General features: G+C 33.9%; 6 protein-coding genes and 6 non-coding genes across 19 annotated transcripts; 7 read left to right on the plus strand and 5 right to left on the minus strand.

The window, feature by feature from the left end:
• The first annotated feature begins 4,044 nt into the window (after nt 1-4,044).
• On the plus strand, nt 4,045-27,926 carry LOC149411225 (ras-like GTP-binding protein RhoL). The gene is made up of 5 exons (XM_089647383.1): nt 4,045-4,360; nt 11,343-11,457; nt 23,194-23,311; nt 23,972-24,074; nt 27,286-27,926. Exons 1-5 carry the CDS (start codon nt 4,224-4,226, stop codon nt 27,419-27,421), a joined length of 609 nt encoding a protein of 202 aa, XP_089503509.1. The 5' UTR covers nt 4,045-4,223; the 3' UTR covers nt 27,422-27,926.
• Nucleotides 27,927-29,725: 1,799 nt separating this feature from the next.
• Nucleotides 29,726-35,803, minus strand: Cbp20 (cap binding protein 20). Its single transcript, XM_089647126.1, has 4 exons — nt 35,575-35,803; nt 33,053-33,270; nt 30,532-30,634; nt 29,726-30,014 (listed from the first exon to the last, which is right to left on the minus strand). The coding sequence occupies exons 1-4, from the start codon at nt 35,623-35,625 to the stop codon at nt 29,916-29,918; spliced, it is 471 nt and encodes a 156-aa protein (XP_089503252.1). The 5' UTR covers nt 35,626-35,803; the 3' UTR covers nt 29,726-29,915.
• A 1,204-nt stretch (nt 35,804-37,007) lies between these two features.
• LOC149411227 (uncharacterized) lies at nt 37,008-39,018 on the plus strand. Its single transcript, XM_089647117.1, has 6 exons — nt 37,008-37,111; nt 37,181-37,301; nt 37,512-37,647; nt 37,744-37,807; nt 38,366-38,529; nt 38,834-39,018. The coding sequence occupies exons 1-6, from the start codon at nt 37,013-37,015 to the stop codon at nt 38,961-38,963; spliced, it is 714 nt and encodes a 237-aa protein (XP_089503243.1). The 5' UTR covers nt 37,008-37,012; the 3' UTR covers nt 38,964-39,018.
• A 2,020-nt stretch (nt 39,019-41,038) lies between these two features.
• Nucleotides 41,039-119,457, minus strand: Esyt2 (extended synaptotagmin-like protein 2). Its single transcript, XM_089647202.1, has 24 exons — nt 119,254-119,457; nt 118,953-119,063; nt 105,728-105,925; nt 100,905-100,946; nt 96,180-96,320; nt 94,228-94,304; nt 92,669-92,735; nt 89,609-89,754; nt 88,314-88,434; nt 87,040-87,103; nt 84,440-84,546; nt 73,397-73,494; nt 65,311-65,359; nt 63,965-64,054; nt 62,979-63,065; nt 62,055-62,213; nt 61,079-61,231; nt 60,492-60,672; nt 55,494-55,583; nt 52,635-52,701; nt 46,080-46,172; nt 45,843-45,939; nt 44,415-44,558; nt 41,039-43,353 (listed from the first exon to the last, which is right to left on the minus strand). Exons 1-24 carry the CDS (start codon nt 119,353-119,355, stop codon nt 43,273-43,275), a joined length of 2,565 nt encoding a protein of 854 aa, XP_089503328.1. The 5' UTR covers nt 119,356-119,457; the 3' UTR covers nt 41,039-43,272.
• A 1,544-nt stretch (nt 119,458-121,001) lies between these two features.
• Nucleotides 121,002-121,083, plus strand: TRNAL-AAG (transfer RNA leucine (anticodon AAG)). The gene has a single exon. It is a non-coding gene; the product is annotated as a tRNA-Leu (tRNA).
• Nucleotides 121,084-124,227: 3,144 nt separating this feature from the next.
• Nucleotides 124,228-124,309, plus strand: TRNAS-UGA (transfer RNA serine (anticodon UGA)). The gene has a single exon. It is a non-coding gene; the product is annotated as a tRNA-Ser (tRNA).
• A 4,333-nt stretch (nt 124,310-128,642) lies between these two features.
• On the plus strand, nt 128,643-205,862 carry LOC149411231 (O-acyltransferase like protein-like). The gene is made up of 13 exons (XM_089647105.1): nt 128,643-129,377; nt 187,806-187,967; nt 191,407-191,654; nt 192,509-192,717; nt 193,592-193,662; nt 194,961-195,145; nt 196,263-196,423; nt 196,764-196,932; nt 197,398-197,600; nt 198,634-198,760; nt 200,519-200,708; nt 201,139-201,284; nt 203,386-205,862. The coding sequence occupies exons 1-13, from the start codon at nt 129,014-129,016 to the stop codon at nt 203,623-203,625; spliced, it is 2,475 nt and encodes an 824-aa protein (XP_089503231.1). The 5' UTR covers nt 128,643-129,013; the 3' UTR covers nt 203,626-205,862.
• Nucleotides 187,629-187,710, plus strand: TRNAS-AGA (transfer RNA serine (anticodon AGA)). The gene has a single exon. It is a non-coding gene; the product is annotated as a tRNA-Ser (tRNA).
• TRNAS-GCU (transfer RNA serine (anticodon GCU)) lies at nt 188,049-188,130 on the minus strand. Its single transcript has one exon. It is a non-coding gene; the product is annotated as a tRNA-Ser (tRNA).
• TRNAS-UGA (transfer RNA serine (anticodon UGA)) lies at nt 189,768-189,849 on the minus strand. Its single transcript has one exon. It is a non-coding gene; the product is annotated as a tRNA-Ser (tRNA).
• Nucleotides 205,863-205,917: 55 nt separating the features above from the next.
• mtd (TLD domain-containing protein mustard) lies at nt 205,918-468,815 on the minus strand. 8 transcript variants are annotated; one of them, XM_089647435.1, is made up of 25 exons: nt 468,406-468,813; nt 418,765-419,547; nt 334,181-334,246; nt 319,573-319,670; nt 314,881-314,939; nt 299,175-299,310; nt 296,442-296,522; nt 293,076-293,179; nt 292,061-292,254; nt 290,892-290,958; nt 284,266-284,454; nt 281,867-281,956; nt 278,686-278,952; nt 275,633-275,818; nt 274,519-274,673; nt 271,649-271,741; nt 268,371-268,498; nt 267,666-267,828; nt 266,758-266,899; nt 265,001-265,054; nt 261,638-261,724; nt 218,536-218,654; nt 217,128-217,287; nt 215,041-215,381; nt 205,918-213,617 (listed from the first exon to the last, which is right to left on the minus strand). In XM_089647435.1, exons 2-25 carry the CDS (start codon nt 419,322-419,324, stop codon nt 213,482-213,484), a joined length of 3,675 nt encoding a protein of 1,224 aa, XP_089503561.1. In that variant the 5' UTR covers nt 419,325-419,547; nt 468,406-468,813; the 3' UTR covers nt 205,918-213,481. The 8 variants fall into 8 exon arrangements, with proteins under 8 accessions (XP_089503561.1, XP_089503562.1, XP_089503563.1 ...); XM_089647436.1 differs by lacking the exon at nt 334,181-334,246; XM_089647437.1 differs by lacking the exon at nt 261,638-261,724 and having other exon boundaries at nt 468,406-468,812.
• Nucleotides 468,816-564,860: 96,045 nt separating this feature from the next.
• Nucleotides 564,861-564,933, plus strand: TRNAR-UCG (transfer RNA arginine (anticodon UCG)). The gene has a single exon. It is a non-coding gene; the product is annotated as a tRNA-Arg (tRNA).
• Nucleotides 564,934-576,716: the final 11,783 nt, after the last annotated feature.

Genomic DNA, 576,716 nt, shown 5'->3' on the forward strand with positions numbered 1-576,716 from the left:
ACTAGATTAGTGCGGGACATTAAACATCATATTCTGCTCTTATACTGGACTACTTTAGCGGTATCCATCCATAGCAGGTTCGGTCATTTCTCGCACAGTCTTTGGACGCCTTTCCTCTGGAATTGCCGTCAGCATTTCATTTGGGAGTAATGTATTCTGACCTTAATACAGGTTTGTATATTAGTGACGACCCAGACAGCATAGATAAAATGTACATCTGTAAAGATCTGCGTACACAGCGTCAATGTGAACCTGGAACCCGGTTTGATGCTGTTTTCAGTCTGACGTTATATTTACTCAGTTATAGTTACTAAGTCAGTATTTAATTTACGTTACGAAAAAAACAAGACTAAAAATATCAGTACAGATTTTTGGTTTTAAATAATAATAATACCTGACAACATGGACTGTTCAAATTTGTGACCCCAGGAACTTGAGAGTGACTTATTGTTAATTTTAAGCCTTTCCCTGGATTATCTCCTGGCCATAAGCGGGACATATCGTCGCATTAATTCGTAGAATGCGTAATGCGTAACCACCAAATTTCAAATTCTACAGAATGCACAAAAAACATCGTAGTGAAGAAAATGAAAGACTGGTCATTGTTTTAATTTGTGTTTCGAACATATAAACTATTTCGAAATTTATTTTTAATCATTAAATATTTGTAAGTAAGGCTTTCAAATCCGAATTAGGTAGTTTTATTTTAAATCCGAGTTAGGTAGTTTACATAAAAACCGAGAATGTAGATACGTATTTTACAAAAGATACCTACTTTTCTGCGAACAGGAATTTTACATTTACAAAATAAAACACAAAAGTACAGAACTGCGATATTTATTTTATGAATTACTCAGTAACATCCTAATTGACTTTTATATTTAGCCTCAGTATGTAAGAATAACAGGATACATATAATAGTACTTAGTACACAAAGCATAAAAGCACAATACCAATAGTATGAATAATTTTGAAGTTAAATAAAAGTTTGAAGTTTGATCCTTCTATGAAATTTAATCATAGGATTACATTACAAACTAGGATCAGAAAAAATTTAAAATGCAATCTATCTGGTAAAAATTTAGTAAAAGCATTAAATATTTGGGCAATACGTCTATTAATGTACTCATTTGGCATAATTAAATGGTCCAATACATATTTAGATAATTTAGAACGATTAATTAGAACTACGTTAACAAAGTTTAATTGCCATCATCCAAATTCAGCTAAAGAACGAATTAATTTACCTAGAAATTTAGGAGGTAGAAGTTAGTAAAAATAACTTCTTTAAATCACTATCAGGTAGAAATGCTAAGAACTTTTTTTCCATACGAAAGCTAATAGTTCAAAAATGCACAAAATAATATGCAAGGCAGATAGAAACATTGCACCTTTAAATTTATACGACGAGAATGCCAACATTTTTTTAAAATCCCAACCAGGAATAATTAGAATCCTGGTCAAATAAAATTATTCACGCAAAACACTTCAATTATCTTAACCAAACGTACGTTGACAAATTTTCGTCAAACAAATGGTCGAGTATTGTAGAGTTGAGCACAGAAATAGAAGGATTTATGCTTGCCATTCAAGATCGAGTAATTAATACTCAAAATTTTAAGAAGGGTATAATCAAAGATACAAATCAAATTAATGATTTATGTCGAAAATGTTTGGCTTTTCCGGAAACTATAGAATATATTATATCGGGATGTTCTGTATTAGCGTCTTCCGATTATACATTTAGGCATAGTTTTAAAAATAATTTCCCAAAGTTTGGTAATTAACTGCCGTTATATAGTACCATATTATGAATACGAACCAAATTTATTTAAAAAAAATTAATTTTATAAAATATATTATGATAAAACTATACTAACAGACCGAACGATTAGTCACAACATAATATATATATATATATATATATATATATATATATATATATATATATTATGTTGTGACTAATCGTTCGGTCTGTTAGTATATATATATATATATATATATATATATATATATATATATATATATATATATATATATATATATATAGTATATATATAGTATATATCAAAATTTTCAAAATTCTAAAAAAAATTCAAATTCCATAAATTTTTAAAATTCAAAAACATTAATTAAAAAGTAGCGTCAAAAAATGCGTTGGGTCTTATGAAGGAAGGTGTTGGTTTCTCGTAGGAAGACATGGCACGACTAAGTTAATCGCATGACGACTGACATATATTTTTGAGTCTTGAAATATATTTTTTACAATTTGTGGGTCTGAACTTTAAGATTGTGTGGAAGCATCTGTCTAAATAAAATTTGTTTTATCTTATCTTTCTTTATTAATCTAACAAACATTCGCCAAATCTCTTTATACGATATATAGTAATATGTGGTATAAATTTTTACTATATGTATATATGAATTATGTATATATATATTGTCTCATTTTATGCCTTCTGTAAGAAAAGTACAATTAATTCCGGTGGTTTAAACTTTTAAAAAACATGGTTCATATATGTGCACAAAATTACAAAATTTCATCAAAATTAACAAACTTTAGGGCTTGTGCGGGAGACCTAAAATCCATTTTTTTATATAAAAAAATCGTTTACTTATTTCTATGCCCTAATATTACTGTTTTTCAACTTGGAATAAACACAAAAGTTACGATTTTATTTTTTTAAATTTAAAAAAAAAAATTATATTTTTTGAAAAAAATTAAAACTTTAGGCCTTGTGCGGGAGACCTAAACATTTTTTTAAAAATCCAATACTTTTTGTGGTAAGTTGTGGTACCTAGTAGCAACTTTTTTTCAACTTGGAATTTGGAAACAAAAAAAAGTTAAAAATCGATACACCCTAATGGACAAGGACAAGGACAAGGACACCCCAATGGAAACCTAATGTAAAAAACGTAAGTTGAAAAATATGGGGGCACTAGATTTTTTAACTTTCAAAGTGGGCGGTGGTCGAAATAAGTTTTGAAAACTTGTGGTTTAGAGTATTGTTTTGACCAAACAGAAGTATTTTACCTTACGTAAGTATTTGTTTTGCTTGATCGTTCCATGGCTTCCTTGGTCGTCACTGACTTCTTCTACAATTTTAATTTTAATTTTTAATTTTAATTTTTATTGAAATATTTAAAGAAAGATTATGTTTGCCAAACAATGTACATGTTTATATGTTTATAAAACTATTAGCACACACGAAGATGTGAGCTAACTTAAGATTAATAAATAAATAAATTCTCTTCCACATCATACATTTTCTTACATCACGTATGTCTCATTTTGGTAAAGAATTTCTGAAGGTACGATTTCTCTAGAATATTTTCACATCCTGGTGAAACACTTTTTCAAATAAATTTTAACTGAATTCGGTAGAACTACTTACTGAAATTTCGGTAGGAATGACATCACTTGAAGTGACAACTTGGGCATAGATAGCGTCAAATACCTTATAACAGTGTTTCTCAATTTTTTTTCCGTTATCCGAGTTTTTTTATACTTATCCTTCATCACCCACCAATGATAGGGGGGTATACAAACATTTTTCTAACAAGTTATTAAAATTTGCTTTTTTAAATTCCTGTAGCTTTTATTGTTTTCTATATATTTTAGGTACATATTGTAACAAACTACCACTAGACTAGTCACATACGTGCGTTGGAGTTTTTTCTCATTATTGACAAAATAAAAAACATTTTTATGGAGAAATTCAATAACAGTTGTCTTTGATTTTAACAAAGACTTTCCTTAAACAGCGGGAATCCGTTGAGTGACACAATAATATGACCACCGGAATAGGACTGTTATCTCGTCAGGTCAGTCGGTACATCACTGAATTAATTATGAAAACCATGTTTGAATATCTTATTTTTGTTATCTTTCATGTGCTACGGTCAACAATACACATTATCTTCCCGCCGCGCAAATCTTTGATTTGAACGATAGATAATCAGTTAAGACAACAAAAACGTCAATGGCAAACAACACATTTTAATGATTACTATTTCGCAGTAGGACCTAATCAGTAAAATGTGTTTAGTACGACGCAATGTCACTGAAAATAAGACGCATAATTTCGGGACCATTTAAGACGATTCATTTCAATTATCGTACATTATCACATTGAATAACTAACGGCAGTGATCTACGACTTTTTAGTAACGTTTATAGTGATGGTGTAATACAGTTTTTTTTAAGTTTAAAATAAACTAAGATGGCGGGCACTCGCATGTCAAACATTAATGCGGGGCAAATTAAATTAACACTGGTTGGAGACAGTCTTACTGGGAAAACTTGTATGGTGGATGTTTACATCACGAGGAAATATAACCCCAGCCTTTTGTCAACTCCGTAAGTATTTATATTTGTGTTTTGTGTAAAGTGATTACCCCAAAAGAGGCAGATTTGACTGGAGTCAGTAGGTTTATAGAATGGCCAAATTGGAGAATGTAGGAGAATTAACGGAAGTTGGGAAGAAAGATGTTTAGATTTCTGAATCTGTGTTGTAAACATCGAATGTACGCAAAACAATACTTTGTTTTACGAATTTAGTTTAGACCGGACCGTTTTACTCTATAACGGATATCTTCAGTTGGGTAAATAAAAAGATAACACTCCTTGTGAAATACGAAAATATAAATGGTTAATATTTAAATTAAAGTAACTTGCTTAGTATGGTTCATACACTTAATGCCCCTAGTACACATTGGCCCAACGCATCGGGCCAACGTTGGCCCCAACCCGCCAACGTGTGAACGCTGTTTGCGGGTTGGTGCCAATATCCTTTGATGTATGCTCGAAAACCGACAATAATCGAGTTGACCGGCCAACGTTGGCGGCTAACGCGTGCAACGTTCAAAATACGCCAAGTGCTCCTGGTACACGTTGGTCCAACGTCCAACTTGTACATACGTGTATACTAGGAGCCTTGGTAAAACCAGAATGGCGCTGTATTGCTGTACAAACCAAACTGTTTAGTGCTATAAGAAATACTGTAAACAATGGAAGAATGAATTAGGTATACTATGTTTATTATAAGGTATTTAGCGAATATAAATTAGAATTTTATAATATGAAAATCGATATTAATTCATTTATGTTAGATGTTACATTCCATTTATAGCCATTTACAACTTAAACCTTGGATTTGGTAATGTTTTACGTGAATTTGGTGGCTAATATGTAAGGCCGGGAACTGTTTTTCATTTGAAGGTAATAATTATCTACATAATAAGCACATCAAATCGTAACCTCGATAATTCACATACGCTAAGTACTCGTGTCAACTTATTCGTACGTAGGTAATAGCGTAATAAATTAATCTAAAATCAATCAACGTACGTATTCTCTGAATTTTCCTGATAGTAAAAAGTATGCATTAATACCTTGCATAGTACTTACATACATACTAGGCCCTCCAGCGTTTGAGGGTCTTATACAGGGTGTATCGGCACGTACCCGACAAACTTTAACCAGCTATTCCTTAGCATATTTGGACTAAAAAATCTTACATGCACTTTGCTGTCCGGTAACGTTTCTTGTTTAATAAAAAATTATTATTCATATTTTCACCACATGTCACCACTGTTTTATCCTTTGTCAAAGTTTTAAAACCCATCTGGCAATATTTTATTCGAATTCCGTTGAATAATGTACGTGTGTACCTATATTGGCGCGCTTTTACAATCACAACGAAATGGCACGGCACCATTCGTCTCATTTTTAACTATTATTATTTAGTGTGTGCGAAAGAGCGAAGACGCTTTTCGACATACTTGCTTATAACAGCTGTTGAACACGAAAAGCAATGCCAATGACAGTGATGTAGTGTGGAAATTTAATTTTTTTTTGTTTTTAATTGAAAAAATGCTACCGGACAGCAAAGTGCATATAACATTTTTTAGTCCAAATGTGCTAAGGAATAGCTGGTTAAAGTTTGTCGGGTACGTGCCGATACACCCTGTATGACCGGGCGTTCCTATTATATAAATGTTTTTTTTTCTCATGCAAATCATGCTATCGTGCAAAAATACATTTTCTTTGGCGTTAAAAAGAGAATTAATAATTCTTTCCAATTTGACTTAATTTTATTCATGGATTCCAGTATAAATCCATTATTTTATTAATGGATTTATGCTGGAATCCATTAATAAAATCCTAAAAATAGCCAAATTTTATTTATACTGGAATCCATTAATAAAATCCTTAAAATAGCCAAATTTTATTTTTACTGGAATCCATTAATAAAATCCTAAAAATAGCCAAATTTTATTTATACTGGAATCCATTAATAAAATCCTCAAAATAGCCAAAATTAATAATTAATATTTCGCGCCGCTATCGTAACGATTAGTAACTGTAAATATTATTTATTTATTATATGAACGAGATAAAAGTGAAGTTACAGTTGTTTTCTTCCCCAAACAAAACGAATGTATTTTCGAAATATTGAGTTCTCTCAATTTGTCTATATCAGAATAATGAAGCTTTGACTGTCCAACTGGGAAGGTTTCTCGTTTCAGGACAGTCAAATTGATAGGTTTAGTTCACATGTAGGTAATGTAACACCAATAAATAAAAATAATCTATTTTTTAATTTTTAGAAGAAAATTTCTTCTGAAAGCTTATCACTTTGTGATGTCATTATTTATTACATTAAAACACAAATAACTTTGTTTAGATCTCTTTAATATATTACATCTCTTTATATATATATATATATATATAAACATAACAAAAAAATATATAACCTCTACATATATATATATATATATATATATATATATATATATATATATATATATATATGTAGAGGTTATATATATATATATATATATATATATATATATATATATATATATATATATATATATATATAACCTCTACATATATATATATATATATATATATATATATATATATATATATATATATATATATATATATATATATGTAGAGGTTATATATTTTTTTGTTATGTTTATATATATATATATATATATAAAGAGATGTAATATATTAAAGAGATCTAAACAAAGTTATTTGTGTTTTAATGTAATAAATAATGACATCACAAAGTGATAAGCTTTCAGAAGAAATTTTCTTCTAAAAATTAAAAAATAGATTATTTTTATTTATTGGTGTTACATTACCTACATGTGAACTAAACCTATCAATTTGACTGTCCTGAAACGAGAAACCTTCCCAGTTGGACAGTCAAAGCTTCATTATTCTGTTGTTGTATTTTTTAGTGAATAGTAAATAAATAACCATTCCAATAACCCAGCGTTCTGTCTCACTTACACTCGCCTGACATCGTAAATCTCCATCATATTTGAATTTCGTAAACATAGTTGTGTATTGGAAATTTAAGCCCCGATTAGGCAGCTATTTGGATCACCGTTGCCCTATAAACCATTTCTTGGATAACCTACACCTCTGCCATAGAAGGCCAGTCCTAAGAAATAGTCCGCTCCAGCGTCGAATTGTCAAGGCGCTCATAATACCTAACAGTCTTACCACATCGCATTTGAGATTATTTTTCAAAAAAATGGCACTGCACAAATACACAAATCATTCGAATATAATTGATTATTAACATCCTCTCCTTCATTTCCTGAAAAAGACCCTCCACACAGCATTCCCAAAGATGACACAGGCCCTGAGAGAAGTTATTAACATCCACCAAGCATTTCGTTTTTTCTTCTTTATGTCGCAATAATTTAAGATTTCGATGCCATATTTTTGCAATTTTTGTAAAGATAATACGAAAACCTCAAATATGTATGATTATAATTATTTAATCAATTTAATATTGGTCGTATAATAATTTTTAAAAAATATATTAATGGAAAAAATAGCGTTCACGGGACGCCTGGCAATTGTGAAACAACGAAATTGTTTTTTTTATATTTAAAATGAAAGTAAACAAGTCTTTGTATTTTTGATAGTAAGAAATATTTTTTATTATTTAAATATACACAAAGAAATATATAACCAATTAAAAATTCATTATTGTCATTTAGAATATATCTATTGCCAATTTTAGTGAGAATAAATGCAAATATACCAATATAAAAGATGCAACAAAACAGACGGTGAAGTTTTGATGGGCCGCTACAACCCGTATGATGGGAGTAGGAACCTGGGAGGGGTCTCATTGTATCGGGAGGGTCAAACAGAAAAAAAATCATTCGTATCTAAACAAAAATAGATATATTTTTCCAAGACATTATCTAGTTCGCATTTAGTTCGGGTAGAATCTTGCAAACATACACAAAGATAGCAGCCAATAAAATATGTGTTAACTAAATGAAGATAATTTTGGTACAATTTGCGAGGCGGGTATGGGTACCGCTGCCCCGATAACCATTTATTGGCTAACCAACACCTCTGCCATAGGTCACCCCGAGTGGTCCGCCACGTTTGGTGACTTATCAGGGGTGCCCTGGTTCATCGGGTGTGGATTGTTCGGTTATAGAGGCGGATGCTTCTGACCGCCAGCTGCATGGCGTGCCAGATTAGAAGAGGCCGGTTTGGGGAAACCCTTCGACCTCTCCAGCGTCCGTCACTTCTGGACACACTAACCCATTGATTCCTACCCACCCCTCATACATTTTTCCTTCCCAGAACGTCCTATCCTTCCTTTCTTTAAAAAGATCATCCACACAGCATCCCCAGAGATGACATAGGCCCTGAGGAAAATAATGCATGTCCCCCGGGGCCTCCTATGTGGGGTTAATGTAAAAAAACTGCTCTCAGTCGAAGTATTAAACAGTCAAAAATAGGACACTTCCCCAGTTAGGAAGTGGTTCAGGGTATTGATTCTCCAATCCAGGCCGCTCGCAATCACCGTCGAAAGTAAATACATTGGTCGAAGTTCTTATTCTTGAGTCTAGTCGAATGTTCACACTTACATACGCCAAACTTCAAAAGTCAATCCACACGAAAAACGAGTGGGTCTAACCAGTGGCGGCCGGTGGTCAAAATATGTGGGGGTTCACCGGATTACAACATTAAGTCATAAAATAAATTAAATAAAGGTACATACCTATTTATAAAGAAGTTCTATTCTCTGTTCATTTTGTTTAGCAAAGACCTCTATCAATGCTTAACACTGATAGTGCGTTCAGTCTGTCCTGCCTCAACGTGTTAAAAGATTTTATTCTTTTTAACGTTGAGAAACATCTTTAGCTTTCAACTGAGGTCATTCCAAAGGTCACGAATGGTGCACAAAAGTTTTAGTAATTTCACAGTCTCGGGAAAGTCTTCTAATAAACAAGTACTATAAAAAAGTTGTAAAATTGATAAAGCGCCGTTAGCTTTTGAAAAATCGTCGCGGGCGTAAATTGCACAGAGTTTACCTTTTAGGTACTGAACTTTATTAAGGAAGTCATACGTTTTAAGCGTCACATTGAAATCATGTTCTGGGAAATTTGAACTGTATCGATTTTTATTAAATAGCTCATTATGGTGTTTACCTTAGGCACGGTAGCCTGAATCCAATTGCATTCTGATGTCAACTTTTCCTAAAACCTTTAAGCTCAAAACTTTTTGTAAATGTAAATGATAAGAATTATGTTTTTTGATTTTTTCAGAAAGGTGAGTTACATCAGTAACACCGCTGATTGTCCAAACTGAATCAACATCGTAAATTAAACACATAAAACAAAATAAACTATTCAATTGATCACATGCACAGAGCTACAAGCTTTGTTATACATTGTTTTGTTGAATGATCGAGTAAACTTCTTCGATCCAGATTTGCACTCTTATTTTATTATCAGTTCAGGTTTTAGGTGGACCGGCATTTTTTATTATCACTTTGTTTTCAAAACTCGACCTATTATTCTTAATGTATTCCACATTCAAACTCACTCTTAATTTATACGTTGAACAAACACAAAAGTAATCATAAATTAGTATAACATGCAATTGATATGCCTTATTAATAATTGATATACAAGATCGATATAACCTGCAATTAAACTTCAAAACTTTCTCAGAGTAAGAAAAGTTTTAAATTCAAGAGACAATGCCTGGCAACGGCGAGTACTGACTGAACTGATAATAAGTAATCTGACCATCACTCATCTCTTAATGACAAGTTTTATCCTGTATGCTTGTATCGAAGAAGCGTAACATTCGCTGAAAAATAGCAGATGGTAAATTGAAACAACGATATCGACAATAATATCAAACATACGCGTTTTAGTTTAACTTTCTACTGAATAAACCGTTCCTTCTGATGTGGTGGTAAAACTCCGAACGCCGTTCTTGATATGGTATTATTTGCAAAGAATAGTATGTAATGGTATGGACCCACGCTTTCGACTGTTCCACAGAATATGCGACAAAGCAGTTAAATTTTGGATCGCAACCGAAAACGAACTGCTACGAACATAGGCACAAGTCAAAGTCGGTCTGCAAGTTAAGCGCGCTTAATAAGTAGGTACCTTTTGAATGAGATATTATAACCGAACCGAGTTTCGTATTGTGATTAGCCATGTCGGAAATCTTGTTGGTTGTTCGGCGCTCGGGAGCACATATTAGCTGGCCGCCACTGGGTCTAACCACTCGTTGTTCGAGTGGAATGACTTCGTCGACAATCGAGGCCCAGTGTAATCGCAATCACCGTTCAATGTACATACATTGGTCGACGTTCTTATTCTTAAGGCGAAGTTTAATGCTAAATCACTATTTTGATTAATCTTTATAACGAATTTGTGTACATTATGAATACCAAAAAATACTTTAGACAAATTGAAGGTTTTACTCTCGGTTCACTTTAGTAGAATACAAATAAAGAAATAAATTACTCAATAAAAAATATAAATGCAAACTACTAAAATAAATATTTTTTCAATAGAAATCTATGAACGCATAAAGGAAACAAGTTTTTAAAAAATACTGTATTATAGCTAAGATTATCTGTGACAGTTTCACTTGATTAACTTTTTTGCTTTCTTATAAAATTATTTACAAAATAAATAAAAACCAGTTTTGTGCTTGAAATCGAACGTTTCTAGACTCCGTTTGTCAAGCGATTTTAATGCCTATTACCTACAATATAAGGTATACCAAGAATTTACACATTTTTGGCTTGTAGCTTCCTCTTAAGTTTCGTCTAAGGTACATACCCACATACGCCAAACGTCAATACTCGTTTCACTCGAACAACGAATGAGTCGAACCAATCGTTGTTCGAGTGTCGAAATTCGAGGCCCTGAGTTCATTGCTTAGATGCGACTGAATCTTTTTCTGCTTTTTTCTATTTCAAGAAACTATAATATTGTCTTCAATGATTAAATATATGTTTCAATGATTTTTGCAGCTGCGAATACTACTCCGACCTTATTACAGTGGACGGCAAGGAACACAGCGCTGTGTTAATGGACACCTCAGGCTTGGCGGAGTACGATAATTTGAGATCGCATTTTCACAGAAACGTATGTACATATTATTTATATAATCGTTGCCTCATTGACTAGTGGTGGTTTGGTTCTTCACAGGGGGATAATGGGGACGATGCCACCTGATATTCCCTAAACCGAATCGAAGATTCTAGATTCAAATTCAGAGGGGTATAACTCCGGTCGAAAATTGGCACCGAAATATTGTGACGTCATATGATTGCCTAACTATATCCACCAATGAAAAACTCTGAAAGTTTATGGAATAAACTATATACAGGGTTTTCCAATAAGAGGTGTTATTTTGAATAGTCCGCTATTTCGGTAGATGTTACTGTTGAAGCTGTAATTTTTTGACATTTGACAAGTAGAAACTACGCCATTAATAAAAATGGAACGATATACGCTTCAACAACGCATTGAAATTATTAAAATTCACTTGAGTTAATCAAATGCAAATCATCTCGAGTGATGAGGCCCATTTCCACCTCGGTGGCTTCGTCAACAAGCAAAATTGTCGCATCTGGGGCTCGGAAAACCCAAGAGTTATTGTTGAAAAGCCTCTCTATCCTCAACGTGTGACTGTTTGGTGCGGTTTATGGTCCGGCGGAGTCATTTGACCTTACTTTTTCGAAAATAAGGCTGGAGCAACAGTTCCGGTGAATGGATTGCGCTATCGAGAGATGATTAATGATTTTTTATGGCCGGAATTGGATGGTATTGATCTGGACAACGTTTACTTTCAACAAGACGGCGCTAAGTGCCACATAAGCAACGAAACCATTGATCTTTTACGATTGAATATCAAAATAACACCTCTTATTGGAAAACCCTGTATATTGGTGGTATAATAAGTAGTCTCCGAATGAGAATTTTACTGTCTATATATTGGCATATCTATGTTTTTATAGGTCCAATCTGTTTCATACAAAAAGCCCGAAGATATCGATCTAGTGAGAGGTTTATTTATGATTATTTGTCTTCACCAAAATGAATGAATTGTTTAAACCCCCGCATACCCAATTTCTACCGATTTATAACAAGTTTCTAGTTAACTCTTTAAGTTTTTAATTTTCAAAAAAATATTATTTTTTAAGATAATATCTAAACATTTGTTATGCCGTAACGTTAACTATATGAAATTCCCTCCTAAAAAAAATTGCTAAGTAACCTCTGAAAATTATTAAAAACACGTTCTCTTCTGTTATTCAATATGTTATAGGCATGAATAAAATCACAGTGTATCTTTAAACGGAACTAAAGCATTTGTCGAAAGATTTTTTCTCTATTTCAAACGAGTTGTGTTTTATTAAATATTATCGTTTTTTATATTAGCGCCCTCCCTCTAACATTCGTATTTACATATCTCCCTTTGAAACCATCTATGAACGCTTACTACGGGGCCTTAAGGCCAGCTTCGGTAATCGTTGTATCGGCACAAAATCGACAATGGATAAATGAATAATTCCTTATTTGAAGCTTAAACAAAGTTACATAAAATATATGGTTTATTATATTAGTAGCTAGGTATTTAAGTACCTACTTACAAACATTGATTTTGATTTATTAAATTTATATTAAATTAAATTTATATGGTCTATTGTTGTTGACATATAAGTTGGCCATAACTAATAATAGTTTTATCGTATTTTTCCTATGGCGCTATGAAAAATTAACAAGTATACAAGGTGTCCTGGGGTAAAGTGCATTAACTACATGATATTTGTTTGAGACTTTTTTTTGGTCCAAAAGTACTAAAACGGATTAATAACTTTTTTTGGAGAATCCAACTTTTTAAGGTAGCTTCAGCTTTCAAAATTGATTGTTATATTTCTAACATATATCATGTAGAATCACATTCCGAAGTTAGTGCACTTTTCCTCCAGACATCTTGTATACACCGCAACTTTCCATGTGGACCCATGAGGAATAACTTTTACCAGTGATGACGTTGTTCTAACTGGATGATAATACATTTATTATCATCCAGTTAGCTTATATAGCATATAAATAGTTATTTATATGAAATAACTATTTGAGGTATTTCATAAAATTCATATGAAATACCAAACTTCTTGTACACTACCTTTATTTAATCTTATGTAGGTAGTATTATACAAAATGTCATCACTGTTAACCACTCGTTTTTTGTAGGTTCCCTTCGGAAAATAAATAAATGGATACTAAATATTTATAAATTTATATCTTTAAATTGTTAATGTTTGTTCTGTTCAGAGAAGTTTATATCTTTAAAGTGTTAATGTTTGTTCTGTTCAGAGAAGTTTATATCTTTAAAGTGTTAATGTTTTTTCTGTTTAGAGAAGTTTATATCTTTAAAGTGTTAATGTTTGTTCTGTTTAGAGAAGTTTATATCTTTAAAGTGTTAATGTTTATTCTTTTCAGAGAATTTTATATCTTTAAAGTGTTAATGTTTGTTCTGTTCAGAGAAGTTTATATCTTTAAAGTGTTAATGTTTGTTCTGTTTAGAGAAGTTTATATCTTTAAAGTGTTAATGTTTATTCTTTTCAGAGAAGTTTATATCTTTAAAGTGTTAATGTTTATTCTTTTCAGAGAAGTTTATATCTTTAAAGTGTTAGTGTTTGTTCTTTTCAGAGAAGTTTATATCTTTAAATTTGTAATGATTGTTCAAATCAAAGAAGTGTATATCGTTAAAGTGTTAATGTTTGTCTGTTCAGAGAAGTTTATATCTTTAAAGTGTTAATGTTTGTCTGTTCAGAGAAGTTTATATCTTTAAAGTGTTAATGTTTGTCTGTTCAGAGAAGTTTATATCTTTAAAGTGTTAATGTTTGTTCTGGTAAGAGAAGTTTAATAATAATGACTTTGATGAGTTCATTGTATTCTCATCCTTACCGCAATAATTGTTTATTTTTCATTGCAATTATTTTCCATTACTTATTATTGGAATTTCCCACCTTATTTGCCAGGTTATGATTTATTTGAAAATAATTTATATAATTTCAAAGGCGGGTTCTAAAAACTGCGGGGGCATAAAAAATATTTATTTGCATCGTTTGGTACTAATCCCTACTACAAACTTATTACTACATATACTAACTAACCCAGTTCAATAGTCCGAAAACAGTTCTCTTTAACTGTCAGTTCATTCTTTACAACACGACCTGTATTAATAAAAGATGGCGGTGCTCCAACGCATCGACGATCTTCCATTGCTTCTCTTGCAAAAACACTTGAAAACAGTGACCAAGACTTTCTCTGGGTCTTGGAGTTACAGTTCTCAGTTTGGCAAACAATTTGTCCAAAGTATCTCAGGATACATTGCAGACAGTTGATAGCCTATTTTACCCCTATGAGACTGGTTTAATTTTGTAAATATCTCAGAGCCAAATTTAATATTGAAAATTAGATTTTTAATACATTATAGAAAATCAATACTTTAAAATTTTCATGAACGGTAACGAAATGCATTAAAAACTTCTAAAACCTAGCTCAACACCCTGCACACAGCAGTGCAACTCAAAGTAGTGCTAAGTTTACTGGACTGCAAATGTAGCCAGCCGCACAACAGGAGTTAACATCCGTATAAATCAGACTCGGGATTATCAGTTCACTTTGTGAAAATTTACTAAGTATCGGAATTTGTACACCAAGGAAAATTAGATAGCAAATCGACTATAAGGCAGATATCTGATTGCAGGAATTATCAAAAATTATCTTAAACGATAAGCTCGTGAAATAATGCAGGCTTTTTGTCTGTTTTAACCCTCGAGTGACGTGGTGAAAAAAACTTATGTCGCATCGAGGGTCCCGGTGACTACTTAAAGTTTTTTTTTTCATATTTTAAATTGTCAATAATAAATCATTAAGACAAATCAGAGATATAATGCAAAAATTAAATTTAAAAGACTGTAATATTTAATTTTATTTTATTTATTTATTTTTTATTTAAGTACATAAAACAGGCATGGTGCCCAAAAATTTACATACATGGATCTTTAAATACATAATAATAACAAAAATAGTAACAAAATGAATAAGCTAAATATGCAGAAGTAAATGACAAATACGAATAGGTAAAAGGTAAATACAAATATGTTCATAAACGATTTGTTATTCTCACACCTGTACTGGTGAGACACTGATTAGGTAGGTACAATGTTACTTATCTTTAAATAAAGGGCTTCATCACAATATCAGCTTATTATGATTAAAGGTAATACGTTTTTTTAAGTGTTTAAATTGGTCATTAAAAATGTCTATTTCATTATTAGAGCCATGTATAATGTTATAATTCCTTAATGTTCGCGGTACAGGGGAAAAATATCCTGCATTTTTGTGGAAGGCTTTTATATAGAAAATGTCTTTCATCCTCAATGTTGATTTTCTTGATGGTATATTGATGTTAATTTGGGATAAAATGTTTGGTGTATGAACTGATGCATGTATAATTTTGTGTAGAAGCAGTACGTCAGAAAGTTTACGCCTGACCGTCAGTGAGTGTAGTTTATAGTGCAATATTCGGTCATTATATGTTCCAAATTGACCAGATAAACCTTCACGGGTTAGTTTCCTTTTTATGGATTCAATCAATTTTAAATTCAACAATTCAATCAATGAATTGTTGAACTTAGACGGCAAAATTCCTTCCATAAAAACATATCCATTCCACATAAACAATAATTAAAATCTACGAAAATATGACATCTTCTTTACTAAAAATGATATTTCCGTATAAAAAATGACAAACTTAAAAATATGTATCTATACAAAACACCAATAACTTCGAACATAAAAATAATGACGATAGGTTAAGTTACAATTATTTTTTCATTAAAAACACATCTCGCACGATCTATAGGTTACAATTCCTCTAATAATAGCCAAAGCTCTATATTGTCTATCTTCGAGGTAAATGTGATATTTAAAGTACTTGATCGGGGGGTTTTGACTCGGCATCTTGACAAGTAAACTGGATTTTTTTTCGAGAGCCCAGGAGACCCATTCGATTCTGGTAAATAGGTGTCATCGAGAGCCCAGGAGACCCATTCGATTCTGGTAAATAGATTTTGCACTAATGTGAAAGCGCTGTGTATCCTGTATCCTCCTGCGCGATATCAGTTAGAATGTAGAAAGGTACTGAGACGTGGGGGGTGGAGTTGTCAAAAGGATGAGATAGACAGAAGGTGGAGTATCCATTGACTAAATAGATCAATGGGAGTATCTATGTAGGTCCCACAGGGTCCCATGGACCCACGACGTCACTTAAGAGTTAAAAGTATTTTCCAATCAGAGTTTCGTAACTTCAACACACAGATTTGCGGCCTTAAAGACGAGATAAAGTAGTCTCGTCGGATTTAAAACATGAAAGTATTAACTCTATCGTAATTCACTGCTATATGCCATATTTGGGTAATCGATCACATTGCCCAAAATCTGTAATCGATTAATCAATTCACGAATTTGCTAGAATTGTTTTGTTTGCCAATATTTATCAATTGTGACATTAAGTTTATCTAAAATGAGTTCGGATTTATCTGAATTGCGTATCCGACAGGAAAATGCACTTTCCGGATTCGTCGTAGGTGCTATTTATCTCGAAAATTGTGTTATTCTCTGATATTATCGCAGATTAAAATCATTTATTTTTATCTCGATTTAAAATAATAACAAAAACAGGCTTTATTTACCCAGTGAGCGATGTAATCAATTTTACGCAACAACGAGATTCAAATATTTGCAAAAACATTTGTAAACAAGAATAAAAGAAATTAGGTAAAAAGTTAGAACGTAGGAAAAGTTTTCATTTTAAACAAGGGGTTTCCGCATTTGGTCATCGCTGGGCTTACCAGTACCGACCCGGTAAATCAAATAAAAATCTTTTTTTAACGATTTGGATTATATTTCATTACTTACCTCAAAAGATGTATCAGCATCTACACCAGCGGTTCCCAAAGTGGTCTATATGGACCCCCAGGGGTCGATATCGGCTTGCTGGGGGTATATGTCAGCGAGAAAAAAATTTGGGGGTCCACGAGATTCAAATGGGGGTACATACGAGCGGACCCCCATTTTCCTCAACTCAATATTTAGGAGTTCCGTAAATGACACAATACACCTAACACAAATAACACAGTTTACGTAATACAAATATAATAGACTGAGAAATTACTTATTTGATATTTGTATGTTTACATTTCGTAAAGTTGTTTATTGAGGTATATAAATAGAGTCTACGTTACTTTTCTCGTCAGAATTAATATATTGAATCAAAACATTGCACATGGAAGCCGCGAATTTTCCTAGTTCCCCAACTTGTTTTTGAAAAACGTCCAGGGTAATAATGACGTTCAACATTTAAATGTACTTCACACAGACTTCAAAACTAAGTTTGAGGACATTTTGACTGTGGAAATGGAATGTTGAGGAATCGGATATCATATGACAAGAAGAACTGATCGGAATAAGAGCTAATAAATAACTTAAGGGGCAGTTCTGTAGGGCTAGCTACAGAAAGAAATTCCCATTGCTTATCCTGCTTCATTTTCATTTGATGTAATACCTCACAAGGGCGCCCTTGTCTGCACAATGCAAAAACAGAGGAACTATACCGCCACCCGGTTGTTGGGCAGGCAAAGGAAGGGAACCTTTTTATGAAAAAAATAAATTATTATCACATGGGACGTTAATAGTTTTATTAAAATTCAATATTCGGCAGGCTACGGAAAAAAATATTTGGCAAGTGGTCTACGGGGCAAAAAAGTTTGGGAACCTCTGATCTACACCATAGACAGCCAGGATATAAATGATAAATGATAAATGACGAAGTTCGTGTATTCTTGAATCTGGTCATACGTTCATCTTGGAAGTATAAATGAAGATCTGCATAGTCCACCCAAAAGAAAGTTGTGGAACACCCCTCTAGGGGGAGAGGGAGGGTGTATTTTTTTGAAAAATACATGTTTACAAAGTAGGTCGAAGGAGCCAAGGCGCTGATAATATACCTAGCACATAAACAGCGCCTGGCGCAAATAAAGTCCTCACTTTATTAGCGCCAGGCGCTGATTGGCTCAGGGCAGGCCCTGCATTTTGGTACTACAGGGTTTTCCAATAAGAGGTGTTATTTTGATATTTAATCGTAAAAGATCAAAGGTTTCGTTGCTTGTGTAGCACATAGCGCCGTCTTGTTGAAATTAAACGTTGTCCAGATCAATACCATCCAATTCCGGCCATAAAAAATCATTAATCATCTCTCGATAGCGCAACCCATTCACCGTAGCTGTTGCTTCAGCCTCATTTTCGAAAAAGTAAGGTCCAATGACTCCGCCCGACCATAATAATAATAATAATAATCCTTTTATTCTGAACTTCTGTTAGGTATATTAATATTAGAAATGTTTTGTTTGTTATAATATATCCCGAAGCTCAGTTTGCCTCTTGGCATAGGCCTCCTCTAACAATTTCCATTGGGACCTGTCACGCGCTACTCTTCTCCATCGATGTCCAGCCGTGAGTTTTAGGTCGTCTTCCCATCTCATGTGTTGACGTCCTCTAGAGAGGCTTTTCAACAATAACTCTTGGGTTTTCCGAGCCCCAGATGCGACAATTTTGCTTGTTGACGAAGCCACCGAGGTGGAAATGGGCCTCATCACTCAAGATGATTTGCATTTGATTCACTCAAGTGAATCTTAATAATTTCAATGCGTTGTTGAAGCGTGTATCGTTCCATTTTTATTAATGGCGTAGTTTATACTTGTCAAATGTCAAAAAATGACAGCTTCAAAAGTAACATCTGCCGAAATAGCGGGCTATTCAAAATAACACCTCTTATTGGAAAACCCTGTATTTTACCTGTGCTAACAGTGGTGTAAGGGAGGTTTTCATTTAACGAATTTAGGTTAGAATTCAATTCACGGAACTAGGACTAAATGGATTCGCCGGCCTGATGACACCGGGTCACCGGAGCCAGGATGCGGCTAATGCAGGTATAGATATTTATAAATCTCACCACACGTCATTAGTTATCCCGTTTGGCGACCTTACGATTAATTATGGACTTGCCTACTTAAATAATGATCAGTTTATCAGTGGATTATCAACAATCAAGGTTTAAATTAGTAATTATGTCAATGCCGATATATTTGGCCTCGAAGGTACAATGATCATAAAAAACAAAGATAATAACAGTACTAAAACTTAGCAGCAAAGTAGAGATGAGTCATACTAGCTCGTCTTGGTACTTGGAACAACTAGTACAAGTAAGAATAAATACTTATTCCAAATACTCGTTCCCTAGTATTTGTATCTACTTACATACCCAGCGCGCATTGCGCACGTCGCACAGTGGGCTGAAAATCGCCTTTCATAGACATAGAGACTTGAATTTTCAAGGGTATTTTTTTTTTGGTTAGAAATGAATTCTGCTGATCATTACTATGCTATAAAATTTCGTACGAACCAATTGCGTGTACAAATGAAGGAGTTATCGTTTCTTTAAGAAAAAATTGTATGGCACTGACATTAAAAATGAGGCTATCTCTGGATTCATAAGGTTGGCCATTCTATTCTTACACACAGATATACTGCTATTTATTTTTATTTTTTTGACATACTTCGTAATGTGGCGCAACTTTTTTTTTTTAAATCCTCAAGTTGAAAAAAAAACTTTTATTATGTTGATGATTCATTTTACATATGAGTATGTTTTGTCTAGTTTACAATATTTTATTTACACTGCAAGCCAAAACAGTTTTATTTATTATTTTTGTGTTTAATTCGTAGAACTCCATTTATTTTTGAAAAATTTTATTAAAATTAAATTTAATAATAATAAGTTATTTTCAAGTTCTGAAATTATTTTATTTTGTGTTTTAGTTAGTTTAGTTTCTCAAATTTTTCATCTTCTCATAAAACTTCTCCATCCTCTTCTTGCAACCCAAACTAGCTATAAATCATTTTTCTTATTTTTCTTTTGTATATTATAGTAATGTACAGATTCTATGTTCGCAAACTGTAAAATTCACCCACCATAACACAGGGTCGTCCCTAGCATGGAGGGTGAAATATCACAAAAAACCACATGTACTCTCTAAATCATGTATCAATAAAATAAAATAAATAAATAAATATTAAGCTACAAATATATACCCTTGTGGTTGATAATAAATTAAACGTTACATATTACGCTATAAAAAACATTATATGCATACATATATTTTTGCAAAACGCATAAAATTTTTAACTGAAGCCTCCTAAGAAACTCTCATTTTACGTAAATATATTCAGTACAATTTGCCCAGAAAATGATCCCTCGCCATGCAACACTACGAAATATAATATTAAATGAAAACTTAACAAACTATATTATTAACTCTTTGCACACGGCCGTATCAACTGTTGTTACGGCAAAAAGTCTATACTCACACGCGGCTGTATCAACAGTTGATACGGAAACTTTGACGGCCGATATTCCAGCGCTCTTTCGTCATAAATGTATTTCTTGCTCACTTGGACATTCGTAGAACTATCACGATGCTGACATCTACAAGAATTTCTCAAAAATAAAATTGTATTTCATAAAAAAAGATTGATAATCAAGTGCGCCTCTTCGCACCTTTTAGTCCTTTAGTTTACATTTTCGTCAACGGATGGCGTTAGTACTAGTATGTCATTCATAACTAAAAATGATAAGTGATCATGGTGTCCCACTTGTGTCTATCAACGCAGTGGCCTAAGTACACACACGCCGAGTGAATGGCGGGACCACATTCAAAAGATACGGTACGTCTTTGTATGAAATTTTATGTTTTTGTTTTTATAAACATCTAAGAGTGTTGACACACGAGGATTTGTTTTCATATTGTGGAGAATAATCTATTCTGTCTATATAGTCCAATAAATCATGCCAGAATGCTATAATTTGACATTTAATTGCGTGCATAGGTATTTGAAAATATGTACCGCGTACGGGTATAGATAAAACGGAGCAAATTAACGCGTTCAAAAGGTTAAGCACTCCAAAACGCAAATTGACGATAACCCTAGTGTTTTGAGAATCTCCCAATTGAAGATGCATGTTATGTAGGTACCTCGTACCTTGTGTCGAGTATTTATTTATTCGAAAATTTCTTATTCTTCTTTACAAGTTAGTATTAAAATACTTGTACTTCGAACGTCGAAAACTTTACGGGTGTCTGAAGTATTTTGATCAGGGTAACACTCTTCTTATGTGGGCGAGTAAGTGAGATAGAGTACTTTTGGTTTTAAATTCAGTATCATATCCTTTCTAGCTTACTCACCTAAATAAGAAGAGTGTCTTAATAATACTCAAATACTAGGAAACGTCAAATAAACAGATTATTTTTCATAAAACAGCGCCACACAAAAACACAAAGCATCGTCATATTATTCATTAAAGTGATCACCTATCAATTTTGACAAGGGGTGCCAAAATTTGTCTCGCGGCAGGCGCTGTTTGTCTCAAGGCAGGCCCTGATTAGACAGCACCTTTCCCTTGTCATGCTCTCACGCCCCCTCACCACATGATAACCACAGATTCATCCAATGTCCCGTTTCAGGGCCAAAAAATCTGGTCACATTAAAATTAGATACCATGTGATATTCTGAATAGTCACGGCAAGGATCACAGCTGTGGTTATCGAGAATGAATAAGAATGGACTATGAGATTAATAATTTATAATAATAGGACTTTATGTCCCGGATAATTTCACGAGAGGCCGCCAACACAGGCTTTTAATTCTTCCCAGGTCCAGAACTAACTTACCAATGGTGATGCCCCTGGGAAGACTCACTAGGTTAATTAACTCCCTTCCAGCTAACTTGGATATTTTCCATATGTCCTACAACGACTTTAAGCGCGAAATATTGTATTTGTTTTAACTGTATACTTATGTATAATTTTTTTTCCATATTTTGTTTACCGCTTTTGCATATGTTTTAACTGTATACTTATGTATAAAATTTTCTTCAATAATTTGTTTACCGCTTTTGCAATGTATTGGTTTTTGTACTGTTTTTGCAAATAAATAAAATAAATTTATGGATCCATTTGTATATCTCAATTAGATTAGAATCTGTATCTGCAGGGCCGGCCCTATGCGTGCACAATTGGAGCAGTCTGCTCCGGTCGCCGAATTGTTAAGGCGCCAAGTTACTGATAATACCTAACACCTAACAGTTCTAACTCATCACCCTTGAGATTATTTTTCACAAAAATGGCTATACACAAAAATACAAATCGTCCGAATATTATTGATTAGAGTGATCACATACCTAGGCGTCTACTGGTTTTGACAAGGGACTTCAAAACTTCCGTTTGGCACAAGGCCGGCCCTATGTTTCTATATCCATTTGTATATCTCAAATAGATGATTATCTGTATCTGATTATGTGTCCGTATCTGATTATCTGTACCCCCTGTCCCCCCGGACAAACGCACAAACTTCGCAAACTTCGGGAGGTGATTCTACATGATATTACTAATAATAATACTCTTTAATATTTTAGTATGGGAAAAAATATTTACTTTTTTCACCATCTACCATCATGTTGAATTAACTGCCGAAGTTTATGCACTTTATCACTGGACTCCCTGGACACCCTGTATATTGATACACGATTTGAACTAAATGTGTGTAGACCTCTCGCACATGTGTATCTCTATTTTGTAGTTGTTGTTGTTGTTGTTTTCTTTGTTGTTTTTGTGGTTGTTTTTGCTATAATTTATCTTGATTCTTACGTATATTAAAATTTAACTGATTAAACATTATTTTCAGACGAGCTGCTTTATAATGGTCTACTCCATAGCAAATAGGAAATCCTTTGAGAACATCACTAACCGATGGTTCCCAATCATCAACAAATCTGCAGAGACAGTGCCCTTTTTACTAGTCGGTGAGTTGGCAAACTTTATAATAATCCACTTTGTATCTGAAAACAAAACTGGTGTTACAGCAGAAAAAACTTTAAGTCATTTTTCGGCAACTTTAAGGTTTTAAGAAACTGTAGAGCCTAGTCTATCCTTCAATTAACATCTGAGAGTAACTCCGAAGCGATTATATTTTCCCGCTTGTATCACGAGTATCCGAACACTAAGAATGTAACCTGATTTGATAAGCTGAAAACTGAAAATTTTGTTTCTACAGAATCATAATATATTATCATTTCAAATAATCTTTTTCACTTGTCTGGATTTGAAAGGGTTTTTTTTTAATTTGATAATTTTCAAATACATAACACATAGATCAGTTCCAATTTTGAAAATATTGCAAGAAAATTAACATGGAGGAATAAAGGAAATTTCAATATTAAATAATATTTTTAACAACTAATATTTAGGTAAAGACAAATCATTTTAAGGAGGACACATTTGAATGTATTTGTTCACACTAATAGTATCGAAAGTTTTAAAAAAGTTTTCAAGCTAGTTTGGAATACTCGTCTGCAGTCCCCTCTTTTCCCACAAAGGCCGAAAGATATGAGTTGTGTATCGTAGACCCACAGACAGACTAATATTTGAAATTTATGTATGTATTATATTATTTTTAATTGCAGGAACAAAATCTGACTACAGAGCTGAAAACAACAATAATCAAAACGAAACAAGAAAAGACCTAGTAAAAACCAAGGAAGGAATGAAGCTGGCTAAAAAATTGCAGTAAGAACTAATTCAATTATCAATTTTGCAGTTTTTATGTTAAGTCACTCTAATGTTCTTTGTCCCACTGTTCTTTGTCAACAATGATCATCATCATGGCGCCACATCCTACGGTGGGATCAGAGATGTGCTTTATTTCAAATAAATCCATTTCAAATGGAAATGCAAAATGCAAAATGGGTATTTTCCATTTTGCATTTTAAATGCTTTTCTAAAAACCATTTTGCATTTTGCATTTTAAATGCTTTTCTCAATGCATTTTCCATTTTAAATGCTTTTTTGCAACATTCTTCCTACTATCTCCACTCATTTTTTTTCATAAGCCCCAAATATCAGTCGATCCTCAACCTCGCTATGAGAGATAATTTACATTTGTCAAGTTGCTCCTTGGTAGGAGCCCTGGCAATTGAGTGTTACCATTACAAAAAATACTGATTCAAATAGGTACTGAACATGGGGCCTTGACGCTATAATATTAAATGTTAGATAGCAGTTTCTATGTTTTTACGTTGGCAACATTAGTCCCGCGCAAATTTTTCGTGGTTTCATAATCTGTAGTCGTGGTGTTTATGGATTTACCATAATCTAATATGTTTGTTTTACATTGATGTCCATTATTAAATGACAAAATTGTTTAAAAATTCTATAATTATTTTAATTGTTTGACCTGAGAAACCATTTTGCATTTTCAATGCATTTTGAAAATAGGTATTTTGCATTTGAAATGCTTTTCTAAAACCCATTTTGCATTTTGCATTTTCAAATGGAAAAGTTTTGACCCATTTCCATTTTGCATTTCAAATGGTTTTGGGTACCTATTTTGCACATCTCTGGGTGGGATATAGCCTTGTGCACCGGCTTTAGTCCCTCGCTATTGCCATCCAGTCCTCTTCCACGCAGTCTATCCAACTCTTTCTTAGTCTGCATCAATCACTTCCACTGGGGCACCCACAAAGTCATAATGCCTACCGGCTGCCCCAGTTTGTTGTAACTCCAGGTTTGTCTCACTAACTCTTTAAATAAAACTCCGGGTCAACAAGACACAAATAACCATAAGCTCTGTGATGGCTTATTTAACAGGCGGTAGGAATTATTCTGGGCCCTGACCTTGAGGATGCAACAGTATTTATCATAGTCCCAATCCCTAAATTATCGACAGTTATGTGTCATTTATGAGTAACCACGTAAACTACTGTCTAGCGCCATCTATGAGTAACCCCTCAAACTACTCTCTAGGATATCAGTCACAGCGTTTGGCGTCCTGTTATCTGGCATTTATTCAACACATTCTTTGGGACACACGGAATCTTACAATGGTCTCATTCTCAATCAGATTTTCGAGTTCATGTCAAAAATTAAATTAATATATAATATTATGTATATTCAGCGTCCGATTTCATGCCTAGACACCAAGTATAATTCTGAAAGAGGTTGATTTATACACTTAGATTACAAAACTTACAGACATGTTGTAGAGATCTCAAAGTGGCAAGCAAAAGTTTCGGTTTAGTACTAAACGTCACGCATAGCGTAGGGTTGTGTGCTATCTATAACTAAATTCCATAAATCAGTGCCAAAATGCCCTCGTCTAACTAACATTTCATTCGTAAATACAAGCAAATTACTTATTATTATAAATTTCCAGAAGATTTTAAGTACCATTAGCGAAAATAAGATAGCGAGCGTAGCAACTTATAATTATAAGGAAAACCCACAGGCAGTGGGTCGTCTCATACAAAAACAGCATTCCATATTTTATATAGCCCATCGTCCCATGGATCCATAAGGGAAAGGGATCGACATAAACCATAAAAACCTGCACAGAAAAGTCCCACAATGGCTGCACTGAAAACTGTAGCAAACTCTCGTTTTCTGAGCAGGGTCTTACAGCATTCGGTTTACGTCGATTCCTTACCAGACCGTGGGACAACGGGCTTACTTTAAGCGCATTGACATCTCAATGACACCCGTGAAGTAGATTGTAGTATTCAATGCAACTTTTAAGTACTGCCTGGTCCTACAACTATTTCGTTCATTCTAGAAGTGTGTCGTAACGAATTCAATGAACCTGATTCCAAAGGCGTTTCAATCGGTCTGAATTCGCAAAATATAATGGAACGAATCCAGATTCACTCTAACTCATTCCAAACTGTTGGTGGATCTGAAATTGACGCCGGAACCAAACATGTTGGTTGACGAAAATATTTTTCAAAAAGAAAGTGCATTATCTCATAGTCAAAAGATAGCAAGAAGCATTCCTTTTTACCTTTTGTTGGTCTGCATGGAGCAAATTTTCCATCCAGTAAGCTCACGCCAACGGCATTCCGTGCCAGTTGTGGATACCATAGTGGCACTGGCTGCAGACAGTTGGGAGCAGTTCCCTCTCTCTTAAATATTCCTCAACCTTGACCTGTATTGGTTCAGATTCCATTCAGAGTAAGTCATTCCATGTCTAAGGTAAGCAAATCTGATAAGTTCATTCACTCTTTAACTCCTATCGTTCCTCAACTCCTTGGTTTTCCACCGGGTCCGGCGAATCCATTGGAACGAAATCAATGAGTTTCATTCCAGCTGATTATCCAGGGTGTCCGCGGGTAAAGTGCGCTAACTTCGGGGGGTGATTATACACGATTTTAGAAGTAAAAAATTTAAACGTTAAGTTTTTGTGTTAAAAAGATGAATTGTTTGTAAGGGAAAATAAATTTTCTTCTATGGAAAAATATTTTTGTATGAGAAAATGAACATTAGAATTTCGAAAAAGTTAATTATATTTTTATTTCCATTTGATCCACTGGATTCGGTGAGTCCGGCAGAACGATAGTAAGTTTTATTCCACCGGATTCGAAACGAAAGTAATCGAAGGAACGAGTCCAATGAATCAAGTTCATTCGGCTTAACTCGTAATCAGATTTGAGTCAGTAAAATGAGTGGAAAAACACACCTTTGGTTCATACATACACATTCTTAAAATGTCTATCTTTTTGTCATACATGAATGAACGTTTGTAAGTGTGTTTGTTACTTGCCTCATTCTGTGCGGCAATAATATGTCTATATGTTCGTAATATCACTGCAGATGATGCAACAGCATGGTTTTCATTGGTTTCACGTCTACCAAGCTCGGGCCATATAATGTTTAATTGTCAATAAGCAGGCAGCCAACGTGAGAAACACAAAAATAATCACACTCCAATTTTTATTATTTATTTCAGTGCCAGAGCATTTTTGGAATGTTCGTCGAAGGAGCAAATCAATCTAGACCAGGTCTTCATAGAAGCAATTCGCACATTAGAGAAGAAAAAACCGGACACCACTTGGGAAGTTTGTAGAGGTTGTGTTATTTCTTAACAAAATTAATGGCTGCTTTCACCAATATAAACTGAGCAAAAGCTTAGTAAAGTAAAAAAAATTATGCTAAGAAAATTTTAATCACATTTTTGAATGAGTTTTGTTATTTCTTAAGAAAATTAAAAAAAAAAGCGAAAGCTTCGGTAAGTAAAAATTACGCTAAAAAAGGGTTAGTCATATTTCACTATCATTTTTGTCTGAGCTCTCGTGCAATTCATCAATAATATGAATCGTGGAATGCATACATAATTTGTAATCTTTTTTACACTGTGCAAAAAATTTGTAAAAGAAATTACAAATAATGTTGACCCGTAGCAAAACTATGCATTGTACCACTGAGAGAAAATTACGCTCAGCCGCTTGTCGGTTGCTCAGTTTGATTGGTGAAAGTGGCCCTAAATGTTAATAAAATAAGTGAATAATATTAATAATACACATTGCAGTGTGTTCAAAATGATTATTATGGGTTTATTAGTATACCTTCTCAACTTATGTAACTTATAAATCTTTAGAAAATTAAATAAATATATTCTAAATTCAAAAGCGATTTTATATGGTGTTTGTCAAAGTCCAATTTCAATGAGAATAAAGCCCCAATGGAGGAAATGGATGAATTTGTACAAAGTTTTTTGAAATGCGTAATATTCACTTGTAACCAATGTTCAAATTTTTGCGTGTTAAACTACAGAAGTAATATCTACATAGTGGATACAGAAGGGATTAGATGTTCAAAAAAGGAGATGGAAACAAATACAGCTTTTGTGCATTTAGGTTGTTTTTGCATCTCGCTCCTCAATTACTATACAGCTTAACACGATTAACTTTACAGGCAATCAAATGATTTTTTGCATCCAGAAATTTTATACTAGAAATACCGCCAACCGCAAAGTTAATGTGTTAAGCTGTAACGATCAACATGTATTATTTAACAATAAACATAATTCATTAAGTATTTGATTTACGTGATCATACCATGCCTTCCTCGGGCGTCATCGACATCTAAATAAATATATTTTTTAAATGTTATTGGGAAAACCAACAGTTAGACTATTATTTAACCACTCAGAACATTAGAACGTCAAAAGACGTAAATATGATAATAGCGGTCAAGACATTAGAACGTCTTTTCACGTAAACGCGCGAGATTTTACAAAAATCGATTTATTTCCATCACTAGTATACGGATTGCCATGATTTAAAAAACAGAGTATCGATAATGAATAACGCTACGCGTCTGTATTCAAGAATATCTATGGAACGTAGAGGTGCATTATCTAAGCCGATTGGATCTGTCATCTTGTTCGTTCATAATTTATTGCGATTCTAAATAATTTATTAAAAATATTTTAGTTTGGACGGTTAATATTTTGAGGTGACTAATAGTTTTTTATTATATTTCTTCAATATATAAAGTGTTATTTCTTTATGATACTCGGAAAAAAGTACATTTTTCACGGCTTTGAAATAATGGTCAGCGATTTTTACATATTTTTGACGTTTTCATAAAATGTATATTTAGAAACGCAAATATTTACGTATAACAACACAATACGATAGTGGATTTCATAATCTTTCCAAAACATTTTTTAGAATGAGGCTACGTTTCCCAAAACGTGAGTTATGAAGCTTTTAGCAAAACTCGTAAATAACACAAAAATTTTCACTTTTTGACAGTTCTCAAAGGAACACACAGTAAATAAAAGTCTTTGTCCGAGAGGTTAACTAGCTGACGTGTTCCCGGTGTTTCTAGGGTTTATCCTTAGGAGATAGATATATACATACCATCAGACTTTTCAGTAGGCCATTTTAAGATATACAATTCCGTAGTACATTATTTTGATGTATCTCATAAGTTTTAGCCAGCGTTAGCAATGTAAGCACTTGAAATTTTTTTTTACGACTTGATTATAAAACATTGACTTTTCTCTCCTTTATATAAATATAATATGCATGTATTATACATATAAACTTTCGGAAAGAAATTATCTAAATGATAGTGAAAACTCTATCAAATCCGTAGTGTAGTTTAGTAGAACTATGCGCACAAACATAAACTTTGTTTTATACTATTTAGAGATGTGTGCACGATAATTGAATCAATACATAACAGGTTTTCACCGATGTTTCAATTATTAATGAATATAAAAGAAAAAAGAGTTACATTAGCCTATGGGGTGGGATGATGGGAGGGAGGGGAAGGAGATGAACCTGTGTAGAGTAATATATATTGTGTGAATGTTATTTACTGATTTTAGGTTTGAAGATGTGAGGGGCCCAGTTAAATATGTACGTATGTGCAAAACACAAATTCTTAAATAAGCCTTTTTAATTTATACTTGTACAAATAATTACTATTACATCATATAATATTACATGGTTGGGAGAAATTTTCACATTCATAATTTGTCTGAAAACTTATCAGCTTTGCCTTGCCATACAAAACTGCAGAGTAATTCGAGTTGCGCACACTTTATCACTAGTCGGAGGTTGTCTATCATCGGTGTTCGATGGTGTTGGGCACCACTTTCTGGGCGATGATCTTGCCGTAGCCCCCCCGGCCCCCGTCGTAGTCCATGCGATATTCGTCCCTCACCTGAAAGCAACAAATTAATTTTTAAAAAAACTCATTTAGTTAACTCAGCCCTTATAAACTATCGAAATAACATACTAAAACTAAGTTCTTTAGATAATGATTTTTGGCACAGTTAACTGAGCCCTTATACACTATCGAAATAATAATTAATCCTTTTTCTCTATTTTTAGGATATTATTAATGGCATCCAGTATAAATATTTGAGGCAAACTGGAAAGAATTAGTATTTCTCTTTCCTACAAATTAAAAAAAACTACAAATTTACACATCCAACATTGTTCTTGGGGACCGTCGATATGTTTCTATATGAATGATTTAATTAATAATACGGTAAATATATATAAAATATACACAACCATCGCTTGAGCGGATAAACATGTGTGAAATGGCTTTGGCTATGTTCATTGACTGGGTGCCTTCCTTCCCCCAATTGATAATGTGAAACAATATTTCCAAAAACATGTATTGGCACTGGACAGTTTGGACTGTGGTGCATGATAATAAATAAAATGTATACCTGTCCACCGGTTTTTCCCCTCCCATATTGTCTTCCCTCGATGAAGCCCGCGTCCCAGTCGGAACGCACTATTCTATCATCCAATCTGGTGCCATTAACATATCTGAAACGTAAAATCCAATATTATAAAATATGCATCACAAAACAAAGTCATTTGAGCCGAAGTCTTTGAACCCAAATATAAACATTACGCATCCTACCATACTCAAATAATATTCTAAATTACAACAAAACACCGGCAGTACTATATAAGGTATCAAAGACAGGAGCTAAATATGTGTGGCGGTGGGTGGAATCATCCAGATTGTCTCGCTAATTGTAAACAACACGACCTACCTATCTACTTGCGAGTGAACTACCTACTCGCGACGTCTAGAGTTACCTGCGACAATACGTTGCGAGTTGGTCTGGCACATTACGCCAACTCACTAGAAGGTTCTAGCCGATCGCCTATGCGTAATAGCAGCGCCAACCAAAGTTCCAGTAGGACCCAGACTGAGTGAGTGTCTCCGTTTTACTTGCGATCTCGCTTACCTACTAATGCCGTCGGCCGGACTGTATAAATAGGCCCGACGCAGCGAGCAGTCAGTCAGTCATCAATCAGCCGTCATTTAACAAGGCACAACGAGTGATAGGACAACATTCACATAGGTGTACATGACAAAATGTCATTGATGTGCAAAAAAAACAAAGTTGGAGAACCGATCCCTTTGGGAATCCAGCATTTATCGAATGTGAGGAAGTGGTGAAACCGTCAGCAACCATCTGAATCCACCTCTCGGTAAACAAGGTTGCGGGGAGTCCATACAATATTATATTTTCAGGGCTGATAAGACCACACAGTGTATCTGTAAGATAATTGTAGTGTATCCGTAAGATAATTGTAGTGTATCCATAAGATACTGTAGTGTGTCTGTAAGATATTATAGTGTGTAAGAAAATATATTGTATCCAAAAGATATTATTTATTTATTTATTAATTAATTAACGGACTTACGTCCAATATATTACAAAGCGACACAAGATTTGGGACAATGTACAATGCAAGAGTAAAGGATGGTATATAAAAGCAGAGACAAACAGGGAAAACTTAAGTAAATAGAAGTGTCAAGTCAAGACCTTGCTAAAACTAAAGTGATACAAAATATCCTCAATTGCATAGTGAGCGACAAAAAACATTCTGACTTATACCAAAAAAATCAAGGTCTTGACGTGAGTTGACCATTCTACATATTCTGGACAGTGGTGAATTATAAGCATAATTAGTCGAGTGTTGATTGAGGAAGAGCAGTTCTTTATTTCTGAGTTTACGAGAAGATATATTGAATGAGATGAGTTCTAGTAATTAAGGTGAGTCAATAAAATTGTTGATAATTTTAAAGAAACAAATGAGATCAGATTTTTTCCAACGGTCTTCTAAAGGAGAAAGGTTTAGAATTTGTTCAATTTCATAATACGAGTAATTGCCTCTTTCTAATCCTAGCCTCCTAGCAATCCCTTTTAGGAACCGATGTTGAACAGACTCAATATGGATAGCATAAAAAGGAGACCATACAACACAAGCATATTCAAAGATGGGGGCGAACCAAGGAGCAGTAAAGAATTCTAAGGGTTTTTATATTTTTGAAGTCGGAAGTGATTCTAGTGATGAAGCCAAGTAGTTTGAGAGATTTATTAACAATCACATTTATATGTTCCCGAAAAGAAAGCTTGCTGTCAAGAGAGACACCAAAGTCTTTAATAGATTGAACAGTTGTTAACTCTTTGCACGCGGCCGTATCAACTGTTGTTACGGCAAAAAGTTCATACTCACACGCGGCTGTATCAACAGTTGATACAGAAACTTTGACGGCCGAAATTCCAGCGCTCTTTCGTCATAAATTTATTTCTTGCTCACTTGGACATTCGTAGAACTATCACGATGCTGACATCTACAAGAATTTCTCAAAAATAAAATTGTATTTCATAAAAAAAGATCCATAATCAAGTGCGCACCTTTTAGTCCTTTAGTTTACATTTTTGTCAACGGATGGCGTTAGTACTAGTATGTCATTCATAACTAAAAATGATAAGTGATCATGGTGTCCCACTTGTGTCTATCAACGCAGTGGCCTAAGTACACACACGCCGAGTGAATGGCGGGACCACATTCAAAAGATACGTACGTCTTTGTATGAAATTTTATGTTTTTGTTTTTATAAACATCTAAGAGTGTTGACACACGAGGATTTGTTTTCATATTGTGGAGAATAATCTATTCTGTCTATATAGTCCAATAAATCATGCCAGAATGCTATAATTTGACATTTAATTGCGTGCATAGGTATTTGAAAATATGTACCGCGTACGGGTATAGATAAAACGGAGAAAATTAACGCGTTCAAAAGGTTAAGCATTTATTATTTAGTCTGTAGTGTGTCTGTAAGATGTGTATGTATACATATATAATAATAATAACATGGAATTTATATAGCGCAGTTTAGTGTCATTTCACTTCAAGTGCGCATATGTTGTATATTACCGCATACAGGCCTCGGCGTCAGCCCTCGTGTAGTACTCGAGGAAGCAGAAGCCACAGGGTGTCTTCTTGTACTTGTCCAAACCCATAATGACCTTGCGGATGTCCCCGCAACGGCCAAACAGCTCGTAGATCTGCTCCTCGGTGGTGTAGAAGGAAAGGTTGCCCACGTACAGCGTGCACGAAGCTCGCAATAGGCGCTCCTGCTCACCCCGAGACCCCTAGGGAACCAAACAAGAGGAATAATTAAAGTAGACTGAATGCTTTAGAAATGGGATCTCTGAAGAATCTATGCCCTAATTTGTGTTCAAAACGTAGAGATCTAGAAAAAACCTAAGACTAAGGCGTAAGCGTAATGGTTAGAATTAAGAAATGGATGCTTAGATTGTTTTATTAAAATGCTAATTTTCCTGGAGCAGTGTTAGAGTGAGACAGAAAGAGTTTACTTTATATAAGTAGTCATACTCCTTGTGGCCAGAAGGGAGAGTCCAAGAACGGATCGGTCACAATCATATTATTCACAGGAGGCCTTGAGGAAAATAATTTCCCTCAGAGCATATGTCATCTTTGGGGATGCTGTGTGGAGGGTCTTTTTTGTGGAAAGGAAGGAGTGAACCTGGGTCTTGAAGAAACCCATATTATAGGAGATAGGAAACACAGAGGCCGGCAAATCGTTTCACAGCCGAGCTGTTGAACTCAAGAACCGAGTCGTAGAAACGACCTGTTCTCATGTGACAAATGTCAACTGAGTATAAATGTTGGGCGCGCGTTTGGCGTGATTCCTGACTGTGCATCGGTGCTGAAGGAATCAATGACGCTAGTTCCTCGGAGCATCTTCCATCGAAATACCAATAGAAAAAGGACAACACCTGTGCTCTAAAGCGTGCAATCCATTTGTTACGATAGGAGAATCTATCAAACGGACCGCCCGTTTCCGCAGAGAGTTGAGGATTAGATGAACGTAGAAACGAGTGTAAGGAGAATATTTATTAAATGACGTGGAAGTTTATGGTGAAAGAAGTCGGGGACGCCCGAGGAAGACACGCCACGATCAAGTGAATGAAATACTTGAGCCAGGTCATGTCAGGAGTCAAAGCAATAGAAGAGTATGCATGAGACGATATTATAATACGAATGTGAATATTTTTCACAAACTAGGAATATCGTTACACATGTGTAGTAAATTTCATTCATAATTTTATTTATTTAAAAATGACCAACAATCGTTCGTTCCTAAACCGTGTCAATTAGGCAACGTAGATCACGTTACCGGCTGCTAGGACAATTGTCACTGGGAATCTACCAACGTTGGCCGATGTAATGTCTTTGACACCATTATCAATATTATCGTTTTTATAGCAAATAAAAATTGACATGGGTAGGTGTAATAAATAGAAAAAATGTCATAGTGATGTTTTTGATAATAAAACAAAACAGTGAAAATACCCTGATGGAGTATGTTGTGTAAAGTAGAGATGAGTTGGTTCTGCGTTTTAAGAGTGTTTCCTTTTAAAAGAACTAGAGTTCTAAGAGTGGGTTCCGAGTTCTTGGGTACGAACTGGGTACTGGGTGCCAGGAAGCGTTATTCCAGCCCCGAACCCGCACCAGCTGAAAATTAACTTATTGGTACCGAAAAAGAAACCCAACATTGCATAAAACTCCAATACTATTGGACAATAAACATAACTTTCACTCACCGCAAAGCCCGTAAACAGAATCGACTTCTATATAAGCAAGGGTGACGTGTCACCACTCACCAAGAACCCGCGCAGGTTCTGAGAAGGCGGGAAACGACACTGCCGAGCGCTGGGTACATATGAAGAAGCATTTGGGTCCGAGTCGGAGTTCTCTGGGAGTAGTTGATGTGAAAAAGGAGTAGGAGTGAGATCCGCTTTCCACCAAGGACTCATTCGGGCTGAACCTACACATCACCAGTGTGAGGGGAGTGGGAAAGGGAGGAAGATGGGGAAGTGGAAGATTGAAATGTACCTGGCCATTCAGATGAGTTGGGTAAGTATACAGAAAATATGGACATGCTTTATGCACATTTTATTTTAAAAACGCTTTGTAGTAATTAGATAATAATGAGAAGTAAGTATTTTAGTTTCCAGAAATGGAAAATAATGCATTTATTATAGCAATAATTAAAATCGATTGTTCAATTGGCGGCCATTGTTATTGATGTAAACATTTTTAGGTTTGTTTTTTCTTCTTTTAGACCCAAAGTATGAACCTAAAATATGTTCTTAATTTTTTTAAATTAAAAAAAAACTATGGTAAATATTCGGGATCGCTGGCTACGCTTAATACGATATTTTTGAAATAAAACCTTTTGATTCACCTGCAAATGCCTGTTTGTGCAGAAAGTATGATAATGTGACACTTACAAAATTAATTATTACGTATATGTTTTCAGTAATAGTTATCTGAAAAGGCTATTAGGCTAGGTAAAGAAATTGGAATAAAATGGGAAAATATACTATAGGAAAGATATGTAATAAAAAGTAAACAAGTATAATTCTAACCTTAAAATGTTGATCTCTGTACGAACTTAATTCTGCCGTTACTGCGGCCATTCTGCATAAAAATGTTTAATTTACAGCAGATACTCTTGTAAACGATAAAACTATTTATTTGTGAAAATTACACAGTTAAAACAATGAAAAATCATACGAACAAAACGCAAACACAAAACAATACGCGTACACTTTTGACCATCTTTTGACTTTTTACTGCTTTTGAGAATTATTTTATTTATCTATGGTCATTGGTCATTTGTCAATGACTAGTGTTGGTACTTGTAATATTTAAATATCGATATTTGAGGAAAATTGAGTTAGGCACAAAATCACTAAAATTTGATTGCTTGATATGAGGCTAAAAAAAATAGTTGTCTTGTAAAGTGGTGAGATTAATAAAATTGATTTTTTTAAACAGCTGTTGAAGACTATAATTTACATGTTAAATAACAATGATAAAACTCTTCAAAAATATGTAGGTATTTACAAAAACTCTCCGGAAACAAGTATGGCTTCCACATTGCAGAATCAATGGGATGAATCTAAAAAAATACAACCAACGATTCCTTCAAAACCATGGTTTTCTAGAATTCTAGACTCTCCTTGAATTCTCAACATATCCATTTGCGTGAAGAAATTTTCCCTCAAAACTAAAAAAATAACATCTTGTATTTGTGTGTTTAGCGTATTTTGCACCACTTCAAATACAAATCATTAAGTACTCATACAAGATGGCCGCCAGGCAATTTCTCCTAACCCTAGATTTGGCTTCAATGCCATTCATACAAAATCACACTAATGCTCTGTCCAGGGCTTTTTAGGTCCATTGCTGGAACAATCATAAAAATGTAGGTACCTACCTATTACAATTTACAATAAAAAAGTTGGGAAAACCATCAACTATTTAGTTAAAGACATCTAATAATCTTAAAACAAAATACTTGATTAAAACAGCTGGAATTTTTTATGCTGTTATGTTTTCTTGCTGTGAATGGATTAATAATATGTTGTACAATAATAATACATTTTTTTAAAAGTAATGGCGGAAATAGAGATGTTTGTATTTAAATTTAGGTCCTACAACGAAAGTTTTATGGTAACAGTATTTTTTTCGAAAAAGTGAAATGATCTTGCTGTATCTTTTATGGCTGCCAAATAATTTGGCTAGTACATTGATAAATTGGGTCATCCGGGAATGTTACCAAATTACTTATAGAAGGGACAAAATTAGTGCAGCAATCATCAATTCATGCATTGCATAAATATATTAATAAAAATTGGTGTTCTCGGTGATTATGCATAGTAGTTTTTTTGTTTTTATAACATTAGTACTTACCTAAGTACGTGCACAGTGCGAACATTTTTATTTTGAATCTTGGCGGCTTTTTTCCATTTTCAAAAGATCTTAAAGTTGCGATTGTTATTCGAGATAAAATACGAAAAAATGGCAGACGAGGCAATTGACCATTTAATAACCAAAAGTTATGATACAGAGAATTTGAAAACAACATTCAATGAAATTCAACTAGCTGCTTCCAAACAGGTGAGAAATTATATACATACCTAGTTTCTTACATTTGTTTTCTATTCCATTGATTGATTTTTATTTTAGGACCAAGATTTTATCCCAAAATTAAACTCTCTGATTGGGAATGCGGAAACTACATTTTCGGATGTGCTGAAGACTTTATATGAGAAAGAGAAAACAGGAGAGAGACTGAAGGGCATCTCTGGTAATATTATTGAATGTTTTTTAACCGCTGGAAAGCCAAGTTATCTGGATATCTAACGTTTTTGTGCTCATTGAATGCCAGCTTATCCCTAGCGAATGAGCTAGAAGTTCAACCACACTACCGCTGTATTTGTATATTGTTTGGCATTCCAGCAGTTAGTGAATATATGAAACACTTTCAGTTCGAATTAAATATTGTGTTGTAAATTAGATTACGAGGATTCAAAAATTCACAATCTTGAGAATCAAATAAAAGAAGAAATGGAGCTCTATGAGAAAACGAAACAGAAACAAAAATTTGCACATCATCTCGAGGAGTGTGAAGAAGAAAATAATGAAAAGAATGTGTAAGTTTTAACATAAATTAAAGATGTCAACGCATATTCTACTTATCTACTAGTGTTTGAAGTTTTCTCTTGTTTTAACTTCTAAATAATTTTCAGCAATAATTTTAAAAACTTTATGGCAGAATTGACCCGTTTGTTTGAAGAAGCTCCAAAACTTAATGTGAGTACCTAAATAGTTTATCACCATTGCTACAAATAATATTTTCTTTAAATAAATCAAGAATGATTTGGAATATGGCTGAATTCATAATCAACAGATTTTTTTTCAAATGCTTTAGCACAACAAAATGTCTATAATATACATATGTTTTAAAATGTATCCTGACCTTCTTCCATATCAATCAAGGCTATTGCAATGCATCTGTTTATTACCACATGAATACCGCGCAAGAGACCCCACTGTCTGTAGCCAGTTGGCATCCTCAATTGGGTTAAATTGTCAATAGACAGATATTGCCATTTCAAGCAAATAATTAGACTGTTAGTTGTTGTATTATAGTTCGACGACAACAAAATACTTTTCCCTAGCATCCTCTGGAATGTAGCACCTTGCGCGGGAGGTGAGGACGGCTTGGCAAGCCACTATCAAGCATTAGTGAACTACTAATAAATCACGCCCTTTCTGCACCTGGTAAGAGACGGGCATCTGCGCACTTTCTTTTGCTTGTAAGAACTGTAATTATTAAAAGACTTTTGTAGAACTTACTGATGATTCCAGCAAGATGAGGTGCTGAGGGGTGAGATCGCCCAGCTGCGGGAGAGAGCCGACAAGGTTCAGGAGAACCTGGTTGACTTGCAGATGAAGATATCCTCGGTGAAACACATGTTCTGCAACTCCAACACGGATGACAGCAACAATGTCTTGCTGTCATTGAAGAATATGTGAGTAGCATGCATGCGGTTGGAATCACCCGCACATCCTGAAACAAACTTTAAAAGTTTTAAAATTATCAACTACAGAAAAGCTATGCAAATTACGCTTCCAATTCTACCATTTATGAAGAGGACTGTATTATCCTTCTGTATTTTGCATTTGCACTAGGAGGACTATAATATCCTTCTGTATTTTGAATTGTAAAGAGAACTGTACCTATCATCCTTCTGAAAATTGCATGAACAGAAAGAGTTCTCTATTATCCTTACATACTTTGCATCCGTATTATACTTGTGTATTTTCCAATTTCAGGAAGAGTTCTGGCGACGCAGAATTTATGAAATCCTGGCTGATGCAGAAAAATAATGGCTGGATAAAGAACGTTGAGAAGGTGGAGAAACTGATGGACAGTAACACCATTATATCTAGCGATAGATCTTAAACGAATTTTTCATTTCAATTACATTATCCAGTCAATTGTTGTTATTATTTTGAAATACAAGTCATACAAATGCTGTTTGTTTCATGTGCATATTTAAAATCAATAAAATGTAAAAATATGGAAAACTGAATTTATGTGGGTTGCATCACCGAAGCAGAAAACAGCATTTAACTGATAATAGTTCAATAAAGATGATAGTAGACCGAATACTATATAAAAAAGATCTCTGAGGCATACGTGTGGTAAAACTTTATATGAGTACGTTGGAAAGAATGCTAGGCTAATGTAAGCGTAGTAGTTAAGTTAATCGGTATTACAATGGAAGATGCTCTGAGGAACTACCGTCATTGATCCCTTCGGCACCGGTGCGTAGTCGGGATAAACGCCAAACGCGTGCCCAACATTTGTACACAGTTGACATTTGTCACATGAGAACGGGTCGCTTCTATGATTCGTTCTTAAGTTCAACAGCTTGGCTGTGGAACGAACTGCCGGCCTCTGTGTTTCCTCCCTCCTACAACATGGGACTCTTCAAGACCCATGTTCACTCCTTCCACTCCACAAAAAGACCCTCCACACAGCATCCCCAAAGATGACATAGGCCCTGAGGGAAATTATTTTCTTCAGGGCCTCCTGTGTGGAGAATATAAAAAAAAAAAAATAAAAAAAAAAGAAAGAGACGCTTCGACGGTTTGGACATGTCGGACAAATAAACAAAGAAAGGAATGTAAGGGGAATATTTGACGTGGAAGTTAATAGTAGGAGTCGGGGACGCCTAAAGAAGAAATGGCAATGATCAAGTAAATCAAATATTTCAAGGACGGGCTGTTTCAGAGAATTTGAATAATTCATCAAATTTCAAAGTTAAAATTCAAGTTCTATTCAAATACTGTTTTAATTCATATTTTGGGCCAGATAATAAGAGAACTTGAATATGGTTGAGACCCTTAACCTCCCAAACTGGGCTCTAGACCCATCGTTTTGTACCGCAGCGGGATGGATATATTTATATGTCAATATCTGTACACACTGATCCCTATATTCCTACCCACCCCTCATACCTTTTTCCTTACCAGAACTTCCTCTCCTTAAAAGGATCCTCCATGCAGCATTCCCAAAGATGACATAGGGCCCTGAGGGAAATTATTTTCTTTTCACTCCCGTGTGGGGTTAATGTAAAAAAAAAAATTACTTTCAATAGTAAAACTAAGATAATATTATTTAAAAAAATATATAATTGCTTTGTTTAACCTTTCCCTTACTGTGCTAAAAAAATCCACGCGTTCCGGTGCTGTGTAGTCAATACACATCTCAAAATAAGCGATTTAATATCGAAAAACTATGAATATTCATAGCTAATCGATTATGTTTATTATATTTTATATCAAAAGTGATAATAATTGTAATTTAATTGCTGAAAACATGAAAAAATCATCGGCAGATGCTAAAGAAACGTGCGAGGGGTCCACATCTAACGACGGTTCGCGGCCAACTGGCTAGCGGTGCGGCTGGCGGCTGGCACAAACACAGCTGTGCGGTCGGTAGGTATCGATGTTTTTAATCAAAATACAACTGCAGACGTGGGAATGTCTCATGTTCCCGCATAGTGAATTAAAGCGAGACATCAATAGCGTGTCATTTCCTTGCACACTCTTCGCGTATTAGTATCACACAGTTGATTGTATTGGTGTATTTGTTCTCGATTTTTAACAAAAATCTATGATTTTTAATTGAATTTGAAAACTACGTAAAATATTATTTTTTTAATTCAATGCATAAATGTATAACGGAAGAACACCTAAAATCTGAACCCAGAATTTATTATATTTATAGAGTTATTAAAGTTATTAGAAGCAATGTGTAGTAAATACACACCACAGATAAGGAAAGGTTAAAATACTTGATTAGGATTCCTTTCTTAGATTATCATGGATAACCCCCCTTAAGTATCGCGGTCGAGGGTTGAACACGGTGTATAAGTCGTACATAAATAAAAATGCAATAATCATTTCAATTTGAAGCATTACAAAAGTTTATTAATTTCACATTCACTTGTAGTTATATAATTCTTGTGCGTAATAAGGCAAATACAAAGTTGTGAACATAGAGGTATAAACAGTATAAGAAAAAACATGTAGACAAATCGTATTTTATGAAACACAAAATTAAAATAACTAAAGAAATAATAATGTGATTACGTAACACATATATATTTTTTAACGGAAAAGACTAAAACTTATGAAAGTCATGATTAATGGTAGTAAATTTCCCTTAGCGTAAACATATTGAAAATATCATTTTATGCAACAATAAAAATGTTTGAGGGGAAAAGGTAGTACATCATTTGGATTTATTTTAATGTGGTTCTGATAAAAAACCAAAATGTAGGTAAATATTATTATCATTTGACATAAAATGCTTTGGTAATAATTCAAACTATACAATTTTTTATATGCATAACACTGAATACATTGACTTTAGCAGTATGGCAACACTTTTTAAAAGTTATAATCACAACATGATATTTATATTTTTTTAGGAAAATTGTCAATGATAATATATTATTTTCAACATGAAAACTTAATGCATAATAATTGTAAATATATTATTTCTTTTAAATAACTGTATATTTTATACACCTAAATGCCTATATGAATACATTTCACAATCGAAGGCAACATTTCAGAATAAAATTTAGTACATTTTTGTCGTATTTATGGCATAGAGATATTTTTTTTAAATATTATGTAATATATTTCTTGATATCAACCTGAAAGCTTGCCAGCATTGCAAATATGAACTGCAGGTATCAATATCATATTTTTAAATGTTTTTTTAGCACTATTTAAACCTGATTTCATTGTTAGCAAACTAAACCAGAAAATAAATCAATATTTATTTGAATATTACATATGTATTTTACGTTCGTCATAACTTAACCTAACGAACCTGATTTGAGCCAAAAAGCAACTACTAAAGAAAAAAATAAACAATTAAAACTACAGTAAAAAAAAAATATGTGATAAATTTTTCGACATAAAAATGACCAAAATTAGTATTAATTTTTTAAGTTTTAATTTCTTAACATAATTAAGTAGTATAATATAAACTATTAATGTTTAAAAAGTTAAATTTCATGATGTAGAACTTTTAATTAAATGTTCTCTAAAGTTTTTAATCTTGATAAATAAGCGTAACAAAAAATATATTGTAAAATAATAAAAAATATACAAAAATGTCAAATGAGATTTAGAGACGGAACAAATTTAAATGCAACCAAAATGGTTTTTATAATTATAAAGCTTAAATTATTTTGCTTGAGTAAATATTCAAAAAGCGACACAAGCAAACGCTCTTAAAATTAAAGTACAAAAAAACTTCTACGCAATTTGTTGAAAAATGGGGAAAAAATAAACATTTTCAAAATAAAGACGTAGCGAGAGCAAAAATGTTTTGTTGTATAAAACAATAATAAATTATACTTATTTATAAAAAAAAACCCTGAAAAAAAATGCAAAAATTCTGCATACAAAAGAACATAATTTTTTCTTTGATTATAACAAAATACAGATCAAATCTCACCACGATTAAATCTGTCGAACCTTCAAATATTTTACTATCCACATGAGGATTTAACAAACATGATCCCCGAAGTTACACTAAAACACATTCATTCTCATTGTCAAAATGTGCCGCGTGATTGGATAGACCGCGTTAAAACGGCCGGCGTTTAAAGTAATAAAGTACCACAAAAAGTGATTAACTCATTTGCGTGTCCAGACTAAAACAAATATACTGCAAAACATCCCTTGTACAATTTCATTTTAGTATTTATACTGTGTATCATTCATTTAGCTGTAGAACAGTAACCAATAGCCCGATTCGGCCATTTATTTTTTATTTGAAAGATCGTTTAACAGCAAGCCATCTGTTATCTTTTATATCCATTTATTATGAAGAAAAGTTGTACCATAGAGTAGGGCAATTACAATAATTTGACGCTCACCAGTTGAAAACTACATTAGTTATATTACTGGCCTTGAACAATGTAAGTATCAGTTCTGCCGGCCATTTTATTGCGTTATTCGTGCAAGTGGATATTTATAAACGCATCATTCTGGAAAAGTTGAAATAATGAGATTTGACTTGGTAAATACAACCTTAAATAGACAAAAGCAATTTGCTCACTAAAGAGAGAAAATAAATAAAGAAAAATAATATCATATTCTGTCCGTAATAATTTGCAGGTCCAGGACATAGAGACGGCAGCGATCCTTGTAAATGGTGTATATTTATTATATGGTCATGTTTAGTCTTTAGCTTCCGGTAGTAAGTCCATCCACCAGGTCTGGGCCTGATTTAGATCACACTCTCCCAGGTTGATGATAACCTGGAAAATAATAAACAAAAAAGATTAATACCATATTTCAAAGAAAAATAAAGATATTTATTCAGGTTGCAAATAACCTGACAATATTATTTTAATTCCTTCTATTACCATCACTTTAACTCTTTGAACGCGGCCGTATCAACTGTTGTTACGGCAAAAAGTCTATACTCACACGCGGCTGTATCGACAGTTGATACGGAAACTTTGAATGCCGACATTCCAGCGGTCTTTTGACATAAATTTATTACCAGCCCGCTTGAACATTCGTAGAACTATCACGATGCTGACATCTACAAGAATTACTCGAAAATAAAATTGTATTTCATTAAAAAACATCTATAATCAAGTGAGCCTCTTTGCGCCTTCGAGTGCCATAGTTTAAAATTTTGTCAACGGATGGCGTTAGTTCAATTTTGTTATTATATTAAGTGACATAAAATTTAAGTGTCCAGTTTGAGAAAAAGTTTTCATAACAAAAAATGATAAGTGCTCATGGTGTCCCACTTGTGTCTATCAACACAGTGGCCTAAGTACACACACGCCGAGTGAATGGCGGGACCACATTCAAAAGATACGGTACGTCTTTGTATGAAATTTTATGTTTTTGTTTTTATAAACATCTAAGAGTGTTGACACACGAGGATTTGTTTTCATATTGTGGAGAATAATCTGTTCTGTCTATATAGTCCAATAAATAATGACAGAATGCTATAATTTGACATTTAATTGCGTGCATAGGTATTTGAAAATATGTACTGCGTACGGGTATAGATAAAACGGAGCAAATCAACGCGTTCAAAAGGTTAAAGTGGATTATAATTAGCAAATAATTTTGCAAAAATATTAGATGTGTAAACGGCATGGAATACAGTTACAAGAAGGCTATAATAAAATTGCTAAATAATAATTAATTTTAGCATAATACTATTGGTTTTATATCATTTAAAAAGCAAATTTTACTTTGTGATTACTGGTTTCATTAAATTATCATGTTCATAAAATCATCAATATAAATAAATTATGTTGTTGTAGAATGATGCTTGCTTAGAAACAGTCCCTACCTGTCCAATGACGGGGCTGCCACCACCAAAGAAACCCTTCTGAGAAGCCACGGACACCTCCAACTGCTGAGAATTGACCTCCCCCTGCGACATTAGGTACTCAAAGGTCTCATCGTACACGGGGTTGCAGTTGTCTTTCATCACCTAGATTTAAAAATAACACATAAATCAGGTTCTCATTTAAAAGAAGCAAATAAAAGATTTGAAAAAAAACTTATTCATTATTCTTTAGATATAATTGGATAGATACCCTCATATTATAATGGTGACCTACTCAGTTAAGTTTTTTTGTGTTATTGTATTGTTCAAAATTCAAATGGAAAATTCTCAGACAAGCGGAAAGAAATACAATGTTAAAGTTTTGTGGTTAAGTTGTCCTGACAGTTTTGATGCTCAAGTTTTTGGTAAAATTGTTTTATATTTATATAAGTATTTATCGATGATATTAAATGCGAGATTAGAATATTCAAGATAATCCCGTACCAATATTATTTGGTCTTAGCAGGATTACGAATGTCGGGATATTGCGAAGTGTTGGAAGTAACAGTCAATGACGTTAAAATAATTGGTTGTCGTTACAATATGTTGTTTTATATAGTTATACTATGTACCCTGTTACGCTTACATACATAAATTGTCAATTTTCCTTGTAAAACTCCGATAGGGTGTTAATGAATAATAAATAAATACATAGACGCGCTGTAGAAATTTCAAAGTGGCAAGCAAAATTTTTGTCAATTGCAGTACTTTCGATTTCGTAGTTTAAGTATTAAACTGTCAGCTACGTCTAAGTAAATTCCCTTAAAAAAGTGCCAAAATGCCCTCGTGCATGATGAGAAAGTGTTGTAATTACTCGGCAAACACAAGTAAAAGCCAAGGAATAACATTTCATTTGTAAATGCAAGCAGTTTACTTTTTTTTTTCAATTATTATAATTAATCTAGTTGTTTCCCATATGAAAATTTTGTGCATCATAGAGAAAATGCAAGGTCGACTAGAGTAGAAGTCTGGCGCGCAACTTAAATTCACTGTTTAAAATGGTAAAACAACATACAAATCAGTAGTAACAACGAGTATCAACAAGAATCGCTGGAATTTGCAAACTGTCGTTGCTCTATTTTGGCACAGCACTGACATAATCACTTGCCAGCTCAAAATACATCAGGCGCCCAGGCCCCCTACTCTAGTCGGCCTTGAGGTGGTATTCGATGCATCTTTTGAATTGGAAAACACCGTCCGGTCCTATTGTTTGTTCCGTTGATACCCATACATATTTGAATGTTTATCTTTGTCATACATGAGCAATGTTTGGATTAAGAATCTAATGGAAACATAAGAGTGTTTCATAGTTGCTACATTTTATGTAAACTTTTTTGAGTCTAGATATATATTGAAACGCTGTGGTAATAGTTATGAATTTTCACTTACAGCGGTTTTGCGTTTGGAATCCTTAGATCTTCCAGGAAGTAGGTACAGTTTGACGTAAGGGTCTGGGATGTTGGTAGGATCTTTAAGAGGTATGTGTCTGAAAAAAAAAATATCATTTTTATTTCAATGTCAAAAGTTTCCAACTATTTATTAGTAAACTTTACCATTATAGTAAAGTTGCGTTGATAATGCAAAATGTTTTTATTTTTTGGTTAATATTGTGAAATGGCAACTTACGAAATCTTATGAACAACAACGACTAGACGTTGCCTTTGAACGCTGTAACGCAGGGTCATTTGAATCCTTCCCAAGCCAGCCTCACCGGCCGATCTGCAAATAAGATAACGCTTGATTAAACACAAAAAAGAGTTACGAGTACAGTTTTAGTAAATTCACAAAAGTTGTGGATAAAATCTTGAAGATGTCGCTAGCGTGATGAAATGGAGACGATTTTAATTATGGCACTAATATTGACTGAGGAATTCCGCTTTTACCAACATTGAAACATATTATGCCATCAGCTGTGGTGATAATGAAAATTACGACAGTTTCAGAAAATTATTTTCATTTTATTGCGAATTAGATGAATTTAATAAAATCTCCTTTTTGAATGTTAGCACCGCAGAAGAGTCCCAAATGCAGTAAGACTATGACATCCCCAATTTCAGTATGTCGTGAGACTGAATGAGGTGGAGAGGGGAAGGAGATGGGGAAGTATCTGGCTATTCAGATCTGGTCACCAAACACAACCAAATCCATTTCAAGCAATATTTCAATTTTGAATGGTGGTCTATATATTATTTTAAATGAGTAAATTGTGAAATGACACAAATTAATCAAATAAAATTTACTTGCGCGCACGGGGATTCGAACCCGCAACCTTCGGATTCATAGCCAAGAGGCCGTCATCTCTTTTTTCATCCTAGTCGTTTCCACTGACCGAGGATCATCATTCGCTTGACTACAGCAAGGAAAGAGAGTTCTCTATTCAAAGAACAAAGACAAATAAAGAAAACAATATGATAATGAAAACCAGTTTTAATCCAGAAAGACACATTATAATAATATATTATGTAAGTACAGTCTGGCAAATAAATGTAGAAAATAAGGATGTCTCAATCGTTTTCGGTTTAAATGGCAACTAACTTCTATAATCCTTCTATGATCTGAAGTTTTTCACTTTTTTATTTATAAATAAGATCATAGGCGGCTCATCTTACTAGGGCATTCCTGTGTCCAATTTGCAGCAACACAATTATAAAATTTAAAAAATACATATAAACTTAATACAATATTAAAAATATAAGCCTAAAAAAATTTAAAACAGTTATTCTAACTAAAATTACAGCTGGGCAGTATATTTATGGTTGACAACAATAACATTCTACTGTGAACTTAATAAGTATTACAAAGTACCTGTATAAGTACAAGTATACGGTGACCACACTGACAATGAAAAGAGGTATAGTATGACATTATGTATACACGGTGTTTAGAAATTATTAGTGGATCTTTCCGAAAATGCCACAGTAATGAAATTTTTAGTTCCACTTTAATAAATTTGTACATTTGATTGCCAAACTTGTATAATATTATAATAGTAAGTAGTGAAAAATTTAATAAACAAATAAATTAATAATTAACAAGTAAATAAACAGAATAATTAATAAAAACATATAATGTAAGAAAAAAGAACAGGGTCATTAACCCACTAAGTCCCAACATCGCATTGCTGTGAGGAGGTCAACTGTGGTCATTCTTTACCAACCCTGTTTCTCTGCGGTGTCCGGTTAGCATCGGAGTAACAGACAAATTTATACTTCGATAGCTCCATCATAAATTCATCCTCCGTTCTGTCAAGTCGCGAAACAATATTTCTATAGATTACTTTACAAACTGTAATGGTACGTATACATTTGCGCACCGAAAGGAACAGGAAAGGAACGAAGCAACTGCAAGCGGCCTTTCGCGACATTTGCGGTTGCTTCGTTCCTTTTTCGTAAGTTGAGGTTCAGTTCGGCATTTCGGCTCGCGTATGTATACGCAGCATTACTGTTCCACACATACAAGGGATCCAAATGGTGTACCTATAAGGTGTCCAATGGCACACATACAGAGCATCCAAATAGCATGAATAAAAGGAATCCAAATGGTAAACTAACAAGTGGTTCAAATGGAACACATACAAGGCGTCCAAATGGCGTACCTATAAGATGTCCAATGGCACACATACAGAGCATCCAAATAGCACGAATAAAAGGAATCCAAATGGTAAACTAACAAGTGGTTCAAATGGAACACATACAAGGCGTCCAAATGGCGTACCTATAAGATGTCCAATGGCACACATACAGAGCATCCAAATAGCATGAATAAAAGGAATCCAAATGGTAAACTAACAAGTGGTTCAAATGGAATACATACAAGGCGTCCAAATGGCACTTAGACAAGTGGTCAAAATACAACACATACCGAGCGTCAAAAAGGCACAAAGACAAGTCATCCAAATGGAACACAAATAAGAGAGGTCCAAACAGCGTGAATGCTGAGCATGGAGCCAAAGTATTATTTTTTTAACAATGGTGATAATTCATCCACTTGTTACTTGTTCACGGACAGAAAAGAGTTACCCATACAAAAGTCAGTTGGTTCACAGAATTTGAGCAATTCATAAAAATTCAAAGTTACATATTAATATTCAAATTCTGTGAAACAACTGGTCCTTAGTGCTTAGGAGATATTGTGCTGTTAAATACACACTAAATATACAAAGTGTGGGCACAATGATACAAACAAATTAATCTGTTAAAAACAAAGTTATAATTTTGGTTTGACTGAGGATTGTACCTTCCTCTCCAGGAACTGGAGTCGACGACTCTACCAACCGAGCCAAATCCCGATTGGATAAGACTGACATTTATTGCTTATATTAACTGCTGTAATGTCATTGAATTTCATAAAAATGCGTATATATGTGTGATTGCCACCAAATTTAAAAAATGCATTATCATCGACAACAAGTCTATTTGTCGAGTTTCAGCTCGATCGGATGTCAGGAAGTGGGTTAATTTACAAGTGAAATTCAAATAGAAGCCCTGTGTATTTAAAAATACAGGGCCTGAAAACACTGCAAAAAGTACCAAACTGTTCTAGCAGCAAATACAAATGATTATTATTAAATTAGCAATCATATTTTCGTAATAACATTTTTAAATATTTCATTACATAAATTGAGTCGTAATAAACTCACTAATCTTGGAAGATTTTTAGATATTTCATTACACAAATTGAGTTGTAATAAACTCACTAATCTTAAGAGCTTGTCATAGTAAACATCTCCGAAGCAATGTGATACACTCATACTCTTTGCGGCCCGTGAATAATTGGAAATTTGATAAAATTATATTTCTCTGATGTAGGGCACTGAGTACAAAATCACTCAATCCCAATTTACATAATAATATCTTATTTTGGGATGTTTTGAAGAAATTCTAATGTAACATTGTCATCGAAATGGCGCCACCTTATATTACTGAGCTATGCATTCCGGAAAATACTGGTCTAAGGCAGTCAACCCTTAGATCAGCGAAATCCAAACACTAAGTTTGGTGATCGTGCATTCGGAGTATCCGGCCCTAAGGCTTGGAATAAACTTCCTATGGAATTCAGATGTATAACCAGCCCAACAGAATTTAGATCCAAACTAAAAACTCACTTTTTCAGACACTCATTTCCATAAATCTGTCATTCTATCCAAATATATATTTTTTTTCATTTTTTTATACCGTAATTGTTACATTATTTAGCGATTCCGTTCATTCAATGTTGCTATTGACTTGCCTAAGAATGGACAATGGACAATATCAGCGGGAATATAACAAGTCAATCGGTTTAATTGTTGGCAGATGAATTATCTAAATGCGTTTAAGATTGACGATTGATTTTATTCATTAATTTCATTCATTTAGCATATATATCCAGCTAACAATAAAAACACCCTAATATAATAAAACTTCCTTCTTCTTCTGGCGTTAGTAAGATTAGATTGTTAATATTAATTTTAGTTGTAAGTTGCTAAATATGAAAATACTCCTATATGTATATGACGTTAAGATAGTAGTTATAGGTCTTAGTCGTAAGTCACTAGATATAAGTCTTAGAGATAAGTCAGTAGTTCTAGTATTAACTATTTAAGAAATAAATTTGTACAGCGCCCTTGAGGTGATTTCTCACGAAAACGGCGCTATATAAATTAGCCAAATATTATTATTAACCCTTAAATGCATGATTTATTAAATTTTCTGGAAAAAAATATATTTTGTAGATATTTACATGCATATGCAAGGAAATATAAAGAATTTATTTTATTTGTAATTTTTTAATGATATTTGATTAAAAAAAAATTGTTGCAAATTTACAACACCATGTATTTAACAAAAAATAATATGAACAATTTACGTGTGAAAAAAAAAATAAAAAACCTAAAAAAAATTCTCAAAACTAATAAGTGTACCGGAAAAATACGAGTTATTACATATAAGTATTGTATTATTGTATCTACTTACCTAAGAAAATCAAAATAATAACAGCAAAACCAAACTGTAATTCTAACCTCCAACCAATTTTCGAGAATCTTCACTTTGATGAAGAAAAAGTGACATTTGACATTCGCGAAAGAAAAAAAAGGTGATGCCACTCGATAAAATATATTACCGTGAACTTGATAATTCTAAAACGGCATGCATTAAGTATACACCAAAGAGTTAAAGGTGGTTTGAATGGTATGTTGCAGTTTTACAACAGTATGCATTTAAGGGTTAAATGGCCAATCAGCACCATTTTGTTTATTGAAATTTGAAAGGTTCCCGTTAAATGCCGATTCTAGGTTTATTTCAGCTTTCTGTCAAATGATGATCAGCTGAAAAGCATAACAACATGATAGTTATGCTTTTCTGCTGATCAAATACTGTTCAAAAGTTAAAACATATGTAGAATCGGAGTTTGACGTGACCTGTCAAAAAGGCAAAATGGCGCTGATTGGCCATTTGATGATATCTTTACATTTGATTGAATTTCTGTGAAACACCCTAACCTTGGTTGTCTTAAAATCGGTAGATACATTGGAACTCTCTTAACAGCTTCTGTGCCAAGAGCGAGTTTACTCGCATTCTTGGCCGTGCCCAGCAGGCCAGCCATAGTAAAATAGCGAGTTTACTCGCTCTTCTTTGAACCTCTGTATCATACATATGTCCCGTTTTTTTAAAAATATATTTGTCTAAGTGAAGGGAAGCAAAAACGTCAAATATTGAATAAATTTGGTAATTCATTTAAATATCCTTTCAAGGTGTAATGTTTTTAATTTATAAAAATAAGATTTAAAAATGATTTATTTTGATTAAAAATTCACGGCCTGCTGTGCACATCTACACTTCTACCTACTGGCATTAAAAAGGTTAAGAAGTTTTCCAAGGGACCGGACAAAAAAACTTATATGTGGGATCCAAATTTGCCAATTTTTAAAATGGAGATTTTTAATTTGTATTGTGAATTTTTAAATTTCATAGATAAAATGAATTAAAAATAATTTATCTCTTCCGGTTACAAAAACATACTTTGTAATACTTTCGTATTTTTTCACTCATAGCAAACACAAAAATCTCGAGGTGCCACTGTGTACCTCGTGTAATCCGCTTGAACAAAGTTGTACATTTTATGACTGTTGAAAAATTTCAACTACCTATGTTGTGATACTAGCTTCGGTTTATGATGGTTTTACTGCAAAAACCTCTTAAATCTGATGCAGGCAATAAAACAAAGTGATAATTTTTATGACTTCCGGAAACATGAAATTTTCAGGTATATGTCGCCACTAGTCTTCGGTTGTGATGGATTCACTGCCAAAATTTTCAAACATCTTAGGCGGAAGCAGTTTTAGCTAAAATTTCTTATGTGAAATAAAATCGGGTTTTCTGCAGTTTTTTGTATGGAATTTCAAGGGACCGAAAAACAAAACTTCTTAAGTTTGAAAACTTCTTAGGTTGGAACTTCTTAACCTCTCAGACAAAGACATTTATATACTATGTGTTCCTTTGAGAACTGTCAAAACGTGATAATTTTTGTGTTATTTACGAGTTTTGCTAAAAGCATCATAACTCACGTCTTGGGAAACGTAGCCTCATTCTAAAAAATGTTTTGGAAATATTATGAAATCCACTATCGAATTGTGTTGTTATAAGTAAATATTTGCGTTTCTAAATATATATTTTATGAAAACGTCAAAAATATGTAAGAATCGATAACCATTATTTCAAAGCCGTGAAAAATGTACTTTTTTCTGAGTATCATAAAGAAATAACACTTTATATATTGAAGAAATATAATTAAAAACTATTAGTCACCTCAAAATATTAACCGTCCAAAACTAAAATATTTTTAATAAATTATTTAGAAACGCAATAAATTATGAACGAACAAGATGACAGATTCAATCGGCTTAGATAATGCAGTTCTACGTTCCATAGATATTGTTGAATACAGACGCGTAGCGTTATTCATTATCGATACTCTGTTTTTTAAATCATGGCAATCCGTATACTAGTGATGGAAATAAATCGATTTTTGTAAAATCTCGCGCGTTTACGTGAAAAGACGTTCTAATGTCTTGACCGCTATTATCATATTTACGTCTTTTGACGTTCTAATGTTCTGAGTGGTTAAGCGAGTTTCAATGTAGTAGATCACACTTCTAGGGATTATCTGTCGCGTGGTTGTAGCGTACAATATTATACTTACGAAGTTGTGCTCAGTGTACGATGAACGGCCTTGGGACTCTCAGGATCGGAATTCGCAGACGGCATCACTGGAAATATCAACATTTTTTTAGAACAGACAATTAGTGAATAAAATCAACAAAATATATTTTTCAATTAGTTATTCTACCTTCACAAATGAATATAATGAAAGAATATATAATAATATAAAGACCGACCTATTATACAAGGAATCTAAATTATTTAACATTCGTAAATTATTTATATTAAAAACAAAAATAATTTCAAAATAAATGAAAACAGAATGAGCAAAAGAACAAATAATATATTTTACACCCCCCAAACAAATACTAAATTAATGCAGACACATAGCAGTTTCATCGGTCCTCGCACATTTAACCTTCTACCACTACAAACTCAAATGATAAATAAAAAGATAGAATATATTAAAGAGGTAAAATTATGGCTAAATGAGGCAGATATTGAAACGCTTTTACTATAAATTTATTGATCCTTTCTACAACTCACTTGCTGAAACTTTATAAACTATTGTACATAATGTTTTCTCTTTACTTTTTATAATAACTATAAACAAAAAAATCTTTTTCTACTAATGTATATTATACTTTAGGTACTTGAAATATAGTAATCGTTTTATATTATCCACACTCAGGCAGTGCCTTAGTGGGTTTTCATTTCTTGTGTATACTATTTGGTATTATATATTGTGTTATTATATACTATCTATTAATATGTATAATATGTGTAAAGAAATGAAAATAAATTAAGTAATAAAAAAATATAAAAAAATATGAATCGAATATTAACCAAATATATTGACAAAAGCAAATGTACATAGTAGAAAGTTGATTTTCTGGAAGTTATCGTACAAAGTAAAAGTTAGTGCAAACCTTATAGATATAATATGCGCTTTGCAAATTGAAGATATCATCCAAAAAATGCTGTATGGCATATTTTTCTGACACGGACTCATAAAAGTCATGATATCTCATTTTGCATTAATTTTTTTTAATGTGAAACCGCACAAGAGTCCCTACTGCTCCCTGCCATCTAGAGCCAGTGAGACTATGGCATACCATACCAATTGGGGTGTGTTGTGAGGCTGAAGGTAGTGGGGGGCAAAAATCTCTATTTTGAATGGTGGTCTCACACCAGGGCGATACTGAGAGTATCTTCTGCTCTGGAACGTGATGCAAATATACTACATGTTATTTTAAATGAGTTAATTGTGAAATAATAAATATTGATTTATGTAACTTTAATCTTGAATAATTCCAGATAATAAAATTTCCACTGCACCCAAATTTTAAATTTTGACAACCATCATCCAATATGTCACTGATACGTTAAGGCGATGCCATACGTAGTAATGCAAAATCATGTGTTTTTGGTTTGAAAATTTGGTCGCCTAGAAATGTTTCAGATGCTTTAATTAAATACTGCGAGTATAATACATCTTGGCCTTTGAAATAATTGAGTATTTTTTACATTTACATTTTTTACAAGCCCAGAAAAAAATAATGTATAGGCCTATAAAAACTGCTTTAAAGTTCAAAATCTCCTACTTACGAACCCATTTTCGGTTATGATTTTATTGTATAATGTGGCAAATTAAATATTTATGCCTGAACATCCACAAAATAAAATAAAAGGCACTCTTTGGCCATGTTTTTTTCTTGCATAAATCAAAACAGGCGGATGGTGTTAAGCGAGAATTTAAATCTTATCGCCATGTACGTAAGGGTTGTTATTGATAGCGGCTCAATTTAAAATATTACATGACGTAGTGCATCGCCTTAAAATACAATGATAATTTATTATAGTAGTACATATAGAAGTAATCTTGTCCTATAATAATATGATGAACATTCAACATGCTGAAGAATTGAACTGTAACCCTATATGGTTTAAAGCAGTGATTCCCAAACTTTTTCCATTGTCCATGCTCCCTCCAATCACATCCATGTCCAATTTAAATGGTGTGGCAGTACTGGCATACAATGCTATACAAAATTTACGCATGTACATACTAAAAAATCATAAATGGGGCCAAATAAATTTTTTGTACGTATTGATATTTATCGGGGCATATTAGTTTATTTAGAGAAAAAAATTAAGATGTCTTTTAGACTATAACGTCTAATCTATGTCGCCAGTGATAGGAACTTTAGGCCAGCCCGCTTGTATCACATGGTTAGTACTGTCTCATTCCCGCAGCATTAGACAGTGCGGGATTGTAAAAATTATGACATCATTCTAACATCCGGATCAAGAAAAATATCATAGATAATAGAAGTAAGATAATGGAAACGTGCTGACTAGCGCCGAGCTATGACCAAAATACACTATAAAAGCGAGTCAATGAAAGTGTCTAGGTAGGTAGAAACAATGGCGAGGCGGCGCTGTACAAAGATGCAATTTGCAGTAGTATAGGTGAACGATTTTGGCGCCACATTATTGGGTGCGTAGTTACAAACTAATAATGGTTAAATAATTTGGTTTTAACACTTGGAAGAGCTAATTAATATAAAGTTGTCAGAGTTAAGAATGTTTCGTTAAGTCTTGCAATTCATGTGAGATAGTGGAGAAGTCTTCTGCTGAAAGACTAACTAACGCCGACATTGGTTAACAACTATAGTACGTAATATCACGGCGTTTCTCCTCAGGGGTAGGCAAAGAGGATAGACCGCTACACAACTGTCTTGGCACACATTCACATGCATACATCGTCACATACATATACTTGGTCTGACTCAAGTATTTGATTCACACGATCGTGCCATGTTGTCCTCTGCCGTTCCCGAGTTCTTCTACCATCATCTGAAACACAAACTACAAAAGGATAAGATTAGATACATACTTATATCCTGGACGCTTTCTTCCATCAGGGATTTGGAGTCTACGCTCACATTCCCCTCGGCGGTGCCTTTCCTCAATAGGCTGGGAGTGCCTAAATAAAAATGCTCCACATTGTAATGTTAACACTTCAAACTACTCACCAAAGCAAAGCTGTCTCCCGAATGTGTTAGACGACAATGACAAAATACTGTGAAATTTTAATCTATGCTCTCTTCAAAAAGTTGAAGAACTGCTGTTTCCATGTGAAGGTTCAAATTAAACTGAAGTCAGATATGATTTGAGATTTGCCAAAAGTATTAAAGTGGTTTAATTTTGGGATATTATGCCTTGTTGCGCTACCTCCTTCATTAGCCAAAGATTCGGACAGCATTACAGTGTCCATCATTGGGGCAGATGTGTAAGCGAAGATTGTGGTGAAGTGTGTGCTTATGTATGTATTACAGTATAATTTAAAATGCTTTTCTGCATTTAGTTTTGGTGTAGCCGTCAATTACCGAATACCAAAAGCTACTGAGCATAGCCCCGTCATCTTTATTACTATTAATGGGATTTTTATGAAGTACATTTGCCTCCGTAATTAGGCATGCTACGCGTTTTGGGTCACCCCAGGACTTCAGGAACAAATTCAAAGAAATGGCCGGTTTCAATTAAATGCTCGGCAATTGTCGATTTGTCAGGGTGATGATGGACACCGTAATGCTGTTCGAAACGTTGGCTAAGGAAGGAGGTAAGGTAACACGACATAATACCCCAAAAGTAAACCACTATAATTAGGTTGAAGTGTTTCAAAATTTGATTGTCGATTAGTGCCATTTTAAGTTGTTGACATTGAAACACTTTTTATTTTATCTATTTAATTCATGTATGTATATATAAACGTTTGTTATCGGTGCTGACATATTGCCCATCTCACTAGGTGTGAAACGTCTGTTAATGAGATGACAAGATTACAAGAGTGATTGTTCGACAAATTACAATTAAAAAAATTTTGTACCAGTTCAATTTACATTACAGTAAATAGCGATTCTCGGCCCTTTTTGCCTTTTGATCTGAAGTCAGATCGAAATTTTTTTATGTTTTTGCCGACGCCTCACGGAATACGATACTGCTCCGAAAAAAACGACTTTGGGGTTTAAAATTTCGGAAAATATTGTAGACAAAAGGTTTGGTAACGTTAAGAATCGGTCGCAATTAATACTATCCATTGAAACTGCACCTCAATAACCTATTAAAGTTAGGCATTTCACAAAAAACCCGATAGAAATGCGTTTTTTGAAGCTATTGAAAAAAAATGTTTAGAAAAAATAATTATAATTTCATAGAACCGACTAGTGGCGGGATTTAAAATTTCGTTAAATTTATTCGGAATAATTTAAATGTCCATGGAATGTCGTTGCGTTTCAAATTTCTGGCGGTAGGGTGGAAAAGATGTAACTAACGTGGATTATTCAAGTTGTTTCAAATCACCGATGTTCTTTGTAGATCAAAAGCTGAAACATGACCACTATGCTGAACAGCTGATCACAATTTTATCAACTACTGATATGGGATGAGAATTGGCGTTTAACGTGGACCGTTTAAATGTCCATAAATCAAAATGGCACTGATCTTCGACTTGATTGTCACCGTGTGATAGAGTTAGAAATAACATAAAAAATGCGTATATTACACACATGTTATAATTATTCTTCTCACACTGAGCAGATTACTTCATACTTTATTGAAATATTGTTACATATTTAAATTAAAATTTCACGGTTGTTTTTTGATTTTAATGTTGCCAGTTCACATAATCTGGAACTTAGAAGCTAATGAAGTAGAAACTTGTAATAATATATTTACACCGCCATCAAATTATCTCTGTCTGAGGAAATATCAGGAACCATAGATAAATACAATATAATTTTTTTTTTTCAATAAAATTGAAAACCAATGTTTCTCCACTATTAGCATAATTAAGCTGATGTGACATAAATATAATATTTTTTGGCATGCTTGACAATAATTTAGCTATATGTCTTTAAAAATAAATTTAAATATTTAAACACTTTCCAGGCCGCGAATTTGCACGCGTGCAAAGCGTATCCGGCCGCGTCCGAATGCGGTTCGTGACACAGTTATCGCCCGACTGGTCGGATTCTTTTAAGTAAACATTCCCCATCTGACCGGGGTTTTGGCACATATTCAATAATTCACATTTACATAACCATTTTTTAATTTTTTAATTGAGGTTATTCTTTTGGAATGTGTTGGAATGATTCTTTATTATTATTATATTTTAAATAAAGCAACGCATTTTGTAATTAAAAATAGTTTTTATTTACGGAAAAATGCAATCTAAAAATGAAAAAAAATATTATACTATAATATGTACTGACATGATTTATACAGTAAAATATTGTTGTGTGGAATTTTTTGATTCATTCTGGCAGGCAAAGGGGAACATCGCAGTCAGGACAGTAAAAAAACTGTGTCTTTTTGTCCTCTCTGCCAGTTTCCTTCTTGATGCGCTCTGCGCACACCCTACATATTCTTGAACAAACTGCTCTACCCAGAAACTACCCAAATCAATAATTGCATCGTCACAAACATCAAAGTCGATATTGGAATCATCATCATAGACCAGAGCTTCAATTTCAGTTAAATTCAATCAATGGTTTCTTTGTTTAGCCATTATCGCGTTAAAAGTTGCACACACCTAGCTTGCGCAACAACTGAAGCACTTGAACTCTCGCCGTATAAAAACTGTTTGTTATACAGCAACGATTTTAGGAGTGTGTGTGATTTATGAATCCCACTTGACTCTTGCAAACCAAACACGAACACAGTTCAGACTCGGCCGATTAGCCGAAAATATCTACAGTTTGTACTCGGCCGGATGAGGATAGAAGGTGAGTAAAGTGCCGGCCAACTGAAAAAAAGCGCATACTGAACAGGGTCCGGGCATGGCCTGGAAAGTGTTAAGTTTTGTCAATACTGACAAGAAATTTTATGGAAATATAATTCTAATAATCGTGCAGTAATAATAAATTGACCTGAGAGAGTAACTAAGTACCAAGATATATTCATGACCTGTTAAACGCCAATCCTATGTCTGTTTAAACTTTCTATCAAATTGTAATAAGCTGACAAGCATGACAGCATGACAGCCATGCTTTTCTGATGATCACTATTTGTTCAAAAGCTAAAATGAACCTAGAATCGACGGTTAACGAGGATTTTCAAATATAAATAAAAACAAAATGGCGTTAATTGGCCATTTGATGACAATGTTACATTTGAATTTTTCTGTAACACCCCAACCAACCTATGAACCACTTTCAACTCAATGATAAATATAATGACAGCGATGTGTTTGACTTTACACCATAATATAACATTAGGACAGATGTAATGGTGTATTCCATACCCCTAAGTAAAATGATAGTCCATCACCTGAAAAATAATTATGTTGAATTTGATAGGCGGCACATATGGAAAATCTTCAACCAAAATCACCACAATATAATAGCAACACATCAACATAAACCACAAAGTATGGATGATAACTTCAGGATTCTTTCAAATAAAACTTTAATTTTAGAATCATTCAAAAGTTCACAAATCTCAGATAAAACAACAATTGGAAGGCGCTATGCAATGACGTTACAATACATTTAGATGCGTTGAAGAGATCTCAAAGTGGCAAGCAAAGAAACGCTAATCGTCATGTGCTTTTGATTTGGTAGTTTTAGTACCAAACTATCATGCATCGCGTAAGTTCGTGTGCTACCTCTAACTAAATTGCATAAAAAGTGCCAAAATGCACTTCGTGACATGAGAAAATGTTAAACTTAATTCGTAAAAACATGCAATCTTTTCCTGAAAGTTTTCAGCACCATTAGAGAAAGTGAGATAACGAACCTAGTACCACATAGGAAAACCTATACAGCATTCCGTATTCATCTTAGTGTAAGCGAGTAAGCGTATATTGTCATCTGAGTCACACCAGTGGTGTAGAATTTAGTATTTGACGCAACTTTTAAACAGAAACACACAGCCTGATTCAGATATTCTTTGAATGTCTATCTTTGTTGTAAATGAACAACCTTTGAAATAAGAATTTACTGGAAACATAAGAGTGTTTCTTATTTGACGTCATTGGTGCTATGTGATAAAATGTCATATTAACCCTCTCGCACAGGAGGGAGATAACATACTTCCCCTAAACGAGAGTTCAGTGCGATATTGTTTATTGTTTTTACATCACTCTCTTACAGAAAAGTCTAATTTACCCGGCCATCTAACTATATAATAAAATCCAGAAAGGAATTACAGCGATTGAAAGTAAGCATAATTTTAAAAGGAAAATAAGGAAGTAACTATGTTTGAAACATGCTGTATGCAAGAAATGCATGTATGTGAACACTGTATTCATGTGAACTCTGGCTGTAATAACTAGAATATTTGCCACTACTTGTAAACCTATATACTAAACAACCGATCTACAAACACCGGTGGCTGGATAACTCATCAATACACACACACCTTTAAAAAGTGATATAAAAGTCATAAAATATGATGAAACTAGGTTAAATAGGTTACGTAGGTAGTTTTATTTTATCGCTTTTCATTACTTTATATCACCTTTTAAAGGTATGTTGAATTGTCATTGTGTTGAGTTATCACGTAACCATAAATACCATTGTCATTATTAACCTTTTCAACGCTGTCTATCCCGTCACGCGGCACGTTTTGACACAGTGTACATGTTTTAGTGATATTTCATGGATCACATATGCGACACCCGCATCAATAAGTTGCTTTATAACACCGCTATATCCAATTGTTATTTTATCAGCATCGCAAGTAATATGAAAACCACAGGATGGATATCCAACTCTCAACCTTTCAAAACATAAATCCAGCATTATGAACTTTTCTCTGGTTGCGTGCAAAGCGTGCTAAAATGAATTGAAAAAAAAAATCCTCTGCTAATAGCGGCAATGTTAATACTGACTTGTCGCGCTGGATGCGGCGCTGTTGGTGGACGGGGGTTTTACGACGCTGGTCGTGCTTTTGACGCTAGCACCGCGGCCGAGAAGGGGCGCACTTTCCTGCGGGGAGGCGTTGGTTGCTTCGATGGATTCGTCATCGATACTGCTGGCGGTGGTGAGTTCTGCCTCGGCACGTTTCAAGATCTAGAGAAAGAGTAAGAATAATAATAATTTATTTTTTTAAAATTCTAATACAATTTTTTTTTATATGAAAAAAATATTGGGACAGTAAAATAATTTCTGTTTTAAGACCCAGAACAATTTTGGCAGATATTTCTCATGCTATCTCATTATTCATTAAAATTCATGCATTTTGTATCAGGGTGAGATGTATGATTTAACTTCACCATGAAAGAGTAAGGGTATACACGTATATTTTTAAATACTAAGACAAACTTTTATTTGAGATGATTTGATTTTGAGGTGACTGATTATATTATGCGTTGGTACATTGTCCTTTGCTACTGTAGCAGGTGGCGATCATTGCCTTCAATAACATTGCGCGATTGAATATTGCTGACGAGGGCAGTATATCACGTGAAATCCTTACCCTCAGACTCATGGAGAGTATGATCTTGGTATCGGGGCCGGCCCGGTGCAGCGCCATGGGTTGTCTATCCACCATCAGCTCCGGCTTGTCCAGCAGGGCTGTCAGATTATAATCCAGCATGCCAATCTGGTTTCCCGTCTTCTGGTCCATAACCTAAAAATAAATACATAGACTAATTAATATTATATATTTGACGGTAATGGACAGAAACAGTCTGTCGAGACAGTCGAGAAAAAAGGGAGCTGCGATCATTTAAAACTGGATTAAACGGCAACAAGTTGATTTGAAGAAGACAAGTTAGCCTCTCAGAAATTGGGTGTACTGTACAGGGCATGCAGATACTTTAATAGTACACAACTAGAACATTATAACATTTTAATATGAAGATGTTAACAAAAAACTTAAAACATTTCGACTTGAAATGTTCATAATTTTAAGAAATTCGATATTTAGAAAACACATTTCTTTTGTTAGGAAATTAGTAAAAAAAACTGTCACTTTACTTTTAATGCTGTTTATACAATGAAAAAATTCATATAATTTTTCAACTTTCAACGGAAAAATCCCGCTAATTTGTAATGATTTGGCTATTTTTAGGATTTTAACAATTGGAATCAAGTTTACATAAACTGAGAAGAATAATTATTTCTCTTCCTACGGTGAACAAGAAATCACATGTCTCTGCATTATAAAAAAATACTTTTAAAATGTATCAAAGTGACTCTAATGGAATATGATTGTGGCAAGTAATGTCCTTCTGAAGGATGAAGGGTTAAAATATTGTCAGGTTATTCGAAACCCAGGAATATTTGTTTTATTTTTTAAAAGAGCATTGTTTGTACCATAGTTTTCGAAACGTGTTATTTAACAAAATGTCTTGATAGTCGAATGAATAAGTTTTTTGTTGGCATAAGATAAAAATACAGGTTGGTACAAAATAACACGTGGAAATAGTAATAAATGAAGTGTTTGTTGCCTTGATGTGTAGAGTGTCATTCTCGGGGTTGCCGACGAGGAAGGTGTACCCGATTTCCAGCACAGGGTCGCCGGTTCTCATCTGCACGGCCGTGTTCTCTGTCTTCTTGCCCATGTTGATCACCAGATAGGGGTCTGGCTTCGATTGCGGCCGAGCATTCTAAAAAAAAAAAAAAACAATTTTCCTCAATTAACGACCGCTAAGAACTTCTGACCCAAATAACAGTACCCAGTAAAACCAGAGGATTTGGGTTTGAGTTCCAGTTGCAACGATTATCTTTTCGGTGTCTTATTATAATTTTTTTAATTTCTTACATTTTCAATGATTAAATAGTACAATGCGGTTTAAAATTCAGTAGGATGTTAATAATTTCGTTTGTGCATCACACAAATTCTGGAACTGAAATTTGATTTTTTTTTAACACTAGCTCCACACAGGAGGCTCTGAGAAAAATAATTTCCCTCATGTCTTTTTAGGGAAATAAAGGAAAAAAAGTTCTGGGAAGGAAACTGGGGTCAGTGTGTCCAGGAGTGACGGATGTATGAATCCATTTCTCCGACTGCGATGGGTCGATAGAGTCCTTCTGAAGAAGGTAAAGGATCTCCATCAACCAGTGTTTCCCGATGCGTCCCGCCATGCAGTAGGTGGGCAGATGCATCCACCGCCAAGATCTGGACAAACCTCACCCCATGTACCCGGGCACTCTTGCTAATTCACCAAATGTAGCGAACCACCAGCAGAGGTGTTGGTTATCCAATAAATGGCTCCGGGGACGGCGGTACCCATACCCATCTCCCAAATTGTGAAATTTGAATTTAAGTGTCATTTCATGGGTCTTTGCTAGTAATTTAATAATAATTATAAATACAATAAGAAAGTAGCTCTAATATTATGTTTTAAACACTGTTGTAAAAATGAACTTACGGGTAGGTTTTTACAGGAATCAATAAATATTGTCAATAGGGCGGTGCTCATTCCAGAAACTCGGAGAAGTTGGGTCTCTTCAATAGCCTAAAAATAAGTAAAATTATTGAGAAATATATATTCACATAAAACTATTTTACTATTTAAGGGTGCTTATAAACAGGACAAAATTACTGCGAGCCGAGCCACGAATTACGGGAAAGGAACAACGCAACCGCAAGCGGCGCTTTGCGCCCGTGCCTTTCCCATCATTCGCGGCTCGGCTCGCGGAAATTTTATCCTGTTTATACGTAGCATAATATTTCACAAGATATCCAATGCTAAATTGTTGGCTGTTGAAGTGGCAGGAGAACCCAATTGGATTATGTTTGAAGGCGAGATATTTTATGAAAAGGGTTATGGTTCAGAGATAAATCAATCGCTAGAATAAAGTAATACATAGAGGAATACTTTTTAAATAAAAATGAAAAATAAGATTCTTCAAATATTTTAACCACTAGGCAGTACTGTAAACGTCCATAAAAAAAATATGATCCTGAAAATAGGGTCCCGGTAAGAGAAAATGGATATATATTACAAAAAATTTGGTTTTCACCTAAATTAAAAACTATCTTAAAATTTTGGAATTTCGTTATTTATCTCTTTTACTATCATGTAGAATCGCCCCCCGAAGTTAGCGCGCTTTACCCCTTGACACCCTGTATATGTATTTTTTAACAAAGTTTATTTTTTATAATACTTATGAATGCAATTAAAAAAAAAAAATAATAATAAAAAAGTAAAATAAAACACTTCTCTCAAAAACTAACTTTCTTATTGGTTAATTTATATTTATCAAAAAGTGGCGCTATATAAATTATCCATTTATTATTATTATTATTCAATAAGAAAAAACATTGTTCAAACACAGGGATAGTAAATACTTGTGATTGAATAAAATTGGGAGGGCAGATAGTAGAATAATGGATATGTTACTGAGAACTTACACTTTTTAGGTCTCCCATGAGGCAGCTCAGTTTGTACCAGGTGAGGCGAACATGGACCATTCCATGCTTAGCTTGTTCCAAAGTCAGCCACTGGAAAAATATGGTTGGTAAATGTGAAATATTTGTAATATTTTATATTCTAAACTTCCATAATGGCACTGAAGTATATTCTAGACATCCTTAACCTGTTAACCGGGCGGGACGTATAAATACATGTTGCGCCCTGGAACGAGCGGGACGTATATTTCCGAACATATCACACGGAAATTGAGTTTGTAATTTTTACATATTTAAATTTTTGAAACTCAATATTTCTCTTTTATCTGTGTGCTTTTATTTATTGTTCTGTAATTATAACCTTTTTTATATTTTTTGTAATTTTTATAATTGTTTGTAAATATTCTATTTTTTTAATTCGGTGTTTTCACTTTTTTTGATGCATAAATAAAAAAAATATAAATATAAAATTAACGTCCACCGGGCGTGACGTATTGATACGTCCTAGTGAAGGAGTTCGCGCCCGTCATATGCTGCGTTATTCAAAACTGAACTCCCCGGTTAACAGGTTAATGGCACTGCAATGTATTCTAGACATCCATAATTCCATTGCAGTATATTCTAGTCATCCATAATGGCACTTCAGCATATTTTAGACATCCATGATGGCACTGCAGTATATTCTAGACATCTATGATGGCATTGCAGTATACTCTAGACATCCATAATGCCACTTCAGTATATTCAAGACATCCATAATGGCACTGCAGTATATTCTAGACATCCATAATGGCACTGCAGTATATGTGTTCTTAGTTTCCACCATAGCACTGGAGTGTTCTAAACTTCAACAATGGCATCGCATTTCTTAATTTTCTAACTTACATGATATCACTGCAGTATATCCTAGACATCCATAATGGCAATGCAATATATTCTAGTCATCCATAATGGCACTTCAGTATATTTTAGACATCCATAATGGCACTGCAGTATATTCTAGACATCCATGATGGTACTGCAGTATATTCTAGACATCTATGATGGCATTGCAGTATACTCTAGACATCCATAATGCCAGTTCAGTATATTCTAGACATCCATAATGGCACAAAAAACAGATTTTTTTTTTAAACATTGCCATCTGTTGGACGTAAAAGCAACATGCTCTATTGTTTCTCTATCTGCACAGACAGATTGAGCTGCAGCAAAGCGTGGCGGGGTACTGCTTGTAATATAATATTTTAATTTTCCTTTTCACAATCGGAATTACTCCTTGCTTCATCCAAATTCATATATCGTTTCATACATACTCTTCTGTTGTTATTATTATTAAGTAAGATACTTACAGAATCAATCTGTCCCTTCTTTGCCACGCTGCTAATTTCAACCGTACACCTAAAAGAACATTACACAAGATGTAATATTTAGTCATATAAATTGTAAAGCAATCAATAGAATGACGAGATCAATTACTAAACTACACATCAATAAATTAACAAAGATTATCGGATAGAAAAAGACTGAAGACAAATACTAAGAAGTAAAAGAAAATAAAAGTATAAAAAAGATTGGTAGATTTTTGGGTTGCAAGTTGCAAGTAGGCACTTATTATTTTTTTAAGAATTTACAGCAAGAACAGAACGAAAAATTTTTTTTTTTAGCTAAATACTTTTAGAGAAAAATCGATTGTAAAAAAATACCCAATCATGCAAGTGATTTGTGAAATACCTGCGGAAAAATGTGCTTGATTAAAAGAGGTGAAAGTTGGTGTGTATTAAAATTATTGCTAAAGATGTTTTGAAAGCTTGGTGAAGTGTTATATAATATATTGTATCGGTATTCATTTTAGAATGGCTTATAGGTTAGAATTCAGCCCTAATATCGGAGTTGAGTAAGTTGTATTTTGAACTGAATTCCAAAACCATTTTTCTGGACCAAATCGCTGGGAAATATCAGTCATGTGATAGAAGCAACCAAAAACGTGATTTGACTTAACCCTTCAAGCTAATTTCTTCACTTTTGGGAACGACTCATTTGGTCTCGTTGTGTCTACCTTCATAACTATCATGGTGAGAAATATGATTTAGACAGTGTTAGAAAGAGAAATCACCACACTTTATATTCAAATCTAGAAGTTAACCACAGAATAATTAAATGTGCACCTTTATGAAACTGAAGGCTCTGACAGCAATTTGAAAATACTTTGTGTATTTTTTATTACGTTATTACGTTTGTAATACATTTTTCTAATAAAATGCAGTAATTTTAGTTACAAAACACGTTTTGGATACATTCAGATATATTCCATTTATTTGGATTTTATTGCAAAGCAGAAATACTCCGAACTTCTGGCAGAATATGCCTGAGGCCTCAGGAGTTAAAGAATTTATATCTACTGTCGGGAAATTCTAAATGATTGACAGTCGCTCAATGTGACAGAAATTGCCTATTTAATGCTTCAATGTCGCAAGCAGAAAATCCAGTTTATGTTATAGCAAACGAAAATAATTCAGAGAAAAATATTGTCAATGGTCCAAAATTGGATACATTATAACAAGGGGGAAGCCGCGCAGATTATACTTGTAACCAATTGGCACCATTGTTGTCATTTATTTTAGAGAATGATTTTGAACAACCAAAGAAAATCCATTTCCGTTGTATGAAATATTTGTAGCCTAATGTATGATTTGAGTTTTTCATTGGCCAAAAATACAATTGTGATTTAGTTTTGGGGTATTATGCCGTGTCGCGCTCTCTACTTTAGCCAATGTATCGAAGAGCGTTGCGTTTGGAAACTATAACGCCATCCGAAATGTTGGCTAAAGAAGTAAGTAGCGCAACACGGCATAATATCCCAAAAATAAATCACGATAATATTTGTAGCCTAGTCTAAGTTTTGATTGAAAGTGTCACATAACCGATGTTATTTGCGCAACGAAAAAGTATTTTGATCTGTGTAAAATTATGAAGAAAACATTGTGCCTGTTGAGTGAGAGATTGGTATTGATATATTGGTGAAATTGTTATCAATTTACACTTTTTTAAAACAGATTTGTAGTTAAGTATTTAGTATTAGTCTTCCAATCTCTAGAGAGTTTTTCTCAGAACAAAAAGATTTAATTCGTAAAAATAGTACACACATGCACTCTGTTTTCTCCATTTGGTGCTGTGGCGAAACAGTATGATTGTTAGTCATCACCAATCATCAACCATTGTCTGTTCAATGCTGGGTGGAGGTGTCATATAGATGAATGGTTAATAAATATAATTTGTGCATTGATATTGTGAGAAAAATAAACCAGCCATAAGCCTTGCAAAGCGGTAATTTCTTTTTTTACAAAGCTTTGGTGTCTAAATATTTGGCAGTGTCTTCTGATAAATGTCGCCAGATGTCGTTTCATTGATTGTTTGAAGCGTGTAGTGGTGGTGGGTTCCTGGAAAAGGCGTCAGACTTTCAGGAAGAAAGGTAGTCTATACAAATTACAGAAGAATTTCAAGAAAGACTTGAAATATTTCAGAGAAGTTTGGTAAATTCGTAGAGATAGGAATACAAACTTGAAGAAAACGTGAAAATTAGTAAGTTAACCCAAAGACGTGATAAATTCATGAAGTAAACGCAAAGATGTGATACTTTCATGAAGATAAACTCAAAGATGTGATGCATCCATGAATAAATGTAAACCCAAGATGTGATACATTCATGAAGGTAAACACAAATATGTGATGCATCCATTAATGTATGTAAACCCAAGATGTGATACATTCATGAAGGTAAACACAAATATGTGATGCATCCATTAATGTATGTAAACCCAAGATGTGATACATTCATGAAGGTAAACACAAATATGTGATGCATCCATTAATGTATGTAAACCCAAGATGTGATACATTCATGAAGGTAAACACAAATATGTGATGCATCCATTAATGTATGTAAACCCAAGATGTGATACATTCATGAAGGTAAACACAAATATGTGATGCATCCATTAATGTATGTAAACCCAAGATGTGATACATTCATGAAGGTAAACACAAATATGTGATGCATCCATTAATGTATGTAAACCCAAGATGTGATACATTCATGAAGGTAAACACAAATATGTGATGCATCCATTAATGTATGTAAACCCAAGATGTGATACATTCATGAAGGTAAACACAAATATGTGATGCATCCATTAATGTATGTAAACCCAAGATGTGATACATTCATGAAGGTAAACACAAATATGTGATGCATCCATTAATGTATGTAAACCCAAGATGTGATACATTCATGAAGGTAAACACAAAAATGTGATGCATCCATCAATGTATGTAAACCCAAGATGTGATACATTCATGAAGGTAAACACAAAGATGTGATGCATTCGTGAATGTATGTAAACCCCAGATGTGATACATTCATGAAGGTAAACACAAATATGTGATGCATTCGTGAATGTATGTAAACCCAAGATGTGATACATTCATGAAGGTAAACACAAAGATGTGATGCATTAATGAAGGTAAACACAAATATGTGATGCATCCATTAATGTATGTAAACCCCAGATGTGATACATTCGTGGAGGTAAACACAAAGATGTGATGCATCCATCAATGTATGCAAACCCAAGATGTGATACATTCATGAAGGTAAACACAAAGATGTGATGCATCTATTAATGTATGTAAACCCAAGATGTGATACATTCATGAAGGTAAACACAAAGATGTGATGCATCAATTAATGCATGTAAACCCAAGATGTGATACATTCATGAAGGTAAAAACACAAAGATGTGATGCATCCATGAATGTATGTAAACCCAAGATGTGATACATTCATGAAGGTAAACACAAAGATGTGATGCATCCATGAATGTATGTAAAACCAAGATGTGATATATTCATGAAGGTAAACACAAAGATATTATGATACATTCACAAAGGTAAATACATAGATGAATGTATGTAAACTCAAAATGTGATACATTCATGAAGGTAAACACAAATTTGTGATACATTCATGATGACATACACAAATCTTGGTGAAAATATGAAAGATTCCCAAGGGTAGTGGAGTCAGGGGACTTTTTTGTGAAAGAGAGATTTAAAAGATATATTATTTATATTTTTGGAGCCGTAATGTACATTCTTGTATGACTCCACATACTGTAAAATCGGCTACAACAATATAAAAAAAATATTATTATTTCAATCTTATAAAAAAATGTCACCAAACATCATTACATACGAATAATCCACAAAGGTATACACAAAACTGACGGGAAATTGACAAACATAAAGCAAAAATGACATCACCAAACAAAAAGTGAAGAATTGTTATAGGTTATGATAGAATTATAATAATCCGACTCTCCGCACCTTCCTAGTGGGTCATCTTCACCGGTCCTGTCCCAGTCGAAGAGGCGAATGGACACGTGTGATGAAGCCATTACCTCCACCGCCGACTGTCGTGTCAGGTTAGGTCAGGTAAAGTTAGGTTATGTTCGCATACAAGACACAATGCACAACAGGTTAAAAGCCAAAATGATAACTGGACAAAGCAAATGTTTTAAACTGCTCAAAATAATTAAGTTACAAACAAATCATTAAAACATTACATTTTGTAAAAAATTTGTAATATGTCTGAAAAAGAAATTTGATATAGGATTAATTATTTGCAGTTAAAGAAAGAAAGAATATTACTCTTATTATTAGAGGCGTATTTTATTTCCTTGCATCAAATCTGTGTGCTGAAGCACTAAAAACTCTCTAACAGTGAGTTCTGGCATCATGAAAGTTGCAAACCTTAAAGAAACATAATTCTTCAAGTTGGTGAAATAAATTATAATGTGTTATATTTTGGCTTTTAATTCATGTAAATAAATATACAAAAAAGCACAAGACAGTTTTGTTAGTATTGGAAATAAAGCATGTGAAAAATATGTTCTAATAGAAATTTCACTTACTTAAATTATGCTATGTTATTAGTATAAAAAAATACAAAATTCTTCTCAGAACAGAAAAAATATGGTTTTTAAATAAATAATTCAAATTTACACATACAAGAACTCTTTTTTTTACTCATCATATGAAAAAAAAAAAAACATTCATCACAAAGTTACTACTGTTTATTTTTTCATACTTAAGCAAACACAATAATTAGTAATATTATTATTATTTATTATCAACAGGTTTTTTTCTATATTTCTCACGGTAGTTTTGGTTTCAATTCCTAACACTACAGAGAAAGAAGTTTTGATAGTAGCATTAAATAAATAATTCAGGCAATGCATACATAAAACCATAGATAATAGAAAAAGAGGGAAATATGGCATGGAACCGTTCTGACTGTCACTGAACTGCGAACAAACGGCATGGACTATCAAAATGGCTATGCAACGAAAGTTATGCGCTTGGGTGAACGATGTTTGTGCATGCGATTTCATACTAATAATGGTTCAAAGCCCATCTCCATTGTTTCTATTATCGATGCATAAAACTGTGAAATTATAATATGAATATGTAAAAATAATAATAAAATAAAGCTAAATAATAACAATAACAAACAAACTTTTATAGTAGAACCCGAAAGAGAACCATCGTAAGTCTTCAATTATGTTGTATCGACACGCTACATCGGAAATTTCTGGACCGCTCCTCTATGACGCACGCCTATAAAAACGGCACTCTGCCGTCGGCCAGGTAGTCTAAGTCTCAAACACAGTTCAGTCTAGTACTCAAATACAGCCAGTCAACACCTCACCGCGATCTTTATCTCTACCACGCGTGGTGTCGAACATCTCACTGGAGGACCAGGAAGATCCGTGTAAGAGATCTTCACCACCAATTGACCACAACATCGCTGAGCATGGATCCACATACCGATGTGATGTGGCCTAGCCGATATACATCCCAACGTGATGCATACTGTCTACATAATTAAAGACCGTTGTGATACCTACTACATAACATCTTTCATTGTCTACCGACCGTTACCGACAGTGTATTGTAAGTCACAGCTTAACTGCTTTCACAATAAATTAAGCCCAATAGTGACCAATCCTAGAGAAAACTATTTTATCTGATACAATAAAAGAGTACGACCCAGAAAGATCGTACATTTTCAATTTCTATTGAGGACTTTCTGTTGAGGACTTACGACAGCTCTCTGCTGGGTTTTACTATATATGTCTTAGGGTGGAGTGTTTCACAGATATTCAAATGTAACATTATCATTAAATAGGCAATCAATGTTATTTTATTTTTTTAGCATTTGAAAGTTGCTCGCTAAACACCGTTTCTAGGCCTGTTACAGCTTTTGAACTAATAATTGTGAACAGCAGAGAAGCACAACTGTCATGTTGTTAAGCTTGTCAGCTGATCACAATTAGTTCAAGAGCTGAAATGGACCTAGAATTGGCATTTAACGAGGAGTTTTCAAATGTCAAAAAAAAACAAAATGGTGCTTATCGGCCATTTGATGACAATGTTACATTTGAATTTCTGTTCCAACCTTAAATAGAATAAGCAATATGTAGCAAAGGTATTTTTCAGGCAATTTTAAGGTTATTAGTACGAAAAGGCAGAAGGATTTATATGAAAACTAACACTGCAAAATAATTATTAACCTATCAAATCGCAGAGCAGTGTGATTGTTATAGATATGGATGAATCGATAATGAATGATTGCCCTAGATTTTTTCAATAATAGGGTGGTTTAAGTTATGTTTGCAAGGGGTGTTTGAGAGCCAGTTGTCTGAACCATTGTCACATTTATCTACATAGTTGTCAATCGGCTATCAACGCCTTTTAGCTTGGCTCAATGTCCGCCATGTTTGATTAACAAACAAATTGTCGATCAGCAACATTTTAAATATAAACGGTTCTCGAAACATTGATTGCCAATTATCGGCACATTTCCTTTGACCAAAGGTTGAAACGGGCGGAGAATCGACGTTCAACGGGAGCACTAATCGTCCATTAAATTGTCATCAAATGTCACAGAGGATGAAACACCCCATAGAATTATTGACATTTGTCAATTTAACCACTCAGAACATTAGAACGTCAAAAGACGTAAATATGATAATAGCGGTCAAGACATTAAAACGTCTTTTCACGTAAACGCTCGAGATTTTACAAAAATTGATTTATTTCCATCACTAGTATACGGATTGCCATGATTTAAAAAACAGAGTATCGATAATGAATAACGCTACGCGTCTGTATTCAAGAATATCTATGGAACGTAGAGGTGCATTATCTAAGCCGATTGAATCTGTCATCTTGTTCGTTCATAATTTATTGCGTTTCTAAATAATTTATTAAAAATATTTTAGTTTGGACGGTTAATATTTTGAGGTGACTAATAGTTTTTAATTATATTTCTTCAATATATAAAGTGTTATTTCTTTATGATACTCAGAAAAAAGTACATTTTTCACGGCTTTGAAATAAAGGTAAGCGATTTTTACATATTTTTGACGTTTTCATAAAATGTATATTTAGAAAGGCAAATATTTACGTATAACAACACAATGCGATAGTGGATTTCATAATCTTTCCAAAACATTTTTTAGAATGAGGCTACGTTTCCCAAAACGTGAGTTATGAAGCTTTTAGCAAAACTCGTAAATAACACAAAAATTATCACGTTTTGACAGTTCTCAAAGGAACACATAGTAAATAAAAGTCTTTGTCTGAGAGGTTAAATACAATAATGGACCGCAAAACACCGATTCTCACTCTGTCAGGGTTTGGTTACAATATTTGAAGTGACAAATTGACACCTTGGAATAATAAGGTTCCATCTGATAAGTTATGCGATAATAAACCTTAGAGAAGCTCTCTTTAGGGCCCATTATCGCATGACATTGCTATGTCAGATAGAACCTTGTTATTCCAATCTGTTTGAAATATAAAAAAAAAAATAAAAAAATAAAATAAAAAAATAAAAAAACAGTAAAGTTGCAAAATTCCTCTTCACGCTTATATGCAACGAGCGTCCATGACTTCTTCTACTATTCAAATTCGGTCACATAATTCTCTTTACACTCCTTTCTTCGTTTATTCGCTCTACACAACCATCTAAGCATCACTTTCTTAAACTTGCTCATTATGCTTACATCAGCCTAATCAATCAACCTAAATTAAGAACCTATTTTGTGTGTGTTTTTCCATCTCCTCCGAAGTAAATAGTTGTTTCTTGTAATATGTACTATTTTAAGTAAAATAAATTTAAAAAATAATTAAGTTGAAACAAAGCGTAATTTCAATAATTTGTTTATTTAAAGCATGAAGCGGAATTCTGCAACTTTACCAAAAAACCTAAATGTCGTTGATGGTCGATCTGATGACAATGCCAATGTGATATTGATTTAAACGACCGGGTCCGAATGGGGCGCAAGCGTTTGGACCGCAGTCCTGACCGACCTTCCGAGGAAGTCGTCGTTCTGGGCCCCCGGGAAGCCGGGATCCCAGTCCCAGAGCTCCAGCCCCACGCACTGCCGCTTGCGGGAGCTAATCTGGGCCTAGAGGCAACACGGACAACTTTGAGACACGCATTTTCCATCAGCCGGACGTATCACAACGAAAGCCGTCACACAAAACCGACTATATTGTATTATTTATGGAATAAATGAGACCTTCTATAGATGAGTATAACATATTTTTTCATATTTGTATTGATATTTCGAGTCACATAATATTTAAGCCATTGAGTTGTAAAATCAGCTCTGGAAATTTCTGCTACATTCACAAAAAAAGTTTTCAAAATTCAAATAAATATAAAATGCATATTTTTCAAAAGAATAATGTAAATTAAATTGTTGCATAAAATGTATACCGTAATTTCACACAACTATGGTTCTGCGTCACAACTATGATCTAAACACCTTCGCACACGAAAACACCGATATTTGAAACATGAGTGACATCTTGTGAATAGTTTACACACTATATGACAGAGCATCAGAGATGTGCTTTATTTCAAATAAATCCATTTCAAATGGAAATGCAAAATGCGAAATGGGTATTTTCCATTTTGCATTTTAAATGCTTTTCTAAAAACCATTTTGCATTTTAAATGCTTTTCTCAATGCATTTTCCATTTTAAATGCTTTTTTGCAACATTCTTCCTATTATCTCCACTCATCTTTTTTTCATAAGCCCCAAATATCAGTCGGTCCTCAACATCGCTACGAGAGATAATTTACATTTGTCAAGTTGCTCCCTGGTAGGAGCCTTGGCAATTGAGTGATACCATTACAAAAAATACTAAACATGGGCCATGACGCTGTAATATTAAATGTTAGATAGCAGTTTCTATGTTTTTACGTTGGCAACATTAGTCCCATTTTTTGTGGTTTCATAATCTGTAGTCGTGGTTTTTTTGGATTTACCATCATGTAATATGTTTGTTCTACATTGATGTCCATTATTAAATGACAAAATTGTTTAAAAAGTCTTTAATTATTGTGATTGTTTGACCTGAGAAACCATTTTGCATTTTCAATGCATTTTGAAAATAGGTATTTTGCATTTTGCATTTTCAAATGGAAAAGTTTTGACCCATTTCCATTTTGCATTTCAAATGGTTTTGGGTACCCATTTTGCACATCTCTGCAGAGCATAGATTTGATGTTATTGTTAGGGTATGGGAACGCCCTTTGTCTGTCGTATCTGTTCACTTATCGACGTTCAGTGGGTGTGACGTATTGCAATATTCTCATCAGTTGCTAACTTCGACATTCTCCCACTTATGATCCTTCGATCATTTTATTAAAGGAAATATTTGATTTACGATACTGCCTACATAGGAAGACACTGTGTTTTTATTTATCACAGCAGTATAGATGTGTACTACATAGCACAACTATAGTCCAAAGTTTAAAAAATATATTTCATAGATTTCAACTACGCAGGTTTTCCGGAGGAAAAGTGCGCTAACTTCAGGGGGTGATTCTACATGATTTTAGAAGTAAAAAAGATAAAAAAACTTTTTTCGAAATTCCATTGTTTTAAGGTTAAAAAGATGAATTGTTTATATGGGAAAATAAATATTCTTCTATGGAAAAATAAACATTGGAATTTCGAAAAAAGTAATTCTTCTTGTTTACTTCTACCATCATGTGGAATCCCCTCCCGAAGTTAGCACACTTTAGTAAATTGAAAATAAATAATTATTGAAGACAATATTAGCGATTCATAAATGAAAATTTGAAACAAAAAAAGATACGGTCACATCTACGGACGCTCAGTTGGTAGAACGGCGTCCCGGCAAGACGAGGGTCCTTGATTCAAGTCCTAGATGTGACCGTATCTTTTTCTGATTTTTCTGTTTCAAATTTTCATTTAAGAATCGCTAATATTGTCTTCAATAATTAAATATTACAATTTGAAATTATACTTTTAATATTTAGCATAAAGGATTTATTCTCTTTATATTCAAAGTGTTCCAAATAGTTTTTCTTGACATCTACAGATTTTCGTATAATTCCAGAGCGGGTTTTGCAAGTCAACGATTTTGTATTCTCTAATAATTATACATCAGAGCACAGAACACTATTAAAAAAAAAAACAGTTTTCAAGTTTAATTCAGTTCTATTTAAGTTATACTATGTTTGTGTGATAAACAAAAGTAGTAGGTACCTATTATTGTTAATTGTTTTTTCGAAATTGGTAACGATCCAACTAGATTGTTTGTATAAATAAATAACAGTTTTTATTTAAAAACATTAAACACAAAGTTGAATTATAAATGGAATGAACACTAAAACTAATGACTGGTTGTTTCAGAGTATTAGAACAATTTTTCAAATTTCAAAGTTAATTTTCAAGTTCTGTGAAAGATTTTTCAAGTTCTATTATTATTATTATCTAAAACAGAACTTGAATAGGACTTTACAGAACCTGAAAATTAACATTGAAATTTGATGAATTGTTAAAATTCTGTGTAACAACCCATCCTAAATATATTCACAATGGAAAATTACACAATTGTGATGATTTTCTCATAATTATTGAACGCATGTTCGAAAATGTAGAGTGAAAAGTTAATACGAGATAATCTAAAGCGATAAGTAGCCTGACACCATATTTGTTTATATAGCTTTATAAAATATAATAGGTTTAATAAAAATAATTAATTGAAAGAAATGTTTAAAATAAAAATTATAATGTTTTCTGGAAAGAACAATAAAAATAAATTACTTCTACAATAACAAAAATAGGATAACATTTCAAATAAGCAACGTAAAATATAATATTGAATAAAGCAGATTTAAAATATATAAATATCTTACAAAATATAAAAACACAATAATATATACTTACTTCATTCACTAAGGTTGGGTTGTTTCAACCTGTCACGGTATATCCCTGGGCGCAGATCAAATTTTTTTTTAAATGGCGCTAAAATGACTGGGGTTCAAACAACCCAACCTAATATTTTGTTTCAATTCATCTTCAAAAAACATGGATATTTTTACAAAATGTGTTAAATTAAATTCAAAAGATTTCACTACATTCACACGGCAAGATTAATCTATCTATATAAATAAAAATGCATATCATCAGAATCAGGATTCCCCTTTACTTTTCAAAATCGATGACTTTTTAAAACTCTAGAAAACATAAAAATAATACAATAATACAATATACACTACATAGAAGCTATATTACAATAATAGTTCTTCAGTACCTTCACCTCTGAGAAATAATTTAACATTACACAACGTACATTTTGCGAGCTCCATTAGTTTACAACACATGCACAGGTTAAAATTATAATATTACACATAACATTCCCAAAAACCATTTTTACTATAAAAAGTTTGTATGTACATAATTTAGTATGGTCATCGATAATTCATCCGTGCGTAAGTCATATGTTTCGATTCTCCACGAGAGGCATAAAATTTGATTGTAATTTTACGCATTTTCGACAGTTCAAAATAATAGAAACAAATGGAGATATGGCATGTTAACGTGTCGACTGTCGTCAAGCTACAACCAAACTGAAGGAACTACCAAAGCGGCTACGCTATGGTGTGCAGGTAAAAACAGTGCGCCACTGAACGTCACTGCGATTTGCAATAGTATGGGATGAACGATGTTTGTGACACTTTATACTGTTCATGGCCCATCTCCCTTGTTTCTATTATCTATAGTTCCGACGAACAATGATGGTTATGCAAAAAAGTAACTTTTCAGAAGGGCTGTTTAAAGTTTAGTTTTTATCCGTTTTATTAATTAGATTCTAACAACCCGGTTCAACGTTGATTTGGTAAAGCCGACCTTGAGCCTGGTTTAAGACTGTTTTAACCAAACAAACGCCAAGGTACTAAGTCATGTTGTTCACTGTTTTGAACTTACGAGCCTCGCAATATTTACATATCATCCATCGGCGGCTATCCCCATATGTGGATGTCACATATGTGATCCATGAGTTTCACTATAACACATACATTGTGTCAAAACGTGCCGACTGATAGAGGCAGATTGCGTTGAAAAGTCTAGCGTTGTAAGGTTAAACAACTCTAATGCAAAGTTACCAATTAGCACAAACAATATTGTTTATTGGGATGTCGATATGTGCGTTATACACAGATATTATTATCGCTGTAGGATTGTCTATGACTTATGCGGTGATGTAACATACACGATGAGGTGACGTTGTGTTAGTTTGCAGGGTTAAAAATGTAGATTGTCGCTTAAAATGTGAACAGGCGTACATTTTCTAACTACAACACGTGCACACATGCAAAGCTACTAACGATGCAGAGACATCATTATATAGTGTGAAATCCTTGGCACCTTGTCTTATAAAAGCAGAATAACGTATTGCTGTAGAGATTCAGAAGCCAAAGTTGCTGGAAAAGTCTTTAATTACATTTAGTAACTAGATATGAATATCCAGGTACTCCCCAATATTGATCTTCTACATTTTCTTTCTCCTCCTCCATTTTCATTTGCTTTACAAGTGACCCGATAATGGGGTTGTAGATCTACTGGCTCCAAGTAGCGAGACTATTGTGAGTTATTCACAATAAAAAATAAAAAACAATGCTTTTAATCCTTTTAGTTCCAGAGCGCCGATCAGTCGGCGAAAACTTTGAAGCATCATTAAAAAGAATGACATAAGAAATATTGTGTCCAATAAAGGAACCTTTTGTCGTTATTCACTTGAGCGATGGAGATTTCCGGGTGTTCGATTTTCGATTTGGTTATTCCATTCAATTTATATCATACCTCCAAATATTTACACGGCAAATATGAACTGATTACTGCAGTTTAAAGCCAATGAATCCAACTAGATGTCACTGTTTGTCACATTTTATAGGTTTTCTAAAAAAATGGTTAAATTTATAATTAAATATATAAATAAAAATTTAAATGTTTGTTTTTTCAAAATCTTGAATCTCCGAAAGTTCATCACTGATCGCTTCACAAATCACAAATTTTCGCATTCGAATACGCGTGTGTTTTTATATACCTATATTATATAGATGTCGCCTGTGACAGGTAAAAACATTTTTTTTTTTAACAGCGCCATCTGTTGGACGTAAAAGCAACACGCGCTATTGTTTGTCTATCTGCACGGACAGACTAAGCCAACGCGTGGTGGAGTAGAGCTAGTAATTCATAAAAATCACCTACCCAAATTTGGGTAGCCATCGCTCGAGTGGTTAAAATAAATCCAAGATTTTGCTGAAAAATGGCTGAGGTGAATTTTCTAATATTCATAAAATAGTAGGAAATTCGCTCCTCAAAGAAAATGTTTCCTTAATATTTTTACAATTTTATAGAGAACTGGAAGAAAAAGAATAATTTCATAGACGAGAGAGATGGAAAGAATAGACGGGAAATCGATGAAGCAAAGACAGAAGCCAAAGATTTTACCAAAATCAATTTTGAATTCAGAAAACTTTCCGTCAGTGTTACCAACCTGCCCAAGCTCTCGTCCGTGGTGCTCATGTCATCGGCATCGTACAAGTGAATCTCCAATGTTTGCCCACTCGAATACAACACGGTGGACTGTTGTGATTGGTCGGCGATTTGCAAATGGCGGGGAGCACGATTTAAAGGTTAAACCAAAAAACAAAACAAAAGAAAAACACACAAATGGAATGGTTTGCTTCCACGAAAATCTGATCTTTATCTTATGTTGATTCTCTGTAATTCATTTAAATAATACCTACTTAAATAGGAAAAATTTTATTTGTAATCAAGTGCCTATATTATTACGTTTATTTTGAGACATTATTAAATTGAATCAATTATGTGTTCGGATATTTAGCCACAGTAATATGCTTCCTATTTGTTCTTGAGCAGAAGTTTTGGCCACCCTTGCAGTGTACACCATTAGATAGATAAGGATATATACCCAAAAAGCAAATATACAATACATAAAAACCTTAAAACGAGTCTATTAACACACTCCAAGCAGGTGAAAATAGGGTCCCATTCGAGAAAATAGGGTCCATTCGAGAAAATGGATTACATATCATTGCATCTATTGGGAGTTTTAGTTTTTAACCAATAGTTTTAGGAAAGGTTAACATGAAGAAATACAAATCTATCGTTGGTCCCAATATTTCACCTTGATGGGAAAATGCCTCGAACACCTGGCAGCCACATTGTGGATCCAGGAAAGATAGCCAAATGACAACTTGGTGAGCTTTATTAATGTGACTGGGCTACTGTCAAAGGGATTAGGTGAATCTTATATCGTTTTCATGATAACATTTTTCAAATCGTTTACAGAAAATCAACAGCAGAACACAGATTAAACAACGATTAATAATGTTAGTAACTAACTATTTTAGTACTGCAAAAACTGTTAACTCAAAAAACTTATATAGAGAAAATCATTATTAAATCAAAAAAAACTAACTCCAACCATTAAAAGTTCTGTTATTTTTTTTAAACGATTAAATATTTTTTTAACTAAACCTTATAAAAATCAATAAATAAATAAAAATAAGGAACTCTCCCATTCCATTGCAATACTTTTGTAAAATTTTCCTTAACGGTAGCTTGAACAATTTTGAAAGAACCAATTTGTATGTTTTCCTTTTAATTTTTACACAAAGCGTAATAAATATTATCACAAAATCTCCAAGATAAATTAAAATACGACCCAAATAATATGAATATCTTAGTCAAAGTAAGATTTTTAAGACCAAATGAATATTTTGTATGTTATATTATGTTCCCATGTTTATTTCAATATTTTATGATTTTTTTACCAGCTATCAAACCGCAAATGCAATTAATTACACTTGGCAAATCAAATGTTAATTAATTAATCATTAGATACCTCGATACATGAACCGATAAAACCTTACACACATTCAAATTGTTACCTTTCTTCTGTAGAGTATGGTGAATGTAGTTTTATGTAATGTTGATAGTTGATACCAAATGTCATGCTTGGTTTATGAATGAGCTTGTGTAATATAAAAAATGCAATACGTAAGAACTGAAACTACATATTTCCTGATATCAAAATGCAATAACAACTATCAACCAATAATACCTAATATTGGAAATTGAGAATCTATTATCTACCTGAAATGCATGCACATTTCGAATTATAAATAACCATATTATAAAAAATATTTCTAAATCGACTCATTGTTTTAAATCAGTGATGCAACGAAAGAATACTGTACATTTATGTATCAAGTATCCAGTATATTCAATAATAAATTTCCACATATCTTCAGCACGGTAAATCTGTTTTCTATCCCTGATTGCCGATATGATCACCATCAATGACGATCAGTGCCATTTTTAAATAATAACATTCAAACGATTCTCGTTAAGTGCTGACTCTCGGCACATTTCAGCGAGTGATCAAATAGTGATCAGCTGTCAAACATGATGGGCTTGTTTGTCATCTGAGAATAATTTGATCAATTTCATAGTCTTAGATAGCTTGGTCAAATTAGTCAAGTGAAAACATTTTCTAGCGTTTTCATTAGTTGGACAAATAATATTGTCAAAGTGATTCTCGAAACTTGTAATCATCACTGATAATAACGCTAATAAAATTATGTTAACCACTTGCATGATAAGTGCTGTAAACTAGCTGAAAGACCCGATACTTACCTTGTCCATGGTCATCAAAGTGATCGGTTGATTTTTCGAGCAGTGCGCGTCTATTATTGTAATTGACGTACTCTACGATACAACTTATGTCTCGCTACATTAAAATTACATATGATCGGTCTGCCTATGGAATTGATTAGTACTGAACCAGTTAGCCGAGAACTTGCTGTAGAAACAATCTTTAAAATATAAATAAATGGCGGCTATCCGACCATTCGTTACTGTTCTACAGCTAAACGAATTTGTTTTATTAAACGAAATTTAATGGAGAAGTTTCTCAGAATATTTAAATTTAGACTCAAAATGCGAATGGTTATGATTTTAACCACATTATGTGATACCTTTATTAGTTTAATAAAGCAAGTTACTTTTATTTGTTGTCCAAAATGTTAATAATCCTAAACCATTAGATTAATTATTGAATATGTAATCATAATCTGAATCGTCAAAGAAACAATTGTTGCATCACTAATTTAAATCAATAAAAATTTATATAGTTGTTGCAGCTACGCAACGTTGCGCCCCCCCCTTCTTCATGTTAAATGCGACGTTCGTGAAAATCTGCGTATTCATAGATAATTTTAATTTTATTATTTTGTGCTTCACAATATTAAGACTAATCATTTTTTGTTTGCGTCGATACACACGCAATATGAATATTAATAAATAGTTTTCTCTGCATAAAAATTCAAATCTTCAAGATAGGCATACAAATACAATATTGGATTAAATCATCGATACAATGTTGTATTTGTATGCCTGTCTTGAATGACAGTTTTTATACAAACAAAACTATTCATTCATATTCATATTTTGTATGTATGGGCACAAACAAATAATTTGTCTTAACATTGTAAAGCATAACTTGCAAATAGCGTATTTTAATAAAATAATCCAATTAACGCCATCTATGAACACGAAGATTATAAAGAATGTTGCATTTAACCTCTGTTGCATTTAAATATAAATGTAAATGTAACCAAAACGGTTATTTAAATACAACTTTTCACCAAATTGATGTGTTGTCATTTTGTAATCCTCGCGATACGGAGTCAGCAACTGGCCTGGCCGCTCAACAATTTCCACACATCAATAATGTATTCCTGAAGTGGTAATCCCGACGTGATCCAAAATGTATAGTCAAGGAGTGCAAAAATGACAACACGTCAGTTTGGCGAAAAGTCTTTTTGTTAACTGTTTTGGGTAGTGGTTAGTTAGAAAATGTTTGATTGAGGAAATGTGACGTAAATCGCACATATTTAGATATATAATATATATAACAAAAAGTAATTGAGACACTGATAATATAACATTAATAAGTCCAAATTTCTCTCTAGATTGCTTGAACTTTAAAAGAGATTCCTGGGCACGGGCTTGGTAGGTTTTTGTGCAAAAACTAACACTTTCAACATTTAAATACAAAGTGAAGCACATATTTTTGTGAATGTGAATACACTCAGACATTTAAAGCGCAAGATTTTATCAATCAATAATTGTATATTTGGCAGACAATAAATAAATGATAGAACATTTAATAAAATATTATTGTGTGGCAAAGTATTGCGTGAAAAATAAAGCATCAATATAAATTTTAGATTTTTTCATTTTGAATTGTAAATATTCTGACCTTTAGAATATGTTTCCTACATAAAAATATAATATGCGTACACATTTAAAAAAAAAATACATGATTAATAAATGCAGTCAATAATCATACAAAAATGCTATTGTCAAACTAAGATAAAAACCAAATCATTTAATTTTAACTTAATAATAAGTTTTTTTTAACATCTACAAAATATAGCAACAAATATGCTTTAGAATATTCAAATACATAATGCTGTTGTTATAATAATTTGGTTTGAAATACACTCTGTATGTAAAATTATCTGTTTCTTCGACGAGTTTTTCTGTCAAAATCAAAGCAACTATATTCTACTTGCAATATCATTTTCATCACGAGCTATAAAAAATAGGGACACGGTTAATAATATAAAAAACACTGTATTAGTTGGATAACAATGAGAAGTAAGTATTTCAGTTTCCAGAAATGGAAAAATTTGCATTTTGGTAGCCATTTTGTAAAAAAAAAAAAAAAAGAATGATAATTTGACGTTTTTCTTCACACCATGTTTTGACATCTATCTATATAAATAAAAATGTAAAAGTCCGTTTGTTAAAAATCTTAAATCTCCAAAAGTTCTTCACCAATTGTTTTGAAATTTTAAAATAAAAATAGTTTTTTTAGGCTAGTATTTTATTTTAACTAAACCCAAACAAACAAACTAAGAACCTATTTTAGTGTCATAGGTTCATATTTTAGTTTAAATTTACCGGTCGGTGACTGAGTTGACATCGCGTTTGGGTCCCACCCAGGCGTAAGCGTGTTTAATTCCTCGGCTGGCTAAGTCCTCCATCACAATACAAGCAACATTTTCCGATTACTGTGATGATAGTAGATTTTAAAATATATTCAGATTATTTGTAACCCGGGAATACGTATCTTTCTTTAAAAAAAATAAATAAATAAAAATGAAAAAAAAAACTAACCTCAAAACTTTGTTATCTACAACAATGGCCGCCAAGTGAACAATCTACTAACTATTAAAATGCATTATTTTCCATTTCTGGAAACTGACATACTTACTTCTTATCATCATCTAACTACTAAAATGTGTTTTAACATAAAATGTGTGTATTAATCTTGTCCCCATTTTCTGTATATTTACCGATTTAAAAAACCAGTCAAAAAATAAAATAAGATGCCGTATTATTTGATCTATATTTTTCACGAAGAAATAAAGGGTGTTTAAACTAGGATAAAGACCGGTAGTCATTATCAGTTTTTTTTTAAATTGTAAAACTACTTAAAAATTCGCTCCTGTGAAGTAAGATTTGATTATTGATATAATTGCTTCGTTTAAGTCAAAATGGTGAACTCGTAGACAATGCATAGAGCAATTTATTGTTTATAAGGTCATCATTGATCTATGAAACTAGGCAATTGAATCACAACCTATGATTCTCGCCATATTTATCTAAATCTATCAACAATTAAACTATTTTGTAGAAAAAATAATGCAACTATTCATTCATTGAATTCTAATGCATGCTACATTCATAAAATGGTTTGCATTCACTTTTTGAGAAAATGCAACTCTCAGAAGATCATCAATATAATGCTTTAAAAAGAATGAATAGTTAAGATGTCAGATTAAAAAAAAAAATCTAAAATATTATCACAATGCGCTAAAAACTCTCTAAAATAGATTTGCGAAATTTTCTGTCTAATTTATAACAGACTATTTTGAAAATATTTAGAGATAAACACAGATAAATAATTTGAAGGTTTTGACATACCTCGCACCAGTAGTCCCACTTTGGGTTTACATTGTTATCTATGGTCTGTGTGCGGAATTCCTGGGCACCCACAGATATCAAGGCGTAAGGGTCGGATTTGCCCTTACCTAGAAAATCAAAGAGATGTATGATTAGATATAAAATATTTTTAAAATACATAGTAAATATTTAAGTTCAACTCAATCGCAAAAAAATTAATCATAATACCAGTTATACCCAGGTCAATCGTGAACTACCCGGTCATTTTAACCTGATCACAAGCCACCAATCTAAGATTCGGTTACTTTTTCAAAAAAGATTTGATCATTTGATCGATGAGCTGTCAGCTCAGTCAGTATCCGTGATGGGTGTGGCGAGCGAAAATAGATGAATAAATTTCGTAGACCGGTTGTCGAATCTCGCGAGAATGTCGCTCGATCTACACAATTTATACATCTATGGTCTAGCTACTGCCAATATTCCCTCAAAGGTGTGCAGGTATGCGTTCACACATCTGTTAAAAATTGTCCGCACATATCTCGAAGAAAGAAACTTATCACCAGATTTTTGTTTTGAAGATACGAGGGTGGGTCAATAAGTCCTTAGAAAAAAGCATTAAAACAGTTTGTATTTTTGTATTTTTTTTTATTTCTCAACATAATCTCCTTGGAGCTCAATACACTTGGTTAGACGTTTCTCAATTTTTTTTAAACCGTCAGAAAAATAAGTTTTCGGAAGGTCCTCAAAATAAGCATTTGTCCGATCGATGACTTCTTCATTTGAAAAAAAACGTTGTCCACTTAGCCATTTTTTTAAGTTTGGGAAAAGGAAAAAGTCACTGGGGGCTAAATCTGGCGAATACGGTGGGTGGTCGACCAATTCGAACTTCAATTCTTCAATTTTAGCCATTGATCGTAAACATGTGTGAACACGGGCAGTGTCCTGATGAAAGACGATTTTTTTCCTGTTTAAATGAGGCCGTTTTTCTTCAATTTTGTTTTTTAGCTGGTCCAATAAAGATGCATAATAATCCCCTGTTATTGTTTTTCCTTTTTCCAAATAGTCAACGAAAATAATTCCACGTGCACCCCAAAATACAGTAGCCATAACCTTACCAGCTGATTTTACGGTTTTCGCCTTCTTTGGACATGGTTCGCCTTTCGCAATCCACTGCTTTGACTGTTCTTTCGTCTCGGGAGTATAGTGGTGTATCCATGTTTCATCTACAGTCACAAAGCGACGAAAAAATTCATCCGGATTGCGTTGCATGAGGGACAACAGGGCTTTAGAGGCCACCACCCTATTGCGTTTATTGTCGACTGTGAGCAAACGCGGCACCCATCTTGCAGAAATTTTTTTCATGCCCAATTTGTCATGTAAAATAGAAATGACGCTACCTTTTGAGATCCCTGTAACCTCAATTATCTCACTCAACTTTAATCTTCGGTCACTTAACACCATATCGTGGATTTTATTGATCATTTCTGGTGTAGTCACCTCTACAGGACGTCCTGAGCGTGGTTCATCCTTTGTTGATGTACGACCACGTTTAAATTCATTTAACCACTTATAAATAGTTGCAAGTGAAGGAGCAGATGTGCCGTGAACTAAATCCAACTCATTTTTTATTTCCTTTGCTGTTAACCCTTTTATATTAAAATGTTTAATAACAGCTCTAAACTCAATTTTCTCCATTTTTGTAAACAAGCAAATTTTTTTTTTTTAAATGTACGAGAAACACACAACAACCCGACCAATCTGCTTGAAACTTCGCAGCATACTGAATCGGTAGTGCCGCTGCATGAAAACAAACCGCTTACAGTACTAGTCGCGCCACCTGTCGGCTTTTCTAAGGACTTATTGACCAACCCTCGTATAAACAAAATTAACCAATATTTTATGATAAGTTCTCAGGGTTTGCAATATAATATGGCACATATTTCGAACAAGCACTTTATGAATTACTTATTCTTTGTTTAAAGTTCTTTATTTGTTTTTTTAATTTATTTTTTTTGATTTTATAGTATAAAAAGAGGTACTTTCTCTTTTTATTGTGACTAATTCATTGATGTGTACCTGAGAATCAATGCATATCTGTCCGAGGCGAAACATAATTTCAAAAAAAAATCATCCGTCTAAGTTTGTTAGTCGTACTCCATTCTTGGGCCAGTTATAATATTTGTCGTTAACTAGTACCAATACCTACTGGACTCCAATATGAAGAAGCATAATCAGATAAGAAAATAGTTTTTTTTATAACCTACGTTAGTTACTGTTAATTTACTATTTCGTGTATAATTTTACTTGATTACGTAATTTTATCTACACATTAATGTGCGTATTTGTGCATTCGTCATTGCGTGTGTGGCCATATCTTGCACAGATATGGCCACACACGCAATGAACAAAATTAGAGGGAACGGTGCCCACTATCTATGTCAAACGTCAATACGGCGCAGGTGGCCGGCAGTCTATCTATGCCATTTTTCCTATGTGTAAAAGAACTCGATCGCTTCGCCAGTGGATCATAATCGCCCCGGTCAATTTAAAATGATCGATTGAACCAGAACTAATATGAGTCGTTTGTTTGTAAAACATGTAAATCTATGTTTTATCCTTACCTAACATTCCAATGTCTTTCTTCATAAGATTTTTAGCCTCCACTACGTGAATTCTCAGCACACCCTAGAAAAGACAATAATAAAATAAAATTTAAAAATTATTATTTTTTTGATAAATTAATGTTTTAAAGACAAGATTTTATTTATGCATAGCACAAAGGATAACAATTATTTTTATAAGCAATAATTGTTCGCCTGAAACACTCATCCACATTGAAAAAATCTCCTGATAAAAAATAATGAGTGATTTAGTGAGAGATTTAGCACTTACAATGCCTTTCTCATATAAAAATAAAGTTGGTTGTTCTCAGGTGAAAAAAATGTAAAAAGCAGTAATTGTTGAATGAAACACTAGCATATATTGAATATTTTCTCGGGTAAGAAATAAGCCCCCATAGCTCAGTGGTCAGAGCTTTCGACCGGAAATCGAATGGACACGGGTTCGAGTCCCGTTGGCGTCATGTATTTTTTATCAGGAGATTTTTTCAATGTGGATGAGTGTTTCAGGCGAACAATTATTGCTTATAAAAAAAAAAAAAAAAAAAAAAAAAAAAAAAAATAAAGTTAGGAGTAGGTTTATAAAGATGGGTACTTATTAGGGGGCTGTAACTGTAACCATTGCAGATACAGTAATCAGGCTCAAGTGTGTAAGTGATATCCACATTACTGTAACTATAACGCCAAGCTGGCGTATCCTCTGTGATCATTTAGAGCTTCAGCAAGTCAGACGAGGTGTCTCTCGCATGGGCAGTGTAATTTTTCATGGACACTTCGTTGGAAAATGATAAACAGCGGCAAAGCTGGTGGAGTCCCAGAATGCATCGGGAAAGACTTCAACAAATCAGTAGTCAATATAAGTTTCATGAGAATGACATACACATGTTGACATGACTTATATTGGTTTCGCTGCATGCCAGGACACTCCCGATTGACGTCCACGAGCGCGCTGCGAGTGCCGTTCCATTTGCGGCAAGAACCGACACCCGTCCTCTCGCAGCTCACGTGTCACGTCCACGCTATGATTTTAAAGTGTTACGGTTACAGTACAGCTCACTAATGAGTACGCGGCTTAACTCACAATCGGATGAAAGAAGTTGGGGGACATCCCAAGAAGAATGGTATGAGTTATTCCAATAAGTTGTGTCATGTTCAGAAGTCGGAAGAATAACAGAAGAGCATGTGTTAAACAATGTCTGATAGTTGAAGAAGCAAGGAGTGAGTGCCAATACAGAGTTGTGTGGAAGTGTACATTATTAAGTGACTAGTTCACTCACCTCTGGTTCTGGCATCTTCAGATCGTACGAAGGTACATCATCGCTCAGCTTGATGGGAAGTTTGTTGGGGAGAACCATCATCGCAGCTACCTGCTCTACGATAACTCGCCTCAGCAGATCACTGAAATAATGTCATCATTGGAATATTATATGAAATAAGGTAATATGTATGAAGTGGAAGAGATCCAGAAGCAGACCGAGGAAGAGTTGGATAGACTGCGCAAAAGTGGATTGGGGCAGGACGGGAATGAATTCTCATGGCATACAGGTTTAAATCGAATGTCAAAAAATTCTAGCTAGGGCAAAATTCACTTAGTGCTTCTAAACTACGTAACCAATTTTGATTATCATTTAAAGATTTTCTTCCAGAAGGTTTTACATATATAAGAGGTGTTATTTTGATATTCAAAGAGCTATCGAGAGATGATTAATCATGTTTTATGGCCGGAATTGGATGGTATTGATCTGGACAATGTTTAATTTCAACAAGACAGCGCTACGTGCCACACAAGCAACGAAACCATTGATCTTTTACGGGAAAAGTTTCCGGATCGTGTTATCTCTCGAAGAGGTGATTACAATTGGCCACCGAGATCTTGTGATTTAACACCTTGCGACTTCTTCCTTTGGGGCCACGTGAAAGAGAAGGTCTACGCCAATAGCCCAGCGTCGATTCAAGACCTCAAAGATGAAATTCGTGAGGCTATCGAGGACATAAGGCAGCCACTTTGCGATTTGGTTATGGAAAATTTCATGAAAAGGATATGGTCCTGTAGGCGTGGTCGTGGTGGTCATTTGACTGATGTTATTTTTCACTATTAACGGCATACCTTCCTCTTTATAATGAAATAAACATTCGATCATTTATATTAAAAAATGGCATTTTTCTTTGAATATCAAAATAACACCTCTTATTGGAAAACCCCAAAGATATTAGAAGAACGAGATGTGCTATGTGCAGTTCATACTGTGTGGAATTGTTTTGCCGAGTGTCGCCGGTTTTGTTCACCAATACTACTGCACACCTTCGCTTACGCTAAGGTATCCGCACTAATACATAGAACAGATTTCTGTGCGTACACGTCCCGATAGTATTCAAAGTACCCTAATTGGGTAGTACTCCGCCTACGGTCCTGCGGCCAACATAGCATATCTCGTTCTTCTAATATCTTTGGAAAACCCTGTAGAAAGTAGAAAAAAAGTCGATGTTTTGTAATCAACTGGTAAAAAATATTTTCAGGCGCTTACAATGCTAACGCTGGCTAAACCTTAGGGGTTAATTAGACAGTTCATACCTGAATCCAGGCATGTCCAAAATATCAGCCACTCCAACCAAATTGAAGTCAATGGTGGGATTGTTGAGGAAGAACACTTGGAGACCTCCCACCAGTGGCATGGTCTTGATTAGGGGCTTCATCACAACACGGAGCATACCGTGAATCTGAAAAACATTTTCATCAAACTTTACAACGCTGGCTGTTTCAATGCAATTTATCCCATCAAGCGAAAGATTTAAACACAATATGTGTTTTATTTAGTCATCATGGATCACATATGCGACAGTTGCATAGTACAGGATCCTATGGTAGATACTCTCAGCATGACTCTCAGTGACATTAAAAACTTAATTGACAGTCCTGCCATCGTTGCCACTATTAAATTTCGTGTGCTGACTAGGAATATAAGACAAAATATAACATTCTTCTGCAATACATACACAACCAAATCAGACACACTCACTGTCAATAGGATGCATGATCTGGGCAACAAGTTTGGGGGCACTATTGATATATTTATTGACTCCATTTAAAGTACTAAGTGTAATATATATCAGCACTTTGTTGAATCCTACAAATTAGAGTAGAGTTGGAAATGTAGTTTTAGTGATTTGTCTTCTATGTAGTACATATTGTTCTAGTTTCTATATTATTTTATGTTACTGTTATATGTTTTACTAATATTGTTTTATATTCAGTTCATCAGTTTACTGTAATATCATGCTTTAAATTTTTTTTGTATAATTTTCGATAGCTCACGAGACATATTTAAAATATTATTTGTTTTTAAAATCCATGTAAATGCCCGGCTGGGCATAAAACCAAACCAAAATAAATTAATAAAGTGTTGAAACTTTTGCGCGTAACACCGTCTGCGTAAAATCTGCAGATAAAGAAGGAATAGGAGATTTATTTATTTTTTTAACGCCCAGAGGGCTTTTACATGGTTGGTAGTATAATTTTAATTTGACAGATACTTTGAAACATAAAAAATAAGAATAAAATTACATTTGATAAAAGCTATGCAACAAGTCATACAAACACAAGAAACAAAAACAGAAAATTACAGCTATTTGTAGGTTTACATGATGTGTTTAGGAGTATTGTTGAAATAAATGTTTTAAATGATCCACAAAACTTGCCAAGTTGGTATTGAATATGTCAACATCACCCAAGTAATGATTTCCCATGGTGTGAAGTATCGGAGAGTGGGCAATGTAGTTACGCTTATGTGTGCTGCTGTAGAATATTGTATTTTGTCGTGTTGTTACTGTGGGTGTATGTATGTTTATAAGTTGCAGGAGTTCACAACAGTCGAATTTAGAGTTAAGTATTTTGAATAAGAACGTTAAATTGTTTATTTTACGTCAATCCATGTACCTTTGAACACCTTAATGTAAATTCCCAAACTCTTTGTTTTTAGTGAGGTGCATTAGATATATTATGTATTTACAATTACTCGTTAGAAATATATTTTGCGAATATCTGCAATAAAATAAAATCTGTGAAATGTACCTACTTAGAAATATGACTTACTCATGTACACATAATCATACAATGTTATAGACATAGACTTAAGATATTTTGATTCGGTGGATCCTGCAGACAAGCTGGCATGTGACAGCTTTGTTGGTCTACCTATTTTGTTAAATAAAAAAAAAATAAAAAAAAAATAAAAAAAAATAAAATAAAAAAATCTTCTAATGTATATATTTTTAGAGTATTTAATAAGAAATTGTATTTTAAGTCTTCGATTTAAATTCAATTAAATTAAATTCTTTATTTTAAGATACGATAAAGGTGAAGGGAGCAAAAACAGCTTAGTACTTTTCAACCTTCCTCATCTTCTTACCATTCCCACTTCCTTCGTCCTCACAACACACAAAAAATTGAGGATGTCAGGCGCGGTAACAACATAAAAAAATAGATTCAGTCCAATATTTTATGACTTCGCATTAAATTATATTGATTCAGTGATTCAATTTTGTGAGACATTCGCCTCAAAAAGGCCCAATAACCTATATCTCCTATTTTTAATACTAAAGAGAAAATAACAAAGCCGTTTCCAAGAAAACACCTTCTTTTAAAGCCCTCTTTTAACACATTGGCCATAATTTTTTTATTTTAAGCTGTTTATCTTTCTGTGGCGGATTACCGTATTTTTTATGATAAGTCCTACAAGCAGAAAAGTATATCATAAATTAAAAAAATGTTACAAGATAAGTTACCGGAAAAAACGGAATTAAAAAACGTTTGACATGATGTTAACCTTAAGAGATTTGTATTTTATGTTTACATGGTGTCTGGTAAATCATAGTACATATGGGAAACTCTTGAAATCTACATCACATTTGAAATCGATTTGGAACTTTTTTGTAATTGGAATTTTGTAGGTCAAATTTGAAAAAAGGTGTTGACAGGGGTTCATCAACTGTTTAATGTCTTTTAAAGGCGTCGAAGCGTGGACCCGGAAAAAGTTTTTTAACCTCTTAAGGACCACGCCCGAGTATACTCGGGCGGCTATTATGTGCCAGAATTCGGAATTCATACTAAAGAAAATTTTTAATTATTTTTTCACACTATGCACCACAACATCAATATTCAGTCCCATTTTGGGCCCGAAATGGCTTTTATATGAGGATATATATTTTGAATTCATTGATAAAAAAAGGTTTTTTTTTCCATTTTTAATTTTTAAATGATTACTGAAGGGGTTAACCCTTTAAATTGCGAAAAATTAGATTAAAATGTGGATTCATCAATTTCCCTCTTGTGGCACTAGTTTCTGGACACCATGTATACATATATTTCTTTAAAGAAATATTTTGCAATATTTTTTACATAAAAACAAAATTCATAAAACATGGTTGACTACATTTACATGATGGATACGGGAAGGAAACATTTCCAGATTACAAATAACCTGATAATATTTGAATTCCTCGTACTAACATCATTATAAGTGGAAATTGTAGCTTGTCCAATGTTGGAGGACTTGAGGAGGCTGCGTAGAGGATTGAAGCATTAGGTTGGAACCCAATGCCTCGGACTACTTGGTCACTAACTGGTTCTACTCACTTGAAAATCCTTGATCCCGCCTTTTATTCCTCCCAGGGTGAAGGAAATATCACAGTCACCTGCGTAGCTGAAAAGATTTCAATTAAAATAATGTATTTATGCGTTTAAACACAATGTTGACAAACTCAAAGTACAAGCAAGAAACCGGAGAATCTATATATCACATACAATATATCACAAAGCATTTTAAACAACAATAAACAGCTGATATTAACCCCCTAGCGACTGACTTTTTTCAAATTATACATAAAAAATTCCAACCTCAATCTCGATTTACTCGGAAACAAAAACTCAAATCAAAAAATTTGTACCACAAAATCTATGAACTCTAAATGTGTTGTAGATTCACAGTTCCATTTAGATTTCCAGTTTTCCGCTTGTACATGGTTTTCCAATAAGAGGTGTTATTTTGAATAGCCCGCTATTTCGGTAGATGTTAATTTTGAAGCTGTTATTTTTTGACATTTGACAAGTAGAAACTACGCCATTAATAAAAATGTAACGATACACCCTTCAACAACGCATTGAAATTATTAAAATTCACTTGAGTGAGTCAAATGCAAATCATCTTGAGTGATGAGGCAAAATTGTTGCATCTGGGGCTCGGAAAACCCAAGAGTTATTGTTGAAAAGCCTTTCTATCCTCAACGTGTGACTGTTTGGTGCGGTTTATGGTCCGGTGGAGTCATTGGACCTTACTTTTTCGAAAATGAGGCTGGAGCAACAGTTACGGTGAATGGATTGAGCTATGGAGAGATGATTAATGATTTTTTATGGCCGGAATTGGATGGTATTGATCTGGACAACGTTTACTTTCAACAAGACGGCGCTACGTGCCACACAAGCAACGAAACCATTGATCTTTTACGATTGAATATCAAAATAACACCTCTTATTGGAAAACCCTGTACTATAAGTTTCCCCAACAGGGGGCTAATATTGACTGTTTAATGTCTATTAAAATTGCAGAAAAAAAAGTAAAAAGTATTTTTTTTAAAAGTCTAAATCTATAGATCGAAAAAAGCCACTTTTTAGGGTTCTATGTGACGCAAATTCACCAGTTTCCGGCTTGTACCACTAGTTTTCAGACGCTGTGTACAAGAGTTTGCAAGGTTGTCCGGTGTCTCTTCGTCATCAAAGATAGTAATGCTTTGTGTTAATTACAGTATATTGACTATTATTACGCTATCACAACATCACAGTAAACAGTAAAAAGCCATCATAAAAAGGCAAAGACATTAAATTTATTATTTGATGGTGTGTACAATACACCTTTTCCTGTCGACAATCTGATTCTATTTTCATAATAACTTTTTTGCAAATTGATAAAAATAGTATATAATCTACCATAAGTAGTTTCCCTACAATAGCTCAGACGCTCGGAGAAACGATTTTTAATGTGCCGCTGTATCCATATGGATACGGCGGCATTCTGTGCTAAAATCTATACTCCACAAATAAAGAGCTACTTTTTGTTTGGATTTTTTCAACAGTTGAAAGGATTAAACTATGAATAAGTCGATAATAACTCAGTAGAATTTATAGCATGTAATACTTACAACAAATCAATGTCCATGATGATTTCATTCCTAGAGAGATTCTTGTCATATACTTTGACCCCTCCAATCCTGGGTGGCTGTAAAAAGAAAAATATACGTTATGAGAAGATGTTTAAGTATACAGAAATAATATAAATAAAGATTCTATTGTATGAAAAATCACAACAGGATGTCAAAAAACTAAACACACTATTGTTTATTAATACAGTCTAGGGCCCTTCTACCACAGGGGTAAGCAAGTATCCAATAATCACATTGTGTACTCTTGTAGCAAAAAAATTGGCGTGCACAGTCCGTACACATCGCTACTGAAATCACAAGACCAGCGCCTCCACCAGTCAATTGTTAAATTCTCGAAACGTCAAAACTAGAATGTTTTCACAACCTCACTAACGACAAAACAGTTGTTGTAGCATTTTGATATCCTATCACTCTTTATTTTGTTTCTAGCATTGATCCAAAGCACACACGACACAAGTGATGCCATGTTTGAAGTCTCAACGAAATGTGTCGGAACAGCCTCGCTCGGCTAATCGCTGGTGGCTTCGCTGACGAGTTTACAAAATGTCGGCTAAACCTCCGCACAGATGTACGAGTGTGGCGGTAGTCACCAAGATACTCGAATCATCGAGTATCAGATTTTAACTTTTTTTTGTATATAGATACAAAATATGGTAAAATAAGTGTAAATATGTTTTTTCTTAATCCTCATAAGTCCTGTACTATGGCGGGCTAAAGTTATTTAATTTCATTTAATTAGGTGCATCTTTTCTGAGTTTTTTCGTTGACCTCTTTCAGCCAATTTTAATTCTTGATTTGTACTCATCAAACATTTCTATTTGTTTTATACCTGGGGGTAGCATGTTGTGGAGTTTTGTTGCTAAATATATGTAGTTTCTTTGTCCGAATATGATTTTATAACTTGGAATGTTGTTTACGTCATTTTGATTCTAGTGAGATGAATAAGCGGTCTTGTAGAGGGTATTTTTGAATAACTTCAATAGTATATTTTTGCCGTAGAATAAAGAGGAAAACCGGAGCTGTAAAGTCGATACAAATTTGAAATTTGGAAACAAATGTCGCCATTGACTTAGTACCTTTTGGTTCTAGACCATTTAGCACACGCTCTGTCCCTTTTACAGTGGCCTGACATTGTTTATCGCCTGACATTAGATCGACAGCTCATCTGAGTTCGGAACAAAACTAAATACTCAGCTTTTCAAATTATCGTATCCAGAATAATAACCATATTTCTTCAGTTGCATTTTCATTGCTCAGTCCAAGAGATGTATTTACTTTATCCTTGACTACCCACTTTAATATTATAACAATTTACTATTCGTAAACATTTTTTTTATCTTACCCACTAAAATAAGTATTTTAGTCATTAATCTCTAGTTTTAAGCCATGGGTTAGTCATATCATAGCAGTATTGTGTAAATACCAACTCGGTCATAAAAATATATATCGTTTTAAGTTTAAGTTATTGATCTTAGTTATAAGCCGCTAGTAATATAAATAAATCGAAGTTAAAACTTTAAGGATGGGTTTTTCCACAGAATTTGAACAATACATCAAATTTCAATGTTGATTTTTAAGTTTTTTTTTTTTTTTTTTTTTCAGGCGAAATGTATAAATTAAGTTGTAAAGCGCTATTGAGGTGATTTTCTCTCGATAACGGCACTATAGAAATGATTATTATTATCCCATTTGAATTTCATAATCATGGTGAAATACAGTGTTGCATTGGAAATTTTATCCATATACATATTTGGTTCACGAAACATCCATGTGGCATTTCTTGTGTTCTTCTCTATTCTATGTTTTCAGCATATATTTTTTGTACCTTTGGTACATCAAAACTCTTGATAATTTCTATTAAATATTGTATTTCCCTGTTGTAGAAGAGCCTTAATCAGTGATAGAGGGCCACTGTATTGATGATAACTTACAATAGTTCCCAGGATCATCCTCTCGAACTTGAATCCGTTAAGCTTGTAGGCCGCCAGACTCTTGCACACGTTGGGCTCGATGCTCTCTTTTATAATCTCCCGGGCGAAGTGGTTCACGTTGGGCCACACCTGCACGAGGATCTGAAGAAAATTACAACAAAAATTTATTATTATACTTACCCTAAAGAAGAAAATCCGTTTGCTCGAGTCAGAACAAAATTTTTGGACAGTAAAATCGTTGAACTATGATGTTACAGAGCGTAGGCTCTTTGGCTTCTGGCACAGAAGTTATGGATTAGAAACATGTATAAATATATTTTACATACAAGTATAATATAGCTCCATTATTTGGGCCCCTTCTGAGCAAAACCATATTCTCGAAATAGAAAAAGTACAAAAGAGATTCATGCGTTACCTTTATATGAGGGAATATATGTACTACCCTTTCCTGTATCCATCCTTATTCTTAGCAGGAATGCTCGATCTTAATACATTAGAAGCCCGCCGAAAAATATTTTTAGGAAAACATTTTTTTAAGATAATCTCTGGAACTATACATAATCCACCTATTTTGAAAGAGATTAACTTATATGTCCCAGACAAGTATACTCGTGGAAGGTCCCATACCCTTTTTATGCTCCAAAAGTGAGGACTTCTGCCTATCAGAACGCCCCAGTCAACAGAGCGACTGAACTGCTCAACGAGTCTGCATTGACCATCGACATTTTTAACGTAACCTACAGGCAGTTTAACAATTATCTTTTGACGTATGTCACAAAGTAGTGAAACTGACCTTTTTATGTGTTTTGCTATACTTTTTGTCTAATTTGTAATCTTCTCCATAATGTATTGGTGAATAACCGTTTTACGGAGAACATGAAAAATAAATAAATAAATAAATAAATAATATATTATAATACAATACACTCTCGGTAATACGTCGATTATCCGACAACTAGTACAATCCGCTGTTATTTTTACTAGTTGAAAGCACAAAATCAAGTTCTATAATTCGCCGGTATTCGTAAGTTATTTCTGTTTGTTTCATTCACGTTTTTGCAAAGTGCTTGTAAAAGTTTATTACACTGTCTTACTATTTTTGAACAGTAAATACATACCATACTTGAAAATTGATGGTATCCAAAATTAAGACTAATTGTGTTTGCCGTTAAAATTGTGCATTTATTTAATAATCCCGTTAAATACAACACCTCTTTAAAGCAAAAAATAAAATTTTACGAAAGATCGATAGTAGTGTTTGTTTGTTTTTACGAAATTTTTAACATACCCATTTTGTATAGATGTACTATAATCCACAGCTTTCACTAATCAGACCTGGTTTTCGAGACGACAGATTAGTGAGAGAGTAGTGATAAATACCCTAAGTATAGCCCAGAACAACATTGCATAACCAGGTACTTCCCAACCTTTCTCATCTCCATCTCCTCCCCTTCCCACTTCCTTTAGTCTCATCACATCCCCCGAATTGATGATGCGATAGTCCCACTGGCTTTAAGCAGTTGTTTGTTTGCTTAAACATATATACAGATTCAAATACTCTGAAGTCACAACAGTTACATGTTGGCAAAAATGATTTTTCAGGCATATTTTCCAATTTTTTAAAGAATATTTCATGTTTTTTGTTGCATAAATCTGTTCCCAAGTAATAACGATACATTACGTCTTAATATTAGCGATCATAAGTCAAATTAGTTATTCTTAAATCTCTTTTAAACTAAGCAAACATTTGAAATTGTTTACATCTGCCAAACTCTTAACTAAACTAAATTAAATTAATGGGCGCTGTAAATACATTAAAATTCCTAACACACTTTTATATATTACTTTTTTATTATCATATACAGATATACAGGGTTGTCCAATAAGAGGTGTTATTTTGATATTCAATCGTAAAAGATCAATGGTTTCGTTGCTTGTGTGGCACGTAGCGCTGTCTTGTTGAAAGTAAACGTTGTCCAGATCAATACCATCCAATTCCGGCCATAAAAAATCATTAATCATCTCTCGATAGCGCAATCCATTCACCGTAACTGTTGCTCCAGCCTCATTTTCGAAAAAGGTCCAATGACTCCGCCGGACCATAAACCGCACCAAACAGTCACACGTTGAGGATAGAGAAGGTTTTCAAAAATAACTCTTGGGTTTTCCGAGCCACAGATGCGACAATTTTGCTTGTTGACGAAGCCACCGAGGTGGAAATGGGCCTCATCACTCAAGATGATTTGCATTTGATTCACTCAAGTGAATTTTAATAATTTCAATGCGTTGTTGAAGCGTGTAACGTTCCATTTTTATTAATGGCGTAGTTTCTACTTGTCAAATGTCAAAAAATGATAGCTTCAAAAGTAACATCTACCGAAATTGCGGGCTATTCAAAATAACACCTCTTATTGGAAAACTCTGTATATACATACTCTTAATATAGCCCGACTCAAGTAAATATCAATCTTTAATTAAAAAGAACAGTCAATTTTTTTTTTTAAATACATGTAGGTATCTAAATTTCTATTTTGTTTTGTGAATGAATGCAAATCTCGGAAGCAGAAATTAACCCACTTCCCGAGATCCAAGGTTGACTCCAGTCCCCGGGGAGAAAGGTTCAATCCTCAGTCAAACCAAAAAAAGTAACTATTTTTTTTTTAAATTGGCTACTAACCGTCCCAAGAGATGGCGCAACTAGGTCGAAAATTGAAAATAGATGTATTACAGTAGAGAAACTTTGTTTTTTTTGGGGCTGATTTTTTTCTTTCTGAGAATATTGTAATTCCTCCTACTACCATCATTATAAGCGTAAAGTGTTGCTTGTGCAATGATGAAGAACTTAGCTAGCAGAGGATTGAACCTGCGACGCCTGGATAGCAACCTGACACAAGCTCACGCCGTGTTTGGTGACCACATAACTCTTCCCGCCATCTTTCTCTTCCCATTTTCTTCTCCACACTTCCTTAAGCCACGCATTTAATCAATTAATTGAAAATTTTGTACAGTGAAACTTTTGTTAAATTCAAATTATTGATTCAGAAGCAGCTAATGACATTGTCAAATTAATCAAATTATAGGACAATCATTTTGACAGCAAAGGTTACACAAATCAACTATTCAAACAATCAAGCAAATTATCTAGCATTAAAAATAGATTGGGAGTCCGAACACGTTAAATATTAAAACACCTGCGTAAATTTTATTTGTTTTTCATAAATGGTTCGATGGGATAATATTTACTAAACAATCTATCAAATAAAACAGAAAGAAATAAATTTTGGACATTATCCAACAGAATATGATATACATCAATTATTTTGATAACTGTTTTACATTTTAGATAGACAGTTTCTGATTCAATGATTTGGCTTCACATCAAAAAGCAACAGCTGTTTGTCAATATTTTCAATATTTAATTTGAATCAGGGATTTTACGTGTGCTGCTAGTTCCCGGATTATAAATAACCTGGCAATATTTGAAAAACTCCTTCTACCATCATTATAAGCGGAAAATGTTGCTTTTGCAATGATGGAGGACTTAGATAGTAGAGGAATCGAACCCACGATTTGTGGGTGGGGAACCCGATGCATTTGTTAACTCGGAAACTAACTGCTGAAAATGCGAGAAGACCTCGAAAGAAAGAGAAAACCTAGATCTTTACCAAGTGTCTTTTATCCCTGTTAACCTTACCTAAATATTGTATTATGCTTTGTTAACCTCTTGAATGTCCGAGTAGGAAAATTAGTAGTAAAAAAAAAAACCACAACTGACAGGCGAAAATTAGGAGAACTGCGCGAAAATTACCTTGACGAGTTTTGTTCAAATATCGGGATAAAAGCAACAATTTATTTTCACTGCGATTGTTTTCTGTTTACCAGATAAATATATATCTTACTATCGATAATATATTTCTTTTTTATATCATGAGACGTTTTCCCAAAATAGATAATTTTATCTATAAAAAAATATATTTCTTTTTTATTTATAATAACCGGTTATAATATACCGTTATTTATAACGACCGGTCGGTGGCCGAGTTGACATCGCGTTTGGGTCCCACCCAAGCGTAGTGTGTTCAATTCCTCGGCTGGCTAAGTCCTCCATCACAACACAAGCAATATTTTCCGCTTTCTGTGGTGGTAGTAGGAGATTTTCAAATATTGTCAGGTTATTTGTAACCCGGGAATGTTTGTCTTTCTTTAAAAAAAAAAAAAAAAAATTATAAATATATAAGCTGGTTTTATTATTTCTACATAAACATGAATACATACCCCACATGATAAACAAAAATCAAAAGGTGTTTTCAAAGAAATAAAACCTTTATACTCCTTTGAAAACTTTACTATTTTCATTTTTGGGATGCCATAGAACGTAAATGAATTGTGACATGCACAGATAAAATGTTTTCTAGACAGAAAGTAACAAATACAGTGTTATTAATTCTTTCATTTTGATTTTGAACTCTATATAGTTTTCAAAGCGTAAAGGATAAAATCGCAGTGCTAAAAATTTCATCCCGTATTATTAAAAAATTAGTCAACTGGTTAGATCTAATAGGAAACATCCATAAATCTTTTACTTTAAATTTGGTACAAATTTAATACACATTGGTTTAAAATTTAAATGCCAATATTACTAATAATCTTATTTTATTCCAGAAATTTGGCTATCCTAACAGTTTCAGCAAGAAGTAGAATGATAAATAAAAAAAATATGCTTACTCTGTTCAACCATTCTGCGCGTTCAATGTCTGGGAAAAACACCTGAAAAAAAATTTAAATATTACAATAATGACAAAGAAAAAGGGATATTATCACATCCCTGCCTGCAAAAATCAAGAAAAATACCTAAACTAAACACACCCTCAATTACTGCGTTCCTACACCAGCTCTGGCATCTTCTGTGGCATTTTATAAACGACAGTTTTGGACGTTTAATTTAACCATCCACGACAAGGCGACTCGTAAATCCACATGTTACATGTGGCATGGGACAATCGAATTGCTTCATGTTTATACAAACATCTGTTTTACTTGCCTGCAACTGTCCGCAGAGCAATATTATAATCTGACACATGTGGGGGTCAGAATGAGAACTCACACGTAGCGGAAATGTTAACTGCAATACTACAGAGACATCCGATTAAGGCAATCGAAGACGGCAGGTTCGATTCCCGTCGGCGGCATCAATTTTTCTTGGAAGATTTTATCAATTTATATAGGTATTTCAGGCTAATAAAGTGGTATTAAAAACAAAGTTATTTTATTTTAATTATTATAATTATGTATATCCACAAAGTGTTTGCTACATGTGAAAATTTATTAATTATTGTATATAATAATTTGTTATCCTTTGTGCTTTGAATAAAAACCTTGTATTGTAAACATAAGTTTAACTAACTAACCATCACACCGTTTCAGGGGTAGGCAGAGAGGACGGACCGCCAAACAACTCAGTCTTGGCACACACTCCTTGCCTCATTCACATTCATACATCGAATAAGTTTATCTTATTCGTTTCTCATAAGTTCTCGTATTCTCATAAGTTTATCTTTTCAAAATAATAATTATATGTATTTGTATAATTTGTATAGCACTTTTTTTTGCTTCTAATGTATACTTTATCTACGAATCAAGTGGCTATGAGGTTATTAACAAAAAAACGCTATATAAATGACTGATTTACTATTGATAATTACATAAGATAAGAGGTTTGTCAACAGCGGCAAGTTACATACATATATATAACATTGTGAGTTTGTTAACATGTAAATTATATCTGCAGGAAGTAACATAATATTATGTAGTTTTAGATTAGATTAGAAATGTTATCATTTCGGATATAATAAACTGCACTCATAAATTAAGGAAAACCATTGTTACAATACTACAATAAATAGCTACATTACTTGAGAGTGTGATAAAATGAAACATAATACAGGGTTTTCCAATAAGAGGTGTTATTTTGATATTCAATCGTAAAAGATCAATGGTTTCGTTGCTTGTGTGGCACGTCGCGCCGTCTTGTTGGAAGTAAACGTTGTCCAGATCAATACCATCCAATTCCGGCCATAAAAAATCATTAATCATCTCTCGATAGCGCAATCCATTCACCGTATCTGTTAACTGTTGCTCCAGCCTCATTTTCGAAAAAGTAAGATCCAATGACTCCGCCGGACCATAAACCGCACCAAACAGTCACACGTTGAGGATAGAGAGGCTTTTCAACAATAACTCTTGGGTTTTCCGAGCCCCAGATGCGACAATTTTGCTTGTTGACGAAGCCACCGGGGTGGAAATGGGCCTCATCACTCAAGATGATTTGCATTTGATTCACTCAAGTGAATTTTAATAATTTCAATGCGTTGTTGAAGCGTGTATCGTTCCATTTTTATTAATGGCGTAGTTTCTACTTGTCAAGTGTCAAAAAATGACAGCTTCCAAAGTAACATCTACCGAAATCGCGGGCTATTCAAAATAACACCTCTTATTGGAAAACCCTGTATACATTTACCTACATAGGTATATCGCGTTATTGCGCTTGCAAGACTGGGCTATGTGAATTTTACCAAATTTTACAGAGGAAGCAAAAAACGTTTTGTTTACAAACGAGTTAACTTTTAATGAGTAATGTGCGATAATTGTTAAATTTATACACTAGCCGAGTTTGAGCATGAATCCTTGATTTGAAAAAAAAATTGGTGTAAAAAAAATTTTTGCTGAAATCTTCCACATTGTAAATCTTGCTGTTTTTGTAAGCGCAACGACGATATGCATGATAATTAACACATACTATATTTGTGACCCATTCCAGAGTGGTAGATACTCTCAGTATCGCCCTGGTGAAAGACCAATATTAATAATTGAAAGGTTGCTTGAAGTGGCTTTAGCTATGTTTGGTGACCAGATCTGAACATTCAGATACTAATAATCTTTCTTTCCCCATCTCCTTCCCCTCTCCACATCCTTTGACCTCACAACATATCCCAACCGTAGATGCCATAAACCTGGTGATTTTGAGCAGTTGAAACTCTTGTGGGATATTAATTTTTACACATAATTTCAACAAATATATTCACACCGATATCTACAATCAATTTATTTTAATTTTCATTTGTAAGGAAACTGGTTTTGCTGCCAATACGAATTTTAATGTTCTTTTCGTATCGAGGGGGAACTTCAATATTCTCTTGATAACTTTCCACTATAATAAATATTAGAGATGTGCCGATTATGACTTTCGCCGACTAGCCGACTAGCCGATTAGTCGTTTGTAATAAGACCGACTAATCGGCCGACTAGTCGGCTAAGCCGATTACGGTTTCGGGGATAGTTCTAGGTACCCTGAAATGTCGCGCATGGCCAAAGTGTACCTCTGCTGTCCCGCAAGTTCTGTTTACAGTGAGAAGCTTTTCTCAGAGGCCGGAAACATATATGAAACAAAAAGAAATCGATTGCTACCAGAAAGGGCAGAAGCTTTAGTCTTCGTACATCATAATTTACCCTTAATTAAAAAATATAAGTAAGTTATAAAAAATATAAGGAGATTATGATATTTTTGGTTGTCACAATTGTGACTTTGATTTGATTAGATTATGTAGGTATGGTTATAAGAAATATGTTTTTTTCATTTTTTTTTGTTTTTATCAAACCATTCATGTTTAGAATTTTTGGATATATATATATAATATATACATATATTACTGTGCATCTTGTACATACAATCTTGATTTAATACATATAACTGAGTTTGTTAATTTAAAAAATCTACTTTTTATTTTAATAATAAGAAATACTTATAAATGTTCATTGAAGATAAGAAGATATTATGTTGTTTTTTATGTTAATTAGGATAGATACTAATTTTGTTCAATAAATGTCATAATTATGTTTTCTTTACAAGCAAGTAATTTTAAAAAGTGATTACCAAAGGAAAGATTGCTTTACATTTTTTAATGTATAAGACTGATTATAAAAAGAAAATATATATAATCAAGGTTTTTATTTCATGTAGTTCCCCCGCATTCATATTATTGAGAAATACATACAACGTAAGAAGCCGGATAGTCGGCGCTCTTTACCGACTAGTCGGAACATCTCTAATAAATATACATAATAGGCAGAAAACACGGCTAACTTTTCCGATATATAGCCACTTTTCATCGGTTCGACTACTGAATGTTAAACTCAGACTTTATAAATAAATAAATCATTAAATCATAAATCAGAAATAATACGTTATCCTATGGATAGTGCTTAGCAAGAGTAAAATATCTCCCTGAGTATTATTAAACCAATTTAAAACTTTATACCAATTGTTCCAATTTTAAATGGATTTAAAAATACTCATTACAATGGAATACCACTAAACATTAACAGATTCAAAAATGGAAATTATTTTTATCTATGTTTTGTCTATTGCACATATATTTTATAATTTTAGTTTTTCAATTTTTACACTGAAAGTATAATTACAATAATATCACACACATGGGTTATAACTCCGATAGAAAATTGGAACCGAAATATTGTGACGTCATATGATTGCCTAACTATATCCACCAATGAAAAACTCTGAAGTCTATGGAATAAGCTTTCAGAGTATAAGATAATAAGTAGGTTCCCAATGAGAATTTTACTGTCTATATATTGGGACATCTATGGATTTTTAGGACCAATTTGTTTCATACAAAAAGCCCGAAGATATGAATCTAAAAGTGGTTTAATCGAAGAGTGGTTTATTTATTATCACATATATGTTATTGTTCACCCTATAACGGGTATACAATCTCTCTGGCATTGTTAGGTCGATCTCGGAGTTCAAAACACATAAAAAAACAAACAAATGTAAATTTATAAATGAGTAACTTTATAATTTGAAATATCTACCATCTGATTTTTCTTCACATCATACAAAGTCAAGCTTCAGTTGATGTAAATAAAGAATTTGATTATAAGGTTATATTGGGAATGGGCCAGGACATAAAAACTTTTTGCTTTGAAGAATTTTATACAATCTCAATCTTGGATATTTAAGTCTTTGATTCAGTGACTTAACAAATTTATTTTGAAAAATATAAGACATGAATCATGCTTTCTGGTAAATGGATTAACGATTTTCTGCATTATATTAACTAAACGCTATTTGTTTATCACACCCAAATGATGGCCTCCATGGTCGAAGGGTAACGCTCTCGACTGGAGGTCGCGGGTTCAAATCCCGGCGTGGGCAAGTAAATTTTAATTGATTAATTTGTATTATTTCACAAATTATTCATTTAAAATAATATATAGTATATTTGCGGCATGTCCCAGAGTGGAAGATACTCTCAGTATCACCCTGGTGTAAGACAACAATTCAGAATTGAACGTTGCTTGAAATGGCTTTGGTAGTGTTTGGTGACCAGTTCTGAATAACCAGGTACTTCCCTACATTCCTCTTTCCAATCTCCTTCCCCTCCCCACTACCTTCAGCCTGGCGCCACTTGCCACGTTATTTACATTGACAGCATTAACAAGCACATATATACATAAAGACAACTCACCCAAGCAGGGAGTTCGTCCACTCTGGCCAGCACGACATCCTTCTCGGAGGCCATGGCAGACGCCTTGGCAATGGTCCGACGCAGGTCGCTCTCCTTGCGCCACTTGTCCCGCAGCACCGATAGCACCAGCGGGCCCAGGAACCACGCCACCGACCAGTGCATGTAGCCCACCAGATAGATGGTTCCCACAATGCATACCTGAAATACAAATAATGTTAGATATTTCACATTAAGCTATTAAAATAAATCTACCATTGTAGGGGTGTGCCATCTCGGGAGACTTTGCAGCTGTTAGGAGTTAACCTTTAGGAGAGTTTGGCCGTACTGTGTACATATGTAAAAAAAAATATGGGCAAAGGAATATGGACATACACCGTACGGTGGTATTTGTAGGAATCCTCCTAATAATAATATTGATATATATTTTATTTTTAGTATATTTTTATTTTTAAATATTTATGCTGAGGGATCAGTAGGATTTATAGGCCCTGTTAGGAGCTCTACCGAGCCGAACCCTCTGATATGAAAATATCTGGAGTCGGTGAATTATTTTCCCATTTGATCTCTGGTGAGTTGACGGGTTGTTCTTGTATTGTTTTATATTTATTTTGCTTATATAATGCACTTGCATAATGTTGATTGACTAGATGATCATTTGTGGAAAATTGTGTGGAAGGGTTTAGTTAACTATGAATACAAATTACTCTTTTGAGCACTCACTCTCTTAAAGGTTTAACTTCCTTATCATGAAATCCCGACAGAGTATAGACTTGAGCATCGCAGCGCACTGGAGAATATTGTTGGCCCCGTCAATCTAATGCTTAACGTCTTCTCTTGATGTTGTTCTTTTTATTGTATATTATTGTAATATTATTGTATATATTTTATGGAATTTGTGGGATTGCACAAACCTCCCCACATTCCGGAATAAACTCATTATTATTATTATTAAGATTGAAAACCATCACATTTGATGACCACCAAATTGACAATCGGCACCATTTAGAATTTTTGACATTATTGACCGTCCCCGTTAATCCGTAGGGGCTGAGAAGAAATTTCAATAAATGAAAATATCTTTTTGTTAAAGCCAATATATAGTCGCTATCCGCGTCTGTCTGTTTGTGCGCTTAGTTCTTCTAAGCAACGCAACGGGTTTTGATAAGGTTTTCACTTAGAGAATTTCTTCCGGAAGGTTTATACATATAAAACATGTTTATCATATTTATAGAAAATAGAGAAAAGTCGATGTTTTGTAATAAGTTGAAAAATAATATTTTCGGGCGCTTACATTGCGAACGCTGACTTAACCTCATGAGATACATCAAAATAATGTACTATGGAATTGCATATCTTAAAAAGGCCTGCAAAAAGTCGGGTACACATCAGATAACACAAAATAAAGTAAAAAATTATTTTTTTCTTTAACTAATCTAGTATGTAGGTAGTATCTTAACCTCTCAGACAAAGACATTTATATACTATGTGTTCCTTTGAAAACTGTCAAAACGTGATAATTTTTGTGTTATTTACGAGTTTTGCTAAAAGCATCATAACTCACGTTTTGGGAAACGTAGCCTCATTCTAAAAAATGTTTTGGAAAGATTATGAAATCCACTATTGCATTGTGTTGTTATAAGTAAATATTTGCGTTTCTAAATATATATTTTATGAAAACGTCAAAAATATGTAAGAATCGATAACCATTATTTCAAAGCCGTGAAAAATGTACTTTTTTCTGAGTATCATAAAGAAATAACACTTTATATATTGAAGAAATATAATTAAAAACTATTAGTCACCTCAAAATATTAACCGTCCGAACTAAAATATTTTTAATAAATTATTTAGAAATGCAATAAATTATGAACGAACTAGATGACAGATTCAATCGGCTTAGATAATGCAGTTCTACGTTCCATAGATATTGTTGAATACAGACGTGTAGCGTTATTCATTATCGATACTCTGTTTTTTAAATCATGGCAATCCGTATACTAGTGATGGAAATAAATCGATTTTTGTAAAATCTCGCGCGTTTACGTGAAAAGACGTTCTAATGTCTTGACCGCTATTATCATATTTAAGTCTTTTGACGTTCTAATGTTCTGAGTGGTTAAGGAAAAATTAATGTATAAGTTCGACACTGCAATTGTAGTGCGTCGTGACGTGCGTGGGCACGATTCTTCAACACTGCAAATGCAAGGGTCCTTTCCCAAGGGGTTAAAACCAATTCTCTCCCGTTTTAGCTATTGATCAACAGTCAAGCTAAACGGCTGTAAGCCTAAAGCACCATTGATGGAGCAAAGTGATCATTTCACTGTGCGATTGACAATATAGTTCGTTCAATTGCTCTATCTATCGAGCCCTTGAACGAACGGAACAAGATTTTGTTTCAGTTTTAAGTTATGGAAAGTAAAATCAAAAGTTGATCGCTGTATTCTCGCATGTACTGTTTCTGCAGATGTCTACAAAGCAACTGGAGTGAAAATATCAATGGGTCAATTGAAGTTCAGTCAATCGCACTTCAATTTCACAAACACATTGACAATTATTGACATCGCTCATCTCTGGGGCGCTTACCTAACTTACCTTTTTAAGCTGTCGTACCCTTAAATTAAATATACCAATCCTAAGAGAAAGTCCAGTTATATTCAATTTTTCAATTAAGTCCTAAATCCTGTATCTAAATTTCGCCAATAAACAATTAGATAATGTTAATTAAGTGTTAATCTCAAGTGACCTACTAGGTAAGTATTGTACTGTATATTTTCTCCATAAATAGTTAAGTAATAACATAGATCACTGTAGAAATGTATTATAAGTTTGTACAGCGCCCTTGAGGTGTTTTTGCACAAAAACGGCGCTATACAAGTCATCCAAGTATTATTATTATTATTATTAAGACCAAACATTTTAGAATGTAAAGTAAAAAAAAATATGGACTAAATTAGTAACTAAACCACTGTCGGAAGAATGAGCAATTATATTTTGTTGACATGTGAGGGTTTATTGCTGACAATTTCAAAAATGCAAAAATGTTAACTTTACATATTTTATAGTTGATGTTATTTATTTATTTTATACATTATACGCCATGTAAAAATTTAATTACATTATCAAGTAATGACTTAAACCATAATAAGGTAAAGAAAACATTAACACGGTGTCCGGAAACACGTAGTACAAATGGGAAACTGATTAATCTACATTACAAAGAGAACCAGTCGAGTATTTTGATTTTTTAAACTTTTTTCGGTTTTTTTTTACTACGACGCACATTACAAAAACATTAAACAGCTGATTGTGACCACATAGCAACCGATTTTTAAAAAATTTGACCTAAAAATTGAAACTATAGACTCAATTTACTCGAAGTTAAATTCAAAAAAGTTATATTATAAAATCAACTGCAAATACTAGTACCATGAATTTCCGGACATTGTGTATATTATTAAACAAAATGTGTCACTTTGCATTAATATATAAGCTTCATGGGCAAAGTATAATACATATTATCAACTTAACCTGACTTATCAAACCGATGGATGATAAATATTTAAATAAATCAGTGATTCATAACAATTTTTTGATTTTATTTCATATCTATAACATTGCGTAATTGCTTTCTACGAAAAAATACCGAAATGTGTTATTAGAGATTATATTGTAATCTAACAATTATTACAACAAGACTAACAGACCCTCCACACCAGTGGCCAAATTCTTTTAAAAGTATTACAAAATCTGAGATTCAATTAAATATCGAAAATGCAGAACTGCTACACTAACATAAAATATAGGTACATTTTTCTATCAATGTATATGGTTTAATATCTAATGCAAATTCGAAAATGCAGAACTGCTACATTAACATATAATATAGGTACATTTTTATATCAATGTATATGGTTTAATATCTAATGCATATTCAAAAATGCAGAACTGCTACACTAACATATAATATAGGTACATTTTTATATCAATGTATATGGTTTAATATCTAATGCAAATTCGAAAATGCAGAACTGCTACACTAACATATAATATAGGTACATTTTTCTATCAATGTATATGGTTTAATATCTAATGCAAATTCGAAAATGCAGAACTGCTACACTAACATAAAATATAGGTACATTTTTATATCAATGTATATGGTTTAATATATAATGCAAATTCGAAAATGCAGAACTGCTACACTAACATATAATATAGGTACATTTTTCTATCAATGTATATGGTTTAATATCTAATGCATATTCAAAAATGCAAAACTGCTACACTAACATATAATATAGGTACATTTTTATATCAATGTATATGGTTTAATATCTAATGCAAATTCGAAAATCCAGAACTGCTACACTAACATATAATATAGGTACATTTTTCTATCAATGTATATGGTTTAATATCTAATGCATATTCAAAAATGCAGAACTGCTACACTAACATATAATATAGGTACATTTTTCTATCAATGTATATGGTTTAATATCTAATGCATATTCAAAAATGCAGAACTGCTACACTAACGTATAATATAGGTACATTTTTATATCAATTTATATGGTTTAATATCTAATGCATATTCGTAAAATCGTATATTTTGTTTGCTATGCATTGTACTGTAGCTAAAAGAATGTTGATTTTATGAAATTAGATAAATAAAGCATAAACATATTCATCCGAAGTTTCTAAAACACTTAAACAGTGAGCTCTAGCATTATAAAATTAGCACAAATTTTTTGTCTGGTATTTCTATGCCAACACAACTATTTTCAGCTTGCAAACGTCATTTCCTGCTTGCACTATTGAGTTTTGAATTATTTGTTTAGCCATAGACAAAAGAAGAACATTGGAGGGGTCCCACCACTTTCCCAAAGATGGTATAAGGAAACTGATTGTTTATCAGTTTCCTTATACCATATTATGTTTCGTTTATATTATAGATCAACGTACCTAATACCCAAGTGTGCACGCCAAAAATCGCTCCGCAAATAATATTCAAAATTAATAGTTTATACATCGAATTTAATAAAAAAGACATTGATAATCGCATAACTGTGTAACAGTAGTGAACTTCTTTACTTTATTTAAATAATAACGGCATCGTTATATACATTTTTAAGTGATTTTAAAATCTGTGAAGTGAGCTTGTACAGTGCAGTGTTGTTGCCTGTAATAACCACTCAAAATCAGAATACCTAACATTTCTAAGACTCACAGCACTAATATAACAGTATAATCGCAGCTCCCGCTATATCGGTGGTGGCTAAGCGGTTTAGAGCGGCAAACGTCACTTGCTTCAAGCGCAGTCCCAAGGGAACAGAGTTCGCTCCCTCCCGTAACCTAACGGCTTTTTTATTTTAAAATAAGTCGATTTTAGGACACCAACCTTCTACATAAATTACAACGCCATCTAGGTGCAATACGCCAAAAACACATTAAGATGAACAGGCAAAAGAAAACCACAAAAAAGGCGCCATCTAGCGATTCGGAAGAAGACTATCACACTAACAAAATGATGAAATTTATGGAAAAAAAATTTGAGGACTTATCAGAACAGTTAATGAAATCTTTTAACGAACAACTGAAAAATGAACTCAGAGAACTTAAAAAGTCTGTGGAATTCTGTTGTAATAAAATTGACGAATACGAAGAAAAAAATAAAATCAAAGATAATTTAATTAAACAATTACAATCAGATAATAAGGAAATCAAAATGCAATTGAACAAAATGGAACAATTTCAAAAACAAAAAAATATTGAAATACAAGGTGTTCCTTTCAAAGAGAATGAAAACTTACCTAAAATAGTTCACAATATATTGGAAACAATAAAATGCGAAACTGAATTACCTAAAATAACAAACACATATAGAATTAAAAACAGAAACCCATTAAGTAAAAATCCAGGGATAGTAGTTTCCTTTCAAAACAAAGAAAGTAAGGACAATATTATAACCCAGAAAAGAAAATATGGTACTTTGTACCCAAAAAATATAAATTTTTCTGAAGATTATAAAAACATTGTTTACATTAATGAACAATTGTCACAAAATAATAAACACCTCCTATTTCTGGCGAAATCATCAAGACTAGGCTACAAGTTTATCTGGGCAAAAAATGGTAACATAATGATGAGAAAAGATGAATTAGCCCCAATCATCCACATAAGGCAGCCGGAAGATATTCCCTCCGAATAAACAAACAAGTGACCATAATACATGTATAAATACTTCATCATTGTTCAAAATGTCTGATGAAAATTTTTTGCATGAAAACTTTATATGTAAAAACACAAGTGAACTTAATAATCATTTTAAAAATGTTAATTTTTCAGTTCTAAATATGAACATACGGAGTTTAAGAAAGCACTTTGATGAACTCTGTGTCCTAATCGAAAGTCTAGATTTTTCTCCTAGTATTATTATATTAACAGAGACACAGATGAAAGAGGTAATACCCTATAACCTGCCAGGATATATAACCATTTCATCTAAATGCAAACATACTGGACACGATGGAGTCACGGTATTTATGAATAATTGTCTCATGAAAACTGCTTTCGAGATTTTAGATTTTAAAACAGCAAATGCTATTAAATTAACATTTAACCATAACAATTATAATTATTTGCTAATAGCTATCTATAGATCACCTTCACTAAATGAAACTCTCTTCAATAACGAACTTAATTCGCTTTTAAAAATGACTCACAGAAATAACTTCAACTTCGCAATATTAACCGGTGATATCAATATAAATATAAATGAAAATAACAAAAGAACAAACTGTATAAATGAGTACTTAGATTGTTTGTCGTGTGCTGGATATCAGTCTTACATAAACTCACCAACTAGAGAAAATTTGAATAACTCCACGACTCTAGATCACATATTTGTTAAATCACACAAACACTTTAAAACAACATCTTCAACTCTAATAACAAACATTACTGATCATTACCCAACATTTTACGGACACAACATCTTAACTGCAAATTCAAAAAAAAATTCTGAAACAGTTGAAAAAAATTTTATTAATTACCTCACATTAAATAATCTACTTCTTTTGGAAAATTGGGATCAAATTCTATCAATTTCAAACCCATATTCAGCATTAGAATCGTTTTATAAAACTCTCCAAGAATATATTTCAAAAAGTACTAATAAAATTGTTATATCTAAGAGAAAATATAAAAAAATTAAACCTTGGATAACTGTAGGAATAATAGTCTCCATTAAACAAAGAGATAAACTATATAGAGAGATGCTAAATTATCAAAGAGCCTGTCAAAAAAACAATGTCAGAACAATGTCCTTCATGAAAACAAAATATTTACTGTATAGAAATTTACTAAATAGGTTAATAAGAAGTTGTAAAAAAAAATACTATGGTGAACAAATTGATAATGCAAATAATGATACCAAAAAAACGTGGAATATTATTAACGAAATAACGAATAAAAAAAGAATAGCATCAACTGAGGTTAAGGAGATTAAAATAAATAACAATATTATAACTGACAAATCTGACATTGCAAATAACTTTAACAACTTCTTCACAAATGTCGTAGACCAAGTACTTGAATCATCCAGTAATATTGCTAATACAGCGCCCGTTGACTCATCTCTGCTTTTGGTACCAACAAACAATTCAATTAACTCATTAGATTATTTTACACCTATCACAACTAATGAAATTGAAAAACACATTGAAAGCCTAAAACCAACAAATTCTTCAGGAATTGATAATTTATCAGGTAATACACTAAAAAAAATAAAACAATATATTTTAACTCCTTTGCAACATATTTATAATATATCCCTAAAAGAAGGGTATTTCCCAGAACAATTTAAAATCTCCACTATAATACCAGTTCACAAATCGGGTGACACGCACATATTAGACAATTACAGACCTATCTCCTTAGTTTCAAACCTTTCAAAAATATTTGAAAAATGTATCAAAAATAGAGTTATGAAATACCTAGAACAAAACAATATTCTGTCCGAAAATCAATATGGCTTCAGAAGTAAATTAAGCACTGAAGATGCAATATTCGATCTGACAAAAAATTTATACACATCTGTTGATCAAAATAAAAAAAGTCTAGCTATATTTTTAGACTTAAGAAAAGCGTTTGATACTGTAAATCACAATCTACTCATAAAGAAAATTAATCAAATAGGTTTCAAAAAAGATGCACTAAAAATTCTCACTCACTATCTCAAAGACAGATTACAAAAAACAAAAATAGGGAACTTTTATAGCACAGAAACAGTGATAAAAAATGGAGTACCACAGGGGACTGTGCTTGGCCCAATTCTGTTTCTAATATATATTAATGATTTATGTAATGTTGTAATCCCTGGTAAAATTGTATCTTACGCTGATGATACAGCAATAATAGTAAATGGAAAATCCTGGCCTGAAACTTTTTTAAATGCAACAAAATGTATTTCATATGTCTTATCATGGCTAACTTGTAATAGACTTTTCTTAAACTATAGTAAAACATTTTACCTAACTTTTTATAAAAACAGTAAAAACAAACCTCCCAATAACCTTAAAATTAGACTACATAATGCTAACTGTAATAAAGTAACATGCACCTCTTGCTTTGAAATTGGAAAAATTGAAAAGATCAAATATTTGGGTATATATATTGACACAAATTTAAACTGGCAACCACAAATTAATAACACCGTTTCTAAATTAAGATATCTGACGTACATATTTTATAGACTTAAGGAAGTACTCAATGTTGACAAATTGAAAATGATTTATTTTTCTCTAGTGCAATCCTCAATTATGTACGGTATATTAGGATGGGGTGGCGCACTAGATACATTTATAAAACCACTACAAATAGTACAAAATCATATTATCAAGGTTATATATAATAAAAAGAGGACATTTTCGACTGATCAATTGTACAAGGAATCTCAACTATTCAATCTCCGTAAACTATTTTTACTTCAAAGCCTGAAATACGTCATGAAAAACCAAAATAAATTTCAAAAATATGAAAACAAAATCAACTTTAGAAGAAATCATGTATTTTATACCCCACAAACCAATACCAAACTAATGCAAACTCACAGTAGCTTTATTGGACCTCGCACTTTTAATCTACTACCAAAAAAAATTCAAATAACAACTAAACTAGCGCAATACCAAAAAGAATTAAAGTTGTGGCTGTACAATGCAAATGTTGAAGCATTATTCATTTAATTTTTTCTATTTTGTTTCTGTATAGTTATTATTATTTTATTTTGTGTTCTTTTAATTCATATATATTATCTTACAATCTTTATTTTTACTTTGATTTATTTTTAATATGCTCCTCTTGCACAATCTTTTAGAATAACTTTAATTATAATCCTACCGTTTTTCTTTATTATGCTTACTGTTTTTTATTTTATTTTTACTGTTATATATTTTTAGGTACAAAAATCTAATGTATTAAATTATATTACCCACGCACAGGCTGCGCCTTAGTGGGTTCCCTTTCATATTATTAAAAAACTTGTATTGTGAAATATGTAAATTGGGAAAAAATAAAGGAAATAAAAAAAAAAAAAAAAAAAAATCTCTTTCATCGTACACATCAAAACATTAATTTTTTTAATAAAACGTAGCTACACTTATTTATTATGAACGACTCTAGACACTTCAGTGTCCCTGCGTTTGTTAGTACATATATATATATTTAACCGTTTGAGTGCCAATCGTCGACTTTCGTCGATTCGTGTTTTAACGAAGATTGCCGATCGTCGATTTCCGTCGATTGAGTCAGTCGTGTTCTGATTCGCGCGTACGTCGGTACGTAAAATTCTCATTTTTTCGAAACGCCTGGACTTCGGGATCCTCCTCCGCGTGATTCTAAACCAATATTCTTATAAAACACCGAAAAAATCATCGAAATCCTTGAAAATTCAAAAAATTTATGGGGTTTTAAAAAAATATATTATAGTTTCATAAAAAATAATGTTTTTTTGGTGGCATTTTACAAGCAACTGTATGAATTTTTTTGGCACTCAAACGGTTAAACTCATTAACAGTCATACAGTAAATAAAAAACAATTTGAAATGATATCTCCTCAATTTTAATAAAGAATAACACTAGAAATACCTTCCATATAGATTTGAATGGAAATCAATGTTGCCACTGACTTAGTACATTTTAGTTCCAGCCTGTTTAGCATGCGCTCTGTCTCTCTTACAATCGTCTGACATTGTAAATCACCATCCTCTTTGAATTTCGTAATAATGGAGTTCTGCACATGAAATCTAAGCGGAGAATGGACAGACTTTTGGATCACAAAACACACCATTTCTTGTATTTTTCTTGATTCTATATTTTTAACTGTCTAAAAATAAAACATGATGGCGTAGTGCTTAATAGTGTGCAAATGCTCACAATAAGGATAAAGATGCAAGAAAAATAATGTTGAAATTTGAAGCATAGCTGGAAAAACGAGTTATAAATAAAATAATTAACATTGTGGAACGTTAATAATAATAATAATAACTGGATGACTTGTATAGTGCCGTTTTTGTGCAAAATCACCTCAAGGGCGCTGTACAAACTTATAATACATTTCTACAGTGATCTATGTTATTACTTAACTATTTATGGAGATAATATACAATACAATACTTACCTGGTAGGTCACTTGAGATTAACACTTAATTAACATTATCTAATTGTTTATTAGCGAAATTTAGATACAGGATTTAGGACTTAATTGGAAAATTGAATATAACTGGACTTTCTCTTAGGAATGGTATATTTAATTTAAGGGTACGACAGCTTAAAAAGGTAAGTTTTTAGTTTAGACCTGAATTCTGTTGGACTTGTTATGGATCTTAGTTCCGGAGGGAGTTTATTCCAAGCCTTCGGCCCAGATACTCCGAAAGCAAATCAAAAAACTTAGTATTTGGCTTGCGCTTAGGTTCTATCAGTCTGCCTACAGCCTAACGTTGGTAAGGATATACCTGGGTATTTTTCAAATTCTGAAGTGTTTTCATTTTATCCTAACACTTGGAGAAATTTACCCATTTTCTATAGATTAATACAACTTTTTGCTTATTTGACCTAAATCAGGCTAATGTTGCGAAAACGCAATGGTCAGTTTTACGAGTCATATTCTGAGAATTAGATAAGATATTGTTGTTATTTCCTCAAGCACTGATTAAAAAGGTAACGGCTTTACCATTGTGCTAAATAGGCAAAAATGAAATTCTATTAGTTCTAACGCCTTCAAAGTTAGGCAAAATATGGTACTCAGGCAGGCTGTATTTGAATAATTATACGCAATAATCCCTTAGTCAAATTCGGGAGAGATTCTTCAGACAACAAATAGCCGTAGTCTCTTTGGAAGATATATATCCCAGCCGGACACGGTCTCATAAAAGTAATGCTATCTCATTTTGTATTACAGCGAGAAATATGATTTAAACAGTGTCGGGAAGAGAGAATACTACAATTTTAGTTTGCATTCACAATTTTACCGTTCCAAAAAATTTTTGGAACGGTAAAATATTTGTATTGGTAAAAAAAATATTTGTCAAGGTTTACAAATTTTTTATACTAAACGAAAAAAAGTAAAGTGATTATTGTAATACCTTTATATGTATAATTAAATTTGATTTTTTTTATTTTCGTGTAAATTAGTAATTACAGTTTACATGATAAAAACCATCAGTAAGCGACTTTATAAACTTTATCTTTGTTTGCTGTAAAAATGTCGGTATTTTTAATTGAATAAGTCGATTTGTAATACGAAAATCTAAAATATTCTTTCTTCTGCTTTCAACATCAGTTTTTTTACTATGAAATATGTTCAAAGACAGCGAATTTATCTGAAATCGAATGTAATGTGAAAATATTTTTGGCGCATTCTGACAGTTCTAATATAAGACGTACATTGCAAAGCGTTAAAGGCTTTAGGGGTTAAAATAAATAAAAAGTAAGTACACATTAAACATTATTTCCTTGAGTTAATAATTTCATTAGGTTAACGCAAAACACAAAAAATGAGTTTTTAATTACTTATAATAATTTTTTTAATTCTGTTCTTTATATCCAAATTTCATTAAAAATCTATAAACTTAAAGTTTGGTAGATACTCTCAGTATCGCCCTGGTGAAAGACCATTCGGTGGGCAGAGAGGATGGACCGCCAAACAACTCGGTCTTAGCATACACTCCTTGCCTCATTCACATTCATACATCGTCTCATAACATACTCTCATACTGACTCTTGACATAACCCGACTAAAGTATCTGATACACTTGACTGTGTAATGTCTTCCTCTGACATCCCTGACTTATTCTACATAAGTGTACCTATACCTATGCACCAATACACACAGTGCTAAGTCAGCTCTAATCAAGAAAACCTGTTATGCTATCTTTAAAAAAATTATAAGTGTACCTATACCTATGCACCAATACACACAGTGCTAAGTCAGCTCTAATCAAGAAAACCTGTTATGCTATCTTTAACAAAATTTATGCCATCAACATTAGGTAGTACAGGTCGTGTGACTCACAAAATGTTTACCATAAATGTTAGGTATAATACATAAAAAATATATTTGCATTGTTCAATCGTCACAACACAATGGAAAGAATTCAAAAACGTGAGATTAAAAAGTTTATAAAAGTTAACATTGTTTTTCTAAAGATTAACAACATACAGACGATGGCAGCATTCTTAAGGTATTGAATCATAAAACATGATCAGTGTGGCATTGAATCATTATAATGTTGTTTTCGTAGGGACTGTATGTACCTAGTCTAGGATTCAATGCCAAAAGATGTAATAAAAAAAGTTACAACATACTGTGATAACATAACATACCTTAATTGGTTTATTGAGGCCAGAATAAATTAAAACAGAGGCTGGCATTGTAAAAATATGGATTAATAAAATATGGTTAAAGAAAATCATTTAAAAATCAAATAAAATGCTTAGACAGTTTTTATAAAAGTATTTAAATGATATTGTTATTGTAAAATAGTACCTACCTACCTAATTAATAATAATATTACGAAAAAAGTACGAACATAGATTTAGAACATATTCAAATTTTTCATATGGGTGGTGGTGGTATTAACAGATGATGTCATAGCGACACAGCGACACATAACATGTACCTATTTTTTTTTTTTGTTATTGTTTCAATATGTTGTATTTTATTTACCTTTTTGGCGACGGCATAAAGCACCGACATTAATTCTGAATCACCTCTGCTGGAAGGAGTTACCTCCCCAGCCAGAGGCTTGCTGGCACCAGCCATTTCTTGAGATTCGGTCTGAAACAATACAAAAATCGTGACAGAAACGCAAAAATTCACAACATCAAAGACGTAAAATTCATTTCGGATGCACTACACAAATAATAAAACATACCATAGTCTATTTCTAACCGTTCTCAAAATAACAAACTATAAAATATAAACTACACACTTCACTCTAAGCGCCACGACGGGCCGGTAAAAATACCTGAATATAAATAACTTTTTTGTTTAACAATGCGACGACAGTTTGATTATGGTTTGCGCAATTTATAAATATTTGATTAACGCGTCGCGCCCGATAACGCATACGCAGATTGAATCCGAAAATGTTATGTTATTTGTCGGCCCGCTAGCGAGCGGAGAACGTCTACGCTTCCACAAGATATTAGATCATGCATTTATTTTTAATCAAGATTGTACGAACCGTGATGTCAGGTGTCAAGTCACCACAGCATTTATTTGACGTTTCTTACGTTTGGAATAATAAGTTTCCAACTGAGGCGGCAGTGCTGTGCGATAATAAACTTTAAAGTGTCATTTATATAGTCTATTGTCGCCTGTCATGTTTCATGTCAGATGAAATCTTGTTATTCTGAACGGTCCATTTGGAAGGCGCAGTACCGTGCCACTAGCGACATCTATTGGTGCGGGTGCGTAATATATCAAATTGATCAATAAAAATATTTTAATTTTTACAGAGGAATATTACGTTTTGCAAAAAGAATCATTGCTTAAATTTAAAATAGGCAGGTACCTTTATTACAATTTTCTTTTGAAATCCTTATTTATTGTTCTCTTTATCTTTATTTCAAAATACCACGATTTTAAATAGTAAGTCGCTTGAAATGGCTTTAGATGGCCATATAAATAAATCACTCACGTTACTTTTGGCCATAAATAAACCACTCTACACAATATTATATTATTTTTAATAAAATTGTCTCACAATTTGACAACTTGACGAACGTAAATCTCCTCTAAATCTCAGTAGCTAACTGAATTTGGGTTTTAGGCATTTCACCCTGAAAAGAGTGCTTTGAATAGCCATATTCGTTCGTATTATTTACTAATCACCACTTTTACACACTTTTTTAATTATAATGATAATATCTTGACTAATATGTCACGACGAAAAGCTATGTAAGAGTTCATTGCCCGCTTATTTTAACCAAATGAAGAAAACTAATACAATTACAAAAATCAATAGGTCATTTACATCAAAACACCATAAAAATATACCTACCTACTTTTTCAAAAACTTTTTCTTGTTACTTAGGTAAGTGAAAACTGACTAAAATAAAACAAATAATAACTAAGCACTAACCTACATCATAAACAGTTCAATTTCGTTAGTGTGAATTTTTAATTAGCAATACACTTATGTACCTGCATTATTATTTATAGATAATAATAAGTAAGTAATTGCTTTCAACTAATTACTAATCGTCGACATGACAAATGACAAACATCTCGTTTAAACAAGCATTGATGTAGGTATATTTTATAATTATTCTCATCAAACATACTAATTTCGGGCTGTAAGTCTGGTTCAATGCACTTGAATTTGTTTTGAATGTGTCATTTTTTTAAATTGTAATTGATACAATTCAGACAAGTGATACAAGTAGTACCTACCCATAACATAATATTTTTTTACCGCAAAATTATTTTGAATCCATATTTGAAAATAATGTTGAGTACCTACTTTTTGTTTAATTTTGGTAAACTCAGAATTCTGTTTTTCAAGGGTTTGCGCTTTTTAGCTAACATGGAATTATCAATCCTACAATTATAATATCTCTTGATATTTCACGGGTCTTCGCTAGTAACTACAAAAATGAAATGAAAGTAAACTAAAAATGAACCGTAATATTATTGTACGATACCAATGCTATATTTATATTATTTTTTTGTTGATTTCTTTTGTACAGTATTTTTGGCAGATATTCCATCGGTAGCGTGGCCGAGCGGTCTAAGGCGCTGGTTTAAGGCACCAGTCTCTTCGGAGGCGTGGGTTCGAATCCCACCGCTGCCAAAAGTATATTTTTTGCTTTTTTTATCAAATGACAAAAATAATACTTTAGTTTCCCTACCAAAATTTATTTTTATTCTGAGCACGCAATACACAATCATTCTAATCCATCTAATATTACTAATGCTATGGTGTTTTGTTTGTTTTTCTTTCACATCCCAACGGAGCGACCAATCGACATGATTTTTTTTTGCGTAGAGATAGTTGGAGGAGTGGGAAGGTGAGTGGTTTATTTATGGTGGGAAGTGACTTAAGCTACTTTTCACCCCGGAAAAATTTATTCCCATGGGAAAATTCTTTAGCCGGTAATGTCTGTCTAATACCACGAGCGAAGCCGCAGGAAAAAGCTAGTATTTTACAAGTATCAAAATATTCATACTATCGATCGACATCAGCCTATGTATTTAGGTATATACTACTACACTATTTGAACAATACGACATTAGTAATACGTTTTATAGCACTGTTTTTGTTTCATGACGATGTCAATGTGTCCTTACAATACCGTACGTTTGTCATAATAATATGTGGATACTTTGGGTTATTATCTGGACTTCAAACTAGTGATGTACATAATAATGTTGGTCCGTCCGTACATCTCGATTATAAAATGTAATGTAGTATTTTTCTTTGAATTTCATAAATTATTATTATTTTTTATTGTTCCCGCTCGTTGACGATTTCATAGGAATCGAATTTGGATATATTTTGAGCCTCTCAAAATAAGTTGCTCAACTAATAATGACATATCTCGATAGAAGCAATACGAATGTAACGTTTCGATTATTCCAAATATCAGTAAAAATTCACAGAACAAAAATGATTTTTGATAGGTGTCTTAAAAATAAGACAAGATTTTGATTTTTATAATATGGTAATATAACATTTAATACAATTTTTAAACATAAGAAAACTGGTTCCATGATAACTCAACACAATGACAATTCAACACACCTTTAAAAAGTTATATTATTAATGAGTTATATCATTTGAAAGCGATGATAAAGTTAACCTATAAACCGAACCTACGTAACGTATTTAACCTAGTTTTTGTTTCATAACTTTTCATGACTATATCACTTTTAAATTGTTGTGTTGAAATATCATTGTGTATAGTATATTCGGTTACCAAGAAAAATACCCAGCAACAATATTTTGTATGAATTTAGTTGTGAATATTGATATTTTTGTGACTTTTCAATATCGTAAATGTTTACGTTTAAATGCTTTTAAATTTGAGGTCATTGTCATTGAGGTCCAATAGTTTTAAAGGACAATTCCTTAACCTTAGGCAGAACCAGAATCGCCCCTATACGTATTTTTAGATACATTTTATTTTCCCAATAGATTAGATTTCTACAATAATATTTTTTCTACGTTTTTTGTTATCGGTTTCAATTTATTCTGTATCACGCCTTAAGTAGCAAAGTACGGTCTGCCGCCGAGAATAATAATAATAATATTTGGATGATTTGTATCGCGCCGTTTTTTGTGCAAAATCACCTCAAGGGCGCTTTAAACTATTTTTATTCCATACAGAAAATACAATGGAGTTATTAGCGTAATTTTAGTCTTTTATATCGATTTTGGTTTTCTAAAACGCCCTTGAAGTTTTTTTTAATATTATCAATTCATTGAATTAAAAATTCGAAATATTTTTTCGATTATTTATCTACTTAATTCTATTATATGACCGAAGAAATAAATGTGTTATTAGCTCAGATATCCTCAATTTTGCTAAAATTGATCAAATATTAATCGAAATTTATTGAACAGCAATATTATGTCATTGGCCTTTCTGGGTCCTAGGAGTCGAAAGGTCTTGTGTAAACTGGCGACATTAGCTTTCTTTCTAAGCGGTAATGATTACACTTCTAGGGATCATCTGTTCAGTGGTACATTAAGGCGATGCACTACGCCGTGTAATATTTTAAATTGAGCCGCTATCAATAACAACCCTTACGTAGATGGTGATAAGGTTTAAATTCCCGCTTAACACCATCCGCCCGTTTTGATTTATGCAAGAAAAAAACATGGCCAAAAAGTGCCTTTTATTTTATTTTGTGGATGTTCAGGCATAAATATTTAATTTTTTTCTCCATCATTTTATAAATAACTTAATTTGCCACATTATACAATGAAAATGGATTCGTAAGTAGGAGATTTTGAACTTTAAAGCAGTTTTCATAGGCCTTTACACTATTTTTTTCTGGGCTTATAAAAAGACTTATGTAAAAAATACTCGATTATTTCAAAGGCCAAGATGTATTCTACTCGCAGTATTTAATTAAAGCATCTGAAACATTTCTAGGCGACCAAATTTTCAAACCAAAAACACATGATTTTGCATTACTACGTATGGCATCGCCTTAAAAGCACTAATTTCGACTGTGACTCTTTCTGTAACTACATAATTTTATTAGAAAACTCCGTTTAATGAATTTAAGTTTAATTTTTAAAATTGATAGTGTTTGTTTGGAGAATTAAGACAAGCAATAAAGCACTTTTGTATGTGAATACTGCAAAAGAGTTCCAACTGCTCCCATCTGCATCCAGTGAGACTATGGCGTCTCCAATTTGGGGTATGTTGTGAGGCTGGAGGTAGTGAAGAGGTGAATGAGATGGGGAGGAGGAAGGTGGGGAAGTACCTGGATATTCAGATCTGGTTACTAAACACGGCTGGAGCCATTTCAAGCAACGTTTCAATTCTGTATGGTTGTCTTGAATAAGCGCGATACTACCTATCTATAATATGAAATATGTAACAGAAAATTATTTTATTCTATAAAATTATAATATAAAACGATCCCCATTGATTTCAAAAAGCGAAGAATTGGTTTCACTTTTTTACTTCCAATTAGTTCAATTTGACCTCCAACACTTCTAACGCTCTAACGCCGAACGACCGAAATTTCCGAATCCGATGCTCGCGCACTTCTACTCGCGTGATGCTGGTGGAAACGTTTCGATCAGATTTAGTACGCAAATGCGCCTCCATGACTATCCCGTGATTTGGCACGGGTCTGCGCTAGTTGATTTTAAACAGTAAAATAAATTATTACGCAAATTTTTAAGGAATTCTAAGATAAATGCAGGTTTTGAAGCCAGTATAGATAGTGATGACTTATATTCGCATCCTCTTTGTCAGCTGAGGTGTCCGAGTGGTTAAGGAGTTGGACTTGAAATCCAATGGGTTCTACCCGCGCAGGTTCGAATCCTGTCCTCAGCGAATTTTTTGTTGCGGGTTTAATTTTATTTTCATATAAATACCATATAACTTTACCAAAGTATTATTTTTATTAATTTTTCTTTACGTTTTATCAAAACTAACCGTAATTTTTAATGTTTCATTTTTTCTTGATCGCCTTTATCTAAGAAGTGGCGGGTATGGTGTACAAGGTTAATAACGTATATAATTTGTTATTTTTTTACAGAAATAATGTTTTAATCGAAACATGTTATAACTGTATGCAAAAACATTTATAACTTCGTAATAATAAAACAAATTCATTAATTTTATTATCAGTCACATCTATGAACCGCTGAAAACAAATTAGGTTTGAAACTTCGCTAAATAGTGTTTGATATTATTCTGACATGAAAATCTTATTGAGCATTTTTAAATAATAGAAAAAATAATCGTCTCTTTTCACACCAAGGTGATGTCCTAGCCAGTGTCAAGTTGAGGTGATTTATGGAATGTTTGAAAGAATAGGTTAAAATTTAGTAGTAATTACAAGAACCTGTCTACATTACCAGGGCTGACCCTACGCGGGCGCAATTGGAGCAGTCCTCTCAGGGCGCCGAACTGCCAAGGCGCTGATAATACTCGACACCTAACAGTCCTGACAATTCGCCCTTGATACTATTTTTCATAAAAAAACGTCGCTAACCATCCAAATATTATTGTTTACAGTGATCACCTACCTAGGTGTTTGCTAGTTTTGACAAGCGGAGTCAAACTTTTTACTCACGCCAGGCGCTGTTTGTTTCAGGGCCGCCCCCATGACATGTTATCCAAACGCGTTACACAAAATACAAGATGTCATTTGTTTTAGTTCAGAGGTAAAATTACCTTTATTTTGGAAACCTCACGATTGGGATTAATGATTATTTATTATTTGAAGCATTAATTAATAAATAAGTTGATATAATTCATTGTACTTGTAAAATACACAAACAGATAAAGTAAATGCTTGAAATCAAATGCTAGAAGAAAAGCGAATACCTATGTACAATTACCATTACAAATTGATTACAAATTTTAAACTAGATATACTTTATATACACGTTTGTCGACAGAGGATAACAGAGATGCAATGTTGTAGGGGGCAAAATACCCGTACTGATCAGGTCAGGGACAAAATTTGTATATTAATTGTTTATAGGGCAACAGAAAAAATGTAATTGAAGCCCTCTTCATCAAGACGACATTCGTACATGTTAGAATTTTTTGTCATTACATAAGATGGCAGCAATAAAAAAAATAATTGTCTTGTAAAAGTTTAGTATATTGTATTATGGATAGGTAAGGTAAGATAATTTTTTAAAAGTTTAGTATATATATTATGGAAAGGTAAGGTAAGATAATTTTGTAAAAGTTTAGTATATACAGGGTGTATCGGCACGTACCCGACAAACTTTAACCAACTGTTCCTTAGCATATTTGGAGTAAAAAATCTTATTTGCACTTTTTTATTTGTACGTTTTTTTTAATAAAAAAAATATTATTAATATTTTCACCACATGTCACCACTGTTTTATCCTTTGTCAAAGTTTGAAAACCCATCTGGCAATATCTTATTCGAGTTCCGTTGAATAATGTACGTGTGTACGTATATTGGCGCGCTTTTACAATCACAACGAAATGGCACGGCACCACAGACATAGGAATTAATAGACGAGAAGATAATGGCGAGGGGTAAAATCAACTGTTGAAGAACGAAGGGAGTAAGGCTAACTGTGATTCGTCAATAAATCAATCTGACAGTAAATAGGCATCTCGCATTATAATATCACCATTTACTTCTTAAAAGTAAAACCTGCTTTTGAATGAATAGACATTTTTACATGGGAGCGCAAATTACTCGCCACGTTATGAACAAATTTGCGAAGTCCAAATTCGGCAAAAAAATTCGGTTGTATTTTCAGAGTCGAATATTTCGTGTAAGTATTTAGTTAGGACACTTTTATAAATGTTCATAATTTACTTCCCAGCAACCAACCAGCTTTGTGTTTCGCGTCCAGACGTTTCTCGATGTGATAGTATATGTTTCTAAAACTGATCTATATTATACGATGTGAATATGCTTAAAATAAAGTAAAATAATGCTTATATATGGAATGTAATACGACAATTGGGTTTATTCTCTTTTTCACATCTATTTTTACAAGTTTTCATAGTACAAGTCAACATTTTGCCGTGTTATTTCGTAAAATGAACCGATGATGCCTCGACCATAGTTCGCACAAGAATGATGACGTCACGTTTTCAAATTTCACTTGAGGCCATACGCGAGCACAGCCGGCTCCAATGGAACCGGTATGGGGAGTGGGGATAATACGCTTTTAATCACTTAGGGCAGGTCTACTAATATTCATATGTCTATGCACGGCACCATTCGTCTCATTTTTAACTATTATTATTTAGTGTATGCGAAAGAGCGAAGACGCTTTTCGACATACTTGCTAATAACAGCTGTTGAACACGTTTGTTTTTAATTGAAAAAAAATTGCTACCGGACAGCAAAGTGCCCATAACATTTTTTACTCCAAATGTGCTAAGGAATAGCTGGTTAAAGTTTGTTGGGTTAGTGCCGATACACCCTGTATATTATGGATAGGTGAGGTAAGATAATTTTGTAAAAGTTTAGAATGTATATTATGGATAGGTAAGGTAAAATAATTTTGAAGATACTAGTATAAACGTATAGAACAGAAATACACACTGTACGGAAATATCGAAAACGTACTTTTTTGGGGTTTGATTTTAAAAATTGTGATAAGTGATTAGGATTAGTCTTGTGAATCAGAGGCTATTAAAAATCTACCTATATTTTTTACCAATTTCTTAAAGTTTTATAAATTACTTAAAAAAAAACACTCATAATAAACTTAGTTATTAACCTTCGCAGAAGACCTTTGTCTACTTTATTTTCCGTGAAGGTTTTAACCAGATTTTTAATGTCATCGGAGATGAGTACTGTTTTTTTTCCACGGAATTTTATGGATAGTAATAGTGGTAGTTATGAAGGCGAAAAAGTTAATATCAAAGAAATTATTACAAGGCGTAAATTCAAAATATAAGAATCCATGGCATCCCCAATTGTGGTATGTTGTGAAGCTAAAGGGAGTAGGGAGGGCAGTGAGACGGAGGAGAGGAAGGTTGGGTTATTTCCGGCTATTCGAATCTTGTCACTAAAAACATTTAAAGCAACGTTTTTAATGTGAATCGTTGTGTTTATATACCCCATACGATTCAACATGCCGTAATTGCAGCAAATAAGAAAATGTGTTAGATTGATTTGTATGTAAAATAACACAAAAAATAGTGCCGGGCTGCGCATTTACAAAGCTTGACCATTTCAGTCCAGATGACGACTGTTATATGCTTACAGAGGAAATATATTCTTCCTTCAAGGTAATACAGTAGCTTCAGTTTGAGCAAAATCAATAAATTTACAAAGCCTACGCAGTTTCAGTCACAGTAAAAATTGCAGACGAAAACTAATCTAGTAGGTAGGTACCTATTGCAGGTCCGTCACCAAGACTGAAATAGTAAAGACTTTGTAACTGATTTTGCTCATACGAAAGAAGCTACTCTATTACGGTCATCGTTATGACCGAAATTGCATACGCTTTGTAAATTCGCCACCAGGCTTCGAGTCCACGACCTCTAAATTCATAGGGGAGGATCTTAACTCTTAACCAGTTGATATATGTCTTAACCGTTCGACCACGGAGGCCGTCAGTTAGATTTAGAAGTACTTTATCGAATGGCCTAACGCGGGAAAGTGTACAAGATATATTATAATATAAGAAAAATCCAATATTTTCGAAACCATGTAGATAAGGAGAAGATTGAGTGACGTAGTAAAAAAAAGACGTCTCACCCTATGTCTTCGAAATATACATGTGCGTGACTGTGCAGTTTCGAAGAGAAAAAGAAACAAAGACAAAAAGATACGACCTCGAGAATATTATATATTTTTAATATTCTATGATTTCCTACCATAAATTATTGAAGTAAAAGTTGGTCTGGAAAAATAAATAATACTAAGTAAAAACCTACTTACACATTATTTTGGTACTTACTACTTATGAACCCTAATAAATTAATAATGTTTGTAAAAAATAACCAGGAAGCAGCCAGATTAGGCTTAGCTAAAAATGTCAACAGTATTAAAATAAACTCATTCAAGGATGAACGATTTTTTTGTCGCCAATGATTGGTTGGGATGGAAGCCATTACAGTATTAATAATATGCTGTGGTAATGCACGACGTCGATTATTACCACATCGCCGGACTCCTTGCACCGCCATTGTCAGGAGAAACTCTGTCGTGAGAAGGTGACAACCGTGATTTGAATTTCGAACTTATTTGGCGCGACTGACAGATCGATAGGCGGCGCTCAATTGTTTTCGAGAAAAATACAAATATCGGCGGGAAATTATCGGAAAGTTGAAAGATTAAAATTTGAATTTTGGAATACAAATAATATGGACGGGAAAAATAAATTGAAGTTTTAAAAATTGGAACACTTGATAATCGGCGCTCATTTGTTATACAATACAAATAATAGCGGTGGGAAATAATTGGAACATTGAAATTTTCAAATTGGATCACAAAATTAACAATTATGCTGTGTTTGAATTAGTGATTGTTAAAGTGTTGGAAGGATTTTCCCTGTACAATAATTAATATTTGTCAAAATGCATTTGAAATTTGTATTCAATTTAGTTATTTTCCTTGTAATTAAACGTGTTATTGGTATTGATAAGAAAAATGTGGAAATTAACTGCCAAAGTTCGATCAAAAGCATTTTTGATGTCCTCGTACGGGACGAATCAGATACAGAAGTGATTTTCAAATTGTTTTCACCCAATTCCAATTCTACACGAAATAAAACTGACATTTTGAATTTTAAATCGGATGAAAATTCGCGTTTGAAAAATAATGGCTGTTCTATTGTGAGTGATGAACTTTACGAGCATGTTTGTGATACCGATAATATTGGGCTATACAACGAAGGTGGTGATATTTTGGAGACGGGTTTAGGAGTTGGACAAATAAATAGTGAGTAACTATTTAAATATTATGTAATAATGTAATTATACTCTTCTTTTCGAATTGTGGATAGAATAAGTTATACAGTAAAGAGTTTTGATTCAGAAGGTTGAATTTGGCCACACACACACATAACAACATTATAAATATCCTCTTACCTCGTTCGGTTGTATTCTTTCCTAAAAACGTTTGTATATTCGCAGGTTTTCCAAATAGATTCAAATTAAATAAATAATAACTGAAGTCCCGGGCGTTGCCCTAGTTTTACACATAGTTTTCGAAATCAGATGTAGACAGTAATTTTGCTATTGATGTCAAGTGCGCAAAATTTCATTAAATGTACCGAAATTCTGCCAAGGGGTGGGGTCAAGGGGTGTGGGTGGTTTTATGACCTTCTCTTTGTTTTGCAGGTCGAGTGTGCAAATTTCATCAATCTCCAAATATTTGTTTTTTAATTTGAGCAAAAAAAAGCCAAACTGGAATACTCTTCTTTGAGAATTGAATAAGTAAATTTAAGAAAAAACGTAAAGAGGTTGTTAAACGTAAATCAGATTTTATGTACTATTCTACCGTGGTAAATAAAAACACAGTGTCTTCCTAAAGAGTCTTAAGGAAGAGACTGTAGTTACTGCGGCAGTATTGTTATATTGTGTAAAATTATGATTGCTAAGTGTGATAATATTATATAGCTTTTACAGGGTGTCCGGGGTAAAGTGTGCTTATTTCGGGGGATGAATTGATTCTACATGATTTTAGAAGTAAAAAATAAAAATAACTTTTTTGAAATTCTAATGGTTTAAGGTACTTTTAAGGTAAAAAATAATTGTTTGAATGGGAAAATAAACATTGGAATTTCGACAAAAGTTATTCATTGTTTTACTTCTACCGTCCATCATGTAGAATCACCTCCCGAAGTGTGCGCACAAATATTTAAATTTTCTTTAACTATAATAAAGAATAGAAATAAAAATAAAGTGGATGGGGCCGTCGAGCGGGCAAAATTTCATCAATCTCGGACTAAAACAATTACTGTAGATTTGTATAAAAAACAAATCCACACCGGACACTCTTCATATACTTACATACAAAAGACTGTAACAAATTTTAACGTTATTATATACTTACATTTAAAAAAATATATTTTTTAAATGGTTCCATCCATCCAATTGATAGACTTGCCCTAACGTGAAATCTGGGTATCATTTCGATGAGCTGGAGGCAAACCACGTGACCATATTTTTGGCACCAGGAGGGTTCGGGAATGCTTTGAATTAACCACGACTTCTGTTGTACCTACATTGCCTACCGAAGAGTGTACTTTGAAATAACTGGACCCTGCTCAGAAAAGTACGCTAAAGTAAGACAAAGGCTTGCAGCGCAGTCCATTGTGGTACTTCTATGCGCAGGATCTGAATGTTCGTTTTTAAACGAACCGCCTGGCGTAGCGACGTTAAAAATGAGTGATGTAGGTAAATTATAGCACATCTGTAAAAGAGTCTAACTAAGTAGAGTAACAAAATAATACATTTTAAAAACAAGCCTGAACTTTTGTTTATTATAAAAAGGACTAGTTCCTATTCCTAAACAGATTTTATTTACATAAAATAGTGGTGTAAACAAAGTTGCTCATTTTCATTTAATTTAATTAATAATAATAATAAATTTATTTCACATAAAAATCATACAATAAAACATGCGGAAACTTTGACTAGCCAACTAGGAACGGATCCTGTTTTAGCCCAGTCAAATTGACAAGTTTAGTTCATATTATAATTTAGCACTTAATATAAAACACAACCGGTAAAGTAAATAACAGCCAGATAGTAGTAATAAAAAGACAGATCACCACAGGAGTTGTAAGGTAGAAAAAATGGGAAGGGTAGTTTATAAGTTTATAATTTAGTTGGATGATTAGAAAATAATCGATAGAATTGATAAATAAAGTACAGATTAATACAGAATTGACAATTGTGTTCAGAGGTGATAAATAGGTGTTTTTGTATTGTATCGACTTTAATGTATGGAATTATATTAACTTTGTTCTGACGAAAGTAGTGTAGGTAATTTGTAGATCAAAAACTGGACTCTGTTCTTCTGGAAGACCGGATAACTAATGAAAATGACAACTCAACCCACCTTTAAAAGGTGATGAAAGAAAAATTAGGTTAACTAGGTTACGTAGGTTAGGTTAATAAGTTAGTTTTCTTCGATCGCATTTATTTATTTTATATCACTTGTGTTGAATTGTCCGACATCCTGAAAATTTATTTTATATCACTTGTGTTGCTTTTCCGACATCCTGAAAACCATAAAAACAGAGTAACTAGTTGTCAGACCAGAGTTTTCAGAATTGTTTATTTATAGAGGGAAGGAACTATCGGTGTCTCACGCAATTAAAATAAGTTAATTTGCTTCTTTTTTTACTTAACCAGACATATAAATTTAGTATTTTGATCTGCATTTCCATTAATTCAATAAATAAAGTTATTTATTTATTTTGATGTAGAGAAATGAACAATTTACAATGAGGTTAGTTTATACACGTGCAGTTTGCTTGATTGAGAGATCAATTATTATAGTTTTCTTCATTATACTAATAGATTGTATTGTAAACAAGTAATTTTTAACAATTTACGGGTATTACATATACATAATTACATACAAAAATTTCTAGTACCATAATATTGGCATGTGCTTAGTGTGTTAGTCGAAAAGAGTGTTAGAAACAGAACGTCGCACAGTGGGCGGAAAATCGCCTTTCATAGACATAGAGACTTGAATTTTCAAGGGTATTTTTTTTTTGGCTAGAAATGGATTCTGCTGATCATTACTATGCTATAACATTTCGTATGAAGCAATTACGTGTACAAATGAAGGAGTTATCATTTTTTTAAGAAAAAAATTGTATGACACTGACATTAAAAATGAGGTTATCTCTGGAATCATAAGGTTGACCATTATATCCTTACACACAGATATACTACTATTTATTTGTATTTTTTTGACATACTTCGTATTGTGGCGCAACTTGTGATTTTTTTTTAAATCCTCAAAGTTGAAAAAAACACTTTTTAATGTTGATGATTCATTTTAATGCTTAAATGCTTTACATATGAGTAGGCTTGCAGTGTAAATAAAATATTGTAAACTAGACAAAGCAAAAGTTTATTTATTTTAAACTAGCTGTACCCCGCCACGCGTTGCTATGGCAGAGTCAGTCTGTGCAGATAGAGAAACAATAGCGCTGGTTACTTTTACGTCCAAAAGATGGCGCTGTTTAAAAAAACTTGTTTTCACCTATCACAGGTGACGTCTATATAATATAGGTATTTAAAAACACACAAACGTATTCAAATGCTACGTTGTTAGGCCAGTGCAATTAGCGCCAAAAAGGGGGTCGCGATCGAAGTAATTCCGGTAATCCCAATTTTTTTATATGTTATATAAACTGATCCCCTGATGTAAAATCTGAGTTTCCGACCTTGGCGCACCTGTGCTCGCGCCGCCATTTTGAAAAAACTGGCCAAGCCAAGCTGCGAGCACAAATGTAGTGGCTTGGCCTATTTTAGTGGTGTTCCCATTGGGAATGTATGGCGACCGATATGCTGAAATAGTCTATCTACTATATTTATAGCTAGGTCTGACACAGGCATGACGAGTGTTGTCAACGTATATGTTTTATAGAACAATAATTGTTAAAGAATAATAAAATCAAGGAATGCCAAGTTTAAAACACCTAACCTCTGTTTCAATTTTTGGCCTGGTTTTGGTGGATTAGAGTTTCGATACGTAATAGTTAAAAAATATAAATTATATACCTATTTCTTTAACGAAATTTTATTTTCTACAAAATTATTATCAATAAATTTTTCACAAAATTCCACTGGAAACGAGGTATTTATAAAAAACCAAACCTAGTCGCGCAAAAAACTTGTTTTTTCAAAAATATACGCACCTTTACGACTTTCTACCTCGGTACCTATTAGAGATAGAAGAAATTTGTTTTTACAAAAGTTGTAGGTTATTTTATGTTCTATTATACTTGTTAAAATATTTTAGCCGAAATTTGCATTGGAAATGAGATATTTGGGAAAAACTAGATTTTGGACCGATTTCGGCCAGTTTTTTCAAAATGGCGGCGCGAGCACAGGTGCGCCAAGGTCGGAAACTCAGATTTTACATCAGGGGATCAGTTTATATAACATATAAAAAAATTGGGACTACCGGAATTACTTCGATCGCGAATGGCTAATTGCACTGGCCTATGTGTCTAGATTTCGAAGCATTTGGCGAAGAACTTTCGGAATTTTAAGATTTTGAACAAACGAACATTAACATTTTTAATTATATGTATATAAGATAAAATCACGCACCAGACTAATTTTGTAATTTTCAATTAATTTGTTAGGTTGACAAAAATCAGTGCCACAATGTGACTGTCTTATTTTATAAATAACTAACTGACGTGTACCCGGCCTTGCTGGGGGTTATCCTTAGACGATCGACATATACCGTTGAGGACTTTTCTGTAGGCCTTTTAAAGATATACAATTCCGTAATACATTCTTTTGATGTATCTCATAAGGTTTAGCCAACGTTAGGAATGTAAGCGCCGGAAAAAATATTTTACGACTTGATTACAAAACATCGACTTTTCTCTACTTTCTATAAATTAATATAATATGCATGTACAGGGTTTTAAATAAGAGGGGTTATTTTGATATTCAATCGTAAAAGATCAATGGTTTCGTTGCTTGTGTGGCACGTAGCGCCGTCTTGTTGAAAGTAAACGTTGTCCAGATCCAAAGATATTAGAAGAACGAGATGTGCTATGCGCAGTTCGTACTGAGTGGAATTGTTTTGCTGAGTGTCGCCGGTTTTGTTCACCAATACTACTGCACACCTTCGCTTGCGCTAAGGTATCCGCACTAATACATAGAACAGATTTCTGTGCGTACACGTCCCGATACCGTTCAAAGTACCCTAATTAGGTAGTACTCCGGCTACGGTCCGGCGGCCAACATAGCATATCTCGTTCTTCTAATATCTTTGTCCAGATCAATACCATCCAATTCCGGCCATAAAAAAACATTAATCATCTCTCGATAGCGCAATCCATTCACCGTAACTGTTGCATCAGCCTCATTTTCGAAAAAGTAAGGTCCAATGACTCCGCCTGACCATAAACCGCACCAAACAGTCACACGTTGAGGATAGAGAAGCTTTTCAACAATAACTCTTGGGTTTTCCGAGCCCCAGATGCGACAATTTTGCTTGTTGACGAAGCCACCGAGGTGGAAATGGGCCTCATCACTCAAGATGATTTGCATTTGATTCACTCAAGTGAATTTTAATAATTTTAATGCGTTGTTGAAGCGTGTATCGTTCCATTTTTATTAATGGCGTAGTTTTTACTTGTCAAATATCAAAAAATGACAGTTTCAAAAGTAACATCTACCGAAATAGCGGGCTATTCAAAATGATACCTCTTATTGGAAAACCCTGTATTTTATAGATAAACCTTCCGGATAAATTTTATAAATGATAGTCCCTATCAAAATCCACTGCGTAGTTTAGAAGAAGTAAGTGCACAAACAGACAGACACGAACAGCGATTTTATTTTATACTATTTAGAGAATAGAGATTATATTTAAATTTTTGTCAGATAATACTAGTGTGTATGCTGTCGCAACGAATACAATTCCCTTTGTGTTTTATAGAATCTTCAGGATTGCCGTAATCGCCGACTATTTAGATTCTAGATAAAAAAAAATCTTTTCCGATGTCCAAAGTCTTTGATTTCATCAATTGTCATCATTGTCTTTATGTTAATATCCGCAACATTCACATTAATAATATCGATGGCCTACCCCACACATTTGTTAAAGCGATGCACTACGTAGTAATGCAAAATCATGTGTTTTTGGTTTTAAAATTTGGTCGCCTAGAAATTTTTCAGATGCTTTAATTAAATACTGCGAGTAGAATACATCTTGGCCTTTGAAAAAATTGCGTATTTTTGAGATAAGTCTTTTTATAAGCCCAGAAAAAAAATAATGTATAAGGCCTATGAAAACTGCTATAAAAGTTCAAAATCTCCTACATAAGAACCCATTTTCGGTTATAATTTTATTGTATAATGTGGCAAATTAAGTCATCAATAAAATGATCGAAAAAAAATTAAACATTTATCCCTGAACATTGACAAAATAAAATAAAAGGCACCCTTTGGCCATGTTTTTTTCTTGCACAAATCAAAACAGGCGGATGGTATTAAGCGGGAATTTTAACCTTATCGCCATCTACGTAAGGGTTGTTATTGATAGCGACTCAATTTAAAATATTACACGACGTAGTGCATCGCTTAAGTGCAGTCATCGCGTTTGGGTCCCACCCAGGCGTAGTGTGTTCAATTCCTCAGCTGGCTAAGTCCTCCATCACAACACAAGCAACATTTTCAACTTACTTTACTTTTACTTACGTGGTAGTAGGAGATTTTCAAATATTGTCAGGTTATTCGTAACCCGAGAATGTTTGTCTTTCTTTAAAAAAAAATGTTTTGAAAAGCGTTTATCAGTATTACTTACTTTGTAATAATAATAATAATAATTGGATAATTTGTAGAGCGCCGTTTTTGTGAAAAATCACCTCAAGGGCGCTGTAAAATTTATTTCCTAGGATCTACATTTGTTATTTAGACCAACTGTGCCAGCACGAGGTTCGTCATCCGTTCAGGCATGTGTCTGCCGCCAATATAGCGCTGACATGTGTCTGCTGCCAATAAAGAGCGCCGACACAACATCCTCACATAGATAACAGACCTTGGCAGCACCGCTGTACAAAATCACCTCATCCTAGTCTACCTTAGTCTCTCCAGTCACCTCCCAGCCTTTCATGCCACCTAGTGCATCCTCTCGACCCTTTCAGACTCCTTCCTGGCTCCAATACCTAAATAAAATCCAGCAAAAAAAAATTAAAATTCTTTCTATTGTCGTGATCCGACGATTTCACACCTCTGTCTCAGACCCTTAGGGCTCGCTTATCGCAGGCTATCCAAAATCTTGAACCAAAGTCAAAGTGAAGTTTATGTGTGTCATCTGTAACAAAATACATAAACAAAAACAGAAAATAAAAACAAAAACAAAAACTTTAAACAAAATATGGCTTATCTGTCCTCCAGGCAGACATCCTCGGTTGAAAAGGTCCCGTAAATCCCGACACCACTTGACACTTGAGTCAGGTATAAAATCTTCGACTGCATTGAGAATCTTTGCTCTAGGTTCACTTTCAAAATTGAATCGGTTTAAAATGCTATAATAATTGCAAATTCCGGCTAAACGGTAGAAGTTACGCGCATTTCGTGAAATAAGAAGGTAAGCACTATATAAAACACGGATGCTGAACATATAGATGTTTCATTGGAAATTAACATCACTTATTTCATCTAAAATGGATAAAAAGCGGACATTCACATTAATTTTGTTCCTTTTGATCTTATACGTAACCTGAAGTATTCTTATAAAGTGCATCAGGCCATCGATTGTACTTTTACACCATGTTTGTTTGCTATACGTGCTGGATCACATGAATATATTTGGTAGAAGTTATATTTTAAAAACGTAAAAACATGTTGAAGAACAGTAGACTGAATGCTGTAGAAATGAGATCCGTGAGGCGTATTTGTGGTAAAACCTTGTGTGACTTTGTTAAATATGTGGAGTTTCGGAAAAAATGCAAGGCTTGACTTGAGGGTAACGGTTCAGATTAAGAAAAGGACGGTTGAATAATCTCGAACAAATAATTATTGTAAGAGAAAAAACGGTTGCTTCTAGTAAAAGTAATAATTTTTTTTTTAAATAAGTTTATTTGAATTTTAATATTGTTTTCTCGGTTTAATGAATGAAAAGGAATCTTGGAAGTAGAGATTAACCCATTTCCCGACATCCGAACGAGCTGAAACTCGGCAAATAGACTCTCTGTTGATGACAATGCATTTTGTCAACTTTTTGTTTCACTCATGCACACACACGTGCAAAAATTCGACATTATTAATGTTGTTTAGTCCAAAAATTTTATTTTTTTTTATGAAGATTTTCAGGAAATTTCAGTTTGGCCGTACGGATTTCCTGAAAATCTTCATATAAAAAGTCGTTTTTGGGTATAAAAATATCAATAATGCAGTTTTTTGTAATATTATCATTCTAGTACACCCAAAAATCACGAGTTTTTTTTTCGAGACACGTTTTTTCTCTTATTTAATGTGTTATATGCATGAAAAAATTCACAATTTATCTTTAAATGCAACTAAAGCATTTGTCGAGGAATTTTTGCTCTATTTCGTGTTATTAAAAATTTTCACCATTTTCGCTTGTTATAGTTTTTTTAATACTAGCGCGCTCCCCTCAAACCATATTTGAATTATTACTATAAATTATTATTAAATATATTACTACGAGGCCTTATCTACATTTCCATCGAAATATTTTGTTTTAAAAAATGCAACACTGCGACAAAAAATACTGTATCTTCTTAACACTAAATATCTTGTCTCGTTGTTTTATAATTAAAATTCTGTAGGTATCGTAGTATTTTCTTCCTGTGCTTTCGAAATCATTTTGAAATATATGTTTCGATTACATATTTTGTCCATCGCTAATATATTTTTATTAGCGTCCTCTGTAAACAAATTTCGTAATCTGCATAAATTCCAATAGCTTCTGCGTTTTACCAAATACCCTACAATTAATATTATAGGGTATTTGGTTTTACTAAGGAATGTTCATTGTAATGTTCAGTGTTGGTAATTTTATGTAATAACCGCACAATGGTCCCAAACCGGCCAAGTTCTTGGTAAAGTGAAAAAGGTCAATCGTTACCGCAAATAGCTTTGCTTGACAGATTTAACTTTTTTATGTAATTACCGTACAAGAGTCCCAACTGCTCCCAGCTATCTGGAACCAGTGAGTATAATAGGCAGCAGGTAGTGGGGAGGGGGAGGAAATGGGGAAGTACCTGGCTATTCAGATCTGGTCCCACAACACGTCTAAAGCAATTTTTTAATACGAAATGAAGGCTTTCACCATGATGATGCTTATAGTATAATTCTAGTGTGAAACGTGCCACAAACATACCTATTACATTCTTTTTTCCGACTTTATGTCCGGGTTAAATCTTCCCCATAGGAAAAACTAAAACCTTCCACACACTTTTCCACAAATGATCATCTAGTCAATTCACATTATGCAAGTGCATTATATAAGCATAATAAATACAAAATAATACAAGAACAACACGTCAACTCACCAGAGATCAAATGGGAAAATAATTCACCGACTCCAGACATTTTCATATCAGAGGGTTCGGCTCGATAGAACTCCCAACAGGGCCTATAAATCCTACTGATCCCGTGGCGTACTAAGGGAAGGGCGGGGGGGGGGGGGGGCGGTCCGCCCCGGGCCCCCGGTCCTGGGGGGCCCCCAAATGCCTCCATGTTCCCTTGATCAAATCCTAAGCAAGGCACCAGGACACTGTAAAAAATGTTGTCTTTTTTATTTAATTTTTTGAAAGATGCACTTGTTAAGAATGCTCTCACAAAATGTTTTAAAGAAATTTAAAAAAATGACGGAGATAGATCATTTATGTGAAACCGTTTGAAACAGTTTGTATGTTGAATAACATAATAAATGATAAATGAATATTGAATAAACATGAATAACAGCAAAACTTTGAATGCGTTTTTCTCGAAACTTTTTTAACACGTTTTTCAATCTGGTTGACAACATGTTAAACAAACTATACCTACATCCGATTTGCACGCACCATTTAACTTTAGCTACCATCGGATGCGTGGCCCCAAGGCAGTGGATTACACTGCCTAATGGACAATACGGCCCTGCCAGGGCCGGATTAAACATGTCGGGGTTCCTTTACCCGAGGGCCCCTACCCGATGTTGGGCCCCGAGGCAGTTGCCTATACTTCCTTACGCATAATACGGCCCTGGCCATAGTGACTGAATTTTCAAACATTTCTTAAACCATTTGAAAATCCAGTGTCTATGACACCATGTAGGGGGAATTTTGATATCTAAAAAAAAGAAAAAATGGCGGACCAGCGAATTTTATTTTCGTTTATTTATGGAAAATTTTCATAATAATAATAATATAAAATAGAAGGGGCCCTTTATAAAAAAATCCTTAAGTGGTGTCATAGTCGGGGCCCGGGGCTCCTTTACCCTAGGAGCCCCTAGCCGATGCGTGGCCCATAGGTTGTGGCTGATTTTTTTTTTTTGATTTTATGGATTCTGTCGTAATCCTCTAACTAGCTAGGGCTTATAGCAATACCCTTTCATGTTTCTAGCTGACTAGTACTGCGGCTCATTTGGTCTTATTACTATCACCATCTGATGGTTGTATTTACTTGACTGATTTTATGTTACATTAATGAGTTTTATGAGGAAAAATTCTTAACTGGATAAAAAACCTCATACAAATGACAAGAAAAAGAAAACAATAAGTTCTGAGGTAGTGGCTTACACTGCCTAGTCATTATTGAACAATACCGTATCGGATTAAACATTTCGGGGCCCCTAGGCAACGCTCGTCTCGGGGCACCTTTACCCTAGGGGCACCCTACCCGATGCGGGGCCCCTAGGCAGTTGCCCATACTGCCTTACGCATAATACGGCCCTGGCCATAGAGACTGGATTTTAAGACTTGGTGCATGCAAATCGGGTGTTTTTTTTGCGGATCGATTCATATTTTATTTTCCTCGTTCATATCAATATTTAAATTTCGCTTGCAAGATTTAAACTAAATAAACAAACATTTATACATACAAATGTGAACTGAATAAAAAGCTTGTTAAATTACATCAACTTATTAAACTAGGGGGGGGGGGCTCATTCATCTTTGCCGCCTCGGGCCTCTGACTGGCTTAGTCCGCCACTGTACTGATCCCGCAATATAAATATTTAAAAAAAAATTTCGTAACTCTACATGTATTTAAAATGACTGATTTTGGTATTTTTTGTATAAATTCTTTGACAATTAAAATTTTTAATGAATTAATTTACTGATTAAATAATATTTACTTGCGCATGCCGAAATTTGAACCTGCAGCCTCCGGATAGTAGGCGAGAACCTTACCCCTCGACCACTATTTGTTTTCACATACTCGAAGTTACATATGTGGATTTTGCGTAGGGTGTATCTACGATATGTGGGTTTGTTGAACTAGAAAATAAATGTGACAATTTATTATTGGTAACTTCATCTGCAAAATAATCAATTCTGTGCTCTATCATCTCAAACACATAGCATTGTTCCATTGTTCAGGATTGGTGTCAACCTGTGGCTATATTGTTCATTATTTGTTGACATTTATTGACAGCATTACCTATTTTAATTTGAGATGTTAATAGACTATTGAAATGAATTTATTTCATGAAGCCGAACAAGTAAAAAGTAGGTACTGACATCTTCACCACCTCTGAGTTAATTGAGGATTAATTTAATTAATAACATGCTTGTAAAAGCAGACATTAAATTGACGGATAGCGTTACTCACTGGGTAAGTGGTGAAACAGATAATGGGCGCTACTCGACAGGTATCGCTAATCGCCAATTACGCAGAGGTGGTGAAATATCACCTAAAAGTAGAAATATATAAAATTATTATATTTTATTATTTCTTGCTAGAGCAATCCCGATGAGTTAAAAAACGAGTTTTATGACGGGATGAACTTACAATACATAGGTGGGAATTAATAGGTACAGTTTTACATTGATATCTTGATATCTAAATTATAATTAATAAGTCTGATGCTATCTTCACCTCTGCCTGAAATATTTGATCATGCATGTTGATCTGTTTTTTCCAAATATTCTTTTAATTTCTTATATATGTATTACGTATTCAATTTTAAAAGATTTGTAATGTAGATTGTAGGTACAAGAAATTTGACAAATACAAATTGATTTATTATTATTAAATACATGTAGCTATAATTAGTTACTATATATCTATAGTATATATATAGGGTTTTCCAATAAGAGGTGTTATTATTATTCAATCGTAAAAGATCAATGGTTTCGTTGCTTGTATGGCACGTAGCGCCGTCTTGTTGAAAATAAACGTTGTCCAAATCAATACATTCCAATTCCGGCCATAAAAAATCATTAATCATCTCTCGATAGCGCAATCCATTTACCGTAACTGTTGCTCCAGCCTCATTTTCGAAAAAGTAAGGTCCAATGACTCCGCCGGACCATAAACCGCACACAAACAGTCACACGTTGAGGATAGAGAGGCTTTTCAACAATAACTTTTGGGTTTTCCGAGCCCCAGATGCGACAATTTTGGTTGTTGACGAAGCCACCGAGGTGGGAATGGGCCTCATCACTCAATGTTTTTATTTTGGTGTGAGAATTGGATTTTGATTTCTAATCTTTATTTTTGGTGTAAATTTATCTTTATTTTAACGTTGTTTTTTGTTTAAATGTATAAATTCGTATATTTTAAAATGGGGGCCTCAGCACGGGTGAACAACCCAGTGAGGCCAACGTTGCTAAATTGAAATGTGAAGTTCTGTAGAGTAATGTATCAATAAATAAATAAAATAAATAAATAAATATCACCATTCAGTCCTTGAAAATAAAATTACGAATCAATTAAATAACTAGTGCTTTTACAATAACGCGCACAAAAATTTAACTATTTAACCTAAATCGATTAAAAAAAAGTTTACTTAAAAGGGCATGTTTATAAATTACCTACCTCAAGCATTTTTAGCCACGCAACACGTTTTGTAGATGGTTCGTTTAAAAACGGACATTTAGATCCTGCGTAAAAAAATTACCCCAATGTACTGCGTTTCAAATCTTTGCTTTACTTTTCTGCGCAGGGTATGGCTATTACAATGTGCTCTCTTCGGCGGTCAACGTACTGAAATCGAAGTGTATTCAACGCATTCTTGAACCCTCCTGGTGCAAAAAATGTGTTGGCACGTCAAAATGATATCCTTATTTCAGGTTAGGACAAATTAATCAATTTGGATGTCTATATTGTCTATACTCTCAATGTAATGTCCATCGTTAACTTATAGAGCGTTGAAATCACGGAGGAATGATATAAATAATTATATTGTTTGCTACATATTTTTCAAACGCTTCATGGGAAGAAAACTCGGGCGAAGCCCGGTACACAATTTAAACTACAGTTATTTGACTCATTCGTTTCTTTCACATATACGAAAGATGTTTTTTTAGATAGCTTTTGATGACTTCTCACTAACTTCTCACTGAAACCTCTCACTAAAACACAATTTAAGGTTCCTACATATTTAACCCACTTTCAAAATGTAAAAAAATTAAAACTACGCGACATAATCTATATTATGCACGGAACATTTCATAGTTCATAGCAAACTGTTTCATGGTTAGCTATACACTAATAAATAAAAATCGTGCATTTAAGTTTCATGCTGTCATAAAAAACGATTCTTTCAGATTTTAACCCTAAAATGATAACCGTACGCTTCAGAGGTGCACGCTTTTTAACCCTAAAAAGATAACCATACGCTTCAGGGGCGCATGTTTTTTAAATTGTTTTTATTTTTCAGATTCAGTTAATTTTATTAATTTTTATGTTGTCACTAATGATTTTTAGTTTTAGTTATGTAAATTAAATGTAATTTGTTGAGCTTTTTCTCTATTTTTATTTCTCTTGGATTTTACAAAAACATATAAGTAGATCTCTCAATGTAAACAATATCAACTGTCAAATATGATTTAAGATTTTCACGGCCAAAAGTATTTTTGTTATTTGTTTTTGGGGTGTTATGCCGTGTTGCTGTTGCAATAACACATCTGCCCTGATGATGGACACTGCAATGCTGTCCGAAACGTTGGCTAAAGTTGGAGTTAGCGTAACACGGCATAACACCCCAAAAACAAATAACAAAAATATCAACTGTCTTCTTCTTTAGGAACTTTATGCTTAAGAAACAATAAAAACTCTTTTTTTTCTATCATATTTATAATAAATTTTCTATATCATCTTATCACAATGTAATCAGTCTAAAAATAATAACAACAATAATAAAAATAATAACAAAAGATTTTTTAAATATTTATGTTGAGGGATCAGTAGGATTTATAGGCTCTGTTAGGAGTTCTACCGAGCCGAACCCTCTGATATGAAAATATCTGGAATCGGTGAGTTATTTTCCCATTTGATCTCTGGTGAGTTGACGTGTTGTTCTTGTATTGTTTTGTATTTATTTTGCTTATTTAATGCACTTGCATAGTATTGATTGACTAGATGATCATTTGTGGAAAAGTGTGTGGAAGGGTTTAGTTTTTCCTATGGGGAAGATTTAACCCGGACATAAAATCGGAAAATAAAATAATAAAAACAAATAGAAGGTAATTACTCCTATCGATCCGATGTTGTAAAGTTATCGATATCACTGTGCTGTATATCACTACCCCAAAATTCTGTACAGGAGCGTCGTATCTAACTAACTAACTAACTAACTAACCATCACGCCGTTTCCCCGCAGGGGTAGGCAGAGAGGACGGACCGCCAAACAACTCGGTCTTGGCACACACTCCTTGCCTAATTCACATTCATACATAGTCTCATACATACTCTTCTATTGTTCTGACTCTTGACATGGCCCGACTCAAGTATCTGATTCACTTGATCGTGCCATGTCTTCCTCGGGCGTCCCCGACTTCGTTTGCATCGTATATTCTCCTTACACTCCTTTCTTCGCTCATTCGCTCTACATGCCCAAACCATCTAAGCGTCCCTTTCTTGATCTTACTCATTACGCTTACATCAGCCTTGCACTCTTTGCGGATATCCACCTTCCTCACACGATCATACATGGTTTTACCACACATACGCCTCAGGGATCTCATTTCAACAGCATTCAATCTACTTTCATCCTTTCTTTGCCAGTTCCATGCCTCACTTCCATACATCAGGGTAGGTACCAGCACTCCATTGTGGACTGCTAACTTCGATTCTTTGGACAATTTTTTGTTAGCGCCAACTGCGTTCAGTCCTCCATTAATGGAGTTACCTGCATTTACTCTTCTTTCAATATATATGTTAGCCTTCCCATCTCTCGTAAACATGCTTCCTAAATACACAAATTCATCCACCTGTTCCAAGTATTCCTCATTCACAGCTATATTGCACACTGTTTTCGTACTTTCTCTTTCAAACACCATTACTTTAGACTTACTTACATTCATCATTAACTCATTCTTCACGCATACTTCGTTCATCCTAGAGACGAGAGATTGCAGATCATCCATACTATTAGCAATCAGCACCGCATCATCAGCATACAACAGGCAACATACTTTCAGATTACTCAAATTTGCGCTCAATCCCACGTCTTTCAATTATTGCATACAATTATCCATGTATACATTGAATAACTTTTGTGATATCAAACCACCCCGTAAAACCACCGTTCACCCTAACACATGCAACGCTTCCCTCATATAGAGACGAAATTGCCTGAGTCAGCTTTGCATTCACTCCATACTTGGACAACACCTTCCATAGCTTTTTCTTGTCGGCTAGGTCGTATGCTTTTTGTAGATCTACAAAGGCACAGAAAAGTTTCTGGTTTTTTGCCAGAAACTTCTCAGTGAGCATACGCAATGAGAAGATCTGGTCCATGCACCCCCTTCCACTCATAAAAGCACCTTGCACATCCCATATTTTATCCTTATCCATGTCGTATCTACCAACTCTATAATAAAAAAATCTGTTTTTCTTTCTTATAATCATAAAAGCCAAAATAATACACATTGATCATTAAACGATTGCACAATGTGTAAGTAATAAGTGCACAAATAGTTTATAAACCTACCAACTAACTGTCAATCCATCAACCTCTCCGATGCCCGCGTCGATTTATTGACTTCCATTGTAAACTTGACGGGCTGGCGTGTGACTTCTGCGGTTAACTGGAGGTTACGGAGCAGTTAAATGTTCGGTACAATAATAATGATAAAAATATAAACGTCAGTTAACGATGGATTCACGCTTTGTCAGTCACGATTTTTCCGGCGCAGATTTTCCACGCATAAATCATGCACATTTATTCGTTACGAATAACACGAGATTACGCCATACCTTTTTTAAATGATTACCGCCCAAGATTCTCAACTGCCGGCGTCACCATTAGGGGTATGTTATGAGGCTGAAAGGTGAGGGAAGGGAATGAGCTGGGTAAGAGTAAGGTTGGGATGCCTGGCTCTTCAGATATGGTCACCAAACACGGCGGAAGCCATTTGAAGCAACGTTTCGATTCAGAATGGTGGTTTTTCGCATTTGGCGAAAAACGGGATTAAAAACGGGCAACGGGATTACAGGCCTTAACGAATGAATTTACATATCATGACGAAATGCGAAAATATTCGGATTTTTCATGAACACGTGTTCCGACATCGTGATAATATATTCGCATTTTACAAACATTTGGGGGGGGGGGTAGCGGGTGTTAGTTCTAGGATCGGCCGTTCGATTTCAAATTATCCAAAAGCAATAATAATGCAGTACGCACACGCCGGTGCAATTTTTCGTTTGTAGCTGAAAAGTACATCTAAAAGTTGAAATTAAAAAAAAGCCATAAATCATTTTTATTTCTACCATCATGTAGAATCACCTCCCGAAGTTACTACACTTTCACTCCGGACACCCTGTGAATTTTTGATTATTTAAATTTTTTTTTGCATTTTTGACAGAAGTAAGGAAAATTGAGATGGCTTCAAGATCTAGAGTCTAGATAAATAAAATATATATTTGGCAATCTACGAAGGCACGTTCCAGAGTGGATATATACGCACTATCAGCATCGCCCGGTGAAAGACAACCATTCAGAATCGAAACGTTGCTTACATTTTTATTATAACGTTTGAATTTTTATCTTCAAAGTTTTCAAAAATCTACTGCCAACCTACTTTAGAGACAAACTACATTACACTAAAGACTTCCACACACACCGTACAAGACAGAAAGAAAAAATATATTAGACTAAAAGGAATAAACAAATCAAAAACACAAACTTCTTAACAGTTAAGTATGTAGGTAATCAAATGTATGGCTTAGTTCCCAGTGTAATTAAAAATGTACCCATATTAAGCATATTTGAAAAAAGAATTTTTTTCAAAATTATCTATGTAATAAATATTTGAAATAAGAATTATGAATAAAATATTTTTTTAAATACGCTGTAAAAAACAAAGTCTTTTTTTGTTATGATATATCTATTTTTATTAATAAATGTATTAAAAAATAAGATTTATTCATGTATTTTGATTAGACTGAGGATTGATCCTTCCTCCCCAGGGACTGACTAAAATAAGTTAACCGCAAAATACTAATTGGATGGAACCGATATTTTTTTCGTATATTAACTGCTGTATATTTGTCTAATGTCATCCAATTGCAGAGAAATGCGTGTGTGTGCGAGAGTGCCACCAAAAGTTAATAGAATACATCGTCATCGTTATGATGGTGGTGTTTATACTATAACTGTACTATAACCATACTATAACAATAATATAATATTTATTATAATATAATATTTCCGACTAGGAATACAAGACAAAATATAACATTCTTGTGCAATACATACACGGCCAACTATCAGACACACTCTCTGACCAATAGGATGCATGATCTGGGCAACAAGTATGGGGGTGCTATTGATTTATTTATTGACTCCATTTATAGAATTAAGGCGATGCACTACGTCGTGTAATATTTTAAATTTAGCCGCTATTTATAACAACCCTTACGTAGATGTCGATAAGGTTTAAATTCCCGCAACCTTTTCACCGCGATCAAATGTACCGAAAATTACACTCGTACGCGGTACTCACTTTGAAAATCAAAACCCACCACTTGAAACAGCTATAAATCTCTTATTTCTAGACAGATTTATGATTTGCTTATCTTAAAAGCTTTATTAATGCTCTTGAAGTTTGTTGAAACACATAAATAAACAATAAACCGCAGGATACAGATATAATATTATAAACAGTGACCCATCACAAGAAATCAACAAGAACTGTCGCCATCGCATGCACACTGCTATATTGTTTATAGTATTTACTTACCCGGTCTGATGGGATTTGGACCACTGCGCCGATATCATCAAAACACAATTATTTTTATTATTATATCTACTAACAAATAAAGTTTTAATAAAAAGTTAACACGAGGAGAAATATTTATAAGTTTTGTTTTTCATGGTAGTTTCTAAAACATGGCCACACACACAATGTCACATCGCACTCTAGGCATTTATACTGGGACATTTTCCTTTTTTTAGAAATGGCGCACACTCGGCAGGCTCGGTGAAGTTTTTGAGAATTATTTCCCTTTATTGGGTGGGGCATATGTTTTGCTAATGCCTTAGCAGTTAGTCTCAGAGGTAAATCGTGTGAAGAGCGAGAATGAGGCTCAGATCGGGAAGTTTCATGATATTTTTGCAATAATTGTCGTATTACGGCTAATTGGAAATCTGCTAAACTAACATTTTTATTTGTAATTGATTTAAAAGCTACATGAGAGTTCAATAAATACAGATCAATAATATGGAAGGCCACTTTTTTATACCACTTAATTGTTTTTCGCAGGCAATTAATACTACTTAACATCAAGTCCACTTTGTCAACAGAACCCATACACTTATTATAGTCTAGAACGCACTTGGGTTTCATAATTGGTTGACGAGTTTTCCAATCAACTTTTCCCGTCATGTCCATGGAGTCGTCATGTAAGGTTGTTAGCATGTGAACTTCTCTTTTATCGCACCACTTTAAAGCCAACAGAGGTCCACGATGTTGTGCTTTCATTTCACCCTTTTTAAGTTTATTAAATTTTGCCATGCCTTTTCGTGTCTTCCGCACCGTACCACATGCATTGGTTTTGTTAGTATGGAGAAAATCATATAGTTGAGGGCTACTGTACCAATTATCAATAAAAAGATTATGTCCTTTATTTAAATAATCTTGAAGTAGTGTCGTTACTACAGCCCCCGAAACTCCGAGACATTCAGAGTCAGTTATGTCAGTCCCTTCGCCACAATAAATAATGAAGTCTAATATAAAACCCGTCTTCACGTCACACAATACAAACATTTTAATTCCAAACCGGTGACGTTTGGATGGTATATATTGTTTGAAAATTAAACGCCCTTTGAAAACAATTATGCTCTCATCGATGCATAAATTTTCATAAGGTATCAAAGTTTTTTTGAACATTTTTCGGGTATGGTCAATTAGGATTTTAATTTTGTAAAGTCGGTCACCAGGAATTTGTGTGTCGGGGTTTGAGAAGTGTAACATTCGCAATATAATTTCGTAACGATCCCTAGACATGGTTTTTCCGAAAATTGTACTAGCGAGCAATGGGTCAGTGGACCAGTGTTCTTCGATAGTAAGATGTCGGTTTCTCGTCATTAACATTAACAGTGCAAAAAAAATGTACATTTCTTCGACAGATGTGTCAACCCATTTACGAAGTCTGGATTTTTGGGAAGGTTCTTGTTTTGATATGGTGGCTATGTAATATCGATTAGTTTCGATCACCATTTTTGTCACTATTTCTTTGTTCAAGAAGTATTCAAAAAAGTCAATTTCCGATGAATTACCAGAAAATAAAGTGGATGGATCAAAACCTGACACAAAATCATCAAATTCATGAACTATTGGAATAAATGGACCAGAGGTCCAAGAAGAAAAGCAGTCTACATTTACGGTATAGTCTAAGTTAGGTGTACGAGAGTCATGATCTTGGCTTGTCCCGGGGGCGTTTATTTCACTGTCACTAACTTCTTCAGTAATTGGTATATCTTGATCATCTTCACTTATTTCTAAATCAGAGTCCATGTCTAAAAATGTTTCATAAATTTCGTCTTCCGTAAGACTGGGGTTTGCCATTTTTAAGGGAGTTCAATTTTGATATATAAACGGTAAGCCTATAAATATAGACAGATAAATTACTATTTAGGTTGTCCACAAAATTTAGAAATAAAATCACAAAATAAAGTCAATCAAAAAGTCTTGAGTAAAATAACTATTTTTAAAACACGTCACGTAAAAGTTCACAAACAAACGAAAGTCAATCAAAAAGTCTTGAGTAAAATAACTATTTTTAAAACACGTCACGTCACTTAAGTTCACAAACAAACTAATGTATCACAGAAAAATAAATTACTTAAAAAGATTCGCAAAATAGAAATCGGTCAATATTTTACATCGACGCATAAGTCCATCAAAGCAGATTAGATCACCTAAGAAATACTATGGATGACACAACGATTCAGCGGCGCGACATTCAAATGACTGAATGAAGATTTAACGAATCATCGCTTTCACAATGTTTTATGTAAACAATTTATTATATTTTAACCAGCAAACGCCAGATGTCAGTAAGAAAAAGGATTGAACTATTTTTTGGTTCAGTTATCTGCTAAATTCGTCGCGTATTTACGTAGTATCAAGCCGCTAAAGTGAAACGCATGATATGATGCGCGTAGCGTGGGGGGCACGAATTATTTTCGCATGAATTGATGCGCGTAGCGGCGAAAAAGTTAACACCATCCGCCTGTTTTGATTTATGCAAGAAAAAAACATGGCCAAAAAGTGCCTTTTATTTTATTTTGTGGATGTTCAGGCATTAATATTTTTTTTTTTTGATCATTTTAACTTGCCACATTACACAATAAAATCATAACCGAAAATGGGTTCGTAAGTAGGAGATTTTGAACTTTAAAGCAGTTTTCATAGGCCTCATACATTATTTTTTTCTGGGCTTATAAAAAGACTTATCTAAAAAATACTAGATTTTTTCAAAGGCCAAGATGTATTCTACTCTCAGTATTTAATTAAAGCATCTGAAACATTTCTAGGCGACCAAATTTTAAAACCAAAAACACATGATTTTGCATTACTACGTATGGCATCGCCTTAAGCATAATCTATATACCAACACTTTGTCGAATCCTACAAATTAGAGTAGCGTTGGTAAATTAGTTTTAATGATTTGTCTTATATGTAGTGTTGTTGTAATTTCTTTTTTACTTTATGTTATTCTTACGTTGTACTAATATTGCTTCATATTTTTTTTTTCTTTATTTGGTTTTTCTTTTAATTATTTCTTAATATTTTCTCATTATACTTGTAATCACAATTTTTACAATTTTGTATTGTGTACCTTCTTTACAATGGATTACATCTATATATTAATGGATATTCTACTATGTACACTGCATCATGTACCACTTCTATGTAAAAGCCTTTTCAGGCGTATATATAAATAAATAAATATAACTATTCTTTAACTGAACTATAACTATCTACATTTATAGTAAAATCAGTATTTATGATAGACAATCAGTCTATTTGCTGAGTTTCAGCTCTATCTATGTCAGGATGTGGATTAATTTCCACTTCTAAGATTCGATTTCATTCCTTAATTCATAATTTATTTATTCATTCATTTTAAGATAAATAAATAAAATTTAAAAAATGGCTTCATATTTATTTGGTGACCAGATCTGAATCGCCAGGTAGTTTCACAACATACCCCGATTGGAGATACCGTAGTCCTTCTGATTCCGCTTAGAAGGGAGCAACTCTTGAGTGGTATTCTCATAAAAAAAACTACAGTAGCGATGCTCCGACTGCATAGATGTATGTCGATTTGTAACTTGACTGACTATTGGCAAGCAACGCTAAACTGTCGATTTCGTTAGTCCGCATTCGATTCTACATGCTTTGCATACTACAAACTAATTGAGTAATAAAATTACCTGACCGTTGCTAATAAAATAACTCTGTTAACTTCGTAGACCAGGTATATCAGTCGGTTCGTATCCTCGCTGCGCAACATTCCTCGCTCAAATTTAAGCGGGCTAAATCAGCATTCAAACAAAGAATAGTTCCCATTTTAGACGCCGAGGCGCCAGCAGTAACATATATCAAATATATGACGTTTACGCGAGTAACAGTGAGTAATTATGTACTTCCATCTCACCGAAATTGATGTAAATTGCCTAATTTTTTCGGTACGTACAGACAGAGGTATTTTTCAACGTCAGGACAGTATTTTCAGCGGTTTAATTTCATGAATAGTGCATTGACTCCAACAAAACAAATAGTATTTAATATTAGTATCAGAGGCGGCTCTAGGGGTCCAGAAGTGGAAGGTCAATCGAAAAAAATGAATATGAAATGTTAATACATATTGCTAATGCGTAATGAATATTATAAAAACGCCAATGTATGTAATTCATTTGCCAGTACCCACCTATTTTGAAGCCGATAGTAAATATTGTTTAATTTAAGATTTATTTATTTACAATGTAACTTATTAATGTTTTTTTTCTTTTAAAGATCTTTCATATTAAAAGTTTTATTTTTAATTTGTATTAACTCCAAACTCAGCCAATTGTTTATCAGTAGACTTAAAAAGTAAACAATGAAAGCAAAAATACATACGTTCATTTTATTTTAATACTATTGCAGCATATTTTGGGAGGTTTTTGACCAAAACACCTTCGTAGACAAGCCGCCATCGATTAATATCATAGCACCGTGCTGATTAAAGTAGGGAACTTTATCAAAAATCAACTCGTAAATTAAACCCGCCTAAAACATTTGACGATTTGAAAGCTCTCGATCTCCCGATAATAGTAAAGAGCATCGATATACCACTCACGTAGACAGTAATTTAGTTTTGCATAGAAAAAACAGGCACATTCCTCAGATAAAATCGTAGACAAAACGTGTAATATTGCTAATATCTATTTTTTTTATTTAATTTCTTTTTTAAATAATTAGGTACATTTTTGTATGGCACATGCAAAAAAAAAAATTAAAACAGATCATTGAAGTCCTCCTCACTAGGAGATCCTATGCTGAGGGGAACTATATATGTTAGTATACGTTTTCAGCGACTAAGATGATGTTTTTAATATATTAGCTAGTTCTTCTTCCGATATTTCCTTAAGCCAAGATTTGATGTCCTTAATGTATTTATTTTTCGTTTTCCTTTGTTTGATATTGAGAGGGAGTTTATTATATAATTTGATTGCTAAAAATTCAGAACTTCTTTGTCCAAAGGTAGAATTACATTTAGGTATATTTAGTATGTCTGTTTGCTTGGCTCTGGTTTTATGATCGTGAGAGGGGTTTGCCTCTGGTTTATTTTTTAGGTAGAATATTTTTAGCGTTGATTTTTTGTAAACTTGGAACATCAAACATATTAAACATATCAGTAGTTGGCGTCCTTACGGGGAGCTTTAATATGGTCTTTATGATCCTTTTGAGTTTTTTTTAGTTGTTTAAGATGGTTTGATGATGCTGAGCCCCATCCTATTATTCCATATTCCAATAGAAAGTGGCATAGAGCATAATATATTCTCTTTAGATCTGTAGTTGACAAGATATTTCGTAATTTTTTGAAGAAATAGATCAGTTTTGTTGGCTTTTTTGAGGTTCCTTCGATGTGTGCATCCCAATGAAGTTTGTCTATTATTATGATTATGTTCCAGGCCACGCTAAGCTCAACATTCTAACCAAGCCGAGCTTAAAATCAAGCGAAATATCGGGCCATAAAAAGATGGGACTGTTAATTTATTAAAGTAATGTTGGATCATAAGTCATCAGCATAAAGTTGTAGTCCTTCGTCATAATAATGCAAGTAAATTAAATATTCCTAATAAATGAATTCCCTAACCATAGTAATAATATGTAAGTATGCTAATAATATTATAGATGGCAGCACTTCTGTGTGTAGCTGTACGCGGAGCGAATGCGTACGGCAGATGTTAGCGTAATAATAGTATAGATAGATGTAATTGAAATAATGAGCCTCTTCTGTGTTTTCAATTGGATTAGAAAAATTCAAGTGATTCGAATTATGTTATCTAATGCAAACAAGGATATTTTGGAAAATAAATTTCAGATTTAAAAATTTTTTAACATACTAATAATGATTTTGGTTCTCTATGCGTCCCCGTGAAATTTGATTCAATGAACTCAAATTCGCTTTGAATTGAAGTGTAATTTTCAAAATTGAAACTGATTGTGTGAAGGATTTATACAAGCGAAAATGATCAATGGCGGTACCAATTATAGGTGAAAAAATTTTTTAAATAATTTTTTTTTTTTATGAAAATATTTAGAATTCTTTCAGTTTGGTGAAACGTAACATCCCCAAAGTGAAAAATATATAATAGAAAATTTTAAAACAAAAATGTCAGCTACAAAAACATGATTAATATCGATAGACATATGAATATTAGTAGACCTGCCCTAAGTGATTAAAAGCGTATTATCCCCACTCCCCATACCGGTTCCATTGGAGCCGGCTGTGCTCGCGTATGGCCTCAAGTGAAATTTGAAAACGTGACGTCATCATTCTTGTGCGAACTATGGTCGAGGCATCATCGGTTCATTTTACGAAATAACACGGCAAAATGTTGACTTGTACTATGAAAACTTGTAAAAATAGATGTGAAAAAGAGAATTAACCCAACTGTCGTATTACATTCCATATATAAGCATTATTTTACTTTATTTTAAGCATATTCACATCGTATAATATGAATCAGTTGTTACTATCACATCGAGAAACGTCTGGACGCGAAACACAAAGCTGGTTGGTTGCTGGGAAGTAAATTATGAACATTTATAAAAGTGTCTTAACTAAATACTTAAACGAAATATTCGACTCTGAAAATGGAACCGAATTTTTTTGCCGAATTTGGACTTCGCAAATTAGTTCATAACGTGGCGAGTAATTTGCGCTCCCATGTAAAAATGTCTATTCATTCAAAAGCAGATTTTACTTTTAAGAAGTAAATGGTGATATTATAATGCGAGATGCCTATTTACTGTCAGATTGATTTATTGACGAATCACAGTCAGCTTCACTCCCTTCGTTCTTCAACAGTTGATTTTACCCCTCGCCATTATCTTCTCGTCTATTAATTCCTATGTCTGTGTTAATATCGTATTTTTCAATCTTACCACTCTAGCTCACTGTCTAACTCTGCCAACAATAAATAAATACATATTTTCTATTGATTTTTATGTTTCTATATTCACTTTGACCTATGTTACATATATATACTTTTTCTTAAAACTTTGTTTAAATCGGTAGAAATTGGGAATGCGTTGGCTTAAATCACAAGTAAATTTATTATTGAATAATTTCAGAAAATATGTTTAATTTAATCTAGTGATATGAGTGATTGTTGTTGCAATCATTGCTACTTGATTGAACTCGCATTCTGTTATCTGTTTACTAAGTATCTACCCCTATCTTCAAGAACTGCAACCTGCGTAGATCGTTATTACTTCAAGGACACAAGCGAATTATATAAGCCTAGTCAGGGATAGCGAACCGTTTTCTTCAGTGTTTTTTTGTTATTAAGTTTTGCTAAATACAAACATGCTTTACATAACAAACTCTTCATGTTTATTTTCACTATTTTTTTTTTTTAAAGAAAGACAAACATTCCCGGGTTACGAATAACCCAACAATGTTTGAAAATCTCCTACTACCACCACAGAAAGCCGAAAATGTTGGATATAATATTTAAAAAGTTACTATATATTACTCTGTAACTACTTTCATAGTACTTATTTTGTACTCTTGTTATAATATACCAATTTTTCATTTTTCTAAAAATACATACATTTGAAAATAGATGTAAAATAAAAGATTTAACCTTTTTATTAAAATTACTAAACTTTAATTTCAACTGTTGCGAATACCTATAAATCTACACATACCCACAATAACAACACGACACAGTTCACTAATCTACTGCAGCATACCCAAACACAGCTATATTGGTCATTCCCCTATACAGTATACAGCGGCTTCACACTATGGAAAACCAATACTTGGTGATATAGACATATTTAATGTTAACTTGGAGAATTCTGTTTTTCACGTAAAATATGTAATCCAACAGTACTTCTAAACCTTCTGTTGTTTTTTGTAAATCTATTTGATCATCGTATTGTATTCACAGGTTATAATTTTATCATTTCTTATTGTGTTTTAAAATTATCTGTCATCTTAAAATTGTAATATCTACTCGTACATGTAAAAGCCCCCTGGGCGTTATAAATAATTTTAAAATCCTCAGTTGATTTCCAAGTATTTAAACCATTCCTACTGAATAATTATAGTCACAGTTATTATATAGTGGAAGTAAAATTATGTCAGTAAGGCAGTTGTACATAATACAGGCTCTCTGTAAAATTTTCAACAACATTGATACTGCCGAAAGATCATAGTGCGCAACACTAGATTGGATTCTTCTTTAATGTATGTTCTAGACATTTCTAGAGGGCGAAACTGCCAGCCCTTATATCTTCAAAACTACGCCCTTCAGGTAAAAACGGGAACCTTCTTCATGGATGCAAGATAAAAGGCTACCACACCATATATCTCCCTTGATCGTACCGGGACTCGTTTCTTAGTTTTATTCTACACTTATTTTTATAATATTAGCAGAAACAGGAAAGAGGAATCATTCATTCATATACAAAATAGTATCGCATTCGTTAACAACGTCCATCTGATTAAAACCACAAAATGTGGCCTATAAATCGGTCGATGGTTCAAATCCGGCTCGATGCACCAAATAGTATGGTAAATTGTGGCTCCTGAGTTTACAAATATTGTACATATTTATTTATTTATTGGCCAATTTGTATAGCGCCGCTTTTGTGAGATATCACCTCAGGGGCGCTTTACAGTTAATATATTACAAAAATAAAGTGAAGTTAAGTTAAGTAAAATGAAGTACAGGAACAGGTGACACGAAGATAGAAGATGGAGACTCTGCAGCAAGAATCCTAGGTGGTGAGGAAACTGGTCTGGATCAGCAGCTGGCTGCTGCAGCGAAAGAGTAAACCGCGTCCACCAACAGTGCCAGCACGAGGTTCGTCATCCGTCCAGGTATGTGTCTGCTGCTAACAAAGCGCTGACACAATATCCTCTCACAGATACCAGGCCTTGGCAGCACCGCTGTGACGTTCGACGAAGTTAGAAAATGGAGACTCTGCAGCAAGAATCTTTGGTGGTGAAGAAACTGGACCAGCTGCTGCAGCGAGAGAGTCCACCGCATCCACCACGTTAGGAAGTTCATCAATAAGATAAATCCTACTTCTCATCAGTTTATATAAACAACAATTGATTTTAGGCGTTAAGTTTGGATCCTGCTCCGTACGAATTACTTCAGGCACATCAGTAATTAGGCAATACCTTAGCTTGGTACGAGTTCTAGGTACAAGTGCACGAATATTTGCGCAATTCTAGGCTCAACGATTTACGTTTAATAATAATATTGCGTTCGTCTTTCTCAACGGTACTGTGAGGAAAACGTATGTGATTTGCTTAGATATCGATCACTTACAAACCATCTACATCTGATGGACTGCTGCAGAACTCTGTCTGAGTAGATACATCTGGCTTCTTTCATTAATTCATTCTAAAGGAGGGTCACCAATTATTGATGCAGATGGTTTAACCCATGGAATGCCACGGTTAAAATGCCAACCGCCCGCCATACGCCGGCTAATCTATTTTCGTAATAACTTACTTGTTTTTTGTAAAATGAGTTTTTTATAAATTATACCGTCTTAACCAGATAATGTATTTATATATTTACAAAAAAATTACATCTTTCTTATTTAGTTTTGAGAAAGAAGAAAGAAGAAACTGGTTCTTGTGCTTGGTGAGCGAGTTACACTAATTATAAGGAAAATAGAATAACACTATGCAATAGGTAAGTATATATGTATATAATATGTATAATAGGAACAATTGAAACTTCTGGATTATCTGTATGTGTCACTTCCGATTTTATGTCCGGGTTAAATCTTCCCCATAGGAAAAACTAAACCCTTCCACACACTTTTCCACAAATGATCATCTAGTCAATCAACATTATGCAAGTGCATTATATAAGCAAAATAAATACAAAACAATACAAGAACAACACGTCAACTCACTAGAGATCAAATAGGAAAATAATTCACCGACTCCAGATATTTTCATATCAGAGGGTTCGGCTCGGTAGAACTCCTAACAGGGCCTATAAATCCTACTGATCCATCAACATAAATATTTAAAAAAATTTCGTTATCCTACATGTATTCAAAATGACCAACTTTTGCATCTTTATATATAATTTTTTTGATTTTTAATGAGAGAGCTAGGTATAATGCCAGTAGCCGAAATAACGAATGGTGATATTTTGTTGTATTATTATTATTATTACCATAGCTACTTATATTCAGAGGGTGTTTTTCCTCTCTAATGTTATAAAAATATAATGAAGAATGCGAAAATATTCTTGATTTTCATTACATTTCCCAGCTAAAAAAGTGTCCTTCACAATAAAAATGGGTCATATGAGGCTTTCCCGTAAATAAATACAGTACCTAATTTTGAAACTTTTTAAAATGAAAAATAATTTCATTTGACATGGATTTTTTTTCGCAGATAAAAAATCAATGTTTGCAAGTGACGAAACGACAAGCTAGTATAAATCTTCATACAAAAAAACAAATTTTCGAAAAAAAAACGTTTTGGACTGAACAACATCTTTTGTCGAATTTTTCAAACATAGCGCTCTATATATCACCCAAAAGTCACGATCCATCAAATTGTAATACGCTTACAAGATTAACATCATGATAGTTGTTCTCTTCTGCTAATCAGAATATGTTCAAAAGCTGAAAAGAATTTAGAATCGGCATTTGACGGGATCTTTTAAACTGTAAAAAAACAAAATGGCGCTCATGGCCATTTGATGACAATGTTACATTTGAATTTCTATGAAAAAAACCATCCTTAGAAAATTATAATCACCCACGGTCAATAAATACCCTGGTTACTCCGCCCTTGCACGGCCCTGGTGTGCCCTGAATACTGATATTAAAACTTAAGGCGATGCACTACGTCTTGTAATATTTTAAATTGAGCCGCTATCCATAACAACCCTTACGTAGATGGCGATAAGGTTTAAATTCCCGCTTAACACCATCCGTCTGTTTTGACTTATGCAAGAAAAAAACATGGCCAAAAAGTGCCTTTTATTTTATTTTTTGGATGTTCAGTCATAAATATTTAAATGTTTTCCGATCATTTTATAAATAACTTAATTTGCCACATTATACAATGAAAATGGGTTCGTAAGTAGGAGATTTAGACCTTTAAAGCAGTTTTCAAAGGCCTTATACATTATTTTTTTCTGGGCTTATAAAAAGAATTATCTAAAAAATACTCAATTATTTCATAGGCCAAGATGTATTCTACTCGCAGTATTTAATTAAAGCATCTGAAACATTTCTAGGCGACCAAATTTTCAAATCAAAAACACATGAATTTGCATTAGTACGTAATGCATCGCGTTAAGATGCACCAGAAACAATAAAACAGATCTTATTATTGTTTCAAGAGATGAAGGTGTTAAATTTTCGAAGGTTACCTTTACAAGGCGCATTCTTGCAAATATACCTTGTAGTAAGTGCAAACTACAAATATATTCATTGCACACAAGACAACGCATCAGGGTGCTTGAAAGCGTGATAAACAAATTAAATCCAGACAAACGTGAAGAGATTTCAGTAAAACATATTTGTTTGTATATTGTTATTGTAATTATGTTTTATCCTTTTCGTTCGCTTGGTATGTAAGTCGACTCGTTTGCGTTTAAAAACGCGTCAACGCAAATTTCATGCGACTTGTAATTGTACCTTATTTTTACCATCTTCACACAATATACTAAAACAGTTAAATCTTCACTGATGAATGTAAATCGGGGTTAGGCAAAGAGGACGGACCCCCAGACAATTCGGTCTTGGTACACACTCCTTGCCTCATTCACATTCATACAATTTTGGGTAACGCCGCCGAAGGAACAATTTTAACACCTCTGCCATAAGTCACCCCATATGGTTCGCTACGTCTCATACAAACTCTTCTATTATTCTGACTCTAAACATGGCCCGAATCAAGTATTTGATTCACTTGATCGTGCCATGTCTTCCTTGTGCGTCCCTGACTTCTTCTACCATTCACATTTGCATATATATTGTCCTTATACTCCTTTAATCTCCACATTTCTCACACGATCATGCATGGTTTTATCACACATACGCCTCAGGAATCTCATTTCTACTGCATTCAATCTACTTTCATCCTTCCTCTGCCAGGTCCATGCCTTCGTATATCAGGGTAGGTAACAGCACTCCATTATGGACTCCTAGCTTTGCTTCTTTGGACAAATTTTTGTTAGCTCCAACCGCGTTCAGCCCTACATTAATGGAGTTACCAGCAATTAGGCTGATTTTAGTGTCACGCTCACCGTCAGCGCTCATAGATCAGCGCGTAGTTCGTCAGCGCTGAGGCTCAGCGTGGCTCGTTTCAGTATCGTACTGACCGCCTTACTGTACACTCGAAGACCAAAATGCTATTATAATTAAATAATAATTGTGGGTGATGGTGCATTTGGAATATCAAATAAAAGTCTAAAACCATATGCACGATCCAATATAACCCACAAGAAAAAAGTATTTAACTATAGGTATACTGAGCCGCAGTAGACGATACATAGAACCGACATTTGGTATAATGTCAAACAAGTTCAGAGTATTTCATACGCCTAAATGTGAGTTTTGATGTTTGTAGAGTGGATCGGATGCATCCCACAATTTCTTCCTCAGGCGAACCTCATCGATAACTCGACCTGTATCCACTTCGCGATTCTCCATGACTGTACACGCGATGACGTCTGCTCCGCTCGACACTAGAACGCTCGCTGAAAGCAGAGGCGCTCGTGCGATCGTCAGCGCCGACAGCTACGCGGCGCCGACGCGCGACGCGTACGGCCGCGTAGCCACCAGCGCTGACCACCTTGCGCGCTGATAGCTACGCGTCATTCAAAAACGCTTCCTAGAAGTTCATATATCTCGACCATCAGCGCCGACGGTGCGCGTGCGGTCGGCGTGACACTAAAATCAGCCTTACCCTTCTTTCAAAATCTCTGTCAGCCCTCCAATCTCTCGTAAACATTATAATGATTTGTATAGCGCCGTCTTTGTGCAAAATCGCCTGAAGGGCGCTGTACAAATATATAATACATTTCTAGAATGATCCATGTTATTACTAACTATATAAGGAGATAATATACAGTAGGTACAATACTTACCTGGTAGGTCACTTGTGATTAACACTTAATTAACATTAACTAATTGTTTCATTGGAAAATTGGATATAATTGGACTTTCTCTCGGGAATGGAATATTTAATTCAAGGGTATGACAGCTTAAAAAGGTAAGTTTTTAGTTTAGACCTGAATTCTGTTGGACTTGTTATGGATCCTTAGTTCCTGAGGAAGTTTATTCCAAGCCTTCGGCCCAGATGCTCCGAAAGTATTCTTCCCAAATACCCAAACTCATCCACCTGCTCCAAGTATTCCTCATTCACAACTATAGGGGAAGGGAGGGTAAGATGGAAGGAGCGGGCAAGATGGAAACTATCTACCTATCGCAAACCGCGCGACAAAGTGCCCGTGTCTCTATGCACACAGATATAAGCGCCCATGTTGTATTTATGTCCGGTGACTCGGTTCGGCTCGCGCCACCAAGCGACTTACACGCGTGTTTTGTATTTTCGCGACGAATTATTACAAAATCAATGGACTTTAAAAGTGTGATTACTCATACAAAGTGAGTAATCCTTAGTGTTGCCATGATAATGACGTTAAAATTTTAAATAAACAATGTCATTTAATTATTTGCTTTAGTTTTCTCACGGTTTTCAAGGGCATCTTTTTATTGCAATGTTAATCATTTCTGGATCATTTTTCCAAGGAAACAATAATTATGCATATTAGTATTAGTCCAATTCAGGATATATTGCGTTTAGTATGCCATTAGCACGTGTTATATCGCTCTATGGCCATTAGATGATTTTGTGTATCAAAACTAGTAGTGAATCTCACAATCAACATACTTACTATAAATTATCATATTAAAAAATACATATTTATTATATGTCTTGTCAATCAAAACCTAATTCAATAAGTCAGTTATACATTAAATAATTAATATATTATTATCACATCTAATAAATGTAATAATATCTAAATAGTATAAAACAATGTCGCTATCCGCATCTGTTTATTTGTGCGCTTAGTTCTTCTAAACTGCGCAACGGATTTTGAAAAGGTTTTTACTATCATTTAGAAAATTTCTTCCGGAAGATTTATTTATTTATTTATCAAACGACCTAGTGGGCTTTTCTTAAAAAAAAATACAAGCATTTTGTATCAGAGTAAACACTTACAAATTAATACAATAAAGAAGAATGTAAACATAATGGCAAAAATGAATCCTCACCCATATAATTGAGTTTAAAAGATTCAACAAAACAAAATAGTAGAAGCGGAGAAGTTATATGGGTACATAGGTCTATTTGTGTCTAGAAAAATAAAAGTGATAGAATATACAACATTTATACTGATTAGTTTTCAAATGAAATATATCACCCAGATCAGAATATTTGTTTCCGAGATTGTGAAGTCTCGGAATCGAAGAATTTTGGTAAGCTAGTGTCCTGGTGTTATTAAAGTAAAAAGGTAAGAAATGTCGGCATGATTTTTTGGGAACATGGATATTGATACATTGAAGTAATTCGGGACAGTCAATTTTAAAATGTAGTATTCTTTGTAACAGTATTAAATCTGTGCTTATTCTTCTTTCTGAAAGTTTCAATAGAGACATGTTATCCAAGTGGTAATTGTAATTTATGTTTTGTATAGGAATATGCAATTTATAATTTATAAACCTTAGAAACTTCCGTTGAATCTTTTCAATGTTATCTGAATGAATATTGAAAAATGGACACCATAACGTAGAGTTATACTCAAGTTGGCATCTGACAAGGGTTTTATATAACATGATAAATGTTCCTAAATTATTGAAATCTTTTGCAGCTCTTAAAACAAAGCCAATATGTATAAAATATAGGTATATTATGATTATAGGAAGTAGAGAAAATTCGAAGTTTTGTAATGAAGTCGTAAAAAATTATTTTCGGTGATGGTATCTATACATATGCAGGACAACCCCTAGCAACGCCGTCTACATGTCAGCTAATGAATTATAGTTTAATTGAATGAATGATAATAATAATAATCATTTTATGTGCTATGGTATGTATACATTTGCGAACCGAAACGCGAGCCGAGCTAGGAATTACGGGGGAGGAACGAAGCAATTGAAAAGCTGCGTTTCGCGCCCTTTGCGTTTGCTTCGTTACTTTCTCATGAGTTGAGGTTCAGCTCGGCAGTTCGGTTCGCATATATGTATCCTAGCCCTTGGTTAGTTCCTAATTATAATGTACATAATACATTTGTCTTAGATGGTCATCAAAAGGTTAATCCTTAAAATATACGAATTTATAGTTCAATACAATTTTATTGTTAAACTCACGAGAGAAGTTAATCATCTTTTTTTGTAAAATTATGCTGATGACAAAAATTTAATCCGAGTACATAAATATATTATCCCCATAGACATATGAATATTAGTAGACCTGCCCTAAGTGATTAAAAGCGTATTATCCCCACTCCCCATACCGGTTCCATTGGAGCCGGCTGGGCTCGCGTATGGCCTCAAGTGAAATTTGAAAACGTGACGTCATCATTCTTGTGCGAACTATGGTCGAGGCATCATCGGTTCATTTTACGAAATAACACGGCAAAATGTTGACTTGTGATATGAAAACTTGTAAAAATAGATGTGAAAAAGAGAATAAACCCAATTGTCGTATTACATTCCATAAGTAAGCATTATTTTACTTTATTTTAAGCTTATTCACACCGTATTATATGGATCAGTTTTAGAAACATATACTATCACATCACAATGTAGCGATTCTCAAGTGTGCTCATCGTTGTTTACTGGGGTAGGTAAATTATGAAACATTTGTAAAAGTGTCTTAACTAAATACTCTGAAACTAACTACGACTCTGCAAACAGAAGAAATTTACTTTGCCGAATTTGGACTTCGCAAATTAGTTCATAACGTGGCGAGTAATTTGCGCTCCCATGTAAAAATGTCTATTCATTCAAAAGCAGATTTTACTTTTAAGAAGTAAATGGTGATATTATAATGCGAGATGCCTATTTACTGTCAGATTGATTTATTGACGAATCACAGTCAGCTTCACTCCCTTCGTTCTTCAACAGTTGATTTTACCCCTCGCCATTATCTTCTCGTCTATTAATTCCTATGTCTGTGATTATCCCAAATAAATCCTCATATAATATCCCAGAAGTATGTTATATGTTATTATAAAATCTAATACTCTTTATATATAAAAATGAATGTATATTTATTTGATTGTTTGTTTGTCCACTACAGACTCAAAACTACTAGACCGTTTTCGCTGAAAAATTAAAAATTGTTCTTATATGTGTCAGGGGTGTTTATAAAGTGATTTGAATGGTAGAAAAAGACGGGGACGTCCGAGGAAGACTGAACGCATTATCTCTGCAATTGAATGAGATATGGAGTCGAATAAAAGTAGATATAATGTATTTATTGTTATCAAGTTTAATTTGTAGAACTCCATTTTAATTTATTTTTTAAATATTCAATAATATTATTATTGGATTTATTAAACAGTTTATTTTTAAACAAGTTCTGCTGTGTACCTAATTATTATTACGCGTGACAGCTGTTTCGCCCTCTGAAGGCATTATCAAACTGTGGGTAGCCCACTTACAGACGATGCATTTATATTATGTCTAGATAATCCATGTTCCCAATCGCAACAGCAGACAGTCGCTTACTTTTAATCTCCCTCATTGTAAGACAAATTCCAAACAAAACTCATTTATCTACAGATCCACACACTTTTTTAACTTAAATTATAACCATATTGTCATATTTAACTCGACTTTACGCGACATAAAACAAAAACTCAATAATCAACAAAACTCAAACTAGAAGTTCAATTCCTATATATTCCCGTCCTTTGCCTCTTAATCCTTATCCTATATTTCCCCCTCCTCCCCCCCACCCTCCTTTATTTTAATATTTTTATTATTTCCTAACTAAACAAGAAATTAATTTAAGAGAACATCTCTATGCCATTGTACACCATTGTAACACCATTAACTATTCATCAGTGGAAAGTTCATAATTGGCATAATTAATAATATTATTATTGTATCATTATATTATTAAAGATTTGCTGTCAACTTTTCCAAATAAATAAATAAATAGTTATTTTAATTTCAATTACTGATTTCCTAATTGATTTCTGAGTAAAATGTTAGAAATTATTAATGGTTACTACCCCAGTGGAGTTTCCCCAGTTACTGTAATGTTTAAATTTGACTTAAGGTCTATATGTTAGTTATTCCCAAACGATGACTCATATGGTTATTTTAATAGCATAATTAAGTACTTCATAATGCACTCATATTTGCACCGCAACTAGATATCTTCAAATCTAGTTTTTTGTAGTAACAACGTTTTGTAGTAACAGTAGTGAATGGTGAAGTCGTGGCACGATCAAGTGAAACTAAAACTTATCAATAGTAAAACTCTCAATTTTTTAGAATAATATTATCTCCACATTAAAAATAGATCCAGTTTTAAGGTACACTAGAATTAACAACCTCAAAACTTTACTCCAAATCATTCATAACCATGAGCAACACCGGGTACGCGTCAACTATTATGTCATAAAATTGAATTGAATGCATGATGATAAAAACAATAATTTGATGTGTTCGGTAATTCCTAATTATAATAAATGTACATAATAAAATGACTTGGGCATTACAAGGTTAAATATACTTACTAAACTGATGTTAATTCATGCCAATGATCATAACACACGAAGTATCGTTTATTGTTACAAGCTCAAGAGAGTAATAAATGTTTTTTAAAATTTTGCTAATGCCGAATTTTTAATCCAAGCATATAAATACAGGGTGTCCGGGGAGTTAAGTGCACAAACTTCGGAAGATGATTCTATGTGATCCTACAAGTAAAAAGTACAGGGTTTTCCAATAAGAGGTGTTATTTTGATATTCAATCGTAAAATATCAATTGTTTCGTTGCTTGTGTGGCGCGTAGCGCCATCTTCTTGAAATTAAACATTGTCCAGATTAATACCATCCAATTCCGGCCATAAAAAATCATTAATCATCTCTCGATAGCGCAATCCATTCATCGTAACTGTTGCTCCAGCCTCATTTTCGAAAAAGTAAGGTCCAATGACTCCGCCGGACCATAAACCGCACCAAACAGTCACACTTTGAGGATAGAGAGGCTTTTAAACAATAACTCTTGGGTTTTCCGAGCCCCAGATGCGACAATTTTGCTTGTTGGCGAAGCCACCGAAGTGGAAATGGGCCTCATCAGTCAAAATGATTTGCATTTGATTCACTCAAGTGAATTTTAATAATTTCAATGAGTTGTTGAAGCGTGTATCGTTCCATTTTTATTAATGGCGTAGTTTCTACTTGTCAAATGTCAAAATATGACAGCTTTAAAAGTAATATCTACCGAAATAGCGGGCTATTTAAAATAACACCTCTTATTGGAAAACCCTGTATCTATGTTTTTTTCCCAATTTCAACGTGGTAAGGTACATTTCAGATACAAAAGTTGAATTGTTTGTATGAAGAAAATAATATTCTTCTATGGAAAATATATTTTTAGATGAGACAAAAAGCAACGGAATTTCGTTTTTTTTTTTACTTCTACCATCATTTAGAATTACTTCTCGAAGTTTATGCACTTTGCCTTTGGACACTCTGTGTATTTTCCCAAATACAAGCGTACAAAAGTCATTATTGTATGTAGGTATTTAATTGAAATGCGTAAACCATGACATTAGCGTAATTATTACAATTTTTCACGGATGTTCTTTTCATTTCCTTTATAATTTTTTGCTCGTATTATTATTGTTTTTTGTGTAAATTATTAGTCCCGTATAAAAGCAATTCTATTGTTTGTTGTTGATACCCCCAATGATATTACAAAACAAATAGACACATTATAAAATAAAATAAATATTCAAAATGTGGCAAGTAACCAACACTCTTATGTTTCCAGTAAATTCTCAATTTAAATGCATTTCATGTACGACAAAGACAGACATTCAAAGAATATGCGTGTGTGAACGAAATAGATATAGGACCAAGCAGTGTTTACGTACTTAAAGCAATGTTTAGTACGTACGTACTAGTTGCTGCGAATTACTACATTCTACATAACAGGTGTGACTGAGATGACAAGATACGCATACTCGTTTACACTAAGGACGACTTAAGAGGAAGCTACAAGCCAAAAATGTGTATATTCTTGGTATACCTTATATCGTAGGTAATAGGCATTAAAATCGCTTGACTTACGGAGTCTAGAAACGTAAGCAAAAAAACTGTTTTTTATTTATTTTGTAAATAGTTTTATAAGAAAGCAAAAAATTTGATCAAGTGAAACTGTCACAGATAAACTTGGCTATAATACTGTATTTTTTAAAAGTTGTTTCCTTTTCGCGTTCATACATTTCTATTGAAAAAAAATATTTTTTAGTAGTTTGCATTTATATTTTTTATTGAGTAATTTATTTTTTATTTGTATTCTACTCAAGCGAAGCGATAAGAAAACCTTCAATTTATGTAAAGAATATTTTTTGGTATTATAATGTACACCGATTCGTTATAAAGATAAATCAAAATAGTGATTTAGCATTAAGGTTCGCCTTAAAGGCAGTAGGTTGTCCTTATTTATTTCGCCATTTGCCGTTTTCTGGTAGCCGTGTGAATAATGGTATTTATTTATACAATTATTAAGAGAGCACGTGTTTGTGGCGGTTCCATGATAACTCAACACAGTGAAAATTCAACACACTTTTAAAAAGTGATATAAAGTCATTAGAAACGATGAAATTTTTTTTTAACCTAACCTAATCTACATAACCAAGTTAACAAAGTTTTTGTTTCATCACTTTCCATGACTTTATATAACTTTTTAAAGATGTGATGAATTATCATTGTGATGATTTATCCGGTTACCGTTTGTGGCAGCTGGTGACAGCTTTTCTGATGAACGAACTTATAAGCCATACTAAACGCAGTAAATCTCAAGTGCGTCCACTGAACCTAGTTCAGTGAAACCACGCGCGTTGTCTAAGTAACATATCTTCTAGTTTAATTCATCTAAGGATATTCTATTGATAACATTTTCAAAATTCCATTGTTTTTTTAAAGAAAAAGGCGTATTTTCTATAAGTATTAGGTAGGTATCGATGTTCTGTTTCTGTTTTAATATTGCCTATTTGTCGGCAGTTCATTCGACATATTGTTGTTAAATATTTGATGTAGGCTCTGAATCTGATTATCCGGGTATCTCAGCAGATGTATAGCTTTAGACGTGATCAGTTTGACTAAAGATCGGGGAAAACCCCTGAAAATACAGGCAGCTAGAACAACAGTGATGGCAAACAGTGGTCGTCATGTCCGGCAGTTTATAGACTCTCAAATCAGGCATGCGTCAGACATCAGTATAATGATACAAACACCTCCATAGATTTATGGCGACCTTTTAAATGGTTCCATGATAACTCAACATAATGATAATTTATCATTATATTATTAGCGTTAAAAAAACTAACCTATTTAACCTAGTTTTGTTTAATCACTTTTCATGATTTAAATCACTTTTTTAAGGTGTGTTGAATTTTCATTTTGATTAATTTATCTGTCACCTTACAGATTTATATGTACCTACCTATAGTGGAACCCCGCAATGCTTCGCTAGTGCTAATGTCTTTCTCGAGCATCTCCGAGTTCTTCCACCATTCACTACTGTATACCACAATGTTACTGTTAAAAAACTACATTACGTCGACCTTAATTCGACTCCGTATTTCATTAGTGATCAGTGATCATAGTACATAGTGAGACAGGCACAATATATCCCCCATGTGATGGAATTAATAAAGATGAAACTAATAAAAAAATAAAAACTTTCGTTAAAAATAAAGTATTGTATTAACTATATGTAAGACATCAATTTACTATACATCCCAATATAAAACATATATGCGGTTACATCCTGCTAAAAACATATTGGCTAACAACTAACAACAAACAACAAACTAAAGGTTGATGGCCAGTATTACACTGACCTTCTGAAGACAAATTAAATTAGTAAATTAGCAAGTATTCGCTCTTGTATGTTTAGCCTTTCCAGGAGATGTTTCCCATTACATCACTCAAACACCTCATCAGGGGGCGACTTGATAATAAATGTGTTTTCACTTTTCATTCTCACTTTTAAAACATAAAATTAACCAAACTTGTCCAAATTTAAAACATAGCATTCTCTCTCACGCTTTTCAAAAACAGAAATATATTTATTTTACTGAATCAAGTGGGTGATATGGGAGGTTATTTGCAATCAAAATGACCGAATAGCAGCCCGTAAAAATATGCGTTAAGAAAATGAAGATGATGTTGTTAGTTCTTAGTCGAAGTATGATACAGTGAAATATGATCGAAGGTAATAGGATGGAATTAGCTCTGTGGCAGATCAAAGCCCCGGCAAGGCTGAGGTCCTAGGCCTCGATTCTCGACGATGTCATTCCACTAGATCAGATGTTGACAGATCTGCCGAATATTGAAAATTTTCCTAAAACTATTAACGTCCCATGTGATAATCATTTATTTTTTTCGTAAAAAGATTTCCTTCCCTTGCCTGCCCTACAACCGGGTGGTGATATAGTTCCTCTGTTTTTGCATTGTGCAGACAGGGGCGCCCTTGTGAGGTATTACACCAAATGAAGCAGGATAAGCAACGGGAATTTCTTTCTGTAGCTGGCCCTACAGAACTGCCCCTTAAGTTCTTTGTTAGCGCTTATTCCGATCAGTTCTTCTTGTCATATGATATCCGATTCTTCAACATTCCATTTCCACATTCAAAATGTCCCCAAACTTAGTTTTGAAGTCTGTGTGAAGTACATCTAAATGTTGAACGTCATTTTCCAATGTGCAATGTTTTGGTTCAATATATCAATTCTGTCGAGAAAAGGAACGTAGACTCTATTTATATACCTCAATAAACAACTTTACGATATATAAACATACAAATAAGTAATTTCTCAGTCTATTATTAGTATTACGTAAACTGTGTTATTTGTGTTAGGTGTATTGTGTCATTTACGGAACTCCTAAATATTGAGTTGAGGTAAATGGGGGTCCGTTCGTATGTAGACCCATTTGAATCTCGTGGACCCCCAAAATTTCTCGGTGACATAAACCCCCAGCAAGTTGATATCGACCCCTGGGGGTCCATATAGACCACTTTGGGAACCTCTGCACTAGAACAACGAGTGGTTCGAACCATTCGTCGTTCGAGTGGAATGAATTTTGACGTTTGGCGTATGTAAGTATGTTCCTTGGACGAGACTCAAGAATAAGAGTGTCCACCAATGTATGTATTTTCGACGGCGATTGCGAGCGGCCTGGATTGGAGAATCCATACCCTGGGATCATGCGACCAAATCTTTTTCTGTTTAAATTTGCATGTGAGAGTCACTAAAATTATCTTCAGAGACGAAAGTTTATTTTTATTTTGTAATGTTCTTAAAATTAATTGGATTGAATTTGAATTAAGCAACGAGTGTGTGCTGAAACAGATTGTTTTGTGTGTCGGTCTATCATCTCTGCTCACCCATACGGGGAAGGACGTGATGGTTAGTTAGTTATATATCATGATATTAGGTATGCTGCATTATATTATGATGGTACTCAATAGCCATGGACAATATTGGTTATTGAGGCTAGAGGTATGCCGCTGTAAAAATCGTACAATAAATTTAATAATATTAATTATAATGTATGGACAAGATCACTCCAATGGACGTTCGAAGGCAAGGATGTGTGAAGGAGGAAGGATGTCTGCAATCTCGAAGTTAGTGACTTTTTTGAGATACCATTGGCAAGAAAAAAAATTACGCAAGAGTAAACATCTAAAAAAGAGCCCGAGTGAAATTTGAGAATTGTTCGGTGTAGTATATGTGGGTACTGAATTTGGAAGAGTGAGATAGGTCGGGTGTGTGTCGTTTATTAAATTAATAACGCCATGGTAAAGTTGTTAGTAAGCAAAACCGATTTTAACCAGAGGCGAGACATTAGTATCATGTATAAATCAATAAATGTATTACCGATTCGTGCCCTTATGTGGCAACAAATTGTATTACAGCGTATATCCGACAGTCCGTATAAAACAATGGTGGATCATGTACACAATACACGTTTTATACAAAATAAAGGAATGAAAGTACCTGTGTTCCAAAACAAATATGGTCAAAGAACTCTTGAATACATAATACCTTTAATTTTTAACAAATTGCCATATGAAAAGAAAATTGCTCCATTATTTAATTCTTTTTAACATTAAAATCATGGCTACAAGGAGTAACCTCATGTATTAAGACTGTGATACACTGTTTCTGTATTTTCAACTTTAAAGTATAACACAATTTTACTTTTTTGTTTGGTTTTTGTAGATATGTATGTATTACTACGCTAAAGCGTTGATGATGTTTTTTTTTTTTTTTTTTTTTTTCTTTATTCATAAAAATATATTTGGATACAGGTTTTTTACATGCTTTTCGACTACCACACTAGACACATATCCGTATTATGGTAGTCGAAATTTGTGTATAATTATATAAATGTAATACATGATTCATTCAGTTGTAAAATAGGTATAGGTTAAATAGGTTTAACTGAAAATAAGAAAGCGATGAAAATAAAGATAAATTAAATAATTATTTTAAAAATAAATTTTAAACAGAATTGAAATGAAAAAAAGAATAATAAAGCAAATGAACTTATTTAATGATGTCAGGTATTCTTTAAAATAGTTCTTTCCCTTCATAAATAACCAATACTGAATATATAATATTATGTACATGATCACATACAGGAAAGGAATTGGAGTAGGTGAATCTTGTAAACATAAAGATAAAAATAAAAATAAGGTAGGATAAGTTTTTAAGGAAGTTTTTGTTGAAAGTTAATTTAGAGATAAAATTTTTACTCGAAAAATAAGAACACTATTAAGTTGTAAGGCATTCTTTATAATATTTCCTTCCTTGAGCAAATAACCAGTTCTGTACACAAATGGCATAATGATCATCAGTTTTCGATGTCTTAATATCAATACTCAGTAAGTTGAACATTTTAGGCGCTATATAAGATTATTTCATTTATGTATTGTACTACTATTATATGTGCAACTAATCTCCTGCTGACAAGCTACTTGCAGTAGCTTAGCGGGTATAAATAACATTGTATGTAATTTTTATATAAATAAAAAAAATAAAAAAATGTGTAAAATGTTCACTAACAAATTACATGATACTTCCTCTGATGTATCGAGGATATCACAATGGCGCAGCCGATAGGATATAAAAGGAAATAGATTTTTTAAGGTGAATACCGCACAATAGTCCCAACTGCCTGAAGGGAGTAGGGAGGAGAAGAAGATAGGAAAAAGGAAGCTGGGGAAGTACCTGGCTATTCATTTAACATTTTGATTCGGAATGCTGGTCTTCCACAAGAGCGATACTGATAGTATATTCTACTATGAATTTTTCAGGAAAAGAGATAGTTTAAAACATTTAATTTCCCTCTATTCATTCAATAAGGTTATCTCCTAATTTTTATGTTGTTGAAAAATATATTCACCGATCGGTGGCTGAGTTGAAATCGCGTTTGGGTCTCACCCAGGCGTAGTGTGTTCAATTCCTCGGCTGGCTAATTCTTCCATCACAACACAAGCAACATTTTCCGCCTGTGGTGGTAGTAGAAGATTTTCAAATATTGTCAAGTTATTCGTAACCCGGGAATGTTTGATTTCTTAAAAAAAATATATACAGGGTTTTCCAATAAGAGGTGTTATTTTGAATAGCTCGCTATTTCGGTAGATGTTATTTTTGAAGCTGTCATTTTGTGACATTTGACAAGTAGAAACTACGCCATTCATAAAAATGGAACGATACACGCTTCAACAACGCATTGAAATTATTAAAAGTCACTTGAGTGAATCAAATTCAAATCATCTTGAGTGATGAGGCCCATTTCTACCTCGGTGGCTTCGTCAACAATCAAAATTGTCGCATCTGGGGCTCGGAAAAACCAAGAGTTATTGTTGAAAAGCCTCTCTATCCTCAACGTGTGACTGTTTGGTGCGGTTGATGGTCCGGCGGAGTCATTGGACCTTACTTTTTCGAAAATGAGGCTGGAGCAACAGTTACGGTAAATTGATTGCGCTATCGAGAGATGATTAATGATTTTTTATGGCCGGAATTGGATGATATTGATCTGGACAGCGTTTACTTTCAACAAGACGGCGCTACGTGCCACATAAGCAACGAACCATTGTTCTTTTACAATTGAATATCAAAATAACACCTCTTATTGGAAAACCCTGTACTTTGTGGTATGCATAAAAAACCTTGTTTGTAAACTTTAGTTTGTCATTAAAATAAAAACAATTTAAGTTTTGGAGTCCAGTACTAGCAACCACCAACGTGTGATTGCTCACGTGGAGGCCGTGCGTCCATTGTCTCGAATCAAAAGAGATGATGGCTAATGCTAATTATAATGTGACATTACAATTGATGAAACAATTACAGAGGATACGTTACACAAAAGTAAAAAATAATAAATTCGAATTATCTTTGGCTTATTTTCTTTTTACACTTTGTGTAATTTGCAGGTATTCCCAGTTTTCTGCCATTTTTTCCTTCTGTTCCTTCAGTTGTCTTATTTTTTCCTTTCATTATTGGAACAATACTGGTTATAATCGGGTTTAAATTTTCAATACAAAAAAAACTGAGTTTACGAAATTCAAGTGGGATAGAGATCTACGATGTCAGGCGAGTGTAAGTGAGACAGAGGGTTGGGCTGTTGGGCATAATAGAACACTTGTTTCCATTCAAATTTGTATGGAAGGCACTTCTAAATTTCCCCATCATTCTATGTTCTCGACAGTGACAGTTGTTTTTTTTCTAATATCCTAGTCATTCCGTGAAAAGTCCAAAATTTCCATAAAAGTAGATTTCTAATTTTCTCTTACGTAATAAATCAAAACCAAAATTTCCTCTCAAATCATGAGATTTGGAAGAAGGTACTCAAATATATTTTATGTGATATTTTTATAATTTCCAATAAAGAATTATACAATTTGCCCAAAGAAACATCACTATCTCAATGACAAATCGTTTTTCAGTTAGATAATATTGAAAAATGCGAATAAGAAAGTCCAAATAAACTGGGCGATTTCACATTTGAAAAACGTATCTTTGCTGAACTATCAAAACGGCCACCATCTTGAAACAGAAACGTAACGTGCAAATAAAATGCAAAACTACGTTAAAACAGGATTTCGCTACTTATTTGTGAACATTTAGAGTGTTACTTGAAACGTTGCTTGAAATTTGTTTAGCGATGCTTGGTGACTAGACCCGAATAGCCAGATACGTTCAAACTTTCCTCTTTCTCAGTCTCTTATCTTCCCCACTCTTTTCCGCCTCATAACATCTACCAATTAGGGATGACATAGTACCACTAGCTCCGGACAATTGGAAGCTGTATTCGCATAAAAAAATACCTATTTTACAGACGTTCCGCCCCTTGATTTGAATGAAGCTGAATACACCTACATATCAAGTCTGCAACAGAAATGGCATCTAGTGCAATACCATAACGTTAAAAATATATCATTTCATCATTGTGTCGCATCCAACAGTTCTATAATCCGAGGACATTACACGGTTAAACTATTAATTGACTAAATTGTTTCTATTGTCCGATTGAGATATTATTTTTTTCAGGTTTTTAGCAGTGGCGTACCGTGACTTGTTATTAAATATATATAGTTTTCTCTACTCAGTAGAGATTATTTTCTTACACCATGTATGGAACTAGCGCAGACCCGTGAAAAATCATGGTACGCCATTAGTGGCGGTAAATTTTTTTGATGTATACAATTTAATTTTGACACGTAGGTTTCAGCTTAACATATTTGCTCTGATTTTCAGATCATGAAGTTTTCGGATCAGAACTTTGTGTGACACTTTATCAAAAGCCTTTGAGAAATCAGTATACAGTTAACTGGTTTATTTTTAGAAAAATACTTCAATTATAGTTTCGAAAGGGTAATAAATTTGTTGTAGTTGATCTACCTCTTATGAAGCCACGTTGTTCGTGATTTATTACCTGTTTAGTGTAGGACATATTTCATCCAGACTAGAGATTCAAAGATTTTAATTGAAAATGATCTTGTTAAAAAGTGATAGCATGCCAATTTCCTGATAAAATGTTATTAATTTAGAAAATATCGAGAAAACGTGTTCTTTTCCTAATAAATATTATAAAGGAATACGAAAAATATCAGTATGTCAGTATAAATATCAATATTTGTATGAACACGTGTTCCACCTCATAAAACATTCGGAACTCTGTCAATTCATTCGTTAAACGACTGCAGTCCTGTTTTAACAAAAACACGACCATTTTTGATAAATTAACAGTATTTAGTATCAGTAAGTTTTCTTCGTGTACCTACAGATTGTATGCATATTGGTCGAAAGTCTGAAATGTAAGTCTCGTCACCTTTTTTTAAATATTGTTACAATTTTGCTAGATTTTCAGACTGTAGATGGGAAAATATATAGGAAGATGGTTAAAGATAATGGTTAGTGGATTAGAGAATACAGAGTGGCATTGTTTTAGTAGAATTGACGGGATGGTGTACTGAGATATAGTTTAAAGAATTACACCTCGAAAGCTAGAATGACTAGTCAAATGTGGCAGATCCGGCGCTGATCACAAAGCCCATGCATAATCCAAACAATCACAGACTTGAGTGGATCTCAGATAAACATCTTCCCTTCCGCATTCCGCATCCATTAATGCACAACGCGATTATTTGTGACGCACGATGACACGCACATTGCATAATGGCGGCAATCAATCACCTACCCACCGGTTCGCAGTGTTCGCACCGGTTCACGTGAATCGGTTGTTAAAATCATTGTTGTCGTTTTTTTAAAGAAAGTAAACGTTCCCGGGTTACAAATAACCTGACAATATTTGAAAATCTTCTATTACCACCACAGTAAAGAAAATGTTGCTTGCGTTGTGATGGAGGACTTGACCACACGACGCCAGGGTGGGACCTAAACGCGATGTCAACTCAGCCACCGACCGGTTGTTATCGTGGAATAAACACGCACGATTTTCTAGAAAATTTACTAGCCATCAATAGATGGATTATTGAAAAGGGAGGTAACATTCTGTTACTGCATAGTGAAAATACAATGTTTGCAAAACATTCACTTTCATACATCGTTTCATACATACTCTTCTATTATTCTGACTCTTGACATGGCTCGACTCAAGTATCTGGTTTACTTGATCGTGCCATGTCTTTCTCGGGCGTCCCCAACTTCTACCATTCACATTTCACGTCATACAGGGTGTTAAGGGACGTACTTGGCTTATTTTAACCAGTGATTCCATACGTTATTTGTAGTAAACATGTAAATGAAATTTTAGTCTCCGGTGACATTTAGGATGTTTTTGTTTTCAACAAAAAAGTTCGTTTGTTCAAAATCTTAAATCTCCGAAAGATAATGAATGATAAACTCAAAAACAATGATTTGCTTTTTCTCAATCAACACTCCACAAATTATGGATACCATTCACCAATGTCCTGAATGGCCAGACTTGTCAACTCAAGTCAAGACCTTGAATATTTTGGTGTAAGTCTAAATGATTTTGTCAGTCATTAAGCAAGTAATATTTTATATTGATGTGGCAAAAGTAAACTCCATCAAAACCCTGTTCCTGTCTTGACCTAACATTATCTTTACTGTAAATTTTTTTTCGTAGCAGTTTTTTTTAACTATCCTGTAGTTTAACATTTCTCCTCAATCGTATTAACTTCGTGTAATATGTAATGTGTTCCGTGCGGCCATACTGAAAATTCCTGAAAAGCTTCATACAAAAAATCGAATGTTGTCATTTTTATTAATACAACAACATCAATAATGCCAGTTTTTGTAATATTAGCCCTCTAATACACCAAATATTCACGAGCCGCCACTGGTTTAAATTGGACAAGGTTCGTTAGTAAATAAATAAATAAATGTCACCTTTGAGAGGTAAAAGCTATTTCCTTAGCAGTTTCATTAATGCTCTTAATACAGCTCTTAAAAGCTATTTCCTTAGCAGTTTCATTAATGCTCTTAATACAGCTCTTAAAAGCTATTTCCTTAGCAGTTTCATTAATGCTCTTAATACAGCTCTTAAAAGCTATTTCCTTAGCAGTTTCATTAATGCTCTTAATACAGCTCTTAAAAGATATTTCCTTAGCAGTTTCATTAATGACTAACACAATCTTTCTCTGGAACTCCATAATAACATCTGCGTTTATTTATTTTAATGAATTTATTTTAATGTATTTATTTTAATGTATTTATTTAAATGTATTTATTTTAATGTATTTTATTTATTTGTCTTGTCCTTTCTAATGTTGTCTTTCCCGAAATGAGTTTTATAAACTCACTGGGAATAATACATTATTACATTGTTATCATTTTGTAATGTATTATCTTGTAATAAAAAAAACATGGCTTTTTTAAGAAAAACGCCATCTGTGGGATGTAGATAGATAGCAAAACTCGCTATTGTTTCTCTATCTGCACAGGCAGACTGAGTAACAGCAACGCGTGGCGGGTTACAGCTAGTGATTAATATATTTATAACTTGGCCTTGAAATTGAAAAAAAAAATCAGCCAGCATTCATTGAGCCTATCAAAGTAACAATTATCACCAACTATTAATCCGAATTAGGCTTGATAAATAATGCTTAGGAATCATTAAATTGGCTTTGATCGTTCTGCGATATAAAAATGTTAAATGTTTAAAACGCATAGGTGGTCAACCGTTTTCTTCTATTCATTTCGGATTACAAAAAATCTCCACGTCAAGGACTATCCATTGTTTTTATTATGTAAATACACAAACGAATGTGTTGCACGGCACACAGCTGATCATTTGCCGGGATGAATGTGCTAATGTGCTATGTGCAGAGGTAACTAAACATTGCAGCACTAAGACCAATGTTTTCCACCGACAGCTGTTTTTTTTTTTCGTAGTTGCTCCCAACCGTCTAGAGCAGTGGTTCTTGACCTTTTTGAAGGTACCGAACCCCACCAGTTACATATGCGCATTTACCGAACCCCTCATAATTTGAAAAATAAAACTAGATTTTTACAAATTCAAAACATGGTATATATTTATATATAGGTGGACAAAATGAAAAAAAAAACAAAGATCAAAACATTAAATTTTAATGGTTAAATCAAAACATGAAACATATTAATTATTATTTATTTTAAATCATTGTGACTTCTGCTGTTGCCTTTCAGAAACCAATTCAGAAATTCGCGGCTTTACCTCGGCAAGTGCCACTCTCATCTCTCATGTCATTTTCACAACAAAGTCTATTGTTCGTTTTTATATCCAGCATCTTCGAAAAGGATTGCTCGTAAAGATATGTTGTAAAAAACGGTATAAAAATCTTTCTTAGCAATAACACGGTATGTTTCCATTTGTTGACACCAAAACGTTGAGAGCGATGTTGTTCTGAAGAGTTGCTGTTGAACCTGGCTCTGCTGTAATCGCAAGCTCTACCGCTGCATGATCACCTACAGCCAATGATGGACCAGCGGGGCGTGTCACCACGAATCATATAAGTCTGGGGTCTTGACCTCCACCGAACCCCCGAGACTGACTCACCGAACCCCTGGGGTTCAATCTAACCCAGGTTAAGAACCACTGGTCTAGAGATTCTAGAGCCAGTGTTCTGAGGCTGATGGTAGTGGGAAGGAAAGGAGACGGGAATAGGAAGATGAGCAAATGCCTAAGTATTCATTTCTAGTCACCAAACACGGGTCATTTCAATCAACATTTAGACAATCATAATGAATGGTATTCTTTTACCAGTACATTCTGAAACGTGCCGCAAATATAAAACATATGAATACGCAAAAATAGTGGGGATGGAAGATAGATAGGATTGGGAAGGTAGAGAAAACCTGGCTATTCCGATCTAGTCGCTAAACACGGCTATGTCAGTATCTACCACTCTGCAAAGTGCCGCAAATATACTATGATGTTATATTATTTTTAATGAGTATATTGTCAAATAACCTAACCTAACCTAACCAAATAAAAATTACTTGTTAGAGCCCGCGATAACACTAGAAAAAAAACACCGGAGGCGGTAAAATTATACTAAGAAGAAATGTTTTTTTGAAGCAAAAATTGCTTGAGATGGATTTGGGACAGAAGCACACATATATTTTTGTAGCATTGTTTTCTGAATCCTTAAAATTTGCTAAAATCAATAATCGGCTAGCGGCCCACCTTTTGGGAACCCCTGCTAAAGTTGATTGGTATTCGTGTTGCAATGTACCCATGGCAGAATCCTTGTTAAACCACAGACAAGGATCAAGGAAAAATCAATGCTCTTAAATTATCATAAATTAAGTATTGTCGTGTTATCAGCAATTTGGTGTAGGTAGGAATTATTGTTGATAATGCAGTTAATTTTGTTTCTTAAATTTAATGGGGTTCGAATTCCGGTGTGCCCAAATAAATAATAATTTAATTTACCCTTCAGTGCATTTGTTCAGTTTGCAATGTTTTCTGTGTATTTCAAATGCGCTATATACACCTTTTTTAATTTTCCGTAAAAAAATACTCCTTTAGAAACTAGATAAAATTATTGTTTTGATTTAAGCAAGAAAAAAACATGGCCAAAAAGTGCCTTTTATTTTATTTTGTGGATGTTCAGGCATAAACATTTATTTTTTTTTCGATCATTTTATAAATAACTTAATTTGCCACATTACACAATAAAATCATAACCGAAAATGGGTTCGTAAGTAGGAGATTTTGAACTTTAAAGCAGTTTTCATAGGCCTATACATTATTTTTTTCTGGGCTTATAAAAAGACTTATCTAAAAAATACTCGATTATTTTATGTATTCTACTCGCAGTATTTAATTAAAGTGTCTGAAACATTTCTAGGCGACCAAATTTTCAAACCAAAAACACGTGATTTTGCATTACTACGTATGGCATCGCCTTACCATTTCACCATAATAAAATTTTAGTATCAAACGTGAAAAATTTTGTCAAAAACGCCAAACACATTTTTACTTAATTTTTTACCCCAATCATAGAAAAAATGTAAGGATTCGATATTTCAAAAATACATTAGTTTAGTTTGAGAAATTTGTAATAAAACTGTACCTTCACTTTTATTTCGTTAATTTAATAAAAAAATAAGAAATATTTTTTAAAAAGGCGCGAAATATAAATGATTAATTTTGGTTATTTTTAGTATTTTAGTATAAAGAGGCAAACTAGAAAGAATTATTATTTCTCTTTTTGATGTTAAAAAAGTTATGTAATTCCGAATGATAGAAAAAAAAACTTTTATAAAATATTGACGCCCGGTCATATATGTCCCTCAAACGCTGGACGGGTTAACATAAGAAGATACTATTAATAATTAATAATCAGTTTACAATAATATATCTTTAAAATTTTAGAAATTAGATAAGTTTTTTTCAAACGTGTTGGCTTTCACTCTCCAAGGGCCATCATTTCAAATTATGGAGAGAGGGGAGGTGAATGTATATATTAATTTTGTTTAAATTGACAAATTTCAAAAGTATATGGAGCATTGCAGTCAAATTCAGACTTTAAAATGATGAGATATTGAATGGAGGTGGGGCAATTTTAGGTAAGGAAGAGAGGATATTTGTTTAGAGAGGGACAATAAAAAAATATGTGATCCAAAGTTCATACTTCAAGACCATAGAAGGTACAATCTGGGGAGTCAATCATGTGAATTTTGAAGGTAATAAGGAACGGAACAATGACCAATCATCAATTATTTTTTGAAGAAATTGGAAAATTGTTGTAACCACGGTTTTGGTGTGCTTTGGCCAAAGATATTAGAAGAACGAGATATGCTATGTTGGCCGCCGGACCGTAGGCGGAGTACTACCTAATTAGGGTACTTTGAATACTATCGGGACGTGTACGCACAGAAATCTGTTCTATGTATTAGTGCGAATACCTTAGCGTAAGCGAAGGTGTGCAGTAGTATTGGTGAACAAAACCGGCGACACTGGGCAAAACAATTCCACACAGTATGAACTGCTCATAGCACATCTCGTTCTTCTAATATCTTTGGTATAGTCCTTTGTATTGAAGCATAACAGGCTCCCTTGGATTGACTAGCAATGTGCCAATATTCTTGACCAAAAATTGCGGGGTCTGTCTTTGATGATGGAAAAAATGTCAGGGTATCTGGCACGGATATTGTCGGTAACTTGTCATAGTTCCGAAGCATGACTGCAGATCGCCAACGAACAAACAACAGTTCACAACGATTAACTGTTCTTAATTAATTCGATGAGGAATGTATTTTGTACGTTAGCGATCTGCAATCGGGCTCGGGAACTATGATAATATAATATCGATAAATCCTATATCGATCGACAGATGAATGTGGTTTACAAGGGTAAAAATAGGGTTGATTACTTTTATTTTACCCATTACCCACGATACCAACATAATAAAAAAAATATTAATTACTATTTTAATAGCAATCTCTTTAATTTATTTTCATATTGATACCCATATTTATAATAATTACTTTTTTTGCTATTTTAGATATTTTATTTACTACTTGATTTTGTTGTGTTAATTTATAAATGTTATTGATTTAATTAAAAATGTTTTAGAATATAAAAAAAAGTTGTTGTGTACGTAAATGTATCAAAATTTTTTGTATCAAAAAATATGTAAACATTAATTCATGTATCAAATACGTCTGTCTCGACACAGGTTTATCCTAGTGAGACAGACATCGAAAAAAACCTGTAAAAAACTTTATATTGATAATAAAAAAATAAATAAAAAAAATACAAAAATTAACTTAATTTCTCAAACTATAATAAAACATTTTACCTAACTTTTTATAAAAACAGTAAAAACAAACCTCCCAATAACCTTAAAATTAGATTACATAATGCTAAACTGTAATAAAGTAACATGCACCTCTTGCTTTGAAATTGCAAAAATTGTAAAGATCAAATATTTGGGTATATATATTGACACAAATTTAAAAAGGCAACCACAAATTAATAACACCGTTTCTAAATTAAGATATCTGACGTACATATTTTAAAGACTTAAGGAAGTACTCAATGTTGACAAATTGAAAATGATTTATTTTTCTCTAGTGCAATCCTCAATTATGTACGGATGGGGTGGCGCACTAGATACATTTATAAAACCACTAAAAATAGTACAAAATCATATTATCAAGGTTATATATAATAAAAAAGAGGACATTTTCGACTGATCAATTGTACAAGGAATCTCAACTATTCAATCTCCGTAAACTATTTTTACTTCAAAGCCTGAAATATGTCATGAAAAACCAAAACAAATTTCAAAAATATGAACCCAAAATCAACTTTAGAAGAAATTATGTATTTTATACCCCACAAACCAATACCAAACTAATGCAAACTCACAGTAGCTTTATTGGACCTCGCACTTTTAATCTATTACCAAAAAAAATTTAAGTAACAACTAAACTAGCGCAATACCAAAAAGAATTAAAGTTGTGGCTGTACAATGCAAATGTTGAAGCATTATTCATTTAATTTTTACTTTGTGTTACTTTTATTTTGTGTTCTTTTACTTCATATATCTGATAATATTATTACTCCAGCGTCTGGACGGTGTAGGCCCTGTGATTGGTCAAATTCAAATTGTGTTTAAATAAGACTTTAAAGATTAAGACACCATTTCATACTGAAATAGAATCGCCACGTGTAATACGATATTTCTTAAAAAATATCGTTTCTGCTCATACAATTTTTGGATATTATCGAAGAAAATATGTCTTAGAAAGTTCATAATCCATTGGATTAATTACATTACAGTGAAAATTATCCACAATTCCGTGATTACGTTTGACGTTTGACGAAAAAAGCATGCGTTAATTCAATATGGCCGATACCCAATACGCATCGCGGCTAAAGGTGGCCGACAGAGCGCCCCTCTGGCGGTGAAGAAACGAATCAAATGACTGGCGCGTATATTTAAATATGCAAAATTACTTGAACATCAAGCGTTTAATAATAAGATTTCTTCTGGAAGTTTAGTTCAACTTTGCAATGGCATTTTTCATTATTATTTATAATTTTTTTTTGCTTATTAATTACATCTGATTTTATATTGACATGTTTTCTAATTTCTAAAATTTCTAAATTATTTATTTGCGATGCTTTAATCCTGAGTGAAGTATTTTAAGACCTGAATTTTTATCGAAAGTGAGATTCAAAAGATGATTTGCAAACTCATATTCACTATTTGCATTTAGAACCCTGAGATGTTTTTTAGTTCTGACTTCAAAGTTTCTATTGGTTCTACCTTTGTAAAATAAATTACAATCCAGCCCAATTGAGTTTATAAACTCCTGATTTTTTTGTTTGATTTTCGCAATCTTTATTATTAAGAATATATTTATTCATTCTGTTATTAGTGTAAAACGCCGGTTGAATAGTACCAGGAATGTTTATATTTATAATTTTAGAAGTGTCGTTATCCACAAACAGAATTCTACGCCATTGTTTATTTATATCTTAAGAACTAGGGTAAAAATACCGTTTGAAGATAATATGTTTAATTATTTTATTTAGTATTTCAACTCTCAATTTATTAGAATAACCGTTATTAAATGTTATTTGTCTTATGAATATATTGTTTTATGGTTATATGCAAAAAAAAATTTCAGGTCTTAAAATACTTCACACAGGATATAAAGCATCACAAATAAATAATTTCGAAATTTTAGAAATAAGAGAACATGTTTATAAAAGTAGATGTAATTAACAAGAATTTTTTTTTATAAACTCTCTTTTAAATATTTTCCCACTTAACTGGTCTTTCATATTGTAATTCATAATTCTTATAAACCCAGCCTACTCCTACCCCTCCCCCCTCCTTCCACTTATTTTTTCCAATTGTAATCTATATTTAATTTTTGACTTCGGTGTATACTTCGTTCATGAAACATGTATTGGTTGTATTTTTTTTTTTTTTTTATATATTTACTCCACACAGGAGGCCCTGAAGAAAATAATTTCCCTCAGGGCCTATGTCATCTTTGGGGATGCTGTGTGGAGGGTCTTTTTGTGGAGAGGAAGGAGTGAACATGGGTCTTGAAGAGTCCCATGTTGTAGGAGGGAGGAAACACAGAGGCCGGCCAGTTCGTTCCACAGCCGAGCTGTTGAACTTAAGAACGAATCGTAGAAGCGACCCGTTCTCATGTGACAAGTGTCAACTGTGTACAAATGTTGGGCGCGCGTTTGGCGTGTATCCCGACTACGCACCGGTGCCGAAGGGATCAATGACGTTAGTTCCTCAGAGCATCTTCCATTGTAATACCGATAGAACAAGGACAGCATACCTACCTGACGCCTGTGCTCTAAAGATTGCAGTCCGTTTGTTAAGATTGGGGAATCTATCAAACGGACAGCCCGTTTCTGCACAGAGTCAAGGGTTTTTTTCAGGTATTTTGGGGCTCCAGACCAGAGATGGCTGCCAAATTCGACAGTAGGGCGCACTTGCGATTTGTACAGGGTGAGCAGTTGTGTACTATTAAAGTATCTGCGGGCCCTGTACAGTACGCCCAGCTTCTGAGAGGCCAACTTTACTCTGGCTTCGATGGAGCCCCCGTACCTGAGCTGGTCACCTATAGTTACACCAAGCATATCAATGGAAGGCCTGTTCGGAAGATTGCTTCCGTTGAAGGAGACTAGATTATCATTTGGATCCCTTTTAGACGTAATCAGACAGGATTGGGTCTTTGAAACATTAAATTCGACGAGATTATTTTTACCCCAGGAGGAAATACTCTCAAGATAACCGTCCATTCTCTGCTTCAAAGCCCTCCGAGCCGTTGGAGTTTGTTGTTTGTTTGTTGTATATAATAAAGTGAAGTTAAATAAGTTATTTGTTTTTTAATAAAATAAAGTTTAATCGGATAACATTATTTTATCTATTTCCATTGTATATCAATGCATACGTACATAATAAAATGTAAACGTTATATTTATTTATTAATTGGACAATTTGCATGGCGCCGCTTTTGTGAGATATCACCTCAGGGGCGCTATATTGTAATAATCTACCTTTATATATAGATTTTTACTCTCCTGATGAAGGTGTATATATAATCTAACTTTAAACTTTATTAGATACAGTAACAGTTTTAGGTAAAGAATTACCACCAGTTGGAGTAAAATTCACACCTTTTAATTAAACCGACTGCTAATCACATTGCACAATTACCCTCCTTTTATCCATAAACACGGGTACAATTAATCAATATGTAATAATGTATTATTTCAGTCAACTTTGTTGTAACTATCTTTAATTGTTGTGACAAACTATACGATATTGATTCAACTTATAGACATTGACGGTTGTAACACATATTTAAGCACTGCAAGTCTCCTATGAGCAAATTATATTAGGTACCATAACAGTTAATATCAGTTGTAGACATGTAGTCAATAATAGTGTTTCATTTGAAATAATCCACCACAAATACGTAAAATTTAATTTATTCAAACAACTGTCATTCTTATTATGCCTAAATTGAGCATGTTATTATTCATTAACTCCTTCCTGTTCCGTGTTTTAACAATATATACTCACCCTCTCTCTGTGAATGACCTAATATCTATCTATTAAATGTAACTGTTGTTAGTATCACTTAAACTGGGCGCAGCCCAAGCAAGTGCCGCCCGCAGGGCCTAGCAGCAAAAACCCGCGGAGCGGGTTTTTAACTGCTAGTATATATATATTATCTTACAACCTTTATTTTTACTTTGATTTATTTTTAATATGCACCTCTTGCACAATCTTTTAGACTAACTTTAATTATAATCCTACCATTTTTCTTTATATGCTTACTGTTATTTTCAGCTACAAAAATAAAATGTATACACTTATATTACCCACGCACAGGCTGCGCCTTAGTTGGTTCCCTTTCTTATTATTATAAAACTGTAATGTCAAATGTATAAATTGGGAAAAAATAAAGGAAATAAAAAAATTTAAAAAAAAACTATTTTATATATTGTAATATTTTTGTTGATGTATACTTATTTGTCTATTCCTTTGTATATATGTTGATTTTCATTATAATACGTTTATCTTGACGAGAAAACCATTGGTTTTGAAACACACGTCAATCCTTTTTGATTTAATAGTGGTGTTCACAAAGTTGTTTATTTTATTTAAATTAAAATGACACCACAAAGTAAGGTTGCAATTATTGAGGAAGTAATACTAACAATGGAAGTCACAATGGCCGGTTGGTTAGAGGCGTTGTCCCTACTTATGACGTCATATACGATCTCTCGCTTAGACTAGTATACATATCAGTCGGAGTAATTAAAAACCACTGCAAGCAATCATAAAATGATACACTTCCTCTTTGTGGAAAACCTTCTACGCGTATACATATATTTAATTGTTTTAATTGGGTGCGCCACTGATACAATATTTTGTATATATTTAACAGTATTTTGTCAAATGAAATTGCCCTAGATCTAGAGTTCCAATATATTGATTGATAGATTGAACAAATGAAACTTGTAAAACAATGACTTTTTAGGTACGTACCTACTGCAATTTCATTCCAATATCATTTTTTTGAATAGCCGACTAGCGATAAAATGTATTTATACTGGGTTTTACAGACGATCTCACTTACGTGAGAAAAATCCAGTTATAAAAACTCAGTTAAAAGACAAATACACATACAAAGACACATTAATTTTCATATACCTAAATAACGATTAAAATATAAAACAAATAAAAATAAAAATTCAAAATTAAAAATATATATGAAATACAAATATTACAGAAAAGTAAGAGACGCAAGTAATACATAATAATCAGTGCAACATATTATTTAATAATAACAATTTTTTTTTGAATCTATATAAATTATCTGAAAAAATTAACTGAAAAAAAAGGCCTAAAAATTCCACTAATATCAAATAAGTATGGTAGCAGAATACTTGACTATTTGATACCTGTGATTTATAACAAATTTAACGAAAACTTTAACTTGAAAAATAATGAGGAACCTTGCCCTAAACTGACAAAAAAGTGGTTAATAAATGAACAAAACGTTTATCTATCCTAAACATTATATTTGGTATTAATATTTAAACTTAAGCTAATGTGTATTATGTTATAAACCTACAGACAAGCTGATTGTCACAGCTTTGTGGGACTACCCATATCTTATATTGTATTAAATGTAATTATATTAAATTTAATAAATAAAAAAAAAAATAAAAAAAATCAACAAAAATATCTACTTCAGCACACTCTAATCTTATTATACAGTCGACACATTTGGGTCAGAGGGCTAAAATAGGCGATATAATTTTTGAAAATATTCAGGTGAAAAATGCTATGGTGTCTTAAACAATGGGAATTGGGGACATTTATTTAAATATTGCTAAGACATAATGAGGTATCAAGATGGCCGTGGATAATTTTATGTAAAAATATTAGGTCAGTCAATTGCCTTCTTATTTTAATTGTATTAATCTATACATGTATGATCTAACATGGTCATGTGGTCCAGATTTGAAAGATAATAATCTCAACCTTTTTTTTAACCGATTCTATAATGTTTTCATACTTGCAATAATGTGGATTCCAAATAGAAAAAATTGTAACCAAAATAAATAAAAGTATCATTATACATTTGTTTTCCATTCCAAAGGGTTCACAAATGGTTTACGTTTTATTATAACATAAGTTCCCGGTGATTTATCACTAAAAAGTTATTAGTAAATTTAAATGTGTCGAACTACAACCGATTGTATTATAAACTCTGAGAAAACCTTTTATATACGTAATAGAGTTTACGTTGTACGCAGTCTACTCAACAGCAGCCGTGGCCGAGCGGTTAAGGCGTCTGACTAGAAATCAGATTCCCTCTGGGAGCGTAGGTTCGAATCCTACCGGCTGCGACATTTTTTTGCTTTTTTTAAATAAAAAAAATGTATGATTAATATAAACGTATTATTATTCATTTTTATGCAGTAATCAATAATTTTTTTTTCAGATAATGAAACGCACACCCTTGAGATTTTGACACCAGCAACTCTATTGACAGCTGTGCCACCATTTGATCCAAGAAATTCCGAGGGCATCAGCGAAGATTGCAAGAAACAAACCGACATTTATTTCGAAGAATTGAAGAAATTGAAACTATGGGCACTAAAAAGTAAAGTTTAAAATATATATTTTTTTCTTATTAAATTTAATATTTTATAAATAAACATGAAATAAAAAGGCAAAATGAATCCGACGAGGATGGGATTCGAACCCACGCGTGCAGAGCACATTGGATTAGCAGTCCAACGCCTTAACCACTCGGCCACCTCGTCTGTGCGTTGCGGCGCCGTATAAAGCTTTAAGACAGAAACAAGTATTGCGCAACTTTCTCCGGGTTTTGAAACTATCACAATTTACACTAAAATATTTTTCTAACCAATTTCATTGCGTATATTGTGAAGCTACGCAAAAATAATTCATTATTATAGATTTTTTACACAAGGTATCTGGAATCTCGTAGTGCAAGTGGGAAACCGATTAATCTACATCACTTAATAAGTAGGTATCAGACGATCTCTCGGGTAAATGTTCACTCGAGTGAACGTTCATTTTTGTTTCATTTCGCGTTCACACGGGTCATACAAAATGATTTAGAAATGAACATTCATCCGTCATTTACCAGTTTACCACTATGATGCCGTCGAAAGAAGTCGTGTGCCTTGGAATTCTTTTGATTTGTGACCATTTGATCAAATAATTTTACTAAAAAGAAGCAAAGAAAACGTCCACGGCGCGGTGGTGGATTCGACCATGGAATTTAAAAACTGTACAGAGGTCTTCAAATGCATTATCGAAATAATTAGCGGAAATTAATACTGAATCACACATCAATCATCTTCGAATGGATAAAAGTAAATTTGAAGAATTGCTACTACTTGTTGCTCCGTCAATAAATAAAGAAGATACGGTAAAGTTGTCGAATTAATGCAAAAAAAAACCTTGATTTCAACATTAATATCTAATGGAGATAACTATTTAAGTCGGGGGTTTAAGTAAATATTCACAAAATATTAATTATTAGTTGAATAATTTCCTAACCTTAAAGGTGACCGGGTATCTCATCAAAATGACAATTAAACACACCTTTAAAAAGTGATATAGAGTCATTTAAAGTGATGAAACAAAACTAGGTTAAATAGTTACCTATTTAACATAATTTAACTTAGGTTTTGTTTCATCACTTTCATGACTTTATATCACTTTTTGTAAATGTGTTGAACTGTCATTTTGATGAGATACCCAATCACCAATGTTTTTGCGTAACAAGCATGAAGCAGAATTCAACAAGTTTATCGAAGATACTTTGATGAAAGAGAGCATACATGCCGAATGCCGAAATCCTACATCGACGGGTCACTAATGAATTTATTTGGCACTTTTCTTTCATCTTGTGTTCAGACATTTCAGTTCGAGTGAAAGAGACAAAATGAAAGACGGAAATGAACGAAAAGTGAACCGTCTGACTCCTGCTTTAGAGAATCAAAAAAACCTTTTTACCTAGCGACCGTTTTTTTCAAATTTGCAACAAAAAAAGTTCAAATTAATAAAATTTTTATCACAAAATCAATAATGTGATGTAGATTCATCACTATTTCCTGCATAAACTAGGTACGGACACCAATATATATGATCCTACGTATACATCCGCGAGCCGAACTGAACCTCAACCTTATGCCGCTTGCAGTTGCTTGCTTGCTTCGCGTTCCTTTCCCGTAATTCGTGGCTTGGTTTGCATTTCGCAAGAGTATACGTACCATTTAATATATATTAATGTAAAATCTTTTCGATGAGAATATTTGAAAATATTTTCTATTTACGGTTAAATAAAACACAGATAAATAAAAATAAAGATTTTATATAAATATAAACATTAAATTATTTTTATAATAATAAAAAGAAATTTACATTTCGCTGAGGACAGGATTCGAACCTGCGCGGGTAGAACCCATTGGATTTCAAGTCCAACTCCTTAACCACTCGGACACCTCAGCACGCTCTTTCGTGATGAAAAGTGTATTTTTAAACTAAATGCGCAAATAGTCTGAAAATAAAACTAGTTTATTTATATTCGCATTGAGAAATTATTACTATATTAATAATTAACAGCTACTACCCAATAAATCTGTTTTTGAATATATTATAATGTAAAAATACTAAGCGCCTTTTTACGACAAAATGACGAACTACAGATTATTTCATACAAAATAATATTTGAATATTGGTTTAGATAAGATTCCCACCAAAATCATATTATCACGCTTCTGGCAGGAACGGTAGTTCTTCCCTCCGTCCTATTTGAATGGCGGGAAAGGCATTACTGTCCGACTATTCTACAGGGTTTTCCAATAAGAGGTGTTATTTTGAATAGCCCGCTATTTCGGTAGATGTTACTTTTGAAGCTGTCATTTTTTGACATTTGACAAGTAAAAACTACGCCATTAATAAAAATGGAACGATACACGCTTCAACAATGCATTGAAATTATTTAAATTCACTTGAGTGAAAGAAATGCAAATTAACTTTAGTGAAATTGGATGGTATTGATCTGGACAACGTTTACTTTCAACAAGAGCGCGCTACGTGCCACACAAGCAACGAAACCATTGATCTTTTACGATTGAATATCAAAATAACACCTCTTATTGCAAAACCCTGTATATGAATATTGTGGATCAATCTTTTTGTGAGGATCCCAACTTTAAATATGTATACGTATAAACAATGTGATACAAGTTTCCTATTTCCTAATCTTCTTGTTTCTTGTGTGGAAGAATATTTAATCAAAATTAAACTATACTAAACCTTTAGAATGGGTGATATATACTTGCACTTATGGCACTGGAGATGCGGAAATCGTTTTTTTGTAATAATTAGATAAGTGAAAACAAAATTATTTTCGCCCGCTTATTATATAATATTGAAGTTATTTTTAGGTTAAATTGTAACATTACATAAAAAATGACCCGACCTAACCTTACATAATGCAAATAATCGCGTTCTGATATAAAAATCAGGTGTTTTGGTTCCAAAATAAAATACTTAAATTATTATTGGATCTCAAAGATTACTTTTGGTGTCCAAATATTATAGTTGACCAATTATAGCAAATAAAGAGTGCAAGGCTGCTGTAAGCGTAATGAGAAAGATTAAGAAAGGGACGCTTAGATGGTTTGGGCATGTAGAGCGAATGAGAGAAGAAAGGAGTGTAAGGAGAATATATGATGCGAATGCGAATGGTAGCAGAAGTCGGGGACGACCGAGGAAGACATGGCACGATCATATGAATCAGATACTCAACTCGGGCCATGTCAAGAGTTAGAATAATAGAAGAGTATGTATGAGACGATGTATGAATATGAATGAGGCAAGAAGTGTGTGTCAAGACCGAGTTGTTTGGCGTTCCGTCCTCTCTGCCTACCCCCGTGGGAAACGGCGTGATGGTTAGTTAGTCAGTTATAGGAAATAATTTATTGACTTCACTTCACTTCCACTCCCACATCGCCAAGACTGTTGTACACTAAAAAACATTATACTTTTAATTATTCCAGTGTACGATTCCTCTGCCAAGATACCCTCCGGCTTTCTGAATGGAAACATCAACCAATATGGAGACATGGACCAGTGTCTCTCTGTTAGAAGTGAGGGATCCCTGGTCCAGGGTAGGGGATCCATCATCAGGGGGAAGTACTGCCTCTCTTCGCTGCAGCTGACCATATCCAGTAACGCTTCCAGCATCGTCAAGGAGATGTTCCAACTTGTTCACTCGCATCATTCTTTTAGGAGTGAGTTGAGAGATGTAAGTACCTACTTAACAATATCACGCATAACTTTTTGACAAAGTTACACTCAAACATATTATGTACCTTGAGTAGAAAAGTGCCGCACGGTGGGTGGTGGAATAGATTGCGTTGAAAAGGTTAAAGGACTAGTTAAATTAAGTTACTATTCTTCTACACATCATTTTTCTAGAAGCGAGTTGAGAGATTAAGGCATTACTCTTTTAGTAGAGAGATATAAGTAACTATTAAGCATCACTCTTTTAGTGGAAAGTTGAGAGATGTAAGTAACATTTACACACTACGCTTTAGGGAACTAGTTGAGAAATGTAAGTGACGATTTGTTGACTAACATGTTCAACATGTAATATGCAATAAGTGCCTCAACGCAGTGCTCACTTTTATGTAATTACACTTAACCCTTCTTCGTAATGCTGCCAACTGGTTTGAAATGTCTAGAATTATATCAATATCTCTGTAAATATACTAAACACATAATTCATTTTGGTTTTCATGAGCAATATATTTTTGTACGTATTAGATAAAATATTTAAAATCGAAGGGAGCAGAACATTTTTTTCTGAAAAATCGGGACATATATAACTCTGGATGCGTTGATAATTTGCCGAGTGGTGCAATAAGTAAGAGACAAGGTTGTGGGGTTTCGCTCACTGTGCCAGGATGTACAGTTGTAATAGCCGGTGGTGTGCCTATTATGGACGTAACATCTAATATGCCACATATTCATTTGCAAGCCACGAAGCGCGAGCCGAACCACGAATTTAGTTTGCTCATTTATGCATACATATTTGAAATATTGTTCAATCACAAAATCAGTGTTGCCATAAAATAAAAAAAATGTGTTTTATTCCAGCCAGGTCACAGGGTGCCCAGGTTCTCGTCTATTAACTGGGCCCTATGCGTGCCCAGCGGATGCTCGTACCAAGATGTCCAGAAGGGCATCGAGCAAGTTCTCTCGGGGCGAGTAGATGGAGCCGCTGTCACTGCAGAAGTGCTGGTGGAACCACAAATGTGCCAAGTTGAAAGGGAAGAGAATTTGCCAACGGGTACAGTATTTGTGGGGTAAGATTTAAACTTTTAACATATGATTTTTTTTGCTATTCAACACTTACAGATCTGCATAAAGATTTTGACCAACGAATCCTGACCTTATTTGGAACGCAAAACAAAGAAAACATTTTGGTCAGCAGTGACTTTTTTGTTTTTTTTTCTAAATTCTCATCAAAACCTTTTTTTAAATCAGTGGGTATTAGACAGTTATGGCCGAATTACACCTGCCAATTGCTTGGCCGAGTCACTCGCTTTGTTACTCTGCCGAACAATTTATTAGTGACTGTGAGTAAAGATGATCGCATGTAGAATAGACAGTGAGCGAGTCAGTTAATTGAGATTAGTTTAAAGTGCAGTTAACATGGTTAAGAGTTTTACAACAAAAAATGTCACACACTTTTAAAAAATTCAAAATTTTATAAATTTTGAATTTTTCACTGACTGACTCGGCTGATCGCACTGACTGAGTGGAGAGCGAGTGAAGCGCCAAGTTGAGTATGCAGGTGGAGGGGGTACATACTCTACCAAGTCACTGAGCCTTGCCTCTATCCACTGTCTCGCCTTAATTATTCGCCCACTACTCAATAAGTACTAACTGTTATGATCAAATCAGCTGTCTGTGGAACAACAGAATGTCTCAGCCGAGCACAAATATATATTTGAAAAAAAAAAATACTTAGAAATCAAAAACAATAACCACCAGAACCAATGTCACCAATAATCAAAATTTAATTTACATTTTTTACTCCAAATAAGCTCAGAAATCTCTGTTTAAAGTTTGTCAGATTGACAACAACACTCTGTATGTATAACAATCCCGAAATTTCATCACATAGTTATATATTATATGATATTGCCCATTATAGAATTATGTTGTATGTTTTAGGTCATTATTTCTGGGCTTCATAATGCTTGCATTCGGTGCAACAGTGATGGAAATTAATGGAAAACAATCTCGTAAGTCGTATTTTTCTACTTTTAAATATACATTAAAATTAAAGTTTTCACTGTACTCACGGCAAGGGTACCAATTCTAACCTTGACAAAGTAATCCGAGATATAATAGAAACTACCGGAAACCGTAAAAACTATACCAATTAATAAATTTATAATAGATTGTGAGAACCACATTAAGTGAGATAAAATGTACAAATAGCTAAAGTGAGAAGATTCGCCCACTACTGTCTCACTAAACTCTTTGATTAAAGAATATTAATTACCACGCTGACAAAGTAATGAATTAAAGTTACTTAACGTCTATTACAAATAATCGCCAACACTAAATGTTTGTCGTGCGCCAGCTGAATCTATTTTCGCAATAACTATGTTCGCTTATCTCATGGGTTCTAAATGCGATGAGCATAGCTCTAAAAGGTCTCAAGCATTTGATGTACTATAAATTATGCTAGTAGCTACCGTTCCCTTCCCCCTCGACAAAACAAAAAAAAATCCGCTTTTAGGTCGCGGCTTGTTTGAAAAATAGGCAAATTTGCCCCTCTGCTGAAAAAGTTGTGCATCACTATCAAAAATTTACCCCGTGCACTCGTAACTAGGTACCATCACAAAAATATTTTTTGGTTTTTTAGAACAAAATTAGTTGTAATACAAAAGAAGACGTAAAAAGAGAACAAATTTGTGAAGCTCTAATTTCCCATGACTTTCGCAGATTTTATGACAATTTTACACATAGTTCACATAGCTGACAATCTTACACAGGTAGTGCCATAAAAATATGTATCCGCCCCTAAAGGGATGGAAAATTCCCACTACTTTGTTTGTTACTACTTACTTCGAGAAATTCCATAGAAAAAATATTCAAGAATTATCCGAGAACCCAAACCACCCATTCATGTATTCAGAAATTGTGTTGACAAAATTATTTGCTCGGTATTTCAGTGAATCGACCTCGTTATAACAGCCAACAATTGTATGAACATAAGGCAGAACTAAAATATCATTTTGTAATTGACATGAACTCACTATTGCCGTGATCATTGTAATCAAGTTTGACTGTAGTTTATCTGGAACAAAATAAAACTAATAAATTTAAACAAAAAATTAAATACTACAAGACACAGAGAAATAAAAAGATAATGGTCACAATTTTAGTGACCGATATGTTTTGATTTTTCTGTGTCTTGTATTGTTTAATTTTTCATTTAGACTTATTAATATTATCTTTTTTGTCAATAAAATAGTTTATCCTTCGTTTAAACGACCATAATATATTATTTAGAGTTGACTTCTCTTTTCAGATGAACTGATATCAAGTTTCTCGCTCCAAAGAAATCTCAAGACGCTGTTCTCAACCCGGCGCTCCGAGGATGATGTTCAGGCTGTCCACGGTATCCGCTGCCTCAACGCTCTCATGCTGCTTCTATCGCACAAGTCTATGGCCATATTCTTCGTGCCATTCATAAACCGGACGCACATGGCTGAGGTTCCATACAAATTTTCCTCTGGAATTGCCACCAATTGAAATTTAAGGGCCAGAATACCAGTATACTTAGAATTGTTATGTGTGGGATTGGGTTGTCAGGAAATCTAACTTAAGGAATGTAAATATCTTTGTCCAGCATATAAAGCAACTGAAATACCAGCCCTAAGCCACGTTATCTATGACTTTTCTATAAAGAGTAAGAGGGGTTTGATGCCAACCTTTTTTTACGAAATGTGAAGTTACATTAGTGACTTCGGTCGTCCCTTTTAAAAATCTCATTTTTTCAGCTTGTACCTGAGAGCATATTCTTTTGTCCATCATCCAGTTTTGGTGACCACACTGGCATACCACTTTGGGATTCACTTCCAAGTTTGTTGGGAAATATAGCTTTGCTTGTCTTATCACTGCGCGGTAAAGAGGACAGTTCTACGACAAAACAGAACATAAAAGAATTAAACTAACCTAACCTAACTTAACCTTTTCATCTCATTCTTGATGTACACTTGTACGCTGCACTCTTTCTGACAATCATAATGCATTTTTTAAAACTGTTATAACTCTCACATTTGTCAACAGATATATAAATTGCTTATTTTAAAGCGTTCATTAATTCTTCTGAATTATGTTGAAACACATACATAAATAATATGACGCAGGGTACGGCTATAATATTATAAAGAGTGAGGCAAAACAAAAATCATGCGTCACCAGAGCGCCAGTTACACACACTACCACATAACTACACCATCATCATCTTCAAACTGTTTTATGTAAACGTGTAAGAATATTTTATTTTAATGGTGGATGCCACATATTAGTTAGATAAAGATTTAAAAAAATTTTGGCTCACTGTTTTACAAAATTAATCACATATTTACGTAGTATACAGCTGATAAAAAGTCACGCAAATGCAAAAATGTGTACGCATAGCGCAAACGGAACATTTATTTGCGTACACTTATGCGAGCGTAGAGGCGTATAGGTTAAATAAACCTAACCTAACTTATCATTTTATCATGTTCTGTTTTATCCAGTTACCAAAGAGGATGTAGCACGCCACTTGCGGCTCTTATTTTCACCGTATTACAAATAACATATTAAATTATTTTCCTTTTAGAGTCTCGGTCATTCCTGGAGTGTTGTGGGGCGTGCAGCCAGCCTCTACACGGATCCCTTCATCATGTTCAGCGGTCTCTTGACCTGCTACTCCTTCATCGGCAGAGCTAACAAGAGGCAGGAACTCAGCATCATGCAGGAGTACCTTGGGAGACTATTCAGGTAGACCAACAGCATTGAAATGGAGTAATGGAATAGCTCTACCTAATAGAGATACATTAATAAAGAAGCGAAGCCATCAGTCCACAGTGGAGTGCTGATACCAACTCTGATGTATGGTAGTGAACAAGCAGAGAGAGTTATGAGTGTTACAATGTATAAATGTAAATTAAGTAAGGAGTCTCGAGACAGAGTTGTGGTTACAGAGTGGCGGTCTATTTTCTCTGCTTACCCCAGTTAATTTTTGTGTTGTTTGTGCAGTTTGATCTAAGATTCTTTATTATTTATCTAACTTTTTATATTTTGATTAACCCTTCTTGCATATGTTTTGTTTGGGTCATAGGTTGGTTCCGACTCTTGGGGCGCTCATCCTGTTCTGTACTTGGGTGCTCCCCGAGATGGGGTCGGGGCCCCAGTGGCCCCTGGTCATCTCCCACCACGCATACATCTGCAAGCAGCACTGGTGGAAGAACCTTCTCTTTGTGCACAACTACTTTGGCTTCGAGAATATGGTCAGTTAAAATAGAGTTATTAATCATGTGATTTACTAATAAACATGTTTTCAATTTAATACAACTGATGAACAACCATTAATGTATGGTAAATGGTTGTTTATCAGTTGTGTCAAATTTAAAATACGTTTATTAGTAAGGGGGTTTATATACACCGTTGCATAAGTTCGGAACACTGAAAAACTTGACTTTTTTCGACAACGTTTTCATGGTTAGTTAAAACGGCCTTAAACCAGGCTTAAGGCTGGCCGTTGAACTGGCATATAATAATCAATTAGTAAGACGATTATGTAATATAAAATTTGAATATCTTACCTTTCTTAAGAGTCCCAACTGTTAAGAGTTCCAACCACCTCTTATTCGATCTGCCTCTAGGTGGCTTCAGTGCCTAAATATCTGTTGTATTAAAATATGAATTTGTATGTAAGTATACGTAATTTTGAGTCTCTTATTGTTTTATTGCAGTGTTTGACTCATACGCACCATATTGGAATAGACACCCAGCTGTTTGCCTTTGGGGTGCCCATAGCGCTATGGCTTGCCACGCGGCCCAACCAACTTAAGAAGAGCGTTGTTATCCTTGTCGCCCTCGCGCTTCTCTCTACAGCGGCACGATTCTATGTCTCCTACACTATGGAGCTGGCTAACTTTGTGTACTTTGGGACATCGTAAGTTTTCATCTCATCATCTTATCTAACTAATTCATCATCATCTCATCATCTCGTCTTCTCGTCAACTCGTCACCTCATCATCTTATGATCTGATTATCTCATCATCTCACGATCTCATCATCTCATCATCTCATTATCTCATCACCTCATCTTGTCATCACCTCATATTGTCATCATCTCATCTTCTCATGATCTCATTATCTCATCACCTCATCTTGTCATCATCTCCTCTTCTCATCATCTTAACATCTTGTCTGCGTTAAGGTTTTTTTTCATCTTTTTTCATGTTCAAAATTAAAATATTGCAATTTTTAAACAATAAAGTATATTTCAAATACAAAAAACTAAAAGGTAAGTTTATCTAGTTTCTAAATTGGTATTTAATTTTAAGACATCTTCAAAATGAAGAAAAATACAGTGACAAAATTTTTGAAATTCAATGAGAAATTATTATTATTTGAAGTTATTCAACAGATTAACTACCCCTTTTGACAGGATGAGCAATGCATACATCTTATGTAGGTATCTTTCCATGAACTATTTTATGTCAGTTTCTATTTAAAGTTTCAATTAGTAAGGTTTTCGCATACACGGTCGTTTATCGATTGAATAAAATTTTCAACTCGTTTTTTAGTAAGACAGAAAATGTATAATGTATATAATAGTTTTATTGTTTAAAACCTTGGATAACCCAATCAATTCAATCAATTAACCCTATCAATTTATCGGTGACCTGATAAATCATCACCTCTTTAAAGTTATTTAAAGACATGGAAAGTGATGAAACAAAAACTTTATTAACTGGGTTAAGTAGGTTAGGTTAGGTTAGGTTAGGTTTAAACTTTATTATTTTTCATCGTTTTTAATGACTTTATATCACTTTTTAAAGGTGTGTTGAATAGTCACTGTGTTGAGTTATCATGGAACCAATTTATGAATCTCTGACTTAATTAAAAACTTGTTATAACACACATTGCCATGACTTGATAAAGAACAAACTAATGTAAATGTATTTTGTGTTTATTAATAGAGTCAGCCAGCTCTTCAGAACAGCAAACTACATGTACATATTACCGGCACACCGGGCCACAGTCTACATCATGGGACTCTTACTGGGAGTACTGCTGAGACATAAACCTGCCAACAGGCTAACCCCGGTAAGTTCAATATTATTACATTACTAGCACAGACTCACACAGGATAGTCTTAGGATAAATTGTTTCGGAGAATTTGAACAATTAATCAAATTTCAATGTTCATTTTCAAGTTCTGTGAAAGATTTTTCAAGTTCTGTTTTTATTTCAGTTCTGGCCTATGATGATATAATGACAGAACTTGAATAAGACTTTCACAGAACCCGAAAATGAATGTTGAAATTTGATGAATTGTTCAAATTCCCCGAAACAACTCGTCCTTAGTGCGGGAACCATAAGAGCATTCTAGAAATGAACATAATCATTTTAGTAAAAGCTGTCACCTTTTAGAGGCACATACCCCGTGAAATGGAGAGAATGCGTCCATAGATTATATCATTTGTCCACGCAATGCTGTGGGTCAGTCTGTCTGTGCAGATGATACAATAGTGCGTGTTGCTTTTACGTCCAACAGATGACACTGTTTTTTATAAAAAAACATGTTTTTACCTCTCACAGGTGATATCTATATAATATAGGTGTTTCTGCTATTGTGGTACGAGAACACGCCGTCAGATGGAATGCAGGAAAACACTTCTTCTTCTTGACATATAAATTTATTAATTCACAATATAATTGCAGAGGATCTTATTTTCCTCTGCTCAAACTTAAACTGAAAGAAATAAAGGTCTAGTTTCCTTTATTCTTCAGTTTTCTCTAGGTTTACATAAACCTAGTAATTATCTCACGACTGACTGCGTAGGTACGCATGTACCTACCAGTTATTTCAATACTGCCTTTTTTCTGGGAGGTATATGTATTTAAACTAAATTCTGAAGGACATATTACAAAAATAAAGTTGTTTCACCCGCTCGTCGGCAAACAACATTCTTGAAAAGATAATGCACTTAACTATCCTAAATAATACAGAGGTGACTTAAACAATACAAATATTTTAAAGGGATTATTTTAAGGGAGATGAAACTTTATTTGGGGTTTTTATTACTATGGGACAGGGGTGGGAAAGGTATTGGCAAATATTTTTAGGCATAATGGTTTAACTAGGGTGATCATAAAATGGAGAGCGAACAGCTCTATTTGAAAGCCGCTACCGCTTGAAATAAAATGTCACGAATTCTTAAATCATAAATGATACACAAACAAGACAATATTTTTATAAAAATACGAGGCCAATGAATTGTTTTATTGTAGGGTCGAATGTGCAAATGTGGGAAACTACGCTAACTTTGAAAATACGAACTGTGGGAACGGGCCTGAAGGCTAAATTTTATTGAGCAATATGTAAAAGTTGCATTCTGGAAGATCCAATAGGTATATAAAAACACACGCGTATTCAAATGCAACGTTGTGTCAACATTTCAAAGCAATCGGTGAAGAACTTTTGGAGACTTAAAGATTTTGAACAAACGAACATTTACATTTTTATTTATATAGATTATGAAAACTTTAAAGGGAAATGGACTTTATGTGCCAGCTCTTGCAGTTTATATGCAGCATATTTATTTTAGAACATGCAAATACTGTTTCGTTACTAAAATTAACCATGAAAATAAAATGGCTGTAAGAATAAAATTGATATATAAGATCCATCTGGCACTAGTAAATTGTGACAGGTTTGGTATACTATTACAGTATATTCCTAGATGTCCACACACAGTCACAAATTGCTTAGTTTTCTCATAAACCTGATAGAAACACTTCCCCGACTAACCTCAATCAAATGAGAAAAAATATGAAGCTTTTATATATATTCTTTTACAGTTCCAGCTAAAGTTAGGCTGGTCCTCCTGCCTGTCGCTCTTCCTACTGGCTTTCCTCTCCCCGGCGGGGATGGGACGCATGGGTTACCAGTACAGCGCACTTCCGGCCGCGTGTTACGCAGCCTTCACGCCCATCGCATGGTGCATGTTCTTCGGATGGATCGTGTACACACAGCACCACGGATATAACAGTAAGGCTTATTTTAGAAAATAGAAACAAAGGGAATAGGCCAGGCGGGACACCCTTGTGCGTAGATGTGATTTGCAGTAGTATCTGAGAGCAATGTTGGTAACACTTTGGCATGCAGTTTCATCCCCTTAGTCCATCTCTCTTATTTCTATTATTAAAAAAATATAAACGAGAGGAGATATGACATGGCAGCTTGCCATATAACCTGGAACAGAGCTCACGGTAAAAGGAAATCGGTTTCACAAGGAACCTCATGAAATTTGAACAGCTCATATTTTGATAAATGAAATGGTTAAAATATGTATGTATTTGTTGTATTACGAAAAAAGGCTAAATTATACAAGTAATAACTCAAATATTATGCATTTTGAATACATATACAAAATAATGATAATCTGAGGTCTAGTGATAACATTAAATAAACTTTGCAGATTTTGTTGGACGGATATTCTGTTGGAAAGGCTTCCTGATCTGGACGCGGTTGAGCTACGCCGTTTATCTCACCCAGTTCCCCGTCTTCTTTTATTACGTCGGCATCACCAGGAGCCCGGGAACCTACAGCTTCGTTGGTCACATGGTAAACTGAAAATATTTTTTTTACAAATAATTTATTTGTTAAAAAACAAAAAATTTACCTCCAAATCCTACGATTTATATTATACAAATTATTTCACTGATTTGATTCTGTACTTGTCACTCGCAATTGTACCCACTTGTAAACATCTAGTATAGCTAGTTATACTCAGAGAGAGGATGACATTGCGACCATAATAAGGTGTTGGCATGCAAACACAACCAGAGGCCTCATACAATCAACACTGGCAACAGTGGAAGAATGGTGTGAAGAAAAAGGGCTGTCGGTCAATCCAGACAAGACAGAACTAGTAATCTTCACACGCAAAAGAAAACTAGAGGGATGGAACAATCCAACCTTCTATGGAAAGGAGTTAGAACCCTCAAACACGGTTAAGTACCTCGGAGTCATTATAGATTCCAAACTGAGCTGGAAAAACCAGGTGGAATCTGTGGGCAGAAGGACATGTTCGCTAATTTGGGCAACTAGGCGGATCTGCGGTAGAACGTGGGGACTCAATCCTAAAATGATGCGATGGCTGTACACAGCCGTTGTAAAACCAAGGATCATGCATGCAGCCTTAGTCTGTTGGAGGAGAACAACACTGAACACAGTGATGGTCATACTCAATCACATTCAGGGACTCGCATGCAGAAGAATCACGGGAGCTATGCGAACAACTCCAATACTAGCCATGGGAGTGCTCCTGAACCTACCCCCACTAAACCTAGAAATAGAGGGGGCGGCGATGGCGGCAGCCTACAGGCTACAATGCAAAGGTCAATGGAGAGGTTAGCTGCCCAAAAACAGTCATACAGAGATTGGAACAAGACTGAGGGCAATTAGCCCGATAGCTGGAATGAAGCAGGATGGCAAACAAGCCGAATACCTATTCAGACGGCAATTTGAGGTGACCTACCCCACAAGGGAGGAATAGTATACGGTTCCAGGTCCTACCTCCAAACAGGAACTAATCTGGTTCACAGATGGGTCCAAGATGGAGGAGGGAACAGGGGCAGGAGTCTGTCTGCAGGGATCCAAGAGGGAACTCAGTATACCTCTAGGAACACACTGTACTGTGTTTCAAGCTGAGATGGAAGCCATCTTGGCCTGCGCACAGGAGAATTTACGTATAGGGTAAAGGAATAAGAACATAAGCATATGTTCTGATAGCCAGGCAGCCCTAATGGCACTGGGAAGTAACCGACGCGACTCCAGACTGGTGATGGAATGCAGGACTGTTCTTACAGAACTCGCTACCATCAATAAAATAACCCTAATCTGGGTACCAGGACATAAAGGTATTGAGGGCAACGAGCGGGCTGACGAACTAGCAAGGAAAGTAGCAGTAGCAGCTTGCCACACAAAATTACATTTTGATAGGTGGGTCAAATTCCAGCACCGCAAAGTATGGGAGAGGGCACCTGGAATGAGACAATCCAAAGTACTCATAAAAGGACCAGACCCTAGATGTACCAAGAAACTACTCGATATGGACAGAAACTCGCTGAGGGAACCGGTAGGACTACTAACGGGACACTGCCATCTCAGGAGACACATGCAGATATTGGGAGTGGAAAACACCAATAGATGCAGGAAATGTGAAGAGGACGAAGAGACTCCAATTCACCTATGGTGCCAATGTCCTGCCCTGGTGGGAACTACGCTCAGATACCTGGGGAGACATACAGTAGAACCAGAAGACATAGCCACATACCCAATGACAACCCTGGTGAACTTTATTAAAGGGACCGGGTTGTTGTTAAAGGATTGAGGTAAAATGGGAGATAGCACAATGGGCCTATGGCCTAAGTGCTCACGGGAACTATGTGTAAACCGTCTCCGCTTTTAAAAAAAATATATATATACTCAAAGAAATAATGTTCCTCTTCTGCTGGCGCTTCTGTCTAGATTTGAAATGATTTTTAATAGTATCCAGGGATACGCTGGCTAATTAGAAATTAATGTAAGGGGTTGATTTACAAAAGGAACATACATTACAGTTAATTGCCAGTACTTTTGCATATTGGAATGAAAGATTTATTCAAGTCCGTCAATTATTCAATCCACAACTACTGATTTATTGAAAATATTATTTTTCCAGGTTGACATGAAGGAACTTATAGTCGTAATGTTTTACTCAATAGTTTTGACACTTCTGTTCGACTTACCATTCCAAAACATCAAGAAACTGGTCTGCAAGCCAAAGCAGAAAGTCACCGAAGGTAGCAACAAACAACAAGAATTACCCGTTGCAAGTAGCGAAACCAAATTCAACAATTTTGGCGAATCCATAGCCATTGTCGAAAGAAATTCTAATAAAAAACTGTGGAAAGCAGACTGAAGATATGAATATTCAATAAATTTTAAAGTAAATTATTTGCCATTAAGAAATGTATTCATTTTATAAGTGATGATTAGTAATTATTGTTTAAATACATTGGTTGTGCTAGGGTTCATATTTAAGTTAGACTTGGTTCAAGGTTGGATGGTTTAAAATTCCTTAATTAATGTTTCTTTTGACGGTGGGATTTGAATAATGAAATCGATATTATTTCTTAATGAATCTTTTCTTCAAATCGAGTGCTTGGAGATGTTTATGAAACGTACATATTATAAAATATAGTATGTTGTAAACAATTTTTTTAAGATTCTAAGGTTTATAGATTTTAAACAATTTATGTAGAATTATAGAACGTCTTAGTATTTAAATAGATATAATCTTTATTTGCCTTGAAAGATGACATTTATGTCGTAAAATGTGTAGAATTTGTATCTACATATATAAAAATGAATTTAGATGTATTGTATGTATAATGCAATGTATTTAACTCCTCAGGCCTCTGGCATATTCAGTCAGACGGTTGGAGTATTTCCGTTTTGCAATTAAATCCAAATAAATGGAATATTTGAAAGGTGACGAAATACGCTCTCATATTTTATTGTTAGAAATAAACTTTTTTTTTTAAATATTAATATTTTGAATGCAAAAATAAAAAATAAATTAAAATGGTTCACTTTACGTTTTTTGTAACTAAAATTACTGATAACCAAAAAAATATATAAAAACACACGTATTTCATTATACAAATGTATCACAAATGTTATCGTCACTTCACTTTTTCATCGTTTCATATAAAAATAATGAATAAAAAATTCACAAAATAACTCATTTTAAATAACAATTTTTTTTCAAATTGCAGTTGTCACCTTTGATTTTATAAAGGTGTACATTTTGATTTTTCCGTGGTTAACTAGATTTGAATATAAAGCGTGGTATTTTCTCTTTCTAACACTGTTTAGATCCTATTTCTCACCACAGCAGTAAGGATTTCTGTGAGACCAAATGAGTTGTTTCCAAAAGTGAACAAATTAGCCTGAAGGAATAATACTATTATTATTGTGTTTCGGGGCAGAGCTGCTGTTTTTCTAATACATATTTGCTATCCTTTCGGTACGACACAAAAACTGTTAAAACCATAGACATATGAATATTAGTAGACCTGCCCTAAGTGATTAAAAGTGTATTATTCCCCACTCCCCATACCGGTTCCATTGGAGCCGGCTGGGCTCACGTATGGCTTCCCGTGAATCTTTAGAATGTGACGTCATCATTCTTGTTCGAACTAGCGTCGAGCTATGGTCGAGGCATTTTATGAAATAACACCGCAAAATAGTGGCTTGTGATATGAAAACTTGTAAAAATAGATGTGAAAAAGAGAATAAACCCAATTGTCGTATTAAATTCCATATGTAAGCATCATTTTAAGCTTATTCACATCGTATAATATGAATCAGTTGTAGAAACATATACTAACACATCGAGCCAACATTGGTCGAATGTAGCGATTCTCAAGTGTGCGCATCGTTGTTACTGGGAAGTAAATTATGAACACTTATAAAAGTGTCTTAACTAAATACGTAAACAAAATATTCGACTCTGAAAATAGAAGAAATTTTTTTTTGCCGAATTTGGACTTCCCAAATTTGTTCATAACATGGCGAGTAATTTGCGCTCCCATGTAAAAATGTCTATTCATTCAAAAGCAGATTTTACTTTTAAGAACTAAATGGTGATATTATAATGCGAGATTCCTATATACTGTCAGATTGATTTATTGACGAATCACAGTCAGCTTTACCCCCTTCGTTCTTCAACAGTTGATTTTACCCCTCACCTTTAATTTCTAGTCTATATATTCATATGTCTGTGGTTAAAACCTTCTTTTCATCCAAAAAGTAAAGTAAAATGAGTTTTTGAAAATTGGAAGCTAGGTCATATACCAGTCCCAGAGAGAGTTTGTATGTGACGTCATTCTTTTAGTATCTTGTCTTTTTGTTTTCACATAAGACCTGTGTGCAAGCTCTCTCTGGCACCATTACTTTGCTATATATTGTATACAAAATTTGAATAAATTAGTTGAAAGTAGATATTAATTTTAACTACATATAACAAATGTATTATACAAGCTAATGTATTTAATGTTCTGTTTCATATTATTTTATTTTATTTAGAATTTTATAGGACGTTTGGCAAAAAATAAATTGCAGCAATTTATATAAAATGTGATTTTGATAAGTAGGTACCTATAAAAAATATTAACAAAAATAAAACACGAGAATTAATATGATTTTTTATTTTATTTGCAATATATAATATATATTTATAATTATATATTTTCATCAAATAACTTACATGTACTTCTAATGCAGGAGAGGAACCAGATCATATTTTATATATGCAGAAGATTGAGAAATGAATGAGCATTGTGTGATGGCCGAGAGAAAATAATAAAAAGAGAAATCTTTAATTATTTAAGATCATACTTTAAGCAAACACTGCCAAAGACATACATTGGAGAAGTTGATAAACATGATCGACAATAATTGCAACTCAATTAACTTGTCAGATAACGCACATATTATGTCAGCAGTCAGCAAGCAAATAGTGGAGCAAGTGAAAAGAGGCAAAAGAAAGAATGCCATTCAATAATATTATAAAGATAGTCCCATCTTATTTGCCAAGGAGTTTTATAGGACTCTAATTTCATGTAATTAGAAGATAAATACAAATATTATGATCAATCACCTCTTGGAATATGCCATTGGCGGTGTCAACAGCCCATATGAGGGATATCCAAGTATGAAATGGAAAAAGTAAAATACAAACCAATGTTCATACATTCCATTAATATTACTAATAACATAGGACTAGACAGTACACTGGTTGTTTATTCTTATACATTCAAGAATGCTTCGTCCGTCCTAGAAGGAACGTGAAATGCCGTGTATTAGCTGTTTTCCGTGCAATCTCTCTTTGCAACATCATGAAGCAGTTTGCAGCACACCAAAATATCAAGCAAAACATTTACCCGGTGGATATACACTTAAAACGCTTTCAGCCTTACAAAAAAATGTGATGTAAATATAACCCGGCGCGTAAGGTCAGAACAGTGAAAAATTGACGTTGTTTGGTAAAAACAGTCTTAAACCAGGCTAGAGGTCGACTTTACCGCACCAATGTTGAACGGGCGTGTAAGAATCTAATTAGTAAGACGGTTAGAATTTAGCATTTTGTGGAAAAAAAAGCATTATAGAGATTTCCATTTGGCCAATGTTTTATCTTGATTAGAAATATGATAGTTAAATAATATTTATGTTTAAAGAGAGAAAACAGGTAGCATGAATCAAAAACCATTTGTGATTCCACACGATCTAATTGTGACAATTGAAGACATCGTACAAGCGATGAGGCACATAAATTATATATACTGCTCTGCTATCTTGGTGATGTTCATTACTTGTCGATAAAACAGTTTTCTGTTGCCTTAACTGCCACCTTAACTGTGGTGCTTGCTCTAACTAAAACTTCTCATGTGACAAGCATCGATATTCGTGCAACGTCTTCAATTATTATTTCTCACGTAACATCATTAAACTGAAACTGCTGTATGCTTTAAAAGTATTTTCATATTTAAATTCATGCATTGAAAAGGCAAAATTTCATATAAAGACAATTAAATAAATCAATCACAAATGGTTTTTGATTTCAACAAAATAAAAAAAAAAAAACCACTTTTCAATGAATTCTGGGCGCGAAAGAATGAAGAAAAAAAGACTTAATTACTATAGTAAAATGAGAATTCTCCAACTATTTCTTCTTGTTATATTTTTCAAACACTGAAACGTATAATATTTTATATCATTTGCTTCAATGAAGTTCTACATTACTTCAGTGGTGTTTGGGAATAATAACCCGGTAAGTGCAAAACTGTACGTTAATATGTTAACATACTTCAAGCGGGCGAAAATAGGGTATTTTCCTTTAAATCATCTTTGAAAATAATATATACACTTTTTTTTTACTTAGTACCACCACACCCCAACTATAAAAGTACTGTCTGAAATTAAAGCCTTATTTGTAATACAACTCCATAGACTGAAGTTAAAGTCAGTTTTGGGCCATTTAGTCATGTTTTATGTGGAAAAATGTACGCATTTTATTAAATTACAAAAAGATTTTTTTTCACTTACAAAAAAATAATGATTTCCACGTCACCCGTGCCATAAATGCAAGGATTTATTACCCATTCGACAGGTTTAGTATATGTAGTTTCCTTTTGATCAAATATTCTTCCACACAAGAAACAAGAAGAAAATGGGAGACTTGTATCACATTGTTTATTCATATACATATTTATAGTTGGGACCGGCACGAAAAGATTGGTATACTATATTCATATAGAATTATCGGACAGCCATTCAAGTAGGACCGGGGTAAAAGGTAGTCCTTTCCCGCCCAAAGTGTGTTAAGATATATTGTCATGTTTTTAAACCAAACTGTTCACACATAATCATCATATGGTCAAGGTGTTTAGCACTAGCACTGGGTTATCGGGTTATTCCCAAACACCACTGATTTAACCTTCCCTTGCAAGATGCGTAACTCAGGGATGAAGTAAGAGATGCGTAACTTCTTCCTTTCGCAGACAGAATAATTCCTCGACAGAAGATGATAAAATGAGAATTTATAGTTATTTATGGTCAGATTTCAGTTCCTCCGTGCGACAGGAAAAGCAAGCGTCTTTGGTTCAGTAGCACGTAGCATATAGTATAGCACATAGCGACAATATGAATCTGGTCCTTCCCTGCACTTAGTGTCTGGCTTTAAGTCTAAAACAACAAGATGACGCTTTGTGTTTGTATTATTTTTGTCCTCTTTCTACCAGTCTGACTACTAATTGACATGAGTGCGAGCATCAATGAACCCAAACATTACATAATTATTAAATTACTGCTTCTCGCTCAAGATATGGCTGATAAACAACAAACAAAGAAACTAATTAAACAAATAAACAAACAAACTTCATAATAATCATTAAAGTACGATAATATGTTATATAGATTTCTTTTTTTAATCATTACATTATAATTGTATTATTTGACAAACAAACATTTCTGAGTATAGACAATATTATAATACTTTTATATTACGATGACGACGTTATTAAAAATATGTAATCAAATCTGTTTTATTGGTCAGTTGCCATTTTATAAGTTTAACAGTTCCAAGGAAAATGTACTGCGGTCCAAAGAGATGACATCTAAAAGAAGAATTCTGTTGGCAGTTCTTTTATAATCTTTTAAAAGTTATAAAAAAAATATTTTTAAATTACAGCGGAAAACAAAAATTAAAACAGTGTTTTTTACCGCTTCAAAGTAAAATATTTGAAAAACAAAAAATGATTTTTCTACGCTTTTGTTTATAATACATTAAAAAGAAAAAAAACTTGTTTAAAATTACAATAATATAGTTTGTTTGGACTGCCAGCAGAGTGAATGGTCGGTTCTGAGAGTGTTTAGTTCCTATGAAGCGGTTAATTGCAATTGGCAAGTGGACAACACCTAACACCGAGAGCGGCTACACAGCTACAGTTAGGACAGTTAGGTCCACACACGTTATCAACAAGCACAATATTTTAACATTAAATTATCAATTAAGCATAAATCGTTGTTCTCTGTGTGAGTGTATTCCCGGTAAAGGCGCTTTGATTACAATAAGACGAGACGAGACGAGACGGGAAGGGGATTGTGGATAGCGGACCGGGCGGCACAACAAGACAGACAAGATAGTAGGGGGTATTAGTGGTAGGGGGGTACACATAGACGGGGCCAGGTGACGACGAGATGGCACGGCTTACATTTGGCACATCTCAAACTTTAGTATTATTAGTTATAACAAATATATACTTCAATTAAATACATAATAGATTATATTGGTAAATTCTTAATCATAAAACAGTTATACACTTCAACAACTAATTAATAATTTGTTTAACAATATGAGTCTCTCTAAAAGAAGCGTACTGTGGTTGGCTAATGTTATTTCAATACATATTTTCACATAAAACTTTGCAAACAAACGCCTCTGGGAATATTACTAACCTCTAATTGTCCTTAATCATTGAGTTTACATTTTAAAACCCGTTCATTTGATAACATGCGATATGCAATAATTAATATGATCCAAGGAGATTACAAATGTGTTGCAAATGACAAAAGCTGTAAATATACACAAGGAAGCTATGCATTACAACAGACTGTATACGGTAAAAGGAATATATACAAAACTTCATAAACTATGCTCGAGGGAATTGAAACATCTGGCCCGTACAATGCCAAGTAAAATAGATTGAATGGACTCGAGTTATGTATGTAACAGTATGTTTGTTTGTTTGTTTGTAACACATATGATATTCCCAGAAATGTTTGGAGCAGCACCGCAACTATCTCACTGGATATCTACAAAAACACTTATAATCAATGTATGTATGTATATCACCCAGCTGAACTTAGTTCAATATATAAAATATGTCCAACCAAATAACTGTTTACATCTCGTTCCTACGATTCTACTAAATACACAATACATAGTCATTACATTAATAGATACCATTACTCTTTACATGACAATGTGCTAATGTTTTAACTGTACTCCCATCAGTGATCTATATACTCCATGGCTTTAACTATATATGTACAAGCATACTCCAACCAAACGTAATGCAATCATGGTATATTGTGATATTAGAACATTGATTATAATACTGTGCCGATGCCACGTGTCACATGCGTGTGTTGCTTGTACATCATGTGACACCACCGAATCATTGATGGAAATACACTTTCTAAACAGATCTTAAACTATAAGCAAAAAAACAAGGGTAAAACTAGGCAATAAGTTAATATAATATCTTTAAAATCTTTTTGATAATCACACAACTTTATTATTTACAAATATATTTTCTTTTTGCAAAGGCTTCTCGAGGCTTTATCTAATACAGATGCACCGGCACTCAACTCCGGTTCTTTCGGACAAATAACTAATTCAAGAATAACAAACGCAACGCTCCGTGATGGTTCATTAGTTGACCATTATTGTTGATGTAATTAAAATTTAGTTTACAATAAATTTCTAAAATTAAATAAAAACAGCCAAATTCATTCATTCATGGAAAGATACAAGTAGAAAATTATGACCAATTCAAAAACAGCTATTTTGACTTTAATTAGGTTAAGATTCAAATGTTTTAGTTGAAAAACTTGAAAATATTTAACATTTTGAAAAATTTAAGGTTGGTAAACGAATGACTGCTAAATGAACACACTTGGTAAGGACAGAATGGCACAAATATTAATTCAATCATTAAAAATAGTTAATAATTCAATAACAGGAAAATATAATTCTCCAGAGAAAATCCAAAACCAAATATGTAATAATGCAGCTTTAGGACAAGGCTATACTTAAAAACAATCCATTTATTAGATCTGCATCGGCAAAGAACAAAACATAAGAATATTATTTACTTAATTACTGGCCAGAATGTAATAGCACTTAAGTAAAGTTAATAATGTTTTGTTGACGTATAAATTTTGCTCGGTGGGTATTGTCGATAGTTTTCTTGTGCAATTAATCCTCGTTTGACGAGGATCATAGACCACGATAAGTCGAAACAAATCGAGATGAACACGTCATTTTAATTAAAGAACTGCAGTTTAACGCAGTAACAATCTAAAAATGGTACAAATCCTTTGAGAGAACAGAATCCTAAAAGCCATTGAACGACTAAACATTGCTTAGACGCGATCGTCAATATCATCCGTGCATTTTAAAATAGGCCAAAGTTGTGCAAACACGTTTAACTGAAAGTAAGTTTTCATAATGCCCGTACGAATGTAACGAATTTTAACAGTGAACTTACAAATACGGCATATTAATCATTAACACCTAAAAAATTGACAATTTTTTTTTACAAGGCATTATTTGTAGACACCCAATTAATGTATTTATTTATCAACGTGGAATTTCTACTCTTGCAAGACTGATTAATCTTTTTTTTAATTATTCAATCAAAAGCGACTCTAAGCTAATCGAATATGAGTTTATTAGTATGAACTAGAACTCAACCTCTTTTTATATTGAAACTAAAGATGTCAGCGTTTCAAGAAGCTGCTTCAATAGACCTAACAAAATATTGTCTGATAGGAATTGTATATAATTTATTCTCCGGGGAACTTGCGTCATCAAGCGTTTGATCGATTTTACGATATTTTGAATGGCGCACAGTTAACATTAATACGTATTATTTATTTCATTACCGATAACAAATACTATATTATGTATTACTTAAACCTTTTCCGGCTAGAAGCGTTAAAACTGAGAATTTAATTAATCTACATGTTTTACGTTAAAACAATTTGGAACAATCAATGCTAGACTAATAAAACGATTTGAATAAGCGTCAAGTTCAATAATTCAATATGCATTCAAGATATGAAACGTGATATCCTTTTTTAATGACTTACGGCAAAGAAAGAAAGGCTTTCGGTAATTAACATCCTCCTAAACAAATGTACTCTTTCAAATTAAATGCGCAAATGAAGGGAACGTACCAGTAATGCTACATCTGCAACAATTGATTACATTAATTTTGAAACCCTAGCAATTTCTGATATATTTATTTACCTAAGTAATCCTAATCAACGCACACGTTTGATAATTAAATGTGATTAAACAATGGTTACAAAAGGTATTAATGCCGTTATATTGAATTTGGTCAAAAGTATGGAAATGTTTAAATGTGTAGGAGAGAGAATACATTGACATCCCGACAATATAAAACCTACCAATTAGATTACGTGACCTCTTTTCAAATGTTTCATTTATCAAAGTTCACGTTGTGATTCCCAAATAACCTATCGGCGAACGTTTCACTTGCGGTTCATCAGACGAACAACCGAGCAAGCACACGTAGCGACCAATAGGTGAATTTAAAAAGTAAGGGTGATCAGAAGCATTCTAAACAAATGTACCATTTTCCTTATCAATAATCAGACACAAGAAAAATTAGTCCCACGAAGGGTGTGCAATAATTCGGAATGTTTCAAATTCTAAATGACAATAGCCGCCTTTATATGCGACGGCCGGTTCACTACTTTATATGAAAACGAACATCCCAATACGTAAATGAAAAGAAGTTAACGAGTTACGCGACAACACTAGTTTCCATCCAATCGTCAATCGGACGGATACATTCGCAGAAGTCGGCGCGACCGTTAAATGGAAATATTAAAATGACCTCATTCGAGGGCCGAGCACCTTTCAACAAGCGTAAACAATCTTTTCTCGATTTCATTTCTTCCAATATCCACATTTTCATTACTCGAAATGCTTACGACCGGCCCGTTCCGGTCACATCAAATCTACCGGCAATACTTGACACGCTATCTCTCCAATTATAAGCGATAGCCACACACTGTCCTCCCAGCCTACTTACATTTGCGGGACCATATCTAAAAACGTCTACAGTAGATACATCAGAATTAACACCAAAATATTAATCATCGACTACATGACGTGCGTTACTATAATAAAGGAGCGTTTCTTGTATATTATATTCCGTTGCAATTTAAATCTTTGACTACGTATAATGTATATGTAATTCCTCCCGCTAATAAATGGATAGATCCTCGTCGGTCTTGTTAAATGACCGTGCCATAGAGCGGCCTCACGATGGTGAAAATCTAAGGACAATTCTAAGCCTCCTTTGCATGTTGAAAATATTATTTTCTTTGATTCCCAAATTCACGGGATAGTAGGAATATTTGAACGTGGGTCGGCACCAGTAGCGGCCCCCCGTCTAGATGAAGGCCCAGCACTCGAGGATCTTGACGATGAAGTCCTCGCGGGTGGACAGAGGCTCGTTGCCGTATGTGGTGCAGGACTGCGTACGTCCCTGGTACAGGTCCCCGTCCAGCCAGATGCCAAACTTGCCACTAAAATAAATAACAATATGTTTATTACTAAGATCTTTTCATTAAACATGCTAATTTCAGTTGTTTGTGCATAAGTTGGTAAGTAATGTGAAATATTCCTAAGTCATTACGTAACATTGTTCAAGTTTAATGAACTTTTAATTTTCAAAATTGGAACTACTTGTAATATCAGACAAACACGGCTAAAGCAATAATTCAATTCTAAATGGTGGTCGGGGCAATACTGAACGTATTAACCACTGCATGCATTAGAAAATGTACTTATGTATTAAGAAGTGTAATGTACTGTATGAAATCCACTAAATGTATAAGAAATATATTATATCATTGGCGAAGATAATAATATCAATAACGTTCAATGAAAATTCAGTGCAAAGTCGGGAAACAAAACAATAATAATAATAAAACAATTTTATTAAAAAATATTATTCCTTATCCAAAAGTATCGTAAAATCGTTGACAGCCCTGTTTTACTAAAGCCAAATTGCGATACTTGCCCAGCTATTCCAATTAATTTTGAAGGCAACAATAAACTCACTACTAATTACTCTATTATAATATTTTGCTAGATTATACACCTCAAAAAGTCACTTTTTTTAAACATATTAATATTCTGTTCAAATAAAATATTCTCTGTTATTATAACATTCTAGGCCTTAATAGAATTTACTTTATATTAATTACTATTCATTATCATAAACACCTCATACCTCGATTTATGTCAGGTCTTATACAAACCTAGTATTCATTCAACTATTACTACACTAGTAGATATTTCTTTTAATTATGTATTGTTTAACTGCACTTCTATTAACAACTGTATCACTTGCAATAATATTTTTGTTTACACATTACTTGTTCTGTAATCACTCTATTGTAAAAGTCATTTTATGGCATTTAAATAAATAAATAAAATGTGAAACACATAGACACAGAAAATAAAAAGGTAACGGTTGCAACTGGGACGTGAACCCAGATCCTCTAGTCTACCGGGACCACCTAATTACATTCCGTCACAATTATTAAATATAACAACGAGGTTTATAATAAGCTTCAACAAGTTATCCCTAATAAAATTGAATATTATTATATAATATATTAACTTCTTGATTGCAAGCGCGAAATTTTCGCAAGCCGCCAGCTAATTCTATTTTCATAATAATTTACTTTTTTTTGCAAAATGATGTTTTTGTAAATTGTACGGTCGTACCAGATAATCTTTTTATACTTTTATAGAAACAGTATGTAAACACATGCAGTTTCCCCAGAATAACTAGTTATATTCAGATAAATGATTTTTTAATAGTATCTTTAGTAGTAGCCTTAAAAAGCTGGCATTCAATAGTTTACCATATATATTAAGAAATATACTAATGAATTAAAAAATGTCTCCTGTAATAATAAGTCAACTGTATATACTAACTCTCCGGCTCCAATGGAGATATTATCATTACTGCCCCGGATAAAGTACAGGTTGTCCCCGGTCCACTGCCACACGCGGAAGCCGCGCTCCTCTTTATCTTCCTCTCCCTCCCCTTTGGTGTCTCCATCTCCCTTGACCTCCCCATCTGACTTGGCATCACTGCCCTCCGTGGTACCAAAGTGTGTGGGGATGGGCAGGGGCAGCGTGGGCAGGGGGGTGTGGGAGGGGCGGTGCGCAGGGGAGGGTGGGCGGCGCGCGCAGAACGAGAACAGGAAGGACTCGCCGGTGCCGTAGAAGTGCTCCGACGGGTGCAGTGCACACGAAGTGAGGGCGCCAAAAACCTGCAAATAATAACAATAAATTACATTAGTAAATTTTAAAAAATAATAAGTTATTTGAGTGACTAGGTTAAGTAAGTAACCAAGAAGTGAGTAACTACTAGTTTAGTCAGTAAATAAGTTAAGCTAGTTAGAAAATAAATATGTAAATTATGTATTAAATAACAAATTTGCAGTTTTGTAAATGTTGCAATAAACTTGGAACAAAAAAAATCAAAACCAAGCTAAAAAGCTTCAAAGAATTTGATATATGTTCTGCAAGTACAGCTAGACAACTTGACGGAAGATCTTGATCGGAAGAAGGAATTCCAACTTCAGAAGACTTCACAGAAGCAGCGGCGGCTCGTGACTTTTAAGTGTACTAGAGTGTTAATATTACAAAAAATGGCATTATTTTTGTTGTTGTGTCCGAAAATTATTATTTTTTTTTTTTTTGAAAATTCGGTTTTTTTTATGAAAATTTTCAGGAAATTTCAGTTTGGCCATGCGCCACAAGGAATTCCTGAAAAAATTTATAGAAAAATCCGAATTTTCAAAAAAAAATTTAATTTTTTTTGGATACAACACCAATAATGTCGAATATGTCAAAATTAGCACCCTATCACACTCAAAAATCATGAGCCGCCACTGCACAGAAGTACAGCTTTAAGGCGTCGCTCCATTTTCGAGTAAAACCACTGGTATGCCAGCGAGCCGGTAAGCCATAGGTACAAACCTCCAACATAGGACCTGTATATGCGGTTTTAAAAACCAGCAGTCTGGCTCGCAGTACATGTATGAAATCCTTAGCTCGCAGTATAATGAACCACCGATGGATTAGTCGAGCCATCAGGACCAGACAGCCTTTACATTCTTTGACTGCTCCTGCGACTGGGAACACGCCATGTCACTACGCCGGCATTCCAAAGTTGGCTTTTTGGCCCAATGAGAGCCAACGAGTAATACCGTTAGCTCACGAGCTTGCAAATGGATCAGTGCCTTTAAAGGATCTGACAAGATACGTTGCAATAGCTGTAGAGTTTGAATTATTATTAATATTATTATTTAATGAGCAGGCAGCATTCTGCTAATGCGCTCATATCTGATTTCACAATAAGTGTAACAGTAATTGAGTTGTTTTAAATTTAAAAAAAGTTAATCCTTTCGTCTCTCCAAATAAGAATCCAATCGAGCATTAAATTGGTTTATCCACTACTATATTTGCAAGGATTGGATGCAAAAGATGTTTTATTCATTTTTTTTAGGTTATACTTATAGGTCTGTAATTTGCTGGTTCGAGTTTATTGCCTTTTTTATAGATGGGTGTAATTATAGCTCTTCTCCAAACTGTAGGAAGTTTCCCACTTAAAAAATAATGTTGCATAACCATAACAATAGGATGAAAGAGTAGCTGCACATTTTTTGAGAACAATAACAGGAATATTATGGTGGCCAACTGCACTATCTTCTTGCAACCCCTTCAAAATATTCTCAACTGCTGATGGAGTGGATGATTTGTATATTGTTATTTTTGTGAAAAATCGCTCCGTAAGTACAGCTATAGAGGACTTGGCAGAGGGTCCGTAAGTTCAGCTTTAGAGGACTTGACAGAAGTTTCATAAGTTCAGTTTTGGGGGACTAGACAGAAGTTCCATAAATTCAGCTTTGCGGGACTTCAGAAGTTCCATAAGTTCAGCTTTGGGGGACTTGACAGAAGTTCCATAAATTCGGCTTTAGGAAACTTTGAACAGAAGGTGGGAGAGTACTCACATTATTCTCCGTATCCTGGATGATGAGCAGCAGCGGGCTGTCGACACGCTGCATCTTGCGGTAGAGGGAGTTGAGGGAGAAGCCATTGAGACTGCTGGAGAACACCTGCGACCACATGTAGCCCTGAGCTCGCGCCGGCAGGTGATTGCACAACTTTTCCCTGGAAGACAATACACAAAATGTTACGAAAGACGTCCAAATAAAGTTAATGGCACCAAAATAAAAAAATCCACATCTTTCCGTTTCGTTAAGGTGGTATTTCACGACCTTTGAGTAAACTGTTGAGTAACTCATCAAGTAATTTTAATCATAGATTAACATTGCTGTAAAAACAGAAAAATTTAATAGAAGATGGTGTAATACACCTATAATGTAGATGTAAGAAAAATATTTTAATAATCAGTAGATCATAAGATGCACATTATTACATGTATGGGTATAGCCTAACGGGTCATATGATACGCAGAAACACCTTACAGACGAGACAGAGCTCGTATCACATGATCCGTAATAGTTCGAAACAGAAAGTGTAAGGTCTTTGTACAATGTGTGACAAAAACACCGATTATCGGTTGTGATGTGATTTTATATTAGTAAGACTGATAGAGTTTAAGAATTGGACTACACACTAATACGTTAACCTAGAAAACTTGTTTGTCCTTTGTGACTTTGATTCATCTTTCTCAATTGAGTGGTTCCAATTAAAACGTAATATAAATTAGAAACAGAGTGCCTTGCATCATTAAGGCATACATATATAATACATGTATTTATACGCACACCTTATGCATGTATGGTACAATTGAAACAATTCAATATTAGCCTGGATTCATGTTTGGTTACTGACATCCTACTAGAATTAATTGAATGTATCATAAGGCGCATCTTCGGACCGGTTCTAGAAAATGGATTTTGGCGCAGACGTTATAACAATGAGCTCAATACTCTGTTTAAGGAGCTAAACGTCACAAAGTTCATAAAACTGGGAAGACTTCGGTGGCTAGGTCATGTGGAGAGAATGACCGAGCATCAAGAACCAAAGTCCCTGCTGAGCTCAAGACCGATAGGGAGAAGGAGCCTGGGAAGGCCAAGGTTAAGATGGAGCGACAACGTCCTCAAAGATTTGTCTGCCTTGGAGCTTCGAAACTGGAGAGAGCTGGCGCGGGACCGAGATGAGTGGAGGAAGACTCTTGAGGAGGCCAAGACCCACCAGGGGTTGTAGAGCCAAAAGTGATGATGATGATGATGATCATAAGATTAATAACACAGTATTTGATGTTTAAATAAAATAATTGCAAGCGTCAATGAAGGACGGATGGTAACATTAATTTTACAAGTATATGGCACCTGAAAATAAAAACTGACTAATTAACCATCACGCCATTATTATAATATAAAGGAAGCTGACCTGTGCTCCATGGTGAGTATTTCCGTGGCACCGATGAGGTCTGGTGGGGAGAACTCCAGGTCCACTGAGGCCCCTGAGGAATATAGTGCGCGGCGGAGCTCATCGCTCATGGACAGCACCTGGACATGGCAACACTGTTGTTAATAAGGGAGCTACATTGTGGCAAGCAATATTGTCATTGATAGCAAATAATGTGATAACATTGCTGATTGGAGTGTCTTATTGTGGCAATATTGTTATAGATAGCACCTAATATGGCCACATTGTTGATTGGAGTGATTGTAGCAAAATTATCATTGATAGCAACTAATGTGACATCAATATAGATAATACTGGACATGGCACCTAATGTGATAGCACAGAATTTTGACACTAAGGTGCAATTGAAAATGGATAAAAATGTTCAGAAATAAAATGGTGTGGACTATCTCTGTTACTGTTTCTTTTCATCCAACTGGCAATGAGAATAAATTTTCACAAAAAATAAAAATACCCCCTAAATCCCCTTATTCTTAAAATAGTAACAATGTGTCAATACCAATATGTCAATATCTCAATACAATATGTTTTACAATGTAAAAAAAAATAATAAATAACAATTGATTACATCTGACAAAACAGTGTCAGCCATCGATAACAGAAACAAAGGGATACACCGTGTTCGGAAACTCGTAGTACAGGCGGTAAACTGATGACTCTACATCACATTTAGAATCACTTTGGAAACATTAAAGTTGGAATTTTTAAAGTCAAATTTAAAAACAAAAATCGATTGCTAGGGGATTAATATCAGCTGTTTTGTCATTTAAAATGCGCCCAAGCATAGTGGCTGCAAAAGTCTTTTAACCCTTTAGATGCAGAAAAAAAAGATTCTCTATATGACATATTTTCACTAATTTCCTACTCGCACTATGAGTTTCCCGATACCGTATTAATGGCATGGAAGCATGCCTACTGTCGCCGAGTTACGATCAAACTGCACAGTTATCAAAGCGGCGGAGCCAATGAAAGTTATGCGTTTGGTGTGTAGGAAGAAATAAAGGCGGAGTGCTGCTGTGCGTAGATGCGATGTGCAGTAGTATGGGTGATGTTGGCTACACTTTTCTCAAGTTATCGTTATCTCTCTTGTTTCTATAATCTATGATATCATGTCACCTAATATTACAGATTAATATTCGAAGTTAACACAAGCCACATTGGCAGCCACCGCCAAAATGGAAAACCTTATGATGAAAAATTCTGCGTCGTGATAGCCTTTACCATTTGTGGCTAATATCAAAAACCAATTAAAAACATTGCATAATCCATTTTCAATTAACATAACATTTGTTCGGGACAAAAATCACTAATAGAAAATAAATAATGCAGATTACCTACGTTCTATGTTCTATTTCTCGATTACTTTAAGCAGATTAATTTATTAATTTGACAAGAACTGGAGATTATTTCACAATTATTCGGAGTTTGAATCAAATGACGTAAGACTTTTAACAGTATGTATATTAAATGGGTAATATAAAAGAGTGGTTTTAAAATAACTTTGAATCAAAGAAGTACTCACGATTTAATATGATTTCTTTTTAAAAAATTTCAAAGATTTTTTTGTCATCAAATTGCTTTTGACAATTTCAAGTAATTGGTTAAGGCGATGCCATACATAGTAATGCGAAATCATGTGTTTTTGGTTTGAAAATTTGGTCGCCTAGAAATGTTTCAGATGCTTTAATTAAATACTGCGAGTATAATACATCTTGGCCTTTGAAATAATCGAGTATTTTTACATAAGTCTTTTTATAAGCCCAGAAAAAAATAATTTATAAGGCCCATGAAAACTGCTTTAAAGTTCAAAATTTCCTACTTGCGAACCCATTTTCGGTTATGGTTTTATTGTATAATGTGGCAAATTAAGTTATTTATAAAATGATAAAAAAAAATTAATATTTATGCCTGAACATCTACAAAATAAAATAATAAGCACTTTTTGTCCATTTTTTTTCTTGCAAAAATCAAAACAGGCGGATGGTGTTAAGCGGGAATTTAAACCTTTTTATAAGCCCAGAAAAAAATAATTTATAAGGTCCATGAAAACTGCTTTAAAGTTCAAAATTTCCTACTTACGAATCCATTTTCGGTTATGGTTTTATTGTATAATGTGGCAAATTAAGTTATTTATAAAATGATCGGAAAACATTTAAATATTTATGCCTGAACATACACAAAATAAAATAAAAGGCACTTTTTGGCTATGTTTTTTTCTTGCCTAAATCAAAACATCTGGATGGTTTGAAGCGGGAATTTAAGCCTTATAGCCATCTACATGAGGAGTGTTATTGATGGCGGCTCGATTCAAAATATTACACGACGTATGGCATCGCCTTAATGTAAATCATATTTGGATATCGAAAGTAACATAAAAATATCTATAATGCAGAAAGGTACTCTCACTATCGTTTAAGTTAAAACCAACATTCAGAACTTAAACGTTGCTTGAATTGGCTTTAACCGTGTTTATTGACCAGATTTGAATAGTCAGGTATTTTTAACCGTCATCTTTTCTTCTCGTTACCCTCCCCGCTCCCTTCAACCACACATCGTACCCTAAATGGGGATGCTATAATCCCACCAGGCTCCGGACAACAGGAAGCAGTTGCAACTCTTGTGCAGTATTCAAACAAAAAAAACAGAACCGGAACATTGCTCGAAATGGCTTTTAACGTGTTCAGTGGCAAAATATAATGAACATAGGGAGGTCACTTGAGATTAACATGTTCATTGTTTATTAGAAATATTTAGATACTACAGGGTTTTCCAATAAGAGGTGTTATTTTGAATAGCCCGCTATTTAGGTAGATGTTACTTTTGAAGCTGTCATTTTTTGACATTTGAGAAGTAAAAACTACTCCATTAATAAAAATGGAATGATATACGCTTCAACAACGCATTGAAATTATTAAAATTCACTTGAGTGAATCAAATGCAAATCATCTTGAGTGATGAGGCCCATTTCCACCTCGATGGCTTCGTCAACAATCAAAATTGTCGCATCTGGGGTTCGGAAAATCCAAGAGTTATTGTTGAAAAGCCTCTCTATCCTCAACGTGTGACTGTTTGGTGCGGTTTATGGTGCGGTTTATGGTCCGGCGGAGTCATAGGACCTTACTTTTTCGAAAATGAGGCTGGAGCAACAGTTACGGTGAATGGATCGCTATCGAGAGATGATTAATGATTTTTTATGGCCGGAATTGGATGGTATTGATCTGGACAACGTTTACTTTCAACAAGACGGCGCTACGTGCCACACAAGCAACGAAACCATTGATCTTTTACGATTGAATATCAAAATAACACCTCTCATTGGAAAAACCTGTATTATACCAAACTTCGGACTCGATTTATTCGTAAACGAAAGCTAAAATAAAAGAGGGATCCTTTTTTTGGCCCTGAGCCAAGCGGCACCTACGTAGGTAATCAATGATAATTTGTATTTTTGTGTAGCGCCATTTGATGAAAAATAATCGCATGGGCGATGTGTTATGCTACGTATACATACGCAAGCCGAACTGCCGAACTGAACCTCAACTTATGGGAAAGGAACGAAGCAACCGCAAATGGCGCGAAACGCCCCTCGCAGTTGCTTCGCCCCTTTCCCGCAATTCGTGGCTCGGTTCGCGTTTAAGTTCGCAAATGTATACGTACCATTAGGTGTTAGATATTATCAGCGCTTTGGCGCAAACTGCTTTGGCCAACCCCGTGTAGATTCATCAGTTTCCCGCTTGTACTACGAATTTCCGGACACCGTGTTTAAATATAATACGTTCTATTTTTACAAAAATAATAAAAACATTAAACTAGGTTTTATCACAGTTTTAACGACAGCACGTCAAAAGAAAAAAATGAAGGATTTAGTATAATCTAGTTAATTATTATTTTGCATTCCGAACAGCCAGTAGCGAGGTTAGCATTAATGGCCTAGAAACGAAAACGTAATTAATAAGAGCCGGATTATCGTCGCTAAAGCTAAGCCACATTTTGACTCCTAGGCCCCAGACAGGCATTGTTCAACAAATAATTTCGATATTCGAAATTTTTTAACTTTCACTGGAAAATTGAGCTTACGTATGTCATACGGACACGCCCATAAAACACTTCTACCGATTTATTTATTCAGTAGCTGAATATTTCGTCAGTTATATTTTTTATTTAAAACCGCGCAAGAGTCCCAACTGCTCCCAACCGTCTGGAGCCAGTGAGACTATGGCATTCCCAATTGGAATATGTTGTGAGGCTGAAGTTAGTGGGGAGGGGAAGAAGATGGGAAAGAGGAAGGTGGGAAAGTACCTGGCTATTCAGATCTGGTCACCAAGCACGGCAAAAGCCCTCTCAAGCAACGTTTCAATTCTGAATGGTGGTCTTACACCAGGGCGATACTGAGAGTATCTTCCACTCTGGAACGTGCCGCAAATACACTATATATTATATATAATAAATTATAAATTATATAATATATTGTATAGGTGCAAATATTGAATCAACGACTAAAATTAATGGAACATTATTGGTCTAATTTTGTAAGTTTTTTTTGTTTCCTCCCTCCTACAACATGGGACTCGTCAAGACCCATGTTCACTCCTTCCTCTCCACAAAAAGACCCTCCACACAGCATCCCCAAAGATGACATAGGCCCTGAGGGAAATTATTTTCTTCAGGGCCTCCTGTGTGGAGTAAATATATTTAAAAAAAGTAATTGCTGTTTATGCTAAATATACAAATGACTGTTTGTTTCCTAAATAAAAAAAATAAATATTATTTTAAATGAGTAATTAGTAAAATAAGACAAATTAATCAAATAAACAATACTTGTGCAAGCCGGGATTTGAACCCGCGACCTCCAGCTTGCTAGTCGAGAACCTTATCCCTCAACCACGGAGGCCGTCAAAGATACGTCGAATTTTAAAAAATGCGTCAATAACCTTGTAGGTACGAGTTCCTCCGAAGCTATAATAAATCGGATTACATTATTTAGGCATACTTAGTTGATGTTTGTACCCACAATTTTTGAAGTCGTCATCAAATAGGCAATTGGTGCCATTTCCATTTTTTTTCATTTGAAGGGTCCCCCGTTACCCGCCGATTCTCAGCCCGTCAACGTTTGGTTAAATAAAAAAATTATATTGATGACCGTTATGTTCGATAGTTTAGTTAGTCAATCTGACGAAAAGCTGACGGACCGAAATACGGCTGTTGAGAGGAGACCGTTATTGTATAGCTCTGTGCGTTCAAATGTTTAAAAAAAATAAAATGGCGTTGAATACCGATTTGTAAAGACGTCGAATGTGACAGAAGTTGAAACACATAGGCTTTAGGACCAGTTGTTTCTTGAATAATAACAGAACTTGAATATTAACTTGGAAATTTGATGAACTGTTCAAGTTCTGTGACGCACTGACCCAAAGTTTTAATTCCTAGCGTATATTTTTGGTTCAGATTAATTTGCAGGCGGTAGAAGAATTTCAGCGATGTTCTTGGCAAAGTTTCATTAAAATTGAAATATAAATATTACATATAAACTATAAACAAGTTAAAAATAGAAAAATAATCATAACACAAGATGAAAGCACTCGTTTTTTTAAAGTAAATATAGGCGTATTGCAGCGAATGTTGATATGAACACACTTCTCACACAGCTGCACCTATTGCTTACATACAGAATATTTCAAACTCGGTGTTCGACTAGAGAAAAGAAAATTCCAGTGAAATTGAAAAAAATATAAAAAGAATGCTTTTCAAAACTTTTGAAACAACTGTAAAAAAATGTCTAATATTCTAATTATGTACCTATCTGTATCAAAATCATGCATTAGGCATGGTGCTTTGAAATATCCATTTGACAGTAAAAAAATAATAAGAAACGCCTTATTTTCTACGGAGTGTATTTACAGTGATAGCAGACACCTAAATAAAATAATTTATTCCATATTCAATGGCAAATCGAATAGTTTATTCTATATTCAAAGGCAAATCAAATAGTTTATTCTCTATTTAATGGCAAATAGAATAGTTTATTCTCTATTCAATGGCAAATCGAATAGGTTATTCTCTATTCAATGGCAAATCGGATAGTTTATTCTATTTTCAATGGCAAATCAAATAGTTTATTCTCTATTCTATGGCAAACCGAATAGTTTATTCTATATTCAATGGCAAATCAAATAGTATTATCTATTCAATCGCAAATAAAATAGCTTATTCTCTATTCAATGGCAAATCAAAGAATTTATTCTCTATTAAATGGCAAATCAAATAGCTTATTCTCTGTTCAAATGGCAAATCAAATAGTTTATTATCTATTCAATATATCAAATAGAATATGTGTTCATATGATGCTGGTTTTAATAAAGTAAAACAGTACTATACATATAATATAACTAGGTAGTTTATTGGTACTTATCACACCAGAAGTGACTTCACAAAAAACTGGTTCCCGTTTTCAAATAGAATACGTAAACTAACTAACTAACCAACCAACCATCAAGCCATTTCCCCGCAGGGGTAGGCAGAGAGGACGGACCGCCGAACATCTCGGTATTAGTACACACTCCTTGCCTCATTCACATTCATACATACTCTTCTATAATTCTGACCTTTGACATGGCCCGACTCAAGTATCTGATTCACTCGATCGTGCCATGTCTTCTCCGACTTCTTCTGCTCGACTATACATTTGCGTCATACATTCTCCTTATACTCCTTAATTTATTTGGACGATCATTCGCTCTACATGCCCAAACCAACCGAGCAGCGTCCCTTTCTTAATCTTATTCACTACGCTTACAACATTCTCTACATTCTTTGCGGATCTCCACAATTCTCAAAAGATCACACGTGGTTTTACCACACATGGGTGGTAAAAACAAGGAAACGTTGTTCACATCAATACCATCCAATTCCGGCCATAAAAAATCATTAATCATCTCTCGATAACGCAATCCATTCACCGTAACTGTTGCTCCAGCCTCATTTTCGAAAAAGTAAGGTCCAATGACTCCGCCGGACCATAAACCGCACCAAACAGTCACACGTTGAGGATAGAGAGGCTTTTCAACAATAACTCTTGGGTTTTCCGAGCCCCAGATGCGATAATTTTGCTTGTTGACGAAGCCACCGAGGTGGAAATGGGCCTCATCACTCAAGATGATTTGCATTTGATTCACTCAAGTAAATTTTAATAATTTCAATGCGTTGTTGAAGCGTGTATCGTTCCATTTTTATTAATGGCGTAGTTTCTACTTGTCAAATGTCAAAAAATGACAGCTTCAAAAGTAACATCTACCGAAATAGCGGGCTATTCAAAATAACACCTCTTATTGGAAAACCCTGTATATATGCACGAATACATACTCGATGATCGTACGTGATGTTTAAAAAAAAACTGTTAAACATAATTTATTTAGCCAACGTATATCTCCCGATGCGTTTTCTGGTGGGATTCTGGCAAAAATCCAGCTAGTCCAGCATTAAATTTGACGCACACGAAATGATTAAGAAAACAGTGCGAAGAAAATTTGGAAATCTGCCGTTCTCGAAAGCTTAGCTCGGGTGTCATGAAATTTGCGCAGCCTTCCCTTAGTGCAATATCTAGGCAAACGCAACTAGTTTTAGTTCGCAAAGCTATTTCCATGGTGAACGAAGAAGCTTTGAAATATCAAAAGTAAATGTTCAATAATAACACAAGACACCGTCGACTAAATAGGGTTAAACGAAAAAACTTAAGGCGAAGCTTAATGCCAAATCACTATTTTGATTAATCTTTATTTACACAATAAAATAAAACCATAACCGAAAATTGGTTTCGTAAGTAGGATATTTTGAACTTAAAAGCAGTTTTTATAGGCCTGATACATTTTTGTTCAGGGCTTATAAAAAAAAAAAAAACACTCTTATTTTTTTTTAGAAATGTGTTCTACTCGCAGTATTTAATAAAATCATCTAAAACATTTTAAGCGATCATATTTTAAAACCAAAAATACATGATGTTGCATTACTACGTATTTACAACAAGTTGATTAGGAAACCTGTTCTTAACTCATTCGTAATTCCTGCATTCCCGTTTTTAACCGTAAAAACAATAATTTGAAGAGATTCTTAATAAATTAGCAATACTAATTTTTCTCCGTGTAAGATGAGAGGCTATTGACTTCCATTATGAGCTGAGGAGCATAAATCAAATGTAACTGTTAAGGCAACGCGCCGTTTTGTTCAATATTAGTTTAAGAGGAAGCTGCAAGCCAAAAATGTGTATATTCTTGGTATACCTTATATTGTAGGTAATAGGCATTAAAATCATTTGACAAACGGAGTCTAGAAACGTTCGATTTCAAGCACAAAACTGTTTTTTTATTTATGTTGTAAATAATTTTATGAGAAAGCAAAAAAGTTGATCAAGTGAAACTGTCACAGATAATCTTTGCTATAATAAAGCATTTTTTAAAAGTTGTTTCCTTTACGCGTTCATACATTTCCATTGAAAAAAAATTTTTTTTAGTAGTTTACATTTATATTTTTTATTGAGTAATTTAATTTTTTATTTGTATTCTACTCAAGCGAAACGGTAGGAAAACCTTCAATTTATCTAAAGAATATTTTTTTGGTATTCATAATGTACACCAATTCGTTAAAAAATTAATATTAATAGTTAAATTAATCAAAATAGTGATTTGGCATTAAGCTTCGCCTTAAATGTTAAATAAGGACAATAAGAAATTAAGAGAATAAATAAACTGTTTGACTTATTATAACGTTATCCAAATCCCGGGCGGAGCCGATCATTAAAACCAGTATTTTCCACGTTATTTAAATATATCAAAAATATATTACTTTGTAATCTTTCGATAAGATTTTTGTAACACGTGTGGTTATTGTGGTCATAATGTCTCAAAGAGGGATTGTAAAGGATGAGCGATCGGCGAGGCGTGTGTACAATCAAAGATTTTAGCTGTTAATCGACTAAAAAACGCAAAAGCTGGGCTACACATAGCTTTTTTAAATTTTTTATGCGACACTTCACAAGAGCATGTCTGTACAATCTAAAGGCGGAGGAGCTCAGTCACCACCCGGTGAGCATCGTGTTAAGGTAAGGGCTTTAGGAAGGGATTTAATTCGGGGCTAGCTCCATAGAGCAGGTTCCATTAAAACACCTGCATAAAAGACTCAGCATGTCCACATTGCGTCTAACAATGGATTGTCCATTAGACGGACCGTCCTCCTTTGCACAGAATCAATTAGGTTTATCAAGTATTATGGGGCTACAGCCCAGACACGTAGGTGGATCCCAAATTCAATTGTTGGGTCTACTTGAGATTTGTATAGGGTTATCAGCAGGCAACTATTGAAGAATCTGTTAGCCCTATACAGACGAGATTTACTCAGGCTTGCCCCAATATCTACTTGAGCCGGTCTGATATACTAACCCCGAGCAAAAAATATACACAAATTCATTATTTTTTTCTGTTTTAATAATGTAAGAATGTAAAAAATATACAAATTCATTATCGATTTATGATTTAATAATTTAAGAATGCAAAAATTGTTAAATTCATTATCGATTTCTGTTTCAATAATATAAGAATGTAAAAAATATACAAAGTCATTATCGGTTTCTGTTTTAATAATATAAGAACGTAAAAAAATGTACAAATTCATTACCGATTTCTGTTTTAATAATATAAGAATGTAAAATATGCACAAATTCACTATCGATTTCTGTTTTCATAATTTAAGAATGTAGGTATATAATGATGTTCATTACTATCAGTATTGTGAAACGATTTCTGTTTTAATAATATATAATGATGTTAATTACTATTAGTATTGTGATACGGCAGACCTCGCTTCCATAAAGTACGTTTCTAATTTTCTCTTACATAAATCAAAACCAAAATTTCCGCCGAAATCCTAAGATTTGTAAGTAGGTAGGTACCTAATTATAAACCATAAATATTTTACGTAAGTAATATATTTATTTAAATTCCAAATAGGGAATTATACAATTTTCCCAAAGAAATGTCACCATCTCAATGACAATTCTTTTTAAATACATCTATTTCAATTTCGATTTTGTTTTCTTGAATGAATGAATAAAGTGGAATCCTAGAAGTGGAAACCAACCTACCAAGTACCTATGTAATTTATTTCTAGTGTACACAAACGGTTACTACACACACTAGCAAGTGTGGAAGACTGTAAAACAACAATCATGCTTACTATAAATTTATTATAAGGAAAAATAAAACCAGTTAAACGTTTAATCACACTTAAAATGCATTCATCTGGATAAATCAAATAAATAAACAAACAAACCGAGATAAACTCTAACTTGAATCATATTCCTTATTATGGTTCCATGTTCTACGCTCTGCGGTAGCGGTTTTTAGCAAGTGGTGAGTGAGGATATAATAAATTTTATATTTATTTTGCGAAGTTTTGGCGGCAATTTCACAGAATGAGTCACTTGCATACAAGTATTATTAGACTTGTACGTTTTTCCCACGAATAGGTTTTTCTACTGAGAATATTAAAAAAATTGAACTTTTTTATAATTTTTTTAAAATAATGAGTGAAGCAAATTCGTGTTTTATTTCGTAACGTCACTGTACGAAAATTAACTGACTTGATAAAGTACACAAACTTCGAGAGATGATTCTACATGATGGTAGAAGTTAAAAATATAAATAACTTTTTCCGAAATTCCGTTGATTTTTTTTCCAAAAAAATATTTTTCCATAGAATTTTTTTTATTTTCCATAAAAGCGATTGAACTTATTTACCTGAAAACTTATAATTAAAATATTATAATTTAGAAAGAAGTTTTTTTTAAACTTGTATAATCACGTAGAATCACCTAGAATAGCTAGTGAGTGCGGACACCTTTAATACAGGAGGTAATATATTATTTCTACGATCTCGAGACCCTATTGGTTATATTTGGAGAAATTTTAAAACTGACGATTTTTGCTTGGACAGAAATTATAAACTAATCTTTAACAAAACAGGTAATATATTATTTGTAAGATCTTGAAACACTATTCGTTGTATCTGGAGAAAATTAAAAACTGACGATGAAATTGACGATTTTAGCTTGTGCAGAAATTATAAGGTAATCTAATAAAACATATATTGGTTATCTGGTTGGTTAAATTCATGTACAGCTATTAAAACCCATATATTTTGAATGCAACGTTTTTGAAAATGCTGTGAAAAGCTGTAGAAATACTTCCGCAGCTGAAATAAAATGAATGAAGAAAACATAACGTTAGTGGCTCATTGCTTAGAGCGCATAAAACCATTCCCGATTGCATTTAAGGCGATGCACTACGTCGTGTAATACTTTGAATCTAGCCGCCATCAATAACACTCCTTACGTAGATGGCGATAAGGCTTAAATTCCCGCTTAACACCATCCAGCTGTTTTGATTTAGGCGAGAAAAAAACATGACCAAAAAGTGCCTTTTATTTTATTTTGTGGATGTTCAGGCATAAATTTTATAAATAACTTGATTTGCCACATTATACAATAAAACCATAACCGAAAATGGGTTCGTAAGTAGGAAATTTTGAACTTTAAAGCAGTTTTCATAGGCATTATAAATTATTTTTTTCTGGGCTTATAAAAAGACTTATGTAAAAAATTACTCGATTATTTCAAAGGCCAAGATGTTATTATACGCGCGGTATTTATTTAAAGCATCTGAAACATTTCTAGGCGACCAAATTTTCAAACCAAAAACACATGATTTTGCATTGCTACGTAGTGCATCGCCTTAACGTGAACGTATAAATTTCCCGCAAAAAGTGAAAACGTGGCGTTAATACTGCGCGTATGCTTACTAGTATCATATTGTGGAGAATATATATATTTAACATTGTTGTTTGTAAATAACGTTAATCACGATAGTGCATAGGACAGACACGACACAGCCAACGGCATACAAATGTAATTACACTTACAAATAAATTGGGTGAATCACGAAAAAAATCAAGCGACTAAAAACAGTTCTATTAAACATTCTGTTTACTTCGCTACTAATGGAGAATTGTCAAGTAAATTAAATGAAGGATGAATTTCTGAGCACAAAATCATGTACGAATAAAGTTTTTATTACCATTTTTTATACCTACATAACAACAAAATTGTAAATAAAATACGACGAGTCATGTCATTGCAATTTTATAATTATAACATTGTAATAATTACGTATTGAATGCAGTTTATAAAAACATTGTTATTAAAATACAAACCTCAGGCCGCGAGCGTGAATAAATTAACGACATCTAGGCGACCTCACAACACTATCATTATCAAAACAAATCACAATCAAAAAGTTAGGTTATGCCTTCAGAAACAAAATGTTGATAACCTCATAGGAAATTAAAATTGAATATCAAAGCTGCAAACGATAGCCGATAGCGATTGTAAAATAAACAGGCAGCTATAAATCCACACAACTTTAATAAAATGAATTGGAAGAGTTTATTAGTGTATTTTTGAATGGTAGCGGAATATTTGGAGCACACACTATCGCGGTCGAAAGGTATAAATAACACTGAACTGAGTGCAACAGAAAACAGAAGCCGCCAGGAAATTTTCAATGGTATTCTTGGACCGACGCGATCGAATGCCAAATGAAAATCGAATGAACACACGGGACGAGTGCGATATGTTATTATGAACAGAACGTACTACGATACTCTGCTACTTGCAGTCAAGTCACCGTAGAACTAAAAGCCACCAACTAACAATTGAGTCGTAGACTTGCAAAAGCCGCTCTGGAATTTTTAGAAAATCTGTAGATGTCACCAAAATGATGTATATAAAAAGATAAACATTATAGAACAAAATTATACATTCTTTTAATATCTTGTGAATTTTTTATTTTTATTTAATTTCAATACTTTTAGGCGTAGTAATACAAAATTAAATGTTTTTGGTTCGAAAATTTGGTCGCTCAGAAATATTAGTTTAAATGCTTTAATTAAATATTAGAGAGTAGAACACATCTTGGCCTTTGAAGTAATCGAGCAAGTATTTTTATAAGCCAAGAAAAAAATAAAATATCAAGCCTAAAAAACTGGTTTAAAGTTCTAAATTTCCTACATAGTACATTGGGAAAGATTATTTTTTTGATAATTACTATTAACTAACAAAAAGTTGTGAAAGTTGCCTCTAAAATTGTGAAAAATTTAATTCTTTAATGGCCTATATTTAACAATTTAAAACACATAAATAAAGCAGCACATATCCGTACTAGATATTTATTATACCTTTTGATTAAAAAACAATTATTCAGTTTGGTGAAGTTTTTTGAACTCAAATTCAAATTTTTGTATGAAAAAGGCCGGCCAGCCGTTCCTCTTAAGCATTTTTGTATGAAAAAGGCAGGGCAGCCGTTCCTCTTAAGCACTTTTTGTATGAAAAAGGCCGGGCAGCCGTTCCCCTTAAGCACATTTTGTATGAAAAAAGCCGGGCAGCCGTTCCTCTTAAGCACTTTTTGTATGAAAAAGGCCGGGCAGCCGTTCCCCTTAACCACCTTTTGTATGAAAAAGGCCGGGCAGCCGTTCCTCTTAAGCACTTTTTGTATGAAAAAGGCCGGGCAGCCGTTCCTCTTAAGCACTTTTTGTATGAAAAAGGCCGGGCAGCCGTTCCCCTTAACCACCTTTGGAATGAAAAAGGCCGGGCAGCCGTTCCTCTTAAGCACTTTTGTATGAAAAAGGCCGGGCAGCCGATCCCCTTAAGCACCTTTTGTATGAAAAAGGTCGGGCAGCCGTTCTTCTTTAGCACTTTTTGTGAATGTATCAGAACCAGCGGAAGTTTTCAGAACGGATTTTGCAAGCCGACGATTCAATTATTAGTTCAGGCAAATAATTTTCAAGAACGCACATTTGAATGTATGCACACCAACAGTGGTCCAAACTTGTTCGAAATAGTTTGGAACACCCGCCAGCAATCCTCTATTATCCCGCAGAGGTCCTTTGATACAGTATACCACTATTATACAACCTACAAGCAAGAATCTCTAGCAATGATTCTACTATAATTGATTCGTTAGTTGGTGACTTTTAGTTGAAATGTTAGCCAATGATGGTTGCTAGTTGGTGACTTTTTTGCCAGTATACTAGTTTTACAAAATATCTTCAACTGTTGTCAAACAAACTACTGACTTAGTACTTAGTATTTGATCAAGACTAGTTGGTGACTCTTAGGCCTGCTGCGACGAATTAGTGTTGCCAGTATAACTAGTAGCTACTCTACTAGTTAGTCCACTGTGTCTGCTCCGAATGCGCTCGAGCAAGGTCGTCAACTTAAACATTTCTGTCGTCTGCGTCTCACAGTCGATAGTTAGTCGCTTAACCCCTAGAGCTGCAGATATTTTGCAACTCCGAATTTCTACTGATTTATAACAAATTTCTTCTGAACATATTAAGTTGAAGATAATCTACACATTTGTAAAGCCGAAACGGTAATTATATAAAATTCTATCCATAGAAAAAAATCGAGAAGATGCTCCAAAAATAATTAAAACACATTTCGTTCTGTTATTTAACATGTTATAGATATGAAAAATTTACAGTGTATCTTTGATAGCACCATACCATAAGCATTTGTCAAGAGATTTTAGTTCAATTTAAACGAGTTGTGGTTTTTAAATATTAAATGTTTTCAAAATTTTCGCTCAATTATTATCGTTTTTAAATATTAGCGCGCTCCCTCCAACATTCGTATTTACATATCTTTCTTTTAAATCATCGTATTCTTATTTTTGAACGCTTACTACGGAGTCTTATGAAACTAAAAAATATATTTAATTAGACAAAAATGCGTATTGCATTAAAAGTTTTTGTCGCTTTTATCTTCAAAAAAATTCAGGCAAAAATGTATCAAGTGTTAAATGTTGTTTCATAGAATTATTTGAATTTTTTAGGAAGCGTCTATCGTAAAATTTTAAATGAAAATACAAAGCGTGGTGTTCTCTTTTTCTAACATGGTATAAATCATATATCTCACCGTAATACAAAATAATGAATTTTATGATTTTGTATCAGACTGGAAGAAATATTTCCCAAAAAGACAACGACTATTTGACGTCTGTGAGAAATATCTCCCAAAATTGCTCTAGGGGTTAAACGAGCATTTTCTCGGCGATTTCACATTGAAATGGTCAGGAATGAAGTGGTAATAAGTCAGTAACGCAGAGCTGCATACGGTGCATACGCTGTGTGTCAAGTTCAATTCGTAAATAGAAAGGGAGGTCCCACAGCCGATGCGTTTTGTATTCGTGCGTAGGTATCTATACTTTAGTTTGTAAACGCGACAACTTTGCTGTTGCCACAATGCGTTGGAAAGGTAGCTACTTTTTAGGTACTGTATACTGAATGAAAGTCAGTAATTAGGTACTAATTATAGAGGTAAATAATCATAGAAATAATATCAAGCCAGCTGCTTTCCAAAGTAATGATAATTCGTCGAATTTAGAATAAATGAATACACACATATAATAGAAACAAAGGAGATTGCCATTAATAAGTTCTGCGAACAGTAGTATAATATGTTCCTAATTTAATCTTATTTTTTAATAATTTAAAAATGAAATATCCTCTAAAATATGTAAGTTCTTGAATACCTCCTACTTCATTATAAACACTTTTATTTTACGTAATTTTTTTTTAAATGGGGTCACTATCTCAATGACAATTCTTTATTCAAAGTTTCTTCAATCAGGTAGGCAGCATAATATTGAAAAAATTGTAAAAATAGTCCAAATAACACAACGATTTCACGTTTCAAAAAATAATATTTATTGAATCACAAAAACGGCCACCATTTTGAAATTTAAACGGAACGTACAAAAAGATTTTTTTTTGTATTTTGTATCCGGAGCCAGTGGATATTTAGGATATTGCAATAAAAGTGGAGAAGGAAGGCGATGAGGTGGAGGGAAGTTGAAAATATCCTATAACATCATTCCCGAATGGTGTTATTTCACCAGGGCGATACTGAGAGTATCTAGCACTCTGTTGGCAAGACGTTGGAATATTGAATATCTGGGACACTTAAAAATAATATATTTTAATGTTTAAATTGTCGAAACGGTTGATTAATTCTGTTGGGAGCCCTCTGCCTAGCGTCTAGTTTAATGATAATGGTTAGCTTCCTAGTTACAGATGCCAAATGGCCTCAAGTGATTACGACCAATGAATATGTAATATAAAGTTGGTCCCTAAACACCTAAAACTTTTTTAAAGTTTCCCACCTGTAAATAAATGCTCTAGCTCGTCGATAACATAGACATTCAAATTAATAGATTTGATTTCGACAAGCTAGATGCAAACATCGAGGATTCTAGAATGCTTCGAATAAACTATGACATAAGTAGTACATTGACCACCGAAGAGCGCACATTGAAATAACCATACCATGCGCAGAAAAGTATAGTTCACAAAAAGTAAGGCATGCTTGCAGCGCTGTTCATTGTGGGACTTTTCGGCGCATGTTCTTTCTTAAACGAATCGCCTGGCGTAGAGACGCTAAAATTGAGTGAGGTGGGTAAATTATACTTTTACATTTGTAAAATAAATAGTGTAATAAACGGTAAATGTGTAAAATTATTTAATAAATTACCCCTTGATATACGATCGGAAGAAAACTACGAAAAATATAAAAAAAATTAAATTAAAATACTCTTGTCACCTCATAACTTTACTTATTGTTTAGAAATATGTTTTTGCCTTTTCAATTCTTTGAATCATTTATTAACTAACCTATATTTTTCTTACTTTTATTGTTATTTTTTGTTAAATTACTAATATTTTTTGTTTAATTTAAACAAATGTAAAAATATTTTGTTGTCCTCTCCTAAACACAAGCAGCTGCTTTATTAGGAGAGTGATTGAAATATTGGTGTTTATATTGTTATAAAATTGTAACCTTGTTTATATGTTTCAATAAAAATTAAAAAAAAAAATACTACATATTGGAAACAAGCCAGAACTTTTGTTTACCCGATTTGCGATGTGTACTTCAATTCGAGTTGCCTGTATACTGTCAGATTCATTTATTGATAAATCACCAAAAGTGATCCCCTTTCCCTAATTGGCTCGTCTATTAATTTGGACGTCCATGCATATTGTAGACAATCCCGAACCTAGCTTCATTCACATGCATACATAGGAACTCTTCTGTTATACTCTTTTTTTTAACATTATCATACAAATTTTTTATTGTAATCCTATTGAAAAAATAATTATAAGGTGATATTACACAAAATCCGAAAATATCGATTGATAATTAATGAGATTTTTAAATCACCACCAAAACTATCTCAACCTAAACTCGTTTAATATGGTTACATGGAGAAATTACACATGCAAAATTACACGTGCCAAAATTACACTTGCCAAAATTACACGTACTAAAATTACACGTACCAAAATTACATGTACCAAAATTACACGTACCAAAATTACACGTACCAAAATTACACGTGTCAAAATTTCACACGTTAGGAAAAAATACGTCGGAAGCTTTTGACTTCCCAATGCGAATATGTTATTATTTGGAATGTTTGAATTATGATATTTATCAGCAAACAAAATTAATGTCCAGTGTTTGTAATTGAAATGTTTTATATCGACGTCAGTAGGTACAAGAATTGATTGATTTGAAACACAAATAAAAATCATATCAACAATTCCATTCAGCGGAATAATAAAACTAATGAGCCATTGTAAAGCCGGCGTTATAGCGAACAATGATTATAATATTATTAATTATAAGTCGCCGCAGATTAAATAACTGCACAGAATTAAGCTCAATAATGAAAACAATGTAATTACAAAAATGATTGGCAACTTTCAATTACTTTTATTTTCTGGGATTTCTTTAATGGCTGTCCGAGGTTATAATAATTGCTATCGGGTATAATATAATATATTTCGGGGATGCACCTTGCATTCACCCGGCCTATATTTAAATAGTTGTCCAACTTATAATACAGGGTGTATCGGCACGTACCCGACAAACTTTAACCAGCTATTCCTTAGCATATTTGGAGTAAAAAATCTTATGTGCACTTTGCTGTCCGGTAACTTTTTTTTTAATAAAAAATTTACTATTCATATTTTCACCACATGACACCACTGTTTTATCCTTTGTCAAAGTTTGAAAACCCATCTGGCAATATTTTATTCGAATTCCGTTGAATAATGCACGTGTGTACCTATATTGGCGCACTTTTACAATCACAACGAAATGGCTCGGCACCATTCGTCTCATTTTTAACTATTATTACTTAGTGTGTGCGAAAGAGCGAAGATGCTTTTCGACATACTTGCTTATAACAGCTGTTGAACACGAAAAGCAATGCCAATGACAGTGATGTAGTGTGGAAATTTTTTTTTTTTTTGTTTTCAATTGAAAAAAAAATGCTACCTAAGTGCCCATAACATTTTTTACTCCAAATGTGCTAAGGAATAGCTGGTTAAAGTTTGTCGGGTTAGTGCCGATACACCCTGTAGATGTCTGCAGTTTCAATATTAGTCCGTTGATACAAGAAATAACCGGAGTTTCAACAGTAGATTTCGCGTTTTTTTTAAACTTATTATTATTATGAATTGGTTTTATGAGGTTTTAATAGTTGTTGTCCGGGGTTATAATATTGGTCATCGGGTTTTCAAAAGTTGTCCGTGGTTACAATTTATAATGACAGTTGACAGTTAACGGGGTTTCGAGAGTTTTTGTACGAGGTTTCAATATTCATAATCGTCACAGCCGTCTGGGGTTTAAATAGTAAACACTTGATTGATATTATAATATGTAGTAGTTATCGGGGTTACAATAGTTATCTGGGGCTTAAATAGTTGTCCGGTGCTATGAGGTGTCCGCACTTTGAATCCAGTATCCCAATAGATTGCTATCCGCGTTTTCAATAGTTGTCGGGGATTTCAATAGTTTTTTGAGGTTTACATATTCATCCAAGGTTTTCTATTTTCAACAATAATACACAAAAAAACATTATAAAGAACATAATAAGTTAGTTATTTAGCAACAATTATTAACTGATCAGTCAAGGATTATTGCATGTTACTAAAATTAAATATACCAACAATGCAAATTTCATCCCACGATGAAATCTCTGTGAACAAATCTAATCTAATGAATGAGATGTATCTAACTTACAAAATATGGTTTGAAAGGGATAGAGATCAAATTTCAAATACCAAACTCAAATTTCCTCCATAACACGCTAGGAGTTGTGGAGGATATAGTCATACTCCTAGCGCGGAGGACTATGTCCGGTATATGAGTTGCTTTTAAGCTCGGGTTGGTTGGAATTTCGAGCTTGGTGTGGCTTAGCACATAATACGTATATAGGTAGTAAGCCTACATATCACCAGTATTACAGTTTTGTCTATGAATTTAATAGAGGAATATGTTTCTTTTTTCTTTGCGAAACCAAATTGCGATGCTTCTGCATTTGCCAACGACCGCAGAATACTCGTATTTTGATAAAGTTCCCCATTTCAATCATATATGTGAGAATACTAATTTTAAATTGAATTTGTTTTGCTGGACTCAATTCATGAAATTCTGACGAACTAATCGTTGAGAACAAATTGTTCTCAAATTGGAAATTTTGAAATTACTCTTATGTATTTTAGAAGGAGTATCATCCTTCCTCATCGCTCGATGAATCATCGAATTCCATACTGATAAAAGTAGACAATTTCAGCGACATGAAAGTATGCAATTGTTTACGTAAACTTCAATGTCACTGCTAACGCCTCGGCGCCTAAAAAATGACTACTTTGAGGCTTATCGAGGATTGAGCTGTCGCGAGGATACGGAGTAACTGATATACCGGACCTATGGCTCTTTCAGCACCAGAATATATTAACCAGCTGCTCAATCAAAAACGCAACAATAATAATTGAGCAACCCATTTGCAGGCGACGCGACGCGACGTATGGATTGTATGAGTGTAGTTACGTTACCTATACTTAGATAAAATGGCCAATACATACTAAACACAGTACCGCTGATAGCTCTATAATAACCTCTCCCCCTTTATCGTAAACAACGCACGTATGTAATAGAAGAACATATTACAGCGGAACTCTCAGCGACAGGTACTTTACAGGTGACAGATATGGTCAACATACAATTTTACGATTGTGAATATCTCGGCTATAAAGCATAAAAACTGTTTTCTGAAGCGGCAAAAGCTCACGAAATGTGAGTTCTGGCGTCATAAAACTTGCAAAGCCTTTCTGTCTAGCGTAATTAATGACAACCTCTGAGGTCGAGCAGTAAGATCCTTATCTTGTCCCCGGCGCACAGTGGGCTGAAAATCGCCTTTCATAGACAAAGAGACTTGAATTTTCAAGGGTATTTTTTTTGGCTAGAAATGGATTCTGCTGATCTATGCTATAAAATTTCGTACGATGCAATTGCGTGTACAAATGATAGAGTTATCATTTTTTTAAGAAAAAATTGTATGGCACTGACATTAAAAATGAGGCTATCTCCGGAATCATAAGGTTGGCCATTCTATCCTTACACACAGATATACTACTATTTATTTGTAATTTTTTGACATACTTCGTATTGTGGCGCAACTTGCGATTTTTTTTTTAAATCCTCAAGTTGAAAAAAAAACTTTTTAATGTTGATGATTCATTTTAATGCTTAAATGCTTAAATGCTCTATGAAAGGCGATTTCCAGCGCACTGTGCGGCGTTGCACGGGCTTTTCTAAATTAGATGTAGACAGTAATTGGGGTGGGGGTGGTTTTTAGAAATCTCATGTAGACCTCCTGTCTCGAAGGTCGTGTGCAAAATTTCATCAATCTTATTCAGAATTCAAACGTTGATTGAAATGGCGCCAGCCGTGTTTGGAGACCAGATCTGAATATCCAGATACTTGATCTTCATAACCTTCCTCCTCTTCATCTCCTTCCTTTTCCCATTTCTTTCAGCCTCACAACACACTCCAATTGGGGGTGGATGCCATATAATCACTCGCTCCGGACAATAAGGAGAAGTTAGAACTCTGGTACGGTATTCACAAGCCGGCACTTATAACAGTAAATTTATTAACAGACGATACAATATTTTGTATTATACGTGTACATGCTATGCTCGGCTTTCAATAAATATAATGTCCGTGTATTATATATAGAAACCTTCCGGAAGAAATTCTCTAAATGATAGTGAAAACCCTATCAATATCCGTTGCGTAGTTTAGAAGAAAAAAGCGCACAAACAGACTACGCGGGTAGTGATTTTGATTAATACTTTCCGGAAGAAATTCTCTAAATGATAGTGAAAACCCTATGAAACCCCGTTTCATAGTTTAGAAGAACTAAGCGCACAAACAGACAGACGCGGATAGTAACTTTGTTTTATACTATTTAAAGATACCAATGTATTTTCACGATTACGAATTTACTAAAAGTTTATCAGGAAACGGCCTGTGATCTGGGATGTTCCCGAACGTTCCAGACTATTCCCGAACATTCTGGAATATTGTGGAATGTTCGGGAATAGACTGGAACGTTCGGGAACATCCCGGAACATCCCAGATCATAATGAACTAAAAACGGGATTACAGCCTGTTCCAGAATGTTCCGGGATGTTGTGGAATGCTTTCGAATACTCTCGAATCTTCTGGACTGTTTTTTTTGTATGAAATTTCTAGAGGGCGAATCTTCCAGCCCTTATATCTTCAAAAGCACGCCCTTCGGGTAAAAACGGGAACCTTCTTCATGGATGGGGGATAGAGGGCTACCACACCATATAACTCCCTTGATCGTACCGGAACTCTTTTCTGACTTTTAGCGGCACGCACATTGTACACTTTCTCTCATAATACACATTGATTTATAAGCGGAAACTGTTAGGCAATCAATCTAACAAAATCATTTTGATTCCTGAAAATTTCAACAGAATTGAAAACAAAACTTGAATGACTATTTAAAATCAAAGAAGAATAAGCTTCCTTATTAAATCCACGGTAGATAATTGGTATTATTTTTGCCATTGTTTGTTTACCGGGTTCATTACCTGTGCAAGAATTACCGCCATTGTCATTGTCGTCACATTGATGACGTGAAATCATTATTTATCCGAAACTCGACAGAAAAACCACAAAATTAATTATAAGTTAAAAAAACAACTATATTTAGAGACATACGGGTGGAGGATATTGTCGATTATTTGTTGCAACCGAAGAGCCACTAAGGATATGCACCGATTGAAGCAAGTTGTGGACATTTATAGAATCGGTTATTAAAAAAATCACAACGCTTAAAATATCTCGGAATAGTAATAATTGATGAAAATCTTAGATGGGAAAGTCTTACACATCAAAGGTATTACGGAAAAGCTCACAAGTCTTGCATATTTACCTATTCAACACATAAACTATACATTCTTACTAAATACATTCCCTAGAAAACAGAAGAAAAATAATTGACCTAACTTTTTTATTTAAGATTATCCAAACTAGACTGTTGTGAACTCCTGCAATTCATAGATTTCAGAGTACCTACTCGAGCAACTAGGCAAAATATATTATTCTGCAACAATAACTTTAGTACCAACTATCACATACATACACCTATTTCTCTCTTTCACACACTTGGAAACAAATTCACCTCAAATATCGACATATTTAATATAAGTTTGCCTGTGTTCTAAAGATACCTTAATGACATTTTTATGTAGCATATATAAAGAGCGATTGCGTATATTTGTTGTTTTCTTGTAGATATGTTGTGAACTTAAAACAAAATTGTTATTTTTGTGTTGATGTTTTAAAAATAAAAACCTTCTGTTGTCACTGTATTATGCAGTAAATTATGTATAATGTAAAAACCCATCAGGGCGTTTAAATTAATAAATAAATATTTCTTTAAAAATCAATAACACATCTATTTTCAAATGCCTTGAAGATTGAACCTTCCTACCCAGGAATTGTAGTAGACAACTCTACTAACCAAGCCAAATACCGATTGGATAAGACTGACATTTATTGCATATATTGACTGCTGTAATGCCATCCGATTTCAGAAACACGCGTATTTGTCTGTATTGCCCAGTTGATAGAATGCATTGTCATCAACAACGAGTCATTCTGTCGAGTTTCAGCGTCGGGAATTGGGTCATTTTTGGCCTATGTCATTAATGAGGACGCTGTGTAGAGGGTTAATTTTCACTTCCAAGATTTGCATTCATTCACGAAAATAAAAGTGAAATTAACATCTCTAAATAGTATAAAATAAAGTCGTTATCCGTATCTGTCTGTTTGTGTGCTTAGTTCTTCTAAACTACGCAACGGATTATGATAGGGTTTTCACTATCATTCAGAGAATTTCTTCCGGAAGGTTCATATACAGGGTTTTCCAATAAGAGGTGTTATTTTGATATTCAATCGTAAAATATCAATGGTTTCGTTGCTTGTGTGGCACGTAGCGCCGTCTTGTTGAAAGTAAACGTTGTCCAGATCAATACCATCCAATTCCGGCCATAAAAAATCATTAATCATCTCTCGATAGCGCAATCCATTCACCGTAACTGTTGCTCCAGCCTCATTTTCGAAAAAGTAAGGTCCAATGACTCCGCCGGACCATAAACCGCACCAAACAGTCACACGTTGAGGATAGAGAGGCTTTTCAACACAACTCTTGGGTTTTCCGAGCCCCATATGCGACAATGTTGCTTGTTGATGAAGCCACCGAGGTGGAAATGGGCCTCATCACTCAAGATGATTTGCATTTGATTCACTCAAGTGAATTTTAATAGTTTCAATGCGTCGTTGAAGCGTGTATGGTTCCATTTTTATTAATAGCGTAATTTCTACTTGTCAAATGTCAAAAAATGACAGCTTCAAAAGTAACACCTACCGAAATAGCGGGCTATTCAAAATTACACCTCTTATTGGAAAACCCTGTATATATAATACATTTATATCTTATACTTTTAGAAAGTAGAGAAAGGTCGATGTTTTGTAATCAAATCATAAAAAAATATTGTCGGGCGCTCACATTGATAACGCTGGCTAAACCTTATGAGATACATCAAAATAATGTACTACGGAATTGTATATCTTGAACAGGCCTACAGAAAAGTCCGCGATGGTATTTGTCTATCTCCTAGGGATAACCCCCCTGCAAAGCGGGGTACACGTTTGCTAGTGTATATATATGACACCAATCACTTCAGTGGTAAAAAGGATAGATCCATTTCTACAGCCTGACTGGAAGAAGGAACCTCACTATTCAGAATTAGTCACAAAAATTTCTAAAGCCGGTTCAAACGAAATGTATTAGACACAATATACAGCGTTTGTAGTTTAATTTTTAAAAACTTTAAAAATTAACAAAACACCATAATTAATTTCAAATAATTGTCGTCTGCAAAAACATACCAGAATTGCGCGGCAGTAAAAACATAAATAATGACAAAAAACAACATGGCGTATTTTTGCGAAACAAAAGCTTTTGAATAAAGAACAATTGAGATTTAACAATGCAGTGGAACGCTGTTGATTCGCTCTGACCCATCAATCTGTGACAGAATGGGACAACATATTATTTATTGTAACAATGTCAGGAATGCTACGGACCTAATTCATCAAAGGTAATTATTGTTGTGACATTAATGGTACGAACAACCTGTTTTGTAGGAAGAAAATTATCGGCCATGAGAAAATTTGAATGTCGTTTAATGGCAAATAGCATGGTAGACTAACGTTACATCCAATCCAAGAGGGAACTCAGTATACTTCTAGGAACACACTGTACTGTGTTTCAAGCTGAGATGGAAGCCATCTTGGCCTGCGCACAGGAGAATTTACGTATAGGGTAAAGGAATAAGAACATAAGCATATGTTCTGATAGCCAGGCAGCCCTAATGGCACTGGGAAGTAACCGATGCGACTCCAGACTGGTGATGGAATGCAGGACTGTTCTTACAGAACTCGCTACCATCAATACAATAACCCTAATCTGGGTACCAGGACATAAAGGTATTGAGGGCAACGAGCGGGCTGACGAACTAGCAAGGAAAGTAGCAGTAGCAGCTTGCCACACAAAATTACATTTTGATAGGTGGGTCAAATTCCAGCACCGCAAAGTATGGGAGAGGGCACCTGGAATGAGACAATCCAAAGTACTCATAAAAGGACCAGACCCTAGACGTACCAAGAAACTACTCGATATGGACAGAAACTCGCTGAGGGAACCGGTAGGACTATTAACGGGACACTGCCATCTCAGGAGACACATGCAGATGTTGGGAGTGGAAAACAACAATAGATGCAGGAAATGTGAAGAGGATGAAGAGACTCCAATTCACCTATGGTGCCAATGTCCTGCCCTGGTGGGAACTAGGCTCAGATATACCTGGGGAGACCTACACTAGAACCAGAAGACATAGCTACATACCCAATGACAACCCTGGTGAACTTTATTAAAGGGACCGGGTTGTTGTTAAAGGATTGAGGTAAAATGGGAGATAGCACAATGGGCCTATGGCCTAAGTGCTCACGGAAACTATGTGTAAACCGTCTCCGCTTATATTGTGGATACGGGAAGATTAAAAGAAATATCAAATGGGAATGTGCGTCTCTCTTTAAACCCGGGAGGGTTACGAATAACTTAACAATATTTGAATTTGTCCTACTCCCGTCATTGTAATCGAAAAATGTTGCTTATGCAATGATGGAGGATTTACATAGCTAGCAGATGATTGAACCCATAACGCCAGGGCGAAAACCCGACGCATTATCCGTAAAATTTATGCAATCGTTTATTTTTCAACAATTAATACGAAGGATGTGATTTCAGATTTTCACGGCCCAAAGGATTATCCTGATTAATTTTTGTGTTATTATGCCGTGTTGTACTTGCGACAGCGTTAGTCTCCATCAGCAGGGCAGAATGTTAATACATATATGTAAAAGTGATACCGTGTTCAATATTTTACAAAAACATTACAAACTTAACGTTAATGATTGTATAAGAATTTTTTTCTTATTTATTTAAAAAAAAAAGAAGTTATTATATCGCAATAATTTCTTTCTGAATTTCATTATTTGAACGGCCTGGTGTAATTGATTATTTAGTTGTTGTAAATCTAATAAGTTTTGCATTTCTCGTCGCGTGCTCGTATATCTCGTAATTCTTGTAATTTAATTTATTTAGTAGCATACGCATATTTTTTACTCGGTGTTCATTAAAATATCGCTGCGTTGTGAATCTCCTACCTCGGGGCCCTGAGCCAAGGATCTTACTGCTCAGCCAAAGGCGGTCGGGCTGAGATTTGTCAACTTTCCTTAGCAAAAAAAAACTCATAAACGTTTGTAAAAACAATATAATAGGCAACGGTGACTTATCATTTTACAAATAATACATAAGTGTGTAGCCTATACAAGTATTCTGAATTACTATAATTATTCGTGTATCGCTGGCAGAGGTAATAACGATAATAACTAATAACACTAATACATAACCTATTACTTATTATACACGGTGTCCGGAAACTCGTAGTACAAGCGGGAAACTGGAGAATCTACACCACATGGGGAACCCAAAAAAACATAAAGTTTTTTGATTTGAGCATTTTCAAAAAAAAAAAAAAAACCAAAAAAAAATATTTTTCGGCTATTTTAGGGTTAAAGTTTTTTCTGGTGTTTAGGGTTGAATAACAGATGTTTTAACCCTGCAGAGCAGAAATATTTTATGATTACACCGGGTTAAATGAAGGGTGATTTCAAAATAATGCTTCAAATCCGAGTTTCTTCATTTGTTTTACTTTCAAATAGTTTTAATTAGTTGGGTACTTTGATCTTCAGTAATAATTTATAAGAATTTGATTATACATATACATACATATTATAGATAATTTATTGATTGTTCATACTGTATTATTATATGATTTGAAATATTTGTTGTATAATACAACTTCACCTTTGAAAATGCAACAAATCTGCGCATCGTCCAACGGTAACACTTTATTATGATATGAAAATAATATTATTTTTCAAAATTTTACATCTTACTTTACAAGATAAAATAACGATCTTTCGAAATCAATTTGTGTTTTTTTCAAGAAAAGTGTCCATACGTCTAAAAGTGGCCTCAAAAATGCCAAATTTCAGGTCAAGTCTACCTATTTCGCCTTAAATAATTATTTTAATATGCCATTATGTTCAACCGTGGCAAGTGCAGTGAACTCCTAGCGAATCCGAGGTGGATTTGTCGGCACACTACCGGTACAAATATCAGAAATCCACTGTGGATTTTTTTGGCACACTAAAGGTTAAATATTTATTTTAGAATGAAATTATGTTACAAAATACAATAAAACCGGGAAAGTGCGGAGAACTTCTAGCGAATCCATGGTAGATTGGTGGCACACTAAGGGTTAAATAAATATTGGAAAATGCATTATTAAAATCTGAATATTATGTACTTTTCAATAAAAGCACTCATCACAAAGTTCCATTTTAAATAAGGCATTTTACCTTGTGCTTGATTCCTATTTAGTTATGGATTCAAGATTGATATGAAATTAATTCTCGTATTCAACACTGAAGAGCCGTAATAAAAATAAATACTTGGCAGCATACTTGCAGAGGGAAATTGAGAGGGCGAGTAAAAGAGACAACCATATCTAGTGACTTACTCTTTAAGTACATTTATTGCCTTTTCATAGTTCCGTGAGAAGTGTCAATAATCCATGGAAAAATACCAGAAATTGTACTTTTTGTACCAAAACTGTTTCTCGTTATGTTTAGACAAAACAAAACATGCTAAATAAATAAAAGTAATTGCCGATATTCCCAATGTCGAAGAGACATGTCGTGTTCCCTATGCGGTAGGCCTACGACTAAGTTTCCTAACGGTAGATACCGCAAGACGTTTAAAGTACCGTTATATAAGCGTTTGAAAAGAAGAAGAAGATTACTGAAGACGGTTTGAAAGGAAAATATGTATATACGAATGAATAAAAAAAAGAATTTGATTAAAAAAAAAAAAAAAAAAATCAACCTCAAACTCGATTTACTCGATAACGAAAGCTCAAATAAAAAAAAATATATACTACAAAATCGACTTCAAATGTGATGTAGATTCACCAGTTTCCCGCTTGTACTACGAGTTTCCGGACACCCTGTATATAATAAGTAATAAGACAGAAGGGAATAACCATAACGTTTTATGTTGTGTTCTTATTAATCATGAACTATCTAGATAGAATTCCTGCTAATCACTCTTAGGCACCGGTATATCAGTCAGTCCGTATCCTCGCTATGTGCGACATTCCTCACGCAAATTTAAAATTTAATTCTAAAGCACTATTTTGATTAATCTTTATAAAGAATTGGTATACATTATGAGTACCAAAAAATATGCTTTTTCTAGTTAGTTAGTGTTTTGTGTGGTTATGTCCATGGAAACGTAAAATCTACTAGAGTTGCTATAATGTAGGTACAGAGAGATGATATTGCCTAACTGAGACGTATCAAATCCATCACAGGCCATACAAGACTGGCGGCAAGTTAGTTTACTATATCCATTTAAAGTACTGAGAATACGAGCTCATTATTATGGAGATGGTAGCATTAATTTTATGTATCCGTGTCTCTTGCGACAGTAAGGTTTGAGGTTGATCGAAGCAAAAATCACCACAGATTCATACTAGCAACAAGGGAGATACGGCGTGGAAGCGTGCCGAGCTACGATCAAACTGCACGTACTATCAAAGCGGCTATGCACTGAAAGTTCGATGGCATTCAAATCAAACCGTAAAACAGAGATATAGATCTATTTTATTAAATTCTATACTACGAAATTATACAATGCTCTACCAAATCAAACATAAAAATACAGGAAATGAATATATTTAAAACAAAAGTAAAAACACGGCTGAGAGAACAAAGTGATATTAAATTTACAAACGTCAAAAAGACGATGTAAGGACAACTTGAAACTAAATACAAAAGTTTAAAAACAACAGGAAACCCTAGTGAGTACTGTGAAAAAAAAAGGAATTTATACGTTTATTATACTTTATACCTACATCATGTGCAAACTTTGCAATTGCAACTAATAAAGAAATAATTAAATTAAAAAAAATCTAGGTAGAGGTACCAATAAAAGCTCTCGATTTTTAATTTTCGGGAGAGTCAGTATCTCAACAATATTTAGACGAAAATTCTTTAGTGTTTTCTTATACGGAAATATTTTAATATTGTTTAAAACCTTTAAAACAGCTTAACCGGCTAGTAGCCGAGCGGAAAAATGTGTCGGTTTCCCATTCAGGCGAGGCGACTTCAAACCACTGCTAGCTACGTCCTCCATCATTGCACAAGCAATCAACCTCCATATTGTTAAACCTAGCCGGGGTCCCTCCGACTTTGGGGCCCTATGGAAAATTTGATAAATTATTTTCCGAGTCCTGTACCCTCAATGTGTTCCATTTTCACAGCATCCCTGAAGATAACACAGTAAGCCGTAAGTTATCTTTCTTTGAGTTTTGTAATAATGTCTTAAAATGTATTTGAAACACCGTGAAACAAAACGAGTTCTCGTGTTTTAAAAGAATTTTTTTACACTATTTTTTTTTTGTGATCAGCAGGCGGAACCGAAAGTGCTCGCGGGCCGCAACAAAAAGCCTCGCGGGCCGCAGGTTCCCCACCCCTGCCTAGAACTAAAGGAATATTTATAATACGCCAACACATGAACATCTCATCACTTCCCGTATACATCGGAGAGCCGGCTGAATTAAAGAGAGGAATTTAACTTAAATAATCAATAAAATAGGTATTTAACTATATATAGGTATTGAACTATATAATAATAATAATAATAATAATAAATTCTTTATTCCAGGATGTGGGGAGGTTAGTGCAATCCCACACATCCCATAGAGGATATAAGTACATATAGTATTTACATATAGTAAAATAAATAAAAATAAAAATAAAAAGATTAAAAATTAAATTAAACATGAAATTAAACCAGAGAAGCACGGGAATCCATCGGATCTAAGATTGTGGGAGCAAGTATCTTTCTCCAATGGTCTTCAATGCTCGATCCTGAAGTCAGACGGGATTCTATCATAAGAGTGTTTCTGGAATGGTTTATCCTTCCCCTCAGTCCTGCAATCCTGGTTCTTAACAGAGCTGCAAATCCTGGAACTCGCCCTTCTGTAAACATCGAGGAGGCACTGCAGTGCCTGGGGAGTCCGAACATCAATCTGTAAGCGTTGTTATATTGCACCCGAAGCCTTTCCATTGTTCTTTTCTTGAAATTAGCCCAGAGCTCGCATGTGTACAGGGTGGTGCAAAAGGCTAAGAAGAGCGTCCTTTTCACTCGTGGACTACAGAGCCCAAATCTTCTACTGAGCATGTTACATTTAATACTCAGTACACGCCTCTGCCTGTCAATATCTTCATCATCCGTTAACTTGTTGTTGATGACATGTCCTAGATATTTTGTGGTTTCTACTGTTTTCAGAATCTCACCATTCAAAAAGACGGGGGGAATGTTTTTTGGGCCTTCCCCGTGTTTTATGACCAACAGTGCTGTTTTTTTCGCATTATAGATCATGTTGGTTTCGTGAGCAAATTCTTCACAGATTTTCAGGAGAATTCTCAATCCCCGTATTGACGGTGCCATCAGAACCATGTCATCTGCGTAGCTCATATTATTAACACATAGACCTCCAATGTGGCAGCCCACTCCAGCATTGTTTAATCTGTGGGTTAATTCGTCCATGTATAGATTAAACAGTACTGGGGACATACATCCTCCCTGTCTGACCCCGCTTTTCAAGAAATAGGGTTCTGAGAATCCGTCTTTCCACTTTACAAGGTTTTCTTGCTGACGGTGCCATGATTCGAGAATTTAATTTAATTTTAATAGGTATTTAATTTTAATAGGTATTTAAATATATATAGGTATTTTACTATATATAGGTATTTAACTATATATATATATATAGGTATTTAACTATATATGTATATAGGTATTTAACTATATATCGGTATTTAACTATACATAGGTATTTAACTATATATAGGTATTTAACTATATATAGGTATTTAATTATATATAGGTATTTAACTATATATGTATATAGGTATTTAATTATATATAGGTATTTAACTATATATAGGTATTTAACTAATCGATAGAAATATGTATAAATGTTTATTGTATATGTATAATTATTACCGTAACTGGGAAATTCACAATATTATGACGTTTTGATAAGCAAAGTTTATTATTTGTTAGATAAACCGGTGTTTTTTCAAATTTGATACCATTTTTAATGTAGTTCAGCCTGCCTGGGGCCAGTCATGGGTCTATGTGCATCCTTTTTTAGGAATATATTGTGAATCTAAAAGAATTGAGGTAAGAGAAGGAGATGGGGAATTCTGGGTAGTACTTAACAATTCAGATTTAGTCACTGAACGCAGCATAAGCCACAGCTTACTCAATTTCATTTGAAAACACGTTTTGTTCTGTTATTATGTTATAAGCATGAGAAAATTCACAGTGTATCTTTAAATACAACTAAATCATCTGTCGATAGATTTTTGAAGGTATACGAACATATTATTAGATTTTATGAACATATTATTTTCCATAAAGCTAAATAAGTGATCTTCGTAATAAAAACCAAATTATATGGGGCTTTCCTGTAAATAAATACGGCATGGCTTTGAAAATCGGAAATATTTTTCACTTTCACAAATATAAACATTTAAAGGTAAAATTAACTAAAGTCTAGAATAATATTATGATATTTTATTTCCTTGCCCGGCGAAAAAACATATTTTAGTACGCCATTTGTTACAAAATACAATAAAACCTGAACCAAAAACAACTATTAGCGAATCCACGGTGGATTTTTCGGAACACTACGGGTAAACACGTCAGAAATCCACAGTGGATTTCTTGGCACACTAAGGGTTAAATAATTATTTTAATATGCCATTATGTTCAACCGTGGCAAGTGCAGTGAACTCCTAGCGAATCCGAGGTGGATTTGTCGGCACACTACCGGTACAAATATCAGAAATCCACTGTGGATTTTTTTGGCACACTAAAGGTTAAATATATATTTTAGTATGAAATTATGTTACAAAATACAATAAAACCGGGAAAGTGCGGAGAACTTTTAGCGAATCCATCGTAGATTGGTGGCACACTAAGGGTTAAATAAATATTGGAAAATGCATTATTAAAATCTGAATATTATGTACTTTTCAATAAAAGCACTCATCACAAAGTTCCATTTTTAATAAGGCATTCTACCTTGTGCTTGATTCCTATTTAGTTATGGATTCAAGATTGATATGAAATTAATTCTCGTATTCAACACTGAAGAGCCGTAATAAAAATAAATACTTGGCAGCATACTTGCAGAGGGACATTGAGAGGGCGAGTAAAAGAGACAACCATATCTAGTGACTTACTCTTTAAGTGCATTTATTGGATTTTCATAGTTCCATGAGAAGTGTCAATAATCCATGAAAAAATACCAGAAATTGCACTTTTTGTACCAAAACTGTTTCTCGTTATGTTTAGACAAAACAAAACATGCTAAATAAATAAAAGTAATTGCCGATATTCCCAATGTCGAAGAGACATGTCGTGTTCCCTATGCGGTAGGCCTACGACTAAGTTTCGTAACGGTAGATACCGCAAGACGTTTAAAGTACCATTATAAGCGTTTGAAAAGAAGAAGAAGATTACTGAAGACGGTTTGAAAGGAAAATATGTATATACGAATGAATAAAAAAAAAAGAATGATATTAAAAAAAAAACGTTTAAAACGGCGTAAACAATTGATATTGTATCTCAATGATGTAAGCGACTGTTGTGAAAATATTTAGTAAAATACGACTTTTTAAAAATAGAGCGGAAATCTCTCGATATCGGAGTTAAGTAGCATTTAAAGAAACACTGTGATCTTTTCTTAACCTAAGTGTGTTAAATGACAGAATGAGATGCGTTTTTCATAATTTTCAGGGCATAGTTTGCGATTTTTTCTATCGGGGGAATTTCATTTTAAATTTGATATCTGAGTAAAGTTTATCTTTAAAAATAACATATACTTTATTAACAGCTATAGTATTTTATACGTCGGGAGAAATTCTTAATGATGCGTTTTGATTTTTTTTTCTATACCTCAGCCTTCATATCGTCACGCCGTGCCGCACTCGAAGGGTATAAAGTGTCATGCCGATATATCGACATACTGCACGTAAAGGGTTTACTTAATGTACGTATATTCATACAAAATTTATAACACCTTTAGGTTCAGTTGTTTGAATCCCAGTCACAATAATAATTGACGTTGTTGTGAAAAAGTTCCGGCAAAGCCATATAGAATTTTTTGACATCTTTGCCACATCAATATAATACCAATTTATTCCAAATTTAAGGATTGTTTGATCAGTCGTCAAGCATCGGTTAACGGTTTGTAACAGTGTTTGATGTGGTGACTAACAATATACTAATAGGTAATGAACGATTTGAAAGTTTAAAAAACGATGTCAAATGTGACAGGGCTTCAAACAACTATGCCTAAATTTTCTATGAAATTTAGAAAAATGCATCAGAATCACATAAAATAAAAATGTATGTCGGGGTTAATTTCACATCGTTTTGATTCTAAAATCGAATTAAAAGCGTTCAGATTCATCGAAGGTCGCACAGATGTCAACAAACCAAGTATTGTTGCAAATTGATTTCACATTGTCGCCCGACAAAGGGGAGACAAACAATAATACAACATGTAACCTAACCTAACCTCACCCAGTAATCAGTGGCTACCTCGCAGCAATCCATTTAGTTCTATGAATAATGATTAAAGTGGACAATTCGATTCACTGCGCTACCTGTAATAATACACTGGGATTTAATCAAATAACGGTTCATTGGATCATCATGCAAATGAAAACACATTCTCTTCAAATGCATCCTTTTCAATCTAAGCCATTATAATTTAGATATGATTTGAGATTTTCACGGCCAAATGTACAAGGTGGGGCAAAAGTTATGAAAAAAAATTTCAAATAAAAATAAATAATAACAGCACTTTGTCAAAAATGGCAGTCGGAAACGTTGGTTTCATAAAGGTGTACATTCTAACTCTTCTATAGTTAACCTCTAGATTTGAATATAAAGATGTTGTTTTCTGTTTTTAATACCGTTTTAGATGATATTTCTCACCACGACAGTAAGAGAGACAACGATTTCGTGACACCATAAAAATATGAGCTGTTCGCAAAAGTGAACAAATTGATTCTATGAGTAATAAATAGCTGCTCGTTCGCAAAACTGAACAAATTAGCCTGAGAGGTTAAATGTAATGTTATGTTTATTGATGCAAATTAACACTTCAATCAGTTTTTGCACATTTGTTTTTTTGATATGATATGGCTAGTAGACGTAGACTTGTAGATGTTAAAATAATAAATAACACTTACTTTTGTTCTACACTCAACTGATTACCTAGAGAACCTAATTAAGGAACTAACCTAATCACTTCAGATCAGTGGCGGCTAGCTCTAGCGTTGGAACTACGCACTCCCAAAATTTCAGTCAATTTAAAAATAATAATTATCAACAGTCATATATAAAAATTTCACGGCAAATAACTAAACCGCCCTTGAGGTGATTTCTCACGAAAACGGCGCTATATAAATTAGCCAAATATTAACTGATAAAAATCAAAACAAATAACAGCAATAAGGGTTATCCTTTATTGTTACTCTTAGAATACTATCAGAATTAAGTTAAATTCAAAGGGCTCGAATTTTCGTTGTTTGTATCACGTGTCATAAGTCACGTGGTGCGAGCGAATTCCATATCGCTTTATCGAGAAATTATCTATGCGCGCAGAGCGTGGATACTGACCATGGTATTGAAATTTCTCCGAAACGTGAACGGCGCTCGCCGATGCCTCTTAAACTCTACGACCTGATGGCGCCACTTTAGTTACTTATAATATCTTTAGCGCACCACACATTTTTGTGAGTACAAGCCGCCACTGCTTCAAATCACAAATAAATCACACATAAATAATCATTTTTATAGTGGAGTAACTTAATGAGTATAAGCTTAAATTATTAATATATATATAAGAAAGACAAACATTCCCCGGTTACAAATAACCTGACAATATTTGAAAATCTCCTACTACCACCACAGTAAGCGGAAAATGTTGCTAGTTTGTGATGGAGGACTTAGCCAGCCGATGAATTGAACACACTACGCCTGGGTGGGACCCAAACGCGATGCCAACTCAGTCACTGACCGGTCAATATACATAATATATTTATATCCGAAAAGACAGAAAAAGATTAAGTCGCAATTAGGAATTGAACACAGGACCTCTTCCTTCCTGGAGAAGTGCTCTGACTACTGAGCTAATTCAACTATATCAACCTATTCCATTTTTAGCTGTATCAGACTTTGACTGGGTTCAATTCCTAGATGCAACTGAATTTTTTTCTCTCTTTTTCGTTTCACATGTTTCATATGAGAGTTGTTAATATTGTCTTTAATATAATTAAACATAAATTAAAAAGTTAATTTTATAATGTACCTACATTATACAGTCAAGTTCAGTCTTTTGTAATTTTTATACCCTTTTTACAAAAATTGCTTATAACAACCTATTTGACGTTGTCCTAAGCAAACGTGACTGTAAATAAAAATTTCATAATTCTTTTAAATGCAGTTTAGTTTCAAAGATATTTACTGCAATTGGTCGATGAAATCGATTGATCGGATTCACATAGCCTAACATATATTATATTTTAAACATCAACAAAAACAACTAAAACAATACATGTTATAGCTCTAAGAGCAAAAGCATTCAAAGGTGTTTAAAGTGTTAGTAGAATAAGGTAAAATTATGTACAATGGCAATAAATTGTGGTTTTCTCTAAAGAACTATATATTCAAATTAATTTTCTTAGAACATAATATATATGCAGAGGTTTTGGAAAATGTCATGTAATGCAATAGTAACGTGTTTGTCTAACATTTATTTTCTTAGAACTTAATATATATGCAGAGGTTTTGGAAAATGTCATGTAATGCAATAGTAACATGTTTGTCTAACATTTATTTTCTTAGAACTTAATATATATGCAGAGGTTTTGGAAAATTTCATGTAATTGCAATAGTAACGTGTTTGTCTAACATTTATAGCGGGAACATTTAGCTAAAACATTTAAACTACACATACATCAATAATTATTATCACAAATATGTAATATATATAAAAATAAATAGAATTAAGCATTTTGTTGTTCACTTTATGCCTGCGTGCAGTGCCGGATGGTTTAGTTCAAAAGTTAGTGTAAATAATAATCTCATAAATGATGCATGTATGTAACAGGAAAAGAGCATTACGATGGATCTCTCAGGGGCAGAACAATACAGTTTTATTTGTTCCACATTAATGAATTGTGATTACTTATATACATGGTGTCCGAAAACTAGTAAACAAGCGGAAAATTGGTGAATCTACATCACATTTGGAGTCGATTTTGTAGTTTAAAATTTTTTTATTTAACCTTTTGTTTTCAGGTATATCAAGTCCGAAGTTTGAATTTTTTTTAGTCAAATTAAAAAAAAATCGTTATGGGGTTACAATATTTTTTTATTGTCTCTTAAAATGTGTCTAAGCAAGAGTCAGCTTTAAAAGCCTTTTTAACCCATCAAGTTAAAAAAAATCCAAATGATCAAATAGAATAAAAACAATTCCTCTATGTGATAACAGTTTCCCGTTTCCACTATTTTCCGTTTACCGTGTAGAATTTCTTTGCTTCGAGTTCCTGTTTTGGTTTTTTCACATGAAATTCTAGTCGTTCAAAAATGTTTGAATTTTAGAGCGTTTTCGCAAGAGGTTTTCACAACGTGAGATCTTTCAGTGATTGGAGTAGGATTAAAAAGAATAAAAAATCACCATGTTTTTTTTTTTAAGCAAATACTGAAAACTAAGGCATCCCGATTTTTAGGGAATGTTGGGAGATGAATTTTAAACATAACTAGATAAACATAAGTTTCAATTTTGAATTCTGGTCCCTCAGCATGGCGATACTGAAAGAATTTTCTAAATATCAGGAACCCAAATTCGTATGATGTTTGGGGACAAATTTGGTCTCCTAATAATTAAAGGGTTAAAAATTCATTTACACCTAAATATAAAATTGTCATCAAATAATACGTTTTTTTAGCAACATTTCTAAGACATATTATTGATAGCTTCCGGCAGTAGACAAATCCGGCACTGCTACCGTTCCGTGACAAAAATTTATACTAGTTTTTAAAATAACACATTTAAAATGTCTATTGGTAGGTAGATTGATTTTTGCAGATGTTTAAGTGTTACTGTGGGTACATTGTGTGCAAATTTTAATCACTGTTAAGAATATTATTTAATCAATATTAAAACAGCTGAAATGAGTCGAAAATCAATTAATTTTGATTTACAAATGCTTTGACAGAATCATTGTCGGCGGTCTTTTCCACCTAGCGATTGCTAAGTTAGGTTATAAAGGCATCTAGAGTTAAGATCAAACATTTGGCTTTACCCAACAATTTTACAGCTAACTTAGCGGAATGGTTGCATCGAATAGAGAACTTAATGGCATCAAAACTTTAAATGTTTATCAACCATTCATCAAGCTTCTTCTCAGTTTTTTTTAAAAACAGCGCCATCTGTTGAACATAAAAGCAACACGCGCTATTGTTTCTCTATCTGTACAGACAGACTAAGCCACACCAACGGGTGGCGGGGTACAGCTACAGTTGAAAATAAATATAATGTTTATATTTTTCATTAAATATCAACAGAATAACGAATAATTATTTTGATATTTAGCATAAAAGCATATTGTAACGGGATTTTTTAGTAAATGTAAAATTTTAACGGTGAACACAATTAGTCTTCATTTTGGGTACAATCAAATAGCAAGTATGACACATATTTATAGCAGTTCAACAATATGTCTTCAGAGTAAAAAACTTTTACAACCACTTTGTGAGTTCCCTGAGGAAACAAGGTTTACTTGTATCGTTCCTCCCAAAGGAACATAATAAGTTCCCTTAACCCTTTGTTTTATCAAAAGGGATTAAATAAGTATTTTCTCTTTGGATTAGCTAATCTCCGAAGTAGACGGTTTGCGAAGCGTCCCTTGGGCGAGACCTGCCAGAGGTCGCCAAAGTTAGGTGATTTAATTTTCTAGAGTAAAAACATGATCTTCTATCGGTCAACACAGCTGTTACATCCCCTCCAGGGATGACATCTGTAAGCCAGAGCGGCGGGGTGTAAAACTAACCAATAGCATCCCTCGTCCAAATTAGTAAGTGACGAAGTGACACGGGAATGACAAAGTATTCGAGATCGAAGAACAAATCAGTTTGGAAATTTGCATGATAACTAGATGGTTTGTTTTAGTATTATTTTTATATTTAAGGGGTTCCAAACAGTTTTCCATGACCATCTCCAGATAAAACCCTCCAAATGCGTAATTTATAAAGCAATCGAAAAATAAATGTAATATTAATTATTGAACTCAATCGTATAAATAGGCAAAGATTATTATTTTTTTTAATTTTGGTAAAACTGACACATACAAGTAAATCTATGGCTAAAACCATAGACAATGAATCTGAAACTTTTAAACACATAAACAAATTTTTAAATATGTGTGTCAATGAGAATAATTAATAACATCATTCTAAGTCATATCTATTTAGTATTTAGGAACAATAAGAACAATGAACATAAAAGTAATATACATTCTACAGTGTTTGGACAGATGTTGTTGGGAAATCTACGAAGGCGGTGCTTTGTCTATGGACATTATTATAAGATCATTCCCATTCTGAAACTAACAAATAATATCTAACAGACTAACAGGTGCATGTTGAAAGGTTCATCTATTAGAATTATCTATGTCTATTTATGTACATCTAGTTTATTTATCTAATAGAATTATCTATGTCTATTTATGTACATCTAGTTTATTTATCGGTGTCTACATTTTATCGGTATTCATATTTTCACAGGTTATTTTTAATCAGAGTAATTCAAATATTGACAGGAAAAATAACATGTTAATTATAAATTGCTGGGTCGATTGCTAGGAGTAAACTACAGGGTTTTCCATTAAGAGGTGTTATTTTGATATTCAATCGTAAAAGATCAATGGTTTTGTTGCTTGTATGGCACGTAGCGCCGTCTTGTTGAAAGTAAACGTTGTCCAGATCAATACCATCCAATTCCGGCCATAAAAAATAATTAATCATCTCTTGATAGCGCAATCCATTCACCGTAACTGTTGCTCCAGCCTCATTTTCGAAAAAGTAAGGTCCAATGACTCCGCCGGACCATAAACCGCACCAAACAGTCACACGTTGAGGATAGAGAGGCTTTTCAACAATAACTCTTGGGTTTTCCGAGCCCCAGATGCGACAATTTTGCTTGTTGACGAAGCCACCGAGGTGGAAATGGGCCTCATCACTCAAGATGATTTGCATTTGATTCACTCAAGTGAATTTTAATAATTTCAATGCGTTATTGAAGCGTGTGTCGTTCCATTTTTATTAATGACGTAGTTTCTACTTGTCAAATGTCAAAAAAGGACAGCTTCAAAAGTAACATCTACCGAAATAGCGGGCTATTCAAAATAACACCTCTTATTGAAAAACCCTGTATTTAAACCTTGAAAATGTAATTTTTTTTTTATACAGCAATACTATTTTACTTTTGTAATTACCATATGTAGGAGTATTTATTATGAATTTGATAATTACATTATCAGAGTCATCTAAGAAAAGAAAATAAACAGAAACAGAAAATCTGTGTTCTGAAGAATCAAAAAATATTGGACAAAAACAAAAAACATTGGATTTGTATGGTTGTTTTTGTCTCGAATTTATAGGACAATGCAACTATTTTGAGTTTGCAAAATCATTTCCATTCTCAGCTACAGAGTTTTGAAATATCAATTTAAATGACCAAATATCTCAATGTCAAAATGTCATATTGTTAATTTCGTATTTTTTAACTGTTCAATAAGGAAAAAAGAGCATTGAAATCTTTGGCTTATTTTAAGTAAGTCGTAAACATGTGTCGATTCAATACACTGTGACCTAAGTCTTCTGAAAGTGATTGACGACGGAACGATTGCAATCTTATCACGGGCACCGATTTACGTATATTTCAGAAATTATTGAGTAATGAAGTTCTGAGTATAGCAGGCCCGCTGTAGATATTAAATTTTACAACACAGCCGATATATTATTGCTATTATATGGCCAGTTTTTAAGTATTTTACCATTAAATGCAATAACAAATTGGTTTGCTGATAAACTAAACGCGTTTTGAACAAAATGCATTTAATAGGTGCCAAAGACTGCATCAAATGCATTTCCTTGTGATTAGAGATAATATCACCAACAGAAAGGGGGACATTGCAGAAATTCAAATATAACATTGTCATCAAATGGCCAATCAGTACCATTTTGTTATTTTTTTTACATTTGAAGGGTCTTCTTTATACGCCGATTCTAGGTCTGTTTCAGCATTTGAACAAATTGTGATCAGTTAACAAGCAGAAAAATGTAACAGTGGTGCTTTTGTGCTAATCAAAATTTGATAGAAAGCTGAAACGAACGTAGAATCTGCGATTAACTTAACGGGAACCTTTCAAATGTAAAAAAAAACGAAATAGCGCTGATTGACCATTTGATGACAATTTTACAATTGAATTTTAGCAAAACACCCCAACCAGAGGCTGATTAAGTGTTATGTCTTCTTGTACAGATCGACACTTTTATCTATGGAGTCAAGGGCGCGTTGCTAGTGTAGTACCTCTTTTGGCCGCCTGTTGCAGAGATAAGTGTGTCTCCTATTTCGACACACTTGACAAACTTTGTAGGCGGTCAAAAGGGTAACTGACGAATAGACAAACTTTATTTTTGATATTATCTATAGATTTTCGTATCCACAAAATCCTCACTAACAATGCCAATAACTACACAGATAAGTGTGTCAAGCTCAATATGTCTTATTTATGATTGCAAATTTTGTAGATTGTATTGTTAAAGGTTTTGTATGGAATATTCAAAATTGAATGTCAAGGTGCGAATATGTACCTGAAACTATTTTATGTATTATTATGGAATGTCAAAATTTGAATTATTGTCATTTTTCTACGGAACTCACCTGTGAAAAGACAAATATGAACATAAAAGTTATTGTGGGAGATCTAAAGATCGCAGACACACTTGTGATGAGGAAGGTTACTACATAACTAGCGTGTTTGAGTTTGCCAATTAAAAAAAATTACCCCTCGACAAATAATACCATGTTATTCAAAAAATAAATCTCAAAATGCGCAAATGTGGTCCAATTGTATTTTTTGTCATTTGTCACATCTGATTAGCTTGAATAGACGATCGGCACCGTTATAATTTTTTCACATGTTAACATGCCCTGTAAAACGCCGATTCTCTGCCCGTTTCAGCTTATGATCAACATGTGCACAGCCGACAAGCGTAGCAGCATAAACGTTAAGCTTGGCGGCTGATAAAAATTGATCAAATGCTGAATTATGCTAAGAATAAAATGCCGATTCTTGGCTCGTTTCAGCGTTTGATCAAATGTTATCAGCTGACAAGCGTAAAAACAGCATGAACATTGCGTTTGACGGCTGACGAAAAATTGATAAAACGCTGAAACGCACCAAGAATCAGCGTCGAACAAGGACCATTCAAAAAAGGTTAAAAATTCAAAATGATGCTGATCGACGATCGGATAATGAATGTGACGGAAGTTGCAACACTCCAACCTAAGAATTTTTTTTTAATGCTTAGGTTTGTACTTTTTAAATTATTGTTAATAGGGTGGTTCATTTTTTAAATTGGCAAAGACACTAGAACACCAATCGTCACTAAACTAGATTTGTAGATGTTCTGACAGCATTTTTATTATTTGAGTGATTTCTGCTATTTATATATAAATATATAATATTATATTTTCTAGACAACAAAACATCATCGGCTTAGCAGGCGGAGACATGCTGGGACAACCGCTCCTAAACACTTCTATAGCGGATACATCTTGTGGCGTTTCTAAATATACTATTTTATATAATTCCCAACAATGGCTTTTGAAATTGTTGTATTGAATGCCCTCATCGCAGTCATGTTATATATTAAAATATTCCATGTTTTCAATGGAGTATTGTTCGATAGCAAGTAGGTAGTTATTAATGTGAATACGCGGAAATTATCAATAATTCAAATCGACCTATTATACAAACATTAAAAGGCGAATAAAATAATAACATTGAGTTATATAATAGAGGTATATCTTAAGATTTAGCTATAAATAGGTTACTGTGGCATGGGTATTTCGCAGATTCAAATGCGACACTGTCATCAAACAGTCTATCAGCGCCGATTCGCCATTATTTGATGATAATGTTCCATTTGAAATTTTGTGAAACAAGTGCCCAATCTACTTTATAGATGAGTTAGTTTTTTTTCTGTTGAATAGTTTAAGAACATGAAAATAGGCAATGCCTTTATTATAATGGTGGTAAAAAATCGATTAACAAATAAAAATTCTATTTGTTAATGCATTTGCTGTAGTTCTTGATAGCAGATTGATAGCTGGAATTTATCAAAACGGTATATATTAGTGATCTAATCAATTTGAGTAAAATATTTTAAAAAAGGTTTTAAAATAAAACTAGTAAGTTTGCACTTGAGGAGATATTTCATTAGTCTATTATGTATAGTTATTAGATGCCAACAAACCAACAAAATAAACCGAATGATTCTAAATTTCACTTTAAAAATAGATAATGGTATAAAAGAGATATTTGGAAATGCCACAAGATGTCGCTGGTGTACACTGAAAGAGACATCTATGAACAGAACAGAACATGAGGGGAAACGGTTAGGATTGGCACTAAGGTTCCACTATCGCACACAGTATGTACCTCGTCCCTTGCCGTCTCGTCCGAATCTCCCGACAGACCTTGGCTCTTCAGAATGGAGTATATCTTCACGTATGGCGCCTTCAATAACTGCCCAGTCACCAAACACAATATAACCAACATGTTCATTTCGGAAACCAAATCACATATCACATTGACAGTATGATTGACACTTGACTGTTGGGATGGGTGATGATGCTGATGCTGATGCTGATGATGATGATGAATGATGTTTGTTCTCTGATATGATACAAATTATCAGTGACTTAAATGATTATGATATATATTGTTATTACTCACTCTCAATAAATAAGACAGGATGCGTGTCTAGATTTTTGTAACAAATTCAGATATCGGATGAAAAAGCGACACAATTTTGACAGAGCTTTCTCAATGATCCAAATTCTATGAGTATATTATTTTCAGCTGTTCATGCTTGGAAAAAATATATTGCTCCTCATCATAAGATAATTTTTTCTATGTTTATTTGACAATAATTCTGATGATACCAATTACCAATCTGACCAACATTTTTCTTGTTTCTTTTTAATTTTTTAATGAGTTTGATGGGTGCATTTATACCCGACACAACTATTATAATGATATTTTTGGCTTCTCATATAAATGAGAGCAACTCATCCTTGATAGAACACTTCAAATGATTTATTCAGCAATTTGATTGATTGTGGCATCAACACATTCTTGATGATCTATTAAGACTTTCATGATAACAACTCATTCTTGATAGAACATTTCCAATTATGTCTTCAGCAATTCAGTTGATTATTACAGCAGCTCATTCTTGACAAAATATTTCCAAAGATTTATTAAGGCTTTCATGATTACGATAGCAACTCATTCTTGATAGAATATTTCCAATTATTTCTTCAGCAATTCGAATGATTATGACAGCAGCTCATTCTTGACAGAATATTTCCAATGAATTCAATGGATTATGACAGCTTCTAATTCTTGACAGAACATTTATTCAGCAGTCCAAACTATCATAACACATTTTCTTTCTAGATTTCCAATGAATTATTCAGCAATTTAAACCATTCTTGGAAAATTTCCAATTGATTATTCAGCAATTCTAATAATTATGACAGCAAGTCATTCTAACAATATTTCCAATGATTTCTTCATCAATTCACATGACGATTATAATACATTTCTGTTCTGAATCGTTCCTTCCAAGCACTCATGAAGATGGGGGCTGAAGATGATGAAGATGGTGAATGGATGGGTGACTGGAATGGGGATGTGAAGACATGCTCTTAAGTTTGTGGGAGATGCAATGTTTTTTACACAATAATGAAGATTTTACAATAATAGAAGTCATGACTTGGTGAATAGTACAATTTGATTGAGTAATGAAGTTTATTCTAACGTAAATATGTTGGGATGTTTTACAGTAATTCAAATGTAACATTGTCATCGAACGGCTAATCAGTACCATTTTACTGTTTTTATGCTTACATTTGAAAAGCCTCCATTAAAACTGAGAAGCATACGGTATGGTAGTTGTGCTTTTCTATTGACCACAATTTGTTCAAAGCTGCAACGGACCTAAAATCGGCATTCAACGGGGACATTTGATAACAATGTTACATTTGATATCAATGTTACATTTGATAACAATGTTACATTTGATAACAATGTTACATTTGATAACAATGTTACATTTGATAATATGTTACATTTGAATTTTTGTGTAACACCTCAAACTTATGATATTGTATGAGTTTCAGAGTTTTTAACAAGTATGGTTGAAACGGTAACAAAATGTGTGACATCATAAAGAAAGACCATTGTGTTATTATTGTTTTCCTTATTTTATCGAAATATCAAATATCATTAATATGACCTGTCCAATTAATTATCAAAATGTGTAAAGATATCATTAAAATTATTATTACGATCCTTTAATTAGTATAATTACATTTTTCAATTAGAAAAAACAAACTAAACATATTATTATAAATAATTTTAATCACTGGTGCAAGTGTTCATTAGTACTAATGAAGATTTATTGCACATCTAAAAGGTAAAGAAAATAAATATAAACAAATTTATATTTTTGAAACTGTTGTTTTGCAGTAAAATTCCATTCAATTGATGTTATAATTAAAGTAATGACATTTTGTTTATACAACTAGAAAACAGACATCATTCTGAAATTTTCCCCAATCACACATCAAAATGGATTTCAGAAAAAAGAGACGGTGGAAAATTTTTTGTGACATTGAAGATAATTCTATTTTGTTTCTATACATCACAAATTTAATAATACGCAATCAAAATGTTTAAATTCACGTCACATTTGTTTAGTAATCAAATAGACGATTGTTTTAAAACATTAACTTTAGAACGGTTTCAAAAAACGACCGATTCTTTATCCATTTCATTGTTTAATCAATCTTATCAAAATTTAATTTAATTTGAAAATTTTATCAAACGCTGAAACTAGCTGAGAATCGGCTACCAGTGGGGACCATTCAAATGCAAAAAAATGAAAATGGTGCTAATCGTCAATTTCGATTGAAACATCTCAACCGTAATTTAATTATCAAATTGTAGTGTTGATCTTTGAAAACCTAACCTAACCATGTGATTTTGGTAGACCTTTGGGTTCGGTGACCGGATATGTCATCAAAATGACAATTCAAGACACATACAAAAAGTGATATAAAGTTATGAAAAGTGATAAAACAAAAACTAGGTTACATAGGTAACTATTAAACCTAGTTTTTATTTCATCACTTTTAATGACTCTATATCACTTTTTAAAGGTGTGTTGAATTTTCATTTTGATGAAATATCATGGAACCTTTGGGTTATAAAAATATACATTTTTTTTAAGTACTGCCGATAATGAAAAACGGAAAATGGATAAAACTTAAAATGTACATGGTTTGTTGTAATTGTATTGTACATGGTTTGTTTAGTGTAATTTCAATCAATACAATCAATAAATGAATATGAAATTCAAACTAGTCGAAATATGGTAATGACTATGAAATATCAATGGAATGCTTTTGAATCAACAAATACAGATGATACACAAGTGTTCATTTTAGAGATGACACCACCATGGATAGTTTGGCTTAACTACATATGCAACAATATAAGAATGACACAGATATATAATAACCCAATACTTAATAATACCTAATAATTATAAAAAGAAAATTAACCGTCTGTAATTATCAATTGAGGAATTTGATAATACTTCAGGGAAACATAACAATTTGTTAAAAGTGTTAAAAGATTTAATTAAGAAAGATTCCTGCAATAAAGTCCAGTCATTTGTTTTGTTGTTGTTTATTGTTATTAGTAAAAGTAAATTATATTTAGATAACATACCTCCCAAGATTCTCTGGTCAGGTCTCCCATGTCTTGACTATCAGAACGTTCACCCTGAAAACAAAAGACAATAATTAGTAAGGTTAGGAGCCCAAAAAGAGAAACAGTTCAAATTCAAAATGTTTATTTTTTATTCCAATTGTTTCTGGCTTTCACTCTTCAAGTGTGTTCTAGGCCATCATTTCAAATTATGGAGACAGGGAAGGTGAATTTATATTTAAATTTTGTTTAAATTGGAAAAATTAAAAATTATATGGAAGATTGGAGTCGAATTCAGACTTAGAAGAGATGCGATGTTGAATGGAGGAGAGGCAATTTTAGATAAGGCTTGATAGAAGAGAGGATATTTGTTTAGAGAGGGACAACCAAAAAATATGTGATCGAAAGTTCCCACTTCTAGACCACAGAAGGTACAATCCGGGGAGTCAAGCACGTGAATTTTAAAAAGGTGAGAAGGAACGGAACATTGTCCAATCCTCAATCTTTTTTGGAGAAATGGAGGAATTGTTGAAACCACAGTTTTTAAAGTCGTAAAAAGTGAAACAATTGTTGAAACCACAGTTTTTAAATCATGAAAGAAAAAAAACTAGCTTAAAAATATTTTATGTCAAGTCAGGTTTACAGGCCTTTTTTTCATCACTTTTGAAGACTTTATATCACTTTTCAAAAGTGTGCAGAATTGCCATGACATATCTCCCATTTTCTTTTATATTATGAACTGTATTTGTTACAGTTCCATGACAACACAGGACAGTGACAAACCAAAACACTGTTGAAAAGTGATAATATAAAGTCATGAAAAAAACTAACCTAATGCAAATATTAATTACTGTAAAATAAAATATGTACTATTTAAACTAGTTTTTTTTCATCTTTTTTCGTGACTTTAAATCAATTTTCAGAAATATGTCATCTGTCACTGTCCTGAGTTGACTGGTAACCATTTTTTTTCACAATTTTAAAAATCTTTTGTTTTTGTTTTTACACTCTCTGCGGGAAGTTAAAAAAGACTTTAAGTGAACCTAGTGGCATTCAAGGAATTGAAGAAGGACTGGAATTTTATTTTGGACATGCAATCGATAGGCCTAGAATTAATTTTTCTGTTATCAAAAATTATTATTCCATCATCAACTCCCCATTATTTAAATAGTAAAATTTGAATATGTAAAGAAAATAATATAGCATTAATTTATTACTAGCGCAGACCCATAAAAAATCACCAATTTTAGAAATATAATTTTATTTAAAATAATTAATTTATAAAAAGAATTTAATTTTCTGCTGAAAATATTATATAATACGTAGGAACATTATTGCTTGTCCAAATTCTTAAAACAAATAGTTAAAAAAAAAAAAATTAACTCTTTGCACGCGGCCGTATCAACTGTTGTTACGGCAAAAAGTCTATACTTACACGCGGCTGTATCAACAGTTGATACGGAAACTTTGACTTTGTTTTTGTTTTTATAAACATCTAAGAGTGTTGACACACGAGGATTTGTTTTCATATTGTGGAGAATAATCTGTTCTGTCTAAATAGTCCAATAAATCATGCCAGAATGCTATAATTTGACATTTAATTGCATGCATAGGTATTTGAAAATATGTACCGCGTACGGGTATAGATAAAACGGAGAAAATTAACGCGTTCAAAAGGTTAAACTTAAATTCAAAGCAAATCAGAAATAAAGAGTTCATTTTAACCAGAGTTACGGACAGACACACAACTAAAATTTGTATTTTTAATAAATTTTTACCTTATCTCCAGGCGTGGTGACCTCATCATCCCATAGTTCCGTATCGCTGTCCACGAGAGTGTAGCCTCTCTGGGTCACATCTCCCAGTTCTCCATATAGCTCGGGCACCCAGTGGTTCAGGAACTTGTACAAGTCGTCCACCCTAGAGAGAAAACGCAGGGTGATGAAACAAACCATTACACCAGAGTTATTTTGGATTGTAACCATTTCACACTGAGATCATTGCAGATTGTTACCATTTCACACTGAGATCATTGCAGATTGTTACCATTTCACACTGAGATCATTGCAGATTGTTACCATTTCACACTGAGATCATTGCAGATTGCTACCATTTCACACTGAGATCATTGCAGATTGTTACCATTTCACACTGAGATCATTGCAGATTGTTACCATTTCACACTGAGATCATTGCAGATTGTAACCAGTTCACACTGAGATCACTACCAGTTTATACTGAAAACAGTAGACATTCTGAGATCATTACTTACTGAAACCAGTACACACAGATATCATTGCATACTGAACTTATTCCACACTCTTAGATCAGTACCTACTCAAACAATTACCATTACACTGAGACCATTTCACACTGAAATCATTATACACTGAAACCATCACAAAATGATATCATCATGCACTGAAACTATGACACAATGAGACCATTTCATATGGAGATAATTGCATCATCATTGCAGACCACTTCACACTGAAACCATTTTACACTAAGATCATTGCAGATTGTTAACATTTCACAAGGAAACCATTAGGTACACATTGAGATCATTGCATACTGAAACCATAAACACACTGAGATTATTGCATGCTGTAACCATTGCACACTGAGTTCATAACACACAGTAACCATTAGTCTATGTATAGAAGTGTTTGTGTGTGTGTGTTACCTGTTGCGGGGCACGCTGAACCAGTACTCGGGGCGCATGCGCTTACGTCCGTAGCTCATGAGCGGGGTAGAGCGCGGCACGGCGCGGTTTGTGGGACGGCCCATGCGCAGACGCAGGTACAGCGGGGGGTCGTCGCAGGACCGGGCCGGCCGCGGGATCAGCTCTGCAAGCAAACAGACAGACACTTCATTGAAAAATGTTTTTAATGGATCCAGTGAGATCATCAGTGAAAATTTTGGAGATTGGACTATCTTAGCATGAGTCGTCCAAAAAAACCCAAGAATAATTTTATGAAGAAACGGGTAATCCATTGAATAGATTCCCCTATCTTAACAGAAGGATTGCAATCTACGGAACACAGTTATTGGGTGGGAATGCTGTCCTTGTTCCACTGGTATTTCAATGGAGGATGCGCCGAAACAGTAGCGTCGTTGACTTCTTTGGCACCGGTGCACATTCGGGAAACACGTCAAACGCTTGTCCAACATTTGCAAACGGTTGACATTTATCACATGTGAATAGGTCGCTTCCACGACTCATTCTTATATCCAACGACTAGGCTGTGGAATTATTCGTCGACCCCTCCTACAACACGGGACTCTTCAAGATCCAGAGGGAAATTATTTCTCCCCAGGGTTTCCTGTACGGATTTTAAAAAATGACTTCGATAAAGAAAAATTTTAAGCAATAATATTTTCAACTTACTATCAAACGAGGCGAAGAGTTCCGGCATATCATCGACGGAGACCATGCTGCGGTAGTCCAGTCGGGGTGGTGCTATGGTGGACTTCTTCACACTCTCTGACTTCCCAAAACCTCCGTAGGAACTCCGCCTGTACACAGATTCATCAGTATCTATTCAATCAATGACTTTATGCAGGAAAATAATGGAAACTTCAAAAACCTAACCGCAAGAACCATAATTTACATAACGTTGATCAATTATTAAAATTTTTACCACATTAAATAGCTCAGATTTTTTTAAGTTACACATACAAATAACATACACTATTATGGTAACTATATTACCGTATTGAGGGTTGATATGGCTGCGTATTTATGCTGTTTTTTTTTGCCCCATCAAAGGGTTAAAAATTAAATCATTTTGACTTATTATGATTATTTAAAAATTGCAATATTTTCGGTATTATTGACCGCAGAAAACAACAAAGTTAAAAATAAGTTTTATTCGTAAAAAAATGTAAATAAACTTATCTAGAATGTCAGTCAGTTAGAACTGTCAAAGGCAAAGCAAAGCCTAGTATGTAATTGCCGATAATGTTGATAAAAACCTTTATTGTGTCAATATTCACAATGTTAAATGGTTGCGCTAGCTATAGACTGAAAAATCTGCATGCCAAAGCAGCAGAAACTCTCAAACGGTGAGTTTTGACACCGTGAAATTTGCACAGCGTATTCTATCTGTTAGACTAGACTTCCAGGTATTTTCAGTTTGCATAATCTTTCCATCAGGAGTTATGGAGCTTTAAAATATTCATTTAACTGCACAAAATAGGATATTCAGATATATTACCATTTTTTTACTGTTCAATAACAAAAACAAAGTGTTTGGAACCTTTACGGGAATCAAACTCAAAACCTTTGTATTCCAGGTAAAGAGCAGTCGTCAAATCAAAATTCAAAAGACTAAGTCATCCAAGAGGCCACATTAAAATCATTAGATGTTTCTACTACAATAAACATTTAGCGAAATAAGAATAAAATTAAAATTAAACACATAACGATAAAGGCTACAGAAGTTTTTTTAAATATTATTATATGAAATATGAACTGCAACAGTTGGACAGTTGTGAATTGGGTGAAATTCAATATTTTTTGCAACTAAAATAATGAAACATCAAAAATGCAGAGTTGAAATGAGCATGTATTCATTTTGAGTCATTCGATGGACATGTTCAGTGAATGTGATGATGTTTTTCATGCTGACGAATTACGACAAGTGATTATTGCGATATTTTTACGGTTAGGTGCTGTGAAGATGTAAAACGACATGTTTGAAGAATGATTATATCGATTTAATTGTATTTGTAAGAGAATTAAAATAAAATTATTGCAACAACTGCCCACAACTTTAATAAGAATGGGTGGAAAAATTATAAAAAATTGAATTTAAATGGTTTTCATTTTTATTTATTTTTTAATGACAATATGTTAATTCAGAAATATTTCATTTATGCGGAATAATTGATAAATTTGACAGTTTCCTTAAAAATATGACTTGAATAAGAAATATGAATATGAAATATCCACATGGGGTTTAAAAAATAATTTTAAAAAACCGTTTTAAATTTTATAGTGTTTTATTTTTGGGCTATTATGCCATGTTGCGCTACCTCTTTCTTTAGCCAACATTTCGGACAGCATTACAATATCCATCATCGGGGCAGATGTGTTATTATATTACTTTTTGCCGTGAAAACCCGGGTTAACTGTTGATTATAAAATAATGACTCGAAACATCTACACATTAGTCGAAAAAGACAAATAGGTCACTTTCATCAATCAAAATTGAGCGAATGCTAAGTTAGTTAAAAAATAACCTTTGCATGCGAAGTGAAAAATGTATTTGGCCATGTCACTGAGATTAGCCAAATTTTAACATAGTTGTCGCAAAGCTTTATTGCAAAATATTAAATGAAGATGAATTTTACGACTGCTCCGAATAGAACTGCAACATCAAAAGTTAGGTTAGATTAGATCAAGTTGAGTTTTGAATAAATTACATAGATGTTTTTTAAATATTTGTGAATTCGAAACAATAAATTGACTTGGGCTGGTGTAGTACGATTTGGAGCAGTCTATGATGAAATGTAGATGCAGCTGTCACATGACTCCGGCAAGCACAACAATAGACAATAATAGACACTAGTTATAGACAATAGAAGAGTATGTACACACACAACAGGGAAGTTTTAACAGAGGGTTACACGACAACTAATCAATAATCCTACACTGGGGTTATGCCTGTTTTAGACTCTAGCCCTTAAATTGTATAGTACCCCACTTTCGAAGCCACCATTATAAGTTAGATTTTAGTGTCCCGTGACTCGGTCTGAATATGGAGATTTTAATACAAGAACAATATTATAAGTTGATAATGTTAACGGTGAAATAATTATTGATTTTTAATCAAATACCAGTTGACTGATGCCAATGTGAAAATAGTGGTCATTTTAGCATGCAACTTAATTATTATATATTAAAAGATGAAACAATACCTTTTACGAGACATAACATTAATCTGCTTTCAGTTACCTTTCTTTAGTAGTTCTCTAAATTATTGGTCTTTAAGGTTAAATGTAGCATACGTTGAAATCTATACATTCACAAATGGTGTTAATTTAGTTATTTTACGAAAAAAACTTTTTGTTATACTTCAAAACATTAAGATGAATTATTTTTTTGCACATGTACTTCCACTTGAGCGATTTTTAGCATAATATGCCAAGTTTGCAAAACGTTTTGAGCAATTGCTTGCCACAATGTGCCAAATTTATAGAACCTAAAAATATAGGAAAATCTGTGCAATCTAGATGGATTCATTGGCTTCAAATGGCAGTTGGTAGTTTCATATGTTTCCATATTAATATTTTGAGGAATGTTATTAATTAAATAATATGGTAAATGTATACATATGAAACCAATCGCTCGAGTGGATATGGATAATATAGCTGTACGAGGTATTATTTCTTAACTAACAAATGTTAACACAAATATAAGAGCAACAGTGTTTTTTTAACTCAAGTAACATATTCTAATAATATCAATAGGATTCCCAAGATTTTTATTTTTTCATTCCCCAAATAATAACACATATATAGTTCTGATTATTGAGAACGAAAAAAAGAAGAGTCAAAAACAAACACATCCAATGTGAACCATTGCACTAATAAAGACAAATAGACACCAATAATTATGCAAATGCATTATGAATGTATATTATTATTTTCGTCTGGACGTACCCATATGGGAACATACTGTCATGGGGACCTTCTTCCGACGGGGTTTTGCTTAAAAACAATCCCGTGCCAAGTTCCACTAAGTTCATCGGAGAACTAACCATTTGCATTCAAATTTAAAAGCAATCAAAATAAAATTCAAATTCAGAATTAAAAGTTCAGTTGAAAAGCAAAGCATTGAACAAAGTTGGAAAAATTCCAAAATATTTCAAATTCAGAATTAATGGATGAAAGCATTGAAAACAATAGAACAATTCATAGAAATTTCAAATTCAGAATATTGATGCATTGAACAATTTATTTTTTAAATATTTCAAATTCAGAATCGTGACGGATGAAAACCAGAACATTTCAAATTCAGAATGAAGAATATTGATGGTTGAAAAACAAGGTAAAGGAATTTGAATTTAGTATGCATATGGCCAAAGAACAATTGGCAGGGGTTGTTGAAATTATGTTTTGGTGATGTGTGGATATAGTATCCAATTTTGGCGTTTTTTGTGTTTTTTATAAATCCAATCCATGGTTAGGTAAGCGTAAAAGAGAAAATAAATCGAAAATTGAATAAAACATTGCACAATCCGTTGTTATACACATTATAAAAACAAAACAATGAGGGTTAGAAATTTGACATTATTTTTGTTCATTTTTTTAATTCTTATTATCATCATATGCATGAACAGCCATGATATATGAAATGTGTGTATGTTTTGAAATAATGTGAAACATGTAAAATGACACAGCATTATGTCACTATTGAAGTATTTGGTAAAACCTTTTGTAAAGTGGTTAATATTTTAAATTATGACCCGATTTTTCATCGCCAGCTATCCCAGAAATAACTAAGTTTTTTTTAATGAATTTATGAATTAATTTTTTTATGAAGTATCTCCCATTGCAACATATTGTAAGCAATAATCCTACATTACCGCCTATTTCAGAATTAAATTAGTTAGGCGTTAGTCAGATATATTTTTCAAGATGACAGCTATTGCCAAAATGCATGTTTTTGCTCTAATTATTATTACCCAATTTAAAATTATAAATTTTTACGCTATTGAAAGTTATAATCTGTAAAATAACAAATTAAGCTGTGAATTAAAATAAATAAAAATTCAAAGCATTTATTATATGAAAACATAACATATCTTGTGATTTGACGGATAAATAGTTTTTTCCAGCATTTTATTAGTTCGGTTTGACAAAGAATGTCATTGCGGCATTGTTATTTTTATAATCTAGAAAAGATAAATAGACGATTGTGATAAACGTCTTATAGATTAGTTCAGCTTATCAAATCCATAGTTAAGTTAAGCTAATAATATCCACAGTTATGCTAAGTTTAACCCATTATTTGTTATCCATAGATCAGCTAAGCTTTGCGATGAAAAAACGGGCCTACATGAGTTATGGCAGACATGCTGTGTGATTATTATTTTTGAAGTATGGTTAATTGATTATTAAATGTATGGTGCTACCATATGGATACTTATTACAGCATGTAGTATTCAAAATTATTTAGCCAACTAATCGTGCATGAAAACCAAAAATTTTTCACTCATGGTTTTTTGGGTTTATTACACAAATATTTATATTTATTGAGTTTGTAACTATAATTTTTGAATCTTTAATTTTATTGTGTAGTTGTTTTATGTTTTGTGAATAAAAATAATTAATTGATTAAATCTTTTTTTAATATAAGTAGTATATATTTTCCATTTTCAGGACTGTAAATTAATAAATAGATGGTGCTCAGGGCGCAGACATTGTACAGGGTTTTCCAATAAGAAGTGTTATTTTGATATTCAATTGTAAAAGATCAATGGTTTCGTTGCTTGTGTGGCACGTAGCGCCGTCTTATTGAAAGTAAACGTTTTCCAGATCAATACCATCAAATTCCGGCCATAAAATATCATTAATCATCTCTCGATAGCGCAATCCATTCACCGTAACTGTTACTCCAGCCTCATTTTCGAAAAAGCCGCCGGACCATAAACCTCACCAAACAGTCACACGTTGTGGATAGAGAGACTTTTCAACAATAACTCTTTGGGTTTTTTAAACTCTTTTCCGAGCCCCAGATGCGACAATATTGCTTGTTGACGAAGCCACCGAGGTGGATATGGGCCTCATCACTCAAGATGATTTGCATTTGATTCACTCAAGTGAATTTTAATAATTTCAATGCGTTGTTGAAGCATGTATCGTTCCATTTATATTAATGGCGTAGTTTCTATTTGTCAAATGTCAAAAAATGACAGCTTCAAAAGTAACATCTACCGAAATAGCGGGTTATTCAAAATAACACCTCTTATTGGAAAACCCTGTATGTTCACCTTTTAGAGATGATACTAGATTCCGTTAAGAAGAACCTATATTTTTATGTGTTAAAGTATTGCATCTCTAATTCAATATGGTAAAATCACAATTACAACTTTAAACTTGAATTATCTCAAAAAAATTGTTTATGGAGATACAATTTATGTGTTCCAAGCCATGGAAATATTGATAATTGGTACATTAACCCATCATTATATAAATTTACTTAGTCACTGAAGTACGGTCATGAAGCTATCACTGAAGTACGGACGTGAAGCTTTCACTGAAGTACTTTGATGAAGCTATCACTGAAATATGGTTGTGAAGTTATCACTTAAATACCGTCGTGAAGCTATCACTAAAGTACAGTCATGAAGCTAACTAACACTTAAGTACCACCGTGAATCTGTCACTGAAGTATGGTTGTGAAGCTATCACTTAAGTACCATAGTGAAACTCTCACTGAAGTATGGTCTTGAAGCTAACACTTATCAACGGTCGTGAAGCTATCACTTAAGCACCGTGGTGAATTTAAGTACTTAAGTATACCGTACCTATTGAAGACCTTGCTGAAGACGCTGCCAGAATTATGGCTATCTGCGGAGGTGGGCAGCGAGTCTCCCTGGGAGCCGCCGGAGCTGTTGCCCCCGCTGCTGTCTCCGGCCAGCCCCTCCATCCAGGATAGGGGATACGAGAGACGCTTCAGCATCTGGAATTAGGGGATCTCATGTTTATTATTGAAGGTAAATATCGACAGTTGAGTAATGTACCAGTACATATGATTCATTGAAATGGTAATAAATTAATAAATGCTCTGGTTGACATTTTGTCACATGAGAATAGATCGCTTCTACAGCTCGTTCTGATGTTCAATAGCTCGTCTGTTGAATGATATGCCGGCCTCTATTTTCCTCCCTCTTCCAACACGGTTCAGTCCTTCATTTCCTCAAGAAGAACCTCCACACAGAATCCCCAAAGATGACATAGGCCCTGAGGGAAATTATTTCCCTAAGAGCTTCCTGTGTGGAGTTGATGATAATAAAGTCATATCTTCAAACACACTAATTTCGATTGTCTGTGCGTCTCCGTGAAATTAAGTTCAATGAACTCAAATTTGTTAGGATTTAAATCGTAACAAATGTAATTTTGGTAAAAAACACTTTGTTTAAAAATCACGAATTATTGTAAATTTTCGGTCTTAATAAATTTTACAATAATTCGCGGTTTTATATTTATTTAGTAATTTTTGAAATTGGAACTGATTGTGTGAAGGATTCAGACAAGCGATAAAGCATGTACCTACCTTTAATACAATAATTTAACAAAAATTAATAATGCTATTTCAAAATTGGAATTGTAATATCCCATGTTTACGGAAATGCGCAAGGAAAAGCATAAATTTGTTGTGAAACCTTAATGGCCAGGTTTGCCGGGAAATTATTAACGAAACTAGGTAAGGGTAGGTTAACTTTGATCTTGGCAAAAGATAATTGCACTGTTAGGCTGCCGCTAATAACTTCATGGGAACCTCTCTCTCATTCTCATAATCGACACATGTAACAGAATGCGAGGTGACAGCTGCACTCTAACATGAGACTAAAAAAAAGTGATAAAAAAAACATTATTAGCATAACATTTTTTAATGATCGAAAAACAATAATATAGAACCTTGTTTTTCTTATCAGGCGTGGTCGGTATAGGTGTGGTGGTATCAAGCGAAAAGGACACGGCATGTTTCCGCACCCGTTCGTCCGAATGGCCCGGGGGCGCCGACAGAGGGGGCTCCACTGTGCTCACAATGGACACCGGGGGCACCCAGTCCTGCGACAGCACTATATCTGCATCGCTGTACACCTGCAAACGGAGAAATACTAGTCAACAAGTTGGCCATTTCCAATATAAATCAAATCTATAACAGTGACGAAACTGTTGACTTAGCGAAAGTCATCCATGTGACAGTATTTTATTTTTAAATTGGGAACTCCATCATGGAAAATTATTAAGGTTGAAGTATTTTAAACTCATCAAATCGGTGATCAGCACCATTTTGAATTATCGACATTTGGACTGTTCCCTGTAAAGTTTAAGTTTTTGATCAAAGTCTAATCAATTGACATGCATAACAGCATGAACGTCATGCTTGACAGCTGATCAAATTTGATGGTAATCAAATGTAACCAGAATTTAAAACCCCCAACTTAAAGCCCGGCTGTTTGAACACTCGCCACATTTGACATTATCATAAAAGAGATTGCATATAAAGATTTTGGCTTCTAACATTAATAACTAACATTAGAAATTTCACGTAGATTCCATTAGTGAGAAAATATAGTAAGTAATAAATAAAGTATTATATTTATAAAGCCCATTGAAAGTAATCATATTATATTTGTGAGCGTATATAAGAGAAGTGCATTGATAAAAGTACCATATAAAAAAATAAAGCTTAATAAATAATTTTAAAAAATTATTAAAAACTGACCGTGAAAAGATGGTATGTAAGAGATAGGTAACCTTAAACATTCCCACCGACAAATTATTCGAGACGAGGTTTTACGTCATTTCACTTTTTCTCTATTTAATAAAGTAATTTTACACCAAGCTAAAAATCAATCATGGATTATTTGCAATACCAACTTTTTTAACAAATAAATAATTGATTTCCATTTTTGTGCTTTTGATGAAAACTGAAAGAAAAATTGAATTCGGGAGTATGATCGACTAATTATTTATATATAGTAATAACTTAATGAGTAAATCATTGAAGACAATATTAACCACTCTCAATCGAAAGACGTAAAACAGAAAACGATTCAGTCGAATCTAGAAATTGAATCCAAGACCTCTTCCTTGCAAAATGTTGCTCGTGTTGTGATGGAGGACCTAGCCAGCCTGGGAATTGAACACACTACGCCTGGATGGGACGCAAACGCGATGTGAACTCAGCCACCGACCGGTCAACGATGTCCTCAATCATTAAAAAATTAATTAGTCTGGTGGGTAGGATGCTCGGCTAGCGATCGACGGATCGAGTTATTACTCACAGTGGGTAACCGACACTCCCTTTTCAACATAAGTTTTGAGTAGTGAAATAAATATCTTACTATAAAACAAATAGGTTTATAACTTATTTCGTGTTTAATTTACATTGAATTCAATTCTTTTTTTAGGGCCTGAAACCAATTGAAACAAAAATAAACATTATAGGAAATCGTAATAAAAAGGGACAGCACATCCTTATGGTTGACTTTTAGCTTGAAATTTTATTTGATGATGACCAGAGAAAAAAGTGCTCATAAAACCTCCCTCTTGTCTTATATTTCAAATGCATCTCATCTCGTAGTTAAATATAACACATTAAAAAAACTACGCACAATAACATAAAAACGAAGTTGTTTCATAGTAATTAAAAGCTATCAAAAACTTTACACCGAATCTAATAATTGTAAATGCTAAACTAAGCGATAAAACTAGGCGATAAATCTAGGCTGCGAAAGCTATTCTTACTAAAATAGCGATAGACTGGGCAAATGCAAGGTGCATGTTGCTAAAACACGTCCATTCGATTATCAATTCATTAGTGATATAAAAACAAAAACAGATTGTTCATTGACGATATAAACACAAATGATTATTTAATAATGGAAATATCGAAACAATCTCTTGCAAAGTAAATTGCGAGGAATATTAATGGTGTTTTTGTTTCCACGATAATCAATTAAGAGTGTTTAGCAAAAACCAATGCTCTACCACAAACTAAATTAACAAAATAACACTATTATGTAAATAAATAGATAAAAAGCATAGAGGTGTTTCATTTTGAAGTATGCCGAATGAACTGCATGCTTCCCAATGACATAAAGAACCATTTGCAAATGAGTTTTCCCATCATTTTATATATAATATTATAGAGTTCACCAAAGAAAAACATTTAAATAATAATTTATAATTTCAGGTGGAAAATATAATATATAATGTGGATAGAATGGGTGTTAGTTTAAATTTTTATCACCAGGTGGAAAGTGTGTAGTGTATATAATATTTTAACACGCTTTACCTAAACAATATTATGGTAAAAATTGATCTTACGAAATGAGATTACGTTAATCATTTTGCACAATTTAAACTGTTCTAATATTATGTGCAACTGCTGAAATATGTGGCTTTAAAATGTAGAGAATATAACCTCTTAAAATATTTACCGTATTGAAGAAAATTCAAAATATCCATAAAATCTATCTATTTATATGAAGAAGAATGTCTGTGGCGGACACCGGGTATGCGGCGTATGTTTCATTTTTATACAAATCTACATATTGATGAAATTTTGCACACCTGACCTTCAAAACAAGATAAAGGTCACTGTCTACACGAGATTTCGAAAAACCACCACATCCCCTTTTCCCACCCCTTAAAGCAGAGTTTTGATATTTCTTGGTGAAATTTTGCACACTTGGTGTTCAAAATAAGATTACATCTGATTTCGAAAAACCCTGTGTAAAGACCGGGCAACTCCTGAGATTTCAGCTAGTAAAGAAATAATAGAACTTAAGATTAACAAAAGAGTAATTGAATAAAGTGCCGTATGCTAATTTGATGATTCCAAAACAAAGCGATAATATTAGTGTGGTGATGAATAATAAAATTGACTTCCACCCCTCTCCTTTGTATATGAAAAAACTCATTTGCTTCATGAGACGTTATACCCCTGTGTTCCGGACCTTTTTGGTGTTATTAGGCATGATGACGGGGAGGGGATCTCTGATGTCGATGCCAGAGTCATGGCAAGAGAGTTTAACCAGGTGCAGGGCTGGTAGATCAGCTCCATGGTTCCTCAGGGTGGGCAGCTGCTGGGGCTCGTCCTCATAGTCGCGATTGTGGCTCATGTTGGCCATGTTCCGGATGTGGGCCATGTCGCGGATGTGCGCCACGTCTCTCTCCAAGTCCAGCTGCTCCAGATCCTCGGAGCCGTGGTGCTCCTCGGCCACCTGTGGGGGAGAGTGCCAGTGCGGAAGGACCAGTCTGGTATTTAGTCTGTGTGCTCTGTGCCCTCGTGATCTGTTCTGTACTCATTTTTAATTCATTCCATTTCGACACTCGTTTATGTGCGACGTTTCTCCATCGTTATTAAACTTATCATTATAATGATGCTCTGTAATTAACCTGCCTGTACACAGTTTATTGAAAGAGAGACCTGTCATTTCTACGAAAGACCAGTCATCACTATACTTTACGGAAGAAAGACCTGTCATTACTACAGTTTACCGAAGAAAGACCTGTCATTACTACAGTTTACCGAAGAAAGACCTGTCATTACTACAGTTTACCGAAGAAAGACCTGTCATTACTACAGTTTACCAAAGAAATATCAGTAATTGCTGCAGTTTACCGAAGAAAGACCTGCCATTTCAATGATGTTACATGATTAGACTTGTCGTTCCACTGTATACTGAAGAAAGACTAGTCATTACTACAGTTTACCAAAGAAATACCAGTGATTACTACAGTTTACCGAAGAAACACTTTTCATTTCAATGATGTCCCATAATAAAACCTGTCATTTTTACAGTTTACCGAAAGAGGGACCTATCATATCTACAGTAAACTTGCTATCTATGTGTACGTTTTATCATAAATAAACTTTCATTTCTATGGTTTTACATATAATGTTAAAACTTGGCAAAATAAAGAGTAATTCAAAAACTTTTTTGCTAAATAAATAAAATATTTGCAAGCATTCATAATTTAAAAAAATATAATTATATGAGCTAGTATAAAAATAAATGTGAAATGTATAAAGAAAAATGAGTTCATAACAGCGCAAGTTTCCTCAAAATATAAGCAAAAAGGAAAAACCCAATGAGATCCCTAGAAATAATAATATTTCCGAGAAAGCATGGTTTTAGTTGTCATGTGTGAATGTTTTGTGTATATTTTATGCATAAATGTTGAGGGAAAAGTTTTTTAGTAAAAAAATACCAGGAAATGTGAAATTTTAATTAATGTAAATGATAACCCAATTACATAAGGATTATTATTTATGTCAATAAAATTCTCTTTCAGCCATGCTTGAAAATGTTTCGAAAGCGCCTGATTACACAACAATTTAATAGCATGCTTTATAACTTCATTAAACAAAATCAGGAAAATGTATACTTAGGACTTAATTTAAATATAACATTGTTATCAAATGGTCATTCAGTGCCATTTTGTTCTTTTGAAAAGGTCCTCGTTGAATGCCGATTCAATGATAACTATCATGTTATTAAGATTGCGAATTTGATATAAAGCTGATACGCATCTAGAATTGGCGTTTAACGGGGACCTTTCAAATATAAAAAAAAAAAATGGTGCTGAACTGCCATTTGATAACTTTGTCACATGTGAATTGCTGCGAAATGACTAGGCCTTAATAAACAAAAAGTATGTAATTATTTCACAAATGAAAAACTGTAAATTTATGTGTATCTATTTTAAAAATGGAAGCTGTAGTTTTAATTTTAAATTTTCTACAGGAGGTTCGAAAGTGATTTTTGGTTTATTTTCGAACATCAAAACTTACGGACTTTAATTTAAAATGAGAAAACTCGAAACATAGCCTGTCAGCGTTTAAATTATACTGGAAACAATAAACAGAAAATAATTAAGTTAATGAGACAAAATAAATAATATTATGAAAACAGTGGATCTATGTGAAATAAAAAAGAAAAATAATAAGTAATAATTGATTGTAGACCAGTGTGGGAAAGATAAATTTCCAATTACCTTCTATGTGAACAAGTGATAGTGTTGTGAAGAGAGATCATAAAATTCCACAGAATATAAAACGCATTGGGTAATTTTAATGTTTTGATAACACTAAATACAAAAATAGAACAAAAAATCACTATTTCATAAGACAAATATGATTGTAGCTTTTGGGGCATTCGGGGCAATCTCCCGTGTTTACGTTTACCTGAATCCACTAATTTTAGTCCCGCTCTTTAATATGGTTTTATTTTCCAGGTATTTGAGCCTTCTTCCCACCAAGACAGGGGACATTGGTAGCAAAAATAAATCGGCATTTTATTAATTCTCTTTTTATCATACTCTCTTTTATTATTTCTCTTTCATTATTCTTTTTTTTTCATCATCGGCTTTTTATTCATTCTGAATTCATCATAAAAAAAAACTAACTCTATTCATCAATATCTCTTTGTTCATCCTCTTTTCATCATCGTATTTTTATTCATCCTCTTTTATTAATCGTCTTTTTCATCAATCCTCTTTTCATAATCCTCTTTTCAACAAATCTCTTTTGGTTCATCCTCTTTGTATTTATCTGTTTTCAATTACATATTGTCTTTTTATTCATCCTTCTTTCATCATCCTCTTTTTATTCATCCTTTTTTAATATCACTTTTTTTATTCATTCTATTTTCTTAATCCTTTTTTCATTCATCTCTTTTTATTCATCCCCTTTTATTCAACCTCTTTTCATTGCATTAATTCACTATTCCTACAGCTATTGGAGTTTCTATGTATCTCCTAAGGTGACAGTATCCTGGAAACAGCCACACTCCCCCAGTGAGTTTCTACTCATTTCAGCGGCGGCTTAACTCACTTGGGGTTCGTACCATCTACTAACACTTTTCTCATTCAGAATAAGTACATAATAACAAATAGTGTTGTCATCATATTTGCCTTGATGATGGACATCACAAGGCTGCTTAAAACTTTGGCTCAAAAAGGAGGAAGCATAACATGACTTATCACCCCAAAAAACAAAACAACATTAAAATAATGTACAATAAAAACCAGTTTAATCTTTTTACTGTATTATCATAATCAAAACATTAAAATTAGCCGTAGCAAGAAGAACAGACACAGCGCAAGAGTTATAAGAGTATTGTGTAGGGTTACCTCAGGGGTCAGGTCAACGGACATTCGTTCCTTGATCGGCACAGCCCAGTGGTGGTCCAGTAGTGACCTTCTTCTCTCCTCTTGGACCTGCTGTTGGCAACAAATATCACATCTAAACTACATTGCTACAGGCCGGGTGTGGGTGTGGGTGCTTTGTGTGAGCGCGATCATTCATTAATTCATTGTGTTTGACTGCGTGATAAAGTAAACTATGTCTTTTTTATATTAACTCGACACAAGCCCTAAGATTTCACTCACAGTCTTTTTGGGAGTGTCATCTGTGAAAGGGTCTTTTATGCTTTATTGCTTGATAGATATTTCACAATAACACAACTAGTGTCTCACAAATGGGGAATTCAACAAGGCACTTGCTAACTCATTACTTAGTAGATGATGTGTACATAGTTCTGGTAAGCACTCAGGCCTTAGCCCCATCGTGCTATATTTCTGATATTTCACCGTATCCCTTTGGCAGTAGGCTAATCCTTTTAATAAAGTTCACCAGGTTGTCATTGGGCGTTCGGCTATCTCTCAATGTTCCACAATGTGACTTCTCAGTTTTCTGAGCTTTTTTCTCGTCGAAGTGGGACATTGACATTACGGGTTGATTGGAATAAAACATACAGTGAGATCCCGATCAATCGTTTTCCGAATAATCATTTTCCCGCCTGTGTCGTTCATTTCTTCCAGTTCCAAATAAATTTCATACAAAGAATGGATTGAATCGATCGTTCATACATGTATCGTTTTACCACATTAATCGTTTAAACACGCAGTTTTTGTACTATCTTACTCGATCGATCGCTGCCGGCAGCAGTTTCTTAGATTAGTTGTCGTTGACATTAGTCGACATTCAAACACAACGGTGCGTGCGTGCAGTTACATTTTTACTTTCCAGTTTTTGAGCGTTTCAACCTTAAAAATTTAACCGAAAGGGTGAAAAAAGTGCATACACTTCAAGAAAGAATAAAAATTGTCGAAGAAGTAAAAAAAAATCACACTGAAAAATGTGTTAATTTAACCAAGTTTTTAGGAATCGCTGCGCTTTTATTTAAGCACATTTATTTATATGTGAAAAATGTATCATTGAATATTTTAATTTCAGTACGAATGTAGTCTTTTTCTATAACCCCGCAATCCTAGTTTATTTCAATATTAACCCTCAAAAACGGTAGAAAGAGGTTTCCCTGTACATATAAAATACTAATATTTTTTTGGTTAAATACTAGCTTTCATATTTCTTCCCTTATTGAATGCCCTTCCTCAACCCGTCTCACAACATCACCCAACCTGGTGGCGACATAGAGCCCCCAATTGTGCACAGTACAGAGAGAGGAATTTTGATAATTTAATACAGAGAATAAACAAGTGATGGTGTTTTTTTAGGTGTTTGTGTTTGAATAATGCAAAAATAAAATAAAACAGAGCGTAGGCCCCAACAGCTTTGAAAATAAAAATAATAATAAATGCAATCACACATTTGCCTACAAACGTTCTAGCGATCCTTTGCGGAAGCTGCTTTTGGTAACAATTTTACTCTAAATCTAGATTTATCATTGCAATGGATTAATGAAAATAAGAAAACAAACTCAAAATAGAATGCCAAGATCACATTTAAAAGAAGTTATTTAATAACATTCATTTTTAATCTGAAAATTAATATGACCTTAGCTTTCATCAAAAAACTAAAAGTTCGAGCAATGTATAACTTATTTATTTGTGTGAAATCTGCGATGAAATGAATTTTCAAATTTGCAGACTATGTGAAGCACTCACAGTTAATAATATTGAAAATAATAATCAGACTTTATAATAAGTATGATTGAATTTAAAACCAATTCGTTGTGACACCAGGATAATCTTATTAATTTCAGATCATCGGACAAGAGCTCTCCTCTCACTATCAGGGGAAAGAGATCCACTTCCTTCAGGTATAGTCCCGCTGGCTCCAAGCAGTACAGTCTCTTGTGTGATAATCACAAAAAAGAAACCATTTTTCATACGATTTGAAGGTGTCACACCAAACCCGCAAAAATGTTGAATAACACCAATAAATGTTAAAATTTTCAATAATTATTGTTAACTGTGCGTAACTTCTCCGCATCTATACACCTATGCTACTGATCCCAACGGTAACCGGATCAAACAGTACAGTGACAAAACAGAACATGATAAAATAAGAGGTCTGGTTGGGTTAGGCTAGATTAGGCTAGGTTAGTTCAGTTAGATTAGATTAGGTTAAGATAATTTATTTTAGCTCAGTTAGGTTAGATCGAGTTAGATTAGGTTAGAATAAATTAATTTAGGTTAGTTAGGTTAGATTAGCTTTTCATTTTCTTCATTGTTCTGATTTGTCACTGTTAACTGATCTGGTTTGTCTGTATTCGCCAGCAACTGACCTGTGTGCTGGTTGGCGTGACGCGCTCACGGTCAAAGGCCTTGGGGAAGGCGTCCCCCCCTCGCTCTCCGCCCGGCGGGTCGGAGCAGTGGCGCACCTTCACCGCACCACCACCCTCCACAGCCGCCTCCTCATCATCCTTGTCACAGGCGTCCGAATCAACGGCCGCCAGTTCGGGAAACGTCTCATCCTGCAACGTAAGTGATATATTGATGAGTCACTAGCCATTAAAAGCACCACTAGCAGTATTTCTATGAAAAGTACTGCCGTGGTAAGTAAAAACATAGTGTCTTACATGAGACTCTGGACTCTTACCTTGTTTTCAAAAAGCTTATTTGTAAGTAGGTTCTTTCATACCTACCTACTTAATTATAAATCATATAATATTTTATGTAGCATTTTTTTACAAATTTCAAATAAGGATTTTTGAAGGACAATTTGAGAAATAAAAATAACTAAATCATAACTATATTAACTCTTTGCACGCGGACGTATCAACTGTTGTTACGGCAAAAAATCTATACTCACACGCGGCTGTATCAACAGTTGATACGGAAACTTTGACGGCCGATATTCCAGCGCTCTTTCGTCATAAATGTATTTCTTGCTCACTTGGACATTCGTAGAACTATCACGATGCTGACATCTACAAGAATTTCTCAAAAATAAAATTGTATTTCATAAAAAAAGATCGATAATCAAGTGCGCCTCTTCGCGCCTTTTAGTCCTTTAGTTTACATTTTTGTCAACGGATGGCGTTAGTACTAGTATTTTATTCACAACTTTTCATAACTAAAAATGATAAGTGCTCATGGTGTCCCACTTGTGTCTATCAATGCAGTGGCCTAAGTACACACACGCCGAGTGAATGGCGGGACCACATTCAAAAGATACGGTATGTCTTTGTATGAAATTTTATGTTTTTGTTTTTATAAACATCTAAGAGTGTTGACACATGAGGATTTGTTTTCATATTGTGGAGAATAATCTGTTCTGTCTATATAGTCCAATAAATCATGCCAGAATGCTATAATTTGACATTTAATTGCGTGCATAGGTATTTTAAAATATGTATCGCATACGGGTATAGATAAAACGGAGCAAATTAACGCGTTCAAAAGGTTAATAATTTCCCCGATAAGTTCATCAGAGCTAGGCAGCACAGGCTTTTTATTTTTCCAAGAGGCAGTACCAACCTACCGATGATCATGACTCTGGGGAGAATGACTACGCCATTAACCGTTTCGTCCCGGAGAGAAAAAAATCACATAAGATCCGAAGGGGGGTCACTAGAGACCCCAATTTGTTTTGCTTATTAAAGGATGTTAATGGCATAATATTGTGTAATTTGTTTTAGTAATAATTAGGGGGGAGTATATTCGAAGTGTTTCAGAAGTCATTATCAAAATATTTTCATAAATAAAGTCGTAGTTAATATTCTAATGAATTTAGATAATAATGCGCCTTTTTCCATACAAAACAGGGAAGGCGGGCCGATAACGAACATAACTCCTCGTTTCTGAATCTCGACTGGCGATTGGCGATTACAGCGTAGCTAGTTTGTTGCACAGGGTGGTCCGTAAATGATGGATCTATTTATAAATACATATTTTTAAGTTTTAAAAACCTACCACTACTAAACTAGGTACGGATGTTATTTCGAATATTATGGAATATTTAGATGTTAGTGAAGGTTATAATTCCTAATTTATGATATTATGTAGTATATTTACATTTAGGGTCAAATCGTAGTGTTTGCCTTACCATAAATAATGGGTTCGTTTGTATGTCGAGGGGTTCGAAATACAACGAATTTTTCGAATATAGTGAAAAAAAGGTATTTTTAGAACTTAAACGTGGAGTAAATTATATTTTACTGTAACCTCAGATATTCTTGTTTTTGATTTTTCTATATAAAACACCACAACAGTCCCAACTGCTCCTATCCAATCCTCTCGAACCAGTGAGACTATGGCATTCCCAAATGGGGTATGTTGGAGTGGCGGCTCCGAACTTTTAGGTGTACTAGAGTTTTTTTTATTTTTTTTATAGTGAATACCTCACAAGAGTCCCAACTGCTCCCGTCTGGAGCCAGTGAGACTATGGCATCCCCAATTGGGGGATGTTGTGAGGCTGAAGGTAAGTGGGGAAGGGAAAGAGGAAAGTGAGGAAGTACCTGGCTATTCAGATCTAGTCACTAAACACGGCTAAAGCCATTTGGAGCAACGTTTCAATTCTGAATGGTGGTCTTACAGCAGGGCTATACTGATAGTATCTTCCACTCTGGAACGTGCCGCAAATAGACTATATATTATTTTAATTAATTAATTGTGAAATAACACAAATCAATCAAATAAAATTTGAAAGAGTGATAATATTACAATTAATAGTAGACCCAAAAGTCACGAGCCGGTACTGGTATTTTGTAAGGCTAAAGGTAGTGGGGAGGGGAAGAAGATGGAGAAGAGGAAGTTGGGGAAATAGCTGGCTATTCAGTACTGGTCACCAAACAAGGTCAAAGTTATTTCAAGCAACAACCTAAATGAATTCTAGTCAGTAAATTGTGAAATATCACAAAGATTAAAATTTACATGCGCACACCGGGATTTGAACCCGCGACCTCCGGTTTACTAGTCTAGAGCCTTACCCTTCGACAACGGATGCTGTAATATTTATGAAAGAAAAAAATATATAATATCAAGTTGCAGGGCGGTAGATGCTTTCAGTATCGCCCTAGTGAAAGACCACCATGTAGAATCCAAACGTTGCTTGAAATGACTTAAGCCTATATGGTAACTAGATGTGAATATGCATGTACTTCCACCTTTGTCTTACCCATATCCTCCCCCTCGCCATCCCCACTATCTTCAGCCTCACAAAATACCCCAATTGGGGATGCCATAGTTCCACTGGATAGGACTGTTGGGGCTCTTGTGCGGCTTTCACACAAATTAATTAAAACCATAGAATTTTATGATCTAATTTAAAACATTGGTAAATATGCCGTAAGAAACTGCAATAAATACATGCCGACTGATTACATAAATTCTAATATTAAAAGTACAGAATAAATATTTTACAATCCTGAAATAGATATTAATTTATAAACACCATTTCATAAGTAGGTGTGAATGAACTACTTACCAGTCTGAAGATGCCCATAGCAGGGCGAAACTAGTCCGGTTTTGCAGAGAATTATTTACCACGAAAATTAAGAGAATTAGCAACTATAACCCAATATAAAATTTAACAGACGTTTGCGATAGACTTTTTAACCATATAGTACTCTGTTTTTATTCAAGTTCCTTCAAATTACTTAAAAATGTATACAAAATATGTGTCTCTTTCTGACCGATTTCTTTTCCATGTGAGAAACAGAGACAGATATAATTTTAATGTTGTCTCTAAACATGAAACATTTACCGGATGCAAGCTAGACAGGCCGATCTTTGTCCGGCAAGTGAACATTTTAGCATCGCAAAAGGAAATACCAGTAGTGCAGTGTACGCGACCGGGAGTTAGCCCTTTCCATAAAATGCAACTTTTACGGTCCAGTTCGTAGCTCGCTGGATCGTTCTCGGTGGTGAGCGGATAGTGGGGATGGGGGCGGGGGAATTTTAGCCGATGCTACGAAGCTGAGGTGCGGGGCAGGGGACAGGAATTTTGCCGGAATATTGTACAAATTATTTAATATCTAAGAAACTAGAAATAAAATATATATTTTTTAAATGCAGATCGATAACCAAATAGTTTTTTTAGGATTAACTAAATTACAGAGTATGTGGTGTAAAAAACAACTTAGATATAGCATAAAACTCTCGTTAGTGTAAGTGTGTTCCCCCCGTCCGGTACGGGAGTGTTAAACCACCTTTCTCCTGAGGTAGACATTTTTTAGTCAAACCTCAGTGAATTCAAAATTAGAATCAAGTATATTTAACACAAGACTGCATTGCAAATGATATAATTAATGTATGTAATTGTTCAATATACTCGTATGCATGTTACTAATTGTAAATATTGTAAAGTGGATGCAGTAGATTTTCAAATCCGGAAATGGAATGTACAAACAAATTTACAGGCAGATGAAATGCCATGCGATCGGGTTAAAATAGGACTTCTCTACGCACAGTCAATTAATTTTCTGATTACAGACTTCTCTACACACAGTCAACTAACTTCTGAACATGGACTTCTCTACACACAGTCAACTAACTTCTTAACATGGACTTCTCTACACACAGTCAACTAACTTCTTAACATGGACTTCTCTACACACAGTCAACTAACTTCTGAACATGGAATTCTCTACACACAGTCAACTAACTTCTGAACATGGACTTCTCTACACACAGTCAACTAACTTCCGAACATGGACTTCTCTACACACAGTCAACTAACTTCTGAACATGGACTTCTCTACACACAGTCAACTAACTTCTGAACATGGACTTCTCTACACACAGTCAACTAACTTCTGAACATGGACTTCTCTACACACAGTCAACTAACTTATGAACATGGACTTCTCTACACACAGTCAACTAACTTCTTAAGACTGTCTGGATAAAGTAAAAAATATGCACTTGTACACTTAAACATCTTCGTTTTGTTTTTTCTCCATTAGCTCTGTTTTTTTCTACATTAGCTCTGTTTTTTTCTACATTAGTTCTGTTTTTTTTCTACATTAACTCCTAGAGAAAACCTGAGGTAAATTATTTTCCTGTGGCGGATCTTTTTAAGAAAAAGAAAGAGAGGAAATTGTGGGAAGGAAAAAGGTATGAGGGGTGGGTAGGAATCTGGGGATCTATGGATGGAGAGAGTCCGGCTGGAGAGGTTAAAAGGTCTCCCTCAAACAGTCTCTCTCGATGTGGCCCACGCAGTAGATGGGCAGAACGCATCCACCGCCGAGACCTGGACAAATCTCACCCCATAAACATGGGCACTCCTGTCAAATCACCAAACATAGCGAACCACATGTGGTTGTAAAGGTTAAACTCCGATGTAATAGTGAGATATTCAGGATCAAGTAGAGGGATCAATACGGCAGAGCAGAGATTTTAAACTCATGATTGTGGGATTAGTCTTCTGTCAAGTAGGTAGGAAATCAAAAATAAAAAGAGGATGAACTTTAACAAAACTATAATGTAACCATCAAAAGAACACAACATGGGAGTTCAAAGTATATCAATGTAACATAAAGAATATAAAGTATACACATACCAGATGGACTCCTGAACAAACTATGCTAACTTAACGTGGCCGAGAATCGTAGGAAAAACAACGGATGGCGAACGAAAACTTGATTCTGGTAGAGAGGAACAGACCCGCGACAGGACCTCGGATCTACCGGGAACTTCATCCGAGAAGCACGTGGAAACCAGGGAAGCAAGGTCATCCTTCACTTAGGGAAGACAGGGCGCAACACCTTCAAAGCGCTTCTGTAGAATCTTCATCCGAGAAGCACGTGGAAACCAGGGAAGCAAGGTCATCCTTCACTTAGGGGAGACAGGGCGCAACACCTTCAAAGCGCTTCTGTAGAATCTTCATCCGAGAAGCACGTGGAAACCAGGGAAGCAAGGTCATCCTTCACTTAGGGGAGACAGGGCGCAACACTTTCAAAGCGCTTCTGTAGAATCTTCATCCGAGAAGCACGTGGAAACCAGGGAAGCAAGGTCATCCTTCACTTAGGGGAGACAGGGCGCAACACCTTCAAAGCGCTTCTGTAGAATCTTCATCCGAGAAGCACGTGGTCCAACCAGACTCCAAGTCTTACGGACTTCGGAAGAAACAACAGCAATCCGTGACTTCGCGACGCGGGGTTAAACAGGCATAATATTCTAGCCACAGCTAGGACCAATCTCTTTACAATTTCAAGTCCAAAACACAAAATCCACAAAACTGAGCACCGGCCATCACCGAAAAAAGCGGGGTTCCATAACCTCCACTAAAAATAAAAACCTACACGAACTATTTGTGTTAGGAAAAACACCCCGCACCCTTTTTAAAAGATAAGAACAACTTCTAATCACATGATTAACTCAGATTAAAACACCTTAAATGGTGAGTGACTAATTCACGTGCAGAAGTCACCATAAACCAAAACTCTTTTTCTTCTCCAAAAAATATTGCCAAACTTCAAAAAAAATACTATAGACAAAATAACCCAAATAGGCAAGAACTGCACTTGTCACATAATATTTATGTGACATGGTGACCAACGGCAGAGGTGTAGATCATCCAATAAATGGTTCTCAAGGCGACGGTACCTATAACCGCATCCTAAATTTTTATAAATAAAAATGTTCTTTTGTTCAAAATCTTTAATCTCGGAAAGTTCTCCACCGATTGCTTTGAAATTTTGACACAACGTTGCATTCGATTACGCGTGTGTTTTTAGTTTTATGTATCTATATTATGTAGATGTCACATGACAGGGAAAAACAAGCTTTTTTGAAAACCAGCGCCATCTGTTGGACGTAAAAGCAACATGCGCTATTATTTCTCTATCTGCACAGACAGATTGAGCCACAGCAACACGTGGCGGGGTACAGGTATTTGAGTATAAATTATTATGAAATACACGAACATGACACAAGAAATTAGTAAATAATAACGGAAATCTCTTACCTTGACTAGGGAGTCTTTGTCAGGAGAATTTGGTTTGTTCATATAATAGATTTCTGGCTTCTCGCCTCTGCAAATAAAACAATGCAAACATTTATAAAAAGAAAATATAGCAAAAACCCAATAAATCCGTCTGTTTTATTGGATCAGAATATTTGGTAAAATAGATGGCAGAAGCTATAACATGTATACATTTTATATTACCACAAAAAGATTAAACCTCTTAGAGGTTAACTCATTGAGTGACATATGTGCCTATGGGCCACAAAAAAATTGTATCCGTTGAACGCTGCTGTGGCCGATAGGCACATTCAAAACATACATTCTTTTCATGGGATTTTGGCTGCGAAAAAAATGTTTGTAACTTACTAAAATAAATCTTATTCGATTGGCAATATAACAAACAATAAGACAAGGGTTTTTCCTTTTGTTAAAGCGATGAAACAAAAACTAGATTGAATAGGTTAGATTAATATGTTAGTTTTTTTTCTTTGCTTTTAATGACTTTATATAACTTTATTATAGGAGTGTTGAATTATCATTGTATTGTGTTATCGTGGAACTGAACAAATGCGAAATTCATATTACTAAACAGAAACAAGTGTTCTCAATATACATAAATAAAAATGTAAATGTTTGTTTGATCAAAATTTTAAATCTCCGAAAGTTCTTCAATGATTGCTTTGAAATTTTGACACAACGTTGCATTCGAATACGCATGTGTTTTTATATACCTATATTATATAGATGTCACCTGTGACAGGTAAAAACCTGCTTTTTTTGCAAAAAAAAAAACAGCGCCATCTGTTGGACGTAAAAGCAACACGCGCTATTTTTTTTTCATCTATCTGCACATACAGACTGAGCCACAGCATCGCATGGCGGGGTACAGCTAGTTACTAATAAAAACAGTCTAGTTTACATAAAATCTTTTTGATTTTAAATAATTTCCGAAATAAACATGTAACATTTTCGATGGATGTTTAAAAATCAACAACTCCTATTTTACATAACTAATCCATATGGAAAGAGGACCCGTATGGAATCTGAATGAATAAAATGTAACGCACACAAAATTAGTTGTCTGGCTTGCTCTGGTTTTGGACAGTGCATGATTGAATTAAAATGTGAGTTTGAAAATCTGACAATTACGGTGATAATCAGTAAGTTACCTGTTGAGATTGGGGTTTGCGTCGTGCGTGCGCATGTGCGCGATGTCATAATAGATGGCCGCATTCACCACAAACTCCATGGGCGCGATCACGCCGTATGACTCGGGCCCGTGCTCCAGAACCAGCGTGTCCGACACGTTGGGGTCGAACATCACCGCGTTGGGTGTCACCAGCAGCACCCCGGACACTACTCCCTGGAAATATAACGCATGATTAAAGTTAGCGTTAAACAAGGATTTATAAACGTCAAAGAATCAAAGCTAGCAGTTCACAATGGATTGTTGATACAACAATCGGACAAATTGGAATACTGGATCAACCAGTTTGTTGTAAGAGCGAGAAAAAACCAAAAGTAATAAACTTTACCTGTGTTAATTTAAAATAATCAAATGGGCATCGAACACTATATATGTAATTTTTGTTTAATTTAAAGTTTTTTTACATGTGTGCGTTTGTCGCATGTAATGCTGGGGAGGAGGTATGTAGGCACCGCGATTATTATTATTTTTTGAGTAAAATGTCACCTTGACTCTAGCAACACTTGCCTGCGCAGCAAAATGCGCAGATGGCAGAACTGAGCTCGCGAGTGGAAAAAACTTTGAGACCATTCCGTCTCGAACGTTCCTCTCGCCTGTAAGCTATTAATTACGCGTTTATTTTAATTACGCAAATTATTGTCGCGGATAGAATCCTTGTATTATCTAGTGTTGTTGTTGTTAAATAAAATATAACTCTACCATACAATCAGCGTTATGATTTATAAGCTAAGTTCGGTGACTGATTATTTAGAGAACTTGAATATCTCCGATGAGGTAAGCGGAGATGTTCCAGCAATTTCTACAATACAAACCCTGATATATGAAATATATATATATATTGAAAACTTCTGATTCTTGACATTTTACCGACAGTTTACTTGTTTTACAGAGACAAGGAATGGGTAATTACGACATTCCTCCCCCATCTCCCTTGTTTCTATTATGTGTGGTTAATGGTTGTGGAATAGTGCGCGCACCTGTCCATCGGTGATGTGGCGAACATTGATCTTGAGGAATCTCTGGGGGGCGGCGGGAGAGGTGAGCGGCTCCGGGGAGGCTGGCCTCAGAGAATCTAGGAAATCTGTAATCAAACATTACACAACCATTAATATTACTATTCAACTGTCAGTGCAGTTTCTACAGCATGGCCTGTATCGATAAAGATGGCGGTGCCATTATGCAACATCATTTTGTTAGTGAATAGTTGCGCCCCTACGAGAGTGAACTTTTCTAAACTAGAACCAATCGATGTCTCGAGGAAATTATCAAAAAAAAAAAACATTTTAAATTCAGAAGTGATTCAAGTAGGTCCCTACCTGTAATTTATTTTATATGGCATATTTTTACAGGCCATTTTTAAAAGTGGAACTAAAGTTTCTGTAACACCTAAAGTAACTTAAATGTCTGTAAGAGCTTAAGTAACTTAAGTTTCTATAACAGCTGAAGTAACTTAGGTTGTAAGAACTTAGATAACTTAAGTTTGCGTAACAACTTAAGTGTCTGTAACATTTAGTAGCTAGCTATTACACTAAAAACGGCTCGGCAAAAACCACTAGGCTAATATGTACTTCTGTGGACACTCCTATCTCCTGCAAAAAATGCCAAGCGCTAAAAGATTTATTTTGTGAACAAGACCATTGTGCATATTTCCATAGATATAGAAAGTAACTTTAAATAACATTCTATCGTTAGTTAATGTAACAATATCTGAGTAACGATGCGTGTTCTACGGTTGCCTGATATTTCATCAAAATGAAAACACCTTTAAAAAGTGATATAGAGTCAGTAAAAGTGATGAAACAAAAACTAGGTTTAATAGTTACTTATCGTCGCATTAATTCGTAGAATGCGTAACTCCCAAATGTAAAATTTTACAGGAGGCACAAAAAACCTCGTAGTGAAAAAAAATGAAAGACGGCTTATTCTTTTTATTTATGTTTCGAACATATAATATATTTGGAAATTTATTTTCAATCATTAAACTTTTGTAAGTTAAGGCTTTCTATTTCAAATCGGAGTTAGGAAGTTTACGTAAAAACCGAGAATGGAGATACGCATTTTACAAAAGATACATACTTTTCTGCGAACAGTTTTATGAACAACCTAGCGGAAAATTTGGAAGATAGGAATTTTACATTTACAAAATAAAACACAACAATGTATGTGTATGTCGAGGCAGTCTATTTAGATGCATTTTAATGATTTTAATGATGCGGAAGGTTATCGTTAAAGGAGTGGTAATCCTTTTCTAATGTCTGTTTTAAGTCTTGTAAATGCTGGTACTTTTCCTTCCTTAAGGGATTAAATCTGACTCTCAAGTGAAATCTTCAAACTCTGGAGATCATTACAGATTCGGCGACGGTTTTGTGCTGGGTGAGATCTACACTGACCGGGAGTAGTCGTGTCAGAGATGATCGTTAAGTGACGCTTGGAGTTGATGAAGGAGATTGTAGAAGAATTTGATCTGACACTGTCGATCACCCTTGTTGTCCTGTAGAAATAAAACTGATGTACTTACTAGGGTTTGCAAGACCCGGGCAAAGAGTAGCCATGACAGGAAACGTTGTGAAAGAGACTCCTCAGAGTGTGAAGATAGGCGGGAGAGACTTGAAAGTGGAACTGGTGAGCAAACATGTGCTTTAAGAGTAGAAACTCTTCATGCTCAGCATCACTTTGGAGTAAAGTGAACGCTTCATCTTGACCGGCTGGTCGATCCCGAGGCGAGAAGAAAGGACCTCGATAGATGCGTGCGTTCCTGCGTACAATGCAGGACAATTGACCCTCCACCATCATCCCATGAAGCGGGTAATCTTAATGTTGTGACAACCTGGAGTCGCTTGGCAGTTGATGTTACTCATTTCGGTAGGAAATGTTTACTCACATTTATCGATTGCGGTCCAAGTAGATTTGCCGTGTGGCGGGAAATCGAGTCAGATAATGCAGCTTCGATTATCAGACATTTGGAAGAAGTGTTTCGGGAAAGAGGCCCGCCCAAAGTAGTTCTCATGGACAATGGTACTGCATTTTGTTCCTACAGTGTTACAGATAAGTGTAAGAGATGGAATGTTCGTCAAAGATTTTGCGCGGCATACCGACCAGCTGGAAACGGTATAGTTGAACGACATCATCAAACAATAAAGAGAACTGCAGCCAGAAGTGGAAGCGATCCCCTGCAGGCAGTGTTTCGGTACAATCTTTGGCTGCAAAAAGTCAGGATGATCGAGGTATTGCGCTGTCTAGTATAGTTCACACTTCACACTCGTGGAGACACCCTTCTGCGCAAGTGAATATAGAAGAGGAAGTATTGACTGAGCTCTAAGTGGGCGATCTTCTTGCGGTTAAACCAGTAGATGGGAGATGCACATCGTGCATGGAAGGGTGACAGGACTTACTTCAGTCAACAACATCGAAGTAGATGGCATACCAAGACAAGTGCTTGACCCGCGGAAGATGCCTGACAGAGAACGGACTGTGTCTGAGGAGAGATGAGATGGAATTGCCGCACGTTCCACCGTCAATATTTTGGGTTTGTTTGAAGAGGACAGTGAAGAACCGGATCCGGATATGCATCAGGAGGAGATCCACTTGCAAAGAGATGGTGACCTTGAAGAAGAGATAATCACAGAACAAGGACCTATTAGGTATTTACGAAACCGCAGAGGCACATAAAACAAGAGAGCTACGGCAGAGCGTCACACGGTGCAGAAGACGTCAGTTTAGACTACAGATACAAAACACTATTCGTGACTTCACAATTAAAATTAAGGTTATAAAATGTTCAAAATTGATTAATCAACTTATCTCAGTTAATTTCACGGTAAAACTATTACACCGTAAATAAATTTCCTCAGTCAAAAACACAACAAGCGTGCACGGCTCACCGGCCAATACTGAATTAAGGAGTTACGAAGTATTCGCGAGTAAAAATGGCACCATAATTTTACGCAGTTTCCTAATTTGTGTTTATCTAAAAGGTTAATTTTTTTTTAAATTTTCGAGTTTTACTAGTTGATGCGGGTCTAATTTTAACACCAGATGGCATTAAAAACGTATTTTCGAAAAATTTGGAGTTACGCAGTCTACGAATTAATGCGACGTTATGTAACCTATTTAATCTAATTTTTGTTTCATCATTTTTCATGTCTTTATATCACTTTTCGAAGGTGTGTTGAATTGTTATTTTGATGACATACCCGGTCACCGTGTTCTACACCTGTCCCGTTAAAAAACACTTAGATCTTTTTAATTTTGCTACATTATAATTACAATCTCAAATCCAAATGCGATGGTACTGTATAAGGGAATCAAATTGTAGAAATTGAATAAAATGTTACATTCAATACCTTTCTCTTGTGAGGGTGCTTGTGAAGAGGTATCAGAACCATCCCCACCTTCTGATGTGGTCTCGCCCTCCTTGGATCCATCTGGAAATAACAAATTTGCATTATAGATGTTACTAGCAAGAAAAAAACACATTTGTTGGATATTTAACACTTTGTGTACGCCAGCTGATTCTATTTTCGTAATAACTCACTTATTTTTAGCAAAATTATGTTTTTGTAAATTGTACTGTCTATAATCTACCGTAAGTAGTTTTCCCAGAACAGCAACTTGTATTCAGAGAAATGATTTCTTTATTTATTTATTATACGCCCTAGTGGGCTTTTCTTTTAAAAAAAAAATACAAGCATTTTGTATCAGAGTAAACACTTAAAAATTAATACAATAAAGAAGAATGTAAACATAATGGCAAAAATGAATCCTCTCGCATATAATTGAATTTAAAAGATTCAACAAAACAAAATAGTAGAAGCGGAGAAGTTATATGGGTACATAGGTCTGTTTGTGTCTAGAAGAATAAAAGTGATAGAATATACAACATTTTTTATACTGATTAGTTTTCAAATTAAATATATCACCCAGATCAGAATATTTGTTTCCGAGATTGTGAAGTCTCGGAATCGGAGAATTTTGGTAAGCTAGTATCCTGGTGTTATTGAAGTAAAAAGGTAAGAAATGTGTAGTGCCTATCGGCAACGGCGGCACACAAGTGGAAAAATGAGAGTGACTGGATTTTCAAGTAATTTAATTTAATCAATATAGACATATAGACAATAAACATATGCAGTTAAAAGACAATTCAAGATTAACTCGCGAACAAATTATTATAAGCAATAATTTGTCGCCTGAAATATTCATATAAATTGAAAATATCTCCTGAGTAAAAATAAATTCCGCCGACGGGAAATAATTTGTTATCCTTTGTGCTATGCATAAAAAAACCTTATCTTATAAACATTAGTTTATCATTAAAAATAATTGACTCATGAAGTTAACTGCTCAAAATTAGGACACCAACTCAATACTAAAGCAGATAACGATAATACACTAAGGGCCTTACCAATAATGATGCGACACCCATTAATGTATGGTAAATGGTTATTTATCAATTGTGTTAAATTTAAAACACATTTATTAGTAAGGCCTTATGTAAGTATTTGGGGCTTTTCTCTATTTGCAACTTTATCTGGAAATTATACTATTCACCCTAAAGCTAACGAATTCTACATAAAAAAAAATAATCATGTCATAATTATAGTATAAGTAGGTACTATATTTTTATACAGGGTGTATCGGCAAGTACCCGACAAACTTTAACCAGCTATTCCTCAGCACATTTGGAGTAAAAAATGTTATGGGCGCTTTGCTGTCCGGTAACATTTTTTTTTCCATTAAAAACAAAAATTAAATAAAAAATCCACACTCCGTCACTGTCATCTGCCTCGTTTCTCGCGTTCAACAGCTGTTATTAGCAAGTGCGTCAAAAAGTGTCCTCCTCGTACACACTAAATAATAATAGTTAAAAATGAGATGAATGGTGCTGTGCCATTTCGTTGGGATTGTAAAAGCGCGCCAATGTAGGTACGTACGTACATCATTCAATGAAACTCGAAAAAAATATTGCCAGACGGGTTTTCAAACTTTGACAAAGGATAAAACATTGGTGACATGTGGTGAAAATACGAATAATAATTTTTTTATTAAAAAAAAATGTTACCGGACAGCAAAGTGCCCATAACATTTTTTACTCCAAATGTGCTAAGGAATAGCTGGTTAAAGTGTGTCGGGTACGTGCCGATACACCCTGTATATACAGGGTGTATCGGCACGTACCCGACAAACTTTAACCAGCTATTCCTTATCATATTTGGAGTAAAAAATCTTATGTGCACTTTGCTGTCCGGTAACGTTTTTTTTTAATAAAAAATTTATTATTCATATTTTCACCACATGTCACCACTGTTTTATCCTTTGATAAAGTTTGAAAACCCATCTGGCAAATATTTTATTCGAATTCCGTTGAATAATGCACGTGTGTACCTATATTGGCGCACGTTTACAGTCACAACGAAATAGCACGGCACCATTCGTCTCATTTTTAACTATTATTATTTAGTGTGTGCGAAAGAGCGAAGACGCTTTTTGACACACTTGCTTATAACAGCTGTTTAACACGAAACGCAATGCCAATGACAGTGATGTAGTGCGGAAATTAAAAAAAAAATTGTTTTTAATTGAAAAAAAAATGCTACCGGACAGCAAAGTGCCCATAACATTTTTTACTCCAAATGTGCTAAGGAATAGCTGGTTAAAGTTTGTCGGGTTAGTGCCGATACACCCTGTATACTCGAAATTAGCTTCAGTACTTATTGTACCCGTTAAATTTGTCTTTCTTAAAATGGTGGAAAGAGTATGAGCTTAGAGAATGTTCTAGAGCTGTAGTCATATCTCCAAGGCTTGTACCATAGATAACATAAGCAAAGGAAGATATGGCATGTATGAACTATCAAAGTGGTGAGTTGGTATGTAGATAGAAACGAAAGGCGCCATATGCGCAAATAGAAATTCTAGTAGTATAAGTGAACGATATTGTCAACACGCGTTGTGTATGCTGTTTCATACAAATAATGGTGCATGGCCCATCTCCCTTAGTTCTATTATCTACAGGGTCAACCCATACGGGCATGTATGGCAGTGAACGAATTAACAAGAATCAAGTGTTGAAGTGTACAAACCCTGGTTCTTGTCAGGCACCAGCAGGTTCTGTCCGGGGAAGATGAAGTTGGTAGCGAGCCGGTTTATCTTGGTCAGCTCCGAGGGAGTGGTGTCAAAGCGGGCCGCCACCGACGTCAGGGTGTCTCTTGAACCCACCTGGAAACAAACCACACATATCTTTAAAAATTCTGTAGCTGAAGGATATTCTTAATTTTTCTTTTCGTAAAACCAATCCTCAATGAAAAACAGGTCTTCAACAAACTGCACCCCTAATGATAGATTGTCCGGCGTCTTGCATGCTTCCTTTTTACAAATTTAAAAGAAAATAAAGAGCATTTCTTTCTCTTTTATACTGCATAGAAAACAACTGCCTAGCTCGATCTTCCTTCAGTCGGCATGCAATGGCGCTTGAGTATAGACAAGTACAGCCTTCACAACACTCAAGGTCACAGTACTGCTGGAAGGACCAGTAAGTATTTCTATATAAATCAACAGTTTTATATCACGCGAACTAGCTTGAACTATCCTGTTTTAATGCCTAAAGATACTGGGTGCGTAGTGACATTTATCAATTCCGTTTAAATTTAGACTAGCGATTCAATTCGGCAATGTTCTATTTATGTTTTTAGTTTCAATCTTCAGATTCCTAACAAAAACAAAAATAATACATACTTTTCAATTTAATTATTTTTTATAATCCGGTACACCACTACGCAAGGGTCTCTATAAAATGACTTAATTTTTATTTCATTTTTTTATTAATGAATGTTAACACACTTTTGGCGGGTATTTTTTGCACTGGCGCTACGTTGTCTTCGGGCAAAAACAAAGGTCCCGTGCGAATTCCTTTAATTTGTTTTAAATCGCTATATCTTTGAAAATAAATAAAATATTTTAGTAAAAATTTCTACGTAGTAACTCAATACCCAAGCTATAAAAGAACTAAACAAAAATCGAATATTATTTGAAATGCAACTCAATTAACCTTGTAATATGTTTATTACAATATATATAGATCCGCCTATCGGAATTTGACCATACCTACTTTCTTCAAATACGCCCGACATCTCTCGCTCGCTTGCACTTAGGAGTTGAGTGGGTGCGGAACAGAGATAGAGGTTCGAATCGGGTTTCACAGTCATAAAAACCCTCATTCCAGAAATTGAACTATTACAATAACAAAATATGTTATCTAAATAATATACTATCCTTTTGTTGAACTACCGATGTAAACGAAAGGCATGAAGAAAAATATAAAAAGAAGATTTGCATTACGATTCGATAATTATGTACATATAGTTGGGACCTTTACAAAGAGATTGGTATATAAAAACATTGAAATGAGGCAAAAGGTAGAACTACCTTTCCCATCGTTAAGCATCAATCAACCGAACGGGTAGAACTAAATTTTCACCCCGAAGTGTGTTTATATGTAATACCGAGGACGGGTTGTTTCATAGAAATTAAAATGTAAAATTTTGGCACATTCCCATTATGACATTACTTTTGCCCCACCTTGTATTATGGCATAATCTTTATCACTTCCAATAACTGTATATCTTTAATGGAAAGATAATGTAATGCAATAAAACTTTGTAAAACAGTCATGCATTTGAAATTATACTGTTTGCTTAAAATGATTCACACAATATCTCTCTGGCAGTTGAATTTCAAGAGTTTTTTGTAAACAAAATAAATATTGACTATTCAAAGAAATGTTTATCAAATTATCAGTGCTTGCAGAGCACCTATCATAAATACAGGCGCCTATTATAAATGGAAAAAGTATTATAATACTCGATTTATTTATCAAATAATCATACTGTGTTTATTTAGCCTAATCTATATATTACATATGTTTATAAATAAAGTTCATATACATAGTTTTTTTTTTTATATTTGAGTGTTTCAACTGCTCCCAACCGTCTAGAACCAGTGACACTATGGCATCCCCAATTTGGGATACTGTAGGCTGAAGGTAGTGGGGAGGGGAAAGAGAAAGGAAATGGGAAAGTTGAGAAGCACCTGGCTTTTTAGATCTGGTCACCAAACACAGCTTTTTTATTTCAATGCCATTCATAACCACAAAACATAACTGTTTGGAATTTCTAACCTATACTTAATTTGGCTACACCACGGCCTTAAGATGATACAACCCGGCCTAAGATTGATAATAAAACATTAGCGACAAACCTTAGTTAACACTTAACACATTGCATTAAAAAAACCTGTGATAGATCAATAATAATACAAAATGGCCATCATTGTTAGTCAAACATGAGCAACAAACCTTAGTTAACACTTATCACATTGCGTTAAAAAACATGGGATAGGTCAATAACAATACAAAATGGCCATGAATGTCATAATAAATGGCGATAGAGCGTAAATATGAGATTTGAGGTAATCAATAGCCTGGTGGGTAGAACGCTTGAATAGCAGTCAGATGGGCCGAGTTTTATGTTGGTCGACTTACTCCCTTTTAGACACAAGATATGCTTAGTGAATTTATTCGATAAATTTAGAGTTTATAGCTTAAATGAAGCTAGAAAAATAGATACATATTACATAAAACAAAATTGACAAACCTTTGACCAAAGCCAATCTTGGATCACGTCAAACATGTTTCAACTTTCAGCACTAACAACTTATTCACAATATAAAGTGTATTTTAACTTTGACATTTGTATGCCATGAATATAGTTTCACTAGTTTACGAATAAACATCAATCGACCGTGAAAGCTATTACGAATGCCGAGATTACAAACCCAAACGATAACTTCAACAAGAGTTACTTAAAACTTATAAAACACAATAATAAATATAAGTTTATGCATGCTTCTTACGCTCACTAGAAAACACAATTTTACGTCAGATATCACTAAAATCGTCGTCATATGAAAATAATCTTTATTGACATTTGCCAATCATTTAAACAGCAAGTTATTAATTCTGACAGTTTTAATATTTTATTGTCGTTCATTAAAATCTTGTAATGCGTACAAAGAATTCCATTACTTATAAATTTACTACACTCTGTTCACTGAAAAGAAAAACATTTTCAAAACAAAGGTGATTTTTTTATTTATCTACATTTTTTAACCATATTTTAATGTCTTAGAAATTTGCTAACCAATATCCTAATACTTAAACCCAGGAAAGTCCATACCTAGGTATTAATTATACCTAGTATAATACATCATTAATAATGAATATATTAGATATAAGATGTAAAATTTTATAACTAAATAAAATATACTTTAAAAAAAAAAATTATTGAAAAAAAAAATTCAATATGAATTATCAAAAGTGAATTAGAGAAGTCGGGGATGCCTGAGGAAGAGATGGCATGATCAAATGAACTATATACTTGAGTTGTGTCATGTTAAAAGTAAGAATAATACAAAGGTTCATATGAGATGACGTATGAATGTGAATGAAGCAAGGAAAGTGCGCCAAGACACAGATGTACGGAAGCTCGCAGGGTGAAGATTGCCCTGAAGAGAAACCAGAAGAATAAAAGAAGACTTAATTGCTAGCTGAAGTCTTAGTTATCGTAAGTCACTAGTTATATATCTTAGCTGTAAGTTATGATAAATTAAGTAGGTTAAATAAATGCAGTTATAAAGCGCCCTCGAGGTAATTTTCCCACAAAAACGGCGCTATATAAATAATCCAATAATTATTATTAAGATATATATTATGTATAGTGTATGTTCCCTTAATGTTGCAAAATACTTTTGCGACGTATATTATATACAGTATATGTTCCTTTAATGTTGCGAGACACTTTTAAGATGTATATTATATACAATGTATGTTCCCTTAATGTTGCAAGACACTTTTAAGATGTATATTATATACAATGTATGTTCCCTTAATGTTGCAAGACACTTTTAAGATGTATATTATATACAATGTATGTCCCCTTAATGTTGCAAGACACTTTTGATATATTTTTTAAAATGATTTATTTTCTGTGAACAGAGTGTAATATGAAGTATTTAAAAATTATTTAAATTCTTTTAAAAAAACAAATCACTCAATAAATTATAAAAATATTATTTTGCATAAATTTAACTATTCACTCATTTTTATATCACTATTTTAGCAATCACGAGGATGAAAATTAATACTGCCGTGTAAAAATTATAATTCCAAATTGTACCGTTGCGAATAAATTATGCAAAATGGGTAATACGTTTCTCGCTTTGTACAGGCAAAGAAACACTACAGCAACTGTTGCCCGTGTAAAGAAAAACTCAGGCAATGCCTGCTCAGTGTAAGACATTGTTGTTTGCGCAGCTTTATTTGCCGAGAACATTAGCGACAGTCGACCGGCGGTGATGTTAATATTATAATGCCTTATTAATTCCTGCCGAACACGTGTTACAAGGTAATGTAGCTAAAGGAGTGTCTATTATAGATAAGAAGTAACCAATAGATAAAAGTAATGCTCTATATTATCTGTAACTGAGGTAAGAACGATAGCGGCAATTCTTGAACATGTTTTAAATACATTATATTTGAATTTAGATTTTGTTTTTGTGAATAAATGAAAATCTTGAAAGTGGAATTTAACCCACTTACCGGCATCTGATTGAGCTGAAACTCAGTTCATTGTCGATGACAATGCATTCTATCAACTTTTTATGGCAAACACGTATACACATGCAGACATATATGCGTTTCTCTGAAATTGGATGACATTAAAGCAGTTAACCGTTTGGGTGCCAATCGTCGATTTTCTTCGATTCGTGTTTTAGCGAAGATTGCCGTTCGTCGATTTCCGTCGATTGCGTCAGTCGTGTTCTGATTCGCGCGTACGTCTGTATGTAAAATTCTCATTTTTTCCAAACGCCTGGACTTCGGGATCCTCCTACGCGTGATTCTAAACCAATATTCTTTAATAAAACACCGAAAAAATAATCAAAATCCTTGAAAATTCAAAGAATTTATGGGGTTTTAAAAAAATATATAGTTTCATAAAAAATTATGTTTTTTTGGTGGCATTTTACAAGCAACTGTATGAATTTTTTTGGCACTCAAACGGTTAATATATGAAATAAAAGTCGGTCCTACCCAATCGGGATTTGGCTCAATTCCCTGGGGAGGAAGGTTCAATCCTCAGTCAAACCAAAACATATGTATATATTTTTTTTTTATGTTTTAAAAGACATTTTAAAAGTTCACACCAGTTAAGAGTAATATATATATTTAAATACATACTATTAACAAAAATACATGTATTATTCTAAAAAAACCGTTTTTATGGGTGGATTTTTTAAAATGTAAGTACTGCACAAAGACCCTAAGCTGTTTCCAACTGTCTGGAGCCATTGAGACTATGGCATCCCCAACAAGGGTATGCTGTGAGGCTGAAGATGGTGGGCCAGGAGAAGGAGATGGAGAAGAAGAAAGTGGGAAAGTGTCTGGCTATTCAGTTGTCACTGAACACATCTAAAGCCATTTCAAGCAACGTTTTGATCCTGAATGGCGGTCATTAACCAGGGCGATACTGAGAGTAAGTATAAATTAATTGTGAAATAAAACTAATTAATCAAATATAATTTACTTCATCACCCGCGACCTCAGAATTTGTAGCCAATTGGAGAAATATACAATCAATTAATTAATAATTAATTACCTTATGAAAGTAAGAAGAAGCTAGTTGCAATTAAAATTCAAAAATAGCAAAGGAATTCATCGAAACATCGTTTTCATTTTGAATCTCAGAAAACAGACCAAACAAGTAAAACTTACCTTTTTAAGCTGTCGTACCCTTAAATTAAATATACCATTCCTAAGAGAAAGTCCAGTTATATTCAATTTTTCAATTAAGTTCTAAATCCTGTATCTAAATTTCGCCAATAAACAATTAGAAAATGTTGATTAAGTGTTAATCTCAAGTGACCTACCAGGTAAGTATTGTACTGTATATTTTCTCCATAAATAGTTAAGTACATAATAACATAGATCACTGTAGAAATGTATTATTAGTTTGTACAGCGCCCTTGAGGTGTTTTTGCACAAAAACGGCGCTATACAAGTCATCCAAGTATTATTATTATTATTAACCATATGTAAATATGATCCCTTTTCTTTTATTGCCGTCTTTTCTTTCTGTTATCATAAATATTCTTTATATTTCTTATTTTCATACACAACAGAACAAACATTAATGTAAGATAATTGTCCTTCCTGGATTGAGTTAATTCTAACTCATTGGATGGAATGCTGTGAATTGTTTCTGTAATTATTCATTTCTCTATATTCCTGATATAAATATCTATTAGCTTCTTTATGAAGATACATAATCACTCGAGCGATTGGTTGTATATGTACATTTACCATGTAATTTAATTAATCTCATTTCTTAGAATATTAGAGTGGACATATGCGAACTGCTTACTGCAGTTTAAAGCTAATGAATCCACCTAGATTTCGCAGTCCATCCTATATTATAAGTCACTCGAATGGATATAACATATACCAATGTTAAAAAACTGACAAATTCCACATTTTAGATTAAATATATTTATTAATTTTCGGGAAATCGACAGTTTACATTTAATCAGTTTGTACATAAGTATTATAGAAAAATAAAACCAATTATGGATTTCCTCCTTACGACGTAAATTAAATTTGTGAGAAAGGAATATGAAATAAAAAATTTACAAAACAAAACAAAAGATTGTATAAAACGAAAAATTTACAAAACAATACATTTATAGCCATGGAGAGGGGTTGTAGATATAAATCAAAGCATAATAAAGATATAAACAATAGAGACATAAACATTATTTACAAACTATCAGAGAAATATTCTTTTATGGACCTCTTGTTTTGGTAAGTTCGCAGCTGAAAATATCAACCTTGGATAATACGCTATTGTAATTATTGCATAGTCTGTTCAGACAAGAAAAAACTGTCAGCCGCCATATTGCTTCATTTGATTTGAATTGCCACAAATGTCTGCGCCATAAAACGTAGCAGGTGTTTCTAAACTAAAGTTTCTAAACTAGTTTCACTCTTTCAGAGCGCTTCTCCGTGACCACATGACTTACGCCAATCAAATAACACTGCCATGGTTGCCTGGATGTCCCCTCTGTCCCCTCTGATGGCCCTCTGGAGACGGGAGATCTTCAAATGTCCTCCATAAATGGCTGCTTGCACACATTTTTGTGTTTAACTTTGTTCACTGCTATTCTGCATCTTTTTGTGCAAATCTATGTATTCTTATTATTTGTTTGTTATTTCAACATAAGGAATGTATTGCATTGCACTACCCCTGCATACATTCTGGAATAAACTCTTAATACATTATATATTATAAACTACAGAACAACATTTAGAAAAGAATAAGTTTTGACTTATCGAAAATTATCTTTTTCCTAGTTAAGTCGGTAAAATATATAAATTTATTTAATTTTTTTTCAGGAGCAAAATCGTAGAAACGAAACATACTCATGTGACAAATGTCAACCGTGTACAATTTTGAGCGCTTGTTTGGTATGTTTCCCGACTATGCACCGGTGCCGAAAGGGTTAATGACGCTAGTTCCTCAGAGCATCTTCCGTTGAAATACCATTAGAACATGAACAGTATTCCCACCTCACGCCTGTGCTCTAAAGATTACAATCTGTTTGTTAAGTTCTAACAATACATTATATTTTGTATGGTAATCCTTTGATGGCTTCTAGTGCACATGACCAAGCCATCTAATTTAGGATTAATGCAATATCCTGATAAGAATCTCATTTCGGCAGCTTGGATTCTCAGACATACTCTCTCATTAAGCATCCAATTAACATCAACATGTCGAACGTAAGTAATAAGGGCTCATAGACGGCTGAAACTCTAAACGAGACAAGCAACTACTTAATATGCATAGACACTCACTGAGAGTTAGTGGTAAGCTCACGCTAGTAGGACTATTAACAGCACACTGCAACCTCAGGAGACATATGTTGTTGGAAAGCACCAACAGCTGTAGGAAAGGTGCCAATATCCCAAATGATGAGAAGAAGCCCCAGATACCCAGAAGAGCCATGTTGTATAAACAGTACACATCAACAAACACCCATTGATAATCCTGGTAAACTTTAATAAAAGCACTGGACAACTGTCAAAGGAACAAAGTGAAACAAGGAAGATGTCAGTGCTTACGAAAACTATGCAGACTGTCTCCGTTTCAACATCATAAGTGACTGCAGAGGACTCTTTCCAGATTCTCATTTCTGCGCACTGAACCCTCAATACACTTTGTTCTTAACCATTTAATTGTGACGTTTTTAAGTAAAAGTAAATGAGACACTGACTTAACACTGATAACTGCAAATAAAAATGTTTATTTCTGTCATCCTTATCTATGACTATTATCTTCGAACGGGAATGCATAGATAATAATTTCTGTTACGTATATCATTAAATAGATCATGATCAATCCAATCCGGATGCTTTATCTGTTGGAAAGAATGTATTTGATCTTTTCCGTAATAAGTTCCCCCCAAAAACATTAAAAAAAACAGCAATTAATTTGATATCACAAATTAGTCAGATAAATAATTTTGTTTATATATCACAGTTGGGATGTTTCACATTGTTAACCCAAGAGAGTCCCAAACTCATTATGATTAACCTTTGGAATGCCGAGCTCCATGTAAATACACACCTAATACCTAAGTCGCTTGCCGACGAAAAAATTTCAAGCCTGCGCCTTGAAATTTTTACTTGTTTGTTACAAAATTATTTTTTTGTAAATTGTACTGGCTTACCAGATAATGTGTTTACATGTATATTTATGAAAATAGTATCTCATAATCTACCGTAAGTATTTTTACCTGAATAGCTACTTGTATTCATGTTTTTTCCTCTCTTGTATTTGTATTTATAAAGAAATACAAATATATATAGTTTTATAAAGCTAAATAAGTATTTTTCACAACAAAGGTACACAATACACTACACGAACTGCGCCTTAAGTGGGCGCGTTAAGAATGAGGCAGTAGGAACGTTGTTATTATTTATGGCTACTCTTTACGAAACAAAAAGCAAGAACTCTTATCTCATTGGTTATTTTGTTGCCAATCGAATAAGATTTATTTTAGTAAGCTACGAACATTTTTTAAGATGCAAAATCCCATGAACAGAAATGTTTTGAATGTGACTATAACGGGTACAAATTTTTCATGGCCGATAGGCACTTCCGGCGCACAAAGAGTTAATAAATGTTACGCTACATAGTAAATGCATCGTAATAATGGGGAAAGTACTTTTCAATTCACAAGATAAGAATGCTTTTCAAGATATTATTCATTTAAGATGATACAGCAACTCTTGTGATGCATCAAGGCTAATCTTTTACTTGGAATTTAATGATTTTACTGTTTATTTAAGAAACCAGGTTGCAGCCTCCGTATATTGTAGGATTTATATCAGAAGATCAGATGCGGTTATTCAAAATTCACGAATTATGTTAAGTTATTATGTATCTCAAAAATAATAATTAATATAATAACAATAATTATGCTTAGAGTTCATTTTGCATTGATCAACCCTGAACAGGACACACGAGCGTGTTGTATGCGCAGGAACATTGAATGGACTCTTGTTTAGCAACTCTGGACATTGAATATTATTGTTAACTACTTTATACAGGAATAGTGCATCCTTATGATGCCTCCGTACACTCAGTGAATCAATTTTAAAGTATGAAGCTGCCTCTGCATAGTTATTATATCTTACAAATGACTTGTAACAAAGATATTTTAGGAATTTGTTTTGAATTGCTTCGATTTTGTTTATGTGGATTTTGTAAAATGGACACCAAACAACTGATGCAAACTCCAAATGACTTTGTACGTAGGCAAAGTAGAGTTGCTTAATGATATCGATGCTATTAAAATTTTTATAATAATATTATGCATATTCATTTAATTCCTACGTGCAATACGAACAGTATTTTAAGCAATGATTCATCGCAGATTGGCTGTTTGACAAACTGGGCTATATTTCATTCAAGCCGCAGCTGTTCACACAAAAAAAAAATGCTCATAATGCTGCCGTCACATTATTTTCCTTCTGAATTTCAGAAAAATACAGAAATTTCAGTTCAGTCTGAATGTCTAAGCAAGGACATATGAAAATTTCCATAGCAAATAGTTTAAAAAAATAAAGAACATCTGTTGAATTTGAATGTAAATCATTTGCTTATGCTAATGCAGAATTCGCTACGTTCAACAAATACATTGTAATTTGCATATTTAACTTAATGGCAAATAATATTAATTTACACATTCATCACTTCATCTTAATGGCAAAGAAATATCGTTTTTGAAAATAGAATTTTATTTAAAATTTATTTGAGTTGGTTTGTCAAATTTAATGTGTTCATTAGATTCTATTCAATTTGGTGTTTGTGAAAATTATCAGCTGTGTTTGATGTTGTATTTGGAATAAATTGAATTTGAACCAAATATACAGGTTATTCCCAATTTGAATACATCTTTTGGATAGAGAAATATTAAATTTCATGGAGCGAAACTAAACAACGCTCTACCAGATCAATCAAAAAAAAAAGAAAATAATATATTTAAAACTAAAGCAAAATCACGACTGAGAAAACTAAGTGATAATCAACTTGCTGACATTATGAAGACTCTATAAAGACAGCCGGCGACTAAATACAAGAATATTAAAAAAAAACTACAGGTCAAGAACAAGAAACCCTAGTGAGGAGGACTGTGAAAACAGTGACATGATTCTTATATTAAGGCGATGCACTACGTCGTGTAATATTTTAAATCGAGCCGCTATCAATAACACCCCTTACGTAGATGGCGATAAGGTTTAAATTCTCGCTTAACGCCATCTGCCTGTTTTGATTTATGCAAAAACAAAACATGGCCAAAAAGTGCCTTTAATTTTATTTTGTGGATGTTCAGGTATAAATATTTAATTTTTTTTCGATCATTTTATAAATAACTTAATTTGCCACATTATACAAAAAAATCATAACCGAAAATGGGTTCGTAAGTAGGAGATTATGAACTTTAAAGCAGTTTTCATAGGCCTTATACATTATTTTTTTCTGGGTTTATAAAAAGACTTATCTAAAAAATACTCGATTATTTCAAAGGCCAAGATGTATTCTACTCGCAGTATTTAATTAAAGAATCTGAAACATTTCCAGGTGACCAAATTTTCAAACCAAAAACACATGATTTTGCATTAATACGTAGTGCATCGCCTTACTTACATGACATACAAACTTTGCTATGGAAACTAATAAAAATGTTATTTTTTTTAATTAAAAATTACCTATTTATATGTAGGTTACTTATTACATGGGACAATTAATTTAAATATTTACCTATTTATAAGTAGGTACCTTATTAGGTGAGACAATCAACGGCCCACGATAAAATACCCGGAGTACACCCCTGGACTTGAAGAACTCATTGCAGTATTTACTATTTATAAATAGGTTAACCATCAACACTGTCATGTTCCTTATCATGAGAGACAATCGCCAGTGAATCTTCACAGAATTGTATTTGTCGAGTCCCGCATGCAAAGCATAATATTTACTACGCCGAGCATTGCCAACACCAATATCTGGCAAAGTAAAATAATAATTATTACTATTGAACAAGAATAACATCTTGAAAGACATCTTTTATAAATTCATTTCACAATGGTGCCAATTTCTAAGAAACACAATGCACTGACATAAAAATACCAGTGTTTTATTTTAATAGTGCATGAAGCGACAAAAAAGAAGTTTTATTTTAATATTGTAAAAATAGAATATACAATGACAGTCTTTGTAGCCATCTCTCGATCTATCATAGATCTAACCAGGGCACAAAATTGTAAAAAATTATAATCGCGAATCATTTTTCGTAAATAAGCGCAGACATTAACATAAATTCTGTTTACTATTGCCATCTGTTAAAACAAAGTTAAAACCTGTTGTATTTATCAACGCCATCTACTGCTCATTTAAATAATTACATTTTTTTTATAAGGCAATTCACCCTAAAAAGAGTGCTTTGTGAAATTACATTCTAATAATGCTCATTTATTATTTTTGGTGTCCAAATACTATTTAACCCTCGGCTGCCGGCAAGAATTTTCAATAAATAAAAATACATTTTTCTTAAGGCCAACATGAAGACAATACCATACTTGATAAAGTGACATTTTAATTTTGGTGTCTAACATACCTAGTAGAAGTAAAAATGAATTTATAAGGTCGACACTGCAATTGTAGTGCGTGGGCACAATTCTTCAACTCTGCAAATAACCCTTCAGGTTTTTAAATATTTTTACTAACAAGTCCCGACAACATGGTGAATTTTTTTAGAATTTCAGAATACTCCCGGGGTTTTTTTTTTTTTTTTTTCTCCAACACAGGAGGCCACGAAGAAAATAATTTCCCTCAGGGCCTATGTCATCTTTGGGGATGCTGTGTGGAGGGTCTTTTTGTGGAGAGGAAGGAGTGAACATGGGTCTTGAAGAGTCCCATGTTGTAGGAGGGAGGAAACACAGAGGCCGGCAGTTCGTTCCACAGCCGAGCTGTTGAACTTAAGAACGAATCGTAGAAGCGACCCGTTCTCATGTGACAAATGTCAACCGTGTACAAATGTTGGGCGCGCGTTTGGCGTGTATCCCGACTACGCACCAGTGCCGAAGGGATCAATGACGCTAGTTCCTCAGAGCATCTTCCATTGTAATACCGATAGAACAAGGACAGCATACCTACCTGACGCCAGTGGCGGCTCGTGACTTTTGGGTGTACTAGAGTGCTAATATTATAAAAAATGGCATTTCTGATGTTGTTATAGCTGAAAACGATTTTTTATTTTTTTTTTTGAAAATCGATTTTTTGTATGAAGATTTTCAGGAAATTTCAGTATAGCCGTGCGCCGCACGGAATTCCTGAAAATCTTCATACAAAAAATCAATTTTTCGAAAAAAAAAAAAAAAATCGTTTTCAGCTACAACAACATCAATAAAGCCATTTTTTGTAATATTAACACTCTAGTGACCCAAAAGTCACGAGCCGCCACTGCCTGACGCCTGTGCTCTAAAGATTGCAGTGGTATCTAAAATGTGCTGAAATTACTTATTTTTGAATTTGTCATTAAAAAAAATACTGTTTTAGAAACTAGATAAAATTGTCTCAAAAAATTTACATTAGAAAAAAACATTGATCTTTCTAAAAAATAAATCTTTAATATCAAACATGAAAATGTTAACAAAAAACTTACCAGGACATTTTGACTCGGAACGTCAATAATTTTGAAAGAATTCAATATTTATAAAACATATTACTTTTGTGTGGGTAATTAGTAATAAAACTGTCACTTCAATTTTTATGCTGTTTATACAAAAAAAAATATAAATGATTTTTTAACTTTTAACTGTCAATAAAAAAATGATGCCAATTCGTAATCTTTGAAATTTTTTTTAAATACTATCCATGTAATAATGTATACATATTTGAAACAAACTGTGAAGTATAATTATTTATCTATCAAATGATGAACATATCACATATCTACGCATTATAGAAAAAAAGATAAAAATACTTTTATAATGTATTGACGCCCCGGTCTGATCTGTCCTTCAGAGGGTATAATGGAATATGATGTTTGTGGCTAGTAATGTCCTTCCGAGGCCTGCAGGGTTAAATAAAATGATAACTAGGTATTCTCCTGTAAAATACCAAATTAGCAGATTGTTTAACCTTATCTACACAGTTTTCACATAATATGTGATCCATCGGCGGCCATCCCCGTATTCAGATGTCGCATATTGTTTATCTAGAGCAAAACTGTGAAAAAACAAACAGTTAAATCAAGGACAGTTTTTTCTGATTTAAATTTGATCTGAGTGTGGATAGAGTTAGAGGTGACAAGGAATTCAAGATTTTTTCTTTTAATGTGTCCTTTTACATGTTTTTCTCAGTATTTAATTTTTAATAAGTGGCATTTATGACTGTTATATAATCACGGAAACCATTCATTCTTCACTTTAACACAATCCTAACCGTTGTGGCGTTTGGAATAGTGTTGCACGCGCAATATTATTAGCTTTAGTATGTACATCTTCATCAGTAACTTTTAAATGAAATTTACAAAATAAAATAAACTTTTGAATGTAAAACTGTGCTATGTGAGTAGCATAATTTTTATATAAAAATTTTGACTATGAATATATTTTTTCTATGGGGAAAGATTAATACATCATACTAAACCAAAATCTAATTTTTTTTTACTAAAAATGGCGCTTAGTACAGTTTTACAATAAATGGACGACATATGATACATTAAGTTTTACCAAAATATATAAATTGGGTTAAAACGTCCTTCGTGGTGGGATTCATAGAATAAAGAAGATCAAAAGCCTTCCATATAGATTTGAATGGAAACCAATGTCGCTACCAAGTGTACCTTTCGGCTCCAGCCCATTTAGCATACGCTCTGCCTCTCTTACACTTGCCTGACATCATTTATTATATCGCCATCCCGTTTTGAATTTCGTAATGACGGTGAAACCCAGTTAGTTAATCGTCAGACTTTTGTATCACAAAACACACCCACATGACATTTCTTGTTCCACTTTATATTCTAGGGCAGTATTGAAAAGGTTAAAACTACTGGCGCCATCTGTGTGTGTACGATTCAACTATAATATGCAGATTTGATACACAGATATTTGTGTTGAATCGGTAGATTTCCCCCACCCCTTCTCTTCCATTGGACGATACGAGAGAAATAACACTTGTTTAAATTCTACATACAATCATGTTTTTGACTTACTTTGCTTAATAATATTTATAAATATATTGTTACCAGATACGATACATATGTTTTAAGTTTATAATTTAAAAAAAAAAAAAAAAATATTTTTGTATTATTTCTGAAACTGCTAAAACTCTCGAACAATGAGCTATGGTGTCATGAAATTTACAACGTTTTTTTATCTTCAATTTTTAAATCAACTGTTAAAAATAAGACAAGACAAGATACCATATTTTTCAACACAACATATCATGATGTGAGGTAAACATAGGCCCAGTTGTTCGATCACATGTGACAAAGTCATAAATGGCAGTCATTATGTTTTTTGACATTTGAAAGGTCCCCGCTAAACGCTGATTCTAGGTGCATTTCAGCTTTCTATCAACTAGAAATAGGCTGACAAGCTTAGCAATATGATAGTTGTCCTATTCTGCTGATCACAAGTTGTTCAAAAGCTGAAAAATACTAAGGATGGGTTGGTTCTGGGCAAGTCCTATTCAAGTTCTGTTATTATATCATTCATTATAGGCTAGTTGCTTGACAGAACTGAAATGATAACAGAATTTGAAAGAATCTTTAACAGAACTTGAAAATTAACTTTGAAATTTGAGAAATTGTTCAAATTCTCTGAATTAGCATTTAACGTGGACCTTTCAACCGTGAAAAAAAACAACATAGCACTGAATGCCATTGTATTGCCATGGCATTTGATGACAATGTTATATTTGAATTTCTGTGAAATACTATTTCATTAACGATATACGAAAGAGAAAAAGCTCTCTCTCGGTAAGCTATGGCATCATGAAATTTGCATTTGTTTATCTTTTTTCTGGTTGAATGTACTATTTTTTTTCGACCATATGAGCTTTTAACTCTCTGTTCCCTAGTCATGTTATTATAGTTGGTACTCACGCTGTATGTGGTTGTCTTTATGGGTGGGACCGGAATCCTCTTGACTGCTTCTTCTTCATCTGAAATTAAATAGTGAACGTAAATAAATTATTTCAAATTAATAAAAATGTATAGGTACTGCCCTGTGCAAAAGACGAGCGTAGAATCTAAACAAGAAAAAGTACACTAAAATATGAAGATAATGTTGATAGATGATCCCTTAAAATAACGAAGTTCCATCTAAAACTTTCCAGATTGGAAGATACTCTCAGTATCACCCTGGTGAAAGACCACCATTCACAAATTGCTTTAGTTATGTTTCGTAACCAGAACTGAATAGCCAAGTACTTCGCCACCTTCCTTTTCCTCATCTGTTTCTCCCCCTACTACCTACATCCTAACAACATACTAAAGTAATGGGATCAATTGGGGGTTGGCAGCAGTTGGGACTTTAATATGGTATTCACATAAAGTAAAAAAGGGCTAGTTGGTCAGATTGACGGTTGGCAGCAGTTGGGACTTTGGTATGGTATTCACATAAAGTAAAAAAGGGCTAGTTGGTCAGATTGACGGTTGGCAGCAGTTGGGACTTTGGTATGGTATTCACATAAAGTAAAAAAGGGCTAGTTGGTCAGATTGACGGTTGGCAGAAGTTGGGACTTTGGTATGGTATTCACATAAAGTAAAAAAGGGCTAGTTGGTCAGATTGACGGTTGGCAGCAGTTGGGACTTTGGTATGGTATTCACATAAAGTAAAAAAGGGCTAGTTGGTCAGATTGACGGTCGGCAGCAGTTGGGACATTGGTATGGTATTCACATAAAGTAAATAAGGGCTAGTTGGTCAGATTGACGGTTGGCAGCAGTTGGGACTTTAGTATGGTATTCACATGAAGTAAAAAATGGCTGGTTACAGATTGACACATTTACAGTTGGTGGTATCACCAGAATAGTTTTTTGGTTATAAAAAATTGGTGAATTATAAAATAGTTTGTTAGTTAATTTCTCCTTTGGACGCCTGCAAAGTTTTAACTGATTCGAAATATGGACTCCATATTTGGAATGCATATTCCAGGAGAGGTCACACATATGTTTTGTTTATTTTTAACCAAACACCAGACTTGATGCAATATGCGCGACTTCTTCTGGAATATGCTTTCCAAATATGGAGTCCATATTTTGCCAAGTATATAGATCTAATAGAGAGAATACAGAGAGGGGACAAGGCGCTGCAAACCTTTGTCCCGTCTCTGTACAGAAACGGGACGAGGCGAGAAAAATACCAAGACCTGCAATATGAAGATAGACTCAAGGAACTAAGATTACCAACGTTAAAAGAAAGAAGAGAAAGCGCTGATTCGATTGAGACTTTCTAAATTTTATATGGACATTATAGTTGCCCTGGCATCAAAGAAATCTTCTCCACCAGCAAAAATATAAATCCCCGTGGAAACAATTTTTATTTTAACAAAACACGTTTTGCATCCAATCCTAGGAAACACTTCCTTGCAAATAGTGCAGGGGAACAAAATTCCATCTCTTCTGAGTACTCATATTAGGAGTACTTAGCAAAATGTCAGAGGCTTTAGGGGTTAAGTTTGAGGACACAATTAATTAATTCATTCCTTAACAGTTGCACTTATCACAAACAAATCATGTTAACCTTTAATAAAGTGTATTTTATCTTCTAGATAGAGATAGACATCATCTTTGATAAACCTTGTAAACATCCTTATGTAATATTTATTAAATGATATTACTTAATTGCCAATTGTGTTATTAGATACAAGTGGTATGATAAATTAAATTTAAAATAAGACACTTGTGATACCAATTATACCACTTATAGATAGACATCTTCTTTAATGAACCTTGTAAACATCCTTGTGTAATATTTACTAAACATTTTGACGAGCTAGAGGCAAACAGAGATGTGCAAAATGGGTACCCAAAACCATTTGAAATGCAAAATGGAAATGGGTCAAAACTTTTCCATTTGAAAATGCAAAATGGTTTTTAGAAAAGCATTTCAAATGCAAAATACCTATTTTCAAAATGCATTGAAAATGCAAAATGGTTTCTCAGGTCAAACAATTAAAATAATTATAGAATTTTTAAACAATTTTGTCATTTAATAATGGACATCAAGCTAGAACAAACATATTACATGATGGTAAATCCAAAAACACCACGACTACAGATTATGAAACCACAAAAAAATTGCGCGGGACTAATGTTGCCAACGTAAAAACATAGAAACTGCTATCTAACATTTAATATTACAGCGTCGGCCATGTTCTGTATTTGAATCAGTATTTTTTGTAATGGTATCACTCAATTGCCAGGGCTCCTACCAGGGAGCAACTTGACAAATGTAAATTATCTCTCATAGCGAGGTTGAGGACCGACTTATATTTGGGGCTTATGAAAAAAATATGAGTGGAGAAAGTAGGAAGAATGTTGCAAAAAAGCATTTAAAATGGGAAATGCATTGAGAAAAGCATTTAAAATGCAAAATGCAAAATGGTTTTTAGAAAAGCATTTAAAATGCAAAATGGAAAATACCCATTTTGCATTTCCATTTGAAATGGATTTATTTGAAATAAAGCACATCTCTGGAATCAAACCATGTGACTATATGTTTGGCACCAGGAGGGTTCGAGCATGTTTTGAATAAACTATGCCATCAGTCGTACATTGACCACCGAAGAGCGAACATTGAAATAACCAAGCGCAGAAAAGTAAAGTTCGCTAAAGTAAGGCAAATGTCTGAGTGTTGGTTCTTAAATTAACCGCCTGACAGAGCGACGCTAAAATTGATTGAGGTGGGTAAATTACAACATACAATATAAAAATAGTGTAACAAAATATTAAATTTTGGCAATAAGCCCAAACTTTTGTTTACCCGATTTGCAATATGCAGTTAAGTTTTCTTACCAGGCCAGCATTTTACGTGTCATTGTAAAAAGGACTAGTAATTCGTAAGCAGATTTTATTTTGGAAGACCGCATGGTGATAGAATATTTATATTTATTTATTTATACAATTCAATTTGCCTATATACTGTCAGATCAATTTATTGACAAATCACTGAAAAAAAAAATTGTGTAACCAATATTTGTAATATTTTAGATAATACAGGGTTTTCTAATAACAGGTGTTATTTTGAATAGCCCGCTATTTCGGTAGATGTTACTTTTGAAGCTGTCATTTTTTGACATTTGACAAGTAGAAACTACGCCATTAATAAAAATGGAACGATACACGCTTCAACAACGCATTGAAATTATTAAAATTCACTTGAGTGAATCAAATGCAAATCATCTTGAGTGATGAGGCCCATTTCCACCTCGGTGGCTTCGTCAACAAGCAAAATTGTCGCATCTGGGGCTCGGAAAACCCAAGAATTATTGTTGAAAAGCCTCTCTATCTTCAACGTGTGACTGTTTGGTGCGGTTTATGGTCCGGCGGAGTCATTGGACCTTACTTTTTCGAAAATGAGGCTCGAGCAACAGTTATGGTGAATGGATTGCGCTATCGAGAGATGATTAATGATTTTTTATGGCCGGAATTGGATGGTATTGATCTGGACAACGTTTACTTTCAACAAGACGGCGCTACTTGCCACACAAGCAACGAAACCATTGATCTTTTACGATTGAATATCAAAATAACACCTCTTATTGAAAAACCCTGTCTTTACTGGAAATTTTGTGTAACCAATATTTGTAATATTTTAGATAATATTTACTGGAAAAATTGTGTGACAAAGATATACCTACTATTTTGTACATACACCTTTATTATTTATAAGTATTAAGTACCCGCCGTTTGACGACTTTTCTCTACTTTCTATAAATATGATATAGATGTATTATACATATAAACCTTCTGGAAGAAATTCTCTAAATGATAATGAAAACCCTATCAAAATCCTTTGCGTAGTTTATGAGAACTAAGGGCACAAACAGAGAGAGGCGGCTAGCGACTTTAGTACTAGCTGTACCCAGCAACGCATTGCTGTGGCTCAGTCTGTCTGTGCAGATAGAGAAATAATAACGCATGTTGCTTTTACGTCCAACAGATGGCGCTGTTTTTACCTGTCACTGTTGACATCTATATAATATAGGTATGTAGCGATGCTACGAGGTTTATCTAGAACACTCCAGACGCAATGCGAAACGTTCCTACATTACTACCGACGGCCTACTGAGTTTTTATAAAAAAAATCATGTTATTACCTGTCGCAGGTGACATCCAGGTAATAAAGGTATTTAAAACACACGCGTATTCGAATTCAACGCTATGTCAAAATTTCAAAGCAAAGATAGATATAGCAAAAACTCAAATAAATCCGCCTGATAGCGCTGTTTAATAAAAACATGTATTAACCTGTCACAGGTGACATCTATATAGTATATAGTACGTTATGTCAAAATTTCAAATCAATGGATGAAGAACTTTTGGAGATTTAAGATTTTGAACAAAACATTTACATTATATTTATATTTAGATAACAGAGATAGAGACTACTAGTTCCCCAGTTAGACCCGAGAATATTTCTCTACTAACTGGGTAATGAAACCGGTAAATAAGAATACTATGTAACATATTCGTAACGTGTAGGTATCAAGGAGTATAGGAGCCTTGTCCACCAGAGAATCTGGGCAGGGGTTCACAATCGACCAGTTTATTATTGAAATCTCTTTAACTCACCTTTCTGAACGGAGTCGAATCTCCCCTCGACCTTGGAGCGAAGGGAGTCCAGGTCAAATGGAGCCGCGAAGCCATGGTCCACCGATCTGCTTTTAGACCTAGAAGCAGAGAAACATACGTGAGCGTTGGAGAAAGAAAGAACGACACAAAAACATGGATAGATACATTTTTAAGTTTTCGGAATACAAGAAAAAAAAACTTGGTAAAACTTTACATGGGTTTCAATTTCGTTAATATTTCAATCAAGAGATTTCAAACAGATGAAAATTACACTTTTTAAGGGTCAGCACCTAAACATACACCTTTGTAAATTTTTAATACAAGCAATATTACAATAATGATTTTCTGTATTTTCTAAACGGGTACCTAGTTAAAAAAATGTCTAGCCTAAGGATTCCAGTAAACTAAAACTGTATTTTCTTTAAATTCTACATGGAATACATATAAGAGTTTAAACAGCACCTTTTACAGAGATTTTAGTAACATCGTAAATAACAGAGGCGCGCCTCATTCTTAAAACGCAAAAATGATTAACAAAAAAAAAACGTATCAGTTTAATAACAATGAGGAACAACTATTTAACAATCTTTTTAAAATTAAATCCAAACTAGAAACCAAAAAAACAATTTAATAAAATACTTAGGTTCTTAGTTTGGGTTCAATTAAAAAAAATAATCAAATAACTAACCCTATTTTGGTGTTTTTATTTTATTTATATTTTTTTGCGTATTGGATGAGGCGCGCCTCCGCGGGTACCTTTTTCACGGAATTAAAAAATCACAGATTAAGAATTTTATTTATTGGAAGCGGACATTTATTTTCGTAATCATCCGCTAAGAAAATATGATTATAATATTTGCTTGTATTAGCAATTTACAAAGTGACGTTTAATATAATTTTGAAGGCTTGACCTTTAATCTATCATTTTTTTAAACAATACAAACAAAAAATGGTACCATAATAAGAATTGGTAACAATTGGAAAAATATTTGTTTTGGGACACTTGAAGTTTTTGTTTGCGCAACGCGTTTTGGACATTCAATACGTTTTTTTTATTATTTTCCTCAATAAACACTCCACAAATTATGGATACCATTCACCAATATCCATAATGGCAAAACTTGTCAACTCAGGTCAGGACCTTGAATATTTTGGTGTAAACTTTAATGATTTTTATATTGATGTTGTAGAAGTTATGAACTCTATCAAAACCTTGTTCCTGTGTTGAATTGCCATTATCTTTATTGTTTATGTACCCTATTTTTGTCATAGCAATATTTTTTCAATTGTCCTGAATTTTAACATTTCTCATGGTATTATCTTCGTGTAAAATAAGAGTATAATGTGTTGTAATTGGACATGGTCCGTTAGTAAATAAATAAATAAATACATTTGTTGAAACATTCTACAGATAGTCTGAAAATTAAAAACATTATAATATTATTTATTAGCAAGTCCTAGGTACATAAAAAGTCAACAGTATTTATATGTTTTAATGTGTCCGCTGTCAAGTGTTTCATTGGCTGGAGCCAGTGGTTTATTTCAACCCCAATGATGTGTGGTGGGAGGAATTTGTGAAGGGGTGGAAAAATGAGAAAATAGGAAAGTTAAAGCTAACATTTGGGTCAGATTCCCGGGAGGAGGGAAAACCATTTTTCTTCAATAATGTTTTGTTTATAAGCTATAATTACTACTAGGGCAGACCCGTAAAAAATCAATAAATGTACTATTAGTAAATAGATGTCCGACTTTACTTGTCAAGATTAACCCTAAGAAATGCGCATTTCAAATATAGAATTAAAGAAAAAAATTATATTACACGTAGGTACTTAAACTCTTGTCTGAATTCTTGACAAGATCAGTTCCAATTGAAAATTACACTGAAATTCAAAATAAAACCGAGTTGATTGAACCAGAATTACAATCACTCAGAGAAGATTCTCAATCGAAATTAGTATTTTTTAGATAATTTATCATCCGTATCCGCCTACCTACTAAGTGCCTACAAAAACGGCGCTATACAAATTATCTAAATGTTACCTGTAAGTCCGTAAGAGAAGTGGGATGATGGGAAAAGCTAAGGGGGGAGAGAGGGATAAATTATGAAGAACGGGGCAAACTCAGTTGCGGGAAGTAATCAATCACCCGGCCGGGAGAGCGGGGCAGAACGGTACAGTTTAGTGACGCGCGGGGCGAGTTTGCCAACAAACTAGGGAGGCGATTAACATTATGTTATATTATTAATGTTTTACTGTGATTTGAGAAGTGTTGGGCAAAATTTACGAGGGATATATAATATATTATAACAATAAAAAGAATGAAAAAACTAATAACTACTGCGAAACCTGACCTGGTCTGACCCGACCCGACCCGACCCGACCCGACCCGACCCGACCCGACCCGACCCGACCCGACGTACCCGACGCGACGCGACGCGACCCGACCCGACCCGACCCGACGCGACCCGACCCGACCCGACCCGACCCAACCCAACCCAACCCAACCTAACCTAACCTAACCTAACCTAACCTAACCTAACCTAACCTAACCTAACCTAACCTAACCTAACCTAACCTAACCTAACCTAACCTAACCTAACCTAACCTAACCTAACCTAACCTAACCTAACCTAACCTAACCTAACCTAACCTAACCTAACCTAACCTAACCTAACCTAACCTAACCTAATCTAACCTAACCACCGTTAGAAACAAAGAAATTCATACAACAATCATACAATTTCCATTGAGAGAATTCAACGAAAGTTTCCGAGAACAATTAATTTTAAATTATGAATACCTATTGATTTTCTATTAAAAACAATGCGACTCTTTTCGTTAAAAGATAGATGAATATTTAAAATTTTTATTTAAAATCAACAATAACCGGTTTGACTCCCCTGAATTAGTTTCGTTGATAAATTACCATGTACCTAGCAGACCAACCGACCCATTTCACCTTATTATTGCCACAATTCTGCCACTAATGCAGAACAAAATTCTATAATATTTCTCTTGCATAGATTAGGTAATAAATACTCTGAAATTGATCACTAATGTCCGTTATCACATAAAAGATGCATAATTTATTTTCTGTCCGCAAGTATCAATAGATAAGTAACTATGCATACATAATCGTTACCTTGATAATTGATAATCATTTATGTTATTTATGTTTGGCATAGTTGGCAAATAATTCTATAAAAGTAATTATTAACGATACATTTTTTTAACCTTTTGTACTTGTTTTTTTAAATTTATTCTTTATAATTAACTTAACTTAATATTTAACCTTACACTTTATACCGTAAATTATAATTTATACCTAGAATTATATTTAACCTTTACACTTTAAACCGTATATTATACTTTAAACTTTATGCTGTTTTTAACATTTATATTTATATGTATGCTCATGGCACAGATTTTGCCGTTTGTAGTTAAATAAATAAATAAATTCTCGAATGATAGTAACTCTATCAAAATCCGTTGCGTAGTTTAGAAGAACTAAGCACACAAACAGACAGACGCGAAGAGCGACATTATTTTATATTATTTAGAGATTAAGACGATAAGATTTTTATTGTTAAGATTATTTTCACTTACATTTTACGGAAGAATTTACGTGGTTTCATTAGCTCACTATAAAAATGATAATTCTGTAAAATAATAATAATGTTCGTATCATTATGGAGAGAGGTTACAAATGGCGGTTAGTTGTACCGGGTAAGTTCCGGTGACAAAAAAGCAAACTGTGTTTAGATTGATTACCGTCTTCACTACAGCCTGGTAAGGCGGTCACCATTATGATGATAAACTTGGAGTAGTTTGCTACCAATAATGAAGTTAGTTGGTGAGTAATGTAATGAGCCTTATGATATTGATACGGTCAAAATAACGCCGCGCGCCGCTACAATGGCGTTAGTCAAACGCCAAGTGATGGTATGCCCAAAATTAAAATTTCCCTAAATTTTAAGCCGAAATATCCCAAAATTTCAGAATGGATAAAAATGGGGTAGAATTTCAAATAAGAATAATTCCCCACAACATTTTTAAATCTTTGGTGAGGGGGTGTGGCTAGAGAATTTCGAGAGGAATAATTCCCCACAATATTTACATAAGGAATATCTAAGAATGATTGCCCACATTATTTTTTAAATCCATGTGGAAGGGGTGTGGCTAGGGAATTTTAAGAGGAATAATTCCCTACAATACATTCAAAGGGAATTTCTAAGAATGATTCCCCACAATATTTTTCAAATCCACGGTTAGGGGTGTGGAAAGAGAATTTCGAGAGGAATAATTTCCCAGAATATTTACTATGGGTATTTCTAAGAATGATTCCCCATAACATTTTTAAATCCATGGTGAGGGGGTGTGCCTAGAGAATTTCGAGAGGAATAATTCCCCACAATATTTACATAAGGAATATCTAAGAATGATTGCCCACAATATTTTTTAAATCCACGGGGAAGGGGTGTGGCTAGGGAATTTCAAGAGGAATAATTCCTTACAATACATTCAAAGGGAATTTCGAAGAATGATTCCCAACAGTATTTACAAATCTGTGGGGAGAGGTTGTGGCTAGAGAATTTCGAGAGGAATAATTCTCCACAATATATTCGTATCCTCTGATACGTTTCCGACAAAAATTTCCTCAATAATTTTGAATATATCGAAATATAAACAGAATATAAAGAATTTCCCTAGATTAGAGTGCTTTCTCCATTTTCCCTAAACATATATATTTCTCCCCAACATCTAAGGAAATTTCTCTAGACATCACAGCACTGGCGTTAGAGTAAGTAGCTAAGACGAAGCAATGCGAAGTAGGTAACGAAAAATCACGTGCTCTTCGTTTTGCAAGTACATATTCATGATTCATACCAACATTCAACATTTCACATTACTATAATTGTGATCGAATATAGATTTTAAAGAAAACTGATGTCGTCAATTAACAACCTTTCGACTCCTAGGCCTTAAACTAGCCAATGAAATTGATTGATACATGGTTTAAGAGCTCAAGAAAGATTTCGATAATCAAAAAGTGTTTGATCAATTTCACAAGAAGTAAGGAAACAATGAGCTAAACTCGGACACAGAGAGGCGCCCAGAACGAAATATGGGAAGGCTGACAGAGATATTGAAAGAAGGGTAAATGCAGGTAACTCCGTTAATGGAGGACTGAACGCGGTTGGCGCTAGCAAAAAGTTGTCTAAAGAAGCGAAGTGAGCAGTCCACAACGAGTGCTGGTACCTTCCCTGATGTATGTGAGACATGGAACTGGCAGAGGAAGGATGAAAGTAGACGGAATTAATGTAGAAATGAGATCCTGAAGAGTATGTGCTGTAAAACCATATATGATCGTGTGAGAATTGTGGAAATCTTTGCAAATAATGCAAGGCTGATGTAAGCGTAATGAGTACGGTTGAGAAATGGACGCTTAGATGGTTTGGACGTGTATGGCGAATGAACGAAGAAAGAAGTGTAAGGAGTGGGGGGACGTCAGAGGAAGACATGGCACGATCAAGTGAATCAGATACTTGAGTCGGCCCATATCAAGAGTCAGAATAATAGAATAGTATGTATGAGACAATGTATGAATGTCAAAGAGGCAAGGAGTGTTTGGCGGTCCGTCCTCTCTGCCTACCCCTTCGGTTAACGGCGTGACGGTTAGTTAGTTTCCAAGTTCCAAGAAGATAGGTGGAAACTTGAGTGGCAAAGAAATGCCCATCTCATACAGGACCCCACCGAGAGACAGCCTGGGTTCTCATTGCCTCGCAAAACCTGGTCCACCAGATCCCATAGCCGCTGTGCCCACATGATGCACAGATGGGACCTTAAAGAGTCGGCGATGTGTGAATGTCGTGCGGTGCAGACCACCGAACATGTGGTCAACGAATGCCCGCTCCATTCATTCCCCGGCGGGATTAATTAGGTCCACATGGCGATGCCTGAGGCCCTAGACTGGCTCGCAGACCTAGATGTCCCCCTCTGACCCCCCCACCATACGAAAGAAGAAGAAGTTCCTAATAACTCACTAATTTAAAAACTTTTAATTTTTTGGTTTACTATTATTGCTCACAATTTGTCTGCCCGGAAAGTATGCCCGCTTGTCTAGCCGCCGCTCTCTGCCCTTGCACCAACTATATGAACACAGTCAATAAATAAAACGGTGTTTATTCGATTCCGATCATAGAGTCACTCAATCAAAGTGAAATAAAGACATTAGAATCAATTGAGAACTCCGGTACGCATTTCGATCCGTCAAATAATAATGATAATCATAATAATGGACACAAAAACATGAAACCCGTCCTCTGCAGTGAGTGGGATTTATTTGTCCTTAATTAATATTACTCGCTTCATTTGGTTCAATTTCAAATTTCACTGTGTTGATTGGCCAATTAACTATTTTGGGAATTCACCGATCGCGTTCCGTCATTTATATCTGGAAGAGTTCAAAGTTCCACACAAGAGAAACGTATTTCGAAATAATTTAATATTTTAAAATTATTTCGAAATCGGAAAGTGGCCCGGCATTTTATGAATGGTTATACAATACGTCCCCGTCAAACCTGTTAACACCCAGTTACGCCCTTAACCGCACAAATTTACAGAAAATACAGTTAAATTAAATAATTATTTAGATTATCAAAATAAACTGTGAAACTCACACATCGACGGCTTAATTCGTAGAATGCGTAACTTCCAATACTCAAGCCAAAATATTACGTATATTCTTAGTATGTAATATTATCACCGCAAATATAGGTAATAGGCTTAAAAATCTCTTGACAAACGGAGTCTAGAAATTGCAAATTTAGCGAAAAAGTAGTTTTTATTAATTTGTGAATAATTTTATAACAAAGAAAAAAAATAATCAAGAGAAACTGTCACAAATAATTTTAGCCACAATAGAGTATTGTTTAAAAGTTGTTTCATATATGCGTTCATGATTTTCTGAATATAAAATACTTTATTAAAATTTAATTAACATTTTTATTTTAATTCTATTCAAGCGAAACGACTGGAAAAGTTTCAATTTATCCAGAGCATATACGGAGAATAATAAAAAATACAAATTTATTAAGAATCCATTTAAATTATCGATAATCCGGTTAAAAAGGGAATATATTATCACGATGTCGGAATACGTGTTCCGACATCGCGGTTTATTAAAAGTTTATCAATAAACCTGTTAATTCATTCGTTAAAGGCCTGCGATCCCGTTTTCAACCGTATTACCAATCATTTTAAGAGATTCTTATTATTATTAATACTAATTTATATTGCATTATACCTAGCTCTCTCATTAAAAATTTAGGCGTATTAGATCTATCAAAAAATTTATATATAAAGATGCAAAAGTCGGTCATTTTGAATACATGTAGGATAACGAAAGATTTTTTTTAATATTTATGTTGAGGGATCAGTAGGATTTATAGGCCCTGTTAGGAGTTCTACCGAGCCGAACCCTCTGATATGAAAATATCTGGAGTCGGTGAATTATTTTCCCAATTGATCTCTGGTGGGTTGACGTGTTGTTCTTGTATTGTTTTGTATTTATTTTGCTTATATAATGCACTTGCATAGTGTTGATTATTTGTGGAAAAGTGTGTGGAAGGGTTTAGTTTTTCCTATGGGGAAGATTTAACCCGGACATAAAATTAGCAATATGTCAAATCACCAGATATCAAATGGGAAAAAAAAAAATTCACCGTCTCCAGATATTTTCATATCAGAGGGTTCGGCTCGGTAGAACTTCTAACAGGGCCTATAAATCCTACTGATCCCTCAACATAAATATTTAAAAAATCTTTTGTTATCCTACATGTATAAAATTTTTATTATTTATTATATTTTTATTATATTTTATAATTACTATTTATATTTTTCTCTGTGTTATTTTTGGTATTTATGGTGTAAACCGATTCGTAGTATAGATTAATCGAGAATAGTGATTTCATTAATAGCTTCGCCTTAAGCGCCCCAGTGATGGTTAGTAAAATAGTGATTTCATTTATTGCTTCGCCTTAAGCGCCCCAGTGATGGTTAATAAAATAGTGATTTAATTTATTGCTTCGCCTTAAGCGCCCCAGTGATGGTTAGTAAAATAGTGATTTCATTTATTGCTTCGCCTTAAGCGACCCAGTGATGGTTAATAAAATAGTGATTTAATTTATTGCTTCGCCGCGCCCCAGTGATGGTTAGTAAAATAGTGATTTCATTTATTGCTTCGCCTTAAGCGCCCCAGTGATGGTTAATAAAATAGCGATTTAATTTATTGCTTCGCCTTAAGCGCCCCAGTGATGGTTAGTAAAATAGTGATTTCATTTATTGCTTCGCCTTAAGCGCCAGAGTGATGGTTAATAAAATAGTGATTTAATTTATTGCTTCACCTTAAGCGCCCCAGTGATGGTTAGTAAAATAGTGATTTCATTTATTGCTTCGCCTTAAGCGACCCAGTGATGGTTAATAAAATAGTGATTTCATTAATAGCTTCGCCTTAAGCGACCCAGTGATGGTTAATAAAATAGTGATTTCATTAATAGCTTCGCCTTAAGCGCCCCAGTGATGGATAATAAAATAGTGATTTCATTAATAGCTTCGCCTTAAACGCCCCAGTGATGGTTAGTAAAATAGTGATTTCATTAATAGCTTCGCATTAAGCGCCCCAGTGATGGTTAGTAAAATAAATAAAAATAAATGGAATTTTTTTCTCAATGCCTCCTGTGTGGAGCTGATGTAAAAAAATACCGTCTCTGCTTTAAATTTGTCATCGTCACTTGTAAACATGCAGTCGGGCCAATAAGTTCACTAAACGTTTTATCAAAATAGTCGAGACATTGTCAAATAATTCAAGTCGAGTCAGTCACACACTAAAATTTATTACGAAACGGAGTATTAATATATAAAAAAATGGCTAATAATATTATTATTGACTTACTATTTACTTATTATTCATATCGACGTAATTCATTTTACTTACTATTATTTAACAGTGTTATTTTTTTCATAATTATTCATACTATCCCTATTTCCATTGTCAATATGGTCACCCTATGTTAAGCCATCACAGGTACTTTGTAATACTTATTTAGTTTATAGTAGAATGTTATTGTTCCCAACTATAAACGTACTGCCCAGCTCTAATTTAAATTTGAATAATAATATATAATTAACAGAATAAAGCTGCACTTCTCGACACGCGCTCGAATGCCCCAGTGAGATATGTCACTTACGATTTTGTTGTGTTACACTATTTTTTTAATAACTAAATAAATTGAAGCCATGCAGATGCCTGAAAAACGTGGCGAAATAAATAAGAATGAGGAGGAAGATTGTAATCTCTCTCCTGGACCAGTCGGTATGATATTCAGCCGGGTAACAAATTGCAGAATAATCCATCCATCAACGTGTCAGACGGGGGGAGGAAGACGAAGGGAGAAATAATTAAGCCGGAGAAACATGACTGAATGGAATGAGAGAAATTGGATAGAAAATTGGAAGAAACTTGTCCAAAAGTAGGTAGCAAGCAGCTTATAGAAAAATTACGAATTTCTGGAGCAAACTTGGCTTTTGCGTAATTTGATAAAGTGTGTATCATAAATAACAGCGCGATACAGTTTTGTAATCGTTTGCTAAAAGAGATTTTACAGTACACTATGTAAAATAATAATGTAGACTATGTAAAATAATCTATGTATTGAGTTGAGATGATCTATTGCATCTAAGGGTTCATTTTGCATTTTTTTTACAAGAATCGGTTCGAGAGAGACATACCACAAATTATTGTAGATACGTGATTTTTTGTTAAATCTTTATGATCATTAACTTACACATTTGTCTACGTTGAGTCATTCATAATATATCGAAAACACGTGTTCTTTTCCTAATAAATATCATGACGGAATGCGACAATATCAGTATTTATATGAACACGTATTCCGCCGTCCTCATAAAACATTTGCTTTTAACTGATACTTTGTTAGGAACTCTGTCAATTCGTTCGTTAAAGGTCTGCAGTCCCGTTTGTAACAGGAAACCGAATAATTTGACTAGATTTTTAATAAATTAACAGTAGTTTATATCAGTAAGTTTTCTCCGTGTACTTTCGTAAACCTAAAGAACTGTTTACCAGGCGCGGTCCGTCCATACATGCTGTGGATGCTCCGCGTCCCTTGCATTTTAGAGTTAAAAGATTTGGACTTCGGACCTTAATCTTTAGACCGTGATTTTTTTTACAAAAACGGCGCTGTAAAAAATTATTCAAATATTATTATTATAAGACATCGTGCATATTGTCGTCCCGTTTCTGTGTACGCACAACGAACGACACGATACAAACAGCGCGGGCGAGTCTAAATACACATACATTCTCAAATACTGTGAAACGCGTAAATCACACGTATACAAGGAATAATACTGTGGTGTGGAAGCGATCTGTAAACCGTATCCAAAATGCTAGAACGTACGTTCTTTCCGCGCATGCGCACTGAGCAGTGGCGGCCAGCTAATATGTGCTCCCGAGCGCCGAACAACCAACAAGATTTCCGACATGGCTAATCACAATACGAAACTCGGTTCGGTTATAATATCTCATTCAAAAGGTACCTACTTATTAAGCGCGCTTAACTTGCAGACCGACTTTGACTTGTGCCTATGTTCGTAGCAGTTCGTTTTCGATTGCGATCCAAAATTTAACTGCTTTGTCGCATATTCTGTGGAACAGTCGAAAGCGTGGGTCCATACCATAACATACTATTCTTTGCAAATAATACCATATCAAGAACGGCGTTCGGAGTTTTACCACCACATCAGAAGGAACGGTTTATTCAGTAGAAAGTTAAACTAAAACGCGTATGTTTGATATTATTGTCGATATCGTTGTTTCAATTTACCATCTGCTATTTTTCAGCGAATGTTACGCTTCTTCGATACAAGCATACAGGATAAAACTTGTCATTAAGAGATGAGTGATGGTCAGATTACTTATTATCAGTTCCGTCAGTACTCGCCGTTGCCAGGCATTGTCTCTTGAATTTAAAACTTTTCTTACTCTGAGAAAGTTTTGAAGTTTAATTGCAGGTTATATCGATCTTGTATATCAATTATTAATAAGGCATATCAATTGCATGTTATACTAATTTATGATTACTTTTGTGTTTGTTCAACGTATAAATTAAGAATGAGTTTGAATGTGGAATACATTAAGAATAATAGGTCGAGTTTTGAAAACAAAGTGATAATAAAAAATGCCGGTCCACCTAAAACCTGAACTGATAATAAAATAAGAGTGCAAATCTGGATCGAAGAAATTTACTCGATCATTTAACAAAACAATGTATAACAAAGCTTGTAGCTCTGTGCATGTGATCAATTGAATAGTTTATTTTGTTTTACGTGTTTAATTTACGGTGTTGATTCAGTTTGGACAATCAGCGGTGTTACTGATGTAACTCACCTTTCTGAAAAAATCAAAAAACATAATTCTTATCATTTACATTTATAAAAAGTTTTGAGCTTAAAGGTTTTAGGAAAAGTTGACATCAGAATGCAATTGGATTCAGGCTACCGTGCCTAAGGTAAACACCATAATGAGCTATTTAATAAAAATCGATACAGGTCAAATTTCCCAGAACATGATTTCAATGTGACGCTTAAAACGTATGACTTCCTAAATAAAGTTCAGTACCTAAAAGGTAAACTCTGTGCAATTTACGCCCGCGACGATTTTTCAAAAGCTAACGGCGCTTTATCAATTTTACAACTTTTTTATAGTACTTGTTTATTAGAAGACTTTCCCGAGACTGTGAAATTACTAAAACTTTTGTGCACCATTCGTGACCTTTGGAATGACCTCAGTTGAAAGCTAAAGATGTTTCTCAACGTTAAAAAGAATACAATCTTTTAACACGTTGAGCCAGGACAGACTGAACGCACTATCAGTGTTAAGCATTGATAGAGGTCTTTGCTAAACAAAATGAACAGAGAATAGAACTTCTTTATAAATAGGTATGTACCTTTATTTAATTTATTTTATGACTTAATGTTGTAATCCGGTGAACCCCCACATATTTTGACCACCGGCCGCCACTGGCACTGAGACCCGCAAGCCAATATCTTCGTCAACTTTATACGACATTAATGACAGCATCCAACGTACAAAAACCGTATTTAATGCTAATATGGATAATGAACAGAATCGTATACTCTATTACTAATCCATTGGATTGTATGCGCGCGCTGCTTTGACAGTTTGCTTTGAGCTTGAATACTGAACTCGAATTCTTACTGAATATTATTAACCTGCGATTTACTTTTTAATCATTAATTTAAATAAATAAAAATTAATACCCAAAATAAGATGGATACTTCGCCAAAGTGTTCTAAATGATAATAGTGAATTGTGTGGTTGTATAATTGAATCATTAATGCGAAAAAGTTTTGTGTCTCGGCCATTTACGGAAAAAATACTAAACTTATTCTGGATACTGGAAATATTGAATTATGGAGCTTAATGGATTTATGGAGATAATTTTAGACGGTACCTAATTGTATCTTGTTCGTTGGCAAGCGTCTAGATGTGCATATTTGATATCAAGTACATAGTAAGTACGAGTATAAACATTTGATGTCCAGCATCCCTTCTACAAAAAGTCACCGACCGCCACTGCTGTTTACCCAATTTTTTTCTACGTGATTACATGTGACAACAGTAAACAAATGGTACAAAACATTGTACCATTGACTTCATAAGGAGTGTTTAAAGATTTGTGTAGTTTCTTGATAATATAGGACTGTTAACACAATGTTTTAACTCCGTGATTAAATGGGACTGTTTTTATCCTGATCGACTAACTAGCATTGTGTTAACAAATAATTATAAGCAATAATTAGTCATCCGAAATACATGATATTGAATGTCTCGACGCCATCTAGTGAGAAATTTAGCACTAACAAAGGCTTTCCTACAAAAATAAAGTTGGTTGTTTACAGGTGAAAAAAATATAATAAGCAGTAATTGTTGATTGAGGTACTAGTACATATTGAATCATTTGGCCGGTTGGAAATAAGCCGACATAGCTCAGTGGATACAGAGCACCTGACCGGACATCAGAAGGCACGGGTTCAATTCCCGTTGGCGGCATTTATTTTTACTCGGGAGATATTTTCAATTTGTATTAGTATTTCGGATGACTATTTATTGCTTATAATTATTTGTTATCCTTTATGCTATGCATAAAACCTTGTCTTATAAACGTTAGTTTATCATTAAAAAATAATAGCATTTTGTTATTTGTTGGTGAAAAATCATGAAAAAAGTCCGAGTGTGGTAATTTTTCGTAGTTATGCATGTTGTTATTTCTCGAGTGATGCATATTATTTGCTGTATTAGTGTTGTTGGCTTCTATATGAAGAAGCATAAAGGAACTGTTAGCATTTCTGTACCTTCGTGAAGATGTGACTGTTTACACTTTTTGTACCTTCGTGATTATTGGGGGCTGTTGACATACGTTTGTACCTTCGTGATCATGTAGAACTGATTACAAATGCTTGTACCTTCGTGATCATGTAGATCTGATTACAAATGCTTGTACCTTCGTGATCATGTAGAACTGATTACAAATGCTTGTACCTTCGTGATCATGTAGAACTGATTACAAATGCTTGTACCTTCGTGATCATGTAGAACTAGGGAATGCAATCCCGGTATACCGGGATCCCGAAATACCGGGTTCCCGCAGACATTTTGCGGGACTAATCTCGGTCGAAAATTTTGCGGGATCCCGCTGGACTGGCGGGATTACAGAGAAGCGCAGCTCATACGTGTTACTCTCCAGCGTGGAAGCTGAAAGACCTTTTTCAGCCGCGAGCTACCTTGTGTCCAATATCAGAAGCCGTTTATCAGATGACACAATTAATACTTTAACTTTTTTACGAAGCTATTTCCTAAATAATGTTTAATTAAACTTATGATGCACATTGTACAAGAATATTGTTTATCGTGTGAACGTTATTATTTAAATTTAAGTTTCAGTTCAGTTTCAGTGTCAGTGCCGGCAATCCGGGCGTTTATTTTATTTTCATTTGTGTACATAGATTTCTTTTACCCACCTCACTAGACAAAGTCTGTTCCGAGGCGGATATGTTATGTTAATTTATGTCTTATCTTATTCTTTGCCAATTTACGACTTAAACTTTACCTATGTCTAACTAAAGGTATACCTATTAATAAATCATTTCAAATGTCCCAAAAGAACTTGTTTTATTATAGGTATAAATTTAAAACTCTAAAAATAAGGTTGGTAGATCGAGGTCTTTATTATACAATTGATTAGATATCTAAGTCCACTCTTCTGGATCCCGCAAATACCTGGATCCAGCGGGACTAAGATTGTTCAGTCCCGCAAATACCTGGATTGACATTTTCTTGCGGGATTGCATTCCCTATGTAGAACTGATTACAAATGCTTGTACCTTCGTGATTATATCTACGAGTATATACACCTTCTTATACCTTCAGGATTGTAGGTAACTGTTGACATTTTAACGCACCTGGTAGTTGGTGTGGAAGTTCAGGGTTCAGAGAATGGACTTACCTCCTGTACGGCTGCGGTGTGATGTCCTCGTCACTGCGGGATAGCTGTTGCGATGCCCGTCGGGACCTGCGTGCGTAACAAACAAGACAAGCGTGAAGATGCACAACATACACATGCAACAAACTAGTACAATAAGTAAACACTATAGAGGCTAGGCAAGATTATACATCGACTATCAAAATACAAATTCAAATAGCTACAAAGTTGTCAAAACATCGAACTATATTAAAGTTTTGTTAAAAGGATAGTGCTATAATAATGATTCTGATACAAACACTATATTATCATATTATTTATGTCTCTGTTACCACGGAAAAAAAATGGAGAAGTTAAGAAGCAAAGTAAAATAGGATAGGGTCATGAAAACTTGACAATTCCGATCTTTAATAATGACTCGATTTTTTTTTAAATGGCCCACTCAAAACTCACGAGCCGCCACTGCATAGGAGATGAGAAATAGAAAGGTTGGAAAGAATCGTCATGCGATCCAGATCACAGCCTTAGATACTCAACATAGCAAAAGCCACTTTATGTAACATTTCGATTCTAAATGCTGACAACTCAACAGGGCGAGACTGAGAGTATTATGCAAACAATAAGTTAATCTTTTTGCACGCTACATTTTTTTATAAATATACGAACAGAGTAAAAAGACCTAAGCATTGAAAGACGAAATTTTAAATGTAAAAATAAATTCCTTGTAGCTTTTTGAGATTGTATTAAAATATTAACTAATAAATAAAGAAAATATACTTTCTAACATATAATATGTAGAATATTCTAAGAAATTCACACAAAAACACATCAAATCTTCAAACGTTAAACAATAGTAAAAAGCTAGGAGAAACGTGCATAACATAAAGATTTTAGGTAAGTTTTGTATAATTTATGCACTGCGCTGTTTTTTCTAGCTTCCGTTCTAAGCTAGGTCACATTATTCATGTGCTTGATTTTTCAACATACATGCTTCGCGTCATGCGGGCAGTGCACAACTATGAATTTTTTTTTTTAAATTGTTGAATTTTTGATAATTTTTACCGACAAAGTTCAAGAAATTCACTGTCAACTTTGAATTTGAATTCGAACGGCACACATTGGATACTCCTTAGACCAAGTTGCTTGAAATCCCATTTTTTTATTTTTATATTTGCCCATTTCATTTAACGGTCCTCATAAGCCGCCGATTTCTGGCGTGTCAGCGTTTGGTTAAATTTTGATGCAATTTTGACGGTTCAACAATCAACCACGCTAAAAAATTGAACAAACACTGTTAAATTGTGTAATAAATTAGAACCGTTATTTGAAATGGCATAAAATTGTTTAAAAAATCAAAATGGCGTTGATGGCCGATTTGATGACACTGTTAAAAGTGACGGGGGTTCTAAGAACAAGGTCTAAAAGTTTTGTTTTATTATTCGGTAGGTAGGTAACGTACTTTCCCGTTCGAATTTTAAAATGTGAATTGTGAGCGGTGACCCTTAGGTAATATTGTGCTTTCATTCAGGGAACTGGGAAAACGAAAAGGGACACAAAAATGCATTGAACTAATTGGTAACGAAAAATTAGAAAAAAAATGTCGAAATAGAATATTGAAATGTGTCCTCTCTCATAGAAGGAAATATGTCATATCCAGTGGCTCGTAACTTTTGGGTGAACTAAAGTGCTAATATTAAATAAAATTGCACTATCGATGTTGTTGTAGCCTGAGGGTTTTTTTTTTGTTTTTTCGAAAATTCGAAATTTTGTATTAAGATTTTCAATTTGGCGGTGCACTGCACCGATTTTATGAAAATCTTCTTACAAAAAAGTCGAATTTTCTATAAAAATAAAAACGTTTTCTGCTACGACAACACCAATAATGCCAATTTATTTTAATATTAGCACTCTATTACTCCCAATAGTCACGAGCCGCCATATCCATATTTTTTCAAACGCGTTTCGTGTCAGTTTTCTTGTTGAAGTGAATAATTTATTATATTTGTTGATTTCCATTTTGAAACGAAGTAAGTATATAGGTTGGTAAAATGGGGTTAGATTTAGTTAAAGCATTAAATTTGCAATTTAATGTTACGAAACGGACGATTTTTACATAAATACAGGTGTGCGGTGGTAAAGTGCACAAACTTCTGGAGGTGATTTTTTTTTTTTGTTGATTTTATGGATTCTTTCGTAATCCTCTAACTAGCTATGGCTTATAACAATACCCTTTATGTTTCTAGCTGACTAGTACTGCGGCTCATTTGGCCTTATTACTATTACCATCTGATGGTTGTATTTACTTGACTGATTTTATATTACATTAATAAGTTTTATGAGGAAAAATTCTTAACTGGATAAAAAACCTTGGTGATTCTACATGGTATTAGGTAGTAAGTACAAGTAAAAAAAATGAAAAAATCTAAATTAAAGGTAGTTTTCAGGTGCAAAAATTGAATTGTTTTTATGGAGAAAATAATATTCTATAGAAAAATATTTTTGTATGAAAAAAAACGGAATTTCTAAAAACGTTATTTTTCTTTATTACTTCTACCATCATGCAGAATCACCTCCCGAAGTTTTTTGCACTTAGCACCGTACACCTGCATATGGCGGACAGTGTCTTTGGACGGGAGAAAACACTGGCTTCTGTTTAGGCATATAGCTTATACAGGGTTTTCCAATAAGAGGTGTTATTTTGATATTCAATCGTAAAAGATCAATGGTTTCGATGGTTGTGTGGCACGTATCGCCATCTTGTTGAAATTAAACGTTGTCCAGATCAATACCATCCAATTCCGGCCATAAAAAATCATTAATCATCTCTCGATAGCGCAATCCATTCACCGTAACTGTTGCTCCAGCCTCATTTTCGAAAAAGTAAAGTCCAATGACTCCGCCGGACCATAAACCGCACCAAACAGTCACACGTTGGGGATAGGCTTTTCAACAATAACTCTTGGGTTTTCCGAGCCCCAGATGCGACAATTTTGCTTGTTGACGAAGCCACCGAGGTGGCAATGGGCCTCATCACTCAAGATGATTTGCATTTGATTCACTCAAGTGAATTTTAATAATTTCAATGCGTTGTTAAAGCGTGTATCGTTCCATTTTTATTAATGGCCTAGTTTCTACTTGTCAAATGTCAAAAAATGACAGCTTCAAAAGTAACATCTACCGAAATAGCGGGCTATTCAAAACCCTGTATAATTAGATATCTACTAATGACGATATTGTATATGTTTTATTAATTGTTTAGGCCTATAAGTATGCTGCCGATGTTATATCTATCTTTGAATATATATTATCTTCTATCTAAATTCTATACATTGTAATTTCTCGTTATATTTATAATAATGATTGGATTATTTGTATAGCGTCGTTTTCGTGAGAAAATCACCTCAAGGGCTCATATTATGCTTTAGTATTATAATTATTATTCTTAAATAAACATGCTGCCAAACTTCAAAAACATTGATAAATTAAAAAATAGTTGCAATGATCTTCTACACGCAACGTAAATTCCATTTTGAGCTACGGATCATAGAAACAGTTATGCAACTGCCAATATTAACAACTCATAATTTGATCCATATTTTACAAATATTGATCAAAACGAGTAAAGAATTCGAAAAAATACGTTGAAGCTAGTGAGAAACCGGGTGGTAATAAATGGCTGGTTATCTTGAAAGACACATTTCAACGTAATTTTCTACGAAAATTGGTTAACCTCTGTGACTGCTTGGGAATAGTTGTTGCACGTCGCTATACCTGCCGTCAGTGGTGTGAAGCAGTAACGTGCGGCGTTATCAACCGGTACATCTGCTCCAATTCTGCAAACCGGTTTCTATTGTAGATCGTAGGACAGTTGTCTGCCAGCCACCAGCATGAGCAGTGTGTGTGGTTTGGGTTGTAACATACATGGCTATGAACTAAGATTACGGCGTTAAGTGGACACTGGCGGAGAGATCAAAAAGTTGTGTACTATCAAAGAGCTAATATCCAAAAAAATACAATTTAATATTAGGACAGAAATTCAAACGAAACGGGCAAAATACTGAATCAGACGAAGTGCAAAAGTCTAGAAAGAAATTTAAAGACTGAGCGAGAGAAAATCTAAAAGGGTGAAATCCAACGAAGAGAACTATAATACGCTAATAACCTTGCCTAACGTGTTAATCTGTTCATTTATCGTGCATCGGTATCAAAGGAATCAATCTACTTCTTATCTTGTTAATTACGATTTATTATTTCGAATTTTACTGCAGATACGATGAAAATAGGTCCCACAAAAGGTGTACTTATGGCACCCCTGTTAAAATATCTCGGCGAAGGCCTATATTTCAACTCTGAACTGACATTGAAGCGTGACGTATTGACAAAAAATTATGTATAATAGTAAATATAAAATGGGGTAGCATTATAATAATATATCTTATATTGTATCGGAAGTAACTGTAAAACAACAATAAAATAGGTCCCATAATAGATCCTTGTGACAGTCCTATCAACTTAATATCTCGACATAGGTCTATATTTCATCTCTGCGCTGGCATTGAATTATGACGCGTATTAAAAAATAATAATAACGTATTATGATTCATAAATATGTTAATAAGTACGCATTAACACTATCAATATATCAGCATTATATTATTAGATTTTTCTTGTTGTAAAATCACAAGAAAACAGGCCCCAGAATAGATCCCTGTGGCAATCCCACTAACATAATATCTCTATTTCAACTATTTGCGCTGGCATTGAATTATGATGTAGTAACAGATAATAATAACGTATTATTATTCATAAACATGAAATAAGTGCGATTGTCTCTGGTTAAATGATGTAAAACGAATCAACAGTATCAAAATGGTAGCATTATATTAAATGTTAGTGTTAAACAGCAAGAAAACAGGCCCCAGAATTGATACTTGTGGCAATCCCATTAACACAATATCTCGACATGGGTCTATAATTCAACTCTTTGCGCTGGCATTGAAGTATGATGTATGGACGTAAAATAATATTGTATTATGATTCATAAATACTATGTAAATACTTGTTATTGTCTCGAACTCCCGACCTCGGGTAGGCTTGGTCTACGGGTTAACGTTCTACCTTCTCTGCTGTCACGTAAGTCAATATTGTTACTATGAGTCTCAATTGTTTTACCTTGACTAAACAAAATTTTCTAGACCATTGCAATACTTTTAAAAATTGTTTATTGTGTAGAAAATATTATACTATATTAAACGGACGCATCTTTTTTTAACTTTGAACGCTATTTTAGATTGTAATGAAATCACCTAACACGTAATATTTTTGTGGAGAGCGTTTTGTCCATAGATGATAAATCATTCAAAACATATTTCTTTTAAATTATAACCCGAAAGCATAATAATTGTAAAATTATAAATTCATTCCTCGCCGTCCAATGCAGCAGAAACGGGACGGTGTATCACGCACACGGATAAAAATAGTATTGCTTATTTATTAAAACTCTTTTCAAATTATTGCTAATCCGGTCAAAATGGGACTACAGGCCGCTTCCTGATATATAATTTTTTAGTAAATTCGTAATAATATCGGAACACGTGTTCATACACCTGCACTTGTCCTGATAATATCAATGACGAAATGCGAAAATATTAGAATTTTTATGAACACGTATTCCGACATCGCGATAACACATTCGTGTTTCACTGAAAGTTCATTAGGAAACCTATCAATTCATTTGTTAAAGGCCTGCCATCCCGTTTTTAACAGGATCACGAATAATTTGAAGAGTTTCTTAATACATTTTCAATATTTTATTTCAGTAAGTTTTCTCTGTGTGTAGCCTAGCTTTAATATGAGAAAAAAAAGTTTTTTATAGCTGAAATTCTGTACGGTACGTTCAGTTATGCCCTATTTTCCATCATTGGCAATAATTTAGCACAATTATTTTCGCAGTACGAATATAGCTTTCACATAATTAGTCTGAGGCTTGTGCCCTGTTTATTGTCAGGAATTGCTACAAAGGGAAAACGATATATCAACTAATTTGTAAAGTCTCCAGCGAAGGAATTCAATATGGAAGGTAGGGAACCAATAATTCTTGTAACCGATTCAAAGCATTTGTTTGTTCTTTGGAGTTGAATTGTAGTTGTTCTCTACCTACATATTAAATATCGCTAGAAACCCCGGGAAGCGATACATTCGATAACGTAATATTATTCAACGGCCCACCACACTAGCAGCCAAATTCTTGTGAAATTATTGCGAAATCCAAGATTCAATAGAAGATTATAATATAGCTTTGTCTCTAAATAGTATAAAATAAAGTCTTTATCCGCGTCTGTCTGTCTGTACACTTAGTTCTTCTATACTACGCAACAGATTTTGATAGGGTTTTCGCTATCATTTATAGAAGGTCTTCCGGAAGGTTTATATTATAAGACATGCATATTATATTTATAGAAAGTCGAGCAACGCCAGGTACACGTCAGCTGGTACTAGTATAAACCGCAAACAAACTACGTAACTCGCTGACCGTACGTAACTCTCACACAGTCAGAGTATTGTTCGTATGAAATATTCCATATGAATTATCTGTCCATAGGTGCGTTCCGGATTTCGCTCCTATGAAAGGATTTTCATACTGACGCGGGCGACTGGATTTATGAGTAGAGTAAGTGGCGCGCTGTTGAAAATGTAGTATTGTTGTAATTCTTGTTATCTTTGTCATTGTTTGTGAGATCACTGCACACATCTGCTCCTTAGAAAAAACGGCACCTATTAACGATTGTTGTAAGGTACAAGATCCTCAATAATCTTCAAATAACATCAATTTCAATGTCAATATCGTTCCTTAACGTGTTGATGCCAAAGAAAGCTCGAAGTTATCCATCGTCGCTTTAGTAATAGCTTCAAATCGACGGAGATCACAGATTTGTTTATTATTTACGTATCAATTCAAGTTAGATTTGGTTCTTCAATTATTGATGATCAAATAATAACGTTACTTCAAATATGGCTAGCCGAGACGCGCCAAGGTCTGGAGCATTGCCAGCGCCACATCTTAAGGAAAACATCCGCTTTTAGTCAAATTAATTAGGGTCTATAAAATACATTTTATCCATCACATCGATGGAAAGTAATAAGAAATATTTTAAATTGTGTGAGATTTTTACATGCGGTAAACATAAACATCCTGAGAAGAAACGATTTTACATTCGGACATATTTTTATTATGTTTAAGAATAAACTTCAAACGTTTGTAACGGCAAGACTTTGGCATTGCAAGGGCACGGCATTTAGATATGAATTTCTATACTCCAGGTAAGAGGTCAGTCGTTCGGTTTTTTTTATAAATACGAGGTCTCTTTTGGTTTTAGTAAACAGTCTTGCTCTTGTTTGTCTCTTTCCAGAATATTTTATAAATGCGACATACGATCTTCGATTCTACGGTTTTAAACAATTCATTCACATCGTATTTAAAAAATAAAAGACAAAGGCAGGACAAGAACTCGAATGCTTTTGATGATAAGAATGTCTTCTCTAAGAATAATTGAGCTAATCATTATATATCCTCCAGTCAACAAACGCTATAACAAATTAACTGACTAGTATTAATATTTAATTAACCATCAACATCTTCCTCGCCGGTAGGCGATACCACTAGATTAGTTACATTTTCAACATATAACCACTTATCTAGAATCTAGACATTAGTTTTTCTTCATTAAAAATAAAGCAGTGGAAGCCCGAGGATTTTTGTGCGTAGATTTTTTTTCCAAAGATGACCTTGACTCCCGAAAACAACATCATCTTGAAACCTCACCCAAAATAAACACCACAACAAAGTATTAAGTACCCACCTTGTATTTTTCGGCTGGTCCATACATTTACACGGTATTGGTTTGTTTGTTTTATTAAAGAATGTGGTCTTATTAGGCGTCCCTGTGGAACACCCGAATTAGCTCAATTTGCTAACAGTTGTCAAATTTCACACCCACTATAAATCATATTTTATTTAGAAATTTACGCAAATAATTTCCGTACAATTTGCGTTCAATCCATTTAAATTATACTTGCTAAAATAACACATGTGCCTAATTTGCGTTTAATTCATTTAAATTATATTTGCTAAAATTACACGTGTGGATTATAATGTCATTCTCCATTAAGTTTATTTAATGGTTTACGGATGGCTTTACTAAATGTCAACTAATTTTAACATGTTCGTCATCTACAAGGCAAAAGAGGAAAAGTTAATTTGGCGTTGATTAGCAATGACATCAATAATATTATTCCCATTAGAAATAAGAAGTAGTTAAACCACGAATCTAAACATTCAGATTCCTATCAATAAATGATTCATATCAACAATCGAATGACGTTTTAAAAACTCATATACAATGCGAAGAATAAAAAAACCCCGAAAATTTGTGGTGTGATTTTTTTTAAAGAGCGAGCGAATAATAAATCGAAACATCAATGCTAAAGATGTGTCTATTTTGCCCATCACTGGCGTTGATACGATTAAAGATAATTTTATTTAAGTGTCATAAACGGAACACAAAAAATAAATATTTACTTTTGAAAGTAAACAACTCCCTTGGACTACGATCATCGCTAATGTATTCGGGGAAATGTTGGCAAAAATGTAGACAAGTTTATTAATAAACGTTCACCGGCCAAGTAAATAAATCTTGTAAACATTTAGAAAGACGCTGGGAGCTTTTTAGCTTTATGGCGAAATTTATATTTAATCTGTTCCTGTAAAGAAAATAAATAAATAATTGCGGATATCATATTTTTAACCAGCGTGTGAGCCAGTTGACTGGCATGGATTCCGGGTGAAGGGTAGAGCAATTGAGATGGTGTACGAAGTAGCGGCGGCGGCGGCTATACCTATTAACAAAAATGGGTGGTGCGCTAAAAACCTTGTGAGACTATTAACTTCGCCAGTTACAGTTACTAACAATGCGAACTGTGAACTGTGAAGTGGAGCCATCTCGGCGCGACAAATAAATGTATTGTATCTTCTGGTATTTCCGCCTCGTCGAAGAGTTCTGAGGCATTGAACGTCGCTCTTGTTTCGGAGAAATTTCAATACAATGGTCAGCATCCCCGCTTTGCGCGCATAGATAATAATTGATGTTCCCAGGCGACATTTCTCAATGATCGACATGGAATCGGCTCGCACCACAATGTCAAGCCAGTTGAATTTAACTTAATATTTTATAGTATTTGCTTTCATTTTTAGAGAGAGTACGAAAACAGTGCGCAATATAGTTGTGAATGAGGAATACTTGGAGCAGGTGGATGAGTTTGTGTATTTAGGGAGTATGTTCACGAGAGATGGGAAGACTGACAGAGATATTGAACGAAGGGTAAATGCAGGTAACTCCATTAATGGAGGACTGAACGCAGTTGGCGCTAATAAAAAAATGTCCAAAGAAGCGAATCTGGTAGTCCACAATGGAGTGCTGGTACCTACCCTGATGTACGGAAGTGAGGCATGGAACTGGCAGAGAAAGACTGAGTGCTGTAGAAATGAAATCCCTGAGGCGTATATGTGGTAAAACCATATATGATCGTGTGAGAAATGTGGAGATCCGCAAAGAGTGCAAGGCTGATGGAAGCGTAATGAGTAAGATCAAGAAAGGGACGCTTAGATGGTTTGGGCACGTAGAGCGAATGAGCGAAGAAAGGAGCGTAAGGAGAATATACGATGTAAATGTGAATGGTAGCAGAAGTCGGGGACGCCGGAGGAAGACATGGCACAACCAAGGGAATCAGATACTTGAGTCGGGCCATGTCAAGAGTCAGAATAATAGAAGAGTATGTATGAGACGATGTATGAATGTGAATGAGGCAAGGAGTGTGTGCCAAGACCGAGTTGTTTGGCGGTCCGTCCTCTCTGCCTACCCCTGCGAGGAAACGGCGTGATGGTTAGTTAGTTAACTTTAATTTTTTGAAATTATTGGTTTGCTATTATTTTTAGATTGACAGAAATGTAGGGAATGCGTAGCTTCAACACTCCTAATAGCTAGCCGCCACTGGTACAAGATGGGACATTTGGTTTCACACCTATAGGAAGACTATGGGGGAGAGAACGATTTCTGGAAACAAAATTAAATGGATCGCCGGAAGTGGAAAAACATCACCAATGAGGCGAAAGCTCTAGAAAATATGAAAGACCATCCAAATTTCGTATTAATACAATTTAGTTTGGGAGGCGGGTTTGGGTACCGCTGCCCCGGGAACCACTTATTGTATAACCAACACCTCTGCCATAGGTCACCCCAAGTGGTTAGCTATGTTTGGTGACTTAGCAGGGGTGCCCGGGTTCATCAGGATGCGCCTGCCCACCAGCTCTCCAACTGGTCTCTCGACCCATCGTCTTGGACCGCAGTGATTAATTAATACGTCACTCCTGGACAAACTGATCCCTAGATTCTTACCCAACCATCATACCCAAAACATCCTCTCTCTCTTTTCGTAAAAAAATACCCCCCACACAGCATCCCAAAAGATGACATAGGTCCTGAGGGAAATTATTTTTCCTCAATGTTTGTATTCTAAGTTTTTTTATGTGAAGCCGAACAAGAGTCTTAACTGCTCCCAACCGTCTGAAGCCAGTGAGACTATGCCATTCCCATTTTGGGGAATTTTGTTAGGCTAAAGATAGTGGGGAGGGGAGGGAGATGGGGAAGAGAAAGGTTAGGTAGTACCTGGCTATTTAGATCTGGTCACCAAACACGCCCAAAGCCATTTCAAACAACGTTTCAATTCTGAACGGTGGTCTTATACGAGGGCGATACTGGGAGTACCTTACACTCTGGAACGTGCCGTAAGTATATACGAATACATTGTGAAATAACACAAATTCATCAAATAAAATTTACTTGCGCACGGCGGGATTTGAACCCGCGACCTTCGAATCGCTAGTCGAGAGCCTTACTCCTAGACCACGGAGGCCGTCAAATATTATAGGAATATGTTTTGTTTTATCGTGGAACCATTAATCTCATGTGGGAGGATTAATGTCGTATTTTAAAGGTAGCGAAAAAACGACAATAAATTAAGAATCGGAGTTCAATAAATCGCATTGACCTCAATCGGGTTTTATGGTTCAAATATTCAGAGCAATCATAACAAGAACAGGAAATGTCAGCCTCCGAAGGTCGCCCGTAAACTATACGCACGGAGTTGAAGGAATAGAACTGGTTATATTGTGAAGGATAAATGAGAGTGGTGACTACCCTTTGATCAGTGGCGTGTGAAATAATATTCGGGCCAAGGGCAAAATTATTGAGAAACGGGCCCACCTTTAAAAATTATAAAACAGACATCTTTCTTTAAGGAGATGCCATACGTAGTAATGCAAAATCATGTGTTTTTGGTTTGAAAATTTGGTCGCCTAGAAATTTTTCAGATGCTTTAATTGAATACTGCGAGTAGAATACATCTTGGCGTTTGAAATAATCGAGTATTTTTAGTCTTTTTATAAGCCCAGAAAAAAATAATGTAAAGGCCTATGAAAACTGCTTTCAAGTTCAAAATCTCCTACTTACGAACCCATTTTCGGTTATAATTTTATTGTATAATGTGGCAAATTAAGGTATTTATAAAATGATCGAAAATAAAATATTTATGCCTGAACATCCACAAAATAAAATAAAAGGCACTTTTTGGCCAAGTTTTTTTCGTTCATAAATCAAAACAGGCGGATGGTGTTAAGCGGGAATTTAAACCTTATCGCCATCTACGTAAAGGTTGTTATTGATAGCGGCTCAATTTAAACTATTACACGACGTAGTGCATCGCCTTAAAGTTATTTATTGTTAGGGTTTTTTTGCCGTGTTGGGCTGCCTCCTTCTTTAGCCAACGTTTCGGACAGCGTTATAGTGTCCATCATCAGGGCAGACGTGTAATCTCAAATCATATCAGACAGCTTTCTTCTTTGGCAGCAAAAACTCTCGAGGGTGAGCTCTGGCACCATGAATTTGCGCAGATTTTTCTAGAGCTAATTAATAATGTCAACTACATTAAGAATGGGGTTTTTCGGAGAATATGAAGAATTCTTTAAATTTCAAAGTTAATTTTCAAGTTCTGAGAAATATTTCTTCAATTTCTGTTATTATTTCAGTTCTGTCAAGCAGCTAGCCTGTAATGTCATAATAACAGAACTTGAATAGGAGTTTCACAGAACCCGAAAAAGAACGTTGAAATTTGATGAATTGTTCAAATTCTCCGATACAACCCGTCCTAAGAGATATAGACCTTACAAATATCATTTAAATTGTCGAATATAAGAAAGGACGCCATATTGATATTTCTATATTTTTTTACACATCTCTGAGATGTTTTAACACGTTTCCAAGAATTTGGTCGAATTAGAACAACTGAAAAACAGGTAGAAACCTCGGGAAAAACAGGTAGAAATACTAAAAAAAAATGTAATAAAGAAGAAATAATAAAGTTTGCAAAAACTGAATGTCCAGATAATGAGGTCGTCTCCTAAAACGAAATTGTTATTTTTTTAAATATCGAATAGTACCGAAGATAAGACGTTAAAATATTGATTTTTTGGGGCCGGCCGAAAAGCTTGTGACGTCACGGGACATGCGCGGCGGTACTGCACAGCACTGTAATTCGAATTATGAATTGAACTACGTGATACATCACGAGACACCATTGCATACATTTTAACAATGTTTACTTTGAAAGCTCACAACTCCTTTTTTTTGTGATATCGAAAAGCTAATTTTATCGTTGTTAATAATATATTTAATATTTAATCATCATATTGATAGATTGCGCACCCCCGGGCTTTTGCCCTGACTAACCACAGAATCACTACGCCACTGCACGACAAATTGATGCACGAATAAAAGCAACAAATGGAAATTTTCACCAAAGACATCGTTAATCAAATTTAACGAATCTGTTTTATTTTCTTAATCCAATCCGCCGTTATTTAATTCGAAGGAGGCAATAAAGTCACGAGACCGCGAACATAATATTTATAAATGCGAGCTCTATGAGACCTGCAAAACAGCGTGTGTCTATTTAAAATAAATAATGCTAGCAAATAAATAGGTATATGGGTCAAGTGTTTTTGTGCGGCGGCCCAGTGTCTAGCGGATTGTCTCGTGAAGAAATTACACGTTTCAAGTGTTTTCGTGCGGAGGCCCAGTGTCTAGCGGATTGTCTCGTGAAGAAATTACACGTTTCAAGTGTTTTCGTGCGGAGGCCCAGTGTCTAGCGGATTGTCTCGTGAAGAAATTACACGTTTCAAGTGTTTTCGTGCGGAGGCCCAGTGTCTAGCGGATTCTCTCGTGAAGAAATTACACGTTTGAAGAGTTTTTTGTGCGGCGGCCCAGTGTCAGTGAATTCGTGTTTAACGGGACGGAACGGGATAGGCGAATCATTGATAGTCGTAAAATGTGACGAGAGTTTGAAACAATCCAACATTAGTTGTTTGACGTTTTAAAACATACTATACTTGGACTTACTAAAGTTTTACACAGGGGCTGGGTTTTTTGTTTGATTGTTTATAGCTCGCTCATCTCTCGTATAGAGATGGAAAGGCTTGTAGAGATATTGAAAAAAGGTTAAATGCAGGAAACTGCAGGACTTTGTAAATAAATGTCCCAAAAAGCGAAGCTAGAAGTCCACAGTAAAGTGCTGATACCTACCCTGATGTGTGGCAGTGAGGCATGAAACTGGCAGAGGAAGGACGAAAGCAAACTGAATTCTGTAGAAATAAGATTCCCGAGGCGTATATGTGGTAAAACCATGTATGATCGTGTGAGAAATGTGGAGATTCGCAAAGAATGCAAGGCTGATGTAAGCGTAAAAAAGAGACGCTTTGATAGTTTTGGCACGTAGTAGAAAGGAGTGTAGTAGTATATGTGACACGAACGTGAAGGGTATAAGAAGTCGGGAGCGCCCGAGGAAAACATGGTACGATCAAGTGAACCAGATAATTGAGTCGGGATAACAGAAGAACGTGAATGAGACGATGTATGGATGTGAACGAGGCAAGGAGTGCGTTCCAAGACTGAGTTGTTTGGCGGTCCATCTACTTTGCCTACCCCTGCGGGAAACGGCGTGATGGTTAGTTAGTTAGTTAGGTCGGCCAATTAGAGATGATGCGAATAACATAATTGGTGTATCTGTATATTTTGGCAGCGACATCTTTGCGAAGCTTCACTGATTAACAGCCAACTTTGCTTACCTTTTGTTTTTAGCGAAAAGGGACCGGTTATTATTACAGCTGACTTTTTTTCCAATGTCACCGTACATTTGCATTTCAGAAATAGAATAACAAGTGTGATGCAAGCAATACATCTGTTTTTGCATCTGATGCGAACGCATCAACATTTGCATTGACGTTTCTATTATTGACAAGTGCATCTGGCATTTATTACATTACATACTTGGTAGGTACTCGCATTCCAACTAACAGTGCATAATTATTATTCCTATTGCAGTAACGCAATTAAGTAATCAAAATAAATACGCAAAATTACTTCGTGGTCGAGGGGTAAAAACTCACGACTACGGCGTGCGCAAGTAAATTTTAAATAAAGTGAAATAATATCTCAAATTGTAATATTTAAGCCTGTGACAAAACGTTCGCAACATTAAATATTCTGTTAAGGTTGTGACAGACCACGCTATAAGCGCGCTATATTTTCGTGGCTTGACCTATTTGTGAAACAGAACAGACAAAATCATATTATCTTCAACGATTAAATATTATTGCGTTATTTCAAATTCACTTCATATAAAATAATATATAGTATACTAGCCGCACGTTCCTGAGTGGAAGATACTTTCAGTATCGCCTCGATGAAAGACCACCATTCAGAAAATTTCCTTCAAATGTGTTTAGCCGTGTTTGGTGACTAGATTTGAATAGCCGGGTAATTTCCAACCTTCCTCTACCACATCTGCCTCCCTTACCCTGCTAACTTCAGCCTCACAACACACCTAACCCAATAATTGTGGATGTCATAGTATTACTGGCTCCAGACGGTACGGGACAGTGTACAATTTTTTATAAATAATTCCTTTTGCCGAAGAGCATTTCGGGTAAAATTATGCCCTTGCAACGACAAGACCTCCACAAATAGAAAATCAAATTCAAGTTCGTTTCACCAACTGCACCAGCGTTATTGGTCCGGAGCCAGGTGACAGGTACCACAGTAAATTTAGCTGCACTTGTTATGCGGGGGCACATGCACCTAGTCACTGACTTATGACTTATGAAATATTGGCATACAGAGCTCCGGGCCAAAAAGGCCCCTTTCTCTTTCATCATTTTTTTTTAATATTTTTATTTATTTTATAAAATACAGTATAATGTTTAAATTTACATAGTAAGAACATATTTCAATAAAAATTAACATGTTTACCTTTACAAGAGTCTAAAACTCGTGTGTAAAGGGAAAATAATAAAAACTTAACATACATATGTAAATAGAAGAAAAAAAGAATCATAAAAACATATAAAGTGAAGAGATTTTAGTTTTTTTATATAATAATTTATAAAATAATTTAGTGAGATATCATCGTCATTCTAATTCGTTAAATTATTTATTGTAGTGAGGTTAATTTTATTTTTAAATTTATTAAAATCCGGTTCTAATCTCATCTCAGTCGTTAATTTATTAAACCATACCACTCCAGTGTACGTGTAATAGTGTTGTGCAAAACTGGTATGCATTAATGGAGTCCATAAGCGACCCATTGTATTTTGCCTATTGCTCTCGACACGAACCATGGCATGGTGTGACTTCTTATACAGATCTTTGTGGATTTGAAGTAGCGTATTTTTCGTATATGTATTTTTTAGTGATGGGACTTGAAAATCTTGGAAAAGTTGTAAGGTTGGGTAGTCTGATGGTTTTTTTATTAAAATTTTTATTAACAGCCTTTGAGTGATTTCCAGCGGTAAAAGTGATGATTTGTAAGCTCCCCCCCACGCAACGATACCATACTGTATTATTGAATGGGCTAGAGCGTAGTAAATATTTTTAAGAATTTTTAAGTTAAGTATATTTCTTAGACTAATAAATATGTAAATGAGTTTTCTTAATCTATTTATGATATTGTTTATGTGAGTTTTCCACTTAAGTTGACTATCTATTATTACACCTAAATATTTAATTTCATTTTTATTTCCTATGGATAAACAGTCATTATTTTGGCAAGTAGATTTTTTTGATATGCATTTTTTTGAATGTATTTTAATATTTAATGTAATAAAAGGGTTTATTTTGTTTATACTAAAAATTATATAATGTGTTTTTTCAATATTTAATGTTAATAAGTTTTTATCAAACCATTCTTTTAACGTATTGATATCATTGTTAGCAATTATTTCAAGTTCATTCAATGAATTCGCTTGAAATATAATTGCAGTATCATCTGCATATGAAATGAGTTTTCCTGTTAATGGTAATTTAAAGATATTATTAACATATAATATGAATAGAAGAGGGCCCAATATGGTGCCTTGTGGTATTCCAAAGTCACTTGTGTTCGGTTCACTGAGAGTGTTATTTATTTTTACATATTGACTTCTAGAGTTCAGGAAACTTTCTATCCACATTTTGGCATTATCTATAATTCCTATTTTGTTAAGCTTGTAGAGTAATTTTTTGTGACTTATGCTGTCGAAGGCTTTCTTTAGGTCTATGAATATTGCAAGAGATTTTTTGCCTTTGTCTAGTGCTTGATGTATTTTTGTTGTTAAATCTATAATTGCGTCCTGTGTGCTTATTTTTTCGCGAAATCCAAATTGTTGGTCACTCAATATATTATTAGTTTCAATAAATTTTAGCAGTTGCTTTTTTGCTACCTTTTCAAAAATTTTTGAGATATTTGATAATACTGATATAGGTCGGTAGTTATTAATTTCTTTAGTATCACCTGATTTAAAAATCGGTGAAATAATAGTTTTTTTGTAAATAGATGGAAAGATTCCTTTTTTAAGACTATTATTTATGATATGTGTAATAGGTTTTTTCAAAAAGTTAAGATTTTTTTTCAGAATTTCAACGGTTATCCCATCAAAACCTGGCGCGGACTCAGTTTTTAGGTTTTGTATTATAACAACAGTTTCTTGTTCGGTTATCGTTTCGAATGTTTTTACCGTTTTATTTAATGAAGCTACTGGAATTCCTGATGTGGTGGTATTATCTATGTTGTTAGTAATTTCGTTTGCGAGATTTTTTCCGACATTTGAAAAAAAATTATTTAAAGCGTTCGCACATAGTTTTGGGTTATCAGAAACTTGCATCATATTATTGTTAATGTGCAGCTTTAAAATGTCACTTGTCTTTCTTTTTTTATCAATTATTTCATTTATTGTTTTCCAAATTTTTTTACCACTGTTACTTGAATTTAACATCTTTTGTTTGTAGAATTCTTCTTTGGTCATTTTAATTAGTGCCGTTAGTTTATTTCTGTATTTTTTAAAGTGTAAAATAATTGAATTATTTAGTGGGAATTTTTTTGTAAGTTTAAATAATTTTTCTTTTTCTCTAATGGAAACCACTAGACCATGGGTAATCCATGGTTTAATTTTTTTGAATTTTTTTTTATATATTTTTTTGTGTATTTCACAGCTTGAATCTTTTATATGCTTTTGTAAGGTGTCATGAAATTTTAAAGCACTATTATTTACATCTTCTGTGCAGAGTATAGATTCCCATGTTTCGTGAGACAGTTTTTCATGAAGTATTTGTTGGTTTATCGATATTTTAGGCATGTTAGATTTATTACTATTATTAATGTTTTGTTTTTCTATGTTAAGGTTAAGAATACATGTATGATGGTCCGTTATGTTGTTTCTCCATATTATTGTTTGAAGATTATCAATGTAGTTGGAATTACACCATATGTGATCAATACATGATGGTATTTGATTATTAAATTCTCTAGTATATTTATTAATACAGGGTTTAAAATTTAAAGCGGTCATCATGTTAATATAATTGTCCTTTTCAATAGTGTGATTATTTTCAGCAATGTTAATATTAATATCGCCAATTAGAAAATTATTTGTACATTTATTATTTAAAATAATATTATTCAATTCTCCAATAAAAGTGGATATAACAGCAGAGTGTGTCCTGTATATTGATATTATTTGTATAGGTAGTTTATTATTAATGCTCAGTCTTATAATAATACAGTTTGCATTAGTCATATTCGTTTCAGTAAAGAGTACGTCTTTAAATATCGTCTTCGTGTATATGACAATACCACTATTTTTGTTAATATAATGTGAGCTCTGAAAGTAGTTGTAATTGGGGAGAGTTGGGATGATTGAGTTGGTGTTTAAATGTGCTTCAGTCAGTATGATTATGTCAGGATATTTGTTTAATAAATTTAGGTTTACTAGAAAATGATCAAAATTTTTCTTTATAGATCGTATGTTTAGATGCATTACGGTAAATGAATCTGGAGTCGTTTGAAGTATTGTGTTACAGTCATTAGAGTTGTCACAAATTACATTTTTTACGTAAAATTTTTTTTCCAGATGTTGAATAATGTAGTCATCCATTTCTAGTTTTAGCAAAAGGATTAAATAATATATAAGCGTTTGATGCATTTTTGTTCAGTGAAGCGAAGGAATATATTTTAAAAATATTATGATATTGGTAATTGTATTGTATATAGTTTTTAAACGGTTGTGAAATGTTTTCTTTAAACACATTTAAAGTTTTGAAGAATTTAAACGATATTATAATTTGTAGTATACAATGAGAGTTTTTCGTAAATGGAAATAAATTGATATGTAAATTATTGGAAATTAATATACAGAATTTTATATAAAGTACTGAAGGTATATTATAGTTTTTATAATACAATCTAACTAGTAAATCATGATTTTAAATATTGGTTGTAGGAAAAATAGAATTAGTTTTTAGGTTTTTTTAGAAAAATTTATTTGCAAAATACATGGCTGCAATATAGGGGATTTAAGATTTACGGAGGATTTGTTTTGGTTTTTTAAAGGTAGTTATTTCATTTTCATCGTACTGTGCGAGGCAGTTGATGGACGCGTTTTCATGGGTGGGGATGCCCGAATAAAATGATTCCGCGAGACTTAAGATGTGATCTTTAAGGAGGGGAACTTCAGAGTCCCGGTGTAGTTGAGCAACCCTCATCCATCTAGGAGCTCCCAGGGCAATGCGTATGGCTTTATTTTGAAATGTTTGTAGTCTTTTTAACTGAGGCTCTGAAGCGTGTGCCCAGATAGGGCTAGCGTATGTGAGTTTAGGTCTTATAGTGGGTCCTAGTCACTGGTTACAGATACAACGATACAAGTGTACTGCGGGCGTGTCCGTGCGTCTAAATTAACCTACTTTTAGTGAAATTTATCAAAAAAATTGTAATATCGAAACTCTATTCCTACACTATATCAGATAGAGAACCAAAAACACTTATTTTTTGCATTTCGGTAACCAAAGGTTTAAAAAACAACTTTTGAGACCTGATCCACGCTAAAAAAACATTTATTTTTTATTTTATTTATCGTTTCTTTACATTGTATCTTTTTTTTAAAGTTATAATTTTTAACCTCACTAGGACAAGCCTGTGTTGAGGTTAATAATTTTACAAAATATTAAAAAATAGTACAAAGATTATAAGAGATTTAAAATAGTACAAATATTAAAAAAAATAATTCAAATATTAAGATAACAATATTGTTACATTGACGTTTCTGCGAATTGGATACCTACATGGTACCTATCAGCCTATTCATTAAAATATAAAGTGTCAGCACTGGTCAACAGCCTACGTTAACCCTTCACACATTTTTTTTTAAATCGTTCTAAAACTTCCAACTAGGACTCGATTTACCCGAAAAATAATGCTTTAATAAAAAAAGTTTGTACTTTAAAATCGACTTCAGTCGCGGCTCGTGACTTTTGAGTGTGATAGGTTTTGTGTTTAAGTTTGACGAATTCGCCATTATTGGTGTTGTATCCGAAAACGATTTTTTTTTTAGGTTTTTTGTATGAAGATTTTCAGGATATCCGTGCGGCGCACGGTCAAACTGAAATTTCCTGAAAAACCCGAATTTAAAAAAAAAATCATTTTCGGATACAACAACATCATTAATGCCATTTTTTGTAATATTAGCACTCTAGTACACCCAAAAGTCACGAGCCGCCACTGTTCAAATGTGATATAAACTGGACGGCGTGTTTCCGGACACCGTGTACCTATTATTTGTATGTTGTGAGAAGAGTTGAAAAGGAGAAGTTAGAACTGAGAAGAGTGGGAAAGGAGGAAATAAGATAATAATTTAAAAAAAAACAAACGGATATTGCTGTTTCAAGAATCTACCACTCTTTCTAACTTGAATAGATTATCGGTTTTATTGATTGTCCTAGAGCAGTCATACTCAACCTGCGGCCCGCCGAGCTATTTTGTGCGGCCCTCAATACATTTAATATCAGGAACATTTACAAAATCTGGCATTCTATATCACGTTAATTTGAGATTAATTGCAACTCTGATTTACAGACATTGAAACCCGAAGAGGATAGTAAAATTTTTAAAATTATTGAGATTATTTAAAAATTTGAACGTAATTATCTTATAAAATTTTAAAAATCTTAAGTATAATATACTATCTATACATATAATATTAAGATTTGACAGACAAATATGCGCGCAAATAATTTTGCTCGTGGCAATACATAAATTTTTGACAGTTGGAAATTTTCGAAAATGGAATTCCGTAGCTACCCCCCCCCCCCCATGGATTTCGAAAAATTGTTGTGGGGAATTACACATGATGTTTTTGGCTGTGCGAAATTTTTTTTCAGCGAAGTTCTGTAACAACTCCCCCCCCCATGGATTTCAAATATTTTGTGGGGAGCACTCATTTTGAACTTTTATCGTGGGGAATTATTATTTTACAGAAATTCTCTAACAACCCCCCCCCCCCCCCATGGATTTCGAATAATAAAAGGGGGAATCAAGCTCACACCGTTTTGGCAACACCGACCAGTAGCGGCCCGCGTAGCTTTACAAACATATGCATGTGGCCCGCAGAAGAAAAAGGTTGAGTATCACTGTCCTAGAGAGTCATCATAGAAGTCGGAAGTTATTACGTAAATTGGCGCCACCCGTTTTCTTTCAAATCGTCATCGATCACACTTCTAGAAATAATCTGTTCATTGCCAGCGGGCAACACACGGACTATTCGATTTCAACATTGTATTAAATGCATCATAGAGGGTACAGTGAGAATAGCAGTTATTCAACGTTCTGAATTCCGGCACCTTCGCGAATTCTGATTCATTGTCGCAAAGACAATAACAGGGTCTGTCTGCACGTTCGAAAAAATATTACGATACTAAAGGCAGTTTTATGTTGATTAATATATTTTTAACGAGGTTCGGTTAAAGATATCGACCTTAGTTGTTCACCTGCGATTTGATGATTTTTATAGTGCAATCATTATTTAAAAAATGTACTTAAATTAATTGAATATATCAAACAAACCAAGAAAAGTTTGAGCTCAAAAAACAATGTGGACAATGTTGATTTCAGAAAAATAGTTAAAAATGCATATTACTTTATTCATACGCATCCAAATCAATGTCCTCTGGTGACTGCATAGGTGAAGCACAATTAACAGGCAATAGTGTGTCAGTAAAATGTTACACATCAAACAGTGCTGATTGCTGCATCTGTAAGTGGTGCTTAATCTTTAATGCACTCTAAACAGTTTTGATAAAATATTGCTGCACTCGTAAACGTTGGTGGTAAAAAAATATTGTACTCTAAACATTGGTCATAAACTAATGTTGCACAGTGATGAACAAATTATTTTTTACCCTAAACATCTGTGATGCACTCTAAACAGTGGTGAGAAAATACTATTGCATCCCAAACAGTGCTGAATACCAATTCCTGCCAGTAGAATAAAGTAATGTTTCACTCGTGGTAAAAGAATATTGCACTCTAAACAGTGGTGACCAAATTATTTTTTTACCCTAAAAATCTGTGATAATTTAATGTTGCACTCTAAGCAATGCTGAATTTTGCACCTGCCAGTGATGGAAAAAAAAGTTAAACACTAAACATCCGTGTTAAAATAATGTTGCACATTATACAGTGTTGATAAAAGATTGTTACACTCGTAAACATCGCTAAAGAATATTGCACTCTAAATAGTGGTGATAAACTAATTTTGCACAATGGTGATCAAATTATTTTTCTACCCTAAACATCTGTAATAAAAGAATTTTCACTCTAAACAGTGGTGAGAAAGTAATCTAGCACCCTAAACGGTGGTGATAAAATCAATTCGCCCTACGTAAAATAGCTACTGACTTACCTTCATATTCGGTACTTTACGGAAGCAAACTTTAAGTTGTTCTTTTTGGTTAGTGTGTAAAGAGAGTAGATATTTTACGATAGGCGTGAATTTCACTATGCACCTAAAACAGTGGCGATGGAAGAATTTTGCACTCTAGGCAGTGTTGAAGAAATAATTCTGCACTCTAGACAGTGCGGATATGAGAAAGTTTGCACTCTATAAATAAGTAGTGATATAAATAATATGGACACTGGGGAAAGTTGTTACTACCTAAGGTAGTGAGAAATTGTCGATTATATAGACACATCGTTTCATCATTCATAAACGCTGAGCAATAGTTGTTATTGTAAGATAAGGGAATGGTTAAATAAATATTGGGTTAGGTTAGATTTGGGATAAGTTAGGTTAGGTAGGGTTTATGATATGTTAAGTGAGGTTCTGTTAGGATAGATTTAATAGCAAAGCAATTATGATGGGTTACAATCGATGCGTAAATATAATTAACAAGTGCCAAGTGTTTTGGTTGGGAAAATCTATGGAGGGATCACAACTAAACACCCATAGATCTAGATCTATCTTGTTGATCCTTTAACAGGCTATCATTTACCTTTCCCCAAATCCTGAAGGAGAGTACCTATGGATAATGAGAAATGAAGATAGTATCATGAAAACCAATTAGAAAACAACAGAGTGCAATGGAAAAGATAAGAAGAGATGGAAAACCTTGAAAGTGGGAAAACAAGTTACCTTTAGTTAGAGTGTTTCGCGGTAATTCAAATGTGACATTAACATCAAATGTCAACGCCGTTTTGTCCCCGTAAAACGGCGATTTTAAATCTGTTTTATGTTATTAATAAAGTTGTGACTAGATGACAAGCATAACAACATGACAGATGGGATTTTCTGCTGATCAAAAATTGTTTAAAAGCTGAAACGAACCTAGAATCGGCCCTTAACGGGGAACTTTCAAATGTTAAAAAAATGGCGCTGATTGGTCATTTGATGACAATGTTACATTGGAATTTGGGCGAAACATTCCAACCGATGATTTCATAACTTTAGCTACTGCATGAGATGCCAATTAATTATTGTAGGACTATTTTTTCCAGTTAAAGATTACTTCTAATTATATACCAGTTTTTGTTTTGTTTGAGTGCAGATTTGTTGAAGAAATCATCATTTATATATATAAAGTGTAATAAGTCTTCTAAGTTTTGGCTTCTACCTACTCGTGTATGGCCTTAGCTAGGTACACTAAGAAAATAAAATTAGTGATATTAAAAATAAAATATATAATAATTTAGAAATTCATTGGGTAATCGTTAACATAAAAATAATTGAAGTTATGAATAAAATAAAGTTGAAAAAATATACCTACTGAACACTGACAAGATGGAAGCTAATTATTATAAATCTGGGGGTTAGTGCCAGAAGTGCCTATGTCAGTTTTTGATAATTTGATTTAAATACCAGAAAGTACTCTGTAACATACCTAGTTCGAATGCTTTGAATATCTACGTCAGGTGCTCTAAGATTGACGAAATGACTGATGAAATAGTGACCTATCTAATACAATATGTTGATTCCTCTGACTTTCTCGATAGAATGCTATGACTAGACCGTCTACACCACAGGTTCTGAAACTATTTCGACCGCCACCCACTTTGAGATTTAAAAAAAATCTAGTGCCACCATATTTTGAAATTACCTTTTCACACTACCATCTGTTGCGTATCTTAAAAACAGTTATTCGAAATATGTTATTTTAAAAACGCATTATTAAATGGATAGGCTATATATATATATATACGCACTGACAGGAACAAGATAAACTTCCAACCGCTTGTTTACCTCGTGTGAGTAACCGAATTCGTACTGAGCAAGTTAGAACAAGTAAAATAATCATGTCAATTCATGCAGGGTTGTTAAAAATCGCGTTGTTTAGCAAAAACTTGTAACAACTTGATTGACACAAACACAGATAGTCCGATACAATTTTCCATACAAACTACGGAACCAATAACGGTGATGGAAAATATATATTTCCAATATTAGTGTTTTACTTAATTTAAAAGCTAACTAACTAACAAAGTGGCAAATACCCAGTTTTGTTACAAAAAAATTAGCTTGATTCCGTCGGACTTTGATAGATAGAATTTGGCTGTTATTACCCCTCTAGATTTCTTTAACACCCTCTAATTTTCCTTGACCCTTCTATTGCCACCATAAAAGCCTCCAGGGGGGCGTTATCGCCCCATTTGGAGAATGACTGAAAAAATTGCAATGGTGTTAGTTGTTAGCAGAGATATGCAAAATGGGTACCCAAAATCATTTGAAATGCAAAATGGAAATGGGTGAAAACTTTTCCATTTGAAAATGCAAAATGCAAAATGGTTTTTAGAAAAGCATTTCAAATGCAAAATGCAAAATACCTATTTTCAAAATGCATTGAAAATGCAAAATGGTTTCTCATAATGCATTTGGAGAGAATGACAATGCTATTAAACCACCTTCCTTCTGAGGTAGACATTTTTTAGTCAAAGTTAAGTTAATTCAAGATTAGAATAAATATTTTTTTCCCACGAGACTGCACAGCAACTGATATTAATATTAATATATTATATATAGCACAGCATCAGCTGCACAGCAACTGATATTAATATTAATATATTATATATATATTATTTATATATATTAATATTATTTATATATATTAATATGTAATTGATTAATGTACTCGTATGTGTGTTATTAATTGTAAAATTTATTGGAATCACCGGTTTTCACAATAAACAAAAAATAATAAAAAAACTAAATCAAATATTGTTTCAGTTTTTTTACGCCAAGAAATTAATAAACCTTTATTACTGGGCGATTTACAAATTTGACATAGACACTTCTGGCATTAATCCCCAGAAATAATCTCCAGAGTGCGAGTGGTATAATTCCGGAGATTATAAAATAAGAAAATGAGTTTTTTTAAAAGATAAATTGAATTAAATAGGTTCATTGTAAGTTTTTAACTTCTTAATTTGATACTATAAGTAGGTAGGTGGGTACTTAAACGTCATTAGCGATAGTGTTTCAGTTTTTGTTAAGAGCAATTAGTATAATTATAAGTTATAATATGTAATCCATTAGATGTAAAATCTTACAAATCAAAAAGGATGACGTGTGATTTTAAGATGTAAATTATCTAAGCAAACCGAATAATAGTATTCAACATTATTTGAAATCGAAGGATAAGAAAATCAACTTATAGGTGTCGCAGCGAACGTTGAGTCAAACTCAGTACTCATACAGAGGCATTGCATGAATACAGCATACTATGATCATATACACTTGTTGTTTCTCATCAATAACAATGACAATATGGTGTAAGCATGACAAAAGGCTGTTTCTCAGTGACGTTTGGAAAGCATCTGGGGCTCGGAAAAACCAAGAGTTATTGTTGAAAAGCCTCTCTATCCTCAACCTGTGACTGTTTGGTGCGGTTTATGGTCCGGCGGAGTCATTGGACCTTACTTTTTCGAAAATGAGGCTGGAGCAACAGTTACGGTGAATGGATCGCTATCGAGAGATGATTAATGATTTTTTATGGCCGGAATTGGATGGTATTGATCTGGACAACGTTGAGTTTCAACACGACGGCGCTACGTGCCACACAAGCAACGAAACCATCGATCTTTTACGATTGAATATCAAAATAACACCTCTTATTGGAAAACCCTGTACATATGCATTAATACACACAATCCTAAGTTTTTTTTGTTTGCATCGACTCTAATTAACTGCGTTCTTTTTTCTAATGCAATTTATAACACAATGTAACAAAATAATGTGAGTTATAGCATTATAATGTCATCATCGTTAAAACTAATGGCCACATGTAGAGTAATAGTATAAAGTAATAGTAACAGTCGCAATGATTGCAATGTGTGTGTAATACCGTTAATCTTTGTGAATGCAATGTCAATTATTGTTGATTTACAATGTCCCTCCATTAATAATTTGGCAGTGGATAGAGTAAGACGATCCTTGTTTATATTATTCATCAGATAGTGCACATTGCATTAAAAAAATATAAATGAATGAACGATCAAAATATTATATAAAGAATAATGGAATATAATCAGTCTGGTTCCAATCGCTGGAGGGAGCGGACGCGTAATAGCAATGATCCCGTTCGTAAAGCGTGTTTTGTTGCAATGGCGTCCTGTCACTTAACGGCTTTGATACCACAGTTTTTGCGAGAGAAGAGAATAAAATAAAAGATTATTATATCACAGTGGGATACAAACATCAAACTATCAAAACACGTTCGGGCTTCCGTTTTATTCTAGTTATATATTATACTCGTATACCAAGAGATTGAATTTACTCTTACCAAGAGACTGAATGCAATTAGCTTAGATGTTATTGGCAATTATTTGCGTTTGAGGTGTTAACAGCCGTGCTTATTATTGTAAATGAAGAGACTAATTAACACCTTCCTTGTACCTGGTACCTGGCACATAATTAGTCAACGGTTTCCAAACAACAAAGATACGAGTATGTCACTTCCCCGGCACTCATCAATTGACTAGCTTTCGTAATTGGGTTTTTCGTATTTTATTATTAAATTTACTGTCACACACTCAATACAAATAATGTATTTTTTATTTGTTATCATCTTTCAGCACACATGCCTTTTTTCCCTTCGACTCTGATGTCCAGTTCTCTTGTGTTCCTGACGGCTGGAGTGAGTTACTAAGTCCCCACGGTTCTTCAGAAGTCACTTCTCCACTATCCCACCGTCTTCATAATGTCAAAAAATGACAGCTTCAAAAGTAACATCTACAGAAATAGCGGGCTATTCAAAATAACACCTCTTATTGGAAAACCCTGTATATAATATTTAATACTGATAAATGGTTATTGGTTAATTAACTAATGGCATAAAATACGTAATTCTATTACATCTGTTGGACGTGTATTTAAGTGGAGCTTAAAAATGAATGTAATGAACACCAACATAAATTAAGTAAAAATAATTATAAATTATGATATTATTTATATTCCGAACATAGCTAATTGGACATTATTGTAATTGCACTAATGGATCGTTAGCTTATTATTGTAATTATATTTTAATAAAAGCTGAGATTAACTAATTGTTCCAACCCATAGAAGATGATGATTTACAAAACTATGATGTAGTAATTGCGACACTAAAAAAATATTACAACTTCTATAATATAAATACGGCCTCCGTGTTCCCCCTCGACCCTCCTTCCTGTAAGGCTATCGACTAACAATCCGAACGTCGCGGATTAAAATCTCTCTCAGTATCGCCCTGGTGTAAGACCACCATTCAAAAAGATTTAGCTACTGATTTATTTAATAAATCTAATTATTGAAACATTTTTTTTTGTAATTAACAGACAAGAAAAATATTGAAAAAGCACTCAATAATTTTTATTTATTCATACCATTCATATTATTTCCCAAAACCCTGACTCTATAATTAAGATAACACTTTTAAATTGAGTTTACTCTAAAACACCTTTTTTAAACAGTTACCTTTAACTTTTGGCAGTAACGATTTTTTAATTTTCATCATACGTTTTTTTCTAACAAAGAAACCATTGGTTAAACTTGTCGATTATTTTGATTAAATAGTGATGTATACAAAGTTATTTATTAAATTTATACATACATTAACACAAAAACATTAAAATCATCAACTCAAAAAACCAAAAAAAATTAGTTACCAACTTTTGGCAGTAACCCCACTATATAAATAAATAGACAAACAAGTATAGACTAATAAGTCCCTTTGGACAAAAATGTTAGAATAAGCGGTGATTGATTAGTTTTAATTTTAATTTTTTAAAATAATTATAAAAAACGTAATTTTTGCATGGAATATGTCGATTAACATCAAATTAAAATTACACACAAAGTGTACCTATTTAGGATTAATGAGGAAAAGAATTGGGAGTTCATAAAATAAGATTGGTACCTTTTTCAAATTAGAAAATTTAAAAATTCATTGAACCTGAATAATGTTACGCATTACGCAAGAATATTTCACATTACAGACTTACCCACGCATCAACAAACGAAATTAGTATGTTTAATTAAATTCACACGAAATGCAATAATTATTTTCCGAGAAGTATCGGTCGAAACTACAAAATTAATTATACATGCCCGTATTCAGATGTGGGGCAAAAAACACGCGTTATATCAGTCAAGGTCGCTCAACCTTTTTTCGTCAAGGTCGGCGGGAGCACCTCGCGACGTGTCGGTCAAAACGAAACCTCGAGTTGCCGGCGCGAGGTGGCTGACCGCTATTACACGAAGCGGTAATCTACTTTTGTTTACCTTTATAGCCGCATTCTCAGAACATAATATATTATGACTGCAGCTTGACGAAGACTGCAGCTGATACACTGATATTGATTATTATTAAGAATCCGGTCAAAAAGGGATTGCAGGGCTTACGAAAGAATTTACAGGTTTCCTGAAATTTTTTTGGTAAATTAAGAATATTTTTGCATTTCGTGACCCAACTCAAGTATCTCCAACTAGCACTTAATGTTTCCATAATTTAATTAAGTATGCTCGAATTCATTAGTGAGTCATTTACTAAATAAATCAATTGTTACAGTCCCGAGTTCATCAAATACACCTCTTTTACATTGGAAATTATACTAAGCTTTATAGCGTCTTGTTTACGATGAGAAAATTCATATTCCTCGTTTACGGTTCGACAAGAGTTTGTTCAATTAACCGATGCACTCTTCGTTAATGAAGATGCAAATTACGCGGATTCGGTTTCGCAGTTGCGTTGTTTGATCATGTAAATAATATGGTACGATGGATTCAATTGAGATCAATTCAGATAATCACTATTGATGATGACTGCTGCACAAGGTCGCTTCAAATGCACAGCATTTACGAAGAGGCAGAGGATTGAGAAAAACAAGCTGACACAAAAATGTTGAAAGTTTTAACAAATTTAAAATGTGCAACATAATAACTATACTGTCAGGAATCAACGTATATTATTGTCAATTAATTATTGGTCGAGTGAACTCACAGATATATTCAATACTTTAATCGACAGTTAATTATGTCAGACCTGGTTGTATTACACAGAGTCCTTACAGAGTCATCGATTTAATTGACAGCACTGCGATCGTCGCCACAGTAAAAATCCTTGTACCGACTAGGAACACAAGACAAAATGTAACATTCTTCTGTAATACATACACAACCAACTATCAGACACACTCACTAACGAATAGGATGATCTAGGCAACAAGTTTGGGGGTACTATTGATTTATTTACAGCATTTGTAGAATTAAGCGTAATCTATACCAGAACTTTGTTGAATCCTACAAATTATAGTAGCTTTGGTAATGTACTTTTTTCAGTCTTGTTATAGTTTATTCTTTATTTCATGTTAATGTTACATGTTTTACTAATATTGTTTATTTTTTTAATATTTTTCATTATCCTTGCAATAACAGTTTTATATTTATGTATTCATAGATCTATTTTGTACCGACTTTTTAGGGTTGGTCTATTTTAGCATATCACTCGCCATACACTATCAAGCTTGGTCTGTCACTGGCTTAGTGGATTATATTTACATCCTGTTATTATTTCCTATTTAATACAGATATTCTCCTTATTATGCTGTATCTCATCTATCACTTTTATGTAAAAGCCTTTTTAAGCGTATACATAAATTATTACACTATTCAAATTTCGAGGGAATAACCGAAAAATGCCGGCTTGCGCACTAAGATATGTACATTAGATAGTTTAGTTTACTTGCAACCGCCACAGCAGGGCAACATACTCGCGACGCGGCATGGCGTCGAGTCGGTGCCGAAAAGAGTCTAACCAAATTGACACGTGGATCCTTCCCGCACCACGCAATTTCTCACCACGCATCTCCCCACAGCGAAATGGAACACGCTTTGAATTCCAGTTCAAATGGGCCTGAAATCTATGATTAAATACAATACAAGAGCCTCGTCTCTTTATGGTGAGGAAAAGCTATTATTATTTACCTTGATAACACTGTATAGTATAATTGTATATTTATTGTAAAAAACATACAAATATTAAATAAAAAAATTTAAAAAAATAAATAAAAAATAATTATTTATAGCGTTTTAGAAAAAAAACGGCTGGGGTTTTTAATTTTTTTTTTTGCATTTTTTTTAAATTTTTTAAAATAAATGCTTAATATGTTAAGAATATTGTGTTCAAATTTCAAGTTGATTGGAGCAAAATTGACGAAGTTACGAATATTTTTATACCTGTCGGATTTTAACCCCTACCCGACCATACGTATAAGCCGAGCAGAGCAGGAAGCTGAGAGACAAACTAAAGAAGGCAGGATTCGTCGTAGACAGGAGCAAAAAGGTGCTTTAGACTTCATGGATGATAGCAACATCCTTTATGGACCTGGCATTGATGATTCAGTGTGAGGTAAGCCGATAAAATTTGCTTATAAACGTTTAATACCAGATTTTTTAGTGTTTAAAACTTTAAAGCGTATTTCCCACAACTCACGTTTTCAAAGTCGGTGCCCGTCATAACTTCAAAACTACTGCACCGATCCTTTTGAAATTTTGAAAACTATTTTTGTACATAATTTACAAGGTAAAGCTGGAGAGTTTTTTTCAAATTTATTAATAATTATTATTTTACAATAACAAATTAGCCGATTTTTTTCACTAAAAATAGCGTTTTTCTCTTCAAAGTGTTCCAAAAAAGTTAAAAATTAAAATTTCGAAAAACCCTCCCAGCGTTACTTGGGAAAAACTATTATCTAACGAATGAACTTTAATTTTTTGATTTCAGATGACCCAGCACCGAGTTATGAGGGGCACCGCCATTCTACTTTTTTTTGAGACGCGTCCGAATAATTGCTGCCATTGCCGTATTTTTTAATATTTCTCCGTGAAAATTTTATACAACATTCTTAAAATGTCATACTTTACTGTACTATTAGATTTAATAAAGAGATTTTAACTGTGTTGTCACAAAAAATTCACAAATGAATGCCTTTTTTCGTACGAATAACCCTAGCCCGCCCTTAAATTTAGGTATATCCACATAAATATTAAATATTTATTTTTTACTTAATGTTTATTGGGTTTACTGAAAGTCATATGACATGGACCTATAACCACACGAGCGATGAGGTATGTATTTACAAAATAAATGCCTTAAGCGATGAAGAGTTCCGGGCATTCAGTTTTGGATTCGGACGCACTCAAAAAAATCATACCTCCGAATATTAATGTTGAAATATATAAGCTTCTTGCTATGGTTTAAAGCCAATAAATACATCTAAAAGCAATCGTTTCTCCCATATTTGTACATTTTATGATTGAAGAAAAAATCGGCAACCTAAATTTAGGCAATCATCGTTTAAGGCAGAGGTTCCCAAAGTGGTATATATGGACCCCCAGGGGTCGATATCGGCTTGCTGGGGGTCTATGTCAGCGAGAAAAAAAATTAGGGATCCACGAGATTCAAATGGGGGTACATACGAGCGGACCCCCATTTACCTCAAGTCAACATTTAGGAGTTCCGTAAATGACACAATAGACCTAACACAAATATAAGACTGAGAAATTACTTATTTGATATTTGCATTTTTATATTTTTGAGGTATATAAATCGAATTTACGTTTCTTTTCTCGTCAGAATCAATATATTCAATCAAAACATTACACATTGGAAGCCGCGAATTTTCCTAGTTATAGTAATAATGACGTTCAACATTTAAATGCACTTCACACAGACTTCAAAACTAAGTTTGAGGACATTTTGACTATGGAAATGCAACGTTGAAGAATCGGATATCATGTGACAAGAAGAACTGACCGGAATAAGCAATGACAAAGAACTTAAGGGGCAGTTCTGTAGGGCCAGCAACAGAAAGAAATTCCCGTTGCTTATTCTGCTTCATTTTCATTTGGTGTAATACCTCACAAGGGTGCCCCTGTCTGCACAATGTAAAGACAGAGCAACTTTACCGCCACCCGGTTGTTGGGCAGGTAAGGGAAGGGAATATTTTTACTAAAAAAATAAATGATTATCACATGGGACGTTAATAGTTTTAGGAAATTTCAATATTCTAGTCTACGGAAAAGAAATATTTGGGAAGTGGTCTACGGGGCAAAAAAGTTTGGGAACCTCTGGTTTAAGGCCTAGCGCGATGAGACCTAAATATGCGTAGCCATAGTTCGACTGGTTGCTAGTTGCTATTATAACCTTTTTACTATAAATTTTATTTGTATATCCAATAAAGCTTTTTTGAATTTGCATCCTAACGTCAAAACGTAAGCTTAAATAAATAATCGTAATTTTTATCCATCCAGTACACCACTATACAACTTTACAGGGTCTCCTTCAAATCATTTACCTGTACATATAAAACTTTCAAGTTTTTTGCGTCTCAAAAGAAAATTGGATACATTATTTGAATCCCTGGTGTATGGAAGTCAGAAAGTACACGAGTTTTTGAACAATTCAATTGGTTCCAATGGAACAAGGCCTGGGACCACGAAGTCCCCCGACAACACAATTTGGGTTGTTACAAAAAACGGAAAGTAAAAAAAGGCATCTGAGGAAAGATATTGATGTCATGTTAACTTGCTGGAAACAAATGTCTACACAAGTCTGAATAATAATAAAATATGTACGTAGTAGCGGAGACCCGTGGAAAATCACGGAGAAACTAAAAGATGTAAGCGTATATTTAAAAATATAAATGGTTACCTCGTTTGGTATATGATTTAAAAAAATACAATTACATCATAATTGACAGCTTTGACTATCCAACTGGGAAGGTTTCCCGTTTCAGAACAGACAAATTGATAGGTTTAGTTCATCTGAAGTAGGTAATCTAACACAAATACGTAACAATCAATTCATAACATTGGAGAAATAACTTTTTACATAAATTCAATTGTGTAAATTATAATGGCAATTAAAATTACTTTCAGTTCATTTTTTATATTATAGGTACGAACTTTATCGCATGTTTGCATTCTCCAAACAAACATTTCAATTTAGAAAATAACAATTAAATTTAAAACAGTTCTACAGTTCATTGAATCAGAGATACAGACGAAACCGAAGTCGAAAACCGAAAACGAACCGAGTCAAAACCGAAATTAGTATTTTTATATTATAGGTAGAAACTTTATCGCTTGTTTGAATTCTCCAGACAAACACTTCCAATTTAAAAAATGACACTTAAATTTTTAACAAAAGTTCTACAGTTCATTGAATCGGAGATACAGACAGAGACACAACCGAAATTGGTATTTTTAATAATGTAATGATTTTAAATTCAAAAATTCTTCAACAAATTCTTTTTTTTAATAATAACGTTATTTTATGGTGAACTTATTAAGCACAATGCAAGTCTATAGAATTACTGACTACAGAAATAAATCAATACCTATATATTTTTTTAAATTTATGTTTTAGGAATAATTTTTAATGTCAAATAGATAAAATGAAAAGATAAAAAATACCGGTCAAAGAAAACCAAAGTTCGGATGGAAGCGACCTTTTAAGCTGTTGCGTTAAAATTATGCAACAAACAACACGTTTACGATAATAAGGATAGGGCGAATCCGGGTACAAAAGCTAATAATAGTATTAATTAACATTTTTCAATTAGTTTTATCAAATATGCCGACGTAATAATATGCGCTTAAGCAAATCAACTACACATACTTTGCGGTAAGAAGCACTATACCAAATCAAGCGGATTTGGATATTCTTTGATAATATAATGGACTTAGTATAGGAAATCGGATTAAATCAGGAACCTAAATCATTAATTATTTCAATTAAGTCAGTTTTTTCGGAATATCACGTCAAGGACGCATGGAGTGATGGTTTAAGATTATTAATTACCGGAGTAACATCTCATTAATGTGTTCTTGACAAGCAGTTAACACTATATGGTCGGGCATTTTACCGCCAAATCATGGCGTTGCACGTGTTTTTTTTTAAATTTTAGCGCCAAAATTAGACTTTCCGCAAAATATTCATATCTTATGATCCATTTGATATTTTTCGATGAAACTTTCAGTGTTTTACTTTAAAAAGATGTAAGTATCTATTTATTTACTTAGCAATGTATGTGTAATTCCCTTTTTTATGAACAAAAACTTTCTACTTTCTTGGGAATCATAGAAAAAATAGTATTTCACAATCGGAATAACATTTCGACATTTATTCATACAAACTTACAAGATTATTTAGAAATTTTCAATACATATAAAAAAAAATATATCCTAATAGCGCTTCAATGTCTGATAGCGTTCGAAACACTTTCCTTTATGCAGGGGCACATTGCAAAACTTGTACATGTACCGCGTTTCACTGCGTAGTTTGTGAGCGGAACATACGCGACAACAATTTTATTTTTTTGTTGTGTTTCAAACTCATTGTATTGACAGGTAGATAGATCGGGTACAGCCGACAATAGAAAACACATGACCCCGCACCCATTTAGAACCCCTTGTTTACAAGTTTCCCGCTCCTTACCGCTTTGCGTAACAAAACAAGTAAACTCGTCTCCCGCGTCTTACTGTAAAAAGGCGTATGACGAGTTTTCTCGTTTCCCGCAAAGAATGTGTTAATATGGAATAATAAATCATTTACGTCAATGGGAGATTCATCGCACCTGAATCTAAAGCATGTACTACCTCACAACTCAACCTAATTAGGGATGCCGTAGTCCAATTGGCTCTAGAAGGTTGGGGAAGCGTTAACAGTTTTGCCATACATAGGAGAATAATAATAAATTAGAGTCAAATTACTTTGTTTACACCTCTTTTTAAACACAAAATAAAAATGTATACAACACGTTAATTACTGCAGCAGCACTCTATTCGTAGCCAACGATGGATTAATGCAACAGAAGACAATTAACGTGTTGTATACATTTTTATTTTGTGTTTAAAATAAAAATGTATACAACACGTTAATTACTGCAGCAGCACTCTATTCGTAGCCAACGATGGATTAATGCAACAGAAGACAATACTATAAATAAAGCTACGAGAATTATACTGAAGAAAAATAGTTAACAAGGAAATGTTGTTGGATTTAAATATGTTGTCATTTAAATAAATTATTAACTTATATACCTTATTTTTAATCTATTAAATACATCAAATGAATTTCTAATAAAAAATGAAAACCTGCAGCACAAACACACACCAAGAGGCAAGGAAAATAAATCGAATAAGACTCCCCTTCAGAAAAAACTCTAGAAGTACGGAGCAATTAATAAAGATATTTAGCGAATTACCAAAGGAAATATAAACATAATTGCCTAAAGATGTGATTGATTCATTTAAAAATAAAATATGTAATAGTATGTGTAAAGACGTAGGTAACTATGCAATTATTTCAAAAACCACAAACAATAAAATAATATTTCCAGAATTTATTGATCTCTTCATCAGGATGAGTCGTATATTAAAGTTAAATAAGGAGAGGGGTTAGAAAATTGGTGAGGGGGGGGGGAAACCCAAAACGGAAGATGAATAACTGACGAAGGTGTGGATGGGTTGAGATTGGGGGGAATTATGTAAGTGGTGTAAAGAAAGTAATTTCATTTAAATTTATTCATTTCATTGCGTCATCACTAAGTAAAAACCTACCTAATTGTTTGTTTCATTGGCTTTGAAAAGCACTATAAATAGATACGTAATCACCGTAAAACTAGCAGTTCTGTGAACAGTAGACCTCGCATCGTATAGGAATAGAAATAAACTGTTTAAGAGGAAGATACGAGCCAAAAATGTGTATCTTATATTGTAGGTAATAGGCATTAAAATCGCTTGACAAACGGAGTGTAGAAACGTTAGATTTCAAGCACAAAACTGGTTTTTATTTATTTTGCAAATAATTTTATAAGAAAGCAAAAAAGTTAATCAAGTGAAACTGTCACAGATAATCTTTGCTATAATATGCGTTCACAAATTTCTATTAGAAAAAAATATTTTTTAGTAGTTTACATGTATATTTTTTATTGAGTAATTTATTTTATTTTTTGTATTCTACTCAATCGAAACGATAGGAAAACCTTCAATTTATCTAAAGAATATTTTTTGATATTCATAATGTACACCAATTCGTTATAAAGATTAATCAAAATAGTGATTTGGAATTAAGCTTCGCCTTAAACAAAATGAAATACTAAAATACAACATCAAGCAAGTTGTACCTAATGTTAATTTTAAAGTTACGCTATTGTAATGTGATACACAGTTTCATGATATAAATATTTTTATTTTTTAATTTCTTCATGCCAATCGTAGTAGGAACCACGATCATGCAGCCTCTGGCGGTATAAAGAGGCAGTATCCAATATGGCCACCATCTTAAAAATGAAATGAAATGCAAAACGGTCGAGTTAAAACAGGACTTAAAACAGCACCGCTCAATCAAAAACCTGAATTTTCAATGACATGGAGTGAGTAATGCGTTTGTATATAAATGTAGAGTATGGAGTTTGCGCAAACGGAAAACATCCCCAAGTAGAAATCCATCAACTTCACAAAGCGAATTGAAAATGTCTGCCGCAACTCCAGGGATCAAGTTTACAAGTATATTTTATTATATAGTCAGCTTACAATGAAAAGGATGTATCGTACTAACCACAAAGTTAAAACAAACAGAGGAAAATACACGCTATATCTATTGTTATAAGGGAGAGTGTCTGTGGGGGGCGGTGTGGATTTGATGTTTGTACAAATCTAAAGTTTTATTCAGATATTGCTGAAATTTAATGAGGTACAGTTGACCTACAGGCCACTGCCTATATATAATTTCAAAAAACTAGGTATACATTATAAAGTATACAAGTATAAAGTGTAAAGTAAAAAGTAAAAAATTAAAAAGTATAAAGTATAAGTTGTAAAAAATATAAGTACAAAAGGAAATTTTAATTATTAATAATGACGTATTAATGAATTGAAAAAATAATTTGCTAACGATGACAATCTGTACAAACCATAAATAACTTAAATGATTGTCAAATTATAGGTGACTTAAATAAAGTTTATAGTTATTTTTTTTTTCAGAATAATTATACCGAGTCAGTAGACATCTTTAATTTATCACTTATAACAAAAACAAAAGATTGTTACTGAGGCAGTTTATTTTTTTTTTTTATTTTTTTTATAGTGAATACCTCACAAGAGTCCCAACTGCTCCCGTCTGGAGCCAGTGAGACTATGGCATCCCCAATTGGGGGATGTTGTGAGGCTGAAGGTAAGTGGGGAAGGGAAAGAGGAAGGTGGGGAAATACCTGGCTATTCAGATCTAGTCACTAAACACGGCTAAAGCCATTTGGAGCAACGTTTCAATTCTGAATGGTGGTCTTACACCAGGGCGATACTGGTAGTATCTTCCACTATGGAACGTGCCGCAAATATACTATATATTATTTTAATTAATTAATTGTGAAATAACACAAATTAATCAAATAAAATTTATTTGCGCACGCCGGGTTCGAACCCGCGACCTTCGGAATGGCAGTCCAATGCGTTACCACTGGACTATGCCGGCCGTTAAAATAATAACTGAACTATTATTTTGACAGTAAATATGAACTGTATCAATACATATTTTTTTTATTATTCATATGTATCAGCCCCTAAAAAGGGCGTTTATAAATTAATAAATAATATGGAGATTGGTATGAAAAAAAAACATCGTGTAAAACGCCCATTAGAAACATCTTTTGCACTTTCTCCGCTATTAAAATAGTAGGAAACATCCCCTGTAGCATATATACATACATATAATGCCTAAGTATGTCCTAGTAACTTATACCAGTAGATTTTACCATGTAAATATATATTTATATACATATCTGATGATAATAAATAAATAAATTTAGGTAAATTTTGAGAGTAAATCTATCATTCTCTTAAAAATAAAAATAAGATATCCTCTATTACACTGTGTAACTATTTGTGTATATTGCCTATCATTGTCAGTCTTGTGAAGGCATATCCTCTCACGGTACTTGGTACTATAGTAGGCGGTACATTTGTCAACTTGTGACTGACAAATAGAGATCACGTCAGATGGGATCTCTGGTATCGCGGGAACAGGACCGCAGCGAGAGGTAAAACCAAAAATGACATTATTAAATTTTTTTAGAAACCATTAAATGGATACCGGTACATGCACTGTAAATATGTCCAGGCAAATCATTTTAAAGGTCGCACATATGATTGTATTTGTGTTGGTTCGCAGGGCCGGCCCTGTGCAGGTGAAACTGGAACAGTCCACTCAGGACGCTTATGTCTCTCTGATAATATCTAATACAGCGCCCTTGAGGTTTTTACTAGCGTCAGGCGCCGTTTGGTTCAGCTAATCGGTGTGTAAATTTTGTGATAAAACGGGCGGATCGACTCGCCAAGCATGCTCGGCGGACAGATCCGATGAGCAAATCCGTGTGTGAATTCCGCGCTTTACGACATAGTACACAACTACCCAAGCAAGAAACTCTTTAAAATGTAACAGTACGCACTGTTAACATAATATAATTGTTTCATTAAAAAAAAAAATTAGTAACAATTAGCTGTACCCCGCTACGCTGGTCGGTCTGTCTGTGCAGATAGAGACACGATAGCGCGTATTCCTTTTTCGTCCAACAGAAAATTTAAAAAAAAAAAAAATCATGTCTGTCCAACATATGGCGTCACAGATAACATCTATATCATATAGGTATACAGAAACACACACGTATTCGAATGTAACGTTGTGTCAAAATTTCAAAGCAATCGGTAAAGTACTTTCAGAGATTAAAGATTTTGAACAAATGAACATTTTTTTATATAGAAGATAGATAGATTAAACATTTTTAGTTTTATTAGAATCAGTAAACTAAACTTTAAATCTTCCACAGATTTTAAAGGGTATCCATAGTTTATGAAAATACCCTATTCAATAATAGATACATATTTGGATTAACTTTAAGCATTCGAACTCATTTTGAGTTTTATAAAAAAATTGTATAAATTTATAAATTCGATACAATTTTTTCACTGAAATTAATACCTTCTCTAGATAGAACTACTTGAATAAGTGATATCTCATTAAAACTATGTAACGACTTCTAGCTGTCGAATTTGATATAGTGAAACAAAATATTGCAGCAACTAAAATATGCAGATATGATTTTTGACGGTCAAATTGATGAGCAGATGAGCCCCAAAGATCGGCCGGAGATAAAAAGTACATTGGAGAAAATAGTATGTACAAGTACGTATATAATATCTATCTCGAGTCAGAGTCAGACGGGTAAAAACAAAAACTATCGTCGGGACATCTCGAGCTGAAAAAACCCTCTACCCATTTTATACGTGACTTTTTGGTGCGGCAATGTAATGAAGTACGGGCGAGCCCACTTTAAACGGATTTGTTTATTTTTTGCGAATAAACGCGGGGACGTGCGAGTGCCATTCATTTTAAGGCCGGAGAAACAAAACTCTTTTACTACTCTTAAATTTCTTGAATTGCTATCCGTCATCTGGGATTTATAATAGGATCAACGCTTTACAAGTTGTTGTGATGAATTATTTGAAATTGCGTGTTTATTTGATAGTTAAATAATATTTATTATTCCTGTATAAATTAGTTAAGGCGATGCCATACGTAGTAATGCAAAATCATGTGTTTTTGGTTTGAAAATTTGGTCGCCTAGAAATGTTTCAGATGCTTTAATTAAATACTGCGAGTAGAATACATCTTGGCCTTTCATATAATCGAGTATTTTTTAGATAAGTCTTTTTATAAGCCCAGATAAAAATAATGTATAAGGCCTATGAAAACTGCTTTAAAGTTCAAAATCTCCTACTTACGAACCCATTTTCGGTTATAATTTTATTGTATAGTGTGGAAAATTAAGTTATTTATAAAATGATCGAAACAAAATTAAATATTTTTGCCTGATCATCCACAAAATAAAATAAAAGGCACTTTTTGGCAAGGTTTTTTTCTTGCATAAAAGCAAAACAGGCGGATGGTGTTAAGCGGGAATTTAATCCTTATCTCCATCTACGTAAGGGTTGTTATTGATAGCGGCTCAATTTAAAATATTACACGACGTAGTGCATCGCCTTAACAATAATATTCAATGCCCGGAGTTGCTAAATAAGATTCAATTTCAATGTATGCGCGTGTGCAATGTGTGCGCGCTCCACACATTGCACACGCTGTTGATTTCCCAAAGATTATAAAAATAAATAATATTGACACATCATATATCATACTTTTTATGGGAATACGCACAAGAATCCCAGCCGCCCATGACTGACCGGAGACAGTGAAATGTGACATCCCCCATAGGGTATTTTATGAAGGTACGACAGCTGTCGTATCAGACATTGCCGTTTTTGATGCCATTATAACGTTTTAGCCAGTTAGAACCGTTTCAGAATGTGCGGTTTTTTAAATTAATAATTATGAATGTATTAAAATTTGAGTACAATGATCATAATGAGAAAATGAAACTTGAAATCTTCTACACATTTTAACGGTATTCAAAGTTTGTGAAAATACCCCATTTGGGTAGCTTGTGCAATTGAAATAAGTGGAGAAGGGAAGGAAATGATAATGAGGATGAAGTTCAGAAAGTACCTGATAGTACAGATTTGATCACCAAACAGCCAGCGACCAAAACCCATTTGAAGCAACGCTTATATTCTCAATGGTGGTCTTTGACAAAACCTCTTGTGCGTAGAACAGTTTCTGATAAGTTCAAAGAGTTATTTTGGTAATATCTTAGTTAGAAATAGATAAATCTTTCCTGGATTCCACGATTTAATATACCGTATCCTACGCGTGCTAGTTGTTGACACAAATACGATTAAAAATGAGTCACGGTGATATATTTTTAATAAACTTCTTTGAAAACATTCATAATTAAATATTGGTAGGTAACTTTGATCATTTTTCTTTGGCATTATGTTGCCAACTGACACAATCACAGTCTTGTGTGAAGCAGAAATAATTTGTTTGTTAATTAGTGATAAATGGGTCAACAATTGTATATTTTAGTTGCAGGAGTCCGAAACTGTCGAATTTGGAGTCAAGTATTCAAAAAAATAAATCATTAATTTTGCGTGTATTTTTAATGTGTGTACATATTTTTTGAGTATTTATAATTATTAGTTAATATAAGAAATGACAATGCTTTACGTATTCTAGAAGGATATTTAATTAAAAATTTATAAAAAGTAGAATTTTGGAGGGGGTTTATTCAATTTGACTCCTAACTATAGAGTCGTATATAGATGGTGTCCGGAAACTAGTAGTAAAACCATTAAAATCACTCGAACTAAAATTGCATGAATACCATAGAAATAATGTTCAATGTTAATGCACAATTATAGAAAAATCACAAAGCATCAAATATCTCGGGGTGGTAATTGATGAAAATCTTAGATGGGACCTACATTTCAAAGGTACAACACGGAAAAAACATACAAAACTTATATTTTTCTTTATCTAAAATCTAAGAAACGTGGTAAATAAAAAGGATATGAAAAAAATTCTATTACGCTTTATTTCATCCTCGTATTGAATATAGAATTATAGGATTGGGATCAGCTATATCTAAGTATATATATAACCTGAACACAATTCAAAAAGGAATCCTTCGATCGAAATTTTCAGTAGTTGTGATGTACCAAATGCAAAACAAATATATGCTAAAAATATACTGCTGAAACTATTCAAAAATACTGAATCCTCTACAATACCGCGTATTCATCAAACAAGGTCAAATCACAATGACATAAAAAACATTCCAGGTCATAAAACCACTTTCGGACAAAGAAATTATATTTATTTTGCGACGAAACTCCACAGCATCCTTCCCCTGATATAAAGCGAATAGAAAATTTTAATGATTACAAATCAAGAATAAAAATCTGGCTGGAAGCTATTAATGAAAAAACTCGGAAAAAAACATTAAAAACGACGTAGAAAACTAATAAAACAGAAATAAATGACTTTAGTCCACCCTAGTGAAAAGGATTAAGAAATACAATTTACTATACATATATTTAATATCATATTTTGTATGTAAAATGTTTAAATAGTCGCTTTAATAAAAAAGTGGGAATTCTGTGAATTTATATCAGCAATCAAAAAAGGTTGAAAAAATTTAAAAAGGTTCAACGCATTTTAAAAGACAATTCATAACTGATAGTGACCACTTGCGGCCGAATATTTTGAATTTGACCCCTATAAATTCCAACTTCGAACTCGATATAATTCGAAAGCTCGAAACAAAAAAGTTATGCAACAAAAACGGCTCCAAATATTTAATAGATTTACCAGTTTCGCCGCTTGTATTACGCGTTTCCGGACACCGTTTTTAAAACAATTTAACGGCTTGACTTACTTAATTTAACCATTAATTCCTGAAAATATTTGGAGTAAAAAATGTAAATTAAATTTTGGTCTCCGGTGACTTTTTTGATGTTTACACAGTCAGCGCGTTGACCCAGAAAATGATTATGGATAGGTATTTAATAACTAAAGTATATTTCAAGCTTAAAAGATGTCTAAATGAGAATTGTATAAGTAATAATATAATGTGCCGGTAACCGGTACAACAGCAAATATTATAAAATTATTAAAGTCATATCCGCCTGATCGTGCCATCCTTGGCCCTTTTCCTTACGTATCTCCCCCTTACCTGGCAATTGTCTACTAAATAATTCAACAGTAACAGACCTAAGAACATTCCGAACTGGACATTGAATACATAATTAAGCAAGTGTAGAAACTTCGGCCTTTATTTCTAAAACTTAACCGGTCTTTATTACTAATCGATTTAATATTCATATCCAAAATTCCATATAACCGTTTGGAGCTGTAATCGGATTATTTATTTATTAACGGACATCGTCCAAATTACAAAATAATAACACGAATAAATTAAAATTAAAAATACAGGAGTAGACAAAGGTACATGAAAGCAAAGACATATGGTAGATATAATATAAGAAAATAAAGTGACAAATCGAATCAAGTCAAGAATACGCCGTGGGTCAGGACCACAGGACACTTATAATATTCCGTCACTTGTTTAGCGACTGGCAAAAATCATTCAGACTTATCCCAAAAAAGTTAAGGTTTTGACTTGAGTTGACCAGTCTACACATTCTGGACAATGGTGAATAATATCTATAATTTGTCGAATGATGGTTGAGGAAGAGCAGTTCATTATTTCTGAGTCTTTGCGAGGGGATATTGAAGGGAATGAGTTGCAGTAGAGTAGGTGAATCAATAATACCATTTATAATTTTGAAGAAGCAAATGAGGTCATTTCTTTCCCGACGGACTTCCAAAGGAGAGAGGTTTAGAGTTAGTTAAATTTCATACATGAGTATTTGCTTTTTTCTAAACCTAGCCTCCTAGCAAATGCTCTTAAGAACCGATGTTGAACAGATTCAATGCGTCGAATGTGGACAGCATAAAAAGGAGACCAAATAACACAAGCATATTCAAGATGGGGACGAACCAAGGAGCAGTAAAGAGTTCTAAGGGTATTTACGTTTTTGAAGTCCGAAGTGATTCTAGTCATGAAACCAAGTAGTTTGAGGAATTTATTAAAGATTGCAGTTATGTGATCCCGAAAAGAAAGCTTGCTATCAAGAGACACCAAGGTCATTAATAGATGTAACAGTTGTTAAGCAAATATTATTAAGTTTGTATTCGAAGACAATCGGTTTGATCTATAGAAAGACATAATTTTACACCTATCGACATTTAGTTTCAAAAATGTTAATTATGTTCATAACACTCTCAGAATTGCCTTGTTGAAGACCAGAATTTACATCAGAATGCCTTTGAAATTCTTCCTAAACCGAAAAAAATAGCATTTGATGATTATTTTCAAATTTTGTTGGTCAACATTTCCGGCCTGACAAGGAAGCGAGGGGTCATTGCGACTACGGCTGGTCAATGGAACATTTGTCAATCGCAAGCATTGGTATCATTGGCACGTCGGCCCACCTTGGATTCAAATATAAAACAGTATACGATTGTGACGTAGCGGCATAACTGTGAATGCATCAACGCACAGGGCTAGTTCGAAATACCTGCGGAATGCCCCGTTAATGAAACACTGCCATATTTTTTAACAATACGATTCTTGATTAGCGGGTTTCCTAAGATAAAATAAATAACGTTTTTCTATGGAAAATTCACCTGATTAACAATTGAAAATAATTGGAGAAAATGAATGGCACACTAAGAAAAACGATGCTGTTAAAAAAGTGATAGCATGCCAATTTCCTTATAAAATATTAGTCATTCAGAATATATCGAGAACACGTGTTCTTTTCTTAATTAAAATCATGACGGAATCTGACAATATTAGTATATCAATATATATTATTGGTATTACCTACACGCATGGAGAAAACTTACTGATATGAAATACTGTTAATTTATTAAAAATCTAGTTAAATTATTCATTTCTTGTTAAAAATGGGACAGCAGGCCTATAACGAATGAATTAAAATGGTTCCTAACATGAGGACGGCGGAACACGTGTTCATACAAATAGTGATATATATACGCACTCCGTCATGATATGTATTACGAAAATAAACATTCGATATATTCTGAATGACTAATATTTTATCAGGTAGCTGGCATGCAGTCACTTTTTTAACAGGATGAAACAGAATTCCTACCTTGTCCCTCTGTTTACAGTTTTAACTCTTTCACAAATTTCAGATTGACTGTCGTTGCCATATAACCCTATTTCGCTCCTTCCACTTCTGAATGTCGTCTTTGTTTTCAGTAGCTATTGAGTTCAGGTTGCTTTCTATTTCGTCTCGCTTCGTTTGTTAATAAATAATTACATTATTACTGGTTGAACCACACCGCTTTATTTACCGCTAAACTTGTGTCGAATTTGTGTTTGCGTCGGAAGAAAGAAACAGTTTTTGACGTCAGACATTGGATTGGATTGGCCCAATAGAAGATTCATAAAAATAGAATATAATGTACCATCCATCACAGAATTGCATAAAAGAAACGCCTGGTGTAAAATTTACAAATAATACTTCATAAACAAAATTCCACCCCACGTATAGAACAAGAAATACATTCAAAACAAATGGTTTAATAGCCATAGCATGCAAGAACGACCACGGCTCTGCACCACCACTAGTACAATATAATATTATCCAAAAACAATTTAATGTAACCAATACTTTAAAAGATCGACAATTCAAAAAGCAAATTAACTGTCTGAACTTTGATAAAAATATACTGTGCCCTTAAGACGAGACAATACCCTAAAATATATCCAGAAGCTTAACGACCTAAGTGAAGCAACCGTGCACAAAAACATGCGACGCGCTGTTCTGGCATATTGGATAGATCTGGGGTTGAATTTTCCCTATAAAAATAATGTGGGAATCTTATCGACAAAGTGATGAAGTCGTGAAAAAACAATATAATAAATAATGTGCGGCACGGTATAATGGATGGACCTACAGTCGATTTTGTCCTAGCAGGCCTAGAAAATCGATCTTTCCCTGGGGTTTATTTTAATTATTTCTGATAAACGTATTAATAAAATCTCGAATGTTTCTAGAGGGATACCTCGGGATGTTACTAATTCATCGTATAGAAAAATAAAATCTGGTGCTCACCGCTAATTTTATAGGTGAAAAACGCTTTATAAAATTTAAAAACCGCTTTACATAAAATATTTTAATGGGAAAGTCATGTTTTTATTAATCTTAAATATAAATAACTTACATCCGTAGGGATTCATCTGGAAACATTTGATACTTTAGTAACACGTTAATCGCAAATAATTAAAATGTAATTAGTATGCCGCCTTAACCTATACTACATAGCATAAAAATAACACTTTGGTTATTAATAATCTTTTTTTAAATTTACTTTTGCTAATCTAATAAGTCAGTGAACATTGTTTAAATATCACCTACTAAGCACTATCATCTATTATGTTTCCACTGGATCGATGGATGTTTGTTTTCGAGATGTCTTTTCGCTTTGATTAATATCATTCCTCAAAATATTAACACACGAACTGCTTGATGAGGTTTAAAGCCGATGAATCCACCTAAATTTTACCGTTTATCCCATATTTTTTAAGTTCTATATAAATTTGGCACATTATGGCAAGCCATGGTTCAAGACGTTTTGCAAGCTTGCTACAACATGCCAAAAAATAATATTAATAATATAATATTCCAATAGCCACGAGCTGTGGAACTCAATTAAATAATAAAGAACATTCTATATTAATATAATTGGAAATCACTGTGCAATATATTTTTATTTTTTTATTTATTTTATTTCATTTAAACGCCCATAGGGCTTTTACATATAATAATGTACATCTTTATTTTTTTAGTTATACATTTTATATAAAAAAAATATATATATTGCACAGTGATTTATATTATTATTATATATGTATGAGGGAAACATGAAGCAATTTATTGTCATTGTAAATTGTAAACCTTATTACTTATATGTACTTTTTCCTTTAATAAATTAAAAAAGAAAAATCTCTAACGCACCTGAAACTGACAGCAGTGCTACTGAATATTAATCACATACAAATCATCTGCCATTATTTTTTGTTCTTATGATTTCATCTTTGCGGTTTTATTTTTTTGCTCAAATTACTACTACATCTGACCCTCACGATGACCTAAATAACAATACAACACATATTTATACTTCATTCATATTTTTGTTCTAACTTAATAACGTGATATTCACGTATTACACTGAACACGTAATCCCTAGAAGTACGAATTACAAACCCTCTACTCCTGCTGTGTGTAAGATATTTAAGGCGAAGCTTAATGCCAAATCACTATTTTGATTAATCTTTATAACGAATTGGGGTACATTATGAATACCAAAAAATATGCTTTAGATAAATTGAAAGTTTTCCTATCGCTTCGCTTGAGTATAATACAAATAAATAAAAAAATTACTCAATAAAAAATATAAATGCAAACTACTAAAATATATATTTTCTTAATAGAAATGTATGAACGCATAAAGGAAACAACTTTTAAAAAATACAGTATTATAGCAAAGATTATCTGTAACAGTTTCAATTGATCTTTCAACTTTTTTGCTCACTTATAAAATTATTTACAAAATAAATAAAAACCAGTTTTTTGCTTGAAATCGAACGTTTCTAGACTCCGTTTGTCAGACGATTTTAATGCCTATGACCTAAGATATAAAGTATACTAAGAATATACACATTTTTAGCTTGTAGCTTCCTCTTAAGTTATTTTCTCATTTTCATTATATCGTTTTTCTTTCTTCATTTTGTTTATCTTTGAACATTATTTTATAATATTATATTTATTTATTAATTAATTTGAACGCCTTGATGGGTAAGTAAGTATGTATTATTTTTATATTGGTACTTAGTTTACATACCTATCTGTATATTTTTAATCTGTGTTTTTTTAGATTTTATTTTTTTGTCAACTCCATTATGTTTAAGTTTTTCTCCATACAATATGAATTTAATGCGAAAACTTTACTGGTTCATACAACCATGCCTAACATGCAATTATTTCAAAAAAATATGTATAACTTTTTGTTTCCCTAATAAACTAAAATAAAATTAAGCGTGGTACCTATACAGCCTCGATTTAAAAGAAAACTGACATTTTGTCTCCTAGGCAAATGCAATAGATTATCTGTTCGATATTAGATATATATATATAAATATATGGCTATCCTACGAGAAGTTGCAATGATTTTAGGCTTCCTAAGATAAATTTATCGGCACCACAAAACAATATTTACTATAAAGATTTCGAAATGTTCAATGAACTCCCTTTACATGTTAAGGAAGCCAAAAGTCTTGCAGTTTTTCGTGGGTTATGTCTCAATGTTGTGAAGTCCAATTATTAGTACGTAGGTAATGGAATATATTTAAACTAGTTTTAGAATAGATGTACACTAGATATAAAATGTTAAATTATAAAGCTAAATAAAATATGCTAAAAAAGATTCAATTCAAAGATTGATGAATTTGACTAGAATGACCAAAATCAAGGATTGAGCTCATACTGGGCACGCAGACACGCCCCGACACTTTTATCGGTTTGTTTCTTCAGTGTTATTCAATGGTAACCACAGACATAGGAATTAATAGACGAGAAGATAATGGCGAGGGGTAAAATCAACTGTTGAAGAACGAAGGGAGTGAAGCTGACTGTGATTCGTCAATAAATCAATCTGACAGTAAATAGGCATCTCGCATTATAATATCACCATTTACTTCTTAAAAGTAAAATCTGCTTTTGAATGAATAGACATTTTTACATGGGAGCGCAAATTACTCGCCACGTTATGAACAAATTTGCGAAGTCCAAATTCGGCAAAAAAATTCGGTTCTATTTTCAGAGTCGAATATTTCGTTTAAGTATTTAGTTAAGACACTTTTATAGATGTTCATAATTTACTTCCCAGCAACCAACCAGCTTTGTGTTTCGCGTCCAGACGTTTCTCGATGTGATAGTAACAACTGATTCATATAATACGATGTGAATATGCTTAAAATAAAGTAAAATAATGCTTATATATGGAATGTAATACGAAAATTGGGTTTATTCTCTTTTTCACATCTATTTTTACAAGTTTTCATAGTACAAGTCAACATTTTGCCGTGTTATTTCGTAAAATGAACCGATGATGCCTCGACCATAGTTCGCACAAGAATGATGACGTCACGTTTTCAAATTTCACTTGAGGCCATACGCGAGCACAGCCGGCTCCAATGGAACCGGTATGGGGAGTGGGGATAATACGCTTTTAATCACTTAGGGCAGGTCTACTAATATTCATATGTCTATGATGGTAGCTTATAAATAATATAAATGGATAAGTAGGTAGAATAAAACAGTCGAGGACGACAAAGTCAAAGCCTCCCAGCGAAGGTTGAGTAACCGTAGTAACACGTGAATTAATCCAAAGGCAATCGGAACACCTCGCGTTTGCCAAAACGTGAATCATAAATATCCGACGTGTTATTCGACGCGTAGAGCAACATGGAATTCCGATCGCCCAAAACGGACAGTGAAAAAGAGAATTCGCAAATCATGGTCATTGTACGAAAAGTATAAAAAAATAATTAAGAGTTATTTATTTTTCGGAATAACTTTATTGAGTAAAACCTCAAATTGTAATATTTAATTATTGAAGACAATATTAGCGATTTCTAAACGAAAATCTGAAACAGAAAAATCAGAAAAGGATACGGTCCTAGATAAGTCCTAGATGTGATAAGATATGATAAGATGAATAGATGTGATAAGATGAATAGATGTGATAAGATGGGATAAGTCCTAGATGTGACCTATCCTTTTCTGATTTTTCTGTTTCAGATTTTCGTTTAGAAATCGCTAATATTGTCTTCAATAATTAAATTAAGAGTGAGGTTGGGATGTTTCACAGAAATTCAAATGTAACATTGTCATCAAATGGCTCAACACCGTCATGTTGTCTTTTTGACTCCAGAAAAGTCATAAATTCAAATGTAACATTGTCATCAAATGGCTCAACACCGTCATGTTGTCTTTTTGACTCCAGAAAGGTCATACATTCAAATGTAATATTGTCATTACATGGCTCAACACCGTCATGTTGTATTTTTGACTCCAGAAAAGTCATAAATTCAAATGTAACATTGTCATCAAATGGCTCAACACCGTCATGTTTTATTTTTGACTCCAGAAAGGTCATAAATTCAAATTTAACATTGTCATCAAATGGCTCAACATCGTCATGTTGTCTTTTTGACTTCAGAAAGGTCATACACTCAAATATAACATTTTCGTCAAATAGCTCACCACCGATACTTTTTTATTTTTGACATTTGAAAGATTCACGTCAAACGCCTATTCTAGGTCCGTTTCAGCGTTTAAACTATATAGCGGAAAAGCACAACTCCTATGCTTGTCAATAGGCATTCGAGGAGAACCTTTCCAATAGGCATTCGAGGAGAACCTTTCCAGTAGGCATTCGAGGAGAACCTTTCAGATGTAAAAATACTGGCATTTAGGTTAGGTTACGTGGAATGATAAATATTCTAAAAGTATATTAACTGGAGTTCCTCGTTCTGAAATGAGGCAGTTTGTGGACAAACCCATGTCCATAGGAACGCACGAAGGTCAATGCAGTCGATGAATCATAAACATTCGTTGCAAAAAGTTTGACGACCGCGTTGAGAAGGGTTTTGAAAGGAAAGGAACCCAATCTACAGAAATGCTTTGCATGATAACTGCATCATGATTGTGCATCCACGTTATTAACGCTGAGATGTTTAAAACTACATTGATTTTTATCTTCTCTCGAAAGCCGGAATTTTCGGCCGACAGAATGATAAAAACCGAAAAATATGCCGCGATGGTAGGTAGGTAGGTACTTACTTATTTTTGCAAAATTATATTTCTGTAAATGGTAACGTCTATCCAGATAGTGTGTTTACGTATTTACAAAAAAAATTGTATGTAGATACACATATAACATTAGCTGTTTGCTGTTTCCCCGAGAACAGCTTCATACCAGTTTTGACGGCCTCCGTAGTCGACTAGAAAGCCGGAGGTCGCGGGTTCAAATCCCGGCGATCGTAAGTAAATTTTATTTTATTAATATGTGTTATTTCAAAATTTACTCATTTAAAATAATATTTAGTACAATTGCGGCACGATCCAGAATGGAAAATGAACGTTGATTGAAATGGCTGAGGCCGTGTTTGGTGACCAGATCTGAATAACCCGGTACTTCCCCACCATCCTCTTGCCCATCTCCGGTATGTTGTGAGGCTGAAGAGAGTGGGAAAGCGAAGGAAACGGGAAAAGGGAGAAATGGGAAGTACCTGGCTATTCAAGTGTGGTCAACAAACACAGCCATTTCATGTTACGGGTATGAATAGTGGTGTCTACCACTCTAAACAGCAGAAGAGATTGCTTCCAAGAAACCACATTAAAAACATGTTGTATATAATTATAAATTCAATGTGATGTCAACATAAAAAGTGTAACTGCTTCTGAGAAAAACATTGGCACCGTGCTCATATTATTTGTGGGAGAAGTATCTCCCACGTGAGCCACCACGTGGTGATCGCCAGACGATACGGTTGATGGAACCAGACAGACAGATCTGTAGGAGGAACGCCAGCCCGCCACGCAGTCTCTTGCGTCATGAGATGGTTATCTCTCAAGATGGATAGATTATTATTCAAATTTAAATTTTATTTTGGTCTTAAATTTTGAATGTCGTTATTTAATTGGTCAATGATGTTATAAACATTCCTAACACTGTCAATTATGTATCAATACAGTTTATAACTCAAATATATAAACATTTAAAAAAAAATCGAAAACAGTGTAACTATGGAAACGCCATCGGGTCTGAAAGGAGAAGAGAAGCTGAAAGGTTGGGAAGTATGTAGTACCTGAACATTCAGATCAATAAACATTTTATTTTTATTTTATTTATTCCTTTAGATTTACACACAGTACAATATGATACAAAATATAATTAAAATATGTTTAGTGATTATAGACTATTGTACCTTATCAGGTCGAAATTATTGGTTCCTAACTAGGCAAATTGCCCGTTTCAAGGAACCAAAATATGTGAAAGTAAGTGTGTGATTTGTCTATGTCTATAATATATCTCATTAATGTTTTAATTTGTGATGTTTAATCGTTACAATCTTATGATAGAATCGAACTTGAGCTGTTGTGTATGAGCAATAATTAGAATAGTGAAAGATACATATAGTGTGTGATTAGACTGATTAGTCTATGTCTATACTATGTTTATTTATTATGTGACATTTTTTCAGATTCTCCTCTACCCAGTCCAATCAACCGTTTAGTTATTATTGGGCCTATGTAGGAAATATTACAAGATTTTATGTTTAATTCAGGGGGGATTTTGTTGTACAGTTTAGGTCCCAAGTATGTGTGTGTCTTTTGATACTTTGCCGTATTGCTCGTTGGGATCATAAGGTCATTTCTGGTGTGGCTTCTTGAGATATGTTTATGGTCAATTTTATTAATATTATCTAGATTCTTATGTACATGGATAGTAACCTTTTTTTATATAGTTATTGAATGGTGGTCTATCACAAAAGCTCATACTTACAAACTCGCAAATATGGGATATTTAATTTTTTTAAATTATATTTGTTAAATAATTAATCAATGTACAGAGTTTAATCAATAATGTTAACTAAAATAATTCATACAATTAGTTTTCACTGCTTTTGATTTTTTAATGTTCCTCTTCTATAGAAGCTGGCGCTTGTGTCTAGAAGAGTGGTGAGCATCAAGGTGAAGAATATTTAGTGTTTGTAATTATGAATATTAAAATTTATAATTAAGGCGATGCCATACGTCGTGTAATATTTTGAATCGAGCTGCCATCAATAACACTCCTTACGTAGATGGCGATAAGGGTTAAATTTCCGCTTCACACCATCCAGCTGTTTTGATTTAGGCAAGAAAAAAACATGGCCAAAAAGTGCCTTTTATTTTATTTTGTGGATGTTCAGGCATAAATATTTAAATATTTTCCGATCATTTTATAAATAACTTAATTTGCAACATTATACAATAAAACCATAACCGAAAATGGGTTCGTAAGTAGGAAATTTTGAACTTTAAAGCAGTTTTCATGGGCATTATAAATCATTTTTTTCTGGGCTTATAAAAAGACTTATGTAAAAAATACTCGATTATTTCTAAGGCCAAGATGTATTATACTCGCGGTATTTATTTAAAGCATCTGAAACATTTCTAGGCGAACAAATTTTCAAACCAAAAACATATGATTTTGCATTACTACGTAAGGCATCGCCTTAATTAAAAAGATAGTTTCATCATTTTGGTATTTTTACATTGAAATTCTCTTTAATTGCTTTTAGTAGGTGTTTATCGCTGTCTATTGTTCTGATATTTTCGGGTAGGTTGTTGAAGTATTTTTTCCCCTAGATATATGTAAAATGATGTCGAGCAAAAGTGGTGTTACATTTTTATGTTGGAAATATGTGTTTTTGACGAGTACGACTTTCAGTTAAAAAGCTGTGATTTTGTTTTTCTTTTATTATTTGAGTTATTATAATTCATCTAAGAAAAACCCAAACGCTGTAATTGTATATATTCGGCCATGTATGTTTTTTAACCCACAACCTATGAGCACAGAGCCAAGATGCATATCCCATAAAATTTCAAAATACAATTCTGAAATATGATTCCCCAAATCACTTTTTCAAATCCATAGGGGGGGGGGTGTGGCTAGAGAATTTCGAAAGAAATAACTCCCCAGATTTTTTTGGGTCCATGAGTCGAGAATATCGAAAAGAAAAAAATTCCGCACATTGTGATTTCGGAAAAAATACCCATAATTCACTATCTTTTGGCTGATTTCGGTTGATTTTCATAAAATTCGGTGAATTTTCAAAATTTCGGTAGATTTTCGAAAAATATCGGTTGATTTTCACAAATTTGGATAGATTTTATGCGAATATCGGTAGAATTTTACCGAAATCGGTGGATCTACCGAAATTTCGGTAGGTATGGAATCGCTGTAACCGACTGATACCCGTGATATCTCACATCGGACAATGATCCGATATGCGTAGCCTATACTTCGAACGCCAAACCTGACTCTATATACCTCATTGGCTACAACAGGGCTCCCAGCGGCAGGACAAATCGTACGTGTCTTTCGGCACGAGATCGCAGACACCAAACTCTCACATTGGTAATATTAATTTGTTCAGCAGATAAGAAAATTATTACGAAATTAATGTACAAGAGATTGAGCCAGTTGCGTGAATTTTTAAATGGTTTACAAACAAAATCTTTCTAATATATTTTCGGTGGTTTCATGATAACTCAACACAGTGACTATTCAACACACCTTTAAAAAGTTATTAAAAACGATGAAAAAAAAATTCAAACCTAACCTACTTAACCCAGTTAATAAAGTGCTTGTTTCATCACTTTCCATGACTTTATATAAATTTTAAAGGTGTGATGAATTATCATTTTGATGATTTATCCGGTCACCATTTTTGGTAAGTACTTATATCATATTATATTTTTTGGGATTACGTTTGAAAAATAGATTACTTAAAATGTTTTCTTAATGAAACCCTAATGTGACCTAACCCTGAAGGTAAGTATCGCCCACCGCATAATTCTTAGGGTTGGGTTGGGTTAAAATATGTAATTTTCAAAATACGAGGTAGGCGAGTACCGATTTCTCAACCGAGTTAAAGAAAAAGCAAAAAGAAAACGAGTGGGAAGGAGAAGGGAATAAGGAAGAGAAAGTCTGGAATTACCTGGATATTCAGATCCAGCCACCAAGATTTCAAGGAACGTTTTGATTTTAATGTTGGTCTTTCAGTCGAGAGGTAATGAGTAAGAAAAAAAATTCATACAAAGCGGCTATTACCTAATGAAACGAAATTAATGAAATAACGAAGAATCCTTGGACCGTGAGTAATGTTGCCAGTCGATAGACAAATTAATTCGCAGAAAATTGTGTAAAATTTAGAAGCAGATTCGAATGTCGATCCATCACTCAATGATTATTGGACGCAAAGATATTAGAAGAACGAGATGTGCTATGCGCAGTTCGTACTGACTGGAATTGTTTTGCCGAGTGTCGCCGGTTTTGTTCACCAATACTACTGCACACCTTCGCTTGCGCTAAGGTATCCGCACTAATACATAGAACAGATTTCTGTGCGTACACGTCCCGATACCGTTCAAAGTACCCTAATTAGGTAGTACTCCGGCTACGGTCCGGTGGCCAACATAGCATATCTCGTTCTTCTAATATCTTTGATTGGACGGAAGATTTGGGGATTTAAAAATCTCACGTAGGCACGCTGAAAGGATTAATAATGACTATCGCAATGAAAAGAATCCTATTCGTAACGATGAAATAATGCAAAATTATTATTCAAAGATGGCGGAATCATATTTTATTAACTTTTAGATTACATTCATTTAAACTTGTCCAAATAAGCGACGTTGGAAGTACATAATGGCTAAAAATAAATAAGCTTAAATTAAATACAAAAAAAAAACAAAATGTATGGTAATTGGTTATAAGAAGACATCCAGTGAAAGCAAAATCAAAATTGATGGTGAAATTATTGAAAATGTTACCGATATAAAATACTTAGTAGTTATAATAGATTCCAAACTCAACTTTAACAAACATGCTGAATATACCCAAAAGAAAATTGGAAAAAAAGATATCTTTTTTGGGAAGAATTCGCCAAAAACTGTCCGAAAAAAACTGCAATCACCATTTATAACTCCATTATTGCTCCACATTTTAATTACTGCTCAACTACCCTTTCCTGTGCAACGACCGAGAACAAAATAAATTTCAAATTCTCCAAAATAGGGCAATGAGAACAATACTCAGACGAAATCGATATTCAAAAGTAAATAAAATGTTAAAGGAACTAATTTGGCTAACGGTGAAATAGATGTTGACCTTGAACACGATGATATTTGTACACAAAATAGTAAACAACCTGCTACCCAAATATTTTTCAAATAAAATTGTATACAACAAGGACATACACAAACATAAAACAAGGACGTGCAATGAAATCAGGATACCAAAAAAGGACAAGGCAAATACTCAGAATAGTATTCTATATAAAGGGATGAAATACTATAATGCGCTGCCGGAAAACCTAAAGTGTGCCCCAATTGGAAAGTTCAAGATGTTGTTTAGGAGCCACATCAAGCAAGAAAAAATATAGTTTATTTATATGTAATAAATTAATTAGCAATTTGTAAACTAAAATGTACAAATTACTAAAATAATATTAATAAATAAAAATAAATTAATGCTGTTCCCAACCTTAAAGTATGGCAGTGAAGCATGGAACTGGTAGAGGAAGGATGAAAGTAGACTAAAAAAAAATACCTTTTCAAACGATTACGATTTAATTGCCCTCACAGAATCATGGCTCACCAAAGGTATCAGAGACGAAGAACTTTTCGATCCTCGATACTATGTATATCGTAGAGACCGCGATTACGCTTCCACCGGTCAGCGTCTTGGCGGTGGTGTAGTGATAGCTATTAAACAGGAGCTGATCAGCGTCGCCAGACCAGAATGGACTTCTTGTGCTGAAGACATTTGGGTCACCATTTGCACCAATACTACACCTCACAGTCTGGTCCATATATGTTGCGTGTACATCCCCGGAGGGACTCAACATCAATATTTAATCGAAAATTTCCTGAACATGTTATCAGACGTAGTATCAAATAACCCCAATGATTCTTTTATTATCTTAGGTGACTTTAATCTTCCTGAAATTTCATGGATCCAAACTACGCCATCTGCTCACTATGCAGCTAGTAATTACTCTACTCACGTTAGTAATTACTTCGTAGACTGTATGCATTTTCTGAACCTCTCTCAATATAACGGTGAACTAAACTCAAGCGGCCATATCCTAGATCTGATTCTGTCAAATCTACTAATCTCCGTCGAATCTAATGACGACCCGCTAGTTCCCGAAGATGAACATCATAAAGCTCTATCCATTAGTGTGTCATTTCAGGAAACTCCTTCATTGACAAATGCGAAAAGAAAAGTTTTTCTATATAATCGTGGAGACTACGATTCAATTAATTTCGCCCTTGAACAAGCTGACTGGGCTTCCATTTTTTCTACCTCTCAAATAGAACCAGCGCTTGACGGTTTCTATACGTTTTTGAAATACCTCATAAATCTTCATATTCCTCATAAACTTTCGTGGAACTCGAAATATCCTCCTTGGTACAGTGCTGCCCTTATTAAGGTAACTAAGGAAAAATCAAAATACTTTAGCAAATATAAAAAACACAAGAACCAGGCTGACTATGACGCATTTTCCCTGCTTCGTAAACGGCACAAAGACTAATGTCGGAAAAGCAAATCCCGTTTCTTGAGTAATATTGAAAACAATATTTCCTCAAACCCTAAAAACTTCTGGAGCCACGTCAAATCTTCTAACGCATCCCAAGGTGTCCCAAAATGTATGTATTTTGGAGAGTTGAAAGCCAATAATGGAACGGAAATTGCAAATTTATTTTCAAAATATTTCAGTTCAGTTTTCAGTAAACCCTCCGATCCACTTACCCTTGATCCAACTGACGTCGGGAACCATACATCCAATATAAGCAATATTGAGGTGACACGAGAAATTGTCTTAAAATACCTTAAGGAAATTGATACTCGCAAAGGTGCCGGTCCTGACGAAATACCTCCAATCTTTATCAAACAATGTGCACACAATCTAGCCTTACCCCTTTCTTTAATTTTCAATCGTTCCCTAACCGATTGCACTGTCCCTGTTATATGGAAATCTGCTTACGTGTCTCCTATTTTCAAAAATGGCAAAAAAACAGACGTTAAAAACTACAGGCCAATCTCCAAACTTTGTATATTTAACAAAATTTTTGAAAAAATAGTCTATGACCAACTATATTCTGCTCTTAAGCCCAGCCTGAATACGACCCAACACGGTTTCATTAGTGGTAAATCTACAACCACAAATCTTTTAACCTTCACAGAGTACCTGCAGGATAATTTGGATAACAGAATACAAGTGGACACTGTCTATACCGACTATAGTAAGGCGTTTGACAAGGTCGATCACTCAACCTTGTTGAACAAGCTTTTAAAGATTGGTATTCACGGCAATCTTTATCGTTGGCTCTCTTCTTATATCTCCAACCGTAGTCAAATAGTAGTGGTTGCTGGATTTAAATCCGACTCTGTTGCTGAAACATCGGGAGTTCCTCAAGGCAGCCTGTTAGGACCGTTACTATTTAATATCTATATCAATGATATTGGTCACTGCTTTTTACACTCGCAGACCATCCTATATGCAGATGACATGAAAATCTTCTCACCTATAAAATCAATCGAAGACTGTCACAAGCTGCAAAAGGATTTACAACGTTTAAACGCGTATGTTAATGCCCATTGTCTTGAATTAAATATATCCAAATGCTTCATCGTACGCTTTACTAGAAACAAAAACATATTTATACACGAATACTCAATTAATCATCAACCTTTATCTACCAAATCAGAAATTAAGGACCTTGGGGTTATACTTGATAGTAAACTGAATTTCAATAAACATATTGACCACGTAGTCACTAACGCATCTTCTATGCTGGGTTTCATAATCCGTTCCTGTAAACAATTCAAAGATATTGCTACTTTCAAAACACTGTATTTCTCATACGTTCGTAGTATCCTTGAATACGCATCACAAGTGTGGAACCCAGGCTATGCAATACATAAAAATAGAATTGAAAGTGTTCAAAATAGATTTTTAAGGTACCTTAATTTCCGCTCTTTTCGATCTCATATCAGTAATGAAGACTCTGCAAAGTTCTTCAATATACAGACGTTAACTTTCCGAAGAAATATAGCAGATTCGGTAATGTTATTCAAAATTACACACAATTTAATCGATAGTCCTGATCTTCTTCAACGCCTATTATTCCATGTTCCCAATCGCAACAGCAGACAGTCGCTTACTTTTAATCTCCCTCATTGTAGACGAATTCCAAACAAAACTCATTTATCTACAGATCCACACACTCTTTTAACTTAAATTATTACCATATTGACATATTTAACTCGACTTTACGCGACATAAAACAAAAACTCAATAATCAACAAAACTCAAACTAGAAGTTCAATCCCTATATATTCCCGTCCTTTGCCTCTTAATCCTTATCCTATATTTCCCCCTCCTCCCCCCCACCCTCCTTTATTTTAATATTTTTAATATTTTCTAACTAAACAAGAAATTAATTTAAGAGAACATCTCTATGCCATTGTACACCATTGTAACACCATTAACTATTCATCAGTGGAAAGTTCATAATTGGCATAATTAATAATATTATTATTGTATCATTATATAATTAAAGATTTGCTGTCAACTTTTCCAAATAAATAAATAAAGCTGTAGAAATTAGATCACTGAGGCGTATGTATGGTAAGACCATGTAAGACCAGAATGCAGGGCTCATAATAATAACAATAATTGTATAACTTTTTGTGAAAAATTGCCGATTTTGTGAAAAATCATCCCAAAGGCGCTGTACAATGGAGATGTAGGATAATGAATAAGAATAGGGCGCTTAGATGGTTTAAACATGTGAAGAGGATGAACGGAGAAAGGAGTGTAAGAACATATGAGATTAAGCGATTGGTATAAGAAGTCGGGGATGACCGAGGAAGCTATGGCATGAATGTATAGTCCAAGTACAAAGTTTTGAATTATATTCGTAATAAATTTCATAATTATTTCTTCTTGTTTATAAAATACATACTAGATTAATTGTTCTCCTTCACATATTTCATATTTACTTCATATTTCTTGAGCGAGTTGTGCTCCGCAGACTTACTCCAATTTTGGAGAAAGTGGTCCCACAAGAGCCAGCTGGCTTCAGACCAGGCCGTAACTGCTGCGATCAGGTGTTAGCACTGACAACACACATTGAATCTGGTTTCCAGAAACGGCTGAAGACTGCGGCAGCGTTCATTGATCTCTCTGCGGCCTACGACACGGTGTGGCACAAAGGCCTCCTTGTTAAACTGTACGACACCATAGAGGATGGCAACACAGTACGACTCATTGAGCAACTGCTAACTGGCCGTACCTTCAGGGTTTTTCTAGGAGGGCGAAAAAGCAAAAAAATACCCCTCAATAATGGCCTTGCCCAGGGCTCAGTGCTGGCCCCATCGCTATTTAACATCTACACTCGAGACCTCCCTCACACTGAAGGCAGAAAATTTGCTTACGCAGATGACATCGCCGTCACAGCTCAAGCCAAAACCCTTAAAGCAGCAGAAGATATCCTCAATTCTGACCTAAAGGCTTTGGAAGAATATTTCCTCAATTGGCGACTAAAGCCAAATGGGTCGAAAACAGTTGCGACAGCTTTTCATCTTAGCAATTCACAAGCGGATGCCAAACTCTGTGTTCAGTTTGATGGAAAAAATATTTACCATGACCCCCACCCCCGCTATCTCGGAGTTACTTTGGACAGGAGCTTGAACTACCGGCAACACATGGAAACAGTGGTTAAAAAAACCAGGACAAGGCTTAACTTAGTTAATAAGCTAGCTGGAACTAGCTGGGGATGCGACGCCAACACGCTCAGAACAGCATCCATTGCCCTGGTTTTCTCAACGGCTGAATACTGTGCTCCAGTATGGGCTAGAAGCGCCCACACTTCCATGGTAGACGTTCAGCTTAATGCCACAATGCGAACCATCAGCGGGACTTTAAAATCTACTCCTCTCCCTTGGCTCCCCGTACTTGCAAACATAACCCCGCCAAACATCAGGCGAGAAATTGCAACACTGAGGGAATACAAGAAGGCGCTGCAAAAAAGCGCAATACCTCTACACGAAGATGTCGTCTCCCACCCGGCATGCCGCTTGAAGTCCCGAAAGCCCTTCTGGGCGGAAGGAGAGAGGCTCCTCCGACTACCTCTCACCCCAGAAGATAGGTGGAAGCTTGAGTGGCAAACGGCCAACGTGGGAAATGCCCATCTCATACAGGACCCCACCGAGAGACAGCCTGGGTTCTCACTGCCTCGCAAAACCTGGTCCGCCATCAATAGGTTAAGGTGCTCCCATAGCCGCTGTGCCCACATGATGCACAGATGGGGCCTTAAAGAGTCGGCGATGTGTGAATGTGGTGCGGTGCAGACTACCGAACATGTGGTCAACGAATGCCCGCTCCATTCATTCCCCGGCGGGATTGATGAGGTCCACATGGCGACGCCTGAGGCCCTAAAATGGCTCGCAGATCTAGATGTTACCCTCTGACCCCCCACCATACGAAAGAAGAAGAAGAAGACATATTTATCTAAATTTAACACTTCTGAAATCTTTCAATAACATTGCAATGAAATATTTTTATTATACATTCCTGTCACATACCTTAGAACAAGTTAAACTTGATGAGGTGGGTAATGTAAAGCATAAAATTAAATCATGTAGAAAATTAATCATGGCACCTACTAACATTGTTGTTTTTTTTTTCGGATACAAATTTAAAAAATATATTTCAATAAACGCCGATTTGTCACCACTGAACTGAACTTAATAAACAAAGCTTTGAAATATATCATTTAAACTTGAATAAATAAGACAAAAAGCCATATTCTTAGTTACATATGATTATTCCTCACATGTTTAATAAATAAACTAAAGAAAACGTACCAATTATCAATGAGACATATCCTCTAAGATTATTTTACAATTACATATAAAATACATCACCAAAAAAATGACACTGACGTGCGAAGGTGTGTCACTGGACAACGTGACCAAGCAAGTTAATGGCCACCAGAATAAACGCAGACTAATAATAGCTCATAGTAACCATAGTAAGTTTTAATGTATCGTCTATTTGTACATTGGTTGTGCAGTGTTGCCAGATGCATGGTTTTTACCACGTTTTTGGGACATTTATATCTCCAGCATCTAAGAAGATATGGTTTTCAACGGTCACCAAAAATATGTGCTTTTGAGTGAAATAATATGATGATTTTTTAGCATGGATCGCGTGAGGGAAATCCCAAATTCAGGCCGTAATATCTTCCAATTGCAGAGAAATGCGTATATCCGCGTGTGAATACGTGAATGACACAAAATTTGATATAATGCATTGTCATCGACATCAAGTCTATCTGCAGAGTTTCAGCTCGATCGGATGTCGGGTAGTGGGTTAATTTCTAAGATTTGCATTCATTCATTATGGAATTCAAACATATGTATTTAAAAAAGCGGTGGTTAAAACGAAGTGTTTATTATTTTTCATTAAGGCGATGCCATAAGTATTAATGCAAAATCATGTGTTTTTTGTTTGAAAATTTGGTCGCCTAGAAATGTTTCAGATGCTTTAATTAAATACTGCGAGTAGAATACATCTTGGCCTTTGAAATAATCGAGTATATTTTATATTAGTCTTTTTATAAGCCCAGAAAAAAATAACGTGTAGGCCTGTGAGAACTGCTTTAAAGTTTAAAATCTCCTACTTGCGAACCCATTTTCGGTTATGATTTTATTGTATAATGTGGCAAATTAGGTTATTTATAAAATGATCGGAAAAAAATTAAATATTTATGCCTGAAAATCCACAAAATAAAATAAAAGGCTCTTTTTGGCCATGTTTTTTTCTTGCATAAATCAAAACAGGCGGATGGTGTTAAGCGGGAATTTAAACCTTATCGCCATCTACGTAAGGGTTGTTATTGATAGCGGCTCAATTTAAAATATTACACGACGTAGTGCATCGCCTTAAAATGGTGCCACAAAATAAGGTTGCTATGTTCGAAGACAAAAATGACCCTATTTTCGGTACACAACACACTTACACCATTCCATACATTGTCACAGTGATTTCCCGTTATGGTTTTAAAAAATCTGGTCATCTGATGCCCAAATTTTTTTACAAGCAATATATAGCGTTAAGCCGACTGAATAATATGCTAAAAACCGGCCCCGAATAATGTCAAATAAATATTAGATTTGATAAAAAAAATAAGTATTTTGCTGTTTAGTAAATGTATATTCGTCATAAAATGAAGGTAAGGTTAGGTTCGGTTATTTAGTCCTAGATTATGTAAACTATCAATAAAAAATGCGTAATTCGTTAAGAACCCATTAAAATAAATACATTATATAGAAAATTACAAAAAATAGCTACGCGGATGTAAAGATTTTTCTATTGTTAATTATTATAATAAATGTAAAAAGTACGTGCTTACCGAAACATGAAAAATAAGTAAAAACGAGAAAAACAACTGTTTTTAAGGCGTTTTTTCTAATATTCGCGAAAAAAACGTGCGTGACGGAACTATTTCAACATTATTAGGATTTTATTATTGTCTGAGTAGGATGATTTAAAATTATTATAAGCATTAATTACTCGCCTGAAATATCCATACAAATATCTTCAAAATATATGAAATATCTCCAAATTGAAAGTAAAAATAAATGCCGCCGACGGGAATTGAACCCGCACCCTTCTGATGTCCAGTCAGGTGCTCTGGACCACCGAGCTACGTCGGCTTATTCCCAACCCGCTAAATAATTCTATATGTACAAGTATTTCATTGGACAATTACTGCGTATTATTTTTTTTCCACCTGTAAACAACAAAATTTATTTTCAATTCCCGTCGGCGGCATTAATTTTTACTCGGGAGATATTTTCAATTTAATGATGCTTACAATAATTTGTTATCCTTTGTGCTATGCATAAAAACCTTGTCTTATAAACATTAGTTTATCATTATTGCCTGAATAGGATGATTTCTTCTTAGAAACAATATCAGAACAATGTCATAGTCCCACTGGCTCTGAACAGTTTGGACGCTTGTGCGGTATTCGCATGAAAAGCTAGTAAAATGCCTTTCGCGCTGTTTCAACAAGTCGGACGTGTTCGATCGTTCTATGTTTTTTTACCTGCAAAAAGTCGATATCAACGATTATTATTTGAATGAATGCATTTGGCTGTGGAGAAAGTGATTGAACAACTATGAATAATATACGTAATGATAATAAATGGAAAATTATAAAACACACTTTTCTTTAGTCATTGAAGATAATATTAATGACTCCCAAACGAAAAATGTGAAACAGAAAAGATTTAGTCGCATCTAGGATTTGAACTCAAAGATTTCGTCGCATCTAGGATTTGAACCCAAAGATTTCGTCGCATCTAGGATTTGAACCCAAAGATTTCGTCGCATCTAGGATTTGAACCCAAAGATTCAGTCGCATCTAGGATTTGAACTCAAAGATTTAGTCGCATCTAGGATTTGAACTCAAAGATTTAGTCGCATCTAGGATTTGAACCCAAAGATTTAGTCGCATCTAGGATTTGAACACAAAGATTTAGTCACATCTAGGATTTGAAGTCATGATCTCTTACTTGCCGGTGAAGTGCTCTGACCACTAAACTAATTCGACCATACGTCATTTTTTACTGTTCCATACTTCGACTAGCTACCAAATGGTTATTTTTATCTTTATTCCTTAAGGCCCCGTAGTAAGCGTTCAAAGATGGTTTGAAAGGGAGATTTGTAAATACGAATGTTAGAGGGATCGCGCTAATGTTAAAAAACGATAATAATTAAGCGAAACATGACTCATTTGAAATAGAGAAGAAATCTCCCGACAAATGCTTTAGTTGCATTTAAAGATACACTGTGATTTTTTTCATGCCTATAGCCTATAACATATTAAATAACAGAACAAAAGTGTTTTTAATAATTTTCACAGTTTACTTTGCGATTTTTTTTCTATTGATGGAATTTCATATTAACGTTTCGGCATGACAAATGTATAGATATTATCATCAAAAATAACATATATTTTTTGGAACTTAAAAACGTAAAGAGTTAACGAGAAACTTGTTATAAATCGTTATTTTTTTTATTTTTCACTAAGGTGACTGAATCTGTTATATTTACCCAGTAGAAAAGTCAATAGATGTCGCACATTAAAAATAAAAAAATTATATATCTATCCAAGACACTATCTAGACTGCATTTATTCGGGTAGAACCTAGCAATATATAAAGATAGCAGCCAATAAAAAAACGCGTTAAGAAAATGAAGATAATGTTATATTAGATAATTCTGGTCGGTACCCTAATTAGTAGTATTAATTATCATTAGTATTATTTTGTAGAATTATTGGAGCAATCACCTTCATTGTTACAACTCGTCCAGTTTTGCTTAATAATGCTTCCCGTGATTCTCAGTAATGCTTCCCGTAGACTACGAAATAACGAACCGCTAATCCTCAATCAACACTCTACTAATAATGTACCTACACACGTATTTTAATGAATTTAATATTGCAAAGTGCGTCTTGTAACAAGGAACTACAAGAAAATTACTACATATTTTACATCATAGCAAAACAAAGTAGTACCGTATAAAAACAATACGTAACTTGGTCATTAGCGTGTGTATTATTTTTAAATCATGTTTTAAAATTAATATTGGGGAAGAACAAAGCGAATTTATTAAAATTAATTAAAATTAGGCTGTAGGTTTGTATCGCAGCAATCACGCAACTCCGTTCACAATTGCGTGTCGGAAGTAATATTACATCAATCAGAAGTGATGCGGGTATTGATTGTTAGCCATTAATCTCTTTACTGGACGGGAAATGGTAAAAGAGGAAGAATATTGTGCATTCAACTGTTAATAGGTGAAGTATCCAGCGTTCCCGGGGTTTATTCTGCTTTAAATGTGGGAAAGAGGAATAGGGTGGTATATAGAAATACTCTTGTTCTGAAGGTAAATTGTATAAAAAACACAGATACTCGGACATCATTTGAGATTTTCACGGCCAAAAGTATCATAATGATTCATTTTGTGGTATTTCGCCGTGTTGCGTTACCTCCTTCTTTAGCCAACTTTTCGGACAGGATAACAGTGTTTATCATCACATCTGACCTGATGTAATGCCGAAACGTTGGCTAAAAAAGGAGGTACTCTTCTTTATATACAGTATATTATATGCTGGCTGAAGTCCCCGGCGTTTCCCGGGTTTTACGAAGATTGTTAGTTATTCAAAAACAGATTTTTCTCTCATTTTTAACGTCAAGTATGCAAAATTTCATAAAGAAGTATTAAAATTCTGCTTAAAAGGTTTGGAAAAGGCACTCCAAAGGGTGGCTTTCCGGAAATCTCGTGTAGACAATGACTTTCCTTCTGTTTTGAAGGTCAAGTGTGCAAAATTTCATAAAGAAGTATTAAAATTCTGCTTAAAGGGGTTGGAAAAGGCACTCCAAGGGTGATTTTGCGGAAATTTCGTGTAGACAATGACTTTCCTTCTGTTTTGAAGGTCAAGTGTGCAAAATTTCATCAATCTTGGATAAAACTGTAGATTTGTTTAAAAAACAAATCCACGCCGCGACACTATTCTTTTTAATGCCTATATATTAGTATAGATATATAAAGTTGAATAATATAAATTGGTTATAAATAATTAACCATCCCATGAAAGTTAAAAACATAAGAGAATGTGGAAACTATAAACAAATAAAACAATGAGGAACAAGGAAACAGCGTTAGAGATTTGCCGCAGCCTAGATTTTTAATCGACAATCGCAGAATTGTGAACAAAAAATCTAAGACGGTAACCACTAGAAATGCTATTCAAGTTGAATGATCCGAAAGAGCATATTGATTTTAACTCAGTGATTCGTTCATGCATCGATTATAAACGATTTACTTTTTGTTTTACGTTCTAGGAAACAGGTTGGGCACAGAAGACAAATTTGAAAACCAACTAATTATCAGATCAATAGTTTTACATGATATTTAAAGTCAACATCGGTTTCAAAATATCATATTCGGATGTTGGAGCGAAGATCACTATGAATAATTTATTTTTGTGAATGAATAAAATAGGTTTAATCAGGAATAACTTATTTTGTCAATGAAAACAATGGGTTTAATCAGGAATAACTTATTTTTTCAATGAAAAAAATAGGTTTAATCAGGAATAACTTATTTTGTCAATAAAAACACTATGTTTAATCAGGAATAACTTATTTTGTCAACAAAAACAATATGTTTAATCAGGAATAACTTGTTTTGTCAATGAAAACAATAGGTTTAATGAGGTATAACTTATTTTGTCAATGAAAACAATAGGTTTAATCAGGAGTAACTTATTTTTTCAATGAAAACAATAGGTTTAATCTGAAATAATTTATTTTGTCAATGAAAACAATGGGTTTAATCAGGAATAACTTATTTTGTCAATTAAAACAATAGGTTTAATCAGGAATAACTTAATTTGAAAGTTATACCCATCAGTGGGTATCAGAATTAACAATATCATCTTGCAACTAATTTTCACATATTTTTTTGGCATCTACCTTTTTAAATGGAAACAAAGTTTCTAATGAAATTTGTTTGTAACCTAGATAGTGTCTCGGATAGACATATAATTTTTCATATGAATTTGAAATATAAGATCTACAAATATAACGTTTAATAAATAGGTCCCAGTGGTCAACTTGGCTAAGACGCCTGTCCCGGTAAGACAAGAGATACTGGGTTCGATTCCTAGTTGTGATTGTGATCTCTTTATTTTTCTGTGTCTTGTACTGTTTCAGGTTTTGTTTAGATTTATTAGTATTATCTTCTTCTTCAATAATAGGTATATTCTTTAACTGCAGGATGGGAAAGCATTATGAAATATGAAGTATGTTAAATTAAATAAGTACAGTTAGAATATCCAAATAAATCATGTTGGTAAGCACCTAATTTCAAAAAACTAGTAGGACTATTAGCAAGAAACTAACACTCCAGGAAACACGTGGAAAAAACTAATTGCTGCAGGAAATATGAAGGCAGAACATCAGAACCATGGATTTATGTTGCCAATGTCCTACCTTGATGGGTATAAGGCTCAGATAACTAAGAAGTCTTATTGTGGAACTTGCAGACCAAAACAAATGACAATAACAAACACCCAATGACAATGCAGGTAAAATCGGATAAAGGGTTACTATCGAAAATTGGGTGAGAATGGGACACAATAATGAGTGGTCACAAACGAACCGAAAATAAATTAAACGCAACTAATAAATCGATTCATGATGAAGAATCAAACTTCAAAACAGTTGTTGCAAGAACTCAGAAATAACACATTGGTGATACTCCAACATGCTGTTTAATAGACTAGTCTAGTCTGACTCAGCGACCTTCAGAAGAGTGAATAAAAAAAGTCAGTGCTTCGAGCAATTCAGTCGAGTGGTTTCCCGTCACACTTTCGTGATTGGCAGCTCGTTTTATTTGCCACAATAATAGTGTAACGTTACCTAAGAACCTCGTCTATATGACATGCCAAGTTCATAGCACTCGGTTTTGTACTGATAAAATCGAGTGCTATGAAAATTTTGCAGTTTTATCCAATCTGCAGGACAATAAATTAGCTTGTTCCACAAACGTGCCACTTTGCAAATGAAAAAATCAAGGACCAAAGCGAGTGTTCCGCTTATCTCCAGAGTTTGTCGCTGAAGCACCCGTTCGCATTCATTTATATTCACAAAATAACCTGTTTGAACTACTATTAGCAAAATCAGCCAACTCACACTTCTGTGAAAGTTCTACCCAAGTACTGTTTGTATCCAAATACTGCGAAACAACCGGCCCATGAAGGAATAATAACAGAACTTGGGTGGAACATTCGCAGATCTTGTATTAAAACTTTGATGAATTGTTCCAATTCTGTGAAATAACCCGTCCTTAGCTCCTTGAGTAATAAATGATAGTATATTTATCAGAAGAAATTGATCGATTCAAAAATAAGATTAGTCAATCATTGCTACTGTTTCGACTGCTGACGAAATACATTCAGATAATGACGATGGTGTACCACTGACCACCACGAAGTGTTTGACCAATTGGCAAACTGTAAAAAGTTCAAACCAGTTTTTATGCAGAGCAATAAATTATTGACGGAATGACCACTTGCTACTCGTCTTATTATTATGACGGTTTCAATTTGTTGATAGATGTTAATTTCGTCCGACAAAAAGCTGATTGATTGATTGATCTGAAATCTAAACAATCCCAGTGGAGAGTTTTGTAATTACTATTACGACGATCTGTGGTAATGACTGCGCATATTTCTAAAGACAATATGTTGCACCTCATATAGACAGACTACAGTTCTAGTTTTAGTATTATCTCGGCAACCAAACAAAAAAAATCATTCATTCCGGTGCAGAGATATGGCGTTTAGTATTCCTCGGACGTCCCCGACTTCTTCTGCCACTCAAACCACTCTCTAAACACTCCTGGCACTAAAAAGACTTTCAGCGATATCGGTTGACTACTTTTCGAGTGTTGTGAGCACAAACTAACGTAGGCTAAATTTTGTGTACCCGGCGTTACTCGATTTTTCTCTACTTTCTATCTATATCTACGTTGCTCCAAATGGCTTTAGCCGTGTTTAGTGACTAGATCTGAATAGCCAGGTACTTCCCCACCTTCCTCTTTCCCTTCCCCACTTACTTTCAGCCTCACAACATCCCCCAATTGGGGATGCCATAGTCTCACTGGCTCCAGACGGGAGCAGTTGGGACTCTTGTGAGGTATTCACTATAAAAAAATAAAAAATAAATGTATATATAATATGCTTGCATTATACATATAAACCTTCCAGAAGAAATTTTCTAAGTGACAGCGAAAACCCTATCAAAATCCGTTGCGTAATTTAGAAGAACTAAGCGCGCAGACAGACGCGCATAGCAACATTGTTTTATACTATTTAGAGAAGATTAGATATAACCGTTCAAAATTTGCTCTCATTTTGATAACGTGAGTGGCCAGCTTTCTGAAAACATCCCGATGCTCCAACTAAAGGTCAACAGGGTCCCTAAAAACGGGACGGCCCGCCCGAAATCGGACGTATCACGTTAAGTATAATAGGGAACAGCGAAGAGGCACGTCAAAATTGAAGAAAATTAGCAGGTCTAACTCGGAGTGGATTAATTTGATTTAAAATGTATTTAATGCAGGTACATCGTACAACACAAGGTGTTGAAAAAGCATTTAAGTGTTGGGAAGAAACAAAAAAAAATGGACCGAGGCCGCCAAGTCGACCAGGAGTGCAGACATCGTGACTGGTCGTGAAGTCATTTCTGTTGGGTAACTTCCTGTACAGGTAATGGGTAATGTCTCGCCGGTAGCTGGTAGAACAACAACTGCAGGCAGGCATAGCAGACACCGAATCGCTGCCCAAACATTTCACTTGAGCAGAATCATTCAATTGGGTTGTCACGCGACTCTGAGGGTCCGTTGGTCAATGAAATTACGTAGTTTGATTTCGTCAATGGTTGGAATTGTCTTTGGGTTTGACATTTTTATAAATTTATGCAACCTAACAGTTGAAATTGCTAGGAATGATAGACAGAACTGAAGTCATTTTTGTTAGAATGTGAAAAATCAGAGTTACTTCTCTGGTGTAGGTCCACTGACCCAGATGTAATGATACAACGCTTCAAGTATATCTAGCTAAAAAAACAAGAAGACAACGATCTGCCTTTCTGTACAAAGTAGAAACGACATACAACCACAGTAAAATCAACTTTAAAGAAATCAAACTATTCACTAAATATTATCATTGTCATTGTCAACAGAACTTCGTAATCATACAAAAAGATAGCAGCCAGAGAGAGGAAAATGACGTCAAAAAATCAGGTCAAAATGGCTAGTGGTAAGAGGCGTTGTTACGGTAATATCCTGGGTTCGATTTCCAGTTGCGACCTATTTTTATTTTTGGTGTCTTCATTTAGATTTATTAGTATTATCTTCTATCTCAATGATTAAATATTACATTAAAAATTAATTGAATAAAATTTTCAATTCAAGCACAAGGGGCAAACTCTGAAATAATGTTTTAAAACTTTACTAAATTTATGAATATGATTAATAATTTTAGCGTTCATTCTTCAACTTGTTTTTATCAATCTTAGTTGACATGGGAGTTAATTCCAAAGCTTTAGGGCATGATACGCCGAATGCGCGACCTCCAAACATCCCTCAACCTTCCGATAGCTGATTGAAATGTCTTGTTGGTAAACACACGATACATGTAAAAGCATTGACATAACAGTACAATGCAGATGCTGGCTGGCCGCAGAGGTTCTACGAAACAGAGAAAGGAAATACTTCAGCCATGAGGCCGCATTCCTAACAAGTATGGACAGGTTACATGACAATCACAACAAGCTTGGCAATGTGAATAATAACACTATAAACAAATACTTCAGAAACAAGAACCACTAGCGCCAGTCGATTCAACACAGATGCCAATGTTATGCATCGATGAAAAGGAGGCTAAGATAACTGGAAAGCTGAATTGTGGAACCAGAAGAATACCGCAACAACCATTATAACCTATTTGAGCTTTATTAAGCCTTTCAGCCCCAGTGTTAATCCAAATTAACACGAACTTTCTCATTTTTTGTTACTGTAAATGTAACGATTTAGAAAAGTCAGGTTTTGTTTTCTTATAGCTTGCTTCTCTATGGCGTATATTTTTTTCCGCTTGATTGGAATCATTATTCCCACCATAAAAACGGTAAATATTTTGAAAGCTGCAGATTGTGCGTTCCGTCGAATTTCTGTCGTCATTGATTACTTAATCAAAGATGAGATATCAATATTTTCTACTCGAATTACATATACATATGACGCATAAAGATGCGTTGCATTAACATCAGCTCAATTCACTGATCACAGTTATTTGCCAGAATTTGTAAATGAATTTCTGTTTTCATTCAATGAATACTGGTAGTGACGGGCATATTTTCGACAATTATGGCGAATTTTCAAAGATTTTTATCCAAGAATATTTCATAATTTCTGAATGAATTCTATTTAAAATGTAATTTGTTTCAAACATTCGAGATTAACAGTTATTTGTCTGTTATGTGTATTTTACGTTACTATTTAAAAAATACCCTCTGACGTCCAATGTTAAGCCAAATTAACGTAGAATAATTTCTAACAAAAGAATAAAAAATGTATACATCAAAAAATTTCAAATAATTTTCTGAGGTAATTTTATGTATGTGGTAACAATATTGCGGTTGTGAAAGAATTAAAGGAAATGGGGTACTTTAAAGAGAATACGATAAACATGGGAGATACACAATGGGCCAATGGCCTGAGTGATCAGAGAAACTATGCAGACCGTCACCGTATCAATAAAAGAAAAATCAACTGTCTTCAACCTTCTCCATTTCAGTTTGCATAACTTTACTGCTGACGTGCAAATAGACAGATTGAACCCGGTGAAATTGCTAGTCGCGGAGAACTCATTGTTGTGATCGAGGCACGATCGGGGGCAGAGCAATTTACAAATGTCAGATAAGAATCATCCACCCTTTCACATCGAGTGCACGGTACATGAGGGTCTTTCACTTGTCGGTCAATAATTTTAACGAGGGAAACTGGAACGGAGGCAAGTCCACATTTGTTGATCTTTAGCTGTAGGTAAGGGCTTGTCCAAGTAGTACCTATCATGTGTACGGGTTACATAACAGAGAGACCAATCTAACATAGCACTAATGAATAATTTAATTAATTTATCATTTCTAGGAAACAATCGAAAACATAACAATATATAGGTACTCACAATGCGATGTAAAGGACAATAAAAGCATAATAGCAATATTGAAATTTCAAATAGAAACCACAGTAATGTACCGCATTGAATGGTATATAAATATAACTGACAAGAATTCAAATAATATCAAAAAGAAAATACGACAATGGAAGACGAAGATTAACATTTATATGGTATTCGAACAGGTATCGTCTACAATGCGTTTAGATATTAGTCTACGAAATACATATTCTGTAAGTGTGCGTGCCATTATTATTACTTGATTTAGAAATTCAAAGATACGTTATTCAATTTTGGAAATCATAAAAGCGATCACCATCGTAAGCCTTACATATATCAGTCGTTCTATCGATATGTTTTCACCACTCGAGCTATTTTTGGCATATTATGCCAAGCTTGCAAATGAGCGATCGCTTGCCATTATATGCCAAATTTATAAAACATAAAATATGGGATAGATGGTGAAATCTGGGTTGATTCATTGGCTTTAAACCGCAGTAAGCAGTTTCATAAGTTTCCATATAAATATTTTGAGGAATGGTATTAATTAAATAATATTGTAAATGTATAAAATATATCACACCAATCGCTCGAGTGGATAAATACTATCTTCAGGGTGTTCGGGGTAAAGTGCACTAACTTCGGGAGGTGATTCTACATGACGGTAGAAGTAAAAAAGATAAATACCTTTTTTTTCGAAAAAAAGTTGTTTATCTTTTCTACTTCTAAAACCATGTAGAATCACCACTCCGAAGTTAGTGCACTTTACCCCTGGACACCCTGTATAGTAGAAAAAACGCTTAATAAACTGTTTAGAATTTATAAAAATTTCAATACATTTATTAACAAAACTGGCGCAAAGACAAAGTAGGAAAGTCACGTTATGTTATGAATTAGTATCTCGAGAAGGAAGGTGTCGCGAGACCTTTAATAATTATTTAAGATACACGGCAAGATAAATGGTAAGCTGGGTGCTATAAATCATGAATAAACATGACAGAGTGATTACTACGAACAAGCAGAAGACGTTGCAAGTCGCTCACACCTCTGTAAGGTCACTGTACAGAGTACAAACACTACAGACTGCAGAACGTAGGTACGGACCAGCCTGCCTTGGATGTCAAATCTGGCCTTTCTCAATGCCGCTTCGTAACAATTATTCGACCATTGTTGGTTGAGCTTTGCGAATGCTTGTCCACTGTCCACACGGAGAAAAATGATCCTGTTAAAAAAGTGCCAGCATGTCAAATTTCTGATAAAATATTATTCGACCACGGAATGCCACAATATTAGTCAATATCAATATCAGTATTTGTACGAACACGTGTTAGTAGTTTTCCGTAGTCCTCATAAAATATTTTCTTTTGAGAGATGAGCTAAATATAGAACCGCTAGAACTCTTCACAGAAAAGTCGCAATCGAGGTATGGTTTGGTCACGTACTAAGAAAATTCTGAGTGTTATTGCAGAGAGAAATTGTCTGAGCTGTGTAAGAAGAAGCTGGGCACGCTATGGACAGAAGCCGATATATATAATATCTTAGAACTCTCAAGACTCAGGACAGGGAGGCCTGAAAGCGACTTGTCGATGGCGCAATACTTTGTGTCTAGATTCGACCTTTCTTCCCCACTGCACCCGAAATGCAAACAGCTGCATAATAAATCCTACGTCCGCTGCATTCATTGATCTCGTTAATAACATACGATTATTATTCTATTGTGGCAGATCTATCATTATCATACTACGAGGTCATACGCCTCGTGACAGTTGAATGGGAGAAATACATAAATATATTGACGCAGAACGCTGGGAACACAGATCACCGAAGGAATTTAACACCAAACCTCGAGTTGTCATTCCGGTTTATAATCATTTGTTTATCTCTTACGTGGGAGAGATATATTTTTTAAATTTATTACTAGTAGTTACTATCCGGCTTCGTTCAAATTTTAATACTCGTTAGTATTTTTCTTCAGTTCAATAATAAAACATAATAGTAACAAAAAATAACATTGAAGAAAATTGAGTGAAAAAAAAACTAGCCTAACTTAACACTTTATCGTGTTCTGTTTCATCACTGTTCTGTTTTATCCGGTTACCTTTTTTAATCTTATGGTCCTGCCCATAAGTAATATAAACTGAAGGAGATATTACATTGAAGCGCACCTACTGTCGTCTAGATACAACCAAACTGCACAGACTATCAAAGTATCGGAGCCACTGAAAAATATGCGTTTGGCGTGTAGGTAGAAATAAGTGGCGCGCCATCGTCCTGCAGTTGTATGGATAAACGACGTTGGTGACACTTTGGTGCGCGCGGTACCATGCTAATAATAGCGCATCTTCCTTGTTTCTATTATCTATAGTTACAAGCGTCGTTCATGCAAAAAGAATTCGCAAATCAAGCTATCAGTTGTATGTCTTCATTGAACAAAACATTTTGAATAAACAATATGACGTTAATGCAGGGCTAATTTGAAATACTTGTGTAACGCCGTTAGAGAAAAAAATATTTTAACTATTATATATTCGAGTGGATTTTCAAGACCAAAATAATTATTTCCACTGAAAGTAAATTGAAATAAGATTCTTTGCTAGTAGTTACTAACCGGTCTGGCTAGGAGTTTTGACACCTTTAGCATGTCTTTTTTCATGATTTAAAGTTACAGCGGTCACCGTTCGAGAGTTTTTTGTGCATCAGATTCACACAATCAAATGTTTTGTGCTTTATGATTGAGACTTGGTGTATCCGCCGCGTAAACATAGTATTAAAAATAATATCGTACTAGCGACATGTGATTTTAATTATTCGGTGGCTTGGCACTGAGCTCGCGGAATTTAATGTACAAGCGTGAAACGTCATTACGAAACGTAAAATATTACACTAAACACTCACAACTGCAATGGAAGTAAAAAACACAACAATGCGTGAATGGCAAACAACAATCACAACACAAGAAATTTGTTAATAACTAGCTGAAGTGCCCGGCTTTGCCCGGTCTTTTCACATGGTTTTTTCGAAATGTCATGTAGACAGTGACCGTCATCTTGTTTTGAAGGTAAAGTGTGCAGAATTTTATCAGTCTCGGAATAAAACTGTAGATTTGTATAAACATCAATACTTCAATACTCCTTTATATTTGATGTCCCAAAGGCCAACTCATGACGAACCAAAACATCATAATATGACTCAAATGAATAAAATGTCCTAGGTTTTTTTAAAATATTTATTGGCAGTTTTATGAATTTTGTAAAAATCGACACCTTACATCAGTTTTTCGAGTGCTACAAAATTCCATATTCTAAGAATCTAATTTTATTACGCAATCCTGAATTGCCCTGATATTGATCACAGTGCCTATACACTTGGAAAAAAATAGGACTTCTCATACTGTTAAAAAAATGTACCACGCTTCTTTGTAAGATATTTAAAAAAGATTGGTTATTTAGTGTAGTATTTGAAAAGGTATTATATTTGCTTTATTTTACTTTAAAAAAATATATATTGCTGTTTTACTGCAAAAAGAGCTCATAAAAGAAGCTCAGAGAAAGAATAAAAATAAACAAAAGTAGATTTTAGTTTGTTTCTTCTGTTAGCTGTGTTCAAAGATAAGGTAGATTAACTTTGGTGTTAATGGTTCGTGTGCACGTAATTCTTTTTTATCTAGTTTGTTTTTTTTGTTTATAAAATCCTGTTGACTCGATCCAGTTCTTTTTATTATTTGTTTATGAAATCTGGATTTTTATTGTGTTTTAATTACAACCGGAATTGTATACAATTATTATACAATGTTGAGTCTGTGTCCAGAAGTACAATTCATTAAGGGTTATGTTAGCATATAGTTCCATTTGTTTGCGTGGAGTTGTGTGGTTTATTTTTGTACGTGTGATTTAACAGTGCATACCCATATAGTTTTATATCAAGTACGTGAAATTTCATTGAATGCATACTGAAAATGCGCGCGTGCACGGTGACGTCAGTGACACGACAGAATTGTATTGTGAGCCCGAAGTAAGCTTCAATTTAAGAGGCGGGTTTGGGTACCACCGTCCCGGGAACCATTTATTGAATAATTAACACTTCTGCCATAGGTCACGGTGCCCGGGTTCATCGGGTGAGGTATGTTCTGTGCCTGCCCACCAGCGGCGTGGCGTGTGGGATCTGGAGAGGCCGGGTTGGGAGACCCTTTGACCTCTTCAACTTGTCTCTCTTGACCCATCGCTTTGCGCCGCAGCGGGAGTTAAATATTTATATTTATACCAAGCCCATATCGAAAGAATAGAAAGAATTCAAAAAAAATTTTTAAACACATAAATTATAAACTAAACTTACACTTCTCAAATTATACCGAATCCATTAAATTTCACAATTTTAACTCCCTCCAAACACGACGTCTAATTTTTGATCAAATCTTATTATTTAAAATCCTAAATAATGGTCTGGACTCACCAGAACTTACCAATTTAATAAATCTTCATATTCCGTCTAGATCAACCCGACAATCTGATTTATTTTATCTACCCTCGTGTAGAACAAACATTCGAAAAAATTCCCCAATTCCTCGTATATGTGCTCAATATAATACAAAATTTTACAGCATTGACATTTTTGGTAATAACCTAAAGAAATATCGATATGAAGTAATGCGTACGATCGATTATTTGAGAGCATGGAATGTATCGGCAGCATCTCCTATCCTCTTCCTATTTTCCTCTTCCTCTCCCCTTCCTTTAACACCAAATTAATTTTAAGATACTAAAACTTCATTTTTAATGCACTTTAACATAAGAAACTTCTGTGGCTTGACTTCAGGTAACTTGTATATTTATCTCGTATATAATATAAAAGCTGTTTGTTTCTTACAAAATAAATAAATAAATGTATAATTCGTTGGTCACTCCTGGACTCAAATAATTTTCCTTGCTAGTACTTTCTATCTCTCCTTGCCTTAAAAGAACCTACACACAGCATCCCCAAAGATGACATAGGCCCTGAGAGAAATTATGTCCTTCAGGGCCTCCTGTGTGAGGTTAAGGCAAAAAAAGATTAATTTTCACTTACTTATGCTGAAATTGACGAAACATTTTCAAATATTGAATCGATAAAACTCGTCAACAAATTAAAATAAAAATGTTTGTTTCCTCAATAAATACAAGAAAAAATTTAAGTACATTTTAAACAAGATCGATTTCAGACCGATTTTAATAAAATCATTAAATTTTTTGAAAAGGGTATATCACAAAATGAACTCCATATGTAATGTATTCACATTGTACCATGAATGTTGAAAAAAAAATTTTTTTTTTGGGATTTTTAGGTAAACGCGACTATTTTAGCCCACAACATAAAATCCATCATGAGGCAAGGAACTGAAAATATTGTTTCTTACATTATTATTAAACCATTACAAGGAAAAACTTATTGAAACTCGGGCGATACTAGACTATAGTATAAGTACGTAGGTGATAATTAATAAATAATGAGATAATGTCAAGGGCACTATAAAAATAAACAACATCTATTTATAAGATACACGGATACGGGACGAGAAATGAATAGAAATTATTCAAATAAATAAGAGTAATAAAATGTCGTAATACAGGATGTCCCAAAAAAATGGGCATCAATTTGAATATTTGAGCTGACCAGAAAAATCCTACATCTGTCTTCTTTTAATGCGTAATACATCAAAATACCGCACAAGAGTCCCAACTGCTCCCAACCATCTGGAATTGGGGTATGTTGTGAGGCTGAATGTAGTGGGGAGGGGAAGGATATTGGGAGGAGGAAGGTGGGGGCGTACCTGGCTATTAAGATTTGGTCACATAACACGGCTAAAACCATTTCAAGCAAAGTTTCAATTCTGAAGCGCTAGTCTTACACCAGGGAGATACTGAGATTATCTTCCACTCTGGAACGTACCGCAAGTATACTATATATTATTTTTTTAATTAATAAATTATATGAATAACACAAATAAAATTTACTTGCGCACGCCGGGATTTGAATCCGCGATCTTCGACTTGCTAGTCGAGAGCCTTACCCCTCGACCTTGGGGACCGTTAAATCTACTGTTTTTTAAAATCGTGTATAAATTTTTTGGGACACCCTGAATACTTTTCAGCATTGTACTACATTATATCAGAGAACATAACGATGCGATCTATAATAATAGAATTCTTGGTTACAACATGGCTTTAACCACAGATAATAGTGGAAAGAATAGGAGACATGGCATGGGAGCGTGCCACTCAGCTACGACCCAGCTGAACGGACTATCACAGCGGCGCACAGTGGGCTGGAAATGGATTCTGCTGATCATTACTATGCTATAAAATTTCGTATGAAGCAATTGCGTGTACAAATGAAGGAGTTATCATTTTTTTAAGAAAAATTTGTATGGCACTGACATTAAAAATGAGGCTTAAACTGTTTTGGCTTACAGTGTTAATAAAATATTGTAAACTAGACAAAGCATTCTCATATGTAAAGCATTTTAGCATTAAAATGAATCATCAACATGAAAAAGTTTTTTTTTCAACTTTGAGGATTTAAAAAAAAAAAGCGCAAGTTGCGCCACAATACGAAGTATGTCAAACAAATACAAATAAATATTAGTATATATGTGTATAAGGATATACTGGCCAACCTTATGATTCCAGAGATAGCCTCATTTTTAATGTCAGTGTCATACATACGTATGACGGCAGGCATAGTCCAGTGGTAACGCATTGGACTACCATTCCGAAGGTCGCGGGTTCGAACCCGGCGTGCGCAAATAAATTTTATTTGATTAATTTGTGTTATTTCACAATTAATTAATTAAAATAATATATAGTATATTTGCGGCACGTTCCAGAGTGGAAGATACTACCAGTATCGCCCTAGTGTAAGACCACCATTCAGAATTGAAAAGTTGCTCCAAATGGCTTTAGCCGTGTTTAGTGACTAGATCTGAATAGCCAGGTACTTCCCCACCTTCCTCTTTCCCTTCCCCACTTACCTTCAGCCTCACAACATCCCCCAATTGGGGATGCCATAGTCTCACTGGCTCCAGACGGGAGCAGTTGGGACTCTTGTGAGGTATTAACTATAAAAAAAAAAAAAAAAAATACAAATTTATCTTTAAAAAATGATAACTCCTTCATTTGTACACACGATTGCTTCATACGAAATTTTATAGCATTTTATGATCAGCAGAATCCATTTCTGGCCAAAAAACATACCCTTGAAAATTCAAGTCTCTGTGTCTATGAAAGGCGATTTTCAGCCCACTGTGCGGCGGAGCCAATGAAAGTTATGCGTTTGGTGTGTAGGTAGTAACAAATGCGAGGCGGCGTTGAGATTAGATGCGATTTGCGGTAGTAATGGTTCATGGCCCATCTCATTTGTTTCTATTATCCATGGCTTCAACGATAAACAAAGTAGAATAATTATTTTAATATGTTTGGCCGAGGTGTTGACCAGAGGCCAAATGACCGCAAACGACGCGTTACTCCAACAATGCGCATCCAATACAAACCCATACCACCATTGCAGAAATGACAGCCGAGTTTTATTTATGGATCAATTGTTGATGCGTCGAAGAATGAGAGGAGAATGGAAATGTTGGCCGCATAGCTGAGACATTAACCCTGTGAACGCGGCTGTTTCATAAATGAGATCTTGATGCGGCTGTTGCAAATATGAACCATTAGGTTTCACAGTCGGTAAGTTGTATTTTTTGTTTGTGCATATTGCTTAGGATCTCAGTAAATACTGATTAATTTCGTGTTACTATAAATTATTACAGAACAATCCAAAACACCTTTAATTTGGGGTTTAGTTCGGTTGAAATCTCCGCCGCTTTTGAAAATAAAGATGGATGTCAGTAACGATTTTTTTAATAACCCTCATTTTTGTTAAATACGTCACAAAGGATATGGAGAGAACAACTCACTAGAAATAATAATATGTCAATCTATTTTTAACATCCCTTGTTTGTCTCTATTGTTTACTATAATATATTTAGGTAGGAAGTGAACTGGTACTGTACTGTTGTGCATCCTGCTTTATTTTTTAATTAAAAACGCTCTTAAATTGTTCAATTCCGGAATATTTAATTTTTTTTTCTTAAATTTTTGTGTGCTTTTTTAATTTATATTGTTTGAATAATTAGTATTGGTAGTTCAATAAACTGTACACCTCCTGTCCAAAAGAGCATGTTTGTAATTTACTCTTTTTCAATAAATCAAAACCAAAATTTACTTTAAATCATAAGATTTGCATGTAGGTACTTAAATACCTAGCTACTTAATTATAAACCATAAATATTTTACGTAAAATTTTTAATTTCAAATAAGGAATACAATATATCCAAAGAAACGTCAAACAATGTTCTTAGAATTCTAGGAACCTTGTACGTCCATGTCACACATCCTCGAACGAAACTTTAGGTCGATAGGTACCATAATATCGATTTTACAGCTCGTCGCATTAGGAACCACGATCGTGCGAACTATGGTGGGATAAAAACATAGTATCCAAGACGGTATCCATCTTGAACCGGAACCGGAATGTAATAAATCAATTAACATACAGATTATGAAATACGACATTCAATAAGTTTAAATCATTGTACATGTTCTTAACTCTAACTTTAAAAAAATATGTTATGATATCTCGCGGTGAAACGGTTAATCAAAGAGAATATACGAGTTGTTGCTTCGATCTTCTTTAGGGAAAAGAGATACTCGCCAAGGACAATGTAACAGTATAAAAGCGTCAGAGACGACAGCGCATCGGATCAATTCTCATGCACCGGCCACGAAACAATACCCATATCTCATTGGACTAAATAACATCTCTTAGAATGAATTGCCCGCTTCTCTGAGAGATTATTCCCTTGTTGCAGTTTGCAGTCATCGCTTAATATTGTTTAATAGGCGACACGCTATTGCTTCATTAGCGCATTAGCTTACACGTTACATAATGCGCCATCGGAGAATGATGGCACTAACCTTGTACCAGAAGGTAAGGTGGTTAAATAAAAAATAAAATGAAGAATGAAAATGAAAAGCAGATAATGAAACAGAAAGCAAAAAAAAAAACAACAAAAAAGATCAATCGCAAAGGTTTGGTAATCTCAAGAAATCGAGAGTTCAAATTATAGATGAGATAGGAATAATATTACAGCTTGCATTGACGGAGTGATTTCATATCACCAAGATGAGATAATTTTATAATACATCTCGACCTAAATTCTTGTGGGTCAAATTTTTGTATGAATCTTTTTTAGCCTGGATATTTTTATGACTGTTTTATTGCATAGTATGACAAAATCAGTTCTTCAAATAGGGCCAGAGCAATTGGCATTTATCATCTTCAAAAATACTAATTTCGGTTCTCTGTGCATAAAATGTTAGTTATTTCTGTGTGAAATTTTTCACTTTCGATGAATTGGAATTGGCTATGAATTTTAGGATGGTTTGTTTCACAGAATTTAAAAAATTCATCAAATTTCAACGTTCGTTTTCGGGTTCTGTGAAAGTCCTATTCGAGTTCTGTTATTGTATCATTATAAGCTATTTGCTTGACAGAACTGAATCTTTCACAGAACTTGAAAATTAACTTTGAAATTTGTTATGCTTGTCTGGAGAATAATTCAGACAAGCGATAAAGTAGCTACCTATAATCAGAAATTAATTAATAACAATTCTGTATTTGATATGTGTATTTCTTTTGATCAAATTTTCGACAGATTTCGTGATTTTTTCAAGTTCATTCAAAGGGTAAATTTCTGATCGTCTGTCTAATTTTTGTTATTTGTTTTTGGGGTGCTATGCTGTGTTGCGCTCTCTTTCTTTAGCCAACGTTTCGAACACCCCAAAAACAAATAACAAAAATACTTTTGGCCGTGAAAATCTTAAATCATATTTGTCTATCTAATTTGTCAACACAAAAATATAATTGTAAAGAAAATTGACATTATTATTTTTAAATTATTTTTATATTTGATCTTGAGGCAAATACTTAATAAAAACTTTTAGCTTCACAAATCCTAGAATTATAATATCCAGTGATTTTCACGGATCCGCGATAATATTCAATAAACGACAGCGATTTTTGCCGTAATTTGTAGAAAAGTTGATGTAATAATGCAATTTTTCAACGTTATCGCGAAAAGCGCGCGGAATACGTGGTCAAAACATCACTTCAAGATCATTTTAGAACATTCGACGCATTAAATAAGTCATTCGTGGAGAACGGACTATTATATATTGTTATCAGCAAAATTAAGCAAATAATCACAATTATGGTTATCAGCGTAACTAGAAAAACACCTATATGTGGAACTGAGACAATAACCCAAACCGATTCACATTTTAACTCGGATATTAAAACAAATTAGCGAGCGGGAAGAACCGATCGTTTCCCAATTTCTAACGGCCAATAACAATATTATTATTACAATAGCATTTAACCGAGAGCTCGGACGAGATCCATTATTGAACCGGCCTCATATGTAGAATTGTTGACTGTAGATGGCAACCAATTAGTACCAGGCATGGCAAAAACAAAGGTCGAACGCAGATGACAAAATTACGAAATAATAATACGATGAGGCACTTTTTACGCCATTACAAGGGAACTATTTAAATAAGCATCGCAGTATCGCATGGTCCCCAAAGTGTTCACGATAAATAAAGTAAAGTCACCTTTATCAAAAATATATGCTAAGAATATCTAAGCACTCCCGCTTCTAAATTGCCTCAAGTAAAAATATGTAAAACAGGAGGAAATATGGACAAGAAAGACAAAGGATGCACTTATTATGCTGTTTGAACTCTGCAGAACTGTCGTATTGCATTGGCGATAATGGCGATTAAAAAAACGATGAAATACAAATGACTTGAGAAGAAAATATCGTCTTAAATACAGGCCATGTTGTACACACCTAAACGGGCCACTCAGCTGGTGGAATCAGACATGGCTGGTGTAATGCAGGGTAATGGCTGAATTCATGGTAATGATTACCTAGTTTCGTAAATGGAGCTGATAATGTTGTTTTGGCTTAATCAAGCGAAGCGAATCAGAATCGTTTCCTCATTTCCAACGGATCATTTTGTCACAGTGAGGCTATTAAATGGACTCGAAAACTCCAACATGGGCTTGAATGAAACTATCCTAAAATCAATTGGACACGATATGTCTTGCTCAGCAAAAACTTGGCCAAATTTAGATTAATCTTTAGGTCGTTTTTTTCCGAATTTAAAGTGTTAATTAATGATATTGAGAGAAAATAAATGATTTAATTCTCGTGCAACTGATTTGAAGAACCTAGTTCAATTAAAGACGTTAAATCGGGTAAGGTAAAACACGCAATCTCTATGTAACCAATATAGCTTGTTTGGCTTTTGGGCTTTTGAGCCGTGGTATTTTTCATCCTACAGCTTTTTTATCCGGACAACCTTGCAGGGTCCATCGTCAAGGTATATGCGATAATATGACGGACGCTTCAAGGCTTCCCGAAAAGTGGGCTCGAGAAAGAGGAAGAAACGCAACACGGTACGGTAACCCAAAAGTCAAACAAAATTATAACATTCTGATGTGAATAACTTACATATTTAAAAAAGAATCATTTATGTAAAGTTTTTCTGAATGGCAAGAATAATAATTATTATGTGTTTGTTAAATAAGAACATTATAAAAATTGCGGTAAGAATATAAAAAATATAGACAGTTACACAATCATTTCCAATGGATTCATTAAAATTAATGAGCATTAAAAAAATTCCCAGTTCCCATGGGGCTATCACACGATTCACACAAGATGCATTCTTCAAAACTATCAAGATTAAAGTCCATTATTTGATGGATGGATGAAACCAAATTTTAATATTCTCACCTAGACTTGAGGATGTTTTCTGGTACAAGAACATTCCACCAGGAAGGTCTTCTTCCATTGTTGGTCTTCCCTTCGGTAACTGTTTCATCGTCACCTCCTGAATGAAGTCTCTTTCTTTCTACCTGCAGCCTTGTGGCCCAGGACTTTCTGCGGCCCTTGGATTCGTTGGGCACCGCAATGGAAGACCTCCTTGGAGGCAAAGCAGGAACATCAACATCCTCGTTCTTTATATAGCTTCCATCTCTGCTTGGGCTTGCGTCAATCCTATTCTTCAAACCGAGCAGAGAAGACAGACCAAGAGAGCCTCTTCTTCCTTTGGGCAAAACACCCAGAGAATTCCTTCTGCCTTTCGGATCTGGCTGCCTCACCGGAAGTATATCTTCATATTCGTGCGTATGCTCATCCGAATGCTCATTTTCTTCGATTGGATGTTCGAAAACGACACTTTCGACAAGGGTAGGAATCGATCCAGCGAAACTCTTCTTTTGCGAGTTCTTCTTGTATTTGTATAATCCACTCGACAGAGCGAGATTGTTCGACACGACTGTTTCTGTATCCATCTTACGGAATTCAGTTAATCAGAACACGATAAAACTTTGATCAATCAACTTGTAACACTTTTAACACTTGTCTTTACGGCACAGACATTTTGAAACGCCAACTTTGGGACGCCATAACTTCACTAATCACTTACTTTTCCTGTGGACTTCAAATAATAATACAGCATGCACTATTGCGGTTTTTGAAGAAAGTTGACGGTTTTCAGCTGTAAGTTACTCGCAACTGAAAGGGAAACAGAATGTAGGCTGAAACATTAGGTATGTGAGCGATTTCACCTTCCTGCCTTGTAAGGACTAGTCCAAACAAAGCAGGATTGCAAAAATGATGCGCCGAGTGGACGCTTTCAAAGGTACAAATACCGTTGTATTTGTTAGAACGCTGGTCTTACTCATTTAGTTACGTGTCATAAAATTAATGATACCAAGAACTGATCCACATTATCGTTTGATTACAAATTTTGCATTTAATGTCTTCTAGACTGGAATGCCAACGGCCGTGATAATACATAACACACAATTTATGCAAAACTATTTACCGATCGATGGAATAAACATTGGACAGATATAATAATTTTAATCAAAACCCACAGTTTCCTGATTATGAAAACACCTACATCGATTGCATAGACTACTAGAATGGTTTCTTTGCCAGCAACCAGGGAAATACTACGTGAAGTCCACGGTTCAGTAAATTAAACACTTTCCCAATCATTATTACTGATTTTATTGCCGTTCTATCTGAAGAAGTCCGTAGAAGTAAAATATTTAATGAATTAATGTTTCTAGTTGTCGTCTCATTGTACTACTTGAGCATATTATTGTTTGCGTATTGTAGTGCATACATTATTACCTGTAAGTAGCACTGTCACCCCGCAGCTATTTTTTTGTCTTTTAATACACGGTACATCTATAGCAGTATTTTTATGTACTTTACGTCACAAACTGAGACGGATTCATAAAAATCGTTATATTTAATTTTGTATTATTGCGAGATACGTTTTAACAGTGTTATAAAGTGGCAACACCACGCTTTGTATTTGCATTCAAAAGTTTACAATATACCAATAATAGTCAATTTCCAAATAATTGTAATATATTCCAAAAGTCCGCAACCGCCAATGCTATGTTTGCGGTTAGTGAATTTTTTATATGAAACGTAAAAAAAGAAGTAACAATAAAGTATGTTTTATAGATTCCTATAAAGTGGTATTTTTACAGTTTACAAGAAAAAATAATTGAAAGCGAAAAAACAATCGAAAGCGACAAAATAATCGTAAAAAAATCGTCTTTCAAACATGGTATTTCATTTTGGAATACGTTCAAAAGAAGTGAATCTATTAAAAAATTAATACCAACCGGTAATATATCTACATAAATCATGAGTCTGACTGATTATAAATTAACTTGACGACCAAATTTCAGAATACCCCCAGGATTAATAAAGTTTGCAGTGTCTCCTGGTTCAACCATGGGTCTTCCCAGGCTGAGCCTTCTTTCATAAAACAGTTGATTATAGTAGTTGCCTTCAATGAAACTTGGGATGGAAAGCACAAAACAAAATGACATGTTCTGATCGCCCTAATTGCAGGTGATACGAATAAATAATTAGATGATGCTAATCTTGTCGTAATTGGATTAGAAACGAAACAAAATTCAAGGAGAGCACATACTCGAGCAGTAAGTAATACATAATTATAATTTCAATGTTTCAACATCTTATCTCTCAGGTCTAACATAGGTTTTTTAACTAATTGAATAAGAAAATAAATAACCTGATTAAACAACACACATTAATAATGATAGTGATTAATCGAATCAGTTAATTTATGGAAATCACTTGATGTCCTAAGTGAAAAAAGCACTACAATTTAAATTCAATCATTCATTTGGAAAGAGTTGCAGATTTGATATACTCGTATCATTGTTCACCTTCGATTGCACATTGCGACACCGTCAAAATATTGTTAGAGTTGGAACGCTGCTAAAATAATTAATTAATCAACCGCTATAAGGACCGAATGGACTTATAATTTTTTGGATCTATGATTGTGAAATTTCAGATTTGGGTTAGAAGAACGCAATATTATTGTACTCGGTGTAAGGCCTTGTTCACAAGGAGGCAAAATATTCGACATCCAGATGGGATTGTCGCGACGTAATTCTCGCAACAAGCGTGCCATAGACATTGAATTTACGATCACACGAAGAGCTGCAATGGCAGGATCAAATTTTCACATATCAACCGCCGATCAAAGCTTAATTGTGAATAGCGATAGTAGTTGAAGTTAGCTGCATGCTATTACAGCACATAGCTAATATTAACCTCATAATTCCTGTTGTAGCTAACGACAGCGCCTTAGTTATTTGTAAAATCGCTGGGTCAAGACAGTGGTCATACACCTTTCAGATTTCAAACCAAATCAAAAACTACTTTTGAGAATGAGGCTTCGAAATATCCCAATGCATGAAGTATGTGTGAAAAGATTTCCAAAAAGGTAAATTTTTTTAATTTTAAATGTAGGGTATTATGAAACTAAAACCAGGCATATAATTAATATGACACATTAATAAAGCAAGCTATGCCTATAAATACGTACAAACGGAAAAAAATAGTAAGCCGTAAAAGTTCGATCATTCTGTCAGGACGGTTAGGTTGTCCAAAAAAAAAACAAAAGCATTTAAGGGGGTGACAGATTACGCTATAAGTTCAAAGCGTTTTATATAACTCCATATTGCTCGTCATACAATCCCATACAGACATGTCACCTAAAAATATGAAGTACCAAAAATGTGGGCGTGGCGAAGATATGCGCTGTTATTTGCTAGCCAGGCTATATATTTGAAAATTATGCGACCACCTCTCCTACCTGCGACAGGAGAAGGGGACAGAACAATTTACGGAGCGCCGTAATTCGCGGCTGTCATCTGTCAAAGTGACAGCTCCCATAAAAAGAAATGATCTTCCGCGGCAGTCCCCCAATTGATTTGACCCCCTCTCTCAAGAGTTTACGGTAAATGTATCGCTAAAACCAATGTCCAATTTTCAACCTATTACAACAGAATATTTACGGATTGTCCAGCAATTGTATAAATTATATATATAAAAAATTTAAGTCTGTTATTCTTGCTTTTACATCACCATATTTATACACTCTACAGCAACGGTATATGACATCAAATTTTCGAACTTTGACAGCAACACATTAATGAATTAAACAGCAACTATTGTTTCTCAATCGAGTAGAAAATAAATTCTACGTGTAAAAAATACAGAAGTGATGTTAAGTGTTCGGATGGAGCGATCGTGATCAATAATTTGTACAAAATTAAATTCAATTACAAATTTTCCGGCTTTTGCAGTAACATATTTATACATTGCACTGTAACTGTCCATGAACTGTTTGTAAAATCTAAGCCTTTTCATTTCTCAATCGAGCGTTTGTGAGTATAAAAAATACAGAAGCAATTTGTTAGAGTTCGGAAGGTGCGATCGTGTTCAATCCTCGGACAAAATTAAATTCAATTACCAATTTTCTGGCTTTTGCAGCAACTTTATAGAAACAAAATGGAAACCTTTTCGTTTCTCAACAGTGCAAATTGTGTAGAGTTTGGATCGTGATCAAGCCGCTAAGTCTAAGGAGGCTGGAGACAAAAGAAATAAAACCTGATGAGAGTCGCCTTTCCTCTCGCCGCGAAGGCCGCGACTCCAAATTTGATGAAGACTCTCCATGTATTATTATTATTATCATCACTGTTGACCCAATTAGGCTCGGCCAATATCGCAGATTACTGTGCTATCATACATTAGGGTGTTTCAACAAAAAAACCTTTTTTTTATAGATTTCAAATTCCAAGAATTTCCTCACAAGAGGAACTATGTCGCCACCCAGTTGAGCAGCGTTGTGAGGCGGGTTAAAGTAGGGGCTGTAGGAAGGGATTTATGAATGCGGGTCTTGGAGTATATGCGGTTATATGTATTAAGACAAATTTAAAATTTGAATTGTCACAAAAAGTTTTTTTGATGCGCTCATACAATATACGTACACCGTCATTCTGCACTATTGTTACTCTCAAGGTATTTGTAGTAAAGAAGTGTAGCGATGAGGGAATACGCAATGTGAATAACAGAAGATTTTTGTTTAAAGTAGAACGATTATTTGAAAGATACATCCAGTCCCAACGAATAAATGTATGTAAAAGTCGATATTATAATTATTATTGTGAAATAAACACAAAAAAATCAAATGCTATTCTGCTATCACAGATACAAGAAACAAATGAAGATGTAGGAATAGCATTGAGGCGTGCCGACTATCGCCGAGTTATGGTCAAGCTGCACGGACTATCAAATAAGCGGAGCCAATGATATTTATGCGTTTGATGTGTAGGTAAACAAAGGCGGGGCAGCGCTGTGAGTAGATGAGATTTGCAGTAGTATGAGTGAATGATTTGTCATCCTGAGTTTGACTTATTTTTTTCAAAATAAGAATCAACTGTGCACGGAGAAAACTATTCGTATACCTGTTAAAAACGCGATTGTAGGCCATTAACGAATGAATTGATAGGTATCCTGATATTCTGATAAACACGATTACCAATAATTTGAAGAGATTTTTTAATAAGTCAGTATTACTCATTTTTCTCCGTGTTTCGTCATAATATTAAGGATATCGGTAAGTGTGTTAAGTAATATTTTAATTGATTTACAAGTTAAATTAAGTAAGATAACGCCAGATGATTGATTAAGCAGACTTAGATTATGGAAAATTAACTACGGAATTTATATCCGCACTTTGATAACCGCCATTTTCATGCAATATTATCCATATCAAACTTTCCCATAATTAGGAGATTAACAAAGGCCAGGGTATCTAAATATATCAAAAATACGTCATTAAAAACAACTTACAATAATATAAACGTCAAGAACGAACAAAATGGGCACTAAATTCAACGGGACCAAAGATCGTTAAATATTTCATTTGTAAAATGAATGTAGAAGAATCGAATATATTAAAAAAATGGGTAAATCTGCTTCTACTTAAGGATAAGCAATTGTCTTTAACCTTAAAAAGAAATAATTTTTCGTTAACTAGGGGCAATACCGATGCTAATTAAAGATAAGGATTTGTCATTATCCTTAAAATCAACGACTTTTTAGATAACTAGGGCTCATTCCGGTTCTACTTAAGGATAATGAACTACTTTATCATTGACTAGAGGCAGTTCCGGTTGTAATCTCTAGATAGTATAAAACGCTTAGTTCGTTAAACTGTGCAACGGAGTTTGATAGGGTTTTCAATATCATTTAAAGAATTTCTTCGGAAGGTTTATATATATACGGGTACACATCAGCTAGTTAAGGATAATGAATTGTCCTTAACCTTAAAATGAATGACTTTTTGGTTAATGCGATTCCAGTTCTCTCGGAAGACAGCGAAAACGTCGTTAATTTTGAGGTTAAAGACAATTCCTTATCATTCAGTAGAACCAGAATCGCCCCTATAATGTTTTGAGATTTTGTTCATGGCCAATAGTCGAGTGGTTTACATAATACATATTTGGCTTTGAGTCAGCGGGTTGCGGGTTTGGCAGCGCAAAAAGGGCGTCGTTATGTTTATTTTGTAAAGTTTAGCGAAATTTTGAGACCGTTGAACACCCTGGCAAGATTGATGCTGGCCTAGACGCGAATACCAACTTAGTACTAAATGTTGAGGACAGCGTCAGCGCTCAACACTCCTCCGAAACTCGGGGAAAGCATAAACGAACTCAAAAAGGTACAATCAATAAATAATCAGAAGTGGTCACCGAAACATTGGACGCAACATAATGTCTTTCACCACTTATAAACGATGGAAATGGTCCTACCGCTGAGAGATCCGTTATACCTAGAGTATATATACAGAAGGTCCCGAGGAAAAGACTTTGAGGGCCCATGTCATCTTTAGGAAGCTGTGTGAAGGGTCGTTTAAGGAAATGAAAGAGAGTAAGTTCAGGGAATGAAAATGGGAAAAGGGGTTGGTAGGAATCTGAGTCAGTGTGTCCAAGAGTGGCGGACGCATGAATAGTCCTTTCCACTGCAGTGGAAGGCGATGGGTCGAGAAAATTTAGCTGGAGAGGTCAAAATGCCTCTCCCGATCGGGCCAGCCATGCAGCCGGTGGGCAGACGCACACGCCACCAAGATCTGGACAAACCTCACCCCACGAACCCGGTTACCCCTGCTAAAGCGAACCACTTGGAGAGACCTATGACAGATTACATGCAATATTTATAGAAATAGGAGAGGTTTCAATAAAGTCGTCAGCGATACCCTTACTACAGCGATACAATCGGGCTACTAAGAGCGGTGTAGATCACCAGTCAGTTAGTACCCGAGGTGAATTAATTTCAGTCCAGGCCTTCCACTACTAAACTGGTAGCCGACTACCGGTTTGGTAGAACGCTTTGGAAAGGTCGCACTACTTATTGGCATTGGACAACCTTAGAGCATTTAACCAAAATTCTTGTCACGATCATCACTAATTTATGACAGGAGCCGACTCAAGAATAATAAATTAGTCAAACAAATCAAACACAAGCTGTCCGGGGTGAAGTGCATCATTAACTTTGCACAAATTTTATTTGAAATTATATTGTTTTTTTGTTTTCATACAAACAAATCAAGGTTTTCACCCGAAAACTACATTAAAACGTAGGCATTTCGAAAAAAAAACTTTATTTATATTTTTTACTTGTACTACCATGCAGAATAACCTCCCCAAGTTAGCGCACTTTACTCCTGGATACCTCGTATATGGAGATACCTCCACTCGCGACTGATGAGTGGTTCATGAAGGAGCCGCGCAATTGACTTCGTATGCCGTATTCGTAGGACTCCCAGTAAACCGTAATAAAATTTATAATATTTGGATGATTTATATAGCGCAGTTTTTGTGCAAAATACCTCAGGGGCGCTGTCCACGGCGCGAATGAACGGGTACTATTTTGTTATCAGGAGATATTTTAGAAAAATAACGCCATTAAAATTATGCAAGAATTAATAGTTATTACATACTCAGAGATGTGAACGGCGACTTACAGTCCGACGTCTGGACTTGGACATATGGAACTGCACCTACCATTTTATTTTTCGGTACAATATATTTTTACATTTCATAGTTATCCAGTAATGAAGGCCCTCACTATGTGGCTTAACTGTGCTGAGCTCACGGCTCCCGTTCAATTGGGTCGACTCTTTGAGTCATGAATGATAAAAGGAGTCATGACCCATTGCTATTCTAGACTCTACCGATGTTTTTCATGCCATGTTTGTTTCAAACAAGGATATACTATAAAACAATTATTAACGGAACCAGAAATCGTTAAAAAGATACGACACTGTTTCAAAGAGTTCTACAAATCAAGGCTCGTATTATGATGAATGATCTTTCAACGAAATGACCTAATATGAACCCGTGACTCAAAAATCAGAACATCAAATTGTTAGCTGCAAAAAAGTCACAAACAACGAAAGTATTTTTATTATTATTGTAGAAAGCAATCACTTTGTGGTTTGACATATTTAATAAAATAAAATACTTTTTTGTTTTAAAACCACGATATTTATTAATTTAAGAACCGACCGGTTTCGCTTTACTTAAGCATCATCAGGGTACAAATTAATACTAAACAAGAAGTACATAATGTGTGTATATATATAACAAAATATAGAGGGAGACAACATGATACAAATATAAGCAACACAAAGACGGTCATAAAATACATTAACATAAGTGCACAAGTAATGGAAAAACCGCTAGATAATTATGTAGACTAATGGGTTATATAAATAAATCGGGAGAAACAAAGCATCAACTGGCATGGTGGTAAGGAGGTAAGGAGAACTGGGATTTTTTTATGGGTTTATTGGAAACAGACCTAATATTGGACTACTTGATATGTCTAATTGATTATTAAGTATCTGACTTTTGGTTTTTACAGCTTTTTTAATTTCTAGTGCCTCTAAGTTGTTTAGTCTGTTACCATGCCCGTTTTTATGTAAGATGTTAGCACCATACACACATTATATATATATACACACATTATGTACTTCTTGTTTAGTATTAATTTGTACCCTGATGATGCTTAAGTAAAGCGAAACCGGTCGGTTCTTAAATTAATAAATATCGTGGTTTTAAAACAAAAAAGTATTTTATTTTATTGAAAGTATTTTTATCAGCAAACTGAATTTTTTCTTGCCATATGAAGCAGGCAACAAGCCTCAATATTGGAAAGTACAAACAAAGTTTCATGTTTGTTTTAAAGGTATTGCAATGGATAACAATAGACACAATGTGGAAATAAACTATCAGCATTCCAGTGAGTTTCCAGTGAGAAACTTAGTGGACAACAGCGGAACATACGTTCACAGCGAAAATCGGCTGCATCAGATCGATTTTGCACAGAACAGTCCAGAAATCTTTTGTAATGTTTCAGATGAAATCCAGAAAATTGGATTTGACAGATTTGAAGACAGGATATAACCACTTTTGAAAGCCATCAAATATGAGAGACTGAAGCATCCAATCACATAATACAATTAGTAGACCAAGAACTGCAAGAACTCATTCAATTACTGATGGGGGAAAGATTTTTCTGTCATGAATTGAAAGACCCTTGAATACGTTTCACAGTTATCACTTTGTCTTTGAGAAACTTCACGGATGTTTCTCTCTGCGGTCAGGAAGTAAACAAAATAACAGAAGACAGCCTTGCCCAACCTCTCCACCTACACAGACCAGACTACTTGCTCATGTCATTGCATTACGTGGGTGTTATTTAAGACCTTGTGGCACTCTCTTGCCTAATTTATTGCTTCTTCTTTGGGCAATAGAGTCATTGTCACCTGAACAATGCATCGCCTGTCCATAAATCATTAATCAGAAATTAATTTAATAAATAATGCACTAGTGTTGACCCTGTACAAATCAAAGTGGGCCCTAGTATTCGGTAGCCTCCTAGATAACTGAATAAAAGTCTTGAATCTGAACAAAAACCTAGCTCAGTCATTTGTAAGTGCCATATTTTTTTAAATATGGCAGATAATAATATTCTTCGGGCATTTTCATCAATAAATACAAATAAAAATATAATGAAGTTTATGAAAAACTACAAAGGCGAAACTAGACGTCTTGAAAATGATATTAACCAGAAAGCTGCAAGGAAATTATCTGCCAAGTTTCAAAATTATTGCACTTCATTCCTTCTACACAGCATTTTACTCCTTGATAACTGGGTTAAAAAGGGCAAAACTTCTGAAAGATTTCCCTATCTGAATGAACGGACAATTTTTGAAAAATAAAGGTCTGGTGGGTAGATATATTTTTATCGGCATTTCAATGGAAAGTTCTCCATTGATCCTTTGAACATTAGTGCAAATCTGGATTCACGCGAAATTTACGAATTGGCCATTTTTACGAATCTTCCTTGTGCTATACAACTCCGCTATTTTGTGTTATCCCCCTAAAACATGGGCGTCTTCAAAGAGAACAAGGCTAAATCCATGTAAGACCTTCCACACAGCATAGGCCTTGAGGGAAACCTAAGAGACTATATTTTCAACTTATCCTACAGAGTTAATATATTTATAAAGAAACTAGCTGACGTTGCTGGGGGCTATCCTTAGGATATAGACATACACCACCATGAACTTTTCTGTAGGCGTTTTTAAGATATACAATTCCGTAGTACATTATTTTGATGTATCTCATAAGGTTTAGCCAGCGTTAGAAATGTAGTCCTCGAAAAAATATGTTTATCTTGATTATAAAACGTCGATTTTTCTCCACTTTCTATAATTAAATATGCATGTATTATATATGTTAACCTTCCGGAAGAAATTCTCTAAATTATAGTGAAAACTCTATCAATATCCGTTGCGTAGTTTAGAAGAACTAAGCGCACAAACAGACAGACGCGGATAGCGACTTTATTTTATACTATTTAGATATTGTAATAAGAACAGTAAGCCTGCAGGCAGACCAGTCTGGGCTGCAAATTGTCAAGATCAAAACTAAATTACAGAAACGATAAAAAAATTCAAGTAGGTTTATGTGAATGACCTGCCGCAAGGTGTTTCACATTGACTGAATAAATTATTGCTGATTCTATACATTTTTTCATAGCTAACGCTTTGTGTTTATGACAATTATAGTTAAATAGAGATGTTAAAAAAACAATACATTACCTATGTACAATATACTACATTGCGAAAGTGTACATTATGAATAATTTAATTAGAAAAACCTACAGTTTACAATTACGTTAAGTTATTCTCCGACAATATCTAGAAGCTAATTTTTTTTTAATACTGTGTTTGTTCGCAAAAATCGTTAGTTCCAATCGATATGTTTGGTATTTTTTTCTATTATCGTAAATGTAAATCTATGGGTAGGTATTAATTTGACATCAAAAGATAGATAATATCGTGAAATAAAATAGATAAAGCGAAAAATGAAAAATTATATTTTTAATATTTCATTCGGTAAAATTACAAAAGCACTTGAGAAGGATTTAAGTATTGATAGATCTTATTTATATAAAAAAGAGAATCTGTGGCCTATAACCTTTTTCGTGTTTATCTAATGATATGTAATTTTGTAAAATAAAAAAATAATCAGATTTGATTTACGAAAGGTACTCAAAATTTCAAAATGTCATTATTGGAAAACCAAATAAAAGTCTTTGGAGGATTGTGATTATCGCCACTTTAAATGGGTTGTTGGCTGAATGATTCTGTGGTACTCCAATCTGCAGAATCCAAAGTGAAGTGAAATGTGTGTAAAAATGAGAATTCGGATATTTTCAATTTAGTTTTTATTTTAACAATACTCACGTTACAATAATTTTATGAACAAAACAGATCGCGTGCGTTAGAGGAGATTTAGGGCTAAACCGGCGGCTAGACCACTGGAGAGAGAATGAAATATTTGCAGCGCGAGGTATCGCGCGCAGGCTTACAGTGAAACCAGTCTCACATGAATGTAGGTAAAAGTAATGTTGTTATTATTTTCGGGAGATGTAAACTCCCTTTAATTTACCCTACAAGTCAATTACATAATATAAGTAGATATGAGACAAATTAATTGATGAGATTCATGAGATTCGATACACACAATGGTCACACTGTCCAAAATTAGTTGTGGCACTTTTCATTGCCAATAAATAAGTCTTATAAGCACAATAATAACAGTACAAGAAAATTACAAGTCCGCAAAATGTTGTTACAATATATTTTGTTCAATCGACGTATGTTTATAACACACGAACGAACGTCGTCATAGATTCAGAAGAGTAATAAATTATATAAAGAAGTAATTAATCATAGACAGTTAAAAAATTATGTCGTTTAATAATAATGTTTACGATGTCATATTATCATAATCACATGAACGGTAACAACAAAAAGAAATACGTAATTTCAAAAGTATAATTTCAGGATTTGTGAAGCTGAAAAAATTTATAAAATTACGAAATCTGTAAAAAAATAAACAAAAGAAATACAAATTTTAAATATTGAATTTTTAATCAATTTATTAAATTAATTTAATTTTCTGATTATTGTAGGTACATACTTTATCGCTTGCCTAAAACGGTGTTGTTGACACTAAAACTTCAAAGCAAATTTGAGTTCATTGAACGTGAAAAATGTCACGCGTGAATAATTCACGCTGATACGATGAAATTATTTTTTCCAAGATTGATTTTACGTTGTGAATGGAACACTTCATAATTTGTGAAAATGTGGAAAATATAACAAGACATTTTTTTTTATAACTCCGCCTGTATGGGAAATATAATGACTATTATTCTGAATGATGACGTAACTCAACTATTTACCATAATACAGTATGTATAATAGCCCTGCCATCGCCACCACTATTAAATTTCATGTACCGAATAGGAACACAAGACAAAATGTAACATTTTTCTGCAACACTTTTTTTATAGAAAGACCGGGTTACGAATTACCTGACAATATTTGAAAATCTCCAATTACCACAATAAGCGGAAATGTTGCTTCTGAAATTGAACACACAACGCCTGGGTGGGAGCCAAACGTACTCACTAACTTATAGGAAACAATAAGTTCTGGGAAACAACTTTGGGGGTAGGTAAAATTGATATATTTACTTACTCCATTTACAGAATTAAGCGAACCTAATCTATACCACCACTTTGGATCTGCAAAATGCTGAATCCTACAGATTATAGTATCTTAGGTAATGCAGTTTTGGTGATGTGTCTTACATACAGTATTATTTTATTTTCTATTACTGTTACGTATTTTAATAATACTGTTTCACATTTAGTCAGTTCTGCACTACTTCACGCTTTAAAAACTTTTTAAGAAACATGTCCCGCAGAAGGCTCAATTGTTTATCCTCGATTCCTTAGCTAAAAGGTTTGTTTACGCAAGGCCAAGCGCATAAGGTTCCTTCTGTGTCGCAATGATGATTGGCCCTATACGTTTGATTTTCCAATGGTCAAGGTGGAGATTAATATTATTACTACCATTGAAATGTTTGTTTTGAATTGACGCAATGTTGATCAGTCACTATCACCCATGACTACCGCAGAGAATTTGACGGACGAATCCGTGGAAGGAAGCAAAATGATTTTTCGAAATTCATTCACGCGCAACAGAGTCCAGTTTACGATCGGGTGATGAAACCAGTTGATATTGAAACAAAGGGGCTAGGCCTGCTATAATTGGGTCACGAGTCAGAGAAGAAAGCCACCATCTCAGCTATAAAGCACAAAATCTGTCAGATGACTGAAGCAGCGAAAATCCTTTTTTGAACAGAATATTAATTTTTTTTATTTAACAAGATTTCTTAATAAAATATTCTTCACATTTGGGAAGATTGATAGGCGTATAAAAAATGTTTATGGTTATTTAAAGAGCAGGTAATTAAATTTAACTACTGTTTTAGAAATATCAATCAATAGCACAATTCCTATTTTCACGCTATACTGTGCTAGAACATCTGTTCCGTTGTGTGGTATCTTCATGATTTATTTGAATAAATTACAATAAGAGTTCTATGTTTGAAATGGTGACCGGGTGTATCATCAAAATAACAATTTAAAACGTTGTCGAGTCACGAAAAGTGATGAAACAAAAACTAGGTTAAATAGTGTAACTATTAAACCTAGTTTTTGTTTCATCACTTTTAATGACTATAACACTTTTTAAATGTGTGTTTAATTATTATTTTGATGAAATATATATATTTTTTTTTCAATTTTCAACAGATCTTTGATAAATCGTAAATTTCTGATCGTCTCTAATTATTTTTCTTTAGGCAATGATCTTCAGCAGATTTTATATAAATAATTACAGCTCCATAAACCCTGCAATTATAGTATATTTATGTATATTATTTAAAATGTGATGATTAATTTTATTATGGTACCATATGAAATTCCGGTGAGGCGCATTGGAGTCTAAACTTCTAAATGGCAAGACCTATAAACATAAATAAAGCATAAAATAACCGTTGTTTGTGAATACGTTGGTAGGATTGTTGGAGTCAAATCTTGTTCCGCTCCAACAGCTGATGAAATACTTAACACGAAACGGTACTAATAGACTGCAGCAAGCAGGTTGCTGCTATTACGGGGAAGAGGTGAAAACATAGATAATAGAAATAATGGCACGCATGAAAGTGTCGCCAACATCGTTCATCTACTATACTACGCACAGCGTCGCCCCGCCTTTGTGTATTGTACACCAGAGGTTCCCAACCTTATCTGGCTCGCCGCCCACTTTTTAAGCATATATTTCATCAACGCCCCCCACCCAACCCCTACCCCTTCGATTAAAAAAGTATAACGACGGAGATTGAAAAAAAAAGAAAGTTACGATGACCGGATATACTATCAAAATGACAATTCAACGCCTTTAAATAATGATATGAAGTCATGAAAAGTGATGAAAAACTAACTAGATTTATATGTTGGTTTTTTTTCATCACTTTTTATGATTTTTGAAGGCATGTTGAACTGTAATCGTGTTGAGTTATCACGAAACCATCTGCTTTTCTTTTATTATTAACTAGAAGGAAATAGACATACTAATATATTTTTTACGACTTGATTACAAAATATCAACTTTTTTCTACTTTATATAAATATAATATGCATGTAATATATACATAAACCTTCCGGAAGCAATTCTCTAAATGATAGTGAAAACCCTATCAACATCCGTTGCGTAATTTAGAAGAATTAAGCGCACAGACAGGTGCGGATACTGCGGATAGCCACTTTGTTTTATACTATTTAGAGACGATGCAAATAATATTGTTTACCCAAAATATTTTTTAACATCCTGATCATAATTATTGTTCAAGTAAATGAAAAGAGATAAATTCACAATGCAAGCCTAGAAACTGAAATAATCCTAATTAATGAGTAAAGACAATATTCGAAGATGTATGAATCGTGCGATTTGGCAGGATTCTTAATCAAAATGAAAGCTTTCAATTACCAAACGTTCCGTTAAATCCTGTATCAATACATTATTGGTCGCGCAATTAGAATTGATGTGAACAACGCGTGATTGTGTGGATTGATCTATTATTTGCGCTTTCGGAAGCTATATATGCTCGCGAAATGTTACCGAGAAACAAATGTTTGCCTTGCTTAAGAGGAAGCTACAAGCCAAAATTGTATCTATATATTTTTGGTATACTTACCTTATATTGTAGGTAATAGGCATTAAATTCGTTTGACAAACTGAGTCTAGAAACGTTAGATTTCAAGCACAAAACTGTTTTTTATTTATTTTGTAAATAATTTTATAAGAAAGCAAAAAAGCTAATCAAATGAAAATGTCACAGTTAATCTTGGCTATAATACTGCATTTTTCATAAGTTGTTTCGTGTATGCTTTCATACATTTCTATTGAAAAAAAATATTTTTTAGTAGTTTACATTTATATTTTTTATTGAGTAATTTATTATTTTATTTGTATTCTACTCGAGCGAAACGATAGGAAAACCTTCAATTATCTAAAGCATATTTTTTGGTATTCATAATATACACCAATTCGTTATAAAGACTAATCAAAATAGTGATTTAGCATTAAGCTTCGCATACCCATTCTTTACCGATTTATACTAAGTTTTTCGTTAAATCTTTAAGTTTTAAATTACAAAAAAAAATCATTTTTGAAGATACATTTGTTACGCCGAAAATTTAATTATATGAAATTCCCTCGATAGAAAAAAAATCGCAAAGTAAGCTCCGAAAATTAGTAAAAACACGTTTTGTTCCTTTAATTAATATGTTATAGGCATGAAAAAAATCACAGTGTATCTTTAAATGCAACTAAAGCATTTGTAGTAAAGATTTTTGCTCTATTTTAAATGAGTCGTGTTTTATTATATTTGCACCAATTTCGCTCAATTATTATCGTTTTTTTTTAATATTAGCGCGCTCCCTCTAACATTTGTATTTACATATCTCCCTTTCAAACCATCTTTGAACGCTTACTACGGGGCCTTGAGCCAACCTATTAATGAAGAAGTACTCGAAACGGTTTCACAGTGTGTACCTTTTATTATGGTGAAACTGATTTAATGAATTTCACTGTTATTTTTATTTGTAGGCGAATAACACGCCATATGCAAGCGATGCATATGTTTGAGTATTGCGTTCGTATCAAAATTCACTACAAATGATGATCAATGTTCATCAAGATAAATTAATGCCGATGAAATCTACCTAGCTTTCTTAAATAAAGCAATTTATTGCGATAAAATCAAACCGTCTTACTCGTAATAGATAATACGGAGAGATAAGAATGGGTTGTGGAAAACGCTACTCATAATCATCACGCGCATGCGTACCGGTCATAATACGGCAGTATTAGTGGCAGGTGACAGATTTTTCAACCGCCTAACCCTCGGGATTAGGTTAGGTTAGGTAAGGTTAGGTTAGGTTAGGTTAGATTAGGTTAGGTTAGGTTAGGTTAGGTTGGGTTAGGTTACGATCGTATTAAGACGGAGATCACGGAATATAATTAACAGTCTGGATGATTTGACAAATATAGATCAATCACGCAAGCAATAAAACCCATTTGCAGCACTATCAGGGGAATATTTTAAATCGAAATATCTATTTACCAAAGCAAACACGGAACGCATAATTGAATTGGTCGGATTTCGAAGCAATTCAAACGGACTGGGTCAATGACTTCGTAAATGTCATATGAAGAAATGTGATGTTAGCAACTTAACGCGAAACGCAAAAATGACCACGTTTTTGGGGATTAGAACAAAGTGGTGTAAGTCTAAAAAAATCTTGCACTAATATTATTATGAGGAATTCAACGTATAGCTATACCAACGCTGCAGCGGCGTATTAGGCAATCTTTATAAGTATGACTAATAGTTTATAGATACGTACTGTAATATTACAACAAATACTAATTTCGGTTGTGTATGTGTCCTGCGCGACTGAAACTGAGATTTGCTTTGAATTTAAGTGTCATGTTCAAAATGAGAGCGGATCTGTCAAGAATTTATATCCCGTCATGTTTCACGGGTCTGCGCTTGTACCTACTGTTTTTTACAGAAATAATCGGCATTGAGAAAAGATTAAAAATTATTTTTCAAACCAATAAAAAGTGCCAAAAAGGTTCTCAAAGAAAATTTTTCATATTGAAACGTTTGACAATTTGACTTATGAGGTTAAATACGTTTTTCCCGTTTTGTTTCACGATTTCATTCTGCAAAACCAAACTAAATCTATTATAATGTGAAACTATTCCGTAGAATCAATCGATCCTAACAACATTCTAATTTTAACGTCAAATACAATCGACGCTCTGTGACGTCTGTTAGCGCAAAAGTATTTCGGATTCGATTTTGGTCAATTACGATGTTTTTGTGAAATGTAATAAACGAAATCACGAGACGGCCCGACCCGCGAGACGCGCGACTGACCCACTTGGATACAGTAGGTACCTACAATCTGTACACCGTATACATCTAAACTTGGAGAATACTAGCGTAATGTAAGAGAGGCAAGTAGAAGCGAGTGGAAGCAACAGACAGCAGACGACAACAGACAGTTAGTTGAGAGTTTTAAGACCAACAGGCACAGGCCCCGGCGTGCAACAGGTTGACCCGTGCGCCGGCACATCCCGCGCGGGGAAAGTTTCGTCGGTGATATGCAGCCGGCATTTTTTACTCACAGTTAACCCCGCAGACGCGCAGTATCATATACGAGACTTCGACAGCGTGCCTTATATGCGACTGTCGCAAATATGAAGTTAACTAGTCGGCGTTTTTACTCACAAATATTAGAGGTCTTGATAAGGTTCCGAATTCGCTGGCATCACATTTATTTTAAACTTAAAAGAGTTGAGAAACTTGTTATAAATCGGTATAAATTGGGTATGCGGGTATTCTGGTATTCTTAATAGTGTGTACATACCTTTATTACTGCATATTTCGCTTTTTGATAGTGTTGAAAATTACAGCGCACCCAAAATAAGTCAATTTAAAATAAAAAAAAACTTCACTTAACATATGGCAATTACTAGAAAAATGAGCTTGGCTAATTTATAACGAATCTATTCAAACTATTGGTAATCTGTTTAAAAAACGAATTTACATTTACATTTTGAATACATTTTCACGATTCGGAACACGTGTTCGAACATCATGATAATTTATTTGACCGGATTACTAATAATTTAAAGAGATTCTTAATAAATTCATTTTTCTCCGTACAATGGACTATATATTTTTTATCGAGGCTATCTTAAATCTTAAGTCAATCCGTTATTTGTCTCAATTATTTCGACGATTATTCGCTGTTCAATCGTTAATGTGAATCTAATCTATACTTGAATCTGCCGACGGGTTAGAAGTTAGAACGTACCGAATAATGTTATGTATATATTGACCTATTGACATTGATATTAATAATAAAATATTGTATTCAATGAATTTTGACATTCTTACTGTGCGCTGGTGTTGTTTTTATTAAAACTTACAAAGGATAACGTATTATTTTAACTCAATAATTATTAGATAGAGATTTAAACTAAATTAAAAAATATTTTCAATTATATAAATTGAAAAAGTTATCTTTTCAGGCTAATAATTATCGATTTAAAATAATACGTTATAATAATAATAATAATAATAATAATAATAATAATAATAATAATAATTGGATAATTTGTAGAGCGCCGTTTTTGTGAAAAATCACCTCAAGGGCGCTGAGGTTGCGTTCTGCATTAAAAAGCTTGTCTCTTAAACATAAGTTTATAATTTAAAATATTTTTTAATTTATTATAAATCTCTATGTAAATAATACAAAACAAAGTCGCTATCCGCGTCTGTCTGTTTGTGCGTATAGTTCTTCTAAACTACCCAACGGATTTTGATACGCTTTTCACTATCATTTAGATAATTTCTTCCGGAAGGTTTATAAATATAATAAAAGCATATTATATTTATCGAAGGTAGAGAAAAGTGGATATTTTGTAATCAAGGTTCCATGATATTTAATTTTAATGAAAATTCGACACACCTTTAAAAAGTGATATAGAGTCATTAAAAGTGATGAAACAAAAACTATGTTTAATGTTTACCCTAGTTTTTGTTTCATCACTTTTCATGACTTTATATCACTTTTTGTAAGTGTGTTGAATTGTCATTTTGATGACATACCCGGTCACCGTCTTTAACATGGCGATGGTATATGTTTACCTCCTGAGGATAACCCCCAGTAACGCCGGGTACGCCAGTGTTAAAAGATAATCGTTGTATGGATGTGGTCGATAGTCCGGTGGGCAGTTTACTTTACGGTAACGGGTGTTGTTTTACTGTGGCAACATTATTGATGTGTATTTTCTTAGGCATTCTCCAAAGTTTAAACAAGTTTTTATAATTTTTATGCTTTCCATTTCGTTACTTTTACGTTGTATTTTTTTAGTTTTCTCTAATACAAGAATACAAGAAATCAGGTTTTTTTTTCAGCGTATAAATTCTGTATGTATGTACTTCTTATTGGCCAGAATGCCTGCTAATGGAGGATAATAATGTGGATACTTCAGTGGACACTTTCTTTTTATCACTTAAAAATGCAAAAGACTCTTGCTGGGGCAGTTCAGTTATGTACAAAAAGATAATAATAATAAAAACCGTACGTAATGGAACTAACGTAAAAACTATGTATATTTTCCAAAAAGAATTGTTATGTAATTAAGACAACACAAAATTAATCTTGCACACATAAAATTATTTTCGAAATCAGACTTTGTTTCATTGAATGTAGAAATGGAAGAAAGTAAAACACACAATCTTTTGATTTAAATAATTAATTAAAAATGTATGAAGGTTCTATCGTTATATTTAACTAACTAAATTAATAAATTTGCTTGTTAAAAATATGACTTTCCAATATTCTATAACTCATAACTAAGGAAAATCCAATCAAAATCGTAGGGAAAGGCCAAAAACGCAATGTACAAACTTTAACGAAAATGACCATCTACGATTTTTAACGGCATCTACAGTACCTACCTACGCTGAGTCAAAAATATGGATTAATGGAAAAAAAAATAATTAAATACTTCTACTACACTCGTGAAAGCTATCGTAAGACTTACTAAGGAAATTAATACTTTGTTACAAACAGAGACAAACTTTAAAGTAACGTTGTTGCGATCTTGAATATTTAAAATGGCCTCGGTAGTTATGACAATATGAGCTATAAATTATAAGTGATACGTCAGCAAAAGGGGATGCTTAAAGAAAGTTTCGCACAACTCGGATGATAAATCAACAGTGGGAAGAAAGAAGTGACTTTGGGAGAAGGGATGGCGTAATATTACGCGCACAAGTACAAAGCGGGTAATTTAACGCTTTTAGAATAGAGAACAAAGCCAAAACTAAACAATGAAAAGTTTTTTTAAAAAGACGAACGCCCTGTTACTGAACTCAAATGAAACTTTTGGTACGCAGACTCCAGGAAAGCGAGGATCAAAAATAGTGTTCCTGGCTTTCTTGTGGTTTTAAAAAAAAACCACAAGAAAGCTTTGTTCAGTAATCGAGTAATCGTTTTTTTAAAAAGACGAACGCCCAATTACTGAACTCAAATGAAACTTTTGGTAAGCAGACTCCAGGAAAGCGAGGATTAAAAATAGTGTTCCTGGCTTTCTTGTGGTTTTAAAAAAAATAGGGACACTGAGTTGATATAAAAAGATGAGAAAGTAGGGTTTGTTCGAATTTTTAAACGAAAAGTCCTTCATCCCAAATAACTTCGGCACAGCTACGCAGAGTGAGCAGTACGAAGGGTCAAGAGAATTATTTAGTTTGCACAGCCCTACTGCACAAGTTTTTGTACATCAACTATGGCCATGAAATAACCTGTCCAATATGATGTAGTCTCTGGCCAGACAGAAGACAGAATGACAGATTAGGGACAATGCTAAGCATTAAAAAATAATACCAAACGAGACAGCTCCGTGCACTGTTTCTATTCTGCATGTTCAGAGAGGATGACGGATTGTACGTTCGGAACAAAAGACTTGGACACTAACAGTAATTGCTAGACAAACATAAACTATGTTTAGTTTCTTGTCTTCTTGAACTATGCTTATCAATTCTGAAAATTAACTGTTAAATGACTAAAAAAAATTTGCATCGAGTCAAAAGATTTCTATAACTGGGCCCTAACAAATATAATGGTAAATTCCAGTTGTTTTATTTAAGTATAAAATAATAACAACTCTCATTGTGCTGAAAGAGTAATCACCAGTAAAAAAAAACTTTAGGCTATAGTGATTGATTTTGGTTATTATGCCGTGTTGCGTAACGTCCTTCTTTAGCCAACGTTTCGGACAGCATTAGAGTGACCATCAACAGGGCAGATTTTTTTGATTTAAAAAATGAATGAATTTAAAAAAAAAAGAAAATTTTGATTTTTTTGTATTTTTTATTTATTTTTGATTTTATTCTTTCGTAATCATCTAACTAGCTAGGGCTTATAACAATACCCTATCATGTGTCTAACTAACTAAAGGGTTTTCCAATAAGAGGTGTTATGTTTTGAAGCTGTCATTTTTTGACATTTGACAAGTAGAAACTACGATATTAATAAAAATGGAACGATACACGCTTCAACAACGCATTGAAATTATTCAAATTCACTTGAGTGAATCAAATGCAAATCATCTTGAGTGATTAGGCCTATTTCCACCTCGGTGGCTTCGTCAGCGAGCAAAATTGTCTCATCTGGGGCTCGAAAAAACCCAAGAGTTATTGTTGAAAAGCCTCTCTATCCTCAACGTGTGACTGTTTGGTGCAGTTTATGGTCCGGCGGAGTCATTGGACCTTACTTTTTCGAAAATGAGGCTGGAGCAACAGTTACGGTGAATGGATTGCGCTATCGAGAGATGATTAATGATTTTTTATGGCCGGAATCGGATGATATTGATCTGGACAACGTTTACTTTCAACAAGACGGCGCTACGTGCCACACAAGCAACAAAACCAATAACCTTTTACGATTGAATATCAAAATAACACCTCTTATTGGAAAACGCTGTAGTACTGTGGCTCATTTGGCCTCATTACTGTTACCATCTGATGGTTGTATTTACTTGACTGATTTTGTGTTACATTAATGTGTTTTAGTGTTCGTATGTGTGAAGTTTGTGGTGAAGTGTCCAATCCTCTAAGAGCTGGTATTACCGTATAATTTTAATCGCGCTTTAGGCTGTTTTACAATATACACGGTGTACGGAATAAAGTACCATAACTTCGGGGGATGATTCTACATAAATACAAAAGATAATATATTTCAAAATTCCAACGTTTTAAGGTAGTTTTTAGGTTAAAAAAATTGAATCGTTTGTATGGGAAAATAAATAATGTTTTATTAAAAATATTTTAGTATGGGGAAAAAAAGTTGGAATTTAAAAAAAAAATACTTTTTTACTTCTACCATCATGTAGAATCACCTCCCGAAGTAAGTGGACTTTATACCCGGACACCCTGTATAATATTGTAATATTATATTTTCACTGTAGGTACTAGTCATCACGCTCAATCAATAGTTGTTATTCATTAGCATGTAGATCGGAGAAAAATGAGTACGGTTTTTTTAATCAAGATACTGTTATGACCATTTCCTAATAAAATATTAGTCATTCAGAATATATCTGAACACGTAGTCAACGCAGGTGGCCTTGTCCAAATAAAGATAATGGACGAGATGCGATAATATTATTATTTTGAAGAACACGTGTTCCGACTTCCTCATAACATGTTTGTGCTTTATTGATAGTTTGTTATGAAATTTGTTAAATCATTCGTTATAATTTTTAAAAGGAAGCGAATAATTTTAGATTTTTAATAAATTAACAATATTTCATATCAGTAAGTTTTCTCAGTGTACTGGTTATCATGACTTGATTCTTACAGCGGACATGTTTGACCCCAAAACCAGAATTAATAAAACCGAGTTTGGTTGTTTCATTGGCACCTCCGAATTGGTCTTAAATTATGGTAAATATTAGACAGAAATTGGTAAACACTAAACACACGAGGCGTGATGTTTTCATTATGACTGCAGGCATTGTGTGTTGTGTCAGGTGGGGAATTGTTGACTTTCCTCATCACACAAAAGAGATGATTTGAAACTATAACAAAATTGTAGTTAATATTGTTAAATATGGGAAATCGTCATAAAACAAATAATATGAAAACTTATCAGAAAATAAGTAGCATAATGCGGAAATCAAGGAACGGCTGCAAGGCCTTGTTCACGCAAAAATTCAAACGTGGCATCATGTCAATAATTTAAAGAATTCAATGCGCATACATACAGACACACACACACACACAAACACTCACACACACATTACACACGACACACACACCTATAAACTACACAAGTCACCTGGTAATTAAGGAATAAACATACCACTTAGCAGACATTACAAGGAAACATATCATAGGTACACAACATGAAGTATCTTATTCCTGTATATTGTTTCATCTCTGTAAATTATGTACTGTTTGTTTCAATAATATAAAATAAAAATAAATAAAAAACATAAAATTGAATTTGGGGGCGAAATAACCAATAATGTATCAAATATTTAGTACGGATGTGTGCAACTATATTTATATGGGTTTTAAATTATGAAATATAGAGCATTATAGAATTTTTTAATGTTTTAGAGGCAGTCCGGTGTACGCATGTTAAATTAACATTACTTTTTCTAAACTCTAAATTCGACTGTTGCGAACTTCTGCAACTCATAAACTTAAGAATACCTACAATAACAACACGACAAAATACACTATTCCACTGCAACACAAATAAGCGCAATTACATTGCGAACTCCCCAATACAACGGTTTCACACTATGGGAAACCAATACTTAGGTGATGTCGATATATTTAATATTAACTTTGCGAATTTTGTGGATTACGTAAAAGACTTATTTAAACACTATTCCTAAATGGAAGTTATATTTTTGTAAGCCAGTCAAATCGCTGTATTTTTTAATTTATGTTTTTGTTATTTTTAATATTTCTTTCTCATGTTTCAAAACTGTCATTAAAATTGTACCACCTACATGTAAAAGCCCTCTGGGCGTTAAATAAATGAATGAATGAATGAATGAATAAATAATAAATAATAACATTTTAATATCAAACGTGAAAATGTTGTCGAAAACACTAACAACTTAATTTTTTACTCCAATCGTGGAAAAATTGAAAGAACACTATATTTCGAATACACTTTTATAACATACGGACGGTCATATATGACCCTAAAACGCTGGAAGGGTTAAGAAGAATACCTAGAAGAATATAATAAAATAAACGAATATTTGATTGGAAGTATACGATATTCTGTCTTTTTCGTTTTCATTCAAGACACGTGAAACGGAGGATAATAATTATAGAAGAATTTATAAAAAATATTATTTGTCGATGGCATACAATACACACCCAACAGTGATAACGACGCCGGAAAAGCAAAAGGGCATAAGCTACAAAAAAACTAAAATTCTAATCTAAACCGTATGATTTACTCATTTTTGACAAAATTGTCGCTTACCTTTTGTAATTTCCGGCGTCGATATATATAATATGCCAATTCGAAGCCTAAAATGCAACAAAAACCAGTGTTAAATTTATATTACATCTTTGTATGCATTTGTGTCCACGAAAATTCATAAACGTTTTTAAAGCTAATTTTTAATGCATAATTAAGTATACCAACCTTGAATTTAAAACACCGGCATTTCCATTTTAACGTGAACCAGTATCGATCGCACCAGTATAACATAGCAAAAATAGAACATAAAAAACAACAACAAAAATATTCTCTGTGTAAAACGGGTGTTCAACAAACGCAGGTTTTTAAACATTAGCCCCCTTACTAATAGACGTATTTTAAGTTTTACACAACTGATAAACAACCCTACATCAATGTTTGTTTATCAGTTTTGTAAAATCAAAAAAAATATATGTTTATTAGTAAGGCTCAAGGAAACTATAACTGCAGGGTTTTCCAATAAGAGGTGTTATTTTGATATTCAATCGTAAAAAATCAATGGTTTCGTTGCTTGTGTGGCACGTAGCGCCGCACAGTGGCCAATTTTGATGATTTGGCGCGACATCGTTCTCGGCGTTCGACCATTTGGCATCATTGATGTTTTTTTAAGTATTAATAAGAAATACCACTTATTTTTTTGTGAATTCTTATTAGTTGAAATGTTGATAATGATTTTAATGGTTTAATAAAAGTAGCGTGTAACTTGGGAGCTAAGTTTGTATTTTATGGATTATAATTATTTAAGAAAACAGATAATAAAAATACAGTGAACAATATTGTACATTATAATTCTTTAAAAAACCAGATGATAACATTTTTAAATAATTATTTTATAGATTATAATTCTTTATAAAACAGATACTAAAAATACTAAAATAAAATTTTTATATATTATAATTCTTTGAAAAAACAGATAAATTATCTATTGAAAACTGAATATTTATTACATAATTTAACATAAATACAAAATGTGATTTCCAGTACTAACCCTAGGTTTATAATTATTTGGGTAAACTGTTTAGGTTTTATTTTTGATGGTACGCAAAACTAAATATTACATACAGTTGATCTTTCTTTGACATATCGGAGTCAAATATTGGATTCTGAAAAAAAATTTACGAAAATTAAGTACAATCATTTCTTAAAAATGCAATTACTGGAGTGGCTGGCTAAAGTTGGTAGTGATTTTGTTTTACCGTGTACAAAAAAGACACAGCAATAATATCCTATTAAAATTAGCGTGAAGACTCGTGAAGATTTTTATTCCTACTCCATTAAGGCAAAAAATTGGAAAAAAGGTAAACTTTGAACCAAGGCAACAGTTATAATTTATGAAAAAAAAAATTTTCAGTTATTTAAATAAACCACGTATCTAAAAGAATATCTTTAGTGATTTTAAAAATACTCTTTTTCTACAAAAAGTTCACAAACAACCTGATTTCGCACGCCTTCAAACTCGCCCAGATACAGCAGCATAGTTGCGCGCCCGAATATCAGTGTACCCCCGTTCTGCGACTAATTACATAATAATTGAGTTTCAGATGTTAATTTAAATTGAAAGTGAATAATTGTGAATAACTTAAATGTTATTCTAACGGTACGCAGAACTAAATATTACATACAGTTGATCTTTGACATATCGGAGTCAAATATTGGATTCTGAAAAAATATTGACGAAAATTAAGTACAATCATTTGTTAAAAATGCAATTACTGGAGTGGCTGGCTAAAGTTGGTGGTGATTTTGTTTTACCGTGTACAAAAAAGACACAGCAATAATATCCTATTAAAATTAGCGTGAAGACTCGTGAAGATTTTTATTCCTACTCCATTAAAGGCAAAAAATTGTAAAAAAAATTGTAAAAAAAAGGTAAACTTTGAACCAAAGCAACAGTTATAATTTATGAAAAAAAAAATTTTTTTCAGTTATTTATATAAAGCAAGTATCTTAAAAAATATCTCAAGTGATTTTTAAAAATACTTTTTTTGTAAAATAAGTACACAAACAACCTGATTTCGCACGCCTTCAAACTCGCCTAGATACATCAGTATAGTTGCGCGCCCGAACATCTCAGTTCTGTGCGTAATTACCGAGTAAGTAAGCTTTGTATATTATTTTCAATGATTTTTTTAGTGTCAGTGATTAATTGAGAACACATTGGTAAAAAAAAAATTCATTTCGGGAACATGCCGATCTGGGATCAATGTCGCGCCAGCGCTCAAATTTAAGCCACTGTGCGCCGTCTTGTTGAAAGTAAACGTTGTCCAGATCAATATCATCCGATTCCGGCCATAAAAAATCATTAATGATCTCTCGATAGCGCAATCCATTCACCGTAACTGTTGCTCCAGCCTCATTTTCGAAAAAGTAAGGTCCAATGGCTCCGCCGGACCATAAACCGCACCAAACAGTCACACGTTGAGGATAGAGAGGCTTTTCAACAATAACTCTTGGGTTTCCTGAGCCCCAGATGCGACAATTTTGCTTGTTGACGAAGCCACCGAGGTGGAAATGGGACTCATCACTCAAGATGATTTGCTTTTGATTCACTCAAGTGAATTTTAATAATTTCAATGCGTTGTTGAAGCGTGTATCGTTCTATTTTTATTAATGGCGTAGTTTCTACTTATCAAATGTCAAAAAATGACAGCTTCAAGCGTAACATCTACCGAAATAGCGGGCTATTCAAAATAACACCTCTTATTGGAAAACCCTATATAAATATTTATTACACGGACATTTTTCATGATTCTTTGCTGAAATACAAAACTAATGAAATTAATCATTAAAAAACAATTTGCAATTCATTTTACATTAAACTTTTGTTTTTATTCTACTAGTGTACCCGGTGTTGCTCGGGGTTGCAAATGATTCGAAGTAAAGTTTTTTGGCTGTGTATTCTAGGATAAACATCAACTTTTCTTCACTTTTTATAAATATAATATGCAGAGAAAACCCTATCAAAATCCGTTGCGTAGTTTTGAAGAAAGAAGCGTACAAACAGACAGTCGCAGATAGCGACTTTATTTTATAATATTTAATTAATTGATGATAAAGATCTTAAACGAAAATAGTGAAAAAAAAAAAACGAATTTATTGGCCAAATTTCTCATTTCTGAGACACAAAAAAATAAATAATCTCACAAATAATAAAGTGATCTCTTTCGCGACCCGCGAAAACTGTGAATATGTCAATAAATACTAGTTTTCGTTGCTTTATATAACATTTGTGAAAAGCTAAGTATTTTATCAAGGTGATTTTTAAGAAAATGTTTAATTTATTTTCCTATTATTTTTGTGCAGCGCCCTTGAATTAATATTAATTCACACTAATAACATGCATCACATATAATAAATTAAAATCATACAGGAATGATAACTTCGAGAATGATTGAATAACCAATATAGATCAAAGCGTTCTAGACGTTATGCAAGGAGAAAACTTACTGAAATAAAATATTGCTAATTTATTGAAAAATCTCTTCAAATTATTAGTATTCCTGTTAAAAACGGGACTGCAGGCCTTTAACGAATGAATTGACAAATTTCGAATTACGAATGCGCGGAATATTGTCACATTTCGTCATTATATAATAACAGGATAAACGCAGCTGCATGAACACGTGTTCCGATATATTATGAAAGTACGGATTGTTTTCATTCTATTACCCTTTTAACGTGATTTTAATAAATCAACAATACTCATTTTTCTCCGTGTAGTAACCGCGCGGGGCGCCATTGCGTAACGTTGCTTGAAATGGCTTTGTCCGTGTTTGGTGACCGCCTTCCTCTTTCCATCTCCTTCCCCACCTTACTACCTTCAGCCTCACAACATGCCCCAATTGGAGATGCCGTGGTCTCACCGGCTCCAGACGGTTGGGAGCAGTTGGGCAAAAAACAGGCGAAATACAAAACGGTCGAGTTAAAACAGAACGCTACAATCAATTAATATTCAACAATTATTTTTTTTTATATATGCGGCGATTTAAGTAGTGTTTTTAGTCCATGCTTCAATCAGAAAAGAGAGAATAATAATTCCGCCGGTTAGATAATGGCTCTGCTAGTTTCTACAGCGACCGTACCAGTAGATTTTCTCTCTGATTTTCCATTCATACCTTTGAGACCGGCCTCATATATAATGGGACTCCTGTTACTGAACAAAAAATCCGAAAAAAATGTGAAAGAAAAACGAACGTCTCCAATAGGGTATATTCACATCGTTTTTCTAGAAAAAAAATCCTGATATTCTTATGTCGACGAGGTAATTTTCTATAATGGTATAATTAGTCGATTACTTAGGTGCGGAGGGCACAAGACCAACTATAGAGCACAGGCAGGCCCGCGAAGTGTCACGTGATCAAGTCAGTGCCATCGAGCAATGAAAGTTTGCAAATGGCGGCGATTGTTGTTGGTGCTGATTTGTTTGTCGTTTTACCACAGGCGAATTATAAGGAACAGCTGGATTAAAAAAATATTATTCAGTTTGGTTGAATATTTTGGCCTGAAATTCAAAGTTAAGGGTCGCACAGGCTTTCCTCTTAAATGTTGTGATTACACTATTTTAAACAGTGAGGTTGTACTCTAGCCGTCTTTGGGATGGCTTTGGCGACGTCACACCGGCCAGCATTGCCATGGCTCGGTGACATATATCTCAACAGGCAGTAGCGTTGTCTACGTCATAATAATCACGTAGCCATTTCGAACCGCTTAGGGATTTGTGGTTTTAGATCTTTGTATTAATTTGTATGAAAATTTACCATTAAATTATTCATTTGAAAAAACAGCACATTCTGAAACGGTTCCAACTGGCTACAACGTCATTATGACATAGAGAAGGCCGCCGAACTCACGAAAAACGAACATATCGGTTCGGCGGCAAATCGAAATAGACACATTTTAAATTTATGAGTATCATAGACATATGAATATTAGTAGACCTGCCCTAAGTGATTAAAAGCGTATTATCCCCACTCCCCATACCGGTTCCATTGGAACCGGCTGTGCTGGCGTATGGCCTCAAGTGAAATATGAAAACGTGACGTCATCATTCTTGTGCGAACTATGGTCGAGGCATCATCGGTTCATTTTACGAAATAACACGACAAAATGTTGACTTGTACTATGAAAACTTGTAAAAATAGATGTGAAAACGAGAATAAACCCAATTGTCGTATTACATTCCATATATAAGCATTATATTACTTTATTTTAAGCATATTCACATCGTATAATATGAATCAGTTGTTACTATCACATCGAGATACGTCTGGACGCGAAACACAAAGCTGGTTGGTTGCTGGGAAGTAAATTATGAACATTTATAAAAGTGTCTTAACTAAATACTTGAACGAAATATTCGACTCTGAAAATACAACCGAATTTTTTTGCCGAATTTGGACTTCGCAAATTTGTTCATAACGTGGCGAGTAATTTGCGCTCCCATGTAAAAATGTCTATTCATTCCAAAGCCGATTTTACTTTTAAGAAGTAAATGGTGATATTATAATGCGAGATGCCTATTTACTGTCAGATTGATTTATTGACGAATCACAGTCAGCTTCACTACCTTCGTTCTTCAACAGTTGATTTTACCCCTCGCCATTATCTTCTCGTCTATTAATTCTTATGTCTGTGATGAGTATACATAAAAATTCCTTCATTATTATAATTTTTTTTCAGAATAAAAAAAAATTGGACAATACCCTATTGGAGTATGTTGTGAGGCCGAAGGAGATGGAAAAGAGGAGGGTTGGGAAGTGCCAAAGGATTACCAGAGCTTGGACAGAACCAAGAATCATGAGACTAATTTACCAGGAGCACAGAACAGAATAAGAGGATTGAGTTAAAACATATAAGGAGATTCGAGGAAAGGCTTGACTTAAAGGAAAAAAAAACTTGATCATAAGTGGATTATCTTGAATTTAAGATGACGCTAGTATGGTTTTGGAGAATTGGATTCCCCTCAGATAATAAATGGGACATAAAAAATCTAAATATGCTCGGTGAATGAGTTTGCAATTACACTTTTTTTTGTCGTGTAATTTAATGATGATTATGATTCGCTCCGTTATTGTTTTATTATATTCAGGAATCAATCAGTTATGTAGTATAGTAATTACATTGTAAAATAAACATAAGTTGAACCGATTACCCTTTCAAAACATCAAAGCGTTCAAACCATTTTACTACAGGGCCTTAATTAAGCACTTTATACATACTGCATTATAAACAAAACAATATGATAAATATGTTATCATAAGAACAGTAAAAAAAGTCAAAATGAGTATGTACAATTTTGGCATTATATTAACCACTCATACTTATTTGTTCGCTTTTGGGAACAACTAATATAGATCTCATAAAAATCGTTGTCTCCCTTGCTGTCACGATAAGAAATATGATCTACACGGTGTTAGAAAGATAAATAAACCAAGTTTTATATTCAGATGTAGATGTTAACCACAGAACTAAACAAGCATTTCCATGATACTATATGAGCTGTTCGCAAAGGCAAACAAATTATCCTGAGGGGTTAAGTGAGAGTCTAATGGATTTTTTACTTTATGAGAGTACTGTCAGGGGTTACAATTACTCCAAACTATCAACAGCCAGTGGGACGAAGGCATCGTCAAATGGGGTTGATTGTTGAGAGGCTAAAAGGGAATGAAGAAGGGAAGTTCCTGAATATTCCGATCTGGTCATCGACCATGGCTAAAGCAACGTTTCTATTCTAAATGGTTGTCTTTCTCCAGGTCGACACTGAGTAGGTATTTCTACCATTCTGAAACGCTACACGGGATGACCGAAAATAATTATTTTGTGTCAATTTTTATATAACTTCGGTCGCTTAGTTTGATCGATGAAAGCGGCTGACGAGAAAGGAATAACTTATACTTGCACTATCTATAAAAAAGTTTCACACATTCTGTTTAAAACACGTTAAAGTACGCAATGATAACGATAAGAAAAAATAATAAATCATTCCAAAGATGCGCGTGTTTAATTGTCATAATCCAAGAGCGAAAGAGTTTTATACACAATTACTGTAACGAAACAATGCAAAAAGAAAGCTGAACATTATCGGTATATGGGAAGTAGAGTCAGAGAGCGGTTAAATCCTCGGAACGGGTACTGGCCATGGGTAGAATTTTCTTATGCAGGCGAGTTAGGTCAGGTTAGGTTAGGTTGCATGAAACTAGTGGTTCTGTGAACAGCAAATCTCGCGTCTAAAAAGTATTCTAATTTTATATTTTTTAATAAATCAAAACCTTAATTACCTCTGAAATCATATCGAATTCTCAAGAAGGTACGTAAATACCTCATATAACTTCATATAAGAAATTATATTATTTGTACAAAGAAACGTCACTATCTCAATGACAATACTTATTCAAACTTTCTTCAGGCAGGTGCATATCAAAATATTGAAAAGCTCACTCAAAGTTAGCCACCTCTTAGTCAAAGTTAGCCAGCTTGTCATAGTAAGGCTTGCTTGCATAATGAAGTGAATGCAGAAATTTTCGAAACCGGAAACGGAACGTACAAACAAATTTACAAGATTAAATGCCAAACGGTCGAGTTAAAACAGGACTCCGCTGCGCTCAGTCAATAATCTTAATTGTATACATACGAGTATATATTAAAGAAAGATAAGCATTTTGAGATTACGAAAAACCTGACAATAATTATTATTTTTTTTTTTAAAGGAAGACAAACATTCCCGGGTTATGAATAACCTGACAATATTTGATAATCTCCTACTACCACCACAGTAAGCGGAAAATGTTGCTTGTGTAGAGATGGAGGAGCCAGCCGAGAAATTGAACACACTACGCTTGAGTGGAACCCAAACGCGATGTCAACTCAGCCACCGACCGGTCTGATTGAATTGAATTCCTTTTACTACCATAATTAAACGACTTAACTTTTTTATTCAAGATTCTAAACTCTAAATTCGACTGTTGCGAACTTCTGCAACTCATAAACGAATACCTACAATAACAACACGACAAAATACACTATTCCACTGCAACACAGATAAGCGCAATTACATTGCGAACTCCCCAATACAACGGTTTCACACTATGGGAAACCAATACTTAGGTGATGTGGATATATTTAATATTAACTTTGCGAAGTTTATATTAATTTAGTTGTGTTAATTGTATGGTTATAGTAATAATATTATGTGTGTATGTATGTAATTGATCATTAACATCCTGTTGACAAACTGCTTTATTGAAGTTTAACGGGATTGTAACTTGAAAACCAATAAAAAAAAAAAAAAAAAAAAAAATTTTGTGGATTACGTAAAAGACTTATTTCAACACTATTCCTAAATGGGAGTTATATTTTTGTAAACCAGACAAATCGCTGTATTTTTTAATTTATGTTCTTGTTATACACCTACATGTATAAGCCCTCTGGGCGTTAAATAAATAAATAAAATAAAATAAAAAATAAGTAAAGTCGACCTTTCTTGATGCTACCATACTTTTGAAAAAAATAAAAAATAATTATAATATGTGTTAAATATTGCTTGTGCTATGATGGAGGACTCGGCTAGCAGAAAATTGACGCCGCGTCGCTTGGGTGGGTACCCGATACTTCGTATGATATACAAATACGTTTTTCCCACAGACATAGGAATTAATAGACGAGAAGATAATGGCGAGGGGTAAAATCAACTGTTGAAGAACGAAGGGGGTTAAGCTGACTGTGATTCGTCAATAAATCAATCTGACAGTAAATAGGCATCTCGCATTATAATATCACCATTTAGTTCTTAAAAGTAAAATCTGCTTTTGGATGAATAGACATTTTTACATGGGAGCGCAAATTACTCGCCACGTTATGAACTAATTTGCGAAGTCCAAATTCGGCAAAGTAAATTTCTTCTGTTTGCAGAGTCGTAGTTAGTTTCAGAGTATTTAGTTAAGACACTTTTACAAATGTTTCATAATTTACTTACCCCAGTAAACAACGATGAGCACACTTGAGAATCGCTACATTGTGATGTGATAGTATATGTTTCTAAAACTGATCCATATAATACGGTGTGAATAAGCTTAAAATAAAGTAAAATAATGCTTACTTATGGAATATAATACGACAATTGGGTTTATTCTCTTTTTCACATCTATTTTTACAAGTTTTCATATCACAAGTCAACATTTTGCCGTGTTATTTCGTAAAATGAACCGATGATGCCTCGACCATAGTTCGCACAAGAATGATGACGTCACGTTTTCAAATTTCACTTGAGGCCATACGCGAGCCCAGCCGGCTCCAATGGAACCGGTATGGGGAGTGGGGATAATACGCTTTTAATCACTTAGGGCAGGTCTACTAATATTCATATGTCTATGGTTTTTCCAAAAACCATTATAATCAATATTAGCAACCATGCCATCAATTTAACTCTGAAAATTAACATTGCGACGCTTTTTGGAAGGTAAATTCGACACATACATATTTGTATAGTATTTATTGATGGTTTTTAGCAAACCATTCTCCATTCATATTTTAACAATTACATCCATCATAATTTATAATACTCGTATATCTACATTATGTGCAAATGGTTCGTTATAAATAAATAAATTTTACATTGTCGGAAAGAGAACGCAAACGTAAAATGATGTAATCAAGCGCTGTATTTATAAATTAGTAACTTTTTCTCTAAAATGTCTTTGTAATAATAAACAATATCAAATGATAAAAAAACTGGAAGAAAGGTTCATTACCGGTATTCAATGTTATTTTATAAGTTAATCGAATTAATCTTGTAGTTAATGCAATCTATGGATAGTAGTAGACTCTCTAGTTTAAGAGAAAACTGGTAGTTAGTGGTTAGGTTGGTTATAATACACTTTCCAAGTACCCACTGGAAGACATGGTATGGCCACTGTACTGGTAACTCCACGTCATAGATCGTAGATAATTAATATCTTGATGAATGAGAGTTTCATTCCGGACAGAGTGCTATAAATGCCATAAATGGAATCGTTTTAAACCCTATATTCACTATAAATGTCAACAGAAGTTATTGAGGAAGATAATATCAAGTTTTATAAAAATATTATCATTTACTACCGTTTTCGCACGTTACATTGAGCGATTGTTACTTTGAGGATGGGTTGTTTCAGAAAATTGTAACAATTCATCAAATTTCAAAGTTAATTTTAAAGTTCTATGAAGGTCCTGATATTATTTCAGTTTTGTGAAATAACTGGCCAATAATGATAATATAATATAATAACAGAACTTTAATATAACCTTCACAGAACTTGAAAATCAACTTTAAAATTAGATGAATTGTTCAAATACTCTGAAACAACCCATCTTTAATGTAGCATCGATGTCATCCATTTAAGTTTAGTAGTTGTACACTGTCAAAGTGAACTTTATTTGGAAATGTGTGAAGAAAATTATTAGTTTTTTTTATACAATTTAAGACAACGAATTCCGAATTTCCGCCGATTTATAACACATTTTTATTAAACACTTCAATGTTTTAAAGCTCTTAAAAAAAGTTATTTATAACATTTCTAGACATTAGCTGAGCCGAAAAGGTAATAATTATATGAAATTCCCTCGATAGAAAAAAATGCAAAGTATGAACCGAAAAATATTAAAAACACTTCTTGTTCTGCTATTTAACATGTTACAGGTACGAAAAAATTCTAATGTAGGTATCTTTAAATGCGACTTAAGACATTTTTGCAATATTTTTTTATTAGTCACGCTTTAAGTCGCACTCCTTCTAACATTCGTACTTACATATCTCCCTTTCAAACTATCTTCTTTTTCTTTTTGAACGGTTACTAAGGAGTCTTAAGTACACAGTAACAATTTTTTTTTAAATTAATTACTTAATTTTAGAAGTTCATTGGACATACGGGTTTGCTCACTCAAAATATTATGACAAATGGAGTAGTCTTCCACTAAGGGTCATTTTACTAAAAATAGCTTTCTCTAAGATTTGATTTAAACCACTAGTAATCAGCGTCAGATAGACAGACCTAAAAGATCACGACAACTGTTACATAAAACACTAGGCACATAATAATATGAAAGTAAAGGCAGCTGGGTAAAAAAATAGTCATAAAAGGATTTATAAAAAATCATAACGGAGATTACGCTACAGTGAAAGGCAACAATAGATGAAATAGAGAAGGCAAACTCTAATACTGCTTCAGAGGTAATGGAGACAGCAAACACGATAGCGGAAGATCAATTTAAACCGGAATGTAAAAGAGTCGATAAAGAAATCAATGATTTATCGAAGTCCAGTTAAATAGTCGTTTTAAATTGGTCACAATCAAAATGACCGGCCGGCTGTCGAGTTCACGCTCGGTACGACGCTAGCAAACACAATCAATGAAAGTCTACAGCTGGTGGAGCAGTGGTTGCCAAATCAAAAAGTTGCTAGTCACTATTAAAGAACTTGCTAGCCCTATACAAGACGTTCAGTTTTTTGGAAGCCTGATTTACTCTGGTTTTCATGGAGCCCCGATACTTGAGCCGGTCTGACATACTTAGTCCAAGCAATTCAGTGGATTAGAGCAGGATGGAAGGACAGGAGACGAAGGGCTGGGGACTGCAGCCAGTGCAGAGAATTTATGGAGGAGGCCATCTCACTTTGGGATTTGTGCAGTCTAGAGACTCTAGCCTCATCAATTCAATGACTAATTAAAGACGCAAGCATTATTCGACTACACACACACAAGGTACTCTACACCTCACCGCATTCACAAAACGCCAACTCTTTTAGACCATGCTTGTGCATTATACATCATGTGGGCACAACGCCTGTGGGATAACCGTATCCTAATAATAGATGAACAGAATTTACGAGGCAGAGAGAAACCTCTCTCTCGGTAGGTTAGGTGCATTTATCACGTCAGATACTCGCCACTCCAGTTCCAGCTGTCTTCCGGTGTGAAAATTATTAATGCCCAGTTATAAACATTGTCGTCAAGTTTTTTTTTTATTTACATTAGAAAAGTTCCCGTTAAACGCTGATTCTACGTGCTTTCCAGCTTTTTATCAAGTTGTAATAAGCTGACAAGCTTAATAAGATGATAGTTGTCCTCTTCTGCTGATCACGATTTGTTCAAAAGCTAAAATTGGCATTTAACGGGCACTTTTCAACTATCAAAAAACAAAATGACGCTGAACGGCAATTTAATGACTTTGTCACACGTGAATTTCTGCGAAACAACTGGGCATAAGAGGCAAGAGGTGGGCAATAATAAGCTGTTGAAGAAATATGATTACAACTGATATATGGTTGAGAATCACTCTGTCAAAGAACGCGTCACAGACTTGACAATCATTTACAGGAAGACATTAAACTCTATCAACACTCTGAACAGTGAACATTCAATAATTATTACTGACAATGGACACAGTGAAAAAACAACGCGATGTCCAGAAAGAGATGTTTACAAATTCGGCAAGAAAGCTGATGATAATATTATTACCTGTGCAAAATACGAATAATATTAACTTGTTGGAGTGCTACATACGTCACGTAATCTTATTCAATTTGTAATGTAAAGAGCTTACGTGTTTTCGATACAATTTATACGAGGTCAGATAAAAACAAAAATTACAAGTAGGAATATTTATCGAAAATAAATATATTTTTATTATAATTATATATATATATATTATAATATATTAAATTATATTTTATCATATATTTTTGGCACTAATTTGAAATTCGTTCCAACTGATAAAATAAGTAATTCGAAAATGAGGAATTCTAGCAGATATACTAATGTAAAATTATTGTAAAACCGAACCAAAAACAGGAACTTACATTAAATATTTTAGACAGTTTATTAAGGCGATGCACTACGTCATGTTATATTTTAAATTGAGCCGCTATCAATAACAACCCTTACGTAGATGGAGATAAGGTTTAAATTCCCGCTTAAAACCATCCGCCTGTTTTGATTCATGCAAGGAAAAAACATGGCAAAAAGTGCCTTTATTTTATTTTGTGGATGTTCAGGCATAAATATTCAAGTTTTTTCCGATCATTTTATAAATAACGTAGTTAACGTAAGTAGGAGATTTTGTACTTTAAAGCAGTTTTCATAGGCCTATAAATTATTTTTTTCTGGGCTTATAAAAAGAATTATATAAAAAAGTACTATATTATTTCAAAGGTCAAGATGTATTCTACTTGCAGTAAAGCATTAAAGCTTCTGAAATATTTCTAGGCGACCAAATTTTCAAACCAAAAACACATGATTTTGCATTACTACGTATGGCATCGCCTTAAAAACAAAATCATGTGTTTTTGATTTGAAAATATAATTGCTTAGAAATACTTTAGATGCTTTGATTAAATACTGCGAGTAGAACAAAAACATCTTGGCCTTTGAAATATTTTAGCATTTTTTAATGATTTTTTTATAAGCCCAGAAAAAAAAACTGCTTTAAAGTTCAAAACTCTTTTTCGGTTATGGTTTTATTGTATAATGTGGCAAGTTAAGGTCTTTAGAAAATGATCATAAAACATTTAAACACACATGTGCTTGAACTTCGCAAAATAAAATAAAACACACCTTTGAGCCTTTTGTGACATTTAGTTTTTGTTACAAGAGAGAAAATAAAGAGGTTAAAAACGATGTTTAAAAACGAAAAGTTTAAATTTTTGTCAGTGGATTTTCGGGTGCAATAAGGTGAACGTATGGGTGCTTTTGCTTTCATTGTTTACATTAAGTCTTCTGATAAACAATGTACTGAGATTGGAGTTAGTGATTTAAAACCTTTTTTAATAGTAAAAGATCTTTGGTTTCAGAATAGGCGAGTACCGTCAAATTAATTACATACATTAGCATTTCTATGCTATTCACTGCGCATTAGCAATATGTATTAAAATTTCATATTATTTTTTTTTTCGATTGACCTTCCATTTCTGAATTCCTAGAGCCTCCTCTGGTCACGTTATAATAACTTAAAGTAATCAAAAGCGTCGCTCTCTGAACGAGTTAATACCAGTTGATGTGTGGTACAAGGTACAGGTACAAGGCACGTGATGCTGCATGCGGATGGACCCGATCAGTTAGCACCCGCCTTATTGGGAATCCGTGCTCGACTTATTGCGATCTGCTCGAAAACATTACAACTGGTAATCGACAATAATTCCATATGTAAATATAAACAGGCATCCGACAGAGTACCTACCGAAAATGTATTCAGCAGTTCTAAAAGATTTTTTTTTATATGGTTCAAAGAGACAATCTTCTATCTATCTTTGAGATGTTTTTGCACAAAAACGGTGCTATTCAAATCATCCAAACATTATTATTATTATTGTCTATATGTAAAGAAAAATATAATTTTCTTTAAATTCAAGGCAATGCCGAGCTTGTCTCGTCATTGTGGCTGTGTGTGTCGTGGACTGTCACTGGCTGGATGTGCGCCACAGTACCTACACAGTCGACTCGATATTTCGTAATCTATGGTTTAAGACATAAGTAAAAATAATCTATGGGTTGTGACAAGGCAGATTGATGGGAATAATTTCAATAATTGGTAATTGCTATCGTGATTGTGATTAAGGAATTGACATAACAATTAATAACATTAAATGTCGTTTCTTTCCTTACAGGTAATGTTTTGTTACTGAATGCTTTTCTTTATGTAAATCTTGTGAGATTAACAAAATAAACCTCTACTTTCCTTACAGAGAAACTCAATTGTGTTTTAATTGACTGTGTCTTTCAAATCACAAGGAAAATATCATCATATATAAGTAGTTCTGTGAACAGTAGACCTCGCGTCCAAAATAGTATGTTTAGAAATATTTAATTATTTATTATAGTTAAAGAAATATAAATATTTCGCTTTATCGCTAACTACATAAATAAAAGCCATACTCGGGAGATATTTTCAATTTGTATTGATATTTCAGGCGACTAATTATTTGTTATCCTTTATGCTATGACATAACAATTTAGTTCACTTAACTCAGATTGAACACTTTTTTTTTCACAAGCTAATGCTTCTTTGGAAGAGTAGTATTAATTATTGTCATTGTAAATTGTAAACCTTATTACTTATTATATGTACTTTTTCCTTTATTAAAAAATGATTTTTCGTTTTCAGGCTACCGGGAAGGAGATTCTAAACAGCTTCATGGTATATGCTTATTTTACCACTTTCAGTCTTTACTGTATTAGAGTACCATTTATAATGTTGTGTCTAAAAAAGTCAATTTTGTATTTTTAAGGCATGTGTTATACAGTGTGTCCGTGGGTAAAGTGCACTAACGGCGAGAGGTGTTCTACATGAATGGTAGAAATAAAAAAAATAAATAAAATTCCAACTTTTTTTTCCATACTAAAATATTTTTCCGTAGAAGAATATTTAGTTTCTCATACAAAAAATTCAACTTTATCACCTAAAAACTACCTTAAAACGCCAGAATTTCGAAAAAATCATGTAGAATCACCCCCGAAGTTAGTGCACATCACCCCCAGACATCCTATATACTCGTACGCACAATTTTCTAATTTTTAACAAGTTCATTTCTTAGAACAGGTTGTTTCACAGAACTTGAACAATTTATCAAATATCACAGTTGATTTTCAAGTTCTGTTAATATTTTATTATTATATCATTATTGACCAGTTACTTCACAAAACTAAAATAGTAACAGAACTTGGATAGAACCTTCACGAAACTTGAAAATCAACTTGGAAATTTAATGGACCTATTCTTCCGATCGATAACGAATTTGCGTGCCATAAATTCTCGCGCGAAAATCTACAATGGTTTTGTCACGTTGCCGACGAAACGGCCTTTGTAAACCGAATAAAATGGTTTTGTTATATCGCCATCTCGACTAAGTGAGTTTGGTCGGTTATTGCGGTATTACGCTGTTACGTTATTATATTAGTTATTGTTATTACATTATCAACCAATGGGACCTTTCCCCTTTAATGATTATATTAGGTAACAGCCTCGCTCCACTGGTGCTTACCGCTTACTGCTTGCTCTACGGGCAAGGCAACGTCCGGTTGAATTTGCTTTTACATTTTTGATGAACATCAAACCAAAATAAATCAGTACGAACGATTTTACTCAACAAAAAAGCGAATTGAATGAAATAATACCTTATTACTTATTATTATCATTGCCACAAATAAGGTGGCTTCGACGTGTAGATTTAGGTAACTACATTGTTTATGACATATATGATACGTATAAGAAATAATTAGTCGCTTGAAATATCCATACGTAGAAGCAAGCCGACACAATATTTTTACTGAAGAACAAAGCGAATTGACTATTGACTGAAATAATACCTTATTCCTCATTGACAATATCAGCGGGAACATAACAAGTCAATGGGTTTAATTGGCAGATGAATCATCTAAATGCGTTCAAGAAAGACGATTCATTTCATTAATTCACTTCATTCCGGCTAACAATAAAAACTAATTATAATAGAACTTCCTTCTTCTTCCGGCGCTAGTAAAATTAGATTGTTAATATTAATTTTAGTTTTATGTTTCTACATATGTAAATATATATGTCATTAAGATAGTAGTAGTTATATATGTAAAGGAATTCCCCCCAATATCAGAAATTTCAACTGTTTATACGAATACACCACAAAAATCTTCGTGTTAAATGTTATTTATTAATTGGATTTTTATCTACAGAATCTCAAGAGAAGTCAATCACAGATAAAAACGTAAACGATTGTAATCACAAGATTAAAAAAACATTCAGAGCAAGAATAATTCTGGACAAAAGATGTGACATTTTATCAAACTGAAATCATCTTAGATACGGGGAGACTTTGACATTCTAAAAACAATGAAAATTAAAAATTTATTTTTATTGTAAGAAGCAGCTGACAAATTGCTGATATATGTTTTTTTGCTGCTAGACCCTGCAGGCTGCGTTTGATGCATCGTTATGCGGCAACATATTAGATATTTTTTGTTTTATTATTAGCACTGTCTGTATGTATTTATTTAATTATACGCCCTGGGCTTTTACATACATAGTTCATAAAAAAATATTCTGAAGATTGTAAGTACATATAACCATATCCATTTGACATATTATAACGGCAAGTAAATAGTAAATACATACAATGATTACTTGTAGGTATAAACCTGTTGTAAAAAAATAAGAATATGTATTGTTAACAAAATATAGAGCGTTTGACTGGTTATCGTGGCCTTCTAAATCGAGGGCGTTCGGTCTGCCATTTTACATAGTTTATATAAAAAATAGAATAAGAAATAAAAATAGAGTATAGAATAGTAAAAGCAATAAAAGATTTGACAGATAAAAGCAAATGAAAACATGATAGTTTGTAGGTATAAGCCTGTTGTAAGAAAATAAGAATATGCCTACTTCTAAGATATAAAGACGTGTTGTCGTGAGTTTGAAAAAAAATCGACACAATAGCCCTGAAAAATATGAATACATATCTAGACGAAGTAAAACATTAAGCTGACTTCAAGCTCGTGAATAAGAAAGAATGCAAATATATCTATCTATATAAATAAAAATGTAAATGATCGTTTGTTCAAAATCTTAAATCTCCAAGAGTTCTTCACCGATTGCTTTGAAATTTTGACACAACTTTGCATTCGAATACGCGTGTGTTTTTATGTACCTATATTATATAGATGTCACCTGTGACAGGTACAAATATGTTTATGAAAATCAGCGCGGTCTGTTATACAAACATGCTTTTTTTAAACAGCGCCATCTGTTGAACTTAAAAGCAACATGCGCAATTGTTTATCTATCAGACAGGCTAAGCCATAGCATCGCGTGGCGGGGTACAGCTAGTTTCAAATATTTATGTTCATTCATTATAGCGATGTCAAAAAATCGCGTTTGCGTTAGCACAAATTTAGCCATTTTTAAAAACGAGAAGATCGCAATTTTCACGATACTAAGGGCGAATAACGCGATTATCGTTTTATTCGCGCGATTTTTCGGTATTATGAGAAAGTGATATTAAAGTTTCTAAATATTTCTTTGTCCAATGATTTGAAAAGCTCTAACAGCCATAAAATGGAACTCAGTTAACGTCACGTCGAAAAAGCTGGGTACTGTCCTTTGCAATTGTTTTAGATTTCAATTTTGAAAGAAAAAACTGTTTTTTTTGCTGAATAATTTAAAAAAATAACATAATAACGCTTTTGCTAAAAAATAAAAATACTTTTCAAAAAAATAAGAATTTCATCATAAAATAACGCCACTAGCAAAGATTCGCAACGCAAACAATACGGATCATAAATAAGATCAATGTCATCGAATGATAATTAGGTGAAGATAATGAACGCGAAATAAAATATATAACCTTGAAAAATTAAATTAAAATGTGTAACGTGTCTCCGATGATTAATGCTCATATCACAACTGATTACTTATGTAATGTCATGGAATAATGATGACTGAATCATTTCCTTATATAAAAATAACAATATATTTATTTTACGAAATATTGTCAAAAATTTTAACGGTACTATTGAAAAACTATTAAGCGTCTTCAAGCTCGTAATTTGGGAGGTGGATATGGGTACCGTCGCCCGGGACCATTTATTGGATAACCAACACCTCTGCCATAGGCTTTGCACTTAGCAGGGGTGCCCGAGTTCATGGGGTGAGGTACATTACCTTGCACGGCAGTGGGAGGGATGGATTCTGATTAACCCCCTGATTCCTACCCACCCCTTGTACTTTTTTCTTCGTAGAATTTCCTATCCTTCCGTTTCTAAAAAGCATCCCCAAAAATGACATAAGCCCCGAGGAGGATTATTTTCGTCCTGAGGTCAGAAAAAGAGACCAGTGCATTACGGATATTGTCGTAAAATGAAATGTAAATAAATACACAAACAAAATGATTATACTGTGTTATGTTTATTAAAGTATACTACAAAAAAGTCGCTATACGCGTCTGTCTGTTTGTGGGCTTAGTTCTTCTAAGCTACGCGACGGATTTTGAAAGGGTTTTCATTTAGCAGCTTTAATTTTATCATTTAGAGAATTTCTTCCAAATAATAATATAAATATAATAATCAAGTCAGCTGTGTTTATTATATTAAGGCGATGCACTACGTCGTGTAATATTTTGAATCGAGCCGCTATCAATAACACACCTTATGTAGATGGCGATAAGGCTTAAATTCCCGCTTCACACCATCCATGAAAAAAACATGGCGAAAAGTGCCTTTTATTTTATTTTGTGGATGTTCAGGCACAAATATTTAAATGTTTTTCGATCATTTTATAAATGACTTTATTTGCCACATTATACAATAAAACCATAACCGAAAATGGGTTTGTAAGTAGGAGATTTTGAACTTTAAAGCAGTTTTCATAGGCCTGTACATTATTTTTTTCTGGGCTTATAATAAGACTTATCTAAAAAATACTCGATTATTTCAGAGGCCAGGATGTATTCTACTCGCAGTATTTAATTAAAGCATCTGAAACATTTCTAGGCGACCAAATTTTCAAACCAAAAACACATGATTTTAAATTATTACGTATTGCATCACCTTAAAGAAAAAATGTAGAACCTGCAGACAACCCGCCTTATGGCAGCACAGCGTGACTACTTCTTTTTGTTTGTTCTTATTAATTAATTCTATTAATACCAATGTTTTTTATAGTACAAATAATAAATAAATACTCATTTCTATCCGCGCAAATGTTATATTACAGTTTTGTTAATTTAAGGATTTCATTCACGGCATCTAGTGTATATATTTGAGATAAGACAAGAAGAATTATTATTAATCTTTCTAAGGCCGTAAAAATCACGTATTTCAGAATAAAAGAAAAATATATTGAAAAACTTTTATAGTGCATGGACGAGGAAGCTCGAAGGGTTAATACGCGCTACTGTGTGCATTGCACGTATCTTACATAATTATTATTAGAACCGTCAAAACATGCGGTTGTTGGTTACGGTAACGCCAGTTAAAATAAATTCCCGTGGTTGATATTAACGAGTCAGCGGCTGATTTGGCATCGCGTCAGGTTCACCTAGGCGTAGTGAGTTTAATTCCTCGGCTGGCTAATTCCTCCACCACGACACAATCAACCTTTATCGCTTAGTGTGATGATAGTAAGCGATTATTTGAGTCAGTTACATAAATAATATACTTAATTAGACTCCCGGGAAGGGTGACACGGCGCGTTATCTCCGATAAAATTCAGATGAAAAAATCTTCAAGCTACTCTTTAACCTTACTGAAAGGGACGATACGTCTCGATAAAAGTATCACATATTTAGCAAAGAACTTCTTTAAGACCTCGCTGGAAGGGATCGCTACCATTATCAGTCCTTGAGCCTACGACCGGATCGGGATCTCTGCTCGTTCAAGGCCGTGCTTCCGCTTATATAGGCCGTCCGTGGTACGTAATGACCAGAGATGTGCTTTATTTCAAATAAATCCATTTCAAATGGAAATGCAAAATGTAAAATGGGTATTTTCCATTTTGCATTTTAAATGCTTTTCTAAAAACCATTTTGCATTTTGCATTTTAAATGCTTTTCTCAATGCATTTTCCATTTTAAATGCTTTTTTGCAACATTCTTCCTACTTTCTCTACTCATCTTTTTTTCATAAGCCCCAAATATCAGTCGGTCCTCAACCTCGCTATGAGAGATAATTTACATTTGTCAAGTTGCTCCCTGGTAGGAGCCCTGGCAATTGAGTGATACCATTACAAAAAATACTGAACATGGCCATGATGCTGTAATATTAAATGTTAGATAGCAGTTTCTATGTTTTTACGTTGGCAACATTAGTCCCGCGCAATTTTTTTGTGGTTTCATAATCTGTAGTCGTGGTGTTTTTGGATTTACCATCATGTAATATGTTTGTTCTACATTGATGTCCATTATTAAATGACAAAATTGTTTAAAAATTCTATAATTATTTTAATTGTTTGACCTGAGAAACCATTTTGCATTTTCAATGCATTTTGAAAATAGGTATTTTGCATTTTGCATTTGAAATGCTTTTCTAAAAACCATTTTGCATTTTCAAATGGAAAAGTTTTGACCCATTTCCATTTTGCATTTCAAATGGTTTTGGGTACCCATTTTGCACATCTCTGGTAATGACGAGCCACTGATTGGTAAACTGTGAGCTGCATGGTCAATAATAGATCTACGACGACCACCGTTTTCTAGATAAGGATGCCGTGTTAGGCGTGTGCGAGAAAATATTAGGGTGGCGTGGTTTAGTTTTCTTGCACAACTAGATTTACTACTTCAACGGGTCTGAACTAGTATTACATAAAACAGAAGCCAGAAGCACTTATCAACGATGTGTTTGATAACAATATATATTTTTATTAAAATCACCTATCTACATAATCATTAATTTATAAGTTGGATAAGACGGTTATTTTCAATTTGAAAATAATCACCAGATTAGTTTTACCTCGTGTGTTCGATCAATAATAATTAGATCTTTGATGAAAATCGTCCTCTGGAATTGATAGTGCTATAAATAAATTCGTATAATCCGTCTAAAGCCTCCAGAGTTGATAAACAAACAAAAAACATATTGTAACAGTCGTATGTATAGTGTTTGGTGACGAACTCGGTAAAGATAATAAAAACATTCGTATTATACTCCCACTGTTTTGTTTGAACAGAGATAACGTCATCCATAATATATCATGCAGATATCGGACCAGACAGAGGAGATTTGTCAGTAGTCAGTAGGATATAAGAACTTTATATAATATTTAATATGCATGCGATATTTAATTATGCATGCTTCAGTTGATACACCGAACATTTCATCCCAAATTAACAACCCTTCGAATGCCGGGGGCAAAATGCCAAACGCCCGCCGTACACCGGTTGACACTTGTGCGCAAATAATTAAAATTTGTAGTAAACAACTGATATGATAACTAACCTAGTTTTAGCAATTTCCTTGCCATGCGAAAAAATAAAATTTCAAAATGGTACATCAATAATATATCATTTTGTAGGAACTAGGTATTAAGGCAATTTCTCAATTTCAATGATGTCAGATTTTGGACATTTGTAAAGAGTTTAATTCAGGGCTTAAAAAAATATTTTTAAAGAACCAGATTTGTTATTACAAAATTTAACAGTTGTGCTGCCTCCCATAAAAACAAATTTATCATCTTAGGGCGACACACGACAGCCGCGCAACTTTACTGAAACTGAAATAGTCGAGATAAGAACCTTCTTAGTTATTTACTTACCGTAGAACGTGTTTCCAAAATAATATTAACATACGTAGATGATACGCGCTTTTGTTAGATCTACACATGTGCATTAACAAATTTTTAAAAATTTGGTTTGATATATATTTTGAAGAGATGCAGTTTTGCGGGTTTTATGCAAAATCTAATATCAAATCTACATATATACAAAAATTAATGTTTATAGACTCAAAAACTACTGGACCGATTTCGCTAACAATTTCAAAGTTTGTTCTTATTAGTGTTTATTAGTTTGAATGGTTCTAGGAGTCGACGAAGACAACGCATCATATCTGCACTTGAATGAGATACGTAGTCGAATAAAAGTTGATATAATGCAGTTTTTTTATAGTAACAATAATACTCGATAGTAGTCAAGTTTCAATCGTTTTGGCGGGCTTTGAAAAATGCTAACTTTGAAAATTATTATTTTATATATAAAATCGAGATCTTAAAAAAAATACTGGTATATAAGTGGGAAGGTGAACATTAAAAATAAAATAAATTGGCTGGAATTCTTTGTTTTAGCAAAAATAATTAAATAAATTATAATAAATACATTTTGACAGTCAATAAATGCAAAATCGCATGTTCTCATTAAAAAAATGATAATGAAAAAAACATTTTAAAGACCATCAAATAGTTCTAATGTTTCCGTTTATATCTTTGCAATTTAAATTTAAAAACAGTAAACAAAAATTCGTTACGTAAACGCTTCCGCGTTTATTGGCTGGCTTTGTTAGGCTCTGTTCTACGTCAAGCATATATTAGGAGGCTTTGTGTTGCTGCTACGTGTACGTGATTGTTTTTAGCTAAATAGTAAATACTATACATACGAGAAAATATTAGTTGAATAATATATATCAATATGCACGATGTTCACAGAATAAATCATTCGACACACTACCTTCAATAATTGTGTTTGTAATAATTAAATACTTGTACATTTTATTGTAATACTCGTGGGCCCGGGTGGACGTTTTCCTGCACAGATCGCCTTCTGTGTAGGCAAGTTCAAATTTGTGGTTGTATGTATTTTTGTATTAGAAATATCAATCTACCGGGTCCAAAACTATCCTATCTTTCAAACTGGAACCAACCATACACATTCTCATTTTTTTTATATTAAGATTACTAGCGCAGATTCGTTAAAAATCAAGGGATATTATAATTGCGGGATTTGTGAAGCTGATTTTTTAAAAATTTTTTGGTAAACAAATTAGAGGACGGTCGGAAATTAAAATTTCGAATGAATATCGTTACTAAGCTTGAATTATCACGAACACTGTCAAAAATTGAAACAAAAGAAATACAACCTACAGGTTCAAAATTAAAAATAATTAGGTAGGTACTTTATAGTTTCTCTGAAAAATCAATTTTAAAAATAACACTTAAATTCAAAGCAAATTTTAAGTATAACGTTTCACGCACAGTAAACCGAAATTAATATTTTTGATGATTTTTTAAAAAATTTTATTCATACTAGAATTTCCGTGTTACGTACATATAACCTAACAATGTTTCAAAAACTACTACTACCATCGTCATAAGCGGAAGATGTTGCTTTTGCAATGATGGAGGAGGAGGATGAAGGACAGCTGATGAATTCAACAATCAAACATTGTGAACTGTGAACTGTGAACTCAGTTAGTAACCAGTAAATTACAGAAAGAGTTTTTAGTTGTCATGATTAATGACAATTTATTAAAAACTTTATATTTTTAACTTCATTTAGAACATCATAATCCAGAATTTAGTCAAGTGACCAAATCAAATAGTGAACAGAAAATTATTTTAATTTTCTGTTCTATATTTGAAATGTGCATTTATTTTTTTACGGTCAAACTTAAGACAAGAAAATAAAGATTTTGTGATTTTTCAAGGGTATGCGCTTTTTCTATTTTCAATAAAGTGTTATTTACTAACAGTTCTATTTAAAAGGTAAATTTCTGATCGTCTACATCTGCATCAACAAACAAAGATTTCAGCGAAAACCTTAACTAAGGGATGTTGGAAGCAACCCGACCTGAGCAACTCGTACTTCCCTCAAAAATAGCCACATAACTAAAATTTATAGCCACATAACTAAAATTTATGGCCACATAACTAAAATTTATAGCCACATAACTAAAGTTTATAACCACATGACTAAAATTTATAGCCACATAACTAAAATTTATAACCACATAACTAAAATTTAAAGCCACATAACTAAAATTTATGGACATAACTTTTATAGAATATTGTGAAAGGGTTTAGATTTATTTTTAGTTTAGTTAAAAATATCAAAATAATAAAAAAACATAATCATTCATAAATCGTAATACGAACAAAAAACTTGAAATATTGGTTAAGTAGAATTAACCATGAAATAATGCAATAGTTTCAACATAATTATTAAGCGAGTAATAAAAAATGATCAATCCTAAAAAAACGATTGTGTGGATTCTCAACAAAAACACAAACAAAGAAAAAAGAAAAAATCTCTAAAAATCTTAAATATTTATAATACCTAGATAAAAAAAAATCATCACAAAAAATATATACGATAACAAATGGGTAAGACCTTGGTTCAAACAAATAAAAAAGTTAATTTTCAAATATATACTAGACGATTACAAACTATTGATAAAAATATCACAAATAAAATCAAATTTTGATATTTAAAAAAAATACCTCTTTTTCACATGTTGCACTTAAAATCCCAAAACACACACAAAAAAATTTTCGATTCGACAAAAAAAAACCAAAACACATCAAATCGAAATGCGATAATAATAATTAATATTTTCGATTATTTGGTAATATCGATTATTCGACCGGAGCGCGAATCGCGAACCGATTCAGGTCGATTTCCGAATCGAACTGCCGACGAGCTCTCGTCAGTCAATCGATGCTAATCATGGATCGATGGTAATCACGGGTCGATGTTTTGATAGACAGTGACAGTAGTGCCCGCGTTTCCCGCGCGCGCCCGTGCTTCGTTTAAAGTGCGTCGTGGCGGACGTACGTGCTCGCTGCGCGCCTAAAGTATTCACACTGGTCTTGTCACTGAAGACAGTGCAGACTGAAGAGCAGAGTCGCGGCAAAGAGTCGTGAGTCAGGCTAAAGAGTAAAGAGTGAGGCGGTAAAGAGAGCCGCTGCCTGAGGAGAGTGCAGTCGACTTGGTGGTATTGGCCAAATCCGCTCGTCGCTGTCTTTTCTATGCGGGTTTGCCAGACCGGGCGGTGCAATCAAATAGATATTTTTATTAATCATAAAATAAATTATCTATAATATAATCAGACTAGCGCAGACCCGTGACAACTCTCGGGATTATTGAAGTGAAGTGAGCGTCATGCATTTTCCAGGACCGGAGTAAAACCGACTCATGACCGTCACGAAAAAACCGTGATCATTTGGTTTGGCTGTCGCTCTCTCACCGTAGTCGCTTACTGAGGTGAGGGAGCCACTGACGAACGTTCTCTCTCTCTTCTCTCTTTTCCTCTCTCTCTAGCCAACGACGCCACGCCAGGCATCAGCTGCTTGCTTCGTGTACTGCGCGGTGAGTGTAATACGAGTGAAATACGTAATTGATTGTGGTTTATTCGATTTGGAACAGAGTTTTAGTGTCGAAAATGAGTAGTGACGAGATAGAAGTGAGAAAAACATTAGTGGCACAAGAGGAAATATCCCCTGAAAATCTCCAAAGAAGAAGAGAGTCTGATTCACACAGTGATGACATTAACGTAAGGTAAACATAACCAAGAAGAGTGGTTAAATATCTCACAAAATAGTATTGTTGTTGTAATAGCATGATAGGATTGTGATTATTGGCGAGATTATACTAACAGTGAAATATGATGTAGGGATGTCGTGCCTACAACCGAAGCGTGTGTAAACAAGCGTCGACTGGGAATACTAAAAGTTTCACTTCCGTCGTGTGTAGGCTTGCCACACACTGTATTTTTTTATTATTTTTTTTTTCATTTTCACGACCGATAATTGAACCCCGATCAACTGCTTGGAAAGCAACTGAACTTATCATTACACCACCAATACATTACGCATTTATAGCACAGACTTGTGATAACCAGGGATATTATAATTTCAATTTTGAAAACGTCACATTAAAACGATTTTCAGTTATTAAAGATAGGGGCCTACTTTATTGCTTGTTTTTCACACAACTGATCCACTTTTGAAAATGACACTAACATCCAAAGCAAATACGAGTACTTTTGTTAATTTAACCAGAGTTACAGACATACACACAACCGAAATAAGTATTTTTTATATCTATTTTTTTTTTTTTTAAACGTTTAATGAAGTAACTTTCTATAGGTATTTTGAACTGGGTAGTACAGAACATTGGGGTAAACACAATAATACAGAAGGGGCAAAAATCCCCATTTAAAAGCGTAAATTACTGTGACCAATAAAACCGCATAGTTTCAGATCTTTAATTATTTGAGATTTCATCAACTTAACCTAACGTATTCATCCATCATCAATTAATTAGTAAACTACATTTAAAATGCCGAGCTCCTGCGACCTAATACCTCTGTAGAGTGCCGAGGGTAAGAATACCAAAAACCTTAAAGGTATTTTCAGATTACCATATGGATACACCGGCGCTCAACGGATACAATGTTTCCTATCCAATGGGTACTTTTGGGATTGATACGTTAACAAAACAAAAACAAAAAATACAGAAACAGGTTTAAAAATCCAATATCATTGATGTTCGTTTCAAAAAATTCCACTCATTACAATTTATTAAACTCATTACGCTTACACCAAGTAACTCGATTAAAGTTATTTCCCATTCACAGATATATAGGGTTTTCCAATAAGAGGTGTTATTTTGATATTCAATCGTAAAAGATCAATGGTTTCGTTTCTTGTGTGGCACGTAGCGCCGTCTTGTTGAAAGTAAACGTTGTCCAGATCAATACCATCCAATTCCGGCCATAAAAAAATCATTAATCATCTCTCGATAGCGATCATTCACCGTAACTGTTGCTACAGCCTCATTTTCGAAAAAGTAAGGTCCAATGACTCCGCCGGACCATAATCCGCACCAAACAGTCACACGTTGAGGATAGAGAGACTTTTCAACAATAACTCTTAGGTTTTCCGAGCCCCAGCTGCGACAATTTTGCTTGTTGAAGAAGCCACCGAGGTGGAAATGGGCGTCATCACTCAAGATGATTTGCATTTGATTCACTCAAGTGAATTTTAATAATTTCAATGCGTTGTTGAAGCGTGTATCGTTCCATTTTTATTAATGGCGTAGTTTCTGCTTGTCAAATGTCAAAAAATGACAGCTTCAAAAGTAACACCCGAATAAATAACGAGCTCCTGGAGCTCAACTTATGGAGAAATAGAATAATAATGAACAAATTATTTATAAGTCTGCATATTGTTATCATTTATAATGTTCAATAATAAATAAAAAAAAAAAAAATAAAAAAAAAAATTGTTTGGTATAAAAAAAAAAAAAGCAGTCACAGTTCTGTCACCTGATTCTGTTTCGAGTGCAGGCTCCGCAAAGTCTTGTTACTCGACTAACTAACTAACCATCACGCCGTTTCGCCGCAGAGGTAGGCAGAGAGAAGGACCGCCAAACAAGTCGGTCTTGGCACACACTCCTCGCCTCATTCACATTTCATCATATATCGTCTCATACAGACTCCTGACATGTCTTCCTCGGGCGTCCCCGATTTTTCTACCATTCACATTTGGGTGATATATACTCCTTAATCTCCCTTTTTCGTTCATTCGCTCTACATGCCCACACCATCTAAGCGTCCCTTTATTAATCTTACTAATTACGCTTGCATCAGTCTTGCATTCTTTGCGAATCTCCATATTTCTCACACGATCAGTTACTAGAGTAACTTTATAAAATCATTATTAATTAATTATAATGTATTAAAAAAATGGCCTACTTTTAGATCGTCCTCCGAAAAGATCTCGCGATATCCGAAAATAATAATATGAGATCGAATCGTAAGGTGAAGTGTCACGTTGGTACACGATTTACCAAGCGACCTGTTCCAGCGGAAAGTAAAATGAGGCCACTGCGGAAAACGGAAGCAATCTGTAATAAGGGGGTTTATTGCTCTGCGGTGTTTTGAGTTGGACTTTTCGATAAATGCCATAATTTTCCGAGAGATGGAAATGCATTGATACCATAACATTATAGTTTTATGACAAAATAACATAATTTCCTTAACTTTTTTGCACGTTCTGTCGTAAATACGCTAAAAGAAATAATCCACAACATTTGACAGCCTCCGTTGTCGAGTGGTCGTCTCAACTAGCAATCCGAAGGTCGTGGGTTCAAATCCCGGCGTGCGGAAGTAAATTTAATTGGATGGATTTGTGTTTTTTCATTATTGATTTAATTAAAACATACAGGGTCCGGGGATAAAGTACGCTAACTTCGAGAGGTATTTATTTTCCCTTATAAAAATATTTTCCCAAAGAAACAATTTAACTTTTTTACCTTAAAACGTTTGAATTCCGCAAAAAGTTATCTATCTTTTTTACTTGTACTATCATGTAGAATCGCCCCCCGAAGTTAGCGCACATTACCACCGGACACCCTGTATAACACTTGCGGCACGTTCCTGAGTGGAAGATACTCTCAGTACCACCATTCAGAATTGAAACGTTGCTTGAAATGGCTTTAGCCATGTTTGGTGACCACGTCTGAATAGCTAGATACTTTCCCACCTTTCTTTTTCTCTCCCCACTACCTTCAGCCTTAAAACATACCCCAATAAGGGATGCCTTAGTCTCACTGGCTCCAGACGGTTGGGAGCAGTTGGGACTCTTGTACGATATTCACATAAACGACATTCATCAACCCGACAATCTGATTTATTTTATCTACCCTCGTGTAGAACAAACATTCGAAAAAATTCCCCAATTCCTCGCATATATGTGCACAATATAATACAAAATTTTACAGCATTGACATTTTTGGTAATAACCTAAAGAAATATCGATATGGAGTAATGCGTACGATCGATTATTAATATGAGATTATGGAATGTATCGGGAGCATCTCCTATCCTCTTCCTATTTTCCTCTTCCTCGCCCTTTCCTTTAACACCAAATTAATTTTAAGATACTAAAACTTTATTTCCAATGAACTTTAACATAAGAAACTTCTGTGGCTTGACTTCAGTTAACTTGTATATTTATATTTATATCTATCATTGAATAAAAAGCTGTTTGTTTCTTACAAAATAAATAATCAAAAATTCAACACACATAAGTTCAATATACGTTGCGTTGCTTCAAATGACTTAAGAAGTGTTTCTTTCTACAGTTTTTTTCATAATATTATTTACTAGATGAAGTGTACCCAGCGTTGCTTGACTTTAAATAAATAAATAAATATAATATCCATGTATTATATATGTAAACCTTCCAGAAGAAATTCTCTAAATGATAGTGAAAACCACAGACATAGGAATTAATAGACGAGAAGATAATGGCGAGGGGTAAAATCAACTGTTGAAGAACGAAGGGAGTGAAGCTGACTGTGATTCGTCAATAAATCAATCTGACAGTAAATAGGCATCTCGCATTATAATATCACCATTTACTTCTTAAAAGTAAAATCTGCTTTTGAATGAATAGACATTTTTACATGGGAGCGCAAATTACTCGCCACGTTATGAACAAATTTGCGAAGTCAAACTTCGGCAAAAAAATTCGGTTCCATTTTCAGAGTCGAATATTTCGTTTAAGTATTTAGTTAAGACACTTTTATAAATGTTCATAATTTACTTCCCAGCAACCAACCAGCTTTGTGTTTCGCGTCCAGACGTTTCTCGATGTGATAGTATATGTTTCTAAAACTGATCTATATTATACGATGTGAATATGCTTAAAATAAAGTAAAATAATGCTTATATATGGAATGTAATACGACAATTGGGTTTATTCTCTTTTTCACATCTATTTTTACAAGTTTTCATAGTACAAGTCAACATTTTGCCATGTTATTTCGTAAAATGAACCGATGATGCCTCGACCATAGTTCGCACAAGAATGATGACGTCACGTTTTCAAATTTCACTTGAGGCCATACGCGAGCACAGCCGGCTCCAATGGAACCGGTATGGGGAGTGGTGATAATACGCTTTTAATCACTTAGGGCAGGTCTACTAATATTCATATGTCTATGGTGAAAACCCTATCAAAGTCCGCTGCATAGTTTAGAAGAACTGTGCGCGCAAACAGGCAGACAAGAATAGTGACTTTGTTTTATACTATTCAGACATAAAGAGACTTTGTATCTGATTGATGATAAAATGCGTAAACACGATAAACTTAACGTTCCCTATTGTGCATTTTTTCTACGTATAAACACGACATAATAACGGCTTACTGCTGATTCTTTAAATATATGAAAAGAGAAAACCGAACAAAATAGAAAATTTAGATCATACTACTACAAATTATGCAAATATTACAGACGTGTACCCGACGTTACTGGGGGTTATCCTTAGGAGATAGACATATACCGTAGTGGACTTTTCTTAAGGCCTTTTTAAAATATATATTTCCGTCATACATTATTTTGATGAATCTCACAAGGTTTAGCCAGCGTTAACAATGAAAGCACAAGGAAAATATTTTTTAACGATTTATTTAAAAAAAACTTTTCTGTATATTTTACAAATATAATATGAATGTATTATATATGTAAACTTTCCGGAAGAAATTCTATGAATGATAGAGAAAACCCTATCAAAATCTGTTGCGTAGTTTAGAAGAAATAAGCGCACAAACAGACAGACGCAGATGGCGACTTTATTGTATACTATTTAGAGATGTATTTTTGGTATAATTATGAAGCTTTTCAAAGTAAGCAGGTTGTGTAGGTAATAAAACACATTTTAGATTTTAGGTTTATTTATTAAGTAAACAAAAAAGTTAGATATAAATAAAATAAATACTCGTACATAATAAGAAGGCCCGGAAGTTTAGTTGCATATTTGCTCACCTTGATAGAAATTTACGTTCATCAAGTTACCTCCTCATAGGAGCCCTGACAAGGCATAAGCCAACGTGTACCATCACAAAAAAATACTAAAATACCGGCCCATAGCATTCTAATAAAGATGAGAAGGACATTTAAGTGCAATGATCGGCTAAGTAAGATTTAAATAAAATAGCTCTAAAGTATTTTTTTAATGTACAATGCAATAAAATAAATCGGATGTAGTCATAAATAAGTCTAACAAGGAACGATTTGCCGAAAGTTCAATGTTGTGAATCCATTAGTCGGGTTCAATAAACGACAATGAAAAAATACGATTTGGTCATTTAATATTATTAATAGCACTAATAATTGTACAATGTACAGCAATGGGTGATCATTTATTTTTATATGCATCGGTTAACCGAACTATAAAACAATTAATTAAATGATATTATTAAAAATAAAAGCCCAGCTTTGTGGCCAACGCCTTTTTGAAGACGTGGTGGTAGGTACAATAAGAGAGTTTTCAGGACCATAAAAACACGAATTTAAAGGTAGTTCCATTTTGTTGTGAAGTGGGGACCATGGGTTCGGTGTATGCTGCCCTGCTATGGCGGTTGTACGAGCAAACGTTCCGGTGTTGTTCTTGTAATATCTTAGTATGCAAGTCTGAATTTTATTTGGTCATTCGCCAGGAATTAGCATATAATGATGTTCCCTCCACGGTCGGCAGTCGACTAAAGTAGAGAATCGAGCTGTAAGATCCAATGGGTTTCACTTGACCGGAGCCAGATATAGGAACATGTTTTATACGACTGTGATGAACGAAGAACTCTGATTATGTCTTTGAATCGGATCAACAAATCTGAAAAGTGACAAAATGGGCGTCGCTTCAGTCTCAATGTTGAAAGTTGATCCGAAAGGATCAACTTATGTCTGCCGTCTTTGGTAACGGATCAAAAAGTGCAAACAGATCAAAAAACCTGGCGTACAGTCGAGACACTATAATCTACGTTTGCAGACAAAATGATAAGGTAAAAATAATTGATATTAATAACAGATCTTATTAGATACCTAGATTAAATTCGGCCTCCGTGGTTGAGGGAAAGGCTCTCGACTAGCAAGCTGGAGGTCGCGGGTTCAAATTCAAGTGAATTTTATTTGATTAATTTGTGTTATTTCACAAATTACTTATTTGAAATAATATATAGTATATTTGCGGCACGTTCCAGAGTGGAAGATACTCTCAGTATCACCCTGGTGTAAGACCACCATTGAAAATTTAAACGTTGCTTGAAATGGCTTTGGCCGTGTTTCGTGACCAGATCTGAATAGCCAGGTACTTCCCTACCTTCCTCTCCTCCATCTCCCTACCCTCCCTACTAATTTCAGCCTCAAAACATACCCAGATTGGAGATGCTATAGTCTCACTGGCTCTAGCCGGTTGGGATCAGTTGAGACTCTTGTGCGGTTTTACAATAAAAAAAAATAATTACAGAATAATAAACCACGCATAACAGGCAATCTGTCTTGCTAGGAATATATCGACCTGACAACACATAATAACACTTATAATCATTTTCAGTTGTTTTAAATAATCTCGATTGTTATCATAGAGACATAATACATCAATCATTGTTATAAGTTTTGAAACGATATTACGTACTTCTAATTATGTTATATAATATATATACACAGTGTTATACCGCTAAACTTTGGGGAGTGAAAAACTTTAAGAGTTAAGATTTTTTTGTATAAGTGCCTAATATATTTTTTTAAATGATAAATTTCTTAATTCTTTGTTTAACAAAACAAAGATCAGAAGGCAAAGGTCGGTTGTCACATTTTTTAAATTGTTCAGGAGAGAGGAAATTGTAAAATTTTTCCTTTGAACATTGTGGGGATACCAGACATTTTATGTTGACCTAACTTGGATTCTCACATTGTCGTAGGACAGCCGTCTTTATACCTCTGTGTAGATACTGAAAAAACTAAAAAGTTCTCGTACAAAAAACTGGACAACCGACCTTTGACTTGAGGTACAGTTATTAATTCTCCGGGCTCTGCCAGCTGTTATAATTTTTCCGTTAAAAATTAATTACATTTATTTTATTTAAAGCTACGATTACACTAGACGATTTTTATTGCTCTATACATATTATGTAATGTATTTTTGTGATTAGAATCAAATTCGAAAAAAAAAATTGTCGCTGTTATTTTCGGAGTGAACAAAATAATAATTTCACCGAAACGAATGCACCCATCATTCTCATCTTTAGTACCAAATCTATGTAAAAACCGGATTGGTAAATAAAGTCCGTCCGATGTCACCTGGTGCCTTGTCTTGTATCTAATCAGCTCCTATGTATTTTCTTCTAGCAGCGATAACGCGGATATTCGCAAATTTGAATTAATAACTAATCAAAAATTCAAAGGAAAACTTCCAAACGCGATTAGATTGAACTAAATGGGTAAATTATGCGATTCGCGATTGCTGCGGGAAAATCTTCATGTGATACATAATAGAATTTAACATAAATTATGTACATTTTTAAATAGTAATGAATCTTTCAAATTCTATGCCGAAGGCATTACTTTATATATAATTATTAAAATAACAGCTTAACCCATCGAGCATTTTAGGGTCATACATGACCGGGCGTCAATATTTTATAAAGGTAATTTTTTTGTATGATGCGGAAATACGTACTTTTTGGACGTTACAAAGAGAAATAATAATTTTTTTCATATACTGGGTGCCATTAATAAAATCCTAAAAATAGCCAAAATCAAACATTCATATTTCGCGCCGCTATCGTAACAATCGGTTTAACTTTTTAAATCATTTCCTATTTTTTATTATATGAACGAGATAAAAGTGAAGTTACAGTCTTCTTAAAAAATCCCCAAACAAAACGATTGGAGTAAAAAATTAAGTAAAATGTGGCTAGGGTTTTTGACAACGTATTTCCTGTTTTATATTAAAATTTTATTATTTACAAATAGTAATTTTTTATTTTAAATGCGTACACCGGAAAGATAATTTTATGTAGTTTCTAAAACAGTATTGTTTTACGGAAAATTAAAAAATAAATTGAATATAGAGCATTTGAAATACACAGAAAACATTTAAAACTGAACAAAATTGTGAACGTACCGAAGGGGTAAGCGGTGTAGGCATGCATGTACCGACGGTGTTAACAAAAATGTCGAATTTTAATAATGTCAAACAATTTTTTTCAATAGTTTGGTAGCATCAAGAAAGGTCGATTTTACTTATTCTTTATTTTATTTTATTCATTTATTTAACGCCCAGAGGGCTTTTACATGTAGGTGGTATAACTTTGACGACAGACAATTTTGAAACATGAGAAAGAAATAATAAAAATAAACAAAATTAAATATAACAAGAACATAATTTAAAAAATACAGCGATTTGACTGGTTTACAAAAATATAACTTCCATTTAGGAATAGTGTTGAAATAAGTATTTTACGTAATCCACAAAATTCGCAAAATTAATATTAAATATCTCGACATCACCTAAGTATTGGTTTCCCATAGTGTGAAACCGTTGTATTGGGGAGTTCGCAATGTAATTGCGCTTATGTGTGTTGCAGTGGAATAGTGTATTTTATCGTGCTGTTATTGTAGGTATTCGTAAGTTTATGAGTTGCAGAAGTTCGCAACAGTCGAATTTAGAGTTTAGAATTTTGAATAAAAAAGTTAAATCGTTTATTTTACGCCTGTCTTCCAATGTGTGTATTTTTAGAGTATTTAATAAGAAATTATATTGTATGTCTTCTAGTGGGATATGTAATTTAAAATTTATAAAACGTAGATTTTTTTTGTATTCGCTCAATGTTATATATATATTGATATGAATTTTGTAAGAGGGAGACCAAACTACTGAGTTGAATTCAATTATGCTTCTAACTAGAGATATGTATAAGAGTTTAATGGCTTGTATGGAGTTAAAGTGTTTAGTTGTTCTTAATACGAAGCCTAGTGTTTTCATGCCTTTGTTTACAATTTGGTGGATATGATTGGCGAAACTTAGTTTTTAATTTGCAAAGTTTAATTATATAACTTAGTTTAATTTTGAAAAAATGTAGGCATAATACATTCAAATGTGAGGTTATGTGACTCCCGACTTTAAGAGGTTGACATTTGATAGGAAAAAAGCTAAACTGAATTTTGAAAGGTGCTATTTTTTTATGTATTTTTGATACAAACATTTCAAAAATAAAAAAAACCAAAACCATACACGGGTACGTGGCAAGAATTTTCCATTGTTTTTGTTTATAAAGAACATTTTTTCTAATGTACTTAGGAACTTGTAGTAGATATTTAAAAAAAGATCGGTACTTAATTAAAAATATTGTTTAGCGTGGCAATATGTCGAATATTACCTTGAACAGAAGAACACGTACATTAGTGATAAAACAAATCCCGTTTGTCACGCAAAAGAAATAATTTTATCTTAATTACAAGTATGGCGAACAATAACAGTAGTTAATATTGTAACTGCTGTATAAGTCGAAGACAAAAAACACTTACGACGACTAAACAGTATCCTAAAAGTAAGTCGGAATCTTAACGACGTAAGTTAAGGCGTAATCATTAATATACGACGCGCGGCCCCGGTGCACTGGAACGGGTATACGGTCGAATTTGCCGTAGCAAAATCTATAAAATAAAGAGTAAATCTTTACGACGCAATGGACAAAGGCGTTTACAAGAATATTCGGTGCGTGGACTGGCGTATTGGACGGACTCACGGTCGGATTTCCCCTAGCAGGCCTGTGTACAATCAATTTGCAATTATGAAACGTATTTACTATTTATGGCAGTTCAACATAAATAAGACAGTGTAATATAATATATTACCCCCTCTTTATGGGTTCACTGAGGAACAGGTTACACCTGTATCGTTCCTCCCAGAGGAACTGACTACGTTCCCTTAACCCTTTGTTTTACCGGAAGCTTTTCAATGAGTTTGTTTTCTCCCTCTGGGTTAGCTACACCCCGAAACAGACGGTTTAGTAAGCGTCTCTTGGTGACCGGATAAATCATCAAAATGATAATTCATCACATTTTTAAAAAGTTATATAAAGTCATGGAAGGTGATGAAACAAAAACTTTATTAACTCGGTTAATTAGGTTAGGTTAGGTATAATTTTTTTTTTTCATCGGTTTTAATGAGTTATCATGGAACCGCATCTCTTGTGTCAGACGTCAGCGTAGCGACTCGAAAATATTGTGGGGGAATCCAATGCCGGGCAGTCAAGAATACCTCACGCAAACCCATTCTGAAATCTAGGGAAATAAAAATTTTGGGCATACCATCACTGTGCTACATATTTGAGATAGAAAACTAATCAATATATGCTCGGGAATATGCACAGTCCGTTTTGTTATAGAATCCATTTAATGAGCGGTGCTACATTATTGTTTGGTTAGTAATATAACGTGTCTTGTATTTTTATAATGTCATTGAGTATATGTCGTATGTTTTTCAACATTCGATAGGTAAATTTCTTCTTTTGAAAGGCAATCCGGAGACAAGCATTGTTTTTAAACACTTACAGCTTCACAAAATCACAAGTCTGCGCTAGTATTTAGATGACTATCGCGGTTATGACCAGTAGCATAGATTGTGAGCCATTGTTTCTGAATGCAATAAATAACTCTATTTCTAAGATAAGACAAGTAAATCTGAGTCCTATCAGGTAAACGCAAGAAAAAAAGTCAGGTATAGAAACGGCTCGTAGGGAAAATTCCGTTACCTCACTTCGAATGAAAAAAGTCCATTAAGTGGGGCGAAGTCGTAAATATTATTACAAGTCACCAGATAACCGACTAATATTATCTATTCATAATAAATTAATATTGTGACGACATAACATTGTTACGTTTTACTGGCGCAGACCCGTGAAAAATCACGGGATAATCTTTGAGGCGCTAGTGAGCACTGATATCTCGTCAAAACGTGTTTCACTATTATCACGCGAGTAGCAATGCGCACGGATCGGATTCGGTAGTTTCCGGTGGTTCGGCGTTGAGCGGAAAATTGGAGTTATTGGAGGTAAAAAGTGGAAACGGTTTTTATTCGTGTCTCATCTAAATATCATCAATGGGGGATAGTCTGAATTCTTAAAAAATCAGTTCCAATTTTGAAAATGGCAATTAAATTAATTTTTATCACTGAAGACAATATTAATGACTCTCGAACGAAAGTTTAAAAAAAGATAAAGATTCAGTGGCATCTAGGAATTGAACCTAGGACCCCAGCCTTGCCGGGGCTTTGCTCTACCGCTGAGCTTATTCGACCCCATCCCCTTTGGTCATATTTTACTTCGACTAAGAACTACCAAAAATACCTTTATTTTCTTAAAATTTAAATTTGATATTTTTTACTCATTAAGTTAATTAAGACAAATGCAGAACATTAAAAAATTGATATATTTATCCAAGACACTATCTAGATTGCATTTAGTTCGGGAAGAATCTTGCAACAATGCATAAAGAAAGAAGGCAAAAAATGTGCGTTAAGAAATTAAAAAAAATATTTGTTCTTAGTATACAGTTAAATATGACGGAAGGAGATAGGGTCGGATTAGCTCAGTGGTAGAGCAAAGCCCCGGCAAGGCTGAGGTCTTAAGTTTAATTCCAAGATGCGACCGATTATTTTCTGTTTCAAATTTTCGTTTGAGAGTCGATAATATTTTCTTCAATGATTAAAAATATTTTGCCATTGGTGATACAAATATTTGCTTAACGTGGGCTTAAGACAGTTTTAACTATACCCACGGTAAACCGGCAATGATTACAATCTAATAAGCAAAAATTGTCTGTTTGTATTTATTGTTTATTGTTGTTGTTATACGCCCATAGGGGCTTTTACATAGATTATAAATAAGTTTTACATAAGTTATCGAGTTAGAATTTATACTAAGAGTTATAAAAGTGAAGAATTTTAAAAAAATATACAAGTAGTTTTTGAAGAATATGGCGTAAAGAAACATTTTAAACAACATAATATTTAACAATAACAAAGAACAAACTATAATATAAAACATTACAATAACATATCTAATCGTTAAATCTATTACAATAATTTGTATGATTCCACAAAGTGTTGGTTTAATTTGAATTTAAGATTATAAAGGGAATCATGGAATATATCTATAATACCACCAAACTTGTTGCCCAAATCATGCATCCTATTGGTAAGTGAGTTTGACTGATAGTTGGTTTTATATGGGTCGCAAAAGAATGTTGTATTTTGTCTAGTATTTCTTGTCGGTACATAGAGTTTAATAGCAGCAACGATGGCAGGGCTGTCAATAAGGTTGTTCATGACTCTGTATAATAAAATTAGGTCTGAAATGGTTCTTCTGTCAGACAGCGTAATTAAATTAAGTCCATTCATCAAATTTACATAATTAATGTTTTCTATTGGAATTTTAAGCTTGAAATTTAAGTACCTAAGAAATTTGTGTTGAACCCGTTCTAATTTGTTAGAGTGTACTTTATAGAAAGGAGACCAAATAGGTGAATTATATTCCACTTGGCTTCTAACTAGTGAAATGTAGAGTGTTTTCATGCAATCCAATGACTTAAAATCAGTTAGGGTTCTACAAAGGAAGCCAAGAATCTTTAAAGCCTTATTAGTTATATCATCTATATGCGCTGTGAATGTTAAGTTTGATTCGAATATAACTCCCAAGTCACGAATTTGTGATACTGGTGTTAATTTAACATTATTTAAATTATATTCATGTAAGATATGAGAATGAGTTCTGGAAAATCGTATTACTTGACATTTCTCAATGTTCAAAAATAACATATTTTGTTCGCACCATTTAAAAAATTTATCTAAATTAGCTTGTAAAATTAGGCAATCATATATATTTCGTATTCTTTTAAACAATTTTAGATCATCTGCAAAAAGTAGGACTTGTACATCTTTAAATATGTTTACAATGTCATTAATGAATATTAAGAATAATATTGGGCCAAGGTGGGACCCTTGCGGGACACCACTTGTGGCCTCGAATACATAGGATTCTATAAAATTAATCCTGACACAAAGAACTCTATTACTGAGGTAACTAATAATCCATGTCAATAAACTACCTTTGATGCCTAACAGTCGGAGTTTGGATATAAGAATATGATGTCGAACCTTATCAAATGCTTTACTGAAATCGGTGTATATAGAATCCACTTGTTGTTTCAGACTGAGCGATTCAGATATGTAATTATTGTAGATAGTTAAATTACTTAAGGTAGATCGACCTCTGATAAACTAAGGACGGGTTGTTTCGCAGAATTTTAACAATTCATCAAATTTCAAAGTTGATTTTCAAGTTCTGTGAAGGTTCTATTAAGGTTCTGTTACTATTTCATTGTTGGCCAGTTGTTTCACGAAACTGAAATGATAAAATAACTTGAAAATCAACTTTGAAATATGATTCTAAATTCAAATTCTGTGAAACAACCCGTCTTAATACATACTCAAATGGAGGGATCGACAAAATATTTTTTTATTTGTAAAAAGCGTTATTTTTGTGGCTCTTCATAATTTACAATAAAAACACATAAATTTGTTATTGACCACTTTAATTTTGTTTACAATCTATCGGTTTCGGAAGAACCCTTCGTTCATCAGGAGAATATTAAAAGTTTCTAATATTTAATTGTGTAACAATTTGGAAAGGAATTAGTATGACGTAAGAATATGTTATATTACGAAACAGTCCATTATTGTAACTGAATAACTTTACGTGTTTTCGAAGCTACCGGGTGTGAAATTTATTATGATTATGATAAATTAAGAAAACAAACAACGCCTCATTCGCTCATATAAGTAACAGAATCAACAACAAATTTAAATTAAAATAACACTTATATTTTAATAAATTTAAATAGATTTTTCACATCTGTCTGAAACGTTAGCTGGATGAAGAGCGAAACACGGCTAGTAAATCAAAAATCAATAACGCTAAAATAGAACCTCCATGGCCCGGTATATCAGTCGGTCCGAATCCTCGCTATGTGCGACATTCCTCGCTAAAATTTAAGCGGGCCAAATCAGTCAGCCGCAGAATAATTCCTCTTTTAGACGACGAGGCGCTAACAAATATGACGTTTACGTGACTTCCATATCACCGAAATTCAAGTAAATTGCCTTTGCTTTATCAGCTTGAATATTTTTTGTGAAAAACGGTGGTATTTTGCAACAAAAGTTATGTTTTGTAAACTTTTTTGGTATTTTTCAGCAAAAAGTGGCGGAAAGCAAGCGGTTTTTTTCAATTTAGAATGAATAATATTCTTATTTTTTTTTAACTCCACACGGGAGGCCCCGAGTAAAAAATAATTTCCCCTCAGGGCATATTTCATCTTTAGAGATGCTGTGTGGGGGGTCTTTTTGTGGGAGAAGAAGTGAACAAGGGTCTTACAGAGACCCATGTTGTAGGAGGGAAGAAACACAGAGGCCGACAAATTTAAAAATGGTTACCTTTAAAATAGCAATATCAAAAATCGTGTTTTCGCGTGAAAAATCGCATTATCGGAAATGCGAAATTTACAGGTCTCTTATGGCCGTTGTTCCCAACTTTTAGATCGATCAATCTGAGGCTATAATCAGTCAAGCCATTTATTCGTTAACACTCGATTCCCCGTTTCCAAACAAACTCATCTTTATCGTTGTTAATCTTAAGTGGCCCCGCCCACTTTCATAGACAATAGAATGCCTTCAAAGTAAAAACTTTCAACGTTAAATTATTATTGATGAGTTCATATTTTACTTATTATTAATACCGATAATTTTTTTAAATACCGTAATATATGAGCCGATTTTATATATTTTTTAACAAACGAATGTAAATATATTAAAAATAAAGCATTAGCTTGACTTTTACTAATGCTGCGAAAAAAAATTAATACAAATTTGACAATTGATGTTTCTTCTCCGTGTGTTAACATGAAACTAAGCAACTTGAACAAAGTAAAAACCAAAAAGTAGCAAGAACTTCAAACAGAAAGGGAAAAATAATATGATGGAGTTTACAACATCATCCGGCATTCGAAACGGCATTTGTGACAATCGAAAACGGTAAAATAAATCATTGTCCTTCAATGTTTGGCTGTCACCGCCTTTGTAACTCGATATTATCTTGCATTACGTTCGTCCTTTCCGCAATATCTATTATAAATATTATCAATAATATCTTGATCTTCACTGTCCATAATAATTTGATACTAAAAATAATAATATCACACTCTGTTGACACTTTTTATAACCAAACCTTTTACTGAGCCAGAGGTTAATCCAGCTGTTGGGTTCCTTTAGCTTGATAGGAAAGTTGCATTGGGAAGAGCGTAATTGTACATTAGAGGAATGTTGAGCCAAAATTTCGGTTCAACAGTTGATCAGCAGGATTGGGAACAACGGCCGTTAGAATGATACATATATCCTTAAATAAATGCTAACTCACCGCCAAATTTTACTATTTTACCACGGTTCTAGGTGAATCATTTTAACAAGGTATCTTGTTGTCTTGCGATCATTATAGTCGGAATATCGTCTACTACAGAAGGCCTGAAAGTAGTTCAGGGTCCACCATACATCAAGACTTGATTTTGATGCAATATTTATAATATATCACAGCCGCGGCCGGCCGGGCCCGGCCCAGTGCTGCTAAAGGGGCTTTGGCATTTTAAATTGAGCCACTGCACTATTTACGGAAAAATTCGCGTATTACGTTCTCCATTCAACAAGATATACATATACTGACGTGTTTATTTAGTGAGGTTATGCGAATATATATAACGTATGCTTGATGCTGTTAATTAATATCTCCCTAATTGAGATTAACTCGTGTTTAGGGACGAATATCTAAGCACACACATAAATAATAGCTTCCAGAAAACAATAAAAATAACGTTCTCTACCAGAAGTTCGTGGGACCTTCATTTCCCGATCACTGCTCCACTCATCGGTGGAAAATGCAATAAAAAGTCAAAACGGTCCGATGCTGTTGTTATTTCCAGATAACTTAATGCCGGGAACGTGCTCGAAACGTGTCAACATTCACAGTCATGTGCAATGTGCGGCGCGGCGCCATGGATTCATCTAACCATTGTTTTATTATAATGTCCCGCATTTAACAATGGGCGCAAAAAGACGCCGTTATACTTCAGATACGAAATATGCCATAGACATACTAAATTAATTCTCCGTGTATTATCAGGGTTCCAACCAACTAACTAATCACTACCCCGTTTCCCCGCAGGAGCAGGAAGAGAGGATAAAATACGAAAAAAATCGCTACACGGAGAAAAATGAGTACCTATTGCAGAATTATTAAAAACTAGCAGTTAAAAACCCGCTCCGCGGGTTTTTGCTGCTAGGCCCTGCGGGCGGCACTTGGTTGGGCTGCGCCCAGTTTAAGTGATATTAACAACAGTTACATTTAATAGATAGATATTAGGTCATTCACAGAGAGAGGGTGAGTATATATTGTTAAAACACGGAACAGGAAGGAGTTAATGAATAATAACATGCTCAATTTAGGCATAATAAGAATGACAGTTGTTTGAATAAATGAAATTTTACGTATTTGTGATGGATTATTTCAAATGAAACACTATTATTGACTACATGTCTACAACTGATATTAACTGTTATGGTACCTAATATAATTTGCTCATAGGAGACTTGCAGTGCTTAAATATGTGTTACAACCGTCAATGTCTATAAGTTGAATCAATATCGTATAGTTTGTCACAACAATTAAAGATAGTTACAACAAAGTTGACTGAAATAATACATTATTACATATTGATTAATTGTACCCGTGTTTATGGATAAAAGGAGGGTAATGGTGCAATGTGATTAGCAGTCGGTTTAATTAAAAGGTGTGAATTTTACTCCAACTGGTGGTAATTCTTTTCCTAAAACTGTTACTGTATCTAATAAAGTTTAAAGTTAGATTATATATACACCTTCATCAGGAGAGTAAAAATCTATATATAAAGGTAGATTATTACAATATAGCGCCCCTGAGGTAATATCTCACAAAAGCGGCGCCATGCAAATTGTCCAATTAATAAATAAATATAATGTTTACATTTTATTATGTACGTATGCATTGATATACAATGGAAATAGATAAAATAATGTTATCCGATTAAACTTTATTTTATTAAAAAACAAATAACTTTTTTAACTTCACTTTATTATATACAACCAATACATGTTTCATGAACGAAGTATACACCGAAGTCAAAAATTAAATATAGATTACAATTGGAAAAAAGAAGTGGAAGGAGGGGGGAGGGGTAAGAGTAGGCTGGGTTTATAAGAATTATGAATTACAATATGAAAGACCAGTTAAGTGGGAAAATATTTAAAAGAGAGTTTATAAAAAAAAATTCTTGTTAATTACATTTCTCTTATTTCTAAAATTTCGAAATTATTTATTTGTGATGCTTTATATCCTGTGTGAAGTATTTTAAGACCTGAAATTTTTTTTTGCATATAACCATAAAACAATATATTCATAAGACAAATAACATTTAATAACGGTTATTCTAATAAATTGATAGTTGAAATACTAAATAAAATAATTAAACATATTATCTTCAAACGGTATTTTTACCCTAGTTCTTAAGATATAAATAAACAATGGCGTAGAATTCTGTTTGTGGATAACGACACTTCTAAAATGATATATATAAACATTCCTGGTACTATTCAACCGGCGTTTTACACTAATAACAGAATGAATAAATATATTCTTAATAATATAGATTGCGAAAATCAAACAAAAAAATCAGGAGTTTATAAACTCAATTGGGCTGGATTTGTAATTTATTTTACAAAGGTAGAACCAATAGAAACTTTGAAGTCAGAACTAAAAAATATCTCAGGGTTCTAAATGGAAATAGTGAATATGAGTTTGCAAATCATCTTTTGAATCACACTTTCGATAAAAATTCAGGTCTTAAAATACTTCACTCAGGATTAAAGCATCGCAAATAAATAATTTAGAAATTAGAAAACATGTCAATATAAAATCAGATGTAATTAATAAGCAAAAAAAAAATTATAAATAATAATGAAAAATGCCATTGCAAAGTAGAACTAAACTTCCAGAAGAAATCTTATTATTAAATGCTTGATGTTCAAGTAATTTTGCATATTTAAATATACGCGCCAGTCATTTGATTCGTTTCTTCACCGCCAGAGGGGCGCTCTGTCGGCCACCTAGCCGCGATGCGTATCGGGAATCGGCCATATTGAATTAACGCCTGCTTTTTTCGTCAAACGTCAAACGTAATCACGTAATTGTGGATAATTTTCACTGTAATGTAATTAATCCAATGGATTATGAACTTTCTAAGACATATTTTCTTCGATATTATCCAAAAATTGTATGAGCAGAAACGATATTTTTTAAGAAATATCGTATTACATGTGGCGATTCTATTTCAGTATGAAATGGTGTCTTAATCTTTAAAGTCTTATTTAAACACAATTTGAATTTGACCAATCACAGGGCCTACACCGTCCAGACGCTGGAGTAATAATATTATCAGATCCTGTTGAATACGGGAATCCAGTCCAGTCCTAATAATCTCTTAGAACATTCACAATATATCTGAACACGTGTTCATGCACCTGCGTTTATCCTGATATATAATCAAAGTGCGAGAATATTAGAATTTTTATGAACATGTGTTCCGACATCGCGATAATAATCCCGCTTTTAACCTATTACGACAATTGTAAGATATTCTTAATAAATTATCAATATTTTATATCAGTAAGTTTTCTCCGAGAACATAGTCCCCAAGTTCCTGAATTCAGTTGTAGATGGTGACCTTCATTATGTTTTGAAGGTCAAGTATGCAAAATTTCAGTCTCGGAATAACGCTGTAGGTTTTATAGTAATCAAATCCACGTCGCCCGTTTGGTGTCCGCCAAGCGGCCGCCCTCCACAGACAATCCTCTTTATATAAGTAGACTAGCTGACGTGTTGCTGGGGGTTATCCTTATGACATAAACATATACCATGCTAGACTTTTCTGTAGGCCTTTTAAGACGTACAATTGTTATAATATTTCTTCTTTTTGAAGATGTCGAATAAACCAATATTTTTTACAATTAGCTTTTAAATTTTGTATTTTAAATATTTTGTAATATTAAATATTTTGTACATAATATATAAAAACATGAAAAAGTCCTTTTCTAGTCTCAAAAAGTACATATTCGCTAGTACATATTGTCATCGTAGGGCGATTTCTTATTTATTTCGCCATCAATATCGGCTTGGCTAACGACAAGCCTAGCCTAGATCAACTATTGTTTGTTAAGTTATCGATTTGACCGTGCTAAACCCTCGATCGGCCAGGTCTGAAGCGGCAATTGAGCGGCACTGCACGGAGAAAAATTAATATTGCAGATTTATTGAAATCCTGTTTAAAACGTGATGGCAGGCCATTTCCTAACAAAATATTAGTACACTCAGAATATAGATACACGTGTTCGTGCAGCTGCGCATATCCTGATGAATATAACGACGAAACGCGAAAATATAAAAAAAAAATGATTAAGAATAATTTGACCAGTTTTTTTTAATAAATTAGCAATATTTTTCTGTGTGGGTCCACATTAAGCAATATTTAAAAAAAAATGAATCGTATATTTTTAGAAAAGGTTACCAAATTTAACCAAATATAAAGCCTTCTTGGGGCGATTTCATCACTAACCTGCGCTGTAAAAGTTAATTACAAGTTCATTGTAAGCTCAGGTCCAATTTTTTAAACGTTTGCAGATCAAAACTAAAAAGTGTTTCAGGAACGTCTTGTTACACCGCGTACCAACTAGTAAACAATTTTGTCGTATCGGCCAGATAAGCCGTGTTTAGTGCCTACGAATTCACTGAAACTTGCTTCATAACTTTACAACTATTCAACTACCAACTTCCAACTGGTAACTTATCCCTCTCTCACTGAAGATATTAAAGATATTAAACCGACACAATGGGCGTGTCCGTGGACTGGAAATAAGAAGCTCAACTTCAAACTAACCAACATTTAAAATAACAACCGGTAAAAATGTTTTTTTTTACTATTATACATCTATTTTAAAATGTGTTTCGAAAAGTTTTTTTTTTTGTTTGACCGAGGATTGTACCTTCCTTTCCAGGGACTGGGGTCAACCGCGCTGTCAACCTTACCACCGATCGGGTAGGACCGGCATTTATTTCATATTTTTAGATTTCTGTGAGATCAAAAAAGAACAAATTAGCCTGCAGAGTTAATAAATTAGCAATATTCAATATTAGTAATTTTTCTCCGTGTAACATTCACTCCCCCGTCATATTAATAACAATAATAATAATGATTTATTGTCTTCTTTTCTTAGTAACATATAGAGAGATAATGGTAAAAAGTTGGGTATTCAAGCGATAGATGGCACCAGTCAGAAAGCTTACTCCAGAGTCCGACAGATGTCGCTAGAGTGTAGCAATTGCCTGTGGGGTATCATTGTCAGACTTCAAGCTTCTAGGAACAGAGAATTACCAACCCTCGGGTAATGAACGATTATTGTAAAGAACCTTTTACTTTATCAAGAGTTCCCAATACACTAAATCTGCAAGTAAAGGCAGAGAAATAACAATTGGCGCAGCAGGAAGGATAATAATATCCTCACTGGGATCTCCCGTGCTGAGGATTTCATTTACATATTATAATTTAATTATAAGAAATTAATATTACAACAAAGTAACATATGAATTTAATTATAAACATATATCATGTCCTAGTACCTATATTTTTTTTAAATAATTTGTATAGTTCAGTTTAGTAGATTCGGTTTTAGTCAGTGTTTGATATCAGTATATTTTCTATTTCAGATTTCCCTATATTAAGTATCCAGGTTTTTATTTGAGATTTAAATGTTATAATGTTGAGGTTTTTGTGTGAGAGTGGTATTTTATTGTAGAGTTTAATACTATGATATAAGAAGCTTTTTTGCCCAAAAGTTGTATTAGTAGTTATTTGTTGGATAAGTTTTTGACCATGAGATCTAGTGTTTCTATCGTGTTTGTTGTTATTTCTTGGGTTTTGTACTTATGAATGTAAATGAGTATAGTTTTAGAATATAGTTGTTTAATTGACACGATGTTAAGATTGGTGAAGATTTCGTCAGTGCTAGTTCTTACAGGAACTTTCAGAATAATTTTCATTACGGCTTTTTGAGTTTTAATTAGTGGATTTAGTTTTTTTTTTTTTTTTTGCACTACCCCATCCGATAATAACGTATTCTAACAGTGATTGGCAGAGAGCCATGTAAATTTTGATTAAGTCTTTTTTAATGAGCACATTCTTGATAATTTTGAAAAAATAACTTAGTTTTTTTAATTTTATTATCTAAATAGCTAATGTGTTTGGTCCATTTTAAATTTCCATCAATTTTTAGACCCAGATACGTTATATGGTCACCGTTTTCTAATGAGGGACAATTACAATGCTCATTTAAGTGATGCGGGCTATGAATTTTCAAGTTAAGGTTTTCTTCAGAGTTTTTTGTATTTTTTTATTTTGAAAGTGATGAATTTGGTTTTATTAGCATTTAGTATAAGTGAATGGTAGTCTAGCCATTTTTTAATCCTGTTTAGTGTGTCTTCTGCTTTCTTAAATGTTTCTGTCCAATTATTCCCATTATTAAGGAGAACAGTATCATCCGCAAAACTGATATTACATGCAGATAGCTAGATTGCATGCAGTTGGAAATACTTTCGCTATTGCTAATGTCTTTTTGGGGCGTCTCCGACATTTTCAATCATTCGCTAATGTATACCGCATTGTTACTGTTAAAAAAACTATATTACATCGACTTTTTCTACTAAGTCTTCCTCGAGCTTCCCCGACTTTTTCTACTAAGTCTTCCTCGAGCTTCCCCGACTTTTTCTACTAAGTCTTCCTCGAGCTTCCCCGACTTTTTCTACTAAGTCTTCCTCGAGCTTCCCCGACTTTTTCTATCATTCAAACCACTCTCTAAACACTCCTGGAACTAATTAGAACAAACTTTGAAATTTTCAGCGATATCGATAGACTACTTTTCGAGTTTTGGGAAAGCAAACATATGCAGGCAGAATTTTTATATAAGAGGGATGTTCAGAAAGTACGTGTACTAGATTTTTATATATTTTAAGAAAAAAAAGACAGGATATTGTTGATACACTTGTTGACTATTTTTCCCCATGATCGCCATCCCGTTCAATGCATGTGGTGAGAAGTGGTACAAGCTTCTTCATGCCCTCCTAGAAGAACTCTCCCGCCAGCTCCTTCTCCCACTTCAGAGCCTCTTTCTGCACCTGCTTGTCGGTTGAACTTTAATCCACCCATGTGTGTCTTCAGGAAAGTGAAAAGATGATATTATGAAGGCGCCAAGTCAATTCAAAGCATACCAACCTAATGAGTTCAGGAGCGCCTTGGTGGCTAAGGCTATGTGAGGACGAGCGTTGTCGTGCAACAAGCACACCCCTCTCGTCGGCATGGCCCTCCTTTTGTTTTGAATACTCCTTTTTGAGTTATTTAAATAATTTCATGCATTGATGGTGTCCCCCTGAGGCAGAAATTCTGAAAAAAACGACGCCTTTTCGGTCCCAAAACACCAATGCCATGATTATTTGCCCTAAATTAAGATTTTCATTTTTTTGGCAGATGGGGAATTGGTGTGACTTCACCGTGACAACTGTCTTTTTGACTCGAGCGTGTATTGAGCCACTCACGTTTCATCTCCAGTCACAAGAGAGCTCAGAAAATCCTCAAAAACACAGCCTGTTATGATCACTGTTGGGGGCGGAAAAGCACCGTCGCACCGCGGAATGCAATAGGAATGGAAACCTCGGATATGCCGACTTACCTTTTTTCTATTCTTCCACGGTTTCTCTCCTTTGCGCTGGTTCATACACAATACACTAATTTTCGCCAAAAATATGCGAGCTCACGATGGCTTTTCCAGTTTCGACACGGTCGAAAAAGGGGCACAGATTATTTGTTGACAGGACGATTTTTTCAACTTTTCCACTTTCTACACGGTCGAAAAAAGGGCAGAGATTATTTGTTGACAGGACAGTTTTTTCAACTGAACTGGTTACACTAAGTCGGCATAGGAAAGGTGGGAATTGGGTCGGTGGGCAACAATAATATTCATAAAGGACATCAAAAGGAAAGGTGTAGGTAATACGATGCTAGGTACCAACAATCACAGTACACTTACTTTCTGAACATGCTTAGTTAGCTTAGTTAGCTTCCAGAGTGGAAGATACTACCAGTATCGCCCTGGTGTAAGACCACCATTCAGAATTGAAACGTTGCTCCAAATGGCTTTAGCCGTGTTTAGTGACTAGATCTGAATAGCCAGGTACTTCCCCACCTTCCTCTTTCCCTTCCCCACTTACCTTCAGCCTCACAACATCCCCCAATTGGGTATGCCATAGTCTCACTGGCTCCAGACGGGAGCAGTTGGGACTCTTGTGAGGTATTAACTATAAAAAAAAAAAAAAATAAAAAAAAAGTTAATGTATGTAAAAGCCCGTATGGACGTATAATATAAATATATTATCATTAATAATTAATAATATTTATAATCAATAATAATTTCAGAACACAAACAGTTTCATTAGCCTGAACGGGGTACAGAAGTTGAAAGGTCTTGACGATATAAAATTTTCGATGTCACTTCTATTAATTTCTTGTTCAGCGCCTTTTCTGCAGTCGACGGATATTTGAAATGTGTAACCCCCGGCTTACGGGCAAGTTTATAATACGCAGAACGGTATCTGACGGGTAACCAGAACGCTGGTAATTAATTATTAGTTGATTACGTAATTAATTTATTAAATACTGTAACTTTGGTATGTACTCAATAACAACTGTCCCGAGTATTAATACAGTATTAGATATTTAGCACATTTATGATATTATAATTGCTAAGAAACGAGACTTTATCTTAGATGTTAGTAAATTTTATGAAACTTAGGCAGAAAATAGTTTCGACGTTGACCGTAGACGACGTAGCGCTGACGAGCTGGATTGATTGATGGTCCTCGTACGCATTGCGAGGCACTTCGCTCTTCATTCATTAGCGGTTCATCCTTGTCGATCGCTTGATGTAATATGCAGATGAATTAATGAAGAGCTGTAGTGTCTTCTCTCTTCGAGGACCATCGGTCCAGTTCGTCAGGGCTACGTCGTCGGTCGACCGACGGTACGCGTGTCACTATTTCCAGCCTCAGGCCATTGAGCATGTGTAAGAAAAGATAGTACTGTTTGTCTTATAAAATATACTCTTTTACTACAAGTCCAACAATTGTTGACCAATTATAAGTTCGACGATGAACTATTTTTATCTAAACCATCACACCGTTTTACCGCACGGGTAGGCAGAGAGAATTAACCGCCACAAAACTCTTTCTTGGCTCACACTGACACACGTGATTCTTTCATTAACGTTCATGCGTCGTCTCATACGTACATACTCTTCTCTTATTCAGACGCTTGGCATGTTTTTCTGTGGTGTTCCTGATTCCATTCAGTTTCACGTCATATTCTCCTTGCACTCTAAACATTGTTAACTAGTTTCACTTCACTTTATTCAGTATTACATTCTTGTTTTTGTCTCAATCTATATCTCAAAAACTTCAGCAGTAGTCATATACCACACGGCAGGACAGATGTTCTAGCACAGCATACCACTGTTCAATTTTGCAGGCTACCGACATCTGTAGTCTAGAAATTTGAAGTTACTACGTTTAACCAAAATGGTGTGAGTCCTTGCTTAGAAAATAGTGTCAATTTGGTCGGTATAGCAGGTTTCATTTTTACTGCTAGATATCACAATGACAAATGTTTTATTTACATGTGGTGGTTTTTTGAAGTCTTTAAAAAGGCTCGCATTATGTGTTTTTTCGTTCTTTTCTCAACAATAACTCGATAATAAACAAGCTCATAAGTCAGAGCGATCGTAGCAGTGTTATTCGCACAGTTTCTTTATAAATATTGTACCTGTTTCAACAGTTTGAAATAAATGTAAAGTGGTATCAAGAAAACCAGTTTTTATTCAAAAAGGATCATCCCCAATTTTTAACATTTGATCCTTCAACCGGATTACGATCAGGAGATTGTATGTAAAAAAAAAAACAAAGAACCAGCAGCCAAAAGGATACAAAATTGATTGAAACTGGAAATCATTAAGGAAAGTGGACCACATCGCAAATCTGAGATAAGTATTCAGTGCTTTCCTTCCTATCATCCATTTTATGTTTATTCAGGTCTCATGTAATTTAAACGAGATTAATCTTAAATAGAGTCAATATTATAAATAAAATCACTACCCACTTGAAAATAAGAATATAATATTATTGAATAGTGTTCTCAAATAGTATTGTCAAGATTGTCGTGGTATTCTTTCAAACGGGTGTTTGCTAAAATAAAATAATTGTCAACCGATATTAACAAAATATAATTAAAAATGGAAAATATGAAGTCATTAATAAACAAACGCGGCGTAATCAAAGGAAAACTAACCCGATTCGCGGATTCCTTAAATGCATTGTCGGTAAATGAAATTAAATTAAGATATGAGCGGGTGAAATCATTGTTAGATGAATTCGAAGCAGTTCAACAGAAAATTGAAATGCTACCGGATTCAGACGAAATTGAAAATTATAGTCAACGAGAAGCTTTCGAAAACCAATATTTCTCAGTTTTGGCAACGGCCAAAGGCGCGATCGAATCCGTCGATCAAAGTAAGGTGGAAATTAAACTACCCAACCTCCAATTACGGGAATTTCATGGCGATCAGAAAAATTGGGTTAATTTCGTCGAAACCTTCAAGACTTTAGTCCATAGCAATAGTAATTTAAGCAACGTACAAAAATTCTTTTATTTGCAATCAACTTTAAAGGGAAACGCATTAAAGATAATTGCTAATCTAGAAATTTCTGAATTAAATTACATTTCCGCTTGGGAATTATTAAATGAACGTTATGCAAATTTAAGAACTACCGTTCATAAACACATCCAAGCTCTATTTTCATTAAAAGACATGAAACAAGAAGAGCCTGTAGCATTGAGGTATCTAATTGATGAAACAAACGTTAGTTTAAAGGCATTACAAAATATCGGGGTCAAGGTAGATCAATGGGATCTATTGGTTATTTATATAATATCAAATAAATTAGACACAGCTACCCGAAAAAATTGGGAACAATATATATTACAAGACGAATTACCGACGTTAAAGGAATTCTTAAAATGTTTATCTGCTAGAGCCCAAGTATTGGAACTGATGAACGCTTCTGAGAAAAAATTTTCTAGCTTACATAAAACACAACTAGGCAACAATAATTGCAAAAAAGATTCATCAGTATTTTTAGCGGTAAAGGCTAACAACTGCATTTATTGTAACGAGAAAGGTCACCATATTTATTATTGTAAAAAATTTCTGAAATTAAAATTACATGAGAGGATTGATGCTACGAAATCAATCCAAGCTTGTTTTAAATGTTTAAAGGTGGGTCACCAGGCACAGAGTTGCAAGGCAACCTTTTCTTGCAGGCGTTGTGGCAAAGATAATCACAACACCTTACTACACAATGAGGTACCTCTGCGGGAGGCCTCCAATATGGATGCTGATAACGAGGTTTCAGTATCGAATTTTTCTGCATCGGATAAAGCAGAAAAAATAATATTATTGTCAACTGCCAACATAGGAGTTGTGGGTAGTAACAATAAAATTTTTAAAGCCCGCATTCTGATTGATTCAGGGGCCCAGTCAAATTTTATGAGAGCAGAATTTGCTAATAAATTAAATTTACCATGTGAATTGATAAACAAACCCGTTTCTGGGATCCATAATAACATCACTCACATAAAAAAGAGAATTTCAGTGGAGATGAATTCGCTTCATACTGATTATAAAGGTGAAATATCATGTCTGATTTTACAGGAGATTACAACAAATTTACCACAAGTGACAATGGCGAAAAAAGACTTCAAGTTACCACGAGGATTGGAGCTAGCTGACCCGAACTTCAATATAGCTGCACCCATCGACATCCTGTTGGGCGCGGAGAGCTTTTGGGAAATCCTAACCAACGATAGATTGAAACTCGAATCGGGACCAACACTTCAACGTACGCAACTGGGATGGATCATATCAGGACCAATCCACATGTACCCAAAGCAAAGGCCTGTATCAGATTGTTGTAATTTATCTATAAATAAAATAAGTCACCAAATAGAAAAATTTTGGAAATTGGAGGAGATTAATCCCACTAAGATTCTAAATCATGAAGAAAAGGCTTGTGAAGCCAGTTTTGCTAGTACTCATACTAGACAAGACGACGGTAGATACGTAGTAAGTTTACCGCGTCGAGCATGCATTGATCAGCTGGGAAGCTCATTGCTCACTGCTGAAAAAAGATTTAAAAATATAGAAAGAAAATTTGTGTCAAATCCCGAATTGAAGACACAATATATACAATTCATGCGTGAATATGAGGAATTAGGTCATATGGAGGTGTGTGACCAGTCAAAGGGGGATCGTGAATCCTATTTTTTACCTCATCACGCTGTAATAAAAGAATCAAGCACTACTACTAAAGTGAGGGTCGTTTTTGACGGCTCCGCCAAAACTTCAAATGGAATTTCTCTCAATGACGCCTTGATGACAGGACCTGTTATACAAAAGGACTTATACACCCAACTATTGCATTTCAGGAAACATCAAGTAGTACTGACGGCTGACATCGAGAAGATGTACCGCCAGATTAATGTGTGTGAAGCGGACCGTGACCTGCAGAAGATAGTGTGGCGCGAGTCGCCGCAGGAGGTGCTCAAGCATTACCGTCTGAAGACAGTCACATATGGTCTGGGGCCTTCCTCTTTCTTAGCCACTAGAACTCTACGGCAAATTGGTATGGATAACAATATAAATTTTCCTAGAGCTAGTCAGGTCATAGAAAATGACTTCTATATGGATGACTTGTTAACCGGAGGAGATGACATGGAATCCTGTAGAGAGTTAAAAGAGCAATTAATCAACATCTTTTTGTCTGCGGGGATGACCTTGAGGAAATGGAGGTCCAATGTCTTGGAGTTGTCAGCCGAGTCGGGCCAAGCTAAGATTGCCGAATCAGGCAATTCTGAAAAAATTATTACTGACAATCCAAAGACTGAGAAAATATTAGGATTAATATGGAATAATGAATCTGATTATTTTTCTTATGTAATAATGAAACCATCAAGTCGAACCGAGAGTAAAAGACAGATATTATCTTGCATCGCATCAACCTTCGATCCATTAGGTCTTCTAGGACCGATTATAGTTGTAGCCAAATTGATAATGCAGAAGTTATGGCAGTCTAAAGCAGCGTGGGATGATCCATTGCCTAATGAAATATTAGCACCCTGGAGGTCCTACCTTCAAGAATTAATTCAACTAAATGTGTTGAAAATACCAAGAAAAATTATTTGCAGGCAATCTACATATCTACAACTACACGGTTTTTGCGACTCATCTGAGAAAGCTTACGGAGCCTGCGTTTACATGGTTTCAGTGGACCATGTCGGTAAGCGGCATTCACATTTAATAACGTCCAAATCAAGAGTGGCGCCATTGAAGTGTATTTCCCTGCCCAAGTTAGAGCTTTGTAGTGCTGTGCTACTGGCGAAATTAATAAAAAATATAAAACATGCGCTAAATATAGTGGAGATCGACACACATTATTGGTGTGACTCCATGATAACGTTGTGCTGGCTGAAAGGTCAACCTACGAGATGGGCTACTTTCGTTGCAAACCGAGTAGCCGAAATACAAGAACTTAGTGATCCAGATCTATGGAGACATGTATCATCAGCCGACAATGCAGCAGATATACTTTCAAGAGGAACCACTACAGATAAATTGATAAATTCTGCAATATGGTGGAATGGACCAAGTTGGTTGACCGAGGGAGTCAACGCTTGGCCTATATCAAATATTTCGTGTTCAAACCCTCCTGAACTCAAAGGCAAAAATATTCTATTATCCACAGATATTCAAGAATGGGAGATATTTGAAAAATTCTCATCATTTATTAAATTGAAAAGAGTTACTGCGTATGTATTGCGATTTGTCAATAACTGCAGAAGTGTTAAGGATAAAATTTCAGACAATTTAAGTGTGGCGGAATTGGAATCAAGCTTGAAATGTCTATTGAGATCAGCTCAAATACACGCCTTTCAAAAGGAATTGAAAGAATTAAAAAACCATGGCATCGTCAACAAGAAAAGTAATTTAAAATCTCTTAATCCCTTCTTACATGATGGTCTAATATATGTAGGCGGTAGGTTGAATTTGGCTACACATTTATCTTACCAACAAAAACAACCAGTTATCTTGCCGGCTAAACATAAGCTAACTGAATTGATAATACGTCACTACCATTATGTAAACCTACACGCAGGACCTCAAGCTTTGTTAGCTGAAATACGATTAAAATTTTGGCCCATCTTTGGTAAAAATACTATTAAAAAGATATTACATAAATGTGTTGTATGTTTTAGATGTCGTCCCCGAACCGGTCATCAAATCATGGGAAATTTGCCACCCGAAAGAATTACGCCGAGTCGTCCTTTCGCTATCACCGGAATAGATTACGCCGGACCAATTCTGATTAAAAGTGGGACGCTGAGGAAGGCTTCCCTCGCAAAATCGTATTTATGTATCTTTATTTGCTTCTCAACCAAGGCCGTTCACTTGGAATTAGTTTCGGATTTATCTAGCAATGCTTTTTTGAACAGTTTAAAAAGGTTTATATCCCGTAGGGGACAACCTGAAAAGATCTTTTCCGACAATGCTAGTAATTTTAAAGGAGCTAGCAGCAGACTCAAAGAGCTGTACACCAGCTTGAGGGAAAACAACGACAATATTCAAAATTATTTAGTGAACAGAGGTATTGAGTGGAAGTTCATAACCCCTCGAGCCCCTAATCAGGGAGGTTTGTGGGAAGCAGCAGTAAAATCAGCAAAATTCCATTTATATAGAATCACTAACAATTCTTCATTAACATTTGAACTCTTATATACCTTAATTTGTCAGATTGAGGCCTGTTTGAACTCCCGTCCATTAACTTCCTTATCCGACGACATCCATGATTACCAACCTCTTACCCCAAACCATTTCCTTATAGGCACTGAATCCTGTATCATTCCTGAGAGAGACGTCCGGGCGATACCGGACAACAGACTAACTCAATATCAGAGGATCAGTTCGCTAATTCAATCTTTTTGGTCTAGATGGAAGCAAGATTACCTGATGGAACTACAAAAGAGAACTAAATGGCAGACCAGCACTCAACGGGCACTGCAAAAAGACGATCTGGTGATTTTAAAGGAAGATCATTTACCTCCACCTTTATGGAAAATGGCCCGAATTCTGCATACACACCCTGGAGCGGATGGAGTAGTACGAGTTGTTACATTAAAAACACCTCAAGGAGTCTTTGTGAGGCCCATCACAAAGATATGTCTGATGCCCCTGGATTCAGACACTAAACCTGTAATTGACGTCCCGGACCTTACCAAGGATTGATTATGTACATTACACTATGATGCTTATCTTCTCGACTCCACCTTGGATGGATCAAGCAGAAGACCTGAGAAGAAAGAAAAAAAAAAAGGAACAATAATTGTGTTGTGTTCAGTGTAAACTATATTATTTGTGTTATTGAACTATTTAAATATGTAAAAATTAGTATGCAGACGTGTGTAATTTAGTCATTTTTGAATTTTTTTTTTGGTTATTTAATAGGATTAATAATTTTCTAGTTATTTTTAGTTAATTAATAGAGTAATTCAACAGCATTTATACAGTTAAATTTATAAGTTTACCAGTAGGGCATAAAAAAAAGGGGGTTTTATTTTGTTAATTTCTGCTATTTTGAATTATTTTGTTAGTATTTTTGTGGTATATTTAGATTAAGAATTTTTAGTTTATTCTGTTTGTTTTATAGTTTATTTTTAAATAGATTATCATTCAAAAATTTAGTGCAATTTTTGAATCCCGCCCCCTGGCAATATGTTCAATTTTGCAGGCTACCGACATCTGTAGTCTAGAAATTTGAAGTTACTACGTTTAACCAAAATGGTGTGAGTCCTTGCTTAGAAAATAGTGTCAATTTGGTCGGTATAGCAGGTTTCATTTTTACTGCTAGATATCACAATGACAAATGTTTTATTTACATGTGGTGGTTTTTTGAAGTCTTTAAAAAGGCTCGCATTATGTGTTTTTTCGTTCTTTTCTCAACAATAACTCGATAATAAACAAGCTCATAAGTCAGAGCGATCGTAGCAGTGTTATTCGCACAGTTTCTTTATAAATATTGTACCTGTTTCAACAGTTTGAAATAAATGTAAAGTGGTATCAAGAAAACCAGTTTTTATTCAAAAAGGATCATCCCCAATTTTTAACGGTGTTTTAACGGTTTTAATGGTGTTCTTTCATACGGTGAGCTTCCGCTTTGCACAAATAACAGGTGGTACACTAGATGCATTTGGTGCAAACGTTCGACATTTTAATATTACCAATAAAAATATCAACTGTGGTCTATGTATATGGGTCATTCCCAATATTTACTATATTACTAGCATAAGTGGCAATAAGTTGTGGCATTACTAAAGAACTAACTAAGTTTAAAGTTTCATTTGAAAATCTTTATGACTTTCCGAAATAATCAATATTTTGCTGTCCACATAAGTGATTTTTGTAATCAGTAGTGATTTTTGGACTACAAAATATTGATTGTTTCGGAAACTTTGAGCCCAGTTAGTTATTTACGAAACTATTTATTCATATTCATATACTACGTATGTACAGGGGCGAACAACCGATTCATCTTAAAATTTTATAGCATAACTTGCAAAAGGTTTTTTTTTTCGTAAAACAACTAAATCAGCGCCATTTTTGAACGCAGAGATTATAACGTATGTTACGTTTACCCTTAATAATAATAACCTTGAAAGGCAGTGATCCTGAGAAATCCTTTCAACTTAATATCCCGTGATTCTTCTCTTTGGTTGTGTCTGTAACTCCGGTTCAATGAACTCAAGAACTGGGATATGCTTTAATTTTCAAAATTGGAACTGACTGTGGGAACTATTTATTTTATTCAATTAATAATTGTATAATTGAAACGCGTTTTTCTTTTGCTAAGAATTTTTAAAAAATGTCGTAATTTTAAAAGTTTACTGACGGTGTTCATTCGAAAGGTAAATTTAGATTCTGAGACAAACATTTTCTTATAAATACTTCCTGCTTCACAAATCCAGCAATAGTCATAATATCCCGTGATTTTTCACGGGTCTGCGATAGTGTATAAATGAAATTCAGTAAAATGTTGCTGATATTCAGCTTGCTATCGATATATTATTATACAATCTCCTAAACTAAAGGAGGTACGTATTCTGTATTTTAAATGTGTTTTTCTCATCGTGAACATAACAGCTCGCATCTGTTCAATCATCTTTGTATTCACGGTCCAATAATATTGACTATGATATCATTATTTATATCATTGAATAATTTAAAATAGAGCTATGACGTTGTACTTTTTTTTCAATTTTACTGAAAAATCCTAAAAAATGGTAGGTACTTATCGAAATTAACTCCTATTGTTGTTCAGGAAAATACAACTAATGCCGAGTTCACACGAGGATATTATACAGAAGACAATACAATATTGTCCCGTACAATACGCCAATGTACATACACCTCTATGAAACCAAAGGTTCCGACCGCACTTTGAAAAAGTTAATTTTTAACGCGATTTTTTTATTCATTATTTTTGTATGAAACGACAAAAAAGAGATGAAAATAAAGTTTTTAGTATAACATATTAAAATTGGTCTAATTAAACCGCGAGATAAAAATAACGTTTGTAGTACATTTTTTGTATAATTAAAGAGCGAGGTGACAATAACGTTTTTTTTGTTTATTTATTTATACTGGGTTTTTACAGATGTTCTCACTTACGTGCGAACTATCCAGTAACAAAAAGTCAGTTAGGTTACAGACAAAAATCTACAAATTACATACATAAGGTAAAAACGCAATTAAATACAGGTTACGTAAATTAATAATCAAAAATAGAATAATGAATTACCTAGAACAAAACAAAATTCTGTCCCAAAATCAATATGGCTTCAGAACAAAACTAAGCACTGAAGATGCAATATTCGATCTGACTAAAAAATTATACACATCTGTTGATCAAAATAAAAAGAGTTTAGCTATATTTCTAGACTTAAGAAAAGCTTTTAATACGGTAAATCACAATCTACTTATAAAAAAAATGAATCAAATAGGTTTAAAAAATGATACACTAAAAATTCTTACTAGCTACCTTAAAGACAGAAAACAAAAAACAAAAATAGGGGATTTTTATAGTACTGAAACAGGAATAAAAAATGGAGTACCACAGGGAACTGTGCTTGGCCCAATTCTCTTTCTAATATACATAAACGATTTGTGTGATGTTATAATCCCTGGTAAAATTGTATCTTACGCTGATGATACAGTAATAATAGTGAATGGAAAATCCTGGCCTGAAACTTTTTTGAAGGCAACAAAATGTATTACATATGTCTCATCATGGCTAAAAAGTAATAGACTCTTCTTAAACTATAAAAAAACATTTTACCTAACCTTTTCTAAAAATAGTAAAAATAAACCCCCCAATAACCTTAAAATTCGAATACATAACGTTAACTGAAATCAAGAAATATGCTCATCTTGCTTTGAACTCGGAAAAGTTGAAAAGATTAAATATTTAGGTATTGTTATTGATACAAAATTAAATTGGCAGTTACAAATTAATAATACCGTCTGTAAATTAAGATATCTTACATACACATTTTACAGACTAAAAGAAGTGCTCAATGTTGAAAAACTGAAAATTATTTATTTTTCTTTGGTGCAATCTTCACTCATATACGGAATAATAGGATGGGGCGGTGCGCTTCATACACATATCAAACCTTTACAAATAATTCAAAATTATATCATCAAAGTTATGTATAGTCGGAAAAGAACATTTTCAACAGATGAGTTATACAAAGAATCTAAAATATTCTGTCTCCGTAAACTATTTATTTTGCAATCTATGAAATACATCTTTAAAAACAAAAATAAATTCGAAATAAATGAAAACAGAACCAACATTAGAAATAATAATGTATTTTATACCCCCCAAACGAACACGAAACAAATGCAAACACACTGCAGTTTCATTGGACCTCGTACTTTCAATCTTTTACCGAAAAATATTCAAGTGATTACTAAACTTCCTCAATATTTAAAAGAATTAAAATTATGGCTTTTCGATACAGCAGTTGAAACGTTTTTTTATTTAATTTGTATCAATTTATGTTTCTCATAAAATATTCACCATATATTACACTAAACACTTATAACTTCACTATACACTATTATAAACACTTTTTATACAAACCGCTTAGACAAAGTGTAATCTTATTTTTATTATAATTATTGTTTATGTACCACGCACAGGCTGCGCCTTAGTGGGTTCCCATTATTCGTATTGATTTATATAATATTGTATGTAATTAATGTAAAAATTGGGAAAAATAAAGGAATTAAAAAAAAAAAAAATAAACCAAACAAATAATAATATAAAATTATACATAAGCTCAGTAAAATGACAAATAATACTAGGAGAGACAAGAGACACGAGAGTTACAGTGATACATAATATAATTATCTAAACATATTATTTAGCAGTAGCAGAACATTTTTTTTGAATCTGTATAGATTATCGACGAAAATATCTACTTCAGCACACTCAATCTTATTATACAGTCGACACATTTGGGTCAGAGGGCTAAAATAGGCGATTTTATTTTTGAAAATATTCAGGCGAAAAATGCTATGGGGTCTTAAACAATGGGAATTGGGGACATTTATTTCAATATTGCTAAGACATAATGAGGTATCAAGATGGCCGTGGATAATTTTATGCAAACATATTAGGTCAGTCAATTGCCTTCTTATTTTAAGTGTATTAATCTTAAAGTATTCACGACGTGCGTCGTATGATCTAAGATGGTCATGTAGTCCACATTTGAAAGATAATAGTCTAAGCATTTTTTGAACCGATTCTATAATGTTTTCATACTTACTTATTTTTACTTCTAATTAAGGCATAGTAAAGGTTTTTTATTATTTTTTTTTGATAAATTAATGTTTTAAAGACAAGATTTTATTTATGCATAGCACAAAGGATATAAAAATAAGCCCCCATAGCTCAGTGGTCAGAGCTTTCGACCGGAAATCGAATGGACACGGGTTCGAGTCCCGTTGGCGTCATGTATTTTTTATCAGGAGATTTTTTCAATGTGGATGAGTGTTTCAGGCGAACAATTATTGCTTATAAAAATAATTGCATAGTAAAGGGTTAGAATTGATTGAGGATCTTTGAAAGGTTTAGTTATTCTGTGAATAAATCCCATCATTTTAAGTGATCTGGACCTAATTTCACTAATGTGTAAATCTAATATGAATTTAGAATCAAGAGGAATTCTTAGATCTCTTATAGAAGACACTTTTTTAAGAATAATCTTATTAATGACATAGGAAAAATTGTTCATAACCTTATTTCGAGTAAAGTTTAAAATGTAACATTTAAGTTAATTAACAGTTTGTAGCACATTTGTCTAATTAAGTTTGTTTTTTTTTTATTATTCGCAACTATAGTTAACACCATTGGTGAACCATTATTTAAATTATTTTTTTTATGTTGACATTGAAAATAGTAATTTAAAAAAAAAAGTATTTGTTTATTTGTAATAACAGAATTAAAAGAAGTATTTCGTGATCTTGTTTATATTTTATTGCAAAACGGAAATACTTCAACCTTCTGAGAAAATGTGTCAGAGGTCTGAGGAGTTCATTCCTGATTGAAAGGTCTAGGGGGTTTTCAAATGATATTATATTTCCATTTGAACGCAGTTTCACACGTAGATAATATTTATTATTCTTTACCACGTGTAAGCTCTGCGTGTTGCCATAAGTGGACATTTAGCGTAATAACGCTCATAAAATCACCGTGACCGTAGGTAATTGTAATTAAAGTGTAAATTTCAATACAACTCATAATTGATCTGCCATTATCAATGCTTAATACGACTACATTAATCAAATTACGATATATTAATAACGACAAATGCGTAGTACGAAAGGAAATGCAAATTAATTGCACAAGAAAAGGCGATATATTATTTAGGATAAAAACATTACCGGGTTACAAAAAACCTTATAATTCACAATTTAAAAAAAAATTCCTGCTATCGTCATTATAAGCGGAAAATTTGGTCACACGAAGCTATAATCTCCCCCCCCCTCCCCTCTCCGTGCTTTTAGCACGTCCTACAGGGGGAGCGGGAGAGTAGACAGCTCCCTAATTGATCTGACCCCTCTCCAGCCCGAGGGGTCGCATCATTTTCAAATATCGCCCGGCTAGCAGATCACGGCACATCATTTAGGCCACGCCCACACTTATAAAAATACCATCTGTCACGTGTGACATATCTGTACGGGATTGCATGAGGGGCGATGTGGTGGTATAGGCCACACCCAAAAAAAGCTTGATGTGTAAAGCGTCGTATGACACAGGCATTAAATGTGGTATTTTTAATAAGGCACATGTTTATTTGTCATATCGACGCAGGAAAGGCAAAATGGCGTAAGCGACAATGTAGTCAAAAATTAGTTAATCATACAGTTTTCATTAAAAATTTTATCTGATCAATAATGTAAATTTAGCTCATTTTTGTCTAAATTGTCGCTTCCGCTCTTTTGCCTTTGCGGCATCGATATTATCTTTTTTTATGCAGCCAAAACTATGCAATATATATTTTTTATGTCCTCACAAGAGCAGCGCACTGTACAGCGTAAAAACGGGGTAACTATGCCAGGAGCTGTAGGGAAGGGATGTACAGGGTTTTCCAATAAAAGGTGTTATTTTGATATTCAATCGTAAAAGTCAATGGTTTCGTTGCTTGTGTTGCACGTAGCGCCGTCTTGTTCAAAGTAAACGTTGTCCAGATCAATATCATTCAATACCGGCCATAAAAAATCATTAATCATCTCTCGATAACGATCCATTCACCGTAAATGTTGCTCCAGCCTCATTGTCAAAAAACTAAGGTCCAATGACTCCGCCGGACCATAAACCGCACCAAACAGTCACACGTTGAGGAAAGAGAGGCTTTTAACAATAACTCTTGGGTTTTCCGAGCCCCAGATGCGACAATTTTGCTTGTTGACGAAGCCACCGAGGTGGAAATGGGCCTCATCACTCAAGATGATTTGCATTTGATTCACTCAAGTGAATTTTAATAATTTTAATGCGTTGTTGAAGCGTGTATTGTTCCATTTTTATTAATGGCGTAGTTTCTACTTGTCAAATGTCAAAAAATGACAGCTTCAAAAGTAACATCTACTGAAATAGCGGGCTATTCAAAATAACACATCTTATTTGAAAACCCTGTATTACACGTGATATACAATAATATAATCAAAATATTACAGCGACGTGAGCTAATATTGAAAATCTATTTAAGATTACAAATTAATCTGACACCTGTCCAATAATATGTTCGTACAGTTCGGTGACGTGTTTCCGTAAACAAGTTTCAGAATAATAATATTTCATTGCAAATTTCACGGGCGATCTGATTGGTGGGAGCTTTATCGCTTTTCCATCACAAAATGAACACGGATGGTGTTTAGATTGCCTCACAGGCTAATTTTGATCGAAAAAGCTCAAATAAAAACGTTTCTCCGAATTGCGTCGCGGGAAAGTGATAATAATTTGACATTTACAATTTCGCTGTTTTGCAAAATTTTAAAATCTCAACCTATCTTTTTAAAAGGACGTATATGTAAAACTCACAATGCTTTGCGAGATGTAGACATTTTCAACTATAACTTGAAAACATATAAAATGCAGCTCACTAAACTGGTAAATTATTTTTTTATTTTGTGAAATAATTCTATCATCTTAGTTTATTTTATTGTTTTTATAACATTTGGTAATTCCTTAGTATATATTTATTTATTTGTATAGTTCATTGTCATTTATAAACATATTGTGTATGTACAAATACTAAATCAACAACTAAACTTAACGGAACTTTATTGGTCTTGGTCTAGAACAAAATTACTGTTTTTTCTAATTGTGTAAATTACTGTTTGTTTCCTAAATAAAATAAATAAATAAATATAAATATAAAGACAAGTTTCTATGGATGGTGGCCGCAAGGCGGATAATATGTGATATTCGTAAAAATCTTAAGTTTTATTTTGAAAATGATGAAATTTTGCACACTTGACGTTCAAAACAAGACGAAGGGCACTACATTAGATTTCGAAAGACCAAGGTCATCCCCTTTTCCCATCCCTTAAAGCAGCAATTTTGTTATTTCTTGATGAAATTTTGCACACTTGACGACGTTCAAAATAACAGGTAAAATTCTGTCTACATCTAATTTCGAACAACTCTGTGTCAACCCCGGGTGTTCCAGCTAGTTGCTAATAAAATCTAAACAAGCAAGTCGATTGGGGTTTTTTCCGAATTAGTACAAGTACCAAAGGGAAAAATTATTCACCTTAAAATAAAATACCGGTAAAACATACACAGCATGAAACGTACACCGTCACCTTGCCAAAGAAGAGTATTTCAAAGATCAATCGCCAAGCGTATTTTAAATTGTCTTTTCTCAAGTTTACAAATCACCCGTAGCAATATGGCGCCGCGACGTAACGAGCTTACTTCGCATTAAAACAGATGGAGTTGGTTTGTTTAGGACCGGGCGTCTAGCGAAGGCGCACACCAGTCCCCCAGATAAGGCACGCAGAGCGGTTTGCGTCACGGCTAGGCGGCGTTCCGGGAAATCGACAAACATCCGGGAATAGTTATTGTGATTTTGTTTACAGCCCAAACGTTTTACAAGGGATGTTGCGTAGGTACGTTGCTGGCACCCCGGGCGTAATATTACGTCATGTTCAGGGAGTACCTACTTACAATCCACGGAACATACTTGTAAATCCCGGAATAGTGCGTATAATCATAGCTAATGTTCCGGAAGATTTTTTTTTTACTTGTATTACTTCAGACAAAGAATATATTTATCAATAAAATAAAACTTTGTGGTGGAATTTGGTAGGTATTAGTCGGCATTGATGTGTTTCTTGACAGAATAAGGCTAAATTCAAAAGAAAAATAAAATAAATTTTATAAAACTCTACAGTTCCAAACGCCATTACACCATCAAATAATACATATCCCAAATTGTGTAAACAACAGTTCGGGCTTGTTTAAAAAACTTAATATTTTGTTACACTATTTAGATAGAAACGTTTACAAAATTTAGGCAAAGAAAAAAATTAAAAAAGTCACCGGATTTCATTTACAAATTTTTACTTCAAATAATGTCAGGAATCACTGGTTAAATTAGTCAAGGACGTTCCTTAACACCAAGTGTAAACATTTACAGTATTATTTAATTAATATAATTCCTCAAAATATAAATAATAATAATACTAACATAGCATTTACATAGCGCAGTTTAGTCTAATTTCGTTTCAAGTGCGCTTTACTATAACAAACTTAAAAACGGTACTTTAGTATTAGTGGTCATGTTCTTAAAATTATTCCTACGGAGTGCCTTACCCAATATGGAAACATATGAGCTGGTTTAAAGCCAATGAATTCCCCCAGATTTCGCCGTTTATCATATATTTTTAGGTTCCATACATTTGGCACGACAAGCTACGCTCAAAACGTTTTTAAAAACTTGGCATAAAAAATCGCTCGAGTGGCTATGAATGTGATAGAAAAAATTATCATTCAAATTAGTACTTACTAATACTTAGGAAGAGTTGTTAAACAGAATTTGAACAATTCATCAAATTTCAAAGCTGATTTTCAAGTTCTGTGAAGATTCTATTCAAGTTCTGTTATTATATCGTTATTGACCAGGTGTTTCACAAAACTGAAATAATAACAGAACCCGAATAGAATCTTCACAGAACTTGAAAATCAACTTTGAAATTTTCATGAATTATTCAAATTCCGTGAAACAACCCGTCCTTAGTATTAATATACCTAATTCATAACTCCATATATTGTTACATACATAAATTATATCTAATATTGTAAATTTTAATGTAGATTCTCCTATAAGTGTACTATGTATTATAAGTTCACTAGTTGTAAACACATAACCTAACATAACTTCATCTCTCTATGTTGCAATTCTTAATGTAATTCCTCCAACATGTCCTCAGGTACCTGGTTTACATTGTTCAATACTACTAACTTATCTCACACACTGTAAATCCTTACATATTATTTGTTACCAGGTTAATTCGGTAAATTCCGAATATAATATATGCTACCAGGTTACTTTTTCTACATTGACACAACTACAAAAAAAACTCCATTTCTACTTTTCATTATTACTAAATACCTAACTTATCTCTTATACCGTAAATCCGAATGCTATATATATTAACATCTTAATCTTTACAAAATCACTATTACAGTAAAATAAATAAATTATAAACATATTTTTCTTCATTACACAACTTAGTTGCAGAGAATTTTTTTTTGTTATGTAATTATGTATATTTTTTAAGGAATAATATGAACTACACCTGTCAATTTGTCTGTCCTGGAACGGGAAACTTTCCTAGTTGGACAGGCAAAGCTTCCTAATATGTAATTTGTACTTTCTTTTGTATCTATCTATAAATGAATAGCCCATTCCTCTTGGAATGCTATGGATTATACGTGCCCGAAAACTTCAGGCATAGTAGGCGCCATGACTTGTTCAAGATACCACACGGCAGAACGTATGTACTAGCACAACATAGCATGACACGAGAAAAGGCGCTGTTGAGTGAAATTTCAGAAACAGTAGATATATTTAATTTCTCTGTAAATATCCTTAATACTTTTTGTATAATTATCTTCCGATGATAAGAGCATCAGAATGAGAAGATTGTACTGTTATTGGATTATAAATATGTTGTACAATAAAGCCTCCGCATATCAAAATTTCTACCGATTTATAATAAGTTTCTCGTCAACTCTTTAAGTTTTTTAAGTTCCAAAAAATAATATATGTTAATTTTTCAAAATAATATCCAAACATTTGTTATTCCGAAACGTTAATTATATGAAATTTTCTCGATAGAAATAAATCGCAATGTAGGCTCCGAAAATTATTAAAAACACGTTTTGTTCTGTTATTTAATATGTAATAGACATGAAAAAATCACAGCGTATCTGTAAACGCAACTAAAGCATTTGTCGAGAGATTTTTGCTCTATTTCAAACGAGTCATGCTTCATTAAATCTTTTGTGTTTTAATATTAGCGCGCTCCCTCTAACTTTCCAGTTAAAAAACCCTATTTGGCGGGTTCTACGGAGCATTAAAAAAATGGGACATATTTTGAAGGATTTATGGGATCAGATTAGGCTGTATGCATAGACATATGAATATTAGTAGACCTGCCCTAAGTGATTAAAAGCGTATTATCCCCACTCCCCATACCGGTTCCATTGGAGCCGGCTGTGCTCGCGTATGGCCTCAAGTCATAGACATATGAATATTAGTAGACCTGCCCTAAGTGATTAAAAGCGTATTATCCCCACTCCCCATACCGGTTCCATTGGAGCCGGCTGTGCTCGCGTATGGCCTCAAGTGAAATTTGAAAACGTGACGTCATCATTCTTGTGCGAACTATGGTCGAGGCATCATCGGTTCATTTTACGAAATAACACTGCAAAATGTTGACTTGTGATATGAAAACTTGTAAAAATAGATGTGAAAAAGAGAATAAACCCAATTGTCGTATTACATTCCATAAGTAAGCATTATTTTACTTTATTTTAAGCTTATTCACACCGTATTATATGGATCAGTTTTAGAAACATATACTATCACATCACAATGTAGCGATTCTCAAGTGTGCTCATCGTTGTTTACTGGGGTAAGTAAATTATGAAACATTTGTAAAAGTGTCTTAACTAAATACTCTGAAACTAACTACGACTCTGAAAATAGAAGCTGCCTTACTTTGCCGAATTTGGACTTCGCAAATTAGTTCATAACGTGGCGAGTAATTTGCGCTCCCATGTAAAAATGTCTATTCATTCAAAAGCAGATTTTACTTTTAAGAACTAAATGGTGATATTATAATGCGAGATGCCTATTTACTGTCAGATTGATTTATTGACGAATCACAGTCAGCCTTACCCCCTTCGTTCTTCAACAGTTGATTTTACCCCTCGCCATTATCTTCTCGTCTATTAATTCCTATGTCTGTGTAAAAAACCCTATTTGGCGGTTACTACGGGGCATTAAAAAAATGGGACATATTTTGAAGGCTTTATGGGATCAGATTAGGCTGTATGCAACGATATGAAGTAAAATAATCAACAAACAGACGAAACACAGTCAGCAGTAGTTGCAGTACGCCATTATATGTCGACTCAATGTTAATTTATCGACATACTAGTTGATGTGTACCCGGCGTTGGTTATCCTTAGGATATAGACATATGCCATCATGGACTTTTCTGTAGGCCTTTTTAAGATATACAATTCCGTAGTACATTATGTTGATGTATCTCATAAGGTTAGGCCAATGTAAGCGCCCGAAAATATTTTTTACGATTTAATTATAAAACATCGACTTTTCTCTACTTTCTATAAAAATTAATATGCATGTATTGTATATACAGGGTGTATCGGCACGTACCCGACAAACTTTAACCAGCTATTCCTTAGCACATTTCGAGTAAAAAATGTTATGGGCACTTGGCTGTCCGGTAACATTTTTTTTTAATAAAAAATTTACCATTCATATTTTCACCACATGTCACCACTGTTTTATCCTTTTTCACAGTTTGAAAACCCATCTGGCAATATTTTATTCTAGTTTCGTTGAATAATATACGTACGTACCTACATTGGCTCGCTTTTACAATCACAACGAAATGGCATGGCAACATTCGTCTCATTTTTAACTATTATTATTTAGTGTGTATGAAAGAGCGAAGACGCTTTTTGAGACACTTGCTAATAACAGCTGTTGAACACGAGAAACAATGCCAATGACAGTGACGGAGTGTGGATTTTTTTATAATTTTTTGGTTTTTAATTGAAAAAAAATGTTACCGGACAGCAAAGTGCCCATAACATTTTTTACTCCAAATGTGCTAAGGAAAAGCTGGTTAAAGTTTGTCGGGTACGTGCCGATACACCCTGTATAAACCTTCCGGAAGAAAATCTCTAGATGATAGTGAACCCTATCAAAATCCGTTGCGTAGTTTAGAAGAAATAAGCGCACAAACAGACAGACAGGATAGCGACTTTATTTTTACTATTTAGAGATTAAACAACCCACAAAGCAGTAAAAGCGAAACCATTATGTATTATCACTTGGGAAAAGTTCGATGGAAGTTTCGCAAGTAGCCAATTCGGTAGAATATGTGTGCATTTAATAGCTTCATCATCTCGATGGAAAATAAACTTTTCCCACATATTCAGATAAAGCACACAGATCGTCGGGATAATAATTTAATTACGAATTTTATTGGATTGCATAATTATGTAGTTTTCAGTGCTCTTTCAAAATGTTGTTCATAATAACTAATTATAGTTTTGCACAGAGAAAACTGCACAGAAAAAACCGATATGAAATATTGTTAATTGTTTAAAAATCTAGTCAAATTACTCTACACCGAATACCTATAACGAATGACTTGACAAATTTCATAACAAACTATCAGTAAACGACGAATATGTTATGGGGAAGTCGGAAAACGTGTTCTTAAGAATAATAATATTGTAGCATCGCGTCCATTATATTTATTTGGACAAGGCCACCTGATTGAACACGTGTTCAGATATATTCTGAATGAATTTTTAGGAAATGGTCATGCAGTCACATTTTTAATGGAATAGATAAAAAAGCCGTACTCATTTTTCTCCGTTTGTGAACAGTCATAGCGTTCAAAAACTTTTTTTTATTATTTTACAAATATAAACCAAAATTTCCTCTTAAGTCATAAGATTTGTAAATAGGTACTTAAATACCCACCTACTTAATTATAAACTAAATATTTTATGCATCTTTTTTTATTTCACACGAAGAAAAATGAATATTAATACTAAATTTTCACGAATCTCATCAAATTATTGGTAATTTCTGTTAAAAACGGGATTGCAGGCCTTAAGAATGAATCAAATATTTCCTGATAAACTTTTAGTAAATCACTAATATATTATCATGATGTTGTGTTCAAGAAAATCAGAATATTTTTGCATTACAAAGAAAATTCTTTGTATCGTCAAGGCAAATCGATAAAACAATTTTATTGAAAAAGTCCTGTTAATTTATCATGAGGGTAAAAATCGATTTTTCTCCGTGCAAATAAGGAATTATTCAAGTTTTCCAAATAAATCTTAAATGATTCTTTTTTAAAAACTTTCTTCAGGCAGGTAGGTACCAAATTTTTTTAAAAGTGCTAATAAAAAAATCCAAATAAATTTCACGTTCGAAAAAATAATCTTCACTAATACTTAAGCGCAACATATACACACGGATAAGAGACATGTTAAAGGAGCTGAATATTTTGACGGTGAAGCAAACTGTGTATTTGAATGTACTTATTTTTATACATAAAATTAACATAGGGATGATGTCTAAGGAACTGAAAAGAAAATAAATTACAATAACGAGATACACGGACACGGGACGAGAAACTCTAAGCAAATTAGATTGCCAACAAGAAAAAAAACAAGCACCCAAAAATCTCTGATGTACCAGGCCGTTCAACTCTATAACAAAATCCCGAAGGAAATTGCTGTGATAGAAAATATTAATAAGTTCAAAAATGAATTAAGAAAATATGTCTATCTCAATTATTAATGTTTCTTTTTTTGTGACTTTATTGAAATATTTAAAGAAAGATTATGTTTGCCAAACAATGTACATGTTTATATGTTTATAAAACTATTAGCACACACGAAGATGTGAGCTAACTTAAGATTAATAAATAAATAAAATAAATAAATAAATTTACAAGTCCACCATCTTAAACCGGAAACGGAACGTACAAAAAAAATATAGACAGACGAAATGCAAAACGATCGAGTTAAAACTGGACTTCGCTACACTCAGTCAATTAGGAGTAGCAAAACTTTATGGAAATCTAGGAGGCCTAACACGACTATATATCGATAACTACTAAACAATATCGGTAGGATAAAATTAACCGTTTGTTTGTCGATATTTTAAGCATGAACGACGATCGATAAATTAATCAATTTTCGAAGAGAAAAATAAACACTGACGCATTTTATCTATTGCGTTAAAAACTTTACAAAACACAACAACAGCTAAAACTGGAACCACATTTGCTCAAACACAATTTATTCAGGTTCATCATTCCTAAAATATACAATGCATTAAGCGCCGTTATTAATAAATAATACTATATATCGCTTTTTACTGTCCGTGTTTTTAACATTAGTTATTCGAAAGGGGGCTAGTTATTTTTAAAGATCACGTGAGTTCCTAACACTGTTTAAAAAAGTCTCTTGCATTATTTCTACCTTTTTCCATTTCCTTTCATATCACCACATCCAAGTGTGACCACAAGCATGTAGATATACTCTTCAAGGTATGTACCACGATTAACCTGCTTAAGGCGAAGCTTAATGCTAAATCACTATTTTGATTAATCTTTATAACGAATTGGTGTACATTATGAATACCAAAAAATATGCTTTAGATACATTGAAGGTTTTCCTATCGTTTCGCTTGAGTAGAATATAAATAAAATAAAAAATTACTCAATAAAAAATATAAATGTAAACTACCTACTGAATTTTTTTTTTTCAATTGAAACGTATGACGCGTAAAGGAAACAACTTTAAAAATACAGTATTATAGCTATGATTATCTGTGACAGTTGCACTTGATTAGCTTTTTTGCTTTCTTATAACATTATTTGCAAAATAAATAAAAACCAGTTTTGTGATGAAATCGAACGATTTTAATGCCTATTAAAGAAAGGTATACCAAGAATACACACATTTTTGGCTTATAGCTTCCTCTTAACGCGAATTGCGATATCCTAGAGAGTAGCTTAAGAGGTTACTCATAGATGGCACTAGATAGCTGTATAAGATGTTACCCATAGAAATACCATAGCTGTATAAGATGTTACCCATAGAAATACCATAGCTGTATAAGATGTTACCCATAGAAATACCATAGCTGTCGATAATGCAGGAATTGAATCCATAATAAATACTACTGCAACCTCAAGGTGCCCATAGTAATTTCAACCGCCTGCTAAATAAGCCATCAGCGCTTATTTTTATCTATCACACATAAAGTCCTAGGTATTTTGTTGACCCCGGAGTATTTATTAAAAGAGTTTGTGAGACAAACCCGGATTTAACAACTAATCGACTAATCTCCAGTATTGTTGGGAAAATCTTCTTTTATCGTGACGATGTTGGATTTCATGGTAGGGTCGCAGGGTGTTTTGAGGGTGCGCTCGTAAATATATTCACATTTCAAAGGTTTCTACACAAACTCCATTAAAACATGTTTGAAGTTTTAGTAAAATGGTAAAAATGAAAAACAGGACAGGGTTTACAGTTTCATCAACACAGATAATATTGACATTCCCGCCGCGAAACGAAATAAGAAGAAAAGTAATAATAGCAGCGGAGACGTTTCCGAAATATCAAAAGGACGAAATGGGAAACTGTCCGGAATATTATGGTCGCCATAATCCGAGCTATTAAACCGTATCACGCCGGGAACGGTCGGTGATAAACGGCGATAAAGCCACAGAGAAAACGGAGATAAACCATAGAATAAAGATAAAATCATAATATGGGAAATAATAATATCGCAGAATGCATTCCGGTCTATTTCGGAGTTTATAATGCCACAACAAAAGATATTTGCTTTGTCTAAAACCACTGAAGAAACAAATTAATACAAGTATGTCGCTCAAATTTAATTTCCTTCGGTTGAAATTGATCAAAGAACGTTCAAATATCGGAATTTTTATTGAATAGATTATTAATTTGATTGGCCCTTCTGGGGCCTACGAGTAAAACGGTGAAATTGATCAAAAATGTTCAAATATCGGTATTATGATTTAAGATTTTCACGCTGTGAGAGGCAGAGGGCACATCTGCCCTGATGATGGACACTGTAACGTTGTCCTAAATGTTGGCTAAAGATGGAGTTAGCGCAACACGGCATAACACCCCAAAAACAAATAACAAAAATATCGGTATTCTTTCTTGAATAGATTATCAATTTCATTGGCCCTTCAGGGGCTTAGGAGTTGAACGGTGTTACGTAAATTTGGGACGTCAGTTTTTTTGATCAAATACGGGGGTCTGTGTGCCTAAAGCACTACCTAGCTTAATTTTATCTTGAAATTGATCAAAAATGTTAAAACATAAATATTCTTTCTTAAATAGATTATCAATTTCATTGACCCTTCTGGGGCCTAGGAGTTGAACGGTGTTACATAAATTGGCGACGACTATTTTTGTTTATCAAATACGGGGTTCTGGATGTCTAAAGTACTACCTAAACGTAATTTTATCTTTAAATTGATCAAAAATGTTCAAACATCGAAATTTTTTCTTCAACAGACTATCAATAATAATTTCTACAGACATCTTGAGTTAATGTTTAAATTGGGTTTATCCTTTATGAGCTCTATAACTGGTTAGGTTAGGTATGTTTTTTCAGTCACGTAGGCGGGCGAATAAGGAAAAATGCATGACAATATCCATGCGTTTTTAGTATCGACCAAGGAAGCTTATCAGGTAACGTGGGCTAACCGTACGCAATTTTTATATTCTGTTTGTAATTTTGTATTAATTACTCTAATTTTTGTTTATTCATATGATTAATTATTTAGGTATCTCAAACAAGCATAAACACCTGATACGGTTCATAAATCTAAAAAGGTTAACATGCATGTCGATTACGTACACTTAACCCATATGCGGGATAAGCATACGCATAATGGAGTGTAAGTGTGCGTAATACGCTTTCAACCTGCTAGGGTGCAAAATGACCTATTCGGATCCTCACATACATATATACATTATTATACTCACGGAATATTTTCTGTAAAAAGATGAAATAATGTTTTTTATGTAGAGTTTTAACAGTACGCACCTATATGCACACGTACGCTTACCGCAGCATATGTATCCTATCACGGAGTATAAAAGGTGAAACAGTTAAGTAAAATCATGATAAAAATGAATTTAGCTATCAATTTTCGACAAAAAGGCTAGACAAAAAGATTTCAACGATGTTTTTATTTATGTACAAAAATATTCTCACAACATTGAAAAATGTCCATAGTATTATGTTCACATCGATAAAAAATTTAAAACAATATGAGCGATAAGTGGAAACGTTGTAAACACGACACTTTGGATGTGCCAATCGTTCGCCCAGCGGTCAGTCGCTTTCGGGTGTGAACGCTGTTTGATCATGTTGATGTTGTTATTTGAAATCGGAGAGAAATTACGCAAAGATGGAAATTGAAGTCTGTAGTATGTCATTTCAAATTGATTTGATTATTTTATAATTTGCCTATTCAACATTACTATTGTCAATTAAAAATCGTGAAAAAAGTATCAATATTTACTGTTTTGACAATAAAGTAATGATTATTTTATCAAATGTTTAATTATTTCGAAATGTTTGAATTTTCGTTTTTTTTTTAAATTATGATACCTACCTGTATGAAGAAAGTGGACAAATTGTATAGTTCCACATTTAAAATAAATTATATATTTTTTTTACATAAAATACATGGTTCATAACTAAGTAGATAGGTATTTAAGTACCTAGTTATCTTACGTATACCAATCTTATGATTTCAAAGAAAAAAAATGGTTTAGATATAGTAAATAAGGTAAAATTAGAAACATACTTTTTGTTCGCGTGGTCTACTGCATACAGAACTCCTAGTCATTATCTACGCATGGTGACTCAGATTTATTGAGGAATGAACGCAGGTGAAGCATACACGAATTTGCCGCAAACATCCCCGCGTTTACTTACCCGCCGCGTAAGATGACCCCACATGACTCTACATCGACGGTATATCGTGAGTGTTTTTTGTATTATTGTGCCATGTCAATAAAGTTTATTTTGGAGACATATTAGGCGGAATACCACGGAACATCCGCAATGATTTCAACAGTTTTTTTTAATCCAAGATTCACTAACTTGTGTAACTAGATGTAGTAAATGTCAGACGGCTAAAAAATGAAGCTTGGTAAAATTACATGTCTCGGTTTTAAATTTCACTTGATTGATGCCAATTCTTCAATCTTCGGGTTTGCAACCAAGCGTCGCAGATACAATTTTCTTCTAACTAAATCCTCAATCAGTGCACAAGCAACATTTGCCCGCTTGTAATGATGGAAATAAGAGGAAATTAAAGTTGATTTCATAAAAAAAAAATTTTAAAAAATGTCTTTGGTGTGCTTCTGTGTCCATATGTAACTCGGGTTTAGAGAACTTTAGAATTGGGATTTGCTTTGGTTGTAAAAACGATTCCGACAATCGACCAAGTATGCACCAAAATGAACCAGATTTGGAAATACTTTCAGCTTCACAAATCCTACAATTATTATTTTCAGTGACTTTCCACCAGTATTAAATGATATATTGACACCCAGTGTAATCTTTTTGAAGACGTGACGGAACTTTAAAGAATAAATAAATAATTTATCAAATAGGTAGGTACTTCATTTTCGCAACCCTTCAGTAGTTTCATCACTTTTGTTCAGTTTGCAAAGTTTTCTGTGTATTTCAAATGCGCTATATACATACATCTTATTTTTTAATTTTCCTTAAAAAAATAATGTTTTAGAAACTAGATAAAATTATCTATTAATAAACATTACTATTTCTAAATAACAAAATTTTAATATAAAACGTGAAAACAGTTGTCAAAAACTACATTTTGAATTAATTTTTTACTCCAATCATAGAAAAATTGGGAGAACTCGATATTTCGAAAACATATTCCTTTTGTTTGGGGAATTTGTAAGAAAACTGTTACTTCACTTTTATCTCGTTCATATAATAAAAAAAAAATATTTTTTAAAGTTAAACCGATTGTTACGATACGCAAAACAGAAAAACCCATCAAAGTTATTAGATAAGAAAAACTGGTACTTGTTATAATGTCACATCTAATTACAATCACACATCACTATTTAAATGAAATAAAACTTCCATGCATTAAATTATTTATAATAAAAAATACTATTTCATTAATTCATTTTTTTCCACAGTTTCTCTGCTTCATGGAAAAAACTTACTGATATAAAATATTACTAAATTATTAAAATTCTGGGCAAATTATTCGCATTCCTGTTAAAAACAGGATAGTGTACCCCTTTCCTAAAACACAAGCGCCAGCTTACACTAGGTAAGAATTTTATAATGCAAAAAGAAAAATTATTAAATTATGTACCCTGCAAAATCAAATATTATGTAAAAAAATTAATACTATCAAAAAAAAAAGTCGGAACACGTTATTGTAACATTTCGTCATTATATGTATTTATTAGGAAAAGGACACCTGCATGAATACGTGTTACTATATGTATAATCTGAATCGACTAATATTTTACTAGGAAATGGATTGCACTCACCTTTTTAACAGGATTTCAATAAATCAACTATGAGAAATTTCCCCGCGTTCCAGTTACATTTAACAATGAAACTATTTAAGTTAGGTTAGGTTAACATATATATTTTAAAATTATATTACCACTCCGACCATATAATAGGAATGTACCTGACAAATAAATGGATAGATGGCACCGACCATAAAAGCGGCGGAGCCAATGAAAGTTATGCGTTTTGTGTATAGGAATAAACAAAGGCGGGGCGCCAATGTGCGTATATGTAATTTGCAGTAGTATGGGTGACAAGCTATTATGTCACGTGACATGTTTGTGCACCCATCTCTCGTATTTCTATTATCGACCCTTGGCATGCTTCTTTCTCAGCCTAAATTATATTGGGTAAAGAATATTATTGTGGCATTTTTTAATCTCCATTATTTTTTTCATTTTAAGACAAAGGATGCATTTGAGTCATTGGATAAACCGCTGCACAAATTCAACATGACACAGTTTCGTACAAAGGGTGACCGAAGGCACACATTACAATAAGAGTATGTAATATGCATTTATTGCAAGCGGGGGAAAAATGAATCACACGAAGAGAAAAACAATTTCTTTTCAACAAGTGCTATTAAAAAAATATATAGATAAAAACATTGAGAATTGAGAAAACAACACGATTGTGAATCATACTCCATCTTTGTTCGGAACGTTTCTCGAGAAAAAAAAGAGAAAAACGAGTCATATTCACATATAATTAAATAAAACAAAAGAGCCCAAGTGATGGGTGACCTAAATCGGATGCACGCCATCGTCGACCCTACTGCAGAATAAGACGTAAGCAAACGTTATTAAAATTCAAATGACTTGAAAAATGAATATTTGGACAGCGGACACGATTGTTAAATTCTGTCAATATAACCCTTGTGAAAGACCACAATTCAAAACCGAAATGTTACTCCTTACATCAACAGCGATAGAATTTGAATAGTCAGGTACTCCTTGCCCTCTATAATGCTTTGGCTTCCCAACATACCCATAGTTTTTTTAAACCTAAAGAATTGCTTTAACCATATAACATTCCGTATGGTAGCAGAAGTCGGGGACGCTCAAGGAAGGCATGACACGATCAAGTGAATCGGACACAACGGGCCATGTCAAGAATCAGAATAATAGAAGAGTTTGTATGGGACGATGTTTGAATGTGAATGAGGCAAGAAGTGTGTTCCAAGACCGAGTTGTTTGGCGGTCCGTCCTCTCTGCCTACCCCTGCGGGGAAACGGCGTAATGGTTAGTTAGTTAATTACATTCCGTATTTGACTTTTTTTTGTAATTTATCTTCGTAGAATAAAGAAGTAAACTAGAAGTGCCTTCAATAAAAAAAATTGTATGTGATAGTATTATTATCTCAATTACTGTACAGTTTAGGAATGTTGTAAACGCAAGTGGTGCCGTCTGTTATTTTCAAACCGAATGATTGAAGTTTTCAAACCGCGGGAGTGGGTTTTTTTATCTGCTAGTAAAAACGGATTTGCCACTTACTTGTTACCATTTGGTTCTGGACCATTTAGCACGAGGTTTGTCTTTCTTCCACTTGCCTGAAATTGTATATCGCCATCCCATTTAAATTTCGTAATCATGGTGAAACACAGTTTTGTATGGAAATATAGGCTTAAATTGGGCTTATATTTGGATCACGAATCACGCCCACACGGCTCTTCTTGTGTTATTCTTTATAAGAGCTTCTTATATTTATGTTCAACAAACATTTTTACGATAATATCTTAAGTTTTTTTTTATTATCTTAAGCAATTAAAAAAAAAACAAATTATCCGGATAATTTATTTAAATCGCTCCTCAATTGGGGATGCCATAGTCCACCTGGGTCCAGACGGTTGGGACTATCAAAAAAGAGATAAAAATGAGTACAATGAGAGTGAAATTATATTATTTTTGACATCGTCACTGAAAATACGGAGGTCGTCGAAATAGCTCAGGAAAGGGACGCCTGGGGGCGACTTGTGGAGGCCACTGGTCCCCGACCCGAATGGGAAAAGGGGAAAAAGTTGAAAATATGGTATTCATCATTATAATGAACGTTTCTTGATATAAACATAGATAATGTTTAGTAAGAAATATAGAATTTCGTGAAAACACAAAGACTCAAAAATCATAACGTGTTTGTAAAGGAATCTGCATACAAATTGAATAACAAATTTGTCTCGATTACCATAAGCAAATGAAATATATTCAATTTCCCACATTTTTCAACGTTAAAAATGTATTTATAACTAACTACTATATAGGATGGAGAAAATAACATGTTATGATAAATATTTTTTACTTTAAATTAATGAACGAAAAATCTCGCTGCTTAGATAAAAAGTAAGCACCTACTTAAACTGATCATCTGATATTGGTAAGTAATTATGAACGCTTACAAAGTAAGACCGGTCAGTGGCTAAGTTGGCATCGCCTCTGGTTCCCACCGAGGGATCATGAGTTCAATTCTTTAGCTGGTAAAGTCCTCCATCAAGTCACAGGCAACATTTACGCTTATTGCGAAGGTAGAGGGAGATTTCCAAATATTGTCAGGTTATTCGTAACCCGGGAAGGAATGTCTTTATTTAAAAATAAAAAATATATATACAGGGTGTATCGGCACGTACCCGACAAACTTTAACCAGCTATTCCTTAGCACATTTGGAGTAAAAAATGTTATGGGCACTTTGCTGTCCGGTAACATTTTTTTTTAATAAAAAATGTATTATTCGTAAATTTATTTGCTTGCCGATACACCCTGTATATTCGATATAGTAATCCTGATTCCATAGAAATTTGACCTTGAAATGAAACATAAATGTTGTGTTTTATTTATACCAATTTGGAAGAAAACTGAAATCCGGAGACATACGGATCAATAGATTGGTCCCCTTTGTATAAAGTTCAATCTAACAATATAGAAAGAGTTCAGCCAAAATTTCTTAGGTTTGTAAATTTTAAGCTCAGAAATCCAATTGAATACATGAATTATGTCGGTTTGATGAATCAATTACATCTAATAACACTGTCTGACATGAAAATTATATCAGACCTGGTTGTGTTACACAGAGTCATTAACAACTTAATTGACAGTCCTGCCAGCGTTGCCACTATTAAATTCCATGTGCCAACTAGGAAAAATCATCATTCTTCTGCAATACATACACACTCACTCATACACATCAGACACACTCACTAACCAATAGGATGCATGATCTAGGCAACAAGTATGGGGGTCTATTGATATATTTTTTGACTAAATTTATAGAACTAAGCTTAATCTTGTGATGAAATAAGAAACATTACAACCTATACCAAAACTTTGTTGAATCCTACAAATTAGAGTAGCGTTGGTAATGTAGTTTTAGTGATTTGTCTTCTATGTAGTATTGTTATAGTTTCTATATTATTTTTTTTACATGTTTTACTAGTAAAAGCCCGTCTGGGAGTAAAACCAAATTAAATAAAATTTCAATTGTCAATGTGCCTGGAAAGTTCGATTGATGCTACTGTCAGACGACGCTATACTCTCATAGCATTTTTCGGACGTGGTCTATACATGATACACTATGATCTTCCTCTCCTCCCCCCGTCCTAGCAAATGCTAAGAGTGAGAGAGCACGGAATATAATTTATTTTACGGTATCTGTCACCGGTTCAAATATCGCTCGGCTAGCATATCACAGCACAGCATCTAGGCCACGACCAAACGTATAATATATTATCTATCTTGGGTGACCTGTCTGTATGGGATTGTATGGCGAGCGATAAGGTGATATAGGCCACGCCCAAAAACCGCTTTCAGAGTATAGCGTCGTGTGACACAACATTACGGAACCCCAATTAACCCCTCAAAACTATCGCCCTATCTATTTTAATGGCGTCTGCAGAAACAATAGTGTGCAAATACAGTGATAATCTTTTGATTTTAGTTTCCAAAAATCTGGAAAATCGGAATATAATATATAATAATAATTATTATTATTATTAAATTAAACCAAAACGATTGTCAATCGCAGGGCGAAACGCTCATTCCACGACGCTTGTCCATATGTTCTATGCACTCAATCAAAACACACATCATTACCTCGTCAATGGGAAGTCACAATTGTCAATCGCCTTAATTGACTCGGTAAACAATCAACTAGCAATTGTCAATCGCACCCATGAAGTGCAGTTAACTGACGTAACCATTGATAATTGATATTTTATCGTCACCAGGGCGTGACAGTTATTTTATTAGTTAGCAATGCGTTAGTTTGAGTCCAGTTCAAAATTATTAACTATTTCATAAATAAACTAATCAAAAAACATTTTTCTTATTTATCGCAGTCATAAAAATAATATTCCTAGAAGTAAATCCACGAAGAGAAATAAGGTAAAATGAATCAATCGGGCGAGAACGCTTCGCAGAAATTAACAACCCATTTAACTGCCGAAATTCGCAAAACATTTCCCCGAAATGTGGATAAATTTTCCGTTTTCCACGCTCGGTTCAACAACATGTGAAAAGCGGCATGTACTATGAACATGTTCTTGGGTCGATAAGGGCTCGATTTTGATGTTTTGCTGTAATATATATACATGAAAAAACAGAATAAAAAGGCTTTTTAAAAGTTATCATAATTTTTTTTAAAGAAAGTCTAACATTCCCGGGTTACGAATAACATGACAATATTTTAAAATCTGCCACTACCACCACAGTAAGCGGAAAATGTTGCATGTGTTGTGATGGAGGACTTAGCTAGCCGAGTAATTGAACACGCGACGCCTGGGTGGGACCCAAACACGATGTTAACTCAGCCACCGACCGGTCTAATCATATTCATAGATAAGAAAAAGTTTTGAGAATAATTATCGTGATTATAGTTTGGAGAATTATGCCGTGTTGCACTTCCTCTTATTTAGCAACGTTTTAGACAGCGTTACAGTGTCCAGCATCAGGGCAGATTTACATTACATTAAACTGTAACCCCTGGTGGACACTGATGTGACGCTATCCGAAACGTTAGCTAAAGGAGAATAAAACGCAACACGGCATAATTACCAAAAAATCACAATAATACCGTGAAAATCTCAAATCACTTCTAAATTTAGAGAAATTCGTAATAAGCTTATCACGAATTAACCGTTTTATTGCCAGAAACGTCTGCAGTATTGATTGAAATTTCATTTTATTCGTGACCAATTTTTCGAGCCACAAATAGGAAGCTATTGTGGGAATTTGGCAAACAGTGGAACTTTCGGATATGATTTGAGATTTTTACAGCAAATATTATAGTGATTTATTTTTGGGGTATTATGCCGTGTTGCGCTACCTCTCCTTTTATCCAACGTTTCGGACAGCATTACAGTGTCTATCAACAGGAAAAATTTGTAAACGAGGATGTGTCTACATACATAAACACGCACTTCACCACAAAATTCGTTTACACATCTGCCCTGATGATGGACGCTGTAATGCTGACCGAAACGTTGGCTAGAGAAGGAGATAGCGCAACACGGCATAATACCCCAAGAATAAATCACTATACGAGGGTGGTCTGAAAAGTTTCCGGCCTCAACGCAAAGATGGCTGTACTCGTCAATAAAAGCCAGTAAATGTAGTTGTGCATCTTTTGACAGTTACTCACCAAAGTTTCGACCATTTTGGTCGCGCAGTTTTTAGTTGACAGTCCAAAAATTCACGAATTACGGTTTGAACTGCTTGACCATCCGCCTTACTCACCAGATCTAGCCCCAAGCGACTTCTTTTGCAATAAAAGATATAAATTTGTTTTAGACCACTTTAATTTTAATTGTACTCTGCCGGTTTCGGAAGCACCCTTCCTTCGTCAGGAGAGTATTAAAACTAACCTATGATACAAAATATTGACAGATATATACACAAAAGATATAATTTAGGTGTTTGAGTGGGAGGTTAACAAAGGGGGAAGGGTAATTGCGGGAATTCCAGCAATAACAGAATATATCTAGAATGGGACTAAACGATAAATTAATTTGGTTATTCAATATACTAGCGTTATTATTTATGGATTTTTTGATTTCAAGAGCTTCTAAGTTATCCAATCTTTTGCTTTTATTATTACGGTGAAGAATTTTAACCCCTGTGTCCTTATTAAAAGTATGATTGGTGGAAATAAGATGATTGGTAAACTCTGAAAAATTATTGTTACTTAAACATCTATTTACATCATATTTTTGTCAAATGAGGAGGCAATCACCTTTGTGAACAATTATTTTACAGAGAAAAACGCCGAGTACTATTTGGACGGGTTAGAGAGATAGGAGCATCGCTGGGAGAAGTGTGTAGAGTTACAAGGAGGTAACGGCGCTATATAAATTAGCCAAATATTATTATTATTATATAGAAAAATAAATAAAAAAAACATCTATTTACATCATATTTTTGTCAAATGAGGAGGCAATCACCTTTGTGAACAATTATTTTACAGAGAAAAACGCCGAGTACTATTTGGACGGGTTAGAGAGATAGGAGCATCGCTGGGAGAAGTGTGTAGAGTTACAAGGAGGTAACGGCGCTATATAAATTAGCCAAATATTATTATTATTATATAGAAAAATAAATAAATAAAAAACTTAAGAAAAAAATTCTTATTTCATTGTTAGGTTGGAAACTTTTCAGACCACCCTCGTAAGTGGAACTTTCATCGACACTCGAACTTATGTGTAGTACCTACATGCAATGATTTCATTTCGTATGTGTAAAATATACGTACTATGTCACTTCAATTCATCAGCATTGGCATTCTCTTAGAGAAAAATAAAAAAAATGATTTTATCAATTCTAATTTCATTCACCTCATCTCTGTAATACTTTGTATCAAGGTGAACTTCACGTTATAAACAGAGCCTTAAAAACCACCAATTCACCAGATAACAATTTTTTTAACCTCTCCCTCTTTCTCATAAACGACACGGGTAACAGAATGAGAGGTAACACCAGATCTGACCTCTCGGTGGCAGGACAATAACCGACATTGACGGGCAACCGTGAAAATCTTTCTGACACATTAATAATAACTAAGTATTTAATTACTATTTACACGCCTGCGGCGCAAATAACGTTCGGCTCGGAAGGAGTGGAGTCATTGTCTTCTTTTGACAGTAGGTTGGTTGGTCAAGGTTATATTTGTAATTTATTGATGGATGTTTGTAATACAACGATGTCAGTATAATATATCATATCAGTGAGTAATCATTTAATCAAGTTTCAGGAGAAAAACAGGGATTTTATTTATTTTGAAGAATGTCACGATTTAAAAAACCATGTAAAAAAATGGCTTTTTGTAAGTTTTTTATTGATAATTTAAATAAGGAAACAACGGTAATAATAAGGAAAAATTCCCACTATTATTGTACACGGGTTCCTATTTTTACAATGTTAGTAATTACCTACTGTTAACAGCTCTGTACCGTTTATGTTATGTATTGAGGAAGCTACAAGCCAAAAATGTGTATATTCTTGGCATGCCTTATATCGTCACGAATATAGGTAATGGGCATCAAAATCGCTTGGCAGACGGAGTCGAGAAACGCTCGATTTCAAGCGCAAAAGTGGTTTTTATTTATTTTGTAAACAATTTTACAAGAAAGCATAAAAGTTAATCATGGGAAACTGTTACAGATAATCTTAGCCATAATATAGCATTTTTTTAAGTTGTTTCATTTATGCGTTCATACATTTCTATTGAATATAAACATTTTTTAGTAGTTTAAATTTATATTTTATATTGAGTAAATACATTTATTATTTGAATTCTACTCAAGGAAAACGATAGGAAAAGCTTCAATTTATCTAAATCACATTTTTTGTTATTCATAATGTAAACCAATTCGTTATATAATTTTGTTATATAATATTTCGTTATATAATATTTTATAAAATTAAACAATAAAATTAACTTTTTAAAGTTTATTTTCAACAATACATTAATACAAATAAAAGACTAGCATTATGCATTTGATAGTCCGGAATTGCTTGTAAGCTTTCGGATTCCACTACGTAATACTAGAAATCAGTCTTTATTTCAGTGGAGAAATTCTGCTACTAACTACCTCATGTATTCCTCATTGCCTAGAATACTTACAGAGGAAAATAATTATACCTAGTCAGTGGATATCTTTAATTTATCACTTAACAAATACAAAAGATTGTTACTGAGGCAGTTTAGTTATCTATAATAAATTGTTCCACAGCAACTCAAGACGGGAAATTCAATACACTTTTGAAAAATCATAACTTTTTAACACTTTTTATCATTTTTAACACTTTTTATCACTTTTTTATGACTTTATATCACTTTTCAATACTTTATATCACTTTCCATGACTTTTACACTTTTCATGACTTTATATAATTTTCCATGACTTTATATCACTTTCAAAGAGTGTGTTGAAGTTATTGAATTGCCACTAACCTGAGTTGCCCGGTTACCTAGTTAGTTATGTATGTACATAATTTCACAATCTTTACCAGTTCACAGCAGGAACAGTTTTCTCTTAGTATTCCTTGAAAACCAGCAAAATTACACCTTATTTTTAATTGGAAAACTTACACCAAGGTTTTAAACTAAAAAACTGTAATTAAAAATAATACAACGAATTAGACATACGTACAAGTAACGATTTATTAAAAAAATAGTTAAATATATCCTAGGTAAACCAGTATGAAAAGATTCTGCGAAAAAAAAAAATGAAAAAAAATTATAAAATCAACTTCTTCAAGATCACATGAGACAGCTCGAGGTGAATAGGGGTGTGTCTAGACACTAAATAATGTAAATACACATGTTAAGTGAGTAATAATTAATTTTTCTTTAACATTACGTCGCAAAAGATTGTATGTATAGAGAATTGGGTGACCGGGTATCTCATCAAAATGACAATTCAACACACCTACAAAAAGTGATAAAAAGTCATGAAAAGTGATGAAAAAAAACTAGGTTAAATAGGTTACATAGTTAACTTTTAAACCTAGTTTTTGTTTCATCACTTTTAATGACTTTAGATCAATTTTTAAAGCTGTGTTGAATTTTCATTTTGATGAAATATCTTGGAACCAGAGGCTTGAACGGCACAACATAATAATAATACGTAACTGATTTTTTCTTATTTTTATGTTGAGACCCAGTTGTTTCGCAGAAATTCTTCAAAAGCCATCAAATTGCCATTCAGCTCAATTTTGTCAGTTGAAAGATTCTTGAAGTAATTGTGATCAGCAGAGGAGGAAAAAAATCATGTTGTTAGCATGTCAGCTTATTACAATTGAAACGAACCTGAAATCGGCATTTAACGGGGATCTTTCAAGTGTAAAAAAATAGCGCTATTTGAAGGCAATGTTACATTTGTACTTCTGCGAAGGCCGTAAAAATACTGAATACTAAAATCAAATTTGATTAGGTTATGATAACTACATTGTAAATTAACGTAGTTAGTACAAATGTACATACTCTTCGGTAGTGTTTGTTGTCTATCCACAACCATATTTGTAGGCGGCACTGCATTTATTTACTAATATATTATTATGTTCTGCATTTGGCACAAGGTCACGCGCTGTGTGCTCACTTGTGTTGTCTCTTATCATCACATTTTACTACAGTTGGTGCCTAGTTAGCCTGTAAAAGATCACGGCGATAAATAGATAAGTGTTGAATTTTCTTTGATTTTCCGTTTTGCAGTAGCTTTTTCCAGGACTTCATCGACAGCCAGGCAAACTGATCCATTCTGGAATAGCTAGGCTGCTTGTACTTGCTGTCCTTCACGAAGGATAATGAGGTCAACCCTTACTAGATATTAACGAAACCTACTAAAAGAGAAAAAAAAATGTCTATGCTTTGTTTTTGCCAAAATGATTGAATTCTTTACACATAAAATCAATTCACATTTGCGAATGTTTGTTTGTTCAAAATCTTAAATCTCCAAAAGTTCTTTGCCGATTGGTTTGAAATTTTGACAAAAAGTTACATTCGAATACGGGTGTGTTTTGTATTACGAGATAGATGTCATCTGTGACAGGAAAAAGAGTGCCATATGTTGGATAATATTTTTTTTTAAAGACAGCGCAACGCTTAAATGTTTTTGAACGTGAAAGCAACATGCGCTATTGTTTCTCTATCTGCTCAGACAGACTGATCCATAGCAACGCTGTGCGGGGTACAGCTAGTATTTAATTTTTTTTTTCAAATCGGAAACTTTTTATCGCAAAGTTATAAGCGAAGAACGGACAACAAATGCATGCATTTCTATGTATATTTTGAATATCGGAAAAGTTTGTATGGATTGAACCTGTGTGAGTAGGTACTGTGTTAGAAATAGCATTCGCCGAGATAACTGTAAAATGAATACATTTTGGTACGGAAATATTGTACTAAAAAATTTTGTATTCAGTTTACGATAAACCAATCATCATAAAAACAGACACATAAATTGGCATCTACGAGTTGTTTGTTGATTTTTTCATTTTTTTAAATTATGGCGACTATTTAAACATTGTACATACAAAATGTGATATTAAATATAATATGTATAGTAAATTATATTTCTTAGTCCTCCTCACTAGGGTGACCTGTGCTGAGGCAGACTAAAGTTATTCATTTCTGTTTTATTAGTTTTCTATGTCGTCTTTAATGTTTTTTTTCAGAGTTTTTTCATTAATTTCTTTCAGCGAGATTTTTATTCTTGATTTGTAACGTAACCATTCAAATTTTCTGTTCGCTTTTTATCATGGGGGAGGATGCTGTGGAGTTTCGTCGCAAAATAAATATAATTTCTTTGTCCGAATGTGGTTTTATGACCTGGAATATTTTTTATGTCATTGTGATTTGACCTTGTTTGATAAATACGCGGTATTGTAGAGGGTTCAGTATTTTTGTTGTACATTTGATACATTAAAACTATTGAAAATTTCGATCGAAGGCGTTCTTATGGGTACCTTCAGTGTGATCTTTATGATTCCTTTTTAAATTGTGTTCAGGTTATGTATATACTTATGTAGATACAGCAGATCCCCATCTTATAATTCCATATTCAATACGAGGATGACATAAAGCGTAATAGATTCTTTTCATGTCCTTTTTGTTTACCACATTTCTTAGATTTTAAAGAAATATAAAGTTTTGTATGTTTTTCCGTGAAACCTTTGATATGTAGGTAAATGCGTATGAATAGAAAAAACATAATGATAAATGTATTGCCTAATTATTCAAATACATATATTGATAGAAGATCATTATCAATATTATAAAAGTAAGTGTACAATGTGCGTGCCGCTAAAACTCAGAAACGAGTCCCGGTACGATCTAGGAAGCTAGATGGTGTGGTAGCCCTCTATCCCCCATCCATGAAGAAGGTTACCGTTTTTACCTGAAGGCCATGCTTTTGAAGATATAAGGGCTGGAAGTTTCACCCTCTAGAAATTTCTAGAACAGTCCAGAACATTCGAGAGTATTCGAGAGCATTCCACAACATTCCAGAACATATTTTTTTTAAAAGAAAGACAAACATTCCCTGGTTACGATTAACTTGACAATATTTGAAAATATCCTACTACCACCACAGTAAGCTGAAAATGTTGCTTGTGTTGTGATGGAGGACATAGCCAGCCGAGGAATTGAACACACTACGCCTGGGTGGGACCCAAACGCGATGTCAACTCGGCCACCGACCGGTCACTGTTTTCACTGTCTGTTCACTGAGTCTGTTTGTGGGCATAGTTCTTGTAAACTCTGCAAGGGAGTTTGATAGAGTTTTCTCTATCATTTACAAATGTTCTCCCGGTGATTTATATACGGGTGTATCGGCACGTACCCGACAAACTTTAACCAGCTATTCCTTAGCACATTTGGAGTAAAAAATGTTATGGGCACTTTGCTGTCCGGTAACATTTTTTTTTAATAAAAAATTTTTTATTCATATTTTCACCACATGTCACCAATTTTTTATCCTTTGTCAAAGTTTGAAAACCCATCTGGCAATATTTTGTTCGAGTTTCGTTGAATAATGTACGTACGTACCTACGTTGGCGCGCTTTTACAATCACAACGAAATGGCACGGCACCATTCGTCTCATTTTTAACTATTATTATTTAGTGTGTACGAAAGAGCGAGGACACTTTTTGACACACTTGCTAATAACAGCTGTTGAACACGAGATTCAATGCAAATGACAGTGACGGAGTGTGGATTTTTTTATTTATTTTTTGTTTTTAATGGAATAAAAATGTTACAGGACAGCAAAGCGCCCATAACATTTTTTACTCCAAATGTGCTGAGGAATAGCTGGTTAAAGTTTGTCGGGTACTTGCCGATACACCCTGTATAATACATGCATATTATATTTACTAAAAGTAGAGAAAAGTTGAGTAACGCCGGATAAACTTCAGCTAGTTATTAATAAAAATAAATCAATAGATGGATATTATTATTATTAATATATTGTTCATAGTATTACCGTTGGCAGTAAGGAGAAGCTAATTGTAAACAGTGTGTAACTATAATTTATCAGTGGACAGAACAAAAAACAATAATTATTTATAGTGAAATACCTTATGGTTAAACGTAACGTTCGTTATAATCTACGCATTAATAGATGGCATTAATTTATGAAAATATACGTTTTGCAAGTTATGCTTTAGAATGTCAAGACGAATTATTTGTTTGCCCCCGTACATACGTAATATGAATAAATAGTTTTGTAAGTATACAAACACAAGTCTTTCAAGAAAGGCATTCAAATACAATATTGTATTTGTATGCCGCTCTTGAAAGATGTAAGTTTTTAAACGGACAAAGCTATTAATTCATTTTCATATTACATCGGTACGGGCGCAAACAAATAATTCGACTTAGTATTTTGAAATTTGAAATGTATTTTAATAAAATAATTTAACTAATGCGTAGATTATACACTGTAATCTACGTGTTTATAGATGGCCTGGATTTAAATATTTTAGAAAAAAACACGTTTAGCAAGTTATAGTTTAAGGCGATGCACTACGTAGTAATGCAAAATCATGTGTTTTTGGTTTGAAATTTTGGTCGCCTAGAAATATTTCAGATGCTTTAAATAAATACCGCGAGTATAATACATCTTGGCCTTTGAAATAATCGAGTATTTTTTACATAAGTCTTTTTATAAGCCCAGAAAAAAATACCTATGAAAACTGCTTTAAAGTTTAAAATTTCTTACTTACGAACCCATTTTCGGTTATGGTTTTATTGTATAATCTGGCAAATTAAGTTATTTATAAAATGATCGGAAAACATTTAAATAATTATGCCTGAACATCCATAAAATAAAATAAAAGGAACTTTTTGGGCATGTTTTTTTCTTGCCTAAATCAAAACAGTTGGATGGTGTTAAGCGGGAATTTAAGCCTTATCGCCATCTACGTAAGGAGTGTTATTGATGGCGGCTCGATTCAAAATATTACACGACGTAGTGCATTCCCTTAAAATAGAATATTGTATCGGTGATTCAATATATTGTTGTTGTGTATGCCTTTCTTGAAAGAATTAAGTTTTTATACTTTAAAAAAATCTATTTATGTTCCGTAAGGATATGCGCAAACAAATTTTAAAACATAACTTGCAAAAAGCGTTTTTTCCTAAAATAATTAAATTAGCACCATCTATGAAAGAGCAGATTATAACGCATGTTGAGTAAAACCTCAAATTGTAATATTTAAGGTTAAACGCAACGCTCGTTGTATTCTACGTGTTCACAGATGGCGTTAATTAATTAATTTTGTTTAAATACGCTTTTGCAAGGTATTGCTTTACAATATTAAGACAAATCATTTGTTCGCGCCCGTATATACGCAATATGAATATGAATCAATAGTTTTGTTCGTTTAAAGACTTAATTCTTTCGAGAAAGGCACACAAATACAATATTTTACCGACGATTCAATCCAATATTGTATTTGTATGCCTTTCTCGATAGAATTGAGTTTTTATATGGACAAAACTATTTATTCATATTCATATTGGGTATATGAGGGCGCAAACAAATAATTTGTCTTAATACTGTAAAGCAATACCTTGCAAAAGCGTATTTAAACAAAATTAACTAATTAACGCTATCTGTGAACACGTAGAATACAACGAGCGTTGCGTTTAACCTTAATCATTGCGGATAATATTATTCACTCGTTCGTATATTGTCTTCAATGATTAGATGTAATTATTCTTAGGGGTTAATTAATTTCAAAATAATTAAAACAGTATTTGTGGTTATATTCGGTTAAAAAATTACAAGACATGAATTATTATTGATTTAAACGTTGTGTACCTACTTATAAACTAATATAATATAATCACTTCTCATTGAACATTAAATATTCAAAAATTATAAGGGAAGATAATTCATAGCGTTTATGTGTCTATTATGTTAGTCATGCGGAGATTTATTTCAAAATGGGTAATCAACAAATTCAAATAAAAAAAAAAATAATAACACCTAATTCGTTGAAGTAAAAAAAACTCTAAATAATAGCTCAATTGTTTAGAATAAATATTATTTTGTGTATCTACTTAAGTAATTTTAGTTTTTAAAAAGGCCGTAAGGTAATTCATATTAAAACTATTTAGGTAGATACTTACCCAAGAAAAATTAAGAAATATTTAGAGTAAATTTTTCATTTAAGGAGGGAGTTAGTTACCTTGCATCAAATGGGATAGTTGTGATTTTTGGTATGTTGTACACGACGGAGGGCTAATGAAAGTTTCGACTTCGGCAGACTTCCGGATCTTTGTCAAAAATCCAAAAAGACCCCAAATTTCTTTGCAATTTTTGCCAATTTTGACCCACGAGGGCTAATTTTCAGAATTTTTCAAAACTTTTTTAAAGTACACTAACATTTCTGTAATATGCCATCAAAACAGTTTCTGTGAAGTTAATAGTGTTCGAGATACAAACAACTATTGAAAATTACCCAAATTTTTTATAATTTGTCATTTTTAACAATTTTAGCGGTTTTGGAAAAACCTTGGAAAAAACATGGAAAGCTGTGAAATATCTGCTGGGGGCTCTGCGGGGGGGGGATTTTTTGAGAACAGGTTTGGGTTAAGAAATTGCTGAAAAATTAGTCCTTCGGGGTCAAAATTGGAAAAAACTAAAAAAAAAAGCTTTTTGGCAAAGATTCGGAGATCTGCCGAATCGAAAACTATTTTTCATTAGCTCTCCGTAATAAACAACATACCAAAAAAATAACTACCCTATTTGATAGTGGTTCCTAAATATAATTATTATTGTTTTGCAACTCGAAACCTAATTCATGCAAATTTGCTAGAAACGTGGATAATTAGTATCATTTATCCACGGTAAGAAATTAACTAATTATTGTAACACATTCGGAAAACTGTGCAAATTCAAAACAGTTAAATCATCACACAAAACATCGTTCCATAGAAAAAAATAAATAAAGACATATCTAATTCAAAACAAAATAAATAAATATTGTTGTGTTGTCTTGCCAAGCACAAGCACTTAGCACGTGAAAAGTAACGATAAGTGAAATCGATAAGTTTGGTTTAGTTTAGTCAGTAGGTACTTACTGCCAATGAAAGCCGCCCGTAATGCCCTCTCTGAGGCGATCCTTCAACGAGCGCTGGCGAGAAGGTCCCGGCCCGGTCGGTAACATCGCCTGCCCGGCCGGGATGGTAGGCAGCATGCTAGGTAAGGCAGATCTCCCCGACCCGCCGTCCATAACGTCCGTCGATAAAGCAGATCCCGCGTGGCGTTGCGGCGAAGCCATATTTTATTCCTACCGGTGCTGTTTCACTTCACATCGACGATACTTTTTATTTTTATTTATTTTTTGCACTTTACGACATTGTATTCATACATCACATAAAAAATAATGACAATGCACTATTTTATTAAAGCACATTTATATTATTACGCTATAAAATAATACGAAATTTGACAACTGTCACAATAGTATGTTTGTATATTTACGCAAAATTGCGCGTATTTTTGATAATATTTTGGCGAAGGCACATTACACACAAAAAGCTGTCATAACACTGAAAAACATTAATTGACATGCACTAATTAATCACACAGATATATTTGTAAATTGACCGTGAATTGCATTACTGAGACAATGATGCTACTCGTCACCAGTCGCTCAGTGGGCGAACCCCAACTGCTGTTACGCGTTTAATCACGTCTCCATAATATGAAACACAGCCATTATAATAGCGGAAAATAACACTAGAATGGTTTAGACAATTGCTTGTTTTCTAAAATGTTATTGTGCAGACTTTGCAGCTTGCAGCTTATAATAAATAAAGCGTCAACAAGCTTTTGGCAGTATTAAATTCACCATTGAGAAGAGAACGAACGCACTTTTTGTTTGGAATTCAAATGGATTCTTATTTAGCGCAAATGTGCGTACACGCACAAAGCAAGGGGCAAAAGGTAAAGGTAGATCCACTCGACAAGAATGTTGCTTAATGTCTAAATAACACGAGACCACCGCGGCAAGGGCACAAATGAAACTGACAGCCAACCTAGGATTTTGTACAATCAATATACAAAAAATACGTGAACAGCTGACGGAGGAAGACGTTCGCTAATGGTGGGTTCGAAGTTAGGAAAGCGAGAGAGAAAACCTCTGTTTCTGCCGCTCGCTTCTATCAAATCTGTTTAGTTGTTTCTGTTACTAAATTAAATAATCCTGAAATTAATATTATTCCAACGAGCATGTATATAGTATTTACGTCTGTATTATTTATCGACGTATTGTATTCATGTGACTAGGACCTCGCATTGTCTGGTTTTTTAGTTTGTTTTTTTTTTCACTTTGTTGTTGAATGCATCAGGTTTTATTGTTGCACACGAAATTAGCATAATATTATGACTGAACACTTTTTATTTTAATTTTATTGTAGAGAATAAAAGCATCTAAACTGATTTTCATCGGAATTCTTAATATATGCATTGCAGCCATATTTTATAATAATAAAAATAATATCTCGAAGTGCCTACCTTCCTAACACAAAAAAAAAACTAAAACATTTTTTCTGTCGTGCCACTATCATTTATATCTCAAATGTCTGGGAATAACTGCGTTTTTCGAGTTTATTTTTTATTTAGTTCATTTTAAATCATTGTTTCGTGTTCTAGTACCTACCTAACCCTTGACCTTTGAAAGTTAATTTGAATTTTAGCCGGGTAGGTACCTATCACAGTTGTACATTTTACTCCAAAAAGAAATAGATGATGTGGTGCCAGGGTCCCCTACTAATTTTTTAAATCTTTTTGAATCATCGCTTCATTTAATCCGATTTTTTTTTAGCACGTCGTGGAAATCCGATCCCTCCGATTAGTATGAATAATGTAGTCAATGTTCTAGTACCCTAACAGTCGATAGGTAGGCACATTTATTATTTGGATGTCAATGATTCTTAGGCAAATATATTTTCAATAAATACTTTCAGTTTAAAAATCCAACGTTTATTTATATATATCGGAAGATTTTCCAGGGGTGTCCGCTAGGAACTTTTAGAATTTACCATATTATTATTTAGGTATTGGTAATAAAATTGTATATTGTACAAGTTTACCCTCTACATAAGTCTTGGGTTGATGAAACCTAACCATTGAACTATTACCTTTCGTTCTTTCTTCTTGTACATTCTCACGTAATACAATTTAACAAGAGCCGGAAGATCGAAGAAACGGCACGAAATATTTATAAAAACGCAATAAAGTGTAGATATTTCATTAACTCTTGAGTCCTACTTCCGTTATACACTTTTCAAAATAGAAAACATTAAAGGAAATCTTAACATAGTTTTTTTTCATCACTTTTTATGACTTTATACAACTTTTTGTAGGTGTGTTGAATTGTAATTTTGATGAGATACCCGGTCACCGAATTAAAAACAGTATCCTTCATTTTTTTTTACCTTAACCTCATACAGGAGGCCCTGGGGAAATTAATTTCCCTTAGGGCCTATGTAATCTTTGGGGATGCTGTGTGGATGGTCCGTTTAAGGAAAGGAAGGAGAGGAAGTACTGGGAAGGAAAAAGGTATGAGGGGTGGGTAGGAATCAAGGAATCGGTGTGTTCAGGAGGAGAGGTCAAAGGGCCTCTCCCGATTTGGCACGCCACCCAGCTGATGGGTAGGCGAATCCTGAACACACCTCACCCAATGAACCCGGGCACCCCTTCTAAATAACCAAACGTAGCGAACCACTTTGAAATATATTACCTAAGGATTTTAATAGACAATAAATTATTATTGTTTATGTTTAAAATATGCGCACATATTATGTCTTATTTTTGCAGGCCATTTTTCACAGGTAACAACAACTAATGACACTAAATACTACGAGCGCAGACCCGTGAAAAATCACGGAATAGTCTCAATTCTCGACTAATCAGTTTCAATTTTGAAAATGACAAATATTTTTTTGTTACAGGTAGAAACTTTATCGCTTGTCTGAATTATTAACGCAATCGGTTTTAATTTTAAAAGACAATTAAATTCAGATCAAATCCTAGTTTCAAAGTTCTTTGAAACGTGATTAAACCATAGTTACGCAGGACACACGCACAACCGAAATTAATATTTTTGATGATGAATTTGTCTTGTTTCATGATGAATTAATTAAAAGTAATATAGTATATGAATAGCCAGGTACTTTCCTACCTTCCTCTTTCCCTTCCCCACTTACCTTCAGCCTCACAACATCCCCCAATTGGGGATGCCATAGTCTCACTGGCTCCAGACGGGAGCAGTTGGGACTCTTGTGAGGTATTCACTATAAAAATAAATAAAAAATTTGCAGCACGTTCCAGAGTGAAAGATACTCTCAGTATCGCTCTGGTGATAGGCCACCATTCCGAATTGAAACATAGCTTGAAATGACTTTTTTGTGACTAGATCTGAATGGCAAGGTACTTCCTCGCGTTGTTCTTCCCCATCTCATTCCCCTCCCCAATATCATCTGCCTCACTGTTCCCGGGCGGTTGGGACTCTTGTCTACAAGAGCGCCGTATTCACATCGATATTATCTTACGAATCTCAAAAACAGAACTCGCGAGAAAGGTGAACCAATTTACATTATCTCTTTATCTGTTGTAATGTCGGTTTGTTTTATTCAGTCATTAATTCAGTAACGTTGATAAGGATGACAAATAGATTTACGCTAGGTCAATTGTAATTTCTCGTAAATTTTATGTCGTTCAAACTATCTACGCAAGTTCATTACAAATAATCAAGCTCTAAGATGTTATTTATTACGTGAAATGTTCATATAATGTATTTATAACACAAGACCACCAGTTTGACCAACTAAAAGAAAATTTAATCTGACAATATTATACAGGCAGCTCTCATTGTAATATCACCTTTCATAAATCATGAATTTGTCACGTAACGGGTCGTTTCTACTACTCGTTCTGAGTTCAACAGCTCGGCTATTGAAAGATTTGCCGGCCTCTGTGTTTCCACCCTCCTACAACATGGGTCTCTTGAAGAACCGTGTTCACTCCTTCCTCTCCTCGAATATCCCCTCCACAAATCATCCCAAGAGAAGACATAGGCCGTAAGGGAAATCATTTTCCTCAGGGACTCCTGTGTGGAGTTAATGTAAAAAAATGGTTAAAAGTCGCATGTCTCTCGGAGTTACAACAGAGTCAATAAATAAAGTGATAACTCGTTGTCTTATCTGTTTGTTTCCTGTTCATTGCTCTTTTCGACTCTGCCATTCTGTCTATTCTCTGGTCTACTAAAAATAAACAGACACTTTCTTGTAATGACCGCTGCCGATCACTCAGTTTATTCTTACTTGGACCCGAGTCAAATTCTTGCATAAGGAGTTCATCCCACCTCTTAATATGCGAACGCGATAATGAGCCATTTGCAGTTTTTATTTTTTTATTTACCTGTTTTTTATTCTTTTTCTTTTTTTTTTGCTAAGCTCTGAAAGGATACATAATCGTATTTTGAAAACCGCGGCAAATTTTTGAAAATATTACATTCTTAAATGATAGCTTAGAAAACCCTTAAAGGGTGAAAAATTATTAAAAAAATCTTTATCAGTTAAATTTATATAATATTCTGGACAATTGAACGGCTGTGTAATTTTTAATCATCAGCTGTAGGCAGACTGATAGAACCTAAGCGCAAGCCAAATACTAAGTTTGGTGATCGCGCTTTCGGAGTATCTGGGCCGAAGGCTTGGAATAAACTCTTTCCGGAACTAAGATCCATAACAAGTCTAACAGAATTCAGGTCTAAACTAAAAACTTACATTTTTAAGTTGTCATACCGTTAAATTAAATATACCATTCCCAAGATAAAATCCAGTTATATTCAATTTTCCAATTATGTCCTAAATTTCGCTAATAAACAATTAGATAGGTAATGTTAATTAAGTGTTAATCTCAAGTGACCTACCAGGTAAGTATTGTACTGTATCTCCATAAATAGTTAGTAATAATGATCACTGTAGAAATGTATTATAAGTTTATATAGCGCCCTTGAGGTGATTTTGCACAAAAACGGCGCTATACAAGTCATCAAATTATTTTTATTATTATTAATTCTTTTTAGCTGTCAAATTACGCAACCGAAATGGAGTTATATTTTTTAACCATGACACCACTATCACAGGGTCAGAAACGTAAAAAAATACATTATAAAAATCAAAACTATTTTACGAGCTCGTTTGATTTCATCAACAGATAATACTTTATTAGTTTTATTATTTTAATGTATAGCAAAAATGATATTACGAGCTAAATACACAAAAAAAGATTCAAGATTTATTAAACATTTACAGTTTTTATTTTTATAGCATTTCTGCATTCTCTGCCAATCTATCCAATTCACATGAATTTTTGATCACCAATGAAAGTTGAATGCAAGTGGCTGATTTGTGAAGCGGTGCTGATAGAATATTATAGTATATTATCTAAAGTACAATGCAATCCAAGCGTGCTGTGATTTATTACGTTAGCTTTGCTAATTATATCGTATGGCGCGTTAAATCACTATTAATAGATATTTTCCGTGATTTTACGTGACATTGTTGTATTAAAGTAAATTGAATTAACACTTCGTTTTAAATACTGTATTCATTTAAATTGTAGTCCAGTTTCGGAAGAACATTCCCTTTTATTTAAATTGTAGTCCAGTTTCGGAAGAACATTCGCTTTTATTTAAATTGTAATCCAGTTTCGGAAGAAAATTCCCTTTTATTTAAATTGTCGTCCAGTTTCGGAAGATCGTTCCTTTTATTTAAACTGTCGTTCAGTTTCGGAAGAAAATTTCCTTTTATTTAAATTGTCGTCCAATTTCGGAAGAGCATTCCCTTTAATTTAAATTGTCGTCCAATTTCGGAAGAACATTTAATTTTTTTAAATACTTTATTTGAATTTCGATTTGGTTTTCTTGATTTAACGAATGAATGAGGTGGAAACTTGGAAGTGAAAATTAACCCACTTCCTGAGATTCGATCCAGCTGAAACTCGGCATATAGATTCTTTGTTAATGACAGTGCATTCTATTAACTTTTAACTTTTCCGCGCATACATGCATTTATCTGAAATTGGACGACATTATAAAAAATTACATCAGATAATATACAAAACAAATCCATCCGATGAGGATTCGCTTTAAGTGATAGCGCGGTTCACTCATTTTAGCTAGTCCCTGGAGAGGAAGGGTCAATCCTCAGTCAAAGCTAAAAAATATTTTTTATTTTTTAAAAGTTCACTGCAGTTAAGAGCCAGTCCCTGGGGAGAAAGGTTCAATCCTAAGTTAAACGAAAAAATAAATATGTACCTAGGTATATAATTTTTTTTTCTTTTATACACCTATTAATAAAAATTGATGTAGATACAGGGTTTTCCAATAAGAGGTGTTATTTTGATATTCAATCGTAAAAGGTCAATGATTTCGTTGCTTGTGTGGCACGTAGCGCCGTTTGGTTGAAAGTAAACGTTGTTCAGATCAATACCATCCAATTCCGGCCATAAAACATCATTTATCATCTCTCGATGTAACTGTTGCTCCAGCCTTATTTTCGAAAAAGTAAGGTCCAATGACTCCGCCGGACCATAAACCGCACCAAACAGTCACACGTTGAGGATAGAGAGGCTTTTCAACAATAACTCTTGGGTTTTCCGAGTCCCAGATGGGACAATTTTGCTTGATGACAAAGCCACCGAGGTGGAATTGGGCCTCATCACTCATAATACAATAACTCACAATAATTTGCATTTGATTCACTCAAGTGAATTTTAATAATTTAAATGCGTTGTTGAAGCGTGTATCGTTCCATTTTTATCAATGACGTAGTTTCTACTTGTCAAATGTCAAAAAATTACAGCTTCAAAAGTGAAATCTACAGAAATAGCGGGCTATTCAAAATAACACCTCTTATTGGAAAACCCTGCATTATGGTAAAAATGTGTTTTTCACGGATTAATTTTTGTTAAAAGCCAGTGGAACTGCTGTGAGCAAATACAAGTGTAAAAAAATTGAAACGCATGTTTTAGGAATATTTATATGAATACAAAGCCTATGAATAAAGTTTAATAACTTTTATGGTCGAACTACCGAAACGCGACCGTTGAAGGCTTGTCAAAAAATGCCAAATTGAGATAATGGCCTATTTATATTATCACATTTCCATTTTCTAATGTATGAAAAACAACGTTATCTACCGTTTAGAGCTCTTAATTAAATAACTGTGTACTATGGCAGTTTATGTATTTAAGATTTGTTTTATGAAAAAATTTGTATCACAGATTAATCACCCGGAATATAGTTATACAACTAAAGTTTTAAAAACAATGAAATTCAAAAAATTATATTTCTAATTTTCTCTTTTTCAAATAAATCAAAACCAAACTTTTCTCTTAAATCATATTTCAATTTGGGAGGCTTTATTTGCTGGGTACTACCGCCCCTGGAACCATTTATTGGATAACCAACACCTCTGCCTTAGATCATCCCGAGTGGTTCGTTACGTTTGGTGACTAAACAGGGGTGCCTAGGTTCATGGGATGAGGTTTGTCCAGGCCTTGGCGATAGATGCGTCTGCCCACCAAACGCCACAAGCCGGATTGAGAGAGACTGGTTTCTGGAGAGACTTCCAGAAACCAGGGTCTTTTTAGGAAAATAAGTCCTAAAAAGACCCTTCACACAACATCCCCAAAGATGACATAGACGTAAGGGGAATTATTTTCCTCAGGACCTCCAGTGTGGAGCTAATGTAAAAATTATTATATGTATATGATTTGTAAGTAGATACTTAAACCGTAGATTTGTAAGCCATATATTTCAAGTAAAAAATTACTCTCACAATTTTTTTTTAAACATTCTTGAAGCAGGCAAGTACCGTAATAATGTAAAAACTAAATAATATAAACACGACGATTTCATATTTAAAAAAATAATCTTTACTGAACTATTAAAATGCCCACCATCTTGAAACGGAAACGGAACGTAACAACAAATGTACATACAATTGAAATGTAAAACGGTCGTGTTTTCGCTAGGATAAGTTAACAAAGCGTTGCGATATTTTCAATTAAATAATTATGAAGTATAATTATTATTCTGAGGATATGTGAGATCGATAGCACGACTATAATAATACACATTGTATTATATATTTGAATAAAATAATGTGTAGCGTATTGGAATTTTTCCCCCATAGCACGACTTACGAAAATATGATACATTTGCATACAGAACGTAAATAGATGTAAAATGGGTTGAATAGGCACCGCCAGGTGAATAAATATTCAACTGGATAAAAGTTTGAAAGGAAATAAATATTCAACAAAAGCTTTCGCGAAAACTCTTTTCGAAAATTTAAGAATTCTGGTACAGACGTTTTTTATACGTTTTGAAGAATATTTTTGTAAACTGATAACATTAAATTGGAAAGAACGGCTGCGCTGCCCTTTTTATACAAAACTTACCTTTGAATTTGAGACCAAAATACCAAAAAAAAAACGATTCTTCAATGGCTTATAAAATATAAGCCATTGAAGAATTCAAATTTCGTGAAATTTTTAATGGCTTAAACCAATAATTTTACTCAAATTGCTGTACAAAAATGATGTTGGAACACAAATTTGTTGCACAAAAGCAGTCGTCGTTGCAAGGGTGTTGGTTATTCATTAAATGCTTCCTGGGGCGTCGTTATAATATATACGCCTCCCAAATTCAAAATATATCTCATATTATAGGTAGGTTTTATATTTTGCCTGAAAAATACTTCTTAAGCGCAGTTCGAATTTTTAAAATGACTCATGAATATTTTTTTATGGAAAGACAACTTTTCAGGGTTACAAATAACCTGCCGATATTTGAAAATCTCCTAATACATTCATTATAAGCTGAAAATGCTAGCGGCCGGTCTATTATTTATAGATTTTTTCTTCATTCTATAGTAGGTAGAGTGGTTAAATAAACAGCCTTTCATAATCAGCACATTTTCATTGATTATTTTTGGATCGATTCCATCATTGTTTTATGTGGCCGTCCTGTATCAGAAATATAGGTGTGTGATATTATATCAAATGAGAACTAGAAGGTGTCGGGGACAGGGGTAGGCAGAGAGGATGAACCATCAAACAACTAGATCTTAGCACACACTCATTGCCTCATTTACATTTATACATCGTCTCATAGATACCCTATATCAGAATAATTCTGACTCACGTACACGGCCCGACTCGAGTATTTATTTATTACAAAATAATATAAGATTTAAAATTACAACAGTATTCATAGTAAATATATATTTTTCTTAATTATTCTACTAATCCAAGAGCTGGGGTTTATGGGAGGAGTAAGTATAAACAAAAAAAATGCTTTGAAGGCGATGTGTAAACAATATTCAAAGTCTTAATAAATAACTACAAAAGTAATTCAACGTTCACTTTAACATAATAAAATGAACTACAAACATAATTCAATATACAATATTTTAGATAATTAGTATTATAGCAATAGCCAAAATCTTAGATTTTCTAAAATGCTAGATAGTGTAAAAGTATATTAAGGGTACAATAATTAATTTGGTTCGCTTGCTTGTGCTTCTCTGGCGTCCCCGACATCTTATATCATTCACATTCGCATCATACATACCTACTCCTTACACTCCTTTCTTCGTTCTTTCGCTCTATATGCCCAAACCATCTAAGCGTTCCTTTCTTAATCTTACTCATCTCAATAAGGATTACGATCTTAATTATTCTACAAAGTGATGCCAAATTTCCACGGGCTTGGAACAGTGTAATATAAAATGGCCTTAAAAAACTCAAACGGTGTATCCGGCTGGTTTAAATTTTACCCCATTTTACGACAAGAGAAAAAAATAAGATGCTGAGTTACATTTAACAGACGGGAAACTACGACTACAAAAATTGTTCATTGCTTTCGGCTTGTTTATAGAAATATTCTTTATTAAATTAAAAATATATCTTTGTGTTCATAGAATAAGTTGAATAACACCTCGTTTACTTTGGGGCTGTACAAAAACTCATTTAAAACAATGAACAAATTTCTTATTATTTAGTATTCACCATAAAGAGACAAGGAGGTTATTGTGTTTGATGGTGGAATTCAAGCTCAATTATAAAAAAAATCATATAAGTAAGTAATAAAATATTGTAAAAAATAACAAATCATGAGTAAGATAAACGTAAGTAGAATTTATAAAACGTAGTAAGATTTATCAATAATAGATTTTAACATTTTTTAAAAATAATAACAAATATTTCTCTAAGATAATTTTTCAATTTTAGTTGATATTCGTGAATATTTTCGATTATTTTCGGATTTAAGTAAAGGTTGTTAAAGTAAGTTATACCTAGATAGAGTTAGGTATTTTTAGATTTAAAGGAAGGTTGTTAAAGTAAGTTATAGCTAGATGGAGATATGTATTTTTAGATTTAAAGGAAGTTTGTTAAAGTAAATTATACCTTAGGTATTTTTACATTTAAAGAAAGGTTTTTAAAGTAAGTTGTTAAAGTAAGTTATACCTAGATGGAGTTAGGTATTTTTAGATTTAAAGTAAGTTGTTAAAGTAAGTTATACCTAGAGAGAGATAGGTATTTTTAGATTTAAAGGAAGGTTGTAAAGTAAGTTATAGCTAGATGAAGATAGGTATTTTTAGATTTAAAGTAAATTGTTAAAGTAAGTTATACCCAAAGATATTAGAAGAACGAGATATGCTATGTTGGCCGCCGGACCGTAGCCGGAGTACTACCTAATTAGGGTACTTTGAACGGTATCGGGACGTGTACGCACAGAAATCTGTTCTATGTATTAGTGCGGATACCTTGGCGCAAGCGAAGGTGTGCAGTAGTATTGGTGAACAAAACCGGCGACACTCGGCAAAACAATTCCACTCAGTATGAACTGCGCGTAGCACATCTCGTTCTTCTAATATCTTTGGTTATACCTATAGAGAGATAGGTATTTTAATATTTAAAGGAAGGTTGTTAAAATAAGTTATACCTTGATAGAGATAGGTATTTTTAGATTTAAAGGAAGGTTTTTAAAATAAGTTATGCCTAGATAGAGATAGGTATTTTTAGATTTAAATGAAGTTTGTTAAAATAAGTTATACCTAGATAGAGATAGGTATTTTTAATGTGTTTGGTATTAAATTTTGCGATTTTAATATTATTTTGATATATTGAGTTGTAAGTTATTTCATTCCTTTTCCTTAAAAAATTGTTGTATTGAATATATTGTATACATTTTGTCAATTGTGGGTACATTGAATATTGAAAAGAGAATTTCGGTACCCTATTTTTTGTCAAGGTTAAAGGTACGTTCTATGTGATTATGCTTTCATAGACGGCGCTAATTAAATTATTTTGTGAAAAAACGCTTTTGGCAAGTTACACTTTAAAATATTTTTTGTTTGCGCATGTAAATACACAATATGAATATGAATAAATAGTAATAAAGAATAGTAATATGAATAAATAAGTCTTTCAAGAGAGGCATACAAATACAATATTGGATCGATGATTCATTTCAATAAATGCATAAAATACATCTTTATTTGAAAAAAATTAAAAACAAAAGGCAGTAATATTACATAGTAACATTAATATTCGTTGCCTCGGCGACCAGAGCACGAGGTGAACACGTTTCCAGTTCCCAACGATACCTTTCTATTTAGCCATTAACGATGGGAATAAATTCTTGAATACATTATCATTTTACAGTTTGTGAGTTTTACTCAATGGTATCTAAGGTTGAATAATTCACATAAATAGATATTTTTCAAAGCTGGCTTTGAATTATGGGGCACGATATATCGTCACGTTGTCATCGCTCCGTCAAATCAAAAAGGCTAGTCACCGATATGTTGATAAATTACTATCTTTCCAATGGTGATAGTAATATTAAGTAATTTTTAAATGCCATTATTCATACACGCGTACTGTATCTAAGAAAAACTTATTAGGTCAGTTGTTTGACAGAAATTGAACAATTCATCAAATTTATAAGGTAATTTTCAAGTTTTGTGAAAGAAATAATAACAGCACTTGAATAGAACGTCAACAGAAAATGAAAATTAAATTTGAAAATTGAGAAATTGTTCAAATTAAATTAATCATGTAGACCTAAGGACGGGTTGTTTCGGAGAATTTGAACAATTCATCAAATTTCAACGTTAATTTCCGGGTTCTGTGAAATTCCTATTCAAGTTCTGTTATTATATTACTATTCAAGGGTATTTAGGCCCCGTAGTAAGCGTTCAAAGATGGTTTAAGAGGGATATATGTAAATACAAAGGTTAGAGGGAGCGCGTTAATATAAAAAAAACTATAATAATTAAACGAAAATGGTGAAAATATTTAATAAAACATGATTTGTTTGAAATAATAATAATAAGTGTTTTATTATCTTTTTTTTGTAACAAATAGATATAATGATATCCTCACTGGGATCTCCCGTGCTGAGGATTTCATTTACATATTATGTATAATTTAATTATAAGAAAATTAATATTACAACAAAGTTACATATAAATTTAATTATGAACATATATCATGTAGTATAATTTGTTTTTTTTTTAAATAATTTTAAAATAAGTAAGATATTGTTTTTTGGTATAGTTCAGTTGATTCTGTTTTAGTCTGTGTTTGATATCAGTAACTTTTCTATTTCAGAGATATTAAGTATCCAACTTTTTATTTGAGATTTAAATGTTAAAATGTTGAGGTTTTTGAGTGAGAATGGCATTTTATTGTACGAAGCTTTTTTGCCCAAAAGTTGTATTAAATAGAACAAAAATCCTTCGGCAAATGCTTTAGTTGCATTTAAAGATACACTACAATTTTTTCATATCTATCATTATTCAAATAACAGAAAAAAACGTGTTTTTAATAATTTTCGGATCTTAATTTGTGATTTTTTTCTATCGAGGGAAATTCATACAAATAATGTTTCGGCATATCTTAAATTAACGTATATTTTTTTTGGAAAATAAAAACTTAAAGAGTTAACGGGAAACGTGTTATAAATCGGTAGGTGTTAGAATTCCCACCCGATACCAACTTGACAAACGTAAATTTAAAAAAAAAAAAACAACCGATATACCATTCATAAGAGAGTAAACAGGAGCAACAATATGTTTTTTGAATTTATACCAAATTTTTTTACTAATCGCCTCGTTCTGCGATCTGCAAAATTTTCGGAAAGTATTTTTGCAAAAAGATTGAAAGAGTAATTTGGAAATATCGTTATTCTCGAGGGGGGGGGAATAATATAATTTCTCGAGCATAGGTCGGGAAATACGCCTGCGGCGCGGCGTGGCGCGGCAGTTCAGAAACAAGTTACGCGCTACGCCTAAACGGAATTATCGAAAATCGCGGCGAAAACATCGTAGCAAAAATTAACGTCGATGATGTTGATTATATAATTTCGGGGGAGATGAATAACGATGAAAGATGTTATTGATATGATACTTGTTTCAAAAATGCGAAAAACATTGTATTTATAACAGCATGTAAGCACATCGGACTGCTAAAACAAATTAAGATATTTTAATTATTTTTTTGTAAGAAACGCAAACAATTTTTTTTAAATACAACAACATAAATCATAAACAATGGGCGTGCAAATATATCAAATGAATTAATTTGTTGATAGAATAACAAATAGTGCAATGACACGTGCCTGTCTTAAAAATATCTCAAAAAGAATATTCTGTTATAGAATAGTCAAATTTACTAATTTTGGTAGTCTGTGACTAGCGTTAGTTATTCCTGCGTGAATTATTCTTGTAAATATCTCAAATATAATATGTGATAGAAGAATAAACCATATAGATACAAAAATATTTCATGATGTATCAATTTTACTTTTTGCAGATGACCTAAAAATTTATAGAACTATTCAAAATATTTACCATTTCAACATTCTTCAAGACAATATCAATAAATTATTAATTTAGTGTAATGAAAATGGACTTTACTTAAATATCTCAAAATGTCAAATAGTTATATTTTTTCGAATAAAAAATCCAGTGATTTTTGATTACACTACTCTTGAGACATTAACACAAATAAAAGACTTCATCACTTTTCAATCAAATCTTTCATTTGTTAACCACATAACAGAAATCTCTAGTAAAAGTTCACCTATACCACTTATTTCCCCACTGATTGAAGATCCCAAAGATGATCCAACGGAGGTATCTTCATCTGATTCCCCAAGATGTATTGTGAATTCATCAGTGAGTATCGATCTTGGGTTCTAATTTTTCGTATTTATCCTCTTGTTCCTTGACCTTTCTAAAAAATTGACCACCGTTTTTTATATTATGCATAAAATAATTAAACACGCGGAATAAAATTTCACGACTTTGTCCATTCAGTGATTTGCCACGTCCCGTTTTGTAACAGGACTCCATGATGTCGTAATAAATATTCACTTGCACACTTTAAAAACACTCTGTAAATCTACTAATTCGAATTAAAAATGATGAAAACTATTTATTATTTCAAATTCAAAAATTGGTAATTATTTCACTTGCGATATGTAGGTGCACGTATGTTTAAATCAAATTACGAACTGAATGAATAGGACACCCCGTAAGTATACCCCGTAACGGTATTGTTAAAACTTGCCTCTCTTCTAACTAGTTACAATAAGTGAGCGTAAGCAAGACGGAGAGCCTTATCGCGTTAGTGGGCGGCGCTTGACATTCACACAGATAGACCAATACATCAATTCTAAGCATTTTTATTGCTTCCTTCTTTCGTTGCGTTACCTATACCTACAAGCTGTTGAAAGAATAAAAAAATTCTTACGTTTTATAAATTTTAAAATGGGTATTCCAGCAATTATGTTGAACTACAACAATCTGTTAAATTATATGAATATGCTCAAATTGTCAGACAGAAGAATTTTCACTGACTTGGTATTTCCATATAAAATTCTAAATGATTTAGGTGATAGTCTGGTATTGCTAAAATTGATAAGCTTTCGGATTCCACAACGTAATACTAGAAGTCAGGATTTATTTCCTTGCAGAAATTCTGGGACTAACTTCCATATGTATTCCCCTTTGCCCAGAATACTAATGGAGGGAAACAATTATACCAAGTCAGTGAGAATCTTCAATTTATCTTTAAACAAATATAAAATGTTGTCAATGAAGCAATTCAATTATGTACAATAAATGATATATATTTTTTAATATTCTCAAGTAAAAGCCCCGAAAAAGGACGTTAATAAATAAATAAAATAGATAAAAAACCAAATAGGTACAATAGAGGAAAATAAATCATATACGATTGGCGTGTATATATTTCAAATGTAACATTAAATAGAAGAAGTAAACCATATATAAAGGTACAAAACAGAACAAAACGTGTTCTTAATAATTTTCGGATCTTACTTTGTGATTTTTTTCGAGTTACAAAGGCGTTGAAAACACCCAATACCTAACAGTCCTACTCCCTTAAATTTATTTTTTATAAAAACGGCGCTTTACAAAAATAAAAATCATTCAAATATTATTGATTAGGGCCCAGGCGTCTACTGGTTTTGACAAGGGGGGGCAAAATTCCCTGCTTCGTCGCACCAATAAGCGTGCCAACAAATGAAGGAAATCAGAAAGAAGTACAATTAGCACGTAGAGTTTGCGAGTTCGCGGTTCTCGGTCGCAAACTAATCTTTAAAGTTTCTGTGTCATCTTCTTGTTTCATATTTTCGTTGAAGATTATTGATATGATTTTTCATATTGCACATATTGCACATCCTTCATTCTTTCATCATTGAGGCAGCGTTGGTGATTTGGCACAACGTCGATATACAATGGGCTGGAAGGGGTGATGGGGGAGGTAAGGGTGGGGTTTGTAGGGTTTAAGTAGGTGGCGTGGAAATTAAACGCATTTCGCAAATATCGCGAGGCACGACTCTTTACGGAAGAAAATTAATTATTTTTTGCAAGTTTTAATAAAACGGCGAACTTTTTATTTTGTATGTTAAAATATTCGATTTTTTTTTAAATCAAGCCTAATGGAAAGTAATAAATACTTCGTTCACCGCAACTCCCAATTTCCTGTCAAAATAAAGCGTGCTGCTAATTCCGCATTTTACTAAATCGAGATGGTTGATTACTTATAAACTGGATTCAGCAAAGAAAAACTGAAAATTACGAAAATATTAATAAATTTACCAATTAACCCTGAAATATAGCATTGAGACATGGGATCGACATCTCTGAGGAATATGCACGGCTGAGCGTAATGGATAAGATTAAGAAAGATACGCTAAGATAGTTTGGGAATGTACAGTGGATGAACGAAGGAGTGCAAGGAGAAAAAGAGTCGGGCAATTTCAAGAGTCATAATGACATAAGAATATGCATGAATGTGAATCAAGCACGGAGTGTATGCTATAACAAAGTTGTGTACAATGTCCCCTCTAAGGTTTGCGACAGCACAACTGTGAAGAATTGTCCGCACACATGTTTTCATCTCCCGCACATACGAGTATCTTGAAGCATCTCCATAATGAAGGAACATTATCGGTCAAGAAAATAGTTTTCTTGTAATGTAATTTATTATTCTGTGGTACATTAACTCGATTACTTAATTTTATCTACGCATGAATGTACGTATTTGTGCACTATCCTCTTTCTTTCTTTCATAGCTTACACACATAAGTTGATAGGTAGCAAATACAGTGAAAAAAAATAGAGGGAACGTTGTTCGTGCTTGCGAGAAAATGGCAAGATGGTTAGTTAGTTATTTACGAATATGCACTCGAATAGGTGTCCAGTGTTTGCTTACATTACAGTTGAAAAGGTTATAAGGTTTAATCAAGTCTGAATTCCTCATTTAGACGATACGGTAAATTTTGTGAATGGGAATTGTACTGGAAACGAGAAAACCATTGCAGTGTTCTCACGACACAATAAATAAAATAACAATTATTAGTATCTACTGCAATCGTAAAAAGTCACAACGGCGCGGCGACACGCCTTTGTAGCTTGTTCCATACCAAATGCATAATAAATTTCATTGGTCCCTCGCTCCGCCATTTTGATAGCCCGGACAGTTTGGTCGTAGTTCGGCGACAGACGACACTTTTATATGCCTCCCTTTGTTTCTATTGATATTATTATTATTATTCATTATTTTTTGGATAATTTGTATAGCGCCGGTTTTGTGAGATATCACCTCAGGGGCGATTTACAGTTGATGCAGGTAGGTATTACAAAAAATATAAATATTTAAAAAATAAAGTTAAGTTAAGTTAAGTTAAGTAAAATGAAGTATAGGAACAGGTGACACGAAGATAGAAGATGGAGACTCTGCAGCAAGAATCCTAGGTGGTGAAGAAACTGGACCAGCGAGAGAGTCCACCGCGTCCACCAACAGCGTCCAGGTACGTGACTGCTGCTAATAAAGCACTGACACATCACATAGATAAGAGACCCTGGCAGCACTTCTGTGACTTTCGGCAAGTCCATCATTCATCTCCATGTAATCCTGTTCCTGGTTATAGTGGTGCATTGATTCTGCCCGCAATAAAAAGCGACGGTCGGGATAATAAATTACCCAGGGCTTAGCAAAACACTAGCTGGGACCTTCAGAGTTTCCAAGAATTCCGTTGATATGTATAGGAATGTTATACTTTTCATGTGCAGGGAAAAGGTCTTAAGTCAGAAATAGTATCACAGTTGCCAAACCGATTTTTTGACGCAACGATTGGTAAATTTGTCTAAACACCCAGAATTTTTTTTTTGGTACCTATTTCCTTTTTTGTTAAAATAATAAGACTGGAAGATACTCTCAGTATCGCCCTGATGTAAGACCACCATTCAGAATTAAAGCGCTGCTAGAAATGGCTTTAGCCGTGTTTGGTGCCAGTGTGCCAAGTGCCAGGTACTCATCCACCTTACGTATCTACTCTCCCTCACCACTACCTTCAGCCTCACAACATACCCTAATTGGTTATGACATAGTCTCACTGGCTCCAGTGAGCATTTGGGATTCTTGTGCGACATTCACATAATTTTATTTTTAAGTTGTCCCCTTCTGTCATGATTTATTCAAAAGCTGAAACTGAATTAGAATCAGCATTTAACGGGGACTTGCTGAATGTCCATTTGACAACAACGTTACATTTGAATTTCTGTAAAACAACCCGTTCTTATACCTCCCCCCATGAAAGATCTATAAGATGTGTAAGCTGTAGAACTTAGACATATTTGCATTTGTTGGATAGTCCCTCGCACGCGATGTGACAATCAAGAACCATGAAATTGCACCAATCTCGTTCGTAATCCAAAAGCACAAACGCTCCAACGTTTCAAGATAAGATAAGGCGGTAACGCATTGTTGGAAGTGCTATCTATAAACAAACTGCATTTATTGAATTCCAACTGCAAGTTACTTATGGTAACATTTACAAACTACAAGTAATGAGTTGTACTGTACAGGACAATATAAAAAAGCTCCAGTTAGCAAAGTTATACAAAATGGACAGGTTGAATACAGAAGAAAATACAGACATAGGTTGATTTGCATAATATTTACTGTACGTTTGATAATATGGTGATTCAAATTCAGCTTATTCCAAAACACGAGTTTGCTGATTTATTCAAATCCTGTTAAAAACGGGACAGCAGGCCAACACCTAATAAAATCTTAGTACTTTCCGAATATATCGAATAACTTTGATTGAATGATTTTTATGAACACTGGCACACGCAGCGCCTTTCTCTAAAACCTATTAATTCATTCGTTATGGGCCTGCATTCCTGTTTTTAACAGGATTAGGAATAATTTGAAGAGATTTTTTGATAAATTAGCAATATTTTATATGAGTAAGTTTTCTTCGTGCAAAACAGGATTATTCCAAGATTGTCTTGCAAAACAGAATTATTCCAAAAACAAATTGTGAATATCTTATTACTTTTCAATATTTGTTTATATTTTATGATTCAAATCTAAAATTATAGAAGTAATTTATTACTAAAAAAACACAGATATAAAACCACGTATTTGACACTTGTATCAATTTTTTGGGATTTCCCAACAAAACGTTCAGGAGGAATAAGTGAGTTTGGCAAAAAATACCCTTGAATCGATATGTGAATAGGTTGCGCATCCATTAATCAATTCTTCAGTCATATTTTAATTTTAAATATTACTATTCAATATCTGAACCGTGCAACACGGCACGTCCGCTGGTTAAGTTCGTTCACATTTATCGCTTAAGCAATGTGGATGAATGATGAGATGCACTCGTTCAGTTAAAGCAACTACCTTTTCAATTGATCGGTGTTGAATTGTTAAATGAAGGTCGCCTTATGTTACTGATGGTATTAATATTTTCCACGCGCTAACACAAGGCTAGACAGGTTCAACAGGCTCTTAGAAAAAAAAAAGGAGTGCTGGAAGCCTAGCATAAAAGTCAACATCGACACGATAAAAGTCTTTAATCAACAATATTGATGATTAGTCAATATTCACGAGCACGTTAATTACGTTTGACAGTTGACATCGACTATGAAATCGTTGGTATTCTTTTTTTCAAAGAAATAGGAAGCACATCGGGGTTACGAATAACCAGACAATATTTGGAAACCTCCTACAGTGGTAATAATAATAATAATAATAATCTCTTGCGTAGGTGGTAATGTTACTTGTGTCCTGTAATGGAGGACTTGCCAGCCGAGGAATTGAATTCACGACGCTTGGATGTTACCCAAACGCGATGTTAATTAAGCTACTGACCGGACGTATATCGGTAGTATATCGACCCTGTTCACTCCCTAGATAAGCTTGTCCACATGTCTAAATAAACGGGGCTAAAATTTGGCGCCAGACAGATTTGAACTTGAGAAAACTGAGCTTCGATAGTAAGTTATAACTAGTGCAACCTGTTAAAAATCATGGGATTATCTAAATTGTCTACAAATCAGTTCCAATTTTTAAAATTGTTTTCTGTTAAATATTACATTATATAGGTAGGCATTTGTTTGAATTCATTAAACAACAATCAATTGCAATTTTGGAAATGACACTCAAATTCACTGCAAAATTTAGTTCATTGAACCAGAATTTAACTAAATAACTAACGCAAATCACAGACCACAGAAATTAGTATGTTTGATGATATGCTACGGGAAATGACCAACGACAGTTTGCAAAAAATAATCAAGAAATGACTAAAATGTTTAGTGGAATCACTTTTTTAAGAAAGTACGTATAATTTTAACGTCAAAAAAGTGGTTCCTGAATAACGCCTCAAAATGACAATTGAACACACATTTAAAAAGTGATATAAAGTCTTAAAAAGTGATGAAACGAAAACTAGGTTAGATGCGTTTCGTAGGTTAGGTTTATGGGTTAGTTTACATCACTTTTTAAAAATGTATAGTATTGTCATTGTGTTATCATGGAACCCTAAAAAATACATAGAATAGAGATAGATTAATTTATCGAGCGTCTGTTGTGTTCGGGACATCGATAAACAAACGTGGACTAATAATTTTATTTTATCGATGTGGCTTCGTTATCGATAAGGTTATATCAGACCCCCAAGTGTAAATTTGTTTTGAACTCGCCAGGGGATTCTTTTCAGAGAACTTCACAATGAGTGTACTATGCACCCTGCACGTCATAATTTATGCAATTACTCACGAGATTACGACAAGAGATGTCTCCGATTGTAACCGAGATGAGCTGGGAAATACAGAGTGTCTAGTTGGAAGTGTTTATACGGAAAATCTTATAAGGACTTTTGTTCGATTGGAAACATTCACTCAAGTCAATTCACTATTTTCCCTTACCGCGGTTTTCAATTTAAAAATTAATATGTAAGAACTAGCGCAAACTCGTTAACAATCACAGGATATTATAATTGTAGGATTATGAATCTCAATCTCAATCTCCAAATGGCTTTCAAAAACGAGTAATGTGTTTTTTTTGTGGATCCCTTGTAATGCTTCGCTATTGCTAATCTTTCTCGGGCGCCTTCGACTTCTTCCACCATTCACTACTGTATACCACAATGTTACTGTTAAAACTTTAATTGTACTCCGTATTTCATTACGGTGCAGAGATATTGCGTTAAGTATTCCTCGGGCGTCACCGACTACCATTCTAAAACCTCCTGGCACTAATAACAACAAACTTTGAAATTTTCAGCGTTATCAGTCGACTACTTTCGAGTTTTGCGAGCACAAAGTACTTTACGTAGGCTGAGTAGAAACCGGTTAGTTTAATTCACTGGTTTCTACTCAGTTAGTTTCACCGGTTAGTTTAATTTGCTGACGCGTAACCGGTGTTGCTGAGGGTTATCGTTGGGATATAGACATGTACCATCGTGGACTTTTCTGTAGGCCTTTTTAAGATATACAATTTCGAAGTACATTATTTTGATGTGTCTCATAGCCATATTTTCATGTGTTCATAGCCATATTTTCATATTTTGATGTGTCTCATAGCCAACATTAGCCAACGTTAGCAATGTATAACCCCGAAAATATATTTTTACGTCTTGATTATAAAACATTGACTTTTCTCCACTCTTTATAAATATAATATGCATGTTAATATATGTTAATCCTAATATGGTGCTCCCTAATAAAATCTTATATTTCTATAAATGTAAATGGTTTCATTATTATATCATACCAGAGTACGGACCTGGGCGCGCGTCCGCCAAATTACGAAGTCAGTGCTACCGCCAAGTAATGATAAATATCACAGTTTTAAATAGAAAGGATTCGGGCAACATAGACAGCCACCACACCTCCCTTCCTACTTCCCGCATGGCAACAATATTTTACACATATTTTAAGGGTTTCGAGGGTTAAGAATTCGATCACAACATATCCCGTCATTTCGATTTCAAATAACCCCCTCTATCTCCTCATTTTATTTGATCCATAGCTTAGAGGCATAGACTATATACATCAACGCTTACAGGACATCCTGTTAATAATATTATATTTTTTGCTAATTTCGTCAATTATTTCAATTTACCTCAGGAGGACAAGCCACCCTGTATAAAGGATGATTAAATAATACCATATAATCAGTTGAAATTTGCATAGCACAATGTATGTAAACTGATTATGTATTCCCACATCAACTACAGATCGATTCTCACATACTTATAATCATTCGTATTTTATTCTCTATAGTGTCACTTATCTGGTGTATCGATTGATCTACTGAACTAGCATTTTTGTTCCTTAGGTTCATTTTTTGATCCTATTTGGGATATATTATTACACTAAAGGGATTGGGGAGGGGAAAGAGATATGGATAGATATGGATATTCAGATCTAGTTATCAAATACTGCTAAATTCATTTCAATCTTTTTTCAATATTGCTCCGTAGTTGAATGGTTACGATGCTTAGCTACAAATCCTGAAGATTTGCAATTCGATTTGATTAATCAGTGTTTTTTCACAATTCGTTAATTATTTCATACTATATTTGCTGCATATTTTAATGACTTTAGCCGTGTTTGGAGACTAGATCTAAACAGCTAAGTACTACCCAAAGTTCCATTTACTCATCTTTTTTCCTTACCCACTACCTTCAACCTATCAACATACCACAATTGGCTATGCCATCATCTCACAGAATGGAAAAAAAGTTCCATTCAAACAAAAAATAGCAGCAACAATTATACTATCAAATTAAAATTTAATTAAATATCAGATGCTAACGAATTCTTAAACTGTAAACTTTTTGGCGGTTCCATAACAAACTAGAACAGTAAAATGAGAATAGTGGCAAAACAGAACATTTAAGAAAAGTTATAAAATTTAACCTAGCCTCACCTATTATATTACCTCACATATTACATTACGTTCTGTTTTGTCACTGTTCTTTTTTATCCTGTAACCCTTCTGACATACTTCTCCGAATCCCTCCCCCAAAAGAAGGCCGAAGATAAATAATCTTTATAAATGTGGGTCAATTGGCGACCCTTGCGGAACGCCGAGTTTTCAGACTCAGCCTAATTAGGTTCTGCCTTTCTTATCGACGTGTTTAATCAAATCCATAGACAAATTGTTTTCTCAGTTAATTTAGGTCATTCTGATTGCTTTGTCACCCGTCGCTTTTTCTAATCATTGAATCTGAACTACATAAAAGAGGTAATGAAGAAAATAGCCTTGTGCACCTAAAAAAGTATTTTGGAATATTGTGAGTTGATTACTAAATATAGTCAAAACCATTCCAAAAAAATTAACGGTTCTGAATGGAGTAGGTATCTCAAAGTATCTTCCACACAATCTTGTACGTCCGATGTGTATGTGTATGGTGAGCTCTGGCATTATGAAATTGGTACAAACGACATTTTATTAATTATCTACGCAGTGTTGAAATATTCATGCATAACTTTTAACATTATATTGATATTGATGAAGTATTAAAAACGTATTGAAGAGCTCACATTGAAAAAAAGGAAAATATTTGAATGTGTGTTTTTAAACGAACCCCTAGGTGTAGCGACCCAAAAAATGAGTGAGGTGGGTAAATTATGACACATTTGTAAGAATGTCTAACGAAATAGTGTAATAAAATATTCAATTTTGGAAACAAGCCCGAACTTTTGTTTACCCGCATTGGGATTTGTAGTTTTTTGTACGGTTTTCACGTTGCTAGCAAATTTATGCGCCATTGTAAAAATGATTAGTAATTCGTAAGCAGATTTTACTTTCGAGCACTAAATAGTGAGATTACAAGTGCGAGTTGCCTGTATACTGTCAGATTCATATATTGACAAATCACGAAAAGCAAGACATTCACGCAGCCTCCCGCGCTCCGCTTGATTTTTAATCTTATTATTATTTTATTTATTTATTTCAATATTATGTAATTAATATGTTATCAATCTGTTGAGGTTCCGTTAAAAGTATTCATAAAGAAGAAGATTACTGAAGATGGTTTGAAAAGGATTTTTTTTAATGTAAATAAGAATGATAGAGAGAGCGCGCTAATATTTAAAAAAATACTTTTATAATTAATAGCCAAATATTTCATAAAACACAATTTTTTTAAAATAAGCATAAATCTCTAAACATCTTCGTTAAGCATAATTTAAGCACCTCATTCCCAATTTCTACCGAATGTTCACAAGTTTCTCTTTAACTCTTTAAGTTTTTAAGTTCCAAAAAAAATAAATGTTATTTTTTAAGATATCGTACATAATACCATCTGGAAACCCAAATAAATATTATCTGCAAATCTGGGTCGGTTGAGTTAGCCCTCGATAAAACAGCTGTGTTGTTTGTGTCTGAGTATCCATGGCGGCCGCCATAGTATTATGCCCGGTAATGTGGCAGTCGATAGCGGCAACCATCATGACATCATGACACAATTTCAAGACAGAAAATACTCTAAATAATTATTGATATACTCGTACCTATCCAAGTTTTAAAAACAAACAAAAAATATATATTAGGTTGAGATGTAAGCTTGTCTGTAAATAGTGGACTTCGCCTAATGTTCTTTATAATCAAAATAATTGATGATCTGTCTATTTGTCTGCTTAGTTCTTCTAAACTACGCAACGGATTTTGATAGCGTTTTCATAATCATTTAGAGAATTTCTTCCGGAAGGTTTATATGTATAATAGATGCATTTTATATTTATAGAAAGTAGAGAAAAGTCTATTTTTATAATCAAGTCGTAAAAGTAATGTTTTCGGGCGCTTACATTGCTAACGCTGGCGAAACCTTGCGAAATACATCAAAATTATGTACTACGGAATTGTATATCTTGAAAATGTCTACAGAAAAATCCTAAGGATAACCCCTACCAATGCCGGGTATAGGTCAGCTAGTACTAAATAAAGTCGCTATCCACGTCTGTATGTGCGCTTAGTTCTTCTAAACTACGCAACGTATTTCGATAGGGTTTTCACGATCATTTAGATAATTTCTTCCGGAAGGTTTACATGCATATTGTATTTACAGAAAGTGGAGAAAAGTCGACCAACGTCGGGTACACGTCAGCTACTTTTATAATATTGTTGAAGTATAGATATGAATTTGTTTAAATTGTCAAACAGAAGGATTTTCACTGACTTGATATTTCTGTATAAAATTCTAAATGATGTATTTGATAGTACAAAATTGCCTTCGGATTCCATTTTGTAATACTACAAGTCAGAATTTATTTCAGTACAAAAATTCTGGGACTAACTACCATATGTATTCATCTTTGCCCAGAATACTGATGGAGGGAAATAATTATAATTTAAAAAAAAAACAATAACTTAGGTAAACACCACTTTTATTTTTTATACTTAATGCCGACCGGGGTTTACTACAACTGTAGCTTTATCAGGGCTTTATACTATATAGTCGGACGGCATTTATAAAAGCTATTGTTTTATTTTAAATTATATGTCACATCACAAAGTATCAACTTCATATAAATAAATAATTATTATTGAAGTGGTCATCTGCAATTTATAACTAAACAAATACAAAATTTTCTTACTAATGCAGTTAAGTTATATATAATAAATACTGTATAACGTTTACTATTCATATGTAAAAGCCTCTGAAAAGGCGTTAATAAATAAATAAATAATTCCGATTTCCAGAACTGTTGCAAAGCTCAGGCCCCAGAATAAAGATAAAAGATAGACCAAATTAAAGATAAAGATAACAAATAAAAGATAGACCAAACACGACAGACGACATGCAATGTGTTCGAGTCAAAACTGTCGAACAGTGCCGAGCGAAATGGGCCAAACTAGATTATTGAGCAGTAATTTGAAGAATTCTTAGGCAGAGATATCGATCGATATGGTTGGAATGTTGGAACGAAAATGTTACCTGGTCAACATTCTTTATAAATATTTTGTAGTAACTAGCGTAGACTCGTGAAAAATCACCAGATAATATATTAGTAAATAAAGCTTCTTGAAAACGGAAAAATCATGCGATATTATGTTAGAAAAATAAAGCGTATTGAAAACGAAAAAATCGCGTGATATTATATTATTAAATAAAACTTCTTGAAAACGGAAAATCGCGAGATATTATATTAGTAAATATAGCTTCTTGAAAACAGAAAAATCACGAGATATTATGTTAGTAAATAAAGCGTATTAAAAACGGAAAAATCACGTGAATATATATTGAAATAATGCGTCCTGAAAATGGAAAAACAACGTGATATTAAATTAGTAAATAAAGTTTCTTGAAAACGGAAAAATCACGAGATATTATATTAGTAAATAATGTTTCTTGAAAACGGAAAAATCACGAATCTTTATTTACTAATATAATAAATATTTCGTGATTTTTCCGTTTTCAAGAATCTTTATTTACTAATACTGGATATTTAGATCAGATTAATAAGATGGAGCATTGAAGAATATGTTTTTATTTGTACTGAGCCCTTGAGGTGATTTTTAAAATAATCCAAATATTATTATTATCCAGTCACTGTAACGGACGTACTGCTCCGTGATCGGACGCGGTCGCCCCATATTAAAATCCTTTATTTTCCTTAACTTTGCCTGTCTTTAAATTTAATAAACTGGAGTAAATTATGTAAAAATGAAAATGTCAATGTATGAAAAGATAACTTGTATAACCCTCTGTTTGTAAAAATGTAATGTAAATGAATATATAAACAATAAATGAAACGTCGGAGCTTGGCTAGGAGACACGGGCAGGGAAGTATACCGAGAGAGCTGGTGGATTAGTAGCATTTAATTAGTATAGCATTTAATTCGGGCACGGTTATGAGAATCGTGCTTATACGAGAGGGAACGTTCGGCCGCGACCCGAAGCAAAGGGCCGTGCGCCGTCATAGCGTACGAGGTGGTTTGCCGCCCGAACGTTCCACCAGCGCGATTCTGAGGACCGTGCCCGAACAAAGAGAGGCCGTGGTCACGTTCGACCACAGGGCCCGAAATTACCGGCCGAGAGGCGGTAGCTAACCCGGCGGCGGGCCGCGGGCGCGCCACAAAACACGGGCCTCGATTCCAGGAATCAAAGAGAAAGCAGGCCCGTGTGAGCGTCGCTCGGCCAGCGAAGGCCGCCGGGGTCTTATAAAACGGGAACAGTCCCTTGAAACATTAGATAACCAGAAACCACCACCAGCTCAACACCTCTCTCTCTGCTCTGCCTTCTACCTCGCTCCGACTTCTGCTTTTACTCGCCTTCTTTCACTCTGACCCCCGCTTCACCCTGGACCACGGACTTGCCTACCCCTTCGGACCAGACCCGGAATCAGCATCAAGGACGCGAAAACAGCATTCGGACCAGCTACAACGGCATCAGAGACGGCCCCGTTCTACCCCTCCACGCCACTGAAGGAAGACATCTTACGCCTCCACAGATTGGGATCACCGGCCCTATCTACAGTCTTGTGTGTCACGATTACGTCTGGCACAGTCACCAAACTCGGTTAGAGCCATTTTAGGCAACGTTTTGATTCTTAAAGGTGGTCTTGCATCTTGTGGGTGATACTGAGATCACTTTATCAGGAGGTGGGAATTATATAGAAAGGTTTCGAAGGTTACGGCAACCCCCAGATCTAGGTAGTAAGAAGATATATGTCTGTTTTATTTTTAAATTTAGCATTTTCCTCGTTTCCACGCGTTTCCGGACCTAATAATAAACGTTTGTGTATTATTTTAATCGACTTATGTTTAATGTATGAAAACACCTACTTCTTTAATGATTTATACGAGGAGAGATGACGCGTTATGCGCGCTGTGACGTAGATAATCGACGCTCGTAATTTTAGTATTGGTTTTCAAGTTGTATAATTAAAATCACTGGAAATAAAGGTAAAACTCACTAAAAATGTCTATTTAACTTAAATATATATATTTGAATAGAAACCGATTTTGCCAATGGCATGGTAGCTTTTGGTTCTAGTCAATTTAGCACGCACTCTGTCTCTCAAAAAAAAACATTGGCTTCGGAATTCACAAAATATTTCAATTATATTATATTATTATTGTAAGCATGCAATATTTGTGTTTAAGAGGAAGCTACAAGCCAAAAAGTGTATATTATTGGTATATCTTATATTGTAGGTAATAGGCATTAAAATCGCTTGACAAACGGAGTTTAGAAACGTTCGATTTCAAGCACAAAACTGTTTTTTATTTATTTTGTAAATAATTTTATAAGAAAGCAAAAAAGTTAATCAAGTGAAACTGTCACAGGTAATTTTAGCTATAATACTGTATTTTTTAATGTTGCTTCCTTTACGCGTTCATACATTTCTATTGAATAAATATTTTTTTTAGTAGTTTACATTTATATTTTTTTTGAGTTATTTTATTTTTTATTTGTGTTCTACTCAAGCGAAACGATAGGAAAACCTTCAATTTATCTAAAGCATATTTTTTGATATTCATAATGCACACCAATTCGTTATAAAGATTAATCAAAATAGTGATTTAGCATTAAGCTTCGCCTTAATGTTTAATTGTTCGTCAAATTTACAAGACAACTGATAAAGTTAGCATGGAGTAACACTATGATGTCACTGAGGCCACGAGGCTAGGCCAAAACACACAATAAAGACTAAACATAATCATATGCAAATTAATCATTTTTCCTGGTACGGAGTTTGACTAGTTTGTGACGTCATTTGTCACGGTTGTGATGACGTCAAGAATACATCACGTTATTAGAATTAGATTCCCATTTACGGCGATGTTCCCACGAGACCGTGTGGCCTAATGGATAAGGCGTCGGACTTCGAATCCGAAGATTGCAGGTTCGAGTCCTGTCTCGGTCGAAAAAACCTTTTTTTAATTATTTGCATAAAAACCATACAGTTTACATAAGAAGACACTTGTGTAAATTTACATTTATTAATAATTAAGTAAATCAATAATATTCAACGGATGTAATAAATATTAAAATAATATTTACTGAGATTTGTCAGGAAACTGTGGCATATTGCTACACAATTAAACCTGTCAACTGATTAAATAAAGTTTTTATTGATTCAATTATATGTATAATACAAGTTTAATAAAAGGAAATTTAAATAACTCGTGGAGTAATAATGCTAATATTTTAAAATGCAGGGGTAGTGAAACGAGGTAAAAATAAACATCATACATGAATATGTATATTTATAAAATATTTACAACACGAGGAAACTATTATGTAAATTACGGTTTTCATCCAAAGATGCGCTTTTTACGTAGGTATTTAACCTATGTGTTATTTGATTTGTTGTTCTATTCTTTGTTAAACCATACCTTAACTATAAAATAGAAAAACGATGAAATGCGACGTCGAGAAATTTTCCCGGCTTTTCCGTCTGAAATTTCAATGTCAACACAAATTTTAAAATATTTTTTTTCAAACTTAAAATAATTCCACTTCATGTGGTCCAATATAAGCATACATTTTTACCTCTACTATTATGAGAAATTACTAAGTCTTTGTCAAGTAAAAAATTGATTCCACGGGAAACCACAGAAACGACGGAATCAAATGAATAACCAAAAATAATTATAGATAATATCCAGAATTATATCGAATGACGACAGTAAAACTAGACAGAACTAAATTATAAACATAAGGCAAAAGAAAGTCGGATCAAATAACAAGGCGCAATCGTGAAAAGCTTATTTCATTTTCGTTTTTTTCCGACAAAAACTGCTTAGTTATGATTACAAAAAATATAAAAGTTCTTTTAGTCAGGCTCATTTTTATCACCACTAGAATGGTGATTGAATAATTATAATAAAATGATTATTCCTGATAAAATCCGGTTAAAAACGCGATTTCAGGCCGTTTCGTATAAGACTTTTAGTATATTCTTAATACGTCAGAACACGTGTTCATGCACGTCTTAATTATATACAATGATGAAATGCGAAATATGTTTTTTTACGTATTCTGACATCGCGATAATACAGGTTTTCCAATAAGAGGTGTTATTTTGATATTCAATCGTAAAAGATCAATTGTTTCGTTGCTTGTCTTGTTGAAAGTCAACGTTGTTCAGATCAATACCATCCAATTCCGGCCATAAAAAATCATTAATCATCTCTCGATAGCGCAATCCATTCACCGTAACTGTTGCTCCAGCCTCATTTTCAAAAAAGTAAGGTTCAATGACTCCGCCGGACCATAAACCGCACCAAACAGTCACACGTTAAGGATAGAGAGGCTTTTCAACAATAACTCTTGGGTTTTCTGAGTCCAGATACGACAATTTTGCTTGTTGACGAAGCCACCGAGGTGGAAATGGGCCTCATCTTTCAAGATGATTTGCATTTGATTCACTCAAGTGAATTTTAATAATTTCAATGCGTTGTTGAGGCGTGTATCGTTCCATTTTTATTAATGGCGTAGTTTCTACTTGTCAAATGTCAAAAAATGACAGCTTCAAAAGTAACATCTACCGAAATAGCGGGCTATTCAAAATAACACCTCTTATTGGAAAACCCTGTACATTCGTGTTTTATTGAAATTTTACTATGAAACCTATCAATTCATTAGTTAAAACCTTGCGATCCCATTTTTAACCTGATTACGTATAATTTGAGAAGAATCTTAATAACTATAAGTGACGAAGGTGTAACTATAAGTGACCAGCTCAGGTACGGGTGCTCCATCGAAGCCAGAGTAAAGTTGGCCTCTCAGAAGGCTGGGCGTACTGTACAGGGCCCGCAGATACTTTAATAGTACACAACTGCTGACCCTGTACAAATCGTAAGTGCGCCCTACTGTCGAATTTGGCAGCCATCTCTGGTCCGGAGCCCCAAAATACCTGAAAAAACCCTTGTGCAGAAACGGGCGGTCCGTTTGATAGATTCCCTAATCTTAACAAACGGACTTCAATCTTTAGAGCACAGGCGTCAGGTAGGTGCTGTCCTTGTTCTATCGGTATTACAATGGAAGATGCTCTGAGGAACTAGCGTCAATGATCCCTTCGGCACAGGTGCGTAGTCGGGATACACGTCAAACGCGCGCCCAACATTTGTACACGGTTGACATTTGTCACATGAGAACGGGTCGCTTCTACGATTCGTTCTTAAGTTCAACAGCTCGGCTGTGGAACGAGCTGCCGGCCTCTGTGTTTCCTCCCTCCTACAACATGGGACTCTTCAAGACCCATGTTCACTCCTTCCTCTCCACAAAAAGACCCTCCACCAGCACCCCCAAAGATGACATAGGCCCTGAGGGAAATTATTTTCTTCAGGGCCTCCTGTGTGGAGTTAATATAAAAAAAAAAAAAAAATTTGCAATATTTTGTCTCAGTAAGTTTTCTCCGTGTACCATTTGTATTTTCCCAAAGTTCCATATTTTCATATAAACATTATTTTTAGCAGTTTTGAAATACATCTATTTGAATTCTGTTTTCTTGATTGAATGAATAAATTAATGAAGTGGAATCTCGGAAGTCGAAATTAACCCACTTTCCGAGATCCATAGACTTAATGTCGATGAAAATGCATAATTTCAACTTTTGGTGACACTCATGCAAATTTTTCTGAAATAGGATTACATTATATTTAATAAATAAAAAAAATTACACTAGTTGACATACTAAATAAATTTCGGTATTATCCAATTAGAATTTGGCTAAGTATTAGCGTTCTTGACTCCAGTTCCTGGGGGGACTGGTTCAATCCTCAGTCAAACAAAAATATGTAAATTCGTATTTTTAAATACATCCATTAATAAAAATAGACGTATTATGTACGAACTTTGTTTTTATTACGGGTTGATTTTATTTGATAATTATAAGGAACTTGAGCGAAAAAAAATAATGGCTTTAAATATATACACTCACGTAAATCAACAAACGTTGATTCTGAATATCAGTTTAATTATAAATTATTATACGTTGAATTGTTTCGTTGAAAAAACGATTAAATCCGTAGAGACTTAAGCGCCCTGTGATTGGTCGGCGGATTCTGACAGAACTTAGTCAGCTCCCTCACGGGTCGGGAATGAGGGCGATTTTGCGAGATGTCGCGCTGCGTGGACTAGCATACGGGTCAAAACTGCGTGGTACTACAAATAACTATTTTAAAGTATTCATGTTGATTTCATGCCAACCCGGGTGGGAATGGCGTTAATGTTAATCGACTAAACCGAGGTACGTATGACGTCACGCGTACCCCGCCAACTTCGGGTCGTTTTGGCGGGCTTTGAAAAATTCTAACTTTGAAAATTATTTTTAATATAAAAACGACACGTACATATTTAAAAAAAAAATATGATCTTAGGTGTTTAACTTAGAAGGTATTCAAAAAAACTTGACTGAAAATCTTATCAATGAATTAATTATGCATCAAAAACCATTTAAATCGAAATAAACGGTATGATTTAGTAAGAACGTAAGTTCTTCAATTTCTTTGTGCATTTGATTGAAAACATTCAACAATTTTGTTATCTCCTGTCTTATTTGTTTTCATGCAAAACGAGCGAGAAGAAGGATTTCTAATTGAGGAAGATTTTCATCATGATAAATTATCGTTGTCGATGACCCTGTCTCTCCTCTGCTGGGGTTGAAAAAACGGTTCCATGGCAACGAACAGCGGCAATTCAATATATTTTTGAAAAGTGATATATTGATTAAAAGTGATTTAAAAGGCCTATAAACCTAACCTAACGAATCCTATTTAACCTGTTTTTTCTCAAGACTTTATATTACTTTTCAAGAGTGTGTTACAGTATGTTGAATTCCCCATGTTGAGTTGCCCGGTTCCTGAAAAAAAGATTTTCGTTGCAAACAATTTCAGGAACTTACTACAAATAATGATTTAATTTTTCTTTGAATTCTGTACGGATAGTAACGATAATTTGTTTTGTTTGGTAATGAATTTCTTTGAGTCCATGATGACAATATAGTGCTATTACTCCCGTAGATAAAATACACAAAGGGAGATATGGAATGTGTAATATCCTAGATATTAGTGTAAGAACTCACCCATAGATGGCGTTAGATATTACCTATTCATTAGAATTAGGTAAGGTTAAACATAGATGGCATTAGCTGTCGAGTATTGTTGAGACAGGGTGTATAATAAACAAAGTCGGGGTCTACCTGCACACTATTCCAACCGCCTGCTAAATAAGATATCAGAGCACATTATCAATCTATCACATTAAAAGTCCAAGTTTTTTGTTGAACCGGAGTTTGTAGCCTCTGTGTGTAGATGAGATGTTGATGACACTTTAATGCGCGTGGTTTAATACTAATAATTGTTAATGGCCCATCTCCTTGTTCCAATTAAATATGGCTACGCCCTTATTCGCTCGTCTCTGGGTTGTTCCGTAATAATTCTGAACTGTCACAGTAATATCAAAATTTCAGGACTGACAAAGGACCTTCTCCGTCGGTAGTTACATAATTACAAGTCGACAGCTATCTGCGAGGAGACGAGAGGCCGTCAAGTGGTTGTGTTACGTTTTGGCCACTTAAGAAATGTTGTTTTAGGGGTAAAATTTAAAGTTAGCTACTCTCATAACGGCTTTCGACAAAAAAGTTGATATTATGATTTCGGCTAATAAACGAGTTTCGGCCGCGGTTTAAGTCAAAATTGGCAAAAACTTCGGCTCAGCCGAAACCTACATTTATTATGTGTGTATGCATCTAGAATAACTTCAATGCTTGTAAAATATTAAAGTTTTCTTAAATTTGTAAGATTGAAGAGTTGGTAATTATAAAAAAACTATTTTTCTATGTCACAATTTATTGTTTGAATAATAATTAGACATTGGATTGCTTTTATCTGACATAAAGACTAGACTGATTTGTTTACTGTAGTTATCAGTTAGAAGATATTTTGTATTTTTGTAATTCCTAGTTAGTACCCATAATAACTGTTACATGAGAAATAATCAAAAAGCGCTAAAGGTTAACCGATTTACTCACTAAATTGATGTCTGTACTAAACTCTAAGGCACAGTTGTTTTTCAGAGATTCAAATGTAACATTGTCATCAAATGGCCACTCAGCGCCATTTTGTTATTAACATTTGAAGGGTCCCCGTTAAATGCCGATTCTAGGTGCACTTCAGCTTTATATTAAATTGTAAAAAGTTGACGAGCTTACCAGCATGATAATTGTCCTCTTCTGCTGATCACAATTTGTTCAACGGCTGAAACGGACGGAAAACTTATAACGGACAAAAAAAAACAAAATTGCGCTGAGTGGACATTTGATGACTTTGTCACACATGAATTTCTGCCAAACAACTGGAAATAAATTAACAAGTTACAAGTTTAAAAATAATTAAAAACACGCCACATTTAGGGATAAGAGAGTTTTTTAAACTTATTAACGTTTACATCGAAACCAATGGCTGATCCTCCCGAACGGTCAGCCGAATTTGTTCTCAATTTGAAATATTGTTAAGAAATGCTTTCGTCTTCATGCAATATTAAACTCTAAGCGCTTATGGTGGATGCAATACTAGCCTGTGGCTTTCGTATACCTACAGGCGAAAATTGCGTTCCGTTAAATGCGCTAAATAAAATAAATCAGATTCAATAATAAAGGAACGCGAATGTTTCAGTTCCTATTATCGAACAAAATGGCGCCAGTGAGAGTACATTCAATATCTTGGTTCGGTATCAAAATAGTGAGTTCATACATTTTGTCACTTCCATCCAACACTTTATTAACGACCATAATCTCAAGTTTTCATCGCAACTTGAAAGCCCGTCCTTTACAAAGATATTTAGAAAAAGTATAAATATATTTACAGACATTGTGACATCAAGAGCGCTCCTTTCTGTACAGTGTGAAAGCGGGGAAACTAGTGGAGGTAGTGGCTTTAGGAAAGGATTTATTAATGCGGGTGCTGAAGAGGCCCGGATTATATGAAGGAGGAAAAACAGATACCGGTAGGTCATTCCACATACGAGCCGACTTAGCACATCGGATCACAAGTCGGTAAGCAATCGAAATAAACCAAATGCTGTAAAACCCTGCGAAGAAAAGTTCCACACTGTACTTAACTTAATTTTCTGTCAAGGGTCTTGCAGCATTCGGCATAAGTCGATTGCTTACCGAACCGTGGGACGACCGGCTTACACAAAACGAGTTGAAGAAACGACCCGTTCTCATGAAGCCGACATCAATTGTGAACGGATGTTCCACACGTGTACCGGTGCACTGGGGATCAATGCTGCCATCTCCAGTGCTTATAATAATAATTGTAGCTTAATCATATCGGATGGAACAGAACCGCCTTTTTCTTTTTGGTATATCGCCCTGTCGAGCGGAGTTCGTGATTTTGTCAATTAATTTTAAGATCGGCGAAAACTGAGCTAGAATGAGCGTTAATTACAAACGATTTACTTTTTATCAGCTAAATAATTGTAAATAACCACTCGACACCTACTGATGGAAAAAAAGACAGCCCTAAAACCCTTTAGATATGTAAGAAAATTAGGAAAACACGTGACAGCGCATGTATAGACCCCGAAGGTGAACGTATCTGATAAATCTGTTTACAAGCCAACTTGCAAAGCTTTAAACAGTTTCATTGAAGAGATCAACGCTAATTTTATGTTTACATTTACTCCCAATATCACACAAAAATATCAACAACGATTGATTTATATCAAAACAAACAATTTATTCGATTCACAGATATTTTCTGTTCTGATTCTTAGCAAGATGACTACCCAGTTTTTTTATAAAAGTGGGTGACCTTACAATATTGAGACATTGAGTTCTCGCGCTGATAAGCACAACTATAATAACAATAAAACGCTTGCAAAGTCGGGGAATGTAACTGTTGTTATTATTTGTGCAGTCAACCGTGCTAACTACGTCTTTATGGAGGAGTTCATTAGCTTCTCTTTTCTCGCAACTGTTGTTTCACTGGCTGACCTCAGGGGTGAACTGTCTAGCGAAAAATTACCTACGGGATGAAATAATAGGCGAGCATTGTAAATGGGCTGAAAAAATAAGCACTGAATAACGGTTCTCAATTGTAGCGCATTAGTTCATCTTACGTCTTCACGCAACATTAAATTCTATGTGCTGATGGTAGATGCTAATTTAGTCTGCGACATTCATAATGTAGGTGAAAATTACGTTCCGTTTAGTCGCACATGTATTCAAATTTTGAATTGAATATTTTTGGAGTTATTGCGTAAATATTTTTTGATCTAAGTGATTCCACGATAACTAAACACAATGCCAATTCTACACACCTTTAAAAAGTGATATAAAGTCATTAAAAGCGATGAAAAAACTAACCTGTAAACCTAACTTACGTAACCTATTTCATCTAGTTTTTGTTTCATCACTTTATATCACTATTAAAGGTATATTAAACTGTCATTTTGATGAGATATCCGGTCACCCGATGTGTAATAAACACATGTTGATAATGGCTTTGAACGCCGAAACAGCCGTCATAATAATAAAAAATAAAATTCTTGCAGAACTTAATAATAATAAAACTATTGATTTTGATTAGTCGAACGTGAAACAAGCTGCAAAACTATATCAATTTCAAACCGATGATTTATGTGCTAAAAATTCTAAATAGATTTCAATGCATCCGCCACTAGATCACGCCAGGAAACTGATTTCTGAATAAATACTATTGAAACAATTATTATTCTATTCTAACAATTACACAAGTCAATTTTTTTTGAATAATGTGGGCTATGTTTAAAAGGGGTAGTCGAGCTAACTAACTTCGTTTCCCGGTCTAATATTGAACACAGAAAATAAAAGAAACAAGCACAGTAAAAGTTTATGGGCTTAATTCGATTGCCAGTCCGCCCCTGCCGACCCCTGCTAGTTGCTAGGTGGGGTCATGCACCATTGGAGTTAATAACACAGTTGGTTGAAAGTTATCACAGTTCAGTTAACCCCTGTGTGACGACAAATACACTGTGGACTTCCTAGTAAGTAGATCACAGCACTTGCCTCGGTTTTGTGGTTTGAACCTTTAAAAATGCTTCTAGTATAATAAAATATATTTTATTCACTTGACAAGGCAATTATGTATCTTAATATTATTCCAGCTTATCGTTTCGTCACTTGCAAATATGTTTATTTTATTTGTGAAAAATGGGTCGCATGCCAAATGTCAAAATTCAGAGTTTCAAAAGGTAAAAAGTAGTGTATTTATTTACAGAAAATTCTCACATCTCATATATTTATTGCGAAGAACGCTTATTTACCAGAAAAAATAATAAAATTCCATGGCTAAAAAAATTAAAAAGCTACCAAGCCCATGTTGAAGGATACGAAAGAATTAATATATATGAATTTTTAAACAGATACATAAATTATAAACAAACTTTTTTTTTTAATGATAAACTAACGTTTATAAGAAAAGGTTTTATGCATTGCATAAAGGATAACAAATAATTATAAGCAATAATTAGTCATCCGAAATACTAATACAAATTGAAAATATCTCCAGAGGAAAAATAAATGCCGCCAACGGGAATTGAACCCGTGCCTTCTGATGTCCGGTCAGGTGCTCTGTAACCACTGAGCTATGTCGGCTTATTTCCAACCCGCCAAATGATTCAATATGTACTAGTACCTCAATCAACAATTACTGCTTATTATATTTTTTGAACAAAAAACCAACTTTATTTTTGTAGGAAAGGCTTTGTTAGTGCAAAATTTCTCACTAGATGGCGTCGAGACATATGATATCTCATTTATTTGTGAAATATTTTTGACTTGTCAAATATTATTATTTTTTTTAATGATATACTAACGTTTATAAGACAAGGTTTTATGCATAGTATAAAGGATAACAAATAATTATAAACAATAATTAGTCATCCGAAATACTAATACAAATTCATCAGAAGGCACGGGTTCAATTCCCGTTAGCGGCATTTACTTTTACTCGCGAGATATTTTCAATTTGTGTTATTTATAAACAAACTATAAGATTATACACAAACAAAGATTATACATATTATAAATAAACTTTCACTTTTCAAAACATCGAATACATTAAATTTCACAGTTCAACTCCCTTCACACACGACTTTAATTTTATTAAATATAAACCAATTATTTCATTTGCTGACATGTAGAACCAACATTAGGAAAAATCCCCAATTCCCCGTATATGTGCGCAAATACACAAAATTTCACAAAATAGACACTTTTAGCGATAACCTTCAGAAATATCGAATAGAATCAAAGGCGTATGATTTTAAATCAATACGCGAGTAAGGAATTTTTCAAGGGAATATCCTATTCTTATCCTACATTCCTCTTCTATCCCCCTTACCTAAAATGATGTTTAAGACACAATAAAATTCCATATTTAAGCAACTTTAGCAGAAGAAACTTTTTTGGCTTTTTGGCTAATAACCCATTCTAAACTATAATAACGTAACCTTTTGCCTTTTTTTAATTTTTCTTTATTTATAAAACATACCTAAATATCTAAATATATTTCGAGTTTGGCCAAAATAATACCTACCTACTATTTGCAAAGAGTGCATAGAGTAAATGGTTAAAATTCAAGCTACTCAAAATTTCCCAAATGCAGTCAAATTCCTTTTATAGTCACTGAGGTAAATCAGAAGGTTTTACTTAAAAATATTTCGTATAATCTGTGTCCAGCGATTCCGAATAATTACCCCGACTTCCATGCAATCTCTTAACACTCTTGGCACTAATAAGAGCAATGTTTGAAATTTTCAGCTACATCAGTCTACTACTTTTTGAGTTTTGCGAGCGCAAACATTTTTTAAAGACGATTCAATACAAAACCATCATTTTGCAAAAAAACAAGTAAGTTATTACGGGCGATTGGCATTTTACCTCTGTCATTCCAAGTGTTAATTACTGTTTAATTTGTTAATTTGGTGTTGTTCTGGTTGAACTCCTGGAGATGATACCAATACTTAGGATCGAAAAAATTCTTCAAATTATAGGTTACGAAGCAGCTTTCATTTATGTTATTATATTAAATTTTGCTTCAAATATGAAACATGATTTTATTTGTGAGCCAGCGGAAGAGCGATATTGATTAAATGAAGTCATAGTAAGACCTTCCACACAATGAAAAACATAGTACAATTAGTACCTACTTCTGACTTCTAGTTGGTATATCTACACACTAACGTAATGAGCCACTTGCATGTTTTTTTTATCGTAAATAAAGAATAATTTATAAGCATTCAATAATACAGGGTTTTCCAATAAGAGGTGTTATTTTGAATTGCCCGCTATTTCGGTAGATGTTACTTTTGAAGCTGTCATTTTTTGACATTTGACAAGTAAAAACTACGCCATTAATAAAAATGGAACGACACATGCTTAAACAACGCATTGAAATTATTAAAATTCGCTTGAGTCAATCAAATGCAAATCATCTTGAGTGATGAGGCTCATTTCCACCTCGGTGGCTTCGTCAACAAGCAAAATTGTCGCATCTGAGGCTCGAAAAACCCAAGAGTTATTGTTGAAAAGCCTCTCTATCCTCAACGTGTGACTGTTTGATGCGGTTTATGGTCCGGCGGAGTCATTGGACCTTACTTTTTTGAAAATGAGGTTGGAGCAACAGTTACGGTGAATGGATTGCGCTATCGAGAGATGATTAATGATTTTTTATGGCCGGAATTGGATGGTATTGAACTGGACAATGTTTAGTTCAATAAAACGGCGCTACGTGCCACACAAGCTACGAAACCATTGATCTTTTACGATTGGATATCAAAATAACACCTCTTATTGGAAAACCCGTTTTTCCCAATTTTCGTTTGTTCAAATCACAGACATAGGAATTAATAGACGAGAAGATAATGGCGAGGGGTAAAATCAACTGTTGAAGAACGAAGGGAGTGAAGCTGACTGTGATTCGTCAATAAATCAATCTGACAGTAAATAGGCATCTCGCATTATAATATCACCATTTACTTCTTAAAAGTAAAATCTGCTTTTGAATGAATAGACATTTTTACATGGGAGCGCAAATTACTCGCCACGTTATGAACAAATTTGCGAAGTCCAAATTCGGCAAAAAAATTCGGTTCCATTTTCAGAGTCGAATATTTCGTTTAAGTATTTAGTTAAGACACTTTCATAAATGTTCATAATTTACTTCCCAGCAACCAACCAGCTTTGTGTTTCGCGTCCAGACGTTTCTCGATGTGATAGTAACAACTGATTCATATTATACGATGTGAATATGCTTAAAATAAAGTAAAATAATGCTTATATATGGAATGTAATACGACAATTGGGTTTATTCTCTTTTTCACATCTATTTTTACAAGTTTTCATAGTACAAGTCAACATTTTGCCGTGTTATTTCGTAAAATGAACCGATGATGCCTCGACCATAGTTCGCACAAGAATGATGACGTCACGTTTTCAAATTTCACTTGAGGCCATACGCGAGCACAGCCGGCTCAATGGAACCGGTGTGGGGAGTGGGGATAATACGCTTTTAATCACTTAGGGCAGGTCTACTAATATCATAATATGTCTATGGTTCAAATCCTTAAATCTGCGAAAGTTCTTCACCGATTGCTTTGAAATTTTGACACAACTTTGCAGTTTTATACGTTTACATACATGTGTTATATAGATGT

This window comes from Hesperophylax consimilis, chromosome 26 (genome assembly GCF_061612785.1).
Source record: "Hesperophylax consimilis isolate HC1 chromosome 26, BYU_Hcon_1.0, whole genome shotgun sequence".
In the NCBI taxonomy this organism is placed as follows: domain Eukaryota; kingdom Metazoa; phylum Arthropoda; class Insecta; order Trichoptera; family Limnephilidae; genus Hesperophylax; species Hesperophylax consimilis.

Bases quoted from the DNA above. Each gene is read 5' to 3' on its own strand.
- LOC149411227 (XM_089647117.1), top strand. From the start codon at position 37,013: ATGGCAGACGAGGCAATTGACCATTTAATAACCAAAAGTTATGATACA. The intron at 37,112-37,180 runs GTGAGAAATTAT...TTTTTATTTTAG, and splicing joins AACTAGCTGCTTCCAAACAG to GACCAAGATTTTATCCCAAA. The intron at 37,808-38,365 runs GTGAGTACCTAA...TGATGATTCCAG, and splicing joins AAGAAGCTCCAAAACTTAAT to CAAGATGAGGTGCTGAGGGG.
- mtd (XM_089647435.1), bottom strand. From the start codon at position 419,324: ATGGATACAGAAACAGTCGTGTCGAACAATCTCGCTCTGTCGAGTGGA. The intron at 290,959-292,060 runs GTAACTTACTGA...TTTTATTTGCAG, and splicing joins GCAAACCCCAATCTCAACAG to AGGCGAGAAGCCAGAAATCT. The intron at 274,674-275,632 runs GTTCTATATTAT...CCCTAATTCCAG, and splicing joins CGCCTGATAAGAAAAACAAG to ATGCTGAAGCGTCTCTCGTA.
- Esyt2 (XM_089647202.1), bottom strand. From the start codon at position 119,355: ATGCGTTATCGGGCGCGACGCGTTAATCAAATATTTATAAATTGCGCA. The intron at 65,360-73,396 runs GTCGGTCAGGAC...ATGTTCTTTTAG, and splicing joins AACGACGACTTCCTCGGAAG to GTGTACGGTTGAAATTAGCA. The intron at 45,940-46,079 runs GTAAGTTGCCAT...TTTTTTTTTCAG, and splicing joins GTTGTTGTTCATAAGATTTC to ACACATACCTCTTAAAGATC.
- Cbp20 (XM_089647126.1), bottom strand. From the start codon at position 35,625: ATGGCCGCAGTAACGGCAGAATTAAGTTCGTACAGAGATCAACATTTT. The intron at 33,271-35,574 runs GTTAGAATTATA...TTGGTTCCCTAG, and splicing joins ACAGAGATCAACATTTTAAG to GGGTCTCGGGGTGAGCAGGA. The intron at 30,015-30,531 runs GTATACATTTTA...TGTTGCTTTCAG, and splicing joins GGGGAAAAACCGGTGGACAG to GTGAGGGACGAATATCGCAT.
- LOC149411225 (XM_089647383.1), top strand. From the start codon at position 4,224: ATGGCGGGCACTCGCATGTCAAACATTAATGCGGGGCAAATTAAATTA. The intron at 11,458-23,193 runs GTATGTACATAT...CATTATTTTCAG, and splicing joins GATCGCATTTTCACAGAAAC to ACGAGCTGCTTTATAATGGT. The intron at 24,075-27,285 runs GTAAGAACTAAT...TATTTATTTCAG, and splicing joins AAGCTGGCTAAAAAATTGCA to TGCCAGAGCATTTTTGGAAT.
- LOC149411231 (XM_089647105.1), top strand. From the start codon at position 129,014: ATGCATTTGAAATTTGTATTCAATTTAGTTATTTTCCTTGTAATTAAA. The intron at 191,655-192,508 runs GTAAGTACCTAC...GTTTTATTCCAG, and splicing joins TTAGGAGTGAGTTGAGAGAT to CCAGGTCACAGGGTGCCCAG. The intron at 200,709-201,138 runs GTAAGGCTTATT...TAAACTTTGCAG, and splicing joins ACAGCACCACGGATATAACA to ATTTTGTTGGACGGATATTC.